At 44.7% G+C, this 576716-nt stretch overlaps 3 protein-coding genes and 1 long non-coding RNA gene across 6 annotated transcripts in view; 2 read left to right on the top strand and 2 right to left on the bottom strand.

The window, feature by feature from the left end:
• The first annotated feature begins 145098 nt into the window (after positions 1–145098).
• Positions 145099–411815, top strand: KIF2A (kinesin family member 2A). 2 transcript variants are annotated; one of them, XM_029576454.1, is made up of 20 exons: positions 145099–145471; positions 167221–167315; positions 206001–206120; positions 214024–214078; positions 240934–240999; positions 241683–241783; positions 260852–260947; positions 268452–268506; positions 269029–269191; positions 305940–306030; positions 306190–306253; positions 317655–317746; positions 317948–318090; positions 329584–329788; positions 364239–364349; positions 372140–372207; positions 387715–387865; positions 403424–403525; positions 407097–407232; positions 410570–411815. In XM_029576454.1, the coding sequence occupies exons 1-20, from the start codon at positions 145411–145413 to the stop codon at positions 410653–410655; spliced, it is 2061 nt and encodes a 686-aa protein (XP_029432314.1). In that variant the 5' UTR covers positions 145099–145410; the 3' UTR covers positions 410656–411815. The 2 variants fall into 2 exon arrangements, with proteins under 2 accessions (XP_029432314.1, XP_029432305.1); XM_029576445.1 differs by having other exon boundaries at positions 145102–145471; positions 240934–241056.
• Positions 411816–436311: 24496 nt separating this feature from the next.
• Positions 436312–480687, bottom strand: DIMT1 (DIMT1 rRNA methyltransferase and ribosome maturation factor). Of its 2 annotated transcripts, none has more exons than XM_029576403.1 (12): positions 480496–480687; positions 476730–476803; positions 475393–475479; positions 470852–470913; positions 467358–467451; positions 467214–467263; positions 465685–465808; positions 465450–465542; positions 460404–460468; positions 459471–459649; positions 445647–445753; positions 436312–436691 (listed from the first exon to the last, which is right to left on the bottom strand). In XM_029576403.1, the coding sequence occupies exons 1-11, from the start codon at positions 480551–480553 to the stop codon at positions 445689–445691; spliced, it is 951 nt and encodes a 316-aa protein (XP_029432263.1). In that variant the 5' UTR covers positions 480554–480687; the 3' UTR covers positions 436312–436691; positions 445647–445688. The 2 variants fall into 2 exon arrangements, with proteins under 2 accessions (XP_029432263.1, XP_029432274.1); XM_029576414.1 differs by lacking the exon at positions 459471–459649 and adding an exon at positions 456127–456190 and having other exon boundaries at positions 480496–480682.
• Positions 480688–480786: 99 nt separating this feature from the next.
• Positions 480787–576716, top strand: part of IPO11 (importin 11) — a 1257051-nt gene continuing 1161121 nt past the window's right edge. Inside the window, exons 1-3 of the mRNA XM_029576426.1 lie at positions 480787–480900; positions 481473–481618; positions 517935–518035. Coding sequence (XP_029432286.1) covers positions 481481–481618; positions 517935–518035 — 239 coding nt within the window. The 5' untranslated portion in view covers positions 480787–480900; positions 481473–481480. The remainder of the gene's footprint in view (positions 480901–481472; positions 481619–517934; positions 518036–576716) is intronic.
• Positions 554656–555365, bottom strand: LOC115075739. The gene is made up of 3 exons (XR_003852590.1): positions 555283–555365; positions 555020–555123; positions 554656–554826 (listed from the first exon to the last, which is right to left on the bottom strand). It is a non-coding gene; the product is annotated as an uncharacterized LOC115075739 (long non-coding RNA).

The following is a 576716-nucleotide window of genomic DNA, read 5'->3' as shown; positions in this document are numbered from 1 at the left end:
TTAGGGGAAATAGCTTCCAGAACAATATATCCCCATAAAGAAGAATTGCATCGGCCCCATAATGTGCAAAGGAAAGAAAGAGAAAAATAAAAAGTGGAAAAGGGACAAGGGACAAGGGACAAGGGACAAGAAAGAGCATGAAGAAACAGAGAGACAGTGAAGGAGAAAAAACCCATAGGCAACCTTACCATCTAACATCTCCTATAAGGAATCCACATTCTTTAAGTTATGAGGATCCTATTGACGGATCTTGTGATCTTTTGGTGAAGATAACAAGCTCTTTTCCCTGAGGGTATGCCTCTCTCCAAAAGTGGGAGTCAAAAAAAGATTCTCTTCATCTTGACTGTGGGGTGATCTCTCAGTCTTCAGCTTGTCTAAGTTATCTAATCTTGCCCACTGGGCAGATGATACTTTCTGGAGTTATAAGAGAAATCCAGTGCAAATGGGAAACCCCACCTATAGCCGATGTTCTTTTTCCTTAGCCATGCAGTGAGAACTTTAACTTCTTTTTTCTTAGACAGTCTCTATTGTACCAGATCAGGGAACATCTTTATAGAATTGCCCTTATAAAGGATTGAGTCCTTGCCTCTGAACTTAGCCATCACTTTTTGTTTGTTCAAAAAGGAGTGAAAAACATGCAGTTTTCTCTCAGGATTGGAAGTTTGCATTTTCAGCCTGCTTGAGGACATGGTAGGCATGTTCAAGTTTAACACCACTGTAACTTTCCCGATCTAATCCAAGATTAAAGATCTCCATCACTATTTGCAGAGTGTCTTCGTTTTTTTTCAGTGTCTGGGACACCCAGAATCCATATGTTTATAATCGTTGTTGCTTATTTTCCATGCTTTCTTGTTTGTTTTGCAAGACAAACAGCTTTTTACAAGGATTTTATTCTTCTGAAGAAGCCAGCTATTTTATCTATCTGTTCTCATATATCTCGATCCTTCCTTTGAGCTCTTTAATATTGTTCTGCATAGAGGTGATGGTGCAGATTATATCTGTATGCATCAATTTGATTTCATTAATTAATACAGACAAAATAGGCTTAGTTATTGGAGTCTCAGCCTCCAAACTTAGGCCTGCCGGCCCTGATTTGGCATGAGTCAATATGTCTCTATATCCTCTCTATATCCAGAAACCTCAGCAGGCGATCCACTACTATATTTGGCCAGGGCGGCTGCATAACTTTTATGAGGTGAACATATATGGAATATAATGAAACAGCAACATGCCCAGAAAAAGCAAAGTGGGAATCACAATAATAAAAAAATGACTAAAGAGCAATTGCACTCTATAATAATTGGTACATACAAAATAACTGGTCACTGATTGGAAAGCTCGAGAAGCAGATGAAGCTCACCAGTTCTGCAATAGTAAGAGAAGAGAGTCCATGCAAAAATAGCAGAGAACCAAAAGAAAGAACAGTTGTAAAACAGAGATCTGTCAGATTCTTGGAAAGTAGTCCCTATGTTCTTCTTGTTCCACTTTAAAAGCTTTCACTCAAATAACTTAGACCACTGGAGTTCATGCTCTCAGAGAAAAAAATATTTTACATGGTCATAAGCATAAAGGCCAGTAGTGGTGGGTTCACCAGAATCAAGTCGTGCTAAATTAAGATTTGCTCTATCTGTAGCAGATTCAGAGGGAGCAAGCAGAAAAGTAATTCAGCTCCTTTGTTCTGTTCAGCCACTCACTTAAATGAAGGTAGGGCCGCCGCGCTGCACCCAGTCCTGAACGCACAGGCCGTAGGTCAGTCGTGTGATCTAGTGATGGCACTGAGAAGACAGGAGCAGGTTACCGACCTGATGCAGCCTGACAGAGATACGACTTTGGAGGAGTGGGAGGGCCTGACTTCCATAGTTCACCAGCACCCCCTGATATTTCAGGCTGCACAGACCGTCGCAATCAACAGGCCTCCAGACAATGAATCGTCACATCCCAGCTCAGTGCCACACTGCCAGTCATTCCCATGCCCGACGAGAAAGCAAAACTGCAGACAAAAGGTACCGAAAACAAAAGCAAAAAATACCAAAACTAAGGCATCAAGTACAAAAGCAAAAAGTGGCATAGTTCTGGGTTATAGTATTAAAATAATCAAAGGAAAAATGATAGACAGCAAAAGAAGGGAGAGGAGCACAGGAGCTAAGCTGCCATCTTGTCCTTTGCATGCTAGCATCCCACAAAGAAAAGTATAGTAAAAAATTAGATCTTTTCATTACTTCAATTTCAGTATGTTCAAACTTGTAGACAGAAATTTTTGGCTTTCCAAAGCAAACCTTTGACTGAACCCCAGGAGAAGCATTATAGAGACATAGCAACTGGCAAGTTACCTGGGCAACTCTAGCTGAGATATTGTGTGAGAACAAGTCCCGGTGAATATGCCCAGTTGGGTTTAAAGTTATCTGGGTAATTTTATCAAGATAACTTTAGACCTGCTCTCAACATATCACAGTTACCTGTCTGAGTTTAAGCCCTACCCAGCACACATCGGCACTACCCCTTTCTTATCCAGATAAGCTACATCCAGGTTATGACTTACTCAGCTAAAACTTAGCCACTGTGAGGAATGGGATAATCAAAACTTTGGGTTTGTCTGTCTAAAACAAAATCCAAATAAAAAATTATAATTGAGAATGAATGTTGTCCCTTAAATATAATTGGCAAGTCTGCTCCTGCTTTAGATCTAAACATTTTGTCCCATTTTATGCTCTGCAGGTCACTATTATGAGCTGCTACTTTAAAGCAATCTGTGGTCCTTAATGAAATAAAATACTAGAATTCATTTCCTGAATTCCTCATTTCATAAACAGTGGTATCTTTGCCAGTTAATAAAATACTCATTGTATCACAAAGTCTGCCATTATATATATATTTTTTAAATAATTAGGGGAAATAGCTTCCAGAACAATATATCCCTATAAAGAAGCAAGAATTGTGTTTGGTGCTGCTCAGAGCATTCTATAATTATAAACAGATTGATCACTATATAGAGAGAGCAAGTGTTGTACATAATGCACATTGTAAAAGAGGTCGCTGAGTGAATATGGGGTTAAGAGGTATTTACATGAGTGAGAATCATAAATCATGACTGGCAACAAAGTCAAAATGAATCATATAATACTCAGTTGATACTGAATTTGACATATAAATGAGACTTTTCTGAAAATCTAAATATTGTTTTAATAATGTTTTAAATAATGCTTTAATAATTTTGCTCTGTTTTTCCCCTATCTGCTTACATCATTATATGTGTTTATGGTTTGAATGGACAGGAAAGTTTTTTGGGGGTTTTTTTTTTTTGTTTTTTTTAATCATTGTATTTACTTTAATTAAAGAGTTCCTGCAGCGGATGCAGCAGAAGAGGACCAGAAGACTCCTCTCTATATCCTATCCAGTAGTCCCTGAGAGAGGACTCCAGAGGTTACCATGAGCAAATCCAGGCTTCAGACTCCACATCTCCAGTTTCCAGAGGCACTGCACCCCCTTGCAGCAGAAGAGGACTGGAAGACTCATCTGCATATCCTACCCAGCAGCCCCTGGGAGAGAACTCCAGAGGTCACCATGAGCATATCCAGGCTTGAGGCTCCTCAGCCCTGGCTTCGAGAGGCCCCACACCTCTTGCAGCAGAAGAGGACTGGAAGGCTCATCTTCAAATGCTACCCAGAAGCCGAGAAGGAATTTAATTCAAAATGGGAGATAATAAGGTATGTAATTAATACCTTGATTAATTGTAGTGTTTTGAGTGTCACTGTCAGACAAATATTAAATAAATCAATAGACTAGAAGTACTTTAGATTAGCTTTATATCCCTACTCCCTTAGAAATTTTAACTCAAATACAAATTAACTAAATTAAGATGCAGAAAGTAGTCCAGCAGCAAGAGGGAGGCTTTCCTGTGTTTTGTACTGAGTGCCACATGTATGATTATCACCCAGCTGGCAAGAGGTTGTATGTGTGCACTAAGTGCAAAAAGCTCCTAGCCCTCACAGAACAAGTTCAATCTCTGGAGGCTAGATCAGCAGATCTGCAGGAGCTAAGGAAGACAGAAAGGTATATCGAGAACACCTTCAGGAAATAGTAAAGAAGTCCTATCTCCAATCTGGCAGCCCCAGTGCTACCTAGGAGGAGAAAGGTCACCTGGAAGGAGAGCATTACCTTGATAAGGCAGTAAGCAATCTTATAATTAGGACCTGCCTTTAAGGTGATGTAGTATCCTCTCACACCAAGTATAGGTCTCCAGGGGCAGGTGCCTAGGAGGAAAGGTTAGGACGGCTGTTGAAGTTGGTGATTTGATTATTAGGAAGGTTGATAACTGGGTGGCTGGTGGATGTGAGGATCTCTTGGTAACTTGCCTACCTGATAAGAAGGTGACAGACCTCATACATTACATAGATAGGATTTTAGATAGTACTAGAGAAGAGCCAGTTGTCTTAGTACATGTGTGTTGCATGGGAGGTGGACCCTTGGGCTGAAGTGGGGTTGACGTAACCCGTAGGTAGTGACCTATGGGTCCCCAACATCAGCAGGTGGAGTGGGCTGAAGGTAAAGGCCACTGGAGCTTCACCTATACCAGCCCTCGTTCCCCGGGGTTGAGCCTTTGGGTGCCAGGGCTGGCAGGACATAGATGGGCCTTGAGGTTGGTTTGTGAAGAAAGGTGGTTCAGCCCAAAGGCAGCAGTCGATAGGTGACGTAGTCCTACCCTGGACTGAGTTCGGTACAGGAACTCAGGCACCAATGGAACAGAAAGGCCGGAGCCTTGTAAGTCTACATCCAGGGAATAGGCTAGAAAAGGCGTCACTGACAGGCTGGGATCAGGGCTGGTGGCAAGCGGAGGTCATGGCAAGCAATGTAGAATTTTGGACACGAAGAAATCTGTAGCATAGTCAGTCAAGGCAATGGTCAGGGCATGGAGAAGGCAGACGTAGTCAATCAAGGCAATGGTCAGGGCATGGAGAAGGCGAGCGTAGTCAAGTGTAGCAGAGGTCCGGAGCTGGAGATAGGCTGAAGAGTAGTCAAACAAAGTAGAGTCAATATCCAGAGAGTCAGTCCAACACATAGACAGGGCAGGAACAAGGAAGACAGGAACCAGGAACCATAGGAGTCAGGAACATGAAATAGAGAGGATTCTCTATCAGCAATTAGTACTCGGAGTACGAGGAGACCTGTTGCAAAGGCAACGCTATGAAGCAAGGCCTGAGCTTATATACTCCTGAGCGTGTACCAGATACACACAGGTTGTAAACTACTGTAGCAAAGCCATACATGCATGAGGCTGTGCGAACTTCTATGAAAATTACCCTCTTTGCATATACATTTCTAGCAAAATAATTTTATCCACTGAAAAAGCAGGTGCAAGTGACTATGCAACTTTGAAAGTGAAAGTATACATCTACTTTTACTTTGAGAATTGATACAGAGCTTTTGGGTAAAAGGTATGCATGGTCTTGGTTAGGGATGTGCACTCATTCGAAATGAAATTAAAGAAAATATATAAAATTGTGTTCTTTTTTTTTCATTTTATTTCATTTTGCTATAAGGCCCCCCAGTCACCGATTTAAAAAAAAATCCCACCCCCTGAACCAACCCCTAGATCCCTCCCAGCTTACTCACAACAATAGGGTCCAAAGAGGGGCTGGAGTAATCACCAATCCAATCCTGCCCAGCTGGTATGATGCTAAAATGTGCCACTGGCTGGCTTGAGGCCAGGACCATTTTAAAGTATGATCCATTGACTGGTAATCATTTCTGCCCATCTTTCAACCCCTATCATGGAGGAGGGCGATTCTGAATGAGATCTGGGAGGTGGGAAAATATAGGGAGGCTTTTCTAGTTTAGTTTATTAGATTTTTTTAAATTGCCTTTCTATATAAGAAATCAAAGCAATTTACAATCTAATAAGGAGGAGTAGGTTGTGATTTTATTGCACGCTGCCTATAGCGCACAATTAAACAAAATGAACAAAAGAAACAATGAAACGAACCTCATCCCGAAAATTGATTCCATGGTGTTACAATTAACCCAGCAGCAATCTCAGGAGCCTGTACAGAAAAAAAGATGAAATTTTAAATGCAAAGACTCGGTATAACTCTGATATGACACTTAACATATGCTTTGAATTGTAACTATTGAAATCTCTTATAAAAAATAATGCTCAATATACTAATTACAATTAAATACTCTAATCTTAGGGGGAATTTTATAACATTTCACGTTACATCAGTTTTCCAAAATGACTTATATGCATAAGCCTGCTATGAAAATTAGCCTATTGGATCTATTTGCACAAGTTGCACACTGCTAAAACGTGCACACAAATATTTTGTGAAAACTTACGTTAATACTTTTTAAAATCAAAAATTATGGGCCGAATTTTAAAAGGTACGCACGGGCGTACATTTGTGCGCGAAACCCGGCACGCACAAATGTACGCCCGATTTTATAACGTTATAAAATCCAGGGTCGGCGTGCGCAAAGGGGGTGCATAATTGTGCAACTTGCGAGTGCCAAGCTGCGCAGCCTTCCTCCGTTCCCTCCGAGGCCGCTCCAAAATCGGAGCGGCCTCGGGGGGAACTTTCCTTCTGCCCCCCACCTTCCCCTCCCTTCCCCTACCTAACCCGCCCCCTTCCCCAACCTAAACCCCCCCCCTTACCTTTATCCTATAAGTTGCGCCTGCCGGTAAACAGCCAGCCCGCGATCCCGGGCATAGCAGCAAATGGCCCCACTCCACCCCGGACCACCCCGCCCTGCCTCTTTTTTCAAGCCCTGGGACATGCGCGCGTCACCAGGCCTATGCAAAATAGGCTCGGCGCGCGCAGGACGGTTTTAAAAGGGATACACACGTATATTACGCGCGTAACCCTTCTAAAATCCGCCCCATGTGTAAAATTGCAAACCCTTCCCCAACTCCATCCCCAGAAGCATCTCTGCTCAGTTTGGGTAAACCTATGTAAGAACACGAAATATGCACCAAGTTTACCCACATATAGGGCAGGAAATGTTGTAAAAGGCCATTTCTGCATATAAAACTATTTTACCAACAGAAGTACCTTTGAAAATTACTCTCTGTAAGTACAGAAATAATTCTGAAATCTTTCAAATGAAGAGAAATCTTCAGGAAAGAACCACAACCGCAGCAGTAGCTAAAAAAGGCATGCACAAAGGCCTACACATATATACAAACTCAACATTGTTGTCTAACACAAATATAGGTTATGTGGTTAAATAGAGGGCAGAGATGCAGTTAATAATATTGCATCCTATCATTCCTGGCAAAGATAGGGAGTTGCATTCATTCCAACAGCAGTAGTATGATTGCAGCTTATAGGATACCATCTCCAACAGAACTTTCCCCAGCAACTGTTTCCTTTCTCTGTCCCTGTTCTCAGATCCTCTGCAGTAGCCACCCATAACTAGACACTGTGGGGCAGATTTTCAAAGGGTTACGCGTGCCGGGCCTATTTTGAAAAGGCCCGGCGGCGCACATAAAGCCCCGGGACACGTGTAAGTCCCGGGGCCTGAAAAAATGGGTGGTCTGGGGGTGGGGCATGGGCGTGGTGGGGCAGTCCGGGGGCAGGGTGAGAGGCAGGGCCACTCTGCAAGGCCGCTAGGCCAGGGGATCACGCGCCGGCACCGGCAGTTGGCCAGTGCACACAAGTTACGCCTGCCTCTGGCAGGCGTAACTTGTGAAATAAAGGTACGGGATGGGACAGGTAGGGGAAGGGAGGGGACAGGTAGGGGAAGGGAGGGGAAGGTGGGGGGGAAAGGAAAGTTTCGGAGTGGCCTCGGAGGGACGGGGAAAGCCAGCTGGTCTCCCCAAGGGCTCGGCGTGCACAAGGTGCACTAGTGTGCACCCCCTTGCGTGCGCCGACCCCTGATTTTATAACATGTGTGTGGCTGCGTGCGCATGTTATAAAATCGGGCATACATTTGTGCGCACCAGGTTGCACGGACAAATGTACGCCGCGCGCATACTTTTTAAAATCTGCCCCTGTCATTTTTAGCCTCTTGTCCTAACAGACTGTTTGCTCAATTCTTGCAAATGTAAATTAAAGGAGAAAACCTTTATGCAGTAGGCTGGTAGTAATTAGGCCTCCAGAAGCTTGAAACTAGACCTAATGTTGTTGGAGGAAAAATAGCAACACTGACCTTAAAGCTGCAAGCTCCTTTTTACTGCAATCAGGGAACTTGGGTAAATCAACATGGAGGGCACTCTTTCTAGTAACCTGAGTTACATACATACAGTATATTGACTCCTTTTTTTTTTATTAAGGCTTTCTTCCAGCCTGCTGTTTTGATTGCTCATCAGAAGGTACCTTACATTTTATTTCATTAAACTGCAACTTTTCAGCCTTCACTGTTCCTGGGAGGGAAAGAATCCCAGCCATGATCCAACAGTACTATCTTATGGCTGGTTCAACAGAACCATTCCACGATTTGGAGAGAACTCAGATTCTATGCCTGTGAGTTGGAGGATGGCTGGGTGGCATGTGAAGAAAAATAAAATGGCTGTCTTATTCCAATTATGGCAGATCTGGATTGAACTGAAAGCCCAAAATGCAAGTGGAAGTTGTTGAGCCAAAAATTTAACTTTTAAAGGAAAATGAAATATTAACCGACAACCGACCAGAGATTAACTAGTGAAAAAGCCTAAGCACTGGGTGCTCTACATTCAAAAGTAGCACAATTTAATCCATTCTCAGTCCAATAATGGACCAAAATTTTGGAATTGGTATGGAAATGGTTGGTATTTGGATTTTTCTGCAATATCTGGAAGCCCTTTTAGAACCTCTGCAATTTTCTGACCTGATGGTTTGTTTGTTTTGGATTTTTTTTTTCTAGTTTCTGATTTTTAGGAGTGTGCTGTACTTCTCTCTCTCTCTTTTGTGATCACACAGATAACCTCGTCCATTCTAGTGTTGCTTCTGAAACATATATAAACATAGAAGTGACGGCAGAAGAAGACCAAACGGCCCATCCAATCTGCCCAGCAAGCTTTCAGACCTAATTGTTTTCATACTTATCTGTTACTCTGACCGCTGAAGTCAGGGCCCTTATTGGTAACTTTTTGTTTCCAATTCCCTTCCACCCCCACCATTGCTGTAGAGAGCAATGCTGGAGCTGCATCTAAGTGAAGTATCTAGCTAATTGCTTTGGGGTAGTAACCACCATAATAAGCAAGCTACTCCCATGCTTGTTTACCCTGCCTGTGCAATTCAGTCCTTGTTGGTTGTCTGAATATAAATCCTCTTTATTTCATTCCTCCCTGCCGTTGAAGCAGTAAACTGCACTGGATATGTATTCCAAGTGAAGTATCAGGCTTAATTGATTCGGGGTAGTAACCACCGTAATAAGCAAGTTACACCCATGCTTATTTGTTTACCCAGACTATGTATTTCATTCCTTGTTGGTTGTTGTCTGAATATAAATTGTCTTTCCTTCATTTTCCATTCTCCCTGCCATTGAAGCAGAGAGCTATGCTGGATATGCATTGAAAGTGAAGTATCAGGCTTATTTGGTTTGGGGTAGTAACCGCCGTAACAAGCAAGCCACTCCCCTGCTTTTTTGAGGATGCAAATCCTTTTTTCCACATTTCCTCTTGCTGTTGAAGCATAGAGCAATGTTGGAGTCGCATTAACTGTGTGTATGTTTATTGAATAAGGATATTAATCTCCAGGTAGCAGCCGTCATTCCCGCAAGCAACCCCCGAGCCTCTTCTCTTCATTCACATCCTCTAGACTTTATGGATCCACAGTGTTTATCTCACGCCCCTTTGAAATCCTTCACAGTTTTAGTCTTCACTACTTTCTCTGGAAGGGCGTTCCAGGCATCCACGACCCTCTCCGTGAAGAAATACTTCCTTACATTGGTTCTGAGTCTTCCTCCCTGGAGTTTTAAATCGTGATCCCTGGTTCTGCTGATATTTTTGCAACAGAAAATATATTGGTTAAACTTTCTAGATGCAGAGTTTCCCCTTTTTCGTGCTGAGTAAGGTTTCTCCATCACCTTTATATCTATCAAGGAAGAGAATACATGTCAGAAGTAGCTGCTTAGAACGAACCTATTCATCTTTCAGCAGAGGACAACAAATTACATACTGCCTGAGAACTTAAATCCTGTTGTGAATTAGAGCCTCTTACTCAGAAGGACTATCAAATGAAGTTGTTTCACCAAGTGAAATTCAGCATTTTTAAAAGCACACACAGCAAATGCATAAAATATTGAAATAGTTCTCACTTTACATTTTAAAGTGATTCCAAATGTTAATATTGCACATATTGCATTACAAGGTAAAACACTTTGCAGAATATTCAGTCTGACATTTTCTTGTTTATTTTGATGCATAAGAGTGCATTTTGTGTCCTTCATAATTAATTTAGGTCAATGATGACCATTTCTTGACCTAGGCCCTCGCATGTTCAATGGCTACTGGTAAGATCCAGGAGAAATCCTTGTACATGAGTTTGAATCTCCTCTCTACCACTGACACGCTGTATGACTCTGGGCAAGAAACTCCAGGCTAAATTTTCTGTAGTGTGCATAACTTCAAGTTTATTTCTGTACTTTCAAGCATGCAAAAAAAAAAAACCCAAACCCTTGATTTTCAAACACAAGGTAAACACACAAGTTAACTCTGAAAATGGAGTGAATATGCATCTAAGATGCATGGGCATATTTATACCCTTTTGAATATGTGGTGCAAAGTTAAACATATAAATGGTATGCTATTTACATGAATACCATTTTGTAAATATGGAAACATAAAAATGTGATGGTAGAAAAAGACCATATTGCCTATCTAATTTGCCCATCCACCCAACTAATTTAGCTTTACAATTCCCATCACTCCTTCAGAGATTCCCTGTGTTTATTTTATGCTTTCTTGAATTCAATTACTGTTTTTGTCTCCACCACCTCCACTGGAAGGCTATTCCATGCATCCATTACCCTTGCTGTAAAGAAATATTTACTAACATTATTCCTGAGTTCACCCCCTTTCATCCTCATTCTATGACCCCCTTGTTCTAGAGCCTCTTTCTGTTGAAAGAAGCCTGCCTCCTATGCATGGAAACCTTGGGGGTATTTAAATATCTCTATCATAGCTCCCCTATTTTGTTCTTCCTCCAGGGTGCACATGTTTAGATCTTTAAGTCTATCCCCATATGTTTTAGAATGAAGACCACTGACCATTTTAGTAGGCACCCTCTGGACCAACTCCAACTGGTTTAATATTGTTTTGAAGGTACGGTCTCCAGAATTGTACACTAGTCCAAATGAGGTCTCACCAGAGACTTATACAGAGGCAATATCACCTCCCTTTTTCTGCTGACCATTCCTCTCTTTATGCAGCCAAGCATCTTTCTGGCTTTTGTTTGGCCACCATAAGATCATTATTTTATTTTATTTTATTTATTTAAAAGTATTTATATACCGCTTTTAAAAATAGATTTTGTCAAAACAGTTTACAAAGTATAAAAACAAACAAATTAAAATTAGATTTAAAAATACATAAAATTGATATATAGCTAGATAGATTGCAAGCCTTAAACAAAAATCTTATTAAAAGAAAGATGCTGTGCCCTCGATCTGTTTAAGAAAATAAACAGAGGGGAAGGGGAAGAGCAAGAAGGGGGGGAAAAAAGAAGATCCCACTCTTCTTTCATGCTTAGAAGAATTTCATCCCTAATACTGTATCACTCCTTTGGGTTTTTGCATCCTAAATACATAACTCTGGAATTTTTAGCACACACACTCACTCTCCAACGTGAAATTCAGGTCTATCTGTTTAAACAGAAAAATACTGATATGACTCTCAAGCCAAAGAATGAAGCCTCCAATCTGCCCTGTTCTCCCACTATTAACTACTTATTGCTAGGGATGTGCACTGATTTTTATTTTCAAGTCATTTTTATTTCAGTTTGTTATCTGTTTGATATTGTTTTTAAAATTGTTCAGCGGTGTTTATTTCAGGTTTCCCTAATTTTGGAGTTAGTGTGCACTAATAGGACTTAGTGCACACTAACTGGATGTTAGCACGCACTAACTGAAAATGTTACTGATAAGTTAAAAAGTATCAATTGGAGAGCAGTTCATTAGCTAGAGGAATGGTTCTACATTCCCACTGGCTGTCTCCTTAGTTACTTGTTGTGCTGCCAAGATTGCAAGGTGGTATTTGTGGTGGGATGCCAGCACCTGGTAACAAATATAAACAAACAAGTGATATAATAAATAATAGCATCAAGTTCTAGTCAACAAAAGCAAAAGCATGTAATGCAAATGCATATTCTGAATTTTCCAATCCCTTTGTATTTTAGGAAAGGGGCCCTGCTATTTTGGGACATGCATACTTTGAATTCCTCTGGTGTATATTTGAGTGGGGGGGGGGGGAGACTGGTGAGAGGGGAAGAGACTGAGGTGAATGTATGGGGTAACAGGTGGGATAGAGTGGATGGGGTGGTGACTGGTGAGAGAGAGGTAGCCTAGTGTATGTCTAATTGTGACAATCCTCTGCCTGCTGTTTTCCTGTTCCCAGCTTCTCCTCAAAATGTAACTGTTCCCCCACCGCACTATGCCAATTAACTTCCTTCTTTTTCCTTTAGATGGCTGGAGCAACTGCAGAAAATGTGAGAGGGAAGACAGCGTGTTCAAGCTGCAAGAAATAGTGTTCCCACCACTGTTTGCCTCTCCCTCTCAGATCCGCTCCTTGTTACAGGCTGCAGTTGCTACCTTAGCTTTCCCTTCATTTTACTTAGTGACTCCTTTATCTCCGCTTGACATTTTGCTTCTGGGTGCTGAGGGCTGCTGACTATGTGGCCATCAGCACAGAGCTGCATTGCTCTGCTAACTGCCATTGCTTCCCTCCCTCAGGCTTCAACCCTGATGCCACCAGCACCTGATGTTTCCTCTTCTACTGCTACGGGCTGCTGCTGCCAGAAAGGGACAGGTAAAGAATATTTAGAAATAAAAAAAACAAACCAGAAGCCAAGAATGAATGGTGATAAACAAACATGTAGTTTACTGTCATAACTCCATCTCTGCCTCTGGACACCCTTCCTGCTCCTCTCCTTGCCCAGCATCCTGCTGCTCTTCCTTCCCCTCCCTACCCAGTATCCCCTTGACCCTCTCTTTTCCCACTCCTTGCCCAGAATCCCCCTACTCCCTTCAGGCCTGTTACTGTGGTGTCTGAGGGAGGCCATGGCCAGCAGTGAGCATGGGGGGAGGGTCTTCCTTGGATAGCAGGACCAGTCTGACCAGCCAAGCCAGCAGCCATGTAGGAGTTAAGGAATGCTTGTGCAGCTAGAGCAGTGGCATGCAGCACTAGTGTTCAGCTCCCTGATGAGGCACATTCTGTTCCCTCAGGCATGGTGCCCTGGACAGTGGCCTGCCGTTCTCCTCCCAAAAGACCAGGTTCCCCTCCCTGCCTAGCATCTTTCTTTGTGACTTCCTCGCTCTCTCTCTCTCTCTCTCCTACATAGCCCTGCCAGCAAGCTTGGCAAGGAGAGATATAAAGGAAGATCTCAAAATTTTATTGGAGGATCTCAAAATTCTTGTTTTTCAGTCACAAGGCAGCAGCAGATTTTCTGATGCACCACCAACTGCAGCAATGATCCTACACCTCTGCTTCAGACAACTTCTCTTCCCCTGCAATCCAGGGCCTTCACCTAAACTTTGAACATGCAGCATTATCCCTCACAGTTCAAAAAGCAAGTCGGCCAGAGGAGAGGCTGAGGGTCCACCTCTTCCTTCCTCCTTCTGCTGGCCCTGCTCAGCAATAATAAATAGTTATGAAAGGGGGAAACAGGGCAGACAGGTGGCTCTTTTTTTCAGCCCCTGTGGGCCAAATCAGGAGGGGGTAGCTGCACTTTTCAGGTACAGTATGTCAAATTGAAAGGAGACAGTTCCACTTTTCGGCTCCTGCAAGCCAAATCGAGATATAATTGCTTCACTTTTCAGCCTTGGTGGATCAAATCAAGAGGGAAGTGTTCCACTCTTTGGCCCCTGTGGGCCACATCAAGATGGAGTATGGTTTCAAATTTTGGCCCCATCGGCCACATCAAGAGGGCTCCTGCTACATACTTCAGGTGCCCTGGGCAATAATGGATATGAGAAGACTGGACAGAGGGGGATGTGAGTGTATAGGTTAGGGGCCTGGGCTGTAGGGAACATGAGTGCTGGCATTTTGAATGTTGCAGCTGAGGGAATGAAATATGTGAATGTGAGTTTAGGGGGTGTTGGGGGGTGGGCAGGCCATGGGGATGTGAGTATTGAAGTTGTGGTGATGTACAAGCTGTGTATTCAAATTAACCAGAAAGTACACATAAACACCAATTTTTATTTCCCTCAAAGAACTCCTACTTAACTGGAAAATAAACATCAAAATTTATAATTTATAAACACCTAAAATCAGAAGCCCTAATTACACTGAGAAAAAAGTTATAATCATATTATCAAAAATAAATTTTTGACTTTATGAGTCTTAGGTTATATTAACTCTGCATGCTAAATTAATTTATACGGTAGTCACTTGACTTTTTAACATTTCCATTTCTATAATAGCTTGTTAGAAAAGATATATTGTGTTAAGTGCATGTGCTTCTTGGTGTTCACATTTTCACCTCAACGTGTGAAAAAAAATGCTAGCATAGTCAGCAAAGGATCTCTTCCTTTCAGGCATTAAAAGATATTCCTTGCCCTGCTGATGCTATTTTTAATTGGACCTTGCTGTATGGAACAATTAAGACTAAATGGTCACATGCTGAGCTGATGAAATAAATTCTACAGATCTAGGCATACTGTATATCATTTTCTATTTAGGTAAATCTTATTGTAATGTATAGTGCTGCCAGAAAAAAAAGAATATACATTGAACTTTCTGGTAACTTAGGACAAAATTTAAGTTATCAAATGTAGCGTGCAAAAATTACACAAAGCCTGCAGGTCAGTGTAAGGAAGGTGGACCCTTGAGCCGAGACGAAGTTGTCGCCACCACCAAGGGGAGGCCCCTGGTGGTCCTTGTCATCAGGAGGCGGTTCCAAGGGAGAGAACCCAACAGGACCTTCACCTATACCAGCCCACGTTCCCCGTGGGTTGAGCCCTTGGGTGCTGGGGCTGGCAGGACTTAGGCGCGGATCTCTCAGATGACAGGTGGTAGACAGGTCGGATGTGCTAAGGGTCATGGCAGGCAACAGGCTACATGAGATGGAGGTCAGGCCGAAGTCTGGGCAGGCAGCAAACGAGCAGGAGCGATGAACCAGGCTGAAGATCAGGGCAGGCAGCGAACAAGCAAAAACGATGAACCGGGCTGAAGATCAGGGCAAGCAACGGTCAAGCAGAAACGATGAACCAAGCTGAAGATCAGGGCAGGCAGCAGACAAGCAGAAATCAGGAGACGAGCAGGGTTGGAGCCAGAGATCAATCCAAGGGAGCAGGAACGAGGAGGAGCTGGAACAGGATGAGTGCAGGAGCAGGATCCGGAGCAGGAGTCGGAAGAGTTACAGGAACGTGGGATCAGGATGCAGACAACATGCACTCAGCAGGCGCTGGTCCTGTTGCCGAGGCAAGGAGGAAGTGGCAAGGCAGGGTATTTATACTTGCTTTGCCTGACGTCATCATCCCGAGCCACGGGGAACTTTCCAGCCGTTGGCCCTTTAAATTGAGTCCATGCACACCCGCATGTGCCTAGAGGACCTGGGGATCGCAGCGGCATTGCCGGCGTCAGGAGTGCTGTGAGTAAATCGCAATGGCAGTGAACTGCGCTGGGACGCGGCAGTGGTGGGAGGACGCTGGAGCAGGCTTCCTGCTTGCGCAGGTGAGGAGACCCAACCCAATTCTCCAAGAGCCGTGGCGCCTAACAGTCAGTTTGCTTACATAATTTTAAAGTAGCACATTGTTTGCATAAAGATTTAAATTGCTTGCAATTTCTGCAAGGGATAAAGCTCAAACTTAAAATGATGCAAGCAAAGACATTTTTTTCAAATTTGCTTTTGGCTATACCGTTGCTTAGTATTTCTTTCACTAGTTCTATTGATAGGTATTATCCAATACTCATCTGATTTCTATCTAGACCTCAATGTTTTATAAGGCACTGTGATTAAGGACACACCACAAATACTGAAGCAAATAAATAAATAGTGGAAATGATTAGTGTGGGGTGATGCAATAGCTGTGAGGTGCAGTAAAATCCCTAATCTGGAGTCCGTGCCTCCCAGATGCTTTCCCCCAGCCATCTATGTGGCAGAAAGCCTCAAGCTGTCAGTGTGGGCCTAATGGGCTTGCTCGTCCAGTCGTGCTAACCACATCACAGCACCAGGGTCCACTTTCCTAATATAGAAGCAGATTTGGATATATCTGTCTCAGAGACCTGGTACAACCTGAACCATTTCTGGGATGTAATCTATTCAGTAGGGACAGAGAAGGTAGAAAATAAGTATGTGCACATGAAAAATATTGGTTTAGTTTTGGTTTTTGTTTTTCCCTTTTTTTTTCTTGATTCTTTTTATTGTTTATTAAAACCTAAAAACACAAAACAGAATGAACAGCTAAACTAAAAAACAAAAATGAAACCTGCCATACAACATAATGGTGCTGGCCTCAGGTTGTCCAGAGATGATTTTGAAAAGCCAGAGGAGTGGGTAGGAGTGACTGCGGTTACTCCTGGCCTCTGCAAACTCATCGACCCATGAGAGGGTAAGGACTGGGGTGGGGGGAGGTTGGGAGGTCCTGAGGGCCAGGAGAGCCTTTGTTTAAGCAGATTTGATGGTTGGGGGATGGATCTGACTTGGAACCAGGAGTCTGGCTGCAGCAGTGAATATTCAAAATGACACAAATAAAAAACAAACACAATTTTGTTTGTTTTACATTCATTCTTTTTTTAAAACAAAACAAAATAGGAAATGTTATTGACATTTTCTATTTCATTTCAAATGACAGCACATCCCTGGTAGAGAAGAGGGAAAAATATATATAAAAAATAGCATTATAAAATGAAATGCAGGGACTATAGGAAAGGAAAAAAAGCATACTGGGTTATTTTAGCGAAAATAAATAGAATCTCCATTTACATGATGTGATCTACAAATGCTCAGCATAGGCAGAAGAGGTGGACATGAAAGATGATAAGGAGAAAATGAGGGGCAGATAAAGGCAGTGATAATTTTCTAAATTAAAATAGGAATCAGGTCGGGTCCAAGGCAACCTCTACCTTCCACCTTTTCCCAATGGAAGAAAGGAAGGAAGTACAAAAAGGTTTCGGATTGGTAACCTTGCAGAAAATCATCACTAGATAAAGGGTCCCCAACCTACTGACAACGCAGGTAGCCAAATTGCAACCTTCAGGCTAAAACTCCCTAGAAATCAACTGGGTTGATGCCAGCAAGTTGGTGGTACCACATACAATCCAGCATGGCCACAGGGACCTAGGCAGCTAGATGTTCATGTAACAGTCTCCCTAGTTAACAAGCAACAGGCTCAGTATTTTTGACAACTGTTTAGATTATTACAAAACTTGGTGGTGGGGTATTCACATGACGAAACAGAGCTGTGTAGACACTTTGTGACTTAACTCCATGAGAAAACTCCTAAAAAGCTTTCAAATAATTGAGTTTTAATAGTTTTAAAACTGTAATTGAGAGGGAGAAGTGGTGAAGAATGTGCATGGATAAATTTATAAAGTGAGATTCCTCTGAGATAGGCACAAAAGCCAAAGAGTATCGTGGGAGAAGGTAAAGTTCCAGGGCACTAAGATAGCATCTGAGTTGGAAAAAGTTATATTTGTGAGATCCAAGATGGTGGACCTGACTAGACATGCCCGAGTTAGCTCCTGTCGATCAATCTTGTATTACTATTACCTGATGCCGCATTCAGCAAGGAAACAGCAAGCCTGGGAGTATGAGTCTTTGACCACTCCCTTGGCTCCCTGCTCTTCTGGGACCGATGGATGCTCATGTGGTCTGGGAAGTCACAAGTCCAGAAGTTAGCTCGAAGCAGGGTGTATGGGAGGAAGTAGAACCAGCCGCCCTGCAGGAGCTGCAAGCATCTTTGTCCCCAGAGGATCGGAGGGTCCCAGAAAACCAGGCCTAGGCCCATTTTTCCAGCCAGCCCCATGGTTCACCATTAGGTGAAAAGGGGCAGAAGACATCTCAAGTCTGGAGAGCAGGAGTGTTCTGGAAGGTTTACCAGGAGTCTCGGCCATTTTCAGGGAGGCTGCAGGCAATGCAGATCTTCAGCAGTCGGAGAGGGAAGAACTAACAATTCCTACAGTGCCTAAGAATTGGTAAAGCCTGAAGTTATTTCTTTGGATATAATTTGTGTTGCGATTCAAACCTTGAATGATAATATATTTCATCAACTGAGTCCAGTAGTAACTATTATCAAACATATGGACTCCGGATTAAAAATGGTGGAAAAAACAATGGAAGAAAATAAGGCATCTTGTTTTTCTCTGAGAGAAGAGATTAAAGATCTCTCCAATATAAAGCAGAATGTCATTAAAGAAAATCAGTTGCTATCCAATAAAATGGAACAACTGGAAAATCAAATAAGGGGGAAGAATCTTAGGTTTATAAATGTTCCCAGAGATCCACTGATACCACCTAAAGACATGTGAAAGAAATATCTTACTCCAATTTTGAAAATTCTTGAGCAAGCTTTGCCTTTGGTCTCCAGAGTCTACTATATTCCTCCATTTAAGAAGGATTCATCTTCTCAAAGAGGTTTTCAGGTTCTTACACCTGTATTACCAGAATTGGACATTACTAACATTTTGGAAACTACTCAAAAAGAGCAAGTTAATAGTTTCTTTCTTATTAGAGTCAGGTAAAGAATTGATCTTAAGGATGTTCTTTCGACATCGTTTAGAGACGTTTTTGGACTTGAAAGTTAGTGCTTTTCCAGATTTGGCAAGATCCACACAAATGAAGAGGAAACAATTTCTTCAACTGAGGCCCCAAGTTTTACACTTGGATGCTCTTTTCTTATAAAATATCCATGAAATTGTGTGATTAAATATCAGAACTCCACCTATCTTTTTTATTCTCCTCTTCAGCTTACTAATTTTTTGAAAGATAAAGTGCCATCTTTAATTAGTTCTTCCTCAATAGCTGCTGATTACGCGCTTATTTGTCTGTTGCCATACTCGATCGTTTATTATTAAGCTTCCCGATTGTCAGTTCCCGTTTTCCTGTTTGTATGATTATATTCCTGTGGTAGTGATTAGATCCACCTTATGGGGACTGGTTATGCAGAGGTAATTGCTTGTCTAAAATGTTAAATTTTCCTTTATTTTGCTTTTTTCCTTTCCTCTGCTTGCAAATTCAAGTGTTTTTCTTGAAATGTAATTTGAAAATTCATAAATTAAAAATTAAAAAGTTATATTTGTGATGACTGGGTTTATGGTGAAGGAATTCACTAACAGCCGAATTTAAAAAGCCCTGCATGCGGTAAAACCAGGGTTACTCATGTAGCCTTGCATGCACCAAGCACATTTTCGAAGGGGCCCAACCATGTGCGTAACCCCCAGTATACGCAGAAGTGCCGGGTGATTGAAAAGGGGCGGGCCGGGGAGGAGTTTGGGCAGAGATGGGCGGAACGGGGCAGGCCGGGACAGCGCCATTAGATGCTGATCCAGGGAAGCGCATGCCGGCAGCCAGCCGGCACGAGGAGTTTACTTCTGCTCTGGAGGTGCAGTAAGTATGAAAATAAAAAAGTTGGGGATAGGTAGGGTTAGTTTAGGGGTTGGAGAAGAGAGGGGAAGAGGGAGAAAGGATAGTGGTAGGGGTATGGAAGTTCCCTCTCAGTCCTCCTAGTGGAGCAGACTGGGAGGGAACTGGGAAAGCTCTACTTGCGTCACCGCATGTAATTTAAAAAATCAACCTCGCCTGCGCACTGAGGCCACCCGCCTGCGCACGCATGTTATAAAATAGCCAGGCCCATGTGCACAAGCTGAGAACCGTGCGCACATGGACACACATGCACATTTTAAAATCCACCCCAATATCATAATACACAACAGCTAAACAGATTTTTGATGTAAGACAATATGACTGAAAATATGAAAAATCAGATTTATACTTTAGAAAAATGCCACACTGTGTTCATGGAGAGATTTGAAGATCAAGAAAATATAAGCCATCACAATAATATCAAAGTCTTTAGTCTACTTGAGATGATTCAAGATAACGAGTTACTACACATGTTCAAGTCTTGGTTCCTGGAGAATCTTGAGATCCTGACAGAGGAGACACCATTGAAATTTGAATAGGCTGGGCTCAGTTAGAGAAGTATTAAAAGGCATATGTCTAAGTCCAATCCCAACCCAGACTCTGCACCCCCTGGATGCTTCTCCAATATACAGGGGAAAATATGTGTGCAAAAGGAATATACACATATCAGGTAAGCAATCTTATAAAATGCTGCTTTACCCATATAAATGCCTTTTAAACTTACCCTCAAACAGTCCATGTAGGGCCCTTGCACATCCAGACTTTACCAAGTATTTACAAAGTAAATTTATCCTGACATACATTTTGAAAATACTCAAGTAACTGGCTGAGTATTTGTACACATTCACACGTAAAGTTACACTTCCTATTCAGAGGGTGTAACTTATGCATGTACACTACATGTAAGTGCATAAAAGTATGTCTAAAATCAGGTTATGTGCATACTTTTGCATGTAAATGTAAACCTTTTCTCTGTATTTTGTCACTGTATTCCTAAGAGCACACAAAATAATTTCTTAAGAGGCTACCTTCTCTGCCACTTCCGCAAAACTTCTGTCCTCAAGGAATGTATTCTTTTCTGTGGGGGGAGGGTTAACCTTTTTGGCCCAGGCATTAGTCTCTTTCTGTGTGGGTTACCATTGCTCTTCGGGACAGGTACACTTACAGACCAAGCTGGGCTCTCTGGATGGGTGTTCAAATTAAAGTTTACTATGATTGATTTCAAAAGAATCAAGAGATGCAAAAAAATAAAGTGTCCAATTACATCCATGGTCCTTAGATTTACAAGAACCAGGATTTAACTGATCTCTACCTCTGTGGATGTGTCCCTCCAGGCAGGGTCTTGAAACTTGCTTATCCTCCATGGACTGGGGTGATAAGTGTCCCAAGTGAGCTGGGGGATCCTAACCGTTACTGTTTACCCTACATGAGATCGACAAAGGATCCCGCACACCAATCTAGCAGGGTCCTGTGTCCAAGGGGTGGAAACTCCACTGGGAGTTTCCAGATGTCCTTCTCCTCTTCTCTCCCTCCGACTCCTCTTCAAAAAATAGTCTCAGACTTTCCTGGAGGAAAGGCCAATTACTAAAAGCAGTCCTCACAGCTTCCAGCGGTGGGCAAGAAAGGGTGACAAAAAACAGCTTCCTTTCCTCTAGCTTGACAAAATTCAATCTGGGAAAAATTTATCTTTCCTAACTGATCACTGTAACCTCCTCTGAAGCTGGGCAAAGAGGTACACAATTCCCTCTTGACCACCCTGAACAGGGGATACAGCCTGCCAGGAATGGTACAAGTCTAAAACTGCAAAAATCCATGAAAACAGCAAAATTCCTTTCACTTCTCTCTTTCCCCTCCAGTCCTATCAGAGGACCTGGCAGGGCAGTGTCTCTCCCTTCCTGTACTAGACTGGGGGTCTAACATAGAGGCTGATGCAATGTCAGGCGCTGAGCTCAGCGTGCCGGTAAACGTGCAATTAGATACACATTCTGGATGCTCTAGACATACGTGCAATGCAATATCAAGATTAGCGTGTCCAAAATGCATATCATACCGGGACGTAACTAATAGCACTCATCCTGCAAATGCCATGTTGATGAGGCTATTAGCTAGTACCCCTGATGTAAAAAAAATGTGCATCCAACGTGCACATTTTAACCCTCAAAAATTAACACCAACCCAGAGCTGGTGTTAAGTTTTGAGGACCCCAAGCCATGCTCAGAAAGCTTGTCCTAGCCCCCCCCCCCCCCCCCCCCTTGTGCCTAAAGGACTTCCAATTCCAGACAATTTCTGTGGGAAGGTGCTGCCCTTTTGCTGCTGTCTAATCAAGGGCTGGGAACTAGCCCATCTAGAGAAGACCTATATATGCAAATCAGCTTAAATAGGGCAATGAAATGCAAATCAAATAATTTAAATTTGCCTCAAAACTCACAGGCTGAAATATTTTATTGAAAGTTAGCTACTTCTCAAGATGGGTAGGTAACTTTCCCCGGGCATGTGATGGTGTACTGCCAGAGTTATGACCCCAGAAGCTGGAATGGACTGGATGTAGATGAGATGGGCTTGAACAGAAACAGCTCTGGCAATGTACTGACCATGAGACTACAAAATATCAGAATCCATCCTGGAACAAGATGGCCACAGCAGGATAAACAGCCATATAGCTGGGAGGACTATGCAGAGTATCTATGCAGCAAGTCACAAAGCTAGGAGGACTAATCAAGCAGTCCAAGAGGTCCACTGAGGCCCTTTCATGGCAGGCAGAAGGACTTGTCCAACAGGTCTTCATAAGGGGCACTGGAACATTAATGCATGTCCCGATACTGCTGAGTTGAAGTCTTAAAGGAGCTGGTGTGGCCCCTGGTGCTCCGGTAGAGATATAAAATCAGTCAGGATCCATTGAGATCCCTGATCACACACAGACACACATCCAGCTGCCCCCTGAGGTGGCCAAATGTTCCAAATATACACAAAATGCCCCGAAGCCCACCCTTGGCTCGAAACCCTTCCCCTTGGTAAAACAAATACAGCACCTCCTTCTGGCTCCCTCAACCCCTTTTGGATACCCCTACTTCCCCCACCTCTGGGGATGACACCATTTTCCTTCATGGCACTGGCCAGCCTCAAGTGCTTCACTGACCCTGTCATGTGATATTTCCTGGCAGTATTTTAATGTTGAGGAAAATAACCCAGGATTCAGAAACTTGTGGTACTCGTGTCCCAAGAGGAAAATACTGCAGATTAGTAAATAAACCTCTTAAATTCCTAAATTTAGGGAAATGAATTGCAGACCTAAATTTAGGGACCTAAGTTTTATGCATCTAAATTTAGGTGACTTTTCAGTTGAACATTTAGGGTCCAAAGTTTGGCTAAAAATAGGTGCCTTAACGTTGGGGGTCTAAATTTAAGAGTTCAGCTTTTTTTTTATTATAACCCTTTAAATTTCTATTTCTCTTCTCTTTTCTCTAGGCCTTCCATAATTTGCTATTCTTTTCTGCATTTTGCTAGTGCCCATCCGCGTTTTTTGAAAGAAAATTTACCAATGAGTCAGTTTTTTCACCTGTGGATAATCTGCTCCACTATGGAGGATTATCACATCTACAAGCAAATAGGTTGAAAGAAAGAGTTTTGGCATGGGGATACCCCTCCAGATGTGATAAGAGGGCCTTCTTACAAGCTAGGCACACCCATCATGATTGGCTTTTTTTACCAAGCGCTGAAAATGAGAAGGAAGACCGTTTGACTTGTGTGATCCCGTTTTCGCCATGGGCAGGTTTAGTCAAACAGGCTAGTCTGAACAATTGGCATATTCTGCAAGTACATGATTATTTCAACAACTATCCATGTGTTGCAATCCCGGGTCGGTCCCGGGATCGCCACCTACCCGACCGCGGTTCCGGCGTTCGCCCGCGATCCCCGGGCCTCCGAGGACCTTCCCTGCCGCAGCCCCGACGTCGGGCAGCCTCTCCCGGTCCTGCAGGGTCCTCTGCTGCCGCGTGTCCGCCTCGCCGGAGCAGCCGGCGTCCTTCGGTGTCTGGCCCCGCCCCCTAGACGCGCGCGTCTCTGCCTACCATTTAAAGGGGCCAGCGCGGGAAATTCAAACTAGAGCCTCCGGTGACGTCAGGCGCTGCAGGGCTACTTAAGCCCTGCAGTTGCTTCTCTCCAGCGCCTTGCAACGAGGTTCCCAGGCTTGTTCCTGTCTTCAGTTGCTGCGTTCCTGCTGTCTTGTCTTCTATTTTGATTCCTGACTCGGATTGGCTTACGGATATTCTCGGCTCCTGACCCCGGACTGGTATTTGGTATCTTCTGGCTTCTGACCTCGGACCGGCTTGCGTTGACCCCCTGGCTTCTGACCCCGGACCGGCTTACGTTGTTTCTCTGGCTCCTGACCTCAGACTGGCTGACGGCGATCCATTGGCTCCTGACTCTGGACTGGCGAGCAACGACCCTTCGGCACTCAACCGTGGACCACAGCTGACCAGGCCCCCGTGGGCCCTCCTAAGTCCCAGCGGCCGGGTCCCTACGGGCTCCTCCTGGGGGGACTCCGGCTTCCAGGGTGAATCTCCTAAGTCCCAGCGGCTGAACTCCTACGAGCTCCTCTCGGGGGAGGATCGGCTTCCAGGGCGAAGGTTCCCTCAACACAGTGCCAGCGCCTTCTTCACCTCCGTCCTCGCCAGAGCTCTTGGTCGCATAGAGCTCCCAGAGTTCCACCTTCGGCCAGCCACTAGTCTGTCCTTTCCGCCTCCCGGTCGGGGTCGCTGCTGGAAACACCTACAGCAGCTCCTCTTCTGGCTCCGATCGGCCCAAGGGTCCACGAATCCAACACCATGTGTCACTTATATGAGGGAACCTACTTAACATGACAAATTAGTTCACTCTGATTCAACTCCAAAGTCAGTTATTGATACACATAATATGACAGGATCCCATAAGCCATGTGGGTCTTGTACAATATGTCACAATTCAATGAGCACATGTGTTTTGAATTTTCCAGCAGTTCAGAAAACTGTGTTTTTAAAACAACATACTACCTGTTTGTCTGAGACAGTTATATATGTGATCTGCTGCCCATGCAACAAATTTTACATTGGGTAACTGAAACGTTCACTTAAAATTAGTATGACTGAACATCGTTCTAGTTTTGTCTACATGACATTTAAATGCCCCATTAGTCATACATTGCATGGAGATGTCACACATCTTTGATCAGTTACAAGTTTGTGTATTACAACAATTATTCTCCAGTTGGCGTGGATCATAGGATAATAGGCTATTGCAAGCAAAACAAAGATGGATTTATACTTTACAGAATTAAGCATTCGAGTTTGAATTCTGAATTAGGTTGGAGTGTGTTCCTTTAAAGATAATATCTGTATTTCTGCTCAATCTATTTGGTTTTTTATTTATTTTCTAGGTATGGTATGTTCATGACCTTCTGGATGAACCTTTTAGTACATATAGTGGATGAATGAGGATATATCACATGTATGGATAATCGATTCCTCTTTTTGATTGACATATTACAAATGCATAGCTGATTTCAAAAGATGGATTCCTATTGGTCACAAAAGATGAAATAAAGGTGGGGAATTCAGCTCAGTGTCTTATATAAAGGGTGACAAAATGGCTTCCTCCTTACCAGCAATGTGGAAGATGTTGAGACTTGAATGCAGTCTTATTTAAAAGGTAACTCATCGGTGAAAAGATAAGTATTTTAACATTTTAGGAACGGACATGAAATTAATGTTTAGAATATTTTTTATCATAGAATATATTGGAGGTGAACTGGGATCTAAGAATTCACTCTTTTTAGTGGTCATGAGGCTCCTAAAGAAGTGATTTGCAAAACACCGGCCACTGTAGAGCCATGATCACCAACGATTGAAGTTTAATAAGTTATTCACATGAAGTTGTAAATGCACATAAAAATATTTGAAAAAAAGACAATGTTTGCAAATGATGTAGTAGTCCGAGAGGTCCTGTTTTTTAAAAGGGCATGCCGATAGGCTTGCTGATGCATTATAAGTGTTACAGTTCCTTTTAGATGTTATATGAATTTCCTTGTGTTGTAGTGAGTACTCTAGAGAAAAGGCAGGATACAGAAAATATAATAAAGACAAAATACCACTAAGGTATCAATGCACAGAAGGTGGGCCTCTCACAATGGAAAGGAGGTTCTTGAACTAAGGGTCATGGGATAAGGATGAAAGGGAGTAGACCCAGGAGCAGACTAAGGAAATATTTATTTACAGAGAGGGGAATGGATGCATGGATCAGCTTCCTCATGGAGATAATGGAGACAAGGACAGTTCTGAAATCAAGGAAGCAAAGGACAAGCACAGGGGATCTCTGAAAGAGTGGTAGGGATCATAAAGCTGAGCAGTTGGTGTGGATGGGCAGACTATGTTTTTATGTTCTATTAAAGTAGTAATTTAGATTTGTTTTGTCTCTGTAACTAGTTTGAAGCCAAATTTATTTTGGGTGAATCAATTTCTTTATATCTTTGACCAGAATTATCATCTCACCAGAGGGTAAACCACAGAATCAAACTCTCCACTCAACAACCAGCCTCACAAATCAGTATTTTCTTAGGCTGACCTGGTAATAGTATACTCCCTTTTTTCTATTAGAGAACTCTCTGTCTCTCCCCAAGACTGAGATTCCAATATACGTTCTGTCTGTTGGATAAAATCCCAACTTTTTCAGCAAAGCCTGAATTCCTTGCATGTCCTCATTTTTATTTCTAGCACTGTCCCAAGGGCCAGTCTCTTTGTTACTGCTGATTAGTACCACCCTTTTGACTCCCACACTCAACCAGCATATGTTCCCAATACTTTCTTAGCTCTCATAATCTTTCTTTCTTTGATATCAATGCACCAGTTCCTAATCATTTGTAAGAGTATGCTTGGTCCTGAAGATTTGTGCTCGAAAAGCTGCTTCTTCCTATTACGTTTGGTTAATTGCAGAGGTGGTGGTATCAGCCTCCCTTCTGTCTGATCTTCACTCTCCCTATTTTATTTTATTTATTTATTTAATGCTTTTCTATACCGACATTCATGACACATGTTATATCATATCGGTTTACATCAAACAAGGGAAATACACATTAACTTAAATGTAGCTAGGGGGCTACTGATAGAGATAAGAGAGGAGGTGAGTTAAATGAGCAAGGGTTACCGGAATCTTGGAGGGTGGAAGAGAGTGAGGAGTGAAGGAGCAGAGAGTAGAAGTATATCTAAATCGATTAACAGCGATGAGAGGGGACAAGTGACTGAAATTAGATATTACTACAAAATGCATATGAAATATATGCAGTATAAATACTGAGTTTGACATTACAGATTAGAGAGAGGAAGGTGAGAAGAGAACAAAGGGTAGAAGTATGCATATGAAATATATACAATATAAATACAAATACTGAGTGTGACTACCGATTGTAAAGCTTGAGAGAGTAAGGAGAGAAGGAGCTAAAAGAAAAAATCTATTTAAATCGAATAACAGCGGTGAGAGGGATAGGTGTCTGAATTTGCCATAACAACACTATACATATACATATAGGTACCCAAAGGGTCCAGGTAGTAAGCCCTATTGGTTTCCTAGCTACATCAATCCCTTGTGAAACAGAATCGGGCGGATTTTAAATGCCCTGCTCGCATAAATCCGCCTGGATTTACGCAAGCAGGGCCCTCGCGTGCCGGCGCGCCTATTTTGCATAGGCCGCCGGCGCGCGCAGAGCCCCAGGACGCACGTAAGTCCCGGGTTTTTTTAAAGGGGGCGTGGCCGAATGACGCGGCATTTTGGGGCGGGGCACGGCATTTCGGGGGCGGGACCGGGGCATGGCGCCGGCCCAGGGGGGGGGGGTTTAGATAGGGCCGGGGGGGGTGGGTTAGGTAGGGGAAGGGAGGGGAAGGGAGGGGAAGGTGAGGGGAGGGCGCCGGCCCAGGGGGGGGGTTTAGATAGGGCCGGGGGGGTGGGTTAGGGAGGGGAAGGGAGGGGAAGGTGAGGGGAGGGCGCCGGCCCAGGGGGGGGGTTTAGATAGGGCCGGGGGGGTGGGTTAGGGAGGGGAAGGGAGGGGAAGGTGAGGGGAGGGCGCCGGCCCAGGGGGGGGTTAGATAGGGCCGGGGGGGGTGGGTTAGGTAGGGGAAGGGAGGGGAAGGTGAGGGGGAGGGCGAAAGAAAGTTCCCTCCGAGGCCGCTCCGATTTCAGAGCGGCCTCGGAGGGAACGGAGGCAGGCTGCGCGGCTCGGCGCACGCAGGCTGCCCAAAATCGGCAGCCTTGCGCGCCAATCCAGGATTTTATAAGATACGCGCAGCTATGCGCGTATCTTATAAAATCCAGCTTACTTTTGTTTGTGCCTGCTGCGCGAACAAAAGTACGTGATCGCGTTCTTTTTTAAAATCTACCCCAATCTCTCTTAACAGAATTTCTCTTTAAAATAAATTCTGTTTTGTGACCTAAATTCAATTTTTGAAATGTAGACACACTATAATAGAATTTTGTTAATATTTTAAAATAATATTTATTTATTTATTTATTTTAGTTTTTTCTATACCGGCATTCGTGAGATATCACATGCCGGTTTACAATAAACAGGGGGAGTGATAAAAGTTACAGTGAACGAAATAAATAACAGGTGCTGAAACGAAAACAATTACAGTTACAATAAAACAGGGAAAAGTACAACTAGGAGCAGAGAAAAGTGATAGGAAATTTAACAGAATATTTTAACCGAAATTTGACGGGGTACATTTACAGAGTTTATGGTATTTACTAGGACATGTCCTAGTAAATACCATACCATACCATACCATACCATACCATTCTAAAAAATACCATACCATTCTAAAAAATAGAAAAAAGAATCAAGAGTAATTGATAAAAGAACTGAAAATAATATTCTATGTTCATTTATATCTCATAAGAGGTATTTTTTTCTATTACACAGGTTCATTATAGAAGCACGACCCTGAATGTACTTGGGACACATCTTCAGGTTTATAATGAATGTCAATGGGAAAATAGGTTTTCATATACACATTCTGATTTGCAGAAAAAAAATTACTGCAACATATCTCTTCCATATGAGGGGCTGCTGTATAATATGAATGTTCCTGCACATTGGGAAAAGTCTGTCAATGTCCCAGCACTTGGTTCTTCGTTGTGTTTGGAAAAGAAATAAAAAAGATTTAAAAATAATGTTCCTAACAAAAACATGACAGTGGTATACGTCACATAAAACATGTCATTCACAGCATCATGACAATTTTATCAGTGTGAATGTTTCCAGCACATTCCCATAAATAGCCATGTCCATAAGTTCTTTAAAATAAGTAATAGTCAGTAAGCTGAAGTAATACAATGTTTAGAGTTATGAGTAATATGAATCTTTTTAGCTACGTAAGTATACTAATGCGGCAAATTCAACTTACTGTGGCTTTGTCTGGTACCACTTGTAAAAGCAAGAGTTGAAACAGTCTGCTGAGCTTCCTGGGCTTAGAATCCTCATGCCGGTAGACCCTACAATATGAGAAAACTCCTCAGGAAAGTTTTACATTGCTAATAGAAAAAAATACCTCTTATGAGATATAAATGAACATAGAATATTATTTTCAGTTCTTTAATCAATAACTCTTGATTCTAATGTTGCGATCCCCCCTGCTGCTGCGCTGCAGGAGGTCTCTTACCTTCCTCCAGAGGCCGCTCTGAAGCCAGGGCCTCGCCTGCGCATCATCCAGGACTTGCTCCAGGGCCTGAGAGGCCTAGCTGCTCCTGAGGCATGCCTGTGGCTTGCAAGCCTCAGCGTTTGGACTTCCTGCTTCCAGCCACGCCCGTTTCTCTAGGGGCTGGCCCGCAGCTCTCTACCCTAGTTATAGGACCAGCGGTGGGCGGTCCTGGCAAGCTCCTCCCAGGGAGTTGCCTTCTACCTCCAGTACTTAAGGACTGTCTGTTCACTTGCTCCGGGCCTTCGGATTGGGTTACACAGTTGCCTGTGGCCTCTTCCGATCCAGGTCCTCCGTGACGCCGACTCCTGCTTGTCGTCAGCCTGCCTTGACTCCGGTCCGTGACTCCGACTCCTGCTTGTCTTCAGCCTGCCTTGACTCCGGTCCGTGACTCCGACTCCTGCTTGTCTTCGGCCTTTGGATTGTGCATTACAGTTGTCTGTAACCTTGCCGATCCAGGTCCTCCATGTTTTCTGATGTCTGCCTTGATGTGTTTCCTGATGTCTGCTCCTCTTCTGCCAGTCGAGGGGGCTTCGGATGTGAGTATCCCAGCATCGGAGTTCCTGTTTGCCTGGGTCTTCCCTGCACCCTCCTTCTCAGCGTGGTCCGCGACCAGCCTTCCTGGGCTGTGTAGGGCGCATCTGGGACAGGGTGGTCTGCGACTCAGTCCCACGGGCGGGCTGAGTAGGGCGCCCTGATGGACAGTGCAATGTTCCCGTACAGCCTTGTCTACAGTGTCTGCTTCAGCCCTTGTCCGGATGTCTTCCTGTCTCTGCCTTGACCTGGTTCCTGAGCCTTCTGTCCTGTTGGGCCCTGGAGTGGCCAACAGGAGGGATTCGTCCCACGGGCTCTTGTGCTTCTGCCAGCCGAGGGGGCTTCGGATGTGAGTATCCCAGCATCGGAGTTCCTGTTCGCCTGGGTCTTCCCCGCACCCTCCTTCTCAGCGTGGTCCGCGACCAGCCTTCCTGGGCTGTGTAGGGCGCGTCTGGGACAGGGTGGTCCGCGACTCAGTCCCACGGGCGGGCTGAGTAGGGCGCCCTGATAGACAGTGCAATGTTCCCGTCCAGCCTTGTCTACAGTGTCTGCTTCAGTCCTTGCCCGGATGTCTTCTGTTTAAGGACTCTGTCTGCCCTCGCCTCTGTCCGGCCTGCTGCCCATTGCCGTTCCCTGCGGCAGGTCCGAAAGGGCCGGGAACAGTCGGAGGACCGTTCATTAGTCAACTTCCCCGTGTTGGCTACCATGGGCATGCAGGTCCGGCTGAGGGTCGGACTCCCTGCTTCTGTTCCTGCCTGCCTGGCTCACCATGCCTGCTCAGCTCACCTCCCACGGTGTTGCCTTGGGCTCCTCCTGGGGTCCTGCCGTGGCCCAAGGGCTCATCACCCGCCCGAGACGACCGCGCCCGCGCGCGCTCGTAACATCTAATGTCAGTAAATAGGGTTCCATTTACAAGTTGCTTCTCATTCCTAACAGGTTACAGCACATATATCAATATTTATATCAGATTGGATGAGCTAAAGAGCAGGGTTGATAACTTTAAAACGAGCGTGTATGCGCCCACATACACTGGAATTTTAAATTGTGCATGCATGTGTGTATCATTTAAAATACAGCTAACACATGTATATATACTCCTGATTTTAAGCAGTTAGGTGAAGAAATGTTCTTCGCTTATCTTTCCTTAGGACTTGTCAGCTTTAATATGGGCAAGTGAGACAATTTTAAAACATGTGTGCATGAAGGAAATAGCCAATTTGAGCACTTAATCCACCGGTTTGCCCAGTCTATACCTAGATCAAGACCCTTCAGGTTCTTTAATCTACACTCTTCCCCAGGTTATCCAGATCCCTCACCAAGTCAATTTTTAGCTATAACAAATTTTTTTTCAGATTTACACCTGATCAAGAGCAGAAGTAAATATGCTCAGGTAACAGCCCGACATGCACTGTGTTCGCCATTTTAAAAATTGGGATTTACTCACATAAATGTTGGCCCCGCCCCAGAATGCCCCAACCCACAGCTAATCTGCCCCTTTTTATTGCGTGTTCTCTTGCACACACGTGTGAATATATGCATGGAAATTGCAGGTTTTAAAATACGAGTTGATCGCGCTAGGCCCATATACTCACCTATATGGGTCTTTTAACACGAGCAGCTCTTTTAAAATTCACCCCATAGGGAACAGGATTAGAAGAAATAGCTGGGAGAAAGCAAAAGGATATCATTTTATGCCCTCTTCAAGAAACATACACTGATTTCAGTAGACTTGTAAGGACACATGTTGAAACCATGTTTTTAATAGTACAAGTTTCCAGATTACTGTTATATACCCCAGGCAGTAAATTCAATCTCCTAGCTAGCTTGTAATAGACAAAAGTAGTGATAACCATACACTGTGTAGAAGCAGATTGAATTCAAGTTGCTTTATCTCTTACAGAGGCTCAATTTGATTTTAGTTCATTCTGAACTGAAGAGAAACATCTTACAAAAAAGGAAAATAATAATGTCCTTCAGGATGCTCTTATCGTGTTAAACCATGGGATAGCCTAATCTTACGTGAAAATGTTTCAGTGATACTAAGTTATTTAGAGAACAGCAAAAGAGGACACACATGTTGACACTAGATACAGTTGTTTTTTGTACTTTGGATTGACCGGGGAAATGCAATAAATTTCCATATATTCAACATGAAAACTGAAGACAGAAAATAATTTTTCTTCCTTTTCTGCATGGTCTTTTCAATCACCGTTGTGTTTTGTGTTTGGGTAAAATTTTAAAAAAATGAAAATCTAGAGGTTGATTCATCTATGGAGATTTGCACCCCCATTAGGCAAATAGTGGTTGAATATCTGGGTTTTCACAAATATTTGAAGTCATAAAAAGATAAATTTGTCTGCTATTCAGCATGTTTTTCCAAGAGCTGAATATTTATTTGAAATTGGAAAGAAAAAAGATATTCAGAGCGAGCAAGAGATGGAGCCACCAACGATACTTCATTTATACCCTTTACTCCTGCTCAAAAAGGATTTTACACCAATGCCTTTACCCTCTTATTTGCCTCCAAGTGGTGTCAACCCTGAATCAATTTACTCCTTCTCAGAACAGCTATAAAAATCTGGGCAGCCTCACTTTGGCCACAGAATTCCTATTATATTATTTGGGAGAAAAAAATGTCATGTTTACTTACCTCCAATTGAGAAATATAGAAAGTGAGTCATGCTGCCTTCATTCCTTTTACTTTTTCAAATTCCAAAGTAATGGAATATGAAAAAAAAAGTTTCAGGAACGAGCTCAGCAAAGGTCCCATTACAGAGACATAGCTGCAACAAATAAAAAGTCAGTACTGTGGCCACTGCCGTCATAGGAGCCAACTTTTCAAAATTATTGGGAGTACTCAACACAAATTACCTCACCCTGGAGCAAAAAAGAAAAAAATCAAAATATTTATTTATTTTTTTAAGAACTTTTCTATACTGGTATTCGTGGGTACATCATATCGGTTTACAGATAACTTAACGTATCACAGAGAACAAAGGTAGGGGAAACAAGGGAAAAATAGAGGAACCAAAGAACAAGGGGGGTGAGGAGGAGTAAAATGGAATAATAGGAGAAACTAATATGAACGAGGAAGCTAGAGGAAGGTAACAAGGGAAAAAGGGTACTAAAATACACAGGGGAAGAGAATTCAGACAAAAAGTGGCATAACTAATAAATAATGGTTAGATGGTACAGGGGTAACAAGGCATAGAAAATATTGAAAAACGTGGCAAAAATACGGGAGCCACAACTTGCCAGACTATATTTGAGTGTGCAAGTTGGATCAGGTGGTGCAGACATAAGAAGATTCGTGGCCAAAAGAAGAGTTAGAGAAGCAAAGTCTGATCAGTCTCTCTTGCTCTCTTCTCTCCAACCTCAGCTCATTTCCACCAGCCACCCCAACCCTCACCCTGCAGCTTGATCACTCCGCACTCTCTTTCTCCCTTCCAGCCTGGTCTGGCCTATCCATACCATCCATCCATACTCTCCTGCTCCCCACCAGTCCTCAAGAATCTCTCCTTCCATCCCAGCACATACTCTCTCCACCCATCCTATCCCCACCTCTTTTTCAACTCCTCTTTTCTCTCACTTTCTCCTTTCTTCTTCTTTCTTCCTTTCTTAGCCCACTTTTCTCCTCCCTCCTTAATCCTACAATCCCTGGGCTGAGGTACCTATTGAGGAGTCCAAGGGCCACTTCCAATTCCAAAGGCTTATGATGTCCACACTTTCTATACTTTCCAGAAGTCCATTATATTTCATGATTCTCTATCAGGGAGGGTGTTGCATGGGAGGTGGACCCTTGGACTGAGGTGGGGTTGACGCTACCTGTAGGAGGGATTCTACTGTTACGCCCGTCAGTCGCAGATGGCTGCGACCACTTCTTCTCACCTCTTTCTTCACTTCCCTGACTCCATGGCGTAGATTGGCAGCCTCTGCTAGCTACCTATGACCTGCCTATCGCTTCCAGGCCTCCTGGGTCGGCATGGACGCCGTCGACTGCCATCTTGCCATTAAGGCTCTCTAGGTGCGTGCACGCGCACACAGCCCGATCCTATCCATGTCATGGTGGGAACCTCGGGGGCATCCCTTCCAGATGACATCAGGATCTGTGGATATTTAAACCTGCTGTCCCTCTCCAAAGACGATTTGGCAAAGAGTCTCATCCTTGTTATTTCTGCCTCGCTTCCTGAGGACCCTGCATTCCAGATTCCAGTTCCAACGTGGACGTCTCAGGTACCCGCTCCTCAGGGGCCTCTCTCTCGGCCTGGCTATCCGCACTTCAGAGGGCCTGGCGCCTGGAACTCCATCTGCTCCGAACTCGGGGCTTCCTGGAACCAACTTGCTATTTGTGAGAACTCTGCCTTGCAGATCACTTCCTACCTACCAAGTGCCTATCGGGTGTACCCCGCACTGCGGGCCATTACCATCGCTACAGAGAACTCCGTCAGTAGTGCCTGCTCTACTATGGTATCAAGGACCTCACAGACGCTTCCCGCCTTGCGGATCACTACTAGACTGACCGAGGACCCTCACCGGTGTACCTCGCGCTGTGGGCCATTACCACTTCCATCTTGGGCCTCGACTGTGCTCCTCGCTCTGTGGGTCGCTCTCACTTATCCTGAGGACTTCATCTGCATATCCTACTCTGTGGATCTTACCATGTCTACCGAGGACATCATTGGTGTACCCCACCCCGTGGGCCACTACCATCTCTACAAGAGACCTCTCTGGTGTTCCCGCTTCACAGACTACTACCAGCGCTATGGAGGTATTCCCTCAGGGCACTACCTATCCCCCACTGACCCTGTGTCTCTGGGTCTGTGTGACCATCTCTCTCTGGCACCTCCTGCTCCATGGGTAGTGCTTCTATCTCTTTAATAAAAGACTTTATTCATTCTGTGCCTTCCTTGGCTGAGACCTAGCCTCCTGACAGTGAGGCTCACTGGGCTCCTCCCCGTGGGTGGTGACAACTCTCACTTCGGCCCAGGGTTCACACACCATCTGATATCTCAGAATCCTAACACCTACGGGTCCCCACCATCGGCAGGCAGAGTGGGCTGATGGACAGAGGCCAGCTGGAACTTCGCCAATACCGGCCCTCATTCCCCGCGGGTTGAGCCTTTGGGTACCGGGTCTGGCTGGAGTTAGGTGGGCCTCCATATGCAGACATCAAGAAGAATATGGTCAGCCCAGAGACAGCAACTGTTGAACTGAGGAGTCTGTACAGGACAAAGCGGAGTCCCGGAGACCCGGGAGCCAAAAGGAACCAAAGTCTGACAGGGGGCACCCGAGTAAGAACAGGCTGAAGCCTGAGAGGCCACGTCCAGGATCAAGTCAAGAGAAGCGTTGTAGAGCAAGCTGAAGTCAGGGCAGGTGGCAATCCAGGAGCAGTCTGGGCTAGGAGAAGATCCATAGCATGGTCAGGCAAAGCAGAGATGGAGAAGATCAATAGCGTAGTCAGGCAAAGCAGAGGTCGGGTCCAGGAGAAGATCAATGGCATAGTCAGGCAAAGCACTGGTCGGGTCCAAGAGATCTGTCCGAAGGAAAGCTGGGAAACAGGAATGCAGGAACGAAGAAGGCAAACAGGGACAGGAACTCACAGGGATCAGTATGTGGAAAAAAAGTAAGATTTTGCAGATCATCCATAATATGGGATACATTTTGAATATATGATGATCTGGCCCACAAAAAAGACATCAACATTGATAATGGTTCTAATAAGGAATGTATGGACAAAATGATCGAACGATCTGGAGGATTCACTAAATTCTTGGGTATTTTCGGCAAAATATAAATTACCAGAATAACTGGAAATTGAACTAACAGGAAGTTTCTTTCCTTGATAGTAATCACATGTTGTTCAATTGCCTTCTCTATGACATCTTTAATTCTTAGGAGATTTCTGGAATCAGATCTAGATCCAATCTCATATAGGATGTAAAGTGTGCTAATTGTCTTATTACTTCTTTGATGTATTTCTCCTTGTCAATAATGACCATCACTCCGCCTTTATCCATGGGCTTAATGATAATATTAGGATTTAAACATAACTCTAGCAAGGCCACCCATTCTTTAAACACAAGATTTAAAAAAAATTCCTTTAGATCTGACAAATGTGACAGACGTGCTGTCTCCATTTATTCAAAAGCCATAACTGATGCATTCACCAGACCAGGAAGAGTCCATTGTGATTTATTTTGTACCATAGATGAATCACTAGATAATACCATTGTGTCCTCAAAAAGCAATTTTAACCAGAGCAAACAATAACATTTTGCTAAAGCAACTGAGACCTGAAATATGTCCATCTATATGGAAGGTACAAAGGAAAAACCCTTTGGTAATACCATAATATGATAAAATATGTGAGTTAGCATGGAGAGCTTTAACCAAAAATTTGTTTTCTTTTACAACATCAATATCTTTTGCATGTAAAAGGCACAGCAATGGGGGAGCCTCAATGGCTGCATTTTAAATGGTAAGTATTGACAAAGAAGTCTGCTACTTTTTCTAGCTTTATTTTCTACACATAGTGGGCCAGATTTTAATATCTACGCCCGATTTTATAACATGTGTGTGCAGCCACGCGCATGTTATAAAATCCGGGGTCGGCACGCACAAGGAGGTGCACACTTGTGCACCTTGCGTGCGCTGAGCCCTAGGGGAGCCCCAATGGCTTTCCCTCTTCCCTCCGAGGCCGCTCTGAAATCAGAGCGGCCTTGGAGGGAACTTTCCTTCCGCCCTCCCACCCCCACCTTCCCCTCCCTTCCTCTACCTAACCCGCCCCCCAGCCCTACCTAAAAAAAACCCTGACCTTTATTTTTCAAGTTGTGTCTGCCTCTGGGCAGGTGTAGGTTGCGCTCGCCGGCCAAGAGCTGGCGTGCAATCCCCCGGCCTAGAGGCCCTACGGAGGTCTCTGGCCACGTCCCCGACCACCCCGTACCGCCCATGCACCGCCCCCTTTTTTAAGCCCCGGGACATACGCGCATCCCGGGGCTTGCATGCGTTGCCAGGCCTATGCAAAATAGGCTCGGCATGCATAAATCCAGCTGGATTTACGCGCATAGGGCTTTTAAAATCTGCCCCAGTATATATGCCTAAAATACATCATATACTAATTTTGGCATATTTTTTGGATGTGGGGAGAAATATTCTCAGCACTCCATCAGAGATCCCCTGTACTTATCCCATACTTTCTTGAATTCAGTGTTTTTGTCTCCACAGCCTCCACTGGGAGGCCATTCCATGCATCCACTACCCTCTCTGTAAAGAAATATTTCTTAAGATTACTCCTGAGTCTATCCCCTTTCACTCTCACTCATGACCCCTTGTTCTACAGCCTCCTTTCTGTTGAAAGAGGCTCACCTCCTGTGCATGAAGACTTTTGAGATATTTAAATGTCTCTATCATATCTCCCCCTTCCTCTAGGGGTATACTTGTTTAAATCTTTGAGTCTGTCCCATTGCTTTAGAACGAAGACCACTGACCATTAGTCATTTCTGGTACTGTGTAGCTGCAACCATGATGTTGCCTGCTTGCCACTGGTGCCACAGCACAGCACAACTTGGCAGGTGTGCAGAAAGAATTAGGTGGGCCTGAGCAAAAAGTGGCCTCTGATGCAGAAATCCAGCAAGCTTTAATATTTAGACTCATACGGTCATCAAACACATTTCATAATCCTATATAGTCTCCTTGCTACTAATTATCTATTAGCAGTGGACTGGTTATAGTAGTATTGTGTTTCACCAGGTCACAAGGTTGTACAGTATTGCAGTTTCAGTGATGCACTGAACCCTTCTGTTGCTTCAGTTGTGGCAAAAAATCAGAAATGAAAAAAATCTAGAAATAAAAATGTGCTACGAGAAATGAATTATCAAGGTTCTACCAGAGCAATTATTTTTTACATTCCCTGGAGTATGATCCTGCAGTTTATTACACAGCAAGGAAAATTGCTGAAAAAAAAATGGTAAAACATGTAATTTTTCTGGCAAAGGGGAAATGGCACAAAAGCTCCCTGCAGTTTGTAGTTCCACTGAGAGCACCATATGAGCTGATAAATCCCAGGAGCCAATTAGACATGTACGCAGTGGTAAAAAAAAAAAAATCACAGGCACACCCATCAGTAAACTCCCAAAGTAATTATCTTTCAAACATGACCCTATGAGCTCAAAGGACTTCAGCTGGCTTTAAAGAATTGATGAATAAATATTTCAATATAACCAGCTCTTATTTGCGATGTTGATTTCATTTTGTTACACTATTTTCTGCTCCAGATGTGTGTGACAGTGTGTCTGAATGAGTAAATGTAAGGTTATTTTTTTTGCTTACCTTCCTCCAGGGGATACTAGGCAAACTGAGGAAGCACAGCTAAAGCAGCCTGCCTCAGTGGAAAACAAATTATAAATAAATGTTTAATGACAGCTTTGCAGGCTTAAAGGAATTTTTTTTTTTAATTTCAAACTGGATGATTTCAATTCCAGCTGTTGCTACAGCCTGGAAGAAAAGTTATTGTTTAATATGAAGTTTTACAGCTGCTTAAGACCAGCAAAAATGTATGTTTCTCCAGAAGGTGCATTAGCACTGAGGTCAGGTGCAATCACAATGTGTCACATAATTTTGTAATAGTGATGACATACGAGTCTTTTTTTTGGTTCTGGCAAATATAGCAAAAATATTATATTTTCAAAATATTATTTTGCATTTCACCAGTATAGATTTTAAACTAAAAAACTGAGGAAACTTTCCTTCCCAGACATATGATATGAAAAGTTAATTAGTAGGTTACATGTGTAAAAATTACTTTAGCTTTCAAAAACTCATTCAAAAAGTATATGCAGTGCTACCAAATAGCACTATGCATTTTATTTTGATAACACTCCTCCACCCCACTAAAGTTAACTATTTCAACTAGAACGTTAGCTGTAAAGCTAGTCACTCCTCTCCTTATATATTCAAGCTGAAATACATTACAGAATGATTGCAGGTTGTAATACTTTTTGTTGGTCCAACATAAGAATTATCCAAAGATGGTTTTGTATAGGGAGGAAAATTTTCAAAGGTTTTTATGTGGGTAAAATGACTTTTGAAAATTGCAAGGTGTGTACTTTTACCAAAAGACAAAAACAGCAGGGACAAGTCACGGAGGGAAAGTACATGGTGATTTCATTTTCAAATCAGTCTGGCACCTGCTTTTTGCCTGTGGGAGTTTGTATGTACTTTGCACATTTTTAAGCATGGTGTGCACACTGGCAGATTTTCAAAGGGGAACTCTATGGGAGATCCATAGGTACAAAATACCCAAGGTCTGCAATTAGCCCATGGAGACTGTAAATTTCCCTATAAGCTTTTGAGACTATGTAGGTTCTGTCTTCAGATCAGGGCTGGTAGAAGCCCTAGGCGAGTTATTCCTAGGCCTAGGATGCTGACCATTAGGCGGGGCCGCCGCCACTCGTGAGCCAATGAGGCAGGGTGAGGCAGCCGCTTCAAGCAGCAGAATTTTGAAGTGGCAAAAAGTGCACCTTCAAAATTCTACCTCACCCTGCCTTCCCCCCACCCCCATTGTGCCACCCTCCCGACCCCCCTCAAGGCTCATGAAAACCACTGGTGGTCCAGCGGGGGGCCTGGGAGCAATCTGCCACTCCCAGGCTGCCACTAACCAAAATGGTGCCGTGGCCTTTAGCCCTTACCATGTAACAGTGGCTACCGGTGCCAGCCCCTGTGGACCCCACCTATGGAGGTAGGAGTCAGGGCTGCGACCGGGGGCGGGGTGGAGCGGGGGGGGGGGGGGGGGAGAGCAGCATGACCAGGGGAGGGCGGCGCAAGGCAGAAGGTGGCTAGGGTGCTTAATCCCCTTCCACCGGCCCTGCTTCAGATGTACCTCTTTTTATGGTTACAAGGAAGTTATCACTGTGGGGCTGGAGGCAACAAGTTATCCCTCCCCCTAACTTTATTACAGTGGTTCTCATCCTGGTCTTACATGTCTAGTTTTAGGATATTCTCAATGACTTTACATGAAATATATATGCATACATCATGTTTAAGAACCAGGTTAATTTGCACATTTTGGTTGCACTGAAAACTAGACCAGTTGTACAGCCTGCAGGATTAGGTTGAGAGCTACTACTTTAGCAGAAACACTCTTGGGTTTAGTGACATAAATATAATGGGTAACCAAGGAATGGCTTAAGGCAATCTGCTGCCTGAGGCAAAGGATGAAATGGCGCCCCTCCCCCCCCATGGCCCGGTGCAGGTGAAATCACAGAGAGCCAGGTCAGGGGGAAGGCAATGGAGGGTGAAGTGACTTGCCCAAAGTCACAAGGAATGGCAATATGATTTGAACCCTGGCTTCCCTTGTTTGCAGCCCAATGCTCTAACCACTCTGTTTTTGGGCCTGTTATTTTTTTTTTGTTCTCAGTTCACAGTGTGGGCAAAATGTTTAATATGGAAGGGCAGCCAAAGGCTGCCCCACCCCCTGGATTTAGAAATAGGACTACTCCATTCCCTATTGCCTGCCTCCCACCCTTCTCCAGGATCTGCCTCCTGGGCATGTGAGAGGTTGGTGAATGGTGGGAGGCTGTGTGTGTGACACACTCTCTCTTAGGGCTTATACAAGGGTATTAGATGCCCTAGGCAATCCTTACAGCCTTTTATTCCCCCTCCCCTCCCCACATAATTAAAACTTATGCATTCTTTTTTATTTTAAAATGTATTAACTTCCCCAACCTAAAAAGGCAGATTGCATATGGAAAATAGACATTCAAAGTACAATCAATTACAAAAACATATATATTATATTTGCATACACTGCAAAAAAACACTTTCAATAATAATAGTTTAATAGGCTTAATAAACTACCTTTCTCATAGTATTCAAGGTAATTTACTGGATCCCATATGGTATTAGGACTATGGTAAAGTGCACTGGGTGTGGACTTGGCCCACAAAAAGCCAGGAATAAACTGAACTACAATTCCAATATAGTAAGCCTTCCATATCATAACTGCCAGCACTCAATCTATGAAAAAACCATACTGCAAATATTACATTAGGCCCTAAACACCAATACAACTTCTATTAGGAAAACAGATTAAAGCCAGGTTATTATAAATCCCTACACAGAAACTACATGCTAGCAGAATACCTAAAGCCTCAGTCACACAAGCAGAACACAGATAGACTCTCACCAAATCAGAATAAAGAGATCATAAAATATAAATTGAAACATGCAGACAAAAACAGAATGGAAATCACAAGAAGCCAAACATAATGCAATGCAAACACAGTCAAGAAATATAAAACATTAAACATAGCAATAAAAAGAATGTCAAATCTGCTGATAAGTTCAGCCAATTAAAAATATGTATAAAATATTTAAAATATTACAAAACACTAATAAAATATTTCGAAACATCAGATACATCACATCACATCCAATAATTAAGACTAGCAAGGATAAAAAAAAATCTCCCCATATCTGGGAACATTAGATTTCCAGTCCTCCTGAGATTGTCATAAATTGGAGGAGTCTGCACAAACTTTAACCTCTCTCACACACATATATACAGGTACTCTCACACACGCACACACATGCTTAGGCACTCTTTCTCACAGACACACACATACACCTATAGACACACAAAAGCCTTCTCATATAGACATACATACACACACAACCTCTCATTTATACACATACACCCCACCACCCTCTCAAATATACACATACATAAACACACACCCAAATATATATATATATACATTCCCCCACCACCCTCTCATACACACACACCACCCCACCACCCTCTTATACACAACACACCTCCCCCAGGCACCCTCTCATACACACACACACACTAGTACCACCACCCTCTCATACACACACCACCCACTCATACACACACACACACACACCCTCACCCACCCACCCACTCATAATCACACACAGGCTCTCACCCCCCTCCAACACACACATAAGCAGTCATCCATCAACCCAGGCCAGGAGTCACCCACCCGCACACACACAGGCAGTCACCCATATACACCTATAGGGCCTAGGCCTTTTTTTCAGCTGCCAATAAGATGGAATCCTCAGTAGGCCACCATGTCCTTCTCCTTTCTTAGGTCACCAGATGTGGGGTGGGTGGCAGCAGGTGGCAGCAGGAGTCACGTTTATCCCAATGTCATCTCCTGCTGCCGGGGGACAGTCTCACAGCTTTTACTATGCTGCAGGTTATGTTCCTCCTCAACATATGGTGGCCATGGCAGGGGAACGTTTGGGGGCATGGGCTGCCTCCCCCCCTATAATTGTAACACATCCTGCTTTATTATAGAACTCCCCCTGGATCCAATATGTAAAAAAAGAAAGCTTTAAAGAAGCAGTATGAGCTACAGTAGATTCCTTTAAATTTTAATGTGCTTGTTTCTTGGTTTTATCCTAGGATGTTTTTCCTAGGTTTCCTTTCTAATGTTTTTAATGCTAATATATTTTGCTTCCTTAAAACTACCTGTATCTCCCCGATACCATGTGGTATTTGAAAAGTAAACCCAGTTAGGTGTTAATACTCACCTGATACCATTTTAAAGTTTTGGTGCTAATGAACTGGTGCTGAGGACTCATTAAGAAGGTTAACTCAGTCCCTCCCCTTCCTCCCCCCACAGCCTCTGTGAGGACATTTTAAATTGCTGTCTCCCAAAGATGTTCCCTGCTGGTAGGACCAGCCCTGCATTGTTTCCCTGCTCACCAGCATTAATATCCCAGAGGTAATCCACCTTTCTTTAAATGGCTGGTGACAGGTCCAATGGCAGAGCAAAAATCAGTTGAAGGAAAATGGAAGTCTTGTTGGAAATGAGATTAATCTTGTAAGGAGTGTTCAGCCCTGATAATTCAACTGTGCAGATAATTCCTTTAACCGGAGAGTGCAGGGCTAGTCTCTCAGCTTTAACTTGAGACTAAACCCCGGCAGCAGAAGATGACATTGGGATAAACGTGACTCCTGCTGCCCGGAGTTAGGGACATGTGTTGCTGCCACTGAGCGGATTGGGCAGGGATTTGGTTTATCCCTACCCGATCCGATGTTTGACTCTGGAGGCAGGATGATGCGGTGGCTGTGGTAGAGGTATTTTGAAGGGGCACTGTTTGCCGCTTCAAAATTCTGCCACTTTAAGCTGCCGCCTCACCCTGCCTCATGATAGAACTACCCCTGGGGTAGCCAATGAAGATCTTGCAGGAGATGTGTTTTCTCTCATGTGTTCCCTCATTCTGTGACCTGTGATCAATCAGGTCACAGAATTTTATAAAATCTACATTGCACTCAGCAAGCATTTCAATAAACCGATATATAATCAAATGGTCCAAACACGAGTGATTTGATAATTGTCTGAAAATCATCTTTAACAACAAATTCAGTGTCTTACACAACAGATTAATCTTGGTTTAAAAAAGTCAACTTTCAGCACCATTTTCATTGGGGAACACAAGCATAGCCTAGAATTGAGCAGCACACCCAAATGATGCACCTCATTACAAAAAGGGATCAATATCTCATTTATCTAAAGTTGGCATGCATCTGGTGGTATGGCAAACCGGCTCATCCAGCACAATTCATTTTGGGAGAATTTAGGACTACATATTAGTTTGCATCCAGTTCTTAATCATATGAACTCACTCAACTAGTGTTATGATTAGTTAGTGTGTGGGCCCTGGGCCAAGGTGAGAAATGGTACTACCCACAGAGAGGAATCCCGTGAGCCTTACTGTCGGGAGGCGAGGTCTCAGTGATGTCAGAGACAGTAATAGTCTAGAGTCTTTATTAAAGAGAAAGAGTGACACAACCAGTGGAGCGGGGGGTGTCAGAGAGAAGGTCTTACAGACCCAGAGACACAGGGTCCGTGGATAGGAGAATACCCCCAAGTAGATACCTCCATAGAGTAGATGATGACCCGCAGAGCGAGGTACACTGATGATGTTTCAGTAGAGATGGTAGTGGCCCGCAGAGCATGGTACACCGAAGAAGGTCCTCAGCTGAGTCGGTAGTGGTCCACAGAGCGGGGTACACCAATGAGGTCCTTAGTAGAGATGGTAATGGTCCGCAAAGCGGGGTACACCAGAGAAGATCCTCAGTAGTGATGATAGCAGTCCGCAGAGCAGGGCACGCTGATGAGGTCCTTGATAGAGATGGTAGTGGCCCGTGAAGTGGGGTACTCACGGTGAAAGTCCTCAGTAGAGATTATAGTAATCCACAGAGCAAGGAGCACCGGTGAGGTCCTCAGTAAAGATGGTAGTGGTCCGCGAAGCAGGGTACACCAGAGGAATCATCGGTAGAACAGGAAGTAGTCCGTGGAGCAGGGTACTCATGGAAAGAGTAGCGAAGGTTCCAGGGAAGCCCTGGGAATGGAGCAGGCAGAAGTCCCCGACGATAGGCCCTCCAAGGAGCAGATAGCCAAGACGAGGAGAGGGCCCCTGAAAAGTGGGTACCCAAGATGTCTATGCCTAGAAGCAGGAACTGGAACACAAGTCCTCTGAGAGCGAGGTGGATTTAGCTAGAAGGGTTCTCTTTGCCAAGTCATTGATAGGCAGGGCCAGCAGGTTTAAATCTCCTGGAGAGATGATGTCATCCAGGGGGGGACACACCCTGAGGTTCCTGCCATGACGGCTTTAAGACTGGCCAGTGTGCACACACGCCTAATGATTTCTGACTGCAAGATGGTTGGTCGGCAGAGTCTGTGCCGCCCCGGGAGGCCTGGGAGTGGTAGGCAGGCCATCGACAGCTGGCGGAGACTGCCAGTCTACCCCACAGAGTCAGGGAAGTAAAGAAAGAGGTGAGCAAGAGTGGTCGCAATCGTCTGCGACCGATGGGCGTAACAACTAGTGTTCATGGTGTTGGATAAATCATCAGCATAAATTTGGTAATTAATTCCAAGGGATGATATGAGGGCTCCCAAGAATTGCAGATAATTGTTAAAGAGGTTGCCAAAGTGCATAGCCTTGGGGTACTCAAGATCTTACAGGTTTTCAATCTGATTCCCTATTCTAAACTGGAAGGTCCTATTTGTAAAGAAAGATTTAAACCATTGGAGTACTTTATCTGATAACCTATGTGATGCAGTCTGTCTAACATGACATCATGTCTGACAGTTTCAAACTCTGCCGATATATCTAATAGTACTAAAATGACAGCATTATCTTTATCTAGGTCAGATAGCATTGTTTCCTGTAGTGAAACAAGCAAAGCCCAAAAACCCTCACTGAAAGATTTCAAGAATATTGTTTTCATCTGAAAAGTCCTGGAACTGTAAAAGTACACATTTTTCCAATATCTTTCTCAAAGAGAAAAGATTACAGATGAGTCAATAGTTGGAGGGGGTCTATGCCTGAAAGTGTAGATGTTTTGATAACAGGACAACACATCTTTAAGATATAGGGAAAACATCTACAAATGAAGTGTTAACAAGCTTTGCCAAGATCTCAGAAAATATGTGATTTAAACTATAAATAATCCAAAACAGACAAGTATCAAGTTGGCATGAGGTCATCATTAGGCAGGTAGTGGTCACTTCAGGTGCCAAGTGCCCCCCCCCCCAAAAAAAAAATTCCTATGGCAGCTGCTCATTTTCCAGCAAGACAGTAAGTGAAAGATGTGCAGGTTGATGATATGCCAGCGGACTTCTCCCACCGCAACAAGGGTGTGTGAGGTGAAATGGAAGAAAGGGAGTGAGTGGGAAGGAAGGGGTATGAGAGAGGGGAAGAAGGAAAGGGGTGAATGAGAGGGGAGCGGGAGGGGAAGAGGGAAAAGGGAGAGGAATAAAGCGAGAGCAAGACTGTATAAGGGGATGGTATCGCCTTAGTTCTATGCACCTGTTCCAATGTATATTATTGGTATGTGCCAGTTAGTGGGTATGAAGACATCTAGAGGGATGTTGATCATACTTCTAGTTTGGAGATAAGTGAAGAGTAATCTGTAGGATAACTAAGACAGGGAATTGATGCTGCAGCTTGTCTCCGAAGAGACAAAAAGTGGTATTACATTTAGAAGTTCACAGGCTGCCCCCACGAACTGCTGCACTCACCTCCTCAGTCAGGCTGTCACGCCGGGCTTCTGATGCGGCAGGACCCTGCTGCCTCGCTGCATGGTGAGATGCCATGCCCCGATGCAGCAAGGTACCACCAGCTCATCACGCAGCAGGATGTTGTCAGCTCCATCCTGATGCTCTCCCCCTTAGGCACATGCACGCCTGATCTCTCCTTATTTTCCTGCCAGCAGCAGGAAAAGCCCCATGGCGCCCATTGATCTCCTCACAAGCTAAGCGCAATAAAGGGCTCACTTGCTCCTTCCCTCATTGCCACAGCAACAGGTCTACCTAGTCTTGAGTAGGGCATGTTGCTTCTAGCATTCCTGCCCTTGTCCAGCTTGACTTCAGTTCTTTCTCCAGCTTGTCTTCAGTTCCTCATCCAATTTATCTTCATCCCTCACCCAGGTGTCTACAGTTTGTCTTCTGTCTTTATCTCCAATCATATTGCCTACTTTCTTTTCTCCTTGCCTGCCTACCTTGCCCATCCATCCCTCCCTCTACTCCTTCCTTGGACAGATACCTGGTTTTTATCTCGGCCTGACCTTGGTTACTACTTACCACTGCCTTTCACTGACCATTGCCTGGACCTTGGATACACTTGACTGCTGCCTGCCTCTGACTATTGCCTGGACCTCAGTTATGCTTGACTGCTGCCTGCCTCTGACCATTGCCTGGACATCCGCTATGCCTTATTGCTGCCTGCCTGTGACCCAGCCTTACTAAAGACCTCTCCTGTCTTCCACAGAATCCCCACCTAAGTCCTGCTGGCCCCAGCACCCAAAGGCTCACCCCAAGGGGAACGAGGGCTGGTATAGATGAAGGTCCTGCCAGGTCTCTGTGCTGCCTGGGTCCGCCTGCCAATGGTGGGAACCTGCAGGTCTCCTCCATGCAGGTAGAGCCAATCCTACCTCAGCCCAAGGTCCACAAAGACAACAGTGGCTGGTATTGAAATTTTCCTGCCTATTGTTTTTGAATGGTGTGTCTAAAAACAATGATTTTTATTTGAAGTTGTGATCCACTGCTTTAATGCTGGATCTAAAGAAATATCTTGGGAACTGCAAGACTGAGCGCAGATTTTTTTATTTTGCAAAAACAAAGTGAAATTGCAGTGATCACCACAGCAGAAAGGCCTTGAAAAATAAGACACACACCCTGCACACACACACACACACACACACACAAAACAGCCTTCTAGCCCGACTCATGACTGAGAGCAAAAGGGCTACCCTCATGTACTACATTTTTTCATTGGTTCATTAAAAGATATGGCAACCTACAAAGACTAGTTTCCTCCAAAACTAGTACAGCTTCTAGAACTCTGCATTGCAGAAGAATGAAACACTGTCCATCCTTTAATGCCCTGGTGCCTAAATCAGGAATGGGTAGAGAAACTCATGGACTTTCATGAATTAAAAAAAAATCTCATGTTCCACTGTTTATTTGAAATAGGTTTCTATAGCCATAAAGTTGGACAAGCTCTTTTAAAGTTGGGTTTACAATATATATGATAACCTCACAATTTGATATATATATTTTTAAACATACCTTTTCTCATAGTAACAGAGCTGTAATATTTAAACCATAGTATTTTGAAATGGTATTGTACCTTTAATATCATTACATGGATTATTAAAGCTGTGTACAGGAAGAAGTATCAAATACAACTCTAATCTTGTATATGTTCTAACCTTTTAAGAGATCAGAGTGACCTGAAAAGATGGGAGAAATGTTTGCCTGACATTTAAAATAGAATTTATAAGAGGTTTGAAACACTGAATACATTTAGCTAGTAAATAAGAGAATTTTTTTAAAGGGCAACAGGAGAAGAGATTTTTGCACATTTCCCTAAGCAGTCAGGAAATAAATATAAAAAGAACTGTAAATTATTTTAAAAGCACCAAGTAGTTGAAAGCTTAGGGCTGAGGGAGGCAGCAAAGCAGTAGGACTACTCAGATATATCCCCGCTGTACAAATGTTTGTACTTTTCAAGCAGCAAAAATTTTCTAGAGAGAATAAAGCTTGAATGTTTGTCCCAATATAGTTTGTCTGATGATATTTGCAAGAAAAGTTATTTATGGCTATAGGTGGCCCCACTGAGGAAATTGGAAATGCAATGGTGTGCCACCTTAAAGCACTTGGCACTGGGTCAGCCAGCCTTTAAAGTCTGAATACATGAATGGAATGGAATGCTCTGTTATGCTAATGAGCAACCTCATTTGCATTATTTTCATGTAAGAAACACAAAGTAAATATAAATACTTCTGGTGTCAAAAAAAAACCATTGAGAACACTAATAGAAGAATTACAGGATTGTTTCAGTTCCAGAAATGCATTTGTGATGGATATGTAAAGGTCATAAAAGATAAAGATTTTAAGTCATTTCCCCTTCTCTCCTCGTATTGTATAATTTGCATTTCATCACCTTATTATTGTATGTGTTAGCTGTGTTAAGGTTAACATAGGCACATGTATAAACTAGGGATGTGCACTTGGATGATCTGAATGTGAAATTTGATCCAAATGAGTTGATTTTTGGTTCATTTTGGGCATCCAAACCGAAAAGGCGCAGACTCCAAAAAATACTGAATACTTTCCATTACATTTAGTTGTTATATTCAGCTCAGGGAAGGATTTAGTATTTTTCAGCTTCTAAGCAATTTTGATGTTTTCACTCCCCCATCTTCTGAAAGAATCTATTACAGGGTAGAAGAGGGCTGTTCTATGCTGGATGAGCTTCAACAGGACTGGAAGATGGCAAATCTTATCCAGCTGCTGCCACTAAATGTTTACCTCCCTAGGCACAAACAATGCATGCTTATTGGCAAATCCAGGGCTGATCCAGTTCCTTTCCCACAAAAAGAAATTGAAGTGGCTTACAATATGAAAATAATAATACATCAATAACATTAAAAATAGATCAAATATAATTAACATACAATAATCAAGCAAATTATAGTACAAATGCATACCCCGCCCACCCTTCTCTCATTCAGTTCTGTCCCATTAAAGACTATGGGGGAAACAAATCCAAATAAAGTGGGGATGGGACAAGCAAGAAGCAGGACTAATCATGTTCAGATTATTCCAGCCAGTAGCTGCATGGATTGACTTCATCATCAGGCTGATTTAATACAAGGTGCGGGAGAGCCGGCGCTCCAAGTTGAGCGCCCGCTCTCGCAACACGCACCCAGGCACCTCTCCTGGTCACACAATTCTGTATATAAATTAGGCCGGGCGCTAATAAGGAGGCGCTAGGGACAATAGCGCGTCCCTAGCGCCTCCTTATTAGTGGAAGAGGCGGCTGTCAGCAGGTCTGACAACCGATGCTTAATTTTACCGGCATCGGTTCTCAAACCCACTGACAGCCATGGGTTCGGAAAACGGATGCCGGCAAAATTGAGCAACCGTTTTCAAACCCGCTGACTGGTGGGCAGATTTTTTTTTTTTGGTATTTTTTTTATTTTTATTTTTGTGCCGCCAACTTAATATCGCTATGATTGTTAGGGAATGTCAGTTTAGTGGACCCTTGGGCCAACCTGCAGGAGACTGGGAAAGGTATTCAAAAGTCTCTAGTATACCACAGGCCGGGAGGCAGCTGTACAGGCTGGACGTAGAGGTGCTCTTCTCCCTGGAAGCTGGTGCTCCCCCGGGAGGAGCCCGTAGGAGCCCAACTGCTGGGACTTAGGTAGCTTCACCCTTGGAAGCCGAAGCCCCCCCGGGAGGAGCCCATAGGAGCCCGGCCGCTGGGACTTAGGCGGTAGTGGATCAGGACCGGGAACTGGAACCAGACTAGGACAGTAGGTCAGTACTGTAATGGGGCTCGGGTTCTGGAACCAGGCAGGAACTGTAGCAAGACTCGGGTACTGGAACCAGGCAGGAACTGTAGCAGGTAAACAGGAACCAAGCAGGTACTGTAGCAGGCAAGCAGGAACGGAGCGATTAGCAAAGCAGGACACTCCGGGGCACAACGCAACAGGGATCCAGTAGGTAAGCCCGTTGCAAGGCAAAGCCTGGGTGGCTGCAGCCGGCTTATCAAGGCCGCGGCGTCTGACGTCAGGATTTGGGTGGAGTCACCACTGGCGGGAAACGGCCTAGAAAAGTGCCCAAGTGGCGCGCGTGCGTGCCTAGAGACAGGGTGTCCATGGAAGGCTTCCCGGCGGCACGGCCCTCGCCGGGACACCGCCGAACAAGACAGGAACTAGGCCGGTGAAAGTGGGAACAGGTCCAGAAACACGGAGGTAAGGATCTGGTTGCCGCGCTCGCGGCCAGAACCACAACAATGATATTAAGTCAGAAGGTGTTCAGAAAAACATTTTTTTCTGCTTTTCTGTACACTTTTCACGGTGCTTTCTAAGTTAACACCTGACCTTGGGCAGGCATTCATTTCTGAGAGTAAAATGTGCTGCTTGGCCACACATTTTACTTTCAATATTCCGAGCAAATAACTAATAGGCTCATCAACATGCATCTGCATGTGATGAGCCTATTAGTTTCGGGGAGGGGGAGGGGGGTTAGCCGCGCTTTTTCCATGCACTATTACCCCTTACAGTATAAGGGGTAATAGGAGCATGTCGAAAAAGCACATCCAAACGGGTGTTACTGTTAAATGGTGCGCTCAGCTGAGCGTACCTTACAGTATCTTCCTGCATGTTTGTAGGTGAAATTAAGAGCTCTTTGAGCAATCAGTGACCATTTTCTTCTCAGTCACTCCTCTGTTGAAGCTCAAAAAGAGAAGACAGAGATTTTGAAGCTCTTTGCTTCAAAGTTTAGGAGTTAAAGAAAAGATTAGAAACAAAGTATTAGATTTAGAGAGAGCAAGGTATGTTTTTAAAATCACTGTAACTGTGTCCTAGCTATGCTAATAGCAATAGCAGCAACTGTAATCTCTAAATCAGAGGATTACAGTGTAACTGAATATCAGCAGGGTAAGACTGCACTTCTCTTCTACAGCAGGCAGCCAGCATATGTTATTGTCTATAAAAAGTATACAGCAAGAAAGACTGCTTTTCTCTTACTACATATGCAGCGTCACCAGAGATTGACTGTGACAACTTGCTTCCTCTGAGTAAAAGAGTCAATGCCCATGTGATACTCTACTAATTCTTTTGGGTGTGACTTTTGCACTTAGTACATATAGGGGTGAATTTTCAAAGGTTGCGCATGCACATCCACACATGCTATTTTATAAACATCAAACACGTGCATAAATAAGGATTCCTGTGCAAATATACCCAAGTAAAAAAGGGGCAGTGGGTATTCCATAGTGGGGCCAACATTTACCCAAGTAAGTTGCTGGTTTTGTGTGCGTAGATTTGGCAACTTACTCACATAATTTTACATTTGTTAATTAACTTGCATAAGTGATATCAAACGATTTGAAGCTCCAGGGAGGAAGATTCAGAACCAATGTCAGGAAGTATTTCTTCACGGAGAGGGTGGTGGATGCCTGGAATGCCCTTCCGGAGGATGTGGTGAAGACCAGAACTGTGAAGGACTTCAAGGGGGCATGGGATAAACACTGTGGATCCATAAAGTCAAGAGGCCGCCAATGAAGAGTGGGTGACTCACCAGAATGACAGCTACTGCCTGGAGACAATACCCTTATTCAATAAACATACACATGCTTACTGTGACTCCAACATCGCTCTAAGCTTCAACAGCAAGAGGAAATGTGGAAAAATGGATTTACACTCACAAAGAGGGGAGTAGCTGGCTTGTTACGGCGGTTACTACCCCAAACCAAATAAGCCTGATACTTCACCTTCAATGCATATACAGCATAGTTCTCTGCTTCAACGACAGGGGAGAAGAAAAAAGGGTTCGCACTCACAAAGCGGGGAGTAGCTGGCTTGTTACGGCGGTTACTACCCCAAACCAAATGTGTCTGATACTTCACTTTCGATGCATATCTAGCATGGCTCTCTGCTTCAACGGCATGGGAGAAGACTGATACATCACGCATTTCCAGCATAGCTCCCTGCTTCAACAGCAGGGGAGAAGAAAAACAACCAATAAGGACTGTATAACATAGTCTGGGTAAAACAAATAAGCATGGGTGTAGCTTGCTTATTGCGGCGGTTACTACCCCTACTACCCCTAACTAATCAAGCTAGATATTTCAATGGTGGGGGTGGAAGGTAAATAGACCCAAGAGCAAAGAGAAACAGATAAGTATGAGAGAAAAAATGTGTGAAGCTTGCTGGGCAGACTGGATGGGCCGTTTGGTCTTCTTCTGCCGTCATTTCTATGTTTCTATGTTTCTATGTTTCAAACGGTAACATGCTAGTGAATTCAGGCTGAAGAACCAGGAGGGTCTCAATGACATGGAGATGGAATGGGTGAACTGGTGGAAGAATCAGGAAATAGGATATTTTCCTTTAGAAGCACATGTTAGAAAATTTGCTGGCTTACAAACGTAAATATTTTTTGCATATAAAATATCCACGCATAATCAGGTGAATTTTCAAACGAGTTACACATGAAAATGTAATATACATTTGTAACAATTTTCAAAAGCCATTTGCCTACATAAAATGCACTTATGTCAGTTAGTCCTACAGACAATTCAATGGCATATATTGTAGCAATTTTCAAAAGTCCACTTACATGAGTAAAGTGCATTTACACATGTAAAACACCGTTTTACGCTTACAAATGCATTTGAAAATCAGGCCCATAATTTTTAAATATATAGTTAAAATGCATGCGTTTTACGCTTATAAATGCGTTTGAAAATCAGGCCCATAATTTTTAAATATATAGTTAAAATGCATGTGTTTATTGTATCATATATGTATTCAGCAGTTCAGCACCACTTACCCAGATAAGTTCTGACTTATCTGGCTAAGTAACTTATTTGGATAAATCTGAAGAATTGCTACTTAGTCATAAGTAACAATTCTTACCTGGATAAGTTTTGAATATCTACATCCTAATGTATTCATACATATCTATACATATGCACAAATGTGCAGGGAAGATGTATGCATATTTAATAAACCAAGCATATATGATATAAGGGTAATAAAATACTAGCATAGATCTTGGGCACCACTGCTGGAATAGTGGAATTGCATATGGACTGCCCACACAGCCCAGCTGTAACTCTTTATTCAGTTTATCCCAGATAATCTCAGCAAGGTGGCTGGAGGATGTGGAATTTGGTGGATCTGATCCTGTGAGGGGCCCACCATAGGGAATTCTGAAACCCTCTTTGAAGCCTGCCAGGAGGGTGAATGCTAGGGATGTGCAAAAAGTACGGATTCATCCAATTCGGTATTCGTATTCGTCGGCGGGCAAATACGTCACATTCATTCAATGGCGACCCCGATCCGTTGATACTTGTCATTCGTTTTCCGGTTCCCATTAAAGTCAATGGGGGAAGTATTTGCAGCCTATTTTTGGCTGAAGAATTGGGATTTTCTTATCAATTTTGATGAAACTTCTGGAAAGCAATCTTCAGAATGAGCTCCAAGGTACTTAGACTGTGGCAAAGTGGCACCAATGCGGCATGAATAGCCTAAGGTACTTTAAAGGGGCAAAGGGGTACCAGGAGTGGCAAGAGTGCTTTAATAGAGGTGCAAAGCAGCAGCGAGAGTGTCAAAAACAAACCACACTTTCAAAAGAGAGCACCGATAACAGATGCATGAACCCTTGAAGACAGCACGACAGGCAAAGCAGCAAGACAAGTGGCATTAACATCCTACAGAAAAATGAAAGGGGAACATACCAAGCAGAAAGACTAGCACCAACACACTGAGCAACCATGATAGTGGCAAGAACACCACAAGGAGTTGAGTGAGTCATCTAGTGTATGGCAGCAAGGTAGAGTGGCAGAGGGTAGATACAGGCTGGCTACACCCGGGGACAGTTCCCTTTCCTTTGCGCAGGAAAGGGCTCCCTAGAATGGTTTGCCCCTAGAGTGGGGTGTTTCCATTGGCATCTAGTGAGCTCTCGCTGGTCTTTTTAAAATCTGGTGGAGTTAGCAGATATACAAACGAGAATTTTCAAGACTGAGGCAGAGGAAGTTTCCATGTAAACAGAGGTTCAACATGGGTCAAAGGGTAGATACAGGCTGGCTACACCCGGGGAGAGTTCCCTTTCCTTTGAGCAGGAAAGGGCTCCCCGGAATGGGTTGGCCCCTAGAGTGGAGCACGAGCCTTCAAAGCTGGGTGACGAGGAGCAGGGTGCCATGTGAACAGCGGTTCAACATAGGTCAACAGGTGCTAAGAGATAGGCTGCTACACCTGGGAAGAGTTCCCTTTCCTTTGAGCAGGAAAGGGCTTCCTTGGAATGGGTTGGCCCCTAGAGTGGAGCATGAGCTTCAAAGCGTGGTGACGTGGAGGAGGTCTAACTGTGAACAGTGGCTCATCGTGGGTCAACAGGTACTAAGAGATAGGCTGCTACACCCGGGAAGAGTTCCTTTTCCTTTGCGCTGTAAAGGGCTCCCTAGAATGGATTCGCCCCTAGAGTGGGGTGTTTCCATTGGCGTCTAGTGAGCTCTCACTGGTCTTTTAAAATCTGGTGGAGTTAGCAGATATACAAACGAGAATTTTCAAGGCCGAGGCCGAGGAGGTTCCCATATAAACAGCGGTTCAACATGGATCAGAGGGTAGATACAGGCTGGCTACACCCGGGGAGAGTTCCCTTTCCTTTGAGCAGGAAAGGGCTCCCCGGAATGGGTTGGCCTCTAGAGTGGAGCACAAGCCTTCAAAGTGTGGCAACATGGAGTAGGTCTCACTGTGAACAGCGGTACAACATGGGTCAACAGGTGCTAAGAGATAGGCTGGCAGTGGCTACACTGGGAGAGTTCCCTTTCCTTTGAGCAGGAAAGGGCTTCCTTGGAATAGCTTGACCCCTAGAGTGGAGCACAAGCCTTCAAAGCGTGGCAACATGGAGGAGGTCTCACTGTGAACAGCGGTTCAACATGAGTCAACAGGTGCTAAGAGATAGGCTTCTACACCCGGGGAGAGTTCCCTTTCTTTTGAGCAGGAAAGGGCTCCCTGGAATGGGTTGACCCCTAGAGTGGCGCACAAGCCTTCAAAGCATGGCGACATGGAGCAGGGTCTCACTGTGAGCATGGTCTCACTGTGTTTGCCACAGTCTAAGTACCTTGGAGCTCTCTTCTCATTCTGAACATGGATCAACAGGTGCTAAGATATAGGCTGCTACATCCAGGGAGAGTTCCCTTTCCTTTGAGCGGGAAAGGGCTCCCTGGAATGGGTTGGCCCCTAGAGTGTATAATGGTACAAATTGTTAGGATTTAAGCATTTGCAAACAGATCATGACTTCATAAGCAAGACGGAGGAAGTTCTTTTCTCTGCCCTGAAACTAAAGAAAATTGTTTGTTTTATTTAAGGATCCATGCTGTGAAGGATTACTAGTTTGAATTGCCAGAGTCTGAGGTTTCCCTTTGCAACGAGGGTTCAGCCGTTAGGACTGGACATAAGGCCTGGACGAACAGGCACAGCATTCGAGGACAGAGGTCAAGCCCATGTAGGGACAAAAGGCCTGGATGGACAGGCACAGCAATCGAGGATAGAGGTCAAGCCCACCTTGGACGGACAGGCACAGCAATCGACGATAGAGGTCAAGCCCACCTTGGGACATAAGGCCTGAATGGACAGGCACAGCATTTGAGGACAGAGGTCAAACCCATGTAGGGACATAAGGCCTGGATGGACAGGCACAGCAATCGAAGATAGAGGTCAAGCCCACCAAGGGACATAAAACCTGGATGGACAGGCACAGCATTCGAGGACAGAGGTCAAACCCACATAGGGACATAAGGCCTGGACTGACAGGCACAGCATTAGAGGATTTCCTTTGTGCAGGTATGTTGTGGTTTGACCTGTTACTTCTTCCTGAACTGGTTCACTGCCAGAAGAAAATGGCATCTTTTTCATTTCTGAAAGATAATTCAACAGAGGATGCTTTTAAAGCAATAGAAACTGCCATTTGTGAAGCAAGACCTGAGCTGGAGATTATTTTTGAATACCCAGAAGCTATTAACTGTACTTACACACTTCAGCTGATGGCAAAGGAACATGAAGAGCTCTCAAAAATAAGAAAACCGCTACTCAAGTCCAAATCTACAATATCAACCTATGTTGACTTTGTGGTTTACACAGTGCCTCTGTAAACAATGGGAACACAGAGGATGAATTAGAGTGCAACTACCACCAGTTCATGGCAAGGCCATGAAAAATATTTCTATGAAATATGCAGGCTCCAAACATATTAAGTCAGCTTTTTATGTTCTTACATTCCAAATGTGGACGGTCAGACACAGCGTTACAGTCAGGCCCTTGTAGGGATGTACATCCTGGACAGTGGATGGACAGGCACAGCATTAGAGGTCAGGCCCTTGTAGGCTCCAGGGGTAATCCAGGTAACTATAAACCAGTGAGCCTGACTTCAGTGCCGGGAAAAATAGTGGAAACTATTCTCAAGAACAAAATTGTAAAGCATATAGAAAGACATGATTTAATGGAACATAGTCAACATGGATTTACCCAAGGGAAGTCTTGCCTAACAAGTCTGCTTCATTTTTTTGAAGGGGTTAATAAACATGTGGATAAAGGTGAACCGGTAGATGTAGTGTATTTGGATTTTCAGAAGGCATTTGACAAAGTCCCTCATGAGAGGCTTCTACATAAACTAAAAAGTCATGGGATAGGAGGCGATGTCCTTTCGTGGATTACAAGCTGGTTAAAAGACAGGAAACAGAGAGTAGGATTAAATGGCCAATTTTCTCAGTGGAAAAGGATAAACAGTGGAGTGCCTCAGGGATCTGAACTTGGACCGGTGCTTTTCAATATATATATAAATGATCTGGAAAGGAATACGACGAGTGAGGTTATCAAATTTGCAGATGATACAAAATTATTTATAGTAGTTAAATCACAAGCAGACTGATACATTGCAGTAGGACCTTGCAAAATTTGAAGATTGGGCATCCAAATGGCAAATGAAATTTAATGTGGACAAGTGCAAGGTGTTGCATATTATAGGAAAAATAACCGTTGCTTTAGTTACACGATGTTAGGTTCCATATTAGGAGCTACCACCCAGGAAAAAGATCTAGGCATCATAGTGGATAATACTTTAAAATCGTCAGCTCAGTGTGCTGCAGCAGTCAAAAAAGCAAATAGAATGTTAGGAATTATTAGGAAGGGAATGGTTAATAGAACGGAAAATGTCATAATGCCTCTATATCGCTCCATGGTGAGACCACACCTTGAATACTGTGTACAATTCTGGTCGCCGCATCGCAAAAAAGATATAGTTGCGATGGAGAAGGTACAGAGAAGGGCAACCAAAATGATAAAGGGGATGGAACAGCTGCCCTATGAGGATAGGCTGAAGAGATTAGGGAGGTTCAGCTTGGAGAAGAGACGGCTGAGGGGGGATATGATAGAGGTCTTTAAGATCATGAGAGGTCTTGTAGATGTGACTCGGTTATTTTCACTTTCGAATAATAGAAGGACTAGGGGGCATTCCATGAAGTTAGCAAGTAGCACATTTAAGACTAATCGGAGAAAATTCTTTTTCACTCAACGCACAATAAAGCTCTGGAATTTGTTGCCAGAGGATGCGGTTAGTGCAGTTAGTGTAGCTGGGTTCAAAAAAGGTTTGGATAAGTTCTTGGAGGAGAAGTCCATTAATGGCTATTAATCAATTTTACTTAGGGAATAGCCACTGCTATTAATTGCATCAGTAGCATGGGATCTTCTTAGTGTTTGGGTAATTGCCAGGTTCTTGAGGCCTGGTTTTGGCCTCTGTTGGAAACAGGATGCTGGGCTTAATGGACCCTTGGTCTGACCCAGCATGGCAATTTCTTATGTTCTTATGGACAGTGGATGGACAGGCACAGCGTTAGAGGTCAGGCCCTTGTACAGCCTGGACAGTGGATGGATAGGCACAACGTTTCAGGTCAGGCCCTTGTAGTGACGTATGGCCTGGACAGTGGATAGAAAGGCACAGCGTTAGAGGTCAGGCCCTTGTAGGGACGTACGGCCTTGTCAGTGGACGGACAGGCACAGTGTTTCAGGTCAGGTACATGAGCTGCAGTGCTTATATTATCTGGAGCATAGGAGGCAGTTAGAGTTGCTACAAGGCTTTCAATTGCTTTTATTCATCTTGCCATTCACAGGGAAAATTTGGAAAACCAAGCAAAGGCAGGTTTATTTTCAAAAACACTAGCATTTCCATCAACTCTGGTGCCAGTCTTGAGCAGTGAGGGCTCATGATATCCCCTGTCATTGAAAAGACACGTTCACTGGGCACACTGGTTGGTGGACATGACCGATATCGCTGAGTCACTTTGGCTAGGTGTGGCTAGACAGTGGACTTGTGTGCCCAATATGCCAACGGATCTGTCTGCATGTTCTCTGTGGGCTCTGAGAGATACCATGTCACTGACAGCTGTGCTGGTGTCTCCTTTGCTTGGGTGGGCTGAGAGTCACTCATGCCAGCTGCTTTTTCTCTAACCCATAGCACAAAAGATGAATCTTTATGGGCAACATGTCTTTGGCATTCTGAAGTGGAGGAGGAGGAGGTAATAGCTGTCGCTGACAGAGGGCTGCTCCTGCTTGGGCTAGCACAACTCTCTGAAGTGCCCGCTGTTTCCTCCTCTGCTTCACGCCTAATCTGTCTCGGCCTATGGCACTCCTGTTCACGGACTTTTGCTAACAGCAGGTCCTTCAACAATAGGAGACAATCGTCTTGTAGGGCGAGTTTCCTTTTCACACAGGGATCACAGACTGTGGCGAGCATGTATGTGTTCTCTTCTGTTAAAGGCCTTAATCTCTCTTCCACCTGCTGCTGCAAAACGTCCAGACAATGCAGCACCTCAACTGTCATTCCCTCTTCCTTTAAAGGCCTCCAAATTTTCATCCAGGAAATTAACTATAGGGATGATGTCAGCCAAGGTTCCACTTCTGGAACTCAGCTCCTCCGTGACATCCTTGACGGGCTGCAGGATTTTTACCTGCTGACTCATGACTAACCAATCATGATGCCCTAGGGGATTCTGCACACCTATGTCCATTGAACCAGAAAGTTCATGAAGGGGAGTCTGCAGCTCCATTAACCTCTGCACCATCATAAAGGTGGAATTCCACCAGGTGCCAATGTCTTGAATGAGACGCTTGTAAGGCATTTCCAAATCAGTCTGCTCTGAGGTGAAGATGGTAGTACTCACTGATGTTGAAGATTAGCGAATCCTTCCAGGCAGAAGAGAAGGTAGGAGTAGGCAGCGAGTCAAAGAACATGGGCGAGTCAAAGAACAAAGCAAGTGAGGCCCCTGAGGAGCAGGTACATCATTAGCATTAGAGAGTCCAATAGAGAGTTCAATAGAGATTGGAGAGGCAGAGTAGCTGGGTACAGAGAGTGAATCCCATCCGTAGGATTCCCATAGGATAACCCTTGCTAACTCAAAGGCTAGCAAACATTGTAGGCTTTAAATATCTGGGCAGCATAACGTCATCACGGGGGAATGCCCCGGAGGTTCACACCAAGTAGGAAATAAGAAGAAGGGCTGCACGGTGCGCACACCCTATGGTACAAGCAAAGCATGGCGGGAGGCAGTGTCCAAGCCGGTCTGGGAACGCCAGACTGGACGGCAGGCAGACGCCGCTGTAGCCAGGCATCCATCCGCAGCATGAGGAGGAGCAAACAAAGAGAGGTAGGCGGCGGTTGCAACATCTCTCCCCTGCTGCACTGAAATGGAGGCTAAGACAGGACTAACTAATCCTCCTAAAACTTCGTCAGCTATTACTTCTTCCGTTTCGGATGAGAATCCCACACAAGATGATTCTTCATTGGAATCAGAAGCAAACAGTGCCTGCGCTACATTGTCAACACTAAGTCGAGACTGCTGTCCCACTGCTGCTTTTGGCTGTCGCCATTTTGTCTTGCATGCCTCAGCCTCCTCTTCCCTCACCTCTAAAACTACAGGGTCAGAAACAGGTGGTGGCGATGTATCATGTTTAGATTTCATTTTTTTCTGGATGGAACTGCCTGCCCCTCCAAAGAGTTTAGATTGCAACAGGTCCCTTTTTAACTTTAATGGGGGACTGGCACTAGTGCCTTTTGAAGTGCTTCCTCTGCCAGTCCCAATCACTCGACCACATCCAGCTTTCCCTGACATTATGGATTTAATGTCACTGCCTAGTGCCTACTGGCTTCCCACGGGCACAGCATTCGAGGACAGAGGTCAAGCCCATGTAGGGACAAAAGGCCTGGACGGACAGGCACAGCAATCGAGGATAGAGGTCAAGCCCACCTTGGGACATAAGGTCTAGACGGACAGGCACAGCAATCGACGATAGAGGTCAAGCCCACCTTGGGACATAAGGCCTGAACGGACAGGCACAGCATTCGAGGACAGAGGTCAAACCCACGTAGGGACATAAGGCCTGGATGGACAGGCACAGCAATCGAAGATAGAGGTCAAGCCCACCAAGGGACATAAAACCTGGATGGAGAGGCACAGCATTCGAGGACAGAGGTCAAACCCACGTAGGGACATAAGGCCTGGACTGACAGGCACAGCATTAGAGCATTTCCTTTGTGCAGGTATGTTGTGGCTTGACCTGTTACTTCTTCCTGAACTGGTTCACTGCCAGAAGAAAATGGCATCTTTTTCATTTCTGAAAGATAATTCAACAGAGGATGCTTTTAAAGCAATAGAAACTGCCATTTGTGAAGCAAGACCTGAGCTGGAGATTATTTTTGAATACCCATAGAAAAGGAATGCAAGAATAAGGTGTCATGATCTGAAGATTTAGGGAGGAAGGTTCAGAGAAAATACTTCTTTATTGAGAGCATGTTAGATGCCTGGAATAGACTACTGGCAGAGATAGTGGCAACCAAAACTGTGACAGAATTCAAACATGCTTGGGACAATATGGCAGATGCACCAATTTTAAAATGCCAGGACCCAAGCAGGAATGACTGGGATCGCTCCTGCCCTTTTAAAGCAGGATCTGGGAAGAGGGTAAGTGGGGGCTGGGGTGGGAGCTCCCTGGCCCTAGCAGTTTTACAGAGGGGGATGGCATTGCCTCGATGTTGAGTCTGGCGCAGGCTTAAATTTCTGCACCAGATCCAGGCCCAGATCTAGGCCTCAGCACTGGCCCTGGGAAGTTTTTTTGGCTCATGAAAGCAAAGCACAACTAGGGCTGGCAGAGGCCCTGTTTTGTTTTTTTTTAATTGGTTCAGGATTTTTTTTTGTTTTAGGGTTTGTATCCTTGTTTAATGTTTTTTTTTTTAATTTTGGTTTGGCAAATGAACCAAAGAAAAATGTTTTTTTAATAGTCTCTAAAATAAAAAAAATAAAAAAAATAAATGAAAATATTGGCACTGCACATCCCTAATACCAGGACTCTCTACCTGGGTAACATCAAGCTAGGTTGAGAGAACATTGCCCAAATCTCATCTTGGAGTGAGTTTCCTCACTCCGAGGGTCATCAAATGTTCACAAGAAACCACTGTTCTGTTCGTACATCTAACATTGAATGTCAAAGGGGCCCCTAACCCCCTACACTGATATCTAACCCTCACCTCAAGTTACTAGGTGGGCCTACCATAGGGATACAAATATCTCTCTAGGGAGCTGACATTATGGCCAGTCTCTCCCTCTCTCTCTCTCTCTCCCTCCCTCTCCCTCTCCCTCTGCTAGGTGGATGCTCTGGGAGCCTCAATTCAATTAAAATAGGCCTTGCAGGAGACATCACACAAGGCAATAAAACCTTACCACACAGGCACAGCCTAACACAATTCAAAAAGGTGTTGTTAAAATCAGCATTAAGTCTGTGCAATAGCTCTTCTCCTCCTATTTTCCTTATTTGCATCGCACCATATGATATGGTGCTATCGCATGCATTAACGGGGCTTTACGCATGCGAAAAAGCCTTAGCCCATTTTGATAAATGACCCCCTAAGGCTCTTCATCTTGGAAAAGAGACAATCGAGAGGGAAGATGAACCATACTACTTTAACTACCGACCCCCCTTCCAACTTGACATCCTTCAACAAGAACTCAGAAAAAACCTATCCACTCTAGATCTATCCAACATAAACAATGCCACTCAATCATGGCACCAATTCACACTGGAAACTGCCAACAACATAAACCCGGAAAGAATGGAGAAAAAACAAATGCACACTAACACTCGAAAGATACCACACACAGCTGGCAATATACAAAAAAATAATTAACAACACCAAACGAGACTTCTACAGTAAAAAAATCAAAAACTCCCCTAACAACTCTAAATCACTCTTCAACATAGTAAGCAATCTGATTGCAAGCAACAACAGCAGTACAACGCCCCAATCCAAAAACCTTAGCCAAGATCTTGCATTGTTCTTCAAAAACAAAATCAACAAAATTACAAGAAACCTCAACAGAACCACAAGCATTGACAACCTACCAACCATCAATAACATCTCACACTGGTCCACCTTCGATCCCATATCAACAACCGAAACTGAAAAACTCCTCAGAAAACTAAACCCAGCTCGCCATGAACTTGACACAATCCCAATTAGCACCCTAAAGGAAATAGCTCATATCATCGCTCCACCTATCGCTGCAATAATAAATAAATCTCTCGAGGAAGGTGAACTCCCTGATAAACTAAAAGTGGCAACAATTAAACCCATATTAAAAAAAAAGTCACCTCAGCCCAGACGATCTAAACAACTATCGCCCAATTTCAAACCTACCTCTCCTCGCCAAACTGACAAAGAAAGCTGCACTCAAACAGCTCAACAATCACCTTGAAAGCAACAACATACTTCACCCCGCCCAACACGGCTTCAGAAAAAATCGTAGCACAGAAACCTTACTCCTCAATCTATCTAACACAATAATAGGTTTCGACAATGGACAAAAATTCATCCTAATCCTCCTCGACCTATCCGCAGCATTTGACACAGTAGATCACAAAACCCTAATCTCAAGACTAGCCGACATCAGTCTATCCGGTAAAACTCTCGACTGGTTCACATTAGGGATGTGAATCATTTTTTGACGATTTAAAATATCGTCCGATATTTTTTAAATCATCATTAATCGTTAAAGAGTGCGATACAATAGAAATTCCACTGATTTATCATGAAAAAATCATTAATCGGGTTAGTGCACACTAACGGGAGTTAGGACACAACCTAAAAACCCACCCGACCCTTTAAATCCGCTCCCTTAGCCTCCACCACCCTCCCGACCCCCCCAAAAATGTTTTAAAATTATCTGGTGATCCAGCGTGGGTCCTGTGTCATTTTTAAAGATGGCACCGGCCATCCAGTGCTCCTACCATGTGACAGGGGCCGGCCAATGGCATGGTTACCCTGTCACACGGTAAGGAGAAAGGGCCATCGATGCCATTTTTATTAGTGACAGCTGACGGCCGAGAGCAGGAGATCGCTCCCAGGGCCCACTGGACCACCAGGTAATTTTAAAACATTTTGGGGGGGTCGGGAGGGTGGTGGAGGCTAAGGGAGTGGTTTTAAAGGGTCGGGTGGGTTTTTTGTTTATCGGCCGACAGCCCAAGCGTGAGAGAACGCTCCCGGGACCCCCGCTGGACCACCAGGTAATCTTAAAATGTTTTTTGGGGGGTCAGGAGGGTGGTGGAGGCTAAGGGAGCGGTTTTAAAGGGTCGGGGTGGGTTTTTTGTTTATTGGATCGGGCGCAGCCGATAAAAAAAAAAACAATCGGGCCGGACAAAAAAAATGCACAATTTGAATCAGAACCAGAACCGAACCGATTCCACTTCCAATTCACATCTCTAGTTCACATCATTCCTTAAAAATAGATACTTCAAAGTAAACATTAACAACCACTGCTCTGATGCCATACCCCTTGAAACCGGAGTATCGCAATGATCAGCACTATCTGCCACCTTGTTCAATATATACCTTATACCACTCTGCACGCCTCTCTCAAGTCACGGCATAACATACTACATGTATGCCGACGACATCCAACTAATCTAATCTAATCTAAGCTTTCCCCTAGAGCCAAGAACACGAAGAAAAGTCTTTTCAAGCCCACAACGAGTTATTCAGATCTATTTTTTTCTTCCTTTGTTAATCAGAAATTTACACATGCTGACTTCAATGTAAAAACTTGTTTACTTAGTTTTTGTTCAATGTAAAACTTCTTTTATTCTGTTCTATGTAAACCGCTATTTGTAGCGATAGTTACTGTTCTTTGTGAACCGGGGTGATATGTATATTATACAGGAACCTCCGGTATATAAATTATTTTAAATAAATAAATAAAATAATCATACCCGTAACTAACACAATTGAAAACGCAATGAAAACCTCAGCCACTTACCTCGAGAAAATCAGAAATATGCTAAACCACATGAAGCTATGCCTAAACATGGATAAAACATAATGTATACTACTCGAGAAAAAACAATCCGGGATCAACATGAACCACACCATACAAATCAACAACTCACACATCAAACTACAGGACAAAGTGAAATCCTCGGAATATGGATAGACCCAGAACTTAACTTCAAAAAACACATCTCCCAGAAAATCAAAGAAGGCTTCCATAAGTTACTAATCCTCAAACACCTTAAACCTCTATTATATCAACCCGACTTCAGAACCATTCTTCAATCTCTCATATTCATGGAAAGAATTGTGAACAAACAACTGTCGGATTACCTAGAGGAACATAAGATTCTAGCTCCCGCCCAATTCGGTTTCCGCAAAGCTCTCAACACGGAATCTCTTCTCATCTCTCTAACGGACAAAATCCTCACAGGCCTCGATAAAAAGACCCCATACCTGCTAGCACTACTCGATATATCTGCAGCTTTCGACACGGTGAAGCACTCCATCCTCATCAACCGCCTCTCAGACATTGGAATATCAGGAACAGCCTTGGAATGGTTCAAGTCCTTCCTCAATAACAGGAAATTCAAGGTCAGAATTAGCAACATAGACTCGCACCCTGTCAATGCCACTTTTGGAGTTCCCCAAGGATCTTCCCTATCCCCCACTTTATTCAACATTTACCTCCTCCCGCTCTGTCAGCTTCTCACAAAGCTAAAGGTTACTCATTTCATTTACGCAGATGACGTTCAGATCCTGATACCTGTCAAAGAATCAATCGCAAAAACGCTCACTTTTTGGAACAGCTGCCTACTGTCTATTACCACCCTCTTTACTAACCTTAATTTAGTACTCAACACATCTAAAACAGAACTACTACTCATCGATCAAGAGGACAACAAACATGCTCGGACGCTCCACAACCTCTCTTCACTCCAAATATCTACTACCACAAATGTAAGAGATTTGGGAGTAACTATAGACAACCGGCTGAATTTAAAAAAATTCGTCAACATCACAACAAAAGAATGCTTCCATAAATTACGCATTCTAAAAAATCTGAAACCCCTCCTTCACATGCAGGACTTCCGAACAGTTCTCCAAGCCATCTTATTCTCAAAAATAGATTACTGCAATGCCCTTCTAATCGGCCTCCCAGCTATCACCACCAAACCACTTGCAAATGCTACAAAATTCTGCAGCAAGAATATTAACCAACACCAGTAGAGGAGATCACATCACTCCCGTCCTTATGTATTTACATTGGCTCCCTATCAAATACAGAATTCAGTATAAAGTGCTAACCATAATCCACAAAACTATTCACTCTCTAACCTCCCTCGAACTATCCTTCCCTCTGCAACATCACTCAACCTCCAGACCAATGAGAACAACATACCTAGGTACCCTCTATGTTCCCCCCGCCAAGTCAGCTCTCAAAAAACGAGCATTCTCTCTTGCTGGACCATTACAATGGAACAATCTGCCCTCGGAACTCCGAACAGAACCCTGCCTGCAGACGTTCAAAAAAAAACTGAAGACCTGGCTCTTCTCAAGAGCATTTACTTAAAGTTCCTTACCCGTCCCTACTTTATAGAACTTAGGTTCAAACGTGTCTAACTGATCGAAATTTCCCCATAACCTTTATAATGTACTCCCTGTGCTGACTATCATGTTTTTCCTTTTTTGATTTTCCCCATATTCCACTCGTTATGCTTGTTCAACTATAACTCTATTCGCGTACAATTTTGTTAATTATGTTCATATAGTTTGCTGTACAATTTTTTGTTAAATCAAGTTCATATTGTTTGATGTAATTTCCAAATGTTGGTTCACTGTAAACCGAACCGATATGTACTTGTACATGATCTTCGGTATAGAAAAGTATTTAAATAAATAAATAAATAATATTCACAAGTTTCGACTATTGCAACTCACTACTGATAGGCCTACCAAAATCCACCATTCGACCACTCCAACTACTTCAGAACACAGCAGCCAGAATCCTCACTGGGCGCAAAAGATCCGACCACATCACCCCAGTCCTAGAAGAACTACACTGGTTACCCGTGGATAGGCAAATCGAATATAAGACTCTGACCATTATACACAGCGCAATTCACAACATGGAAAACACAGGTCTAAATAATATCATCCAGAGACACGTCTCTCAACGTAATACAAGAACAACTAACAAGTTAAAACTCAACATCCCAACAATTTCAACTGCCAAACATACTACTGTCAGAAACAGAGCCATCTCAATAGCAGGCCCTCACATCTGGAACTCACTTCCAGAGCAACTAAGACTACAAAATAACACTAAAACCTTTAAAAAAGAACTCAAGACCTGGCTCTTCAGACAAACTTTCAAAGACAGGATTGGTTAAATCACCCAGCATAACCAACACTCCATAACCCTACAGATACTTCATACTTTTTTACTTATCACTAAACCATTCCATTACAGTTACTTAATCCATATAATGATACTCCCAATATACCGCTAGGAAACCTGATAACGCACATCCTTTCCCATCCACTTTCACAACCAGATTCACTACTTGCCCCCTGCTGTTATTTACTCTAAATCGTGAGTTACCAACTACCTTGTTATAGTATTATATCTCGTTTTACTGTTTTAGCTCGCTCTATCATTTTATCCTAAATGTTGTATTACCATTCTTATCGTTAGATGTATTTTTCGGTTCTAAAAGTTTATTGTAATGACTTTCATGGTTTCTACACATGTATTTCGTTGTTTCAAATGTAAACCGGAGTGAAGGCCTCTAGCTAAACTTCGGTATATAAAACCGATTAAATAAATAAATAAATAAATAAATGATAGAAAATTATAAAATCATGAGTGTGGTGGAAAAGGCAAATATAGGAAGGTTATTTACCCTTTCAGATTTTACTCAAAAAGGAGACATTCCATGAAACTAAAAACCATCAGATTTAAAACAAATCGTAGAAAGTATTTTTTCACTCAGAGCACAATCAAGCTGTGCAATCTGTTGCCAGAGAATGTGGTCAAGGCAACTAGCACAATATGATTTAAAAAGAGGTTTGAACAAATTCCTGGAGGAAAAGTCCATAAACAATTATTTGCTAGGTTGACATGGAAATGCCATAGCTCATCCCTGGGAACAATCAAGAAGAAATAATCTACTTTTTGGGATCTTCCGGGTATTTGCAAACGGAACTGGCCACTGTTGGAGAAGGTTGCTGGACTTGATGGACCTTGGTCTGACCTAGCATGACATATTTAATGTCCTTTGGCTTCCAATGACTCCTAGAGTCCTCTCTAGTTGCCCATTGCCATAATTTCAGGAAATGTATGCATAGTTGCCTACAGAACATTATGATGATTCATGGCAGAGAGCTATGCTGCCGCTTACCCAACTAATCAAACTTAATATTTCACTTGGAAGCAGCTCCAGCACTGCTCTCTACATTAATGGTGGGGGTGAAAAGGGAATTAGAACATAAGGTTACTAAGAGCCAAGAGAAACAGTTAAGTATGAGAACAAATGTGTGAAGCTTGCTGGGCAGACTGGATGGACCGGTTGGTCTTCTTCTGCCGTCATTTCTATGTTTCTATGTTTCTATGTTTCTATGATCTGGAATTGGGTGAAGGAAAAGCACTAACCACATTCATTCCCGCCATTTCCGTTTTAAAACCAGCATAAGGAGGTATCGTGCCGGCTTTTTCCAGTCCAAAACACAGACACTTCAACTAGTGAAACAGCTACTCGTTAACTTCAATAAGTGTTTCAAAAGTTGGTAAGGATTTATAAATGATTGCACTTTTAAATGATTGTCCTTGAAACAACTGAGTTATGAGTATTTGGTTTAAACTTCTCTCTTCTGTTTTGAAATCAGCATGAATAGATACTGTGCCGGCGTTTCTGCTGTCATTTCAACAAGAAAAATAAGACAATTTGACAGCTATACTAACAGTTAGTAAGCATTTATTCAATGTTTGTTTTGCAAATGTTTGTTGCCTCATCATAGACTGTAAATATGTTTTATATTGCAGACTGACGCTTTCATTTTTTGCCCCTGATGCAGAGAAACCAAAACACTGAAACAGTGCTGACAGTGTCGGGCAACTATTCTCAAGAATAAGACTTTGAAGTTACTTGATGGTCTTTTCAAGTTAAGTTCTTTTAATTTGCAATATTGAAAATTTCTGAAAAAATTCTGGTAAATTGCACAGTGAAAATGCCTTAGAAAACATTTCTTCATGACCAATGATTAGAATTTTAAGATGAAGTCTGATTGAGACCATATTGCTGATTTTCTACAAATAAGTACTGGTAGATATCATCGTCTTTTATATGATGTCATATATATATATATATATTTACATATAATCCTAATGGTGTGTCTATGAAACACAAGTGAATTTTGGATTATATTTTCATATTCATTCCATGATGTTAACTTGAATTAAGAAAATAAGATAAAATCCCTCACCCACAATGCAATCATCACTCGATCTATTTATATATGCTTCAAACTGGGGGAAGCTGGAGGACGAGGAGAAGACGGCCATCCAGTCTCCTTAGAGCCTGCACAGCTTGCAATAATACCTGCAGTTCCTGCCTACCCAGATGGAGCGGATCGGAGGTGAACCGAGTGACATCAGAGGAGAGCGACAGGCTGCCAGTTTAAAACTTGCGGCCGTCTGGTGAACTCTGGGGAAGCTGGAGGACGAGGAGAGGAGGGCCGTCAAGTTTCCATAGAGCCCGCACAGCTTGTGATAATACCTGCAGTTCCTGCCTACCCAGTTGGAGCGGATTGGAGGTAAGCCGAGTGACTCAGAGGAGAGCGACAGGCTGCCGGTTTAAAACTTGCGGCAGTGCGGTGCGCCGCTGCCATGCTGCCTAAGCTCCGAAGGGGCACGCGGCTTTGACCAGCTTGACCGGCTTAGACCGGCAAGACTGGTAGACTGGACTAATTGTGATAGTAATTTCTGGGCTTTTCTTTTTCCCCCCAGAATAGATGGGAATAAAGAGGAAAGCTAAGATAATTCTATCCCCACCAGTAGCATATAAAGGCCCAATGGACAATCATGTGCTACGCTTGGTGGAATCGCCAAATGAGGACAGTGTGGGGGCGTCTTTGGCTGCCTCCTTGTGTCCCGGCGAAGGGCCGTCATCACCCCCTCAACCATTGACTTCATCTTCAATAGTAGAAATCAGATATTATTTATTTATTTATTTTTAATTTTTAATTTTTATATACCAGACACTCAGCCAGTAAGTAATGCAGATATTGGAAAAGATAACTGCCTTTCTTTGTCTGGAATGTTAACAACTAATCAGGTGTCTGTTGTGGGGGATGAACTGGGAAGTGGAGGAATGAATAGGCAAAAGTTAATGCCTATCAATCTTCAACGCACAATAAAGTTCTGGAATTTATTGCCAGAGGATGTAGTTAGTGCAGTTAGTGTAGCTAGGTTCAAAAAAGGTTTGGATAGGTTCTTGAAGGAGAAGTCCATTAACGGCTATTAATCAAGTTTAGTTAGGGAATAACCACTGCTATTAATTGCATCAGTAGCATGGAATCTTCTTAGTGTTTGGGTAGTTGCCAGGTTCTTGTGGCCTGGTTTGGCCTCTGTTGGAAACAGGATGCTGGGCTTGATGGACCCTTGGTCTGACCCAGCATGGCAATTTCTTATGTTCTTATTTATGGAAAATGATGTCAAAATTAGACCTAAATGTTTCTCAAATGAATGCATCTCTAACAACTACTGTTAATAATAATAGAATATTGATTGATGACCAAGTAAAGAAATATATAAGTATTGAACAAGGTCTAGGGACACTTACATCTAAAGTACAGTTGATACAGGCTACAGAAGCAATACATATTAAGGATAGTTTAGTAATAAATAAAGAAATAGAAAACGTTGAAAATCTGATATGTATAAAAAATCTATGGGTGGTTAACTTTCCCCAACCAAGACTACTATCGCCGATAGAAATGTTTAAAAAATATCTGAGGGAAATTCTATTATATAACAAAGTGGATCTACCAGTGATTTCAAAGATTTTTTATTTCCCCCAAAAAATGGAAAGGAGAGATGGTAATTGGGGTGAAAATGTAGAGGGAATAGCTACTATGGGGGTAACCACATTTCTTGAAGAATTGATTGATGCAGTTGAGAAGAGAAATACATTGTTTGTTTCTTTTCAACTTAAATCAGATAAAGATAAAATTTTTAAAACGTATTTTCAGTATAGAGAAGTATCTTTTTGTGGGCAGAAAGTACAGATGTTTCCTGATGTCTCCAGAGCCCTGCAGGCTAGAAGGAGACAATTCCTTTCCCTGAAAGATAGATTATTGGCCTTAGGGGCAAATGTTTTCCTTAAATACCCTTGTTTGTGTTATATAACCTTTCAGGGAAAACGATACATTTTCTCTGACACACTTCATTTAGAGACATTTTTGGTAGATAAGACCTCAGGTGGTGAAAGAATAGACGACCATGAATAAGTATATAACTCTTCTCTCTCCTCAGTTAGAATTCCGTCAGGAATCATATATGTTCATATTTAATATGTTGCATGATATTCTCCCAAATATGGGTTTTGAGAGCAGTAATTGCTGATTATTTGTTGTAATTATGTAAGAGATCCAATCTGTTTTTCTCAATTTCATGAATTTTTGTTAAAAAATTTTTTAATGAAAATCAATAAAGAATACATTGAAAAAAAATGCTTCAAACTATTTATTTGGCTCAATTTTATAAAAGGCAATGAAGAAAATACAATACTCTCAAGTTGTTACTATAAAACCCTACAAATGCTTATCATCAATAAAAAAAAAAAAGTCTTATTATATCTGCAGACTTGAAAGAAATGGACATCTAATTAAAGAAAATTAAAGTAACAGGGAAAGGATTATCTAGGTTTGATAATTTATCTTAAATTATGGAAACCATTTAGACATTTCTGAAGGACTAATTAGTAAGGTCATTACAAAGAGAAAATAAATAGCATGAAGCACACATGAATACACCCTCAGTGCAGGCTTGATATAAAAATATGAGTAATTTTATCAATTACATCTTCATTTACTTAACGGGATGTCAACTAAATATGGGCCAGATGTACTTAAGGATTTTTTTCCTGCTTTGTATCTATGGGAAAAATGCTTAGTCCCTCTTAAAGCTACCTGCTCACATCTCACACTTATCTGCTACAAAATGGATGCACCTGGAGATTAAACTGTTGACAACCAAGACTCCACTTCCAAGTAAAGACAGCAGTCGGTAGAAACATTGCCCTTTCATAAATAGCTCATAGCGTCTAGTTGCCTGGACTTTGGCCAGTCCTCAGGCTTTAAGGACCAGAGGAACACTACTGGTTGTTATAATCTGGTGTGGTTGGGGACCCTGGATCGTAGTGAGAGCTGACTCCACCCACAGGGAGGAGCCCTGTGGGGACTCACTGTGATGGGCATGGCCTCAGCAGAGACAGACACAACAGTGAGAGACTTTATTGTACTAGAATCGTGGTAGATACCCACAGTATGGAGAGAAGGCACAGTCCAGAGTAGAAACTCTGCTCAATGTAGATATCCTTGGTACTGGTCCACAGGGCAGGGTACACCAGGGAACTCCTCTCAAGATGATGTCCTTAGAATGGATCCAGACCGGTAGTGGCCTGCAGCGCGGGGTATGCCGAGTATCAGCGATTAGTAGTTCAGAGAGGTGCAGAAGGTCAGCAACGCGAAGTCGATGATGGTACTTACTCCGGAGTGTAGAAAGGTAGCTGGGATAAGCATGGTAGTGGCCCGAGGCACGGGGTACACTGGCGGTTCCGTCAGCAAGATGGTGGAAGTGATGATAGTATTCACAAGGCTGAACTGGCAGGCTGGAAGGCCCTCCGAGGAGCGGATAGCCAGAACGTAACAAGGCCCCCGAGGAGCGGGTACCTAATGCGTTCTAAGTTCAGGAAGCAGTTCATGTAGTGAAGCGAAACATCTCCGAATGGAGTGGAATAAGCAGGAAGGAAGTCCTTGCTAACTCCTAGGAAGCATAGGTTAGCTGGATTAAATAATTCAGGTGGATGACGTCATGCGGAGGGGATGCCCCCGAGGTTCCCATCATGACATGGATAAGAGAGGGCCTGGCGCAAGCGCACGTGCCCTAAGTAATCCCAGACTCAAGATGGCGGACGGGATCGCCCAAACCATCCCGGGGATGCCGAGGAAGGCGGCGTTTGCAGGCAGAGACCGCCATGGCCTTGAGAATTACTGTAGCAGGAAAAAGAGAGGTGAGCAGCAAAGGTCACAGCCTTCTGCAACCGATGGGCGCAACACTGGTTCTGGTGACTGCTGGAAATCAGCAGGCCAAGTATAAAAAGAAGAGGAAGATCGCAGAGTAAATTTCCATTCCAGGACAGGGAATCATATGATAGACGTTTTGTAATCATGTGGAAAATGTGGCAGCCACATATGACAAGCATAAACAGCAACATGCAGCCTTTGGTTTACACACAACCAGCATTAGTGGAGTCATGCTATTGGCCACCTGGTCTAGGAGATGAGGTGCTCGAGTATCCAAAAAAAAGGGTAGTAAGTAACAGAAAATCTTCTATTTAGACCCCCACATCAAAATCATGTAGAAGTGTAGGCCCAAGTACTAACAGCAACAAACCAGGTGGAAGAACACAAATTAACAAATGCAAAGGAAGTTTACCAAAGAGGTGAGTGCCCAGGTGGTGGTTTGAGATCATCTTTGAAGTTCTTCATGTCATTTAATTTTCATTTATTAAAATGTATTTATTGCCTAACATTCATGGCCTAAGCAATGCAAGCACCCAAATTACAGATGACATTATGGACATTCCAGGAGGGTGCAGTACAATTTTAAAAATCCTGAAAAGTAAAATATAATGAGTTGAAATGGAGCACTACTACAGCTGTTTATGAAAAATGGAAGTAGAGATCTACAACTGTTAAAAAAAAAAAAAGCCCTGCAGATTATAATGGAAGTTGTGTGGAAATTAGTCTCAAGTAAGCCTAAATAAATTTAAATCTGAGCCTAAGGCCTGCAGGAGATAAAATAAAGGAACACATGCATCTGGGTGGAAAAAGTCTTTGTGGGCAGAGCAGAAAGCATTAGTGAAGCATCTATGCTGGCAAATGCACATTCAATCCCCAAAGGCCGAAAATGATTTTGTGTGAATGAAATCCAAAAATCTCTAACCTTAACTGAAATATCCTACCTCCCAAATTAGTGACCTAGCCTGAAAATTAAATATCATTATGTTTTTCTACTATATTTGTGTTCCTCAAGATCTGTTTTGTTTATTTGCCTAGCTAGTAACACTAGTGATACTTTTCCCTAGTCTCATCCTGCAGACATAGCTCCTGTTCTTGTGCTTCAGTCTCAGGGTACCACTGTGGGAGACCAACCACTATATCAGTCTTAGCTGTCATCAAGGGGAGGCTCAAAACAAAGCTTTTTTATTTATTTATTTATTATTTTTACTATACCGGCTTTCATGACATGGATCACATCAAACCGGTTTACATTTAACAAAGTGTGCAAGATAAGAGATAACTCAAACAACTGTAACAAGAGCATTGTAAGGAGAGCGACAGTTACAATAAAACAGGGAAATAAATAACTGGGACTTGGAGGTGAGAAGAGGGGGATTTAACTTACAGCAACTTATTTACAATGTTACAAGATTGAGAGTGACTTTTTGAGAGTGACTTTGAAGCAGCCCGCATAGCAGTAAAGTCTGCATGTACATTGTACATGCGTAAGTTTGCTTTGAAGGTACTCGGGTGATTGGCTGAATACAAGTACAAATTCACTCATGTAAAGTTATACTTCCACTTCAGAGGATGTAACTTATACATGTACACTTAAGTGCATAGTAGGTAATTTTCAAAAGGATTTACACATGCAAATGGGCTTTATATGCATACATGGACTTTTGAAAATCAGATTAATTAGGCTGAACTGTCAAAAGGTTTTACATGCATGAATGGGCTTCTGAAAATTGGTACAATATTAGCTACTTTTACACACAGGGCTCCTTTGAAAATTCACTCCATACTTTTTAAAACCAAAAAGTATGCGTGTAAGTGCTGACTTCGCCCTAACTCTTTCCCTGCCATCCCCTCCCAACCTGATCGCCTTTCCTCAGTGTGTGTAAAAGTACACGTGAAATTGGGTCACATGCATACTATTACACGCACTGAGCCTGGGTCAGTTTTACAACAGCCAGCCCAGTTTTATGTGTGTAAATGGCTTTGAAAATTACCCCCTTTTTGCAATGACATTTGAAACCCTCATTCCTAGTCCCAAATTTTAATCCTTTTCCATCCCTCTTTACATTTTCTGGCAAAGGATTGAAGTGGATTCCTTATGAGGAAGTACAATAAAGCCCCCCTCCCCCAAACTGTTACTGTATTAAATGCTAGGCAAAGTCAGTCAATGCGCACTCTCAGTAGCAAGGAACTGGAAGGTACACCCCAGAGATTGTAATCACTGCTTGCTCAGAACAAGAGCAAAATTAGAGATCAGCAGCATATGGAACTCCTACAGCTGAACCACAAACCATCGCTGTTTCCTATGTTTATGACACTGTGTTTAACCACATCATAAACATTTATTTTGAGGCTAGGTAAACCCTATATATAAATAACTCACCAAGAAAGCAACAGAGATGCCAAAGAAGAGCTCATAAGCTGTAGATCTGGGTTTCCCAAACCAGTTCTGGGGTCTTCACAGCCAGTTGTGTTGGGGTTGTGGACCCTTGGGCCGGCTGAGATGGTGGATGGAATACTGTGGGAACCCACAGGGAGCGTCACAGCCGGGAGGCGGCGCTGAAGAGGCTCCGGAAAGACTTCACCACTGGAAGCCCGAGGTCCCCCCAGGAGGAGCCTGTAGGAACCCGGGCCTCTTGGACTTAGGCGGGACCCTATATGACCAAGGATCCTGGCAGGCGTTCAGAGAGATGGAAGATGAGGACGGCTGGGCCCAGGAGGCCGGAAGAGTCTTCACCCTCGGAAGCCCGCGGCTCCCCCGGGAGGAGCCCGTGAGAGCCCGAGCCGCTGGGACTTAGGAGAATCCTCTGGGCCAGCAAGTACCGGATACCTGAGGTGGTGGAAGAAGCCGAAGTCGGAGTCCAGGAGCGGAGCCGGGTCAGAAGCCAGAAGTCAGAGATCCAAACCAAAGCCTGGGGCGGAAGCTGAAGACAGTGTTGTGGGGCGGAGACGGGTCGGAAGGCAGAAGTCAGAAGTCAATACCAAAACCAGGAGCAGAAGCAGAAGATGAAGTCAGGAGTCGAAGCCAGATCAGAAGCCAGGAGTCAGCAGAGACGAACCGGAGTCCAACGCAGCAACTAGAGACTCAGAGGAACTGAGCGAACCTCGTTGCAAGGCCCTGTCCTGGTGGAGCTGCAGGGTTTAAATACCCAAATATATAGATCCTGTGACATATATGAAGTGGGTGAAAGAACCCAATGAGACCTCATATATTGGCTTTCAATGGCACAAGACCTTCTTTTAATCATTGGTCTCAGTGGGCTGTTTTTTTAGAAGATGCTTCCTTGTCAGAAGCTGTCTGTATGCACTTAAAGTCTGTAAGCACTTAGAATGAGGGCGCTCCGATACCTGAAGCTATGCCCCGGGGGTGTACTTATCTTGCAGCTTGTGTCCGTTGATGAGCCTTGGGGTAATACTGGCTGAATGGATGAATCCCCCGGGGCATAGCTTCAGGTATCGGAGCGCCCTCATTCTAAGTGCTTACAGATTTTAAGTGCATACAGACAGCTTCTGACAAGGAAGCGTCTTCTAAAAAAACAGCCCACTGAGACCAATGATTAAAAGAAGGTCTTGTGCCATTGAAAGCTTATATTAGCTTAGCCTCCGGGCATCAATGTATGAGGTCTCATTGGGTTCTTTCACCCACTTCATATGTGTCACAGGATCTATATATTTTAGTATTACTTCTGATTTCCTGTTATTTGCGGATTCTTTATTTTTTGGGTTTAAATACCCTGCAGTGTCTGACGTCATCCGGGGCGTCCTCATAGAGTTTCCCGCGCTGGCCCCTTTAAAACTCCAGCCCCTGGACGCGCGCGCGTCTAGGGGGCGGGGCCAAGCACGTCGGGCCGGCGGCATCTCCCTCGTACTGGGAGAGCCGCAGCAGGCTGAGAATCAGGCCTACATGGCCGAAAGAAAGTCCGTGCGTGCCGGGCCGGCCTGGAGGTAAGAGGAGGGACTGGGGCACGGCCTGGTCCCATAACAAGTTGGGTTTTCAGGATATCCACAATGAATATTTATGAAAAAAATTGAATATATTGAGACTCAATGGTATGAAAATTTATCTCATGCATATTCATTGTGAATATTCTGAAAACCCAACTGGCTGTGGGGTCCCCAGGAAAGGTTTGGGAAGCCCTGCTAAGGATGTTTCTAAATGGTTCAAAGGTTTAAAAATGTCACTACGTTTTAAGTTTTGAGGATTTTGCTTTCAGTAGTAGACAGTGCCTAACCAATCTGAAGCAAAACTTAATTCACAGAGAAAATCTTCATGCCTAAAACTGGTCTTGCTATGTTTGTTTTCAGGGCTATTGAGTCACTAAAAAACCCCCACTTTATTTTCATTGGAACTATTCCACTTGTATATGCATGAGCTTTAATATTAGACTTAAAATAATTCAGCCAGCTTTTAAAACAATTGCTAATGCATCTTTTTCTCTCAGGTGTGTATTTTATTCCTGCAAAGGTTCTGCATGCATTTGAAAGTAGCTCCCTCCTATCATCTTAGATCTTAATAAATCTGAGCACTTCAGCATTGCTCACAATCAGAGCCATGAATAAATGGTATCCTAATCTATCTAAAATATTAATTCAAGATAACGGAAAATTGACCTCAGCACAGGAGATTACGAGGTGAAACCACAATTAAAAAACATCTTTTAGTCAATGACTATCTAAACCTTCAAATATGAGTGCAGAAAATAAAAAGAAAAATAAGAGCAACAACAGGCAGAATACAGTCCACAAATAGACAAGTGGATATTTTTAGGACACAGCAGATTTTATCAATAATTAGCAGCTATGATAAAAAGTTGGCCACCAGCTTTGCCTATACAATTTGTTGTACGAACAATAGCATTATCTTTAAACTATCCTCTACTACAGAGCAATCTTAAGTGCTAAAAATAAAACTGAGGTGTTTTTTTTTAATGTTTCTTTAAATGCATTGTAGAAAAATTATGTTTTAGAGAAGGTAACCAAATCTATTTACACGTGGCCCCTGTTACATCACTAAAGTATGCACTATTTGGTAACTGTGAAGGAGTATATAAGAAACTCCCTCAGAACATCTTAAACGACCGGCCACAGCTATTGTGGAGTCAGAATAGAAGTGACCCTCAAATCTAGGGCCTTGGAGATTCTTGGATCTCACAGTAGGCCAGCTAAACAAGGGTCACATGATGGAACAGCAGTTTAAGTTAGTGCAAGAAAAAGAGATCTGTTTGCTTCATGCTTTAAGTCTTATAATTAGGGCCAGATTTTCGAACCTACATGCGGGCGTAGATTTGTGCGCGCAACCCGGCGCGCACAAATCTACGCCCGATTTTATAACATGCGCGCACAGCCACGCGCATGTTATAAAATCCGGGGTCGGCGGGTGCAAGGGGGTGCACACTCGGGGGTGCGCCAAGCCCTAGGGAAGCCCCGATGGCTTTCCCCGTTCACTCCGAGGCCGCTTCGAAATCGAAGCGGCCTCGGAGGGAACTTTCCTTTCGCCCCCCCCACCTTCCCCTCCCTTCCCCTATCTAACCCGCCCCCCAGCTCTACCTAAATCCCCCCCCCCTACCTTTATTATTTAAGTTGCGCCTGCCTCTGGGCAGGCGTAGGTTGCGCACGCCGGCCAAGTGTTGGCACGTGATCCTCTGGCCTAGCGGGCCTTCGGAGGCTTCTGGCCACGCCACGCCCCAGACCACCCTCACCCCGCCCCTTTTTTCGAGCCCTGGGACATATGCACGTCCCGGGGGTTGTGTACGTCACCAAGCCTATGCAAAATAGGCTCGGCGCGTGCTAGAGGGGTTTAAAAGGATTACGAGCGTATATTACGCACTTAACCCTTTTAAAATCCACCTCTTAGAGTCTTATGATTTAATGTTGAAATCTTGCTGACTGAAATGCAGGGCAAATTTAGATTTGCACCTGGAACCAAATAAGAGCAAAACTGCCAGCTTCCTGCTTTATGGGGATGAAAAACATGTTTTCGAGTTAAGATGAAGGAAAGCATCACATGATGCCCTATCCAAAACGGAGGCATAAGAGATATGTAGCCTTAAGATCTTAAATGGCTGAATATGGGGAGTCACACTATGACTATATGATGAAATTGAGAAGTCAGTACAGGATTGGGGGAAGTGGGGATTGTAAACCTGACCCATGATTGGGTCCAGGGCATAGTAAAAGGGATAAGGATATGAATCAAGGAAAATGCATAATCAAAATTGTATCTGTTGATTGATTCTAGCTGGTTGCTATGATATAAGAGAATATATTATCATATGTCTGGGCACCTAAAGAGAAGAACAGTGTTGGGATTGCCATTTGTCATTTCATTTATTCTTTCTCAATAAAAAAGAAAGAGAGGAAGTTCTGGTCTTATGTAAAATGTTTACTTTCCTGACTTTTGGTTTGGAGAAAATAATTTTGTTTCAGCTGTTCCCTGGAGGCAGGGGGCCAGGAACTTAGGCCTTTCACCAGGCATGTTTTATTAAACAGGAAATCCTCACTATCTGGCCTGGTCCTTCTTTAAGAGCCAACCCAGCAAGGGATTCTGGGCCAGGGAGGATGCCTGCAGCCTTGGCTAAGAATGCAGGACACAGAAGGCTGGGGATGCCCCAGAGAGAAGGCAGGAAGCCAGCCTAGGCAAGGACTGCATATATTGGATTGTTGTGAGACTGCTGAGGTAAGCAGCCTCTAAGATGTGCTTCGGTTTTGCTTGTGAATAAAGGGTTTGTTTGTGTGGAAACAACTGGAGTTTGGCCTCCTTTTTGTACTCCTGGCTGTTTCCCAGCTCATGTTTGCTGCCGAGTGACCACAGTAACACTGAGAACTTTACACCAATGGGAGGAACAGGCTAGGAATGAGTTAAGGAATGATGTACAGGAGGGTCTTTCTCCTAACAGGGTATGGGTGCTTCCACGAGCTCTGGGAAGAAATCTGAGGAGTTTCTACTGAGGAGTCTGGAGTAGCCTTTGGATCAGTGCTAGTGTGAAAGATGTTTCATTTGCTGGAGGGCCAGAGGGGGCTTCCTTCAGTACAGACTGAGAGCCATCTGTGAGGATCATGACCCCCTCCGCCTATGAAGATACCATTTTACCTGGGGGAGCTCACAGCCTGAGGTGTGAATAAAGAAGAAGGTTTTCCTATTTTTTTCACCAGAGCCTGCAGGTAATAAGGGGCCTTGCTGGGAGCCTGAGAGGGAGTACTGTACCCAAGTATTCTGAGAAGAATTGTTAGTAATTTGTTGGACAGTTTATGAGAACTGCCTAAGAAGTAGGGATATGTAGAGTTAAGAACTTTGATTTGGATTGTTCATTTGTTTCATAGGACACCTCCATTCATTTATTAGTTTCAAACAAACAAATATTTGTTTATTCATTTTATTTTTTTAGTCATTTGCCATTATAATCAATGGGAGAAGCAATACAGCCTATTTTGCTCCTAAATTGGGATTTTCTAATTATTTCTATTGAAATTTGTGGGTAGACATCATCAGAAGGATGAAGGCATGTCAATGCATCAAGATTATGTCAATGTGGAACCAAAATTGGCTTGAAGAGCCAAAGCCACCATGAGGGGTACTAGCAGTGACAGGAGGTCTCCAAGGCACCATTAGAGGAGCAAAGATAAAGCAAAAGTGGGAAGGACACCTCAAGGCTTCAAAGGTGGCATGCAGCCTTACAGGTAGTACAAGAGGCAAAATGACATCAAGAGTGGCATCCTTTACTACCAGGTCCACGCATGGGGTAACTTGCATGGAGTAGCAGTTACTTTCCTTAATAGAAGGCATGGGGAATTACTATCCTTAACCAATAAGCCTTGATGCTTTTGATGCAACTGCAACATCACTCTCCGCATTGACAGCAGTTGGGGGTGGGGAGAAAGGAATATTGGATTCTGACAACAGCCAAAACAGGGCCCTGACTTTTACAGTCTGGGGTACTGATATGCAGACATTAGAGAAAAAGCAAAGGACTGCTTTTAAGGTCATGTCCACAAGTAAAGCGCACTCAAGTAGCATTGTCTGAATTATCAAGATGGCTGCTCACCAGATGAAAATTTTGCTAGCAGTAATTTGTTATGGGCTTGACAGTTGCTTGGTTTTGATTGTAAATATTACTATCCTTAGCATGGGGCATGGGGGTAACTTGCACAGAGTGCAGTTACTACCCTTTGCAGACACATTGGAATAACCTGCATGGAGCAGCAGATAATACCATAATAAAATTGTCAGGCATGCTGGATGGACCATTTGGTCTTTTTCTGCCATCAATACTATGTTACTATGTTATGTTACTAGTGAGTATGCAAAGCAATGGATACCCTGAAAGCCCTCATTTTCTATTGCTCTTACCATATTTGATCCATTGTCTGTCACAAAGAAACCTGCGTTTAGAGTCCTGACTCTCCAGTCTAGCTGCCAACTCTCCAGCATCTCGCTTATGGCTGATAGAATATTGCACAAGTTATAGGGGCTATACATCAACTATGTGTGCAGCAAAACCCATCTGCATCCTGATGGCTCTGTCCCTGCTAGAGCTGATGCCTGCCCCACCACTGCCAGGTCCCATCAGTGTGCCGTCAAGGAGAGGTAAACATTTGTAGCATTCATGCTAGTCTAGGTATCATTGGTGAAATGCATGCTACTCCCTCTGCCTTTGCCAGCTGTGCCTGCATGCAACTATGGCACTGGTTGTAGAGGATGGGTATGGTCTTCCTACTAAATGTGGTCCTGTTGGGCACTTTGTAATAGGGGGCTAACATATGCAGCAGATGCTTCAGACCCATGTTTCCTACTACCTGCAGAGGCAGGTTATCAAGGGCAATCATTTCCACAATGCTCCTCATTACTACTTTTGATGCTACTTGCCTCTTGGCTCGGGACAGTGCTACGGAACACCACCCCATTTCCTCCATCGTGAGTTGCCACTTTGAACGCATAGCAGGGGATTGCTGTCTTGCCACCTGACTTCTGGAATGGGCTATGGAATTAGTTTGGGAAAAAGTCTTCCCCTTTCCCCTGACTTTTACTTGGAGTGGCAGAAGTGATCCCTGAGCTATTACTGTCACTCTTCTCTAATGCCAATGCTAGTGGGTGCTACTTCCCTATGTGATGCCGCATACCAACATTTGTGAGATGTCCCATTTGCTTCCCTTGACTTATATCCTTCATGCAGTGAATACACTGAGCAAAATGGGGGTCCTCCCTCATTTTGAAGTGCCTCCAGATCAGATATTTCTTTTGTGATCCTTTTTCTAAATCCTTGGGGCTAATGCTTGTACTAGAGTTGAAACAGAGGGTGGAACATGAGGAACAATGTCAGGGGCATCACTTATGCTCTCTACCTGTGCTGCCTGCTCTTCCTCACCATCCTCAGTTTCATCTACCTGTACCATTACTAAAGTGGAAGCTAAGACACTAACTATTCCTCCCAAATTTTCTTTAGCTAGTAACTCTTCAATATCTTTTGATTCAGGGAATCCCAAACAAAATTCTTCCTCAGAATCAGTTGATGAAAATATTGCCTTAACCTTCCTCAGCAGCAGTAACTAAAGAAAAATGTGCTGCTGATTTTGGTCATTGTGCTTCTGCTACCCCTGCTGCCCTTTTACTGTCTGGCTTGGATGACTCTCCCACCTTTTCTCTCTGCTCCAAAACAACAGGAAGAGGAACAGATGGTAGTAGCACATCCTTTCCAAATTTCAATTTCTCCTGCCTGGAGCTGCCTTCCAAGCCTGCCATTCTGGACTTGAAAAAATCCCTCTTCAATTTAGGTGTGGGATAGCCTTTTATCTTAATGCCCCTGCAAAGGCTGCCAACCCTGCCAACATTCTCTTTTCTCCCTTTTTCTGAGAAGATGGAATTTGTTCAAGTTAGTGTATTGCCTACAGGGGGTTTGGATATTATAAATAATGTATTTATTGGTACCATAATTGTCTCACATACACAGACACAGTAGAGTGCATGTGTGCTGTTCTGCATGCAACACAAAAAAAAACTGTTAAATACCAACCAAAAAGACTGGCAGCCTGGTAACACTCTTCAGTCTCTCACTGGTGTCCAAACAGAGACAAAAATATATACTAGCACTGCTATAACTTTCTATAGTGTCTCCCACCCTGACCCTCCCCCAGTGAAGAGAAAAATCTAAATCAGCAGCAAGTGCCATTAGTTATTTTTTTCTGGCACAGTGAGTGAGATCACTGCAGCACAGAGAAGATTAGAAACAGTTCTTTACCAGTGCCAAAAATTCAAAAGCTATTTTTTTTAAACTCTGTGAGAGCTCTCTCCTAGCACATCCTTTTATGAACAAAGCTACAGAGGAAATACAGACTGCTTGCTGCACATACTCAGACTTTACAGTGGGAGTGGGTCAGCCTCACTTGATCCAGAGCAATAGGCTAGATTAGAAAAAAGCTTGACTGTGATTTGTCTTGTATGTTGTTTCATTGCCAACACGCTCTGACTCAGCTCTGACAAGGCAGTGAGGTCACACAGAGATAGGCTGGTTGCTATAACAGTTGTTTTTTGTTTTTTTTTCCCATAGGCCATAGAAATTAATGGGAAACATAAACAAATGGGACAAATAATATTTGCTTCATTTGTGGGACCCCCTCTATTCATTTCATGGTCCCACAAATTAAATTAATAGGATCTCATTCTTTACATTTTACCCATTTGTTTCAAGTGAATGCACATCCCTACTAGGAAGCATTTTTTTTGTTTTGAGCATTATGGACTGTGCTTATATTTTACTTTCTTTTATTGTCTTTGGCTGAGCTCTTAACTCTTACAGCTGAGGGCCCAGCTAGAGCTGGTGAACACACATGGGAGCAGTCTAGGACTTGAGGGCAAGACAGATCAGATCTTCTGCCTATACCAGCCACCTCCCACACATGTTGAGCCCTTGGGTTCTGGTGGCCAGCAGGACTTAAGCTATAGCTGAAGCTGAGGTGTAGGCTGTGCAGGACTGCAGACTGAGGTTGTGCAGGACCAGGGATGTGAATCGGGTCCGGAATCAGATCTGCAATCGGAATCATGTGATCGGGATCGGGATCAGAATCGTAGCCATTGTTTTATCGGCTGCGACCGATCCCAAAACCGATAAACTCACCCCGACCCCTAAAATCAAATTCTATAGAACCCCCCACCCTCCCGAGCCCCCCAAAACTTTCTTTAAGTACATAGTGGTCCAGCGGCCCTCCCAACCCCCCCCCCCCCAAAAAAAAAAACATTTTTAAAGTATCTGGTAGTCTAGTGGGGATCCCGGGAGCAATCTCTCCCGCTCTCGAGCCATCGGCTGCCAGTAAACAAAATGGTGCCAATGGCCCTTTGCCCTTACCATGTGACAGGGGCTACCGAGCCATCCATTGCTCCTACCATGTGACCAATGGCCAATGGCACCGGTAGCCCCTGTCACATGGTGAGGGCAAAGGGCCATCGGCACCATTTTGTTTACTGGCAGCCAACGGCCCGAGAACGGGAGATCACTCCCGGGATCCCCGCTAGACCACCAGGTACTTTAAAAATGTTTTGGGGGGGGTCAGGGAGGGTGGGGGATGCTAAACAATTAGATCTAAAGGGTCGGGGGGGGGGGGTTGGATGTGTTCCCTTTCTCCCCTCCCCCTAAACAGATACGAAAACCACACAAACCATTCATGGGGTTTCCTATCTGTTTCAGGGGGGCTCCGATATCTGACAAATTTTGAAATATCGTACCGATATTTCAAATTGTCAGAAAAACGATTCACATCCCTATGCAGGACTGGAGGCTGAGACTGAGCAGGACTGGAGACTGAAGCTGCACAGGACTGGATGCTGAAACAAGACCAGGGTCTGACGCAAGGGCTGAATACAAGAACAGGACTAGACCAGGCAAGATGAATGAGGACAGAAACTAGACAAAACAGAGAATGAGGAACAAAAATGCCTGAAGGCAGCAGGCTAGATAGAGGGCCTGAAAAGGCCACAAGGCAAAACTAAGCAGAAGGCCTGAGAGGCCACAAGGCAAGGATAGAGCAGAAGGCCTGAGATGACTGCAAAGAAATACACAGAAGAAAGGGGCCAAGCAGGGAGCCGAGTAGACTTGATGACAAGGCACTGGACTTTTCAAGAGATGGGATTAAGTAGGCTGAGCCCTGCTGAGTCATGGGACCATGGAGACTGACTAGAGTGAGAGCAGGTGGAGTTCCAAGGAGACCTCTGGGGCAGGATCCTAACATTAACCATTGTGGACTTCCAATAATGTTTTCTTTTTCTACTTTGGAACAAACGTTTGGGTGTGGACTACTGTTTCTTTGGTGTGTGACTCCCCTTGGGATAGCACAGGCTATCCACAACTGGATGAATCCTGATTCAGTTCTGCGGTTCAGTTGTTCCTATCCCTGTAGTGCTGAAAGGTAACCCCTTGCAAAAAGGGGGTGGGTGGGTACATGTAAGCAAGTTTAGGGGTGCAGAGACCTGTCTGCTACAAGACACTTCCAATTGCTCTCCCTATGATCAGGAAAAAGACAACATATTCTCCTCAGAAGTAGACTTTTATTTATCAGATTTGGCAGGACTTAACATTTAGAAGATAACAACAATTCCTGTCTCTAACATCCTGGCCACTAAGCACCAGTTTACCCTAAGAAAGTTCTGTACCATGGGTGGTTTCAAACATGCCATAAACTTTAGCCTGCTTAATATATTAATACTTATGACTTACCCCTGGACCCATCGTCAGGTGATATCCCTCTATTCACCTCTGAAGCAGCTCTGGCTGGAGGTCTGGAGAATATGGGTAGGGGAGAAGACTTGCTTCCTGGGCTTGGTACTAGCAGAGCTGACAGGTGGTCTGTAAAGGAGACTTACTTCTGGCTCTGGTACTTGCCGGGCCATCTGGGGCTTGCTGTCGCCCCTCACCATCTCAGACTCTGTGTCACTCTCTGAATCTGATCCGGGCATTTCCTCTCTCCAGGCTCCTGCCTCGGTCTCCTGGCTACACCTAGTCTTCTCCCTCCTCAATAGCAGGGGGTGCTGGTCTGCTTTTTCTCCCCTTTCGCTCTTCTGGTTCCTTTTCTTTCAGGGGTCACTTTCAGGGTCACTCCTTCTTTCTTATTTCCCCCCTCCCCCCGTCTTATACTTTCCAGATGATAAATATGCATAAGCTCATGCATAATCATATGGAGGGTGGAGGGTCTTTGCCACACTGCAGGTGTTTTCCCTCTTCTCCATTTCTTTGGGAGGGGTTCTTGCCACATTGCAGGTCTTTTCCCCCTCCCCATTTCTTCGAGGGGAGTAATGCCACATCTGTATACCAAGCTGTTATGCTGGTGTCAGCATTTTATTTCGTCTCAGACTCCCCCCCCCCCCTTCTTCCAAGGGTGGTGGTCAATCTGACTTCTGGACTCCCTTGGCTGGTCCATGACTCCTGCTTATGAGCTTAGCTCTGTCTTCTTTATATTTACAAAGCAACTTACAAACTGTAAGATATTGATAAAGTATCCTTCAGTGTAAAGTTCTCATCTGGGCAAGGTCACTTCTTTTTCCACTGAGTCGAGTCTTGGCCTGTCAGTACACTGGTCTGCATATTTCTTGGTTATGATTCATATTTGGTGCTTTCAATGGTAAAACATGGGCTATTTCCCTACATATACACATACTGTTTAAATGGCTATTTACCCAGCTAATATGGCTATTTAAAAATTGTCCACAATACAAGTGGATAAAAGTACATGCCAGTATTAACAATGCAAGTACATATATCTGTGGTGAAAAAAAGGTGGAACCAATGGCAGGAGTAGGTTGGGGAAGAAGCAAGATGCATAGTTCTACGTTTTCAAAGCTTCATGCATTGTTTTTCAGGGGGAAAGTATCTGCAGAAAAGGGAGGTGTAAATCTCTGTGGGTGCTTTTTCCTTGGCCAGTTTTCAAAGGGAAAGCATGCACATACTTTCTCTTTGAGAACTGATGCAAAATCTACAGGGAAAAGTACCCAAGGTCTTTACAACTACCTACATGGTTTTGAAAATGCCCCCTTAATGATACTGCTGTCACCTGGAAATGCATGTAATAAAATAAACACAACTTAACCGTCATCAGCCAGGGAGGCAGGTGCTGCCTTGTCAAAGCTCATGATGGAAAAGTCAACCCAGCGGAGATGGGTCTGATCTGAATTGTGCAAAGGCTTGATCTGAATTTTGCAATGGCTTTTTATCATGTGTACTTGAGATAGAATTCAGAAAATGGTAATTTTTAAAATAGAAAAAATGGCTTATAGAGTACATTTCACATATAAAAGCTATATTGAGACTCCTTTTCAATAGAAAATACATTTATAATGTAAATTATAAATCCTAAATGTCTTTTACTGTGATAATGCCAGATTTGATAGGTTTTGGAGAGAGGTTGTTTGCATTTTATGCATTATTTTCTCCTAGAAGCAAACAAGGGACCTCTTTGAATTTTAGAATCCGTTGCGTGAAACCTTTTTGTGCCTTTTACTGATGCAGGAGGAATCTCTAGTTGAAACATTTTTGCTGTCATTAAGCCATCTGAGTGAGAAATTGAACTGATTAATGTGGCATTTTCAAAGTGAGTTATTTCAGTAAATGTTGCACCTTACCACAGGGACATTTTTGAATAATGTAATCTTCTTGGTATAATTAAAACTAAGTTTTGAAGTTGGTACCTTTCTATCCCTGGAGCTACACATCAAAATGTCAAGTGTTCTTTCCACTGAAACTGCAAGCCTGTTGAACAAACAAATATCCCCTGTTCATTACAAGTACAAGACCTCTGCCCTCATTCATTGTCCCTTCATTTTCAATACGAATCAGCAGTCCATGACAAAACACAATGTCCTTCAATAGATAGTTGCAGATAGTACTGGATGGAAATCTATAATGTATCCCTGGGGAGAAATGTCATATTTCTTTTCTTCCTTTCCTTTCTGGAAGCTAACTTCTTAATATGTGTCTTGAGAATGTTTACTGAAGGAAGTAAAAATGGTATTTAAACATATTCTATCATTCCTTTTAGTCTAATGGTGTTCAGCATTTTTTTTCTTTCAGGTAAGAAAAGAGAGGATATGGTGACACCATCTGGACACATAAAATAAGGCACTTGATGAAGATTTTTTTTCCACTCAGATTTGTATTAAATTTTCCGAAGGTAAAAAAAAGGCAAATGCATATTATATCAGTTAGACACTGACTCTGGGGTTGATTCATTCCTGTTCAAGATTTACAAAAGTTTCCAACAAAAATGTATTTGCCACCATGTGTAAATAAAAATATTTCAGTCTGGAGTTTGAAAAATGCTGCCAGGAGACCATGTGGATCTAAGACACTTCAAATAAATGCCCTTTAGACAGGGTTTCTGATATGCACTACATGATCTACTTCATTACAATTTGTCATTCAGAAAGAGAGTGAAGGCATGGCTTTATCCACATTTGTAATAGGAATGAGTGGGTCTTTTTAAATAAAGCAGCATTGAAAGAGTTTTAAATTGAAATGTTTTATTATTTTAATATGACATTGTATATTATTATTTATTTTTGTATTACACCAATCTGACCAGATTACTGTTTGTGCGGTATAGAATATCTGACAAATAAATAAATTAAGTATTTAATATTCATAGGCTTCTTAATCTTATTTAAACTTTTATCCTAGTGAGTTACGAACCAGGGAAGCCAGGGTTCAAATCCTACTTCTGTTCCTTGTGACCTTAAATAAGTCACTTCAACCTCCATTGCCTCAAGAACAAACTTATAGGCCGATACAGTACAATGCGCTCCGACTGAGCGCACTGTTAGCCGGCATTTGGACGCGCGTTTTGGACGCGCTAGCTTTACCCCTTTCAGTAAGGGGTAATAGCGCGTCCAAACGCTTGTCCAACCCCCCGAACCTAATAGCACCCTCAACATGCAAATGCATGTTGATGGCCTATTAGGTATTCCCGCACGATTCAGAAAGCAAAATGTGCAGCCATGCCGCACATTTTACTTTCAGAAATTAGCACCTCCCCAAAGGTAGGCGCTAATTTCTCCGGGCACCGGGAAAGTGCACAGAAAAGCAGTAAAAACTGCTTTTCTATGCACCCTCCGACTTAATATCATGGCGATATTAAGTCGGAGGTCCCGAAAGTTTAAAAAAGTAAAAAAAAAAAAAATGTAAAATGGGCCTGCGGCTGGCGGGTCGAAAACTGGATGCTCAATTTTGCCGGCATCCAGTTTCCGAACCCGTGGCTGTCAGCGGGCTCAAGAACCAACGCCAGCAAAATTGAGCGTCGGCTGTCAAACCCACTGACAGCCGCTGCTTCAGTCAAAAAAGAGGCGCTAGGGACGCGCTAGTGTCCCTAGCGCCTCTTTTTACCGCTGGGCTTAATTTAAATAAATTAAAATACTGTATCACGTGCACAGGAGAGTGGCCTGTGCGCGCACCGGGAGAGCTGGCGCTCGCCTGCTCTCCCGCGATTTTACTGTATCGGCCCATTAGGGAGTGATGCATTAAGCCGCGTTAGAGCTCTAAAGCAATATTTTGCATATTCGCACCCAGATACCCTCTCCTATTATAATCACCTTGTTTACGTGTGATTTGCATGCATGTGATTTGCATGCAAAGAAGGTCATTACAAGTTAATTTGATGTAAATATTTATCATGGCTGATCAAGAAAGTGGTCAACCTCAATAAAACCTATTAAAAATGTGTTAAATGTGGGATATGAGGCCCAGGACCCTAACACAGGTCCTGAGGCTCCCACCGCACATTTAAAGCAGCAGGAAAAAAAACTTGCACCAAATGGGGAGGTTGAGTAGGGGTCAGTGCTGACCCCCATCTCAACATGAAGTCGCAAGTATATCAGCAGGAGGAGAATCTCTGGCACTTGGGTGGGTAGGGGGTATGGTAGCGGGGGCCTGAGGCAACGTTTTATGTTTCATCTTTGGGGAGGGGGAAGGGGGGCTGGGGCCATCATTGCATGGTTCTTTTTTTTATTTACATTTTGAGGGAGTCGAGGCAGCCCCAGGGATCAGCAAAGACCCCAGCTCAACCTCCTCGTTTGCCCATGATTTTTTTTTGGCCAGCGTTAGTGGTCTCATGAGGTTGGGGCCACCATTGTGTTAAAAAATCCCTCTCCATGAGACAAATGAACGCACCATAGAGCCATGATGCTTTTTTGGGGGGGAAGGGCTCCACTATCACAGTGACAACCCCTGCAATAGTGGGACCTCCCCCATGAAAATAACATTGTGACTTAGTACAACCAGTGGTTAGATTGTGAGCCCTCAGGGGTCAGGGAAATATCTATAGTACCGGAATGTAATGCATGTTGAAGTGGCTGAAATGCAGAATATACAAACAAAAATGAAATTCTGCTGATGTGAAAAAAGGTTCTGCAAGTGAACAAGGTATCCTGGCCTGGATTTGTCAATAGGCACACTAGGCTTGTACCTCTGGTGGCAAAAATTGGGAGCCAGAAAGCTGGCTGAAGACTTGCTGTCTTCCAGCTGTGCTGAATCTCACTCAGCAGAGAACAGCCCTCTGTTTCCTCATCCAGTCCCTCCCCTCCCAAGCAGCATGCAAGAAACAAGAGGCTAGGGATAAGCCTGGAGGAGAAAAAGCAGAGAAAAGAAGAGGCATTCTGCTTCTTAATTCAGCTCTTCCCCTCTTGTCATTCAGGGACAGGAAGGGAGGGTGTGAATCTAGAGAAGATAGAGTAAAGGGAGATTCATTTTGGGAGGTTAGGATGGGCTGAGTAAGTTTCATTGAGAGAGACTAGTGGATGAGAAGGGATCAGTAAGGGTGGGTGTGGCTGTGGCTGTGTGTGACAGAGACGGGAATGGGGGCAGTGTTTGTGGGTGGGTGTATGCTAGATTGGGTGGGAGGTTAGAGAAGGGATACAAAGAGGAGCAGGATCGAAGCATGGCAGGGATATTTGCCTCCTTCCCCAACCCTCCCAACTCCCTTTCACACCACCACAGCTCAGATTCTCTCTCCCTTGATTTTAGATGTTATTGACCAGATCCTGGAATCTCCCTTCCTTCCTACCTCTCCCTTCTTCCCAGATCCTGGAAACCAACCCACAACTGCTTCTACTCCCTCTTCCCCTTGCTCAATCCCAAAACCTCCTTCTCTCTCCCTTCTCTTTACCCATCCCAGATTTTTTTAATCTCTCCTCCCCACTCCCCCACACCCCTGTCCTCTCTCACTATCATCCCCTTTCCCTGGACCCATTTCCTTCTTACACCCCCACCCCCACCCCCACCCCCCCATCCCTAGTTTTCTCACTTTATTTTCACCCTATTCCTGGTCTTCCACCCTTCCTCTCCCCATCCCTTGTCCTCTAACACCTCCTTCTCCTCTCCATCCCTGGGATTTTCTCCCTGTATTGATATTTGAGATCCTTTTTCCTTACACAATAAAAAGAAAATAAATTATAAAGACACCAGCAAGATTGGAAAAATATTTTTATAATTTAAAATAAAATATGGAATTGTTTGTGAATGTGCTTCAGAATTTTCAAATTTTGGCCACAGAATCTACTTCTGAGTTGCCACAGAAAACTGTGGACTGTACCTTAGACCTTCTACTCCTTGTTGTCTGATCATACCAGGGGGGGGGGGGGGAAGGAGCAGGGAGCAATAAGGGATGACAGCTCCAAATGTGCATAGAGGCAGTAAAATCCTAAATCCATCACTAACGGTGTCCCATATTTGATGACATCATTCAAACTGCAGGAGGGCCACCTGACTGCAGTGGAGTAATGGCTGAAGGACATCCTGGGACCAGAGCAGTTTGAAGGTCTATCAGGAAACCTGGGCATGACACAGCCTGCCCATATACCCCATATCATCATGGAAAAACTGGAGCACACTTCTGTGGAATTTTTGTGTCAAACACAGTTGTTCAGGATGACCCAAATGGGTGTCCCTCCTTTCTTAGTACAGTACCAGATTTCACACAAATAGACAATCCCATGCTCTGATTTGCAGCATGCAAGAAACTGAGTGTCTTGGGAGCTCTGCTAGACTGCCTGGGCCCCCAAATTTCTCTTCTTGGTCCTAAGTACATCCCCAACCAGGGGATTAGCCTGTTGTGCTTGTTGAATGCCTTGCAAAGTTAATCTTGGCATGTTAGAGAAGACTAGGGACACAACATCAAAGTAGGTGACTAGGGGGTGAACATAAGATATGCCATACTGGGTCAGACCAAGGATCCATCAAGCCCAGCATCCTGGGTCCAACTGTGGCCAATCTAAGTCACAAGTACCTGGCAAGCATCCAAACATTAAATAGATCCAAGTTACTATTCCTTAATGATTAATAGCAGTTTATGGACTTCTCCTCTAGGAACTTATCCAAACCTTTTTTAAACCCAGTTACACTAACTGCCATAACCACATCTTCTGGCAATGAATTACAGAGCTTAACTATACACTGAGTGAAAAATAATTTTCTCCGATTTGTTTTAACTGAGCTATTTGCTAACTTCATGGATTGCCCCCTAGTCCTAGAAGGACTAGGGGGCAATCCATGAAATAAGAAATTTACATTAACCTGTTCAAGTCCTTTCGTGATTTTGTATACCTCTATCATATTCCTCCTCAGCTGTCTTTTCTCCAAGCTGAACATCTCTAACCTCTTTAATCTTTCCTCATAGGGGAGCCATTCCATGACCTTTATCATTTTGGTCACCTTTCTCTGCACTTTTTCCAGTGAAAATATATCTTTTTTGAGATATGGTGACCAGAATTGCACACAGTATTCATGGTGTGATCTCACCATAGAGCAAGACAGAAGCATTTTGATATCTACCGTTTATTTGCCATTCCCTTCCTAATAATTCCTATCATTCTGTTTGCTTTTTTGACCACCACAGCACACTGAGTCGATGATTTCAATGAATTATCCACTATAACACCTAGATCTCTTTCCTGGGTGGTAACTCCTAAGATGGAACCTAACATTGATTAGCTACAGCAAGGGTTATTTTTCCCTATATGCATCACCTTACACTTGTCCACATTAAATTTCATCTGCCATTTGGAAGCCCAATCTCTCCAGTCTCACAAGGTCCTCCTGCAATTTATCACAATCCGCTTGAGATTTGAGTACTCTGCAAAGTTTGTGTCATCCACAAATTTGATCACCTCACTTGTCATACCCCTTTCCAGGTCATTTATAAATATATTAAAAAACATCAGGTGTAAGATAAATGCCAGTGACCCTAAATAAAGGTGTGCATAAGTGAACTGAGGCCTGCAGCTAAACACACACTCTGAACCAATGTGCAGGCCAAGCAACACAAAGATAGAGTCTTCAGCCATGTGATGATCTTGGCAACTTCATATGAGACTGTGATTCTCACAGAAGAGAAGAAACTATGACTGTTCTTCTTTATCAGATATTTGTCTGCACTTCACAATGTGCAGAGAAAAAGGAGGACAATATGAACTGTGAACATGTTCTTAGTGAAAATTTGTATCTAGCCATGAAACCGGCTATAAAGGGATATTGTTCAGCAAATGCTCACTGATGTACTTTAGTACCCGGAGTGAGAATATTCATATGCATCTAAATTCAGATGACGTCATGTGCATTCCACCAATCCTGTATCTATAGGTGGCAGTAACATCCAATTGAGATCTACATTGGATCCTATAGAACTGAATATGAAATGAGATTCTGAAAAGAGAAAGGCACTCTGAATTAAACAGACTGTGAATATTACCCCACAGATTATGCCAGGATATTTTTCCTGAGGGATTTTATAACTCAGAGTTAAAAGACTGAGCTTTGCTTCCAGAACTTTGACTATTGAAATTCACTGTACCTGTGAACCTGCACATCTAAGATTGAGATCTGTACTCAGCATACCCTGCTCAGTAACTTCCAAGTAGGTGTTCTGCCAACTTTTCCCTTGAAAGAATTAAAGCTAAGAACTTCTTTATCCCATTCCTGCCAACATACATCTCAAGGAGATGTCTGGGTTTTACCTTTCCTGTCATCTGCCTGTGCGGGGATTTGCTGGATTTTCCCCACAGTGAGTTGAGACAGGTGTTGGCTTTTGGCAGGAGTGTGACCTGCAAACAGTTAAGGGTGAGATAAAACTGGCTTAATTACCTTTCAGCTAGGTTAATTAGTTTGGCATTGCATAATTGACAAATGCAAAATGTCTTGAAAATGATCTATGGGTTCTGCTTATTTTTCATGACAGTGCTTTGCTCTGTAATAACGTAAAAGAAAAACAATACAAAAGAAATATTTGTACCATATTAAACTTTGCATACTTATGCTGCTACAATAAAACTGATTGATTACCTCAAAAAAGTGTAAGCAACTGCTCCCTTAAAACTAATGAATTTGTATCCACAGCACAATATCCATAGTCAATATCCATGCTCAATCCCATTCCCTGTCCAGTTACACACACTGCTCACACCCTAGTCTCTGATAAACTATACCAGTCCTCTTGGTACAGTTCTGTGGGGCCACTGGGATAGTGCATCTACATCCCCAATTCGGTACTAAAAACTGAAATTGTTAAAAGATACTGTTGCCAACCAGTTGCATCCAAATTTGCAGTTTTTAAAATATAGGTCGGGGGGGGGGGGCAGGATATAATCTCTGAACTTGTCTGCAATTGTCCACTTAAGAGCTAAGAACTTTAGTTTAGAAACAGGGTAGTTTCTCTCAGTCTCTACTGGGGAAAATACTGCAGGATTGACAAAACTGCAATGCTCAGTACTGCAGTTTTGTAAATCATGTAGTATTTTTTCCCCTTTGGAGTGGAAGAGTAGCCTAGTGTCTAGAGCAGTAGGCTGAGAAGCAGGGGAGCCAGCATTCAAATTCTGCTGATGCTCCTTGTGATCCTGGGCAATTCACTTCACCCTCCTGTAACAAGGGGCTGGCTGCGGGATGGCTCTGTGACCAGCCGACTCACCACAGGACGCGGCAACTCTCCTCAGCACAAGAGATGCCGCCATTCTCCTTCTCCAACGTCATTGGTCCTGCCTCTTAGGCGCATGCATGCACGCATCACTTCCTAGCTGATCTTGGCCCTGCTGCGGGAACCTGGCTATGGCGACAGCCAGTGACATCATCAGGCTGGGGTATTTTGCCCTCACAGTCCCGGATGCCCTTGCCTCAGCAACAGGTCCTCTGCCCAGTCTGTTGTGTGAGTTGCTCCTGATCCTGCCTTCATTTCTGCTCCTGAGCTCGTCTCCATTCCAGCTCCTGTTTTTGCCTTTTTTCTTCCCTGACCTTGCCTTGTCTTTATCCTTGTCGTCTTGCCTCCGGCAAGACCAGTCATATCTTCCTTTCTCTCCCTAGCCTTCCTTTCTGCTCCCTAGCCCAGTTCCTGTCTTTCCCCTAGTCCTCTCCATCCCTTGCCTTCTCCTTGCCCCTCTGGACATATCTCTCATGCTTGACCCTTGCTTGTTTCTTGACCTTACCTGATCACTGCTGCCCCAACCTCAGCTTGGATTTCCATGTTTGCCTGAACGCTGCCTGCCCGGTATCTGATTACATCTGAATGCTGCGGACCCTGACTATTGCCTGGAACATGACCTAGCTCATATGCTGCTTGTCCTGACTCTCAGCCTGCCACTGGACTCCCTTAAATCTTTGGGACCATGCCTAAGTTCTGCTGACCCCCAAATCCAAGGCTCAACCTGCTGGGTAAGGGGTTGTTAAAGGTGCAGACTAGTCTTCGTTCCCAAGCACGTCTGCCTACTGATGGTGTGGGCCTGGTGGTTTTACTTACTAGGTAGTACCAATTTATTTTAATCATTTATTTAAAAATGTTTCTAAACCATCGTTAAGTTAAGTAACCATCACAATGGTTTACAGAAGGGCACGATAAAGAGAAATATGGGTGGTATAGATTACAAATTACTCATGTGCCATCATAGTACGGTAACAATTTAAAATAATAAACTAAGTGTGTAAGTTAAACCTTATTGTTAGGAACAATGGTCGGTGAGCCCCATTGCAAGGGCTCACCGACAATGACACCTCTATAGTCTCAAGTACAAACTTAGGGCCTGATTTACTATTTTCCCCATAGAACAGAATGGAAGAAAAGACTTAGTAAATGACATCTTTAGATTGTAAATCATCTGGGATAGGTGCCATTTTACAAGGAAAGGCACATGACCTCAGCCACCCTTTCACACACCCTTATATACATGTTATTAAACCATTACTAAAAGGCCAAAAAAAAAAAAAACATTTTAAAGGAAAACTGCCCACTCAGTTCAAAGATCTAACATTGTTCAATCTGTAACAAAGACGGTAAGAAGCAATACTAATGAAGAATCATGGTCGCAGGCCCAGATTTAGGCATAGGCAACTGCCTAGGATAACAAATGTTGGATGACAAATATCCATGCCAGGGCTGGCCAACCTTGCACACACTTAAGGCCGGATTTTAAAAGGGTTACGCGCATCAGGCCTATTTTTAAAAGGCCCGGCGACGCACGTAAAGCCCCAGGACGCGTGTAAGTCCCGGGGCTTGCAAAAAAAGGCCTGGAGAAGGGTGGGGCATGGACGGGGTGGGGCGGTCCAGGGGCAGGGTCAGGCTCCCGGCACAGCAGCCATATTTGCTGCTGTGCCGGGGATCACGCACCAGCAGTTGGCCGGCACGCGCAACTTACTTCAGTCATCAAAGGTAGGGGGTAAAGGGCGGGGGAGGTAGGGGAAGGGAAGGGAAGGTGGGGTGGGGGGGGTAGGAAAATTCCCTCCGAGGCCGTTCCGATTTCGGAGCGGCCTGGGAGGGAAAGGGGGAAGGCAGCGCGGTTCGGAGTGGGCTCAGCGCGCGCAAGGTGCACAATTGTGCACCCCCTTGCGCATGCTGACCCCAGATTTTATAACAGGCGCACGCCTGCATGCGCATGTTATAAAATAAGGCGTACATCTGTGCGTGCCGGGTAGCATGCACACATGTACGCCGCGCATGCTCCTTTTAAAATCTACACCTTAGACTCAATAAATCAGAATGTACAGCATCTAAAAGCCTCACATTTTCAAGAACCAGGGAAGGGGAGATGGGAAGTCTTATGCAGTTCTAGCAGTTCTCCGAACAGTCTCGTTCTTAATTCCACATACTCTCTCTTGGTAGTCTGAGCATAACAATGATGGTAGTTCGGTGGTCCCAACGTAATGTCTCCCACCTCACCCCTTGTGCTACTTTACCCCTCTCTCCTCACCCTCTGCACAGCACTAGTGTCCCTTACACCCTCTCTTTTTCTCCCTGCCTCCATCTTCTCTAGCCTTTCCTACCCTATGCCCAACACCAGTATCCCTTTGCCCCCACTCATTCTCTCTCAATCTCTCTGCTTCACCCCTCCCTCTCTCCCTCCTCCAATACCTCTCTGACCCCTTCAAATACCTCCTCAACCATCATCTCTACTGGTTCTCACCTCCTCCTAATCACCCATCTGTGAGTGTATCTCAAACTCTTCCCCACTCCTAATCCCCAATCATCATCTCTGGCTCTGCCTCATCCCTCTACCCCAATCATACTTCTGGCTCTCTATTACCCTTCCCTTTCCCTTCACTAACTATGGTCTCTGTCACTTATCCTCAACCTTCTCTTCATCAACTCTGATATTCACTATCCTTCTTCCCTCAACAACTCTGTCTCTGACTCATACATACCTTCATCACTACCTAAGCCCCACTATCATCACCATTTCTGGCTCTTTCACCCTCCCAACACCACCTCTAACTTACTTCCATACACACCTACCTCCTCTAGCTTTCTTGTTCTCCTCTATTGCCTTTCCTCCATTTATTTTAAACACCTTCAACCCCCACCCCTGGCTAAATAATGTCCCCTCCACTCCCCCCTCACACAACTCCATTCTCACATTATCTCATGCATTTCTCTATCTTGGTCCTCTCTTCCTCACTCCATTCCCTTCACCCTAGAAGTGCTGGATTTAGGAATAGGCAACAGGAACAAGTGCCTAGGGTGCCAAGATCTGAAGGCACCCAAACCTGGAACTCCCCCTTGTTGCTCTTTGATTTCTGGGGCAAAAACTCCCATCCCTAGTCTTCTGCCTATGGGCATCATAATCTTAAATCTGGTCCTGCACCCTGCTGCATAACACATGGAAGTGTGGGCATTGGGGAGGAATAAGATGCCATATGGTTCAATCTGCATTGCTAACTTCAGGGAGTCAGGGGGAGATTCCATTCATCCCTACTCACCTCCCTCACGGCTTTTAGCTCTTCCTTGTGCTAACCTCCAGCATTCAGTCCTCTCTTCACTTTCTCCCAGCACTCATCTCCCTCAAGTTTCCCAATAGTCACCCCTTTTCTTGTCACTTCTTCCAGAGACGTTCATCTCTTCACTGCCCCACTCATAAGCATGCATCCCCTCATGCACCACTTTTTCCCCAAGCAGTCACCGCCATCACCTTCCCAATATTCACCATTTTTTACAGTGCTCACCCCCTAAGCCAAGGGTAGCCAACCTGTGGCTCTTGTCTCCATGGCAACTGAGCACCAGTGCAGAAGACAGAAAGGTTGGGGCTGAAGCAGGGAGTACATACAGCAGAACATAGCAGAGAAAAAACATTCTGCTTCCTTCTCCAGACCCTTCCTTCCTGTCCTCACAGTGCTGCTGATTGCAGTGAGGGGTTTGAGCAGTGCGCAGAGGTTTTTCTCTACTCATCCTGTTTGCAAGTAGCATCACTAGAGGACAGGAGGGGAGGGGGTGAGATTGTAACTAACAGACAGCAAACAATAGCCAGTCAGCTACCTGCTCTAGCTTACCCTACCTGCTGCCTGGAGCAGAGAGCTCTGGAGGGGACAGGCTAGAATGAACACAGCCTCTGACACAGCAGTTCACTGTGCTCCCAGGACATAGGATTCAGCTAACAGTAGAAGGAAGGAGGGAGTCACATGGAGCTCCAGTCAGGCCAGAATGATTTGTGGCAAGATAAAGAGGTGAATACTTAGGGCAGGGGTAGCCAACCTTTCACAGACCAAGAGCTAAAAAATTAGATCAAAGAAAGCTCAAGAGCCACATAATTTTTGTAACTATATTTTAACATGTAAAAGGTTATTACTAATAATGGCATTACCTTTATCTTCTTTACCTCTCTCTGCTGCATATAGGTGCCAGAAGTCTGGAACACTCTTCCCTTCTCTCTTTCTTTCTATGTTGCTGCTTTCCCCAATTTTCTCCTCCCTTCCTTCTCCCTCTTTTCAGCTTTCCTCAATTTTCTAATTCTGTCTCCATCTCCTTTTCTCTCTCACCCCCTCCCCCCCCCAACACACACACAAACACACTTTTCTTCTCTTTCCATCTTCCACTTTTCTCACTTTCAAGAGGTTGAATTAGTGCCCTTTTAGGGTCAAGTATTGGCAGTGAAACAACAGATTCCTGGCTTTGGTAGTCTCTCTGGAGGTGGGAGCTCAAAAAAATGGCGCTGTGAAGAGAGCTGTGGCAGATGGTGGCAATACTAAGTTGCGAGGGGTGAGGGAGCGATCCGCTCCGGTGGACAGCTAGGAGAGGGGTGTTATTGGGATGACCCCAGTCCACTTGTAGCAACAGAACTCTATGCCAGCAGCCAAAAAGCAAAGAAGCCCCGGGGCCAAAAAGAAGAAACCGGTGGAGACCAGGATCATCTTTGGGGAGTGGAGGGATATTAGCAGCACTGTTCCTCCTAACCTTTTATCCCACCACATAGAAAGATCGGCAGGGCCATGGTGGAGCTCATCCCACCATGGCCCAAAGAAAACAAGAGACCCCCAAACCTCTAGGTGTTCCTTCTCCTTCCTGCCTGTGCGGCCCCAGAAGAAAAATGTTGCTAGAGCCACGTAGGCCAGAAGGAAGAGGAGCGTCAGCCCATGTGCAGAAGAAGAGCAGTGTCTGTGGCAGGGCCACTGCAGGTTTCATCTCACGGTGGTTCGAGAAGAGGAGCCCCAGTAGGAGGGCCGATGCGGATCCCATATCATGCTGGCCCGAGAAGAGGAGGCCTGGTAGCAGGGCTGCTGCAGAACCCATCTTGTGGTGGTCCATCCTGTGGTAACCCATGAAGAGGTGGCCCAGAAGCTAAGGCCCTGTAGAGTATGTGTATGTGTGTGTGAGAGTGAGAGTGAGTTGAGAGATTGTATGTGGTGGTGAGTCTTCAGAGCCATGAGCAGGCTCTTACCTTCGCGGCCCGGGCTGCCATCATGCCGGCATGGCAGTAGTCACGCCGGGGTTCTCACATGCGGCAGGAGCCGCCATCAAAGCCGCCGTCCTGCGGCGGAAGCCACCATCTTCCTGGCTCATACTGCCGCTGTCCAGGCCCCTCTCGCGGCCTGGATCCGCCCGCGGATCCTCCAACGCAGCAGGAACCGCCGCGAGCCAGCCTTCATCGTTGCGGCCCGGAGGCCGTAGTCCTCAGCCTCTCTTGCGGCATGGTGCAACTCCTGGAGGCCTCTTCAGCAGCAAGGAGCCGTCCCCCATGTTGGGGCCTGCCTGCGGCCCTCTCCAGCTCCTGCATCTTCCCGCAGGCCTGAGGCCTGCTCTTCAGCAGCAGGACACCACCTCCAACGTTGGGGCCTGCACAATCCAGCTCCGGCTCCTCCTCTCTCAGCAGAGCCGCTGTCCAGGATCCTGCTGCTTCTCCTTCCTCTGCCTTACGCGCGGACCGCGCCTCCCTTCATGATTTAAAGGGTCAGCGAGGGAGTGGCCCCCTAGTCCACCCTGATGATGTCACTTCCTGGAACTCTCTCTTCTGCCTACAAAAGGCTCCAGGTCAGTCATGACTTGCCTTCGCAAGGAGCAAGTCCTCCTTAGGACTCCCCGTCTTCCAGCTTCTCCTAGGCACTATGTTCTATGTGGAATCCCTCGTCTTCATCTTTCTGTGGTCTCTCATCTTGTCAAGCCTCTGTGTTCCTGATGTTCCGACCTTCCGATGTCTTCTCGTCCAGTTGTCTTCACATCCTGATCTTCATCTCCCGATGTCTTCACCTCCTGATGTCTTCAGTATCCTGATGTTCCATTCCAGCCCTAATGACTTCATCCATTGTCCAGATGTCCTCAGCTCCGCTCTGACCCGTCCCTCGTGGTCCGTGACCAGCCCGGCTGGGTTGAGTAGGGTGCGTAGTGGCCCAGTGGTCCGCGACCACCCCTGCTGGGGTGTGTAGGGCGCTGGTGGGTCTTTCCATCTGATGGCGCCAAGGAGTCTTCTCGTCCCTCGTCAGACCTCTGCCTTGTTTCTGATGTTCTGATGTCCATAAGCCTGATGTTCGTCCTTCCCTGGGCAGGCTCCGCTCTTCAGTGTGGTCCATGACCAGCCCAGCTGGGTTGTGTAGGGCGCCTGAGGGACCTTGCTCGCCATCTTCTTTCTTCTGCTCCTGGACCGCCTGAGGGGCTATCGTCCATCCTCCTCTCCTGCTGCTCTTCACCGAGTGTCCGTGAGTGGCAGTGGCCCTGCACTCTCTTGAGAGTTCTGGACTTTTAACTTCCTGATTTTAACTTGCCTTGTCGTGCCATGCCTTGCCTTGCCTTGCCATGCCTTGCCTCACCTGAGTCTTCGTCTTCCTCAATGCCTGAGTCTTCGTCTTCCAACACCTGAGTCTTTGTCCTGAGCCAGATGTCTCTGTCCACCCTTGACCTCTGTCCAGCCTGCCGCTTCTTGCCATTACCCAGCGGCAGGTCTGAAAGGGCTTGGAGTGGTCGGAGGATCACTCAGAGACCACCATTGTCTTGATGGTCTCACCGGGGCGTGCAGATCCGGTGGAGGGTCAGGGCCTCCAGATTCCTCTGATCTACCCAGAAGGGGTTGTCTCACCGCAGGGGGTACACATCTCGTCCTGCACTGGGGAGTGCCCCCTAGCGCTCCCTCCCATCGCAGTGCAACATTATCTTTGGGAATGTGCATTACATATTTGTATTTTGTTTCTTCAGGCTTTCCATTTTATTTTTGTCTGCATGTTTCTGTTTTTAATTTGTAGTCCTTTATTCTGAATTAGATAAGGATCTGTCTGTGTTCTGCATCTGTAACTGAGGTGCAGTATTTCTGCTGGCATGTAGTTTTTCTGTAAGGCTTTGTAGCAGTACGGCTTGTTTTGTTGATCCCAGTAGGTGGTTAACAGAACAAGTTCTAGGGCATGGTATATTTGCGTTGCTGCTGTGTCATAGATAAGGCTGCTACTGTTTGAGTCCTGAAATAATGCTGGTATGGTATGGCAAGGTTCTAGGTGTCTTTTTTTTTGTTTGTTTTGAAAGGGTTTGTGTTCTTAAAATGTTTGGCAGTGAAGGGTTTGCAGTCACTGAGATGAGTGTGTGTGTGTGTGTGGAAGAGGAGAACTGAGTGAGTGTGCATGTGGATGAGAGTCAAAGCATGAAAGTGAATGTATGTGTGTGCATATGTGAGTGTGTATGTGTTTGTGAGAATGAGCATGTATGTGTGAGAAAGAGTATGAGAGTGAATATGCAAGTGTGTTAGTGTATGTGTGTATGTGTGAGAAAGTTTGTATGTGTGCTGTTACTGTTTTATCTAAGGACTGGGTTGCTGTGAACATACAATAGTACTTTATAAGGCCTAGCAAATGTCAAAACTTTGTTTTGACAGGCAGCCATGCTCATTTCCAGTTTAAGCTCCATCCTGTTTCCTACCATCAGCAAATCAGCATTCACTTTTGGGTTATGATCCACCCACAGGTTCCATCTCCCAGCCAATCAGTGTTCACCTCTTGGTTAAGCCCTGCCCCTTTCTCCACCTTAGCTCTGCCCCTTTATTGATATTCAGTCTAGCTTTAACCAAGCCATGCCCCTTTTTTGCCCATGGAGCAGCCATCTTGGAGGCCTGGGGGCCGCCATCTTGGATAACATCATGGCTAAAAGGGGCCCAATATCTTGGATGACATCACTGGAAAAGACATCACGGCTAATGGGGTAACCATCTTGGATGAAATCACAGTGCTCCACTTTCCCATACAGAAGGACATGCCTAGACATGCCTTTCAGGAGCAGTAAGGGGAGTGGAAAAATGCAGGGCTCGATGCAGTTTTTATGGGGTAATAATAATTTGAATAATACAGTTCTTAACAGGATATTTAAAGGTGAACCACCACAAATTTTTTAAATTCACAGGCATAACACATAACCACACAGCAGATTTAGGAGCTTCTTCTTACTATTTACCTTGCAAAATAGAATATTTTCATTATGGGTGACACAATGCCACAGCCTACACCACCACAGCTCTGTAACACTGCACAGAATATTCAGATTCTGGTGTCATCTCTGCATACTTTGTTTTATATCTAAAAATCCCCTTTTTCTACAGATGATGTACTTCAGAATATGTGGAAGCCATTTATTTTAAATCCTACAACCATTCTTGCATCAACCCCTCACATTCTCACCGTTAATTACAGTCAAGGTCAGAAATGAATATAATACCTTTTTATCCTGGTGTTACACTAATGCTGGCCACTGGTAACAAGACAGTTAAGATGTTTTTTCTTTGCCAGAGCACAAGTGTAGGCTTTCAAACGTTCATCTTTTTTTTTTTTTTTTTAATCTACAGGTTTAAACGTGTAACCACAGAGCAAGGGGCACTCCCCACAGCTCTGTAACACTCCACATCCTTTTAAATGAAATAACTACTTCAACCAGAGGCAAAATAGTTTTATTTTATTCTACTACAGAGAGATTTTTGTATTGTTTATGTATCATTCCCGCAACCTCTTACCATTAATTATAGGCAGGGGCAGAAATGAATGTTATGCTTTTTTTTATCTTAGTGTAAAAAAGTCAGTTAAGATGTTTTTCTTTGGCACAGCACAAGTGTAGGATCACAGGTATTCTTCTCCTTACCAATAATACATTTGCAAGCAGTGTTTGACCCAGTGACGGGGCAGTAGGGGAGTAGACACACTGCCATCCATCAACTCCTCTCCCTATCATGTCTTAATAGAAACCTTTTTAAAAAAAAAAACAAAACAAAACCCATAAGCCATTTTAAAACCTGTTCATGTGTGAAAACTAACAGCATATATATATTTTATCATTTTTAGAAATGTACAAAAAAGACAACCAAATTTTCATTTTTTTCTTACCTCTGTACCGGGTCACGTAATTTTAAAGAGTTCCATTCAGGACCATTTTTTTTTATCACACTCTTTGTTTGAAATCCCTTAGTAAATATAGTAAATGTTTCATACCATCTACTGCCTTTGTTATTTTCTGCCTTGTCTCAGCTTTTTAAGAGGGTTTTTACAAATAAATATTACACAGAGCATTTGAGATACACTGTAGGTATCTGCCCATGCTGTGAGAAATAGAACCATTGACCATCCCTTCCTCTGTATCTGGACTTGTCTTCATGACAACCATGGGAAGTCAGGAATGAGGCATGATGGGAGATGTAGTCTTTGTCTCCACCTGCCCTTTCATTTTTTATCCTCTGGAAACAGATATTTTCTTGTTATATATGTCTTTGAAACCCTGATGAAGTGAGGGACATGCAGGGGCATGTTTTGGAAGAGGGTGACAATGCAGTTTTTGTTTGGCAACACATAATCCTTGCTAGTTACAGATATCTATCAACAGTTTTTTCTAATTGAAAGTGATATATGCACATACTTAATAAAACCTTTTGAGCTAAAGACTGATTTGTGATGAATTTGATATCTGACCTTGAGGTCAGCTGCCTGCGCTGGACTAAACAATGTTCACAAGCTACAGGGAAAGATGGATTTTTCTTCTGAGAAAGATGTGTGCGTTCATTTTTAGAAAAAATTGCACTATGGCATTAACCAACAGCTGCCTCTATTTTTAATATTAATCAGAAGCTGTTTTTATTAAAAACATAGGATGAGAATGAAGGGGAAATAGAGACAAAGAGTGATGATCACACTTCTTATAAAAATACCTCAGAAAGACAGACAGCTCAAACATTAAACCAGCAATGTAAGTGTTACGCGTGCTGTCCACAGCAGACCCATGGCACGGCCCCCTCACCTCTCTGCAGTAACTCCAGCTCCTGGTTCCTCGTCTCTGGCAGTGGTCCTTGGGCCTCCCTTGGTGCCTCCGGCTCAGCTGCAGTCCCTGGCGTTCCCGATCCAGCCACCTCGTCCATTGCTTCACATCGGGCCTCTCCATGTAGCCTGCGGAGAGACGCTGCTACTCGGCGCCGTTCCCCTCCCTAGGTGCACATGCGTCACCAATGCTTAAGTAGGGCCCGCGACGGGAACCAAGCCGCAGCCTCGGATGATGATGTCAGCGGATCTTCAGTATTTAAGCGCAGGCTCCGCTCCCTAGCTTTGCCTTTGCAACAGGTCTCCTCGCTGGTCGAGTACTCATTGCCTCCTTAGAGATTTGTCTCATTCCTGTGTTCCTGTTCCTTGTTGATCCTGGTTCCTGACTCCTTGTTCCTACGTTCTTGCCTTGCACCTTTCCTCGGATTGCCTACACGGACTTTGATTCTGTTTTGCTTGATCACGCCATTGACTCTCTCCAAGCCTGGACCTCTGCTTGCCTGACTACGCCGTTGCCTCTCTCCAGATCCAGAACTCTGCATTGCCTGACTATGTCGTTGCTTCTCTCCAGACCCAGACCTCTGTATTGCCTGACTACGCCGTTGCCTCTCTCCAGACCCAGACTTCTGCATTGCCTGACTACGCCGTTGCCTCTCTCCAGACCCAGACCTCTACATTGCCTGACTACGCGTTGCCTCTCTCTAGACCCAGACCTCTGCATTGCCTGACTACGTCGTTTCCTCTCTCCAAACCCAGAACTCTGCATTGCCTGATTACGTCTTTGCCTCTCTCCAAACCCAGACCTCAGCATCGTTCGACTACGCCTGACTATCTCCGTGATCAGACCTCAACCTTGCTTGCCACTGTTTCCAGATTGCTGCCAGCCCAGACTCAAGCCTGTTCCTTGACGCCTCTTCAGCTTTCTTCCTGGACTTGGTCTATTCAGGCTTCAGCCTGCTCTTGCTCGGGCGCACCCTGTCTGCCTTCGTTCCTTTGGCGCCCGAGTCTCCAATACACTACCTTGTCCTGTGTAAGACTGTACCATCTCTCTCCTGCTGTCTCTGGGCTGAACTTGATCTCCTCATCGATTCATACAGAGGCCCACCTAAGTCCAGCCGGCCCCGGCACGCAAAGGCTCAACCCGCGGGGAACGAGGGCTGGTATTGGTGAAGCTCCACCTGGCTTCTGTTCATCAGCCCACTCCACCTGCCGACGGTGGGGATGGGGTCCACCTCCAGTGCAACAATAAGCATTCTTAGTTTTATTTTTATGCTGTATTACAGAAAAAAAAATAACAATAATTAGAAGAATAAAAGTTCTTAACATGATATTTTAAGGTAAAAATCCTATGTTCTAAGCAAAATAAGATGTTTTGTTTGTCCACTATTTAAAAGCATTAGCATTTATGCCTTATGGGTACTTGCCAGGTTCTTATGGCCTGGATTGGCCACTGTTGGAAACAGGTTGCTGGGCTTGATGGACCCTTGGTCTGACCCAGTATGGCATTTTCTTATGTTCTTATATTTTTATGTCGTAAAGAATGATAAAAATACATGTATAATAAAAATATAATGTTTCAATTAGAAAGCAGAGCTACTATGAAATGGTCAGGCAGTCTGTACTGTGCATGTCTGACTGTTTTGTCATTTCCTGTGAAGTCATTAAACACAACTATTTATTTATTTATAATTTTTATATACCGGCTTTAGTGTGCAAACATTAAACCGGTTTACATTGTAACTAAGCAGCTTGAAACAAAGTACAATGAACAGGGACGGGGCAGGGGGAAAAATAAAAAACGTGCAGGGTGCACAGGAGAAGATAGGGCAGGCAGAAGGTATAGAGTAACTTAAATAACAAGCAGGGATAAGGGTTGAACAGGAGGGCAACAGGGTAATTATATACAAAGGTATGAATTGAGCTATATACAAAATGGTAAACATACAATTCAAGTATCAAGCATGGTTAATGTATGGACGGTCCGGGATCAAACTAGTCAGGGAGATGTGTGGGGGGGGGGAGGGGATGGGTGGGAGAGAGGAGAGGTCTATTCAGGGTAGGCTCGTTGAAAGAGCCAGGTCTTAAGTTTCTTTCTAAACTTAGCGTAGCATGGTTCAAGTCTGAGTTGAATGGGGAGAGAGTTCCAGTGTCTGGAGCCAGCAACTGATATGGCTCGGTCCCTGGTGGAGGAGAGGTGGGCTTTTTTGATTGAGGGTACTATGAGGGTTCCTTTATTGATGGCTCTGGTGGGATGGTCAGAGTGTGTGAGCTGGAAAGGTTCATCTAACCAGTTGGAGTCATGACAATATATGGATTTGTGAATTATTGAGAGAGTTTTGAAAATGATATGTGAGGAGATAGGGAGCCAATGTAAGTTTTTGAGAATAGGGGTAATGTGGTCAGATTTACGTGTGTTGGTAATGACCCTGGCCACGGCATTTTGGAACATTTGTAAGGGTTTGATAGTGGTATAAGGTAGGCCGAGCAAAAGGGAGTTACAGTAATCTAGCTTGGAGGAAAGGGTGGACTGGATGACAGTCCGGAAATCATGATAGTGTAGAAGGGGTCTGAGCTTTTTCAGGACGTTGAGCTTAAGAAGCCTTCTTTAAGGATTGAACTTATGTATTTTTTAGGTTAGCTGTTGATCTATAATGACCCCTAGATCTCTGACATGTAGTTGGGACGAGAGGGTTTTGAAAGATGGGTCATTGGCAAAAGAGGGGTTAGGGGGTAGGGGGTTGATGTTGGGAAATGAGGAGGAGTTCAGTTTTGGAGGTGTTTAGAGCGAGATGCATATTAGTAAGAAAATTATTTATGGAGGAGAGGCAGTTATTCCAGAAGGCTAGGGCGTCAGACAGGGAGGTATGAATGGGGATGATGATTTGTACATCATCTGCGTAAATGAAAAATTTAAGGCCAAGGTTCGTAAGGAGCTGACAGAGAGGGGTGAGGTATATATTGAATAAGGTAGAGGATAGGGAGGAGCCTTGGGGGACGCCTTGGGACAAGGAGTAGAGTGAGGATTTGGCATTACCAATTTTGACAGCAAATTTCCTATTGGATAAGTATGATTTAAACCATAGGAGGGCTAAGCCTGAGATGCCTATTTCTGACAGTCTTGTGAGGAGGTGATTGTGATTGATGGTGTCAAAGGCAGTAGATATGTCGAGAAGGGCAAGCAGAAAGCAATTACCCTGATCCATGCCTCTGATGACATGATTAGATAGGGTAAGTAGGAGAGTTTCAGTATTGAGGTGTTTGCGGATGCCAAACTGGGTCAGGTGCAATATATTATTGTTTTCAAGATATTCGGTGAGTTGAGAATTTACTATTCTTTCCTTAATCTTAGAGATAAGGGGAAGGTTCGAGATGGGGCAGAAGTTGGAAGGATCTTTGGGGTCAAGCGAGGGTTTTTTTAAGGTGTGACTTGACGATTGCTAGTTTAAGGGTTGTCTGGGACAGAACCCATGGAGAGTGAAGCATTTATAATGTCGGGCAATGGGTTTGGCTATGGTATTAGGGATGGAGAGGAGGGCTTTTGTGGGGATAGTGTCAGAGGGATGACAGGCAAGTTTGAGTTTGTTGAGAACTGCCTCAATCTCCTTGGCTGATGTGGGCTCTAACAGTTCGAGTGTAGAGGTGATGAGGTTTAATTGAGGAAGGAGAAGGAGGAGGGTGGCAGGAGAGGGGTTGTTGGAATCTGAGGAGAATGTTAGCGATTTTATTATAGTATTGAGCAATATCTTCACTCCTGGTGGAGGCTTCGTAGTCAGGAATTGGTGGTTGGGTAGACTTAGTGAGGTCAGTCACGTATGAGAAGAGGGCCTTCGGGTTATACATGTAGACGTGGGTTTTTGTGGGTGGAGATCCTCTGGAGGCAGATTTAAAGCTCGAGGCATTTTGGGGAGAGGGAGCATTACGCCAGATTCTTTCTCGCTGTCTGAGTTTATTTTTTAAGGATTTCAGCTCAGAGGTGTACCAAGGTTGGTGATTTTTTTAGTTAGGTTGCAGTTGGCATTTGGAGACTGGACAAAGCTTGTTGGCAATTTCAAGTGTGATTTTTGTCCATGAGGCAAGGGCAGCTTCTGGGTTAGAGCAGTCGAGATCGTGTATGGAACTGGAGATTGCCAGGGCTAGTTCCTCACCAGAACAGGGTTTACGAAATTCAAAGGTGGTGCTTTGCGCTGGGTTAGGGGTTGTCAAATTATTTATGTGGAGGGATGTCTCGATGAGGAAGTGGTCCGACCAGGGGACTGGGGAGCAAGTGGGGGGGTGGGATGGTAGGATGCTGTGATTAATAAAGATGAAATCAAGAGTGTGTCCGGGCTGGTGGGTGGGTGATGTAATAATCTGCTTGAAGCCTATAGCATGTAGAGAGGTAAGAAAGGTGTCGCAAGAGGATGTAAGGGGGGAGGCATCAACATGTAGATTGAAGTCTCCCAGTATTATGGAAGGGGTTTCAATGTTGATGTTGGCGATGATGAATTCAATAACAGGGGAGGGGTCACGTTCAATCAGACCAGGGGGGCATAGATAAGACATATCTGCAGGTGGGGGGATTTGAAGGGATCGATCTCTAGTTTGGGGGGTGTAGCAATGTTTATTAATTTGAGGTTGAAGGATTTTTTGAAAGCTAGGAGGAGACCACCTCCTCTTTTTTTGGGTCGAGAGATGGAGAGAATTTCGTAGGAGAGAGTAGGAAGTTGGTTAAGGAGGACGGTGTCTGTTTCTCTGAGCCATGTCTCCGTGATTGCACAGATATCTGGTTTGCACAGAACTACCTGGTGATTGCACAGAACTATCCGTGATTGCACAGATATCTGGTTTGCACAGAACTATCTTCGCATGCTCCAAGTAATGCTGTCTCGAACAACAAAAAATAGCCACTGATTGAGTATGCCCAGCAATGACCTAATTGCCTATGAGATCATAACACATGGCTGCCTCCACAAGCTCTGCAATAACTTTACTGTGCGTGCTTGGCCTGAGCGTGCTTAGCCGTGATATTATTTCCTAACCCCCATACTCCCCTGGCGCCGCAGCACTTACTCAGACTGATAGGACACACCGTATAGTTGAAACCTTATGGCCAAATTTTAAAAGTGCTGGTTATGGTTTATGGTTTATTATTTTTATATACCGTCACATCGGCATGGCCTTCACAACGGTTCACATTCAATAACATAAAAGAAATACAAAACATTTATCAAATATAGTGGCATCTAAAATCCATTAAAAAGGACATAAAATTATATTTTAGATGCTAAAACAATAAATAATTTTATGTAATAGTAATAATCCTAAAAAGCCGAAATACATGACAATCTACATAATATAAAATACATTGCAATGGATAAAATAATAAAACTCATAAACAAATGCACGCACAAAATCCCCAGGATACGCGCGTGTGTATTGCCGACAAGCACACATCATTTTGCGTAGCTGGTAGATGTTCACATATGTATGCTTTCATGTACAAACATGCATGCATCAAAAAGGGGCATATCGGGGAGGACCCCAGACATACGCGCATTTGACGTATATTATAAGGGCCGTGTGCTTATGAGATGGCGCGTTTAGGCACACACATGCATGTATATTTGCTACTGCATATTTACGCTAGTCAGTGCAAACTTTCATTTTTGCTCATTTGTTTTCCGTTGGTTGGCCTCCTCACTCTGGGTCAATGGATGCAGGAGCAGGGCAGAAGATGGGAGGAGTGTTTCTGTGACACCCTGGGACACTGGTGGAGTCTGGGAAAGCTAGTCGGGTTATAAACACATGGCTAGCAGATAAAAGAGGTAAGGCAGGTGTTTACCAATTCTGCCTGCGGCTAGGGCCACGGGCAGTCTCTCACCTTCTCTGCCAGCCTGCCTGCTTTCCCGACGCCACCTCTCTGCACGGCGGGCCAGACCACTGCACTTCCATGCGGCCTGGAGGCCGCAACTCCGACGCTCCTCTCCTGCATGGCTGGAGCCGCCCTGTTGCAGCCCTTGCAGCTAGGAGGCCGCCGATGGCGTCCCCACGCAGCCCGGAGGCTGCCAGCATTCCTGCTGCTGTCCAGCAGCGGGGAGCCGCCCTCAGCCTCCTCCCTCGTGGCTCAGAGTCCGCCCTGAAGCTTTCCTCCGTGGCGGCTGGGAGGCGCCGACGTTGCTGGGCCTGGTTGCGGCCAGGGTCCTGCTTTTGCTCCTCTTTGTGGCATGGATGCCGCTCTCCAGGGTCCTGCCTCCTTCCTCCTTAAGCACGAGGCCGTGCCTCTCCTCTGGATTTAAAGGGCCAGTCCTCCTGGCTCCTCCTGATGACCTCATCGTGGGAGTTCCTCTTCAACCCTATAAAAGGGCTCTGCCTCCAGTCATCGTTGCCTTTGCAAGGAGTCAGTACTCCTTGGACTTCTCGTCTTCTCAACTTCTCCTAGGCACTCTGTTTTTTCATGGGATCCCGTGTCTTCATCTTGGTTCTCCTTATCTGATCGTGTGTCATTGTCCTGGTCTCTAGTCTGATCCGTGTCTTTGTCATGGTCTCCTCGTCCGAACCTGGTCTTCATCATGATGACCTGATCTTCATATCCAGATGCTCTTCTCATCGTCTGATCCTGTGTCTTCATCATGATTGTCCTGATCTTTTATATCCAGATGCTCTTCTCATCAGCAGCACAAGTCTCCGGAAGACCTTTGCTTTTAATACTTCAAGGTTCAGGTTCCTAGCTCTGAGTTCTTTTGCTCCGAGTTGTCACTCCGAGCTTCTTTTCTCTGAGCAATCTGCTCCAAGTTCCTTTCTGCGAAGATTTGGATCCTGAGGTTTCTGTTCTTAACCCTCATCCTGATCTGGTCCTCTGGAGTTCTTCGGTCTGCTTTGGACCATGCCTGAGACTCTGCCTGAACCTGCTCCATTCCCTGCGTGGCCGTGCCTTGGCCTTGACTGGCTGTGGAGGAGACGCCTCGGTTGCAGGCCTCATCTGAATCTTTGCCATGATTGGATTCGAAGTTCATTGCTTCGCCTGGAGTCTGCTTCGCCACCTGCATGGTCCGTGACCTGCCTTGGGTGGCTGTGTAGGGCGCGTGGTGAGGCAGCACTCATTCAGTACTCACCGTCATCTTGAACTCTAAGTAACCTGAGTCGATGTCTGAGTTTGGAGTCTGCTTCATCGTCAACGTGGTCCGCGACCTGCCTTGACTGGCTGTGTAGGGCGCGTGGTGTGGCAGTACTTCTTCAGTATTCTCTTTAATTCTAGACCCTTCATATCCTGAATCTTCAAGCAACCTGTGTCTATGTCTGAGTCCGTCAAGTACCCTGAGTCTTCGTCTGAGTCTGTTCGTTTCTGCCCTCAGCCTCTCTCCATCCTGTCGCATCTGCTGTTCCATATGGCAGGTCCGAAAGGGCTATTGAGTTGCCAGAGGGCTACTTCAGAGAACAAAATTGCATTGCTGGGTCTCTCTGATGCGTTCAGGTGCGGCAGAGGCCAGGGCTCCCTATCTCCAGCCTGCTGGCCCATGCTGGGGCACATCTCACCTGCCACGGTACTTCCCCGGAGCTCCTCTCCGGTCACGTCATAGCCCAAGGGTGCACTTCCTCTCCGGGAATTGGACCGCTTCCCAGTGCTCCCACAACAGCAGGGAATCAGATTTTCACGTATGCACTGGTGCTTTAAGTATTACATAGGGACGAAACAGGAACAGGAGGCTAGAATTCAGTGTTGTACCTATAGCTATTGAGGGGGATAGTCATAATTGGTGTATGTTTTCAACATTATGATTATAATAGCTGCATGGGTACTCAGATCAATACGGCTCAGAAGAGAAAGAGAGAGGAGGAGAAGAAGGATGCAGAGGAGGAGGAGGAGGAGTTACCACTTACACAGAGTTTACAGGACTCGGACACAGTTTCTGGATCTGTCCAAGGAGGAAGTATTGCATGAGTTCAGATTTAACAAGGAAATCATACAGTACCTATGCCAACTATTAGAGCCAGAACTACAACCTACCACCCAAAGGGGCCATGCCTTGCCAGTGTACGTCAAGGTCACTACCGCCCTGGCCTTTTTCGCCACCGGCACCTTCCAAATGTTACAGAGCGCGCTCATCAGGACCGAGCTCATGGCCTTTGGGTACTTTTGCAGAATGCACCTTCAAGCCCAGCTAGGAGCTCGGAAGCTCAATCCATCTGGAGAGGAATGTGAGCCCTTGAGCCATAGCATGACTCAGGTAGGAGCCCCAACACACACCGCGGAAGGTGAGTTGGTGCCAGTACAGATGGAGCAGGAACAAGGCTGGAGCAAAGACAAGGCAAGGATTACCCGGAACAGGAACAAGGCTGAAGATACTGACCCTCCACCGGACCAGCACGCTACAGGAAGACCAACAACGCAATGATGGTCAATGAATGGTCCTACGACCATTCCAAGCCCTTTCGGACCTGCCGCTGGGTAAAGGCAAAAAGCGGCAGGCCAGACAGAGGCCAGGCAAAGAAATGGATACCTGGACGAAGACTCAGGATCAAAGTTCAGGCAACGAAGACTCAGGATCAAGGTTCAGGCGACGAAGACTCAGGTTCAAGGTTCAGGAGATGAAGACTCAGGATCAAGGTTGAAGACCAAAGTCAAGTACTAGGTTGAGGTTGCGACGCAGCACGCCCTACACAGCCCACCCGAGGGACTGGTCATGGACCACGCTTGATGAGGGGCAGACACTAGATGAGATAATGGAGCAAGTGAGAAAGACATGTCCAAGAAACTGGGAGGCCTGCACCGGGGGACGCCCTACACAGCTGCTTGTGGCTGGTCGCGGACCACGCTTGGTCGAGGCAGGTTCCAACAGCATCTAACACATGGATGGAGAAGACACAAAGGATCCAAGGGCCGGCAAGGTTCAGGACACAGGACCAAGACAGGACTTGGCTTCAGGCAAGGATTACCCTCCGGAGGCTTGTGCTGCAAACAAGGAAGGGTGGACATCAAGGAACCAGAGGTACAGGACATCAAGGCTGGATCACGGAACATCAGGAACATGGACATCAGGAACATGGAAATATCCCAAACCACAGATGAACATAAGAACATAAGAAATTGCCATGCTGGGTCAGACCAAGGGTCCATCAAGCCCAGCATCCTATCTCCAACAGAGGCCAAAACCAGGCCACAAGAACCTGGCAATTACCCAAACACTAAGAAGATCCCATGCTACTGATGCAATTGATAGCAGTGGCTATTCCCTAAGTAAAATTGATTAATAGCCATTAATGGACTTCTCCTCCAAGAACTTATCCAAACCTTTTTTGAACCCAGCTACACTAACTGCACTAACCACATCCTCTGGCAACAAATTCCAGAGCTTTATTGTACGTTGAGTGAAAAAGATTTTTCTCCGATTAGTCTTAAATGTGCTACTTGCTAACTTCATGGAATGCCCCCTAGTCCTTCTATTATTCGAAAGTGAAAATAACCGAGTCACATCTACTTGTTCAAGACCTCTCATGATCTTAAAGTCCTCTATCATATCCCCCCTCAGCCGTCTCTTCTCCAAGCTGAACAGCCCTAATCTCTTCAGCCTATGCTCATAGGGAAGCTGTTCCATCCCCTTTATCATTTTGGTTGCCCTTCTCTGTACCTTCTCCATCGCAACTATATCTTTTTTTAGATGCGGCAACCAGAATTGTACACAGTATTCAAGGTGTGGTCTCACCATGGAGCGATATAGAGGCATTATGACATTTTCCGTTCTATTAACCATTCCCTTCCTAATAATTCCTAACATTCTATTTGCTTTTTTGACTGCTGCAGCTCACTGAGCTGACAATTTTAAAGTATTATCCACTATGATGCCTAGATCTTTTTCCTGGGTGGTAGCTCCTAATATGGAACCTAACATCGTGTAACTACAGCAACGGTTATTTTTCCCTATATGCAACACCTTGCACTTGTCCATATTAAATTTCATCTGCCATTTGGATCCAACGAGGGACGAGACCTCAGGATGAGGAGACCAAGAACATCAGGATCAGGAACATAAAGAACACTGAACACGAAGCCATCTAACAAATGAAGACCATGGAGGACCTGGACCGGGCACGGAGCACAGACAACTGTGGAACCTGATCCGAAGGCCTCAAAGAACAGGAAGAGAGCCCTCTTACAGGGCTGGAACAGGAAATGAAGATCTGAAGACTTCCGGTGGGGCCTCGGGCTTTTTCTGCTGTTGGCCCTTTAAATAGACTGAAGAGGCATGTGCCGGTGCCTAGAGGAGCACCCGGAGTGAAACAGGATCATGGACAGCAGCATCGGCATCCTCTGCTGCGCAGGCGGAGGCAGAGGAGCAGGCAGGCATGCTTCGATGGTAGCAGTAGGCCACAAAGAGGAGATAGTGGCAGCTCCCTGCTGCCTGAAGATGGAGTCAGCGGCGTCTGCAGCGACTCGGATCCATGAAGATCAAGGCCTCCCAGGAGTAGCACCAGGCCACAGGGCAAAGAGGTCTCAGTGGCGGTTCAGGGCCGCAACGAAGATGGCGGCGGCGGCCTGCCGTGGAAGGTCCCAACAGTGTCAGCAGCTGCAGCACTAGTGCGCGAAAACAGTCAGCAGTGGCTCGGGGGTAAGAGGCCTGCTCACGGGGAACGGCAGCACAGCAAGGGAGGTGGAGAGGCCTGCTCACGGGATGGGGTTCGCGGGCAGGAATCGTAACAGCACCCCCTCCCCAAAGCCCCCCTTCAGCCTCTTCTCAACAGCTGAAGGCGAGATGGCATATTTTCTATACCAGCTGGGGAACTTGGGGGTCCAAACACAAGGGTCTTCAAGGCTTGGAAGGAGCTGAGGCAATGAAGCGAAGCAACATACTGAAGACATGACAAGCACACGAAGAATCTCAAAACTTGACCCAGGTTGAAATGGAGGCACAGAAATAGCAATGGCATCTTAAGGAATGGTCCAGTAGGGTTATTATTAAAATGAAGACGAGAGTAAGGAACAGCTCCATAGCATCTTCTTCTTGAGAGCAATAGCCAATAGTGTATTAAGGCATCGGTGCTGGAATTTTGGATGCGAGGATAGCATGCCGGAGTGTAGTGGAGAAACTTGCAAGTGATAACTGCTTTAGATAAGCAGTGGTGTCAGGAGGACTCTAATGGAGGTCCTCTGAACATGACTCAGTTGATGGAGAATTGATCCTGGGGGCAACCTGCAGATACCATTTATTTGATGACCATGGATATGCGAAGTGCCAAGTGAAGCAAACAGTTCAGTCAATGCTCAAAGGATGGTAAGCTGGCCTGGGTGTATTCTACACCTTTAATGATGGATGGCTCATGGAATTGCAGATGATAGTCGAAGTGAGAGATGCACAGGGTTACCGAACCCAAACTCTTGTAAAACCAGATGGATAAGGTCGAGAAGGAATTGCACTTAAAGAATAACCCACTTGTTATGTGGGCTCTCATAACATGATAAAATAGTCCATTGGGGGGGGGGGGCGCTATACACCACGAGGCAAGATGGCTGCTTAAACCCGCTGCTCCCGAAACCATCCACCTAAACCACCTGAAACGGCAAACATCGCCTCATCAAAAGAGTGTTAAAGCCCGCAGAAAACAGTTACTAAAGATAGCCCTAATGGCCACGAAAAAAAAAAAGTGAGTTACAAAAGTTTTCCTTCACAAGAGTGGCTACGGAATCTAGAAAAGCAGGGACTGAGATAGCTGACTGCATGGCAGGAGAGGGGGAAGGGATTGATATGGAGACCCCGATACTCTCCCCACAAGCGGCGATGGACGCAGCACATTCTTTAGCTGACTTACCCACTAAATCGCTCATGCGAGAATGTTTCTCGGAATTGAGATCTGAAATTAAAAAAAATAAGACAGATTTATTGGCATCCTTTGCCGAGCTCCGGGACGACTTTTCAGCCCTTGGACATAGAGTTGATGACATCGATACCCGCGTAGAGAGGCATGACGCCACTATTCATGAAATATTACAAAATAAGGACGAGGTGACTAAAGAATTCTCAATGCTCAATGAAAAAATAGAAGACTTGGAGAATCAGTCGAGAAGACAAAATATTAGACTCAGGGGCATATCAGAAACTGCCGACTTTGCGGATAGCATAGCCACAGCGAAAGCATTCTGCACTCTCATCCTAAGTCATCAGCCGGCTGGGAATGAAGAAAGCAGTGAAAAGGTAGCCCCATCATCTATATCGAACGGGCGCATAGGGCCCTAGGAGCCCGCCGAGATAATAGGCCCCGAGATATCATCATAAACTTTCAAAGTTATGCCCAAAAGGAATGAATTTTGGAAGTCGCTCGCACAAAGAAAACATGGAACTGGCAAAATATTGACATCACAGTTTATCAAGACCTCACAGAGAGCACGCTGAAGAAAAGATATGAGTTGCGGGTGGCAACGGAAATGCTTCGCCGTACAAATATTAAATATCGATGGAATTGTCCTTCGCATTGTCATTCCAGCATGCAGGTAAAACCTACTGGCTAAAAATGATGTCAGACGCCATTACTACTTTTCAAGCGGCAGGTCTCGACCTTGTGCTCCCCACGTCGCCAAAAGAGAAGCTGAGAACACGGGTTCCCCAGACCCCGAAATGGCAACGAGTGGACAGATCTTAACGACGACTCGCTCATTAGAAGAGCACATCACAGGAAGGTTCAGAAGACCAAGATTGACTTTGAGCTTCATCTTATGCAAAAATAAGATGGTCGGTTGACAAGCTGGGACAGCAGAGGTTGAAAATCAAATATGGATAGGGTCAGTCAGCACGTTCTTGAGTCTCGAGGGAGACTCTCGCATAGGTTTGTGCTGCAAACAGTTTCAGCGTTTCATTTTTTCTATAAAGTATTGGACTCAGGTGACAAATGTGTATTATTCAATGTTTGAATTTTTTGCATAGGTGGGGGGAGAGGGGTAAGGGACCTCTTGCACAACATGGCAAGGCCCATGAGAAGGGATCCGAAGTGGGAGGCAAATGGATCCTAACTGGAGAGGGGGGGGATTATTAACCCGCATTACATCTTATGTGCAGATGCTATTATGTTAACACAATATTACATTAGATTAAGAATCTTACCACTGTCAGCAATATTACATGGCTGGGATGGATTGACTTCTATTCATCACAAGCTAGCACACATCTGTAGCTCTAAATTGAACAAATCAATGTAAAATGGCACTTCGAGTAGCCACATTAAATGTAAAAGGTCTATAGACATAGGTAACGTTACCTGCTTCAACGAGACCTTAAGCGCATGAAAATTAATATTATATTCCTATAAGAAACCCACCTTAAGAAAATACACGAGCACTTGCTGTCTTTTCGCCTTTTTCCACATGTATGCTTAGCTGCTGCAGGAAAATATAACAAATATGCAGGGACTGGTATTTTAATATCTTCCACAATTCTTTTTGATTTGATAGAACAAATTCTGGATGATCAAGGTAGATTTGTTTTCCTTAAAATCAAAGTGGGCACGGCTGTATACTCTCTTTTATCAATTTATGCCCCTACGACAAACCAGGCTGCATTCTTACCTAAGATACAACATATTTTAGATAAGCATGGAGAGGGTAATGTAATTTGGAGGGGAGATTTTAACCTAACCCTAAACATGGAACTTGATAATTCCTCTGGAAGCATTAAGAATACGTAATCTCCGGGACAACACGCAAGGGCAATGTTAAGAAAAACTATGAAGGGAACGGCACCTAGTGGATGTATGGCATCATCCTAATCCCAAGTCCAGGACATATACATTCTACTCAGTACCCCACAATTCTTATTCTCGCATTGATTTCTTCCTCGTGGATACTTGCTTGCTACCTAAAATTCTACATAGCGAGATTGAACCAATTACTTGGTCGGATCACGGGCTTGTATGGATAGACACAGAGGTTGAAAGGGGCATGGGGGGCAATCTTACTGGAGGCTCAACAGATCCCTACTTAAACAAAAATAATTTTGCCAACAATTGGCTGGTCACCTAATGGAATTCTTTCACACCAATAGTGACCAGTCGATGTCCATGGGATTGGGTTGATCTTCTCTGTGACCTTGCAATCCACATCATGCATTCTTCACAAGGGTTATTATGTGCCCAATACCTGGACTGGACTTTTGCATGCAGCACACCACAAAGTCTTTCAGGTAACTCTGAGTTGGAAATGCAAGCCTAGGGGCTCAAGTCTATTTTCGTTATCAGCTCATGGACATTTATGTAGAGTCTGTACCTCCTATTTTGTTGATTGTCCTTTCTGTCTAAAAGCCAAGGCTCCATGCCAGATGTTAGATTTCACACATATCTTTTCTTGTTCCCATCCCTATATGATGTCAATACCCTATTAAAGAGAACTAGCTGGGGGAAAATCCACATTGTCTGAAGCTCCAGCTGCTATACTAGCAATGTTAAATATCTTCAAGCAAGACTGTATTCTACTCCACTGCATGCTAAACAAATTGAAGAGGTTGAGGGGGCCTGTATTGTATACCAGCAAGGAGAGAGTTATTTATTTATTTATTTATACAATTTTTATATACCGTTGCACAGAAACAAGTTCTATCTCTACGATTTACAATTTATGATTTAAAACAACAATAAAAGAAAGAAAATACAAGTGCTTCATAATATATAAAATTCATAAAACTACTAAATAGATACTAAAATTAATATTAAAAAACAGATAAAAACAGAATAAAAAGAAGAACATGAAAAAAGAAAAAATGCCTGGCATATACCTCAGTGATTGTTTCAAATGCCTGTTTAAAAAGCCATGTTTTTAGGTCTTGTCTAAATCTCTTCATATTCTGTTGTAACCGTAATTCTTGTGGCAGTTAGTTCCAGAGGGATGGGCCTGTGATAGAGATTGCTCGATCTCTTAATTCACTCAAACGCACGGACCTTATTGTAGGTTCTGTCAGGAGGGCTTTATTTGCTGACCTGCGATTGAGCTGGGGGATGTGTAATTTTATCATCGAGTTTAACCAAGCGGACATATCACCATTGTTATGGAACCCTGCCCGCAGAGCTAACCCCCCGTGAGCAGGCCCTGCTCACCTCTTTTCTGCTACCATGCTTCACCCGACGCGGTACGGACGCCGCCGATGTCAGGTCTTCCGGTGCGGCTGGAGCCACGGACTTTCTTGCTCTCGCGGCCGGGAGGCCGCCCCCGGTGCCCTGCTTCTCCGCGGCAGGAGCCGCAGACTTTCTCTTCTCTTCGCGGCTAGAAGCCGCCGCCGCCGCTATGATCTTCGCGGCAGGAGGCCGCATCCCTGGGCTTGATTAGCGGCTGGAGCCGCCCCCGGGGCATCCTGCAGCAGCTGGAGCCACTGCCGTCACCGGGGCCTGCTTCACAGGCCCAGCCCTGTGTCTGCGTCTGAACGTCTGTGCAGGCCGCTGTCCACGGTCCGGCACAACCCTGCTTCCTTCCTCTAGGCGTGTGGCCGCACCTCTCCCCAGAATTTAAAGGGCCAGACACAGGAAGTGTTGCTGGCCCCACCTATGAACTGATTTCCTGCTTGAGCCCTATAAAAGGGCTGTTTTCGCACTACGTCTTTGCCTTGCATCGGAGTAACTTCACTCTGGAGGCTCCTGCCTGCCAGAGCTCCGTCAGGTCTTCTATCTGCTCCATGGAGTTCCTCGTCTGTTTCTCGTCATGCCATGTCTTCGTGCCTGAGGTCCTCATCCAGGTGTCCTGGTGTTTTGTCTCCTGGTGTTTCGTCTCCTGGTGTCCTGCCCTTCTTGGTTTTCACTTCAGCGCTCCTGAGCCTTCTGGTCCTGTCAGGCCTTGGTCCCTCGGATGACGTCTTTCCTGAGTTTGGAGTGGCTGGCAGGTGGAATTCGTTCCTGTGCTCCTGAGCCGTCATGTCCTGCCAGCCTTTGTGGTGCTTCGGACGACATCTGGCTCCGTCGTCGGAGTCCCACCTCGACTGGATTCTTCCCTGCGCTCGTCCCGCTCTCCGCGTGGTCCGTGACCAGCCTCCTCAGGCTGTGTAGGGCGCACAGTGGGACAGGGTGGTCCGCGACCAGCCCATTTGGTCCACCCATGAAGGTGGGCTGAGTAGGGCGCCCTGAGAGACAGTGCCAATGTCCTCCTGCCCAGTTTCTCATCTCATCTGGACTTCGTCAAGTTCCTCATCATGTCTCTGATGCCGTCGCATCGACCCTGGTCCGTGATGTCTTTGCATCAGCCCTGGTGTCATGTATTCAACAACCTTGGTGTCATGTCTTCAACAACCCTCACACATGATGCCGTTGCATCAACCTTGGTGTTATGTCTTCATGTCAAGGCCCGTCTGCCCTCATCCTCAGGCCAGGCCTGCTGCTCCATGCCGATCTAAGCGGCAGGTCCGAAAGGGCTTGGAATGGTCGGAGGACCATTCAACTTCCAACATCATGTTGTTGGCCTTGGGAGCTTGCAGGCTGGCAGAGGGTAAGACCGTCTGCCATGCTGGAACACGCCGTCAACCCTCGGTTCAGTCCCGGATCCATCTGGGGTCGGGCTGAGGCCCAAGGGCACACTAAAATACCCCCTACGTAACAACCATATAGTATTATGTGGATAATGCATAATGTTTTAAGCATTATTCTGCTTTCAACTGGCAACCAATGTAGATCCTTCAATATTGGAGTTGTGGCTTTCTGCTGGGAGCTGCCTGAAGCTCTATAAAAGGTATGACATAAGAGAAATTTGTTGGGGTCTTCAATAATGTGTTTTTGCTGTCCTAAATAATATGAGCACATAAAGTTATGGATGTGGAAGAATGTTAAATTGATAGCTAGCTATTGCTACTTTGTGTGATATAGCATGCGACATTTGAAGACTCAGTGATTTAAAAATATATTTTTGCTTAACCTTGCACTCTAAATATTTCTTCACTGTCTGCATATACTGGATGAGCTGTAGGAGTACTGCAGACTAGGCATTCTGTCTAACAGAGGAAAAAGGTAGATGGCTGATAAGTACAATGGTGTTCTGTCTCTCAAAACCCCTCCTTCTCTTTGCTGTGCTGATTAAAAACCACCATCCCTAGCACACTCCATAATTACAATGTGTGTACTCAACTGCCCCTTTATCCTGTGTTAATAATTGATCCCTATGTGCAATCCCTCTACCCCCTGTGAGTCTTTAATCTTTCCTCTCTCAACCATATTACAGTAAACATGTGCTACAATAGAACATATTTGCTACACAGCCCTGAGTTTCTCTCTGGGTTCCAGGGCTATGCTGAAATAATTAAAAGAAGATTGCAATGGTAATGTATATATTTGGTTTTTATATGTGATGGATGTCCATATCGTTGCATGTCACAGCTGTATGTGGATATGGTGATGGTGTTGTAGAGCTTCATTCCAATGCTGATGCTTCTGATGGCTCCACACCTCTTTTGCTTGGCAGATGGTTGTCCCTCCTTGACCATTAGAATTTTTGGTAAAAGTGAAAAAAATATATACCTGAACTCATAATAAATGTTTACAATTGTAAAGTTGCCACTTTGTTTTTTGTTTGCCATGGGATTTTTCCTAAGTAGGTGCTCTCCCTTCCCCTTCTCCTACTCCCCCCTCTCGACCCCCCCCCCCCACCCTTTGGCTGTTCATCACTACACCCTACCCCCTCTGTTACTATATACGCAATAAACATACAATTTAACATGAAAAATGACTTTTACTTTGTAAAAAATACATTTTGTATAAGAAAAATAAAATTTGGGGAGGGGCGCACTAGGGACTAAATATATTAAAATAAAATCCCCCAGGGAGCTAGTGAGGCAGATATGAGGGAGGATGCTTGGGATCATGGCATGTGATTTCCCAGAACCTGTATAGATGCCCCCAGCAGCTATAGAGCCCTGAGAATGTCATCTGTGATCCTGGTCATCCAACCCTGGTAGGCATGCATAGCCTTCAGCTCCTCTTCCACCCCCCTCAGGTAGGCGTGAAATTTGCCCTTGTAAGAGGCTCATCATTGAGAGAATGTGCTCCCAATGATAAGCCTCTGGGCTGCTCACCTGGGGGGGCTGCAGAGGAAGGAGAGGACCATGTATGTCTGCCTGGGCCAGCAAAGGCTGGCCCACCTGTGTTCCCACGTCCCTAACTCCCTGGGCAAAACAGGGAGGAGACCCTACAGCAAGGGGAATGGGAAGAGGTCCAGGGTGCTCCTCTTCCACAGGAGGTGGCTCCATCACCACCACATCAATGGGTGGGGGAGGAGCAACCTGCTCCCCTCCAGCGGTGGCTGCTGCAGGTGCAAGGGCTAGTCCTTCCTCGAGGTCTTCTGCTTCAGGAGTACCTTAAAACAAAAGCATGGGTCAGAATGATGTGTACTTAAATATTTTTAAAGATGGCGCCGGCCCGTCCATTGCTCCTACCATGTGACAGGGGCCGGCCAATGGCATGGATACACTGTCACATGCTAAGGGCAAAGGGCCATCTGCGCCATTTTTTTACTGGCAGCCGACGGCCCGAGAGTGAGAGAATGCTCCTGGGACCCCCACTGGACCACCAGGTACTTAAGAATTTTTTGGGGGGGGGATACTAAAGAACTAATTTTAAAGGGTCAGGCTGTGTTTTTGGGTTATCGGCTCGGCTCAGCTGATAAAAAAAACCAAACGATTGGACCACGGGAAAAATAATTTCCCGATGGTCCACGAATCCAAAACTGGAACCAATTCTGGTTCCCATTCACATCTCTAGTCTCCATACATAACCAAATAATATAACACTCTATGGTGGCCACTAGCATACCCCCCAAAGCATAATTTGGCTTTCAAATCCCTCCAGTGACCCTATTTGTAGTAGCTTACATAACTGTTAGGACAGTCTACTTACACCACAATGGTAGAAGGCACACTGGTTATATTGCACCTGCAATTGCCTCCAGGCGCTCCACAGCAGGCAGAAATTAGTCCGGCTTTCTGCCACTGGAAAAAGTTGTCTCTCCTCTGCCACCACCAGAGATGCCAGAAGGGCAATGTCCCTGGTGATGAAATTTAGCTGTCTGCCTCTCCCGGCCATCTTACACACACGCAGTGAAGAGGAACAGGAAGTCCCGCCCTTGCGTTTCCATGTGCGCGTGCGAACATAGGTGTTCCATTGGTCGGTGCATGCAGGGGTGTGCACAACTCATGGCCGAAATATGCTTACATGCATATGCGCGAACATTGCAAAATACTTTCTCCTTGAGATGCACTGAGCCATTCATGCATTTATGGCCGCGCATGTACACATTATAAAATCTATCCTTTAGTAGGGGTGGGCATCCGTTTTCGACGTATTGGCGATCCGCAACGTATTTTGTCCTATCCGTTAAATACGTGGGGAGGCGAAACGCATCGCGACTCCCCACGTATTTAACGTATTTTCTGTTTAATTCGGCATGCCCAGCGGCGCGCACTTTTCTTCACCCCCATTAGCTACTTGCTACTTATGATTTGCACAAAATGGCAGCGCCCCTACGGTAACCATGCCAACCTGTCTGACCCTTTCCTGTCAGTCACAGTGACTCCCTTCACCGCTTCACCTTTATCCACATGTTTGTTAACTCCTTCAAAAAAGTGAAGCAGATTTGTGAGGCAAGACTTGCCTTGGGTAAAGCCATGCTGACTTTGTTCCATTAAACCATGTCTTTCTTTATGCTCTGTGATTTTGATGTTTAGAACACTTTCCACTATTTTTCCTGGCACTGAAGTCAGGCTAACTGGTTTGTAGTTTCCCGGATCGCCCCTGGAGCCCTTTTTAAATATTGGGGTTACATTTGCTATCCTCCACTCTTCAGGTACAATGGATGATTTTAATGATAGGTTACAAATCTTTACTAATAGGTCTGAAATTTCATTTTTTAGTTTCTTTAGAACTCTGGGGTGTATACCATCCGGTCCAGGTGATTTACTACTCTTCAGTTTGTCAACAAGGCCTACCACATCTTCTAGGTTCACAGTGATTTGATTCAGTCCATCTGAATCATTACCCATGAAAACCTTCTCCATTACGGGTACCTCCCCAACATCTTCAGTAAACACCAAAGCAATCATTTAATCTTTCCGGGATGGCCTTATCTTCTCTAAGTGCCCCTTTAACCCCTCGATCATCTAACGGTCCAACTGACTCCCTCACAGGCTTTCTGTTTTGGATATATTTTAAAAAGTTTTTACTGTGAGTTTTTGCCTCTACAGCCAACTTCTTTTCAAATTCTCTCTTAGCCTGTTTAATAATGTCTTACATTTAACTTGCCAACATTTATGCTTTATCCTATTTTCTTCTGTTGGATCCTTTTTCCAATTTTTGAATGAAGATCTTTTGGCTAAAATAGCTTCTTTCACCTCCCCTTTTAACCATGTCGGTAATCGTTTTGCCTTCTTTCCACCCTTCTTAATGTGTGGAATGCATCTGGACTGTGCTTCTAGAATGGTATTTTTTAATAATGACCACGCCTCTTGGACATTTTTTACTTTTGTAGCTGCTCCTTTTAGTTTTTTTCTAACAATTTTTCTCATTTTATCAAAGTTTCCCTTTTGAAAGTTTAGCACGTGAGCCTTGGATTTGCATACTGTTCCTCTTCTAGTCATTAAATCAAATTTGATCATATTATGATCACTATTGCTAAGCGGCCCCACCACCGTTACCTCTCTCACCAAGTCCTGTGCTCCACTGAGAATTAGATCTAAAATTGCTCCCTCTCTCGTCGGTTCCTGAACCAATTGCTCCATAAAGCTATCATTTATTCCATCCAGGAACGTTATCTCTCTAGCGTGTCCCGATGATACATTTACCCAGTCAATATTGGGGTAATTGAAGACTCCCATTATTACTGCACTACCAATTTGGTTAGCTTCCCTGATTTCTCTTAGCATTTCACTGTCCGTCTCACCATCTTGACCAGGTGGATGGTAGTATACCCCTATCACTATAGTCTTCCCCGACACACAAGGGATTTCTACCCATAAAGATTCAATTTTGTATTTAGTCTCATGCAGGATGTTTATCCTGTTGGACTCTATGCCATCCCGGACATAAAGCGCCACACCTCCTCCCGAGTGCTCCTCTCTGTCATTGTGATATAATTTGTACCCCGGTATAGCACTGTCCCATTGGTTATCCTCTTTCCACCATGTCTCTGAGATGCCAATTAAGTCTATGTCATCATTCACTGCTATACATTCTAATTCTCCCATCTTACTTCTTAGACTTCTGGCATTAGCATACAAACATTTCAAAGTTTGTTTTTTGTTTGTATTTTCATTCTGCTTTTTAATTGATAGGGATAAGTTAGAATTTTTTAGCTCAGGTGAGTTTTTAGTTACAGACTTAGACTACTTTTCTAATTATTGGAACCTCACTGTCGGGATGCCCTAATTCTAATGCATCATTAGTATCCTTTGAAGATACCTCTCTCCGAACCATGCGCTGCTGAGCGACTGTCGGCTTTCCCCTTTGTTCTAGTTTAAAAGCTGCTCTATCTCCTTTTTAAAGGTTAGCGCCAGCAGTCTGGTTCCACCCTGGTTAAGGTGGAGCCCATCCCTTCGGAAGAGACTCCCCCTTCCCCAAAAGGTTCCCCAGTTCCTTACAAAACTGAATCCCTCTTCCTTGCACCATCGTCTCATCCACGCATTGAGACTCCGGAGCTCTGCCTGCCTCTGGTGACCTGCGCGTGGAACAGGGAGCATTTCAGAGAATGATACCCTGGAGGTTCTGGATTTAAGCTTTCTACCTAAGAGCCTAAATTTGGCTTCCAGAACCTCTCTCCCACATTTTCCTATGTCGTTGGTGCCCACATGTACCACGACAGCCGGCTCCTCCCCAGCACTGTCTAAAATCCTATCTAGGTGACGCGTGAGGTCCGCCACCTTTGCACCAGGTAGGCATGTTACCAGGCGATCCTCATGCCCACCAGCCACCCAGCTATCTATATTCCTAATAATCGAATCACCAACTATGACGGCCGACCTAACCCTTCCCTCCTGGGCAGTAGGCCCTGGGGAGATATCCTCAGTGCGAAAGGACAATGCTTCACCTGGAGAGCAGGTTCTTGCTACAGGATCCTTTCCTGCTGCACCTGGTTGGTGCTCTCCCATCATGAGACCTTCTTCCTACAAGGCAGCACCAGGGCTGCCAGTCTGAAGTTGGGACTTGACTACTATGTTCCTGAAGGTCTCATCTATATACCTCTCTGTCTCCCTCAGCTCCTCCAGGTCTGCCACTCTAGCCATTCCATGAAGGTAAATTTGTTTAATTCTTTTTAAACGCCGAGGATAAAGAGACTCTGAGTGATGAGTGGGAGCATGTCTGCCTACCGTGCGGCCATCTTGGCACCCCCCAAAAGGAGATTTTTAGATGTAAAACAAAGTATGCAGAGATGACACCAGAATCTGAATATTCTGTGCAGTTTTACAGAGCTGTGGTGGTTCAGGCTGTAGCATTGTGTCACTGGTAATGAAAATATTATTTTTTGCATGGTGAATAGTAAGAGGAGGCTTCTAATTCTGCTCTGTGATTACATGTTAAACCCATGAATTAAAAACAAATGTGGTGGTTCACCTTTAAATATCCTGATAAGAAATATATTATTCAAATTATTATTGTTATCATTATTACCCCAACAAAAACTGCATTTAGCCCTGCATTTTTCCACTCCCCCTACTGCTCCCGAAAGGTGTGTCTAGGCATGCCCCTCTGTAGGGGGAAGAGGAGCACTGCTGTGTTGTCATTCACGAAACATGGTGCCTCTCCTTATAGCCGTGATGACATTTCTGTTGATGTTATCCAAGATGGCTGCCCCATTAGCTGTGAAATAATTTCTGATATCATCCAAGATGGCGTCCCCCTTTTAGCCATGATGTTATCCAAGATGGCTGCCCCCATGGGCAAAAAAGGGGCATGGCTTGGGCGGAGGTAAGTTGAATGTCAACAAAGGAGCAGGGTCAAGGCAGAGAAAGGGGTGGGGCTTAACCCAGAAGTGAATGCTGATTGGCTGGGATGTGGGATCTGTGGGAGGGGCTTAACCTAGACTGAACATTGATTAGCTGAAGGCAGGAAAAGGCAGGCCTTAAACCGGAAGTGGGCATGGACACCTGTCTAAACAGAGTTTTGACATTTGCTTGGCCCTATATACTACTAATAGGCTTTTTGCGTCAAAGGAAATAGTGCTCACAGGGTAATGAAACCAAATATTTTTGCTCATGAGCAAATGTATTTGCACACAGCAACCTAATCTTTAAAGGGAACATTGATGTGGAGGAGTGGTAAATTGGGGAGATTGCACCGTCACCAAGGTGCCTGGAAGAGTTAGGGAGAGAGGAGGAAGTGTTTCCTTGAGTCCTGGGATGAGGAAAGTCTTGTTGATGGAATCTTGGTTGGAAAGGAAATGGTTTTGTGGGGTATTTATTTATTTTATTATTTTTATATACTGACATTTGACCTGAGAAATCACATCTGTTTACATTCAGGTACTGTAGGTATTTCTCTATCCCCAGAGGGCTTACAATCTAAGTTTTGTACCTGAGGCAATGGAGGGTAAAGTGACTTGCCCAAGGTCACAAGGAGCAATAGTGGGACTCAAACCCTAGTCTCCTGGTTTGTAGCCCACTGCTCTAACCACTAGGCTATTCCTCCTCCCCTGTGAAGAGATTACTCCGGACGCAGCACGGCAGAGCAGTGAAGCAGGGCCTGCGCGATCGGCGCCGGAGACCCGCCGGGGTAAGGCCTGATTTTTCACTTACCCACGGCCGCCTCCGACCCCGACCACGAGGCAGCCCCTGCCGGCTTCCGTCGAACCGAGACGCTTGAGCCCTCTTCCTCCGGACGCTGAGCCCTCTTCTGAAATGCTGAGCCCTCTTCCTCCGGACGCAGCACGGCAGAGCAGTGAAGCAGGGCCTGCGCGATCGGCGCCGGAGACCCGCCGGGGTAAGGCCTGATTTTTCACTTACCCACGGCCGCCTCCGACCCCGACCACGAGGCAGCCCCTGCCGGCCTCCGTCGAACCGAGACGCTGACGACATCCGTCTCACCTTCCTCCGCCTCCGAGGGGCACGCCGACCACCTTCAGCCAATCAGGGGACAGCCCTGATTTGGCCTCCTAATTTAAATGGAGAGACACCCAGGCGTCGCGCGCCTAGCGTCGCGCGCCTAAGGAGCCTGCTCCTTTGTGCGCTCCTTAGTGCACTCCCTTTGTGCACTCCCTATTTGTGGGACCAGCCCTGGACCCATTCCTCCCAATAAGAGGCCTTCAACAGAGCAAAGGAACCGATGCTACCCAACTACCATACTAGCATGTTATCTATCAACCTATTCATCAGAGTCCGGAAATATAATAGTCCTCGATATAACTGCTGTGACCAGAATCATCCTAGCAACCAGTCAGGCAACCACTCAAGCTCACAGAGGACTAAGCATTCGTCCAGCCGAACCAACTAACTTACAAACACTTTCAGCAATTCATCCAAACATCTACTCATACAGACAGACACCTCTCTCTCACCCACTCTCTGACACCTCTTGAATTCCCTACAGACTCACACCTTTGGGCCCCAAACCCAGACCCAATCAACCACATCTCAAAACAAACCTCCACCAGAACCACTCTCACCATGCTCACTTTTAATATCCCAATCATCCCCAACCAAAGGCGAACCCCCTTAACCAACTTCACCAACGTCATACAAAAAAGAATCATCCCCATTACGACATCACCATTGAATCAACTTCTAGGCCTCACGCTACTCTCAGTAACTCTCATCAATGCGCAATCCTTAACTAAGAAGACACACATCCTCAATGATTACCTCTTGGATAGCAACCCAGACATCTGCGCCATCACAGAAACCTGGTTAAAAAACTCGGACATTGCCTTAACCAATCAACTACCAATTCAGACATACAACATCTTCACCTTCCACAGACTCAAAAAAAGAGGAGGCGGACTTCTTCTAGCCACGAAGAAAGAACTCAGATTGACCGCACATACTATCAAGACAGAATCCAAATTAGAATTGGGTCTAGTCAAATCTAAACACCTACAAATTCTGTTAGTCTACGCTCCCCCGGGAGTTCTAGAAACGGACCCACCACCCCTCATAGAATCCATAGTGAAACATATTAATGCAGACCTTCCAACAATAATTATGGGGGATTTCAACCTCCACACGAATGCAATTCCTCGCTCTACCAACTGTGAAGCTCTCCTCACCACCCTCGGCGCAATGGGATTCACTCAGACCATCAACAACCCCACACATAAAGCTGGTCACACCCTGGATCAAATATTCATCAATTCTAATTTCACTTGCACAACAGAACCTTCCTGTACCCCAATCCCTTGGTCAGATCACTTCCTAATAGAATCTTCCTTTTCCACACACAAACAGACACACACCTCTCCACACACCTCTACCATTCAATATAGGAAAGCATGTCCTTCTGACATACTCGGCGATCAGCTATCCAAAGAACTCTCCAACCTAGACCTAGCTAATCCTGACTCAGCTCTATCCTCTTGGCAAAAGATTACAGAAACAGTCGCAAACAAATGGTGTCCAATAATCTCCAAATCAATCAACCCAACAAAAAAGGGAAACCAACCTTGGTTCTGCTCGGAACTGAAACAAATGAAACAGGACTTACGCCAGAAAGAAAATAGATGGCGCAAAACCCCAAACAAAACAACCCTCTCATCATACAAGGGACTCTTAAATCACTACAGGACCGCCATTCTACAGAAAAAGAAGGAATACTATGCAAACAAAATACACCATTTTCAATATGATGCTCAGGCCCTTTTCGCTTACGTATTACAAATCACTAAATCAACCTCACCACCTATTCCAGATGAACAAGCTCTCTCAAAAGCTATCGAACTCGCTTCCTACTTCCAACAGAAGATCTTGAATACCCTCGCCCTCCTTCCTACTAATACAACTCCCATCAAGTCAGGTGAGAATTCCAATTCTCTAAATAGACCCAAATTTGACTGTTTCGAATCAATCTCCACCAAAGAGATTGAATCCCTTCTAAAAAAACTGAAACCTGCTAGCCATCCAGCTGACAATATCCCATCGAGATTCCTGCTTCTCATCCCAAACTTGATCTCAGGACCTCTGACCAGCATAATAAACAGCCTCCTATCCCAAGGAAGCTACCCAGACATCCTAAAAACCGCTTCACTCAAGCCCCTCCTCAAGAAACACAATTTGGACCCAAATGTACCAGCAAATTTCAGACCCATCTCTAACCTCCCTTTCGTCGCTAAACTAACGGAGAAACTGGTAAACACACAGCTTTCTGACTACCTGGAAGACCACAAGATCTTATACCCTTCGCAATATGGTTTCCGTAAATCACGCAACACTGAAACCCTCCTCATCTCACTAACAGACCATATTATTATGGGGTTAGATAAAGGACACTCCTTCTTACTAGTCTTGTTAGATATTTCGGCGGCTTTCGACACCATCAATCACACCATCCTGTTGGATCACCTAGCAGATATCGGCATCTCTGGATCTGCGTACAATTGGTTCAAGTCCTTCCTCAGCAATAGGACTTACAAAGTCAAAATCAATAATAAAGAGTCACCCCTAACAAAATCTAATCTTGGCATACCACAAGGATCTTCTTTATCCCCAACCCTCTTCAACATATACCTCCTCCCCCTCTGCCAAATGTTAACAGATCTCAACCTAATTCATTATCTGTACGCAGACAACGTACAGATTCTAATCCCCATAACAGAATCAATCTCAAAAGCGCTCACCCATTGGAATAACTGCCTACTTTCCATCACCAATCTACTCAACAGTTTAAACTTGGTCCTTAACGCTTCTAAGACAGAGCTTCTCCTCATCTCCTCCAATGACAACAATATCCACCAACCTACACCACTCGACTCTCACATCACATGTAAGCAGGTTAGAGATCTTGGGGTGATTCTAGATAACAGACTAAACCTAAGGAAAATGGTCAATACTACAACGAAAGACTGCTTTTACAGATTACAGGTTCTAAAACGACTTAAACCTCTCTTATTCTTCCACGACTTCAGGACAGTCCTCCAAGCGCTACTGTTCGCCAAAATAGACTACTGCAGCGCACTTCTACTAGGACTTCCCAAATCCTCTACTATACCTCTGCAGATGATTCAAAATGCGGCAGCAAGATTGTTAACCAGTACCAGCCGCTACGATCACATATCACCAATTCTCAGGAAACTACACTGGTTACCAGTAAATTACAGAATTCTATACAAATCGATTACCTTAATCCATAAAACCATCCATCATCAACTTCAACTTGACCTGGAAATACCTTTTAAACTCTACTCTTCTATCAGACCAACTAGAGACATTTACAAAGGCACTCTTAATGTTCCCCCTACTAAAGCCACACGCCTCGCTATAACCAAAGACAGAGCCTTTTCGATAGCAGGCCCATAGATCTGGAACAGTATCCCATCAAACCTCAGACTGGAGCCATGCCTTTTATCTTTCAGAAAAAGTCTTAAAACCTGGCTCTTTCAACAAGCCTTCCCTGAACCACCAGACAATCACTAGTTGGCCTTCATTCCTACCCGGTCTGGCACTCCGTTTCTCAAAGAAAAAATAAATGGACTTAAGTTTTTAACTTGTACACTCTATGGTAAAAATTTTTACCGGCCTATCTTCTTTCCAGCTTGTTACAAGCTCCCAAGTTCTCTCCCCCTGTTGATTGTAACTTTGACTTATTCCTACTTATTGTTATCTTTCGTTTACGTGAATCTGTTACTCTAGTTTTTCCCTTTGTTAAATTGTAAACCGATCTGATATGGTAAATTTACTATGAAGGTCGGTATAAAAAACTGTTAAATAAATAAATAAATAAATAAAATTACTTGAGGGGTTCATGGAGGGGGAAGCTGCATGAGGTGTCTTGGGACAAGAGGAAAGGGCATCATGGAGTCTTTTGGGGGAGTGCAGAGTAGAATCTCATTCTTGAGGAAAGGAACCCCTCTTGTCCTTCAATCATGGGTAGGGGTCCCCTTTCTGGCTGATTCGCCCTGGGCCCACCACCCCTCTATAAGGTCATCCCTGGTGTAGCCTATTCCATTAGCAGCCAGAGTGGAACAAGCTCTCAGGGCTTCTGTCAACAGTCAAAGAAGAAAGGGGGAGAACCGACATGAGTCAGAGAATGTGTGAGTAATAGAGCATATAAGAGAGAAGGCATATAAGAGTAGGTGGTGTGAGACAGCGAGACCCAAGTATGAAATAAAGCATGTGTTATGTGTGAGAGTATGTGTAAAAGGGTGAGTGTATGTGTAATAGAAAGAGAGAGCATGAATGAGAGTGTGCATGTGTGTGTGTGAGAGAGAGAGAGAGAGAGCATATATGAGAGTGAGTTTATTGTTTGTTTTATAAGGAATGGCGATATTATTTTTATTGCACAGCATACCAAGTCTGTATTGTAGCGGTCTCTAGTTCAGTTTTTGTCTGCATATTTTTATTTATACTTTGTGGTCTCTTTATTGTATATCTAGTGAGGGTGTGTGTGTGTGTTCTTTATATGTGACAGAGGTGAGGTAATCTGCTAGCATGTAGTTTCTGTGTAGGGATCTATAGCAGCCTGGCTTGTTCTGTTTTTACTAGGAGGTGCATAGGTATTTTAGGGCCCAGTGTAGTATTTGCAGTGTTGCTTTTTCAATGGTAGGATTCAATGCTATTTTGGTATGGGAGGTTTTCTATATATAGGGCTTCTCTACTTCCCCCACGAGCTTCCCAGCTCTCTCCTCCTGGGTTTTGAGTGTGTGTGTGAGAGAGAATGGGAACCTGCCTATATTGTTTGTGTGTGTGTCAATTATATTCTGCCTGCGTTGTGTGTGAAGAAATTGTGTGTTGCCCCACTAATCCAAGACAAGCTCACGGTGACTGGAAATCAAAAGATTTGAAGTATGGAGAGTGGGGAATTTTTCTGTCCTTATTAGTTTTAATTATTGGGTGTCTGATGTGTCTGCCATTTTGAAATATTTTATTGTTGTTTAGAAAAATTTAAAAATTGTGTATGAGCTCTTAAATATTGCATGTTATTCTATTCATCAGCTCTTTGGATGTTCTTATTAAGAACATAAGAAATTGCCATGCTGGGTCAGACCAAGGGTCCATCAAGCCCAGCATCCTGTTTCCAACAGAGGCCAAACCAGGCCACAAGAACCTGGTTTGGCCTCTGTTGGAAACAGAGGCCAAACAATTACCCAAACACTAAGAAGATCCCATGCCACTGATGCAATTAATAGCAGTGGCTATTCCCTAAGTAAATTTGATTAATAGCCATTAATGGACTTCTCCTCCAAGAACTTATCCAAACCTTTTTTGAAGCCAGCTACACTAATTGCACTAACCACATCCTCTGGCAACAAATTCCAGAGCTTTATTGTGTGTTGAGTGAAAAAGAATTTTCTCCGATTAGTCTTAAATGTACTACTTGCTAACTTCATGGAATGCCCTCTAGTCCTTCTATTATTCGAAAGTGTAAATAACCAATTCACATCTACCCGTTCAAGACCTCTCATGATCTTAAAGACCTCTATCATATCCCCCCTCAGCTGTCTCTTCTCCAAGGTGAACAGCCCTAACCCCTTCAGCCTTTCCTCATAGGGGAGCTGTTCCATCTCCTTTATCATTTTGGTTGCCCTACTCTGTACCTTCACCATCGCAACTATATCTTTTTTGAGATGCGGCGACCAGAATTGTACACAGTAACCCATGTGCGGTCTCACCATGGAGCGATATAGAGGCATTATGACATTTTCCATTTTATTAACCATTCCCTTCCTAATAATTCCTAACATTCTGTTTGCTTTTTGACTGCTGCAGCAGTCAAAAAAGCAAACTGAGCCGACTGATTTTAAAGTATTATCCACTATGATGCCTAGATCTTTTTCCTGGGTGGTAGCTCCTATGGAACCTAACATCATGTAACTACAGCAAGGGTTATTTTTCCCTATATGCAACACCTTGCACTTGTCCACATTAAATTTCATCTGCCATTTAGATGCCCAATCTTCCATTCTTGCAAGGTCCTCCTGTAATAAATCACAAGCGGATTGTGATACAACTACTCTGAATAATTTTGTATCATCTGCAAATTTGATAAACTCACTCATCGTATTCCTTTCCATATTATTTATATATATATATTGAAAAGCACCGCTCCAAGTACAGATCCCTGAGGCACTCCACTGTTTACCCTTTTCCACTGAGAAAATTGACCATTTAATCCTACTCTGTTTCCTGTCTTTTAACCAGTTTTGTAGAGATGTGAATCGGAACCAGAATCGGATCCGATTTCAGTTCCGATTCACATCTCTATAGATGTGAATCGGAACCAGAATCGGATCCGATATCAGTTCCGATTCACATCTCTATAGATGAGAATCGGAACCAGAATCGGATCTGATATCAGTTCCGATTCACATCTCTACCAGTTTGTAATCCACGAAAGGACATCGCCTCCTATCCCATGACTTTTTAGTTTTCTTTGAAGCCGCTCATGAGGGACTTTGTCAAACGGCTTCTGAAAATCCAAATACACTACATCTACCGGTTCACCATTATCCACATGTTTATTAACCCCTTCAAAAAAATGAAGCAGATTTGTTAGGCAAGACTTCCCTTGGGTAAATCCATGTTGACTGTGTTCCATTAAACCATGTAGAATGGCCACTTAGAATGGGGAGGATCGTCACATACAGAACCCATGTATGGTTTAATGGAACAGAGTATGATTTTACTAGTTTTGTGTTAGTGGATCCAGAGGAGACAGAGGGAGTGAACTGGGGGTTGCTGTGGGGGGGGGGGGGGGGCGCCAAAAGTAGTATCCGCCCCGGCTACCACATATTTTAGATATACCACTGGTGGCAGAAGAATGGCGCCGTAGCTTCGGCAGCAAACAGTAGCAACAGCACGGTACAAAAGAGCCTTGGCAGCAAACAGCAGCAGTAGTGGCGGCATGTCATGGCTCAAAACTAGCGGGGAATAGTATGGCTCAAAGACTAGCAGAGGCATGAAATCAGCACTAAACCAGTAAATCACTTGCACTTCTGCTAGTGGCAATCCTCCCTGTTCTCAACAGCCTGCCCGCAACAGAAGTTAGATATTAAATATTACGCTGCGAGCAGGCCACTTAGAATGGGGAGGATCGTCACATACAGAACTGCGAGTGACTTGCTGGTCTAGTGATGATTAATTTTCAATGGAGTTACATACATAAATGTAGCATACTATCGTAGCAATTTTAAAAAGCCATTTACACCTGTACAACCTATGGACAATTCAATGGCATATATTCTGGCAGTTTTCAAAAGCCCACTTACATGCATAAAGTACATTAACATGTATAAAACCCAGTTTTAAGCATATAAATCCTTTTGAAAATTACCCTCATGTGTGCTGCAGTGCATGCACTGTGAAGTATATGAGCACCTCAGGGGCTCAGGTCACAGTTGCGAAGAGTATTTTAAAAATAGATTATGACTGTCACAAATACTGCATACTGAATTAGGAAAACCTAGGCATATGTAAGGATCCAAAAGATCCTTATCAGAAAAATGTGTCTCTTGCAGAAACGTCATGTTATTGTTTTGAGAGTAGACTGAACCATTCGTTTATTTATTCCTGAGAGTTGCTACTGCATTCATTCTTTTGTTCAATATAATGACACCCTAGTGAATAAGGGGTAAGGGAAAACGCGCGTCCAATAGCAGGCTAACAGTGCGCTCCGTCGGAGCGCCCTGTACTGTATTGGCCTGATAGAGAGATGACAACACCTCACACATAGACACCCCATAGAGAGTCAGAAACTCAACACCCTGCAGGCACAGGCACAAATATAGACATACCATCCCCAGACAAAAGATTAGACAAACAGAAAGACCACACACACAGACCAAAGCACACCAGAGACACACCACATCATAGCCAGACACAGGGGGCACACCACAATGGTAAGGGCTAGACAATTTTAGAAAAATGGCCGCTTGTTTCCTCATTTCTCGCCCTCTGTGACGTCGGTAGGAGGAGCCTGGACTGTCATAAAAGCTGCAATTCGCCGGTGCGACGCAGCCGCTGAATTTGAATTTCCTGTTGGAGCTGAGCGGACCCGCTGGCGGTGAGCTGTACTTCTTCAAGCTTGTTTTCTCATTTCTCGCCCTCTATGACAGTGGTTCTCAACCGGTGTGTCGCCACACTTCCCGGTCCCCCGCTGACCCAGCTGCTCCCCGGTCCTCCTCCGCCCGGGCTTAAAATGCTGTCAGCCTGGGAGGAACGCGGCAAATCAGGTGGCGTCAGGGGCACGGTCTCTTCTTCGCCCCCCCCTGCGGCCCGGAAGAGGAAGTGGTGAGCAGCGGGTGTGTACGCGGGAAGAAGAGACCATGAGAGTTTGGTCAGCATCGGCCCGAAGAACAGATGAGAGGCGCGGCTTGAGGAATGAGCAGCGCGGCTGAGAGAAAAAAGATGAAGAACGTCAACCCCCACGGCCGATGGGACTCCTTGCTCCACGAGGGCTGAAATGAAGGAGGTTAGGGTTGGGAGGAGGCTGCTGCTAGTTCCGGGGAGGGAGGGAAGGAGAGAGAGTGAATGAGCAAGCAAGCATGTGTGTTTGAGATCCTGTGTGTGTGTGTGTGTGAGATAGCATGTATGTGATTGATTGAGAGCCTGTATATGTGAAAGAGAGTATGTCTGTGATTGAGAGCCTGCCTGTGAGAGAGAGCATGAATGTAAATTTACGATTGGTAACCTGTATGTGTAAGTTTGTGATTGAAAACCTGTTTGTGTGAAAGAGTATGTGTGTATGATTAAGATCCTTTGAGTGTGAGAGAGATCATGTGTATGTATGATTAAGAGCCAGTGTGTATATCTAAGAGAGAGAGCATGTGTTTCTGTGTGTGATTGAGAGCTGGTTTAGGTGAGGGAGTATGTGAGTATGTGATTGAGAGCCTGTGTGTAAATGAGAGAAAGCGAGAGAGCATGTTTGTAAGCATGTGAATGAGAGTCTGTGTGTGAGAGAAAAAGACAGCATGTATGTGTGTGATTGAAAGCCTGTGTGTGTAAGTGTGAAAAGATAGACAGCATGTGTCTAAATGTGTAATTAAGAGCCTATATAAGTGAGAGAAAAAGCATGTGTATATGTGAGTGACTGAGAGCATGTGTGTATAGGTGTGTATTTGAGAGCCAGTGTGAGAGAGAGAACTGGTATGTGACAGAGAGAGAGGAGAAAGTTCCAAGCAAACCACCTCTCCTCCTGCTAATTCAAAACAATCTCAGGAGACCTGGATATCAAACGTTCCCAGGTATGCAGAGCAAAAACATTTTTGTATCCTTATTTTTCATTACTGGGTCTTTGTGTCTGCTATATTGAAATATTTTATTGATATCTAGAAATTTTTTATATGAGTTTTTAATTATTGGATATTCCACTCATCAGTGTTTTGAAATAATCTGTTCTTTTTGTTAGTATGGTTTTACTGCTACTGATTTTATATTTCTTGATTTGTTTTATAAGGATGGGTGATGTTTCTTTTTTCCTTTATTACACTGCATACAGAGACTCTGGCTTGTTGCGGTTTCCAATTCAGTTTTTGTCTGCATGCTTCTATTTATGCATTTTGGTCTCTTTATTCTTTGTTAGGTGAGGGTCAGCACATGTGATTCAGGTGAGGTTTTCTGCTGGCGTGTAGTTTCTGTGTAGGGCTCTATAGCAGCCTGACTTGGTCCGTTTTCCTAATAGGAGGTGTATTGGTGTCTTAAGGCCTGGTGTAATATTTTCAGTGTTGCCTTTTCTTAGGTAAGTGGTTTCTGTTAAGTGCTGGAAATTGGTGCTGTTTTGGTGTGGGAAGTTTACTATTTATGTAATTTCTGTTCAGACAGAATATGTATCTTTTCCTTGTGTCATTTTAAACAATAAAAATAAATTACTGGACCTTTACTTTTTATTTCCGCCGTGAATTGTAATGAGCAGTGTGTCACACAAGTGAGCGTGGCCTGTCAGGTGTGTCACGATGGGAAAAAGGTTGAGAACCACTGCTCTATGACGTCGGTGGAAGGAGCCAGGACTGCCATAAAAGCTGCAATTTGCGCGCGCGGCTTTGCCCGGCTTAGAGAGGAAAGGAGCAGATTACTTTGGCGATTTCAGCGACCTTAAGATCATTGGGAAGATAAGTAACAAGATTTGTCTATTTGAGAAGCAACTATGACTGGGGTAAATTTTTCAAGGTTAAGAATTGTCTCTATATTATATAATATTTTCCTTTTTTAGCTATGCCTCATATAAAGAGGAAAGCTAAACTGAAAGAGTATTCCTTAACTTCAACTCCAACTGTGAGATCAAATCAACCCTGGATAGTGGATTGCTTCCAAAGAACCTCATTTGCACTGGATGGAACCGCAGGTAGTTTTGGCCAGGAGCAGGAGCCAAACTACCAGGCATGTGAAATATCTCTGAACCCTGGTGCTCCAGAAAAACCAGACCCCCCCCCCCATCTGGAAAGATGGATTTAGACTCTAAAATAAATTTAACAAAAAATTTATTGGATTCCCAGAGAGATGCCGAGGGATAGGTAAGCATCTCGGAGGACCTAGAAGAACTTGGTCCCAGGGAATTAAATGAAGTATCTGCATCTTTCTTAGATGAAATTGGTGGGACTTCTGAGCAATTAAGAGTGGAGAATCAATTGCAAACAGGAACTACTTGATACATAACGGGGTGTTTTGTGTGCCCTTGGGCCTCAGCCCAGACGGATTCAGGACCGAACCGAGGGTTGACGGTGTGTTCCAGCATGGCTGACGGTCTTACTCTCTGCCAGGCCTGCAAGCTCCCAAGGCCAACAACATGATGATGTTGGAATGTGAATGGTCCTCCGACCATTCCGAGCCCTTTCAGACCTGCCGCTTAGATCGGCATGGAGCAGCAGGCCTGGCCTGAGGTCGAGGGCAGACGGGCCTTGCCATGAAGACATGACACCAAGATCGATGCTACGGCATCGCAGACGAAGACATGACACCAAGGCTGATGCGGACGGCATCAGAGACGAGGGCTGGCACAGGACATGACACCAAGGTAGCTGAAGACATGACACCAAGGCTGATGTGAAGACATCACGGACTAATGGTCAATGCGACGGCATCCCGGACCAGGGTCGATGCGACATCAGGAACAAGACGTTGACATGATACCAAGACTGATGCAACGGCATCCAGGACGATACAAGGAACTTGACGAAGTCCAGACGAGACGAGAAGCTGGGCGGAAGGACATTGGCACTGTCTCTCAGGGCGCCCTAAACAGTCCACCCGCGGGACTGGTCGCGGACCACCCTGTCCCACTGCGCGCCCTACACAGCCCGAGGAGGCTGGTCACGGACCACGCTGAGAACGGGACAAGCGCAGGGAAGAATCCAAACAAGGCAGAACTTCGACGACGGAACCATAAGTCATCCGGAGCTCCGCAAAGACTGGCAGGACATGACAGCTCAGGAGCACAGGACCAGTCCACCTGTAGGCTACTCCACGCTCGGGAAAGATGTCATCCGAGAGAGCACGGCCTGACAGGTACCAGAAGGCTCAGGAGCGCTGAAGCAAACACCAAGAAGGGCAGGACACCAAGGAACTTGGAACATCCATTGTACCTGAAGACTGGAGGATAGCAAATGTAACCCCAATATTTAAAAAGGGCTCCAGGGGCGATCCGGGAAACTACAGACCGGTTAGCCTGACTTCAGTGCCAGGAAAAATAGTGGAAAGTGTTATAAACATCAAAATCACAGAACATATAGAAAGACATGGTTTAATGGAACAAAGTCAGCATGGCTTTACCCAGGGCAAGTCTTGCCTCACAAATCTGCTTCACTTTTTTGAAGGAGTTAATAAACATGTGGATAAAGGTGAACCGGTAGATATAGTATACTTGGATTTTCAGAAGGCGTTTGACAAAGTTCCTCATGAGAGGCTTCTAGGAAAAGTAAAAAGTCATGGGATAGGTGGCGATGTCCTTTCGTGGATTGCAAACTGGCTAAAAGACAGGAAACAGAGAGTAGGATTAAATGGGCAATTTTCTCAGTGGAAGGGAGTGGACAGTGGAGTACCTCAGGGTTCTGTGTTGGGACCCTTACTGTTCAATATATTTATAAATGATCTGGAAAGAAATACGACGAGTGAGATAATCAAATTTGCAGATGACACAAAATTGTGCAGAGTAGTTAAATCACAAGCAGATTGTGATAAATTGCAGGAAGACCTTGTGAGACTGGAAAATTGGGCATCCAAATGGCAGATGAAATTTAATGTGGATAAGTGCAAGGTGATGCATATAGGGAAAAATAACCCATGCTATAATTACACGATGTTGGGTTCCATATTAGGTGCTACAACCCAAGAAAGAGATCTAGGTGTCATAGTGGATAACACATTGAAATCGTCGGTTCAGTGTGCTGCGGCAGTCAAAAAAGCAAACAGAATGTTGGGAATTATTAGAAAAGGAATGATGAATAAAACGGAAAATGTCATAATGCCTCTGTATCGCTCCATGGTAAGACTGCACCTTGAATACTGTGTACAATTCTGGTCGCTGCATCTCAAAAAAGATATAATTGCGATGGAGAAGGTACAGAGAAGGGCTACCAAAATGATAAGGGGAATGGAACAACTCCCCTATGAGGAAAGACTAAAGAGGTTAGGACTTTTCAGCTTGGAGAAGAGACGACTGAGGGGGGATATGATAGAGGTGTTTAAAATCATGAGAGGTCTAGAACGGGTAGATGTGAATCGGTTATTTACTCTTTCGGATAGTAGAAGGACTAGGGGACACTCCATGAAGTTAGCATGGGGCACATTTAAAACTAATCGGAGAAAGTTCTTTTTTACTCAACGCACAATTAAACTCTGGAATTTGTTGCCAGAGAATGTGGTTCGTGCAGTTAGTATAGCTGTGTTTAAAAAAGGATTGGATAAGTTCTTGGAGGAGAAGTCCATTACCTGCTATTAAGTTCACTTAGAGAATAGCCACTGCCATTAGCAATGGTTACATGGAATAGACAGTTTTTGGGTACTTGCCAGGTTCTTATGGCCTGGATTGGCCACTGTTGGAAACAGGATGCTGGGCTTGATGGACCCTTGGTCTGACCCAGTATGGCATTTTCTTATGTTCTTATGTTCTTAAGATCAAGACGAGACACCAGGACACCTGGACGGGGACCTCAGGCACGAACATGACTTGACATGACGAGACTAAATGAAGAGGAGCTCCACGAAGAAGACCTGACGGAACTCTGGCAGGCAGAAGCCTCCAGAGAGAAGTAACTCCTCCGATGCAAGGCGAAGACTGAAGTGACGGAGCAGCCCTTTATAGGGCTGGAGCAGGAAGTCCACTCCCTAGGTGGGGCCAGCACATTTCCTGTGACTGGCCCTTTAAATCCAACAGAGAGACGCGCGCCGGCGCCTAAGGGGCAGGAAGCTGGCTGTGCAGGACCGTGGACAGAGGCCTGCACAGCGTCGACTTCCCCACGCAGCAACAGGGCTGGACCTGGAGGCAGGCCCGAAGACTGCAGCGGCTCCAGCTGCTGCAGGAGGCCCCGGGGGCGGCTCCAGCCGCCAATCGAGCCTGGGGATGCGGCCTGCAGCCCCGGAGGACGGTGACGGCGGCGGCTCCATGCCACGAAGAAGGTAGAAGTCCGCGGCTCCGGCCGCGCTGGAAGGCCCGACGTTGGCGGCGTCCATGCCGCGTCGGGTGAAGAGGAACAGCAACGGTGAGTGCCTGCTTGCGGGGGGACCTGCGGGCAGCGATTCATAACACTACTAAGGATATTCCTGTAATTACACAGAGAAAATATTGAAGAGCTTGGGACTATGATGATTCTGATGCAGAAATCCATAAATAATCTTACTGTTACAGTTCAGGAAGCTTTAAATAAAAATATTTCAGTACAGAATAAGATAGAGAAAATGTATAAAAGTGTGAATCTGTTAGAAAAGAAAGTTGAGGAAATACAAAAAATACAAACTAATTTAATAAAATCAGAGAAAATGCAAGAGGACAAATTTGAAATATTAGAGAATCAGTTTAGGAAGTTTATCCTTAGAGTATTAAATTTTCCCAAAATACACTTAGGACCTTATTTTCCAAGGCTAGCGAAGGTAGCGCATGCCTGCGCTACATCGGGGCGGAGTCAGCCCCGGAAGGGGAGGAGTCGGGGCTGACTCCGCTGCCTATTTCGCGCCCAATAACTACACCTTCTATGGTGGAGTTATTGGACGCGATGCTGGCAGCAATCGCACCGTGGAGGTGCGATTGCTGCCGACTAGCACAGGACCGCCCCCCCGTTTCGGCCCCCCACCCCTCATTACCGCATTTTTCTAAAGTATCGCAGGCCTGCGATACTTTAGAAAATGATGCCCTTAGTGTCTCCAACAGATCTATTTAAAAGTTATTTGAAAAATATCTTAAAATATTCAGTTATCTATTCCTATACTGTCTAGGATTTATTATCTGCAGCAACCCCAGAAGTTAGAGGGTAACCAAAATCAAGAAAATCTGGATAAAGTAGATCTTAATATTTCTGGTTTTCTAGAAAAATCATACGAGATTAATATTGATTCAAGGGCCACCTTGATAGTTCAATTTTCTTCGTTGTTAGAAAGAGATTCTGTACTGAGGTTACATTATAGATATCAAAATCAAGATTTTTTATGGTCAGCGCATAAGGATTTTTCCTGATATAGTACGAGCTACCCAATTAAGACGAAGGAAATTTATAGCTATGAGAGCTGAGGTACTAGAAAGAGGGGCACAATTCTTTTTAAGATACCCATATAGATGTTTTATTAATGATCAAGACTCGAGATATGTTTTCAATCAACCAGATCAGCTGCGTACATATCTTGATGCACACTCTTAGAGTTTGCTCAGAGCTGGGAAACTATTGTTTGATGTAGGAGTTAGACAAATTTGTAATAGAAAATGATTATTCCTTATTATTACTGCTTCATTAAGTACTTAATAACCAATTATCTCAAATTTCTTTATGTTTCTTTTGTATTTCTTGATAACACAGATATATAGTGATGTTTATAATGTCCTATTTAGTATTGTTAGAGTTGTTTCTATATATGCATCTGTATAATTATGATTTAAATATGTAAAAGCATATAAAAATAAAATTTAAAAAAATGTAGATACCAACCATTTTTTAGGAACTGAGAAAAACTCCATTCCATATTGCCCACCTCTTTTTTTTTTTTACAGTTTTCACTAACTTTTCCTGATTTTCTATTTTTTGTATTTGCTCATGTTTTGATTTTAACTTTCATTTTACACTTCGCCTGTATTTTCTCTTCCCCATCTCCTCCCTCTCTCCCCTCTGCTTCTTCATTCTCTCTGATCCCTTGGCACATTCCCCCCCTCAACCTCACCATTCAGCCCCCCCCCCCCCCAATAGCTGTGATCTCTCTCTACCTAGGTAGAGACCCAGTAGCAACAGGAACTCCTGTGCTGAAGCCTGAGGGTGGCAGCTTTTCCTAGATTGTATAACACTGCAGGGACTGTTCCCATGTCCAGTTCTGCTGCAGAGCAAGCAGCTTCCCACCTGGACTTGCCACAGAAGCAGCTTCTCTCCTCAATCCATCAAGGGGATAAACCATGGCATGTTTACAATGTTGTCTCTATGTTTTGATAGCTCCTTCCTTCTTGGCCTCCATGGCACTGAGATTTGACAGTGTAACCCTTTTTTCTTCCTTGACTGGGCAGTAAGTGTGTCCCCCTTAAGAACTGTTCGGGCCTGCCCCCTAGTTTGCTCACCCCTGCTCTAATAACATACTGTGAATCACAGAAACTTATTACTATAGCATACAGTAAAATACTGTACATTTTCTTACACTAACACTGCAAGAAAATGTGCAGCTCGGTGGTAAATAGGAGAGATCGACCAGTTTAGCTTTAAAAGTAAAAAAAAAACTGCATCTTTCTATACATCTCGGTCAAATATGCCTATTAAACTCTCCTTTTCGCCAGGAAAATGTTGGTAAATGTCTAGTTTTCTTTTGTTGACAGAGCAGGTTATAGTATCCCATTGCTTAGTCATGAAGCCTTTCGGCAGCTCCCATTAGTTACATAAGTTCAGGGAGAGGCCAGAGAGTAACTGGGTTACTGAGTCGGCACCCAGCAGCAGTCTCGCGCGGGGAGAGGCGCTCTATACTCCCACGGCCTGAAGAGGTAACTCCTTTACGTTAGCCTCTCCCCTTCTCGTTCAGCGACACCCCGCGCAGCTCAAGTGCCGAACCGCCTGACGTCATCAGCCACAGACCCAAAGCCTCGCGCGCGCACCTCTATCGCAAAATCTATAAGACACATGTAAACCAAAGAAAACAAAACATCCTCCATCAGGCAGGCACAACACGCCTGTCAACTACTCCCGTACGGCGCAGCACAATCCAATCCAACCCAACCCAACCCAACGCAGCGCAAGCTATTCTCGGCAAGGAGGACGCATGCGCAGTGTTCAGTCCACCCGGCTCGGGCTGTTTCTGTGCTTTTTTTTTTTTTCTTCTCCCTCTTCTCGCGCTCTTCTTCTGCGCTGCCGCATCCGGTGGAGGAAGCGCTTCCCTCCCTCTCCTCAGAGCCCGCAGCCGCCTCCCAACTTGCTCTGCTGCCGGCATCATCCCCGCCACCTATAGCGCGCTCATATTCAACAATAAGGGGGCCACAAGGAGCGGGAGGGAGACGCGGCGAGGAGCCGGCGCGCACTCAATGAAGCATGGCAGCCAACTTCGGCAAAATCCAGATAGGAATTTATGTAGAGATAAAGAGAAGTGACGGTAAGTGGGAAGCCAATTTTCTTCCTTCATTTCTCGACTTGCTTGATTTGGCTTGGTTTATGAATGTGAGGGAAAGGAGCTGAACCCAGACTGGGTCTATATTCTCTCCCTTTTGCTCCCCCCTCCTTTTCAGTGCTAGTCTTTGTGTGTCTGTGTTTCTGTCACTGTGGCTCTCTGGCGGTGTTTGTGTTGCTGTCACGTTGCCGCGCTTCCGGGCGCTGGGTAGCAACGGTTGGAGTCGGCGAGAGATCCCCCGCCCCCACCCCATTGCAGTGTCTACATTTACAGCAAAAAACCGCCGCTCGCTAAATTATTGGCCACTAAATAAATCTTCAGTATGAAATATGACTTATGGTATGAGGGATTCTTTCGCTACTTAAAAGTCACAAAGCCTAGTAATATTTGAATATGTCAAATATCCGGCATTTATGCTGATTATTGTAATATATTTTTTGGTCTTTTTGAATCTGTGTTTTCGTTTCTCATCCTGTGGAAAAATGAAAACAGCGAGCTGGAGGAAGGTGTCCGGCAGAAATCACAAAACGAGATCTGGGAGGCAGATCTGTAGATTTCAAACGAATAATGTCCCAGTTTGTAGGGAGGGGAATTTAATTCAAAGAGCAGATCCCATTGCTTTCTGTCACCACTTCCGCTGCCAGAAGCAAACGTCCACCTGCACCAAGAGCGGAGCTGACAACAAGTGGCTGTCAAAGAGAAATGTACTACGGATGAGGATTATTTATTTTGTTTTGATTTAGAAAAGAAAATGTGAATGTGCTGGAGAGAACTAGGCAGAGTTCAGGCGCCTGCGCAGTCTGATTAAGGGATCATCCGTAGGGCCTGTGCTACCTTTTTAGTTTAGAGACATATACAGTTGCAAAGCGGTAAGACACATTCTGACTCGGTTTCCTCTGCAAACATATAGAGCTGTTTGGATTGTTTAACATAAAAATCTGGCCAGAGCAGCCGAAAACTTAGTACTTTGGCTGTATTGTATTTGTTGTTTAGTGGGAAATAAAATAATGTTTGGGATAAATAAAGGAACTAAGTGATTCCACAAAGCGAACTCAGAGCTTTGTAAAAGGCTGTTTTCAGACAGTATAGTTGGTGATTCATTTAAAAAGATACAATTTTTTATGAGTGCAGGTAATGGCTTCCTAATTTAACCTACAGCTAAATACAAAGTGTGTGGTATGCTTCCCACTGCATAAAGCTCATTGAATGATTTATAAGACTTTCATATTGGCATTTTCAACAACATTAAACTATCCTGTTCAACATTATGCGTAGATAAAAATGGGTGATGCTTGATATTCCATCTAGCATTTATTGACTAGTTTTGGGGCTTCTTTAGACCAGTTAATTGATAATGTTATATCAATGATAATGTAGGTGAGAGTGAGCTAGGCATTGTAGACAAAAGATCAAGATTATTATGTTCCAAGACGATTTTGTAATAAGATACTTTAATGAACAGTAATGGCCTAGGATGTGTTTGTCATTGAAAACACAGAAATTTCCATAGAGACTAGTTTTTTGTTTTTTTTTGTAACGGTGTAATCCTTTTGAGAGTTGCCCTAGGCATCTCCCAAAGTTGGTGAACTCCAGGGTAAGAACCCTTGATTTGTTTGTGCCTTTTTATGCTTTTTACTCACTGACAGGGAGATAGATGATTGCTGTTAAGATATTGTTAAATTGCAGTTCTGCAAAGTAAAAGCATAAAAACATAAAAAAATTGCCATGCTGGGTCAGACCAAGGGTCCATCAAGCCCAGCATCCTTCCAACAGAGGCCAAACCAGGCCACAAGAACCTGGCAATTACCCAAACATTAAGAAGATCCCATGCTACTGTTGCAATTAATAGCAGTGGCTATTCCCTAAGTAAACTTATTTAATAGCAGTTAATGGACTTCTCCTCCAAAAACTTATCCAAACCTTTTTTTAACCCAGCTACACTAACTGCACTAATCACATCCTCTGGCAACAAATTCCAGAGCTTTATTGTGCGTTGAGTGAAAGAATTTTCTCCAATTAGTCTTAAATGTCTACTTGCTAACTTCATGTAATGCCCCCTAGACCTCTATTATTCGAAAGTGTAAATAACCGATTCACATCTACTTGTTCAAGACCTCTCATGATCTTAAAGACCTCTATCATATCCCCCCTCAGCCGTCTATTCTCCAAGCTGAACAGCCCTAACCTCTTCAGCCTTTCCCCACAGGGGAGCTGTTCCATCCCCTTTATCATTTTGGTTGCCCTTCTCTGTACCTTCTCCATCTCAACTATATCTTTTTTGAGATGCGGTGACCAGAATTGTACACAGTATTCAAGGTGCGGTCTCACCATGGAGCGATTATAGAGACATTATGACATTTTCCGTTTTATTAACATTCCCTTCCTAATAATTCCCAACATTCTGTTTGCTTTTTTGACTGCTGCAGCACACTGAACCGACGATTTTAAAGTATTATCCACTATGATGCCTAGATCTTTTTCCTGGGTGGTAGCTCCTAATATGGAACCTAACATCGTGTAACTACAGCAAGGGTTATTTTTCCCTATATTCAACACCTTGCACTTGTTCACATTAAATTTCAACTGCCATTTGGATGCCTAATCTTGCAAGGTCCTCCTGTAATGTATCACAATCCGCTTGTGATTTAACTACTCTGAACAATTTTGTATCATCCGCAAAATTGATAACCTCTCTCATCGTATTCCTTTCCAGATCATTTATAAAAATATATTGAAAAGCACCAGTCCAAGTACAGATCCCTGAGGCACTCCACTGTTTACCCTTTTCCACAGAGAAAATTGACCATTTAATCCTACTCTCTGTTTCCTGTCTTTTAACCAGTTTGTAATCCACGAAAGGACATCACTTCCTATCCCATGACTTTTTAGTTTTCTTAGAAGCCTCTCATGAGGGACTTTGTCAAACACCTTCTGAAAATCCCAATACACTACATCTACCGGTTCACCTTTATCCACATGCTTATTAACCCCTTCAAAAAAATGAAGCAGATTTGTTAGACAAGACTTCCTTTGGGTAAATCCATGTTGTCTGTGTTCCATTAAACCATGTCTTACTATATGCCCTACGATTTTGATCTTGAGAATAGTTTCCACTATTTGTCCCGGCACTGAAGTGAGGCTCACTGGTCTATAGTTACCCGGATTGCCCCTGGAGCCTTTTTTAAATATTGGGGTTACATTGGCCACCCTCCAGTCTTCACGTACAATGGATGATTTTAATGATAGGTTACAAATTTTAACAGATCAACATTGTGTAATATGGACTATTTGTATAAATTAATATTTATTAAAGAAAAATACATGTGCAAAACACAGCAAATATTGAAATCCCCTGGCAAAATACAAGCCAAATATCATGGCTTTTGTTCCACTGGTGCACTATGTAGTCATCTTGCTGCTTCGTCTGAATGCATGAACATTAAACTAAGCTTTTGAAATCTGTGGATGTGGATGAAATCTCTGGCTTGTGGTTTCCAGTTCAGTTTTTGTCTGCATGTTTCCAGTTATGTTTTATGGTCTCTTCATTCTTTGTTATGTAAGGTTCAGCACATGTGATTCAGGTGAGGTTTTCTGCTGGCGTGTAGTTTGTGTAGGGCTCTATAGCAGCCTGGCTTGGTCTGTTTTCCTAACAGGAGGAGTATTGGAGTCTTAAGGCCTGGTATAATATTTTCAGTTTTGCCTTTTCTTAGGTAAGGTGGCTACTGTTTGAGTGCTGGAAATTGGTGTTTTGGTATGGTATGTTTACTTTTTATGCAATTTCTGTTCAGAGTATTTGTCTTTCACTTGTGTCATTTTTAACAATAAAAATAATACTGGATCTTTTATTTTTTATTTCTGCCATGAATTGTAACAAGCAGTGCGTCACACATGTGAGCGTGGTCTGTCAGGTATGTCATGATGGGGGAAAAAGGTTGAGAACCACTGGTTTTAATTTATTGGAAAGAAAGGAGATCCAATCCAACCAAGTAGCTCATTGGATGGATTGTAAATAGTTTGTAAATTCCTGACTTTCTGCAAATCACATTCAATAAAGAGATGTGTGGGAACAAAACCTTTTGATTTATCAGTTATTCAATTGCCGTTTGTTTATGTTCACCAATAGGGCTTTGAAGTATATCTTCACCCTGACAAGGAAAGAACCACAAATGCCTTGTTAGCATTTCAAGAAAGGATACAATATAACTTTCAAGTAGACCCTAATAAAATATATTGGAACCTACAGGACTTCATTTTTGGAAGTAATACAGCTGCTAGAACTCCTCATGACAAATCTAGAATATAATCACAATAAATACTTATATAAATATGCTTATTACCAAGATAGTGGTGCTTAACACTACTTAGTATATGCCGGACGTTTTTCATTCCTAATCTATAAAATGAATGACTGGAATATAATGTCACTGAATCAGAATTGACATTGTGTGTTCATAGAATCTTCCATTTTTGTATTTGATTTAATTTTCTATTAAATAGATGTGAACATTTCATGATTTCTAGTTTCTTCCTCTGAGAGAGAAATTTGCGTATGGTTCTGATTACTAACCAATGGTAGGACTGCTTTCTAAATGCTCTGACGTTGCAGTGAGGTCTATATTCAAAAGTTTGTCTGGCTAAGTTTTGGACTTTAGTAAGATTTATTACCCACCTTTTTTTGAATGAGAAATTTGCCCAACTTAGATGGACAAACTACAGGACTTAAAAATCCCACTGTGCTGACTGGATCCAATTTTATCTGGATAAGTTTTACCTGGCTAAAAACATATCTGGATAAATTTATCAACTCATTCTAGAGTGCTTATTGTTTAATATATAGCTTCAACACAAGTTCCAGCACTTTAATGGAAAATTGAGAGACTGTTTTTATAAAAAAAAAAAGAAAAAAACAAAAGGAAGATAATAATAGACCAGTGATTGTACCAACCGGTCAATTAGTTTCTGTTAAATATCAGATTTTATGCCGGTGCTGAGGTCTTATCTTTCTATATCACACGATAATAAAAAGAATATTTTAATTCCTACAATATAACTTCAACCATTGGGATTTAGTTTTGTGTCAATATTGGCTACATCAACTAGTGATTTTTTGATCCTATAGTTGTGTAACACAGAAGGAATTCAGTTTCCTATTACAATATTAGATCCTTACACATAAAGGAAACTATTTTTTATTTCAATCCTTTATTCATACTTATCTTGTACAAACGTTTTTTCACATATATATAAAAAAAATACACCACCAAATTTACTAAAATCACCCTAAATACCCCACAAAACCCATTCATACCCAATACCTAACAATATAGGATCCTACTTGTTTCGCGCTCTCAGAGCTTCCTCAGGGGTTATTACAGATATTCAAATACAGTGCTTACAGCATCAGTCACCTTTTTGTTTTATTAACAATACTTTCTCTCTCCACCAAATTCTTACAAATGTTCAAATTTATATTCATTACTTTGATGCCATATTGTACATTTTCTGATATTATCCATATCACTCTAGTTCTTCATATCTTTGGACTTCACTAATGCTGTCAAGTACTTCACCATGTAATCTTCCCAGGTTATAATATTTTCTACGAAAAATAATGAAATATTATCCTCCCCCTCATTTCTTCACCCTCCCCCTATATAAATTATAATTTTACCTACTTGATCTCCCTTTTTACCGAACCTTCCCTATGTTAAGTTATTCAGAGCAGGCTGCATCCTTGATTATCTCAGCATTTTCTTTGTTTGAGAAAGATGTTACAGAAGAGTCTTTTTGTGATTGGGATGGTTTTTTCAACTTGCGGAAAAAGATTATTAGGATGGAACTGCATGCAGCAATGCTAGCAGAGTATTGTAGGGTAAAACGCATACCCAGGGGTTTATGGATTAACAAAGAACCATTGTTGTTCACTGACAATGAAGAATTCATGGGGAAATGGAATTCTATATTAAATAAATGTGCATTCGATCTTATGGTATTAATAGTAGAAACCATCTCCATCACATTAGACCCTTTACAACATGTTCAACAACAAGTGGAACATTTACAGAATACTGTGAACCTAGAGGAATTTGATAAAAAATGGAGTTCCTACCAAACACAATTGGAGGAATTTAAATCATTGATTAAGAAAATCAAGGTTAAATTCCATAGGGACCAGCTAGACTATACTAAAGGGTATGTATATTCCTGGCTAAACAGAGAGGAAGAAACCAGGGAAGAATTTTTCTTCATCAGAGGAATCCTCTGAAGAAGAAAATATAGATAGAAATCAAAGAAAAAATAATTATGTAACATTTGTGGGATCTAATATTGGTGCAAATGAGGGATGGGAGAAATGATAATGGTCATTTTTTAAGGTCACAACACAAGGATCAATACAGAGGGGGTTGCGCGTACCAATCAGGAATCTGCGGAAGAAAGATTATCAAGAAGAGAAGTAGAAAAATTGACAGGGAATTCAGTTTTTAATCTTTCCTCTCAGGTGTTATCTCAAACCACTATTGAAGTATTGAATAAAGGCATGTCATATATTCCTAGTAAAGTATACGCTTCATTTTCAACCCAATTAGGGTTGTATAAATTCTTTAGGAGGATTAGTTAAAGTTTTTTGGTGACACAGAGAACCAACAATAACATAAGAGGTTTGTTAGGAAGTCCAACTGGATACCTCCTGAAGGGGGATGATCCCTTTATTCAAGTCTTTGAACAATTGGTTTTGAGGGATATAAAGGTCATGGAGTCCCATCAGTCACCTATAAAATACAATTTATCAAGGAGTGAATGGAAAGCAGTACAGAAATTGAGGCAGGGCCAACCCCTTATTGTAAAAAAATGCGGACAAAGGGGGTGGGGTGGTAGTGATGGACCAAAATAAATATAGTGAAGAAGCCTATCATCAACTTAACATTCAGGAGCATTACTTATTAGAAAGTGATCCATCAGATGAGATACAACAACAGGTACAGTTAATACTCAAATTAGCATTGGACAAAAAATTGATAAATAATAAGTTGTACTATTTTCTTCTTCAAGAGCATCCAGTAATACTGGTCATTTATTTTGTGCCAAAGATACACAAGTCATTGGAGGCTCCCCCGGAATGGCCAGTAGTATCTGGGAGGGGGTCTATATTTGAACCCATTTCTCAGTACATTGATCACTTACTACAACCCTATGTATTGACAATTCCCTAGTACATAAGGGACTCAGCATATTTAATATTGATGCTGGATGATATTTTTCAAACTCAATATATAGGTGATGAATACTAGTTTGTTACAGCTGATATCCAGGCACCTTATACAAATATACCACAACAAAGTGCAATAGAGATAGTGGAAAGATATTTGAATCAAACCGGGTTACAATCTGAAATCATAGAATTATGGTTACAATTGGCTGTAACTAAGACGTTTCTTCAAATTTGAAGATAAAATATATCAGCAGGTGAAAGGGATTCCCATGGCCCCGGTAGTAGCATGCTTGTACGTAGGAATATTTGAAGAGAGAGATATATATATATATATATATATATGTCAAAAAAAACCCCAGCGTAATGACGTTGGAGACAACTAGCACTTTTTACATATAGTCATCCAATTTAAATAACCCACAATATTTTAAAAATATTAACTTTTTATTAGTGTATTAACACTCACTCTACAAATATATTAATACAAAATTATGTCAAATACATTATTTTTACATACATTAAAAATTCATATTAGTCCAATGATTATTAACCCTCAGTTTTCTCCTGACTGCTAAACTCAATCTTGCCCTCATTGGACTTATACTCTCTTTGATGTTGTACTTGGTCTTCTGTGACGAATCAACCACTTAACTATTAAACATTTTATCTGCATAGCTTAATTACTACTGCTATGCCCATCAATCTTAACACAAATTAGTGGTATGTTCTATTTTGATGGTTCCATCTTCCATCCCGACAAGGACCTTGTTTCGCCAATGTTGGCTTCTTCAGGGGACTACTTGTATAGAGACCAAACATCAACAAAACCAATGTCTTCTATTTCATATATCTTTATCTCTTCACAAACTCGTCTCTACCGGCGTCTACCATGGATACAAACTTTCAAAGAGTGTTCACTGGTTCTCATCACCTTTTCCTCCACAGTGAAGCTACTATGCACAATAATGTTGCAGATTCAAGCTCTTCTCTCAATCTTCCGAAACATTTTCAAAGCAACTGCACGCTACCGCTGTTCAATTCCTTCTCATTTAACTTCAAAATCATTCCTGGTAATTCTCAACCACCTTCAATTTCTTCCTCAGCATGTAGCCGTGCGTCGTCTTCAAAGGTTACGACGCACGGCTACATGCGAGGGAGGAGCTTCACTCAAGGATGCCAATGACAGATGGCAGGAATCCATCCTCAAGCAGTCTTACGATGTATCAGCTATGACGTTACAGATCGCTGCCTGCTGCACCATGGTATCACACCCCTGCCTGGCTATGGCCAGGGACGCAACTATGCCACTCGAGGCATTAGACATGGCAATATCATTCCTCACGGATGCAACCTCAGACCTGATACACACCTCAGCCAGGTCCTCTCGTCCATAGTGGCAGCCAGAAGACAGCTCTGGTTCCAAAGCTGGTCAGCTGACGCGACCTCTAAGACGAAGCTCATGAGAATGCCCTTTAGAGGAATACTCCTGTTCGGAAGCGAACTGGACAAATTAGCTGACAAATGGGGCGAGTCCCCAGTACCCTGTCTACCGGAGGACAGAAACAAGAGGAACCAACGCCCCTCTCCCCGGGCACCCAAGGGCAGAGGATCCCAGCGTTTTAGACTTTACAAAACCACTTACCTAGCCCCTCTTCCCGCTGGCAGGGGACAGTCCTTTCGGAACAGACACAACAAAAGAGGAGCCGGCTTGGGACCAGGCTCCAGCCACAACACGCAATAAGAATCAGCAGATCCATCTACAGGAAGAGATCATAAGGGGCAGACTCGCCCTATTCTACCAAAGATAGATCGAAATAACGTCGGACAATTGGGTCCTATCCATCATCCGAGAGGGATACTACCTGGACTTAGACAGCATCCCCTCGGACAAGTTTGTGATTTCTCCGCGCCACGACCCCTCCAAGAGGAAGGCAGTGGAAACCACACTATCAAAACTCCTTGCCCTAAAGGCAATAACACCAGTGCCCACATACCAACAAAATTCTGGGCACTATTCCATCTACTTCATCGTGCCCATGAAAGAGGGAACATTCCAGCCCATACTGGACCTTAAGACCGTCAATCGCTACCTGAAGGTACCCTGCTTCCACATGGAAACCCTGCGTTCGGTTATGAAGGCGGTTCAACCGGGAGAATTCCTGACCTTCCTAGATCTGTCAGAAGCCTATCTCCACATACAGATCCATCACATCCATCAGTGTTTTCTACGCTTCGCGATATTTAGCCATCACTACCAGTTCCAGGCCCTACCGTTCAAGCTAGCTACGGCTCCACGAACGTTCACCAAGATCATGGAAAGAAGGAATCCTCGTGCACCCATACCTGGACGATTGGCTGATCAGAGCGAAATCGCCAGAGGAAAGCCATCAAGCAACCACCAGAGTCAAGGAACTACTGCAGAGCCTTGGGTGGGTCGTCAACACACCCAAGAGCCACCTGCAGCCCTCCCAATCCCTAGAATACCTGGGAGTCCGGTTCGACACCAAATGGAACAAAGTCACCCTTCCCCCTACAAGGAGAAGGAGATTGATGGAACAACTACGAGCATTGCTGAACTCCACCCTTCCCACGGCATGGGACTATCTCCAAGTCCTTGGACTCATGGCATCAATCATAGAAGTCGTCCCGTGGGCAAGGGCCCACTTGCGGCCCCTACAACATTCCCTACTGTCACAGTGGAACCCGATGTCCCAAAACAACTCCGCCCTCCTCTGGCTACCGGCGATGGTTCGGAACCAGCTACAATGGTGGCTACAAGAAGACCATCTGAGCACCCAAATGACTCCAAAAGGCAGACCTGCCCATCTGGATAAGATGGAGACTCTCTTTAAATTAAAGTTTACTCCATCGACTTCTGCCCACTCATCACCAGGGAGCAAGGGTCCTTCCATCGACAAACCTTGCCGGGAGCAGCAGGGAGACAGTGACCATCCATCACGCCATCCAGGACATCGGTAGCGTCATCCTCTGTGCCAGGGAAAGACCGGACAGAGCACCAAGGAAAACATCGCCACTGGCACAATTCCTCGCCTGGTGCCGGCACTGACATCGAAGCGGCATCGATGGCCATCGAGCCGCCTTCGAAGAGGGCCTGGGAAGAGGAGCCACCATCTTCCTCCTCTGCACCCGAGACCCTGAGGTGTTCCTCACTGACATCTGTGCCGGGTACTGAGCAGCCAGTAATGCCTAGCCTGTCTCCCCCTGTAGCTGCTCTATCCACACATTAGCTTTCAGGGAGGAACTGGACATCCTTGTCCGCCAGGCAATCCTCGCTGCCTTCCGAAATTTGCAACCGCCATTGATGCCGGCCCCCATACCAGCACCGACCCCGGAACCATCGATGTTTGCACCGTTGCTGGACTGACTCTGTACTCTCATCGGTGCTTTCCCGACTCAGCCCGTTCCATCGGCATAGAGTCCTCCGCAGCTCCTGATACCTGTGTTGTCTTCCTCTGAGGAGCCCGGAATAACTTCCAGTCCGACTCCAGCTCCAGGTCCATCAATGCCAGAACCGCTTCCAGGTCTGTCAGGGCTCTCTGGACCTAAACGTCCACCTTTCCTTTCAATGCCATCGATGCCAGTACACCCTCCATCGATGCCCACATGCCCTGGAATGTTGGACATTATCCCTCCTTCAGGAACTCCTTATGACCCATAGGAGGATGTGGAAACAGATACCTCTACATCAGAGGACTTGTTCTCAGAGCCTTCTCCTCCAGAGGAAAGACGGCGGTCTCCTCCTGAAGACCTTTCCTTCGCCAACCTTATCAAGCAAATGTCCGAAACCATCCCCTTCAACCTAGTGATGGAAGAGAACACCCGTCACAAGACCTTGGAGGTTCTGCAGTTTGTTGATACCCCCAAGGAAATTATGGCCATTCCAGTGCATGAAGTCCTGTTGGATCTCCTACACCGCATATGGGACCATCCTGGCATTGTTCCACCAGTCAACAGGAAAACAGATGCAACATACTTAGTACAACATGCCCCAGGCTTTCAGAAACCACAACTGCCTCATCAATCTGTTGTGGTGGAATCCGCACAGAAGAAAGCTAAATGATTACGTTCGCATTCCTCAGCTCCCCCTGGTAAAGACCAGAAGTTCCTAGATGGACTGGGTCGAAAAATCTTTCAAGGCTCCATGTTGGTATCCCGTATAGCCGCCTACCAACTGTGTATGACCCAGTACCAAAGAAAACTTTTGAAGCAAGTCCAAGATTTCACAGACTCCTTGCCTCAGCAACAGCAGGAAAGCCTGACTGCCATCATCCAGAAGGGGTTCGAAGCAGGGAAGCAATGAGGTAAGAGCGGCAAATGACTCCTTCGAGACTGCTTCCCAGTTGTCAGCAACAGGAATCAGTGCTAGAAGATGGGCCTGGCTGAAAGCTTCTGATTTAAGACCTGAGGTCCAGAATAAGCATGCTGATCTTCTGTGCACTGGAGACCATCTCTTCGGAGATAAAATACAGGACACAGTGGCTCAGTTGAAGGACCACCACGAGACCCTACGTCAGTTATCTACAGTCACTATGGACGTTCCCTCCTCATCCCACAAAAGCATGAGAAGGGATCCCAGAAAACCATTCTACCGCTCACGCAAATACTATCCTCCTGCATCTCGAGCGAGACCAGCCAGAGCCCCTCAGAGGGACATACACGCCAGCCCAAAGCACTAAGAGCACAACCAGCCCCACAAGCTGGTCCAGTCTCCGGGTTTTGATGCGTTTCCAGAGAACAGTGGCCACTCTTCAATAAACCCAAACCCAGAAATACCCATAGGAGGCCAAATGCACCACTTCAAACACAACTGGCGCCTCATAACAGATCAATGAGTAATATCCCTCATAGCCCTGGGATACCGTTTAAACTTCCTCACAGTATCCCTGGACTTTCCACCCAATCCACTGTGGGCCCGAAAAGACCACACATTGATTCTAGAGTCAGAACTTTCCACCCTTCTGCGAACCAGGGCTGTAGAACCCTCGGCCCCTCCTGACACAGAGGGGCCGAGGGTTCTACTCATGCTATTTTCTGATTCCAAAAAAATCGGGCGGTCTCCGGCCCATCCTAGACCTCCGCAATCTCAACAAATTTCTTCAAAAAGAAAAATTCAGAATGGTGTCTCTCGGCATCATGTTTCCCTTACTACAACAAGAAGATTGTCTCTGTTCTCTGGACCTTCAGGACACCTACGCACATATCGCCATATTCCCACATCACCGCAAATACCTGCGCTTCATAGTGGGTCACAGACATTTTCAATACCGAGTTCTGCCATTTGGTCTGGCCTCAGCGCCTCGCGTGTTTACAAAATGCCTAGCAGTGGCTGCCGCACATCTGTGCAGAAGCACCGTACACGTGTTTCCTTACTACTGGCTAATAGAGTCGATACAAGCAAGGAGTTCTCAACTCTCTAAAGCTCACTACAAATCTTCTGCATTCGCTAGGATTTCTGATCAATTACCAGAAATCCCACTTGAATCCATCTCACCACCTTACCTTAATCGGAGCAGATTTGGACACCACGGTCGCAAAGGCCTTCCTGCCCAACGACCGCGCAGACATACTTCCAGGCTGGGCCACATGGCTTCCTATGACCAGGCTAGCCATGAGAATAACTCAATGGACTTTGAAATCTCAGTGGCTCCAAGCCACTCAACCTCTTTCATCCCTAATCCATGTAACTGACCAGCTGCGTCTGTCATTTCTCTGGTGGACAAACAGAGCCAACTTGCAGACATGTCTACACTTCCAGCAACCAGTTCCTCAAGTGACCTTAACCACGGCCGCATCCAAACTTGGGTTGGGGAGCTCATATGAACAACCTTCAAACTCAAGGTACTTGGACACAACTCGAAGCAAAGTTTCAAATCCACTTCCTAGAGCTTCGAGCCATACGTTATGCTCTATATGCGTTCAAGGACTGCCTTTCACACAAGACTGTTCTCATACAGACAGACAATACAGTTGCAATGTGGTACTTGAACAAATAGAGAGGCACAGGCTCTTATCTGCTCTGCCAAGAAGCTGCACAAATCTGGGCCCTTGCACACTCCATGCATCTCCGGGCCACTTATCTGGCAGGCATACAGAAAGTAGTAGCAGATCGCCTCAGTCGGTTTCCATCCCCACGAGTGGTCTCTGGATCCCTGTGTAGCGAGCAAGATCTTCCAACCAACCATCGACCTCTTTGCATCCGAACTGAATCACAAAGTGGACAGATTCTGCTCCCTGCACAGCCATGGACGCCTTCGCTCTCCCCTGGAGCACAGGCCTTCTATATGCATATCCTCCCATACCATTAATAGCCAAAGCTCTCTTGAAGCTACAACAGGACAAGGGATCAATGATACTCATAGCCCCGTACTGGCCTCGACAAGTATGGTTTCCGATGCTTCTCGACCTCTCTATCCGAGAACCATTCGCCTGGGCACAGTGCCTAATCTCATAACTCAAAACCATGGCATGTTATGCCACCCGAACCTTCAGACTTATCCCTCACAGCCTTGATGTTAAAAGCCTGATCCTACAACCGCTCAATCTTTCAACTAAGATTTCTCAAGTGCTTGTAGCTTCAAGAAAGCCTTCCATGGTAAATGGAATAGATTTACCATGTGGTGCATGCAAAAAGGTATCTACCCCTTTTCCTGCCCCACACCATCTCTATTAGACTATCTCTGGCACTTTTCAGACTCTGGTCTCCAGACTTCCTCATTACAGGTACCACCTCAGTGCCATCTCAGCGTACCACAAGAAAATAGGGGATGCCCCAATAACAGCGCAACCCCTTGTTAGTCGGTTTATGAGGGACCTACTACAACTTAAGCCCCCTCTATGGCCACCAGTTACTGAATAGGATCTGAACATAGTACTTACAAGACTCATGCGTTCCCCATTTGAGCTTTTGCACTCCTGTGATAAATTTCTTACATGGAAATTTCTTTTTCTAGTAGCCATTACATCTGCTCAAAGGGTCAGTGAGTTACAAGCCCTTGTCACAAACTCACCCTATAAAAGGTTCCTCTATGACAAAGTGGCCCTCCGTACTCACCCTAAATTCCTTCCCAAGGTGGTAACCGACTTTCACCTGAATCAGTCTATAGTTTTGCCCACCTTTTTCCCAAGACCTCACTCTCACCAGTGCAAGAGAGTTTTACACAGCTTGGACTGTAAACGTGCACTTGCATTTTACCTAGACCGTACTGCAGTCCATAGGAAATCCACCCAACTCTGTTTCTTTCGATTAAAAACAAACCAGGAGTTGCAGTGGGGTAAACAAACTCTCTCCAACTGGCTAGAAGACTGTATCAAATTATGCTATGAGAAAGCAGACCTTACCCTTCAGGGACGAGTTGAAGGTGCACTCAGTAAGAGCCAAGGCAACGTCGGTAGCATACTATCGTTCAGTACTGATTGCTGAGATTCGTAAAGCTGCAACATGGAGCTCTCTCCACACATTTTACTCCTGGTTGAATTGTGCGCAAAGAAATTTAAAATTCTGCGCACAAAAATTGAAAATTCTGCAAGTTTTATATTGGTCAAAATAAAGACTATCATGTAAATTGTGTTAAGTAATTACATTTTAAATTTTTACAGAGAAAAGTTATTACTTAAAGTTGCAGAATATTAAATATTTTGAGCAGAATTTCCCTAGAAATTCACTGTAAGTATCCCTTCCACATACACACATCCCCTCATACAGGGCCCTCTCTCTTGCATACACACCCACACAAGCTCCTTTCTCTTTCACGCATACATCCTCACACAGGCTACCAATGTCTCTCTCTCTCACGCAGCCCTTCACACAGGCTCTGTCTCACACATACGCAATCCCTTGACGTAGGCTAGCACACTCACATACACACGAGCTCCCAATCTTTCACACACATACACACTCCTTCACAATCTCCTCGTATGGGCTCCCTCTCTCTGAAACCCACTACAAGCATCCACCCACCCTCTCTTAACTCCCTTGCTCTCTGTCACCCTCCCCTCATATAGGCACCCTCTCTGAAACCCACACTCAAGCATCCCGCCCACTCCCCCTTTTACCAACCAAGCTGTCTCTCTCGCCCTCCCCCACATCCCCCTCTCCTCTCTCACACACACATTCTCTCTCACTGGCATTCCCCTCCCCTCATTTGGGCTCCCTCTCTCTGAAACCCACACTCAAGCATCCTCCCCACCCACCCTCTCTTACCTCCGATGCTCTCTCACCCTCCCCTCTCTCGCCGGCATTCTCTCACTGGCATGCCGTGGGACGCGCTCCGTTCGCGGCGAATGGAGCGCGTCCCACGGCACATGGGGGCCTTCAACTTCGCTGCTAATGGAGCACAGCACACGGGGGCCTTCCCTTTTTGCGGCGAACGGTGTGCCGGGCCTTCATCTTCGCCACGACGGAGCGTGTGCCGCGGGACATGCTCCGTTCGCAGTATGCTGGGGTTTCCTCTACTATTTTCTACGTAGAATTTGCCAATATTGCGCAGAGTGGGAATTCTGTGGAAATTCTGCATTCCGCAGTAGCGCAGAATTCCCCCAGGAGTAACATTTGCAGCACATTACTGCCTGGACAAGGAAGGACGTCAAGACTCTGCCTTTGGCCAATCCGTCTTGGGATTATACTGGAAATAAGTTTTTCAACTCCTTCCACATCCATCTGCTGTGATTTTCAGGCTGCCTCATTTTTACCAACAGTACACCAGTTGTTGTGCCTGTTGCACAAGTTGTGTGCTGTTGGTCCAAATAAATATGACTCAGCCTGTAGCTTGCTATTCACCCATATGTGCGGACTACCATCCTGCTTGTCCTGGGAGAAAGCAGAGTTGCTTACCTATAACTTGTGTTCTCCCAGGACAGCAGGATGTAGTCCTCATGAAACCCACCCACCACCCCACAGAGTTCGGTCCAAAACCGTTTTAATATTTTATTTTTTCGCTTGCACCTTTTGCTAAAAACGAGACTAAAAGGAGACCCCTGTGGCCACAGGGATTATGGCATGCTGGGCATGCTCAGTGTTCTGTCACAGTATTCTGTGACAAGGCTTCGTCTGACATCACCCATATGTGAGGACTACATCCTGTTGTCCTGGGAGAACACCTGTTACAGGTAAGCAACTTTGCTGTCTCAGCAGCCTAGGAGCTGTAGGAGCTTACGGCACTGAAGATGGCTGTGCTGCTGTTGCCACAGATCAGCCTGTGGGATAGACTTCCTTGCTCTGCTGCTGCTTTCTCTCGGTGCTGCCACAAGTTTTCTGACTTCAGAAGAGGCAGTTGCCTTCCTTCCTGCTGGCTGCTGTTACTCCTAAGTTGGAGGAGATTTTGATGCAGCATCCTTACTCTTTCCTGCAGCCACTGGCCTTCTTTAATCTTGGGCTATGGCAGAACCAAAAATAAAATTCAAAAAAGCATTTCTGTGCCATTCCTAGGATCTGAACCGTCTACCCTTTTCACTACTGGACCACTACAGCCTCAGGGCTATTACAGCCCCTCCTTGTGCTACCTATCCCATTTCTTCCCTGAGTACCCTCAGGGGCGCAGCTCCTTTACAAGACCACCCATCCAGGAGCTGACAGTGCCAGCCTTGCCAGCCTCTCAGAAAGTGCCAAGAGCTACTACCGGAGGCATAAGTGCCCCATCAAAAGATAAAAAATATATATTTATTATTATTATTTTTTTTTTTTTGCAGTAGAGCTCTCTGGAGCTCAGTTTTGGCCTACATCTTCTCCCTTCTCAACAGCAGCAATACACAGATACAAATTAAAACTAACATATGTCACTAATGGTGCTGCTTTTTCACAGTATTGCTGGTTATGGTTTAAGAAGCTTAGTAATTTGCTCTGTTGCTACTGCTTTGCCCATATTGTGCATTTGGGTATTCTTGCCACTATCTGTAGGTTCCCCCCCCCCCCCCAACAGCTTGAGGAGCTCCAAAGGGGGGGGGGGGGGTGCACCACCTTCCAGCTCCCGGTAGAGCCAAGAGTCAGTAATGTGACCCTATAGGGTAATTTGCATAATCCAGCATATAAAATATACCCTTTATGATTGATCCAAATTTATCAGAGAATAACACAATTACCGTTTGACTTAGGTAGTACATTTTATTAAAGGCTTTCTTAATGTCATTACAGTGAATTTATCATAATAAGCTTAATGATTGTCAGATGGTAAAAGGATTACATAATAGCAAATATTTCAAATAGGAAAATACTCCATTCTTATAAAATCAGTAAGACAGTATATTAAATTAACTTTTCAAGTGCAAGTTTGAAGTTAAGATTCTAACTACCCGCAGATAGGGAACTTATGCCCAACTTCACAAAACGCAGTCTGTGCTGGGTTGCTGCTTTTTCATGGTCTTGCTGCTGCTTTGGTGTCCGGACTAACATGGCTCTGCTTTGCAATTGCAGCACTTAGCCTTCGAGTTGCGGGAAATCGGGTGATTGCCGAATCCGAAGTGCTTCAGATCGGCAGTTTTGCGCTTAGAAGTCATTCCGTCAACTTTAAGATAGCGAAATAGGGTCCAGTGCGATCAGGCAGGTGAACCAGCGCAATGCAGGGGCACGATTTAAGTGTTCGGGTTGAGAATCTCAGCTCTTATGCTTCCATCTTGAATGCTCGCGGTATAGCGCCCCCAGCTGTTTGTAATTTAATCTCAGCTGTTAGTAGATAACTTTGCTAGACTGCTTTTCTAATAGTCTGACATAGCTATCCTATAAGAAATCATTCCTTTCAGTAGAGATCTCTGGTGTGCTCAGCAAGCACACATTCTACTTACTGATTACTTCTATATATTACCTACATCTACAGTGTGTGTGTGTGTGTGTGTGTGTATCTATATCTATAATCACACTATATGGCCTTGTTATGGAATCAAAAGTTTAAAGCTGTTCAGCTGGTATAGAAGAACAAATTTAAGAGAGCCGTTATGAAGCAAGGGAAACAATTGTGTTTTAAACATCTTTAACACTCGTGCCCCTTTAAATATTGGAGCCCTTCTTAAGGAACAATCTGAGCATTTGCAGTCGAGTGAATGATGGTTCAGTGGATTCTTAGAAGCTGATTGGATGTGGAACACAGATACAGTTCATACTGAGATTGCAGTGTTCCATGTATAACTGATGATTTCATTTTGAAAATTAAAATTCCCCTGAGGAAGCCGTATAGGCAAAACGAGGCCTCCTTGGGATATGCAAAATAAGTGAAAACGCCATCATTGGATACAGTGGGTGACGGACAGGGACAAGCAGGAAATGATGAGTTATGCCATTTAAATCATATAGTGTGATATCAAGAGATGACAAACTATAGTTGGGCGTAACAGCTCTTTTTTTCAGTACTGTATTGTAATACTAAATATTAGATTAACATTATATAAAGTGTAATGTGTTTTACATGAACAAGTATAACAATTTGGTGTTGTATTGTGCTTCAATATACAGGGCTATGCTCTAGTATAAACGGTGATTATATTTAGTGATAGCAAGAGATTAGTCGGGGTTGAGAGATGAACAGTGGTTTTTAGGTTTAGTAATTGTATATTCCTTTAAAATTGTGTATGAGGATCTTTAATATGTATGTAAACAAAATACTTTTATAAAAGATTTTTTCAATAAATATGAATTTTTAATTTTAAATATCTGTGGTATCAAATATTATAAGTGAATACAGGTGCTTTTTTCCTTTCCCCCTTTTTTTAAGGGTTTTTGTGGCTTATATCAAGCACTAGTTAGGTAGACATTGCCGAATTTGTGTGTGTGTATATGTGTGTATATATATGTATGTATGTATGTACACTACATATATATATATATATATATATATATATATATACACACACATATAAAAATTCGGCAATGTCTACCTAACTAGTGCTTGATATAAGCCACAAAAACCCTTAAAAAAGGGGGAAAGGAAAAAAGCACCTGTATTCACTTAAAATATTTGATACCACAGATATTTAAAATTAAAAATTCATATTTATTGAAAAAATCTTTTATAAAAGTATTTTGTTTACATACATATTAAAGATCCTCATACACAATTTTAAAGGAATATACAATTACTAAACCTAAAAACCACTGTTCATCTCTCAACCCCGACTAATCTCTTGCTATCACTAAATATAATCACCGTTTATACTTTATTTATATATATATATATATATATATATGTGTGTGTGTCCAATTTTTAGGCAATATTGCACTTCCCCTAATGCTTGTTTAATGTTTAACATAAACCAAAAACACTCCCTTTGGAGTGAAATAACAAGCACTATTGTATTCAGATTAATCTTTTTATTGAATTCATAGAAAAATATCAAAAAGTGAACAATTTTTTTAATAAGAGTTTACATAAAATGTACAATGAGCATTTATATTTGTATCTCACCAGAATACATCATTAGCTTTTATATAATGCTTAAATCAACCTTCATTCACACTCAAACATACCCATTCACATACATCCGCACTTTTCATTACCAGCTATAAATAATCTATGAAAAAACATGCATACACATTTAAAAACAATCTCAAAACATAATTCACTTGCTTGCTAACTTTTTAAATTGTTAGCTTCATAATACACATTATATAATGTTCATTTTACATCACTGAAATATTCTTCTTTTACCATAGAACCTGCATATGATCTTACTCATTGAACCTTATAATTCAATCCCTTTTTAATCCTCACTGATTCCAACTGGACCCTTGTTTTGCCTTGGCGGCTTCATCAGGGAAATATATAGTAGTCCAACCATGGATGTTATCTTAATCAAATCTACTATACAAAGCGTTGCCTCTGTAATAGAAACGCCAATAATCTTCTTTGAGGTTCCAATGCTTGTTGTATATGACCAAGTTCTGTATCCGCTCTCGTGAAATTCTCGTCTTTGCTGAAAACAATTGTTTCTAACTGCCGCTGTATCTGCAGCCTCAGATCTCAAGAGATTAATCACTGAAACATCTTTGTACTCTCCTTGCATATATATATATATATAATTTTTTTTTTAAAGGCTTGTATCAGTTTGTCTATCAGAAATGCTGAAAAAGCATAGAAACAAACATGAAAAATGACTGAGACAAAAAAGGTTCAGTCATTAGCTTACTACTGATTATTGTGGCAACAGTTAACAACAATCACTGTCAAAACACCCATTTTTTTCTATTTTATTTATTTATTTAAGAGTTTTTTTTATATACCGTCGTTAGGTTATTCACCATCACAACGGTTTACAATAGAGCACCAGTAAAAATATGGGTCATACATTACATAGGAGGTGCCAATAGTGTTCGGTAATAGTAAGGCGTTAATTAGGGGGAATAAGTGTATCATAGCAATATGACCTGAAAGGTTGCCTACAGTTAAAAAAAAAAAACCAAACAAACCACTTTTTACTATACTAAGCGAGGTGGCTTTTTCTCTCACAGACAGCTATATGTAGTGCTCTCTAGAGTTGGCGAAGTCAAATATACTCTTGCTGCCAGATAACTGTCCATATAATTTATGGAGAGATTCTCTAAGTTTCAATATGCTTTTTGTTAATTAGTTAATGATATGAAAAAATATTTATCTTTCACTGTGGTTAGATTTTTAACATTTTAAATAATGCACCAGGTAACCTGAGTAATGTTGGGTAGTTTTGATAGTTGGTATATGTGATAGTAACCAAAGTTTACTTGCAGTTATATTTTGACATAAACATGTTTTGTTTTGGGTTTTTTTTTCTAAAGCAAGTGAAGGTTGATATATTTGACTAGGTTTAGATACCTTGCACCTGTGTTGGTACTTTGGTATGTCAACTGTTATTTTTGACTTAGTAGGCCTCATTTCTGTCCTAAGAGAATATATTACAGTTACAGTCTCTGATAAGAGTACAAGCAAGTTAATCTGCCACCGGCTTTCATGCGTTCATCTATTTTGTGTTGAAGGTTACAGGTCTTTCATACTTTTTCTGAGTCTTCAACTTCTTTACTGAAATTAGAAGATTCTTGCAGCAGTGCAGACACTTGGTTAATCTTTGCAAAAAATTCTGAGAGTTTCAGGACCTCTATCAGTGGATTCTGGGTTTTCCAGAACACTCCAAGCTACCCTAGAGCTGGCTAATGGTCTTGTAGCTTAACCTTTGGTTTGTCTTTTGGACATAGCTCCCTAAAAGGAGTTCCTTGGAGAAGGGAAACCTGACCATTACTCTGTGGAAGCAGTTCCATGTTGATGAAAGGAATATGTTTGTGATAAGCTCCAAAAGGAACCACTTTGTGTCCCTGGAAAAGCAGTGCTGTGTTGACTGGACTAGCAAGAGATTTAGATGACTGGCTGGCTGACACAAAGGAAGGCCCATTGCATCTTAAAACCTTTTTTGTTTGTCACATATGGAGCCACTTCTAGAGGCTTCATGATCATTTTATAAGGTGCAGAGTGTAGACAGTAGGATTTGGGATAGCTTAAATTGTTGAAAAATTTTATAAAGTGTGATTTTCATTCTACACACTATTTTCTCTTAGGTCGAATACATCAAGCTATGGTAACATCACTGAATGAAGATAATGAAAGTGTTACAGTAGAGTGGATTGAAAATGGAGACACAAAAGGCAAAGAGGTACAATTTGTCTTAAGTATTTGTGTTAAATATTAAAGTATTGCATGGTACAACCTTTTCACTAATTAAATCCTACTTAGGTTTCATAACCTTGAGACAGTTAATTTATAAATGCTATTTTGCTGTTTTCTTTTGTTAGATTTGCTTTGACACTTACCTTTTAGATTTCCTATTATTGTCCTGAGCTATAATTGAACACTATTCTCAGACAGACATTTTCAGTCTGCTGTATATTCCAGAAGATTCTGGCAGAAATGACATATAGGAACATGGACGAAGCGGTAGTTTAGAAAGAAACATATTAAAAGATCTTTTTTCTAATTCTTGTTTTTAAAGAGCGGTTGTCCGGGTTATTAAAATGTGAATTAGAAATTGGCAGATGTTTTTGTTTGTTACTGATGCAATACAATTATAGTTAAAATAGGGCTTGCCCACTTTGCCCGTTTCTGTTGATGTGTGTGAGTTTTTGCAGTTACACCAGGATTTGGGTTTGATCACTCGCTTTTCCAAACTTGAGCTCATAGGTATTTCTCCCAGGAAAAGCAGGATGGTAGTCCTCACATATGGGTGACATCTTCAGATGGAGCCCTGTCATGGAATACTTTTGTCAAAGTTTCTAGAACTTTGACTGGCACACTGAGCATGGTCAGCATGCCACTAACCCTGTGGCCATACGGGGTCCCCCTTCAGTCTCTTTTTTTTTTTTCCTCACAGTAAGTAGCCTCGCAGTTAGGAGCTCTTTGAGAAATTTCCTCGCACTTTTCCTCAAGGAAAAATTCGAAGCTTATCTTCCTAAATTCACCCTCACCAGGGTCCCCCATCGCTCTCCGTTCCCTCCGACGCTTGGTAAGTGCTTTTCCCGTGATTCGCGGTCTGTTCCCGGCGGCATATCTCTCGTGTCCGTGGTCACTGACCGCGTGTCACTTTTTTCGGCATGGTGACCGGTTTTAGAAAATGCCCCGAGTGTCCAAGGACCATGTCCATAACTGACCCGCACAATATTTGTGTTTTGTGCTTAGGGCCCTCGCACGACATCAGTTGCTGCCCCAGTTGTGCACAAATGACCCCCAAAGGCCGACGCGCTCGACTGGAGAAGATGGAGCATTTGTTTACTTCAAAACACTCTGCTCCATTGACTCTAGTACAAGTTGCGCCAACTGGAGAGGGTCCTTCCACGTTGGAGATGCCCCGCCAGGAACATCGTGGAGCGGGTGACCGTCTGTCACCGACCCCTTTGAAGGCATCGGCGTCATCATCCTCTTGCTGGAGAAGGATCAAACAGAGCACTGTGGGAAACACAGTCACCGACACTGCAGCGGCATCGACTTCCACCGGGACCCCGAGGCGTTCCCCACCGATATCGGTGCCAGGTACTGAGCCTCCACAGACCCCTGTGGAGGCTCCAGTAACGCCTAGCCTGCCTCCTACCCCAGGCGCAGTGTTATCCACACCAGCCTTCAGGGAGGAGTTGGACAGACTGGTCCAACAGGCAGTGCTGAATGCCCTTTGGGGCTTCCAGTCGCCACTGGCACTGGCCCCCATACTGGCACCGGAACTGGCTCCCTCAATGTTTGTTTGCACCGCTCCTCGAGTGCCTAGACACGCTTATTGGTGCCCTGCCGACTCAACCTGTGCATTCGGACATGCTGGCACCGGGTTGCTATCGAGGCCTCCATGGATCCTGATTCCCATACCGGGTTCCTCGGAGGAGGAAGAGGCGACTTCTGGCCTGATCCCCGCATGGGAACCACCGATGCCGGAACCCATTCCAGGACTGTCGTGGCTGGCCCTCAAAGCTGGTGCCTCCTCCATCGATGCCTTCTCACCCTCTCAGCTTTGGCATCCTTCCTCCCTCAGGAAGCCCACCTGAAGAAGGAGAAACTCCCTATGATCCATGGGAGGATGCATCCTCAGTCCATTCCTCACAAGTTTCTGAAGAATTGCTCTCTGAGCCTTCACCCCCGGAAGAAAGGCGTCATTCTCCTCCGGAAGACCTCTCTCTCCTTTGCCAGCTTTGTCAAGGAGATGTCTGAAACTATCCCATTTTCATTGCTAATGGAGGAAGACGCTCGCCACAAGATGTTGGAGGTCTTACGGTTTGTAGATGCTCCAAAAGAGGTAATAGCAATACCAGTGCATGAAGTTCTTGACCTCTTGCACCGCCTGTGGAACCATCTGGGTACTGTACCGCCAGTCAACAGAAAGACAGACCTGGTCCAAGCCCCAGGCTTTCAAAAAAGCCAGTTACCCCACCATTCTGTAATGGTGGAATCAGTCCAAAAGAAGGTTAAAAGATCCCGTCCACACTCCTCCTCCTGGAAAGGAACAGAAGACATTGGATGCATTGGGGCGCAGAGTCTTTCAAGGGTCCATGTTAATAGCACGAATATCAGCGTACCAATTATACATGACCCAATATAATAGGAATCTCTGAAAACAGGTCCAGGAATTCACAGAGTCCCTACCACAGCAACAACAAGAAACCTTGACCTCCATCCTACAAAAAGGATTGGAAGCAGGTAAACACGAGGTTGGGGCTGCTTATGACTCTTTTGAAACAGCATCCAGAGTCTCAGCAGCGGGCATCAGTGCTAGACACTGGACCTGGCTCAAGGCCTCAGACCTATGAGCGGAGGTGCAGGACAAATTTGCAGATCTCCCCTATACAGGTGAAAACCTGTTCGGGGACAAGATATGACGCAGTGGCCCAGTTAAAGGACCATCATCAGACTCTGCGTCAGCTTCCAACTGTCACCTCAGAGACACCCTCCGTAGCCCGCAGGGGCACACATAGGGACACTAGGAAGCAATTCTACAGACCACGCAGATATTATCCTCCCGCGTCCCATGCTTGACCAGCTCAGGCCCCTCAGAGAGGACATGCACGCCAAGCGAGAACTCCTAGAGCACAATCAGCTCCACAAGCTGGTCCTGCGACTGGATTTTGACTCCTTTCCAGAGAGCAGCAGCCAACCCGATTCACCGGTAGGAGGCTGTCTCTGCCACTTCGCAACCAATTAGCGCCCAATTACCACGGACCAATGGGTACTATGCATCATAACCCACGGTTACTGTCTAAGTTTTTCAACTGTATCCCCGGACTCCCTGCCCATTCCAGCCTGGAGCTGGGACCCTTCTGTTGGCCAGGGCCGTAGAAACGGTTCCCTCGACTCAACAGGGGAGAGGGTTCTACTCCCGGTATTTCCTAATCCCAAAAAAGACTGGGGGCCTCCGGCCTATTCTGGATCTACGTTCCTTAAACACATTCCTTCACAAGGAACGATTCAAAATGGTGTCCCTGGACACTGTGCTCCTTCTCCTACAACAAGGAGATTGGCTCTGCTCTCTGGACCTTCAAGACGCTTACGCCCATATTGCAATCTTCCCTCCTCATCACGAGTACCTGCGATTTGTAGTAGGTCACGGGCACTATCAATACAAAGTACTGCCATTCGGCCTGGCCTTGGCGCCCCGAGTGATTATGAAATGCTTGGCAGTTATGGCTGCACAGTTGCACCGCAAGGGCATCCATGTCTTCCCATATCTAGACGACTGGCTAATAAAATGCCAGTCCAGACAAGGAGCCCTAGACTCCCTTGGTCTCACTATACGACTTCTGCACTCACTGGGGTTTCTGATCAACTACCCGAAATCCCGCTTAACACCATCTCTCCTTTTATAGGAGCAGACCTGGACACCAGAGTGGCTAAGGGATTCTTACCCAACAACCGTGCAACCATGCTGTCCAACCTCGCCAGCTCTATACACCATCGTCAAACAGCCTCTGCTCGCAAATTCCTCACGTTGCTCGGTCATATGGCATCAACAGACCACGTAACCCCAATGGCACGCCTAGCCATGAGGCTGACACAATGGACTATAAAATCTCAGTGGCACCAGGCCACACAGCCGCTTTCGTCCTTTGTGCCCATAACGAATCTGCTTCGTCTGTCCCTTGCCTGGTGGGCATACAAAGCCAACTTACAAACAGGTCTTCCCTTCCAGCAACCAGCTTCTTAGGTGACCTTAACCATGGACGCCTCCAGCCTAGGTTGGGGAGCCCATTTCGAAGGCTTTCAAACCCAAGGGATTTGGACAAAAGCCGAAGCAACCTATGAGATCAACTTTCTGGAGCTTCGAGCAATGTGGTATGCCCTTTATTCATTCATGGACTGCCTAATCAACAAGGTTGTCTTGATTCAAACAGACAACCAGGTAGCAATGTGGTACCTGAACAAACAGGGGGCACAGGCTCTTATCTGCTCTGCCAAGAAGTGGCACAGATTTGGGCCTGGGCCCTGTCGCATTCCATACTGCTGCGAGCCACTTATCTGGTAGGTACACAGAATGCAGTGGTGGACCGCCTCAGCCAGAATTTCCAGCCCCACGAGTGGTCTCTGGATCCCTCTATTGCGAGCAGAATCTTTCACAGGTAGGGTCAGCAAAATATCGACCTCTTTGTATCCAATCAAAACCACAAAGTGGAATGCTTCTGCTCCCTGCACAGGGACCGAAGAGCACCAACCATGGATGCCTTCGCCCGCCCCTGGAACACAGGCATGCTATATACGTACCTTCCAATTCCGCTAATAAGCAAGACTCTCGTGAAGCTACTGCAGGACCGAGGCTCAATGATACTCATAGCCCCCTATTGGCCACATCAAGTCAGGTTGAGAAGTATGGGAAACCAATTTGTCCAGGAACCCAGTCGCCTGGGGACGGCGCCCAACCTCATAACACAGAATCATGGCAAGTTGCGCCACCCGAACTTCCTGTCTCTGACGGCCTGGATGTTGAAAGGTTGATACTACAGCCTCTCAATCTTTCTAGTAGCATCTCTTAAGTCCTCGTAGCTTCACGAAAGCCTTCTACGTGGAAGTCCTACCGCTCTAAGTGGAACAGGTTTACCTTGTGGTGCACACAGAAAGGCTTTCATTCTTTTTCTTGCCCTACACCGAAACTCTTAGACTATCTCTGGCACCTCTCAGAATCTGGTCTCCAGACTTCCTCCATACGAGTTCACCTCCGTGCCATCTCTGCTTATCATCAAGGAGTAAGGGATGCCCCGATAACGGCTCAACCCCTTGTGGGTCTCTTCATGAGTCGTACTCTGCTTAAGCCTCCTCTACGACTACTGGGCGTGGCATGGGACCTCATGCATCCTCCTTTTGAGCCCTTGCACTCCTGCGAACTCAGCTACCTCACATGGAAAGTAATTTTCCTGGTTGCTATTGCATCTGCTCGCAGTGTCAGTGAGTTGTAAGCTCTTGTAACATTCTCGCCCTATACAAGGTTCCTCCATGACCAGGTGGTTCTCCGCACTCACCCTAAATTCCTTCCTAAGGTTGTAACGGATTTCCACTTAAACCAATCTATCTTGCCCACTTTTTTCCCAAGGCGTCACACTCACCCGCATGAGCAAGCTCTGCACACCTTTGACTGTAAACGTGCGCTTGCATTTTACTTAGACCGCACCACAGTCCAGAGAAAGTCCACCAACTGTTTGTTTCTTTTGACAAAAACAAGATTGGAGTTGCAGTGGACAAGCAGACTCTCTCCAACTGATTGGCGGACTGCATTGCATTCTGCTACCAGCAAGCAGGCCTGCCACTTCAGGTACGAGTGAAGGCGCACTCAGTCAGGGCCATGGCAACATCAGTAGCACACTACCGTTCAGTACCAATTGCCGACACCTGCAGGGCTGCGACATGGCGCTCTCTTCACACCTTCGCAGCCCACTACTGTCTTGACAAGACTCCGACTTTGGCCAGTCAGTCCTACGAAACTTATTCCCAGTGTAAAAACCCAACTGGTCCTACCTCGACCCGCTGTGATTTTCAGGCTGCCTCATCATTGCCAACAGCAACCCAGTTGTGCCTGTTGCACATGTTGTATGCTGGTTGGCCTGCTTCCTTATGAGTTAGCCTGTAGCTTGCTATTCACCCATATGTGAGGACTACAATCCTCCTTGTCCTGGGAGAAAGCAGAGTTGCTTACCTGTAACAGGTGTTCTCCCAGGACAGCAAGATGTTAGTCCTCACGAAACCCGCCCGCTACCCTGTGTAGTTGGGTTAGATACTGTTTTCTTTTATTTTTCGCTCATACGTTTTGCTGCAAATAAGACTGAAGGGGGACCCCGTATGGCCACATGGTTAGTGGCATGCTGGGCATGCTTAGTGTGCTAGTCAAACTTCTAGAAACTTTGACAAAAGTATTCTGTGACAAGGCTCCATCTGATGTCACCCATATGTGAGGACTAACATCCTGCTGTCCTGGGAGAACACCTGTTACAGGTAAGCAACTCTGCTTTCCCTGAGCTAGGAAACTTAAATCTAAGGCAATGAGGGTGACGTGAGTTAACAAAGGTCACAAGGACTGTCAGTGGGAGAAGCAGGTTTTGAAACTTTGCTTCCCTGATTCTCAGCCGCTGCTCTAACCACTAGGTGGCTACTCCACTCCCAAATGTCTGCATTTGTGTTCTGGTATGCTGCTGTCTTAAATCTCACATTTTCATTGAAAACACAAAATGGGGTAGATTTTAAAAAAATGTGCGTTTGGGTACTTTTGTTGGCGCACCAGGCGCAAACAAAAGTACGCTGGATTTTATAAGATACGCGCGTATCTTATAAAATCATGGATCGGCGTGCGCAAGGCTGCCGATTTTGGGCAGCCGGCATGCGCCGAGCCGCACAGCCTGCCTCCAAGGCCGTTCCGAAATCGGAGCGGCCTCGGAGGGAACTCTTTCGCCCTCCCCTCACCTTCCCCTCCCTTTACCTAATCCACCCCCCCGGCCCTATCTACCCCCCCCCCCCCCCACCTTTGTCCACGGATTTACGCCTCCCGGAGGGAGAAGTAAATCCACGCGCCAGGGGGCGGTTCCGGAGGGCACGGCCACACCCCTGGACCACCCCGGGCCGAAACCACGCCCCCAGGCCCGCCCCCGAAACGCCGCGTCGATCGGCCCCGCCCCTGACACGCCCCCGACAAAAATCCCCGGGACTTACGCGAGTCCCGGGCCTCTGCGCGCGTCGGCAGGCCTATGGAAAATAGGTGCGCCGGCGCGCAAGGCCCTGCTCGCATAAATCCGGGCGGATTTACGCGAGCAGGGCTTTTAAAATCCGCCCCAATGCTGGTATTACAAGATTTGTATATTAGATATTTTCAGATTCTCATTTTACCATCCCTTATGTGTTCACTATGGGGGTCTATCTATTAATGTAACTGCAACAAGCAGGGAAAGCATGCAGAGGCACAACTTTGGCAATGCTTTCCAACACAGATTTATAAAGGGGTGGGAATATTTGTTGTGGAGGTATGTTTGGTTGGGGTGGGGGGATGGAACTGTAGATTTTATTTTTTGGGGGGGTAGATAGTAATTTGGGGGTTTTGGGGGGGGGTGTATGGGTAATTTGTGGGTTTTGCGTGTAAGGAGTAGGAAGGTGGAAGGATATAGGAATGTATATAGGGCATATGTTTGGGGGTGATGTATCTGGGTGTGTTGATGGAGGAGTTTATGGTTGTGTGGGAGTAAGGTGTATGGGGGATGTCAGGTGACGTATTTGTGGGGGTGTGGAGATGGGTATATATGTGGGGTTAGGTGAGTTGGGGGTATAGGAATGTGTGGGGGAGGGTTTAATGAGGGTCCACTAAAGGAAAATTGGGGGTGGGTGTTAGTGGGAGGTATAGGTGGGATATGTGGGTTTTGGGTTTGTGTGGAGGCGAATGGGCATAGGAATTTATGGGTTTGTGTGTGGAAAGTATGTAGGGGAGAGTAGAAGGCAGGTGGGTGAGAGCAGTGGGGGTTTACAAGGCGGTATGGATAGGTGACTGAGGGTGCAGGAATGTGTGTATGGGAGTGACTTTGGAAATGTGGGGGAGGTGATTTTTGAAATGCTATTTAGTGCCACCCTTCGCCAGCTAGTTCAGTTACATTTCCCTATCTGCCTGCGATGCTAAGGGACAAAGTGCTGGAAGGGTGGAGGCTTTTGGAATGGCGCAATAGTCAGTTCTATAGCTCCAACAGTTTCCTATAGAAAGCAATGGAGGATATATATATTTTTTTTTTTGGAGGCTTGTTTCTCAGAAAATACTTACCCAGTGTTTTTGAACTTGTTTTGAGATATTCACATGTTCTTCCTGCTTGTTAAATGGATGAATTTCTCCCATTTCTTTGGAAATACTTTGTCTAAATATGGATGAACAGACATGGAATTGATTTAGTAAAAATTCAAAATCTGGAATATTTCTATTTTCTATTTGATTTTGTATCTATCTTTTTAGTCACAAGGACTGCTGAAAGCAGCTAACATCAAATCCAAGTTAAATTACAATTCAATACATAATATTAATATCAGCAAATGCAATACAAAATCAATTAATGCAAAGCTATCAAATAAAATCTAATTTAATCTGAAAAAACATCAGTTAAACTGTTTCTTTTTCTTCCTGCTAGACCAGGGTTGACGCCATTTTGATTACTGGCAGCCGACGGCCCTTTGCCCTTACTATGTCATAGGAGCTACCGCCGCCATTGGTCGACCCCAGTGACATAGTGAGGGCAAAGGGCCGTCGGCGCCATTTTGACTACTGGCAGCCGACAGCCCAAGTCCAGGAGACCGCTCCTGGACCCCCGCTGGACCACCAGGGACTTTTGGCAGGTCTTGGGGGGGGGGGGTCAGGAGGGTGGGGGGTTGTAGTAAATTAATTTTGGAGGTCTTGGGGGGCATCAGGAGGGTGGGGGTTTTTGTTAGAGTTTGACTTTTTTATTAAAGATTTGTCTGCGAGCCAGATGCAGCCATCAAAAGAGCCACATCTGGCTCGCGAGCCATTGGTTCCCGACCCCTGTGCTAGACCAATGGGGTTATCTTGTGCTTCTGCTGCTGGTTATAAGAGGGTTGTGGATCTAGGCAGTTGCCTGTAGTCTCTGTCTCCAGCATAGATGGCAACAGAGGTCCTAACAGCTCTGAGGGACCGATTTCCCTGGTGGAGCTTGCCTCCTAGCTCAACTGGTAATAGGCACACCAGGGTGAATCCCAGGTCCCTGCGGGGACTGGATTTCCCTCGGTGGGTGTGTTCCCAGGTAGGGTACTGGGAAAACTGGAGGGCATCCAGCCCTGAAATAGGGGTGATGGAGGCTTTTTCCCTCCCTCCCCCACCCCTTCCTTCCCCCACCCCCTTCCCCACCCACACACACGTTCTTGTATGCCTCTTCCCTCCTGCTGGATTAAAGTTGTAAAAAGAAAACAAAAAAAAAAACCCCCGAGCAAGGCGGTAAGGGGGAGGGCAGAAGCAGGGTGCTGCGTTTTTTTACTGTGTTGTGCTACTGCGGCAGACTTAATCCTTGGCGTGGCCTCAATGTTTGAACTTTATATTTAAAAAAAAAAAAAAAAGAATACTGAGATCAGCATGCAGGGCCAAAGGTATGTGATATGTGGCACCAAACGGCTCCCCAGTGTCGCAAGCTTCTTCTGCCCAGCCTATTACCAGGATCCTAGGCTGGCTTCACCATTTGGTGCAGAAGTCTTCCCCTTCCAGATAATGTAGAACTTCTAGGAGGTCTTGCTGCACAGTTCCCGGGGGGGAGCTGAAGCAGGGGTAGAACAGCTCCTGCAGACCTAGAGCCCTCCTTCCTTGGGCAGCTAACTGTGAGACAACAAGGAGCAGGGCCCCTCTTCCCTACTCTTGGAGTGCCAGGATCAGCGTATGGAGATGCTAGGGTTGCAGAGTTTTTCCCCTGAATTTGTTTTGGTTATGCACCAGACCTTAAGGCTATGAAAGACCAGGGGGAGGAGGGGCCTTTCTGAGCCATGGGGCCTGGGAGCAGATGGGGAACCAGTATATAAGTGGCCATGCTTTTACTCTGAAAGCCTCAGAATTCCAAATTTCCCAGCCTCTCTGGAGTACAGTGAAGACTCAGAGGTAGGCAACTGTTCCAAGCATTCCTCAATGGGTAATTTAGAAGAAGGGGGGGGGGGGGGGGGAAGAGGAGTCCATGGTTATAAAGCTCCTCTGTAAAGATTTGTTGGCCCTTCTTGTGCAAGTTTTTGGCAGCCTCAGGGATGCTGAAGCACAAATTGGGATGACCCCTCATAGGGGGTTCCTATATTATTGTGCATCCATAAGTCCACTAAAGGCCTTCCCATGTCACAAAGCCCTTTAGGAATATGGTTTTATCTGAGTGGGAGTTGCTTAGGGTGGGCCAGACATTAAGCTAGAAAGAAGGAAAGAACAAACTTATTATGAATTCAGAGTCGATGCCCTAGTATCTGTGGTCACCAGGAAGGACTATTATACCGGTGGAAGGCGGCACAGCACTTAAGAATCAACAAAACAGGAGGATTGAGACAATTCTCAAACAAGTCTTTACCACTAATGCTAGGGCCATTCATGTATCCATGAATGGAGGGTACAAGGCTTGGGCACTGGTATTTTTATTTATTTATTTATTTATTTATTTACTTATTTTTATATTCCGCTTTTTGCACTTTTTTTTTTTCCAGCTCTTCAGAATGGATTACATTCAGGAACTGTAGGTATTTCCCTATCCCCAGAGGGCTTACAATCTAACAGGCCGATATAGTAAAAGTTGCGGGAGAGCATGCGAGCGCCCGCTCTCCTGTGCACGCGATTTAGTATTCAAATGAGGGCCCGCGATAAAAAGAGGCGCTAGGGACACTGGCGCGTCCCTAGCACCTCTTTTTTTGACAGGACTGGTGACTGTCAGCGGGTTTGACAGCCGATGCTCAATTTTGCCGGCGTTGGTTCTCAAACCCGCTGACAGCCACGGGTTTGGAAACCAGACGTTGGCAAAATTGAGCGTCCGGTTTCAAGCCGCGGGCTGATTTTAAATTTTTTATTTTTTACTTTTGGGACCTCCGACTTAATATCGCCATGATATTAAGTCGGAGGGTGTACAGAAAAGCAGTTTTTACTGCTTTTCTGTACATTTTCCCGATGCCGGCAGAAATTAACGCCAACCTTTGGGTAGGTGCTAATTTCTGAAAGGAAAATGTGTGGCTTGGCTGCACATTTTACTTACTGAATTGCGCAGGAATAACTAATAGGGCCATCTACATGCATTTGCATGTTGCGGGCGCTATTAGTTTCGGGGGGGTTGGCAGCGCGTTTTCGACGCGCTATTACCCCATACTGAATAAGGAGTAAAGCTAGCACGTCAAACGTGCGTCCAAACGTGGGTTAACAGTGCGCTCCGCCGGAGTGCACTGTACTGTATCGGCCTTTAAGTTTGTACCTGAGGCAATGGAGAGTAAAGGGGCTTGCCCAAGGTCACAAGGAGAGACAGTGGAACTCGAACCCTGGTTTCCTTGTTCATAACCCACTGCTCTAACCACTAGGCTTGAGCACTGGTATGCTGGATTCGGCAACTTCCAGAAAGTCCTGAATCAGGGCTGTGGTGTTAGTGGTCACTTCGTATGATTTGATCTGGATGTCATCTCAGGCAGTAGCTTCAACAGAAGCCGCCCAGAGTCTTCTATGGTTGCATAACTGGGCAGTAGACTGTGCCAAAAACTCATCTTTGTGAACTCCTATTCAGGGGCAGTTTATTTGGGGAAGACCTACATAAACTTGTTAAGGATCTAGGGGAGCCCAAGCCTCAAAGACTGCCCAGAGGATAGGTTGTGCCCCAATTTATGAAGGTGGAGGTGGCAGAGGGCTCGGGACTTCCATAGATACAGGCCATCCAGGAGATCCCTGCCCTCAGCCTACTAGATCAAAGGCCCATCCCTTTTGTGGAGGCGAGAAATCTAAGTGGGACTTCACTGTGGCAGTGGCTTCTGGATGTCAAACCAATGATGCCCAAAGGGCTCCACTGGTTCTAATACCTGTTGGAACCCGTCTCTTACTATTCTACCCAGAATAGTCACAAATCACCATAGACAGATGGGTGTTAGAGTGGAAAGAGGATATTACCTAGAACTGGCATTGTTAGTTCTGGAGGCCTTCATGGTTTCACCTTATACCTCTCCGAACAAAAAGGAGGCCATAAATGCCATGCTTACCAGGCTGCAGAGCCTTTAAGTCATAGTCCTAGTCCCATCTTGGGAGCATGGTCAAGGCATGTACTTGATATATTTCTTAGTGCCAAAGAAGGATGGCTCCCTTTGGCCGATCTTGGACTTCAAAGGCATCAACAGATGTTAGCAGGTACCCTGTTTTCAAATGGACATTCTCTTCTCCGTGATGGCAGCAGTAAAGAAAGGGGCATTTCTAAGATTGCTGGATCTGGCAGAAGCCTGCTTCTGCATACCCATTTGGAAAGTACCATATTTTTCGCTCCATAAGACGCACCTAGGATTCAGAGGGTGAAAATTAAAAAAAAAAATAAAAATAAATAAATTTGTGTTAAACCGGCTCTGTCCCCGGGTGTCTGTGCATCTTATGGAGCAAATTAGGGGAGTGCATAACATTTTTTTTTTCCCCATTTTGTTTTCGCGTCTGGGGAGGGACATTTCGGTCCACTCCCCAGATCAGAAAACTTTTATCTTTCTCTGGGAACCCCCCCAAAAAAAAAAAAAATCCCAACCCTTTAAATTAACAACCCTCAACCCTCCTGACCCCCCCCCCCAAGACCTGCCAAAAGTCCCTGGTGGTCCAGCGGGGGTCCAGGAGCGGTCCGAGAGCGATCTCCTGGCTACCGGCCCCAGTGACATAGTAAGGGCAAAGGGCCGTCGGCGCCATTTTGATTACTGGCAGCCGACGGCCCAAGTCCAGGAGATCTCTCCTGGACCCCGCTGGACCACCAGGGACATTTGGCAGGTCGTGGGGGGGTTTGTTTTTGGTTTTTTTTTTATATTCGCGCCATAAGACGCACATACATTTTCCCTCCACTTTTGGGAGAAAGAAAAGTGCGTCTTTGGAGCGAAAAATACGGTACATTAAAAGTTTCTCTGCTTTTTATCTTGGGCAAGCATTCTCACTTTTAGATGCTGGTCTTTGATCTAGTGGCCTCTGTAAAGACCGTCACCAAGGTAATTGTGGAGATGGCAGCTACCCTACGCAAACAAGGCATTTTGGTATATCCATACTTAGAAGATTGGCTCATCAGAGTTAAGTCATTCTTGGAAAGCTAGTGTGTCGTAGTCTCTCTATAGACAAATTTCCTGGAGCAGCTAAGTTGGGTCATGAACGACATAAAGAGTGTTTTATCTCCCTCTCAATCCCCAGAGTTTCTAGGAGCCATCTTCAAACATGGGACAAGACGAATGTATTTGACTCACAAGAGGATCATCAAGGTTATTTTATCTAACCAGGCATTGCAGGCACAAGAAGCACCCTGAGGTATTATCTACAGCTCATGGGGCTAATGACGTTAACCTTAGACTTGGTGCCATGGGATGGGGCACACATGTGCCCCCTGCAGCATTCCCTCCTATTTTGTTGGTCCCCCATTTCACAGAACTACAAGGCTTGTCTCCCATTATCTCAACAATTAAGGGAAAGCCTGGTATGGTGGAAGAACTCTGAGAACTTAGAAGGGATGCCACTATGCGCAGATGGTGTGGATGAGGCACACCTGATGGTTCAAGGTGGGGGTGGTTGATAGAAGAATTGTCCTGGTAAATAGACTAGAAAAGGGCTATCAGGCCAGTCCTAGAATACCTCCTACCCATGGTAAAGAGGAAGGCGGTCAGAGTATTGTCGGACAATATCTCGATGATGGTATATATAAACAAACAGGGCAGCACATGTAGTGCTTATCAGAGGAGGAAAGACTGCTCTTCATTTTAGCAGAACCTAGTTTGTCTCGCCTTTCAATGGTGCACATTGCCAGGAGCAAAAATATCCAGGCAGTCTTTAGCAGGAGCAAACTGGATCCAGGGGAGTGGGCAGTCAGCGAGGAGGACTTCCAGCAGATAGTGGACTAGTGATGTCCTGCCTCCATGGACTTGATGGCAGCCAGGGCAAATGCCAAAGCCAGCAGATTCTTCATTAGGCAGAAAGAGTGGAGATCAAGTGGCCTAGATGCACTAATCAGACCCTGGCCGAAAGAGGCTCTGCTGTACATAATTTTAGACTGGTGTGCAGACCTAGTTAGGCTTCTGGATGCCCACCTCTCCCTCTCCTCACTGAAAGTGCTACTATGGCAAGACTCCATTGTGATGGAAGAACCCTACTCTATTCTTGCTGTCGGCCTGGCCCTTGAGAAGTGTTTTAGGTAGAAAAGGCTATTTGCAATAATCAAATCAACCATGCTGAAGGCACAAAGAACCTACACATCCCTAGCATGCATTTGGATTTCGTGCGTTTTTGAAGATTTCCTAGTGTGTAACAGATGGACTCTGGACCAGTGGGTTTTGCTCCCTTGCCTGCAGATGGAGACAGAGCAAGCTGACACCACAGTATATATAATCCTGCAGTGACCCCAGCCTGCCAGTGTTCTCTGTCTCCAGCAGATGGTGGACTTGCATCTCCCTATGGGAACTTTTTTTTTTTAGTTTTTTGGAAGGAGAAATGTGAATATTTACTTAAGGAACAGAAAGCCCCGCTCTCCTGCAGTGATACCAAAAGGTCCCCTAGTTGAGAATTCCTGAGGTGATTTCCATGGTCCCTCAGAGGTGTGCCTTGGTCCAGTAGCTGGGTTTCCTGGCATGGACTTAGCTTCTCATTCAGCTGAAAGGCAGCGGGTGCAGGAGGCCGAGTGTGGTGGTGATGATGGCAGATGCCCTCTGCAGCCGGAGACCGTCTCGATACTCAACCGGTAAGCACTGAACTCAGGTAAGTTAAAAAAAAAAAAAAAATGAACGTTTTGCCTTCAGATACAGAGACAGGGGTTTTTAGGACTTCCTCAAGTCTCCGTCCTCGGCATGCTGTCCCGATGTTTGTTCCCACTCATGTTGGTTGGAGAACTGGGCATCCTGGCGTGTTGGCTGACCATTCCTCTCCCTATGCAGCCAAACATTCTTTCTGGCTTTTGCTATTGCCTTATCCACCTGTTTGGCTACCTTAAAATCATTTAATATGATCATCCCCAGGTTCTGCGTTTTCGTGCTTAGAATAATTTCACTCCCTCTATTGAGCCACTCCCTTGGGTTTTTGCAGTCCAAATGCATAACTCTGTATTTTATAGCATTAAATCTTGGCTGCCAGATGCCAGACCATTCTTTGAGCCTCGCTGGATCTCTCTTCATGTTTTCAACACTTTCCTGTTTGTCAATTCTGTTGCAGATTTTAGTGTCATCTGCAAAGAAAACAAAACTTTCCTAACAATCCTTCAGCAGTGGTGTTCAAGAAAATGGTGAAAAGAACTGGTCCGAGGACCGATCCCTGAGCCACACAACAAGTATCACCTCTCACTTCAAAGAAAACTCCCTTTGTTGCCCTCCATTCAACCAGTTCTGTTATATTCTGACACTTTTATGCCCCATCTAAGGATGCTCAGTTTTATAAGTTCCTTTAACACCATATACATAAGCTGAAAAATAATGTATTTTAATCGTGTGGATACCTCATAAATTTACGTGGGCTTATCACTTGAATACCTCACGTTAAGGTTGTGCAGTGTTTTGAAGGCTGCTATGCACGTCTATTAACTTTACTTAGACTGTGCCCTTAATATATAATCATTGATGGCCACACTGTCTTTGTCTTTTTGTTTTTGAATTTTAACTCATTTGTTTAGCAGAAGAAACCAGACACTTATCTGAGCATTGCTTGAACAGTATTTGACAACACCGACCCAACCCGACACGATACGTGTTTCGTGGGCTTCATCAGGGGTGGAAAACATATGCGGTGTGTCCTGTCTCTGTCTTTCTGCATGCACTGCTACTCGGTTTCAGCTTTAAACTAGGAGTCTACACGATTAAAATACATTATTTTTCAGCTTATGTATATGGTGTTATAGTGAGTTCATTGTCTGAATATACATCATATCGAATCAGTTTTTGTTTATATAACAGTTTTATAAGTTGCCTATGTAGAACCATGTCAAAGGCCTTACTGAAATCTAAGTAATAAACATTTAGAACTCTCCTCTGATCTTTCTCTCTGGTCACTCAATCAAAGAATTAGGTCCTGTCAGATGAATCTGATCCATCTCTGGTAAAACTATGCTGCCTCGCTGATTTCCTTTGAAATTGTTTTCTGCGCTGTGGAGGGAGCTCCGGGGTGCAGTTGACTTATTTATTTATTGAAGGCTTTTATATACCGACTTTCTTGATACAAATCAAATCAACTCGGTTTACATCGAACTAAGCAGTAAATATAGATAGCCAATCAACAAGAGACAATTTAAGAAGCATAAAGTTACATTATAACAAGGATGCCTTAACTGGGAGTAGGAAATAAAGAGGGAGAATGAAGATAAATACTATATACAAGTGAGGGAAGGCAAGAAGCCGACCTCTTAATAGCTGGAAAACATGATTTGGTGAATTGTTTATTTACATGAATGAATGAGGAACAGTTTATTGCGGTAGTGGAGCTCTGCTCTGTTCCCAGAGTTCTTTGTTGTTTTCTTGAGGTTTTTTCTCCGCTTTCGCTTGGGGTCCCCCTTACCTTGTTCCCTCCCTAGTCAGTAGGGCGGCGCGGTAATGGGGGGGTGTTTCGTCCAGGGTTTTTTTTTTTGCGTGAGGCGCTGGCAGCATCTGATTTTCCGACTTAAGGCATGGCCTCCTCTAGGTTTTGTCAATGCTCCCAGTGCCCGCAGACCATGCCTGTGACTGATCCGCATGAAGTGTGTTTTCTTTGCCTGGGGGCATCTCATAGTGTCCGGGTTGCTGGTTTTGTGACCAGATGACCCCAAAAGGTCATCGGGCACGGTTAGACAAATTGGAAAAGCTTTTTGGCTTCAAGACGTTGGGGCCCTCCATGCCGGCGTCAGGCATGTCAATGCCGCGGGGTCGAGGGGAACCTATGGACATCGAACCATCGGTGTCCACCCCCACTCAGACTCCCCCTCCGGAGAGGGGCACCATAGATCAACTGCTGTCGGTGTCCTCACGCTCCAGGACTTCGGATTCCTCACTCTCTTCTGTGCCGGGGAAAGACCGGGCCAGGCACTGGGGGAGATCAAGGAAGCACCATCACTGGTCACCTTTGCATGGTACCGGTTCCGAGAAGGCACTGGTATTGGCCGTGTTGCCCCCGAAGCAGCCCTACGGAGACCAGGCCTCACCCTCAGTCGTACCCGGGACTCCAAGGCACTCCCCACCCATGTTGGTGCCAGGCATTGATCCCTCCTTGTTTTGAGGGCGATCCTGTGGCACCTGCTCCTCTTCCACCCTCCCTACCTGCGGTGTCCGAGGAGGAGCTGGATTGAAGGGTTAAATTGGCGGTGTTCTGAGCACTTAGGGGTATTGAACTGCAGGCTCTGTTGGTGTCTCCACAAATGCCGAAGCCCACTCCCTCGGTCCTAGCATCGCTGCTGGAGTGCCTCGACATGCTTCTGGGCATCCTCCCTACACAGCCGGTGCCTGGGGGTTCCTCAGTTCCCCGGCGGCCATCGTTGCCTCCCCCCTTGGGGGCTAGATCTATTGTCGGTTCCTCCAGGGAGGGAAGACTCAGCGCTTCCAGGGCCATCAGGGCCTCTGGTGCCTAGGCTGCCGCTTCTGGCTCTGGCACCGGGTCCTTCAGGAGCCTCAATGCCTCTGGGGCCCAACCAACGGGCAGTCGTCAGGGGCCTCCCACTGACCTCTCCAGGGGATTTCAGTGAGGAGAAAGTGCCATCCGACCCGTGGGGACGATACTTCTGAGTCCTCCTCAGATCTCTCTGAGGGTGTCCTCTCGGAACCATCCCACCGAGAAACGGCACCGGTCTCCTCCAGAGGATTTGACCTTTGCCAGTTTTGTCCCTATCATGTTGGAGTCTATCCCTTTCCAGCTCCTGATGGAAGAGGATGCTAGGCACCACATGCTGGAAGTGCTCCAGTTTGTGGACATACCAAAAAAGGTGGTAGCTGTTCCCGTGCATGAGATCTTCAAGGTATTGCTCCTATGCATTTGGGAACATCCTGTGTCCGTGTCTCCTGTTAACAGGAAGACTGATGCAATCTACCAAGTTCAGAAGTCTCTTGGGTTTGAGCAGTGCCAGCTCCCCCACCAGTTGGTGGTAATGGAATTCGCCCTCAAAAAGGCGAAGCAGTCTTGGATCCATGATTCCGTGCCTCCAGGTCGGGACCATACGGAATGGGATGCACTGGGTAGGAAGGTGTTCCAGGGGGCAATGTTTGATAGCCCGTATCGCCTCCTACTAGTTATATATGGCCCAACATTCCTGGAACCTCTGGAAAAAGATTCAAGACTTGGCAGAGCGCCTCCCTCAACAGCAGCAGGATACGTTCCTGGTGCTGGTCCAGCAGGAGTTTGAGTGCGGTAAGCATGAGGTGTGCTCCACGTATGAGTTCTTTGAGACGTCAGCTCGCGTGGGCACAGCGGGCATTGCATCCCATAGGATGGCCTGGCTTAGAGCTTCAGATCTCCAGCCGGAGGCCCAGGAGAAACTGGCGGACCTTCCCTGTACAGGGGATAACCCTTTTGGGGACAAGGGATGCTGTGACTTAGCTCAAGGATCATCATGAGACCCTCCAGCATCTTTCAGCTATTACCTCAGACCCCCTGCCTTGGCCAGAAGGTCGGCGAGGCAAGGGGCACGTAGGTCCTTCTACCGTCAGTAGAAATATTAGCCCCCAGCTTCCTGTGGCAGTTCTCAGCGGGTGTCCTCTAGAGGCTGCTCCAAGCAGCTACGGATGCCTAGACCCCAGCCATCTCCTCAGCCGAGCCCCAGTACGGGGTTTTTACTGACGGAGAGGGAGCACAAGTCCTGTCACTATGCCCTCGGCACAGGATCTGCCAGTGGTAGGTCGCCTGTACCTCTTCCGGGATCGCTGGTTAACGATCACGTCTGATCTGTAGGTCCTGTCCATCGTTCGCCAAGGTTATCGTTTAAATTTCCTGAGTGCGCCTCACGAAAACCGCTCTCCATCCAGTGGAGTTGGGTTGATTTAGCGCTTATATTATTTTTGTAATTCTCTGTGACGAGACTGAAGGGGGACCTTGTGTGGCCGTGCGGATAGTGGCATGCTGGGCATGCTTAGTGTGCCAGTCAAAGTTTTAGAAACTTTGACAAGTTTTCCATGCCAGGCTCCATCTGATGATGTCACCCACCATATGTGAGGGCTAACATCCTGCTGTCCTAGGAGAACACCTGTTACTGGCTATTAAGCAGAGTTGCTTACATGTATTTCTCTCTCTCCAGCAGATAGTGGACACATGCTGGATTGGTATAGTAGGATTCTTGGGCTCCCAGGTCCTTGGCCTTTGGGCCCATTTCCTATTGGAGCTCGCTCCCAGGGCAACAGCTTGTGTGCTGTATTCCCCTGGTGGAGCAGCATCTTGGCTCCTTGGACAACAATTTTGGTGATTACTCACCTAGGGCAGCATTTCCCAGCCCTCTCCTGGAGGCACACCTGGCCATTTCAGTTTTCAGGATATCTATAATAAATATGCATGAGAGAGAATTGCATACACTGACATCCTATACTCTCTAAATGTAAATATTCTTACACCTACATAGAGATTTCCAAATCACTGAAAATCTCAGATTTGTCGTAGGAGTTCACCACTTTCAATGCTGTGTAGTGAACTTCGGCCTGGTGTCAGCCTTGTATGTGTGCACAAAATGTTTGGCAATGGTGGCGGTGCGTTTGCGCAAAGTGGGGTTGCATGTGTTCCCTTATCTCTCTCCTCCTCCACCCCCCCCCCCCACACACACACACAAACTCTTACTCCCCTGGATTTTCTCATACACACTCATGCTCTCACACTCACTGGCTCCCTCACATACGCACAAACACACACACCCAGGCGGGCTCCCATTCATTTTCACACCACTCCCGCTCCATCCTCCAGGCAGGCACCAATTCATTCTCACACACACAGACCCCCAGGCAGACACTCATGCATTCACACACATACACCCCCAGGCAGAGGCCCATTCATACACATGCACACACTAAAGGCAGACCCCCCTCTCTTTTGCCAGCAACCTTGGAACCTCTCTCATTCCTCTGCTGCCACATGACTATTGGGGATGTTGCTATTCTTGCACATTCCCAAAGATTACATGTGCCAATCACTAAAAAGAATTTTTTTTTACCTTTGCTGTCTGATCTTAGTTTTCTAATTGGTTGGTCACAGGCTTTTTTTTCCCACTTTCCCTTTCTTATTCTTTTTTTGCCAGTTCCTTTTATATTGTCTTTTTTTCTGTTTCTTTTCTCTCCATCTTCTTCCCTCAAACACAGTCAGGTTCTCATTCTCACATGCATTTCTCTCTCTCACTGTCACATGCTCTCTCTCATACAATCATTCATACACACAGTCTCTCACTCCCACATGCTGTCTTGCTCAAGCACATGCAGTCTCTGCAAACATTCAGGTCCTCTCACACAATCTCTCAACTCATCTCACACACACACACACACACACACACACACACACACACACACACACACGCCTCACCACGGCCTGCCTATCTGCCTGTCGCTGCGCTGCCTGCGCCCAGGGGCATTGGGGGGGGGGGGGGGGGAGAGATACTAAAAAACTAATTTTAAAGGGTTGGCGCAGCGGATAAAAAAAAAAAAAGGCTCGGCACAGCCGATAAAAAAATAAAAAAATAAATAAATTCGATAGTCCCGAAACGCTACGTGTGTCAGCAAAAACGGCTCGGCGTGTCACCTCTGACACGCGTGTCATAGGTTAGCCATTACTGGCCTAGTTCTTCTAGTGGCACCAGACTGGCCAAGAAGACCCTGGTACGCGGACATGAGAAGACTACTGGCAGGGGAGCCCCTTCCCCTGCCTCCTCTCAGGGACCTGCTACGTCAGGGTCCCATCCTCCACGAGGATCCGGCTCAGTTCTCTCTTACGTTCTGGCCATTGAGAGGGCTAGGCTGAAGAAAAGAGGTTACTCGGAGCCGGTGATAGATACACTCCTCCAAGCTCGCAAGTTTTCCACATCCCTCACCTACGTAAGGATCTGGAGAGTATTTGAAGCCTGGTGCGACACTCATGGCACCACTCCACATGCGATCACCATCCCTATTGTTTTGGATTTCCTGCAGGATGGGCTTCAGAAGGGTCTCTCCCTCAGCTCCATCAAAGTCCAGGTGGCTGCGCTGTCTTGCTACGGTCCCCGGAGGGATGGCAAGACTATTGCCACGCACCCAGATGTTTCTCGCTTCCTGTAAGGAGTCAAGCACATTCGTCCGCCACTGAAGTGGCCAGTGCCCCTGTGGAACCTCAACATAGTTTTGGATTTCCTCGCGGGATCCACCTTCAGACCCCTTCGGGGCCTGTCTCTCCGTTCTCTAACTTTGAAGATGGTGTTCTTGCTGGCTGTGTGTTCAGCACGCCGCATTTCGGAACTACAAGCGCTGTCCTGCCGTGATCCCTTTCTTAGAATCACTCCAGAGGCTATCCATCTTCGCACGGTTCCATCCTTCTTGCCTAAGGTAGTCTCACAATTTCACCTCAACCAAACCATATCCTTGCCAACCATGGCGGGTTTGAAGAAATCAGAAGAGGGGCGTTTGCTACGCCATCTCGACATCGGCAGATTGCTGCCCAGATATCTGGAAATGACAGAAGCAGTACGAAAGACAGACCATCTGTTCGTCCTTCACAGCGGGAAGAAACAAGGAGAAGCGGCATCTCGGCCCACCATCGCCCCCTACGTAGAGGCCGGGAAGTCACCACCTCTACAAGTCAAGGCTCATTCTACCAGAGCCCAAGCAGCATCTTGGGCAGAATCTAGGATGCTGTCACCCGCAGAGATATGTAAAGCGGCGACATGGTCCTCCCTCCATACCTTCTCCAGGTTTTATCGTCTGGATGTCCAGGCCAGGGAGGACACAGCAATTGCGAGGGCGGTCCTACGCGGTCCTCAGGCAGCCTCCCGCCCGCTTCGGGAGTAGCTTTTGTACATCCCACTTGTTCTGAGTCCATCTGGCTACACGCTAGGAAATGGTGAGATTACTTACCTGATAATCTCGTTTTCCTTAGTGTAGACAGATGGACTCAGCATCCCGCCCGGCTGCCGGTATACATGGGTTTCACCGATTCAAGGTAGGCCATGTCATTTTCTTACATAAGAGCGTCCCCTTTGCCAGGTGTCGACGCTTTCCGGTTGGGAACGCTGGCGGTCTCCAGCTACTATCAATCGGTCAGGGGAATCCTGTTTCACTAATTTATTGATCGTCAGTACACATATATCCATAACAGCTTTTGCAAGGAAGATTACTGAATTGCTTCACTTCCTGTGGGGGTATATGTACCCGTGCTGACGTCAGATCCGTCTCCAACTGCTAGCACGAGCACACTATACCCACTTGTTCTGAGTCCATCTGTCTACACTACGGAATACGAGATTATCAGGTAAGTAATCTCACCATTACAGAATAATCTCAAAACTTTTAAGAAAAATTTAAAAACATGGCTCTTTAAAAAAGCCTTCACTAAAGAGTGTGGAGGGTAGAAAATGAAAAGTACAGAGGAATGCAGAGGAGAATGAATTTACTCAATCCTACATTTAAGAAGTAATATCTCAAAGAGATAGTAACTCAATAATATATACCTGGACTTGACCAACATTACTCAAATAATGATTTTATTTATGAAATTGTAACCAAACTTTATTGGCACCTGTTAGAACGTACGATATCCTAGATTTACTAACCTTAGTCTATGTGCCTATTTGTAAACCGTTGCGATGGTATATAACTTAGCGACGGTATAGAAAAGTTTTTAAATAAAATAAAATAAATAAATAAACATCTAAAGGAATAGAACCCTTGAACTGTTCGCCAGAGGCCCTTCTGGACTACCTTCGCAGTTTATACAAGACAGGGTTAGCAACGGCATCAGTAAGGGTTCATCTCAGTGCTATAGCTGCCTATCATAGGCTACACCAAGGACATCCAATTTCGTTCCACCCATTGATCTCCCGATTCCTCAGGGGCTTACTTTATCACCACAAAGTAGTAATGAGGACTCACCCATCGTTCCTCCCAAAGATAGTGTCTCAATTTCATTTAAATAAATCAATTGAGCTTCCAACTTTTTTCCCTAAGCCGCAAAACAACGATAGGGAACGCTCTTTACACACCTTGGACTGCAAACATGCTCTAGCATACTACAAGCAAAGGACACATTCACCATCGCGAGCATCGCAATTGTTTGTCTCCTTCCATCTCAAAAGGCCAGGAGCTCCAGTGGCAAAAAGAACCATCTCTAGCTGGATCACGCAGTGTATTCAATTCTGTTACAACAAACATGATTTGTCTCTTCCTACCTCACCAACCGCCCATCAGGTGAGAGCGGTAGCGACGTCAATAGCTCATTTGAGAGATGTACAGCCAAGTGACATTTGCAAAGCGGCCATCTGGTCATCCCTTCACACTTTCACATTGCATTACTGCCTAGATCAACAGGCATCCGATGACGCCAAGATGGGAAAGGCAGTCCTGCATTCCTTATCAAAATAATCTTAGTCGACATTCCATTCTACATTGATCACGCATATGACTGTCTATATACCTACAGAGCGTGATCGGGGGCTTTGGACTCTCATGACCGCATGGCTAATTCAGCCTTGCTATGGATGGGGAAAAAGCAAATTTGCTTACCGTAAACAGTGTTTCTGTAGATAGCAGGATGAATTAGCCATGCTGACCCACCCGCCTCCCTGGATAGTCGACATATTCTACTCATTTCCTATAGCTTCCTGCTTAATTACAGACAGAGAAGATTTCTGTTTCCTGCGCGGGAACTCGCGGGCAGCCGCACAGAGCAAAGCTCTGATTCCTTCTTAGGAATCTCCGCCTCCCGGGCCCTGATTGACAGTTCCCATGACAGCATGGCTAATTCATCCTGCTATCTACAGAAACACCGTTTACGGTAAGCAAACTTGCTTGTCCTGTCCTCCAGTAGCAAGGAAACTGGATCTAAACTATGGAGTAAAACAAACCCTAGGGTTTGGAGTAATTTAGCTACTACATCAGTCAGTGATAGTAGAGAGAGCATTAAAACGAGCTAAGAAGACCAGAATTTTCTCCAACACCCCACCAGGTCGGGACCCTAGACTGTTGGATAATTTTGGGAAAAAGGTTTTGTAGAGCTCTGTGTTCAATGCCAGCATCATGGCACTACCATTTCTATATAATACAATTGTCACATGACTGTATTAACAAGCTGGACGGAGAGCTTGAAGACTATCAGCAGGTTCTTCTGATGTAAGGAGTACTAATGACATCTTCCCTCCTCTTTGTATGAAGCATTGATACAACAATGAGATCTTCTGCAGCAGCCATCAGAGCACCCAGGATGGCTTCATTAAGAGCCAGCAGCTTGCATGCAGACATTCATGACAAATTGGCACTGTGCCCTGCTGGTTTTCCTGTCCTGTGCCCTGCTGGTTTTCCTGTCCTCATCTTCAGAGATGAGGACAGGAAAACAGTCACTCAAGTTAAAAAGTATACTGCTGCCCAGTCTCTCTTGACAGGAGCTGAACAACCGTTTACTCGGCATCCTTACTTTACTTTTTAAATGTTTTCTTCCAGAGACTACCCATCCAGTTTAAGAGATTGTCAACACCTGCACTTGTACAGTAACAGTTTCTTGCTTGCAGACGTCAGCAGGAGAGGCGTTAGCCGAAGATGTCGCAAAAACAAGCCCAGTCTAAGCCTGGGCTAAGTTTTTGATGAGACTTGACACTCAAGCCTCGACAAGACCTGCCCTCCAGTAGGGGGGAGGATTCACCTTTTCCTGAAAGAGTGGCAAAAGATAATCAGTGATAGTTGGGTCCTCAAAATTGTGGAGTCTTGTTACCATTTGTGTTTCTCCTGTCCTCCAGCACTGTACCATTGTACGGCGTTCAGTCCAGCTCTGCCTCATCTGTTCCAGCTCTGTCTTGACGTGGAATAGTGTATCAACCAGTGGGTGATAGAACCTGTCCATGCCAAACAACTTGACAAGGGTTTCTACTACTGCTGTTTCTTTATCTCTGAGAAGTTAAGGGGATTGAGATGCATCTTGGATTTACAAAGACTGAACAAGAACCTTTTATGGGAGAAATTCAAAATAAAATACTTCCTCCAACCTACCCTTCATTCAAGTGAGAGACTGGATGTATACCCTGGATCCAAAAGATGCGAATACTCACATAAGAACATAAGAAATTGCCATGCTGGGTCAGACCATGGGTCCATCAAGCCCAGCATCCTGTTTCCAACAGAGGCCAAACCAGGCCACAAGTACCTGGCAATTACCCAAACACGAAGAAGATCCCATGCTACTGATGCAATTAATAGCAGTGGCTTTTCCCTAACACAGTTGTTCTCAACCTTTTTTCTGTCGGGACACACCTGACAGATGGTTCTCACATGCGTGACACATTGACCCATGATCGTCACAGGGCTAGATGTAAAAGTACAGTTTGCATCCACGGGAACCCCCCTGACCCACAATAATGGATGTAAAGCAGAATTATGACATTCCCCATACAACTCACCCTACAAAAAAGATATTCTGGTTCTGGTGTCATCTCAGTAACAGCAACACAAACTCCTTCTACTTATGAAAAGACAGTAGTTTACCACCAATGGAAATTTATTTCCTGCTATTCTGTTTAATGTAAACCGGTATGATTTACATCGGATGTAAGAATGTCGATATATAAAAATTAAAAATAAATAAATAAATGCATGTCCTCTTGAGAAGACACAACAAATAAGACTGATAAAACGCTTACATGCTAGTAAAATATCTCGGTAACAGACACAGAACCGACCTAACGTACTCCCAGGATCTGTAGTAATGCACATAAACTAATCCGCACACAGTTACACCTGTATTATGGAATACACTCAAACAGGAGCAACCCTATCTATGAAAAGGCAACACTACAAATATTAAATCAGGCCCTAAAAACCAATACACCTCTTATTAGGAAAACAGAACTAGCAAGCAGCTATAGATCCCCACACAGAAATAATTGTAAAACTATACTAATAAGCAGAATAAATGTTTCACAACAACTATGAACAGAATAACATCCAACAATTAAAAACTCATAAAACTATTAAAAATTCTCCAAACACCAATAAAATATTTCAAAAAAAGCAGACACATCACATAATATTAAATAATTAAAATGGCAGTCAATCAAGAAAAATAAACTTAAAAAGCCACCTTTACTTGCCCCCTCCAGCAGCTCTCCTACTCCTCTTCCATGCAGGCTGTAGCACACACCAGAAGCAGCAGTAGTGGCTAAGCTCTATACTCATGGTCCTCTTCCTTAGGGCCCATGTCTCTCACACACACTACAGACCAGTCATGCCCCCATGACCAGTTTCTGTCTCTCACACACCAATCATTTCCCAAACAGTCTTTGACACACACACCAGACACCTTCCTGAACAGTTTCTCTCGTGCCATACACACACACAGGCTTCCCACTCCCGTGTTCCACTTACATATATGGGCTTCTCACTCTCATAATCACTTTCTCTTTCTCACACACACTCACCAGTCTCTCACTCCCATGCTTGTTCTCTCCATATGCACAGACTTCTCATGCCCATAATCACTTTCTTTCTCACACACACCAGTCACCTGATCTCTCTCATGCATACACTCACACAGGCTTCCCACTCCCATGTTCTCTTTCAGATATACAGGCTTCTCACTCCCATGCTGTATCTCTCACACACACACACACACACATTTCTCACTCCCATGCTCACTCTTCAGATGCACAGGCTTCTCATTTCCATAATCACTTTCTTTCTCTCACTCACATACACACAAACACCAGTCACCTGATCTCTCTCATGCATATACACACACACAGGCTTCCCACTCTCATGTTCTCTTTCAGATATACAGGCTTCTCCCTCCCATGCTGTGTCTCACACACACCCAGGTTCTCACTCCCATGCTCACTCTCTTCACATGCACAGGCTTCTCATTCCCATAATCACTTTCTCTCTGTTACACACACACACACACACACACACACACACACACCCCAGTCTCTCTCTCATTTCCATGCTCGCTCTCCATGTGCACAGGCTTCTCATTCCCTGAATCACATTCTCTCTCTCTCACATTCACATACACACCAGTCACACAGTCACCTTACCAACCAGTCTCTCTCTCATACATGCATACACACACAGGCTTCTCACTCCCATGCTTTCTTTCACATACACCCCCACAACACCAGGCTTCTTACTCTCATGCTTTCTCACGTACCCAGATTTCTCACTTCCATGCTTTTTCTCTCTTTCACACACACACACACACACACACACCAGTCACATCCCTGACTGTCTCACACTCTCACATACACATCAGTCCTCTCCTTGAGCAGTCACTTTCATTGTCTCTCACATATACACACACATCAGCTCTCTGACCAGTTTCTCTCAATCACACACATGCTCTCGATCAAATACATTCTCTCACTTACACACAGGCTCTCAATCACACACACATTCTCTCACTTACACACTGGCTGGCTGGCTGCTTCTTTCTCTTTCTCTCACTCACTTCCTCTCTCTCCCCCCAGCACAAATGGTAGCTGCAGCAGCCTCCTCCTCCAGCCCCCGCAGCCCAAGAAGGAAGAATTCCATCGACCGCGGGAGGCTCATGCTGCTGTTTCCTTGATCGATTACCGGCTGCTTCAATTGCTCGGGGGCTGATGCTGCAGCGGCCGCTGCTACTTTATCACGCGGCACGGCTCTTTCTTCTTCCCGCGTACCACTTCCTGGTCCGGGGGGGGGGGGGGGGGGAGCAGGCGCGGGAAGAAGAAAAGGCGTGCCACGGGTGCCACAGCTTCTTTTAGTACTGCTGCCGTTCCCACTGGGCTTGAACGTGCTGATAGCCCGGCGGCAATGGCAGCAGGGAAGAAAGAGCAGCGGGAGAGACCAGGAGCACGCGACACACCAGCCGGTGCTTGGCGACACACTGGTTGAGATCCGCTGCCCTAACAGGCCGATACAGTAAAGTGCGCTCCAGTGGAGCTCACTGTTAGCCCGCGTTTGGCTGTGCATTTTTGACTCGCTATTTTTACCCCTTATACAGTATGGGGTAATAGCGTGTCGAAAACGCGCGGCCAACCCTGCCCCCCCCTGAAACTAATAGCACCCGCAACATGCAAATGCATGTTGATGGGCCTATTAGTTATTTCTGCGCGATACAGAAAGTAAAATGTGCAGCCAAGCCGCATTAATTTCGGCCGGCACTGGGAAAGTGTACAGAAAAGCAGAAAAAACTGCTTTTCTGTACACCCTCCGACTTAATATCATAGCGATATTAAGTCGGAGGCCCCAAAATAAAAAAAAATAAATTTAAAATTAAAAAAAAAATAAAATTTAAAATCGGCCCGCGGGTTGGAAGACTGATGCTCAATTTAGCCAGCCTCCATTTTCCAAACCCGCCCGCTGACAGCCATGGGAACCTGCTGACAGTAAAATTGAGCGTCGGCTGTCAAAACCCATTGACAGCCGCCGCTTCTGTTAAAAAGGAGGTGCTAGGGACGCGCTAGTGCCCCTAGCACCTCCTTTTACTGCGGGCCCTAATTTACATACCTGGGCTTTTTGAATCGCGCACCCAGAAGAGTGGCCTGTGCGCGCGTCGGGAAAGCGGGCGCTTGCCGGCTCTCCCGCGCGTTTTTCTGTATCGCCCTGTAAGTAAACTTGATTAACAGCAGTTAATAGACTTCTCCTCCAAGAACTTATCCAAACCTTTTTTTGAACCCAGCTACACTAACTGCACTAACCACATCCTCTTGCAACAAATTCCAGAGCTTAATTGTGCGTTGAGTGAAAAAGAATTTTCTCCGATTAGGCTTAAATGTGCTACTTGCTAACTTCATGGAGTGCCCCCTAGTCATTCTATTATTTGAAAGTGTAAATAACCGATTCACATCTACTCGTTCAAGACCTCTCATGATCTTAAAGACCTCTATCATATCCCCCCTCAGCCATCTCTTCTTCAAGCTGAACAGCCCTAACCTCTTCAGCCTTTCCTCAAAGGGGAGCTGTTCCACCACTTTTATCATTTTGGTTGCCCTTCTCTGTACCTTCTCCATCGCAACTATATCTTTTTTTGAGATGCGGCAACCTGAATTGTACACAGAATTCAAGGTTTGGTCTCGCCATGGAGCGATATAGAGGCTTTATGATATTTTCCATTTTACTAGCCTTTCCCTTCCTAATAATTCCTAACATTGTTCGCTTTTTTGACTGCTGCAGCATACTGAGCCGAAGATTTTAAAGTATTATCCACTATGATGCCTAGATCTTTTTCTTGGGTGGTAGCTCCTAATATGGAACCTAACATCATGTAACTACAGCAAGGGCTATTTTTCCCTATATGCAACACCTTGCACTTGTCCACATTAAATTTCATCTGCCATTTGGATGCCCAATCTTCCAGTCTTGCAAGGTCCTCCTGTAATGTATCACAATCCGCTTGTGATTTAATTACTCTGAATAATTTTGTATCATCCGCAAATTTGATAACCTCACTTGTCGTATTCCTTTCCAGATCATTTATATATATATATATATATATATATATATTGAAAAGCACCGGTCCAAATACAGATTCCTGAGGCACTCCACTGTTTACCCCTTTTCCACTGAGAAAATTGACCATTTAATCCTGCTCTCTATTTCCTGTCTTTTAACCAGTTTGTAATCCACAAAAGGACATCTCCTCCTATCCCATGACTTTTTATTTTTCTTAGAAGCCTCTCATGAGAAACTTTGGATTTTCAGAAGGCGTTTGACAAATACACTACATCTACCAGTTCACCTTTATCCACATCTTTATTAACCCCCTTCAAAAAATAATGAAGTAGATTTGTTAGGCAAGACTTGCCTTGGGTAAATCCATGTTGACTGTGTTCCATTAAACCATGTCTTACTATATGCTCTACGATTTTGATCTTGAGAATAGTTTCCACTATTTTTCCCGGCACTGAAGTCAGTTTCACTGGTCTATAGTTAACCCGGATCGCCCCTGGAGCCCTTTTTAAATATTGAGGTTACATTGGCCACCCTCCAGTCTTCAGGTACAATGGATGATTTTAATGCTAGGTTACAAATTTTAACTAATAGATCAGAAATTTCATTTTTGAGTTCTTTCAGTACCCTCGTATGCATACCGTCCGGTCTAAGTGATTTACTACTGTTTAGTTTGTCAATCTAGCCTACTACAACTTCCAGGTTCACAGTGATTTGGTTCAGTTCGTCTGACTCATCAGCCCTGAAAACCATCTCCATAAATGGTATCTCCCCAACATCCTCATTAGTAAACACGGAAGAAAAGAATTAATTTTAGTCTTTCTGGATTGGCCTTATCTTCCCTAAGAGCCCCTTGAACCCCTTGGTCAGCTAATGGTCCAAACAACTCCCTCACAGGTTTCTTGCTTCGGATATATTTTAAAACGTTTTTATTATGAGTTTTTGCCTCTATGGCCAACTTCATTTCAAATTCTTTCTTACCCTGTCTCATCAATGTTTACACTTAATTTGACAGTGCTTTATGTTTTATCCTATTTTCTTCAGATGGATCCTTCTTCCAGTTTTTGAAGGATTTTTTTTGGCTAAAATAGCCTCTTTTACCTCATCTTTTAACCAAGATGGTAATTGTTTTGACTTCCTTCCACCTTTCTTAATGCGTGGAATACATATGGACTGCGCCTCTAGGATTGTATTTTTAAACAATGTCCATGCCTGTTGAACACTTTTAATCTTTGCAGCTGCACCTTTCAGTTTTTTCTAACTATTTTCCTCATTTTATCAGAGTTTCCCTTTTGAAAGCTTAGTGTTAGAGCTGTAGATTTACTTATTGCCCCCTTCCAGTTATTAGTTTAAATTTGATCATGTTATGATAACTGTTGCCAAGTGGCCCCACCACCGTTACCTCTCTCACCAAATCAGAATGTCTGTTTCAGATAAAGCCAAGAGGGCTCAGGATCATGGACCCTCTGCCAAGGAACACTAAGAATTTGGGAGTAAACTTGCAGCCACAGAGCCTTCCTATAGTAACCTATCTTCATTGGATCTCCAACACGGCAAATCTCCTTGGCAGAGTATTTTCTTATGAGTGGTCTCTAGTCTCTAGGTCAAACAGTGGCAGATTGTATGATCTCTAGTGTCACCCATTGATCAATCTATCTGTTTGCATCAGAGAACAACAGGAACGTAGAAGAATTCTTCTCTATTCTTTAAAGCAAGTTCAGATTCATCCCAGATACTTTGGGATGAATCTGCTCAAGTGGTATGCAGATCTGCTGAATGCTTTTCCACCACTTGTTTTGGTGATGAGAATCAAGTGTCCCCAAGCATGGTCCAGACAGGTGTGATTCTCTTTCCTCCTCAAATTATCAATGAGTCATCCTACCCTTCTGGGATCCAATCCATCTTTGGTAATTTAAGAGGAGCATCGTGTGTTATCCGAATTTCCCTCTCTCAACTTGATGGCATGGATATTGATTGCTCGCTAGTCTCATCACAGTCTCTGTCCAAGGAATTTGAGAATTATTATTGTTTCCACCAGAAAGCCTTCAACTAGAAAAGCTTATGGTTTAAAATGGAAAAGATTTTCATCTTGGTGTCAAGCAAGCTCTCTCAACCTATTTGTCTGTGAGCCAAAGGAAGTACTCCACTACTTATTCTCCATCTCTTCCTTGGGTTTCAGTATGTCATTGGTCAAAGTGCTTCTCTGTGCCATGACGGCTTACCATGTTCAGGTGGATGCAAAACAGATATCAATGAATCCTTTAATGTCAAGGCTCATGAAAACTTCCGGCATACGAGACCTGTTGCCAAGCCAACAGTGCCATGGGATCTCAGTGTTGTATTGGCACAACTGATGAAAGCTTCTTACAAACTGTTAGTCAGTTTCCTTAACGTTTTTCATCTGGAAAGCAGTGTTCCTAGTCATCATTACTTCGGCTAAAAGAGTCAGTGAGCTTCAGGTATTTGTATATTACGCACCCTAGATGCAGTTTTTCCACAACAGAGTGGTGCTCCGCACTCACCTCAAATTTCTGCCAAAAGTAGTTTCAGCTTTTCATCTGAATCGAGCCCTTATGTTACCTATGTTCTTTCAAGACCTCATGCACATGAAGGGGATAGGCCCTCCATTCACTGGACTACAGAAGGACCTTGGATTATTATCTGAATTGAATTCAACTACATTGTTAGGCTTCTCAACTTTTCATTTTTTATGATGCTAATAAATAGGAATAGCAGTTGCCAAGCGCACATTGTCCAACCAACTGTCAGACTGTATCGGACATTGCTATGCTCTGGCTGACCTTCAGATCACATACTCTATCAAGGCTCATCAAGTAAGAGCCATGGCTATTTCAGTCGCTTATCTGTGACCATGGCTATCAAATGCATTTGTAAAGCTTCAAATTGGTCCTTATGTCGCATGTTCACATCCCATTTCGGATAATAGAAAGACTAGGGGGCACTCCATGAAGTTAGCATGGGGCACATTTTAAACTAATCGGAAAAAGTTCTTTTTTACTCAATGCACAATTAAACTCTGGAATTTGTTGCCAGAAGATGTGGTTAGTGCAGTTACTATAGCTGTGTTTAAAAAAGGATTGGATAAGTTCTTGGAGGAGAAGTCCATTACCTGCTATTAAGTTCACTTAGAGAATAGCCACTGCCATTAGCAATGGTAACATGGAATAGACTTAGTTTTTGGGTACTTGCCAGGTTCTTATGGCCTGGATTGGCCTCTGTTGGAAACAGGATGCTGGGCTTGATGGACCCCTGGTCTGACCCAGTATGGCATTTTCTTATGTTCTTATGTTCTTATTACTGTCTGGACAATCTATCAAGATGTGACAGTAACTTTGGGCAAGCATTTTTGTGCAGCCTGTTCACCCAGTAGTCCACTGTCCATGAGGGAATGTGTGGGGTTCCCCCCCCCCCCCCCCAGTAAGTGCTCCATTGCAGCCCTCAGCTTTGGGTGCCCTTTGTGTCATTGCTAATTCAGCCCTGCTTTTCAATGGAGAAAGCAAGTTTTCGTACCATAAATGGGGGTTCTCTGTAGATAAGATTACTTAGCCGTGCTTAATACTTTCCCGCCTTCCTGGTGAGTCAACTACCTAGCTAAAGCTAAGCTCTGTAATCAACTGAGGGGCTCACAAGGCAGTGTGCATGTGAGAACTCCTGTGCATGCTTAGTAGAGCAAAATCTCTATGAGCTAGGAGAGAAGGATCCGTTCAGCACCATCGGGTGACATCATCTACGTGTCATGGCTAATTCATCCTGCTGTCTACAGAGAATACTGTTTACGGAAATCAAACTTATCATTTTATTTTTTTTTTTTTAGGAATTTCTACATGGCCTTTGAATCTAAGAATGGATGGAATCCTGTCTTTTTAGGGATCAGGAAGTACACATACTAAATTTCCCAACCCTTTCTCCTGGAGTGGAACAGATTTTTCTACTCTGGCTTTAAAGAGATTTCTAACCTGAACAACTCCTGGTTTTATATGGGTCTTGGTGCTCTTTTGGGCAGGTGATTTGAAACTATTCCCAAATTCTGTGGCAGATTTTGAAAGTTCTGCTGCAATTTATATGGCAAATTTTGCATAATTTTGCATGTATTTGCCTTTTCAAATGTAATTTTCTTTTTAACAGTCACTTTCTGACATTTCTGTGTCTAATTAATTTTGCTATTAGAGGAAAAGGGTTTTTAGTGCTTGGTGCTGGGGAGGAAGGAGGGAAATAAAGGAGGGCTCTTAGTCAAGAAGGGTACAGGGGTAAGGGGTGGAGGAGGATAGAGGCACAGAGAAGAAGGAAAAGGGAGCAGTGGAGTGGAGAGAGAAAAGGTATCAATGAGGGAGGGGATATGGGATCAGGAGAGGAAGAAATCTGCTTACACCCCCCCCCCCTTGATATTAATCCACCTACTCTCGCTCCATAAGCGAGAGTAGGTGGATCAATCTCCTCACTCACACTCCATACTGCCTCTGAGCCTCTTACTCATTCTCTCCATGCACACAGCCTTGTGAACCCTTCTCTCACACCCCACACTGCATGGGAAGAGGAATTGGATTCAGACGATAACCATTACTGGCCCTGACTTTTACTGTCTGGGGTACTGATATGCAGACATAAGAGAAAAAAAGCACAGCACTGCTTCTATGGCCAAGTCCATAAATAAAGCTCGTCAAGCAGCACTGTCTGAATTTTCAAGAAGGCTCGACACCTAGTAAAAATGTTGCTAGCAGTAAATTTTTTGTGTGTTTATCATAAGGCTTGGGGATAACTGCATGGAGCAGCAGTTGCTACCCTTGGGAGAGACATGAGGGTGGCAGATACTACCATGGGAAGCTTGCTTGGCAGACTGGATGGTCCTTTTCTGCTGTCATTACTATATTGCTATCACTTCCAGTCCCTCCCTCTACCTCATTCCCTATTTCTCCCTCTGACTGCTCAGATTTCTCTCTTGCTATTCTGCACTTCTCTCCTTTTCCCGCATAACTTTTATTGCCCTTATTCACGCCTTCCCCCATCATTCCCTTCAATCGCCCCAAATCCAGGGTAGCTTTCTCTGAAATGCTCCCTGTTCCACGCGCAGGTCACCAGAGGCAGGCAGAGCTCCGGAGTCTCAATGCGTGGATGAGACGATGGTGCAAGGAAGAGGGATTCAGTTTTGTTAGGAACTGGGGAACCTTTTGGGGAATGGGGAGTCTCTTCCGAAGGGATGGGCTCCACCTTAACCAGCGTGGAACCAGACTGCTGGTGCTAACCTTTAAAAAGGAGATAGAATAGCTTTAAAACTAGAACAAAGGGGAAAGCAGACAGTTGCTCAGCAGCGCATGGTTCGGAGAGAGGTATCTTTAAAGGATACTAATGATGCATTAGAATTAGGGCATCCCAACAGTGAGGTTCCAATAATAAGAAAAGTAGTCCAAGTGCCTGTAACTAAAAACTCACCTGAGCTAAAAAATTCTAACTTATCCCTATCAATTAAAAAGCAGAATGAAAATACAAACAAAAAACAAACTTTGAAATGTTTGTATGCTTATGCCAGAAGTCTAAGAAGTAAGATGGGATTATTAGAATGTATAGCAGTGAATGATGACACAGACTTAATTGGCATCTCAGAGACATGGTGGAAGGAGGACAACCAATGGGACAGTACTATAATGGGGTACAAATTATATCGCAATGACAGAGAGGAGCACCTGGGAGGCGGTGTGGCACTTTATGTCCGGGATGGCAGAGAGTCCAACGGGATAAACATCCTGCATGAGACTAAATGTACAATTGAATCTTTTTGGGTAGAAATCCCTTGTGTGTTGGGGAAGACTATAGTGATAGGAGTATACTACCATCTACCTGGTCAAGATGGTGAGACTGACAGTGAAATGCTAAGAGAAATTAGGGAAGCTAACCAAATTGGTAGTGCGGTAATAATGGGAGACTTCAATTACCCCAATATTGACTGGGTAAATGTATCATCGGGACACGCTACAGAGATAAAGTTCCTGGATGGAATAAATGATAGCTTTATGGAGCAATTGGTTCAGGAACCGATGAGAGAGGGAGCAATTTATTTATTTATTTATTTAGGATTTTTTTTTTTATATACCGAAGTATAGCGTTCTGCCTTCACTCCGGTTTACATGAGAACAACATAATACATATAGTTAACTTAGAACCTCGTGTAACATTCTAACCGAAATTTTATATGAATACGATATTACTTAATAGAACTATTAAGTCATTTCTTGAACGAGCAAATAAACCAAATTAACAAAGAAAGTGTTAAACAGGAGTCTTGATTGATCGGCGATAGGGGTCTGAAAAGTAGATCGGAGCATGTTGGGTGGGGCAGGTCAGGTCTTATGGTGGGTTAGATGGGGAAGAGGGAAAGTGGATAGGGGGGCGTTGGGGGTGGGAGGCAGGGTGGGGTGCGGGGAAGGTGTGTCAAAAAAGAGGGATCGTCGATGTGTAATGGTTCAAGATGTGTTTGTATTACTTAGCCCAGTGGAGCACAAGATTTGGTGAGAGAGGTAACGGTGGTGGGGCCGCTTGGCAATAGTGATCATAATATGATCAAATTTGAATTAACGACTGGAAGGGGGACAGTAAGCAAATCCACGGCTCTCGTGCTAAACTTTCAAAAGGGAAACTTTGATAAAATGAGAAAAATAGTTAGAAAAAAACTGAAAGGAGCAGCTACAAAAGTAAAAAGTGTGCAAGAGGTGTGGTCATTGTTAAAAAAAAAAAAAAAAAAAAAAAAAAATACTATCCTAGAAGCACAATCCAGATGTATTCCACACATTAAGAAAGGTGGAAAGCAGGCAAAACGATTACCGGCATGGTTAAAAGGGGAGGTGAAAGAAGCTATTTGAGCCAAAAGATCTTCATTCAAAAATTGGAAGAAGGATCCAACAGAGGAAAATAGGAAAATGCATAAACGTTGGCAAGTTAAATGTAAGACATTGATAAGACAAGCTAAGAGAGAATTTGAAAAGAAGTTGGCCATAGAGGCAAAAACTCACAGTAAAAACCTTTTTAAATATATCCGAAGCAGAAAGCCTGTGAGGGAGTCAGTTGGACCGTTAGATGATCGAGGGGTTAAAGGGGCACTTAGTGAAGATAAGGCCATCGCGGAAAGATTAAATGATTTCTTTGCTTCGGTGTTTACTGAAGAGGATGTTGGGGAGGGTACCCTTACTGGAGAAGATTTTCATGGGTAATGATTCAGATGGACTGAACGAAATCACGGTGAACCTAGAAAATGTGGTAGACCTGATTGATAAACTGAAGAGTAGTAAATCACCTGGACCGGATGGTATACACCCCAGAGTTCTGAAGTAACTAAAAAATGAAATTTCAGACCTATTAGTAAAAATTTGTAACCTATCATTAAAATCATCCATTGTACCTGAAGACTGGAGGATAGCTAATGTAACCCCCATATTTAAAAAGGGCTCAAGGGGAGATCCGGGAAATTACAGACCGGTTAGCCTGACTTCAGTGCCAGGAAAAATAGTGGAAAGTGTTCTAAACATCAAAATCACAGAACATATAGAAAGACATGGTTTAATGGAACAAAGTCAGCATGGCTTTACCCAAGGCAAGTCTTGCCTCACAAATCTGCTTCACTTTTTTGAAGGAGTGGATGTGGATAAAGGTGAACCGGTAGATGTAGTGTACTTGGATTTTCAGAAAGCATTTGACAAAGTTCTTCATGAGAGGCTTCTAGGAAAAATAAAAAGCCATGGGATAGGTGGCGAAGTCCTTTCGTGGATTACAAACTGGCTAAAAGACAGGAAACAGAGAGTAGGATTAAATGGACAATTTTCTCAGTGGAAGGGAGTGGGCAGTGGAGTACCTCAGGGATCTGTACTGGGACCCTTACTTTTCAATATATTTATAAATGATCTGGAAAGAAATACGACAAGTGAGGTAATCAAATTTGCAGATGATACAAAATTGTTCAGAGTAGTTAAATCACAAGCAGATTGTGATAAATTGCAGGAAGACCTTGTGAGGCTGGAAAATTGGGCATATAAATGGCAGATGAAATTTAATGTGGACAAGTGCAAGGTGATGCATATAGGGAAAAATAACCCATGCTATAGTTACACAATGTTAGGTTCCATATTAGGTGCTACTACCCAAGAAAGAGATCTAGGCGTCATAGTGGATAACACATTGGAATCATTGGTTCAGTGTGCTGCGGCAGTCAAAAAAGCAAACAGAATGTTGGGAATTAAAGGGAATGGTGAATAAAACGGAAAATGTCATAATGCCTCTGTATCGCTCCATGGTGAGACCGCACCTTGAATATTGTGTACAATTCTGGTCACCGCATCTCAAAAAAGATATAATTGCGATGGAGAATGTACAGAGAAGGGCTACCAAAATGATAAAGGGAATGGAACAGCTCCCCTATGAGGAAAGACTAAAGATGTTAGGACTTTTCAGCTTGGAGAAGAGACGGCTGAGGGGGGATATGATAGAGATGTTTAAAATTACGAGAGGTCTAGAACGGGTAGATGTGTATCTTTTTTTTTACTCTTTCGGATAATAGAAAGACTAGGGGGCACTCCATGAAGTTAGCATGTGGCACATTTAAAACTAATCGGAGAAAGTTCTTTTTTACTTAACGCACAATTAAACTCTGGAATTTGTTGCCAGAGGACATGGTTAGTGCAGTTAGTATAGCTGTGTTTAAAAAAGGATTGGATAATTTTTTGGACGAGAAGTCCATTACCTGCTATTAATTAAGTTGACTTAGATAATAACCACCGCTATTACTAGCAAAGGTAACATGGAATGGTCTTAGTTTTTGGGTACTTGCCAGGTTCTTATGGCCTGGATTGGCCACTGTTGGAAACAGGATGCTGGGCTTGATGGACTCTTGGTCTGACCCAGTATGGCATGTTCTTATCCTACACACTCTTGCCCCATACCCCCTGTGCCTTTCATTCACTCTGCCATTTCTAGCACACAAGGACCTGGCAATGCACTTTTTTTAAACGGGGCTCAGAGACTGAACCTAGCCTAGTATGTTATCATGAAGAATGCCTGTTCCTGTTCAAAATACTTGAGTTCCTTCATGAATGACTATATACAGTTAATTTATATTTACTTTTTTTCCAAACAGATTGATCTGGAAAGCATTTTTTCACTTAACCCAGGCCTTATAGCTGATGAAGAAATTGAGCCTGTCCCAGAAATGCCACCTCCACCTACACCTACTGCTAAAATAAATAGAATCGCAAAGGTTGGTGACTTCTAATATGTCCTAGGTAATTTGTGCATGTGTTAGAGGTTTTTCTTATTTATTTTGATTTATTTTTGCAATATCTATTTCATTTTTCCTGTTTTTACTGTTAAAATAAACTTGTCATAGTGTAAAATAAAAACTATAATCTCTGTGCACTCCTTTAGTATTTGATAAGTGCATATGGCAGATATTGGTACCCTGTAGCATAGCTCACAGAGCTATGATTGAGTAAATCTTAAGTTGGCTCATTGCCATTCTCTTTAATCCTTTTAACTGCTTTCTAGTAGATTCCAATGAGTAGCCATGTTTGGAACAGAAAATAACTTTTGATGTAAGTTATTTTATCTGTTCAGGGTTTTGCATTTGCTCAGATGTTGCTCCCTCCCTGATGGTGTTTAAAATCCTGCAGAGCCTATGAGGAAGCTATATAACCCCTCATTGGCTCTTGTAGACTTTGCTTAAGGTTAGGGAGCAGCAATATTAGCAGAGCATCTTTTCTGATAACTGCTGGTACTCTGGACTTGATGTGGTAGTCAGCCTAGTCTGAAAGATCTTTATTCAGATGATTAGATTTTTTTGAAACTTAGTTTATTAAATATTTAACATACCCAGTCAGTTATGTAGAATAGAATAGATTTTTCAATTAACACCTAGTCAAAAAACAGATTTACCGCCACAACACATACTATCCATCACCCTTCCCTGTTCATAATAAAGCAGATAACAAACACACTGTCTTAAATTCATATTCAGTGTTTCAGATACTTCAACATAAGGTTCTATAGCTTTGATGAGATGTGAGAACTTCTATATCCCATCATCCATTTTCACCCCCATAAACTAATCCTGTAACATAGGTGGTGTAAGTTGATTCCATTTTCCCATGATAATTCTCCTGCCCACCGAGAATACATTTTTTCCTAGATTTTCTTCATTACCACCCTGCATTTCCTCTGGGAGAAAGAGAAAAATAGATTCTCAAGATAGAAAGGGTGGTGACTCTTTTCACAACAGCTTGTAGTTCCCTTCAAAAAGGGGTTAAGATTGGATAAGAATAAATACGTGGGACAGATTTTCGAGCTGCCCACACCCTCTCCAACATTTATCTCACTGTGCAGCCTAACTGGGATAAAGTAAACCTGCAAAAGAATATGGTATTCTTGTTCAACAGTATTATCAGAAATGAAACATTTGCACACACTCAAGATCACTTGATCCCAATGTTCCTCTTCCTAAGAACTGCCCATCTTTCTCTCCCATACTTTCCAGCCTGGTAACTCTTCACATCACTGCCCCACAGTATCTCTTTATATATGTGGCTTACCTCCCTGTAACCTTCCCAACCCCAAACACCATTTGTTTTGCGCATCTACTGTAGTTTTAATATCTCTTGCCTGTTATCTGAATGCAGAAAAAAAGTCTTCAATTGAAGATAGCAAAATAAAAAAACCCAAAAAACAAAAAAGGAATTCCATTCATCCAAATTTTTCTTTAACCTCCCAAGAGCAGAATTTATCATCATCCTAAGAGAGGAATTTGAGTGACCAAAATGATCACCGGATCACATTTGTCCACATGTTTATTCACCCCTACATAAAAATGTAGGAGATTTCTAAGGCGAGACTTCCCTTGGATAAGTCCATGCTGGCTGTGTCCCATTAAACCATGTCTAAATGTTCTGCGATTTTATTCTTTATAACAGTTTTCCACAAATTTTCCTGGCACTGAAGTCAGGCTCATTGGTCTATAGTTTCCTGGATATCCCCTGGAGTCCTTTTTAAGTATCGGGATTACATTGGCCACCAGTCTTCAGATACAAAGGATGATTTTAATGATAGGTTACAAATTTTACTAATAGGTCTGAAATTTCAGTTTTGAGTTCTTTCAGAACTCTGCAGAATATGCCATCCAGTTCAGGCAATTTACTACTGTTCAGTTTGTCAATTTTCCAGGTTCACCATAATTTGGTTCAGTTCCTCTGACTCATCACTCTTGAAAACTGTCTCTAGAACAGGTATCTCTCCAACATTCTCTTCGGTAAATGCCTTGTAAAACTAATATTGATGCCATCTAAGCCATCTGCCTTGCCTGCTTTAAAATCTTTAATTGCCTCTGCAACCTCCAATACTATAATAGACCCATCTAGTCCTCCGCTATCACTAGGCTGTAACACTGGCAGCGCTGCCCGTAACAAATACTTTGAAATGACTGCCCTGAGGACTGATACAATTGCTTGTAAAAACTCCTAAACACATCTGTAATCTTCTCAGGGAAGGTCACCATGTTTTTATCATCCATCCCACTTAAAATATTATTTTTTACTCTGCTGTTCCTAAACTGCCAGGCTAAAATACTCGTGGATGTGCGGATAGCGGCAGGCTGGGCAGTCTACTGGTCAAAACTTCTAGAAACTTTGACACAGGTTTTCTGTGCCGGGCTCCATCGGATGATGTCACCCACTTGTGAGGACTAACATCCTGCTATCTTAGGACAGCACCTGTTATAAGTAAGCAACTGTGCATTACCACATAGCAATAATAGGTCGCTCTCAACCCACTCCTTTGACCCCTGTAGAAACCCCCAAAACTGCATATACCATAACTAGAAAACAGAGGCAAATAGAAAAATCTGGAGAGATAAACCCCCACCCTACCACTCCAACCAATCCCACCCAAAACTGACTTAAAACTTCTTTCTCTTTCCCTGTTACCCTCTCTTCCCTTTCCTGCCCCCCCCCCCCCCCCCCAAGAAAGCACAAAGAACAGAGAGATGCAATCTTCAATCAGTATGCTGAACAATTGTATACAAACCAGCTAATAATGAAAACCATCATTCCACACATGTAGAAATCCGGAGAGAAAACGAGACACTGGCAAGGGACACCATCAAGCTTGGAGCATCAATGTCCTTGGACGGATAGGTGAGCCAAGGGGAACAGTTGATGGTGATGGCAGTCATCTGTTCCTCTGGGCTCCAATGAGGCATGTCAGGGCCGTGTTGGGGCTGCACAGCCTCTGCCTGCAGGCGCCTCTGGCATCCTTGGTATTGCCAGTCTATCGCTGCCTTCAGGCACCGGGGTCTCTATTGGTGCTGCCGGGCTGTTGATGCCATTGAAGCCCTAGGTGCAGCATTGTGTGGTTCCCTGGATGTGATCCATCGTTGGTGAGCGCGAAAGTCCGCCACCACTGTGGGCACCAGTGGACTCTGTTAGTTGCTGCATGAATGACCTCAGAGCACCATGGGCACTATCTGTCACCATGCATTTCACTGCTGTCGTTCCATGAGGGAAACACTAGAGAGCCATTCCCGACGCAGCTTCAAGGGCTGTGTCCAGCCTCTTGAAGTGTTATCAGATACTAGAGGGGGCAATGCGATTAGAATGCCACCCACCATCATGCCATACCCAGAGCCCCAGTAATACTGGGGATGCCGTTGTCACACTGTTCCTATACACTCCACTGGGAATTATGGTGGCAGTGGAGCACAGAATACACGGTCAAGTATGGCAAGGCATCTACTCCAAATGGCTTGGAAGATGGCATGCGGAATTCTCTTTATCTGCAGTTCTCAGCCAAGCCAAGGTTCTGCCATTGTCATGTCTTGGTCTCTATCTCTTCATCAGTTCTGCACCACAAAGTGCTGGGGAGTACTGGTGGGGTAGGCGTCATCACATACTTATTTGTCTTTTGGCAGCACATTGCCACGTACTCCAGCAAGTGGATACCACTGTTTGAGTACTGATCAGTGTGGTTGGTTTTTTTTTGTGTGCCACAGCCACAGGACTGCGTTCCTGATTGAACCCAAAGGGGAGTAGACACCGGGAGTAGTCTTCTCCCTTGGATGAGGAATATGTCGCAAACCCCTTTTGTGGGGGAGCTCCTGAGGTTCAGTCCCTGGCACGTTTATCTCTAAGTTGGAGCCTTGATTCTTTGAATTGGTACATCTCCTGGATGCCAGGGCTGAGGAACAGCAGCGGCGGTTGTTAGACCATTTTTGCTGGGGCTCCACCATTGATTACTGTGATCTCCCTCATGTGAGGGTAACTGCTTGTGGTAGATTGGTCAGAGATCAGTAATTGTAACTCGGCTCTTAACAAGAGAGTTGAAAGGTTTTTGGGATTTGGAGGCCCTCATTGCCATTATTCCTCTTCCTTCAAGAAGGGGAGATTCAACTGGGTTCCATGGCAACCCTTATGAGCTCTCCTCTGGATGCCCAATTGTCCACCCCCGTTCTTTTTTCCCGGGGAAGGGATATCACCGCTTCTGATTGGCAGTTGCTCTCTGTTCCTCGCGAGCTCCGAGAGCTGGTCGAGCAGTAGTGCTGTTCTTAGGTTGTTCTAAGGCACAGCAGGTCTATTTCATGAGGGAGCCTTTACAGAGAAGCTCCCAGGGGAGCCTTAAGGGTTTTTCCCATTCAGGAGTTACCTTGATACCTGCTGAGCTCAATAGGCCGTTCTAGCCAGTCATTCTCGCCTGCGGGACCCTTCCTCCGTGAGCAGGGTTCTAGTCCATATAATTGTAGAGTATGCCTTTTAACCTATCCCCATATGCATGGCTGAAGGATCTGGGTGACGAGGAATTCTGCAACAGAGGTGTGCTGCTCTTGGTTGCTATGGCTTTCAAGCTATACTTCCCCATTTTAGAGATAACCCTGTCTGTGGACGGGGGAGTCCTGGTTCATGCAACGATTGTTCAATTTCTTGATTGGAGAAGTATTTGCAATCATGGCTAGGGTATTAATACCTAAGCCACGTGCTTGGCAATCTGTTTCAAGATCGCCCTGTTACTATTAGCGTTTCTGGGCCAGTGAAGAAATCCTGTTCAACAGGTGTTGCACTGCGGCAACCCGGCTTCCTGTCTTAATGGAGTATTTCTGGATTTCTTCCCTGGGGAATTCACTATCAGTCTCAGCTGTTCCAATCAGGCTGAGGGCTCCATCTCAATGTGTAACTCCCTACTGCAATTGGCAGTGGGTTGTTTGGGGTTAGGTTATACCACCTAGCGACTTGTGCTTACCTTGGCAGTTCAACAGTCTGCCTCCTTGTGTACTCGCTTCCTCTGACTTTCAGTTGGGATGTTGGGGAGGAAAAGCGAAGACATTCATGGTATATCTTAGTATATACCTGCAGGGAAATATACACCACGTTTTCCCTATATTTTCGCTAGGCTTTGGCCAATACTGCCTTTAGCTTTTCTCTCTTCACTAGGTTGCCCAAAGTGCCTTTCTGTTCACCTGACCAGTCCTGTAGATAGGATGGGTAGCCCTGTCCTTGACAGGGTGCAGTATGGGTGAGCTTCAGGCCTCATTTCTCTCCCTGCTCAGGAGTTGGGATTGTGTTCTATTCAGGGGTTGCCATTCATCCCTTGAAACTCTTGATGCTGTCCTGCATGGTCAGCTATGTCTGGTACTTTGGCTTGTAGGGTCTGTCTCAGGCCCTGGTGGTGTTGCTGATTATTCTCCAAAGGTTGCTTGGGTCTTTCTGCCCATTGTGTCTATCAGTCACACAGGGGCACACTTCTGCAGAGATATTTTGACCTTCGGATATCAGTGGACCGCAGTTTCTTTCTTGGGAGTTCTCTGCCCCCAGTTGGGTTTTCAGTTGTCTTCTAACACAGAATTAAACTGTGCAGTCTTTGTTCAAGAGTCCTTCTCTTGTTTATATCGCTAGGCTTTTTCCTGTACCCAGGAGGTTCTATGCCTACTTCATTGTCAGGGTTACTGATATGAAACCTTGCTAGTAATGTTTTCCGTGATGCAGAGTATGCTTCTGCTCATACTCCCATCACTCCTCTGTCTTAGGTGTCCCTCCTACGCATGAGGGTTTTGTCTTTCATTTCTATGGTTTTTCTTTGTAGAACCCCACTCTTTTTTTGTGGGTCGGCTGCCTCACAGACAAAAGGGAGACTGGTAGTGATTCTGCACTGTGTGGTTTCCTGCTTTGTCCTGCCCGGACAGCCTATATTTAGGGATTCACCGATATGTGAGGAATACCATCCTTTTTGTCCTCAGAGAAAGCAGAGTTGCTTACCTATAACAGGACAGCAGGATGTTAGTCCTCACAAAACCCACCCACCTCCCCTGGGAGTTGGTTTCTCCATATATTAGCTATATCATGGACTGAGGGACTCTGCCTAGGGGGCAGGGTGATGACTACAGCTGCACATGCTCAGTAGGGCATGTTTGAAAGTTCTAGATTCTTTGAGATCAAAGTTCCGTGCCAGGCTCCATCTGATGAGGTCACCCATGTGTGAGAACTAATATCCTGCTGTCCTCTGAGAACACCTGTTACATGTAAGCAACTGCTTTCTCCATTGTTTTTTCCGAAGCCTCATGTGCTTGGGCAGGCCTCCCTCCTGCTCAGCTGTTTGCTCAAAACAGGCATGCCTGGATTTAAGGGCTCCACTACCACACTTTCCGGTGTTGGTAACACAAGCCAGTCCTCGCATTCTTCCTCTGAAACCGTAGTATAACTTGGGCCAGCCAACGGATGCTGCGGGACCTGAGTTCCTCATATGCTTCCATCACTGCCGACACTTCCACTTTTGCTATCTCGTCCCTCTGCACAAGTGTATAGGTGCCATGGGATTCAGGCCTCCTTGTCTTGGCTCAGCCATCTTGTTACAGACCTTCAGAAATGCTGCTGCTTTCACTAGAAAATTGAGCAGCTTCCAGAGGTTATACCACTACACTTGCAATCTGGCTGGATATAGTAAGCATAAAACTCAGATTTTTTTTTTTTTTAAATAATTCCTTTTTCACCTTCACAAAGGTAGCCCGACGTTTCCGAGTGTCTATGCTGTAATCCAGAAAGATGGCAATATGACACCCTCTGTGTTCTAAGGTACCCAGGCTATGTGCCTTACAGATCACCCACTCCTTTATTTGAAATTTGTGAAACTTGATTAAAATAGCCTGGGATTTGTCAGAACTATAGTGCTGCTGGCTAGGCATTCGATGCGCTCTGTTCTGTTTTTGGATCCCTTTGCCCCAAAGTGAGGAGATTTTTTTTTTTTTTATTTTTTTTTTTAGCAAATCTTCGATATAGGCAATAGAGTTATTTCCTTCTAGCTTTTCAGGAACTTCCAAAATGCACAAATTTTAAATCAGCGAATCTCTCCTCCAAACCAGTAACTTTTGTCTTGGAAGAAAATGAGTTGTTTGCGCATATGAGAAATTAAGTTGGCTGTGGAGATCTCCCAGTCTTCCAGGGCCGAGACATGCTGTTCTATTTCATCAACACATGACAAAATAGAATCAAGTTTTCCATTTAAATCTTCTATCGAGCTTTGTATGCCTGCATGTCCTTAGCAGAATCAGCCTGTAACTCTCTTTTTTTCAGTTTCCGTAAGAATCAGTTTCGTTGGATCACAGGAGGTCTGTTCATTAAGTCTTTCTGTCCAGTCAACTCGATCTGTTTTTCACAGTCTCCACTTTGAACTCGCCTGTTTCTTTATAAAATTCAGTTATCTGCTGCTTGTTTGTCTGGAGCATGTGCCTTAATACTTAGTAGTTTTTAAATAAAAAATTGCTCAGTTCCGATGGGGTAAACGGAGTTTCACATAAATGCGTGTGCCACCATTAGCACTCAACAGCGCCTCTCCCCCCCCCCCCCCCCCCCAATCACCTTGGATTATTAGATTTTTACCTATATAATTTAAATTTTAGTTCCACTTTGGTGCAGTTTAAAAAAAATTCTTTGGTGTAATAAAAGCAATACTGAAGAACTCAGCACCTACAGTTTGAATGTTTGTCTTACACTTAACCGTAAAACAGTGATGATTATTACTCTTTTGGAAAAGATTGGGGATGGGTTCATGCAACGTACAAAGGCGAATAAGCGACGAGCAAAATTTATAAAGATCTTTTTTTTTTTCCTTCCTGTCTCCTCCTCCCCAACCAGAATAGACGTACTGTCGTTCCTGTTAAAAGTGAAACTCCTGCCAGAGACAATAGAGGTAAAGTATGGATTATTTCTGGCTCTCCAGTGCAGGAGTTGAATGGGATCATTAATAACAATTTTGAGCGAGAGCTTGATTAAACAATTCGTTTACATTTACTTTAGCTTCTTAAATAGCTTGCTTTTAAAAGATAGTTATACCAGTAAGTGGTACAATATCATTTATTGTACTGACAGCAGTACATTTTAATTAAAATATGATTAAAGACAACTCTGCCTTTATAAAATGCATAAAATTGTGAAACATGACTTGGACCTACTCAAAGAATAAACTGGCTATACATCAATTACTACTTAAATGAAATGCCTAATTAAAAACTGCATTTATTATTCATTATCTGAGGTTGTGTATACAGTATATACACCAGAGATTTCCATTGTGCTAAGAGACCTCCTCTTCTGCCAGCTATGAGTCAGTTTGAATAGGTTATTGCAGTTCAGATTCTATGCATTTAAGGAGTCATTTTCAAAGAATTTCACATAAAACACTTTCACACTAAGAAGTGACTTTTTGTAAAATTGTCCACCCAATATGTGTTTGTCATGTTTGTATATAAATTTACCCAGATTGAGTCGAGACTTTCCTGTGGGCAGAGTTGGGAGGTGTTTGGACTCGTGCATACTTTACAAAAACCAGCAGTATGTGCACAAGTTTTCTGGAAAAAGTTGTGCACACCAAATAACAGATGTGACGTGTGGGGGGTGGGGTTGGTGGGATCATTTTCAAACCAGTAAATCTACTTTGAAAACTGGTGCAACTTAGGCACATTTTTGTCAACTTTCCTATGTGGACTGTGAACATTTCTCCAAGGACAAGCAGGATGGTAGTCCTCACACATGGGGTCCCTCTTCAGTCTCTTCCTTTCTGTGAAAGTTGCAGAGCTCATGCTTCTTTATGGCAGTTTTTGCAATTTTTGAAGTTTTTCTCTTCCATGTGTCGCGTAGGGTCCCTCAATGTTTTTCTTCTGGTCTTCTCTGATCTGGTAAGTCCTTTGTACATTCGTGGTTGATCGCCGATTGTTTCCTCACTCGGTGTCAGCTTTCCATCGACTGCGCTGCCATGTACATTTTTGCAATGGCATTGACCGACTTTCACTGGTGCCCCCAGTGCCCCTTGACTATGTCCAATACAAACCCCCACAAGGTCTGTGTCCTCTGCCTGGGGGCGTCCCACAATGTTCACGGTTGTGACCTCTGTGCCCAGATGACTCCTAAGGGTCGTTGGGCATGTTTTGATAAGATGGAAAAATTATTTGGTTCCAAAAGATTGGTTCTGTCTTTGGCTTTGGGAACTTCCACCCCGCTTGGGAAGAAGGTCCCGGTTTTGACCCCGTTGAGATCGCCCTCTCAACTGTTCCTGGGCCCTGAATTAGGAGCCGGGGACCAGCTGTGGTCTTTGTCATACCGTTCCTGGTCTGGTTCCTTGCTGTCGCCATTAGCAAAAGCTAATGGTGACCATCGAGAAAGATCGAAGAAACATCAACATCGGTCATCATCTTCTAAGCCAGACCATGGGCAGGCATCTGTGTTGGTGCCTCCCATGAAGCAGTCTCAGGCAGAGGAAGCGATTCCATCCGACCCATCTGATGCCTCCACCGACATCGGTGGAGGGCTCGGTGCCCCCTGGAATTCCAGGGAATGTCCCGATTCCGCCTTCTCCTCAAGCCATTTTATCCTCGGCTGCCTTTGAGGAGGAGTTAGAGAGGTGCGTGTGGTTGGCAGTCGGCTGGGCCCTGCAGGGCTTCGAGTCTCTTGTTCCATCGGGGCCGCCACCGCTGCAGGAGCCAACTCTACTGGTGCTTGTGCCACTGTAAATAATTGCTCTTTCTGTTAAATTCCTTTTATCTTCACTTGTTACAGTTTTATTTTCATTGTACACCCCCTGTTAAATGTAAACCAGCATGATGTGATTCTTATCTTGAATGCCGGTATAGAAAAATGCTAAATAAATAAAATAAAATAAATAAATTATTGGAACAGCTCGATATGCTGCTCAGTGTTCTCCTGACATATCTGGCACCGATGCCCCAAGCCCCTTGGCGGCTGAAAGTGGCATCGCTGCAGTGAAGGGAAGGCCCCTTATGACCCCTGGGAAGGGGAGGCGTCCATGTCCTTCAAAGAGGATCTACCTTCTGAGCCCTCTCCACCGGAGGGACGGCGGAAATCTCTCCCTGAGGATCTTTCATTCATGGGGTTCGTGAAAGCCATGGCAGAATCCATGCCTTTCCAGATTTTTTTTTTTAAATTTATTTGTTGATTTTCTCAAACAATTTACAAAGCAATATACTTTGTTCAGAAATAAAGAAACCATTTTAAATAAGAAAATAATACATGTCCATATATACATAATCATTCTTTATAACCTAGACCACTATGGAGCTGAGATTCAGTATTGGGGGGACAGTGGCGTAGCTAGACAGTTTGGCGCCCGGGGCAAGAGACTTCTTCGGTGCCCCCTCCCTCCATCAATGATTTGCATTGAAATCGGTGCTATTTTTCTGCAGAGCCAGGCGTTTTGGCGACCCCTTAGACCCGGCACATATGCTCAGTGTGCATGGAGTTTATACAGTGCCTAATTAGCATACATGGCTATTATTACATCCCGTACTTCCACAAGTTTTTGCAGGATGCACACAAAAAAAATCCACGCAGAAAAATCAGCAGTCTTATTACATTGGCCTGTCAGATAGCAGCATCACCCCGCCCCCATTAGACCTTCTGAAAGATAAGAGAAACACGATAATGGCGCATGTGATCACTGTGGAAGTCTCCAAGATCCCAGTCCAGCTCAGTTCACAGATATACTGATTTCCCCGTTGCCGGCGGCTAACACACAACATTCAGTGTCTGACCTGCACTCAGTACGCGGTGCTGCAGGGGCCTTCCACGGCCACATGCCTTCTTCCTGTACCACCCCCCTTTCCTTTTGGCCGCTACAAAGAGGAGTGCAGTTCTGCAACAACGCTGCTGGACTCCTCTCGTTTGACTAACAGGGAAAGCTCCCAAAAGAAAGACGGCGCCACCACCGCCTCAGTCAAAACAGAAACCAAGCTCGAATGAGCTTCCGCCCGCCGCGGTCTACTCCGAGCAAGTCCACTCGCCGTCTCCCGGGAAACACCTCTGACTGCCGGCCGGCTCCGCCAATCAGAGGGCAGCAGCAGCGAAGACAGATGAGAGACTGCCGCCAATAGTGGTCACGTGCGAGCGAGGTTGGGGAGGCTTCGCGGCCAGTTTTTCTCGGCTACAGTCTGCGTGTGCCGGCGACGGGAACGATTGGGGTTCCTTCCAGTTGTGCGCGATGAGCTATGGTAAACTGCTGCCACGAGGTGGTGCGCGTGGGAATGGAAAAAGTTGGTCGGAGAGCGTAACAGGAGCTTTGTGATTCCTAGAGCGTATCCCTCACGCGTTTTGGCGCCCCCTTAGACCCGGCGCCCGGGGCGGCCGCCCACCCCTCGCTACGCCACTGGTCCCAGATCAACCTCTTGAAGCTGCAAGTGATTGGATACGCCCTACAGGTGTTCCAAGAGCAGCTCCTGAACATGGTGGTTCTTGTTCAGACCGACAATCAGGTAGCTATGTAGAACCTGAACAAATAGGGGGGGGGGTGGGGGTGGGAGTCCTTCACTCTCTATCAGGAGGCAGTCCACATTTGGTTGTGGGGCATCAACAGCATCACCCTCAGGGCAGTGAACCTCCCAGGTGTGGACAATACCTTAGCGGACTCCTTTCTTACCTCACAAGTGGTCCCTCAGTCAAGAGGTAGCAAACTGGATCTTTCGCTCCTGGGGGACAACAGACATAGACCTCTTTGCTTCCCTGGAAAACAGTAAGATGGACTGCTTCTGTTCCCTAGGCCGGAAGAGCAATTGGTCAATAGCGGATGGTTTTTCAATTCACTGGGGCACCGGGGTGCTGTATGCTTACCTTCCCATTCCCCCTCATCTCGAAAATGCTCTAGAAGCTGCAGCAGGATCAGGGCTCCATGATCCTGATCGTCCTCTTTTGGCCCCGTCGGGTCTGGTTTCTGACCATATGGGACCTGGGCCCCCCCCCCCCCCCCCCCCCCCCCGATCTGGTTGAGGACAGCTCTGGACCTAATCTTCCAGGACCAGGGCAGGCTCAGACACCCCAGCCTACAAGCCCTGGCTCTCACAGCTTGGAGGTTGACCGGGTGACTGTGCAGGCCCTTGGCCTTTCGGAAGGGGTATCGCATGTTATTCTGGAGTCCTGAAAACCCTCCACCAGGAAATCTTACAATCTGAAGTGGAAGAGGTTTTCAACTTGGTGCGAGGGAGGTAGTCTGGATCCCTTCTCTTGCTCCCCTTCAGCACTCTTATACTACCTGTTGTTCCTCTCTGAATCTTGCCTGCAGACCACATTGGTGAGGGTTCACCTCAGGGCCTTTGGGGCATACAATCGGGGTACGGATGGCACTGCGATCTCTTCTCATTTGCTAGTGGGCCGATTTTATGAGGGGCTTATTACAACTAAAGCCCCCCCACTCGCCCTCCAGCAGTTTCCTGGGATCTCATCATCATCATGTCGCAACTCATGAAATCTGTTAGAACCATTGTGATCTTGCGACGTGAAGTATCTTTCCTGGAAAGTTATCTTCTTGGTTGTGGTTATGTCAGCTCGTAGGGTCAGTGAACTGCAAGCTCTGATGTCGTATCCATCTTATACAAAGTTTTGTCATGACAAGGTAGTCCTGCAGACGCACCTGAAGTTTGTTCCCAAGGTGGTTTCGGAGTTCCATCTCAACTAGTCCATTGCATTGTCTTCTTTTTTTTTCCCAAGGCCTCAGGCTTACCAGGGTGAGCGGGCTCTGCACACACTAGATTGCAGGAAGGTACTTGCCTTTTACTTGGAATTGATGGCGCCTCACCGCCTCTCCACTCAACTTTTTGTCTCTTTTGACAAAAACAGATTAGGGGTGCAGTCTCTAAACAGATCTTATCCCATTGTCTGGCGGACTGTATTGCCTTCTGCTATTCACAGGCAGGCTTACAGCTTGATGGTCACGTCAAGGCTCACTCTGTACGGGCCATCTCCGTCTCTGTGGCTCACTTGCGTGCAGTCCCCAGAGTGGCGACCTGGAGTTCCTTCCACACATTTGCCTCTCATTATTGCCTGGACAAGGATGGCTGGCAGGACAGTGGTTTCAGACAGTCCTTCCTCCGTAATCTCTTCCAGCCAGGAAAACCCAACTCTCCCTCTGTGGGCCATGTACTTGGGTGCAGGCCTGCTCCTTTTGTTGCTGTAGCACAAGCTGTTGTGCATGTTGGCACCTGTTCTCTGCTGCACATGATGGGAGCGGCCTGAAGTTACTTAATCACCCATTTGTGAGGACTACCATCCTACTTGTCCTTGGAGAAAGCAGAGTTGCTTACCTGTTACAGGTATTCTCCAAGGACAGCAGGATGTTAGTGCTCACGAATCCTGCCCACCACCCCGCAAAGTTGGGTTTTCTCTCGGTTTGTTTTCTTTTTTCGCAAACTGTTATAAGACTGAAGAGGGACCCCGGGTGGATGCGTGGTTAGCAATATGCTGGGCATCCTCAGTGTAGTTTTCCATGCCAGGCTCCATCGGATGATGTCAGCCATGTGTGAGGACTAACATCGTGCTGTCCTTGGAGAATACCTGTTACAGGTAAGGACTCTGTCTTTTCTGGTCTCAAACAGAAGAGCACTAAACTCCAGATTATGGAGATCTGACTATAATTTGTGATTTAGCTGCCATCAAGTACAGCTGTCTACGAACCTGTTTAAATAGACTAACTTTTGTAACATAATCCAAAATCAGATGTAGCCTTTGACAACTTAGGAGTACATTTTCAAAGGGTTTACGCATAAAAATAGCATATTTGTAAGTAGCATGTACTGGCAGATATCCCCTATTTATAACTGGAGACAGGCATTTTATAAAGTATGTGCATATACCGTTATGAAAATACTTATTTGCACACAAACTTGAAATCACCAGTGCACTGATACCTCTGCCAGATTGTCACCAGTTCACCCAAACCTCCCACTTGTAAACTGCAGCTAACAGACGACCTATTTCACTTGCACCAGTCAATTAGGAGGTATAAAAATGTATGAATACAAAATAGCAACTACCATGCATATTTCTGAACCCTGCTGCGGAACTCTCTAGCTTGCTCTTTTTTTCTGTCTATTAAAATGTACGCATGAAATGGAAAATATGGAGGTAATTTTAAAAGGAGTAACAGAGTATGTTACGTTTACAATTTTAGCAATTTTAAAAGGCCTTTTATGTGCGTAAAGTGCTCTTACACATGAATATTCTATGGACAATTCAATGGCATATATTATAGCAATTTCAAAAGCCCGTTTACATGGGTAAAGTGCATTTACATGTGTAAAACCCAATTTTAAGCATAGAAATGCTTTTTAAAATCGGGACCTATGCGTGAACTGTCATTGTTTATAAAATAGCATATGTGTGGGGTTTTTTTGGGTTTTTTTTTAACGGACCAAGAATAAACGCATGCATATTTATAAAATAGGTAGAGAAAATTTACATTCTTCATTGATAAGTGGGGCTGAATTAGCCACGACGTCTGGGTGACATCATCTTGTGGTTCTGAATGGTCCTCTTTTCTCTAAGGTTTTGCTCAACTGAGTATGAGTGGAAATTCCTGCTCGAGCATTGCCTCATGAGCCCCCTTAGTCTTTTTTTTTTTATCTGAGCACCAGCATAAGTTTATTTCTCTCTCTCTCTCTGTTTTCTTTGAAAATCTTAACTTTTTTCTTTAAAGTTGATTTGTTGCCTAAGCAGCCCCCAACAACACTTTTCAGGAACCATTTTTTCTCCAGGTCTGGTAAGAAGAAATTCATGGTGAGTGAGTTCAAGGCCCGAATTTGTGGTAGAAGAATGTTCATTACCAATGGACATGACCTATGCTGCCACTGCCCGGGACAGGACCATGACAAGGCAGCTGTTACCAGTGTGGACAGATGTCCTGCGTACCCCAAAATCGAGGGCTTGAAAATGGGGGAATTGCATAAGTCTCTCAGAAGCCAAGTCAGTCCTCCTTCCGAAGCGTAGCTCATCTTCCTCTCTGGGAATTGAGTTGAGCAGGAGCTCCTCAAAAGTATCTCTCCATTCATGGAACAGACCAAATCTTGGGGTTGAGTAAGCAATATGTGTCAAAGAAGAAAAGGCTCCACTCTGTGGAGCCACTGGAGCAGCAGGCACATAAAAAGCATGGAGTCTCTGGTGCATCAGCAGCTTTGATACATGGTGCATCAGCACCATCGATGAATAAATCCTCAATGCAGTGAGCCCTGGAAAGTGAAATACTTTGGTCCTTAATGCTTTTACCATCAGAGCACATTGCTCCATCATCGACACATCTTGCTGTAGTGCAGCTGTATGCTAGCCAGCACAGAACATCGTACGATGTCCAGGATTACAGCAAGTGTGCCAGGCTGACCCTGAAGGAACATAAAATCCGTTTTGAGGAGATGGAGTACCACTTTGGGCCACAGCAAACAAATTCATTGGCATCAGCAGGACCTTGGAGCCGCAGTGTTAACACTGAGCCATCGATATTGGCAGGGCCGTCGGTACCGGCAAGGTCGTCAGCTGAGAGGGATGCTGGAGACCAACCATCATCAGGCTCCTCCAAGTCAAGGATATTTGGTTTCTTGTCCTCTGCCTCAGTATCAGGGAAGGACCTAGCTGAGCATCAAGGGAAGCAAAGAAGCAGCAACAACAGTTCCCATTGATGCACAGCATTGGGCATGGGGATGCACCAGCTTCTGTTGTGATGCTCCTGAAATGTCCCAGCGGTGAGGAGAGCCATCGCTGCTGGGGGGTGTGCCACGGACTCCATTGGTCCCGATGCCAGCCACCAATCCTCCTCTCGGTTCCGAAGAGGATCTGCTTACACCTCCTGCAGCCAAATCTATTTTGGCATTGGCATTGGCGATGTTTGAGGAGGAATTGGAGAGGTATGTGCAGTTGGCCGTCGAAGGTGATGCGCGGCCTTGGCATTGGGGCACTGACTGCACAGTCACTGGCACAGCCTCTCTTTGAGCTGCTGCTGGAATCCCTGCATGTTCTTACTGGCATGTTACTGACCTAGCTAGTGTCTGTTCCTGGGGCTCGGGGCACCACTGCCACTTCCTACTGATCTGGTCATCATTGCCGGTTCCTTGGAGGTGGACACTCCCCTGATGCCACTGGGGCCTGGGCTACAATGTCCAGTTCCATCATTGGGCAGAGGCCAAGTACCTAGGGCCCCGTCCACAGTTGATGATTTTGGGGACAAGGGTACTTACAACCTCTGGGGGAATGACTCATCCATAGCCTCTGATACCTTCTTGATAGCCAGCTACACATACCTCTCAAATTCCTACACTAATAGCTTTCACCACATCCGCTGGCAATGAATTCCAGAGCTTAATTATGCATTGAGTAAAAAAAGCTATTGTTTAAAGGCAAACTCTTGTTCGGGAGTAATTGTAGAAACTTGTCAAAGATCTGTGGGAACTGAAAACCCAGAGGCTGCTAGAAGATAAAGGTGGAAGTGGAGCCAGTATCTTTTTTTTTTTTTTTTTTTTCTCCCAAGGCACATCTAAAGGACAGCAGACTAAATAGGTCAGGATGACCATAAATTAACCAGAGAGCCAAGCCATTGGTAAAGGTCCTGTCCTTTCAGGGAAACAGGTGGGATGCCAGGGAAAGCGTTATCAAGGGACCAATTAATGCTGCAGTTTGTACAGCTCTTGCAGTAATTCCCTGCTGCCAGTTTTCTTAGAAAAGGCAGGTGCTAACTGTTCCCTTTCAGTGTGTAGGATCTATACATATACTAATTCAGAATGCTCACCTTTTGGGGGGGGGGGGGTGGCTGGTGATGGGACACTTAACAGAAGCTGCCATCTAGCAATGTAGGTAAAGGGGAGGGGAGCAGAGGTGGGCTGGCAAATGTTCTAGGCATCACAAATGAACCAAAATCGCCCTAAATTTCTGCCTAAGGTGGTGCTGACTTCCATCTTACCCAGGGCCCAAAAAACAAGAAGGAAGTCTGTCTAACAAAGCCGTGAGGGATGTAAACAAAGAAATGCCGAAGGTTCTCAAAAAAAGTTTATTGATAATTAAGTGTCCAGTGAATGCCCGACTCCAGGCCTGAGTTTCACCCAATGAAGGGCTGCTTCAGGGGCTATATAATAAAACAATCATTTAAAAATATAACGTTAATAACAAGATTAAAAAACAACACAAACAAGAATTAAAATGGACAAAGACTAATAAACATACAGAAAAAAAGCATATCATTAAACTTAAATACAGAAGTGGACAGTAGAAGAACAAAAATGATAACAATGAATTTCTAAACACTGGTAGCAAGTCTGAAACTATCTTGTTGGTATGCTCATTCCTGGATATTCATAAAAAAGCTTGAAAAATAGAAAATTGATTAGGAACTATAAAAATACAGTAATAAAATAAAACATCAATAGTGTAAAAAATGAAAATGTTTGAAATATTAAAAATAAATATAAAAATGATACTAAAAATACAGAATAATAATTAATAAAAAACCAAGGGGCATTTTTAAAAAGTAGATTAAAAAAGGTCCATATTAGTGACATTAGTTGTAACTGAAATTACCTCATAGGCTTACGACAGTGTGTACTCTTCATGTTCTTTCAACCAGGCTGGCTCCAAAAAACATCACAAAGCGGTTAACTTGTGACAACAGTGGGAAGTCTACAAAAAGTGTCCCTGAAAATAAAAAAGTTAAAAACCAATTGTTGCATTTAAAAAAAAATTTTTTGAGGACCTTCGGCATCTTTGTTTACTTCCATCTTACCCAGTCCATCGTCCTGCCGACATTTTCTCCCAGACCCCATTCGCACCAAGGTGAACAAACCCTGCACATTTTGGACGTCAAGAGTCTTAACCTTCTATTTGGAGTGGACAGAAGCCCATAGAGAGTCCACCCAACCTTTTGTTTCTTTTGATAGGAATAAGTTAGTCATTACCGTTGCCAAACAGATGCTTTCCAGTTGGCTGGCAGACTGCATCTCCTTCTGTTATGGCCAGGAAGTACTGTATTTTGGGGGTCATGTCAAGGCTCATTCTCCCAGGACAAGCAAGATGGTAGTCCTCACATGTGGGTGACGTCACTGGATGGAGCCCTATCACGGAAAACTTTGACTGGCACACTGAGCATGCCCAGCATGTCATGATCTCTCGAGCCACAGGGGTCTCCCTTCGGTCCCCTTTTTTTTCCACGCTGCAGTTTACTTCAGAAAAGCATTACCTCATAGGGGTCTCCCATCGGGATATATTTTTCCATTGTTCGGTGAGTAAAATCACTATTCCCGGTCTGAGCCGCTCGGACCGTTTTTTCAGTGTCCGCAGGCTGTCGACGGTTTTTGGGCCTCAGCCTCTGCCATTATGGCAACAGGTGTCCGAAAATGTCCGGAATGCCTCCGACCCATGTCGATTACCGACCCACATGATGTCTATGTGCTGTGCCTCGGCTCATCACACGACGTGTCTACTTGCCCAAGTTGTGCCCAGATGACTCCGAAGGGTAGGCGGGCTCAGCTCGACAAGATGGAAACCCTATTTAAAATTAAACTGACTCCATCGACGTCCACCCAATCGTCACCGGCAGGAACATTAAAAAAATTGGTCATAAAACCTCGCCGGGAGCACCAGGGTAGTGGTGACCGTCCGTCACAGACTCCTTCAAAGGTATCGATGTCATCTACCTCGGCGCTGGGGAAAGACTGGGCCGAGCACCGAAGGAAGCACCAGCACTGACGCGAGTCTACCGCCGGTTCCAACACCACATCGGCTTCGATGGCTATCGAGCCGCTTGCGAAGAGGACACAGGTAGAGGAGCTGTTATCACCTTCTCCACCCGAGCAACCAAGGCGATCTCCACAGACACCGGTGCCGGGTACTGAGCCCCCACAGGTTCCTGCGGTGGTGCCAATAACGCCTAGCCTGCCACCCCCTATAACTGCGATGTCTACACCAGCTTTTAGGAAGGAACTGGACTGTTTCATCCATCAGGCAGTGTTCGATGCTCTCAGAGACCTACATCCACCGGGGCTGGCCCCCATACCGGCACAGACACCAGAGCCATCGATGTTTGCACCGATGCTAACCAGACTCTATACACTCATCTGTGCCCTTTCAACACAACCCGCACCACCGATGCCAAAGCAACCCGTGCAGCCTCTGAAGGCCCCGATTCCCATTCCTGGCTCTTCAGACGATGAGGTCTTAGATTCTAGTCCCATTTCACCGATGCCTGGACCATCAGGGCTCTCGGGACCAAGAGGCCCACGGCTTCCATTGATGCCTTCGGTGCCTCCGAAACCTCCATCGGTGGCCACTGCGCCATCCATCGAGGTCATCGAAAGATCCATCGGTGCCAATACGTCCTACAACACCAGCCTTCTTCCATCCTTCAGGATCTCGATCTGACACATGGGAAGATGTAAACACCGACACATCCACGGAGGATATTTTGTCGGAACCATCTCCTCTGGAGGAAAGGAGAAAAATCTCCCCCAGAAGATCTCTCATTTGCCAATTTTATTAGGGAAATGTCAGAGACCATTCCCTTTGATCTTATTACAGAGGAGGACACAAGGCACAAAACATTGGATGTTCCCCAATTTGTTGATGCTCCAAAGTCGTGGTAATCCCAGTACACGAGGTACTGGTAGATCTACAGCATTGCCTCTGGGAACATCCTTGTACTGTTCAACCAGGGGGTATTTTCAAAAGGAGTTACGCATGTAAATGTAACTACTATTGTAGCAATTTCCAAAAGCCATTTACTGGAGTAAAGTGCACTTACACAAGTAAATCCTATGGACAATTCAATGGCATATATTATAGCAATTTTCAAAAGCCCACTTACTCAAGTAAAGTGCATTTACTCGAGTAAAACCCTGTTTTACTCGAGTAAATGCTTTTTAAAATCAGGCCCTAAGTGAATAAAAGAACAGATGCAACATATCTGGTCCAACACATCGCTGGATTCCAAAAACCACAACTGCCCCATCAGTCAGTGGTAGTTGAATCTGCACAAAAGAAATCCAGAAGACTTTGACCACACTCTTCCACACCTCCTGGTAAAGATAAAAAATTCCTGGACGTATTAGGCCGCAAAATGTTTCATGGTTCTATGCTAGTGTCACGAATAGCTGCATACCAACTGTACATGACACAACACCAAAGGAATCTATGGAAGCAGGTTCAAGAAGTAGCTGACACTCTTCCACGGATACGTCTAAACTTCCTCACGTTACCCCCGGATTCACCGCCCAATCCACTGTGGATGCAAAAAGATCACACAACTCTTCTTGTTACGGCAGTTACTACCCCGAATCAGTTAAGCTTGATACTTCACTTGGAATACATATCCAGCATAGCTCACTGCTTCAACGGCAGGGGGAATGAAGAAAAGAGGATTTATATTCAGACAACCACCAACAAGGACTGACTTGCACAGGCTGGGTAAACAAATAAACATGGGAGTAGCTTGCTTATTGCGGCGGTTACTACCCCTAACCAATTAAGCTTGATACTTCACTTGGATGCAGCTCCATCACTGCTCTCTACATTAATGGTGGGGGTGGAAGGGAAATAGAACCAAAGGTTACTAAGAGCCAAGAGAAACAGATAAGTATGAGAAAAAATGTGTGAAAGCTTGCTGGGCAGACTGGATGGGTCGTTTGGTCATCTTCTGCCTTCATTTCTATGTTTCTATGTCAGAACTGTCCACCCTTCTGGGCGCCAGGGCCGTGGAACCTGTTCCCCGAGCACAGCAGGACAGAGGGTTCTACTCCTGCTGCTTTCTCATTCCAAAGAAATCAGGTGGCCTCCGCCCCATCTTAGACCTCCGCAATCTCAACAAATTTCTATGAAGAGAAAAATTCAAGATGGTGTCCTTGGGCACCATGCTTCCACTTCTGCAAAACGGAGATTGGCTCTGTTCTCTGGATCTTCAAGACGCTTACGCTTACATTCCCATATTCCCACACCACCGCAAATACCTGCGCTTCCTAGTGGGACATCGACACTTTCAATACCGGGTTCTGCCGTTCAGACTTGCCTCGGCTCCCCGTGTATTTACAAAGTGCCTGGCAGTGGCTGCGGCCCACCTATGCAAGAAACACATACATGTCTTTCCTTACCTGGACGACTGGCTCATCAAAACCCAATCCAAGCAAGGAGCTCTCGATGCTGTCAAGCTCACTATCACTCTAATGCACTCGTTGGGATTTCTTATCAACTATCAAAATTCCCACCTGACTCCACCTCATCTCCTGATGTTCATCGGAGCAGATTTAGACACCACAGTAGCAAAGGCTTCCTGCCCAACGACCGTGCAGACACACTCTCCAGACTAGCTGTATGTCTACGCACAAAGAAAAGAGCCTCAGCCCATCAATTTCTAACATTGCTGGGCCACATGGCTTCCTCAGTCCATATCACTCCTATGGCCAGGCTGGCCATGAGAATAACTCAATGGACTTTGAAAACGCAGTGGCTCCAAATCACTCAACCGTTCTCATCCCAGATCCAAGTAACCCACCAGTTACGTTTATCACTTCTCTGGTGGACGAACAAATACAACTTGCTAACAGGTCTACCTTTTCAGCAACCACTTCCACAGATAACTTTGACCATAGACGCATCCACCTTGGGTTGGAGAGCTCATGTGAACAATCTGCAAACTCAAGGTACTTGGATACAACTCAAAGCAACATTTCAGATCACCTTCTTAGAGCTTCGAGCTATACTTTATGCTCTCTATGAGTTCAAGCACTGCCTTTCACACAAGACTGTCCTCATACAAACAGACAACACAGTTGCAATGTGGTACTTGAACAAGCAGGGCGGCACAGGCTCTTATCTCCTCTGCCAAGAAGCCACGCAGATCTGGGACTGAGCCCTTGCACACTCCTTGTATCTATGGGCCACTTTTCTGGCAGGCATGCAGAACGTGGTAGCAGATCACCTCAGCCAACAGTTCCATCCCCACGAGTGGTCTCTGGATCCTGTGGTAATGACCAGAATCTTCCAATGCTGGGGTCAACCAACAATAGACCTCTTTGCATCCGAACTGAATCACAAAGTGGTCAGATTCTGCTCCCTGCACAGACAACCAAATAAGTTAGCCATGGACACCTTTGCTCGCCCCTGGAACACAGGCCTCCTATATCCCCGATACCGCTGATATCCAAAACTCTAGTGAAGCTACAACAGGACAAAGGGTCAGGGAGGTGACTGGTGTGTGAGAGAGAGAAAGAGACATTGGTCAGGGAGGTGACTGTGTGAGAGAGAGAAAGAAACATTGGTCAAGGAGGTGACTGATGAGAGAGTATGTGTGTGTGTGTGTATATATACACAAATCTCCAACAGCAAGCGGATAACAATTTGAATAGCTGACCTGTTACCTCCTCCGCTGAATATGATTAAGAATGCTGTAAAAATACTCTTCATTGTAGTTATTGTATTATAGTTGGTGTATTTATTGATTTATTGATTTATTATTATGCCAATCAGTTTTCTCTATAGTTATTGTTTCTGTATTTGCATATGATACCCCTTATTTAGTTACTTTGTCATTAGCTAATTTTCTTCAACTGTTACTTGTAAGGGTCCTGCCCAAAAGTTATTTGTTTGATGTAAACCGATGCGATGTGCGAACGACTATCGGTATAGAAGAGACTTTAAATAAATAAATAAAATAAATATATATATGTATGTATGTAATAGACTAGTGATGGGCCCTAAGGAAGAAAAGTGTGAGGATAGAGCTTCAGCAGCCCTTGCTGTTTCTGGTATGTGCTATTGGCCTACAAAGGAAAGGAGTAGGAGAGTTACTGGAGAGGGTAAGTAAAGGTGGCTTTTAAATTTATATTTCTTGATTGATTGCCATTTTAATTATTGGGAATTATGTGATGTCTGCTTTTAGAAATATTTTGTTGGTGTTCGGAGAATTTTTAATTTTGAAAATATTTTATATTTCTCGAGGAATGTATAAATAGAAATGTGGAGACAAAAACTGAACTGGAAACAGCAAGAAGCCAAACTCTGTATGCAGAACAACAACACAAAAACATTAGCTTTATGGTTACTTTATTCTGTATTTGATGAGGGTCTTCTGTGTTCTGTGTGTGTGACCGAGCTAAGGGTGTTCTGCAAGCTTGTAGTTTCTTGGTAGGGATCTGTAGCAGCTTGGCTTGTTCTGTTTTCCTAATAGGAGGTGTATTGGTGTTTAGGGCCTGGTGTAATTTTTGCAGTGCTGCCTTTTCAAAAGTAGGGTTATTACTGTTTGAGATCCATAATGCAGGTGTAACTTTGTGTGCATTAGTTTGTGTACATTAATGCAGATCATGGAAGTCTGTTAGGTGCTATATTTCTATTTTGCACAGAATGCAGAGTGTCTTTTTTGGGTTTCCATTCCAGTTTCTGTTTCCATATTTGTAATTTGTGGTCTTTCTGTACTTAGTTTATGGTCGATTCTATGTGTGTGACTGAGGAAGTATTTTACTAGCATGTAGGCATTTGTATCAATATTATTTGTTGTGTTTCCTCAATAGAACATGCATTGGTGTAAATTACTATTTTTTCATAAGGAGGGCTATTGCACCTGGTAGGAGAGAGTGCTTGTTTATGTTGCTGTTACTGAGATGACACCAGAAATATCTTTTTTTTTTTGTATGGTAAATTGAATGGGGAATGTCCTAGTTCTGTTCTGTAGCCATTGTTGGGGGAGATCAGGGTGGATCCTGTAGATACAGAGTATATGTTTTACATTTAGCCCTATGATGGTCATGTGTTCAGTGTGTCACGCATGTGAGAACTATCTGTCAGGTGTGTCCCGAAAGAAAAAAGGTTGAGAACCACTGCTCTAGCAATGAGTAAGAGTGGCACACTAGTCAGCTTCATTCTTGGCAGGTGACGTGCACAGCAGCACCTTATGGGCACCATCTTTAATACAGGTTTTGCAAACTGCAGAACTCTTAAGACTGCAGAAGTCTGATATTTTTGTGTGGTATGCATGTATTTTTGAACTACAGAACCTTGCCACTTGCAAGTTGGGTCCTTTTCAGTATTCCAAAATATCTGAGTTGTTTTTGTTGGCATGAAAAGGGAAACATTTTGTGAGTTAAAAGCACACATATTTTAGTTTTTCAGCAATGTCTGCCTCTCAGACCTGATTCTCCTGGATCACTTCATTAATTCAGGAATCCCAAATTGGCCTCCCTGGACATTTGGTTCTCAGGAATTGGAGTGGGCCTATAGTCTTAATTTCTCCAAGTAAATATAGGAGTCTCAGAACCCGAGGACAGAGGAGCTCCAGTCTAGGGTCACTCTCATGTTTAAATAGAAGGGACTTGAGGGTTTCTGTACACAGGTACCTCTTGTAGTAGGACATATTTAAATAAATATGTTTAAATATATAATAAAACCATTACAAATGCTCCAAAACGCTTCAGCCAGGATTCTAACTAAATCTAACAAAAGAAATCATATTACCCCCATCTTGAAAAACCTACACTGGCTCCCAATCAAGTTCAGAATCTCCTACAAAGTACTAACAATCATACATAAATCTATACACAAGCTCATTCCTCTGGAACTCAATATCCCTCTTCAGCCACATATACCCTCCAGACCAGTGAGAACAGCCTATAAAGATACTCTCCTCGCCCCAACCATCAAATCCTCATTAAATAAACATACTCGATCCACAGCAGGCCCCGCGCAATGGAACTCTCTACCACCAGACCTCCGGAAAGAACCTTGCCCTATCGCCTTTAAAAAGAGACTCAAAACTTGGCTATTCTAACAAGCCTTCTAGCCATACCAATAATTTTACTTCAACCTTTCCAAATATGTGCACCTTGTAACATGTCTACTGCATATTTTAGCAACCAAACAAAGAGCAAAAAATCGCGACCCTGTCGAAACTAACAGCAAAAAACACAAAAGGTATCGCCACACGCATTCACTAATCACACCGTTTATGTCAAGATTGAATCAAAACAATCACTTAAAGTAGTAATTTGATAGAAACAGGACTGCATCAGCAAGCCTTTGTCAACGTTCACAATATACTTATTGAGACGTCCGGTCTTCTCGATCATTTGCAGCCTGTGTTTTTGGAAAGTTTTTTTGAAGCCCACAGTGATTACTTCTCATCGGGGCAGTGCAGAATTCAAAGCCAAAATATTCAGAAGCCCACGGCGAATATCTCTCATAGGGGCAATGCCGAATTCAAAGAACAATGTCTCTAGCAACAAGTTTTCAATGCGCTGAAGTTGAGGTATTTTTGTAGGAGGATATAACACATTCAAATCGCAGACACTTGAACTGATCACATTCATTCACACAACATCATACCGATGCCTTCTTATAGACAGGTGTCTGGGATGCCAACTCAACAGCGGCCGTGTTTCGCAGCCTGCCGGCTGCTTCTTCAGGAGTCTAATTTCTAAACAAACAATAGATACCATAACAAAAAATCAGCGTATGTCACTTATGTGAGCTAGTACTTAACTGACAACGGTGCAGTCACCTATTAGAAGCAGGACCGAAGTCTCAAGTCATCCTCTCCAACGTACATAGAACGGAGAGGATGACTTGAGACTTCGGTCCTGCTTCTAATAGGTGACTGCACCGTTGTCAGTTAAGTACTAGCTCACATAAGTGACATACGCTGATTTTTTGTTATGGTATCTATTGTTTGTTTAGAAATTAGACTCCTGAAGAAGCAGCCGGCAGGCTGCGAAACACGGCCGCTGTTGAGTTGGCATCCCAGACACCTGTCTATAAGAAGGCATCGGTATGATGTTGTGTGAATGAATGTGATCAGTTCAAGTGTCTGCGATTTGAATGTGTTATGTCCTCCTACAAAAATACCTCAACTTCAGCGCATTGAAAACTTGTTGCTAGAGACATTGTTCTTTGAATTCGGCATTGCCCCTATGAGAGATATTCGCCGTGGGCTTCTGAATATTTTGGCTTTGAATTCTGCACTGCCCCGATGAGAAGTAATCACTGTGGGCTTCAAAAAAACTTTCCAAAAACACAGGCTGCAAATGATCGAGAAGACCGGACGTCTCAATAAGTATATTGTGAACGTTGACAAAGGCTTGCTGATGCAGTCCTGTTTCTATCAAATTACTACTTTAAGTGATTGTTTTGATTCAATCTTGACATAAACGGTGTGATTAGTGAATGCGTGTGGCGATACCTTTTGTGTTTTTTACTGCATATTTTAGCCAGGTCCGTTCTAGTACTTCATTATTTATTGTATCTTTTTGTTTTTTAATACCCAGTTACTTGATCCAAGTTTTATCCACCTGTTCAATGTAATTGCACTCTGTCTTGCCTGTTTAATGTTATAATGTAAACCGAATTGATATGTAACTTTTGCTACATGAATTTCGGTATATAAAAATGTTAAATAAATAAATATTTCACTGTGTCAGAGGTAATTCACCATGGCCTTTGGTTTGGAGGCTATAAAGCCAGTGATTAATATTCCTGAGAAGTTTCTGTTAATACAGAAAACACCCAGCTATAGTGGATTTCATTAAGAAGAATTGAGCATAACTAGAGCGAAGGCTGTTGTACCCAAAGCCTTAGCCAAGTTGAATAGGCTACCTAAGGATAAGATGTAACTGTGAGTACAAGCCTCTAATGTAAATTTCACTATTACTGGAATAATTTATAAGATCACTATTCCTGTAGAAGGATTCACTGCTGTGCTTGATTGCCTGCAATATATCTGGTTGAGGAAAGGCTAATATCAATTTATTTGCTTGATCTGTTTCGGTTTTGTTTTGGAAATACCATACTTTCTCCTTCAAGAATATGACCTGTGCAATAGCAGCTAGGAGAGACTTATGATTGAAAAGGGAATGTTTCTAAAAGCTACTTGTTTGGAATTCCTTTTAAAACTGCAAATATGCCTGGTTCTGATTTTGAAAAACTGATTAAAGATATGACCAAAGAAATGAGTCCTCTTGCCAAGGACAAATCTGTATCCAAGCCCTTTGGTTCCCTTAGAGTCTTATCTAATTAGGCTCAACAGGAACATTCGCTACTGTGAATTCCTGTTATCCCAGGACAAGCAGGATGCTAGTCCTCACATATGGGTGACATCAGTAATGGAGCCCTATGTACGGAAAACTTTTTAAAAAGTTTCTATGAAACTTTGAACTGGCACCAGAGTGCCTACTGAGCATGCCCAGCATGCCATGATATTCCTGGCCACAGGGGTCTCCCTTCAGTAGTCTTCTTTTTTCCGCGAAGCAGTTAGCCTCGCGGTTCCTAGGAGTCCTGTGGAAAATCTCCACAACTTAAACTTTTCAAAAAAGTTTAGAAAACTTCAGCCGCAAGGGTCTCCCCTCAATAATACCATCGCGGTAAGTTTTCTACCTTTTCTCGCGGTTCCGTGCCGTTTTTTTATCGTGTTTTTTGTTCCTGGTCATTGGTCGTCGACGGCTGTCCGACCCAAAAATGGCTTCAGGTTTTAAAAAGTGCCCGAAGTGCACCAGGAACATGTCCATTACCGACCCTCACCAGGATTGTGTCCTCTGTCTTGGTGAGACCCATGATGTTAGGGCTTGTCCCTTATGTGCCACCATGACATCAAAGGGCCGTTGTTTCCGGCTGGAGAAAATGGAACAATTGTTCAAGATACAGCTCTTGCCAGCACCATCTTCTTAAACACAATCGTCTCCGGCTGGGTCGATTCGAAAAGTAGTGTTGAAAAAACGTCCATCAGGTGAGTCGGGAGATGCTCCTCTTTCCTCCCCCTCTCCATCGTCGAGGGCATCGACATCCGGTAGTGAAAAAGCCCGCGAAAAGGAGAAGCATCGCCATCGGCATCGTAGGCCGCATCCGGTGTCTACTGTCCCGATTCCGGCGAGCCATCGACGGAAAGCGGCTTAACAACTAAGAAACCTCGGCTCGAGGATCCGGCTTTGGAGCCGTCGACAGGGCGATCCCCGCCGATTCCGGCACAGGGAACCGTACCTTCTCAGGGCTCTGAGGAGGTACCGGCATCGCCACTACCGCCTCCCCCCATGGGAGCTCTGTTTTCACCATCCATGTGGGCGGAACTTGATGTATATATACGTCAAGCGGTCAAGGACGCATTCATAGAGGCGATACCGAGATATCAGCCTTCTACGCCAGCTATGCCATCGACACCGATTCAGGTATCGACAGGGATACCGATGACATTGCCCGTTCCGGCACCGGTGCTTTCGATGCCGATTCCAGTGCCAGCGATGCCGTCGATGCCGATTCCGGCTGTTCCAGCGCCATCACCAGCGAGACCGTCGATGCCGATTCCGGCTGTTCCAGCACATGGACCGCCGATGCCGTCAATGCCAATCCCAGTACCGGCACCGATAAAACCATCGATGCCAGGTCAAGATATCTCCATTTTCCAACCACTCATGGATAAATTGGATAACTTAATCCAGGTTTTCTCTACTACACCTCACGGTGTGGATCAGGATATACTCCCAGAACCAGTACCTGGTCCTTCTGGTATTATTCCACCTATGAGACCACATTCACTACATCTCAGACCATCTGGTCAACCAGTGGACACTGGTTCTGACTCTGACGTAGATGCCTCATCTGAAGAAGATATATTATCTCAACCTTCACCACTTGAGGACAGGAGAAAATCACCTCCTGAAGATCTTTCTTTTTCTACATTCATAAAAGAAACGTCAGAAACCATACCCTTTTCGCTTCTTTCTGAGCTAGATACCAGGCAGAAAACATTAGAGGTGCTACAATTTGTAGATCCACCTAAAGAGATATTGGCTATACCAGTACATGAAGTCCTTCAGGAGCTAATGTACAGGATATGGGAGCATCCTGGCTCAGTAGCTGCAGTAAACAAGCGTGCAGATGCCACATATCTTGTCCAACCCATACCTGGTTTTCAAAAATCTCAACTACCACACCAATCCGTGGTAGTTGAGTCTGCCCAGAAGAAAGCTAAGAGGCTAAAGACACATGCTTCCACGCCTCCAGGAAAGGATAGTCGTTTCCTAGACAATTTAGGAAGGAAGATTTTTCATGGCGCAATGCTGGTCTCACGGATAAACTCGTATCAATTGTTCATGAACCAGTATCAGCGGGACCTTTGGAAACAGGTAGAAGGTCTTGCTCAAGAACTCCCAGACCAGTTACAAGAGGGTTTCCTCCGTCTCGTGCATAAGGGCCTAGAAGCAGGCAAGCACGAGGTAAGAGCCACATATGACAGCTTCGAAACGGCCTCCCGTTTATCAGCCTCTGGTATCACGGCTCGAAGATGGGCTTGGCTAAAATCGTCTGAACTAAGGCCAGAAGTACAAGAGAGGTTGGCAGACCTACCTTGTCTTGGTGAAAACCTTTTTGGAGACAAGGTCAAAGAGGCAGTGGCGACCATAAAAGATCACACAGAAACCCTAAAACAACTGTCTCAACTTCCTCAGGAGACACATCAAACTTCTAGGAGGCCTCCTAGAAGAGAAGTAAGGAAACCTTACTATCGTCCTTGACGATACTACCCTCCTGCTGGTCGAGCGAGACAACCATGCCCCACTCAGTGTTCTCAGGTTCGACAGAGGCCTACTAGGCCCCAACCGCCTGCTCAAACTACATCCACATCAGGCTTTTGAAAACCAGCCAGAGAGCAGAAGCCCTTCTCAAAATCCTCTTCCACACTTACCTGTCGGAGGTCGAATAGCTTATTACCATCAAACTTGGACCTTCATCACAACAGACTAATGGGTACTCTCAATTACAGCTCAAGGGTACCGCTTGGACTTCCTCACTGTACCAAACGAAAATCCTCCGCTTCCCTCTTGGACAGTGAATCATCACTCCATAATCCTTCAAGCAGAATTATCCACCCTTCTGAGAGCCAGGGCCATAGAACCAGTTCCCAGGTCTCAGTGGGGCAGAGGATTCTACTCCCGATATTTCCTCATTCCAAAGAAAACCGGGGGCCTACGTCCAATCCTAGACCTCAGAAATCTCAACAAATTTCTGAAAAAAGAAAAATTCAGGATTGTATCGTTAGGCACCATGTTACCTCTTCTTCAGAAAGGGGATTGGCTCTGCTCTCTGGATCTTCAAGACGCCTACGCTCACATTCCCATTTTTCCTCCTCATCGACAGTACCTGCGATTTCTGGTAGAAGGACAGCACTTTCAATATCGAGTGCTACCATTCGGCCTCGCCTCAGCACCTCGAGGGTTCACAAAGCGTCTTGCAGTAGCAGTGGCACATCTTCACAAAGAGTGCATGCATTCCCTTACTTGGACGACTGGCTCATCAGGAGTCAAACGCAAAACGGAGCTCTCAATTCCCTCAAGCTCACGATAAATTTGCTTCACTCCTTGGGATTTCTCATCAATTACGAAAATTCCCACCTTACACCATCTCACCAGTTGCAGTTCATAGGTGCAGATCTCAACACCATCATAGCAAAAGCTTTTCTACCAAGAGATCGCGCTCAAACACTCATTCTCCTGGCACACTCTATTCGCCATCAGTCTTGGATTACAGCTCATCAGTGCCTTACCCTACTCGGACACATGGCCTCAACAGTTAATGTCACTCCCATGGCCAGACTGACCATGTGACTAATGCAATGGACACTCAAGAATCAGTGGATTCAAGCCATCCAACCATTGTCCACTCCCATTCAGATTCCACAAGATCTGAGATCTTCCCTTCTCTGGTGGACATCAATGATCAACTTGCTCAAAGGTCTACCTTTCCAGCAACCAGTTCCACAAGTCACTTTAACTACAGATGCATCCACCTTAGGTTGGGGAGCACACATTGGTCATCTAAAGACACAAGGCATATGGACAAAACTCGAAGCCTCCTTTCAAATAAACTTCCTAGAGCTTCGAGCTATACGCTATGTGCTGCATGCGTTCAAAGACGGCTTTTCACACAAGACTGTTCTGATCCAAACGGGGACAACACAGTAGCCATGTGGTACATCAACAAACAAGGGGGAACAGGTTCCTACCTCCTTTGCCGAGAAGCAGCTCAGATTTGGGATTGGGCCCTAGCACACTCAATTCTTCTACGGGCCACCTACCTAGCGGGAATCCACAACATAGTAGCAGATCGCCTGAGTCGACAAATCCATCCACACGAGTGGTCCCTGGATCCATCGATAGCAATCAAGATCTTTCAACGCTGGGGTCAGCCAACAATAGATCTCTTTGCATCCCATCTGAACTACAAAGTGAACATTTACTGCTCCCTGTTACAACAGGAGAACAGCCTACCAAGGGACGCTTTTGCTCGCCATTGGAATTCAGGCCTGTTATATGCGTATCCACCGATACCACTCATAACCAAAACTCTAGTGAAGCTACAACAGGACAAGGGGACTATGATACTCATAGCCCCATATTGGCCTCGACAAGTATGGTTTCCCACACTTCTAGATCTGTCAGGGATCCAATTCGCCTGGGAGTAGCTCCCAATCTCATAACTCAGGAACAGGGTCAGTTGCACCATCCCAACCTTCAATCCCTGTCCCTGACAGCATGGATGTTGAAAGCTTGATCTTACAACCACTCAACCTTCCAACCACTATATCTCAAGTGCTGATAGCTTCCCATAAACCTTCCACTAGAAAGAATTATTCCTACAAATGGAAACGGTTTACTTTGTGGTGCACTCAGAAATCTTTAGATCCTTTCACTTGCCCCACTACCTCACTACTAGATTACCTATACCATCTTTCAGACTCTGGTCTTAAGACTTCATCTGTAAGAGTACACTTGAGTGGAATCTCAGCTTATCACAAGCTGGAAGACGCACCTATCTCTACACAGCCTCTCGTCAGTAAATTTATGAGAGGCCTAGCTCACATTAAACCTCCAGTTCATTCCCCAAGAATACAATGGGACCTGAACGTAGTATTAGCCAGGCTTATGCGTTCTCCTTTCGAATCCATAGATACCTGTGACCTTAAATATCTTACATGGAAAACTATCTTCCTCATAGCCATTACATCAGCTAGAAGAGTCGGTGAATTACAGGCTCTTGTCACATACGAACCTTTTACAAAGTTCCTACATGACAGGGTGGTCCTCCGTACTCATCCTAAATTCCTTCCAAAAGTAGTCACGGAATTCCACCTAAACCAATCTATAGTTTTACCAACATTCTTTCCAAGACCTCACTCTCACCAAGGAGAAAGGGCCTTACATACCTTGGACTGTAAACGTGCTCTATCCTTCTACTTAAATCGCACTACAGTCCAACGAAAATCCAGTCAACTATTTGTATCTTATGATCCAAACAAACCAGGTAAAGCGGTGGGTAAGCATACTTTGTCAAACTGGCTAGCAGATTGCATACAATTTTGTTATGAAAAAGCAGGCCTTACTCTTCAAGGGCGAGTAAAAGCACATTCAGTCAGAGCAATGTCAACTTCAGTAGCACATCTTTGCTCTGTACCTATTCTGGACATTTATAAAGCAGCAACATGGAGTTCTCTCCACACCTTTGCAGCTCACTATTGCTTAGACAAAGAAGGAAGACAAGATTCATCATATGGACAATCCGTCTTAAAGAACTTGTTTCCAGTTTAATCCCAACTCCTTCTACATCCAACCTGCTGTGATCTTCGGCTGATTCATTTCCACAACAATACTTCACTGTTGCCTCAATCCTAAATGACTCAGCCTCTAGCTTGCTAATCACCCATATGTGAGGACTAGCATCCTGCTTGTCCTGGGATAAAGCAAAATTGCTTACCTTGTAATAGGTGTTATCCCAGGACAGCAGGATGTAGTCCTCACGAAACCCACCCGCCACCCCGCGGAGTTGGGCCCGATACGTTTTATTATTTTATTTTTTGGTTAACGCTAAGTGCTACAAAACAGACTGAAGGGAGACCCCTGTGGCCAGGAATATCATGGCATGCTGGGCATGCTCAGTAGGCACTCTGGTGCCAGTTCAAAGTTTCATAGAAACTTTTAAAGAAGTTTTCCGTACATAGGGCTCCATTACTGATGTCACCCATATGTGAGGACTACATCCTGCTGTCCTGGGATAACACCTATTACAAGGTAAGCAATTTTGCTTTATACTGAACCCTGCAACAGTAACGACTTAGGGGCATTACTGCTTGGGGAATATAATGGAGACTATGAGTTTCAAAAAGTCAGCAGGGAGGGCAGCCATGGGCGGAGGGAGGGAGGGATTGAACAGTGATTTTCTTATGTTATTGGTTTGTTTCGGAGTGTGATTTCACCATTTCATAAGCCCCCTAGGTTTTCCCTCAACTTATCCACAGATGACAGATAAATCTTGATTTTGGGGCCCCAAAAATACCCTCGACTTATACATGAGATCAACTTATACACAAGTATATATGGCACTCAATTGTACTTTTATAATTGCTCATGCACTAAGATCTCAAACTAATTTTGGTAGACAAGATGAAGACTTAATACAGAGTTTTTAGAGTGTATAATGTAACTTGGTGTGCTTTGGTTGGTAGCCCATGTTCATATAAAGTAAAACTATCCAAATTGCCCACAGATAGGAAAAGTCTAAGTACCCCTAGTCAAATTGTATGTTTCAATGAATCTCTAAGTGAACAGAAGCTGATACAACCTCTACATTGTACAAAATTAAGCACAGCTATTTACACAATACTGGAAACAGATGTTAATTTTAAATTTTCAGATTATAATCTCCCAAAAATTATTTTTATCTTAAAAAATCTATGATAAAGGGGTATCAGACATCCAAAACAGATTTTATCAACTTACAGTGCTTAGATGTGAGCTATAAATGTACCTTGCAAATAAAATGTTTGATCGAAGAAATGCCGAAAATAGCCTTTTATAAATATCAGGATCTTCTGTTACCAATCTGTTTTCTATTCTGACCCCCAACTAGGTCTTTAGCAGTATTAAAAATAAACCTGAATGTGCCACTATTGCTTGACAGTCTATAGTATAGATGGAACATCCAGTTTCTTAACATAGAACAATATACAATAGGCAATACAGATAGAACATCTGACAGTAGCTACTCTTTCAGCATTAAGCCTGAACAAAAAGTACAATTTATCTTAGGGGCCGATGTAATATTATTCGCGGAAAGCGGGCGCTGACTTTCTCACAGGACAAGCAGGATGGTAGTTCTCACATATGGGTGACATCACAGGATGGAGCCCAATCATGGAACACTTTTGTCAAAGTTTCTAGAACTTTGACTGGCACCTACTGGCATGCCCAGCAATGCACTGACCCTGCATCTAGCAGGGGTCCCCCTTCAGTCTCTCTTTTTATTTTTTCCGCGTGATTGCTCTGGGGAGAAATCCCAAAGGCTCCACTAGGAGATGGGAAGCTGGGGAGTTGCATGCGCAAAACCCAGTAGACCATGATTTCATTATCAGCCCAGAAACCCAAAGGGCATCAGGACAGGCCATGTTAAGATTTTAGCTGAATGGCTTTTTATGCTGCACTGTGTATGTTGATCTGTAAGCCGCTTCAGGCTAAGGCATTTGTGGCCTATAAATGCATTTGGTATTAGAAAAGGTAAAATAAAGTGTATTCTTAAATCTGTAGTTTTACTTATGTATTTAGGTGTACTAATACTGTTGATTAACTAAAGTCCCATTTTAAGACAGAAATCTTGAATTATGAATTATATTTTCCCATTTTTGTTTACTGTTTGGAGAGCTTGTCCCTTTTTTTGTTAAAGATTTTCATTATTCAAAACGGATAATTAAAAATTGTGATATATTTTTTTTTTTTTTTTTTGCAGCTGTTGGTTCTGCCCGTGCACGGCCAAGTCAGTTTCCAGAGCACTCTTCCTCTGCACAACAGAATGGTAGTGTTTCAGATATATCTCCTGCTCAACCTGGAGTAAAGGACTTTGGCCCTCCTTGTATGTAACATATATCAAGGATTCATTCATGTTAAATGCACATATATTCTTGAATATTTAAATTGTAAAGTAGTCTAGAATTAGTTGTGTCTGTTGACTAGCATAATATATCTTTTTAAAGTCTCTACATTTAACAATTTCAAAGCATAGATCTGGTTTAACGACTGTCCATTTGGAATTTTACAATGCGCACAACAAAAGATTGCATTGATGATTAAGGCTGGCAGCAAGTAGAATTTAATTTTATTTGATAGATTTTAATACTATACATTTTGCTGTTCTATTTAATAGACTGCACTGAGAAATTACAAAGTGTTGTCCCATATAAATCTAAAGGCTTGTTAACCAGGGTGTTTGGGGATCATCACTGTTTCTGAACAATTATTTTTGTTTTCATAATTCCATTTTCCATGTGTGATATTGCCTGTAATGCAATTTCCAGGAAAGGCCATCAAATAAATCTGCACTAAAGAATGTGTCTTGCCAATTTAGGGTTGTCTCTAAGAACAATTTATGTCTGCAAGAAAATTTGTAGTAAAATTGTAGAATCTAGGCCTGTCATTTTTATATTGCAAATCAAAAATATATTTAATTTCTTGCTATTTTTATAAATATTTCTTCTTAAGCGCGCAGAAAATCCAACTGTGTAAAAGAAGTTGAAAAGTTGCAAGAGAAAAGAGAAAAGCGAAGGCTACAGCAGCAAGAACTTAGAGAAAAAAGGGCTCAGGTTTGTATGTTTAGTTGAGCGATAGCTTCCATCAATAAATGGGGTACATAAAAATAAACTACATAATTAAGGGCAGGATTCATCATTCCTTGTGAATAATGAATCCCGCGAACAATGGGGGGGCAGGCCTGCGAAAGGCCGCAGCCGTTTGCACGTGGCCGGCTGCAGCCTTTCACGCAAATAGCGCCACCGTAAAAGGTGGTGCTATTTGCTGCGCTACTGCCAGTGAGAATGTTCCTCACATTATCGCTGGCAGCGGTGCCGCGGCTGACTCCTCCCCTCCCGGTCATTTACATCCTATCACACGCGAAAAGGCCCTTTCCACGTGCGATAGGGGTTTATTGTGTGCGTTAGGGCCTTATCGAGTGCGATAAACCTTTAGAAAATAACCCAGTAAATTAGAAGACACTACACACAGAGCCAGATGTACTAAACACGTGTTCCCATTTAGTGTCTAAGGACAAATGCTTAGTACATCAGTCCCTTAATTAAGAAAGTGATAGAAGAAAGACCTTATCTTGGTCACCTTGCGGAAAGTGTCCTGTTTATTCCATTCCTGGAACCAGTGCAGGAGTTGATTGACCTTGAGAGGGATGCTCTAGAAGAGAGTTTAAGGTGGGCATTCCTTGAGGGGCCTGTACCCCTCTGCACTCAGGCAGGCTAATCCACACTGGTGGGATATGCACTCCTACCAGCAGGTAGAGACTGAGTAAACTGACTCTGTGATATCACTGACATATTGCTCTGCCCCGACAACAACCTACCAGTATTCTCAGTTTCCAGCAGATGGTGTACATGTCTCCCTAGTGGGGATTGCTAGTGTTTTGGGGGGAGGAAGAAAAAAAGGAATGAGAATAGGTTGAGCTCCTGAGGGGCACCAGGCTGGTCCCTCCCTCAGTTGAGTGGTTGAATTTCAATGCCTGGCAAAATTTAAGCTCTTAAGATTGTGTGAGGACAAGGGGGAGCTTGTGGGTGAAGGCTTATGCTTCTCCTCCTCCCCACCCCCCCCCCAATAGCTGCTGGTCTGATTGTGATTCCAGCCAGGGAGGGCTGAACTCAGGTAAATGAAAGGATCCCCTTTCCCTGCCTGGTCGTTTCTCCCCCTCAGCGCCAATCCCTGCCTCCCTCGAACTGCCAGTGAATCAGAGTGGAGGCAAGAGGCATTCTGGCGGCATGGGTTGGCAGTTATGTCAGTTGTTCACTCCTAGGCCCTGTGTCGCAGGTCCTGTCAAGTCAGCTGCATGGTGAGCATCTTGTTCTTGGTTTTTTGTTTTTGTTTTTTTAAATATGCGCTCAGGCACGCACGCAGTTATACACAGTGGGGCTGTAGCTTAGAGTCAGCGTGCACGTACGCGTGTGTATGCACACAAGCCTGCAGCCTAGACTTGAGCGCGTAGTTGCATGGGTATGTCCGTGAGAGCATTAGGGTGCATGCAGAAGACCGCGTCTATAGGAGAGTGGCCTTTTGGTGAAGGATAATGGTGCCGTGGGCTAAAAAGTCTCTTTCTATTTGTGCAACTTACCATATTAGGGCAATCGAGCCATCACACTCGCTTTGCCTATGTCAGCGCTATCTGGAGGCTGAAGGCGATTTGCCTCCCATGGATTTTGTTGCTGTTGGGGCATCCCCCCTACCGTTGGAGGACTTGATGGAGGGGGACACAGGAGGTGATAATGATGGACATTTCCCCTTCCCCCTTGTTCCCAATGGGATAGACATCCTCGGGGGTTGGAGAGCGCCATGTTCAGTCCTGTGGGCCCTGGTTTGGATTTGGCCTCCTTCTTCTGGGTGGAATTTTTCCAGGGGCTACAGGCCTTTCTGAAAGGGTATCCAGCAGAGATTAAGCAGCCCCGTAACTTCATAGATCTTACCAGTTGGCGCACAAGTTGGGTAAGCCATAAAGAGGCTGTCACTGGTGGGTTAGAGGAGGATGAGGATCGTGAACCATTGGATGATTCCGGGGTTGACATGGATTCCACACCTCTAGAAGAGGGGAAAATTCTGCCTGACTTGGAACCACATAGGATTCTATTCTGTTTTTTTCACAAGGACAAGTTGCCAGGTCTGTTGGCTCAGACCCTGAAAACTTTCAGAATAGATGGGGGTGACGCTATGGGAGTACAGAAGAAAGACCTCATCTTGGTCACTTTGTGCAAGGTGTCCTGTTTCTTCCATTCCTGGAACCAGTGCAGGAGTTGATTGACCTTGAGTGGAATGCTCTGGAAGAGTTTTAAAGGTGGACATTCCTTGAGGGGCCTGTACCTCTTGGATACAAAGGCAAGGGTGCAGTTGCGATTCTTGAAGGTTGATGCCATGGTGTGTGCTGTCACCAAGAGAACCCCATCATCCCGGTCAAAGGGGGAGCAGCTCTGAAGGATGCCCAGGGTAGGATGACTCAGTCTATCCTCAAGCAGGTGTTTGAAGTGATGGCTATGAATTTGCAAATAGTTTCTTGCTGCTGCTTAGTGGCCCAAATAACTTTGCGTCTCTCTCAGGAGGCTCAAGGAGTGGGAGCCGATAGCGGGCCATCAATGGAGCCTAGAGCTACATTTTTAGTAGATGTGGGCTGTAACTTGGTGTGCATGGCTAGAGGTGTAGTTTCTGTGATAGCAGCAAGACAATTGCTGTGGCTGCGGAACTGGTCGGCGGATACAATTTTTAAGTCTAATTTGACAAGGTTACCCTTTTAAGGGTTCTCTTGTTCAGCAGTGAGTTCAAGAAGATGGCGAATAGATGGAGTGCATCAAAGATTCCGCGATTGCCAGAGGACAAGAAAGCGGCATCACATTATTTTGGGGTGAAAGGCCACGCTAAGGACTCTCGTCGTTTTCACCCTTACAGAGGTGCAGTGAATCAGAAGTTGCATCCCTTTGGAAGATCCAAGTCCTTTTGGCCTAAGAAGCCAAATAAGGACTCTGGTTCCAGGACTGGAGCATCTTGATCTTCGCAATGAAGATGTGGGGGCCCACCAACCAGTTCCGGAAATAGGTGGACATCTGTCTTGCTTTTTATCACAGGTGGGCCCAAATCACAATGGACCAGTGGGTCCTGGTTGTAATAAGAGATGGCTAAGCTCTAGAATTTCTGATTCCTCCGGATGCCTTTATTGTCTCTCCATGTAATTCGCTAACGAAGAGAGTGTCAGTGGACGCTATGTTGAGAAGGCTGATAGACCTCAAGGCCGTAATTCCAGTTACCAGATAGCAGGAAAATACAGAACAATATTCTGTTTATTTTGTCATTCCCAAGCAGAAAGAGGGTCCCTTCCGATCGATCTTGGATATGAAGGGAGTCAACTGGCATTTGCTCATGACTCGCTTCAGAATGGAAATGTTACACTCCATAATTATGGCAGTACAGAAAGGAGAGGTCCTTACGTTTCTTGATCTGATGGAAGTCTATCTACATTTCCCTGTTCGACAGGAGCATTAGCAATTTCTTTTTTTTGCCATTCTAGGGCACCATCATGAGTTTCAAGCCCTACCTGTTACACTCGGTGGTCCGCGGGCTACCCCCATAGACCACTGCTCTCACTCAGGGTTGGCCTGACGCGGCAACACGCCACCAGCATATGCAGCAGGTCACTATCGGCACATGTAGCAGGGATGCCACCGACAGGCCCTTGTGTGGCACCGCCTCCTTAGGCACACACGTCGCTCCTTGGCATTTTAAAGGGACCGTGGTGGGAAATCCCTGTGGCCCCTCTTGATGATCTCAGCAGCAGAGTCCTATATAAGGGCAGTGCTCCAGTCGCAGCACTCCAGTCGCAGCAACAGGTCCCATCTACCCAGTGTAGATCGTGTTGCTACTGTCTTCAGTCCAGTCTGCCTTCACCATCTTGTCTTCAGCCCACCCTATCTTCAGCATCTTGTTTCAGTGTCCTTGCCTTCTGTGCTCTTCTTTGCTTGGCCTGTCCTTCGTCTCCTTTTGGATGGATACTTGGATTGACTTCGGCCTGACCACGGACCACATTTGACCGTTGCCTGCCACTGACCTCGAATATGCTTGACCTTTATTTTTAGCAGAGACCCCAACTAAGACTTTGGCATCCAAAGGCTCAATCTGAGGGGAATGAGGGCTGGTATAGGTGAAGCTCCAGCTGGGTCTCTGCTTCATCTGGGTCCATCAGCTGACTGTGGGGACTTGTAGGGATTCTCCCTGCAGATTGCACCAACTCCGCCTCGGCCTAAGGGTCCACAAACGTAACATTACCATTTGGTCTGGCTACGGCACCCAGAACCTTCTCCAAGGTCATGATGGTAGAAGCGGTGTCTCTGCGCAAGGAGGGCATTCTAGTCCATCCATATCTGGACGACTGGTTGATTTGAGCTAAGAGTGCAGAAGAGAGTCAATTGGCATCTTACAAAATGATTTGCCTCTTTCAGGATCTAGGTTGGGTGGTGAACTTAGCCAAAAGCAGTTTATAGCCAACACAAACCCTGAAATACCTGAGAGTGATTTGATATGGAGTGGGGCAGAGTGTTCCTGCCAGTAAAATGCATCTGGAAGTTGGTGACTCAAGCTCAGTCCTTGATGGCCATTCGTTCAACTGTGTGGAATTATCTGCAGGTCTGTGAGTTGATGTCTGCTATATTGGAGGTAGTAATTTGGCTGAGGGCACATATGCCCTCAGACACAAGGAAGGCATATGGCGTAAGGCCCCCAACACCACAACTCTGTCTGACTATAAACGCACCCTCCACCTCTACAAGATCTCCATTTTACAGACAAAAAGAGACTTTTATGCCAGCAGAATTCACGATCTACAATATGATGCTAGGGCCCTGTTCTCCTATGTATCCCAACTCACTAAACACTCTGCCCCTACTATCCCAGACGACCAGGCCCAATCCAAAGCAAATGAACTAGCACTCTTCTTTCAGGAAAAAATTGCAAACACGCTTTCACTCCTCCCCACCAACTCAAGCCCCCCTCTCCCTAAACTTCAACAGCACATCTCACCCAGGAGTCACCCTTGACTCCTTCGAGCCCACAACCCCTCTGGAGATCGAGTCCACACTCAAGAAGTTGAAACCTTCCAGCCATCCATCAGACCACATCCCAACTAAACTTCTGCTTCTCATCCCAGGCACTATCTCCAGAACATCATAAACTGCTCCCTAGCCCAAGGAATATACCCGGTTGAGCTAAAAAATGCTTCTCTCAAACCCCTTTTTAAGAAACCCAACCTGGACACAAAAGATCTCTCCAATTTCCACCCCATCTCCAACCTCCCTTTTCTCACTAAACTCACAGAGAAAGTGGTAAATACACAACTCTCAGACTACCTGGAGGAACACAAAATCCTATACCCATCCCAATACGGCTTCCGTAAATCATCCAGCACAGAAACCTTCCTCATCTCCCTGTCAGACCAGTCCTCCTAGACATCTCTACTGCGTTTGACACTGTGAACCACGCCATCCTCCTAAATCGCCTCTCAGAAATTGGATTATCGGGATACGCCCACAGATGGTTCAACTCCTTCCTCAACAACAGAAGCTTCAAAGTCAGAATCAATAACAAAGAATCCCCAGACTTCAAATCAACTCTAGGCGTACCCCAAGGCTCCTCCGTCTCCTACCCTCTTCAGCATCTACCTTCTACCACTCTGTCAGTTGCTCACAAACCTAAAATTAATACACTACCTCTATGCAGATGACGTACAGATCCTGATCCCCATAACAGAATCCCTTCCAAAAACACTGACCTACTGGGAAAACTGCCTCGATTCCATTAACTGTCTCCTCACCAGCCTGAACCTGGTTCTCAATTCGGCCAAGACAGAACTCCTTATCTCCCCTGACCACACTGTCCTATCCGAACAGACACCCCCAAAGCCCAGATCACACATGTAAGAGACCTAGGAGTTATTATCGATAACCATCTGAATCTAAGGAAATCCATCACCAACACCACAAAGGATTGCTTCTATAAACTTCAAGTTATGAAAAGGCTCAAACCTCTTCTTCATTTCCAGGACTTTAGAACTGTCCTCCAGTCAACGCTGTTCTCTAAAACAGACTACTGCAACGCTCTCCTCCTGGGGCTCCCCATCTCCGCCACCAAAACCGTTACAGATGCTCCAGAACGCAGTGGCCAGAATCTTAACCAACACTAACCAGAGAGCACACATCACCCCCATACTCCGAAACCTGCACTGGCTGCCAATAAAATACAGAATCCTGCACAAGGCCCTCACCACCATCCACAAAACTATCCATAATCAGCTACCACTAGACCTCCAGATCCCATTCAAGCTTTACTCATCCTCAAGACCCATCAGAGAAGTGTATAAAGGAACCCTACAAGTCCCACCAACTAAATCCACACGTCTTTCATCCACCAAAGAATGGGCATTCTCCACAGCAGGCCCGGCCATTTGGAATAACTTGCCAACTGACCTCAGATTGGAACCCTGCCTTCTAACCTTTCAAAAAAAACTTAAGACTTGGCTTTTCCTTCAAGCCTTCCCTTAATTTCTAAAACATCAATATTCCACTCAACCAGACTCCGCTTACCTAACTAGACACTCCTGCCTAGTCTCAGCATATAGTTTCCTCCCAGTTATAGTTTCCTCCCAGTTAGGCTGTCCTTTTGCTTCCCGGCTACTCTAGCCCCCCCAAGTTCTTTCTCCTTGTTATATGTAACTTTTTGCTCTTTGCCCTCTTGTTATGGTTAATTATTTAGTCCCTATGTTACATGTAAACCGATTTGATATGATTCTTTTTTCATTAAATTCGGTATAGAAAAGTGTTAAATAAATGTGCGGCCACTTCACCATGTGGTGCTCTCACAGTAGAATCCACAATCACAGGAGTACACAGTAAGGCTCCACTTGCCAATGGAAGTGAGTGAGCGATTGCAGTGGTGGTTGCAAAGGGACCACCTCAGGAAAGGAGTGCCCTTGGAGACACCAGACTGTTAAGTGGTCATGACAGACGCAAGCCTCCTTGGGGGGAGGGGGGGGTCACTGTTAAGAGTTGATGGCCAAGGAACAACAGTGGACCCTCAATCATTTGGAAGCCTGTGCAGTTTGCTTGGCGTGTCTACTGTTCGCTGAGCAGTTGGCAGGTCAAGCGGTGAGAGTACTGTCAGACAATGCCACGATGGTTGCCTACATAAATCATCAGGGCAGAACCAGAAGTCATCTCATGTCAGTTGAGATAGATGCTCTCATGGCATGGGCAGACCAGAGCAACATCTTCAGGTGTTATTCGCTTTTCTCATTGCTGGGAAGGAGAATGTGAGGGCCGATTTTCTCAGCTGACAGGCCTTAGACCCAGGAGGTGGGAGTTAGCAGACGATGCCTTTTGGCCCATAGTTTCTCAATGGAGGCAGCCATATCTGGATTTAATGGCAAGCTACTGCAACACAAAGGTGCCATGGTTCTACAACTCCTAGCGGGCAGTCCTATAAAACTGCCGGTCAGGGAGGATCTTCTGCATCATAGGCCGATCATGTACTAAAATCTGGGTCGGTTCTTTCTTACGGTTTGACCCTTGAGAGGGCTCATCTGCTGAGGCGTGGTTATTCACCGGCAGTGATATCCACATTGCTTTGTGCTAGAAAGTTTTCTAAATCTCTGGCTTATATTAGGATTTGGAGTGTATTCAAGAACTGGTGCGGGGTGAGATGTTCTCACTCTCTGAGTAGAGATCCCACTGATTTTGGAGTTTTTGCAGGAGGGATTGGTTAAGGGCTTGGCCCTAAACACCCTGAAGTTGTATGTGGCAGCTCTTGCATTCTGTAAAGGGCGGATTAATGGTAGGCCCTTGTCTTCCCATCCAGATGTGTCTAGGTTCTTGAAAGGAGTCAAGCACCTATGGCCTCCCGGTGCCTCTTTGGGACCTTAATCTAGTATTGAGATTTTTGTTGGGCCCTACATTTCGGCCACTGTGTGATCTCTCCTTGCAGCTGCTTACGTTGAAAACAGTTTTCCTGATGGTGATTTATTTGGCAAGCTGTATTTCAGAGCTGCAAGCTCTTTTTCTTGCCATGAGCCACTTCTACGAATAATTCCTGGGGCAGTGCAGCTCAGGGCTACCTTCCTTTTTGCCGAAGGTGGTATCGGAGTTCCATTTCAGTCAATCTAATTCCCTTCCCACACTGGACAGGAGAGTGAGATGTACAGGATTTTTGGTTGTTACAAGCCTTATTTCTATTTATTTATTTATTTATGTATGTATTTATTTTATTTGAATTTATATACTGTCGCTCTTTGATGTAACTTACCTCTTTCCTTTACCTAACGTGATCATAGCCTGTTTCAAAAGCAGCTCCAAATAGCTATGTTTTTAGCTCCCTTAAGATCATTTTGTGTCCTCAAATTTTCGGGTAAGGTGTTCTATAATTTAGGGCCAGCAGTGGATAAAGCTTTTTCTCTCACTTTAGATAAATGTGCACTTTGAATTGATGGAATAGTGAGAATACCTTCTTAGCAGACCTCAGATTCCTCTGTGGAGTGTGAAAATGCAATGCTGCCCCCTGCCACTCTGAACTGTTGCTGTTTATTATCTTGTGAATTATACTTAAGACCTTATACTGAGCTCTTTGCTTGATTGGTAACCAATGTAATGTCTTTAACACCAGCTTATGATTATCTCTCCTGTACCCTGATATAATAGGTGCTGCAGCATTTTGTAATAACCAAGTGAGTCTTAGTGTATTAATTGGTAGACCCAGAAAAAGGGCATTACAATAGTCAAAGTCTGAAAAGAGCATTGTTTGTAATGGTCTGGAACTCATTTGAATTAAATAAAGGTTTTAATCTTTTAAGTAGATGCAGTTTATTGTATCCCGCTTTAGTGATCCTAGCAATATGTTTTTTCATAGACAAATTTGTATCTATTACTCCTAGATCTCTAGCCTTAGATGTGAAGCAGCATCTGATGCGCTCCTTGAAGGCTATTCACTCTTTGAGGAAGACTGATCAGCTGATTGTTCTCTATGATGAAGGGAGACAAGGAGAATCAGTGTTTCGGGTGACAGTAGTCCGTTGGGTTAAAGAGGTCATTACGGATGTCTATGTGGATGCAAATGTTCCTTTTCCTAGGCAAGTCAGGGAGCATTTCACTAGAGACCAGGTAGTTTCATGGGTGGAGATTCAGTTCTCTCCGGTCGAGATTTGCTGGGCAGCAATTGGTCCTCCTTACATACTTTCTTTCAAGCATTACTGCTTGGATGTTGAGGCTCAAGAGGACGTGGCCTTTGCATGGACAGTGTTGACTGGAGCACAGGCAGCCTCCCACCTGTTCCGGGAGTAGCTTTGGTACAACCAACCAGAGTGATTTGACCTGCATGAGTGCAGAGAGAGGTGAAATTACTTCTTACCTGATAAATTCCTTTCCTTTAAGGAAGGCAGGACAATCCACAACCCGCCCTGATGTTGGTTTCAGTTCGTCCCTTATTTGGGGCCAATGCAGAGTGTTCTTTGTCGTGAGTCAATTGAAGGACTGGTAAGTGAAGAATCAGCCCCTAAGATATTAACATTTTTACTGAGCTCAGTACGTCCAAGTTGGCTGGAAGTAACGAGTCATTGGCTGTTTAATAATCATGGTTCAAGTATAATCAGTTTGTTCACAGTTTGGCTTTTCTAGAGGTACTGGCAGGCTGTTGTCTGGGCAGGGCTATATGTCTGTGACATCAGTGGGTCAGTTTACTCTGTCTCCAACTGCTGGTAGGAGTGCATAACCCACCGGTGTGGATTGGCCTACCTTCCTTAGAGGAAAGGACATTTATCATGTAAGAAGTAATTTCATCTTATCTTTGTTTCTATCAAACAGTAATATTTAATAGCCAAGGGTTCAGTTCAGCCAAATTATTTTTGGCTTTTAAAGATCAGGTATTGAAAAATAAAATTAAGCAGATATCGAACAGATATCTTTATTTTTCCAAAAAAATATCAGGAATGGTCTGTGAAAAGATGCCTGCAACTCTGTTATCATACATCAACTCCATTATCTAGTCAGCCAGCATAATTCCATGGAACTGTGTATGTGTAGTTCTCTATTATCATAGAGCACAACTATGTTAAGCATGCTTCACGTGCACACACTGACTTGCTGTCTCTGCTCCTTTCCTCTTAACATTAGTTGCTGCTGCTATATACAAGCAGGTCTCCATCACATAAGCTACACATCACTCGTACCCCACTTCACAATACACATACATAACATTTCCATTTAAAATTCATCACGCATGTCTTCCTGTGTATGTGTGTGTGTGTGTCAGCATTGCACAGTGTCTGGAACTCTGTCCCCTAGGGACTATAAACATTTCCTCCATAGCATATCTAACCTTGGCTGGCTTGGGGAATGGAAGACCTGATATGAGAATTGAATTTAAATCCTTTGAATGGCAGCAGTTACATTTAACCTTGGATTGGCCTAATACAAAACAATTTCTGCAGATATTGTGACACCAAAGCCTATAAATGTAGCAAAAATACACCTTATTTGCAGAAAATAAATGGAAAAAAATAATTTTTTTAGTAAGAGGAACAATGTTTGCCTGGGCCTTTCCCTGGACCAAATGGACCTTAAACCCTCGGTGGAACCAAAGCCACTCAAGGACTCCAGGTTCCCTGTCTCATGCCAACCTGGCCCTTAATTACCCTCCCAAATTCTTCCTTACCAAATTGGTCTGAAAATGGGTGCCTCCAGCCTGTGCGGAGGAGCTCATATACAGGGCCCTTGATCTTTTAAGAAAACAAGAAACCATATCACTGTTGTGGAACCATAGGCTACTATAAACGGCCTAAATGCATTTAAGGATTGATTAGTCAACAAAATGATTCTGATACAAATAAACTGGTTCATGCTTTTTTTGATGTGAGGTGGTCAGGGTATGGAACTGGGCCAACCCTCATGGAAAGACCTAACTCCCTAAGGGCCCTATTTACTAAGTATTTTTCCCATTGACACTATGGGGCTGATGCAATATCGTGCACTCAGGCAAGCGCACAGATTAGCCCATGATTGGACGCGCGTTTTGGACATGCTAGGCTAACACCCGATGTAAAAAGGGGATTAGCGTGTCCAAAACATGCGTTGCTACTAGCACTCTTCACATGTAAATGCTATGTAGATGAGGCTATTAGCTATTGCCCCCTATGCTAAAAAATCACTGGGCACCAAATGCACACGTTATTACATGCAAGAATTAATGCTAGCCCTGGAGCTGGTGTTAAATCTTGACATGCGTCAAGGGCTCAAAAAAAAAAAAAGCAGAAATTACTGCTTTTCTAAGGTTCCTCCTACTTAGTATCGTCCCAGTACTGAGTAGGAAGAACCACAGGAAGCCGCATGAAAAAAATCTTAACTGTGCTCAGATTAGGGAAATGGATGCTCAATTTATGAGTGTCTGTTTTGCTAATGTAAGCAAGTTTAGAGGTACAGGGATCTGTCTGCTACAAAACACTGCAAGCTGCCCTCCCACCTTACTTGCAATCCTAAGTCAGGAAAGGACAACGTGTATTCTCCTCAGAAATAGACTTTTATTTATCAGATTTGGTATGATATAACATTTAGAAAATAACAAACATCAGTTTTCCCTAAAGAAAGTTCTGTACTATGGGTGACTTCACACATGCCAAATACCTTAGTCTGCTTAATATATTAACACTTACGACTAACTTACTTACCCCTGATTCCAACTTCATGTGATACCTTGGTTCACCTCTGAAGCAGGCTCCTGCTAGAGAGCTGGAGAATATGTGCAGGGAAGGACTTGTTTCCTGGGCTTGGTACTGGCAGAGCAGGCAGGCGGTCCTGGAGAGACATGCTTCTAGCTCTGGTGCTTGCTGGGCTGTCTGGGCGGGCTCCTTGCCCCTCCACGTCTCAGATTTTGCCCCACTCTCCGCACCTGAGCAGGTACCTTGTCTCTCAGTCTCCGGGCCACACCTATTCTTCTCCTTTCTCGATAGCAGGGAGTGCTGGTCTGTTTTTGGCCCCCCTTTCGCTTTCAGGGAAAGCGCACATGCTTCAGGATCCACTCTGGGTTTTCTCCCAAAGTTTGCATTTGGGGTTTGTGCCTCCTTCCTTCTTTGCCTCCCTCTCTTATACTTCCAAGCTGATGAATGAATATGCATAATCTCATGCATAACCTCGTGGAGGGTCTTTTCTCACAGGACAAGCAGGATGGTAGTCCTCACATATGGGTGCCATCACAGGATGGAGCCCAATCATGGAACACTTCTGTCAAAGTTTCCAGAACTTTGACTGGCCCCTACTGGGCATGCCCAGCATGGCACTAAGCCTGCAGCCAACAGGGTCCCCCGTCAGTTTTCTTTTTTCCGCGCAGCAGTAGCCACACGGTTAAGGAGCTCTGTAGAGATTCCTGACAGGAATTTTCCTCACGGAATTACTAAAATTTCATTTACCCCACAGGGGTCCCTCCTTCAACTTTTTCAAGCCGTGGAACTCCGGTAAGTTTTTTACCCATTTTCCGTCGATTACCATCGAGTTTGGTCCTCGCGGCCTACTGGTTGTCGACTGTACCGCGGCTCAATTTTTTCATGGCCATGGCGTCTGGGTTCCACCGGTGCCCAGACTGTAATCGCACCATGTCCATCACACACCCTCACAAAGTCTGTGTAATGTGTCTCGGATATGAGCACAATGTCCTAAGGGCACCAAATGTGCCCTTATGACACCAAAAGGTCGCAAGGCTAGAATGGAGAAGATGGAACTTCTCTTCCGTGCTCAAACCCTTACGCCGTCTATTGCATCGATGTCGTCAGAACCGGCACCGTTAACTTCGCGTCAGGATCGACCTCCGGCCGGTGACCGGCCGGTATCGACTTCTCGGCCTTTGACACCCTCTACTTCCCCTTAGGACCAAGGGGATCGTAGAGATAAACATCGCCACCGGCATCGAAAGTGTCGGACTATCGAGGGAGCAAAATCATCGACCTTGCCGCCGTCGAAGAAACCCCGTCCAGAAAAGGCACCAACCTTTTCGGTGAGCGGGTCACCGAGGCAACCCTCACCCGACAGGGTATCGGGAGCCACGACTCCATCTTTAACGGTGGTCCCACCGGCTATGCCTCTGCCTCCTTCTTCTGTTCCGGAGCCGGGGCTGCTTGCTCCAGGTCTCCGAGTAAAACTGGACCGGATGGTTCAGGAGGCCATCGACAAGGCGATGCATCGACCCCAGGTTCATCCAGCACAGACACCGGTACCGATTGTGGAACCGACCACTGACCCGATTCCAGCAGCGTTGGCACCACTGCTCTCGAGGATGGAAGCGCTTATGGCCGCTTTTCCACCGATGAACCCCGGGTCACCAATGGCTCCGGTGCCCTCCCTGCTTGCTTTGTCATGAGGAGGAGAAACCCCGTTCTGCCAATGCCTCAGCCGTCGATGCCGATATGTCCATCGGCACCACAGAGCCATCCATCGATGCCTGCACAGGTGCCATCGGTGCCTCCAGTTATTCCTTTGAGTCCTTCGGAGCCTCGACCAGGACCTTCAGTGATCCCACCGCCCCATCCTCCTCTAGTCCCTAGAGGAGCAGGTGCTGATCCCTACGACACCTGGACTGACCATTCTTCACCAGACACCGATGATTTGCCTTCACCACCTTCACCTACTGAAAGCAGAAAGCATTCTCCTCCAGAGGACCTTTCCTTTATAAATTTTGTGAATGAGATGTCTGAATTGGTTCCTTTCCAATTGCAGACTGAACAAGATGACAGGCATCAAATGATGGAGCTATTACAATTCCTGGATGCTCCCAAGGAAATAACCTCCATCCCTTTCCACCAGGTTCTTCTGGATCTCCTCAAAAAGAACTGGGAACATCCTGGCTTTGTGGCTGCAGGCCACAGGAAAGCTGACACCACCTATCTCGTTCGTTTAGCTCCAGGCTTTCGCAAACCTCAATTGGATCACCAATCTGTGGTTTTCGAATCTGCCCAGAAAAGAGCAAGGAGATCAAAATCTCACTTCCTTTCCCCCAGGCAAGGAACAGAAATTTCTAGATGCCATTGGTCGCTGTGTCTTCCAGGGATCAATGCTCATCTCCAGAATTGCCTCTTATCAACTCTATATGACCCAATATAATAGGGTCTTATTTAAGCAGATACAAGACTTGACAGACTCCCTGCCTCAGCAATTTCAAGATCAGCTTCAAACCCTAGTAAACAAGGGTTTTGAGGCAGGCAAGCATGAGATCAGATCATCTTATGATATCTGACACTTCTACCAGGGTATCTGCAGCTGCTATCTCGGCAAGACGATGGGCCTGGCTCAAGTCTTCCGACCTTCGCCCGGAAGTACAAGACAGATTATCCGACCTGCCCTGTTTAGGAGATAATCTGTTTGGCGAGCAGATTCAACAAACGGTGGCGGAACTCAAGGAGCATCATGAGACCCTAAAACAGCTCTCTCTGATGCCTTTTGAGTACTCTTCAAAACAGCCCTTCAGAAAGGACTCTAAGAAGTCATTCTTCCGCCTGAAGAAGTCCTACCCGCCACCAACTAGAACCTGTTCTACAGACCGTTTCAAAAAGCCCAGTCTCATCAGACACGAAAACATAAACCGCAAGCAGCTCCTCAGCCGGGCCCTGCTTCCGGTTTTTGACTCCTGCATAGAGAGCAGCAGCCAGTTTCCATTGGCCCACATACCAGTGGGAGGTCGATTGTGCCATTTCAACAACAGGTGGCACTCAGTCACCTCAGACCAGTGGGTCCTAGCGATAATTGCTCAAGGTTATTGTCTGAACTTTCTCTCCATTCCACCAGACTCCCCACCTCTACCGACGTGGAGATCATCCGATCACTCCATCCTTCTGGAACAGGAGGTCTCCCTCCTCCTCCAGTCCAAGGCAATAGAACCAGTGCCCTATTCCCAGCAAGGCCTAGGGTTCTATTCCCGGTCCTTTCTAATCCCCCAAAAATCGGGAGGCGTTCATCCAGTTCTGGATCTACGTGCCCTCAACAAGTACCTCCAGCGAGAGAAGTTCAAAATGGTAACCTTAGGTTCTCTTCTTCCTCTTCTACAAAGAGGAGACTGGCTCTGTTCTCTAGACCTCCAGGACGCATACACTCATATCGCGATAATTCCATCTCATCGCAAATACCTGAAGTTTCTAGTAGGCCCCAAGCACTATCAGTACCGAGTGCTTCCATTCGGCCTCGCGTCTGCACCACGAGTCTTCACAAAATGCCTTGTCGTAGTTGCAGCCTTCCTCAGGACTCAATGTGTTCACGTCTACCCCTATCTAGACGATTGGTTAATCAGGGCTCAGCAAGCTGCTCTGTCGTCCCTACATCTTACTTTACACACTCTAATTTCACTCAGATTTCTCGTCAACTACGACAAATCCTACTTAGTCCCATATCAAACCTTATCGTTCATTGGGCAGACTTGGACACCTTGCAGGCAAAGGCTTTTCTGCCTCGACAGCGAGCTCTCACTATTGTGTCTCTTGCACACCAGCTGCAGTCTCAGCACTCCACGACTGCACACCACTTTCTCATCCTCCTGGGACACATGGCGTCCTCAGTTCAGGTCACCCTAATGGCCCACTTGGCCATGAGACTCATGCACTGGACTCTGAGGTCTCAATGGACTCAATCCATTCAGCCCCTGTCGATCATTGTCCACGTAACAGACTCACTCCGTCAGTCTCTCACCTGGTGGAGAAATCAGGTCAATCTCCGCCAGGGCTTGCCCTTCCAGGCTCCAGACTCTCAAATAACTCTCACCACCGATGCTTCCCACCTCGCTGGGGAGCCCACGAGGATGACCTGCAGACACAAGGATCTTGGTCTCCAGAGGAAGCAAAACACCGAATAAATTTCCTGGAGCTGCGAGCAATCAGATATGCTCTCAGGGTATTTCAGGATTGCCTCTCCAATCAAGTCATCCTGATCCAGACGGACAACCAGGTGGCCATGTGGTACATCAACAAACAGGGAGGGACGGGCTCCTACCTTCTATGTTGGGAAGCTGCGCAGATAAGGGGGGAGGCCCTCTCCCACTCGATGTACCTCAGGGCCACCTACTTGCTGGGAGTGCACAATGTGTTGGCAGACAAGCTGAGTCACACTTTTCAACCGCACGAGTGGTCTCTCAACTCCTCAGTAGCGAACTCGATCTTCCAACAACGGGGTTATCCTTAAATAGATCTCTTTGCGTCACCTCAAAATCGCAAAGTAGACAACTTCTGCTCTCTCACTCGCAGCCAACACTATCAGCCAAGAGACGCGTTCTCCCTGTCATGGGCAACCGGTCTTCCCTCCACTTCCACTTCTCTCGAAGACTCTCGTGAAGTTACGTCAGGACAAGGGAACCATGATCCTGATAGCACCCCACTGGCCGCGCCAAGTGTGGTTTCCAATACTTCAGGATCTCTCCATTTGCAGGCACATTCCCTTGGGAAAGGACCCGCTTCTAATCACTCAAAACGACAGATGCCTACGCCACCCCAATCTTCAAGCCTTGTCCCTGACGGCATGGATGTTGAAAGGTTAATCCTTCAGCCACTTAACCTTTCTGAACCAGTTTCCTGTGTCCTGATTGCTTCACGGAAGCCTTCCACGACAAAATTGTAGTCTTACAAATGGACCAGGTTCACGTCATGGTGCTCTTAATACCTTGACCCCTTTACCTGTCCAATCATGAAGTTTCTGGACTATCTCTGGCACTTGTCAGTCAGGTCTAAAAACTTCCTTCATCAGGATGCATGTCAGTGCGGTAGCCGCCTTCCATAAAGGTGTCAGGGTTGTTCCCATATCAGTACAACCCCTTGTAACACGTTTTTTGAAAGGCTTGCTTCACGTCAAGCCTCCTCTGCGTCCTCCGGCCCCTTTTTGGGACCTTAACCTAGTTTTGGGTCGGCTCATGAAACCACCATTCGAGCCTCTTCAATCCTGTGACCTTCAATATCTCACGTGGAAAGTGATTTTTCTTTTGGCAATCACTTCCGCTCACAGAGTTAGTGAATTACAGGTTCTAGTTACCTATCCGCCTTACACTAAACGTCTGCAGGACTGGACAGTACTCCGCACTCACCCTAAATTCTTACCTAAGGTAGTTTCGGAGTTTCATCTCACTCAATCCATTATACTACCTACCTTTTTTCCCAGGCCCCATTCCAATCCAGGAGAGCAGGCTCTGCATACCCTTTACTGCAAACGGGCTCTAGCGTTCTACCTAGACCGTACAGCTGCCCACAGGAAAAGCACTCAATTGTTTGTCTCTTTCCATCCTACCAAATTGGGGCAGCCTGTGGGTAAGCAGACTCTCTCCTGGTTGGCGGACTGCATATCCTTTTGCTATCAGCAAGTGGGCATTCCACTTCAAGACCGTGTTAAAGCACACTCTGTGAGGGCCATGGCGACTTCAGTAGCACACCTACACTCTGTGCCGCTTCCTGACATTTGCAGGGCTGCCACCTGGAGTTCTCTCCATACCTTTACAGCCCATTATTGCTTAGACAAAGCTGGAAGACAAGATTCCATCTTCGGCCAGTCTGTCTTGCGCAACCTATTTACAACGTGACGTACCAACACCCTTCCGCCTGCCCTGTGGGGTTCAGGATGCCCGTGGCCAAATTTCATCCCAGGCCTAGTGCCTTGCATGCCTGAGTACATTTGGTGCATTCTCTGACATCCTCAGCTCGGTACTCACCCATATGTGAGGACTACCATCCTGCTTGTCCTGTGAGAAAGCAAATGTTGCTTACCTGTAACAGGTGTTCTCACAGGACAGCAGGATGTTAGTCCTCACGAAACCTGCCCGCCGCCCCGCGGTGTAGAGTTCGAAACGTTTTCTTATTTTATTTTCGGCACTACCTGTAGCTTTTTAACAAGACTGAAGGGGGACCCCTGCTGGCTGCAGGGTTAGTGCCATGCTGGGCATGCTCAGTAGGGGCCAGTCAAAGTTCTGGAAACTTTGACAGAAGTGTTCCGTGATTGGGCTCCATCTTGTGATGTCACCCATATGTGAGGACTAACATCCTGCTGTCCTGTGAGAACACCTGTTACAGGTAAGCAACATATGCTTTACCACCTTGCAGGTCTTCTTCCCCCTCCCCAGTTTTTTGAGGGAGAAATGCCATGTCTGTATACCAAGCTTTCTGCCAGTGTCAGCATTTTTCTCCGTCTCTGACTGACCGCTTCTAAGGGTGAGGGTCTTTCTGACCTTTGTTTGCCTTGGCTCATCCCTGACATTTGCTTAGGAGCTTAAGTCAGTCTTTCTGTCTGCTTTGCTCCCATTGTCACAGGAACATGCAAACAGGTAGATCTGATAAGGTATCCTTCAGTGTAACAGGACAAAAGTTTTTTTCATTTTCCACTGAGACAGTACAGTTTTAAAGTTCACCTGGGTAAAAATTCTGTTGCTGTGACAGTGTTGGGGCCTCTCAGTTTCTTGGCTATTATGATTCTTATTTGATGATTCCGTGGTAAACACGAGATACCTCCCTACACTAACCCGCATACAGCCACATCTCCTGGGTGCCGGAGGCCATGGACATGCTAGGGACGCACAATTTATCCCTAGCATGCCCTTTTTAGCACAGCAGCTCATTTGCCTATTGCATTGAGCACCCAGGAGAGGGGGATGTACGCGCATTGAAAAAATGTGCGCCCAGTTTGGATGCATATTTTTCTGCGTTTGATGTTGCATTGGTCCCATAATGGGAGAAAAACCTTAGTGAATTAGGCCCTAAGTGGTGCCTAAAGACTTTGAAAATTGGCTTCTATGTGGTAAAATGTATATATAACAGCAGATGTAAAAATGTACTTCAGATTCAGTGATTCATAGATATGTGTTTGATTTTATTTTGGGAAAATATATTATGAAATACTGAATGTAGTAATGTCAACTTTAAGCTGTTGGCATTGTAGATGCTCTTAGTTTGCTGCAGCATGTTTATCTTCCATGGAGTATATTACAATTAGCAGCAGCAGCTCAGAGCAAGACAGCAGCATACTGGACATTTTTTAGAGCCAATGGCACTGTACCTTTTAAAGCTGTAGTGTTTAGTTTGTTTAGAATATGCAGTACCATGCAGTTAAAATTTTCTCTTTTCATTTCCATATCTTATTCTGTAGGATGTTGATGCTACAAACCCAAATTATGAAATCATGTTTATGATCAGAGATTTCCGGGGTAGTTTGGATTATCGACCACTGACCAATGCTGATCCAGTGAGTTGCATCAGAGCTTGTAGTAATTATGTGTAAATGCAATAATATAGCGGGTCCAATATAGCAGGTCTGCCCTATTCCACCATAAAACCGCTTCAAATGCTCCAGAATGCGATAGGGAGGACCATCACAAATGCTCGTAAATATGATCACATCACCCCCATCCTTAGACCTACATTGGCTCCCGATCCCTTCACGCATCCTCTATAAAACCCTTACTATTATTCACAAATCCATCTACAGACACAACTCCAACTGGCTTGATGAGCCGTTCCGCCCCACCAGAGCAACCAATAAAGGAACACGTCACGTGCCATCCCTCAAGGAGGCACACTTCACCTCCACGAGGGATCGCGCCCTCTCCATTGCCGGTCCCACCCGATGGAACTCACTACCCACTAACCTCCTACTTGAGCCTTGTACCATCAAATTAAAAAATAAATTAAAAACTTGGCTCTTCAAACAGGCGTACCCAGACTAGATCCCATGCCTCCAACCCTTTGTTGCTTCAGCACCTATGCTGAACCTATGTATAAAGTTTTATGCTCCATTTTTTACTTGTTAGCTTTACATATGATGTTGCCCTTGCTTGCCAGTTTCGGCTACTTTTCCTTTTATTTCTGTAGTCCCATCCCCTGTACCTGTTTGATGTAATTTCCACCTTCAGTTCCACTGTAAACTGGTATGATGTAACTACGAATACTGGTTTAAAAAAGTGTTAAATAGAGGGGGCGTGGCCTGACACCAATGTGAGCGGACGTGCAGCGACTCGGCTCCTCTCCCCGCGGACTCCACAACCCCTAAATCCAGCTATTTTTCGCTCGATTTTGGATGAATATTGCCTCCTTACCTTCTGCACACACAGCGGTGCCTCCAGCTATGGCCACTAAACGTAAACCCACCGATCTTCGCCAGTTTTCCTATGGCAAAACGATCGTGGAGGAAGAACAAGATGGCGCCGAGGGCGGGAGCTCGGGGCAGATAGCACCAGACGACACCGGAGAGGCTGTTCCCGCGCTGCTCACCTCGGAGATGCCAAGCGCAGCCCTTCCTCTTACGAGTGAGGAGGCTAGGCGCTGGTTCACTGAACTTCGCGGTGATCTGAAACAATATAAGGCGGACATTATGGCCTCCGTGGCTGACCTCAGAGAGGACATGGCAGCCATGGGCAATCGCGTCGATGACGCAGAGAACAGGATCGACAGCCATGGGGACGCGATAAACACGCTGTCGACTCGCCAGGATGCAACAAATACTGATATAAAAGCTTTACAGGACAAAATTGAGGACTTGGAGAATAGAAGCCGGAGGAACAATCTCAGAATCAGGGGGATCCCCGAATCCCCTGAATATGCTGATGCTACACAGGTAGCTATACAAGTGTGCAGTTTCCTCCTGCAACATGGCGGCGATGCCCTTCCTACAGGGGCAGAAGCCTCACCGCCAGTGAGCCTGGAACGCGCACACCGTGCCCTGGGACCACGTAGGGACCAGTCCCCTAGAGACATAGTGCTGTGCCTGACTAGTTTTCCGGTGAAGGAAAGCATATATGCCAGGGCTCGCCAGATGAAATCCATAACCTGGCAAAACCTTCAGATCTCTATTTTCCAGGATCTGGCGCCCTCCACGCTAAAAAAACGCTACGAACTACGAGAGGTCACTGCGGCCCTGAGGGCTAAGGACATTCGGTACCGGTGGACTTTTCCCTTTGGTCTTGTGTTCCACCATCAGGGGACCTCTCATAGGATCGCGTCTGTGGCTGAGGCTGGGGAGGCTTTCACCAAGGCTCAACTCTCGGTTTCTTTCTCCAGTATTCAGGCGGCGGCCAAGGCCACTACACCGATCAGGGATCAGGCACCACGGTGGCAAAGAGCCGGCAAAGGAGGGAAACGGCTTCGCCGTCAGCATGAAGAAAGCAGGACACAAGTGCAGGGCCAGGGCTGACGGCCAGAAGGAACTTTGACACCTTTACTTTTGCTGGGTTGGGCCGGTCAGCGCCGGGCTCGCAAGGATGGTCTGATTGTTTTTCAGGGAGATTTCCCTGGTTACCAAGACTCATTCTCTGTCTGATGTTTTTTACATGTTTATTGGTTTGCATGCATTTTTCCTGTTGTATAGCTTAATACATAAGGGGTTTTATATTTATGTTCTTTCACTATGATGTTCACGGAGTCTGCGGGGGGGAAGGGGAGGAGGTCGAAGTCGGATGTGCTGGTCTCGGATTGGGCAGCCACGTGCTCCCGGGCGAGCATTATCCCGCAGCGAGTCTGGGGATACAGTAGGACTTCAGGGGTTGGGGACTGACCAAATGGGGGTAAATGGGGAAGAGGTAATATGGAACTCTTATATCACCTTCTTTATGGGGAATATGGCTAGCAGGGATTCCAGCGCCCTAGGTTCACTTGTCTGGGGGGGGGGAGGTATGGCCTCTCTTTCTGATTAACTATGGCGACTAAATTGCTGTCCCTTAATGTTAAGGGCCTTAACACCCCCAGAAAGCGGCTCTTGCTCAAGAGGGAGCTTCAGCGGCATTCCGCAGGGATTGTCTTTGTTCAAGAGACTCACGTCAGAAAGCACCATGAGCGCCTTCTTCAATTCCAGCAGTACCCCACTTCTCATTGGGCAGCCAGCACAGTAACACATAAATATGCTGGAGTTGGCATTCTGCTCTCCTCCTCCTGTATCCATGAGCTGCTCTCAGTTGTGAGCGACCCTAACGGCAGGTACCTACTGCTCAAAATCAAACAAGATAAGCGTATTTATACATTATTAAATGTTTATTTTCCCAATAGTAATCAGGTGCCGTTCATAGATCAACTGCACACTCTCTTGCAGACGCATGCAGAGGGAGAGTTGATAGTAGGAGGTGATTTCAATTTTGTTATGGACCCTGTTAAGGACTCTAGTTCTGGCAAAATGACACAATCGGTCACCAGAAAAGCCTGGCGGAGCCTTATGGAAGCTTGGTGTCTGGTTGATGTATGGAGGGAGAGACATACGCACTCGAGATCCTACACGTTTTACTCATGCCCACATCATACATATACACGCATTGATTATGTTTTCACCTCCACCACCATGCAAAACAGGGTTCTGAAGGCCGACATTGACCACATTACATGGTCTGACCATGCACCAGTGTGGTTATTGTATAGTATGGGAGACGCTGGAGTGGGTCATCGGCCGTGGCGGCTTAATGACAACCTCCTTAAGGATCCCTCCTTTGTTGCTACTGTTGATAAGCAGTTAGGGGACTTTTTTCTTGAAAATCAGACAGAGGGTATGTCACCACTGACAGTCTGGGAATGCTCAAAGGCGGTCATACGGGGCATCTGTATTTCCAGGGCAGCCTATTGTAATAAGGAGAGAAAGGCCCGTAGGACCCAATTACTTTTGGATCTTACCTCTCTAACTCAGCGGCATAGCAGATCCCACTCGGAGAAGTTGTATCAGAAGATATTGGCCGTGCGTGGCCAATTACGGTCTCTAGAGGATGCTGCTATTAGCCATCACTTAACTGTTTTGAAACAACACCATTTTGAGGGGGGTAACAAGGCGGGCAAATACTTAGCTCGTCAATTAAGGGCTGCCCAAGCCCAAACGGTGGTTGCCAAAGTTCGCAATGACAGTGGTACCCTGGTTACCTCCTCGGAAGAAATCCGTCAAGCTTTCACTGATTTCTACGAGCAGTTATATGCCCTGGGTGATGGTGCTCCCATAGAAAACATACAGACTTATTTGGAGACTCTTGATTTGCCCCACCTGTCCCCTCTCCAGCAACAGTTATTGGACAAGCCTATCACTCCGCTCGAGGTTGGGGCGGCCATTAAAAAAATAAAATTGGGCAAAGCCCCAGGGATGGATGGCTTTACGGGGTTCTATTATAAAAAATTTGCTTCCACGTTAGCCAATCCCCTTACCCAAGCATTTAATTCGCTATTGGAAGGCTCTAAATTCACCCTTGACGCTAATACGGCCGGGATAACAGTGTTAGCCAAGCCGGGCCGTGACCCCACACAATGCAGTTCTTATAGGCCTATATCTTTGATCAATTTAGATTTGAAGATATTGGCTAGGGTTTTAGCCGCCCGCTTGAATGGGGTACTTCCAGAGCTAATTCATAATGATCAAGTGGGCTTCATACCCGGCCGCTTAGCAGCAGACAATGTCCGTCGAATCGTGGACATTATCGATCTAGTGCATCATGAAGGCTTACCGGCGATACTTTTGGCGTTGGATGCCGAAAAGGCGTTCGACCTGGTGCGGTGGGAGTTCCTCTTTCAGGTGCTTCATAAAATTGGATTTGGAGACTCCTTTCTTTCCTGGGTCCGCCAAATGTATGATCGACCCCGTGCTAGGGTTAAGGTTAATGGTGGGTACGGTCCCCCGTTCCCGATCCAGAGGGGAACTAGGCAGGGATGCCCTTTGTCCCCACTCTTATTTGCCTTATTTCTGGAACCCCTGGCGCATAGTATTAGACATTCAGATGCTGTGCAAGGGGTGGTGAAGGGAACTGCGCAGTTTAAAATTTCTCTTTTTGCGGACGACATCCTTCTTACCCTTACTGATCCCGGCCGGTCCCTTCGGGGAGTGATGGATGAGCTGGGACATTTTACGGCCCTGTCCGGCATGAAAATAAATTTTGACAAGTCCGAAATACTTAACCTCACCCTCCCTGCTCCTGAAGCCACTGTTTTGCAGGCGGAATTCCCATTTAAGTGGGCCTCTACCTCACTTAAGTATTTGGGGGTACGGTTGGGGGTGCGCACTAACTCACTGTATGACCTGAACTATAAGCCCCTTACGGACACCATCCAGGCAGACTTGAATAAATGGGTGGAGCTTAGTCATTCATGGTTGGGTAGGTTGGCAATCGTCAAAATGAATGTCCTCCCCCGTTTTTTGTACTTTTTCACCACTATACCTCTTTTTTTACCCTCCAAACTACTCAAAAATTGGCAACGGATGTTGGGCTATTTTATCTGGCGACGACGTCCCCCTAGGATTGCTAGAGTTATGCTATTTCAGCCTAAACTCAGAGGTGGCCTACAGTTTCCGAACCTGATGTGGTACTACGGTGCGGCGCAATTGAGGGCACTAGTGGCGCTGCATGGCACTAAGGATGTGCCACAGTGGGTTAAATTGGAACAAGCTTTATTGGGGCCCTTCCCTATTGCCGCTATCCCTTGGCAGCCCCGTTCCTCGTGGGGGGGGATTGTTTACGAACCCTTTGCCCTGCGCACTACATTGCGCATCTGGCGGCTATGGCGGCCCCTGTTGGTAGGCAGGGAGCAATTTTCCATGATGACCCATGTATTTTCTAATCTTATCCTACCTCTTAGGGATTGCTCCAAGGCTCGCCAACAATGGCTCCAGGCAGGTGTTCGTACTTTGGGGCATGTTTACAAGCAGGATGCTGTGGTTACACAAGACTATTTACGGCAAAATCATGCTTTGGACCCTATTGATTTTCTTTTATATGCCAAGGTGTCTCATTTCTTGCGCAAGGGGGTGCGGGAGGGCTCTATCCGGACTAGAGGTACTCTTTTTGAAACTTTGTGCAAAAATGCATCCTCTATTCGGGGAGTGATTTCCAAAATTTACGCCCTTCTCAATGGTAGAAAATTGGATCATGTGCGCCACCGGACTTTGTGGGAATCGGACTTTAACCAGACCTTGGAAGAAAAGGATTGGGAACGGATCTACACCTCAGCCCACAAATGCTCAATCTCCACAGGGCTACAGGAAAACTGCTACAAAATGCTTTATAGGTGGCATCTCACTCCTGTTGCGCTTCACAAATTTGCCCCTGACATCCCTGACACTTGCTGGCGAGGATGCCCGGATAAAGGCACGTACTTCCATATATGGTGGACATGTCCCAGGATCCGACAGTGCTGGGGAGCGGTACTTAACTGGGTGGCCCAACTCCTTCATGTGCACCTTCATGTTGACCCTTGGCATGCCCTTCTGGGCGCCCCGCTTCCGGACGTCTCTCTTTCTACTCAACGGCTAGTACTACAAGTGTTTATTGCCACAAGATCCGAGATTGCGCTTCACTGGAAGCGGGTGGATGCTCCAGCTTTAGCTACCATTCAGCATCGTCTATACTCCTATTACCAGTTGTACAGACTCACGGCTCTTCATCAAGACCGTATTCATCACTTCAGGAAAATATGGGATCCTTACATTCGCTGGTTGGAGCTGATGGGAGACTCAGGGGTCTGAGTCCTGTGTGCCTGTATTGTTGGAGGAGGGTCTCTCGTACGGGGGCTCTGGACATTTAGTTTCCTTGTATCAGGATGTCTGGGTTTTTACGGGCTCTTCTATAGCCACAAGACGGCTTTTTGTGGCGAGGTACTGTCGATGTGTTCTCTGGTGAACTCCTTTTACTACTATAGTTTCTTTTTATACCCTTTGCTATGTGCCATTCTCCCGCACATCTCCTTTGCTTACATTTCCTTTGCTTTCATTCCTATGTTCCTTGCTATGGGGTTATAATAGTGTTTTACCTCCCCTATAGCTTGCCCGCTATTGCATTGGTCAGGGGGGTGGGGGGTATGGGAGGGTGGGTGGGTGTATGGTTGGGGTATAACATGGAGCCAGTTGATGCTTTTTCTGTTCTGACGACACTTGAGGTTTGACCCATATTTTGTTTTTCACTTTGCTTACCATGTATTATGCTTCATACCTTGTATTGTTCTCTTTCTGGTTCCAAATAAAAACCGTTTAAATATAAAAAAAAAAAAGTGTTAAATAAATGTTATAAATGAATATTTTATAAATTAATTTTATTTTGTTTTCAACAATTTAGAAAAGTCATTCCACAGCATGTAATAGGTTTATTTATTTAAGAGTTTTTATATACCGTCATTAAGTTATTCACCATCATAACTGTTTACAATAGGGCACCTATATCAAAGGAAAATATAGCTCTTAAATTACATGGGTGGTGCCATTAGTATTCGGTAACAAACAAGAGTTTATATCAAAAGACATTACTTGGGGGTTGAGTGTTGAGTGTAACTATTGTGAGGCTAAATGTACTAAAGGGTTTTTTCCGTTTTGGGGCAATTTTGAAATCATGCAGGCTGCTTCAGTAACCAGGGACTTGCAAGTTACTTTTCAAAGGGAAACTTTCCTCCAGTGGGAAATTTGGTGCCAGCGGGCACTTGTGGGTACTTCTTAAAATAAACAGTACACTATAACACATACACAAGGATTTAAAATGAAATCCCCACACATACAATTTTACCCCTTGCAGGGTGGGCAGAAGCATGCATGCTGTGAAACAATGCATATACTATTACCTGCACTGAGGAGGGCAATTTTCAGATGGCTCCTTTAGGCTCCATTCATATATTTTAACATGGCTAGATCCTGTGTGTCTGGAGAAAAATGCTTAATTCACCAACCCCCAATGGGATTACTACATTACCTGGCTGTTTAAAAAAAAAAAAAAAAATAGTATTTAGATAACTAAAGTGCTTTTGTTTTCATACAGATTGATGAGCATAGAATATGTGTTTGTGTAAGAAAACGTCCACTCAATAAAAAGGGTAAGAACTTTTTAATGTGGCTAAAATCAAACCAGAAAAGTAATTGGGGGAGTTAATAACCTTTAAAATTAAAAATGCTTGAAGTTGCTAGCATTTGGGATGACTAAGGTCTCTTTGATTTTAAATTAGCATCATCAATTCGTAATATGTGGCAGTAATATTTATGTATAGGGAGGAAAGATTTCAGAGCAGTTTACCCAGGAAAATAGGTATTTACCCAGGCTGCTGGACACCACATGTTTGGGTGTGACATCTGACCTGCATATGCACAGTGAGGGCTTCTGCTGGCCCCTGATAGATGCCACCTCAAATGTTTTACATCTGCACCAACTTGGGCTTTACTTTTGCAGTCAGTCATTGTATACATTATCTGATTTATTTGAGCCTAAATGATAATAACTTGAAAATGGTGTAGCTGTGCTCAGCAATTATAAATCCTTCAGAGCTTCCAAAACATGGCAGGAACTTGATTTAGTGTGTAAAAGGTAATTATACATCTATTGTCTCATATTTCCTTTTCAGAAAATGTAATGAAAGACCTTGATGTAATTACAATCCCTAGTAAAGATGTAGTGATGGTACATGAGCCAAAACAAAAGGTAGATTTAACAAGGTACCTGGAAAATCAGACTTTTCGATTTGATTATGCCTTTGATGACACAGCCCCCAATGAAATGGTGTATAGGTAGGTAATTTATTTCTTTAAGACCAGAAATCCGGTATCATGATTTTGCTTTTCTAAATATAGCCTGCCTAATTTACAGAAAAGCACTAGACGGTTAAATGTGAACTTTTGTTGTTTGATATTTTTATTTTTAATGGCCTTGCAGCTTCCTCCAGCTCATGGGATTTTTGCTTAATTGGAGCAGACCTCTACTGGGATTATGGCATTGTGATCCTTCATTTATTTTATTTATTTTAAAAACTTTTCTATACCGTCGTTAAGCGGGTGCCATCGCAATGGTTCACAATAAGGCACATAACTATATGTTTAAAATGTCTAGAATTCTAACAAACAAGTGCCATCAAATTACTGTAACATAGTATCATAATAAATATTATTTGGTGGGTAATATAAGTCATGTCCAGTTTTCTCTGTCTCAGCTATAAGACAAAAGTACTACTTAACTCTGGTTCTTTGTTGTTTCAAAATAAAATAATTTAGAATATTCAAAAGTGAGAAACACACGCATTAAGAAAAAAGGTGTGTGTGGGGGGGTTTGACTGACCGCAACCAACATTTCCCTGGGTTCTCCTCTCAATTCTCTTTGTTGTGTGCTTGCTTAAATAGCCACGTTTTTAAACTTTTTCTGAAGGTTTTGATGTTTCTTTGCAATCTGATTTCTAAAGGCATATTGTTCCAAATTGGGGGTCCTGCTAGGGATAGGGCCCTATCCCTTACTTGAGTTAGTCTGGCCGTCTTAACTGAGGGAATAGTTAGCAGTGCTTTGTTCGCTGATCTCAGGTTTCTGTGGGGGGGCATGTACGCGGAGGGCTGTGTTCAGCCACTCTGCTTTTTCGTCGTGTATTACTTTATGTATGGTGCATAAAGTTTTGTATTGTATTCTTTGTTCAATGGGTAACCAATGTAGTTCTATTAAAGTTTCGGTGATGTGTTCTCTTTTATTTTTACCAGTTAAAATTCTTGCAGCTGTGTTTTGTAGTATCTGTAGTGGTCTTATTGTGGAGTATGGTAGGCCCAGTAGGAGGGCATTACAGTAGTCAGTACTGGAAAAAATTAAGGCTTGTAATACTGAGCGGAAGTTGGTAGGCATTAGTAGTGGTTTTAGTCTTCTAAGAGTCATGAGTTTGGTGTATCCCTGTCTTACTTTTTGAGATACATGTTTCATGTTTAGTTCTGAATCTATGATCACTCCCAGGTTTCGTACTTTCTCAGCTAGTTGTATTAGTTGGGTGTTATTGAGTGTAATTGGGTTCTGAATGATCGCTATTTTTTTTCGTTCAAGGTGTAAATAAGTTTTCTCTATATTGATAACTAGTTCCATTTAGTTTAGAAGTTGTTTTATTATATCTAGGTACATGTTGGCTTCATTTTCAATTACCCTTCATTTTCAATTACCCACTATTTTTCTCTTGATTTTAACACCTTCCTGTCTAACCCAACTTTATAGTAAGAATTCATGGTCAGGGACCAAAGACCATGACTCTCCAGAATTTGGTTCCTGTGCAACTTAAGTCTGACCTGTTGGTGTCACTGTTGAGTGATGACTAGGACTTCTTCTACTGGAGTCTGTGAATGTTGCCTCTTCCACCTCCCCAGCTGGGCTTGGGGATTAAACCTAGCTCTCCCACATGGCATACATTTTCTTTTCTAATTCATGTTCATAGAAAACATCTATATTTTGTACTATTTTAAATGTCTACTGAGAATTTGATTCTGTGGGTTTCTGACTGCTCAAAGTTTTGATATATAGGGACTAGGAAGAGGAAGTGGTGAGCAGCAGGTGTGTGTGTGGGAAGAAGAGACCATGCTAGTGCGGGCAGCATTGGTCCGAAGAAGAGAAGAGGCGAGCCCTGAAGAATGATCAGTGCAGCTCGGAGTAAAATGAGGAACGTCAACCCTCGCGGGTGATGGAACTCCTTTCTCCGCGAGGGCTGAAAATGAAGGAGGTTGCTGCTGCCTTTAGGGTTGGGAGGCGGCTGCAGCTGCTAGTTCGGGGGAGGTGGGGGGGGAGAGTGAGTGAATGAGCAAGCATATGTTTGAGATCGTGTGTGTGTGTGTGTGTGAGATAGCATGAACGTGAATGATTAAGAGCCTGTGTGTATAAGAAAGAGAGAGCATGTGTGTCAGTGTGTGATTGAGAGCTGGTTTAGGTGAGGGAGCTTATGAGTATGTAAATGAGAGAAAGAGAGAGAGCATGTTTGTAAGCATGTAAATGAGAGTCTGTATGTGAGAGAAAGACAGCATGTATATGTGTGATTGAAAGCCTGTATGTGTAAGCATGAAAAGATAGTAAATGTGTAATTAAGAGCCTATATAAGTGAGAGAGAAAAAGCATGTGTATATGTAAGCGATTGAGAGCCTGTGTGTGAGAGAGAGAGAGGAGAAGGTTGCAAGCAAACCATCCCTCCTCCTGCTAATTCAAACAATCTCAGGGTACCTGTATATCAAACATTCCCAGGTATGCAGAGCAAAAAGTTTTTTGTATCCTTATTATTTTTCATTACTGGGTCTTTTTGTCTGCCATTTTGAAATATTTTAATATGAGTTTGGATATTCCATTCATCAGCTGTTTTGAAATCTGTTCTTTTTGTTAGTATGGTTTTACTGCTACTGATTTTATATTTCTTGATTTGTTTTATAAGGATGGGTGACGTTTCTTTTTTCCTTTATTACATTGCATACAGAGACTCTGGCTTGTTGCGGTTTCCAATTCAGTTTTTGTCTGCATGCTTCTAGTTATGTGCTTTGGTCTCTTTATTCTTTGTTAGGTGAGGGTCAGCACATGTGATTCAGGTGAGGTTTTCCGCTGGCGTGTAGTTTGTGTAGGGCTCTTTAGTAGCCTGACTTGATCCGTTTTCCTAATAGGAGATGTATTGGTGCCTTAAGGCCTGGTGTAATATTTTCAGTGTTGCCTTTTCTTAGGCAAGGTGGTTACTGTTCAGACAGAATACGTATCTTTTCCTTGTGTCATTCTTAACAATAAAAATAATACTGGACCTTTATTTTTTATTTCCGCCGTGAATTGTAATGAGCAGTGTGTCACACAAATGAGTGTGGCTTGTCAGGTGTGCCACGATGGGAAAAAGGTTGACAACCACTGCTTTAGATGGTATCATCCTAGGAGACTGAAATGTATTTTTAAGAATGTGTCTGATAATTGTTGGAGGGAATTTGGGCAAATAGAAATGATGGGTCATATATTGTGGTCTTGGCTGGGAATTGTTAGCTTTTGGGAGCAAGTGAAACAACTGATTTGGGACATTACTTGGATCCAGGTTACTGAAGATTCTATTGTGTATCACTTCAGGGGCCCCATGAAAGGCATCCCAGAAAAAAAAATGAGAAAACTGATCAAATATTTTTGCAGAAAATTGTGAAATTGCACCACATTGGATGCAAAAGATCTCGCCTGTTAGAAACTCTGTATACAAATAATTAGAAGGAATTCATCAAATGGAAAAGTTGATGCCATCCTTTCATATGTTCAAATTTGGGCAGTTTTTGAAGCTTGGGATAAAGAGAATGGTCGGAAGTATTGGAATCATTGAGGGGAAAGGGGGAGGGATGGGGAACTTTGATTTGGATTATAAGATAAGTTGTATTCTTTATGGTGTTACTATATTTGTATTAATTCCTGACAAAAATAAAATAAAAAGATGAGGGGAGAAGATGTGTACTAATCATGAGAGAAATTTCAGAGTGATCATATTTGATAATCTCAAGGTAGCAAAATCATGGAAAAGATAACTTGAGAGCTGGAAGAATGTTAAAGAGCATAAGGAGAGGTATTGCCAGTAGAGAAAAAAAAAAAGGTCTCTATACATGTCATTGATAGAATTCTGGAAACCATATCTTAAGAAGAATATAGGCAGAGTAGAAGTAGTCTAGAAGAGGGCTACTAAAATAAAAAGTTTGCACTTTATACCCTAGGAAATGAACCTTAAAGACATATTTCCTAGCGTGTAGCAGATGGACTCAAAACAAGTGGGTATAGTGTGCTCGTGCTAGCAGTTGGAGACTGATCTGACGTCAGCACGGGTACATATACCCCCGCAGGAAGTGCAGCAATTCAGTAATTTTCGTCTCCAAAGCAGTTTGGAGCTATCTCACGCTCGCTGAGCGTTTGTCCAAATTCTAATGACTAAATTCTTAGAAGAAACCTACTTGAAGACGAGCCCCGCACTCCTGCGGTGATACCATTCGGTCCCTCCCCCAGTTGAGTTTCCCGAGGTGATTTCCGTGGTCCCTCGGAGGTAAGAGCCTCGGTCCGGTGGCCAGTTCGCGGCAGGGACCTAGCCCCCGAGTGAGAAGGGCTCGGGCGCGGCATAGAGGCAGCCTCGGTCCCGACGTGGACTTGGCCCCCGAGCGAGACGAGTTCGGGCGCGGCCTAGAGGCAGCGGGTGCACCTCCTCGAGCGCGGCGGTGACGGTACTTACCCTCTCCCTCCGCAGCTGGAGACTGCCCGGGTCGCAGCTGGGAAGCGCCGAAGACAAGGTAAGGCGTATATCTTTGCTTGTTGGTCTCCGAGGAAGCGAGGAGTAGCAGAGTCTGCCTACATGGCAACCCGCCAAGGGGGTCGCCATTTAGCCTTCCTGCTCGCCGTCGCCTTCTGCCCTGGTTCGTCACCGCGAGCACACGTTCATAGGCGCCCGTTGCTAAGTGCACGTTCATAGGCGCCCGTTGCTAAGTGCACGTTCATAGGCGCCCGTTGCTAAGTGCACGTTCATAGGCGCCCGTTGCTAAGTGCACGTTCATAGGCGCCCGTTGCTAAGTGCACGTTCATAGGCGCCCGTTGCTAAGCGCACGTTGATAGGCATCCGTTGATAGGCATCCGTTGATAGGCACCCGCTGATAGGCGCCTTCTGATAGGCGCCCGCTGATAGCCGCCTTCTGATAGGCGCACAGTCATAGGCTCCCGCTGATAGCCCCCTGCTGATAGGCGCACGTTCCTAGGCGCCCGCTGATAGGCGCACGTTAATACGAGCACGTTGATGAGCGCATGTTGATAAGCGCATGTGGACAGGCGCATGTGGATAAGCGCATATTGGTAGGCGCACATCTTTCGCGCACATTACAAAGCGCAGACTCTAGCTGAATTAACAGACGAGATGGAGCATAAGAGAGCCCATGCGTCAGCAGAGCCGGCACCTCCAGTTTCAGGCATAAGCCTCTGCTCTGCATGCAACCTCAGAGCCACACAGAGCGAGGAAGCAGACTCCCTATGTGCCCAATGTGAAGAGGCCCTGGGAGTTCCAGGTCAGGACCGGTCGCAGCCCAGCGTACTTGCCAGTTCCTCAGGGAACACCCCGGACCTAGCAGGCAGCGGTGAGCTGCCAGGGAACCCGAGAGGCCTGGTACCCCTAAGGCCCGATCCTGCTTCGCTCTCCTGGGTGGAATTATTCAAGGGGATTCATGCCTTTGTCACAATGCAGTCTGCTCCCCGAACGGGCCATACGTACCGGATGATCTGGCCCCTGGCCCCTCAAGGCCTAGGCACGGCCACTCGCCACCCGGAACCCCCACTTATGGGGATTCAGATTGCCCTGAGGAAGACGACGAGCCCCCCGAGGAGGGAGAACTTCCCTCAGGGATTGAACCATATCGGACCATGAGGTGCTTATTTCTGAAAGAGGATCTCCCAGGCCTGATCTCTCAATGCCTGTCGGAACTGGCTCTCCCGGGCCAAGACACCCCAGGGGAACCTAGAATGAACCCCCTGTTAGAGGGCCTGCGCCAAATGGCTCACCATTTTCCCCTCCTACAAGCAGCACAGCAGCTAATCAATCTGGAATGGAATGCGCCGGAGGCCTCATTCAAAGGGGGTCGGGCCTTGTCTGGCATGTACCCCTTAGACCCAGCAACTAAGGAGATGCTGGCGTGCCCTCAGGTAGACGCCCTAGTTAGCGCAATTGTGAAGCGCACCACCATTCCGGTGGAGGGGGGGACGGCCCTCAAGGATACACACGACCGGCGCATGGATGCCATGCTGAAGCAAGCCTTTGAGGTGGCAGCCATGTCCCTACGAATTGCGACCTGCTGCACCATGGTGACGCGTTCCTGTTTATCACAGGCCAGGAACAACACCCTGGGAGAAGAGATGGAATCAGCTCTCTCGTTCCTCACTGACGCTGCCTCCGACCTAGTCCGTACGGCAGCCAAGGGAGTGTCATCCTCAGTGGCAGCCAGGAGACAGCTCTGGCTACGTAATTGGTCGGCCGACTCCTCCTCCAAGACACGTCTCACGAGAATGCCCTTTAAGGGATCCCTCCTGTTCAGCAGCGACCTCGAGAAACTGACCAATAAATGGGGCGCCTCTCCATTACCCCGTCTACCAGAAGACAGGCCAAGGAGGAGCCAGCGCCCTTTTCCCAGACCATCCAGAGGTAGAAACTCTCAGCGCTTCAACCCTTACAGGGCTCGCTACCAAGCACCTCGTTCTCAGGTCAGAAACCAGTCTTTTCGGACTAAGCACAATAAGAGGAGAACCGGCTCGGGCTCTGGTCCCGGCCGCATCCCACAATGACAATCAGCCGACCCATCCGGGGGTAGCAGCCATAGGAGGCAGGCTAACCCTCTTCTACCGCAGGTGGGTCGAGATTACCTCGGACCAGTGGGTCCTCGCCATCATCCGAGAAGGGTATTACCTGGACTTTCTTTGGCTCCCACTGGACAAGTTTGTGGAATCTCCGTGTTCACCCCTCAAGAGGGCAGCACTAGAAGTTACCCTGCAGAGGCTCCTATCCCTAAAAGCCATAATCCCAGTGCCTGCATGGGAGGAAAATTCTGGGCATTATTCCATTTATTTCATAGTACCCAAGAAGGAGGGCACTTTCAGGCCCGTCCTGGACCTCAAGTCAGTCAACCGACACCTATGGGTCCCCAGCTTTCGAATGGAAACCCTACAGTCTGTCAAGAATGCAGTACAGCCAGGGGAGTTTCTCACATCCCTAGATCTGTCGGAAGCCTACTTGCATATCCCAATCCATCGGGATCACCAGCGCTATTTACGCTTCAAAGTCCTGAATCAACACTTCCAGTTCCGAGCTTTACCCTTCGGGTTAGCCACCGCGCTGCGAACCTTTACCAAGGTCATAGTAGTAGTGGCGGCGTCACTCAGGAAGGAAGGAATCCTCGTCCATCCCTACCTGGACGATTGGCTGATCAGGGCAAAGTCCCCGGAGGAGAGCCACCAGGCAACCAACAGAGTTATAGCTCTTCTGGAAAGCCTAGGATGGGTAGTAAACTTGAACAAGAGTTCCCTACAGCCTTCTCAGTCGCTGGAATACCTAGGAGTCCGATTCAACACCCAGGAAGACAAGGTCAGTCTGACAGCCAAGAGGGAGAGCAAAGATCTGGAATCGTCTGCTGGCCCTGCTGAGCGCCACTCGGCCCACAGCTTGGGATTACCTACAGGTCCTCGGCCTTATGGCATCCACGCTGGAGGTGATACCATGGGCGCGGGCTCATATGAGACCATTACAACGCGCCCTCTTATCTCGGTGGAGCCCACGATCACAGAACTACACCGTACACCTACCTCTACCAGCCAGAGTGCAGAATCAGATACGGTGGTGGTTGCAGCCCGGCCACATGAGTCGGGGGTCAAGAATGTCCTCCCCAACCTGGACCCTGCTCACTACAGATGCCAGCCTGAACGGATGGGGAGCACACTGTGAAGAACTCACCGCCCAAGGGCGGTGGAACAGAGAAGAGTCGGGGTGGAACATCAACAGACTAGAGGCACGGGCAGTCAGGCTAGCGTGCCTGCGATTTGCCCACAGACTTCGAAACAGAGCGGTCAGAGTGATGTCGGACAACGCCACCACGGTGGCATACATCAACCGACAGGGCGGAACCAGAAGCCAACAGGTATCCCTAGAAATAGCCCTCCTGATGACTTGGGCGGAAGCAAATCTCCAGGACATCTCCGCCGTCCACATCGCCAGGAAGCACAACACCACGGCAGACTTCCTCAGCAGAGAAAGCCTAAATCTGGGGGAATGGCAGCTGTCGCCCACAGCTTTCCAGATGATTGTGGACAGTGGGGGACGCCGGGCATGGACCTACTAGCGGACAGGTCCAATGCTCAAGTACCCAGATATTTCAGCCGCAGGCGGGATCCGCTATCCCAGGGGATCGACGCCCTGGTACAGCCATGGCCTCGGGGATCCTGCTATATGCCTTTCCTCCATGGCCCCTGCTGGGCGCCATTATACACAAGATTCAGCGGCACAGAGGCCTAGTTCTTCTAGTGCCCCCGGACTGGCCAAGAAGACCCTGGTACGCAGACATGAGAAGACTACTGGCAGGGACTCAAATTCCCCTGCCTCCACACAGGGACCTGCTGCTGCAAGGTCCCATCCTCCACGAGGATCCAGCTCAATTCTCTCTTACGGTCTGGCCATTGAGAGGGCTAGACTGAAGAAAAGAGGATACTCGGGGCCGGTAATAGATACACTCCTCCGAGCACGCAAGTTCTTCACATCACTAACATATATAAGGATCTGGAGAGTATTTGAAGCCTGGTGCGAAACTCACAGCACCAATCCACATGCCGCTAAAATCCCTATCATTTTGGATTTCCTGCAAGATGGCTTTCAGAAGGGTCTGTCCCTCAATTCCATCAAGGTTCAAGTGGCAGCGCTATCCTGCTACGGTCCCCGGAGTGATGGCAACAGCATCACCACACACCCAGACGTTTCAAGTTTCCTGAAAGGAGTCAAACACATTCGCCCGCCACTGAAGTGGCCAGTACCCCTGTGGAACCTCAACCTAGTTTTGGAATTTCTAGCGGGACACGCCTTCAGACCACTTCGAGGCCTGTCCCTCCGTTTATTAACCTTGAAGATGGTGTTCCTGCTGGCTGTATGCTCAGCACGCCGCATCTCAGAGCTGGAAGCACTGTCCTGCTGTGATCCGTTTCTCAGAATCACTCCAGAGGCTATCCATCTTCTCACGGTTCCTTCCTTCTTACCCAAAGTAGTCTCACACTTCCACCTCAATCAAACCATATCCTTGCCTACCACGGAAGGTTTGAAGAAGTCGGAAGAAGGTCGAATACTACGCCATCTCGACATCGGCAGGCTGCTGTCCAGATACCTGGAAATGTCAGAAGCAGTAAGAAAGACGGACCACCTGTTCGTCCTTCACAGCGGGAAGAAGCAAGGGGAAGCGGCCTCACGGGCAACCATCGCCCGCTGGATCAAAGAAGTTATCAAGGCAGCCTACTTAGAAGCGGGAAAACCACCGCCTCTACGGGTCTAGGCTCACTCTACCAGAGCGCAAGCGGCCTCTTGGGCAGAAACTAGGTTGCTGTCACCTGCAGAAATATGTAGAGCGGTGACGTGGTCCTCCCTCCATACCTTCTCCAGATTCTATCGTCTGGACATCCAGGCCAGGGAGGACACAGCATTTGTGAGGGCAATCCTGAACGGACCTCGGGCAGCCTCCCGCCCAGTCCGGGAGTAGCTTTTGTACATCCCACTTGTTTTGAGTCCATCTGCTACACGCTATGAAATGTAGAGATTACTTACCTGATAATCTTGTTTTCCTTAGTGTATGCAGATGGACTCAGCATCCCGCCCGGCTGCCGGCATACATGGGGATTCACCGACTCACGGTAAGCCATGTTTTTCTTATAATAGGCCATCCACCCTGTCGGGTGTCGACGCCTTCTGGTTGAGAACACTGGCGGTCTCCAGCTACTATCAATCGGTCAGGGTAATCCTGTTCATTTAATCGATCGGTCAGCTACATCTTTTGCAAGGAAGATTACTGAATTGCTGCACTTCCTGCGGGGGTATATGTACACGTGCTGACGTCATATCAGTCTCCAACTGCTAGCACGAGTACACTATACCCACTTGTTTTGAGTCCATCTGCATACACTAAGGAAAACGAGATTATCAGGTAAGTAATCTCTACAATATGACATTCAAATATCACAAGGAAGAGGTCATGATATGAGGTGATAATTTTTACAGAAAGGAAGATGGATACATGAATTAGCCTTCCAGTGAGTGGAAGTGTCAGAAGCTAATCCAGTAATGATGAATACTTAGATCAGGGCTCCTGGTCTCCTGCAACGTTGTAGAGAGGGCTACAAAATTCAGCCCTTCCTGCAGAATTCCTTCTTCATGGATTAGCCATGAGAGACCTTGGGGGCCAGGACACTAAGCAGCAGTGGCAGTCTGATAAATCTTTCCTGCCCTTACCACCCACATGTGCCAAACTGGGCTTCCATAGAGTAGAACAGTGGTCTCCAACCTTGGGTCCATGGTCTCCCAGGAGTCCGTGAGTCCATCCCAGGGGGGGTCCTCCAAAAGTGATACAAGAAACTTAAGCTGGGCTGCTGCTATCTGTGATTAGTTGAGTTGCTGCCACACACCGGGAAGGTGAGAGTGGGGCCTACTGCTGCCCCGGAAAATTCACTACACATTGCTGTAGGCCAGGAGGAAGAGCAACAGAGAGAGGCCACTTTTACCTAGTAGGAGCCTGTGAGGGAGTATACAGAAACTCCCTCAAACCACCTTAAAACATAAGTTAGAACTATCTGTCCCGGTTCACCTTAAGGTGCAGGGCCGCAAAGGATTCTGGGTCCTGGGAGGATCCCTATCTAAAAGGGTCAGGACCCAGAAGGGTTAGGAAGATCTCAAGAAGCAGTTTGTCAGAACTGTTTTGGAACTTTAAAAGTGAAGTGAGCTACTGTTCGGATTTGCTGTTTTCTTTGAAACTCCTGTAAATAAATCTTTTGTTCCTGTCCTGAACAGCCAAGTCTTGCAGTGTTTCTTGTCTGTTCTAAACGCCATGGTTAGTGCAGTGCTACAAAGCCTCAAACCACACTGCCACATGTATAGCGGAGTTAGGGAAGAGAGGGACTGATTGCAGCACTTGAGTGCCATGAAACACCAATGCTGCACTGTGAGGATATGGGGAAGAGAGGGGCTGATTGTGCCTCTCAGAACCTTCAGCAGCTACTGCTACACACTGAGGAAAGCAGAAAAAAGCAGAGTGATAAGTGAGAAGCATTTCCTGCTACTGCCATGTGCTCTTGTCTCTGGTCTGACAGAGAAAGAGGAGAGGAGAGCTGCACAAAAAAAGTGAGTGGAATGACTGAGAAAGAGAGGAAATGGGATTGACAGTATGAGGAAAGAGAAGGGAGAAAAAATAAAACAGGAATTAAGGAAGACGAGGAGGATAGAGAGAGAGACCAAAATCCATGATTTACCTGGTTAAGGGGAGTAAGTGTCTATAGCACCTATCAGGGGAGAGAAGACCTGAGAAGGAGGGCGAGGACTCTAGGAATCATACTGGACCAAAGAGGGAGGGATAGAGGACCACCATTGTTCAAGAAGGGAGAAACGAGTGCCAGAAATTAAGGAAGAGAGAGAAAGACAATGTGTGGACATGACATTAAACACAAAATCACTGCTAATTTTGACTTTATTGGTCTCTGAACTACCATTTATTATTAGACTTGCCATTAACTAGGGAATATGATCACCATTTGTTTATTGTATTTGTTTTTATTTTGTTGTTATTTTGATATATATCTTGTCCACTTTATTTCAATTTGTCTGTAAAGCCTGTTGCTGAATTATTGTTTATTGTAAACCGAGGTGAAGTTTTTAACGTGCCGCGGTATATATATATATATATATAAATAAATAAATAAATAAAAGTTATTTAGGGGGACATATAGACATGGAGATGTCATAAGCATTCTTCCCTTTGAAAGGTGGACTATTTTACTTTCTGAAATCTGAATTATTTTGTTTACCCACATAAAAAGGTCATTTGAAAATTGCTAGTCCCAACCACTAAGCATAAAATTACTTAAGCTGTGAACAGCATGCTTACTTTTACCTGCTGAGAAGTAAGGAGCAGGGCTAGGTTGGGGGAGGAAAATTACATGCAAGGATTTAATTTTTAAATAACACTTTCACGCATGTACCTTGCACTTGCTTCAAAGCAGATATAAAATATACAGCTACAAATGTACTGGCTTTTCCCCAACAACCTGAGTTTTCAAAAGGAAACTCCTCAGACCATTTCCCTTTGAAAACTTAGATTGCAGGTCTGCAGGTATGGGTAATAATTTTCTACCATGTCACCCCAAGTTGCCAACCTGGAGCTTTTTGAAAAAAAAAAATCTCAAAGGCAAGTGGGTGCAGGAAGCAGACCGCGGCGGTGAGGTGTATACCCTCTTCCCCTGCAGCCAGAAACTGTGCTTGAGCCGGGATGGGCTGAGCTCAGGTAAAGTTTTAAAATTCTTGAAAAGAGAAGGGGAGTTGAGTAGGGCTTCCTCCCCCCATCCTATTCTCTGTACTCGGCAAGCGATCTGATGGCCTTTCCTGCCTCCGGTGGTCGTCGGGGGAGGGTTGAGCAGCCCTTGCAGTTAGGCTGCATTCTGAGGCTCGGCTGGTTTGCTGCATGGAAGGCTGCGGCAGCACCTTTGCACACTTTCTGTGCACTGTATACTGCCCTTTTAGGTTCCATCAGATTGTGGCTTGTGCACATGTCTGTGCGGCCTGTTGTGTATTTTGGTTGTGGGCCTAGATGAGCACCTAGTTTGGTGCCTAGTTAGCATAGGAGCACCTACCAGGGCGCCCATTTGTCTGCTTGTTTTTACACGCCTTCCCTGAGCATCCTGACAGAACTCAAGTTGGGTGCTTTTTTCAGCACAGTGTTCTTAACCTTATCTGATGGTGCCTATAGCAAGGAAATCTAAGCACCTTGCCCTGTGTGTGGCTTGTCATATTCGGGCATCAGCCTGATATTCCTTATAACTTGTGTCAGTGCTGTTGGGAGGCTCAGGGGGAATTACCCTCCTCTGATTTCACTAAGCCTGGTTCTTTCCAGGAATGGAGAAAGAACTGCCAGAAGGGTTGCCTGTTCTTGGAGCTCCCCTAACTGGTTTGTCAGCAGGGGAAGATAGTTTGGTGGGCTCAGGACACCTGTCCCCGGGCCTTGGCATGGATCCTTCAGCTTTGTCTTGCCTGGAATATTTTCAAGGATTGCAGTCTTTTCTTCAGGCGCAGTCCTCTGCCCAGCCAACCTTATCCAGTCACAGACAGTGAAATCCCGCATGCCTGGTGCTGCGTGTGTGTCAGAGTATACCTGGAGCCAGTTTTCCCGATAGGGACCCAAATGGCATGGATGAGACACATCCTTGCTCCCTGAAGGATGGGGAGTTTCCTCCAAAGTTGGAACCTTGTTTAATATTTACTTGCTTCCTCTGTGTCTTATACTTTCATCATTAAATCTTCAATTTAAAATATATGCCGATGGTATTCAGTTTTTGGTCCTATTCAACAACTCCTAGTCTTCCACTCTATCTTTGGTCTCATTGTACTTTAATACCATTAACACCTGGCTTTCACATAACCGCTTAAAATTAAACACATCAAAAACTGAATTGGTTTACCTCTCTTCTATTTCTAGTTCTATGATTGGTCTCTCATCCCATTTCTCCTTAAATGGGGTTTCTGTCCCCATTACAAAATATGCTACCAACCTGGGAGTTGTAATTAACTCAGACTTATCAATGATTCAACATTTATTTATTTATTTTGAGTTTTTCTATACCGGCATTCGCGATGGGAATCGCATCATGCCGGTTTACAATTAACAAGGTGTGACAAACTAATATAATAAGAACATTAACAGGTGCTAAAAGAGAAAGTAGCAGTTACAATAAAACAGGGACATAATACAACTTGGTACGGTGAAGAGGCAGTAGAAGTTTAACAGAGTAAAAAGTCAGCCAATTTAAACATATTTCATCAGTTACAAAAAACTTGTTTTACAAACTTCAGTTACTAAAAAAAATCTTCACCCACTACTATTCCAACATGATTTTCGAACTGTCCTTCAATCCTTAGTGTTTTCGGGTCTCGACTACTGCAATGCACTTTTCTTAGGTTTACCTGATTCCACTCTCCATCCACTTCAGCTGGTCCAGAATGCCGCTGCGTGCATCTCAGCAGGGACCCCTCCAAGAAATCACATATCTCCAATTCTTCAATCTTTTCATTGGCTTCCCATAAAATTCAGAATTCAATACAAAATTTTAACAATAATTCATTCACTCATATATAATTCCTCTTCCACCTGGTTATGCTCTACCCTTCGTATTTACAAACCGACCAGACACTTAAGATCCCTGTCCAAAAACCTTCTGGAAATCCCTTCAATTCGGCTAGCTAGATTAGATATCACTAGAAAACGAGCATTTTCAGTTGCAGGTCCATCCCTCTGGAACTCTTAAACCTAACTCTCTCCGTCAGATATCAAATAGACCGCAATTTAAAAAATTTCTAAAAACATATCTCTTTCAGATAGCATTCATAATCCCAACACAACAATCATAAAGGAAACAAAACAAAAGTTCCTCTTCATCTCCAAAACATAGGTAACTCCTGTGGCTCTTTTCGGCACTAGCTCTTTTACTGTTATTTTTAAAATGAAATTATTTTATTTTGTTTATATTAATCAGTTTTTGTAATTTTTTTTCTAATTTCTTTTCTAATTTATATTTATTTCTTTTTATTTTACCATTGTAAACCATTTTGATCAAATTATATTTGTAAAGGTGGTATATAAACACTTTTAAATAAATAAATAAATAAATAAACCTTATAGAATTATGTTGTAATTCTTTCATAGAGATGAGTACCGAATCACATTTCCCAGACATTGAAAATGCTGGGAGTACCTGAGGCAGAATCCATGTCTGAACCAAAGAAACAATCCCATTGTGGTTTACTTGCATAAAGCCTCATGTTTCTTTGCTATTATGGAGGCTATTCAAGAATTAATTGATCTTGAATGGGGCGCCCCAGAAGCAAATTTTAAAGGGGGACGAGTCTTGGATGGCCTGTACTATCTGGATCCTGTTGCTAGAGAGCATTTGCATTTTCCGATGGTGAATGTGTTTGTCTGTGCCTTTACCAAGTGGATGACTATTCCTGTTGAAGGGGCAACGGCTTTGAAGGATGCAGAAGCTATCTTTAAGCAGGCCTTTAAGACAATGGCAGTGACCTTGCGAATAGCTTCTTTTTGTTTCCTGGTGGCTTGCTCTTGTTCGCTGCTCTCTCAGGAGAACTATGAGTCTGGTGTAAATTCCAGGGTGGTGGTTGAACCAGCAGCTGCCTTTTTGGTCCGCACCGGCTAGATGGGTGGCTTTGGTAGTTGTGACTAGGCATCAGCTATTGCTGAGAAATTGGTGATAATGTCAGTTCAGTCAGGGGTGTTCCTGATTATTATTATTATTATTATTATTATTTAGTGATTTTTATATACCGCGGCACGTAAAAAAATACATCACCTCGGTTTACATTAAACAATAAATTAGCAACAGGCTTTACAGACAAAAGAAATTAAGGTGTACATAAAATAAATCATTTAAGAAGTATTAAGAACAAATACATAATATAAATCAATAGCGAATTAGTTAAGAACAAAAGGCAATTAAACTGTTGAAAGTCCTATTCCATTCGTTGATGCCAAGTCAAAAATAATAAACATAAGGTGGTCGGGAGTATAGGGAAAAAAGCGAATTTCGCAGCAAGCAAAATTAATTGGGGAGAGGAATAGGGGTAGGGAGATGGGGAAGAAGAATACAAGTAAACAGCATTTCAGATTAATCGGTGTTCATTGCGTGTAAGCTTGTTCGAACAACCAGGTTTTGAGGTCTGGATCTGATCAAATCCAGAGGTCTCTGGATTTGTCAGTCATACCTGCACGTTCCTTTCTGACTAGAGCATCAGTAATTTCTGCTCTTTGCGGTCTTGGGGCATCGTCATCAGTTTCAGTCGCTCCCTTTTGGTTTGGCCACTGCACCCAGAACTTTTTCCAAGGTCATGGTAGCAGTGGCGGCAGAGTTGAGAGTACAGCCTAGTCACGGTATATCTGTACTTGGGTGACTGTCTGCTTTGGGCCAAGAATCTGGAAGAGAGCCTCTGGGTCTCATGAATGGTGATCTCCTTGTTGCAGGAGTTAGGTTGGGTCATGAACCAGGCCAAGACCAATCTCCAGCCGTCTGTCACTAGAGTATCTCTGTGTTTGATTTGACACAGAACAGGACACGGTGCTCCTGCTGGAGAGCTGTATTCAGAAATTGATGGTGCAGGTGCATCTATTGATGAACACGATATGCCTGACAGTGTAGTCCTATCTGCAAGTGGTTGGATTGATGACAGTGACCCTGGAGGTGATGCCATGGGCGAAGGCGCATATATGTCCTCTTCAGCACACTCTGATGTCTCGTTGCAGCCTACAGTCTCAAGACAGATTCAGCTCCACCTGCCGATGGAAATTTGCACTTAACTGTAGTGGTGGTTAAAAGTGGATCATCTAAGGAAGGGAGTTTCCTAAGTTCAATGGACTGGCTAGTACTCATGATAGATGCGAGTGTCCATGGCTGGGGAACTCACTGTCAGGAGCTGACAGCGCAGAAGAGTCTGTCTGGAACATCGATCAGCTGGAAGCCTGGGTGGACCAATTGGCATGCTTGCAGTTCGGCGACAGGTTGCAGGGTCGAGCGCTGGATAATGTAGGTCGGTGTATCGACTGTGGACTATATTAATCAACAGGGAGGAATAAAGAGCCAGCAAATGTCGCAGGAAATAGACCAACTTATGGAATGGGTGGAAGTACATCTTCAGGAGATCTCAGCTTCATACACTGCAGGAACAGACAAAGTAAGAGCAGACTTTCTCAGTAGGCAGAATCTGGACCCAGGAGAATGGGAATTGTCAGATGAGACATTTCAGCTAATAGTGGATTGCTGGAGTCTGCTGTTTCTAGACCGGCTGGCGACTTTTTGCAATTCAAAGGTTCCTCGATTCTTGAGTCGCAGGAGAGATCCAAAGTCTTTGGGTATTGATTCTGTCGTGCAGGACTGGCCAGAGAACAAGTTGCTGTATGCCTTTCCCCTGTGGCCCACGTTGGGCAGAATGTTTTGAGGGTTGTGAGTCAGAGGGATTGTGCTTCTGGTGACACCAGACTGGCCCAGGAGACCATGGTATGCGGATCTGCGAAGGCTCCTGGTAGAACCCCCACTCCGGTTTCCAGCGCACAGGGATCTGTTATGGCAGAGGCCTGTACTTCACGAGGCTCCAATTTGATTTTGTCGTATGGTATGGTCCTTGATAGGGCTCGCTTGCTGAAGCATGGATATTCTACTGCGGTGATTGCCACCTTGCTACGAGCGAGAAAATTCTCCAGTAGGAGCACTGAGAGGAGAGGATCACCTTGTTGGTGGCTGGAAAGAATCAGTAAGTACTGCTTGGAGAAATTTTTAAAACTTAAAATTATTGGGGAGAAGTAAACTATTGGGGTATCTTATTTAGTGTGTTTGTATGTTTTGTTTTAAATAGGTAGCCAGAAAATCAGGCAACAAACAGAAGTTTGTGTGTTTTGTATTTCCTACCCACCCATAGCTTGACCTTTAATTTATAGGCAGGTGTCACTTTCACACTTAAAATGAATAAATAATTAAATAAATCTGCCTTTTAAATTAAACTCAGAAATTCCCCACACTTTATTAAGAGTTTGATCATTCCCAGATATATAGTGAATACACTAATACATTTAAAGGACCCTAATCATATGCAATCCTACGCCCATACCAACCTAAAACATAACTAGGAAGTGAACCAATTTAAGATGAAGGCAGCAGTCCAGCAGCAAGAGGGGGAGTGGGGGGCCTCCCAGTCTTTTGCATCGAGTGTCACATGTATGATATTCTACCTGCTGGTAAGAAGTTGTATGTGTGCATAGGATGCAAAGAGCTCCTGTCTCTCCGAGAACAAGTCCGCTGTCTAGAGGCTAGAGTGGCAGACCTGGAGGAGCTGAGGCAGATGAGAAGTATATAGATGAGACCTTCAGGGACATAGTAGCCAAGTCCCAACTCCAGTCTGGCATCCCTGGTGCTGCCTTGGAGGAGGAAGGTCTAATGACTGGAGAGCATGCATACAGCAGGAAATGATTCTGTAGCAAGGATCTGCTCTCCAGGTGGTGCATTGTCCTGTCGCACAGAGAATGTGTTTCCCAGGGCTTCTGCCAAGGAGGGAAGGGTTAGGTTGGCCGTCATAGTTGGTGATTCGATTTTTAGGAATGTAGACAGCTGGGTGGCTGGTGAGCATGAGAACTGCCTGGTAACATGCCTACCTGGTGCGAAGGTGGCGGACCTCATGCATCACCTAGATAGGATTTTAGACAGTACTGGGGAAGAACCGGCTGCCGTGGTACATGTAGGCACAAACAATAGGATAATGTGGGAGTGATGTTCTGAAAGCCAAATTTAGGCTGTTAGGTAGAAAGCTGAAATCCAGAACCTCCAGGGTAGCACTCTCTGAAAGGCTCCCTGTTCCATGCGCATTCCCCCAGAGGCAGGCAGAGCTCCGGAGTCTCAATGTGTGGATGAAACAATGGTGCAGGGAAGAGGGATTCAGTTTTGTAAGGAACTAGGGAACCAGGGGGAAGTCTTTTGCGAAGGGATGAACTCCACCTTAACCAGGGTGGAACCAGACTGCTGGCGCTAACCTTTAAAAAAGAGAGAGCGCAGCTTTTAAACTAGAACAAAGGGGAAAGCCGACAGTCACTCCGCAGCTCATGATTTGGAGGGAGGTAATCTTCAAAGGATATTAATGAAGTTAGAGTTAGGGCATCTCAACAGAAAGGTTTCAATAATAAGAAACCTATTCCAAGTGCCTATAATTAAAAACTCACCTGATCTAAAAGATTCCAATTTAACCCTGTCAACTGAAAAGCAGAATGTAAATATAAACAAAAAACTCACTTTGAAATGTTTGAATGCTAATGCCAGAAGTGTAAGAAATAAGATGGGAGAATTAGAGTGCATAGCAGTGAATGATGACATAGACTTAAATGACTTTTCGGAGACATGGTGGAAAGAGGATAACCAATGGGCTAGTATTTTCTCACAGGACAAGCAAGGACGGTAGTCCTCACATATGGGTGACATCATCAGGATGGAGCCCAATCACGGAAAACTTCTGTCAATGTTTCCAGAACTTTGACTGGCCCCTACTGGGCATGCCCAGCATGGCACTAACCCTGCAGCCAGCAGGTGTCCCTCTTCAGTCTTCTTTTTTTCCGCGCAGCAGTAGCCTCGCGGTTTAGGAGCTCTGAAGAGATTCCTGACAGGAGTTTTCTTCACGGAGTTAATTAAAATTAAATTGCCCCACAGGGGTCCCTCCTCTAACTTTTCTCAGGCCACGGTACTCCGGTAAGTTTTTCACCGTTTTTCGTCGAGTTTGGCCCTCGCAGCCTGTAGGCTGTCGACCGTACCGCGGCTCGATTTTTCTATGGCCATGGCGTCGGGGTTTCGTCTGTGCCCGGACTGTACTCGCACCATGTCTATCACAGACCCTCATGGAGTCTGCGTAATGTATTTAGGCCGTGAGCATGATGTCCTGACTTGCACCAAATGTGCCCTCATGACACCAAAAGGTCGCAAAGCCATAATGTAGAAGATGGGACTCCATTTCCGTGCTCACACCCCGACGCCATCCATCGCATTGACGTCATCGGAACCGGCACCGTCGAAGTCGCACCAGCATCGACAACAGTCTGGTGACTGCCCGCCATCGACGTCTTCACGGCCATCGACTCCCGTTTCTCCCCCTCAAGATAGAGGGGATCGTAGGGAGAAACATCGCTGTCGGCATCGTAAGTCTCGGACCGTCGAGGGAGCGAAATCATTGACCTTGCCACCGTCTGAGCCACCATCGAAGAAGCCCCGTCCAGGAACGGCACCGACCACTCCTGCGACCGGGTCATCGAGGCCACCCTCACCCAATCGGGGTTTGGGAGTCGTGATTCCGCCTGTAAAGGTGGTCCCTCGGACTGTGCCTCAGCCTCCCTCTTCCGTCACGGAGCCGGGGCTGATTGCCCCAGGTCTCCGGGAAGAACTGGACCGGCTGGTCCAGGAGGCCATCAACAAGGCGATGCAACGACTCCAGGTTTCACTGGCACAGAGAGTGGAACCGGTCACCGACCTGATTCCAGCGGCGCTGGCACCGCTGCTCTCCCGGATGGAGGCGCTTATGACTGCCCTTCCACCGGTGATTCCCGGGTCTCCGATGGCTCTGGTGCGTTCCCCGATGACAGTTTCATCGGGAGGAGAAACACCGTTCCGCATTCATCCTTCAGGGGTTTTGCCTCAGCCATCGATGCCATGTCGTCCCTCGCCACCGATTCATTCATCGGGGGCAATACGCACATCGGCGCCTTCGATGCCGGCACTGATACCCCCCAGGGTGTCCCCGGTGCCCCCGGTGATTCCTTCGATTTTCTCGGAGCCTCAGCCGGGCCCTTCGGGTATCCAACCTCCTTCTCGTCCTACAGGTCAGCCTGCTGATCCTTATGATACTTCCACAGACACCGATCACTTACCTTCACCTCCCTCTCCTACTGAAAGTAGAAAGCGTTCTCCTCCAGAGGACCTCTCTTTCATTAATTTTGTGAAGGAAATGTCAGAATTGGTCCCTTTTCAGCTTCAGACGGAGCAAGATGATAGGCACCAGATGATGGAGCTTCTCCAGTTCCGGGATGCCCCTAAAGTTATCACTTCTATTCCCATTCATCAAGTTCTTCTTGACCTCCTCAAAAAGAACTGGGAAAACCCTGGATCCATTGCCCCAGTACACAGAAAAGCTGACACTACCTATCTAGTACAGTCAGCCCCTGGCTTTCAAAAATCTCAGCTCGACCACCACTCAGTTGTGGTAGAATCAGCTCAAAAGAAAGCAAAAAGGACGAAGCCTCACTCCTCTACCCCTCCTGTCAAGGAACACAAGTTCCTAGACAATATTGGTCAACGAGTGTTCCAAGGGGCCATGCTCATCTCCAGAACTGCTTCTTACCAGCTGTACATGACCCAATACAACAGAGTCATTTTCAAGCAAATACAGGACTTCTCTGAAACCCTGCCTGACCAATTCCAGGAACATCTTCAAATCCTTGTCAACAAGGGGTTTGAGGCAGGAAAGCATGAGATAAGAACAGCTTACGATATTTTCAACACCTCCACTAGAGTGTCTGCAACTGCCATTTCAGCAAGACGCTGGGTCTGGCTCAAGTCTTCTGACCTTCGCCCAGAAGTACAAGACAGGCTCTCTGACCTGCCCAGTACAGGAGATATTCTGTTCGGTGAACAGATTCAGCAAATAGTGGCTGAATTAAAGGACCATCATGAGACCCTCAAACAGCTCTCATCAATACCTTCTGACTTCCCTTTTAGACAGCCCTTCAAGAAGGACTCTAAGAAGTCATTCTTCCGCTGAAGGAAGTACTATCCTCCACCAACAAGGTCCCAAGTTACGAGGCCTTATCAAAAATCTCAGCCTCGTCAGCCCCGGAAGCAAAAGCCACAAGCAGCTCCCCAGCCGGGGCCTGCTTCAGGTTTTTGACTTTCCCTTGGAGAGCAGCAGCCTGATTCCTCTGCCAGGCATACCAGTGGGAGGTCGATTGTGCCACTTTCACGGCATGTGGCAATCAATCACTACCGACCAATGGGTGCTAACAATCATTGCTGAGGTTACCACCTGAACTTTCTTGCTCTTCCACCGGAATCACCACCTCTACAAGTGTGGAGAGTAGCCGACCACTCTGTCCTTCTGGAGCAGGTTGTTTCCCTTCTTCTCCAGTTAAGGGCAATAGAACCCGTTCCTCTTTCGCAAAAAGGCCTAGGGTTCTATTCCCGGTACTTTTTGATCCCCAAAAAATCCGGAGGGCTTCGTCCAATTCTGGACCTACGTGCACTCAACAAGTACCTTCACCAGGAAAAGTTCAAGATGGTAACCTTGGGCTCGCTTCTACCTCTTCTACAAAGAGGAGACTGGCTCTGCAATCTGAACCTCCAGGACGCATACACCCACATTGCGATAGCTCCAGCTCATCGCAAGTACCTCAGATTTTTAGTAGGTCCAATGCACTATCAATACCGGGTACTTCCATTCGGCCTAGCATCAGCACCACGAGTCTTTACCAAATGTCTCGTAGTTGTCGAGCCTTTCTCAGGAAAGAAGGTGTTCACGTCTACCCCTATCTAGATGACTGGTTAATCAGGGCCCCAACCCAGCAAGCCGCTCGATCGTCCCTGGATTTGACTCTACACACTCTAATTCCTCTAGGATTTCTCGTCAATTACGAGAAATCCTATTTAGTCCCATCTCAAACCTTGTCGTTCATTGGGGCAGACTTGGACAACTTACAGGCAAAAGCCTTTCTACATCAACAACAAGTGCATACCCTCGTGTCCCTCGCTCACCAGTTGCAGTCTCAGTATACAGCAACAGCTCGGCAATTCCTTGTCCTTCTCGGACCCATGGCGTCCTCAGTCCATCTCACACCAATGGCCCGCCTGGCCATGAGAGTCATGCTTTGGACTCTGAGATCACAATGGATTCAAGCGACTCAGCCTCTGTCAACCATTGTCCACATCACCGACGCACTCTGTCTGTCTCTCGCCTGGTGGAAAGATCAGAACAATCTCCTCCAGGGACTGCCCTTTCAAGTGCCAGATCCTCAACTCATTCTCACCACCGACACTTCCAACCTCGGATGGGGAGCTCATGTGAACGATCTACAGTCACAAGGATTTTGGTCTCCAGAGGAAGCCAAACACCAGATAAATTTCCTGGAGCTTCGAGCAATGCGATATGCTCTCAGAGCTTTTCAGGATTGCCTACCAAATCACGTCATCCTGATTCAGACGAATAACCAGGTGGCCATGTGGTACATCAACAAGCAGGGAGGCACAGGCTCCTTCCTTCTGTGTCAGGAAGCTGCGCAGATTTGGGCGAAAGCGCTCTCCCACTCGATGTACCTCAGGGCCACCTATTTGCCGGGAGTGCACAATGTCTTGGCAGACAAACTGAGTCGTGTCTTCCAACCGCACGAGTGGTCTCTCAATCCCTCGGTAGCGACCTCTCTCTTCCAGCAATGGGGTCATCCCCAAATAGACCTCTTTGCATCCCCTCAGAACCACAAAGTGGACAACTACTGCTCCCTCATTCGGAGCGAGCGCTCTCAGCCCAGAGATGCATTCACCCTCTCGTGGGCAACCGGTCTGCTTTATGCATTCCCTCCACTTCCTCTTCTCTCGAAGACTCTCGTGAAGCTCCGTCAGGACAAGGCAACCATGATCCTGATAGCACCTCACTGGCCACGCCAAGTGTGGTTTCTCATACTCCAGGATCTCTCCATCCGCTGGCACATTCCCTTGGGGACGCACCCGCTTCTGATCACTCAGAACGACGGATGTCTACGCCATCCCAATCTTCAGGCCTTGTCCCTGACGGCATGGGTATTGAAAGGTTAATCCTTCAACCACTTAACCTTTCAGATTCGGTTTCTCGTGTCCTGATTGGTTCACGGAAGCCTTCCACGAGAAAATCTTACTCCTATAAATGGAAAAGGTATACATCATGGTGTTCTTCGCAATCCCTTGATCCCTTTTCCTGTCCAGTCCCAAGGTTTTTGGACTATCTCTGGCACTTATCGGAATCAGGTCTAAAGACCTCTTCCATCAGAATGCATGTCAATGCGGTAGACGCCTTCCATAAAGGTGTCGGGGATGTCCCTATATCGGTACAACCCCTCGTAACATGTTTTCTTAAAGGATTGCTCCATATCAAGCCACCTTTACGTCCTCCGGCCCCTTCTTGGGACCTTAATCTGGTTCTCGGGCGGCTCATGAAACCACCATTCGAACCTCTTCACTCCTGTGACTTAAATATCTCACATGGAAAGTGATTTTCCTTTTGGCTATCACTTCAGCTCGCAGGGTTAGTGAGTTACAGGCCCTAGTTACCTATCCGCCTTACAATAAACTCCTGCAGGACCGGGCGGTACTCTGCACTCACCCTAAGTTTTTGCCTAAGGTAGTTTCGGAGTTTCACATTAATCAATCCATCATACTACCTATCTTCTTTCCCAGGCCCCACTCAAACCCAGGGGAACAGGCTCTGCATACCCTTGACTGTAAACGGGCTCTAGCATTCTACCTAGACCGTACAGTTGCCCACAGGAAGAGTACTCTGTTATTCATTTCTTTCCATCCTAACAAATTAGGGCAACCTGTAGGTAAGCAGACTCTCTCCTCCTGGTTGGTGGACTGCATATCTTTTTGCTATCAGCAAGCAGGCATTCCTTTCCAAGGCCGTGTTAAAGCACACTCTGTAAAGGGCCATGGCGACTTCAGTAGCACACCTAAGATCGGTGCCGCTTCCTGACATTTGCAGGGCTGCCACCTGGAGTTCTCTCCACACTTTCGCAGCCCACTATTGCTTGGACAAAGCCGGAAGACAGGATTCCATCTTCGGCCAATCTGTCCTTCATAACCTATTTCCAACGTGACGTACCAACACCCTTCCGCCTGCCCGGTGGGGTTCAGGATGCCCTCTACCAAATTCCACCCCAGTTGTTGTGCCTGTTGCATGCCGTTGGGTATCTTTGATGCATGTTCGGTCATCCTCAGCTCGGTACTCACCCATATGTGAGGACTACCATCCTGCTTGTCCTGTGAGAAAGCAAGTGTTGCTTACCTGTAACAGGTGTTCTCACAGGACAGCAGGATGTTAGTCCTCACGAAACCCGCCTGCCGCCCTGCGGTGTTGGGTTCGTAACGTTTTGTTGTTTTATTTTTTGGCACTGCCTGTAGCTATCAAATAAGACTGAAGGGGACCCCTGCTGGCTGCAGGGCTAGTGCCATGTTGGGCATGCCCAGTAGGGGCCAGTCAAAGTTCTGGAAACTTTGACAGAAGTTTTCCGTGATTGGGCTCCATCCTGATGATGTCACCCATATGTGAGGACTAACATCCTGCTATCCTGTGAGAACACCTGTTACAGGTAAACAACACTTGCTATACCGGGGTACAAATTATATCACAATGACAGAGAGGAGCATTTTGATGGCGGGGTGGCGCTTTATGTCCGGGATAGCATAGAGTCCAACAGGATAAAGATCCTGCATGAGACTAAATGTACAATCAAATCTTTATGGGTAGAAATACCTTGTGTGTTGGGGAAGAGAATAGTGATAGGAGTATATTACCGTTCATCTGGCCAAAATGGTGAGACGGACAGTGAAATGCTAAGAGAAATTAGGAAAGCTAACTAAACTGGTAGTGCAGTAATAATGGGAGAGTTCAATTACCCCAGTATTGACTGGGAAAGTGAAACATCAGAGCATGCTAGAGAGAAAGTTCCTGGGTGGAATAAAAGACAGTTTTATGGAGCAATTGGTTCAGGAACAGACGAGAGAGGGAGCAATTTTAGATCTAATTTTCAGTGGAGCACAGGATTGAGTGAGAGAGGTAATGGTGGTGGGGCCACTTGGCAATAGTGATCATAATATGATCAAATTTGAATTAATGACTGGACGAGGGACAATATATAAATCCATAGCTCTAGCTCTAAACTTTCAAAAGGGAAACTTTGACAAAATGAGAAAAATAGAAAAAAAAACGAAAGGTGCAGCTACAAAGGTAAAAAGCAACAGGCATGGACATTGTTTAAAAAAAAAAAAAAAAAAAAGTCCTAGAAGCACAGACCAGATGTATTCTATGCATTAAGAAAGATGGAAGGAAGGCAAAACGATTACCGGCATGGTGAAAGAGGCTATTTTAAGCAAAAGATCTTCATTTAAAAATTGGAAGAAGGATCCATCAGAAGAAAATACGATAAAGCATAAGCATTGGCAAGTTAAATGTAAGACATTGATAAGACAGGCTAAGAGAGAATTTGAAAAGAAGTTGGCCGTAGAGGCAAAAACTCACAGTAAAAACTTTAAAAAAAATATATCCAAAGCAGAAAGCCTGTGAGGGAGTCAATTAGACCGTGAGATGATCAAGGGGTTTAAGGTAGGTACATTAGAGAAGATAAGGCTATCGTGGAAAGATTAAACAATTTCTTTGCTTCACTGTTTACTTAAGAGGATATTGGAGAGATACCTGTTCCGGAGAAGATTTTCATCGGTGATGATTCAGATCAACTGAACTAAATCACGGTGACCCTGGAAGATGTTGTAGGCGTGATTGATAAACTGAAGAATAGTAAATCACCTGGACCAGATGGTATACACCCCAGGGTTTAAGAACTAAAAAATGAAATTTCAGACTTATTAGTAAAAATGTGTAATCTGTCATTAAAATCATCCAATGTACCTAAGATGGCCAATGTAACCCCTGTATTTAAAAAGGGATCCAAGGATGATCCGGGAAACTATAGACAGGTGAGCCTGATTTCAGTGCCGGGAAAAATTGTGGAAACTGTTATAAAAAAAATAAAATAAAATAAAATAAAATCACAAAACATTTAGATAGACTAGATTTGATGGGACACAGCCAGCATGGATTTTCTAAAGGGAAGTCTTGTCTCACAGATTACCTACATTTTTTTGAAGGGGTGAATAAACATGTGGACAAAGGTGAACCGGTAGATGTAGTGTGTTCGGATTTTCAGAAGGTGTTTGACAAAGTCCCGCATGAGGGGCTTCTAAGAAAACTAAAAAGTCATGGGATAGGAGGTGATGTCCTTTTGTTGATTGCAAGTTGGTTAAAAGACAGGAAACAGAGTAGGATTAAATGGTCAGTTTTCACAGTGGAAAAAGGTAAACAGTGGAGTGCCTCAGGGATGTGTACTTTAATTTTTTTATAAATGATCTGGAGAGGGGTACAACGAATGAGGTGATCAAATTTGTGGCTGGCACAAAATTATGCAGAGGTAGTTAAATCTCAAGCAGAGTGTGATGAATTGTAGGAGGATCTTGCGAGACTGGAAGATTGGGCTTCCAAATGGCAGATGAAATTTAACGTGGACAAGTGAAATGTGATGCATATAGGGAAAAATAACCCTTGCTGTAGTTACACAATGGTTAGGTTCTATCTTAGAAGTTACCACCCAGGAAAGAGATCTAGGCATTAAATACATTGAAATCATCAGCCCAGTGTGCTATGGCATTCAAAAAAGCAAAGAGAATTTTAGGAATTAAGAAGGGAATGGCAAACAAAACGGAGGATGTCATAATGCCTCTAATGTTCCATGGTGAGACCGCACCTTGAATACTGTGTGCAGTTCTGGTCACCACATCTCAAAAAGGATATAGCTTCACTGGAGAACGTGCAGAGATGGGTGACAAAATAAGGGGCATGGAATGGCTGTCCTATGAGGAAAGGTCAAAGAAGTTAAGGCTGTTAAGTTTAGGAGAAGAAACGACTGAGGGAGGATATGATAGAAGTCTACAAAATCATGAAAGGACTTGAACAAGTTAATGTAAATTGGTTATTTACTCTCTCAGATAATAGAAGGACCAGGGGGCATTCCATGAAGTCAGCAAATAGTTCATTTAAAACAGATTGAAGAAAGTTCTTTTTCACTCAGCGCACAGTTAAGCTCTGGAATTCATTGCCAGAGGATGTGGCTACAGCAGTTAGTGTATCTGGGTTTAAAAAAAGTTTGGATAAGTTCCTAAAGGATAAATCTATAAACTGCTATGACTGTAATTAATAAGCAATAGTAGCTTGTGATCTCTAATGTTTGGGTACTTGCCAGGTACTTGTGACTTGGATTGGCCACGGTTGGAAACAGGATACTGGGCTTGATGGACCCTGGGTCTGACCTAGTATGGCATATCTTATGTTCTTATGATCACTTCCTTAGCCTAGGTGAGTGAAAATTGAGATGTTCTTCCTCGTTCTGTTCAGATCCTGCTCATTTTGGAATTTTTGCAGGATGGTTTGAATAAAGGATTGGCCCTTAATTCATTAAAGGTACAGGTAGTGGCCTTTGCCTGTTTCAGGGGTCATTTGAATGATGGACCTTTATCGGCTCATCCAAATGTGGTCCGTTTCTTGAAAGGAGTGAAACATCTTCGTCTTCCCTTGCAGTAACCGGTGCCCTTGTGGTGTCTCAATCTGGTTTAGAATTTCTTAGCAGGCCCTACGTTTCGTCCGATGCATAACATTTCTTTGCAGTTACTGACCTTGAAAACGGTGTTTTTTTGTGGCGATTTGTTCTGCACCTGGAATATCCATCTACAGGCCTTGTTTTGTTGAGAGCTATTCCTTTGAGTGACTCCAGTGGTCTTAGATTTTCACTTGAATCAGTCCATTTCCATGCCGTCTCTGAATAGAGAGATATGTGGAGGAATATCGCCTGTTGCGATCCTTGGATGTTAAAAGACATATTATGAAGTATTTGGAGGTTTCTAAACCTCTCGGTAATACAGATCGTCTATTTGTCCTCCACGATAGAGGTAAACAGGGCGAGCCAGCTTCGCGAGCTACAATAGCTCGCTGGATTAAGGAGGTAGTCACAGCCATGTATGTGGATTCTGAGCAGCCATTGCCTAGTCAGTTTAGGACTCATTCCATAGGGCTCAGGCAGTGTCATGGACAGAAGTTAGATTATCTCCCATCGATATTTACCGAGCTCCAACGTGGTCCTCCTTGCTCATCTTTTCCAGGTATTATCTGGATGTGCAGGCCCGGGAGGATGCAGCCTTTGAAAGTGCGGTTTTAACTGCATTGCGGGCAGCCTCCCGCCCTATTCGGGAGTAGCTTGGGTACATCCTTCTGGTTCTAGATTCATCTGTCTAGACGTTAAGCAATGAGAAATTACTACTTACCTGATAATTTCCTTTTCTTTAGGATGGACAGATGAATCCAACTTCAAGCCCTTGGCTGCCGAATAATTGTACTATGGTCCTCCTGTGTGGCTATGTGGTCCAGGGGTTACTGGTAAGTGTTAATCCAGTCCCTAGAGTAGTGTTCTTTCACTCTTTGTCTGAGCTCAGTGTTTTCCTGTTGGCTGAGTGCTGAAATGATTATCTGTTAATAATCAAGTTCTGTTAGTTTGTCCACAGTTGGCTTTTGCAGAGAAAACTGGCGGGCTGATGTCAGTGTAGGGATATATATACCATGCTCTGTCTCCATCTGTTGGTAGATGCTTAACCCACTGGTTCTGAATTCATCTGTCTATCCTAAAGAAAAGGAAATTATCAGGTAAGTAGTATTTTCTCATTACATTTTATACATTATGAATGATTCTGGAATGCATTTCATTATTTCTTTTATGTTATGCAAAAATTAGAGAAGAGCATGGAGATCTTCAAAAGGTTTTGTGGCTGAAAAGGGAGCTACGTTCCCTGAAAAGCTGGGAATCCCTGGACTAGAGCATAACAGTTGCACTTCAGGCTGCTTTCTCTTCCTATTCAGTCCGATGTCAGAGTTTGCCACTTTAAATCGTTCAGTACTACAGCAGTCCCCATGGTTCAGTATGTTAGAGCCCTGTGTTGTACAGGAGGAAGAAGCAGCCTGAGATGCTACATTGCTGTTGCTATGGTTTAATGTAAGGAAACCCAGATCAGCACATGTTGCAAGGGACATTGGGAGGAAGGAGGGTTTCCATGTATGTTCTAGTAAGGGGACCAGAGGGGAACTGAGGGTGAAAGTAAGGAAGGATATGAAAAGTGTGTGGGGTAAGAGCCAAGGGGATAATGGCAGTGTGCAGTAAGGGGAGGAGATCTGAGGATGTGTGAGAAATATGCATGCAAGCGAGGGGATTAGAAGTGGTATGCAGCATGTAAGAGTGAGGAGGCATTAATATGTGAGAGTGAGAAAAGGATCATCGGAGGAAAAGGTGTGAAGGTGTATCCATTCTCCCTCTTCTCTCCTGATCCAGGACCACCCTGCCTTTCTCCTTCCCCCCTCTAAGATCACTCTGCCCCTGTCCTTATATCCCCTCCCCCATTTCCCTCCAAGATTCCCTTCTGTAGCCCTTTCCTCCCTTCACAGCATTGATCACTAAAATCTTTCCCCAAAACATAAGAGCAAAATAAATTAACTGGGTACCAAACAATGTCAGAAAACAACTTTATTTTTATAAAGTATAATACAAATTTTCAATATTTAATGTGCAGATTTGTGCAAATGTGCCTCCTAATTGCCACAGAACTTTCTAACTTTTGCCACAAAATTTACCCTTGAGCTGCCGCAGGAAACTGGAGATTCTGTCTTAGACATAAGAAATTTTAAATAAATAATCTTATATGCCACGCCCTCCAAAGTTCGGGACGGTTTATAAAGCACATTCATAACTAATAAGGCATAAAATAGGCAAATAAAACTATAAAATAGACATAAAAAAACAGAACATAGATGAATTAAGATGTGAGTGTAAAGCCTGAGATCGGGCAAGCTGTATGGTATTTCATCAGGAATGGACAGATTGTAGGCCTTGTGATCCTTAGTTGGCGTCATTTTCTATATTTCTGCATTTGCCTCTCAGTTGAATAATGTAATTTTCCCGTCGATAGCAGGGCTGAATTAGCCATGCTGTCATGGGATCTGTCAATCAGGCCCGGGAGGCGGAGCTTGTCAAAGCAGAGAACAGAGCTTTGCTCTCTGCGGCTGCGCGTGTGTTCCCGCGCAGGAAGTAACGGAATCTCCTCAGTCTGTTTTTTCCGCGAGCGGGATCGCACGCGGAGCTGATCTCTCCTCAGTTTTAAAAACAGAATTAAAATATCAAAACCGGGGTTCAAACCCTATCACTGTTTAAAATTAAGGTCGGATATGACCGCGATTATAAATGTCTCGGACCAAGTCACAATCGAGACAATTTGTAAGTTTGCTCTAACAGGTCACAGAGAGCATTAAAACGAAGGGCCTACAGGCTTCAGGACATCGCCTGGCCCGCTAACTTCATCGGCTCCATAGGAGAAGGAAACTTTGCCGTCGGATCCTAAATCCTCCACTCTAGGAGGTAAGGGAAAGGCAAAACACAAAGGCCAGTGGGTTCTTGAAAATCCCCAGTGCCTAAGAGCCGCAACATACCTCATTGGAGGTCAAATCCTCGGCGCCGATGACTTATGCGTCTACGGTACCGTCCGTGCAGACTGACATACCGGCGCCGAGAACGGAGTCTGCGCGCAGCCTACAGCTTCCGGCGCATATGGCGCCGGAAGAACCTGCGCGTACGGCGCCGGAAGAACCTGCGCGCACGGCGCCGAATACAGAGCTTATGCGCACGGCGCCGACTACAAAAGGCTTATGCGCACGGCGCCGACTACAAAAAGGCTTATGCGCACGGCATCGAACATCGGCGCCGATAACCCATGTGCGCGCCACATCAGGAAGATATGCGCATATAACTACAACTGCGCACAAATCTACTTCCGCGCACAGATATACAAGTGCGCATAAGTCCACAGTCGCGCATACGCGCATATCCGCGCATGAGCATATATACGCGCATAAATCTAACTTAGCGCATAAACCACAATCGGCGCGTGGAAACCATAATTATTTAACTAGGAGATTAAACACGAGCTTGAAGCGGAAACGATACCCTTCACACAGCTCTTTTCCAGAGACTGGAGTCACAGATACTGATAAATCATCTGATGACTATCATAAGTATTCCAGTCACTCCCACCGTACTGAATTACCAAAGAGGAGTACAACATGGGAGATAAGTCCTTCGACTTCTATATCATCTCGTAAAGCTAATACCTGTTCAAAAGGAAAGTAGTGAAAATTCTTCCTCGAACACTTCTTCAATTCGGAAGGTTTCTAAGGAATACTTCAGACAATAGACTACAAGGAAACAGTGAGGTTCTTACAACTTCACCTGAAGCAGGTATCGCACAACAACGAGACAGTCGTATGGTATGCCTTCTCGTACAAGAGACGCATTTTTCCAACTGTCTCAATCTTTAACAGGCTTTTACGAGACGCTTTCATCATCATTTCAATGACCAATATTGCTACTAACCAGCAGTTGGTACCGACATCTCCCATGTTAAACCAACCAGCCTCACCAACTCATATCCAGGAGACATCTTTAGATTCTCCTTCAATACAAACATCCCCATCATCATCGGTGGGATGTCTCTTAGACCTGCACGACCACATATAGGAGCCGTATTTCCCTCCTGAAGACCTTACGTACCCAAAATTCCTAGGAAAAATGGGTACCATTCTACATCTAGAGGTCCAAAAAGAAACAGACCCTAGGACAGAAACCCTTGGTCTTCTAAAGATTTTTGATACTCAGGTGGAACTAATTTCTCTTCCACCACAAGATATCCTGCATTCAGTCTTACAAAACCTGGGAGGCTCCTTATACAATAGCAGCCATTTCCAGGGAAACAGACATAAATTTCGTAAAAAAAAAAAAAAAAAGTCACTATACACTCTACCACAATTGTCTCACGCTTCGAGTGTACTAGAGTCGATGATGCAAAGGTTCAAGATGATGCAAAGGTTCATGCCACTTTCCCGACGGGGAAAGACAACAAATATTTAGATGAGTTTGGCAGGAAAATATACCATAACTCGATCTTAACTGCACGAATTATGCAACATTAGTTCTACATGATGCAATACCTCTATGAGTGCATGCAAGCTATGAAAGGTATACATTCCTCCGTTGCGGAACATATACCTCAACCTCTTCATGACATGGAACAGTGTTCTCGACACCTCTTGAGGTCAATCTACGAAGCACATGAAACATCATCTAGGGCATCTGCAACAGCCATTGCAGCCCGCAGACTACCAAGGTTACGTTCAAGTTCAATACGTGAAGACTTGCACGTGAAACTAACAAACCTCCCATGTACAGGAGATAACCTGTTCGGAGAGAAATTCCAGGACGCAGTAAGTAAATTAAAAGATGAAGCTCTAGCAGTGCAATCGCTAACATCAAATCCTATTTACTCGACTACACGTGGTTATGTGGGATCTACTCGCAGGCAACCATATGCCAGAAGACCCTATAGATCTTATCAATCTTTTTGTACGCAGTCATACCCTGCCTACCAGCGTCCTGCTCCACTAAACAATACCTCAAATCAACGAAGAGGTAAACCACGTAACCAGAGGCAGCAGGCACACCAGCTGACTACTGCAGCAAAAGCGACGTCGTCTTTTTAGTTACTCAGCCACCACCACAACATCAAGCTCCTCCAGGCAGAATTCGTGCTGGCCTGAAAGCCTGGGAAAGAATTACATCGGATCAATGGGTTCTGGAGATAGTACGTCAAGGCTACCAACTCCAATTTGTAACAAAACCCATATTGCCTCATCTTTCCACACTCAAGATTTACAATTCCCATCCACAACTGGGGGAGGAAATTGCTTTACTTCGCAAACAACAAGCAATTCAACAAATCCACCCACATTACAATTACCAGCATTTTATTCCCCGTACTTCCTCATACCCAAGAAATCGGGGGGCCTTTGACCCATACTAGACCTAAGGAAGTTTAACAAATTTCTCACCAAGGAGAAATTCAAAATGGTATCGTTGAAGTCAATTCTTCCACTCATTCAAACCAACGATTGGATGTGCTCCATCGACCTGAAGGATGCTTACACACACATCCCAATCCATCCATCCTCGTGGCGTTACCTGTGCTTTCGCTACAGACATCAACACTACCAGTACAAAGTTCTTCCCTTTGGGCTATCTGCTGCACCCAGGGTATTCACCAAATGCATGATAGTGGTGGTGGCTCATCTCAGGAAACAAGGTATAACCATTTTTCCATATCTGGACGATTGGCTCATAATAGCCCCAACTCCAAACGTCTTACTGGATCACCTCCATCGGGTGATACACTGCAAGAACTAGGGTTAGTGATCAACTTTCAGGAATCACACCTACAACCAACTCAACAGTTGCAGTTCATAGGCGCATGCCTGGACACTACGTGCAACAGAGCATACCTTCCAGTCGACAGAATATCACATTTCCGTCAACTTCTACACACCTCGAAACATACTCAGAGGCCCGTCAGCAAGACAAGTCTTGGTAATTCTGGGCCACATGGCAGCGGCGAACTTCACGGTTCCCAACACCAGGTTACACATGAGACGCCTACAATAGGGTCTAAAACGCCAATGGAAACAGCATTCACAACCATTGACGCAGAGGGTATTGCTGACCGTAGAAATGAAAAAAGATATAGCATGGTGGCTCCTAGATTCCACCCTGTCAAAAGGAGTGTTATTCAGCCCCCCATCTCACAATGCAGTCCTAACCACAGATGCGTCTCGCAAGGGATGGGGTGCTCATCTCGAGATTTACGAAACCCAAGGGTTATGGTCACCCTCAGAACAGAATCTACAAATAAATCTATTGGAACTGAGAGCGATTCGCAATGCATTGCGAGTCTTCCAAGACCACCTGAAGGGACGCAGGGTCATGATCTACACAGACAACCAAGTAGCGATGTTTCACATCAACAAACAAGGAGGGTCCGGTTCATGGTCCCTCTGCAAGGAGACCCTGACAATCTTCGAACACGCTCACAAGAATTGCATACACCTCCAAGCAACTTACCTACAGGGAGTTGCAAACACAAGAGCGGACAGACTAAGTCGCATCTTTCATCCCCATGAATGGACACTCAATACAGAAATAGTCCAGGACATATTTCTACAGTGGGGAACACCTTTGATAGATCTCTTTGCAACAGATATCAATGCACAAGTTTCCAACTTCTGCTTGATACGACCAAGCCAACTCAGCATCGCCCAAGATGCCTTCCTCATTCCGTGGACGACAGGCCTTCTGTATGCCTTTCCTCCCATACCTCTCATAACAAGAACAATTCAGAAGTGTATAACGGACAAAGTTCAACTGATACTCATAGCCCCGGCCTGGCCGAGGCAGCCATGGTACAGTTCCTGCTTCAACTATCCATCAAGGATCCAATTCTATTGCCGAATCGTCAAGATCTTCTCAGCCAAGATCAAGGAACAATTCTACACCCACTACATTCATCTCTACACTTGACATCGTGGAGATTGAAAGGCTCCCTCTGACAGAAAAAGGAGTTTCCTCTTCAGCACAATTCTTTTTTGTTACAATCAAGGAAACTCTCAACTAGGGAAAATTATAGCTATAAATAGAAACGCTACTCTGCCTGGTGCAATTCCAACGATGTACCACCATTGGACTGCTTCCCAGAAGTGCTCATTGATTATCTCCATACACTATGGGGTAGATTTTAAAAAGCATTTACTCGAGCAAAACTGGTTTTTGCTCGAGTAAATACACTTTACTCAAGTAAGTGGGCTTTTCAAAATTGCTACAATATATGCCATTGAATTGTCCATAGGATTTACTCAAGTAAGTGCACTTTACTCGAGTAAATAGCTTTTGAAAATTGCTACGATAGTATGTCACATTTACATGCGTAACTCCTTTGAAAATGACCCCCTATATGTCGCTGGTCTAGCAACATCATCCATCAGAGTTCACCTCAGTGCCATAGGCGCTTATCATAGACCAATCAATGACATTCCTATATCCAATCACCCATTACTGACTCGTTTCATGAAGGGTTTTAACACACATTTGTCCTCCGGTATCCAAACCTCCAGTTCCATGGAACCTCAACATAGTTCTTGAACAGCTCATGCTTTATCCCTTTGAACCCATGAACTCGGCACACATTAAATACCTCACCTGGAAGGTGATATTCCTGGTTGCAGTAACATCAGCACGAAGAGTTAATGAGTTACAAGCTTGGTCCATTATCCTCCATACTTGCAATTTCCTCACCAGAAGGTAGTTCTACGAACTCATCCATCTTTTCTACCGAAAGTAGTTACTCATTCCATCTCAATCAGACAATGGAATTACCAACCTTTTTCCCTAAACCCCATGCAAACGATGGGGAAAAACTACTGCACACACTGGATTGCAAAGAGCGTTAACACACTACAAAAAGAGAACGAACTCGGACTTCGGTGTTTCTCAACTCTTTGTCTCCTGTGACCCAAAGGCACCTGGACTACCAGTGGCTAAATGCACCATCTCCCGTTGAATAGCGCAGTGCATCAAATTCTGCTATGAAAAACAGAGTTTGTGTTTACAGTCTATTCCTAAAGCTCACCAAGTTAGAGCAGTAGCAACCTCCTTAGCACACCTAAAGAATGTGCAACCCATAGACATTTGCAAGGCAGCTACATGGTCATCACTGCATACCTTCACATCTCATTACTGCCTTGACCAACAAGCAGCCATGGATGCGAAGATAGGGCAAGCAATACTGCAATCTCTATCCTCCTGTCCACAGTGACTGCCACACTGTCAAAGATCACGTCCGACTATATATATCATAATGACGTGATCGGGAGCTTTGGACTCCCATGACAGCTTGGCTAATTCAGCCCTGCTATCGACGGGAAAAAGCAAGTTTGCTTACCGTAAACGATGTTTCCGTAGATAGCAGGATGAATTAGCCATGCTGACCCACCCTCCTCCCTGGCAATCACCAAGTCTTCAACTACACTACAGCTTAATCACAGACTGAGGAGATTCCGTTACTTCCTGCGCGGGAACACACGCGCAGCCGCAGAGAGCAAAGCTCTGTTCTCTGCTTTGACAAGCTCCGCCTCCTGGGCCTGATTGACAGATCCCATGACAGCATGGCTAATTCATCCTGCTATCTACGGAAACATCGTTTACGGTAAGCAAACTTGCTTGTACTTTGGCGTTGCTAACAATGTAATTGCACAGAGCAAACACTTGCTTTTACTTTTAAAAATGCCAGACTATAAACCCTGTCTTTATTTTTTGTGGGGCAAAGAGGTCAATAGATTGGAATGTTTCTAAAAGCATTCTAATTTAATTGAACATACTTTAGAAAAAAGTTTGACATTTTGTCAGAAAAGTGTTAACAATGTTTTATCTTTCTAAGGTTTACAGCTCGACCTCTAGTGGAAACCATATTTGAAAGAGGAATGGCCACATGTTTTGCATACGGGCAAACAGGCAGTGGGAAAACTCATGTAAGTAAACTTATTCATTCATTATCTTCACAAATATTTCAAAATAAAGTTTTTCACTCATTTTAAGTATAAACACAATTTCATTTATTAAATGATTTCATGTGTGTTTTATCTTTGATAGAGTTTAAACAATTGCCAATTTCTTGTTTTGGACTTTAGACTATGGGTGGTGACTTTTCAGGAAAGAACCAAGATTGCTCTAAAGGAATTTATGCATTAGCAGGTCAGTCATCTCCTTTTTATATGCAGATTATGCTGTGCAGTAACTACTTTGCATCTAAAAATGCACATATTCCTTATCATTATTCATTGTTTTTATGCATATTCGTCTCCCAGCTATCAGATGCCTTTTGATTGTTAATGCATTTGAAGCTTCCAGTGTACAATGCTGAGAAAGTATGTAAAACCTCTACTATGGTCTGCATTTTAGCAGTGTATACTCAAAACAAAAAAAAAATAGATCTAATAAAACCTTAATAATAGACAGAGATAACACCATTGAATAAATAACTTGAACAAAAAGATATTTCCCCTGCACTCAGGCAGGCCAATCCACACCAGTGGGTTATGCATTCCTACCAGCAGATGAAGACAGAGTAAAGCTGACTCATTGACATCACTGACATATAACCTTTCCCTGACATCAGTATTCTACATGTCCAGCAGATAATGGTCATGCATCCCCTTTGTGGGAATTGGTTGTGGTTTAAAAAAAAAAAATTGCTGTGGCCTGCATTTGGCCGTGTACAGCCGGGTGTTCTAGGGGTGCGCGCAGGAGGCCATCAAGGCGATTTGGCTACTACAGGTTTTGTCGTCATTGGGAAATCCCCATGTGGAAGTACCAGTTACGCCTAGCCTGCCTCCCCCTGTAGCTGCATTACCTATACCAACTCCAGGGAGGAGCTGGACGTACTCGTCCACCAGGCTGTCCTCGATGCCTTCTGGAATCTACAACCTCAGTCGATGCCAGCCCCCATACCGTCACCAACACCGGAGCCGGTATGGGCGCTGCCCTCATCGTACCCTACTAATGACAGCCTAAGTCATCGAAACTGACTCGTCCTTCTGCGCCTCCATGGGCCCCTATACATATCCCAGGATCCTCGAAGGGCAATGGGGATTCTAATCCCGCTTCGGCACCGATCCCATCGAGACCTAAACCAACCTCCTCTCTGAGTCTTCTCCACCAGAAGAGTGGAGACTATCTCTCCAAATGACATCCCTTTCGACCTGGTCACTAAAGAGGACCAGAAGTTTTCGGGAGGGTCTAGGTCGTAAAATCTTCCGGGGATCCATATTGGTGTCACATAATGCTGTTTACCAGCATTGTTTGACACAACACCAAGGAACCTCACTGCCATCCACATGAAGTTCGAACAACATGTGATTGCTTCGAAACGTCCTCCCGTTGCCGGCAACAGGACTCTGTTCTAGATGGTGAACCTGGCTTACGGCCCAAAATCCAAGATAAACTAGCTGATCTGCCATGCACTGCAGATCATCTCTTCGTGCACAAGGTCCAGCAGACAGTGGCTCAATTGCAAGACCACTGCGAGACCCTGCGACAGCTCTCTGTTTCTTGCAAATCCTCCCTCCTCTGCTAGAAGGACCTTTTACTGCTCACACGAGTATGATCCAGCTCCCGCGTGAGACCAACCAGTCCACTTCAAAAAGCACGTACATGTCAACAGCTGATATCCAGATTACACCAGCTCCGCCAGTTGGGCAGGCTTCTGGATTTTGAAACCTTGCCAGAGAACAGAACAGTCCATCCTACTGAGGACCAGGGCTCAGGACACCATTCCCCGGACACAGCAAGGCAGAGGATTTTAATCCTGCTATTTCCTACTTCCAAGGAAAACAGGTGACCTCCGCCCATCCTGGACCTGAGAAATCTCAACAAATTTCTTCAGAAAGAAAAGTTCAGAATGGTGTCTCTCGGCACCATGCTTCCCTTACTACAACAACGAGATTGACGCTATTCTCAGGACCTTCAATTCGCTTCATAGTGAGTCAACAGCATTTTCAATTCCAAGTTCTGCTATTCAAACTAGCTTCGACACCTAGTGTATTACACCAAATGCCTAGCAGTGATTGCCATTCATCTACGAAAAAACAGCATTCACATGTTTCCTTACCTAGACTGCCTAATAAGGAGTCAATCCAAATAAGGAGCTCTAAATTCTCTCACTATAAATCAATTAAATTTGCTGGGATTTCTGATCAACTACCTTAAATCCCATAAGGATCTGTCTCACCTCCTTGCCTCCATCGGAGCAGATCTGGGCACTACAGTCCAAAAGGCCTTCCTGCCCAACAACCGCGCAGACAATCCTATAAGACTGTCCACATCTCTGCGCCTCAGCCCATCAATTCTTCCCATTGCTGGGCGACATGGCTTCCACGGTCCACATCACTCCTATGGCCAGACTAGCCATGGGAAAAACTCAGTGCACTTTAAAATTCAGTGGCTTTAAACCGTTTAACTGCTTTTGTCCCTGATCCATGTCACTGATCCAGTAACCAATTCCTCAGGTGACTTTGGCCACGGTCGCATCCAACTTGGGTTGTGGAACTCGTATTAACAACCTCCAAACCCGAGATGTGTAGACTCCGCTCAATGAACAGTCTCACATCAACTTCCTGGAGCTTCGAGCCATACGTTATGCCCTTTATGCCTTCAAACACTGCCTCTCACACAAAACTGTGGGGATACTGTCAGACAACATAGTGGCAATGTGGTACTCGAACAAGCACGGACGTACAGGCTCTTATCGGCTCTGCCAGGAAGCCGCGCAGATCTGGGCCTGGGCGCCTACACACGCCATGCATCTCTGGGCCACTTATCTAACAGGCATATCGAACATACTAGCAGACCATCTCAATCGATGTCTCCATCCCCATGAGTGGTCTCTGAATCCATGTGTAGAGAGCAAAATCTTCTAGCACTGAGGTCAACCAACCATCGACCTCTCTGTGTCTGAATTGAACCACAAAGTGGACAGATTCTGCTCCCTACACAGACAACGAAACGGGTTAGTCATGGACGCCTTTGCTCTCCCCTAGAACAAAGGCCTCCTATAGACGTCTCCTCCGATACCGCTCATAGCCAAAAAAACTGTCGTGAAGCTACAGCAGGACAGGGGTTTAATGATTCTCATACCCCCTTACTGACCTAGACAAGTATGCTTCCCCATACTTCTCGACCTATCAATCCAGGAACCAATTCGCCTGTCCACAGCTCAATCTCGTAACACACAATCATGGCAATTTATACCATCCGAACCTTCAAATCTTTTCACCAATGTTTTCAGGTACTTGTAGCTTCACGAAATCCTTCCACACGTAAATCTTACCATTTGAAATGGACAGGATTTACCAAATGGTGTATATAAAAAGGTATTGGCCCTTTTCCTGCCCCACTCCATCTCTATTAGGCTATATAGGGTACCTTTCAGATTCTGGTCTCAAGACTTCCTCTTCACAGGTACACCTTAGTGCCATTGCAGCGAACTACCAGGGAGTAGGGGATGCCCTGATAACTGTTCAACCCCTTAATGAGTCTGCTTATGATGAGCTTTCTACAACTTAACGGAATGGGACCTAAATGTAGTGCTCACAAGGCTCATGAGTTCCCTGTTTGAGCCTTTGCATTCCTATGACATTAAAAATTCTAACATGGAAAATTCTTTTCCTCGTAGCTCAAAGGGTCAGTGAGTTACAAGCCCTTGTTGCATACTCACCCTACACTAGGTTCCTCTGTGACAGAGTGGTCCTCAGTACTCACCCTAAATTTCTTCCTAAGGTGGACACAGTCTCTTCCCTTACTCAATCTATAGTCTGCCCACTCTTTTCCCAAGGCCTCACTCTCACCAGAGCGAGAGGTTTTTGCACACCTTGGACTGTATGCGTGCACTTGCATTCTATCTAGACTGCATTGCAGTCCATAGGAAAACCAACCAACTCCTGTTTGTTTCTTTTGACAAAAACAAGCTGGGAGTTGCAGTGGGCAAACAAACTCTCTCCAACTGGCTAGCAGACTGTATCGAATTCTGCTATGAGGAAGCAGGTCTTCCTCTCCAGGGGTGAGTGAAGACACATTTTGTAATGGCCTTGGCAACATCAGTAGCACACTATCATCAACCGTCAGGGGGGGACTCGGAGTCACCTGGTGGCGCTAGAAGCTCGCCTGTTGATGCATTGGGTGGAGCGGCACCTTCTCAGCATTGCCGCGTCTCACATAGCAGGGGTAGACAACGTTCACGCAGACTTCCTAAGTCAGCATCAGCTCGACTCCAGAGAGTGGGAGCTGGCGGACAGGGCCTTCCAGCTAATCTGCGACAGATGGGGACAGCCGGCCATGGATCTGATGGCCACCTTTCAGAATGCCAAGGCTCCACGCTTCTTTGCCCGGCGCAGGGAACCGGGGGCGTAGGGGGTGGATGCCTTGGCGCTTCCTTGGCCGACGTCGATCCCTCTCTGTTTTTCCCCCCTGGCCTCTGATCGGCAAGGTCCTTCGCCGAATAGAACGTTACCCAACGGAGGTCATTCTGGTGGCTCCCGAGTGGCCACGGCGTCCATGGTTTGCAGACCTCCTAAATCTAGCATTAGAGGAACCACTGCGTCTGCTGGCGTTACCAAATCTACTTCATCAGGGGCCTATTTGTTTCGATCAGGTAGATTGCTTTTGTCTAGCGGCATGGCGTTTGAGAGGCGCCGTTTAAGTGGTAAAGGCTATTTGGATGCGGTGGTCTCCACCCTGCTGAGATCTCATAAAACCTCCACTTCTTTATCTTATGTGCGGGTTTGGAAGGTTTTCGAGTCTTGGTATATTGCTCGAGCAATTCAGGCTACTCGGGCATCCGTTTCCGATGTTTTAGCCTTCCTTCAAGACGGTTTGGCCAAAGGGCTGTCCTGCAGTTCATTGCGGGTGCAAGTGGCTGGACGGGGGGATGCTGGCATCACATCCGGATGTTGCCCGTTTTCTTAAGGGGGCAAAGCATCTGTGTCCTCCGTTGATTGTTCCTTGTCCCTCCTGGAACCTAAACGTGGTGCTAAAGGCCTTGTGTGCGCCACCATTTGAACCACTGAAGAGAGTGACCTTGAAGGAACTTACGTTGAAGGTAGTATTTTTGGTGGCAATAGCTTCAGCTCGGCGAGTCTCTGAACTTCAGGCATTGTCTTGTAGGGAACCTTTCTTGAGAATCTCTGAGTCCGGCGTTAGTCTCCGGACGGTTCCCTCGTTTCTACCGAAAGTTATTTCGACTTTTCATTTGAACCAGTCGGTGGAGCTTCCAGCGTTTTCACAACTCGACAGGAAGGATCCCCTTTCCAAGGATCTGAAGAAACTGGATGTGCGTAGGACCCTTCTGCGCTATCTGGAAGTGACTAATGGTTTCCGGGTTTCGGATCACCTCTTTGTCGTCTGGAAGGGGCCTCGAAAGGGTAATATGGCATCTAAGACCACCATCGCGTGGTGGTTGAAGGAGGCTATTAATTCTGCATACCTTTTAGCTGGTTGGCCCTTGCCTTTAGGGCTCAGGGCACTCTCGACATGTTCCCAGGCGGCTTCCTGGGCATAGTGTCACCAGATCTCTTCTCAAGAGATCTGCAGAGCAGCGACTTGGAAATCGTTGCATACCTTTGCACGGCATTATCGGCTGGATGTCCAGGACTCCAGCGAGGGCAATTTTGGAGCAGGCGTGTTGAGAGCGGGCCTCTCCGGGTCCCAACCCAAGTAGTTCTGAGTTCTGGTACATCCCGGGAGTCTGGACTGATCCGGTACGTACAGGGAAAAGAAAATTAGGTCTTACCTCCGATAATTTTCGTTCCTGTAGTACCAAGGATCAGTCCAGAGTCCCACCCGCTTCTGCACTAAGTCGGAGAGTCCGCTGTTTTTCTATTGCTATTCTAGTTGGTTTGGGGATGAAGATTCTTATTTCTGTCTATCCCTGGTTTTCGGGTCAGGTTCCTTGTTGGGTTTAGTGATCCGAGGGTTCCCCGGTTGAACTTCATGTATATAGTTAGTTTGTCAGCTGGGGGTTCTTCTGCTTTGACATTATGTAATACTGACAGTCTGTGGGTGGCACCCTGGTATTTATGACAGAGCCTGACAAGTTTTGCTCTGTCTCCATCTGCTGGTGCGGAGGCAAAACCCCGGAGTCTGGACTGATCCTTGGTACTACAGGAATGAAAATTATTGGAGGTAAAACCTAATTTTCTTATGGCTGAATTTGTTGGATGCCTGGAGAGCCCAATACCCTACAGGACATGACTTTACATGTTACTCGCCTAGGTACCAATTATATTTTATTTATTTATTTATTTAACATTTTTATATACCGGGCTTCATGCAGGATTGCATATCAGCTCGGTTTACATTATAACTGAACAAGACATGCATGTAGAATGCAAGTTACATAGAACAGGGACTTAAAACTTGGAACAGAATACATGGGTAAAATAACTTAAACATAAAGGAAGAATGGGAAACTTAAAATTATCTTTGAATGTGAAGTGTTATATAGTCAAATAGATATTTTTCTTTGTACAGATGACATGCTGAAACTGGCAGGAGCCATGGATATACTAACAAGCAGTATTTCAGTTCATAAGCCGGTCCTATTTCCCCTGAAATTTTATCAAGGATGCTCTGTTAGCAAAACTTGGAGATTTAATCCATCATTATTGGGGAACATGAAACTTTGTGAAATGATAGAGGCAGTAAAGGAGTACAGAGATATTTACGAGGGGGCAGAACAGAACCCAGTAGTGATTTGGGAGGTGCTCAAAACTGAGTTGAGGGGGGAAATTATTAGCTTTGCAAGAGACCAGAAAAACTCAAGGTACAAAAAGAAAAGTCATTAGAGTGATGAGTTAGAGTATTGGGAATTCAGCATAAGGGTACTTATTCGCAGAGGGTTTACAAGCTATTGCAAAATGCAAGGGAAGAACTACAGCAGCTTCAAGTAGAAGATTTAGAGAGGGCATTGCAATTCTCTCATCAAACATTTTATGAACAGGGAAACAAGGCAGGAGCACTGCTGGCTTGGCTGATAAGAAAACAGTGAGCACAAACATCAATAAATGCTATTTGTGTGGGTGGGGTTGTCCATGATATTAAAGGGATTAATGATATTTTTAGACTATTATGCAAAACTATATACTGCTCAAGGGTCGAGTCACCAAGCAGATTTGGAATGGTATTTGCAGGGAGTTGATCTGTCGCAAGTAACGGGGAGGCAAGCGACAAGGCTAGCGGCCCCTATAGCAGCACAAGAAATTGGAAAGGCAATCTTGGGTCTTCTGTCTAGTAAAAGTCCTGAGCCAGATGGCTATGATATTGATTTTTTTTAAAAAGATTCTCCCATGAGTTGCTGCCTTTCCTACACAAAGCATCTTAGGGAGTTTCCGGATACAGAACACAATTTGACTGATGTGACAATAGTGGTGTTGCATAAGCTGGGAAAGAATAAGCTAGAGCCAATTTCCTATCGACCAATATCCCACCTCAATGTAGATGCTAAAATATTAGCAAAAGTCCTGCAGTTAAGATTACCGTATTTTTCGCACCATAAGATGCACCTAGGATTCAGAGCGGGAAAATTTAAAAAAAAATAAAAAAAATGGTGTGCTAAACCAGCCCAAGTGCAGGAGATCATTCCCGGACCCCCGCTGGACCACCAGGGACTTTTGGCAAGTTTTTCTTTTTTGGGGGGGGGGGGGGTCAGGAGGGTGGGGAGAGTTGTAGTTAGTTTTTGGGGTTTGTTTTTTTTTTTTATTTAATATTCACTCCATAAGTCGCACAAACATTTTTCCCCCACTTTTGGGGGAAAAAAAGTGCATCTTATGGAGCGAAAAATACGGTATATAGCATTATGCCTTATTTGATTGGAAAGGACCAAACGGGATTTATTAAGGGGTGACTGTCAACTAATACCCGGAGGTTAATAGATATAACATTAGCTAGGCAAGAGAAGAGGGAGGACCTGGTGGTAACCTTGGATGCAGAGAAAGCTTTTGATAGATTGAGTTGGCCTTTCTTGTTTAAAATACTGAAAAAAGTAGGGTTTCCAGAGGAGTTCAGATCTTGGGTTGGGGCCCTGTACTAGCACCCCCGAGCGAGAGTATTGACTAATGGAGTGGGCTCTGATCCCTTCCTGGTTCTTTGGGGTACTCAGAAGGGGAGTCCTCTGTCATCCCTGTTCTTTGATTTGCTGTTGAGGTGCTGGCAGCTAAGATACACTCAACCCAGAGATTTCTGGATTTAAGGTGGGAGGAGTAGAACGTACTATCTCTTTGAATACAGATGAGGTTTTTCTCTTTCTGACATCTCCAAAAAGATTAAGCCCACAGCTATTGGCTGCTTTAAATGTGTGTAGTCTATTCTCGGGATATAAGATGAACTGTACAAAATCAGAGGTGTTTCCTATTGGGGAGTTAACAGCAGATGCTATACCCCCTGTTTTTCAAATTTCAAAATGGCACAAAACGGGATCAAATATTTAGGTATTTGGGTAACAAAAAAGCCTTCAGACTTGTATAGACATAATTATGCAATGTTAGTGGACCGGATTCAGAAAGATTTGGGGCTTGGGATAAGAACATAAGAAATTTCCATGCTAGGTCAGACCAAGGGTCCATCAAGCCCAGCATCCTGTTTCCAACAGAGGCCAAACCAGGCCACAAGAACCTGGCAATTACCCAAACACCAAGAAGATCCCATGCTACTGATGCAATTAATATTAGTGGCTATTCCTAAGTAAACTTGATTAATAGCATTAATGGACTCTCCAAGAATTTATCCAAACCTTTTTTGAACCCAGCTACACTAACTGCACTAACCAATTTCTTTCTGGGTCCAGAAGAATTAATTTTCTTAAGATGAATGTACTTCCTAGGCTGATATATTTATTTTAGCATGTTCCATATTACTTACCGGGTGGGTTCTTCAAGTCCTTGTAAGGGGTATTAGGGAAATTTATATGGCACAGCAAAAAAGCGCTATTAAATTGAGTAAACTTTGGAGGCCGAAAGAGGCAGGAGGGACAGCACTTCCCTGCTTGTGGGGATATTGCTGGGCAGCAGGGTTAATGAGTGCCTTGCCCTGGTTCCACCAAGACCAGGTGTCACCCTGGTTCTCGCTGGAGGTTCAGTTGATGGGCGGGCAGGATCTATCGATGCTCTTGTTGCAACTAGAATTAAGGGATGGAGGATGTCGGATTATTTCAGCAAGTACTCATGTTTTTCACACTATTAAGATTTGAAATACAGTGTGTAGGAGCTTGGCATTTCCCTCACAGACTTTGTCGGGTCCTATGCCCATACAGTGCAACCCCAAGCTGCCAAGTACTTCTTTGTATAGAGGAGCAGCGGAATGGTGGAAACTGGTACTGAAGTTCCTGGGGCAACTTTGGGAGCAGGAGGGTGCGCAGCTGCGATCATTCTAAGATCTTTAAGAGGATTATGAGGTGTCAGGGGATTCGGAATCTTTTTACTGGAGGCTGATGGAGGAATTGGAAGCATATAGGAGAAAGGGATGGGAGTGGAGGATGCCCGACTCAGTGGAAAAAGTTATTGTTCGCGAAGGTATGCCACGGAGAGATATTTCTAAGTTTTATAAAGCAGTGTTGGAGTGTCAAATGGAGAGAGATCCCCCTCTTAGACTGGAAGAGCAATGGAATAGGGATCTGCATCTGAACTTGACTGCAGAAAATTGGAAAAATACTTGGCAGAAGGCATATAAGATTTCTATATGTAATAAGAGGGTAGTACTAATGGTAAAACTAATTTATAGGGTGTACAGGTTCCCAGTATACTATACTAAACTTTCAGCTAGTGCATCCAATCTCTGTTGGAGGGGATGAGGGCAAGTGGGTACTACGTACTTGCACGTATGGTGGGAATGCCCTTTGACAGATTTCTGGAAACAGGTGGGACATGAGATGGGGTGCATTTTGGGTGGGAGAGTTAACTTGGAACCTCTTATGTTTACTGGGAAGATGGGGTGATCATAACTGAAGTACAACTAAGAGGCAACTTGTGGATCATTTGATTCATGCTGGGTGATTTACAATTGAGACCCTATGGAAGGCTGCCCCTACAGTTACTTGTTGGCACCGACAAGTGCATGATATTTTTTTGATGGAAGAGCTTACATATATGCTTAGAAGGCAGTCCTTCCTGTATGATAAAGTGTGGCTCCTAACTTGTCATATTGGGTAGCTCAGAGTTGACTGGAGGGAATCTTATTTGCAGGGTAATATATGTATATTTAAATGCCTGTTTTTAGAATCTTGTTGGGGGTGGGGGAATAATTTTGATGTCTCTACGATGTGATTAAAAATGGGGGAGATGAGCACTGGCTGTGATTTTATTGCTTGGCGGTTGATGCTGAATATGTTTTTGTTTTTACGGAAAAATAGAAGGAAGGAAATAAGTTTAAAAAAAAAAAGGTATTGCCTACAACTTGTTTGATCTTTATTTGTACATACCACACTATTTTAAATAATTACAAAAGTAATTTAATCAGATTAATTTTCAAATAACTTTTAGTTCTATATGGGAAGAAAATATAAAAATCAAAAGAGAAATACAGAATATGTTTTGGGTTTGGTTTTTTTTTTTTGAATGGGTATAGTGTTTTAATTGAATTTTTAGCACAGTACTATTTTAAAGATAATTATTTTGAGAATTTCATATAGCCTATTTTGAAGCAGATATATCAACTGCAACATAAAACATTTTTTCTTTTTTCATTTTTTCAAAATTGTGTTTTAAAGTTGATTATTAGGTTATCACTGGAGTGCTAATCAACATCTCATAGCTATTAATAAAAGCAGAGCATTCTTTGTAGTGTTCAAAAATTAGTTCTGTTTGGTTGGTGTTGCTATAAACCCTCTGGTCAGAAGTCCTAGAATAATAACGCTGCAGTCAAAACAAAAAATTCAAATAAAGCTTCATAAGTCTCTTCCCTTCCAACACAGCTTCTTTCCTGTTCAGATATATGGGTAAAAAATTCCAGAAACACTGGCAGCTTCCATATCTTTTAGAAAAGTTGAATTTAATTCATGTAATTTTTCACACATTTGAGATTTTGTGACACTGTAAGTCAGTAGTTTCCAAATCCTGTCCTTAAACATATCTGGTTTTTATGATAAGCAAAATCAGCTAATTAACCTAGTTCTTTCACCAAAAGTATGAGAATAATCATTCTGGATATCTCAAGAGCCTGACTTATTTTGCGGGTCTCGAGAACCCGAACTGGAAACCACAATTACAAACAAACCTGCCACTTAAGGCTGATGGAAATTCTGTAAAAGCATGTTTCAGTTTCAAACAATGCAAATACTTCTGGGTTATCCTTGTGCTTAATTTTTGCAAAGAGGGAAGATGTTTTAGTGTTCAGCCTGAGATACCTGCTTCCTAATGTGCTAGATTCATGTACATCTCTTAAAACATTACTTTTTTTAAAAGTTGTTGTCCTTTACAATTTCCATATTGTATGATGAAATATCACTTGAAAATGTTCAGAGTATAACTGAGTGAATCAAGCTCAGAGAGAGCCATGCTTGATTAAAAACAATGTATAACTTTTTCTCTCTGTTAATAAATTTCATTCACAGCTCGTGATGTCTTTTTAATGTTAAAGAAGCCAAACTATAAGAAATTAGAACTTCAAGTATATGCAACGTTTTTTGAAATTTATAGTGGTAAGGTAAGTGAGTGTATCTTTCTAGTATTTTTGGCAAATATACTTTCTTAAGCTAATGTGAATAGCTTGTACAAGTTGTATTCAAAAGTTTATACCTAGAATTTAATTTTTATACTGATACTTTGACTGGTAAATGAGTCTGTTCATGTATCTATTTTGATTTTAGATGTACTGCTGCTACTAATATAAGTATACTCTTTCAAGGTTTTTGATTTGTTGAACCGGAAGACCAAGTTAAGAGTGTTAGAAGATGGTAAACAGCAAGTCCAGGTTGTGGGATTACAGGAACGGGAGGTGAAATGCGTTGAAGATGTTCTCAAGCTGATTGAAATAGGAAACAGCTGCAGGTATCCCACATGTATTAATCTTTAATTAGTTCTAGGAAATAATTTTCTTTGATTAGTAATTGTTGAATTCTGGTTTATATTTGTATTGTGTGTGTGTGTGTTTATTTCAGAACAATAATGCAGTGCTTTGGTTGAAATGTGTGTTACCATAAAGCTCCTCAAAGTGGATTCTTTAACTTCCAAGTTCCATAAAGAGTTCTTCCTCATCATCTAGCCAGACCAGTCCAGATGCATGGGTTATGCTCCACAGCCAACAGATAGAGACAGAGAACACTAGGTTTGATGATACCACCCTTTATAAAGTCCCATGCTACACTCAGCCTGCCAGTATTCTCTGTGTCCAGCAGATGGTGGGTGAGCATCCTATGCTGCAACAGAGTCCTGGTTTTAGGCCAGATGAAAAAGTGGATTGGGCTGCTTCTAGGATAACAGTCTTTTGACATCCTCCTCTGGTAGACCCCAGCCTTGTAGCCAGGGAGCTTCCTCTGGGATTGGACTTGTTTCCAGCTTGGGCTGTGAGTTTTTCTATTCCAACCCCTTCACTTTTCTGGTTTGGCTCCGGGCACACAGAGTGGCACCAATTGTGTGTCTGATGGCTTGAGTGGTGAGAGGTTGAATAACATCTCAGTTATCTAAGGAAGAAGCACGTATGGTGATCTTAGGAATCAAGCTTTTAAGACTGTTAGTTGGCAACCATCTTTTTTGGTGCCAGCGAGTTATCAGCTTCTAGATACAATAAAATCTGACTACAAAATCATGTTGGTAAATGCACAGTCTGTGAAGAAAATGATCCCTGCAGTAAGATTTGTTGCTGCTTCATCAGCCTTGTGTATCTGAATCCTGGCTGTCTGATGCCAATGCTGTACCATTGAATCAAATCTGTATATAGGGTTATTCCTTAGTATTGCAGCCTCGTGGGAAGGGTTGGGGGGGGGGGGCTTTTAATAGTATTTTAAAGCCATTGGAAAATGTCAGTGAGAATCTGGGAGAGGGAACGCCATATGAGATGTTGGTTCTCTTTTAAACGCTTTTACATTTGCCTCATCTATTGCCCCCCCCCCAGTATGTTATTGTCCATTTATTCACCTATATTTGATGATTTACCTTGCTCAAAAGCAGATTTAAATAAAGTGCTGATTTTAGGTTATTTTCATTGTATGTTGATATGCACCCATTTGAGGAAAGGCTGAAGAAGTTAGGCCTGTTCAGCTTGGAGAAGAGACGGCTGAGGGGGGGGGGGGGGGGATATGATTGAAGTCTTTAAGATCATGAGAGGTCTTGAATGAGTAGATGTGAATCGGTTATTTACACTTTTGAATAATAGAAGGACTAGGGGGCATTCCATGAAGTTAGCAAGTAACACATTTAAGACTAATTGGAGAAAATTCTTTCACTCAATGCACAATTAAGCTCTGGAATTTGTTGCCAGAGGATGTGGTTAGTGCAGTGTATCTGGGTTCAAAAAAGGTTTGGATAAGTTCTTGGAGAAGTCCATTAACTGCTATTAATCAAGTTTACTTGGGGAATAGCGACTGCTATTAATTGCATCAGTAGCATGGGATCTTCTTTTGGGTAATTGCCAGGTTCTTGTTGCCTGGTTTGGCCTCTGTTGGAAACAGGATGCTGGGCTTGATGGACCCTTGGTCTGATCCAGCATGGCAATTTCTTATGTTCTTATTGACCATTAATTTTTGGATGATATGGAATACCATGTGCAATTTTTCACAATCCACTTGTGATTTAACAGCTTAGAATCATTTTGTGTCTGCAGATTTGATTACCTCACTCGTTTCCCTTTGAAATAATTTAGTTTTACTCACTGTTTCCTCTCTTTTAAGCTCTGGAATTCATTGCCAGAGGATATAATTAAGGCAGTTAGCATAGCAGGGTTTAAAAAAGGTTTGGACAACTTCCTGGAGGAAGAGTACATAAACTGTTATTAACCAAGTAGACTTGGGGAATAGCCACTATTTATCACTGCGCAGTAGCAGCATGGGATCTATTTAGAATCTTGCCAGGTATTTGTGGCCTGGATTAGCCAATGTTAGAAACAGGAAACTGGGCTTGATGAACCCTGTCTGACCCATTATGGCAATTATGCTCTTATGTTCTTAATAAGTCATCCATGAGACTACCCATAAGCTTGGACATACCTTGATTTGGTTGATAAGTGCTTCATTTACATCTATACATTCCTTTGAGACTACCGGTACAAGGATCCCCTAGTCTGATCATTTTCTAATTGTTTATATATCCCTTTTTGGGACACACTATTATTTGAGTCCTCAAGACTGTATAATTCAAAGAGAGACCATGTCGATGTTGTTAACTCTTGCTTTAACTGATTTTGATCTGTTGAATGTGGATTCTGCTGTTGAGATGTGCAAAATAACCTTAAATGGTGTCCTCAATAATATAGTTCCTATGAAATATTGTCAGAAATGTCATTCAAGAAAGGCTAGCTGGCTTACTCCTGAACTTTATGCTTGTGCAACAGAGAGCAACTTTAGCATCATTCTTGGACCCTCTGAGATGCTTCAGGTCTGTAGAACCCACTTACCTCAAAATAAGAAATTAATAACACCATGTACCTGGCCAGAACAGAGAACGTGGTAGTGGACAGGGTGAGTCGAGTCTTCAGACCCAACAAATGGTCCCTGGACCGAGGTAGCGAATCAGATTTTCTGCCTCTGGGGGAGCCCAGAAGTAGATCTGTTCATGTCCCCCTTAAACAGGAAAGTGCCTCTGTTCTGTTCCCTGTCCAGGTCAGACGGCAAACCAGACTTGAACGCTCTTGCCCGTTATCAGGGCAAGGGTCTTCTGTATGCATATTCTCCGATTTCTTGATCCTCATAGCCCCTCATTGGCTGAGACAGGTCTGGTTTCCACTCCTCTGGGAGTTGTCCATCAGGAATCCAATGAGTCTGAGGACTTCCCCAGATCTCATCACACAAGATTGGGGCAGGCTACTGCATCCTAAACTCCAGGCCCTATCGCTAACAGCCTGGATGATGAGAGGTTAATCCTGCAGCTGCTTGATCTTTCAGAGGATGTGTTTTGGGTCCTGGTGGCTTCCAGAAAGCCTTCCACTAGAAAGTTCTATGGACTAAAGTGGAGGAAGTTTTTCGTGTAGTGTGAGCAGAAAGCCCTAGATCTGTTCTCCTTCCCCACACAAAAACTGCTTGATAACTTTCTACACCTATCAGAAGCTGACTTGAAAACCAACTCCATTAGAGTTCATCTAAATGCGATTGGCGCATATCACCATGGTGTAGATGGTATGCCCATCATTGTACAGACTATAGTTGTATGTTTCATGCGGGGCCTGCTTCAATTGAAGCCTCCCGCTGTGTCTTGGGACCTCAAAGTGATATTAGCTCAGCTGATGAAAGCTCCTGTTGAATCGCTGCTCAACGGTGTCCTGAAGTACCTGACCTGGAGGGTCATATTTTTGGTGGCAGTCACCTCAGCATGCAGGATCAGTGAACTCCAGTGCTTAGGGACTTATCCACCTTACACTAAGTTTTATCAAGTCAGGGTGGTCTTGTGTACGCACCTTAAGATCCTGCCTAAAGTGGTGATGGATTTCTATCTTAACCAGTCAATCGTCATGCCAACATTCATTAACAGGCCCCCATTCACACTAAGAAGAACTAACTGTGCACAGTTTGGACTTCAGGCGAGCCTTAGCCTTCTACCTGGAGTGGATAGAAGCCCATAGGTCATTCAACATTTTATTTCTTTTGATAGAAATAGGATGGGTATTGCTATTGCCAAACAGACACTATCAATTTGGCTAGCAGATTGCATCTCTTTCTGTTATGCCCAGGCGGGACTGCATCTTGGGGGTCATGTCAAGGCTCATTCTGTTCGAGCCATGACAGTCTGTGGCCCAATTGCGAGCAGTTCCCATGGAAGAGATCTGCAAAACTGACATGGAGTTCTCTCCACACAGTCACATCTCACTATTGCTTGGATAGGAATGACCAACGCGATAGTAGGTTTGGTCAGTCTGTCCTTCAGAACCTGTTTGAGTTGTAGAACCCACCTAGGGCCTGTTGTTTGGGTTCAAGCTGTCTCCCCTCTTGTTACTCACAACACCATTGTTGTTGTGCCCATTGGTACCTGTTTGGATGTTTGTTGGTCTCCTTTTATGTTGGGACAGCCTGAAGCTAGGGATTCACCCGTGTCTGAGGACTACCGTCCTGCTTGTCCTCTGAGAAAGCAGAGTTGCTTACCTGTAACAGGTGTTCGAGGAGAGTAGGATGTTAGTCTTCACAAAACCCGCTCACTCTCCACAAAGTTGATTTTCTCCTATTTTTTGATTTATATCTAATTCTGTGTTGTACGGCTGAAGAGGGATCCCGTGTAGAAGCATTGTACAGGGCATACTTGGTATGCTCTGTGGCAAGTCAAAGTTCTAGAAATTTTGACATACGTTTGCCATGTCGGGGATCCATCTGATGTCTCTCTTTTGAGGAGTAACATCCTGCTGTCCTCTGAGAGCACCTGTTACACGTAAGCAACTCTGCTGTACCCGGTTATAGCACTGTCCTTTTGGTTATCCTCCTTCCACCAGGTCTCTGAGATGCCAGTTATGTATATATCATCATTTACTGCAATACGCTGAAACCCCTCCCATCTTGCTACTTGGACTTCTAGCATTGGCATACAAACATTTCAAAGTGTGTTTTTTGTTTGTATTAACAATCTGCTTTTCAGCAGATAGGGATAATTTGGAATCCTTTAGCTCAAGCGAGTCTTTACTTATATGGTCTAATTTTCTTAGTCTTTGAGCTTGAGATTACTCAGATCATTGCCTCTATAAATCCAACTTTTATCCTTTGAATCCTTGTAATGCTGTTTTATTGAAGACACTGAAAGATGCAGTTTCACCTTATCTAGTGACAATTAACCCAGTTTTGTCAGAAGAGATAATTCCTAGCTCTCTGAAAAGGGCCTTTGTAAGACTGTTAAAAATAAATAAATAAAAATAAAATAAAAATAAAAAATCTGACATTGACCTGCAGCTTTCTCTAATTATTATCTAATTTCTTCTTTGTTTTGTATGTAAATCTTATGTTCTTATGTAAAGATCATGGAAGTTGAATTAAAACAATTAGGGGCAAATTTTAAAAGCGTTGCTTGTGTTCTGAATGGCCCTTATATGCAAATATCATGTATTTGCAAGTTGCTGGCTGGGATTTTTGTGGGAAACAGACTGTATGCTTACATACACATCTTTATGCCTGTGTAATCTTTGTGGGCTGAGACAGCTAGTATTGTTTGTTTCTCTTTCTGCTGTTAAGCATGATTTTATGTTAACATGTTTGCACTAAATCTCCCTAAAACTTGAGATTGTGTTGCAGAGACCCAGCATTGATTCTGTACCATTTTACTTTACTGTGATAATGCTGAGCTACTAGTTGTCTCATATAAGGAGTTTAGGAAAGGAAATTGATGCAAATTTGACGTTTTGTGATCAAATTAAAGCTGTGATCAAAGCTGTCTTTTTTTTTTTTTTTTTTTAATTACACCTACTTTGTGAATTTAAGTCACCGGATTTTCAGTCAGTGATACAGGCCTAGTTTTGCCAATGATAAGACTACTGCAATTCCATTTGTAAAGGGTTGCCACCATATGCCCTGAGAACTGTTCAAATGCTACAAAATTGAGCTGCTAGGTTGATTTCGGAGCAAAGTTTGAGAGCTAATATTACTCCTGCCTTGCATGAGCTACACTGCTGTCAGTTCTCTGGCGAATTAGATATGACATTGCTATGATTGTGCATAAAATGTTAAGTCATGATTCTTACTCTTGAATGAACTCAATGCTTCATATTTATAATCTGATCTGCAATTTCAGATCCTCTCAATGAGGGTTACTTGATGTTCCTTCCCTGCAATAGGCTCATTTGACAGAGACCAGAGAGAGAGAGAGCTTTTTGAATGACTGAATCTGTGGGGGGGTTTTGGGGTTTGTTTTTTTTTAACTCTCTACTAGAGAGCTTGCGTAATACTACTTGTACAAAAACTTTTAGGATTATGATGAAGACATTTCTATTCCAGCAAGCATTTTTGTGATAGGTGATGCATTCCTTATGGTGAGATACTAATGGCTACCTTGTTTTATATATCTAATGTTTTGGTTAATTTGATTGTCTGTCTTATTGTTGTGCTGTTTATGAATGTTTTATGATTTATGCTGCCAAGAGTTACAATAGTAGTTGATTAATACGTAAATATATATTTTCCTTTGCCTGGGTAATAAAGTTTTTAAAAAGAAATAGAAACTGAAAGCGGCTCTTCAGTGGCAGAGGAGATTTTCTTGAAGGCTAATCTGGTAGTGGGCTTTTCTCAATGGACCATTTGAGAAGGAGGTGTGGGGGATCTATGGCTACTTCAGTGGATTGCAGGAAGAGGAGTTTGCTCTGTGACGCATGTGGGATATTTTGGGCCATGTTGTGGGAAAGTAATTTGTGCAGAGGCTATGCGGAGGAGATAGAGAAGGAGCTTTAGAGGAAGGCACTTAAAGGGGCACTTAGAGAAGATAAGGCCATCGCAGAAAGATTAAACAATTTCTTTGCTTCAGTGTTTACTGAAGAGGAGTTGAAGAGATACTTGTTCCGGAGACCGTTTTCAAGGGTGATGATTCTGATCAACTGAACCAAGGACCTCCTTGGTGAACCTAGAAGATGTGGTAGGCCTGATTGAAAAAATGAAGAGTAGTAAATCACCTGGACCGGATGGTATACACCCCAGTGTTCTGAAAGAACTAAAAATGAAATTTCAAAACTACTAGTAAAAATTTGTAACCTATCATTAAAATCATCTGATGTACTTGAAGATTGGAAGTTGGCCAGTATAACCCCTATATTTAAAAAGGGATCCAGGGGTGATCCGGGAAACTATAGACTGGTGAGCCTGACTTCGGTGCCGGGAAAAATCATGGAATGTTATAAAGAATAAAATCACAAAACATTTAGATAGACATGGTTTGATGGGACACAGCCAACATGAATTTACCCAAGGGAAGTCTTGCCTCACAAATCTACATTTGACAAACTGAAGAGTAGTAAATCACCTGGACCGGATGGTATACACCCCAGAGTTCTGAAGGAACTAAAAAATGAAATTTCAGACCTATTAGTAAAAATTTGTAACTTATCATTAAAATCATCCATTGTACCTGAAGACTGGAGGATAGCAAATGTAACCCCAATATTTAAAAAGGGCTCCAGGGGCGATCCGGGAAACTACAGACCGGTTAGTCTGACTTCAGTGCCAGGAAAAATAGTGGAAAGTGTTCTAAACATCAAAATCACAGAACATATAGAAAGACATGGTTTAATGGAACAAAGTCAGCATGGCTTTACCCAGGGCAAGTCTTGCCTCACAGATCTGCTTCACTTTTTTGAAGGAGTTAATAAACATGTGGATAAAGGTGAACCGGTAGATATAGTATACTTGGATTTTCAGAAGGCGTTTGACAAAGTTCCTCATGAGAGGCTTCTAGGAAAAGTAAAAAGTCATGGGATAGGTGGCGATGTCCTTTCGTGGATTGCAAACTGGCTAAAAGACAGGAAACAGAGAGTAGGATTAAATGGGCAATTTTCTCAGTGGAAGGGAGTGGACAGTGGAGTGCCTCAGGGATCTGTATTGGGACCCTTACTGTTCAATATATTTATAAATGATCTGGAAAGAAATACGACGAGTGAGATAATCAAATTTGCAGATGACACAAAATTGTTCAGAGTAGTTAAATCACAAGCAGATTGTGATAAATTGCAGGAAGACCTTGTGAGACTGGAAAATTGGGCATCCAAATGGCAGATGAAATTTAATGTGGATAAGTGCAAGGTGATGCATATAGGGAAAAATAACCCATGCTATAATTACACGATGTTGGGTTCCATATTAGGTGCTACAACCCAAGAAAGAGATCTAGGTGTCATAGTGGATAACACATTGAAATCGTCGGTTCAGTGTGCTGCGGCAGTCAAAAAAGCAAACAGAATGTTGGGAATTATTAGAAAGGATTGGTGAATAAAATGGAAAATGTCATAATGCCTCTGTATCGCTCCATGGTGAGACCGCACCTTGAATACTGTGTACAATTCTGGTCGCCGCATCTCAAAAAAGATATAATTGCGATGGAGAAGGTACAGAGAAGGGCTACCAAAATGATAAGGGGAATGGAACAACTCCCCTATGAGGAAAGACTAAAGAGGTTAGGACTTTTCAGCTTGGAGAAGAGACGACTGAGGGGGGATATGATAGAGGTGTTTAAAATCATGAGAGGTCTAGAACGGGTAGATGTGAATCGGTTATTTACTCTTTCGGATAATAGAAAGACTAGGGGACACTCCATGAAGTTAGCATGGGGCACATTTAAAACTAATCGGAGAAAGTTCTTTTTTACTCAACGCACAATTAAACTCTGGAATTTGTTGCCAGAGAATGTGGTTCGTGCAGTTAGTATAGCTGTGTTTAAAAAAGGATTGGATAAGTTCTTGGAGGAGAAGTCCATTACCTGCTATTAAGTTCACTTAGAGAATAGCCACTGCCATTAGCAATGGTTACATGGAATAGACTTAGTTTTTGGGTACTTGCCAGGTTCTTATGGCCTGGATTGGCCACTGTTGGAAACAGGATGCTGGGCTTGATGGACCCTTGGTCTGACCCAGTATGGCATTTTCTTATGTTCTTATGTTCTTATTTTTTTGAAGGGGTAAATAAATGTGAACAAAAATGAAAGATGTGGTATATTTGGATTTCTAGAAAGCATTCTACAAAATTCCACATGAGGCTTGTAAGAAAACTAAAAATCAAGGATAGGAGGCGATGTCCTTTTGTGGATTACAAGTTGGTTAAAAGACAGGAAGCAGAGTAGGATTAAATTGTCAGTTTTCACAGTGGAAAAAGGTAAACAGTGGAGTGCCTCAGGGATCTGTACTTGGACCGGTGCTTTTTAATATATTTATAAATGATCTGAAAGGGGTGCGACGATTGAGGAATTGGGATTCCTCAATCGTCGCACCCCTTTGTGTCATTTGGGAATGACACAAAATTATGCAGAGTAGTGTTATCTCAAGCGGATTGTGATGAATTAAAGGAGGACCTTGCGAGACTGGAAGACTGGGCTTCCAAATGGCAGGTGAAATTTAACGTGGACAAGTGTAAAGTGATTCATATAGGGAAAAATAACCCTTGCTGTAGTTACACAATGTTAGATTCTCTCTTAGGAGTTACCACCCAGGAAAGAGATCTAGGCGTCATGGTAGATAATACATTGAAATTGCTGTGGCAATCAAAAAAGCAAACAAAATTCCTTTCATATTGTCTTTTTTCTATTTCTTTTCTCTCCATCTATCTTCTTCCCTCAAACATAGTCAGGTTCTCATTCTCACATGCTTTCTCTCTCTCTTACACAGGCTCTCACTCTCACATGCTCTCTCTCATACAATCATTCATACACAGTCTCTCTCTTGCACATGCTGTCTCACTCTCACACACCCAGGCTCTCTCTCACTCCCACATGCTGTCTTGCTCAAGCACAGGCTCTCACTGTCAATGCTCTCTCTCCTACAATCATTCATACAGAAAGGCTCTCGCTGTCACATGCTGTCTCTGCAAACATTCAGGTCCTCACTCCCACACACAGTCTCTCAACTCACTCTCACACACAGACACACAATCTCTCAACTCATCTCATACACACGCGCACAATCTCTCAACTCATCTCATATACACACTCTACGGGCCCTCAGCCTCTCTCTTACCTCTGGGCCTCCTCTTCACGGGTCGCTGCAGGATGGGCTCTGCAGCGGCCCTGATCTTGGGCCGATCCGCGGCGGCCCTGATCTTCTCGGGCCAATCTGCAGTGGGGGCCCTGCTACCGGGCCTCCTCCTCTTCTCAGCTTGCTGCAACAATGCTGCTCCTCTTCTGCACGTGGCTGATGCTCCTCCTCCTTCCTGCCCGTGTGGCTCTGGCAACATTTTTCTTCCAGGGCCGTGTGGGCAGAAAGGAGGAGGAGCACCTGCATGTTTAGACATGACCTTTTTCTTCAGGCCGTGGTGACGTGAGCTCCACCACCGCCCTGCTGATCTTCCTGCTGTGTCTCTTCGGCACAGCACAGCAATGCTTAACTGCTCGGCCGCCAGTGGGATGAGGTCCACCGGCAGCCGCATTGGCTCCCTCTGACCTCTCCTCGGTATACCACTTGCTGCGCCCCATCACGTGCACCAGGCTTGTGTTACACACTGGCACGCTGCAGGCGACACACACTTTGGAAAGCTCTGCTCTACAAGATTGTCAGTTCAGTGTATGCGTCTAGCTTTTCATCCAAGTTGTGTGTCCAATTTTTGGATGCTTAGGCAGGTCTGGTAGTTTCTGCGAACAAGTTGAGCGTTGCTGTGCTCCTAGATTTTTTACGGCGCCTAGGCATTGGGACGCCTATGTGTGAGACGCTTAATTTTTGGATGCACAAAAAAAAAAAAAAAAAAAGCTAGATGCATGCTTCCAGTCGTGATCAGCAAGCTGATAGTTTAATAGCGCTTATATCTAAGAAACCTAAGCGCCTTTCTCTTTGCACTGCCTATCATATTTGGGCATCTCAACCAGGAGTGCCCGCTGACTTGTGCCAGCACTATTTGGAGGCTCAGGAAGAATTAGCTTCCTCTGATTTCACTAAGCCTGGTTCTTCCCAGCTGGATATAGGTCTGGGTAAAGCATTTTCAGGTGGGGTGCCTGATTTTGGAACCCCCCTAACTAGTTTTTCAGGAGGGGAAGGCAGCTCAGTGAGTATGCCTCAGCTGCCTCCTGCTCTGGATACATGGGTAGAAATTTTCCAGGGATTGCAATCCTCTCTACAGGCGCAGTACTCTTCCCCATCCAATGCTCCCAGGTCAGAGTCGCTGGTGCAAACCATGCCTGGATCTACTGTTAAGCGCCGGAGTACTCCTAGAGCGGCAGTGGGATTACCCGATAGAGATCCAGATGTCACGGATGATGACAGTGATCCGGACTCTCTGAGGATGATGAAATTCCTCCAGGATTAGAACTGTATAGGACTATGCTAAGGTTCTGTCATTGAGATGAACTGCCGGTTCTGATGTCCCAGACCTTGAAAATGCCGGAGTCCCTGGGGCAAATAACACACATACTTTACTAGCCAAAAGACACAGTAAATATTTTATACAGCTATGATATTGTGTGTGTCACTTAAAGTGCCTCGTAGTCGATGAGGGAGGTAGACTAATGATACAGTTTAGTCGGTACCTTCTTTTAAATTTAAAGTATAAGAATTAGCACACTTGTATTCTGTACAATTATTTTGAGGTATGAAAGAATGGTACTGAAGGTGATGAAAAACCATATGATTGTCCCATACTTTTGATTATATATATGTACATACATACAGTACAAATAGTAAACATATTTAGAACTTAATTTAAAAAGCACTTGGTAACGTGTTTTATTTCCCTCTTCCAGAACCTCTGGTCAGACATCTGCAAATGCACACTCATCTCGAAGTCATGCAGTGTTTCAGATAATTTTGAGAAAGAAAGGGAAACTTCATGGCAAATTTTCTCTAATTGATTTGGCTGGAAATGAAAGAGGAGCTGATACATCTAGTGCTGATAGGCAAACACGACTTGAAGGTGCAGAAATCAACAAGAGCCTTTTAGCACTTAAGGTAACAAACTGTTACTTAAGGTTGGATATTTGGAAATTTTAATATGTTTTTCTTTTTTCTGTCATATAACGTCTAATATATATTGCTTAGAAGGAATTAATACAGAGAGAAGTTTTAAAGAAACATTGCACATTCATACCATCTACTCTTAAAAAATCTTATTTTTGTTGCTGAATTGTAAATCATTATTCAGAGATGGAAACAGTTTAGTAGTTTATTTTGCTAAAACATTTTGGGTCTGATTTTCAAAAGCATTTATGTGCATAAATTGGCGTTCGAAAATTTACATGGGGGAGGGGTTGTACACGTAAAAGCAATTTTATGGATACTTTTATGTATCCTGGAAAGAGGCATTCCTGGCAATGGAATTGGGGTGGGAAAATTATATATTGGCATATTTTTGATTCCTCTGCACTTAGGCAGCCCAATCCACACAAGTGGGTTATGCACCACTACCAGCAGATGGAGACTGAGAAAAACTGACTTGCTACATCACAGACATATAGCCCTGCCCCAACATCAGCCTGCCATTCTGTCTCCAGCAGATGGTGGACATGCATCTCCCTACTGGGGATTTCACATCAAGGATGTGTCTCCAAGAGCTACTGCACAGGTGGGAAGGGTTAGGTCGGCTGTCATAGTTGGTGATTTGATTATTAGGAATGTAGACAGCCGGGTGGCTGGTGGGCGTGTGGATCGCCTGGTAACATGCCTACCTGGAGCAAAGGTGGCGGACCTCACCCGTCACCTAGATAGGATTTTAGACACTGCTGGAGAGGAGCCGACTATCATGGTACATGTGGGCACCAACGACACTGGAAAATGTGGGAGGGAGGTTCTGGAAGCCAAATTTAGGCTCTTAGGTAGAAAGCTTAAATCCAGAATCTCCAGGGTAGCATTCTCTGAAATGCTGCCAGTTCCATGCGCAGGTCCCCAGAGGCAGGCAGAGCTCCAGAGTCTCAATAGAGAAGATAAGGCCATCGCAGAAAGTCAACATTGATTTACACAAGGGAAGTCTTGCCTAACAAATCTGCTTCATCTTTTTTGAAGGGGTTAATAAACATGTGGATAAAGGTGAACCAGTAGATATAGTGTATTTGGATTTTCAGAAGGCGTTTGACAAAGTCCCTCATGAGAGGCTTCTAAGAAAACTAAAAAGTCATGGGATAGGAGGCGATGTCCTTTCGTGGATTACAAACTGGTTAAAAGACAGGAAACAGAGAGTAGGATTAAATGGTCAATTTTCTCAGTGGAAAAGGGTAAACAGTGGAGTGCCTCAGGTATCTGTACTTGGACTGGTGAATGATCTGGAAAGGAATATGATGAGTGAGGTTATCAAATTTGCAGATGATACAAAATTATTCAGAGTAGTTAAATCACAAGCGGATTGTGATACATTACAGGAAGACCTTGCAAGACTGGAAGATTCGGCATCCAAATGGCAGATGAAATTTAATGTGGACAAGTGCAAGGTGTTGCATATAGGGAAAAATAACCCTTGCTGTAGTTACATGTTGTTAGGTTCCATATTAGGAGCTACCACCCAGGAAAAAGATCTAGGCATCATAGTGGATAATACTTTAAAATCGTCGGCTAAGTATGCTGCAGCAGTCAAAAAAGCAAACAGAATGTTAGGAATTATTAGGAAAACGGAATTAAAACGGAAAATGTCATAATGCCTCTATATCGCTCCATGGTGAGACTGCATCTATATCGCCTCTATATCGCTCCATGGTGAGACCGCATCTGGAATACTGTGTACAATTCTGGTCGCCGCATCTCAAAAAAGATATAGTTGCAATGGAGAAAGTACAAAGAAGGGCAACCAAAATGATAAAAGGGATGGATCAGCTCCCCTTTGAGGAAAGGCTGAAGAGGTTAGGGCTGTTCAGCTTGGAGAATAGACGGCTGAGGGGGGATATGATAGAGGTCTTTAAGATCATGAGAGGTCTTGAATGAGTAGATGTGAATCGGTTATTTACACTTTCGAATAATAGAAGGACTAGGGGGCATTCCATGAAGTTAGCAAGTAGCACATTTAAGCCTAATCAGAGAAAATTCTTTTTCACTCAATGCACAATAAAGTTCTGGAATTTATTGCCAGAGGATGTGGTTAGTGCAGTTAGTGTAACTGGGTTCAAAAAAGGTTTGGATAAGTTCTTGGAGGAGAAGTCCATTAACGGCTATTAATCAAATTTACTTAGGGAATAGCCACTGCTATTAATTGCATCAGTGGCATGGGATCTTCTTAGTGTTTGGGTAATTGCCAGGTTCTTGTGGCATGGTTTGGCCTCTGTTGGAAACAGGATGCTGGGCTTGATGGACCCTTGGTCTGACCCAGCATGGCAATTTGTTATGTTCTTATTAAACAATTTCTTTGCTTCGGTGTTTACTGAAGAGGATGTTGGGGAGATACCTGTTCCTGAGAAGATTTCAATGGGTAATGATTCAGATGGACTGAACCAAATCATGGTGAACCTAGAAGATGTGGTAGGCCTGATTGACAGACTGAAGGGTATTAAATCACTTGGACCGGATGATATACATCCCAGGGTTCTGAAGAATGACCTTATTTCTCACAGGACAAGCAGTACGGTAGTCCTCACATATGGGTGACATCAGGATGGAGCCCAATCACGGAAAACTTCTGTCAAAGTTTCCAGAACTTTGACTGGCCCCTACTGGGCATGCCCAGCATGGCACTAACCCTGCAGCCAGCAGGGGTCCCCGTTCAGTCTTCTTTTTTCTGCGCTGCAGTAGCCTCGCGGTAAAGGAGCTCTGAAGAGATTCCTGACAGGAATTTTCCTCACGGAATTACTAAAAGTTAATTTGCCCCACAGGGGTCTCTCCTCTAACCTTTTTTCAGACCGCAGTATTCCGGTAAGTTTTTACCCATTTTCCGTCGATTACAGTCGAGTTTGGCCCTCGCGGCCTACTGGCCATCGACCGTACTGCGGCTCGATTTTTTGCCATGGCGTCGGGGGTTCCGTCGGTGCCCGGGACTGTACCCGCACCATGTCTATCACAGACCCCCATAAAGTCTGTGTAATGTGTCTAGGACGCGAGCACGGAGTCTTGACCTGCACCAAATGTGCCCTAATGACCCCAGAATGGAGAAGATGGGACTTCTCTTCCGTGCCCAAACCCCGACTCCATCCATTGCATCGACGTCCTCAGAACCGGCACCGTCAACTTCGCGCCAGCATCGACCACAGGCTGGTGACCGCCCGGCATCGACGACTTCTCGGCCATCGACACCCTCTTCTCCCCCTCAGGATCGAGGGGATCGCAGGGACAAACATCGCCATCGACACCATAAATCTCGGACCATTGAGGGAGCGAAATCATCGACCTCACCATCGTCCGAGCCGCTGTCGAAGAAACCCCATCCAGAAAAGGCACCGACCGTTTCTGTGACCGGGTCACCAAGGCAACCCTCACCCGACGGGATCAGGAGCCGCGACTCCGCCTTTAATGGTGGTCCCTCCAGCTATGCCTCTGCCTCCCTCTTCTGTTCCGGAACCGGGGCTGCTTGCTCCAGGTCTCCAAAAAGAACTGTACCGGATGGTTCAGGAGGCCATCGACAAGGTGATGCAACGACTTCAGGTTCATCCAACACCGGTACCGATTGTGGAACCGATCATCGACCCGATTACGGCAGCGCTGGCACCGCTGCTCTCCAGGATGGAAGCGCTCATGCCTACTTTTCCACTGATGGATCCTGGGTTTCTGATGGCTCCGGTGCCCTCCCCACTTACAGTGTCATCAGGAGGAGAAACACTGTTCCGCATCCCTCCATCGGGAGTTCTGCCTCAGCCATCGATGCCGATACGTCCCTCGCCACCGATCCAACCATCTGTGCCGATACGTCCATCGGCACCACCGAGCCATCTATCAATGCCCTCGATGCCTGTGCCGGTGCCTTCGATGCCTTCATCGGTGCCTCTGATAATTCCTTAGATTCCTTCGGGGCCTAGACCAGGATCTTCAGGTATCCCACCATCCCCCTCTAGTTCCTAGAGGGACAGGTGCTGATCCTTATGATACCTGGACTGATGATTCCTCTCCAGACACCGATGATTTACCTTCACCACCTTCACCCACTGAAAGTAGGAAGCGTTCTCCTCCAGAGGACCTCTCCTTTATAAATTTTGTGAAGGAAATGTCTGAATTGGTTCCCTTCCAATTACAGACTGAACAAGATGATAGGCACCAGATGATGGAGTTGCTCCAATTCCTGGATGCCCTAAAGTAATCACCTCTATCCCTATCCACCTGGTTCTTATGGATCTCCTGAAGAAGAACTGGGAACATCCTGGCTCCATTGCTCCAGTCCACAGGAAAGCTGACACTACCTATTTTTGGTGCAGTCAGCTCCAGGCTTTCAGAAATCTAAGTTAGATCACCACTTTGTAGTGGTGGAGTCTGCACAGAAGAGAGCGAAAAAGTCGAAGCCTCACTCTTCTGTTCCACTTGGCAAGGAACAGAAATTCCTAGATGCTGTCTGTCGCCGAGTCTTCCAAGGGTCCATGCTCATCTCCCAGGTTGCCACCTATCAGCTTTATATGACCCAATATAACAGGGTCATTTTTAAGCAGATACAGGACTTCTCGGACTCCCTGCCTCAGCAATTTCAAGAACAATTACAAACCCTAGTAAACAAGGGTTTTGAGGCAGGCAAACATGAGATCAGAACATCTTATGACATCTTTGATACTTCTACTAGAGTATCTGCAGCTGCTATTTTGGCGAGAAGGTGGACCTGACCTTTGCCCGGAATTACAAGACAGGTTATCTGACCTGCCTTGTGTCGGAGATAATCTGTTTGGCGAACAGATTCAACGGAAGGTGGCGACACTAAAGGACCATCATGAGACCCTCAGACAGCTCTCTGATGCATTCCAACTTGTCTTCAAAACAGCCCTTCAGGAAGGACTCTAAGAAGTCATTCTTCAGCCCGAAGAAGTCCTACCCGCCACCAACCAGATCCCGAGCCACGAGACCTTATCAAAAACCGCAATCTCGGCAAACACGTAAACAAAAGCCACAAGCAGCTCCTCAACCAGGGCCTGCTTCAGGTTTTTTACTTCCACTTAGAGAGCGGCAGCCAGATTCCTCTGCCTCACATACCAGTGGGAGGTCGATTGTGCCACTTCCACAACATTTGGCACTCATTCTCCTCAGACCAATGGGTATTGGCAATAATTGCTCAGGGTTACCATCTGAACTTTCTCTCCGTGCCTCCGGACTCCCCATCTCTACCGATGTGGAGAACATCCGATCACTCCATTCTTCTGGATCAAGAGGTCTCCCTCCTCCAGTCCAAAGCAATAGAACCCATACCATACTTTCAGCAAGGCCTAGGGTTCTATTCCCAGTACTTTCTAATCCCCAAAAAATCGGGAGGTGTTTGTCCTATTCTGGACCTACATGCCCTCAACAAGTACCTCCAGCGAGAAAAGTTCAAGATTGTCTCCTTGGGCTCGCTTCTACCTCTTCTACAAAGAGGAGACTGGCTCTGCTCTCTGGACCTCCAGGACGCATACACTCATATTGCGATAACTCCAGCTCATCGCAAATATCTGAGGTTTCTAGTAGGCCCCAAGCCTATCGAGTGCTTCCATTCGGCCTAGCGTCTGCGCCACGAGTCTTTACAAAATGCCTCGTAGTAGTCGCAGCCTTCCTCAGAACCCAAGGTGTTCACGTCTACTTCTACCTGGACGATTGGTTAATCAGGGCTCCCACTCAGCAAGCTGCTCTGTCATCCCTCAATCTAACCTTACATACTCTAATTTCATTAGGATTTCTTGTCAACTACAACAAATCCTACTTAGTCCCATCTCAAACCTTGTCGTTCATTGGGGCAGACTTGGACACCTTGCAGGCAAAGGCTTTCCTGCCTCGACAACGAGCACTGACTCTTGTGACTCTTGCTCACCAGCTGCAGTCTCAGCACTCCACGACTGCACGCCAATTTCTCGTCCTCCTGGGACACATGGCGACTTCAGTCCATGTCACACCAATGGCCCGCTTGGCCATGAGACTCATGGACTGGACTATGAGGTCTCAATGGACTCAATCCATTCAGCCCCTGTCGACTTTTGTCCATGTCACCGACTCATTCCATCTGTCTCTCGCCTGGTGGAAAAATCAGATCAATCTCCTCCAGGGCTTGCCCTTCCAGGCCCCAGACCCTCAAATCACTCTCACCACTGACGCTTCCAACCTCGGATGGGGAGCCCATGTGGCCGATCTGCAGACACAAGGATCCTGATCTCCACAGGAAGTCAAACACCAAATAAATTTCCTGGAACTTTGAGCAATCAGATATGCTCTCAGGGCATTTCAGGATTGCCTATGAAATCAAGTTATCCTGATTCAGACAGACAACCAGGTGGCCATGTGGTACATCAACAAGCAGGGAGGCATGGATTCCTTCCTTCTGTGTCAGGAAACTGCACAGATTTGGGCGGGAGCTCTCTTCCATTCGATGTACCTCAAAACCACCTACTTGCCGGGAGTGGACAATGTGCTGGCAGACGAGCTGAGTCGCGTCTTTCAACCGCACGAGTGGTCTCTCAACCCCTCGGTAGCGAACTCCATCTTCCAACAATGGGGATATCCTCAGATCGACCTCTTTGCGTCCCCACAAAACTGCAAAGTGGAGAACTACTGTTCTCTTATTCGCAGCAAACACTCTCAACCCAGAAACACATTCTCCCTCTCATGGGCAACCGGTCTGCTCTACGCATTCTCTCCACTTCCTCTTCTCTCGAAGACTCTTGTGAAGTTACGTCAGGACAAGGGAACCATGATCCTGATAGCACCGCACTGGCCATGCCTACTGTGGTTTCCAATACTTCAGGATCTCTCCATCTGCAGGCACATTCCCTTGGGAAAGGACCCACTTCTGATCTCTCAAAACGACGGGTGCCTACGCCATCCCAATCTTCAAGCCTTGTCCCTGACGGAAAGGTTAATCCTTCAGTCACTTAACCTTTCTGAACTAGTTTCCCGTGCCTTGATTGCTTCACGGAAGCCTTCCACGAGAAAAGCTTACTCTTACAAATGGAAAAGGTTCATGGTGCTCTTCTCAATCCCTTGACCCCTTTTCCTGTCCAATCCCGAAGTTTCTGGACTATCTCTGGCATCTCTGAGTCAGGTCTTAAGACTTCTTCCATCAGAATGCATGTCAGTGCGATAGCAGCCTTCCATAAAGGTGTCGGGGATGTCCCTATATCAGTACAACCCCTTGTAACACGTTTTTTGAAGGGCTTGCTCTACATCAAGCCTCCGCTACGTCCTCCGGCCCCTTCTTGGGACCTTAATCTGGTTCTGGGTCGGCTCATGAAACCACCATTCGAGCCTCTTCATGCTTGTGAACTTCGATATCTCACATGGAAAGTGATTTTCCTTTTGGCTATCACTTCAGCTCGCAGAGTTAGTGAATTGCAGGCCCTAGTTACCTATCCACCTTACACTAAGCTTCTGCAGGACCGGGCGGTACTCCGCACTCACTCTAAATTCTTACCTAAGGTAGTTTCGGATTTTCATCTCCATCAATCCATCATACTACCTACATTTTTTCCTGGGCCCCATGCCAGTCCAGGAGAACAGGCTCTATATACCTTTGACTGTAAACGGGCTCTAGCATTCTACCTAGACCGTACAGCTGCCCACAGAGAAAGCACTCAATTGTTCGTCTCTTTCCACCCTAACAAATTGGGGAAGCCTGTGGGTAAGCAGACTCTCTCCTCCTGATTGGCGGATTGCATATCCTTCTGCTATCAGCAAGCGGGCATTCCATTTCAAGACTGTGTTAAAGCACACTCTGTGAGGGCCATGGCTACTTCAGTAGCACACCTACGATCGGTGCTGCTTCCTGACTTTGCAGGGCTGCCACCTGGAGTTCTTTCCACACCTTTGCAGCCCACTATTGCTTGGACAAAGCCGGAAAACAAGATTCCATCTTCGGCCAGTCTGTCCTTCATAACCTCTTTACAAGGTGACGTACCAACACCCTTCTGCCTGCCCGTTGGGGTTCAGGATGCCCTCTACCAAATTCTTCCCCAGTTGTTGTGCCTGTTGCACGCCTTTGGGTACATTTGGTAATGTTCGGACATCCTCAGCTCGGTACTCACCCATATGTGAGGACTACCATCCTGCTTGTCTTGTGAGAAAGCAAATGTTGCTTACCTGTAACAGGTGTTCTCACAGGACAGCAGGATGTTAGTCCTCATGAAACCCGCCCGCCGCCCCACGGTGTTGGGTTCGTAACGTTTTATTACTTTATTTTTCAGCACTGCCTGTAGCTTTTAAATAAAACTGAAGGGGGACCCCTGCTGGCTGCAGGGTTAGTGCCATGTTGGGCATGCCCAGTAGGGGCCAGTCAAAGTTCTGGAAACTTTGACAGAAGTTTTCCGTGATTGGGCTCCATCCTGATGATGTCACCCATATGTGAAGACTAACATCCTGCTGTCGTGTGAGAACACCTGTTACAGGTAAGCAACATTTGCTTTTCTCTAAGTGCCCCTTTAACCCCTCGATCATCTAACGGTCCAACTGACTCCCTCGCAGGCTTTCTGCTTTGGATATGTTTTGAAAAGTTTTTACTGTGAGTTTTTGCCTGTACAGCCAACTTCTTTTCAAATTCTCTCTTAGCCCGTCTTATCGATGTCTTACATTTAACTTGCCAACGCTTATGCTTTATTCTATTTTCTTCTGTTGGATCCTTCATCCAATTTTTGAATGAAGATCTTTTGGCTAAAATAGCCTCTTTCACCTCACCTTTTAACCATGCTGGTTATTCGTTTTGCCTTCCTTCCACCTTTCTTAATGTGTGGAATACATCTGAACTGTGCTTCTAGGATGTTTTTTGTTTTTTTTTTTTTAAACAATGTCCACGCCTCTTGCACACTTTTCCCTTTGTAGCTGCTCCTTTCAGTTTTTTTCTAACTATTTTTCTCATTTTATCAAAGTTTCCCTTTTGAAAGTTTAGCACTTGAGCTGTGGATTTTGTTACTGTCCCCCTTCCAGTCATTAATTCAAATTATCATATTATGATCACTATTGCCAAGCAGCCCCACCACCATTACCTCTCTCATGAAATCCTGTGCTCTATTAAGAATTAGATCTAAAATTGCTCCCTCTCTCGTCTGTTCCTGAACCAATTGCTCCATAAAACTGTCATTTATTGCTTCTAGGAATTTTATCTCTCTAGCATGTCCCGATGATACATTTACCCAGTCAATATTGGGGTAATTGAAATCTAATAAACAAAAAAAGGAGTCAGTGGATAACCACAAAAATAATCTAGTGACAAGGATTGTGGAAATCGCAATAGTTATAAATATTAGCCTAAGAAGGTGTCAGCAAGCCTGACGTTATATGTCATTATAACAGACACTAACTGGTCTACTCAATCATCCACCTTCATCATTTTTTAAATTCTTTAATACTGCAAAAATTATTTTTATAGAGCTTTTTTCTTTTTAATTAAAATAGTCCTCCATCCAAAAGTTTCAAAATGAAACGGACTCTTATCAAACCACTCATTCCTATCGCCCTACACAGGCCGGTGTTTCGCTTATTAAGCTTCGTCAGGGGCACATCAAAAGATGTTTTAGCAAGAGTCAGTTACCTGGAATAACCATATAATAATTAATTCACGTATCAAAAGAAGGTAAAAATAGTACTTATCTTGATAGAAGCAAGGCTACCATTCAAAATGGACTGCACGTCTCAGCCATCTTGTAAGAAGGAGAATTGGAGGAACTGAAACAGAGGTTCACGTCTCTTTAAATTTACCCAAACTCTGACATCAGTGACCTAAATCAAGTGTGATTAGGAAATCATGAATTAAACAATAAAAGATCATTGAAAGATTGCAATCACCCCAAGAAGGCATGTAATTCTAATTCATTGTTTAACCCGAACGGATGAACAGTGTTAAGTCTATATATCCAGCGTTGTTCCGCCTGCAGTAAAAGATGATGTCGATCTCCCCCTCGCCAATGTGGTATTATATGATCTATAGCACAGAAAAGTAAATCAGCAAAGGTGTGTTTATATTCCTGACAATGCAATACCAACGGTTCATCCTCTCGATTATTTTTAATATTAGAACGATGTTCTATCATTCTGGTCTTCAAAAGACGCTTAGTTTTCCTAACATAGAGTAATGAACACGGACATTGAATCAGGTAGACCACCATCGAAGAATCACAGGTAGTATCATGCTTTAGAAATATTTTATATCCTGAAGGTAACATCAAATGATCTTGAACAGACATTGATGATTGACAAACAGAACAGGTGTGACACGGATGATGTGATCCTGAAGTATAACTAGGTGAAACTGACGTAACAGATTTCTCAAATTTGCAGCACGGGAAAAAGTAATGCGTGGTGGTAATTGAAAAATCTCATGTACTTGCAAAACATGCCAATATTTGGTGGTTTGTTAAGAGTCCGTTTCATTTTGAAACTTTTGGATGGAGGACTATTTTAATTAAAAAGAAAAAAGCTCTATAAAAATAATTTTTGCAGTATTAAAGAATTAAAAAAATGATGAAGGTGGATGATTGAGTAGACCGGTTAGTGTCTGTTATAATGACATATAACGTCAGGCTTGCTGACACTTTCTTAGGCTAATATTTATACTATTGCGATTTCCACAATCCTTGTCACAGGTAATTGAAATCTCCCATTATTAGCACACTACCAATTTGGTTAGCTTCCCTAATTTCTCTTAGCATTTTACTGTCTAACCATCTTGGCCAGGTGGATGGTAGTATACTCCTATCACTATATTCTTCCCCAACACACAAGTGGTTTCTACCCATAAATATTAGATTTTGCCTTTAGTCTCATGCAGGATGTTTATCCTGTTGGACTCTATGCCATCCCGGACATAAAGCGCCACACTGCCTCCCAGATGCACCTCTCTCATTGCGATATTTGTACCCCGGTATAGCACTGTCCCATTGGTTATCCTCCTTCCACCATGTCTCTGAGATGCCAATTAAGACTGTCCTCATTTACTGCTATACATTCTAATTCTCCCATCCTACGTCTTAGACTTCTGGCATTAATATACAAACATTTCAAAGTTTGTTTTTTGTTTGTATTTTCATTCTGCTTTTTAATTGATAGGGATGCATTAGAACTTTTTTTTAGTTCAGATGAGTTTTTAGTTACAGGCACTTGGACTACTTTTCTTATTATTGGAACCTCACTTTTGTGATGCCCTAATTCTAATGCATCATTAGTATCCTTTGAAGATATCTCCCTCCGAACCATGTGCTGCTGAGCGACTTTCTGCTTTCCCCTTAGAGCAGCTTTTAAACTAGAATAATCTCCTTTTTAAAGGTTAGCGCCAGCAGTCTGGTTCCCCCCTGGTTAAGGTGGAGCCCATCCCTTCAGAAAAAACTCCCTCTTCCCCAAAAGGTTCCCCAGTTCCTTCATCTATGCATTGAGACTCTGGAGCTCTACCTCCCTCTGGGGACCTGCGCATGGAACAAGGAGCATTTCAGAGAATGCTACCCTGGAGGTTCTGGACTTAAGCTTTCTACCTGAGAGTCTAAATTTGGCTTCCAGACCTCCCTCCCACATTTTCCTATGTTGTTGGTGCCCACATGTACCATGACAGTCGGCTCCTCCCCAGCACTGTCTAAAATCCTATCTAGGTGACGCGTGAGGTCCGCCATCTTCGCACCAGATAGGCATGTTACCAGGCGATCCTCATGCCCACCAGCCCACCCGGCTGTCTGCATTCCTAATAATAGAATCACCAACTATGACGACCGACCTAACCCTTCCCTCATGGGCAGTAGCCCGTGGAGACACATCCTCGATGTGAAAGGATAATGCACCATTGAAGAGCAGGTCCTGCTGCACCAGGTTGATGATCTGTTCATGAGACTTTCTTCCTCCAAGGCAGCACCAGGGTTGCTACTCTGAAGTTGGGACTTGGCTACTATGTCCCTGAAGGTCTCATCTATATACCTCTCTGTCTGCCTCAGCTCTTCCAGGTCTGCCACTCTAGCCTCCAGAGATCAGACTCGTTCTCTGAGAGACAGGAGTTCTTTGAATCGAATGCACACATACAACTTCTCATCGGCGGGTAAAAAATCATACATGTGACACTTGATGCAAAATACTGGAAGCCCCCTCTTGCTGCTGGGCTGCTGCCTTCATCTCAAATTTGTTCAGTTCCTAGTTAAGTTTTAGGTTGCTATGGGAGAAGGAATGTGTCTAATGTGACTAAAGACCTGGTTGTTCAACCAAGCATTCTCTTAATCTTAAACTCAATATCTAAGCTTTGATCTCCAGGACTGTCCACTACTTTGTATATAATTACTCCTATTAAGTTATTATTATTTATTTTTTCCAAGTTCTATTTACCCTGTTCATTGTATGACATCATTCTTTATACTGTCAATCTATTGTTGTAATGTAAACCGAAGTGATTAGTAACTTTGTTACCAGAACTTCGGTATATAAAACTGTTAAATAAATAAAATAAATAATAAGTATCCTTTAAATGTATTAGTATATTCACTATATGTCTGGTAGTGGCCTACAGGGGAATGATCAAACTCTCAATAAGGTGTGGGGAATTCGTGAAGTTAAAAGGCTGATTTTTTTTTTTTTTTGTGTGAAAGTGGCACCTGCCTATAAATTAAAGGATGAGCTAGGGGTGGGAGGGTTGGGAAATACAAACACTCTAACTTCTGTTTATTAGCTTTCTTACTGACTATTAAAAGCACAAGCACACAAACTCACTAAATAATATACCCCAATAGTTTACTTCTCCCCAATAAAAAAAAAAAATAAAAATTTCCCAAGCAAAACTTTCTGATTCCTTTCAGCCACCAGCAAGGTGATCTCTCCACTCAGTGCATCTAGCTTTAAGTTTGTATGTGAGGCAGTGAAGGCTAAATTGACGTTCCTAAGATCACAAGGAGCGGCAATGGGATTTGAACATTGGCTTTCCTGGTTTTCAGCCTGCAACCCTGATCATTAGGCTACTATGCCACTCCAATTGTGTTAAGTGGATAACATAAAAACATACATTAATTATTAAAATATATGCTTACAGCTGCAAGGGATTACTCCATTTCTAGGGAAGGCTTCTTGAAATAGTAATGCCTTTAACTGTTTGTGGAAAAGCTTAACATGCGACATTAGATGCAGTTCGCTGGGCAGGCCATTCCACATAGCTGGACCAATAATATAAAAAGCCAGAGTGTTGAGGGGTTTATGGGTTAAACATTTGTTAATTGTTTAATAATGATGGAAATTTACATAAGAATATAAGAACTTGCCATACTGGTTCAGACTGATGGTCCATTAAGCCCAGTATCCTGTTTCTAACAGTAGCTATTCCAGGTCACAAGTTCCTGGCAAGATCCCAAACTGCTATCGTACACTAATAGGTAGTAGCTATTTCTTAAGTCTACCTGGTTAATAATAGTTTGACTTTTCCAGGAATTTGTGCAAACCTTTTTTAAACCCAGCTATGCTAACTGCCTCAACCACATTATCTGGCAATGAATTCCAGAGCTTAATTGTGTAGGCCAAGTCATACTAGCAGCTGATTACTCAACAGGTTTATTAATTATTATGATAGCCATGAATCCTGTTGTAGACTTCATATATAAATATAAAATTTAATTATTCATATTAGTGTATACTGTATTCTCACAGGACAAGCAGGATGGTTGTCTTCACAAATGGGTGACATCGAGGATGGAGCCCAACCACGGAAAACTTCTGTCAAAGTTTCAGGAACTTTGACTGGCCCCTACTGGGCATGCCCAGCACGGCACTAACCCTGCAGCCAGCAGGGGTCTCCCTTCAGTCTTCTTTTTTCCGCGCAGCAGTAGCCACGCGGTAGAAGAGCTCTTAACCACGTTCCTGACAGGAATTTGGAATATTAATTCTAAAGAAAAATTTGCCCCTCAGGGGTCTCCCTTCGACAAATTTTTCGGTCCGCGGAACTTCGGTAAGTTTTTGCCGTCGTTTGGTCGACTTCCGTCGAGTTTGGCCCTTGAGGCCCGTTGGCATTCGACAGTCCCGCGGCTAAATTTTGGCCTTTCGCCATGGCGTCGGGGTTCCGTCTGTGTCCGGACTGTACCCGAACTATGTCAATTACAGACCCTCATAGAGTCTGTGTTTTGTGTTTAGGGAGTGAGCATGATGTTCTGACTTGCACCAAATGTGCCCTAATGACACCAAAGGGTCGCAAAGCCAGAATGGAGAAGATGGGGCTCCTCTTCCAAGCTCGTACCCCAACGCCATCGATTGCATCGACGTCATCGGAACCGGCACCGTCGAGGTCTCATCATCGACAACCCTTCGGTGACCGGCCGCCATCGACGACTTCGCGGCCATCGACTCCCGTTCCTTCCCCTGATGATCGAGGGGATCGGAAAGAAAAACATCGCCATCGACGTCATAAGTCTCGGCCTGTCGAGGAATCGACGTCATCGACCTCAGTACCGACCGAGCCACCGCCAAAAAAGTCTCGATCAGAAGTGGCACCGTCCACTACTGTTTCGCAGGCACCGAGGCAACCCTCACCCCCTCGGGGTTTGGGAGCCGCGACCCCACCGGTGACGGTGGTCCCTCCGGCTCAGCCTCAGCCTCCCTCTCCCGTTGAGCCGGGTCTTGTTACCCCTGGTCTCCGGGCAGAACTGGACCGGCTGGTCCAGGAGGCCATCGACAAGGCGATGCTACGGTTCCAGACTCCTCCGGCACCAACTCCGGCACCGAGAGTGGAACCGGTCACCGAGCCGATTGCAGCAGCACTGGCACCGCTGCTACACCGGATGGAGGCGCTCATGACAGCCCTTCCACCGGTGATACCTGCGTCATCGACACCGGTAAGACCGCTGTCACCAACAGGTTTATCATCAAGTGGAGAAACACCGTATCGAATTCCCCCTTCGGGAATTGTTCAATCGATGCCAGGTCGTCCCTCGCCACCGATTTCTTCTTCAGGGGCGATACGTACCTCTGCTCCACCGAGGTTTCCGATGCCGACACCGATCCCATCGAGACCGACACTGGTTCCCTCAATGCCTACACCGGCACCGATTCCATCGAGGTTTTTCTCGATGCCCCTGGTGATTCCAACCAATATTTCGGAACCTCAACCTGGGCCTTCAGGTGTTCAGCCCCCTCGAGGTCCTGCAGGTCATCATCCAGATCCCTATGATACTTGGGGTGATGATACCTCTACTGACACCGATGATTTGCCTTCACCACCCTCTCCTGCAGAAAGTAGAAAGCGTTCTCCCCCTGAGGACCTCTCTTTCATAAATTTTGTGAAGGAAATGTCAGAGTTGGTCCCATTCCAACTTCAATCTGAACAAGATGACAGGCACCAGATGATGGAATTGCTCCAATTTTTGGATGCCCCGAAAGTCATCACTTCTATTCCCATTCATCAGGTTTTTCTAGACCTTCTTAAAAAGAATTGGGAATCTCCCGCATCTGTTTCCCCGGTCAACAAAAAAGCTGACTCTACATATCTTGTACAGTCAGCACCTGGTTTTCAAAAACCTCAGTTAGACCATCATTCCGTAGTCGTAGAATCAGCTCAAAAGAAAGCTAAGCGACTAAAGCCACACTCTTCCATACCTCCTACTAAGGAAAATAAATTCCTAGATAGTATAGGTAGGAAGATATATCATGGAGCTATGCTGATTTCCAGAATAGCTTCTTATCAACTTTATATGACTCAATATAATAGGGTCATCCTGAAACAGATGCAGGAATACACTGATGCCTTGCCTGAACAGTTCCAGCCACAGCTTCAATCCCTTCTAAATAAAGGGTTTGAAGCTGGGAAGCATGAAATACGAACAGCCTATGACATCTTTGATGCTTCCACTAGAATTTCTGCCACGGCCATCTCTGCCAGACGTTGGGCTTGGCTTAAATCATCTGACCTTCGTCCAGAAGTTCAGGACAGGCTCTCTGATTTACCCTGTCTAGGGGATAATTTATTTGGTGAGCAAATTCAGCAAATTGTTGCAGAACTGAAGGATCATCATGAGACACTTAAACAGCTCTCATCCATTCCTCCTGACTTGCCTTCTAAACAACCCTTTAGAAAGGACTCCAAAAAGTCTTTCTTTAGGCCACGAAAGTATTATCCCCCATCAACCAAGCCTAGGCCTGCACGGTCTTACCATAAGGCTCAGCCTCGCCAGACTCGTAAACAAAAGCCTGAAGCAACTCCACTACCGGGCCCTGCGGCGGGTTTTTGACTTTCACTTAGAGAGCAGTTGCCAAACCCCTCTTCCAGCTGTACCGGTAGGAGGACGGCTGTGCCACTTCCTAGAAAAGTGGCATCAAATCACCACAGATCAATGGGTGATAGCAATCATTGCACAGGGTTACCACCTCAACTTCCTATCCCTTCCTGCCGACTCCCCACCTTTGCAGGCGTGGAGACTCGCCGATCACTCTGTTCTTTTAGAGCATGAAGTTTCTCTTCTCCTACAGTCAAACGCTATAGAACCCGTTCCTCCCTTACAACAAGGACTAGGGTTCTACTCCAGGTACTTCCTGATCCCAAAAAAGTCAGGGGGACTTCGTCCAATCCTGGACCTACGGGCCCTCAACAAGTACCTTCACAAGGAGAAGTTCAAGATGGTAACTCTGGGCTCGCTTCTCCCTCTGCTGCAAAGAGGGGATTGGCTATGCTCTCTAGACCTGAAAGACGCATATACCCACATTGCGATCATGCAATCTCATCACAAATACCTGTGTTTTCTAGTAGGCCGAAACCACTACCAATACCGAGTGCTACCTTTCGGCCTGGCATCCGCACCACGAGTCTTTACCAAATGCCTTGTGGTGGTAGCAGCATTCCTCAGGAAGGAAGGTGTCCATGTCTACCCCTACCTGGACGATTGGTTAATCAAGGCCCCAACCCAGCAAATAGCTCGGTCCTCCCTGACCTTAACAATTCATACTCTGTTCTCTCTAGGATTTCTTGTCAATTACGAGAAATCCTACTTGGTCCCATCTCAGACCTTATCTTTCATTGGGGCAGACTTGGACACCTTACAAACAAAAGCCTTCCTCCCTCATCAACGGGCCAAGACTCTGGTGTCTCTCGCTCGCCAGCTGCAGTCTCAAAACACAGCCACGGCTCGCCAATTCCTCATTCTACTAGGACATATGGCCTCCTCAGTTCAAGTAACTCCCATGGCCCGTCTGGCCATGAGAGTCACACAATGGACTCTAAGACTGCAATGGACTCAAGCTCTTCAGCCTCTGTCCTCCATTGTTTCAATCACAGACGCACTCCGTCTGTCTCTTGCCTGGTGGACAAATCAATGCAACCTCCTACAGGGCTTGTCCTTTCTTCCACCAGATCCCCAGATAATCCTCACCACCGACGCTTCCAACATCGGGTGGGGAGCCCATCTACACAATCTGCAAACTCAAGGATACTGGTCACTAGAGGAAGCCAAACACCAGATAAATTTCCTGGAGCTGCGAGCAATCCGCTATGCTCTCAGGACCTTTCAAGATTGCCTATCGAACCACGCAATCTTAATTCAAACAGACAACCAGGTGGCCATGTGGTACATAAACAAGCAGGGGGGCACAGGCTCCTTCCTTCTGTGTCAGGAAGCTGCGCAGATTTGGGCGGAAGCCCTCTCCCGCTCCATGTACCTCAGAGCCACCTACCTCCCGGGAGTGGACAATGTATTGGCAGACCAGCTGAGCCGTGTCTTCCAACCACACGAGTGGTCACTCAATCCCTTGGTAGCGACCTCTCTATTTCACAAGTGGGGTTATCCCCATATAGACCTCTTTGCGTCCCCTCAGAACCACAAAGTGGACAATTACTGCTCTCTCATTCGGAGCCAGCACTCTCGGCCGAGGGATGCGTTCTCCCTCACGTGGACAACCGGTCTGCTCTATGCATTCCCTCCACTTCCTCTTCTGTCGAAGACTCTTGTGAAGCTGCGTCAGGACAGGGGAACTATGATCCTGATACCACCGCACTGGCCACGCCAAGTGTGGTTTCCCATACTACAGGATCTCTCCATCCGCAGATACATTCCTCTGGGAACGGATCCGCATCTGCTCACTCAAAACGACGGATGCCTCCTCCATCCCAACCTCCAAGCCTTGTCACTGACGGCATGGATGTTGAAAGGTTAGTCCTTCAACCATTTAACCTTTCGGATTCAGTTTCTCGTGTCCTGATCGCTTCACGAAAGCCTTCCACAAGAAAATCTTACTCATACAAATGGAAACTGTACACATCATGGTGCACTTCTCAGTCCCTTGATCCCCTTTCCTGTCCAATCTCTAAATTCTTGGACTATTTATGGCATCTATCAGAATCAGGTCTAAAAACCTCTTCCATTAGAATGCATGTCAGTGCGGTAGCCGCCTTCCATAAAGGTATCGGGGGTGTCCCTATCTCAGTACAACCCCTGGTAACACGCTTTCTTAAAGGCTTGCTCCATTTGAAGCCACCTTTACGTCCTCCGGCCCCATCTTGGGACCTTAATCTGGTTCTTGGTCGCCTTATGAAACCACCTTTCGAACCTCTGCACTCCTGTGACCTAAAGTATCTCACATGGAAAGTGTTATTCCTTTTGGCTATCACTTCAGCTCGCAGGGTTAGTGAATTACAGGCCCTAGTTACCTATCCGCCTTACACTAAAGTCCTGCAGGACCGGGCGGTACTCCGCACTCACCCTAAATTTTTACCTAAGGTAGTTTCGGAGTTTCATATCAATCAATCCATCATACTACCTATCTTCTTTCCCAGGCCCCACTCCAACTCCGGGGAACAGACTCTGCATACCCTAGACCAGTGGTTCTCAACCCTGTCCTGGGGACCCCCCCATCCAGTCGGGTTTTCAGGCTATCCACAATGAATATGCATGAGAGGAAATTTGCATACACTGCCTCCATAACATGCAAATTTCCTCTCATGCATATTCATTGTGGATAGCCTGAAAACCCGACTGGCTGGGGGGGTCCCCAGGACAGGGTTGAGAACCACTGCCCTAGACTGTAAACGAGCTCTAGCTTTTTATCTAGACCGTACAGTTTCTCACAGGAAGAGCACTCAATTATTCGTCTCTTTCCATCCTAACAAGTTAGGACAACCTGTGGGTAAGCAGGCTCTTTCCTCCTGGTTGGCGGACTGCATTTCCTTCTGCTATCAGCAAGCTGGCATTCCTTTTCAAGACCGTGTCAAGGCACACTCTGTGAGGGCCATGGCGACTTCAGTAGCACACCTTCGATCGGTGCCGCTTCCTGACATCTGCAAAGCTTCAACCTGGAGTTCCCTCCATACCTTTGCAGCCCACTATTGTTTGGATAAAGCTGGAAGACAAGATTCCATCTTCGGCCAATCTGTCTTGCGTAACCTTTTTCCAACTTGATGTACCAACACCCTTCCACCTCCCGGTAGGGTGCGGATGTCCTTACCAAATTCCTCCCCCAGTTGTTGTGCCTGTTGCACGCCGTTGGGTACATTTGGTGCAAGTCAGGACATCCTCAGCTCGGTACTCACCCATTTGTGAGGACAACCATCCTGCTTGTCCTGTGAGAAAGCAAATGTTGCTTACCTGATGTAACAGGTGTTCTCACAGGACAGCAGGATGTTAGTCCTCACGAAACCCGCCCGCCACCCCGCGGTGTTGGGTTCGTTTTTATTTTATTTTTCGGCACTGCCTGTAGCTTTGAAAACAAGACTGAAGGGAGACCCCTGCTGGCTGCAGGGTTAGTGCCATGCTGGGCATGCCCAGTAGGGGCCAGTCAAAGTTCCTGAAACTTTGACAGAAGTTTTCCGTGGTTGGGCTCCATCCTCGATGTCACCCATTTGTGAGGACTTACATCCTGCTGTCCTGTGAGAACACCTGTTATATCAGGTAAGCAACATTTGCTTTACTTGTATTGAAACAAAACCATGAATTTATCATAGCCAAAAAAAAATGAACAAAAGATCACACATGAAAAAATAAATTGCTGTTTTACATGGGCACTTCATATGAGGCACATTGATTATTAGTTTTCTTCAAAAAGTTTTCTAAAGTCATTTGGTTTCCTGCCTCTCACTTTTTCTTCCTTGTGATTTGTGTGTTAGATTTGAAATGCAGAATGTGTATTCTGTCTGCAGACTGTGTTTCTAACCAGTTAAGAACGGTTTCCTTATCTGCTAGTGCCTCTGTCACTTTAGGAGAAGGGGAGCTTCATCATTTTCATCACACCTGACGCTGTGTCAGCCTTGGACTATTGGTTTAAGGCATTTAATGTGATAGCTCCATTGGAGAAACATTCATATGTTGGCCATTCATCATCAATATGTATCCATTCTTCAAATTCATGGGCCTTGGAGAATGCAAGTAACTCCTCATACATGTCTGCCTTTCTACATCTTCTCGACAGATTCTTCAAACTTTCTGCTCCTTATCTGAAGCTGTTTCTTCTAGGACATCTTTTTTTGGATTAGACTCTAAGGCCCCATACAATCCTTGCTCCCAGCTTTTTTTTGATGGTTGAGAACGAGATGGTCCCCCATGCCCTTTGTGCCAGGTCAAATACATTAGCTATAGTACGCAAAGTTCTGTCTCATCATCTCTCATGTTTGTTCAGGGCTATAGCCGCCGTCTATAATACTTTTTAATTTTGCTGGATCAAATTTCACCTGAAACTGCAAACTTGCAAACTCTATGATGTTTCTTCCATCTAGAAAGCCAGCACTTACTTGCTTTGAATTCTTTTCCATCATCCATGAAAATTTCAGGTTCATTTTTTAAATGTCTTTCATTTTTCAGCCTGCCCCCTGATGATTTCACCAGAGACAGGTGTTCCTTCCACACATTCTTGGGTAAACCTCGTGAATACAGCTTTATCTAGTGGGCTATCAAATGCGGTTTTTAAATGTTTTTGCTGAAGACCTTCAGCTGCATCAAAATCACTTGTTGCAGCGATGCTTCTTCTTTCATGCAGCCTCTTAAAATGGATTCACCAATCTCCATCTGTCGACAAATGTCTGCCTGCCTTTTTCCAGTTTTGAGTAAGTCCAGGGCAACCAGCTTTTCATGTACTGATCATGCTTTTCCTTTCTTTTTCTGAGAACTTTCCATTAATTTCAGCTGATGTAGTTGATGAAATCACTTTAAAATTCAGTCTTCAGACAGGATCTAAGGTGTGCAATTGGGTTTGCGCATGCTTTTATCCCAGGACAAGCAGGATGCTAGTCCTCACATATGGGTGACGTCACTGACGGAGCCCTAGTGCAGGAAAACTTTCTGTCAAAGTTTCTAGAAACTTTTGACTGGCCCTGTGAGGCCACTGAGCATGCCCAGCATGCCATGATATTCTTTGCCACAGGTGTCTCTCTTCAGTCTTCGTTTTTCCTCGCTGCTACAGGCATCGCGGGACAGGAGCCGTTGCGAGTTTTTCACAACATTCTCTGACTGAAAAGTCACAGTTTTTTCAATATTCTCTCTCATAGAAGTCTCTCGGGGTTTCCTTTCACCGGCTGGTGAGTACCTCGGTCTCGATTTCTCATCTTTGGAAAAAATTTTTCTCACGAGTTCCCATTCTTTTTAGACTGCCATCGATAACAAACAATGGCTACGGGCTTCAAAAAATGCCCCATATGTAATAGAACCATGTCGATTACCGACCCACATCTTGAATGTGTCCTCCATCTCGATGAAAAGCACGACGTGAATACTTGTCCTAAATGCGCTGAGATGACGGCGAAAGGCTAGGCAGGAAAAAATGGAACATTTGTTCCAACTGCAACTGATTCCTTCCCCTTCAAAATCATCGAGGTCATCTCTGGCCGGAGTGACTAAGCGAGCATTACTTAAGAAATCTCGTCCGGACGGATCGGGTGATCATCCATCCTCGCCATCGTCTACAGGATCGACGAAGTCGACCGACCAACTTAAATTAAAGCATCGGCATCGACGTCCCAGGAGGAATCGACAGCAAAGCAGCTACGGACCCAGGAAACATCGGTCCCCTCAACGCCTGGGCCTATGCCTCCATCGATGCCAGATCCTCCGCAGACCTCTGCACAGAATGCATCATCGCAGCCTTCGCCACCGCTTACAACTGCTCTGGTTCCATCAGTTGTACAGCCGGGATTGTCTGATTTCATCAGACAAGTGGTCATTCAGGCTTTTAAAGGATCAAACACCTCCGGCGATGATGCCGATGCCACCAGCATCAATGCCGGTTGTATTACCGATGCCGGTGAGCCCACCAATGCCAGTGTCCTTGTTGGCACCGAGGACAACCAGGGAGTCAATCACTACGGCACCGAGACTCATCACGTCATCGACGTCCATCTTCGCCCAGATACCATCGGGCTCTTCGATGCCGATCTTGATCCCAACAACGTTGAAGTCTTCGACACGAACACTTCTACCGACGACTACATCGATGACAACTACTATACCATCGAGGCAACCATCATCTGAACCTCCTGAACCTCAGGATCTCGCATTCTATCGACGTCTTTTACAAAGATATCAAAATGTCATCGACAACCTGCCAACAACAAAGGCTCAGGACACTTCACATTTGTTTTCTTCCGATGATCCACAACCAGGGCCTTCTTTACCCTCCCAGATCTTCCCCACGGTCTCCTTATAGAGGATGACCCAGACGACTCTTGGGATGACCAGCAGTCTGTTACGTCTTCTGAGGGATTCATGTCTGAACCTTCACCTCCAGACCAGAGAAAAAAATCACCTCCAGAAGATTTATCTTTCTAAACATTCATACAAGACATGGCAGACTCCATTCCCTTCAAGCTAACAGGATACTAGGCGACAAACTCTAGAAGTTCTACTGTTTGTAGACCCGCCTAAACAAGTGTTGGCTATTCCAATCCATGAGGTTCTCTTAAATCTTCAACGCCGCATCTGGGAGCTTCCATCTTCTGTCCCCGCAATAAATAAGCGTGTGGACACAACATATTTAGTGCAGACAGCTCCAGGATATCAGAAACAACAACTACCACACCAATCTGTGGTAGTAGAATCTGCACAGAAAAAGTCTAAACGTACCCGCCCACACTCATCAACTCCACCTGGTAAAGACCATAGGTTTCTCGATTCATTAGGGAGAAAAGTGTATCAAAGTGCCATCTTGAACACAAAAATCTCTGCTTACCAATTGTATATAACACAATATCAGAGGAACCTATGGAAGCAAATGGAAGAAATTATTACTTCTTTGCCTACGCAATTTCAGGAACCAGCACAGGCCATAGTCAACAAAGGCCCAGAAGCCGGAAAGCATGAGGTGAGGGCGGTCTATGAAAACTTTGAGAAGGCTTCCAGAGCAGCAGCAGCTGGAATCACTGCTCGTAGATGGGCATGGCTTAAGGCCTCTGACCTCAGGCCTGAGGTCCAGGAAAAACTTGTGGACCTACCATGTCTCGGAGACAATTTGTTTGGAGAAAAGGTCCAAGAAGCAGTACAACAGCTTAAAGACCATACAGAGACTTTACGTCAACTATCTCAAATACCACAAGATCCCTCTACACAACCTTCTCGTCGCCTATCTCGAAGAGAAATTAGGCGTTCTTACTATAGGCCAAGAAGATACTACCCCCAAACTTCTAGGGGTAGGTCAACTAGACCACAACAACGGTTCCAGGCCAGACAGCCTAGGCCTTACCCGCCCGCAACCTCCTGCACAGACAGGCCCAGCGGCGGGCTTTTAAAATACAGGCCAGAGAACAAGTCCATCCCCTAAATCCTCGACCAGACCTGCTAGTGGGAGGAAGAGTATCCTATTTTCACACACATTGGCTAAACATAACATCAGACCAATGGTACTCTCCATCGTCTCTCGAGGTTACAAACTAAATTTCCTCTCAATTCCTCCAGAATCTCCACCAAGTTTCTTCCCACAACAAAATTCTCAACTAATTCAATTACAAGCAGAATTATCCATCCTTCTGAGAGCCAGGGCTGTACAGCCAGTGCCCCGAACTCAGCAGGGCAGAGGATTCTACTCCCGGTATTTCCTCATTCCAGAGAAAACCGGAGGCCTACGTCCCATCCTAGACCTCAGAAATCTCAACATATTTCTAAAAAAAGAAAAATTCAGGATGGTTTCTCTAGGCACCATGCTTCCACTACTTCAAACAGGAGATTGGCTTTGTTCTCTGGATCTTCAAGACGCTTATGCTCACATTCCCATATTCCCTCCTCATCGCAAGTATCTGCGCTTCATGGTGGGCCATCACCACTTCCAATACAGAGTTCTGCCATTCGGACTGGCATCTGCTCCCAGAGTCTTCACCAAATGTCTAGCAGTAATAGCAGGACACTTGCACAAGGAAAGTGTCCATGTTTTTCCATATCTGGATGACTGGCTCATCAGGAGTCAATCTCAGCAAGGAGCTCTCATTTCTCTGACTCGAACAATTACTCTACTTCACTCCATGGGTTTTCTTATCAATTATCAAAAATCCCATCTCACTCCAACTCACCTCCTTCAATTCATAGGAGCAGAATTGAGCACCAGTCTAGCAAAGGCCATTCTACCCGTAGATCGGGCAAAGACACTTACTCTACTAGCAAGATCCAAACGACAGCTCATCAGTTTCTAACTTTACTTGGCCACATGGCCTCCACAGTTCATGTCACTCCTATGGCACGGCTCGCCATGAGAGTTACCCAATGGACTTTAAGATCACAATGGATCCAGGCCATTCAACCATTACATTATCCAATTCAAGTGACCCACCAACTAAGATCATCTCTACTTTGGTGGACAAACATGGACAACTTGCGCAAAGGCCTACCTTTTCAGCAACCAGTCCCACAGATAACTTTAACTACAGATGCATCCACCTTGGGTTGGGGAGCTTACATAGACAATCTCCAAACACAGGGGACTTGGACAAACCTCGAAGCAACATTTCAAATAAATTTCCTGGAGCTTTGAGCTATACATTATGCGCTACATGCATTCAAGGACTGCCTTTAACACAAGACTGTTCTAATCCAAATGGACAACACAGTAGCCATGTGGTACATCAAGAAACAGGGAGGTACGGGCTTGTATCTCCTTTGTCAAGAAGCTGCACAGATTTGGGCCAGTGCCCTAAAACACTCAATGTTTCTCCGGGCCACTTATCTGGCAGGCATTCAAAATGTACTAGCGGATCGACTCAGTCGTCAATTCCAACCACGATCTTTCAACGTTGGGGTCAACCGACAATAGACCTCTTTGCGTCACATCTGAATCACAAAGTGGACATATTCTGTTCTTTTCACAAACAGAAGAACCAGCCAGCCAAGGACGCCTTTGCTCGTCCTTGCAACTCAGGCCTTCTATACGCGTATCCTCGAATACTGCTCATAACCAAAACTCTAGTGAAGCTACAACAGGACAAGGGGTCCATGATACTCATAGCCCCATATTGTCCTCGACAAGTATGGTTTTCCCTCACTTCTAGACCTCTCAGTGAAGGATCCCATTCGCCTGGGAGTAGCTCCTACTCTCATAACTCAGGATCAGCGTCGGTTGCGCCATCCCAACCTTCAATCCCTATCCCTGACAGCATGGATGTTGAAAGCTTGATCTTACAGCCACTCAATCTTTCAACCAATGTATCTCAAGTGCTTCTAGCTTCAAGTAAACCTTCCACACGTAAGAACTATTCTTTGAAATGGAAACGGTGTACTTTGTGGTGTAGGCAGAAAAAATTTGATCTTTTTGCTTGCCCCACTGCTTCTCTACTAGATTACTTATACCATCTTTCAGAATCTGGTCTTCAGACTTCATCTGTAAGAGTACATTTAAGTGCAATCTCAGCCTACCTATTTCCACACAACGTCTTGTCAGTAGGTTTGAGAGGTTTAACTCATCTAAAACCACCAATTCGGCCACCAGTCATAGAATGGGACCTGAATCTGGTCTTAACAAGGCTCACGCGTTCCCCTTTTGAACCCATAGATTCATGTGATCTTAAATTTCTCACATGGAAGACTATCTTCCTCATAGCCATTACATCAGCTAGAAGGGTTAGTGAGTTACAAGCACTTGTTACATACTCACCCTATACAAAGTTCCTACATGACAGAGTGGTTCTCCGTACATATCCAAAATTCCTTCCCAAAATAGTAATGGAATTCCACTTGAACCAATCCATAGTTTTACCCACATTCTTTCCAAGGCCTCATTCCCATCCAGGAGAAACAGCCTTACATACCTTGGACTATAAGCGTACACTAGCATTTTATATAAACCGCACTGCAGTCCACAGGAAATCCACTCAACTTTTTGTATCTTATGATCCAAACAAACCAGGAAAAGCAGTGGGTAAACATACTATATCCAATTGGCTAGCAGATTGCATACAGTTTTGCTATGAAAAAGCAGGCCTTCCTCTCCAAGGGTGAGTAAAGGCGCATTCAGTAAGAGTAATGTCAACCTCTGTAGCACACCATCTTTCAGTGCCAATTCTTGACATATGTAAAGCAGCAACATGGAGTTCTCTTCACACCTTTGCAGCTCATTACTGTTTGGACAAACAAGGATGATAAGATTCAGCATATAGACAATCTGTCTTAAAGAACTTGTTTCCAGTTTAATCCCAACTCCTTCTACATCCAATCTGCTGTGATCTTCGGCTGCCTCATTTTCAACAACAATACTTCACTTTTGCTTCACTACAAAATGACTCAGCCTCTAGCTTGCTAATCACTCATATGTGAGGACTAGCATCCTGCTTGTCCTGGGATAAAGCAAAATTGCTTACCTTGTAATAGGTGTTATCCCAGGACAGCAGGATGTAGTCCTCACGAAACCCACCCGCCACCCCGCGGAGTTGGGTCTCATACCTTTTATTATTTTATTTTTGCTAAAGCTTATTGCTACATACGAGACTAAAGAGAGACACCTGTGGCAGAGAATATCATGGCATGCTCAGTGGCCTCACAGGGCCAGTCAAAAGTTTCTAGAAACTTTGACAAAGTTTTCCCGCACTAGGGCTCCGTCAGTGATGTCACCCATATGTGAGGACTACATCCTGCTGTCCTGGGATAACACCTATTACAAGGTAAGCAATTTTGCTTTATAGGAACAGGTTTATATAGGACCTAGATTACTACATGTGAAAACCATTGACATTCAGGGCTGAAAAGTGAAAGTCTTAAGGGAATAGCTGCTGCTATTACTGGCATCAGCTGCATGGAATCTACTTAGTGTTTGGATACTTGCCAGATACTTGTAGCCTGGACTGGCCACTGTTGGAAAGAGGATGCTGGGTTTGATGGACCCAGTATGGCAATTTCTTATGTTCTTATGTCTAAAATCAAATGAATTTGATTGAATTGCAACACAAAGCTTGTTCACGAAAAACATGATGCCAAAATTGGGGTGCAACCAGTTACCGCATTGTGATATCGTGGTCTATCGGGTCCCAAGTGTGCCTTGTATTTTTTATGTATACATCTAATAAAAAAAATCTTAACTAAAATTTTGGTAGTGCTTAGAACAGTAACTGGCTTTTGTTTAATGCAAAACTTGTTTTTCTAACACTTATTGTACGGTTATAATAGGTACTTTAAATCGGCTAGTTTTAACATCTCTGGATTTTGAATACATTCCCCATAAACTAAATACTTAGGACTAAATTTTCAAAAAATAGCAAATAAACGTGCAAGTAGCATGACCTCATGTATATGCTATTTTATAAATGGCAAGAGAATGTGCGTATTTTCCATTTTGCACATACGTTTTACCAGTGGAAAAAAGGATTGGCTGGGGTGTTCCAGGCTGCAGTAGTTGCTATTGTATGAGGTATATGGCATTTATATTACCAAACTTATTCATACATTTTTATACCTGCTAATTGACTTTTGCAAATGAAATTAGACTTGTCTGTTGTCTGCAGTTTTTGGGTGAGAGGTCTGCTTGAGCTGATAGGGGTTCAGGGTGAAGTGGAAGAGGGTCTAGGTGAACTGAAGATGGACTGGGTGAAGTGGTGGAGATATCAGTGAACTGGTGATCTCGGGTACCCTTGCAAGTAAATATTTTCAAAATGGTATATGCAAATACTTCATATAATACCTGCTTTTGCATATAAATTGGGTGTTTATTATGCATACTTGTTATATTTTTATATGAACCTATTTATTTGATTTATATTACACTTTTTCAGGCATTTCAAAGTGGATTCTATTTCAGGTACTATAGGTATTCCCCTGTCCCCAGAGGGCTTACAATCTAAGTTTATACCTGAGACAATGGAGGGTGAAGAGGGGTAGCCAAGGCCACAGGGCATAGTAGTGGGATTTCAACCCTGGTTTGCATCCACTGCTCTAACCACTAGGCTACTTCTCCAATCCGCACATAAAATATATGCGTGTATGTATATAAAATAGAGTGAATATGTATGTCCTTGGACTGGAAATATTTGGGTGTACAGAAATGTACGCTCATACATTTGGAGCATAGCCACGCAGTATTTTATGAACTGTGCAGTTCCCTCTGCATAGTTGATAAAATACTAGTATTAATCTCTGCATGTCCACTTATGTGTATAAATGCTGAACCAGGTTAGGTTTTAAAGTTAATCTGGTTCTAATCAACCAATCTTTAAGCAAAATTCATTTTAATGCAAATACATGCTTGTACTTCTTTTAACACATTTTGAAGCTAATATTCATTTTTTGGTAAAAATTTAGTTTTATGTCATCTAAAGACTGGTATCACCATTGTGTTTATGCCACAGTTTTTTTGTTTGTTTTTTGGTGGGTTTTTTTTTTTTAGATCTGTCATTCAACAACTCATTCGATAATTGTCATCAGTATAGTGCTGCATATTGCTGAAAATCTGGACATCTTTGAAAATCCATATCTGGAAGCATTTTGGATAGGAATAAGTTGATATTCAATGTCACTTAGCCAAATAACTTTGGTCTTATGTGGCTAAGTGGTATCATTTGAATATTCAGCTACGTTCAGCGGCTTTCTCTAAGCTAGATGACATTTTATCCAGCTAAAGGGGGCATTCCAGGTGTAGCTACTTATGTACCTAACTTAGCTGCTTTTCCCACTTTTTGGGCTGCTGGTGAGAGAGACTTTTTATAAGACTCTCATATAAGTAAACTATTTATACCACTGTAAGAGGTACATGCACAATCAGAGATACGAACAAATCTCATCTTTGCTAGCACGTAGCCAAATGGACTCAGGACCAATGGGTTAGGTGCTCCCCTGCTAGCAGATGGAGATGGAGTCAGGTTTCAAAGCTGACGTTACCTTAGATATACCCCTGCAGTGACCTCAGCCATTCAGTATCTCTCCATCTCCTAGCAGATGTGGACATGCTATCCCCACACCAGCACTGGTGTTTAGCGGGATTGTAGTACTAGTTTGAAGAAGAAAATTTACCTTTAAATTGGAGAAAGATCGAGCCCCACTCTCCTTTGGTGATACCTAAAGGTCCCTCCCCCAGTTGAGAATTCCTAAGGTGATTTATGAGATCCCTCAGCGGTGTGCCTTGGTCTGGTAGTCTGTTTCTGGTGTGGACTTTGCTGCTGAAGCAGCTGAAAGGCAGCGGATGCAGGAAGCCGAGCATGGCAGTGACGGCCTAAGCCCTCTTTCCCCGCAGCTGGAGTCTCTGCTTACTCACAGTAAGCACTGAGCCCATGTAAGTAAAGAAGAGCTCCTCAGATTCAGAGACTTGGAAGGGCTTCGGTAAATCTTTCCTCCAGTCTCTTTGCTCAGCGTGCCATACCGATGACGTTCCCGATCCCGTTAGGGCCTGCTGATGGGCTAGGCCCTGCTTCAGGCTCTGTGGGCACTCCACGTGGCAGGCTGCGGTGGAACCATCTTGTGCAGTGCCATTTTCCCCCATTGACTGTAGGTATGAATGCTACAGGCCAGCCCTGTTGTGCGCCTAACACGAGCATAAGTACGCGAGCACATGTACATGCATACATTCGCGCATAACCAGCCTCTTATACTTACGTGCGTTGGGGCGGATTTGTGCGTGCTCAAGCCAAGTGCTAGCTGGCTGAATGCACAAGCTACAGTGAACTATGGCTCCGGCAATAAAGAAGCACAAGCAACACTCCCTTTGTGCTGCCTGCCATATTAGGGCTGCAGTCTGTCTCAGCACTATGAGGAAGCCCAGGGAGAGCTGGACTCTCAGAACTTCTCCAAGCCAGGCCTCTCCCAGTCAGAGGACAGGTCAGCCATGACCTTATCTGGTAGCAGTCAGGATCTGAGCAATCCCGGGGCTGTATCCTCCTCAGGAGAGGGCAGTTCAGCAGCACCTACCCCAGTTCCTCCTGGGCTAGGTATGGACCAGGTGACCTTTTCTTGGGTGGAATTCTTTGAGGGCCTTCAAGCCTTTGTTCAGGCGCAGTCAGCTGCTGCTCCTGCCTGGTCTGAACCCTAGTTGGGGGAAGGCCATGTCCTCTCAGCCCTATCAGCATGCCCCGGGACATGCCTCACATCACCAAGGGTATCCCTGATAGGGACCCAGACACCACAGATGACGAAGGGAATGCAGACTCATTGGAGGATGTGGAAATCCCTCCAGGCCTGGAACCATACCAGATCATACTACGGTTTTTCCACAGAGATGAATTGCCGGCCCTGGTCTCCCAGACCCTGAAGACTCTGGGAGTTCCCGGCATGGACCGTATGTTGGAAGCAAAGAAGAATCCCATCCTGGTGTCTGTATGGAAACCTCTTGCTATTTCCCGATGCTGGAAGCCGTCCAGGAGTTGATTGATCTGGAGTGGGACACCCTGGAAGCCAGCTTTAAAGGAGGTCAGGCCTTGGAGGCCTTGTACTCTCTGGACTCGGCGGCCAAAGAACTCCTGTGTTTCCCGAAAGTGGACACCCTGGTCTGCATTGTCTCGAAGTGAACAACTATCCCAGTAGAGGGAGGAGCGGCCTTGAAGGATGCACACGCTAGCCAGTTGGAATCCATCCTTAAGCAAGCCTTTGATGCGACAGCAATGACACTGCAGATTACTTCCTCTTGTGCCCTGGTGGCTCATTGGTGTCTGCTTCTCTCTCTCTCTCAAGAGGCAGATAGCTCAGGGGTGCATTCCAGAGAGGTGATGGAGCTCGCCATCGCCTTCCTAGCGGATGCAAGCTCTGAACTAGTGCGTATCTCAGCCAGAGGAGTAGCCTCAGTGGTGGCGGCCAGAAGACAGCTATGACTGCGAAATTGGTTAGCGGACGCAACCTCTAAGGCAAACCTCAAAAGGATGCCCTTTAAGGGATCCCTCCTATTTGGAAGTGAATTGGAAAAGCTAGCCATTAAGTGGGGTGAATCTCGGGTGCATTGGCTACCGGAAGATAAGAAAAAGAGCTGCAGCGCCCCTTGCCCATGAGAGGTTGGGCAAGGGGCTCCCAGCGCTTCCGGCCCTACATAAACTTGTCATTTCAGACATCTTGGCCCTCGAAGGTCTCAGTCCTTTCGGAGCCGACAACCAAAAAGAGGAATTGGTTCAGGCTCAGGTTCGACTTGAACTTCCCAATGAAGTTTGGCCAACCCATCCATGGGATGAGGAGATAGGGGACTCACTATCTCTTTTCTATCAGAGGTGGGTCGAAATCACGTCGGACAAATGAGTACTGGGCATCATATGAGAAGGATGCTCTCTGGAATTTCGCAAAATACCTGGGGACATGTTCATGATGTCACCTTGCCACTCCCAGCACAGAAAACTGGCAGTGGAAGCCACGTTAAGGCTCCTCAGTTTGAGGGCTATAACCCCGGTACCTACACCGCAGGAAAATATGGGCGTTATTCCAGCTATTTCATCGTACCCAAGAAGGAGGGTTCATTTCGCCCCATCTTGGACCTCGAGTGTCAGTCGTCATCTGTGGATAATTCACTTCCACATGGAAACTCTTCGCTCAGTCATTTAGGTCATACAACCGGGAGAGTTCCTAACCTCCCTGGACCTCTCGGATGCCTAACTTCATATGCCAATCCATCAAGACCACCAGTGTTTCCTACGCTTTGCGGTACTGGGCCGCTATTATCAATTCTGGGATTTGCCCTTCGGCCTGGCAACCAGCCCCAGAATATTCTCCAAAATTATGGTGGTCGTGGTGGTGGCACTGAGGAAAGAAGGGATCCTGGTGCACCCTTACTTAGAAGACTGGCTGATCTGGGCGAAGTCGTCAGAAGAGAGCCTCCAGGTGACCAGCAGGGTCAGGTCCCTGCTTCAGGAACTCAGTTGGGTCATGAACATGGACAAGAGCAGCCTGAAGCCTTCCCAGTCCTTAGAGTACCTGGGAGTTCGGTTCGACATCAAGCAGGACAAAGTCTTCCTCCCTCCCTCGAGAATAAGGAACCTGATGTGTCAAGGATTGGTTGATGAACACAATTCGCCCCAGGGTGTGGAGCTATCTCCAAGTCCTCTGCCTGATGCTGCCAACCCTGGAGGTAGTACCACGGGTGAGGGCATACATTCAGCCACTCCAAAACTCACTGCTGTCGCGTTGGAACCCACTGTCTAAAGACTACTCTATTCTCCTCCACCTATCAATAGATGTATGTTCTCTGCTCCAGTGGTGGCTACAGGAAGTTCATTTAAGCAAGGGTGTAAGCCTGTCCTCATGACTGATGCGAGCCTCCGAGGGTGGGAAGCTCACTGTCAGGAATTGACAACCCAGGGGCGATGGACCAAGGAAGAGGCGCACTGGAACATAAACTGCCTGGAAGCCCGAGCTGTCAGATTAGTGTGTCTGCAATTCAGCCACAGGCTCCAGGGACAGGCAGTCTGCGTGATGTTGGACAACGCAACAACGGTAGCCTACATCAACTACCAGGGAGGAACCAAAAGCCACCAAGATTATCTGGAAATAGACCCCCTTATGGAATGGGTGGAGTTAAATCTACAAGGGATCTCTTCCTCCCACATTGTGGAAAAAGACGTCAGACTCTCTGCAGGGAGAGTTTGGATCCAGGGGAATGGGCGTTGTCTACCAGAGCCTTCCAGCTCCTAGTAGATTGCTGGGGCCTCCCATCTATCTATCTACTGGCCACATCTCACAATGTGAAGGTCCCCTGATTCTTCAGTCTTAGAAGAGATCAGCACTCCCATGGGATCGACGCCGAGGAGGACTTACTGTATGCCTTCCCTCTGTGTCCTCTGCTGGGCAAGATCAAAACCACAGAGGATTAGTCCTTCTGGTGGCCCCAGATTGGCCCAGACACCCATGGTATGCAGACATGCAGAGGCCTCTGGTGGAGAGCCCCTATGCCTCCCCCTGCATAGGGACCTTCAGGTTAAAGCTCATTCCACTACGGCCCAGGCAGTATCCTGGGTGGAAGCTAAGCTACTGTCTCTCGCTGACATCTGTCGAGCAGTGACTTGGTCCTCCTTACACACCTTCTCCTGGTTCTATCGCCTGGACGTCCAGGCACGAAAGGATGCAGCCTTTGCGAGGGCGGTGCTAACCGGACCGCTGGCAGCCTCCTGCCCTGTTCGGGAGTAGCTTTTGTACATCCCACTGGTCCTGAGTCCATCTGGCTACACACTAGGAAATGGAGAAATTACTTACCTGATAATTTTGTTTTCCTTAGTGTAGACAGATGGACTCTGCATCCCATCTGTGGCTGCCCAAGGAATTGCCCATGAGGTGAATCTTGATTCCAAGAGGTTACGGGTAAGCCGTCGCCCTATCCCCAAATCAGAGCATCTAATATTGCTGGGATTCAGTGCTTATGTTTGGTTGAGTACAATTACGGTCACCAGTTTTTTAATCGTTATTAATCAAGGTATTAAGTTGTATCCAAATTTTATTCAAGTTTTTCAGTGGTATGTCCACAATGGCTTTTGAAGAGAATGGCTGAGATCACTGCAGGGGTATATCTAAGGTGACGTCAGCTTTGAAACCTGATTCCATCTCCATCTGCTAGCAGGGGAGCACGTAACCCATTGGTCCTGAGTCCATCTGTCTACACTAAGGAAAATCGTGCGATAGTGTGCTGTATGGTATTGCATGCGACATTAAACACCCCTCATTTTCTTAAACTTTGCCCAAAGTCCACCCTTTTAACTAAATTTTTAAAATTTGCATACGCATCTCGTGATGCGTTATTTATCGCATATGTAATGGTGTCATTGTGGGCGTTAGGACCCTAACAACCGCGATAAGGCCCTAACACAATTTGATGAATGACCCTGTAAGTTAACTAGATAAGTTAGACTTGCTATTGATCAGGTCTAAAGTTAACTGGATAAACTTATCTGGCTAACTGTTACATAGCTGGGTATATTTAATGGTATGGCCATGCACTGAATGTCCCAACCAGGTTAGCTGGATAGTGGCTGAATATGGACTTTGAGGTGACCAGCCAATATGATTTTAATATTTTTGTTGAAAAATTTTGACTTTGGTTTTAATGAATGTTTATTTTTCCATTGCAGGAGTGCATCCGAGCCTTAGGCCGAAACAAACCTCATACGCCGTTCAGAGCAAGTAAACTTACTCAGGTGCTACGAGATTCCTTTATAGGAGAAAACTCAAGGACCTGTATGGTAAGTTTGAATTTTTGAAAATGTTATAACCCTGTTTCTCAGAGGATAAGCAGGATGGTAGCCCTCACACACAGGTGACATCAAATGGAGCCCTGATGCAGAAAACATATGTTATATATAAGTTTCTAGAACTTTGACTAGGCACATTGAGCATGCCCATCATGTCCTACATCACACATCCACGCGGGGTGTCTCTTCTGCGGAAATGTAAGCCTCGCAGTTTAATTGAGCTCACTTTGGCTGTTTCTGGCCTAGAGGAAAACTTCTTTTTTCATCACGGTTTTTGGTATCATTCCATCGCCAGGTCCCTCTCTGTGCCTCTCAGAGTATCCTACTAAGGGTTTTCGGCATTTCTGGTAAATTTTCTTTCACGGTCGATTCCTCCTGTGAAAGCTGTATCCGGGTGCCCACCGCCATTGATGCCCACTGCCTTCGTTTCGTATCTGCAGTCCTCTTTTCTTTCATTCCATCATGGCCTCTTCCAGTTTTCATTGATGCCCTCAGTGCCCAAGGACCATGTCCATTATGGATCCTTACAAGGTATGTATCCTCTTCCTGGGGGTATCGCATGATGTTTGGGGTTGTTGCTTGGATGCCTAAATGACTCCGAAGAGATCGTCACCTTCAACTCGATAAGATGGATCAGCTCTTCAGGTCGAGGAAGTCCGAGCCTTCACCATTGGCATTGATGGACCTTGAAGGATACCACGCCATCAACACTGGCGGATAGGGGTGCCGGATACCGACCTTTGTATATCTCCGGGCCAAGGATCCTGAGTTCATTGTCTTTGGCCTCAGTACTGGGAAAAGACTGGGCAAAGCATCAGCATCGGTTCCCTGTCGATGCACTGGCTTTTGCTGTGATGCACCCGAAGTGGCCCCTCAGTGAGGAGGGCCTATCCTCTATCCATGCCGGGGATCCGTAACAGTCTCCACCAGTCCTGGTGCTAGTTGCTGATCCACCGTCTTGGGTCCAAAGAAGACCTGGCCACATCTTCTTCCTCCCAGTTGGTGTTGGCATTGGCAACATTTGAGGAGGAGCTGGAGTGTTGAGTTCAGTTAGCGGTAGATCGGGCACTGCAGGGCATCGAGCCTGTGGTACTGGAGCTGGTGCTGCCTGTCATTCTACTGCTGTTGGAGAAGCTCAATGTGTTCACCTGTGCATTACCAACCCACCTGGTGCCGGTTCCCAGCAGGGAACAAGGGCCTCCCCTTACCGATATGATGGTCATTGCTGGTTCCTCTGAGGAGGAAGCTCCACCGAGGTCGGCAGAAACGATGAGGCCTGTAGTCTCCCATCCAGTTCTAGAGGTACTTGTACCTCTGGACCAAGGCCGAGCACCTAGGATCCTAGTGAGAATAAGGGTCCCTATGACCCCTATGGTGATGATCTAATGGAGTCCTCATCCAAGGGCTCTGATGATTTCCCATCAAACCCTTCTCCAGATGAATGAAGGAAGTCCCTGCCTGAGGACTTAACATTTGCAGGGTTTGTGAGGAAGATGACTGAGGCCATCTCATTTCAACATTTAACAGAGTAGGATTCCAGGCATAGATAGAGGATTGTTCAGTTCATGGAGCCTCCTAAGGAGATGATACTGGTCCCGTTACACAAAATCCCTCAAGTTGTTGCTGAGGATATGGGAATTACCCCCTCACAGTGCCTCTTGTTAACAAGAAGGCGGTCGGAGTCTATCTCGTCCAGAAGGCTCCTGGATTCGATGAGCGTCAACTGCCTCACTAGTCCGTGGTGGTCGAATCTGCCCTCAAGAGGGCCAAGTGCTCTGACCCATTCCTCTGTGCCTCTGGGGAATGATCACAGAGTGATGGTCACTCTTGGGAGGAAGGTGTTCCAAAGCGCCATCCTTTTTGCCAGATATGCTACCTACCAGCTGTACATGAATCAATACTTGCGGGACATCTGGAAGCAGGTGTAGGAGGTGGCTGAGCAGCTGCCTCAATAGAAAAAAGACATCCTCATGTCACTAGTGCATAAGGGTCTGGAGTGCTGGAAACACAAAGTCAGTGCAACCTACAATGTTTTCGAGATGGCATCAAGGATCTCGGCAGCAGGAATCTGCACCCACAGAATGGCATGGCTGCTGGCCTCGGATCTCTGACCAGAGGTACAGGAACGACTCTTTGACATGCCCTGTACTGGAGAGAATCTCTTTGGAGTCAGTCGGATTCGTTCTCAACTACCCAAAGTCCCATCTCAGCCCATCACCTCAATTGGACTTAATAGGAGCCCTGTTAGACATGGCTCAGGCCAAGGCCTTTCTGCCTTGCTAGAGGGCTGTCTCCATTGCATCCACTGCCACAGAGATTCAACAGAGCCAGCAATTCCCAGCCTGGCACATGTTGGGCCTGAGGCTGTTGGGCCATATGGCAGCAAACATCCATGTTACTCCCTTGGCACTTTTACACATGCGCAGAGCCCAGTGGAACCTGAGGTCACAGTGACGCCAGGCCACTCAGAGCTACCAGCATTCACCCTGTGTCTCTGGAACTCAATGTCTTGGTAGTGGGCACTTTCCAGTCTGAAACAGGGATCTCATTTGAGTCTCCTTACTCAAATTATCCTAACCATGGATGCATCTACCCTGGGGTGGGGAGCTCATGTAGATGGGCTTGGTATCCAGGGATGTTCTTGTCAAATCAACTTCCTGGAGCTTCTAGCGATCAGGTATGTGCTATGAGATCAGCTGTCCAACAAAGTTGTTCTGATCCAGACCGAAAACTAGGTTGCCATGTGGCATGTCAACAAGCAGGAAGGCATGGAATCGTACTTCTTGAAAGCGGTTGAGATATGGTGATGAGCCCTCCTCCATGAGATGGTGCTCCGGGCCATGTACCTGGCTGGCACGGAGAACATGGTAGCAGACAGGCTGAGTCTAGCCTTCAGACCCTATGAGTGGTCCCTGGACCAGGGGATATTGAATCAGGTATTCCGATCTGAGGGAATCCAAACGTAGATCTGTCCGCGTCCCCCTGCAACAGGAAGGTGCTTCGGTTCTGCTTTCTACATAGGACAGATGGCAAACCAGCCTCCGATGCCCTCGCCCATCATTGGGGCAAGGGTCTTCTGTATGCATATCCTCTAATTACCTTAGTGATGCGAAGACTCTCTTGAAGCTTTGCAAGGACAAAGGGACTATGATTCTCATAGCCCCTCATTGCCCAAGACAGGTCTGCTTTCCACTCTTTTGGGAGTTGTCCATCCGGAGACCTATCAGTCTGGGGACTTCCCCAGATCTCATCATGCAAGACCAAGGCAGGCTGTGCATCCCAACCTCCAGGTCCTGTTATGCACAGCTTGGATATTGAGAAGTTAATCCTGCAGCCACTTGATCTTTCTGAGTATGTGTCTCTGGTCCTGGTGGCATCTAGAAAGACTTCTACTAGAAAGTCCTGTGGACTGAAGTGGAGGAGGTTTTCTGTGGGGAGTGAGGAGAAGGCCCTAGATCTGTTCTCCTGTTCCACACAAAAACTGTTTTATCTTCTACACCTATTGGAGGATGACTCGAAAAACAACTCTGTCAGAGTTCATCTTTGTGCAATTGGCACATACCACCACGGTAGATGGTACATCCATCTTTGTACAGCCTAGAGTTGTAAGATTCATGTGGGGCCTGCTTCAATTGAAGCCTCCCCCTAAAGCCTCCCGCTGTGTCTTGGGATCTCAAAGTGGTGTTAGCTCAGCTGATGAAAGCTCCTTTTGAGCTGCTGCGCACTGTGATCTGAAGGTCTTGCCAGGTACTTGTAACCTGGATTGGCCACTTTTGGAAATAGCATGTTGGACTTGATGGACCCTAGGTCTGACCCAGTATGGCAACTTCTCATGTTCTTATCTGGAAGGTCATAGTTTTGGTGGCGGTCACTTCAGCGCGTAAGGTCAGCGAGCTCCAGGCTTTAGTAACTTATCCACTTTATACTTAGTTCTATCATGACACGGTGGTCTTGCCCATAGCTAAGAATTCACCCATGTATGAAAACTACCATCCTGCTTGTCTTCGGAGAAAGTAGAGTTGCTTACCTCTAAAAGGTTTTCACCGAGGACAGCAGGATGTTAGTTCTCATGAAACCCGCCTGCAACCCTGCGTGGATGTGTGGTATAGGGCATGCTGGGCATGCTCAGTGTGCCTAGTCAAAGTTCTTGAAACCTTGACATAAATTTTCCGCATTGGGGCTCCATCTAATGATGTCACCCATGTCAGGGCTAACATCCTACTGTCCTCTGAGAACACCTGTTACAGCTAAGCAACTCTTCTTTCTTGGGTCATTAGGATACTGTGGAAAATTTTATGAATATTGCCTATAAGCTTGTTTTTCAAAATTTCTCTGTAGTCCCTTAATTTTAGGGTTAAGCTCTGCTTCACAATTTTGTTCTTAATCTTCCTTGCTGCCTTCTCTGCACTTCAAAAGATGAAACAAATGTTTAACTGGCTTTTTTTTCAATGTAAATAAGTCATTTTTTCTTTTTGAGGTTGTCTAGAAAAACAATGATACGTTATGAGGTTGCCTAGAGAAACAATGATACGGCCCGACGATGTATCATTGTTTCTCTAGGCAACCTCGTTGATTTGATTGGATGCCCTTAAGAATTTTTAAATTCCTCAATACATCCATTTTGCATATGTTGAATCCTGGAATCTTACTGTTTCTCAGCAATTAAATACCTTGCAAAGCTGTGATTTTGGGTTCCTCCCGACACAGTTCTGTATACAAAAAATGGTCAATGTCGGGGGCTGTGCAGCTTTTTCACAAAGTTTGGAAATATCCAGTGATACATCTGAAACTTAGAAATAAAAGAAATTCTAAGTCTGAAAACACATGGACGCTTGAGAGTTTTTCTGCCCTACTGTCTCTTGTTTAACTCTAAATGTAGCCATGAACAGGTACTAAGTTATCCATGAATATGTTCTTGAATAACTTTAAGCTTATGTGGCTATATTCAAAGGATATAGCCATATAAGTGCTGACAGAATTTGAAAAAAAAAACTTTCAGGCCACCAGCCCATGCTCCTGAGAGGTGTTCATATTAGGACTGGAGGGCCTGTGCCTCCCAAACCCCCCAAAATCTTTTAAAAAAAACAAAAATAAAACCTTGCAGGCCAAAAGGTCTGAAGAGGTAGTCCAGGTCTCTCCACATGGCAATTTCAATTTTGTTGAAATGTACGAATGCCCTCTCCAAGCCCAACCCTCCTGCTTCTGGTGGCAGCCCCTAAATGGCCCTGGCTTCTGGGGCCCCAGTACAAGCATACTACTTGGGTCATTGTCATGCGTTGCCATCACAGCGACATTGGTTGTGTAAGCTGTCAGCATTGCTGTCAAGGCAATGCATGATGCGCCGTGGAATGATAAGTTTGTACTGAGGCCCAGGCTGCCAGGGCCATTTAGGGTTTGCTGCCAGAAGCAGGAGAGTTGAGCTTGCTTGGGAGGAGGGGCACTTGCAGATTTTAGCAAAAATGAAATTGAGTGCCATGGGAGGCAGAGGATTGGACTTCCTCCTTGGACCTTTCAGCTTGTCATGTTTTGGTGTGGATGGTGGGAGAGGACATATGCCTGCTTGCCCCAAAGTAGGAGGAAGGCATGGGCCACTGACCCAAACTTGGGTTTTCTTTATCAGTTCCATTGGTGCTTATATGGCTATATCCTTTGAATATAATCACATAAGTTTAAAGGTATCTGGGTGCATGTACTTGAACAATTTTAAACCTAACCAGGGATATTAAAAAATAGCGAGTTTAAAGTTATCCAGCTAAAGGTGGTAGAATAACATTTTATTTAGGGATATTTAGTGAGACGTTTATCCTGCTAAATATTCCTTATAACTTATCTGGCTAACTTTAGCCGGATAAGTTATCCATTTTTTCAGCTATTTAAATATTGGCCTGTCAATCTGCAAAAAAATTGTTTTGCTACTTAAGCTTATTTTTATTGGAGTTTTCGAATACCAGTTACAGTTTGATCACTGTTTCTCAACACGAAGTAGATAATATTTAAAATCTAGTATTTTATTAGCTACATTTGGTGGTGGTTTATTTTTACCTTAATCCTTTGGATATTATGTAAGCCTTATGTATTTAGCAGTGAACTACCATATTTTTTGCTCCATAAGACGCACCTTTTTCCCCCCCAAAAGTGGAAGGAAAATGTCTGTGCGTCTTATGGAGCGAATATAAAAAAAAACCTGAAAAACTAACTACAACCCCCCCCCTCTGCCCTCCCCCCCCCCAAGACCTGCCAAAAGTCCCTGGTGGTCCAGCGAGGGTCCGGGAGCGATCTCCTGCACTCGGGCCGTCGGCTGCCAGTAATCAAAATGGCGCCGACGGCCCTTTGCCCTTACTTTGTCACAGGGGCCGACCAATGGCACCGGTAGCCCGTGACATAAGGGCAAAGGGCCGTCGGCGCCATTTTGATTACTGGCAGCCGACGGCCCAAATGCAGGAGATTGCTACCGGACCACCAGGGACTTTTGGCAGGTCTTGGGGGGGTCAGGAGGGTGGGGGTGTTGTAGTCAATTAAATTTAAAGGGTTGGGATGTTTGGGTTTTTTTTGGAGGGGGAGTTTCCCCACAAAAAGAGAAAGATAAAAGTTTTCTGATCTGGGGAGTGGACCGAAATGGCCCTCCCCAGACCCGAAAACGAAATGGGGACAAAAATAATTGTATGCACTCCCCTAATTTGCTCCATAAGACGCACAGACGCCTGGGAACAGAGCCAGTTTAGCACACCATTATTATTATTTTTTTTTTTTTATTTTCCCCCTCTGAATCCTAGGTGCGTCTTATGGTCAGGTGCGCCTTATGGAGCGAAAAATACGGTACGTATTAGAATAGCTAGGGAAAGGGCATTGATTTATACTCTTAAGATATCAGATCTGATGTGTACAGTGCAACTGAGAATCGGATGGTCGAAAAAGCCTGCAGGGCCGATGCCACAGTGTTGTACATAAGCTAGAGACTTATAACCTGTTGTGTCATGAATCTCTACTTTAATAGTGTGGTAGTGCCACGCAGCACCATTAGCGAAGATGACTTCATTCAGTTTGCATCATAAACACAGTTAGAAAATATGTGACTGCGGTGTGTATCAATAAAGGTAAAGCCGCAATCGATTGACACAACAGGTTATAAGTCTCTAGCTTATGTACAACACTGTGGCATCGGCCCTGCAGGCACATTATAAGTCCTGCCCAAATTGATTGCCCCTGAGGCAGCTCTGTATAAAAGAGCGAAACTCGGCCAGAGTCGGGCAAATTTTAATAAAGGGCTTTTTCGACCATCCGATTCTCGTTCTCGTCATTGCTGTACCAGCCAATTGGACTGGCTTCCGCTTTGCTTTCTGGGTACAGTGCAATTGAGCCAGTTAACCTATTGATCTAACTCTGTTACATCAGAAAATAGCTATAGAGTGGATTTATGTTCATTGTGAAAATATTTTAACTATTATTGTAGTGGTTTTTCCTAAGGAAAACAATCTATTTAAAGCAGATAAATAAGTAAGGTTTAATATAATTATGATCAGAGTTATGATCAGAAGGCAAGAATGAGAAATTTGTATGAATGCCAGGATACAGCAAGCCGAATTATTGTAGGTCAGCATTCTAATATATAGTGCAAGTATTTGGTGAGTACAGTAGTTGCATATCTGTAATCCTTGAGTACTTTGTGATTCACTTCAGAAGCAGTTGAATATAAATATGTAAGAAACAATAAAGACTACACTTATTTTGAATTATGCAATTCCTTTCTAGCAGAACGTAATACATTTTTTGTTTTCTCCCAGATTGCTACTATCTCTCCAGGGATGGCATCTTGTGAAAACACTTTAAACACTTTACGATATGCAAATAGGTAGGAAAATGTTTGATATATGATCATTTGAGTTTGCTCTGAATTTTAGTGTTTTGATCCTTGCAGCTTTTGGAGTACTTGCAGTAACTTTGATTTTACTGATGAACTGTAATGTACTTAATAATTTTAAGTGTTTTTCCTTGTGAGTATTGGCAAAAATGCTTAATGAGATTGAAATCATAGAAATACATTAATAATGCAGCAAATTTTAAGGAGCAAATATTTTACTAAAATATTTTATATGGAAAATTCAGAAACATTGCTGCTTAACTTTTTGCTGTTTTGTGGGTGTCATGTATGAGATCCAGATAAAAAAAAAAATCACAATAGGAGCTGAAGATTCTGATTGTTTAGCAATTTTACTTGGAGCTTCTGCAAAACGAAAACAAAATATTTATTTGTCGAGTTTTATATACTGTCCGGTATCGCCATCACAACGGTTTACATGGTTCGATCAGTATATGATAATTTACATATGAGGTGCATGGATCATAAACAGAGTATGATACATGTGCAATTAGTGAATGGTATTTGTACAATAGGTGGTGAGAATAATGGTATTTGTACAATAGGTGGTGAGAATAATCAGGTATTTATACATGGTTGGTTCATGGAGGTATATCAGGTTTGTTAATGTTTGGCAATATTAGGTGATCTGGGTGTCAGTTGATTGAGGGATAAGGGTCTGCTTCAGTTCAGTTGGAAGGTCTGTTAGTTGGTTGCTGAGTATTCCTTGCTTGTCTTGGTAGGCTTTGGAGAAAAGCCACGTTTTCAGATCTTTTTTGAATGTTTTTAAGTTGGGTTGCAGTCATATGGCTAGTTCTGTCGGGAGGGTGTTCCAGATTTTGGGGCTGGCAATGGAGAATGCTCTTTCTCGGGTTGGGGTGAGTTGTGCAGTTTGATGCTAGTAGGCCTTTGTTGTTTGATCGTAGGTTTCATTGAGGATTATGGGGGGTGAGGTTTAAGCCTGCCCGGTCAGTTTGTTCTTTGTGTAATTTGTGTAAGATGGTCAGTGTTTTGTATTCTATTCTGAATTTTATTGGTAGCCAGTGTAGTGATATAACTAAGGGGGTTATATGTTCATTCTTTTTTGTGCCTGTGAGGATTCTAGCAGCTGAGTTTTGTAGGATTTGGTTTGATGTTGGAAAACGGTAGTCCAAGAAGTAGGGAGTTGCAGTAGTCGGTTTGAGAAGATGAGAAGTTGAAGTACCGTTCTGAAATCATTTGGGGTTAGGAATGGTTTTAGACGTCTTAGAATTAACAATTTGTGATATCCCTCCTTAATTTTGGTTATGATGTGGTTCCTGAAGGATAGTTTGTTGTCCATTATGACTCCTAGGTTTCTTGTGTGTGTTACTGGAGAGATTGGGTTCATCTGATTTTCAAGTTTGAGTGGTGGTGGGGAAGGGCTGGGTTTTTGATCCATGATTATTATTTTGTTTTTTTCGATGTTTATTATGAGTTTCATGTGTGTTAGTTGTTTTTTGATTGATCCTAGGAGTGTGGCTGTTTCCTTGTAGGTATCTTCCAGTGTATTTCGAATGGTATTAGAATTTGTTTGTCGTCTGCGTAGAGGAAGTGGGTGACTCCGAGATTGTTTAGAAGATGACATATTGGGAGTGTATAAATCAAGCAGAAGATGTCCCATTTGCAGGCTTGGGAACAGGATTTACAGGAAGGATGGCTAGCGGAAGATTGGAAGCAGATATATATACATTTAAGGAAAGGTTTGATCTCCGCTACCCATATTGAAAATGGTTACAAGATGTTATATAGGTGGTATATTACTCCCATTCATCTAAGCCACATGTACCTGGATGCAACGGACTCTTGCTGGAAGTTGTGCTCTGCCAAGGGCTCGTTTCTTCATCTATGGTGGACTTGCCCAAAAGTTGGGGCACTGTGGCAGCAAATTTCACAATGGTTATCAAAGGTTCTAGGATTCTCTGTGGGTCTTACCCATGCTAGTGCTCTCCTTAATTGGGAATGTCGTAATTGTGATCCAAACCAGAATAAATTCATTAAATATGTTGTCTCGGCAGCTAGGTGTGCCATTGCAAAATATTGGAAAGACCTGGCAGTACCATCGTTACAATATGTACAAGCCTCAGTACTGGGGATGCACTCGCTGGGGAAAATCACTGCTCATAAACATGGCCTACTCTCTCATTTCCAACAAGTTTGGTCAAAATATGAGGAGTGGCTATCAACCACTGCACAATGAGAGTGGCAAATACTGACACTCTCATCGGATTTACACAGACGTTATCTATGCTTCTTTACCTAGAGGTCTAATAATGTAAGCATTATTCATTTACACTAATTTCTTTGTATAACTTGTTCGGGGGGGAGGGGAGGGGGTGCTTCTTTTTTTGAATGAATAACTGTTTCTAAAGTGTGCGTTATATCCAGAACAGGGGGTTTCATTATGTTATTCTGCTAGATGCATCTCCTTTACTGAGTGCACAAACAAGGATATGTTAGTAACTTCTATGACTCTCATGTACTTTCATCCGTATTAAGGATTGTATTGTTGAGTTACATGTATTATTTATTGCATATGCGGTTGTATGGTATTTCCCTCTTGGGTCTGGATTGTATTGTTATTTAAAACAAAATAAAAATTTACAAATAAAAAAAAAAAAATGACATATTGGAAGTAGGTATATATTGAAAAGAGTGGCGGATAGGGCAGAGCCTTGGGACTCCAGTGTTGAGGTTAATTTTTTTGGATAGTGTGTTATTGATACTTGGTAGCTTCTGTTAGATAGGTAAGATGAGAACCATCGAAGGGTTATGTCGGTTAGTCCAATTTCTGTCTGTCCAGGAGAATTCTATGGTTTACCGTGTCAAATGCAGCTAATAGGTCTAAGAGGATGAGTAGGTATTTCTGCCTGTTGTCAAATCCTCTTAGTATTGTGTCATTCAATGAGAGTAGGAGCGTTTCGGTGCTTAAGTTTTATATATAGTTAAATAGTTTTAACTAGGTATATTAAATGAAAGTGACTAGAACTTTGACCTTATCTTGTAAGTGGTTTTCAACAAGCACTTATAAAGTACTATTTTCTTGCTTCTGTTGTGGATTCTGCACTTGTAAATTGAAGCAACCATTTTTCATATGTAAACTATGTAGTCCGAACCCCAAACATAAAACTTTTAAGCTGCTCCTTGTTGAGTTGTTCATGATTGTGATTTGAGTTGAAAAAAATATAAGCAAATTTGGTGTGTTAAGTCATAATACATTTTGAAAGCAGCTGTTGCTCGAATTGATTGCTGCGTGGTATAGCTAGCTATGTTATGCAAACTGTGTTTTGAGGTGGGGAGAGAGGTGCTGAAGTAGAATATTATATAGTTGACCAAAACTGGCTTGGATTCCTTGTTCCCTATTGGATAAGAAATTCCTAGAACACCATGAGTTTCCTCTTTTCCTCATAAAAAGATTCTATAATGAAAAAAGCAAATAAATCTTTATAGTTCTAATATAGCAAGCTTTTTTAATTATAGAATTTCATTTGTCTTGTACATAAGAACATAAGAAATGCCATACTGGGTCAGACCAAGAGTCCATCAAGCCCAGTACCTGTTTTCAACAGCAGCCAATCCAAGTCACAAGTACCTTGCAAGTACCCAAACATTAGACAGATCACAAGCTACTATTGCTTTTTAATTACAGTAATAGTTTATGGATTTAACCTCTAGGAACTTATCCAAACCTTTTTTAAACCCAGTAACACTAACTGCTGAAATCACATCCCCTGGCAATATTTAACTATGTTTAACAATGTTTAACTATGTGCTGAGTAGAAAATAATTTTCTTTCATTTCATTTCTTTTAAATGAGCTGCTTGCTAACTTCATGGAGTGCCCCTTGGTCCTTCTGTTATCTCAAAGATTAAATAACCAATTTACATTAACTTGTTCAAGTCCTTTCATGATTTTGTAGATTTCTATCATATCACCCCTCAGTCATTGCTTCTAAGAGCTGCACTATCCTAACTTTAGCCTTTCCTCATAGGGCAGCTGTTCCATGCCCCTTATCATTTTGGTCGCCCTTTTCTGCACTTTCTCCAGTGTAGCTAGATCCTTTTTCAGATGCGGTGACCAGACTTGCACATAGTGAGGAAGATTTTAAAAGCCCTACTCGCACCGAGCCTATTTTGCAGAGGCCCTGCGACGCGAGCAAGCCCCGGGATCTAATTCTCAGTGGAGCACAGGACTTGGTGAGAGAGGTAACGGTGGTGGGGCCGCTTGGCAATAGTGATCATAATATGATCAAATTTGATTTAATGACTGGAAGAGGAACAGTGTGCAAATCCAAGGCTCTTGTGCTAAACTTTCAAAAGGGAAACTTTGATAAAATGAGAAAAATTGTTAGAAAAGAACTGAAAGGAGCAGCTACAAAAGTAAAAAATGTCCAAGAGGCATGGTCATTGTTAAAAAATACCATTCTAGAAGCACAGTCCAGATGTATTCCACACATTAAGAAAGGTGGAAAGAAGGCAAAACAATTACTGGCATGGTTAAAAGGGGAGGTGAAAGAAGCTATTTTAGCCAAAAAATCTTCATTCAAAAATTGGAAGAAGGATCCAACAGAAGAAAATAGGATAAAGCGTAAATGTTGGCAAGTTACATGTAAGACATTGATAAGACAGGCTAAGAGAGAATTTGAAAAGAAGTTGGCTGTAGAGGCAAAAACTCACAGTAAAAACTTTTTAAAATATATCCGAAGCAGAAAGCCTGTGAGGGAGTCAGTTGGACTGTTAGATGATCGAGGGGTTAAAGGGGCACTTAGAGAAGATAAGGCCATCGCGGAAAGATTAAATGATTTCTTTGCTTCGGTGTTTACTGAAGAGGATGTTGGGGAGGTACCCGTAATGGAGAAGGTTTTCATGGGTAATGATTCAGATGGACTGAATCAAATCACGGTGAACCTAGAAGATGTGGTAGGCCTGATTGACAAACTGAAGAGTAGTTAATCTCCTGGACCGGATGGTATACACTGGGCTTGATGGACTCTTGGTCTGACCCAATATGGCATTTTCTTATGTTCTTATGTTCTTAAGCCATGGCACCACCGAAAAATAAACTCAAAGCTCAGGGCCTTTGCCCAGCATGCCACATTAGAGCTGCTCAGCATGAGGAGGCCACGGCCCTGTGTATACAGTGCGAAGAGGCCCTAGGGGACCCAACTGATGGCCCTCCCCAGGCTGTACCAGACCCCAGCCTCTCGAGCAGTACGCCGGACCTAGCATTACACAGCGGGACCCCCCCCCTCAAACAGGGTTCTCCAGGGACACGGTACCCCTAGTCTAGACCCAGCATCTATCTCCTGGGTGGAATTCTTCAAAGGTCTGCATACCTTGGGGTCCACATGCAACCGGGGCCTCCTATAATGTGACCTCAGGCTCCACCAGAGGACCTCAACATGCTGGGACCCTCTATGCCCAGGGAAGTGATCCAACTGCCCAGAAGCCCCACCTTCGGGGACATGGACAACTCAGATGAGGAGTCAGAACCCCTGGAGGAAGGGGGAACTCCCTCTGGGGACAGAACCCCATCGAACCATGAGACGCTTCTTCACCAAGGACGAGCTTCCAGACCTAGTTGCACACAGCTTAAAAGAGCTTGCCATCCCGGGCACAAGTGCCTCGGGGGAACCATATCGAACCCACTTTTGGAGGGACTCCGTCAGACCTCCCGCAATTTCCCACTATTACAAGCCGTCCAGCAACTAATTGACCTGGAATGGGATGCCCCAGAAACCACATTCAAAGGGGGCCGGGCTCTGGCAGCCATGTACCCTCTGGGCCCAGCCGCCAAAGATCTCCTGGCATGTCCGAAAGTGGATGCCATGTTCTTTGCGGTCTCGAAGCGCACCACTATCCCGGTGGAGGGAGGAGTAGCACTTAAGGATGCTCAAGACAGACGTCTGGAATCTATCCTCAAACAGTCCTTTGACGACTCCGCTATGTCTTTACAGATCGCGGCCTACTGTGCCATGGTGACACGCGCCTGCTTAGCACAGACCAGGAACAACAATCCTGGGGAAGCCCTGGAACCAGCTGTATCATTCCTCGTGGACGCCGCTTCGGATCTGGTACGCACAGCAGCAAGAGGAATCTCATCCGCCATGGCAGCCAGAAGACAAATCTGGCTCTGAAATTGGTCGGCCGACGCATCCTCCAAAATGAGACTCACAAGGATGCCTTTCAAGGGAACACTCCTGTTCGGAAGCGAATTAGAGAAACTAGCCAACAAATGGGGCGAATCCCCACTCTGCGGCTACCGGAGAATAGGAATAAGAGAAAACAGCAATCCTTCCCCCGGACCTCAAGGGGCAGAGAATCACAGCGCTTCAACCCATATAGAAGCTCATATCAAGCGGCCTGCCCCGGAGGCCGGAGCCAGTCCTTTCGGAACAAGCACAATAAAAGGGGAGCCAGCTCGGGCCCAGGCCCCAGCTGCACCCCACAGTGAAAGGCAGCCGACCCATCTAAAGGAAGAAGCCAGACTGCCCCTATTCTACCAAAGATGGGTCGAGATAACTTCGGACAAGTGGGTCCTATCCATCATTCGAGAGGGATATTACCTTGATTTCCACGACCTCCCTCCGGACAAGTTGTGGAATCTCCCTGCCACGACCCTTTCAAGAGAATGGCAGTGGAAGCTACACTGATCAGATTACTAGCCTTAGAGGCTATAACACCGGTGCCTCCACAACAAATAAATACTGGCCATTATTCCATCTATTTTATCGTTCCCAAGAAGGAAGGAACGTTCAGACCTATCCCGGATCTCAAGGCGGTCAACCGCCACCTGAAGATTCCTCGCTTCCGCATGGAAACCCTACGCTCGGTAATTAGGGCGATACAACCGGGAGAGTTTCCTACCTCCCTGGATCTGTCGGAAGCCTACCTACACATTCCGATCCATCAAGAGCATCAGCGTTTTCTACACTTCTCAATCCTGGACCGTCACTACCAGTTCCGGGCACTACCTTTCGGGTTAGCCACTGCATCCCGGACGTTCACCAAGATCATAGTGGTGGTGGCAGCAACACTGAGGAAGGAAGGAATCAGAGTGCACCCTTATCTAGACGATTGGCTGATCAGAGAGAAATCCCCAGAGGAAAGCCACCAGGCAACCAAGAGAGTCAAAACTCTACTGGAGAGCCTCGGGTGGGTGGTCAACACAAACAAGAGCTCCCTGCAGCCTTCCCAATCTCTAGAATACTTGGGTGTTCGGTTCGACACCAAACAAGACAAGGTCATCCTGAAATCAAAACTGATGACCCAGTTACGAACCCTGTTGAGCGAACTTCGCCCCACAGCATGGGATTACTACAAGTTCTCAGCCTCATGGCATGCACACTGGAAGTAGTCCCATGGGTACGAGCTCACATGAGACCCCTACAACGCTCACTACTATCACGATGGATTCCACTGTCCCAGAACTACACCGTACGGCTTCAGCTCCCAGACAGAGTTCGGGCCCATCTACGATGGTGGCTACAAGAAGCCCATCTGAGCCAGGGAACGAGACTATCCTCCCCAACCTTGATCCTACTCACCACGGATGCCAGCCTACGAGGATGGGGAGCACACTGCCAGGAGCTAACCGCACAAGGGCAATGGAACGAAAAAGAGTCGGGATGGAACATCAATCGCCTAGAAGCCAGGGCAGTCAGACTAGCCTGCCTAAGGTTCGGTCACAGACTCCAAGACAAAGCGGTCAGAGTAATGTCGGACAGCGCCACAACAGTGGCCTACATCATCCGTCAGGGAGGAACCAGAAACCAACAGGTGTCTCTGGAAATAGACCTCCTAATGTCATGGGCAGAAGTGAATCTTCAAGAGATCTCGGCCATCCACATTGCCGGGGAAGACAATGTCGAGGTGGACTACCTCAGCAGAGAAAGTCTAGATCCAGGAGAATGGAAACTGTCAACCACAGCATTCCAATTGATAGTAAACCGTTGGGGAACACCAACCGTGGACCTGCTGGCAAACCGGTCCAATGCCCAAGTACCCAGTTTCTTCAGCCACAGGCGGGAACTCCAGTCCCAGGGAATCGATACAGACCTGGCCACAGGAGACTCTTATACGCCTTCCCACAGTGGCCCCTATTGGGTGCGATCATTCACAAGATTAGAACACCACAGGGGACCAGTACTTCTGGTGGCCCCGGACTGGCCAAGAAGACCGTGGTACGCAGACATGCGAAGACTACTGGCGGTGAACCCCCTGCCGCTACCTCCACACAGAGACCTGCTCCAACAGGGACCGATCCAGGATCCAGCTCGATTCTCTCTTATGCTCTGGCCTTTGAGAGAGCACGCCTAAGGAGGAGAGGATACTTGGGGGCAGTAATTGACACACTACTCCGAGCACGCAAGTTCTCCACATCCCTAACATACATAAGGATTTGGAGAGTATTCGAAGCCTGGTGCGAGGACCACAACATCATACCATGCTCAGTTAAAATTCCTGCAATTTTGGAATTCCTACAGAATGGCCTACAGAAGGGATTGTCCCTCAACTCCATCAAGGTACAGGTGGCCACATTGTCATGCTACGGAACCAAGAGCGAGAACGGCAACGTAGCCTCTCACCCAGATGTCTCCCACTTCCTGAAAGGAGTCAAGCACATCCGACCACCCCTAAAGTGGCCGGTGCCTCTTTGGACCCTCAGCCTGGTCACTGGCAGTCTCCAGCTATATCCAATTCAACCAGTTAAAATTAATCAAGTTAACCAAGTTATAAAGTTAATCAAGTTATTCAAATTATTCAGTCATACATATATCCACAATGCTTTTCGAGGAGAATACTGAAGAGCTGCACTTCCTGCAGAGGTATATGTGCTAGGGCTGACATCAAATTGAAATCTGATCCGTCTCCAACTGCTATCAGGAGTACACTATACCCATTGGTCCTGAGTCCATCTGTCTACACTAAGGAAAACGAAATTATCAGGTAAGTAATTTTTCCAGGTATAATGGATGATTTTAATGAAGACTGGAAAGTGGCCAGGGTAACCCCGAAATATGAAAAGAGCTCCAGAGGTGATCCAAGAAACTATAGACCGGTGAGCCTGACTTCAATGCAGGAAAAATCATATAAATTATAAAGAATAAAATCACAGAACATATAGATAGACATGATCTAATGGGAGACAGCCAGCATGGATTTACCCAAGGGAAATCTTTTCTCACAAATCTGCTACATTTTTTTTGAAGGGATGAATAAGCATGTGGATAAAGGTGAACTGGTAGATGTGGTGTATTTGGAATTTTGGTAGGCGTTTGACAAAGTCCCTCATGAGAGGCTTCTAAGAAAATTAAAAACTCATTGGATAGGAGGAGATTCCTTTTGTGGATTGCAAACTGGTTAAAAGATGGGAAACAGAACAGGAGTAAATAGTCTGTTTCACAGTGGAAAAAGAACATAAGAACATGCCATACTGGGTCAGACCAAGGGTCCATCAAGCCCAGCATCCTGTCTCCAACAGTAGCCAGTCCAGGCCATAAGAACCTGGCAAGTTCACAAAAACTAAGTCTATCCTATGTTATTGTTGCTAGGTAAACAGTTGAGTGCCTAGGGATCTGTGCTGGGTCAGGTGCTTTTTCATATATTTATAAATGATCTTGAAAGGGATATGACGAGTGAGGCGATCAGATTTGCAGATGACACAAAATTATTCAGAGTAGTTAAATCAAAAGCGGATTGTGATAAATTCCAGGAAAACCTTGTGAGACTGGAAGACTGGCTACAAATGGCAGATGATATTTAATGTGGACAAGTGCAAGATGATTCATATAGGGAAAAATAACCCTTGCTATAGTTATACAATGTTAGGTGGTTCCATATTAGGAGGTACTATCCAGGAACGATATCTTGGCATTATAGTGGATAATACATAAGAAATCGTCTGCTCAATGTGCTGTGATGTCAAAAAAAAGCAAACAATGTTAGGAATTATTAGGAAGGGAATGGCAACTAAAATGGATGTCATAATGTCTCTGTATTGCTCCATGGTGAGACTGCACCTTGAATAGTTTGTGCAGTTTTGGTTGCCGCATCTCAAAAAAGGTGATATTGCACTGGAGAAAGTACAGAGATGGGCGACCAAAATGATAAAGGGCATGGAATAGCTCCCCTGTGAGGAAAGGCTAAAGAAGCTAGGGCTGATAAGCTTGGAGAAGAGACGGCTGAGTGGGGGGGGGGGGGGGGGGGGAGTGTGTGTTATGATAGAGGTCTACAAAATGATGAAAGGACTTGAATGGGTTAAATTGAATCTGTTATTTACTCTTTCAGATAATAGAAGGACTAGGGGGCACTCCATGAAGTTAGCAAGTAACACATTTAAAACAAATCAGAGAAAATTCTTTTTCACTCAATGCACAATTAAGCTCTGGAATTCATTACCAGAGAATGTAGTTAAGGCAGTTGATGTAGCTGGGTTTAAAAAAGGTTTGGATAAGTTCCTGGAGGAGAAGTCTATAAATTTCTATTAATCAATAAGGGGAATAGCCACTGCTTGTTACCGGCATTATTACCTGTTTAATGTTTGTGTACTTGTCACATGGATTGGCCAGTATTGGAAACAGGATACTGGGCTTGATGGACCCTTGATATGACCCAATGTGTCATATCTTATGTTCTTATGCCTGAATAGCTCTGTTGCTTGCACTGTGTTTTGCATTTCTCGGAAAGGCAGGAGGAGCCTTGGCTGGAGTCCGGGGCTGGTTTCTTAGAGGATGCCTTATATGCCCTTATTAGAATCACTTCTAGTTCTGTAGCCTGTTCAGTTGCATCGTGAAGGCTATTGTGGCTATGGCACAGTGCGGCAGATGCTTCCTTCGAAGCCCATTTAAGCAAGCTTATTTTCAAGTGGGAAATTGTTTCTTAGGTAAGGACTTAAACTTGAAAAGGACTTTGGGGAAGCGGTCAACTTCCCAATTGTTCAGCTTTAGAAGAATAAATCAGTCCCTTCAAGGAGCTACAAGGCCAAGAGGTGAATCTGCTATGTCCAGCTGTTCCATTCAGTGAAGACCAGTGGTTCCCCATCTTGGGAAGTGCCTATAGGAGTTCACCTTCAGCAGTTTTACCAGGATTGTTCCCACTTACTTTCACATTTCCACTCTAATTTTTGCCACTTCAGTTCCCCCTGCCTATATGGTCTCTCCCTATATTTTGCCCTCCAGAAGGAGCTTCTGCACCTTCTTTTGAATAGAAACATAGAAACGACGGCAGAAGAAGACCAAACGGCCCATCCAGTCTGCCCAGCAAGCTTTCACACTTTTTTTTTCTCTCATACTTATCTGTTACTCTTGGCTCTTAGTAACCTTTTTTATTCTATTTCCCTTCCAGCCCCGCCACTAATGTAGAGAGCAGTGTTGGAACTGCATCTAAGTGAAATAGCTTAATTAGTTAGCGGTATTAACCACCGCAATAAGCAAGCTACACCCATGCTTATCTATTTATCCAGACTATGTAATTCAGTCCTTGTTGGTTGTTGCCTGAATATAGATCCACGTTTCTTCATTCCCCCCTGCCATTGCAGCAGAGAGCTATGCTTGATATGCTTCTGCACGTGCAAGCAGTGGTTCTAAATTTGTGAATCACAGGAGTACTCCACTTATTTTGTGTTTCTAAAGAAGGATAGTTCCTATAGACCAAACATAGATTTGAAAGGGGAAAACAGCACCTTTTGCATTTTCCATTTCAGTATGAAAACCCTGCACACTGCAATGGCAAATTCGAAAATTGCTGTTTTTTGTAATAGGGAGGCAAAAAACGACTGTATGGTCCCCATCTAGTCTGCCTTTATAATTCCCATTATTCCCTTAGAGATCCTGTGTATTTTATCCCATGCTTTCTTGAACTCTAGTCCATATTAGTGATTGTGTGGCAGGGCGAGTTCTCTTTTCTCAATATATTTCTGAGGATTACTACCATATTCCCATCTGGGAAGACCATTAAAAGTTCCTTTTTTTTTTTTTTTTTTGGCATCCTAAAAAAGCTCTTTCAGTTCAGAGCATTCCCATTTTGGTCTCACAACAGTTCTAAGAACCTTTCCAAAGTAATATAAGGGGTAGCAGTTTTCTTATGACAGGAATGGATTATGGTTTGTCCATACCTCTGTGATTGCTTAACAGTGCCAAATGCTACCAGGAGGGCTTTCAGAGTCCAACAGAGTTGTGCAAGTTTAGAAGGCTTGAGCTGGGAAATTAACTTTGTCTAAAGCAAGCTATTTCTTCCCAGACTTCAGAATCCCCGGAATCATCCTTTAATGCCAAAGCAGGCCAAATCTATCTGACTTGGGAAAGAGTGGTCACAATTTTGAGTCAGGTAAAGAAGTTTCTTGCTCAGGGGACTCTTGGATCATAGGACTAATCTACAGTTCCTGGGCTTCATGGCAACCTGCTTAGTGGGCCAGGACTCCTATGTATCCTCTGCAATTTTTCTATCTGTCTCAGTGGTCTTCTCCATCTCAGAACTTTGAAGTTTGTCTTCCTCTTTCAGGATTGGGGAGACAAAACTTTTCTTGGGGGTCAGTGCTGCCAAATTTGCTGAGGAGAATAAGACTAGAACCTGCTTTGTGGCTGCTCCTCAAAATAGATGCAAGATTATTGAGGTGGGGAGCCTACTATCAGGACTAGATTGTGCGGGGTCTCGTTCACATGAGGAGGGCTCATGGTCTAAAAAGCTGGAAACCAGGGCCTTCAGATTAGTTTTGCTGCATTTTCTCCTCTACATCTCCTGTCCTTGGTGGCTTATGTGAACAGACAGAGAGGCATCCAGAGTTGAGGGGTCTCCAAGAAAATGATGGTTCTATTTTTCAATGGACAGAGAAGAATTTTCTGCAATTTCTGTAACTCAAATTACAGGACTGGGAAACATCCAGTGTCTCTCTCTTCAGAGATGTGTTGCTTTTCAGAGAGTGGGACTGCAATTGGGAGACCTTTTAGAGCAGTGGTCCCAACCCTGTCCTGGGGGCCCACCACCAATCGGGATTTCAGGATATCCACAATGAATATGCATGAGATAGATTTGCATGCACTTGTATCTATTGTATGCAAATCCATCTTGTGCATATTCATTGTGGATATCTTGAAAATCTGGCCTGTTTGTGGTTCTTGAGGACCAGAGCTGGTCACCACTGCTAAAATCTTTTTATCTGATATCTGACGGATTGTTTTAATTGCAGGGCTTTGTAAGGGCAAAGCAGCTTCTCAAACCCTCTTTGGCTAGATGGTTTAAAAAAAATGATTGCTTATTGAAAGGTCTGCAGCCTCAGGAGGTCCTTTGGGCCCACTCAGCAAAAAAAAGCTCAAATTTCCTCTTGGATTGGGCTAAAGTTCTTGCCCTGGAGGATATTTGTAAGGTGGTCCTTACATTCTTTCACTGAACATTTCAGTCTGGATGTTCATGCAAGAGAGAATGCAGCTTTTGGAGCTGGTGTTCTCAGAGTAGTCCTAAATTCCTTCCTCCCATATTAATTGGGTTTGAGTATTTCCCTCACATCTGGACTGGCATAGCAGGATGATACGGAAGGAGAAATTTTGGCTTACCTGATAATTTCCTTTTCTTGAATCCTGCTATATGTCTGGACTGGTGTAGCAGGATTCAAGGAAAGGAAATTATTGGGTAAAACTTTTATTTTTTGTTTTTCACAGTAATCCATAAGATTAATCTAATTTCAATAAGTTTTTTTTCTTTTTTCCTACTGTTTGTGGTTATAATTCAGAATGAGACTTTTTCCTATAGGCCAGTGGTTCTCAACCCTGTCCTGGGGACCCCCCCAGCCAGTCGGGTTTTCAGGCTATCCACAATGAATATGCATGAGAGAAAATTTGCATAGTATGCAAATTTTCTCTCATGCATATTCATTGTGGATAGCCTGAAAACCCGACTGGCTGGGGGGGTCCCCAGGACAGGGTTGAGAACCACTGCTATAGGCAGAAGAATAGTATAAAACATTTAGATGTTGAATAAGAGAAATCTCAGTCTTGTAGGGTGTCTTACACATGCATAAACAGACTGATTGAAACTAGTTTGTGGCCAGTGCACGTGTTAAGCATTCTAAATAATCTGAGATTTCTGTCTGGATTTAACGTTTAGTAAAACTGTCTCATTTATATATAAAGTTGTCATTCAAGTAAATGTATGGGCTGAGGTGGTATCAATGTGTTCTAACTGGAATGACTCTTGTTTTCTATAGGCTATAATTCTGTAACTATATACCTTACAGATAACTAGAGGTTCTCTCCTTTTGATTGCTTCAGATGAATTGCACATGAATGTATTGATTGTGGTACTGCTTAGATGGAAACTCATTTACCATGCCTAAACATGATATAGCACAATCTTTTATCTTCAGAACACCTCTAAGTGGATGGCATTAAATTAAAATGTTTGTTTATTTCGAAAAGTTTTTACACAAACCTTTTCTTTAATTTGCTGCTGCATCTTGGGCGCTGCAGAGTAAAGGAATTTGGAATTAGTCCTTCGGATATTCCCTTCTCACAGGGTAGCGGCAGTCGCTCTGATCTCTCTCCTTCCTATGAGTATGATGACTTTTCTCCTACGCTCACCAGGTCTATTTCAATCTATACATTACATCCATAAACTTTTGTTTTACATTTTTACAGAACTGTATAAACTGTAAACACATAATTTTATTCTTTCTCCACACAACTCAACATATCTTGGTGGTATTGCATGGTCTACCACTTCATCTTTGGGTGGGGGGTGGGATTTTGTTTTCCCTCTCCTACTCCCTAAATTCTTAACATTCCCATATTGGTTTAATTTTCAAGCTTGCTGTTTCCCTTCATGCTTATGAAATGATGATGATAGCTTTTATAGATTGCAACAAACTTTGGTGGTCAGTTGATATAATTCTGGCTTACACCTGTATTCCTTTACTGTGTGTATAACAGGTCGTAATAAGAACCTGCATTTTTATTGGAACTACATACTAGAGTTGGATAAACTCCTGAATGTTTTGAATTTAAAAAATTGCTTATTCAGGAAGTTAATAGCAGAACAAAGTATCGACAAAACTGATTTGCATAAATGGTCATTTATTTCAGTCTGAAGCTTGTTCATTCATCTAAAACCAAGAGCAAGCTTTGTTACAAGAAGAGCTGCAGATAATGTATTTGGTCACAGTGGAAGTATAACAATGAGAGGAGCTGTGAATGAGAATATAAATCCTAGCATCAATGGTGCTGTAAAAGTGGGTATATTATATATTTGCTCTTCTTTGATTTTTAAATATATGCTTTACAAGGTCATTCTAAAAAAAACCAACAGATAACCTTTACTGTTTAATCATTTCATCTGGGTTTTTGATGACAGTAGATCTGTAAAGCTGACATCATCATTGATGCACATTTATTTAAATCTTAAGCTTTTGTATTTTTTCATTTTGTATTTTGATATTTTTTAACATGAACTTTCTACCTTTGTAGTGGTAATAAGTTTTGCTTTGCAATTTTAGAGTAAAAGAATTGACAGTAGATCCTGGCAATGCGGGAGACCTCCGTCCAGTGTTACATCATGGGCCAAATCAATTGGATGATTTGGAGACACAGTGGGGCATAGGGAGTTCTCCCCAGAGAGATGATTTGAAATTACTTTGTGAGCAAAATGTGAGTAATATATGCTTATAGTTTTGTGTGTGTGGATATCTTTGTGGATGAATATGTATGTGTGCTTAAAGAGCTTGAAACTACTTTATTATTTGTGTGTGTTTGTATGTATAACACACACACACACACACACACACATATTTGTGTGTGTGTACGTATGTATATGTGTATATATGTATGTATGTGTATGCGTGTATGTATACATATATATAACTACACAGCACAAATTTGCTTAGAATTCACCTCCTGCGCAGACTTTAACATTTCACGCTGAATTTGGAAAGAAGCCCGCCGGGTCGCAAGCAGAGTCCATGCCACTCGAGGCAGAGGATTCAAGAAGACTAGTGGGCCGTGAGCAGAGCCTATCTTGCTTGTGGCTGAAGATTGAAGAGGCCCAGCTGGCTACGAATGGAGCCCATCTTGTTCAAAGCTGAAGATTAGGCTCATAGGGAAGAAGAGCCTGGGTGAAAGAAACAGAAAGTGTGCCCGTGTGTGTGTGAGAGAGAGAGAGGGTAGAAACCTGTGTTTCGAAGTGTGTATGTGAGTAAGAGATTGGGAGTCTGTGTGCTTGAGTGAAGGGGTGTGTATGTGTGAGAGAGGGAGCCTGTGTGAGGGTGGGGGTGTGCAAGAGAGAGAAGGGAACCTGTGTGAGGGTGGGGGTGTGCAAGAGAGAAGGGAACCTGTGTAAGGGAGGGGGTGTGCAAGAGAAAAGGGGGCCTATGAGAGGGTGGAAATGTATGCAAAAGAGAGATGGGAGGGGGGGTGTGTATGCGAGAAAGGGAGCCTGTGTGAGGGGCTGCTTGAGAGAAGGGTCAAACTGTGAGTGGAGGTTTGGGGGTTGGAGATAGTGGGAGGGGAGAGATAGGGAGAGAGGATGGAAGAGACACTCCTACAGTATACTTCTAGGGGAATTCTACTCAAAATATTTAAAACTCTGCATCTTTAAGAATTAACTTTTCTGTATTACATTTTTCCTATTGATAGCAGGGCTGAATTAGCCGTGCTGTTATGGGATCTGTCAATCAGGACCTGGAAGCGGAGCTTGTCAAAGCAGAAATTAGACTTTTGGTCTCTGCGGCTGCGCGTGTGTTCCCACGCAGGAAAGTAACAAATTCTCCTCAGTCTGTTTTTTCCACGAGCGGGATCGCACGTGGGGCTGACTTCTCAGCGTTTTTATTGTTTTTTCCTATAATGTCAGAAACGTCAGGTTTTAACCTTGTACTTGTGGCAAGGTAATGTCGGTCATGGATGGCCATGACCGATGTTACCGATGCCTGGGGCCAGAGCACAATTTAAAAAATTGTGAGTTTTGTTCCCGGATGTCCCCAAGAGCCCAACAACAGCGGGCTTATAGGATATGGGAACTTTTCAGTTTTTCTGAGCCATCGGAGGCTCATTCTTCGCCTGACCCCTCGACAGCAACGGCTCCCTCACAGAAACGAGCATCGTCGTGGGATCCTCAACCCTCCAGGCTTGGAGGTAAGGACTTGCTGAGACAAAATAGGCCAACGGATCCAAAAGGACCAACAGAGTCTCTGCGATCGGCGCAGGAAACAATGGCGCCTACAACTTATGCGCCCAAAGTATCTACTGCGCCTAAATCACCGTCTACGCATAAATGTTCTGCGCCTAAAACAATATTGGTGCACAAGACATCGCCGCACACAGCGCCGAAGACGTCTGGGCGCACAAGGCGACGAGCACTTCTACGCGATCGGCGCCGGAGATATCTGCGCACACGGCGCCGAAGACTTATACGCACAAGTCAACATATATGCACAATTTACAGAAAACATCGGCGCACAAGGCGCCGAAACATTCAATACCACACCGGTAAAAAAGAAGACATCAGTCTCCTGAGATACTGCATTCAACCTCTTCAGATTCCAATTCTACAAAGGTGGAATTAAAATATATAAGACTATCGCCGTTGGGAACTGGAATCCATAAAGGATGCCATCATCATAGGCGGTCACGTCACTCACATCAAAAGGACAGGAAGACAAGGGACACATGGGAAATGAGTCCTTCTACTTCTAGGTCATCCCATACACGAAGTGCAGGCACCTTATCTCGTAGAGACATCATACAAATCACTTCCTCTGCTGCATCTACATCCTTAGATAATTCTGTTAAAACCACAGAGGGCAAGATGGGGAAGAAGTATGATGTGCCAAGTGCTTCCCTTCAAATTCCTATGGTGCAACCTAAAGCATGTGAGTTACCAAAACAATCTGGTCATTTAACAATGGCGCCTCAAAAAAAAGAGGCATTTTATCAATTATCCCAATCGTTGGCAGGTTTTTACGAAACACTTCAATCATCTTTTAAGATGTCAAATGAAATATCCATGAGTTCCCCGGAACACAAACTACATACCTCTAGAGAACCATTGGTGGAGCCTCCGGCATCCCCAATAGCAAAACGTCCAGTGTCACCAATTCAACAGCAAGATACATCTATCGATTCTCTGTCTCTGCAACCATCCCCATCCTCATCTACCGGATTTCCATCGGATCCGCAGGAACAACCGCACGAACCGTATTCCCCTCCAGAGGACCTGACATACCCAAAATTTTTAGAAAAATTGGGAACGATATTACATCTGGAGTTACAAAAGGAGACAGACCCTAGATCAGAAACCTTTGGTCTCCTGAAGATTTTCAATACTCCGGGAGAACCAACATCTCTCCCACCACAAGAACTATTACACACCGTCTTACAGAAATCTTGGGAAACACCTTATTCCCTGTCAGCGGTTTCAAAGAAAACGGATATAAAATTTCGCATGTGCAAAACATCGCCTTACTCTATACCACAACTACCACATGCGTCAATTGTGGTAGAGTCTGCAACGCAAAGATTCAAAAAGGCAAAGTCGCATGCCTCATGTCCACCAGGCAAAGACAACCGATATTTTCCTAGCGTGTAGCAGATGCACTCAGAACAAGTGGGTATAGTGTGCTCGTGCTAGCAGTTGGAGACGGATCTGACATCAGCACGGGTACATATACCCCCACAGGAAGTGAAACAACTCAGTAATTTCCGTCTCCAAAGCAGTTTGGAGTGCCTGCACACTCGCTGAGCGTGTTTTCCAATACTACTTTCTACTTTCCAAATTTCTCAGAAGACGAGCCCCGCACTCCTGCGGTGATACCCTCGGGTCCCTCCCCCAGTTGAGTTTCCCGAGGTGGTTTCCGCGACCCCTCGGAGGTCTATGCCTCGGTCCGGTGGCCGAACCACGGCAGGGATCTAGCCCCCAAGTGAGAAGGGCTCGGGCCTGGCTGAGAGGCGCCTCGGTCCCGGCGAGGACTTAGCCCCGAGCGAGACGAGTTCGGTGGCTTAGAGGCAGCGGGTGCACTTCCTCAAGCGCGGCGGTGAAGGTATTTCCCCTCTCCCCCCGCAGCCGGAGACCGCCCGGGTTACAGCCGGGAAGCGCCGAGGATCAGGTAAGGCGTACATCTCTTGCTTTTGGTTTCCGAGGTACGAGGATCGGCGGCGTTGCCTGCATGCGGCACGCCGTGGAGGTCGCCATTTTGTCTGCCTTGTTCAGGTATTCAGCGCCCAGGGATAGGCGCACTCGGATAGGTGCCCGTTGATAGGCGCACAACGCAGCATATTGTTTACTATTGAGCGCATATTGCTGAACGCATGTTATTGAGCGCATATTGTTTATTATCTAGCGCATATTGCTGAGCGCATATTATTGAGTGCGTATTATTGAGCGCTGACAGCATAAGCACCGGTGCCCTGCAGTCGCAAGACGCGATGGAACACCTAAACGCCCCGGCATCTCCAGAGGCGGCACCTCTTGATTCCGGCGTGAAAGCTCTTGGCCTGTGCTCAGCGTACCAGCTTAGAGCCACGCAGAGCGAGGAGCCAGACTCCCTTTGTGCCCAATGCGAGGAGGCCGTGGGAGCCTCGGGCCAGGACCAGTCTCAACCGAGGTTTACAGACAGTTCCCCAGGGGCCACCCCGGATCTAGCGGGCCTTCTCGAACAGCCAGGAATCCCGGGGGACCTGGTACCCCGACGGCTGGAGGACCGCTTCCATTTCCTGGGTGGACTTATTTAAGGGGATCCATGCCTTCGTACAGATGCAGTCAGCTTCCCGTCCAGGCCCTGCTGCCCCGGCTGACCCTGCCCCCGGACCCTCTCGCCCTTACCGCGGGCACCCGCCTCCGGGCAGTCCGGCTCATGCGGACCCTGATGTCTCGGAGGACGAGTCCGGACCCCCCGAGGAGGGGGAACTTCCCTCGGGGATAGAGCCATATCAAACTGTGAGGCGGTTCTTTCCCAAGGAGGATCTCTCCGACCTGGTCTCTCAGTGCCTGACGGAGTTGGCTATTCCAGGCTCCAGCACCATGGAGGCATCTACGCAGAACCCCCTGCTGGAGGGTCTTCGTCCCACAGCCCGCCATTTCCCCTTCCTGCACGTGGCGCAACAGCTGATTGATTTGGAGTGGAATGCGCCGGAGGCCTCATTCAAAGGGGGTCGGGCCCTGTCCGGCATGTACCCCCTGGACCCGGCAATCAAGGATATGCTGGCGTGCCCTAAGGTGGATGCCTTGGTTAGCCCTGTGGTCAAGCGCACTACCATTCCAGTGGAGGGGGGGAGGGGTGGCCCTCAAGGAGGCTCATGACCGCCTGGACGCCATCCTGAAACAAACCTTTGAGGTGGCAGCTCTGTCTCTGCGAATCGCAACCTGCTGCACAGTGGTAACGCGTTCCTGTTTGTCACAGGTCAGGAACAATGCTCCAGCAGCAGACATGGAGTCAGCTCTCTCGTTCCTTACGGATGCCGCCTCCAACCTAGTCCGTACGACAGCCAAGGGGGTCTCATCCTCAGTAGCAGCCAGGAGGCAGCTCTGGATACGGAACTGGTCAGCCGACGCTCCTTCTAAGACACGTCTCGCTAGAATGCCATTCAAGGGTTCTCTTCTGTTCGGCAGCGACCTAGATAAACTGGCCAGCACATGGGGCGCCTCTCCAGTACCTTGACTGCCGGAAGACAGGTCCAAGAGGAACCAGCGCACCTTTCCGATACTTAAGGGTCCCGAGGTTTCGCATGGAAACTCTGCGCTCAGTCAAGACCGCAGTACAGCCAGGAGAATTCCTTACGGCCTTAGACTTGTCAGAAGCCTACCTGCATATCCCGATCCATCGGGATCATCAGCGCTACGTACGCTTCAAGGTTCTGGGACGCCACTTCCAATTCCGGGCTTTGCCCTTCGGGTTAGCCACGGCGCTGCGGACCTTCACCAAGGTGATCGTAGCGGTAGCAGCGGCGCTTAGATGGGAAGGAATCCTAGTCCATCCCTACTTAGACGATTGGCTGATCAGGGCGAAATCCCGAGAGCCATCGGGCAACCAACAGAGTGATCTCCCTGCTGGAAAGCCTGGGATGGGTAGTCAACCTAAACAAGAGCTGCCTATAGCCTTCCCAATCACTGGAATACCTGGGAGTCCAGTTCGACACCCAGGCAGACAAAGTCAGCCTCACGACCAAGAGAAGGTTAAAACTCCAGACTCGTCTACGGTCCTTGATGGGAGCCAGCCGGCCCATAGCTTGGGATTATCTGCAGGTTCTCGGTCTCATGGCATCCACCCTGGACGTGGTACCCTGGGCGCGGGCCCATATGAGACCACTACAACGCTCCCTCCTCTTTCGATGGAGCCCACGCTTCCGGAATTACTCCGTGCATCTACCTCTAACAGCCAGACTGCGGACCCAGCTACGGTGGTGGTTGCAGTCCAACCACACGAACAGGGGGTCGAAGATGTCCTCCCCCACGTGGACTGTGCTCACCACAGATGCCAGCCTGTGCGGATGTGGAGCACACTGTGAAGAGCTCACCGCCCAAGGGCGGTGGAACAGAGAAGAGTCGGGGTGGAACATCAACCGTCTAGAGGCACGGGCAGTCCGATTTGCCTGCCTGCAATTTGCTCACAGACTGAGGAACAGAGCAGTCAGAGTGATGTCCGACAACGCCACCACGGTGGCATACATCAACCGACAGGGCGGAACCAGAAGCCAACAGGTGTCCCTAGAGATAGCCCCACTGATGGCTTGGGCAGAGGCGAATCTCCAGGACATCTCCGCCGTCCACATTGCCGGAAAGGACAACACCGCGGCAGACTTCCTCAGCAGGGAAAGCCTAAATCCGGGAGCATGGCAGCTGTCCCCCACAGCCTTCCAGATGATTGTGGATCAGTGGGGGACTCCGGACATGGACCTATTAGCGGACAGGTCGAATGCTCAAGTCCCCAGATACTTCAGCCGCAAGCGAGATCCGTTCTCTCACGGGATCGACGCCCTGGTTCAGCCATGGCCTCCAGGGACCCTGCTATACGCCTTTCCTCCGTGGCCCCTGCTGGGTGCCCTTATACACAAGATTCAGAGGCACAGAGGCCTAGTTTTTCTAGTGGCACCAGACTGGCCAAGAAGACCCTGGCACGCGGACATGAGAAGACTACTGACAGGGGAGCCCCTTCCCCTGCCTCCTCTCAGGGACCTGCTATGTCAAGGTCCCATCCTCCACGAGGATCCGGCTCAATTCTCTCTGGCCATTGAGAGGGCTAGACTGAAGAAAAGAGGGTACTCTGAGCCGGTGATAGATACACTCCTCTGCGCTCGCAAGTTTTCCACATCCCTCACCTACATAAGGATCTGGAGAGTATTTGAAGCCTGGAGCGACGCTCATGGCACCAATCCACATGCGACCACAATCCCTATTGTTCTGGATTTCCTGCAGGATGGGCTTCAGAAGGGTCTCTCCCTAAGCTCCATCAAGGTTCAGGTGGCTGTGCTGTCTTGCTACGGTCCCAGGAGGGATGGCAAGGCCATTACCATGCACCCAGATGTTTCCCGCTTCCTGAAAGGAGTCAAACACATTCGTCCGCCACTGAAGTGGCCAGTGCCCCTGTGGAACCTCAACATAGTTTTGGATTTCCTCGCGGGATCCACCTTCAGACCCCTTCGGGGCCTGTCTCTCCGTTCGCTAACTTTGAAGATGGTGTTCTTGCTGGCAGTGTGTTCAGCATGCCACATCTCAGAGCTACAAGCGCTGTCCTGCCGTGATCCCTTTCTCAGAATCACTCCAGAGGCTATCCATCTTCGCACGGTTCCCTCTTTCTTACCTAAAGTAGTATCACAATTTCACCTCAACCAAACCATATCCTTGCCAACCACGGCGGGTTTGCAGAAATCAGAAGAAGGGCGTTTGCTACGCCATCTCGACATCGGCAGATTGCTGCCCAGATACCTGGAAAAGACAGAAGCAGTACGAAAGACGGACCATCTGTTCGTCCTTCACAGCGGGAAGAAGCAAGGGGAAGCGGCCTCTCGGCCCACCATCGCCCGCTGGATCAAAGAAGTTATCAGAGCGGCCTACGTAGAGGCCGGGAAGTCACCACCTCTGCAGGTCAAGGCTCATTCCACCAGAGCGCAGGCGGCCTCTTGGGCAGAATCTAGGATGCTGTCGCCCGCGGAGATATGTAAGGCGGCGACATGGTCCTCCCTCCATACCTTTTCCAGATTTTACCGTCTGGATATCCAGGCCAGGGAGGACACAGCATTTGCGAGGGCAGTCCTATGCGGTCCTCAGGCAGCCTCCCGCCCAGTTCGGGAATAGCTTTTGTACATCCCACTTGTTCTGAGTCCATCTGCTACACGCTAGGAAATGTTGAGATTACTTACCTGATAATCTTGTTTTCCTTAGTGTATGCAGATGGACTCACCATCCCGCCCGGCTGCCAGTATAAATGGGTTTTCGCCACTTCAAGGTAAGACATGTCATTTCTTACACGAGAGCGTCCACTCTACCAGGTGTCGACGCCTTCCGGTTGGGAGCGCTGGCGGTCTCCAGCTACTATCAATCGGTCAGGGGAATCCTGTTTCACTAATTCATTGATCGGTCAGTACACATATATCCATAACAGCTTTTGCAAGGAAGATTACTGAGTTGCTTCACTTCCTGTGGGGGTATATGTACCCGTGCTGACGTCAGATCCGTCTCCAACTGCTAGCACGAGCACACTATACCCACTTGTTCTGAGTCCATCTGCATACACTAAGGAAAAGGAGATTATCAGGTAAGTAATCTCAACATTAGATGAGTTGGGCAGAAAGATATACCACAACTCAATGTTGAATGCCCGCATTATGCACCATCAATTCTACATGGTAGAATACCTCTGAGTGCATACAAGCCACAAAAGGTATGCTTTCCTTGATGGCAGATCAGATACCACTGCCTCTTCATGACATGGATGAGAGTTCTCGACACCACCTGCGGTCAATATATGAGGGGTTTGAAACATCTTCTAGAGCATCGGCAACAACCATCGCAGCCCGTAAGATGGCATGGTTATGTTCTAGTACAGGGCTTCTCAACCGGTGTGTCGCGACACACTAGTGTGTCGCCAAACACCGGCAGGTGTGTCGCGTCTCCCGGTGTCCCACTGCCCCATTGTACTTTCCTTCTCCCTTTTTCCAGCCCCCGCGGTCCAATTGAAAGCCTCCTTTCTTCCTACCACCACTGCCCAATGGGAAGCCTCCTTCATATTGCCTTCCCCCGCGCAGGCCAATCGGAAGCCTCCTCCCTGCCACCTGCCAGTGGGAGTAGGAAGAAGAGAGGAAGCCTTTGATTGGCCGGTGAGGCAGGCATGGCACTGCCCGGGAGTGGGGTGGGAGGAATAGCAGTGTAGGACCCCGACGAAGCAAGGCCGCTACGGGAGCCCATCCCGTAGCGGTGAAGAGGAAAACCCGACCCCGACGGTGCAAGGCCGCTACGGGAGCCCAACCCCGTAGCGGTGAAGAGAAAACCCGACCCCGACAGTGCAAGGCCGCTACGGGAGCCCAAACCCGTAGCGGTGAAGAGGAAAACCCGACTCCGGTGCAAGGCCGCTACGGGAGCCCATCCCCGTAGCGGTGAAGAGGAAAACCGGACCCCGACGGTGCAAGGCCGCTACGGGAGCTCAACCCCGTAGCGGTGAAGAGGAAAACCCGACTCCGACAGTGCAAGGCCGCTACGGGAGCCCAACCCCGTAGCGGTGAAGAGAAAACCCGACCCCGACGGGGCAAGGCCGCTACGGGAGCCCAGCCCCGTAGCGGTGAAGAGAAAACCCGACCCCGACGGTGCAAGGCCGCTACGGGAGCCCAGCCCCGTAGCGGTGAAGAAAAAAACCCGACCCCGACGGTGCAAGGCCGCTACGGGAGCCCAGCCCCGTAGCGGTGAAGAGGAAAACCCGACCTCTGACTGAGGCGCCCATCCCTGTGGCGCCGAAAAAAGAAGGCCCGCCGGATTAAAGCAACGGCGGAACCAGAGCCCATCCCTGCAATGAAGGAAGAAGTTATTTTTGGTGAGAGCTTGTGTGTCTGTGTGTGAATGGGGGCCTGGGTGAGAGCTTGTGTGTGAATGGGGGCCTGGGTGAGAGCTTGTGTGTGAATGGGGGCCTGGGTGAGAGCTTGTGTGTGAATGGGGGCCTGGGTGAGAGCTTGTGTGTGAATGGGGGCCTGGGTGAGAGCTTGTGTCTGTGGGTGTGAATGGGTGCCTGGGGGAGAGCTTGTGTCTGTGGGTGTGAATGGATGTCTGGGTGAGAGCTTGTGTCTGTGGGTGTGAATGGATGTCTGGGTGAGAGCTTGTGTCTGTGGGTGTGAATGGATGCCTGGGTGAGAGCTTGTGTCTGAGGGTGTGAATGGGTGCCTGGGGGAGAGCTTGTGTCTGTGGGTGTGAATGGGTACCTGGGTGAGAGCTTGTGTCATTGGGTGTGAATGGGTGCTTGGGTGAGAGCTTGTGTGTAGGGGTGTGAATGGAAGCCTGGGTGAGAGCTGGTGTGAATGGGTGTAAGAGCTTTTGTGTGTGATTGAGAGCTTGTATATAAGAGAACATGAGTGTGATTGAGAGAGCGAGACTGGTCAGGGAGGTGATGTGTTTCTGTGTGAGAGAGAGAAACTGGTCAGGAAGATGACTGGTGTGAAAGAGACCGAGACTGGTCGTGGGGTCTAATTGGGGGTGTGTGTGTTGTGAGTGACTGGTTGTGGGTGCTAAGGAAGAAGATTGAGGACAGAGCTTCAGCAGCCCTTGCTGCTTCTGGTTAGTGCTATTGGCCTGGAAGGGAAAGGAGTAGGAGAGTTGCTGGAGAAGGTAAGTAAAGGTGGCTTTTTAAATTTATTTTTCTTGATTGACTGCCATTTTAATTATTGGGTATTATGCGATGTCTGCTGTTTTGAAATATTTTATTGATATTTGGACATGTTTTAATAATTTTTATGAGTATTTAATTGAATATTATTTTGTTCAGCAGCTGCTTTGTAACATTTTTGGTATAACTTTACAATGATTTCAGTGTGGGGCTCTGTAGCAGCTTGGCTTATTCTGTTTTCCCAATAGGAAATGTTTTAGTGTTTAGGGCCTGGTTTAATAGTTGTATTTCTTAGATAGGGTTGTTACTGTTTGCGTGTGTTCCGTAATACAGGTGTAACTTTGTGCAGGTTAGTTTGTGTGCATTATTGCAAATCCTGAGTCTGTTAGGTGCTATATTTCTCTTTCCATTTCTCCAGGTTCGCACTGTATGCAGAGTGGCTTTTTTGGTTTTCCGTTCCAGTTTCTGTCTCCATATTTATAATTTGTGTTTTTTCTGTACTTGGTGAAGGTCAGTTCTGGGTGTGTGACAGAGGTGAGGTATTTTACTAGCATGTAGGCATTTGTATCAATCTTATTTGATGTGTTTTCTCAATAGGATATGCATTAGTGGTAAATTACTGTCTTTTCATAAGGAAGGCTATTGTGCCTGGTAGTAAAGGGAGTTTGTTTTGCTTTTACTGAGATGTCATCAGAACCAGAATACCTTTTTTTTGTATGGTGAGTTGTACGGGTTATGCCCTAGATCTGCTCTGCACTCATTGCTGAGGGTTGAGGAAATTCCTGTGGATGCAGAGTGCATTTTTACACTTAGCCCCGTGATGGTCACATGTTCAGTGTGTCACGCATATGAGAACCATTTGTCAGGTGTGTCCCGGCCAAAAAAAGGTTGAGAACCACTGTTCTAGTATGATACGAGAAGATTTACACGAGAAACTAACAAACCTCCTGTGTACTGGAGACAACCTGTTCGGAGAACGTTTTCAAGACACAGTTGGCAAATTAAGAGGAAGCTCTAGCAGTCCAATCTTTAACATCACAACCTCACTACTCGATCACGCGTCGTTATGTAGGATCTACTCATAGACAATCCTACGCTCATAGACCTTACAGGTCTTATCAATCTTTTCGTACACAGACGTATCCATCTTACCAGCTTCTGCCGCCGCAACAACACTGCCCAACTCAACGTAGGGGTAAGCATGTAACCAAAGACAGCAGACACAACAACCAGCTGCTGCAGTAAAATCAACCTGTTATATGGATGTCAATAATCTGAGTGTACCTTCATACGATGCTGTAAAAAAAATACGGCTATCGTGACTGTGAAGCCTATGTGTAGGCTTTAAAAATCATTAGGTACCCCAGTGTTGGAATGCAAACTTTTGTAGTGCTCACTGTCCACTGTGCAATTGTTGCTGAAATGATCACGTGGATACTGTTGCAATATTCACTTATCTCAAAATTGTAGTCGGTCTTGCCTCAGCCTTGCCTCAGGCTGAGGCAAGACCGACTACAATTTTGAGATAAGTGAATATTGCAACAGTATCCACGTGATCATTTCAGCAACAATTGCACAGTGGACAGTGAGCACTACAAAAGTTTGCATTCCAACACTGGGGTACCTAATGATTTTTAAAGCCTACACATAGGCTTCACAGTCACGATAGCCGTATTTTTTTTACAGCATCGTATGAAGGTACACTCAGATTATTGACATCCATATAACAGGTCTCTTTTTGAATTCATAATTTTTTCATGCTATATTGTTTGGGTTTATAAATTTAGCAGTAAAATCAACGCCATCTTTATAATAACCCAGCCACCACCACTACATCAAGCACCACCTGGCAGAATTCATTCTTGCCTTGCAACCTGGGAGAGAATAACAACAGATCAATGGGTTTTAGAGATAGTATGACACGGCTATCAACTCCAATTCACCACAAAACCCATACTACTACCTCACCTTTCCATTCTAAAGAGTCAAAGCTTCCAACCACAACTGGAGGAGGAAATTGCTTTGCTTCGCAAATGGAAGGCTATTCGACAAATTTTCCTGAAAACCCAACAGGTGGGGTTTTATTCCCCATACTTCCTCATACCCAAAAAGTCGGGGGGCCTTCGCCCGATATTAGATCTACGGGAATTGAACAAATTCCTGACCAAAGAAAAATTCAAGATGGTATCTTTGAAGTCGATCCTACCTCTGAGTCAACCCAACGACTGGATGTGTTCCATCGATCTAAAGGATGCTTACACACATATTCCAATCCATCCGTCCTCTTGGCGATACCTGTGCTTCCGCTACAAGCATCATCACTATCAATACAAAGTTCTTCCCTTTGGACTATCGGCTGCACCCAGGGTTTTCACCAAATGTATGGTTGTGGTGGTGGCTCATCTCAGACAACAAGGTATAACCATATTTCCGTATCTGGACGATTGGCTGATAATCACCTCAGCTCCGAACATCTTAATCGATCACCTTCATCAGGTGATAGACTGCTTACAGGAATTAGGACTAGTGATCAACTTTCAAAAATCAACCGGGCATACCTCCCAACCAAGAGAGTAACACAGTTGCGTCAACTTCTCCATGTGCTGAACCATACTCAGACACCTTCGGCAAGACAAATTTTGGTAGTCCTAGGCCACATGGCAGCGGCTATTTTCACGGTTCCCAACACCAGGCTACACATGACACGCCTGCAATGAGGACTAAAACGTCAATGGAAACAACACTCACAACAGTTGACACAGAGGTTATCGTTGACCTCCGAGGTGAGACGGGACATAACATGGTGGCTTCTAGACTGCTCCCTGTCCAAGGGAGCATTATTCAGTTCCCCTCTGCACAACGCAGTCTTAACCACAGATGCGTCTCCCAAGGGATGGGGAGCACATCTCGAGGATTACGAAACGCAGAGGTTATGGACAATCTCAGAGCAAATTCTGCAGATAAATTTATTAGAACTCAGAGCAATTCGAAATGCACTACAAGTGTTTCAGGACCACCTGAAAGGTCGCAGGGTCATGATCTTCATGGACAATCAATTGGCAATGTTTTACATCAACAAACAAGGAGGGTCCGGTTCATGGTCCCTTTGCAAGGAGACCCTGACAATCTTCGAACATGCTTACAGGAACTGCATACATCTACAAGCAACTTACTTACCAGGACTTGCAAACATAAGAGCAGACAGGCTCAGCCGCATCTTTCATCCTCACGAATGGGCACTCAAGTCGGAAGTCGCCCAACACATCTTCATGCAGTGGGGAACGCCTGCGATAGATCTCTTTGCAATGGAAATCAACGCTCAAGTTCCCGAATTCTGCTCGATAAGACCAAGCCAATTCAGGATCGCTCAGGACGCCTTCCTCATTCCGTGGATGACAGGCCGCCTATATGCCTTTCCTCCCATACCACTCATAACAAGGACAATTCAAACGTGCATAACGGACAAAGCTCAACTAATACTCATAGCCCCGGCTTGGCCGAGGCAACCCTGGTACAGTTTTCTTCTCCAACTATCCATCACGGACCCAATTCGATTACCGAATTGTCCAGATCTTCTCTGCCAAGATCAGGGGATGCTCCTACATCCACTCCATTCGTCTCTCCATTTGACAGCATGGAGATTGAAAGGCTCCTTCTAACAGAGCAGGGAGTTTCCACTTCGGCACAATTCATCTTATTAGAATCCAGGAAACTCTCAACCAGAAAAAATTATAGCTATAAATGGAGACACTATTCTACCTGGTGCATTTCCAAAGGCGTACCACCATTGGACTGCTCACCTGAGCTACTTATAGACTATCTTCATACACTATACGCAGCTGGTCTCGCAACATCATCCATTAGAGTTCATCTCAGTGCCATAGGCACATATCATAGACCAGTTAACAATGTTCCTATATCCAACCATCCCTTACTATCTTGTTTCATTAAGGGGATAATTCACCTTCGTCCTCCGATCTCTAAGCCTCCAGTTCCGTGGAACCTCAACCTAGTTCTGGAACAGCTCATGCTTTCTCTGTTTGAACCCATGGACTCGGCACACATTAAATACCTCACATGGAAGGTGTGGTATTCCTGGTTGCAATAACATCAGTACGACGAGTCAGTGAATTACAAGCCTTGGCTAAACGCACCATCTCCTGCTGGATAGTACAATGCATCACGTTTTGCTACGGCAAGCAGAAACTACAGTTACATTCTGTTCCTAAAGCCCACCAATTCAGAGCAGTGGCGGCCTCCTTGTCATACCTTTAAAAATGTACAACCCATAGCCATTTGTAAGGCAGCCACATGGTCATCGCTCCATACCTTCACATCTCACTACTGCCTTGATCAACAAGCAGCCACTGATGCGAAGATAGGGCACGCAATCCTGCAATCTCTATCCTCTTGTTCACGGTGACTGCCACACTGTTAATGATCACGTACAAACATATATATCAAAAACAACGTGATCGGGAGCTTGGGACTCCCATGACAGCATGGTTAATTCAGCCCTGCTATCAACGGGAAAAAGCAAGTTTAATTACCGTAAACGGTGTTTCCGTAGATAGGATGAATTAGCCATGCTGACCCACCCACCTCCCTGGCAGTCGCCGTCTCTTCGACTATACTGCAGCTTAATCACAGACGGAGGAGAATCTGTTACTTTCCTCGCGGGAACACACGCGCAGCCGCAGAGACCAAAAGTCTAATCTCTGCTTTGACAAGCTCCGCCTCCCGGGCCTGATTGACAGATCCCATGACAGCATGGCTAATTCATCCTGCTATCTACGAAAACACCGTTTACGGTAAGCAAACTTGCTTTTACATTAATTTCTCGGCTGTGATATATATGTTTATTTTGACCAGTATAAAGTATGCAGAATTTTAAAGTTTTGTTCACAGAATTCTTTCAGGAGTAACTCTAGTGGCTCTGCAGGATCTGATTATATCAGGAGGCCTGCGCAGGCAAACCTTATCCAGCAGGCTCTTAAGAATTTAACCTGACTCCTAACTTTGTGGAAAATTCCAGCAGCCCTTAGTTACTGTAACCTAATACATGATGTAGTATTTGTGTTTTGTGATATACCGCATGAGCTCTAGTATAGGAATGATATTTTATAGGCATGCTTAGTAGAACTTTCTGTTGCATATCAGGGTACATTTGAATTTTGCTTATTTTTTAATTCTCCATTGACAGGTAGGGCTGAATTAGCCATGACACGTGAGTGACTACATCTGACAGCACCAAATGGATCCATTCCTTTTTGATTACATAGCTGAAAATTTCAGCTTTTCTTTACGAGATTCCAAGCTATGGATCAAAATATAACCTTTTTGTTTTACTAACATGACACTAAATTTTAAGTCTGAAATGTTATTTAAGATGAGAACATTTTTTTCCCCCCAGGAGGAGGAAGTATCTCCACAGCTGTTTACTTTCCATGAAGCTGTTTCGCAGATGGTAGAAATGGAAGAGCAAGTAGTAGAAGACCATAGGGCTGTCTTTCAGGTAAAATATTCTGCTTTAACATTGTGTATGAGACATTGTATTTTCAATGGATTAATACTTCTGGGTCACCTTGATGAACTTTTCCAAGCTTAGAATTTGAAACTCTGTCAGCAGTTTGCTCTGGTTTGCAGTTCCTTTTTTTTTTTAGTAATTTATTCCAAAATGAAGCATGGTTTCATTTTTCCACATTCTTTGTATAGGTTTGTCACTTGATTTTCATTCTTAGCAGGTTTAGCTGTGATTATCTTGTAGCTTGTATTCCTCATTCCTTGAGTGAGCATTTTTAAATTTGCCTAGGAAGTTTGCAGGTCTTACTGTCTCTGTCGCATGTCTTTTTGGGGGACATGTGTCAATAATTATCACTCATTGCATGTTTATTATTTTTTGTTAGTTTCATTTCATTCTCACTAGGTTTTCTGTATTTCAAGTTTTGTCTTGGAATTCATTTAAAAGTGAATAAAAATAGTTTAAAAACAAACCCTTACGTAACATTTACAAGGGTTTATGTATTCAGTTCCCCAGGATGATTTTCCAGATTTCAACTTTCAGGCTGCTATATTTTATAATCAGTGTTTTTTAGTTCCATCATTGGTGTAATATGTCTAAAATGCCTATTTATTTTTTTTTTTTTAAATGCACGAATTTCTTCTTTCCATTTACTCAATGCTTTGATATGAATCTTATGATTTTAAGGAAATATGTTCTTCTTAATAATACACTCTTGATGATATGAACTTGTTTCTAATGTGAAATAATTTCTACGGATCCTTACAAATTGACTAACCAGATATTAAATATCAAGAATGCTGGATGTGAGCATTTGTTGGGTGAGATTTAAATGAAATAAATTAAAAATAAATAAAAGAACATTCCTAGCTGTCCTGTGTGATTTTTCTTACTCCTCATATCAATCCAAAAATGGATGTCATGCAATATTTATTTTTTTACATTATATCCCATCTTTCTGGCTGCAATCAAAGTTTACATCCAGAAGCGTAGCGAGCGTCTGTGGTGCCCGGCACCCCCCCCCCCCCCCCCAAATCCTCCTTGTAGAAATGCTTAAGGGCAAGAAAGTTACGCTAATAGAAACTTCAAAAAAGAAATTAACTTTACAAGGAATCCACACCCATTGTACAGTATAATTCAGCAATCATTTCATCATTACCAAGGAGAACTCAAAAGCCCATGAAAAAGTGGTTTACGGTGAGTACAGGTAGGACAAAACATGTGACTCAAAGACACCCATCCTTCACAAGTGTGCAGCCCACATGTCCCTCCCCACTTACAAGTAGAAAACAGCAACCCAGGAAAAAATGGATTACTGTGGGCTCTGGTAGAGTAATACCTACTATAATGAGCAGAGACACGTCTTCTCAAGTGTCCAAATACAAAACACCTTCTGTATACTGCATTACAACCAAAACATGCACTGGATGAAAGACACAATTCTCCTCCACGCCTCAACCAGACCCACCAGATCCTCTTACAAAGGTACTCTCCACACTCTCTCTCTGAAACATATCCACCTCAAATCTACAAAAGAGCGTGCCTTTTCCATTGCCAGCCCCTATGCTTGGAACACCATGCCACCCAAACTCAGACTAGATCAGTGTGCACATAAACTCAAAACAAAACTCAAAACATGGCTCTTTAAACAAGCCTACCCTTAAATCCTTTATTTAATAACCTGCCAATCTAACTCCGTTCACTGAATTACAAGGCTCTCCATAGAGATCCTCTCAGCCCTCTCTCCCCTTCTATCTCCCCCCAATCAACCCTAGATATATTCTCTTGTGTGTAAAGCATTTTCTGTGCATCCTGTGCCGCCACACGACAACCAAACCTTGTGAAATTTATAGTTTATTTGACTTGTCTATACATTGTACATGCCACTGGATACTTGCACTATTATATCCCAACTTAAATTTGGGACACATATTGTGTGTATAAGTTTGCTTTATCGCCTTCATGTCTAATGCTCTCTTTCTTCCGTGCACTCTCCTTTGCACCTCCCAATTCCTCTTTACCCTGTTGTTTTGTAACTGCTCTCTTCCTTCTTCGTTTTTCCCCTGTTACATGTAAACCGGCATGATATCTCTGAACGTCGGTCAAGAAAAAACACTAAATAAAATAATGTAGAAACTAAAGTGATGGAGATTGAAGAGGCATATGACAAGAAGGAAGAAACTCAATGCACGCAAAAATTCCAGAATACAAACAATAACCATCAAACCAAGCTCATTGTGCTGGGTATCAGTATCTTTCATGGTGGTTATATCAGTGCCTTTAACTATTTTTGTTAAATAGGGATTTCCATGGTATTTTAATTGTTAATGTGGGTGAATGGTGTGTATGAGTGTGAATGTAATTGAATCATTCAATAAATGTAATTATTTTTTCTGTAAGCATATAATTATATTTGAAATGTAAATTTGTATTGCAATATAGTATGGATCTTTTAAGAATTCACATTTTGTATACCAGTTGTGAATCTGTTTATAATAAAATGTAATACATTGTTATCTGAGCTTTATCTGTTTTAATATGGAATTCCTTTCTGTATATATTTACATTGTGCATATTAGGAATTGTAATATACCTCTACTTACTAATTATATCTTTACATAGCCACAAACACAAGGTAGAGATCATATAGCCAACACTAATATTCAGTAAGGAAAGGAAGGGTATATAGTGGACAACTTTCAGAGGCTGTCTTCAGAGCATTCATAGCATAAACAAAGTAATAGGTATCCAAAATGTTCTTTTTAATAAAGGTTTATGATATGTGTGTGTCCCGTGACATGGTCTGTGTTTTCTGTACAGCTTTGTCAGGAGGGACAAAGTAGCAAATTTAATCAGAATGACTGTAAACAGTCTTCAGAGCTGCTCTTTCTAAACCCTGTTTAGAGTCATTCTGATTAAATTTGCTATTTTGTCCCTCCAGACAAATCTGTGTGCGAAACATGGACCATGTCAGGGGACACACTTGTTTCATGAACCTTTATTAAAAAGATACTTTTGGATATCTATTGACTTTGTTTATGTTGTGAATGCTCTGAAGACAGCCTCTGAAAGTTGTTAGCCATAAATCCTTCTTTCCTTTTATCTTTACATAAGATATGCCCAGTAGGAACTAAGATTCATAGGGTTTTCAAGCCTCTCACAACTTTCAGGATCATATCTCCAATGAATTACTGTTATTCTGAACCATTTGCAACTCTGTATAATTTTGACCCAGGGCTGAAATCCATATCTTTAAATTGTTCTGACCATCCATGTTTTCAAACTGGATAGGAAGCTCATGTAAAAGAACTTCATATCCAGGATCTCAGATTCTTCGAGGAAACCTAATGTTACATTAAGCTCTTGGAAATTAGGGCTGACCTAAGTGTTCTAAAGGCCTTCAGAAATGTCCAGACAATCAAGATTATTAAGTTGGTTAAGCATATGTGACCTTTAAATCATACAGTAACCTCATAATTGTAACCTTGAAATATTTGATATTGGCTAAAAAATACAAAACATTTTTTAGAGCTCCACTTTAAAGCTGTTTGGTTCTCTTTTATAGGAATCTCTACGATGGTTAGAAGATGAAAAAGCACTTTTAGAGATGACTGAAGAAGTGGACTATGATGTAGATTCATATGCCACTCAACTTGAAGCTATCCTGGAACAAAAGATTGATATTTTGACCGAGCTACGAGGTAAGAATATTTTAAATTTAACTATTTTTTTAATTATTCCTACAAACTGGAATAACATGGAATCATGTTCATAATATAAGAACTAGCAATAAGTCATCTAAATCTAACAATTGCATACTAGTTCATGAGTAACAGTGAAGGAATAGCCTAGTGGTTAGAGCAGTGGCTTAAGAACTATGTAAGTTTGGTTTCAAATTGTACTGATGCTTCTTGTGACTTGGGTAAGTGAATTCCTTCTCCATTGTCTTTTATTCAAACTCAGGGAGTAATTTACTAAACCGTATTAAGTATTTATAGTGAGTTAAATACAGCGATAACGTGGTATTTTAAATACTGCATGTTGTCTCTCCCCCCAACAGTAACACAAGAGTGATAATGAGCAGCTTGCCGTACCTTTACATCCCAGGTGGACTAGTGGGGCTCTGTGCTGTCACTGTAAAATGTTGCCAGCCATCCTATTTTCTTATGCTCCTACCATGAGATACAAAGTACTCTTTATACTTAGATCTCTGATTGCATTGCTTACTGCTACAATCGAGCAAGACTACATCTTCAAAGTAAAGGACCATCAGGGTATTACTATAACAACTGGCTTAGCACATCTGTGCCCTGAAGATGTCTGGAAAGATGCTACATTGTCTGTCTTCAGTCCATACCTTCATAGCTCATTAGTGCGTTCAGACTGCTTTATGTTGGTACAGCAGCTTTGGCAGGCAGTTCTTTGAAGTTTATTTAATTGACTTTTTCAACTCAACCCTTCATCCTCAGGAAGTATAGACAGGTTGCAATGATCTACTACTGACATGCAAAATAACAAACATTCTCAGAGGACAGATAGGATGTGTAGTCCTCACCAGTTTTGATGTCATCCAATGAAGCCCAGCCAGTGAAGATTACTCCAAAACCTCTAGAAGCTTGTAGCATGCTCTGCTGAGCGTGTGTGCTGTCTTATGGGGCCTCTTCAATTTGTTTTTCCACTGAGCCTAATGGTAGTGTGATTCTTTGAGAAATTTTAGATTTTTCATGTGTTCATTATTGGGTTCCTCATTTTGCCTTAGCTCACACTTCTTAAGTTCACTAGATAGGTTTTTGGAACGTTTTAGTGGATATTTCATTGACCACCATGTGCGTTGGTGCATTGAGCAGTTAAAATAGTCATGATGGCTCTACCGAATAACGGTATATAAAACTCAACAACAAATAAATAAATTTGATTTGACGTGATTATTTTTCCCAAAATGAGAAGCAGGCCAGTGGCTTGATGCAGATGCACCATGTTTATCACAGATCCCCATAATAGATGAGTGCTCTGCCTGGGGAACAATTTCTTGGCAGATAGTCCCACGTGGAGCACATGGAGAAGCTCTTCAGGGAAATTAAATCCAGCCCATCAGCATTGAAGGACCCAGGATCTACACCAGAACACTGGTAGTGTATCAACATTAAGGAAGCATATATTACCCTTGACATGAAGCATCCTTAGAGATCTGGAGAGGCATCATTGTCCATTTCCAGTGAATCCTGGGGGGTTGGTGGGGGAAAGTTCCTCAGGGTCTCGACACCAGTAGGCAAGGGATACCCTCACAGAAGCCTTATCTTCTAGCCATATGCAGACTCAGACCAGACTGCCTACCTTTTGATTCTAGCACATTCTGAGTACTCCTGGGGGTATGCCTAGGGATCTAAGGACTACCCTGATCAGGAGGAATCAGCAGGTCTCACCTGTGGCCTCTTTCCTTGATGGGAAAGGAGATAGTCTTTTCTGGAGGTCTTCTCCTTTGCCAATTTTGTAAAGAGAATGGCAGAGACAATTCCATTTAATTAACAAAAGGATGAAGTCCAGACCAAAATGCTTGCCATCCTCCAATTTGTGGTTTCCCTAACAAGAGATTGTGGCAGTACTCATCCATGAAATCCTGCAGGAGAGACAGATGAGCATGCGGGAAATTCCCCTCTCTGTCTCTAGTAACCAAGAAGGCAGATGAAATACACTGTGTCCAAAAAGCTCCTAGATTCAAAAGGCAGCAGCTGTCCATCAGTCAGTTGTAGTTAAATTCTCTCTCAACAATGCCAGGGGGGTGGGGGGTGGGTGGGTGTCTAGAACCAACTCTTTGGTGCCTTTGGGGAAGGATTTTCATATCCTTCACCTTATTAAGATAAAAGTTTATCAGGGTATTATACTTATTGCTGGCATAACATCCTATCAGATACATGAAACATTCTGAAAGTGGTGAAGGGCATATTGGAGCATCTTCCTCTGGAGAAGCATGAAATCCTAGAGTCACTAGTGGATAAGGGTATGGAGGATGGAAAACCCATGGTCAAGTTGACCTGTGATGCTTTTTGAAACAATTTACACTAAGCTTTTTCGTAACGGGTATATTGTTTTGGACTTTCCAGGCCACATGACCACAAAGGTGAACAGCCTTATATAGTTAGTTTTATTTATTTATTAAATCCGCTTTTCACCATAAATCAAAATATTTTACATATAATATCATAAAAACAAATCAATAAAACAATATAATACATATTAAAATTCTTAAGCAAACATCAAGAAACCAAGTTTTAAAGGGATAAGGAAACTTGACATTGTTTCAGGATATAAACTTTAAAATGGATTATTATGAACTTTGCCCATTAATGAACATCAAATGTCTACTTAAATAACCAAGTTAAGATTGCAAAAGAGCCTTAGCCTTCTACAGTATACTTAGCTTTTACAAACAGCCTCACTACTATATAGTGGTATGCATTTTTTATAGTGTTAGTGTGCAGTACAAAAATATGATTGTTTTAGCACTATGTAGTAGAAGCAGCATTGGCTTAGTGTCACTGTATTGCTAATCACTGTTTACTTATTTGCATCAACACTTTTCTTATTAGTAGACTCATTGATTTGGCATACAGTGTACTGGGGTAAGTTGAAAATCAAGCCATATTTTGGATTATCTGCTAGTAAATTTTCACTGGACTAGTATGATTCATTACGTGATTAGTCCCATGGGGCTTCATAAGATGTTTTTCCATTAGTTAGCAAAATTATTGAACCATGAACATCATAATTTCAACTTTCTTGTTTTTAGTTCAGATTAGTAATGTACAGGGTGGCCCATGGAAAAGTAGCCTGCCTGTGTGGCACTGGTATTGGAAGCAGGCTACTTTTCCATGGGCCACCCTGTAGTTCTTAGTAAGGTCCTATGTTCATGTTTCTTTTGTCCTCTGTTTTCTGGAATGATTTGTTGATCAATTTGAAATGCAATATATTACATTTCAACTCCTGTAGATGGGAAACAGGAATAATATATTTCATGCCTCTTTTTTTCTTTTTGCCTAGATAAAGTAAAGTCTTTCCGTGCCGCCTTACAAGAGGAGGAGCAGGCCAGTAAGCAGATAAATCCGAAGAGACCACGTGCCCTTTAAAATGAGCATATTTTGCTGAAGGATTCACTACTGTTACATACCATTGTTATCAAACTGGCTATGAGAAATACCACTACTTGAAAACTTAAAAAAAAAACATTTCTTAAAATGTTGGTGGCAATAGCCTCTCCCTTCACCTCGATGGCATTTCAAATGTGTGAAACAGTTCTATGATGACAACAGATGCTTCTAGTTTGAACAGTACAACCATGAAGAATTTTTGAAACATTTTTATCTAAAATGTTTCATTTATCTCCAGCAATGAATTTTAGGTTGCAAAAGTCTCTACCAATTTAATTGTTTTAAAATAATGAATTAATATTGTGGGTTTGAATCTCCCCAATATATTCTTTTAAACTAGGTTCAATTCTTTTGTTACAGAAACCAGCCGTGCAGTTTTAAATGGTTTGCATGCAAGCACATCTCATCAGTGACCGTATAAATTGTTTCCTCTTGTAGAGATAGCTGTGCTCACCTTCTCCTGATCTGTGCCTTGATGAAGGCTATTGACCCAAAATGTCCCACCTCTAAAGCACAGCCTTAAATTAATAAAATACATTCCTTATTTGTTAGTGTAAATCAGTTTTATTGTGCGTGTGTTTCGAATGTGTTTTGAATGTGTTCAAAACAGTTTTTAATGTCTAGTTTATTTCATGGGATGTGCCATATCATTGAAAGAACTAAAAGGAACTGTTATATATAGTGGATAAGCAACTGATCCTTCCATTTTCCGCTTGTAAAACTCTGAAAGTCATAATTTTATTTGAATACTGTAAAGCGTGATTTGATAATACTTATTTTTCCTTTGTAAAGAAGAAAAATTGTTGGCATATATAATAAAAGATAAGTACCAAAAAGAATTCTACCTTTAAATAATACTGATACACAGTATGTAACAGGATAACAGAATAAACACGCACTCTGGTCTCCGCTGTTCTTAGGCTTTCTTGGGCAACTGGGGCTTTAGTTAAGTGACTGCATACCCATATGATAAAAAGCAGAATACTTTTCTTTGGGCAGAATTTCAATTTTATAGAGAATTTAACCTGTGCTTATCACCTTATCTATAACAAATGTGAGATATTCTAACAGGTTAAAACTTTGTACATTACAGTCAATATCACTACAATCTAAAAATCTTAATAAAAAAAATAATCACATTCTGGGTAATTTAAAAATGTCATTTATTGTATGCTGGGTTTTTACATTTTCTTCAGCTATAGTATTAGAAGTTTTTTAAATTTATTTACCTGTCATTCTTATACTGTCAACAAGAGTAAGACAAATAATGAAGTAGCACATAACAGCATGGTTAAATGGACTTTTATATAAGACCACCTGGTTTTAAATGCAAATGAAATAGACTGCATTTTTATTAAATATACATTTAGGTTAAAAACTACCAATATAATTTTATAATAAGAGGTCATGTTTAAAGATGGAAATTTTCAGGACTGCCTGAGGAAAATATCTTAGTACTTCTGAATATTTGTATCTAAGCATGCATCAGCCAGTTTTATTAAAATGGCTAATGGGAAAGCCCATTATTAAATGATGGGAAACAGAAAAGAAGGGGTGAAAATTTATTTTCCTTCCTCTCCCCCCCCACCACTAAATGTACTGGATAGCTCCTTTGATTCCTACTGTAAACCCCTCCTGGAGCTTAGTGGCTAGTGGGGCTGCATGGACAGGTAGTAGATATGTGAGTAGGTGGGGATTGGGACTGAGAAAGGTATGAGTGGAGAGACTCACTCTTTCCCTCTTCCACTCTCCATTATTCATGTTCCTTCCCTTCCCATGCATTCCTTTCTAGTGAGCCCTCACCTCAATTCTCAGTAGCATTTCTCATTGCTTGTCAGTTTCTCAGTATGTGGGTACTCTTCAGCTGCAGATCCTGGGCTCTCTGCTGGTGTGCCTAGATTCTCAGCCAGCTACACTGTTGAATGTTAAATGTGATTATATTGCTTTTCATACAATATATCCAAATGATTTACAATTAAAATATAAAACAATGTGAGTGACATTCAGTCCTGCCTCTTGGCTCCCTTGGTACAGCTTTAGTTGACTGGTGGACTGTGTCAACAGATACCATCTGAACTATTTTTTATGTATAGTGAGATATTAGCTCTACCCAGTTACTTGCTGGATTTCTTTTTAATTTTATTTTTGTGTAAAAAAAGAAAAAAGTAAAAAAATGAAATAGACTATGCTTTTGATGGGTAACTTTTTCAACTGGATCTCCTGCTTTTCTTTTTATTATGTAAAGAAGTAAAAGATAATGTACCAAATGTTGCAGCCAGTACAAGAATTGGAAAATCAGAAATTATAAAGCTGCAGAAGGATTTGGATACCTTATGGAGGGAGCAGATAAGTGACAGATATATTGCAGTGTGGGAAAATTTAATGTGTACTTGGTAGAAAAAAAACAACTAAATTGCTTGAAAATTAGTATTTTAGATACACATGTCAGAAAATGATTGAAGTATTCAGAAGAAAATAAATTAGTGTTAGCTGGCTGTTGCATCACAAGCTATGTGTGGGTGTGGTAAGAATACAAAGATCAAGATCCTGCAGACTCCCTTTCTGATAGGATCCTGTATGCTAGTCACTTTACATTATATTTCCACACTCGCATATCAAGTCAGCATAATAGTAGATCCTAGGACAATTAATATTTATTATGTGCTCGGTTATGAAAATAATGATATATGAAGGTTATAGGAATAATAATACAATATAATACATTCCTGAACATACCCAAATCTGTCCAGACAAGTGGGTTTTATTCATCCCTACCAGCGGATGGAGGTAGAGAACAAAACTTTGGGCACTGCCACATATACGAGAGTGCCACCTGCAGTCCCTCAATATTTCTCTACCTCCAGCAGATGGTAGAGTTGCTAACTCTGCAGTACTGACTGAATGGATATTTTAAGGAAAATTGCTCCCCGAGGTGACAGGCTCCTGCAGAAGGGTCAACCCTCGGGTTGAGCCGGGGGGTTGGATGCCCCTGACCAGCTTCAGTCCGGGACCCCTGACAGCCAGTGGTCTGGTTCCCTCGGTGGGCCCGAAGCCCCTCTGTCTGCCCAGGACAGGGAAGTACCCTTACTTTTATTTTGCTGCTTTCCTGTGTGTCTGGGCCTTTAAATCTTTGTTTAAAAAAAAAAAAAAAAAAAAAGTAACTGGTAGCTGTCTACTTTTGCAACAGCAGAAGCATAGAAATAATGGCAGAAAAAGACCAATTAGCCCATCTAATCTGCCCAGCAAGCTTCCACACTTATTTTCTCATACTTATCCGTTTCACCAACCACCAACTGTTTGATTCAAATTTCCTGCCATGCCCTGTCATTGATGCAGAGAGTAATGTTGGAGTTGCTTCAAAGGTGAGCATAAGGCTTATGGTTAAGGGTTGTAACCGCCGCAACAAGCAAGTTACCCTGATGCTTGTTTACCCAGATTGCACAGATCGATGTCTTGTTGGATGATGTCTGAATGTAAATCCTGTTTTCCTCATTTCTCTCTACCGTTGAAGCAGATAGCAGTGCTGTATATGCTTTCAAAGTTATATATCAGGCTTAATTGGTTTAGGGTAGTAACTGCCGTAATAAGCAAGCTACTCCCACGCTTATTTGTTTACCCAGATTGTGAAGTTCAGTCCTTTTTGGTTGTTAACTGAATGCAAATCCTTTTTTCCACATTTCCCTTTGCCGTTGAAGCAGAGAGCAATGTTGGGGTTGCATTAACCATGCAAGGGATTTTTTGAGTAAGGGTAGTAATCACCAGGTAGTAGTCAACATTCCAGCAAGCCACCCCCATGACTCTACTTTTCATTCCCATCCTCTAGCCTTTATGGATCCACAGTGTTTATCCCATGCCTCTTTGAAATCCTTCACAGTTTTAGTCTTCACCACTTCCTCCAGAAGGGCATTCCAGACATCCACCATCCTCTCTGTGAAGAAATACTTCCTGACATTGGTTCTGAGTCTTCCTCCCTGGAGCTTCAAATCGTGACACCTAGTTCTACTGATTTTTTTTCCATTGTAAAAGGTTTGTTGTTGACCATGAATCTTTAAAACCTTTCAAGTATCTGAAAGTCTGTATCATATCACCTCTGTTCCTCCTCTCCTCCAGGGTGTACATATTTAGGTTCTTTAATCTCTCCTCATAAGTCATTTTATGAAGACCATCTTTTTGGTCGCCCTTCTCTGGACCACCTCCATCCTGTCTGTGTCCCTTTGGAGATATGGTCTCCAGAACTGAACACAGTACTCCAGGTGGGGCCTCACAAAGGCCCTGTACAAGGGAATCATCACTTCCTTTCTCTTACTAGATATTCCTCTCTCTATGCAGCCCAGCATTCTTCTGGCTTTAGCTATCGCCTTGTCACATAGTGTCTAACGATCTGAAGTTGGTGAAACTATCACCCCAAGGTCTCTCTCCTGCTCAGTGTACATCAGTCCTTCACCTTCCATCAAATACAATACTTTCGGATTTCCACTCCCCATATGCATGACTGCACTTCTTTGCATTGAATCTCAGCTGCCATATCTTTGACCACTCTTCCAGCTTCCTTAAATCACGTCTCATTCTCTCCTCTCCTTCTGGTGTGTCCACTCTGTTGCAGATCTTAGTATCATCCTCAAAAAGACGAACCTTATCTTCTATCCCTTCCGCAATGTCGCTCACAAAGATATTGAACAGGACCGGTCCCAATACTGATCCTTGCGGCACTGCGCTTAACACCGCTCTCTCTTCAAAGTAAGTTCCATTTACCATCACACATTGTCTTCTGTCAGTCAACCAGTTTGCAATCCAGGCCACTATCTTGGCACCCACTCCTAAGCTTCTTCATTTTATTCACAAGCCTCCTGTGCAGGACCGTATCAAAAGCTTTGCTGAAATCCAGGGAGATGACATTGAGCACTCTTCCTCTATCTAATTCCCTAGTCACCCAATCAAAAAAGTCATTCAGATTTGTCTGACAGGACCTTCCGCTGGTAAATCCATGCTGCCTCTGGTCCAGCAATTTTTCCGACTGTAGATAGTTCACTATTCTGTCTTTCAGCAGCGACTCCATTACCTTTCCCACCACCAAGTTGAGGCTAACCGGCCTGTAGTTTCCAGCCTCCTCTCTGCTCCCACTCTTGTGAAGCGGGACCACCACCGCTCTTCTCCAATCACTTGGCACCACTCCTGTTTCTAGGGATCTGTTGAACAGGTCATTCAGTGGGACCTGCCAGCACATTTCTGAGCTCCCTCAGTATCCTGGGATGGACCTCATCAGTCCCATGGCTTTGTCCACTTTTATTTTTCCTAGCTCTTCCCATACATTCTCTTCTGTAAACAGTTACATCTATTCCACTCCCCTCCAGTTTATTGTTAACTAGTGATGGTCCTTCTCCAGGGCTCTCTTTAGTGAACACCAAACTGAAGTATTTGTTTAATATTTCTGCCATTTCTTTGTCTCTCTCCACACATTGATCCTTTTCACCTTTCAATTTCACTATACCACTTGGAACTTTTCTCCTTTCTCTGTATCCGAAGAATGTTTTGTCACCTCACTTTACCTCTGGCAATCCTTTCTTCTGCTTGACTTTTTGCCATCTTGATTACTTTCTTTATCTCCCTCAGTTCCATCAGATTTTCTTCCTTGTGCTCCTCCTTTTGGGATCCTCTATATTTCTTGAACACTGTTTTTTTAGCTTTTATTTTGTTGGCCACCTCCTTTGAGAACCATATAGGTTTCATTTTTCTTTTGCTTTTCTTTACTTTCTGACATTATAGATTAGTTGCCTTGGTAATTGCTCCTTTTATTTTGGTCCATTGTTGTTCCACATCTCTCTTGTTCTCCCATCCTTCTAGTTCTTCTTCCAGATACTTCCCCAAGCATGTGGCAGGCTGTGCGGCCTAGCAGGCTGAATGCAACAGCAGAAACATGCGGCAGGCTGTGTGGCTTAGCAGGCTGAAATCCTCAGTGAGATTGTTGAGTGTAGGCCAGGCAGTAAGTGGGCGGATCGGGGATCATTCGGAGGAGGGTGGTCCCGGTCGGGGCAGATTCACTCCAGTGGGGGCTGGCTGTACTCCCGAATGAGCCGCATGGTTTTCAGTCACAGCAGTGGCCTGTTTACTGCGCCGGTGGGAAATTCTTGGGGCAGTGCGCCCTCTTCAGGGTTTGACAGCTGCCATGTTGTGCGCCCCTCCCCCTCGTGATATGGGCCAAGGGACGGCTAGCGCGATTGGAATCGGACTCGGAAGATTTGGATGAGTCTAAGCAGGAGGATGAGGTCTCCTCTGAGGCCGATCAGGATGGGGGCCCGATTGGGGGTCCCCCTCGGGACCCAGGGGACTCTAAAACTGAACAGGGGACCTTGGAGGGTCCGGAGGCTGAAGGCAATGATCCACGGGTGATCCAGCTTTTCAAGAGAGAGGAGCTTCGCCTGCTTATACCTCAGATGTTGGAGGAGCTGAGGATTAAGCTCACCCTGGAGGATTCAGATGCTGATGGGGTTAATCTGGTTCTGGATGGCCTACGGAGACCCCCCAGCGTTTTCCCAATTCCGAAGAAAATCCAGAAATTGATCAACCGAGAGTGGGATTCTCCCGACTTAGGTCTACGAGTTGGCAGAGCAATGTCCAAGCATAATCCGTTTCTGCAGGACCATCTGGACGTTCTCAAGGTCCCGAAGGTGGATGCAGCAGTTTCGGCAGTCACTAAGAAGACCACTATTCTGGAGGCTGTAGCTTCCGCTCTGAAGGATGGTCAGGATCGGAAGTTGGAAGTGCATCTCAAGCGAGCTTTTGAGGTCCTGGGGCTCTGCCTGTGGGCAGCGGTACGTGCAAGTCTGATGCAGCAGGCCTATTTATGTTGGATCCAGAAGCCGCAGGAACAGTCTGCCTCCGGGACTCATTCCCCAGTCCAGGTGGCCCGCCTGGAGGCGCAGGGGTTGCCTATGGCATGTATGCCTTGTATGACCTAGTGAGAACCACGGCCTGTGCTATGGTATCTGTGGTGGCATCCAGATGACACTTGAGGCTACGCAACTGGTCAGTGGATCGGTCATCAAGATCGCAGCTCTGTAATCTGCCCTTTCGGGGGGAAGCTGCTGTTTGGTGAGGACCTCTATCGTCTGATGAAGTCGCTGGGAGAGACAAAGGGCAATAGGGTGCCAGAGGATCGAAAGTCTGGCCAGAAACCTTTCTCTTCTCAGTCTCGCTTTCGGGAGTCCAGACATTTTCGTCAGATGAGGCCCTTGGTGGCTTCGGCCCCAAGATAGTCCTCGCATAGGCAACAGTCCTTTCAAGGGGCTGGAAGGTCATCTAGAGGCGGATCCACCCAGGGTGCGGGTGGCAATAAGTCCTCACAATGAGATCCGGCAGGTCCACTCCTTGTCTCTGGTAATCGGGGGGTAGGCTGGCCTGGTTCTACGAGGAGTGGACCAAGATCACTTCTGACCGGTGGGTGTTGAGCATGGTGAGAAATGGCTATGCCTTGGAATTTTCTCACCCACTGTGGTCTGTCTTTCTGGAGTTGTGTTGTCTTTCCCGAAGCAAGTGGGCAGTGGAAACGCTTCAGCAGTTAAGTCTGGAGGCGGTTGTACTGGTGCCAGTGTCTGAACAGGGACAAGGCAGATATCTATTTTGTGATGCCCAAGAAGGAAGGCATGTTGCGACCTATCCTAGACCTGAATAAAGTCAACCAGAGTTTGAAGGTACCACGTTTTCGGATGGAGACGTGTACTGTAATTGTGGCGGTACTGGGAGGAGAGTTTTTGACATCTCTGGATCTCACCGAGGCTTAACTGCATATCCCCATCCATCAGGAGCACCAGAAGTTCCCTGTACGTACCAGGATCAGTCCAGACTGCTGGGTTATGCCTCCCCTCCAGCAGATGGAGTCAGAGAGAAAACTGAAAGCACACCCTAGATATACTGGTGTGCCACCTGCGATCCCTCAGTATTTTCTCTGACTCCAGCAGATTGAGAGGCATAACCTGCGGTCCTGGCCTGGTCAATTTGTTGGTACTAGGAAATTCACTATTGGGGACAAGATCAATTAGTCTCTTCCCTTCTCTCGCTTATGTTATGTCTTTTCTTCTGTCTGTTGTCTGGTTGCGCAGTGTGGAGCTTAGTTGTGGGGCAGGCACAGAGGGCATTGCCCTCTTAAGTTTCCTGGACTAGCGTGTCCTAGAGGCTGGGGGAGAGCTTACCGGTGGGCCGGTCACCCTCCCCCCCATCTTTCCAGGGGTTAAGTCTCTGAAGGGGGTTTGGAAAAAAAAAAAAGTTAAAAAAAAAAAAAAAAAATTAAAAAGTTTTCATTGCTCCGGAGCCACTTAAGTCCTGTTGGGGACAGGCAGTGAGCTCCTTCCTTACAGCCCCGGCCTGCCAGTGCCTCTGAGGACTCCGGAGGGGGTGGCTGGTTCACCTGGCGCGAGTTGCTTGTGAGATCTCCTCACCTGCTTCATTTGGCGCGCTTCTGTTTTGCAGCTCTGTTTCTGCCCGGGATGCCGCGATCTTCGGCCTGCACAGTGGGGGCGGGGGCGCGACTCTCCCAAGAGGGTCTCTGTTCCCGATGCCTTCCCGGGGTGAGGGACCCTCTCGGGGGCCGCGCGCTGCCCGCAGCGGCTCCTCTCTCCCTTCTGCTGCGCGGCATCGCAGAGCTCCGGGCAGCCGTTTCCCGGCCCCTCCTCCCTCTGGGAGGAGAGCAGCGGCCATCTTGGCCACGTAGCAGGCAGAGCTGTCAGCGTCTGAGGAGGGAACCTCCCCTCCTCCTCCTCCTCCCGACCTGAGCCCGCGATCTCTGCCCGATTCGGAGGACCCTCGAGCCCCCCCCCCCCACCCTCTGGGCTCTACGAAGAAAGATTTGAAAAGGTCAGTGCCATTTTCTTCGGAGTTTGTGCTATTAATGCACAAAGCTTTTTTGCAGGCAGAGGCTGGCTGGGAGGCAGAAGGTCCCTCTCCTCCGAAGGTCCCCAAGACTTCCTTGGATCAGGGGAGCTCAGTGGGTCAGGAGACCACGGGAGCTCGTGGCACCCGCCCGTGGGGGGGGGGGGGGGGGGGCTGAGGGTCCGGTGGACCCGGGGCCCGCTCCAGGGGCACCGGATTTGTTGACAGCGGACGAACAGGGATCCGTAGAGGGAGCCGACCCCCAGGTACTACGTTTATTTGGGAAGGATGAGTTAAGCTTTCTCATTCTCCATGTCCTGAAGAAGCTAGAGCTGGCGGCTCCACATCAGGATGTGGACACTTCTACGGGGGATGTGGCTATGGCAGGCCTTCGGGCCCCCCCTCAGACTTTCCCCTTCCATCCCAAAGTTTTGCAGATTGTCTCAAAGGAATGGGAACTGCCAGAGGCTTCGTTGTGGGTGAGCAGGGCTATGGAAAAACTATATCCCTTACCGGCAGAATCCCTGAATCTTTTGAAGACCCCCGCGGTGGATTCGGCGGTCACGGCCGTGGTCAAGCACATGACTATCCCGGTTACGGGGGGGAATAGCCTTGAAGGATCTCCAGGATCGCAAGCTGGAGATCTTGTTGAAGCGCAATTTTGACGTGGCGGCCTTAGGTGTCCGTGCAGCAGTCTCGTACAGAGGGCCAACCTGCGCTGGGTCCAACAGCTTCTTACTACACAGGAGCTTCCACCAAGCGAGGCGGAGCAGGCCAATTGTGTTGAGTCTGCGGTCGCTTATACAGCGGACGCCTTATATGATTTGTTGCGGACCTCAGCTTGCATTATGTCCTCGGCAGTTTCCGCAAGGAGGTTGTTGTGGCTCCGTCGTTGGTCAGCAGATGCCTCCTCCAAGGCAAAATTAGGTTAAGAACATAAGAAAATGCCATACTGGGTCAGACCAAGGGTCCATCAAGCCCAGCATCCTGTTTCCAACAGTGGCCAATCCAGGCCATAAGAACCCAAAAACTAAGTCTATTCCATGTTACCATTGCTAATGGCAGTGGCTATTCTCTAAGTGAACTTAATAGCAGGTAATGGACTTCTCCTCCAAGAACTTATCCAATCCTTTTTTAAACACAGCTATACTAACTGCACTAACCACATCCTCTGGCAACAAATTCCAGAGTTTAATTGTGCGTTGAGTAAAAAAGAACTTTCTCCGATTAGTTTTAAATGTGTACCATGCTAACTTCACGGAGTGCCCCCTAGTCTTTCTACTATTCGAAAGAGTAAATAACCGATTCACATCTACCCGTTCTAGACCTCTCATGATTTTAAACACCTCTATCATATCCCCCCTCAGTCGTCTCTTCTCCAAGCTGATAAGTCCTAACCTCTTTAGTCTTTCCTCATAGGGGAGCTGTTCCATTCCCCTTATTTTGGTAGCCCTTCTCTGTACCTTCTCCATCGCAATTATATCTTTTTTGAGATGCGGCAACCAGAATTGTACACAGTATTCAAGGTGCGGTCTCACCATGGAGCGATACAGAGGCATTATGACATTTTCCGTTTTATTCACCATTCCCTTTCTAATAATTCCCAACATTCTGTTTGCTTTTTTGACTGCCGCAGCACACTGTACCAATGATTTCAATGTGTTATCCACTATGACACCTAGATCTTTCTTGGGTTGCAGCACCTAATATGGAACCCAACATTGTGTAATTATAGCATGGGTTATTTTTCCCTATATGCATCACCTTGCACTTATCCATATTAAATTTCATCTGCCATTTGTATGTCCAATTTTCCAGTCTCACAAGGTCTTCCTGCAATTTATCACAATCTGCTTGTGATTTAACTACTCTGAACAATTTTGTGTCATCTGCAAATTTGATTATCTCACTCATCGCACTTCTTTCCAGATCATTTATAAATATATTGAAAAGTAAGGGTCCCAATACAGATCCCTGAGGCACTCCACTGTCCACTCCCTTCCACTGTGAAAATTGCCCATTTAATCCTACTCTCTGTTTCCTGTCTTTTAGCCAGTTTGCAATTCTCAAAAGGACATCGCCACCTATCCCATGACTTTTTACTTTTCCTAGAAGCCTCTCATGAGGAACTTTGTCAAATGCCTTATGAAAATCCAAGTATACTATATCTACCGGTTCACCTTTATCCACATGTTTATTAACTCCTTCAAAAAAGTGAAGCAGGTTTGTGAGGCAAGACTTGCCCTGGGTAGCCATGCTGACTTTGTTCCATTAAACCATGTCTTTCTATATGTTCTGTGATTTTATTTATTTATTTAGTGATTCTTATATACCGCGGCACGTAAAAATATACATCACCTCGGTTTACAGTAAACAATAAATTAGCAACAGGCTTTACAGGAAGTAAACAGATGACAGCAACAGGCTATCTGTTTTGATGTTTAGAACACTTTCCACTATTTTTCCTGGCACTGAAGTCAGGCTAACTAGTCTGTAGTTTCCCGGATCGCCCTTGGAGCCCTTTTTAAATATTGGGGTTACATTTGCTATCCTCCAGTCTTCAGGTACAATGGATGATTTTAATGATAAGTTACACATTTTTTACTAATAGGTCTGAAATTTCATTTTTTAGTTCCTTCAGAACTCTGGGGTGTATACCATCCGGTCCAGGTGATTTACTACTGTTCAGTTTGTCAATCAGGCCCACCACATCCTCTAGGTTCACCGTGATTTGATTCAGTCCATCTGAATCATTACCCATGAAAACCTTCTCCATTACGGGTACCTCCCCAACATCCTCTTCAGTAAACACCGAAGCAAAGAAATCATTTAATCTTTCCGCGATGGCCTTATCTTCTCTAAGTGCCCCTTTAACCCCTCAATCATCCAATGGTCCAACTGACTCCCTCACAGGCTTTCTGCTTCGGATATATTTAAAAAAGTTTTTACTGTGAGTTTTTGCCGCTACAGCCAACTTCTTTTCAAATTCTCTCTTAGCCTGTCTTATCAATGTCTTACATTTAACTTGCCAATGTTTATGCTTTATCCTATTTTCTTCTGTTGGATCCTTCTTCCAATTTTTGAATGAAGATCTTTTGGCTAAAATAGCTTCTTTCACCTCCCCTTTTAACCATGCCGGTAATCGTTTTGCCTTCTTTCCACCTTTCTTAATGTGTGGAATACATCTGGACTGTGCTTCTAGAATGGTATTTTTTAACAATGACCACGCCTCTTGGACATTTTTTACTTTTGTAGCTGCTCCTTTCAGTTTTTTTCTAACAATTTTTCTCATTTTATCAAAGTTTCCCTTTTGAAAGTTTAGCACGAGAGCCTTGGATTTGCACACTGTTCCTTTTCCAGTCATTAAATCAAATTTGATCATATTATGATTACTATTGCCAAGCGGCCCCATCACCGTTACCTCTCTCACCAAGTCCTGTGCTCCACTGAGAATTAGATCTAAAATTGCTCCATAAAGCTATCATTTATTCCATCCAGGAACGTTATCTCTCTAGCGTGACCCAATGATACATTTACCCAGTCTGTATTGGGGTAATTGAAGTCTCCCATTATTACTGCACTACCAATTTGGTTAGCTTCCCTAATTTCTCTTAACATTTCACTGTCCATCTCACCATCTTGACGGTAGTATACCCCTATCACTGTAGTCTTCCCTGACACACAAGGGATTTCTACCCATAAAGATTCAATTTTGTATTTAGTCTCATGCAGGATGTTTATCCTGTTGGACTCTATGCCATCCCGGACATAAAGCGCCACACCTCCTCCCAAGTGCTCCTCTCTGTCATTGTGATATAATTTGTACCCCGGTATAGCACTGTCCCAGTGGTTATCCTCTTTCCACCATGTCTCTGAGATGCCAATTAAGTCTATGTCATCATTTATTGCTATACATTCTAATTCTCCCATCTTACGTCTTAGACTTCTGGCATTAGCATACAAACATTTCAAAGTTTGTTTTTTGTTTGTATTTTCATTCTGCTTTTTAATTGATAGGGATAAGTTAGAATTTTTTAGCTCAGGTGAGTTTTTAGTTACAGGCACTTGGACTTCTTTTCTGATTATTGGAACCTCACTGTCGGGATGCCCTAATTCTAATGCATCGTTAGTATCCTTTAAAGATACCTCTCTCTGAACCATGCGCTGCTGAGCGACTGTCGGCTTTCCCCTTAGAGCAGCTTTTAAACTAGAACAATCTCCTTTTCAAAGGTTAGCGCCAGCAGTCTGGTTCCACCCTGGTTAAGGTGGAGCCCATCCCTTCGGAAGAGACTCCCCCTTCCCCAAAAGGTTCCCCAGTTCCTAACAAAACTGAATCCCTCTTCCTTGCACCATCGTTTCATCTACGCATTGAGACTCCGGAGCTCTGCCTGCCTCTGGTGACCTGCGCGTAGAACAGGGAGCATTTCAGAGAATGCTACCCTGGAGGTTCTGGATTTAATCTTTCTACCTAAGAGCCTAAATTTGGCTTCCAGAACCTCCCTTCCACATTTTCCTATGTCGTTGGTGCCCACATGTACCACGCCAGCCGGCTCCTCCCCAGCACTGTCTAAAATCCTATCTAGGTGATGAGTGAGGTCCGCCACCTTCGCACCAGGTATGCATGTTACCAGGCGATCCTCACGCCCACCAGCCACCCAGCTATCTACATTCCTAATAATCGAATCACCAACTATGACAGCTGACCTAACCCTTCCCTCCTGGGCAGATATCCTCAGTGTGAAAGGACAATGCATCACCTAGAGAGCAGGTCCTTGCTACAGGATCCTTTCCTGCTACACCTGGTTGGTGATCTCCCATCATGAGACCTTCTTCCTCCAAGGCAGCACCAGGGCTGCCAGTCTGAAGTTGGGACTTGACTACTTTGTCCCTGAAGGTCTCATCTATATACCTCTCTGTCTGCCTCAGCTCCTCCAGGTCTGCCACTCTAGCCTCCAGAGATCGGACTCGTTCTCTGAGAGCCAGGAGCTCTTTGCATCGCATGCACATGTACAACTTCTCACTGGTGGGTAAAAAATCAAACATGTGACACTCTATGCAAAAGACTGGGAAGCCCCCCTCTTGCTGCTGGACTGCTGCCTTCATCTCAATTTTGAACAGTTCCTAGTTAAGTTTTAGGTTGCTATGGGAGTAGGAATGTGTCTAACTTCCTTTAAATGTATTAGTGAATTCACTATGTGTCTGGTAGTGGCCTACCGGGGTCTGATCGAATTCTCAATAAAGTTTTTTTTTTTTTGTGTGAAAGTGGCACCTGCCTATAAATTTAGGGATGGGGGAGGGATGGGAAATACAAACAGTCTAACTTCAGTTAGTCAGCCTGAGTGACTCACTGCTCCCTTGATTAATAAATGTTGGTCCCTATTCAAACCCAATCATACTACCTCAACACCTTTCCAAGGTGAGTAACTGAGCTGAACTATTCAACTTTTTTACTTTGGTATATACTGCTCCTAGCTTATTTCTAGCTTCTGGCTACTTTTTGTGTTTTTTTTTTCCCAATACAAGCACTCAGTTAGTATTAAATACACACTCTGTTCTTTAAAAGGCTGGAGAACACTCAGTTCTGCAGACTTTTAAAAATAAACACACTACCTACTGCTACCTTATTGACTGACTAAAAATACAAACAGTCTAACTTGTTTATTCCCTGCCTTTCTGACTATTAAAGGCACAAACACACTAAATAATATTCGCAAATAGTTAACTTTGCCCCAATACTTTTAAAAAAGTCAATGTCCCAAGCAAAAACTTACTGATTCCTTTCAGCCACCAGCAAGGTGATCCTCTCCTCTCAGTGTTTCCACTGGAATGTGGGTTGCTGAGCTCTTTCCTTCTAATTTATAATGTGCTTCTAAGGTAAATTAGTGCAAAACAATCCCTTAGGAGATGTACACTTCAGTTAGATTTCCTGAGTGACTCACTGCTGTGCTAATTAACAAAGAATAGTACCTATTCACAAACACACAATCTTCACACCTAGTTAGTCAGCCTGAGGTAGTCTGCAGTGACACTGTCTTTTCCCGCGATGTGGGTGGTTGATATCCCCTGTAGGTTTATTTATTTAATTTATTTATTTATTTAAAATTTTTATATACCAACGTTCATCAGGGATATCACATCGGTTTACAGTATAACTGAAACAGGCGCCTGGGATGGCGGTTTACATCGAACAGATATAACGAATTAACATATGAACAAATAAGGAGGGGAGAAAAAAGGTGGGAACTAATCAAACAAAACTTATGAGCAAAATTTACAAATATATATAGAGTATCAATATATACAAAGTATTCATAAAAACAGCAATGCCATGGAAAGACAATTGTGTAGAGTTAGAAGAGGGAGGAGGGGGGATGGGGAGGGAGGGGGGGAGGGGTGGAGAGGGGGTAAAAGGAGAAAGCGAGGTTTGATCCTGCCTATGTCATTAGGGGCTCTAGTTTGATCCTGCCTATGTCATTAGGGGCTCTAGTTCCAGGGCCACCTGCTGGCTTCTGGTTCCCCCCTGGCCACTGTTGTGGCGTTGTCCGATATGACTCTGACTGATTTGCTCCGGAGTCTGTGGCTGAACCATAGGCAGGCTAGTCTGACTGCTCGGGCTTCCAGTCTGTTTATGTTCCATGCCGACTCTTCTTTGTCATTGACCTTGAGCCGTTAGCTCCTGGCAGTGGGCTCCCCATCCCCGCAGGCTCGCATCTGTGGTGAGCAAGGTCCATTCTGATGGGGATAGGCTTGTTCCCTCTCTCAGAAGGTCTTCTTGAAGCCACTACTGTAGTAAGTTCCGAACCTCCGCCAGTAGTCAGAGGTGGGCGGAGTAGTTCTCAGACATCGGGTTCCACCGTGACAGCAGGGAATGTTATAGGGGCCGCATGTGGGCCCTTGCCCTCGGGACGACTTCTATGGTTGATGTCATGAGCTCGAGGACTTGGAGGTAGTCCCATGCCATGGGGAGAGTGGAGTTCAACAATGCTCGTAGCTGTTCCATCAATCTCCTTCTCCTTGTAGGGGGAAGGGTGACTTTATTCCATCTGGTGTCGAACCGGACTCCCAGGTACTCTAGGGAATGGGAAGGCTGCAGGTGGCTCTTGGGTGTGTTGACGACCCACCCGAGGTTCTGCAGTAGTTCCATGTCTCTGGTGGTTGCTTGATGGCTTTCCTCTGGCGATTTCGCTCTGATCAGCCAATCGTCCAGGTATGGGTGCATGAGGATCCCTTCTTTCCTCAGTGTTGCCGCTACTACCACCATGATCTTAGTGGATGTTTGGGGAGCTGTAGCTAGCCCAAACGGTAGGGCCTGGAACTGGTAGTGATGGCCCAATATCGCGAAGCGTAGGAAACACTGATGGATGCGATGTAGAGATAGGCTTCTGACAGATCCAGGGAGGTCAGGCATTCTCTCGTTTGTTCCGCTTTTATGACCGAACGCAGGGTTTCCATGCTGAAGCGGGGTACCTTCAGGTAGCGATTGACGGTCTTGAGGTCCAGATTGGGCCGGAATGTTCCCTCTTTCTTGGGCACGATGAAGTAGATGGAATATTGCCCAGAATTTTGTTGGTGCATGGGCACCAGTGTTATTGCCTTTAGGGCAAGTAGTTTTGATAGTGTGGCTTCCACTGCCTTCCTCTTGGAGGTGTCGTGGCATGGCGAAAACACAAACTTGTCAGGGGGGATGTTGTGGAAGTCCAGGTAGTGTCCCTCTCAGATGATGGATAAGACCCAATTGTCCAACGTTATTTCGACCCATCTTTGGTAGAATAGGGCAAGTCTGCCCCCTATGATCTCTTCCTGTAGATGGGTCTGCTGATTCTCATTGCGTGTTGTGGCTGGGGCCTGGTCCTGAGCCTGCTCCTCTTTTGTTGTGTCTGTTCTGAAAGGACTGCCCCTTGCTGGCGGGGGGCTTGTTAAGTGTTTTTGAATGGTCTATAAACGCTGTGATCCTCTGCCCTTGGGTGCCTGGGGAGAGGGGCGTTAGTTCCTCTTGTTCCTGTCCTCCGGTAGATGGGGTACTGGGGACTTGCCCCATTTGTTGGCTAATTTGTCCAGGTCGCTTCCAAATAGGAGTGTTCCTCTAAAGGGCATTCTTGTGAGCCTCATCTTAGAGGTCGCGTCGGCTGACCAGCTTTGGCGCCAGACCTGTCTTCTGGCTGCCACTATGGACGAGAGGCTCCTGGCTGAGTTGCGTACCAGGTCTAAGGTCGCATCCGTGAGGAATGATATTGCTGTGTCTAATGCCTCGATTGGCGAAGTTGCGTCCCTGGCCATAGCCAGGCAGGGGTGTGATACCACGTCGCCGCAGGCAGCTATCTATAACATCATAGCTGATACATCGTAAGATTGCTTGAGGATGGATTCCTGCCATCTGTCATTGGCATCCTTGAGTGAAGCTCCTCCCTCGACTGGTATGGTAGTGCGCTTTGTGGTGGCGCAGACTATGGCGTCGACCTTGGGAAACCTCAGGAGTTCCTTCGTCGCGGGGTCCAAGGGATAGAGAGCTTCTAGGGCTCGACCTCCCTTAAAGGTGGCCCCTGGAGCATCCCATTCCAGGTCGATCAGTTGTACGGCCTGTAGAGTAGGGAAATGACGTGAGGTCTGATGGAGCCCAGCCAGGAAGGGGTTTGCCTTGGACTCTGTTGTGTTGCATGTGTCCGGGATGGCTAATGCCTTCAGACTCGTGGCTACGAGATCTGATTCGTCTTTTGGGAAGAAGCGCATCATTGTGCAATACGGTTCTGTTCCTGGAGGGAGTTCCCCTCTTCCAGAGGTTCTGATTCCTCCTCTGAATCATCTGTGTCCCTTAAGGGGAAGTATTTGTCCAGGGGAGGTTCATCTGGTGGAGGCCGGGAGGGGCCTGGGAGGCTCTGGACCACTAGCAGGGGTTGTGGTTGTGCCACTGGTGGCCCTGTCTGTGTGTGGATGTAGGATTGCAGCTCAGCAAAGAATCCTGTCCAGGTGAAGTTGCCTGGGACCGCATTGGGTCCGACGGCGCTCCCCGAGGGCCCCCCACTGTGGAGGGGCCGAGTTGGGAATAGAGAGGTCCGTGGTAGTCTCACTGGTGGATCCGGAGTCGTCTACAGGCTGAGGGGGACCTTATCTCGGCTCCCCCTGAGCTTCTTCACATAGCAGGCACAGAGCGGAGGTCACCTCGGGCTGCGCCGCTCTTAGGTGGCATGCTGGGCAGAGGACAGGACCTTTAGCTGTCTTGGACGGTGGGGCCATGATTTGCGCGTGTATCGCGTGCCGGGAGGCCTGGTTATGCGTTACAGATGCTCCTACGTTGTGCGCGTAGGAATGGAAGATGCATGCGTGGGCCTAGTTGTGCGCTTGGCACCCCTGTGCTTAAGTACTTTGTGCGCCCAGCTGGCCACTGTGCGCACGGCTCAGTTGTGCAGACGACGCGGCGACCAGGAGGGGGAAAGGTGCCGGCGACCACACAGTAAGATGGTGCCCCCCCAGGGGGTCTCCACGTGGGAGGACCCTCTTGCCAGATCAGGGGTCTAGCCCGGACGGGGCTGCTCAACCTGAATGTACAGACGTCAGCGGGACGATCTGTGCGGCTGTCCGAGCCACGGAGACAGAGAAAGTTTTCTACCTTACCTTTTCTCGGCGCTTCCCGGTCCTCTGCCGGGCGATCTCCGGCTGCGGGGGGAGAGGGAATTACCTTCACCGCCACGCTCGGTTCTGCACCCGCTGCCTCTCAGCCACTCCCTTTTCAGGGGGCTAAGTCCAAGCCGGGTCAGCTACTGGACCGAGGCTGCCTCTCAGCCACTCCCTTTCCCGGGGGCTAAGTCCACACAGGGACCGAGGCTTACTTCTGAGGGATCTCGGAAATCACCTCAGGAAATCTCGACTGGGGGAGGGACCCTTAGGTATCACCGCAGGAGAATGGGGCTCGTTTTGGAGGTAAGTTTTTCTTTATTTCTTCTTTAAATTTGGAGTTTAGTTTTGTTTTTTTTTTTTAATTTGTAAAATTTCTTTATTGGCATCAAAAGAAGAAAGTAACATATCATTGTATATGCACTGACACACAAAAACCATAGAGAATTATGTGATAACATATACATGTAATCTGACATTAGAGGTCAAAATTCGCCAATAGGAATTTTTATCAATATTTCCATCCCCCCCCCCCCCCCCCCCCTGTACTTCATACATTTATAACAGTAGCAGGCTTTAGTACATTCAGTATCTAGGTTAGTTATTCAGGTGAAGGACAAACAAGCTTTGTAAGATCATACCGTAAAACTTGCGTATCTATCCCGATCAAACTGTATGGATCAAAAAAAAAAATTTCAACCACTAATATTGGTGTGAGACTTTATCCAGAGTTCAAATGGTTGCCAAATTTTATGAAATTTAGCTAAAGTCTTGTGTTTATGTGCCGTAATTTCCCCCAAGGTATGCATCGTCATCATCAACCTCTGTATTTCTTGGACAACTGGGACCTGTGATTCTTTCCACCGCCTAGCTAGGGCTCCCCTGGAACCTGTGACTGTATATTTAATAAATATGTTTTGGTGCATCAAAAGGTTTGAGTCCTGTTTATTCAATAATGCTTGTGAGGGAGTAAGATCGATAACTCTATCCAGGAAAGATGTTAACCAATGAGAGATAGAGTCCCAACACACTCGTATTTTTGGGCATGTACACCACATATGGAAAAAAGTACCTACTTCCTGACATTTCCACCAGCACGTGGCAGGCTGTGAGGGCTGTACAAGATGCAATCTAGCCGGTGTCCAATACCACCTAAACAACATTTTATATCCATTTTCTATATGAGAGGCTGAAATAAGGCCTTTCCCTATTGAGTGTGTGATGCATTTCCATGAATCCACAGACCAGGATTCTCGCAGATCCTTTTCCCAAGCAAGGATATGTAACTCTTTGGTCTGTGGAACTCCTATTATCATAGCGTAGATGTTCGAAATGTGTTTCCGTACCTTAGCTGCTTGTTGACATAGGGCTTCAAACTGTGTTATTCCCAGGGTAGAATCACCCTTTAGCAGTTCATAGGAGACAAAATGCTTTATTTGTATATAAAAATAAAAATCCTTAAAATCAAGAGTATGTCTGTCCTGCAGTACATGAAAAGGTATCATTCCCCCTGGTTCCCAAATATTAGACACCTTAAATATGCCCTGTGCTTTCCACGTTTGTACCCTCTGGGAGGACACCGCATGACGGAAGGACTGGTGATGGAATAGGTGAGTGCTATAGTAAGTTTGTTTGGTGCCAACTAGTACTGTCTTCCATCTATTCCATATCTCCAAGGTGGCTTGTACAGTCTCGGGTAAATGAACCATAGGGTGCCATGTATTTTTATGTTGCCAGAGAAGGGCCGATAACGGTAAGCCTCCCAGCACTGCCTGGGCGCAAATAGAACTGCCTGTTCTATTTGCGCCCAGGGTTTCTCCATGTGGGGGTTATTCCATTCCACCGCTACTTTCAGATGAGCTGCGCCCAAATAACCCAGTAGATAAGGCAATCCCAAACGCCCCTGAGACTTTGGTAGGTATAAGACCGCCTTCTTAATTCGAGGTTGCCTCGCTTTCCACAAAAATTTAAGTATTCTACGTTGCCATTTTTCTAGGAACCTGGTAGGTATCACAATAGGCAATGTTTGAAACAAGTATAAAAGCCAAGGCATTATATTCATCTTTATGATGGCTAATCTTCCCAGCCATGAAATGTGATATCTATCCCATTCTTCCATTTGTTTATAAATTTTGATTAATAATGGGGGATAGTTAAGCTGAAAAAGATCAGTGTCATTGCCAATGTAAATACCCAGATATTTCAGTTTATCTTTGGCCCATTTAAAGGGATGAGACGCCCTAAGCTTAGCGACCAGTGGTTCAGGAATCGTGATTTGTCCCAATCTATTGCTCCACTAAAGGCCGAGATTTCTTCCGTAAGTGCCACTAAAGATGTTTCTGGACAGGTTATGGTGAATAAGATGTCATCTGCGCAGAGAGACAATTTTGATAGAAAACCCACTCCTACCCCTTGAATATTAGGATTAGTTCGGATATGATGCGTGAATGGTTCCAGGAAGAGTGCAAAAAGTAAGGGGGATAGAGGGCAACCCTGTCCTTTGCCCCTGCCCACTTTAAATGGATTTGAATAGCCTCCATTTATCTTCAAACAAGCCTGAGGGGCCTCATATAGTTTCTGGATCCAACGTACAAACCTGTCTCCAAATTGAAATGCTCTCATTGTTTGAAATAGGAAGTGCCAGTGAACATAATCGAAAGCTTTTTCCGCATCAATCGCTAACAGTACTAAGGGGATATTATGGGAACGTGCTACACCCATTAAATCAATTATTTTCCTGACATTGTCTGATGCCATTCTGCCTGGTATAAACCCCAATTGATCAGAATGAATTGAGGAAGGTAGTTGTTAAGTCTATGCGCTAATATTTTCGCTAAAATCTTCATGTCCAAGTTAATTAAGGAAATAGGGCGGTAGGACCCGCACACTGTAGGGTCCCACCCTGGTTTTGCCAGAATAGTAACTCCAGCCAAGTTGGCACTATTAGACAGGGAGAAAGAACCCTGAAGTGCATTATATAAATCTACCAGTAGGGGTGTCACCAAACCACTAAATTTCTTGTAAAAGGTGGCCGTTAGGCCATCCAGACCTGGAGATTTCCCCATTTTCAAACTTTTTATAGCCCATGTTATTTCAGCTGGGGAGATATTTCAATCCAAGATCTCCTGAGCATCTCGAGATAGAGAAGGCAGAGTGATCTGGGCAATATATGTATTGATCCCCTCCAGAGGAATACTAGAGTCAGCAGCATATAATTCCGTGTAGAAATGTATAAAACGTTGCCTGATGTCAGCATTCGAGGTCAGCATTCCCCCCTGCTCATCCTTTATTTTAACTATATTGTTGTGAACTTGTTGGGCCTTGGGTTTTCTAGCTAGTTGTCTTCCTGCTTTATTGCCACCCACGTAATGTAATTGTTTCGTAAGGGTAAGTTTATGTGCGATTTGTGCTGCCTCCAATTTCTCCAGGTGGGACTGAAGTCTATCTATTTCAACTAATAGCTGAGCATTGCCTGTTTCTTGGTGTTTAAGTCCCAGTGTTTGCAAGAGCTGTATGGTTTCTGATTTATCTTTATTGCGTTTCTCTTTTAAATATGCACCCCTAGCAATAAATTTCCCCCGTAACACTGCTTTTAAACAATCCCACAACGTCATCGGAGATATTCCATCCTGGTCATTAAGTCGCAGGTATTCTTTTATGTCAGCTTGTATCTGTAGTTCAAACCATCATCTAATAAACTGTCGTTCAACTTCCAATACTGAAGACCCCTTTCATAAAGACTCAGTTCCAGTTGGAATGTTATCGGGATGTGGTCGGACCAGGTAATAGGGCCTATTTGTGGGGTTTGCATCCTATTAACACAACTCTTTGCGATAAGGAAAACATCTATCCTAGAGTAGGTACAATGTACCCTAGAGTAAAAGGTAAAGTTTCTACCTTTGGGATTCCAACTACGACAGACATCAATCAAGTTCCACTGAGTTAAGAAGGATTTAAAAGATTTACAATCATGACTAGCGGAGGTGGCTGTTTCCGTAGAATTATCCAAATGGGGGTTCAGCATGAGATTAAAATCACCTCCCACCACTAGATGGCCTTCTACACATTGATCCAACAGTTGGCTGAGTTTGTTTAAATATGAGCCTTGGCCAGCATTAGGAGCATACACACTGACTAACGTAAATTTTTCGCCCCTATAGCGATAATGAGAATGAGGTATCTTCCAGCTGGGTCTCTATGATAGGCCATTTCTTCAACTATCACATCTTTTGAAAGTAAGATTCCTACGCCCATATACTTGTGAGTAAGAGGTCTCACTGCCCAGTATTGTGCCGGATATGACTGATGCCCAAGGAGTGTCTCATGGCGTCTCTTAAGATGGGTCTCTTGGAGAAAAGCTATAGATATGTTATGGGACTGCAAATCAGAGTATAAACAATGTCTCTTATACGGAGAGTTTAAACCCTTAACATTAAGGGAAAGAATGTTCAATAGTACCATTATAAATTGGCTGTAAGGTCTATTGTCATCCCTCCCACCATCCAAGTGGCAACCCCATATGTAGAGCAGTCCAAACAACTTATGTCCCCCAATACAGAGCGAATGAGCACTGCTTTCCTGTAAAAAGAGTCTAAGGCATTATATAATTCTAAATGAAGTACACTGCATCCCAACCCCCCTCCCCCCGCCCGCTTTACCAGAAGCCCCGCAAGCTGGAGTGCTAGCAGCCTCCAACCCGCCCTCAGAAGGGAGGATATAGCCATCCAAACATGACTGCGGTCTGCTCCCAACCCTGTATGTAAAAGCTGTACAACCATAAATGCAAACAGCATCCCTCATTTTGAAACTCATGTAACCAACAACTGTGTAACCATCCAAAATCCTTTGGTAACGAATACTCAAGCATACCTGTGGTAGCCAGTCCCCAAAATGTAAGAGTTAGTGTCCAGCAGGATGCCAGAGTATATACCTCGGAAGATATTAGAAGATTTACTTAATAATCAGGGAATGTCCGGTGTTTCATGTAATCTGCAGTTTCTGCATTCCTCCGTAGTCTTTTATCTCCCTTGGTCACGCGCTGCCACCGCGGGTAATCGTCCTTTCTGCTGTTCAGTTGAGGCCCCGCTTGCAGAAGTTCAAATCCTGGATATCCCGCCTCATGTAGGAGCTTTGCTGCTTCAATCAAAGTATTTATACGGTGATTATCACCTTTTAAAGTGAAGCTCATCCCAAACGGGTAGAGCCATCTATACCATATTTTTTCAGCTCTCAGTAGTTCTGTTACCGGCTTCAGCTCCTGCCGGCGCCGAATAGTTGTAGGGGAGAGATCAGCGAAGATCATGATGGCCTCTCCTTGTCACTGCCACATAGCCTGCTTCCGAGCTATATTCAGCAGCTGTTCTTTCAAGGTGAAGTCATGAAAGCACGCTAGTATATCTTTCGGTTTGTTGGCAATTCGGGGCCCCATTACTCTGTGGGCTCGGTCAATTTTTATATCTGCTGCTGTTTTGTCATTATCTGAGTTCGCCGTGGTTGCCAGCAGCATGGCATAGATCTTTTGTACCACAGCCATGCAGTCGTGGGTTGCAGGTGATTCCGTGACTCCCCGAAATCTTAAATTTTGCCGCCGTGAGCGGTTTTCTAGATCTTCCAGTTTGTTGTTTAGCCGATCCATTTCTGACTGCAGCTGCGTCTGTTGTTCTTGGCTATGTTTGAGTGTGTCACTGTTGGCATCTACGCAGGTTTCTAACTCAAATATCCGGCGTCCGTGTTTTGCTAGTTCGCCCTTAAGATCGTCGATAGATTGCATAATGTCTTGGGTATTCGTTACCATCTCATTTTTCATATCTGCGAACCAGGCTTTTATTTCCATCTTGGTCGGCAACACCCCATCTTCCGAGCCCACTTGCTCATCCGGCACCTCCTGCCCTGAAGTCGCGGCCTCCGAATCCGCCATTTCTTCTTCGCCGGAGGGCCCTCCTCCATCCTCCGATTTCTGATACAAATACTTCTTGAAATCTATGTGTTTGCATCTTGTGGACATTGTTGTTGTTTGGTGCTTCGATTTATCCCCAAATCGGCAGCAGTAAGAGAAGCTGATGGCGAGATTTTCAGGGATGGTGCTAAAGGTTGGAGGAGCTCACGGTTTAGGCAGCCATTGCCTCGGGTGACATCACTTCCTCAGAGTTTAGTTTTCTAACGCTGTGCAAGCGTGTGTGAAGTCCCGAACTGGTATGGAGACGGAAAAAAAACTGGAGAGCAAAGCTTCATGCACAAGTATATGTAGTGCTAACGTCAGATTGAAATCTAACTCCGTCTCCAACTGCTATAAGGAGCACACTATACCCATTGGTCCTGAGTCCATCTGCTACACGCTAGGAAATTGAATTTTCAAAGGGAAACATGCATTTAGACTTGTAACCTTTTAAAATTGCACCTGTGTTACAGATGACAGCAGTATAAGGCAAATTTACAACCTCCTATGAAATTCAGTTTTGAGAACAATCTAAACAGTGAAAACCTGGTCCCATTACACTTGTTGGAGCAGAGGCAGTGAATTTTACAGCAGAAACCTTGATAAACACTTGAGGTGGGCTAAAAAGGCACGAAGGGTTCACCTTCAGCTGATGTCAATCACCAAACTACAAGGACTAAAATGATAAATTCTTAGAGGTAAATTTTATAACCCGTGTGCGGGCGTCCATGTTCACGTGGTTCCCGGCGCATGCACATGGACACACTGATTTTATAACATGCGCTCATCAATACGCACATATTATAAAATCCGCTACCCACGCACCCAATTTTATTGGCATGCGTAAGGGGGATATTTTAGAAGATGTGCATGGCGACGCGATAGTTCCCTCCCAGTCCACTCCAATAAAGGAGGGAACTTCCTAAACCCCCTGGCTAACCTACCTCCCTTATCCCCTCTCCACCCGACCTCTAAAACTCCGCTACCTAACTTCATTTTTTTGTTTTCATACTCACCAGCTCTCCGGAGCAATAGAAGTTTACGTGGGCTGGCTGGCTGCCGGCGCATGCTGTCCTGCCCTGCCCATGACCCGCCCTTTTTTTTTTCATCCGGCTCTTCAGCGCGTACCTGGAGGTACGTGTGTGGCTGCGGATTTTTTAAAATCCTAGCCACGCGCATATCTCCCAGTTTTAACGTGCACCGGGTTTTTAAAATCGAGCCATTAGAAATAAAGGCTATTCTTGTTTATTAAACTGCAATTCACAGTTGTTCAGCACCATGGCTGGGTCAGTTCCTCATTTTACATAGACTGCCAGTTCGAAACTAATAGATTTTTCAAATTGTGAAATGTACTAATAATTATACAGGAAATATTGTAGTTTTTCAAAAGTTCCTATTTCACAACATGGTCCTTTAGAGCCATTTCTGAGTTTGAACTATGCTTTGACTATCACGTAATGTGATGCACATGAGAACAGCAGAAAGGCTGTGGCCTAAATTAGTTCATAAAAAAGAGTGAAGTTTCATATTCTCTAGTGATAAAAATCCTGAGTTCTTCTGGTTCAACTATGAGAAGTGGATACCTTCGCAGTTAAAGCCATGCAGTAATCTGAAAAATTGAAAACATGGAGTTTAATATACATAATTTTCCCACTAATTAATAAAAATAAAATACTATAATTGATTTTTCACAAAATCCAAGTCTTGTAGGGTCCGTCTTACTAAGAAACTGGTTTTTAAAAAGGTTTTTAGGATTTTTAACTTTTAGTGTTAAGCTTCTAAACTGAGTTCCTAATTTTAAGGCTTCTAGTTTCATTAGGACCTTCAAATCCTAAGGGGCACAGTTAGGTAAGGGAAAAAGTTAGGTGCATAGCACAGATTTTCAGCACTAGGCTCCTAAACTCAGGGAAAATGAATGAATACCAGCCCTAAATTTAGATTAATTTTTAGGTGAAATTAAGTGCCTAATTTAGACATCTAACTTAGGGTCTCAGCTTGATTGGAATATTGGCCTTTAAGGCTTTCCCCCCATTCTTCATTGACATGGTAATGTGGGTAAAGTCATCCAGTGGTGCCAAATGGATCCATCTCTCAAGCTTAAAGTTTTTATTACTGAGCATGCGTGGGGGTTCCTGCGTGGATGTTGCTTTGTAAGCCCATCTTTTTTGAGTCCAAGCTTCCGCATGGATGCATATCCTACCTTTTTTTTTCTTAAATATTTTTATGAAGTTCCTTATTTCACTCATTCATTTCTCACTGCAGGCAGCCCCCTCAACAGCACTTTTCAGTGCTACTACAAAAAAAAACAAAAAAAAATTCAATAATGATGTCTGGCTCTCAGAAGGCCATTTCCAGTAACTTCAAGGACTATGCCTGTGGCCAAAAGATGTCCATTACCAATGGCCATGGTATTTGTTACCAAATCTTGGGTCCCAACCATGATTCAGACAAGACAGTGGTCAAATATCACCAAAGTCCCAGAGGAACTGAGCTTGGAAGTCAAATTTAAGCCATTCTTCTTACAGCTTCTATCACATTGTTAAGCAGAAGCTCCTCGGGCAAAACTCCCCAAACCATAGCCCCAGGCTCCGCATCCAATGTAGTTCAGGCGTTGAGCAAGGCACAGATCTGCGTGCAGGAGACTGCTAGCTTCTAAGCACACTGGGGGATTTCCCCTTCCTTACAGGGCCTGTTGGCACAGAAGAAAAAAGCACCATGCTTTTGAGCAAGTGGTGTAGTCTGTGCCAAAGTTGGAATGGACGCATCGTTTTCAGAGTAGTTGATTCACCGGTACCCAGCACCATTGATGCATACTCGAGGCAGAAGCGTTAGGACGACCTCGAGGAGACTCCGTTTCTTTCCTCAATCTCATCTCCCTGGTCATGAATCTAGGCCTCCTGGAGCTGCTTCCCCTTCCATTTTCCCGGGGGCTTCATCTGGAGAAACCGGACCTCCACTGTGCCTCTAGTTTCCTTAAGGCTGACAGTACAGCTGACCATTAAAGGGGTCCAATCGTGGAGTCTTGTACATGTTTCAGAAAAAGATGTCTCTTTCCCAACTCTGGGACAAAGGGCAAAACACTAACTTTGTTAGTGGCCATTGAAAAAGCAGCCAAGCTTCAACCTCTCCTGTCTAAGATATCTGATTTGTTCCCGCTAGGGGGAGTCCCACTTGTCTCCATGCCTGGGAGCCCTCAGAGGTACCTGTAGTGGGATCTAATCTTTACTCTCTGTGTATGGAGGAACTGAGCCAGACCGAGGATTGAGGCTTCAGGCTGGGACACCACCATCTGGATTAGGACCCAGGAGTATTCTCATAAAAGATGTCAGAGGACCCCGTCCAATTGTCCATGCCTTCATGGTCTACTATGGACTAGGCCGAAGGAAGCATTCATCTTTGCCAGAAGATCTCTTGTACTCAAAATTCTTGGATAAATTGGTTAACGCGATTAGAGTAAATATCCATAGCGTCAAGGATTCCCATGAGGAATTCCTGCCAAGCTGGCAGCGATACAGATTCACTCAATCTGCAACTGACAAGGTGGGATAATCCAATCTTATACCCCCCCCCCCCTCCAGTGGCCAGAAAACTGGACCTCAAATATAGGGTCCAACAATCTCCAGATTTTGGTGTGGTGCAATTGCTGCATGGTTATGGAGTAAGCACTGAAAAGGGCTAAAAAGACCAGAATTTTCTCCAAACCCTCACCCTCACCCCCAAAGGCAAGGATCTTAGGTTGTTGAACAACTTCAGGTAGAAAGAGTCTTCCAGAGCTTGAAGCTCAATGCCCGCATTACTGCCCCACCACATAATACTTATATGGCTGCACAGATAAACTGAAGCCTCTTAGAGTTTCTCAGAGGGTATAAGGCTTCCAAGGCCCGACTTTCTTTAAAGATGGCCTCCGGGGCATCCCACTCCAGGTCAATCAGTTCCTGGATGGCTTCCATCATTGGGAAGTAGCAGGAGGCTTTACGAAGGGACACCAATATGGGGTTCTTCTTGGTTCCGGCATAGGGTCTGTGCCTGGAATAGCCAGAGTCTTCAGAGTCTGGGAAACAAGGGTGGTAATTCATCCCTGTGGAAGAAGCAAAGCATGGTTTGGTATGGTTCCAGACCTGGAGGGATTTCTCCTTCTTTCAGGGAGCTGTCATCATCTGAGGTATCTGGGTCCCTGTCAGGGAGACTTTTAGTTAGGCGAGGCATGTTTTGGGGCATTCGAGTAGGGCCGGGAGGATTTTGTGCTTCCGGCAGGGGTTGAGCCTGAGTTGCAGCCGGGGCTGACTGTGCCTGAACGAAGACTTGCAGCCCTTGGAAAAATTCTAATCAGGAGAAGGTCCTTGGGTCCATGTTAATCCCAGGGGGAGTCTGAGTAGGGGGGTCCCTGAGGTGCCCTCCTGTGGAGAAGCCATCTCGGAGTTGCATAGGTCCTGGGAGCTATCGTATGTAGTAGTTCCGAACCCGTCCTCAGAGTGAAGGACCAGGCTTTGGTCCCCCCCTGGGCTTCTTTGCAATGCTGACACAGGCAGGATTCAAGTTCAGGCTGCGCGGCTCTTATGTGGCAGGCTGTGCAAAGAAAGTGCCTTCTGGCCTTCTTGGACGCCGGTGCCATAGCCTCTATGTCTAGGAGCACAGGTAATGAGCTTCAATGTCCACGTGTATTTGTGTGCGGCTGTAGTTATATGTACAGAGTGCGCTCAGTTGTGCGCACGGTTATGCGCACCGCTGTGTGCGTAGCTATGCGCACGTCTGTATGGGGCGCACACAAGTTAGGCACATTGGCCGTCCGGCTTGCCACGCGCGTACCGCTGGACAAGAAGGGAAGATGGCGCCGACGCCCCCTGCATGCAAGATGGCGCCCCCCAAGGGTCTCCACGTATGTGGACCCTTGCACCAGATTGGGGCCTAGCCCAACCAAGGCTGCTCAACCTGATTGGTGCTCCCTTTTAACCTCGCCGGAAGAAAGGAATCAGTACGGCAATCCGAGCTCTGGAGACCTGAAATTTAAAGTTTTCTTCTTATCTGGTCTCGGCGCTTACCAATCGTGTGCCGTACGGTCTCCAGCTGCGGGGGGAGAGAGTTTTACCTTCACCGCCGCACTCGGTTATGCACCCACTGCCATTCAGCCACTTTGGGGGCTAAGTCCACACCGGGAACCAGCTACCGGACCAAGGCACACCTCTGAGGGATATCGGGGATCACCTCAGCAATTCTCAACTGGGGGAGGGACCCTTAGGTATCACCGCAGGAGAGCGGGGCTCGATCTTCTTTAAGGTAATTTTGTCTTCTTGTTGTAATTTTCCTAACACTGTGCTAGTGTGTGGAATAGTGTCCGCATCTGCTAGGAGACGGACAGATACTGAGGAGCTGAGGTCATTGCAGGGGTCTATCTAGGGTGACATCAGCTTTGAAATCTGACTGTCTCCCATCTGCTAGCAGAGGAACACATAACCCACTGGTCCTGAGTCCATCTGGTTACACGCTAGGAAATAGTAAGCCTAAATTTATGTGAATTTTGGGCTTAAAACATGGACAGTAATTTTAAAATGAGTGCATGTGTGCCCATACACGCTTGTATCAGCAAGCAAGTGAAGATAAACTGGAATTTTAAATTGTATGCATACTTGCACGCATATATTTTTAAATACATCAACTGTGCGAAACTATGCTCCTAATTTTAAGAGGTTACTCGAGTGAAGCTAGTGTGCCCATGTTCTATAGGACTTTGTCAGCTTTTACGTGCATATGTAAGGGAATTTTAAAACATGCTCACGCGAGGTACATTCCCAGTTTTCCCAATTAATATCAAGGTCTTTCAGACCCCTCTGGTTTTTCATCCTGCATGCTGCCCAGCTGTCCTAGACCTCTCCCTATAAGCCCGAAAACTCATGATATATGACTTGTTTCTCATCAGGAGCAGCAGTAAGTTTATGTCGATTTCTAGCCTAGGCACACTGCGGTTTTCGTTTTTAAAATACAGAATTACATGCATGCTGGCCCTGCCCTGGAATGCCCTTTCCCCACCCCTTTTCCACCCCCTTATTTTTCAAGTGCGCAAGGGGTAACACAGATGTATTTTGAGGCATTTTAAAATCTGTGTTGTGCGCGACCCGCATACACGCATATGTGAGCATTTTTGCGCGAGCAATGCTTTTAAAATTGACCTCTTAGATTCTTAAGTTTGGCTGTAAATGGGCACCTAAATTGGGAGCCTAACTTTAGCAGCTCAGCTTTTTTTTTTTTTTTTTTTTTAAATAAATCAGCCTCCTTGTCCTTATTGACAGAGGTAGATCAGCCTTCTTTACTTAGACTTCCTTAGTTGTCTTATAAGCATCCCTTCTTCCAGAAATGTTCCTTCTGCCAGTTCCTGCAGTACCACGACGCATGTGTGCTACTGCAGCAGCAGCAGCTTCCATCTCATGGACCGCAGCCTAAAGAATCACAGCAGCTCAGCCCATAAGTGGTCTGAGTTTTTGATGAGTCTTGATCCTCAGAACTTGACCCTTTTGGTAGGGGGATGAATTCATCTGTTCTTGGAGAGTGGCAAAATATCGGTAATAACCATTGGGTCCTCAAAACTGTGGCGTCTTGGTACAGTTGCGTTTCTCTCATCTCCCTGTCCCTGCGATTGATTATATATATATATATATATATATATATATATTATAGTCTTCAATCTGGATCAGTCTCACTTGACCCAGTTCCATCTTGAGGTAGAGTTGCTTCCCAAACAGCAGGCAATGGAACCTGTTCTTTCAAAAGACCACGGCAAGGGGTTCTACTCCTATTTCCTTATCCCCAGTAAGTCATGGTTATTGAGATCCATCCTGGATTGATGGAGTCTGAACAAGAACCTGTTATGAGAGACATTCAAAATGAACTCCCTCCACATCATCCTGCCCTTAATCCAAGTGGGAGACTGGATGTGCACCCTGGATTAGAAAGATGTGTATGCTAATATATCCAACCATCAGTCACAAAGGAAATCTCTCATGTTTTTGGATTTCTCTCAATCAATACAAGGTTCTTTCCTTCGGGTTCTTGCTCCTGCTCCCACTAAACAAAATGTTTAGTGGGAGCAGGAGCATACCTTTGTTGCTAGGGAATTTGTGCCTTTCCTTATCTGGATGACTGGCTAGTAAAGAGATCTTCCCAGGCCGGGGGAAAGGACTTGCAGAAGACAATCTGTCTCCTTCAGTCGCTAGGATTCATGATCAACTTTGCCAAGTCGTACCTGGTTCCCACGCAGAGAAATCACTGAGGAGAAAGCATTCCTTCCACCAGACTGGGCTGTCTTTGAGCACCAGTTCAGAACTTAATGCAGCAGGATGAAGTCCCAGCTCAAGCAGTCCTAGTTGTCCTTGGGCTCATAGTGACAGCGGTCTATGTGGTGTCACTTGATGTGCCCCAACATAAGAGTTCTTCAATGGGGACTCTGCACCCAGTGGGATAAGCTACTTCAGCCCTTGTCACACTCTGTGACATTTACTACAGAGATAAAAACGTCTCTTCTGTGGTGGTTAGATACAAGGGTCCTGAAGATAAATAATCCCCTTAGAACTCTGCCTTATCAAGTAATGTTGGTGACAGATGCATTCACATGGGGGGAGTATACATATGGGCCCTCTCTGAACTCAAGAGATCTAGTCAGTGATGGAACATCTTTTTCTGATTAATCTCTTGGAACTATGAGCCATTTCCCATGTGTTGAGTATTCTCATATTTCTTTCAGAGAAAAAGAATTAAGATCGAAACCAACAACCAAGTGGCAAATTTTTATGTCAACAAACAAGAAGGTACCTGTGTCAGGAGTCTCTGAAAATTTGGGAGTAGACATGCAATCACAGAGATTTTTTCCAAACAACTTATCTTCCTGGACTTCTGGTGGATTGTCTCAGTGGGGTTTTTTCTTCCCATAAATGGACCCTGGACTACAGCTTGGCAGACGGGTTATTTAATCTCTGAGCTCTTAATGTCATCTTGGCGTAACTGATGAAGATTCCTTACAAGCTACTGGAGTCAGCTTCCTTAATTTCTTACCTGGGAGGTGGTATTTCTAGACACTGTTACTTCAGCTAGAAGAGACAGCGAGCTGTAAGCATTGTTTCATTACTGTCTGTATCTACAATTTTTCCATAACCAAGTGGTGCTCCACCCTCACCCCAATTTTCTCCCAAAAGTGGTTTTAGCATTTCATTTGAATCAAGCCATTGTTTTGCCCACGTTCTTTCCAAAACCTCATGCACATAAAAAGGGAGAAGGTCTCGATTCACTGGACTGTAAAATGACTTTGGCCTATTTTTCTGGAGAGAACTCAACCGCATAGTTAGGTTTCTCAACTTTTCATCTCTTACAATCCTAATAGACTGGGAATAGCTGTTGCCAAACACATGTTGTCCAACTGCCTAGCAGATTATATAGCACATTGCTATGATTTGGATGGCCTCCAAATCACAAACTATAAGGCTCATCAAGTAAGAGCCAGGTCCACTGAAGACATCTGAAAAACGGCAACTTGGTCATCAGTTCCCATTTTCATGTTCCATTACTGGCTGAACAATCTATCAATATGTGACAGTAACTACGGGCAAGCAGTTTTACGGAGCCTGTTCACCTAGTTCACTCTCCACGGGGAGTCTGGGTTGCTTTTTCAGTACATGCTTTGCTTGCAACTCCCCACATGTTATGGTTAATTCAGGTCTGCTAGTCAATGGGGGCAGCAGAATGAATTAGCCTTGTTCAATACCCAACCACCTCCCTGGAGAGTTGACTGCCTAGGCATAGCTAAGTTCTACAATCGACTGAAGGGCTCATAAGGCCACAGATGCATGAAAACCTCCACTCATGCTTAGTTGTAATAACTCTTGAGCTAGAGAGATGGGTCTGTTCAGTGCCACTGGATGACATCACCTATATGTCATGGTTAATTCATCCTGCTGTCTATGGAGAACCCCATTTATGATAAGCAACTTTCTGTATCTATCTATGCGATAAAAGCTTAGTAAGTTAGGCCCATAAACTTAGAGTAAAATATCATCCTACACCTTTTAAATCAATGAATTTAATGTGGTAATATACAGTATCAATATATTTCCTGGAATTTTACATTAAAGTGTATACCCCAAAATTGACACATTTTATATTCCATCTGATTATATAAAGCAAAGCATGAAAATATTTTCAGCTTCCACACTATACATTATTCACAGTCTACCATACAAGTACCTGCTAAGAGTATTATAGATATGGATAAGTATGACAGATAATCCTTGTCTTGAACTTTTACTGACAGAACAGATAGTAAAAGCTATAATAATCAGTGAATACGTGAAAAGACTTTCCCGTGTTAAGACACTTTCCCCATTTTTCTTTCCATGGAAAAGATGCTTAGTTCATTGGCATAAAATCAGTAATGGATTTAGCTTTATCCAATTGCATAATTTGTTTTGTTTTCACTTGGAAAATGGGAATAAATGTATCTGTCTAATGCAAAATGAGTACAAAGAGTTACATACTACATTTGAAAGAAATACCATCAGCTGAAAACCTGTAGCCAACATGGCAGGGCATAGGCTTTGTCTAGCTTAAAAGGTGTTTAAAAAAAAAATCCCACAAAACCATTTCCTGCAGTACTTGATGTTCTCTTAGTGGTTACCCATGCAAGAACTGATCTGCAGTAAATTGCTTGATATTTTGGATCTCTCGGATTTAGAAAGATCCAAAGTCATTTTCAAAACTGCTTTAAGTTTGTAGCTTGATCATTCTGTATCACTTGTTCATTTCCATAATTTAAAAATATAAAATCAAGTACCCCAATTCTCTGTATAAAATTTAAAAAAAAAAAAAGGAATAGAGAGAGTGCATCTTCCATATTTTGGGCACCTGAATTTCCATATGCAATGGGCTGGATTTTAAAAGCCTTACGCGCGCCGGGCCTATTTCATAAAGGCCCGGTGATGCGCGTAAAGCCCCGAGTCGTGTCTAAGTCCCGGGGCTTGCAAAAAGGGGCGGTCTGGGGACAGGGCCAGAGGCCACCGACAGTGCGGCCATTTGCCGCTGTGTTGGAGAATCGCGTGCCGGCAGGCTGCCGGCGCGCGCAACCTGCGCCTGCCTCCAGGCAGGTGCAAAAGGTTTGATAAAAATTTTGGGGAGGGTTAGAGTAGGGCTAGGGGGGGAAAGGTTAGGGGAAGGGAACGGGTGAAGCCTGTGGGCATCGGCGCGTGCAAGGTTCTTAAGTTTGGCTGTAAATGGGCACCTAGCTTGTTCAATGCCCAACCACCGACCCCCGATTTTATAACCTGCGCTCAAGTTATAAAATCGGGCGTGCATGTGTACGCACCAGGTAGCGCGCGCACATGTATGCCTGCGCGCAGGTCTTAAAATCTTCCCCAGTATGTTCTAGATGTGTGTGCCAAAACCTCTGGTTCTCTGGACGATAAAGGCATTTCTGATGTCTCTTCAGAAAGCTAACTATCAGTTATTTGTGTTTCTTATGCTAACCACAAGTTTGTTTTTAAAACAAATCAGAAGAAAAAAAAACAAATTGAGAGAATGACGCATTTACCTGATAAAATCATCTATAGACATTGAGCGAGCCCGTTGTTCACTAAAGCCAGTATCTCTCAATATTTTCTCTATTTTTTCTGCAATGCTGAAGTTTTCTGGTATTACCTATCAGGAAAATTGATAAAATTAGTTAATCCATTTTATTGCAAGATGAATCATGCCAATAAAAAAAAAAAAATCAATAAATAAGATCCTATCCATTTTTTCCTTTTAGTTAAAGTCCATCAAGCAACAGAGATAAAAGCAAACAAATAATGTTAGGAATGATCCAAAAAGGAATGGAGAATAAAATGGAAAATATCGTATTGGCATTGTATCAAGTCATGGGGCGACCATTCCTTGAGTACTGTGTGCAGTTCTAGTTGCCCCCATCTCAAGCAAGACATAGAACTAAAAAAGGTGCAGAGGAGAGCAACAAAAATGATAAGAGGGGATGGAACACCTCTCCTATGATACGAGAGACTATGCAGGCTAGGACGCTTCAGCTTGGTAAAGAGATGGCTGAGAGGGGATATGATGCAAGTTTATAAAATCTTAAGTGTGGTGGAATGGGTAAATAAAGACAGTTATTCACCCTTTCAAATAATACTAAAACTAGTACACACTCCAGAAAACTAACAACCAGCAGATTCAAAACAGATCGTAGAAAGAATTTTTCATTTAGCGGACTATCAAGCTGCGGAATCTGTTGCCAGAGGATGTGATCAAGGCGACTAGCATAGGAGGGCTTAAGAGGTGTGCACAAGTTCCTGGAAGAAAAATCCATAACAGGTTGTTAAGCCAGGTAGATTAAAGAAAACTATTGCTATCCTTGAGAGTGAATAATAGGAATTAGATCTACTTTAATCGCATCTGCCAGGTACTTGTGACCTGCATTAGCCTCTGTTGGGAGACAGGATACTGAGCTCGATAGACCTTAGTCTGACCCAGCACAACATTTATTTTGCACGAAGAAATCAATGAATGAACAAAACGTTTGAATAGGATTACCATTTTTTAAAATTAATATTTCAAATCAGACTGGTATGCTTTTATTTTACATATTTTTGTGCGTTATCCTTTGGTACCTATTAATTGATTTGTCATATTGAACTTTTGAAATGGGATTATTTAGCATGCGTTGACTATACTTTGATGAACTTAGAACCTTGTTCAAATACACCACACATGATTGCAGCAACTGTGAAGGCATCAGGTTAAAGGTTAAACATCCCCACACAATAGCTGCCTCCTGTTTCCAGACAGAGTGTGGCTAAGCATGACCTTGAGGTTATAGTTTAATGGACCTCTCACCCAATCCCTTACTACATGGCAGTCTAATGCCACAGCAAAACATAAGATAAAAAGACTGATTCAAGCAAGGCAGAGAGAGAGAGAGAGAAAAGCAAGGGCACGGCTTGGGACACACTGCAACTCTGCAGACTCACTTTATGTAAGAAATGTGCTACAATGCATTATGGGTAGATTTTCAGACCGCGCGAATAGGCGTACTTTTGCTGGCGCATCAGGCGCAAGCAAAAGTACGCGGGATTTTAGTAGATACGCGCGTAGCCGTGCGTATCCGCTAAAATCCTGGATCGGCGCGCGCAAGGCTATCAATTCTGTATAGCCGGTGCGCGCCGAGCCACGCAGCCTACCCCCGTTCCCTCCGAGGCCACTCCGAAATCGGAGCGGCCTCGGAGGGAATCCTTTAACGCCCTCCCCTCACCTTCCCCTCCCTTCCTCTACCTAACCCACCCGCCCGGCCCTGTCTAAACCCCCTCCTTACCTTTGTCGGGGATTTACGCCTCCCAGAGGGAGGCGTAAATCCCCGCGCGCCAGCCGGCCGCCAGCGCGCCGGGACGCGACCTGGGGGCGGGTCCGGAGAGCGCGGCCACGCCCCCGGACCGCCCCGGGCCGTAACCACGCCCCCGCCCCCAAAACGCTGCCAACACGCCCCTAAATGCCGCGCGGCTCGGGCCCGCCCCCCGACACGCCCCTCTCGCCAAACCCCGGGACTTACGCGAGTCCCGGGGTCTGCGCACGCCGGTAGGCCTATTGAACATAGGCGCACCGGCGCGCAGGGCCCTGCTCGCCTAAATCCGCCCGGATTTGGGCGGATTTAGGCGAGTAGGGCTCTTAAAATCCGCCCCTATATTTTTAAATGTATCATCTCTTAATGCCATATTATCATAGCCGAGCTACATAATAAGCCAAATGCCCAGGATCAACTTGTGGTTATTGCCAATGAAAAGTGATTTGCGGCTCTCATAGATATTCCTCAAACTACACTGCGCAACAGCGAGTTCCTACAAGAATAAGAATAAGCTACTAATCTCCATCAAAGGTACTGAGCCCAGTCAGCAGTCACTGGAAGATGTTGAGGCCAGTCAGAAACACAAGAACTCGTAACAGCTTGTGTTGTGTAAAAGAGATTTGGTTCTTCATATACCCTTAAGGTTGTTGGTTCAGCATGTCTCACATCACTATTTTGTTTTGGAAACCACAAGATATCCTCTCAGATGTTCATTTTCAACTGTAGGTATTATTTGGTCTACATTTCAGCTTACCTTCTTCCTACAATTGTTTGGATAACTAACAAGAATATTTAAGCTCCTTCATTGTAAATTGGTATGTTTAAAGTCAGGGCTTGATGTATTCCCACTTTTGGACTCAAGGAAGCAAATAGTGGCAGAATAGCAGGTTTAGTTGAATTTCTACAGTCGTAAAAGGAGATATTTGGTGGTTACTTCATGTGAACTTAAGAGATATTCATCCTGCATAGGAGACTGAACCAGTCTATACTCTCCTCTACAGGGCTTGCCACAGTACTGCTTCTATTGCTGCTCACCCCACATTTACCTGCAAGTTGCATTCATCTCCCCGAAAAATGTAATTCTGATCTAAGAAGGAGTAAATCTGTCCAAACTCCCTTTGGAACAACTATCTCCCTTTGGGCTGATGTAATATCGTGCGCTCAGGCTAGCGCAAACAGCGAGTGGATGTGCATTTTGGATGCGCTAGGCTAACACCTGATGCAATAAGGGGATTAGTGCGTTCAAAAACGCAAGTCCAAACTCATGTGTAGTTAATAGCACTCATACATGTAAATACCATGTAGATGAGGCTATTAGCTATTACCCCGATGCAAAACACTGCTGTGCACCAGATGTGCACTTTTTTAACATGGCAAATTTAATGCCAGCCCCGGAGCTGGTGTTAAGTCTTGCCACGCGTCAAGGGTGCATTTAAAAAAAAAAAAAAAAAAAAAATCCTTTTGTGGTTTCTCCTACTTTTAGTATCGTCACGATACTAAGTAGGAGGAACCGCAGAAAGCAGAAACACAAAAAAAAAAAAAGTCTTGACAGCTAGCATAGGGAAAACAGCGTTCAATTTGCCAGTGTGTTTTCCTAACCTGTGGCAGTGCACACAGCCAAGTCTCCTGGGTGCCCATTGCCAAGGAGGCACTAGGGATGCACATCTGTCCCTAGCGCCTCCTTGGCAGCGTGACCCCTCATTTAAATATTCGATCGGGCGCCCAAGAAGTGGCTGTACGTTAGGAAAGTGGGCGCTCAACACTGAGCACTCGTCTTCCGCACAGATTTATTGTACCAGCTCCTTTGTGTCGTAGACTCCCTTTGAAATTTGAGGAAAACTATGGACCCTCTGCTCAGAGAAATGCACATAAATAATGTTGGAAAAGAATTGTTTTCACAAGAGGCAATCTACAAAGTAACAGCAAGGAAAGAGAAGCAAAAAAATTTTCTTTTTTTGCTCCTGGATCATGGATCCCAGAATAAGAACCCCTGCTCTATCCTATAAACTGTATTCAAAGCTAAAAAATACCTCCAGCAAGAGTTTAAAATAAAGTCCTGTTTCAATGCTGTTTCTTGCTACTCAGACAGTCCTAATGGTCGGTGCAGAATTTCTTTCAAAAGTTGTTGTACTCGGAAGAGCAGTGGACCCTTGGGCCAGCCTGGAAGGAGAGAGACTTTACTAGGAAGGCCGGGAGGCGGAGCTGGAGCGGCGAGGTCTTCACCCTCGTGGACCCAGGGTCCCCCCAGGAGGAGCCCTTAGGGACTGGGACGCAGGGACTACTACCAGAGGCCGGGGCGCCGGTGGCTACTGGAGCTGGGGCAGAGAGTGTTCAAGAGTCTTAGGAACAGCCCGGAGTCAGGAACCAGGTATCAGCAGCAGGACCGGAGGGCTGAGGCAAGAGAAGTCAAGAGCAGGTCCGAGGTCGTGGCAGGCAGCGATCAAGAGTATCAGGAACTAACCGGAGTCAGGAACCAGGTATCAGCAGCAGGAGAACAGGAACGCAACTAATTCGCAGCAGGAACCTCGTTGCAAGGCGAATCAAAGGAGCCAGACGCCAGGTAATATACTCTGCCGGCGTCTGACGTCACTCCGAGGGCGGTCCAGGACTTCCGGGTGCGGGACCTTAACTGCCCTGCTTACACGCGTGCACGTGTGGCAGATGCGGTGGGTGGAGTTTAGCGGGGCTTTCGGCGGCGTCCCCACGAGGAGACGCCGAGACCATGCGGCCTTCTGAGCCAGGGCAGCTGTGTTCCGCACCGCAGTCTGGAGGAAGGTAAGCGGCCCCGAGCCCGACCGAGGGGGAGGTGGTCGGGAGCGCAACAAAAGTAGTGACCATTATCCCTACCTCCTGCACAAGCATCTTCCCCTCTATCTCTATTCCTTCTTCAGAATCACAAATACCCACAATCTGCAGCTATTGAGCACACAGCCACCTACATACAGAGCACACACACCCACACCCCCCACTAAATCTAGCACAAATTACAGAGGACAAGAAAAGCACCCAAGGCAAAACTTTATTTGAAAAGTGAAATATTTAAAACATTACATTTAAATAGTTTCTATGAGCCACACAAGGTAATTTTCAAAATATAATTACAATAAACAAATACAAATATAATCTCCTATCAACTTAATTCTTAAACAAACGCTATCCTTAAATAAAACAAAGTAGCTCCCTCCATTACCGATCCCCCCATGAAAACTCTACAAACATGTTGCCTAAGCCTAGTCTTGACCTGAGCTACCAAGGGTTCAACTTTTCTTACCTCCATTCAGGCACAACCACATTAAAGCTGATATGTAATATGAAATAGCCATGCTTTGACCATCTTATGAAACTTCAAGTAATCTTTTTGAAGCTGACAGGCTCTAGGAAACTATAGCCCGGTAAGACTGACTTCAGTACCAGGAAAAATAGTGGAAACTATTCTAAAGAACAAAATCACAGAACATATAGATAAGACATGACTTAATGGGACACAGCCAGCATGGATTTACGAAGTCTTGCCTCACAAATATGCTACATTTATTTGAAGGGGTGAATAAAACACGTAGATAAAGGTGAACCAGTAGATGTAGTGTATTTGGATTTTCAGAAGGCATTTGACAAAGTTCCTCATGAGAGGCTTCTAAGAAAATGAAAAAGTTATGGGATAGGAGGCGATGTCCTTCTGTGGATTGCAAACTGCTTAAAAGAAAACAAGAGAGTAGGAATAATGGTCTGTTTTCTCAGTGGAAAAGGGTAAACAGTGGAGTGCCTCAGAAATCTGTACTTGGACCAGTGCTTTTCAATATATTTATAAATGATCTGGAAAGGAATACGAGGGAGGTGATCAACTTTGCAGATGACACAAAATTATTCAAAGTAGTTAAATCACATGTGGATTGTGATAAATTGCAGGAGCACCTTGCGAAACAGGAAGACTGGGCATTCAAATGGTAAATGAAATTTAATGTTGACAAGTGTGAAGTGAGGCACATTGGGAAAAGTAACTCACATTGTAGTTATATGATGTTAGGTTCCATTTTAGGAGTTACCACCCAGGAAGAGGATTTGGGAGTCACAGTGGACAATATGTTGAAGTCCTTGGCGTAATGTGTGGTGATGGACAAAAAAAGCAAATCAGGCCGATACAGTAAAAAGTGCGGGAGAGCGAGCGAGCGCACAGGACACTCTCCTGTGCGTGCGATACAGTAATTTAATTTATTTAAATTAGGGCCGGTGGTAAAAAGAGGTGCTAGGGACACTAGTGCGTTCCTACCGTGGGCCCTAATTTGAATATTTTTTTTTACTGAATCGCACGCACAGGAGAGCGGGTACTCGCCCGCTCTCCCGTGAATTTTACTGTATCGGCCTGAAGGTAAGTGAGCAGGATAAGACTTATGCTGCTAACTTACACAGGATATTTCAGCAGCACGGCAATGTTGCTGTATATACCCCGATTAGTGTTAAAGTTAGCTGGATACTTTCTTAAACATGAGAAGGACTGGGTGAAAGTTAGGATGTTCGGATAATGACGACATCTGGAGTGATAGCCAGGTGGCATAAACATCAATATTGGCACAGTTGACGGAAATTTCCTTAAAAGTATACTTGAGATGGTATTACATTCCAGAGCATTTGAATGCATTATTTCCTGGTACGTCAAATCGCAGCTGGAGGAATTGTGGGCACAGCGGGTCAATGGGGCATGTGCGATGGTTATGTCCAATAATTGTTCCATATTGGGCTATAATAGTTTGATTTTGGACATTACAGATTTTCAAATAGACAAGGACCCTTTATCCTTCTTGCTTTCGGCCTCGGTGGAGGGGATGTCAAGGAGGACAAATCTTAACTGCAGTAAAGTGTGAAATTGCGGCCCACTGGAAGGCCCACCGGAAGGCTAAGAATGTACCTGGTAAACTTTCAATATACAAGAGATATTCAGCAGCAGCCACTCATTTTAAAACAAGCACATGTGTGCCCATAAACGCACATATTGGCATGTGAGCAGAGAAGCGCTTGAATTTTAAATCGTGTACTTGCACGTGTACTATTTAAAATACATCTACTGCGCTTCAGCTTGCTCCTAATTTTAAGATATTACTCAAGCAAACCTACTTTGCGTATCTTCCATATGATTCAATCAGCTTTAATGGCGTATGTAAACGGATTTTAAAACATGCTTGCGTGAGGGACATACTCAGTTTTTCCAATGAGTTCCACCAGTTTGCCCAGTCTGTCAATCTCAAGGTCATCCAGATTCCTCTGGTTCTTCATCCTATAACATCCCCCAGTTGACCTGGACCTTCACCCTGTCATGTAAGCCCCAAAACGTGGGATCAGCAGACTTGCTCCTCATCAGTAGAGCAGTAAAGTTATGTGGCTAACAAGTTGCTGTGAGCTGTGGCCTCTGGAGGTACGCATGCAACAGCTGGTCCTGCTCCGGAATGCTCATGCCCTGCTCCTTTTCTGCCCCCTTATTTCTTGCTTACGCATGTGCATAAATGCACATAAACTGCGTTTTGTAAAATTTGCGTTGCTTACACGGAGCACATTGGTGGGCATTTTAGCATGAGGAATGCTTTTAAAAATCGACCCCTTAGAGCAGTGGTTCTCAACCTTTTTTCTGATGGGACACACCTGATAGTTCTCACGTGTGTGACACACTGAACACATGACAGTCACAAAGCTAAATGTAAATGTACACTTTGCATCCACAGGAACCCCTCCACGGACCCTCAGCAATGGGAATAAAGCAGAACTAGAACATTCTCCTACAATTCACCATGCAAAAAAATATATTCTGGTGTTATCTCAATAACGGCAACACAAGCTCCCCTCTACTACCAGGCACAATACTCATAAAAAGACAGCAGTTCACCGCCAATACATGTCCTATTCAGAAAACACAACAAATAAGGTGAGGTATTTTACTAGCCTACATGCTAGTTAAATACCTCACCTCGGTCATACACACAAAATCAGCAAGTATAGAAAGACCACAAATTATAAATATGGAGACAGAAATTGGAATGGAAACCCCAAAACGCCACTCTGCATACAGTACAAAATTGGAGAAATGGAAACAGAAATATAGGACCTAACATAGTACTAGGATCTGCAATAATGCCCACAAACTAATCCTCACAAAGTTACACCTGCATTATGGCATGCACTCAAATGGAACAACCCTACCTATAAAAAGGCAACACCATAAATATTAAACCAGGCCCTAAACACCAATACACCTCCAATTAGGGAAACAGAAAAAGCCAAGCTGCTATACATCCCCACACAGAAATAACTGTAAAACTATGACTGTTTCAAAACAGCTGAGGAGCAGAATAACATCTAACAATTAAAAACTCTTAAAAATTATTGAAAATTTTCAAACACCAATAAAGTATTTCAAAACAGCAAACACATCACAAAATACCCAGTAATTAAAATGGCAGCCAATCAAGAAAAATGAACTTAAAAAGCCACCGTTACTTCTCTTCTCCAGCAGTTCTACTCCTTTCTCTTGCAGGCCACACCAGAAGCAGAAGTAGCTGCTGAAGCTGTCCTCATGGTCCTCTTCCTTAGGGACTACAACCAGTCTCTGTCTCTCACACACACACACGAGCACCCTCCCCCTTTACATACACACCACACACGAGCACCTTCCCCCTTTACATACACACCACACACACACACACACGCAAAGCACCCCTCCCCCTTTACATACACACCACACACACAAGCACCCTCCCCCTTTACATACACCACACACACACGAGCACCCTCCCCCTTTACATACACACCACCCACACCCACCCTCCCCCTTTACATACACACACACACAAGCACCCTCCCCCTTTTCATACACACTACACACAAGCACTCTCCCCGTTTCAAAACACCACACGCACACGCATACCCTCCCTGTTTCAAATATACACCACACACACACAGGCTCCCAGCCGAACAGCTGCAGTCTTCGGTCCCCGCTGGTCTGGTCTCTGACGACGGCAGCACTCTGATCTTTGGCTCCATTGGCCTGGTCTCCGGCAGTGACAGCGCTCCGATCTTTGGCCCTGCCAGCCTGGTTTCCGGCGGCATCCAGCTCCGATCTTCGTCCCTCCGGCTGCGGGTAGCACGTGAGACACCTGCTGGTTGCTTGATGACACACTGGTTGAGAATCGCAGCCTTAGAGAATAGCCTCTACTTATCTTTGCGCGATAGCAGAATGGGATCTATTTACTATTTGGGATCTTGCCAAGTACTTGAGACATGGATTGGCCACTGATGGAAACATGATACTGGGCTTGATGGACCCTTGGTCTGAACCAGTATGGCATATCTTATGTTCTTATGTCTGACTGAGGCTCAAAGAAAGAAAGAAAAAAAAAAAAAAGAGAGAGAGAGAGAGAGAGTTACTCTAGATGCTACACAGACAATACAAAAAGCAACAGGTGCAAGGCAAGAAAGGCATCCTCTCCAGAGCAAAGCCCAGAGACTGCATGCATGTATCCATTAGGAGCATGTTTAAACTGAAAAACTCCAGTCTTTTGTAGAGGCGGCTGCACGATCTGATTAGTTAAAGGAACAGAGAAAAAGGGGCAAGAAAGTCAGATACAAAGGCTATCGTTACACTGAGTGTAAGCACATAATCGGAAGGAAGGATACACAGGAGAGAATATACAGTGTTACAATGAAAGACAAGGACATGCACCATTACAGACAGCTCTGCAAAGCCAGAAACAGCTGCTTTTGCTGTGTAGGCCATACAAGACTATGCTGGATGATAGATTATATTCAAGGAAATACTCTGACTGGCAGCACCTTCAAGAGCTGATCTTCCAGGTCCTTGTAGCCCTCTGGGCATTCCATTATTTAGTTATTTAGACATTTTATATACTGTTGTTCCATGTCAAGATCACACCGGTTTACAAAAGTAACATTCATAAATATAAATCAATTTTAAGTTTACCATTACTATAATTAGGAGCAGCTTCTAAGCTGTCTCTACAAATGCAGTCTCATACCCCTGGCTCTCATTTCAATTTTTCTAGAGAAACATGAAGTTAAACACAAACCAGGATTAGTGCATAGACTGGAATTTTGGAATAATTCCTAGTTTTACTTTATTGAATAATAATCCATTCTTTGCCTTGTGACAATACAATGTATTTTTACTAAGTTTCCAGGACATGACACAAGCTCTCATATTTGTAACCAGATTAGTAAGCATGCATAAAAATAATTGGTACAGTTAGACAGCCCAAATTAATGGTCATTATACCATTATCTTATTAATAATAATTGCATGTTTAAAACCAGCAACTAAGTCTGAGCAAGGTCTCTGCACAGCAGAATTTAGAACAATACAATACAGAAGAAGGTGAGAGCTAACATTAACCTGCCAAAAACGTAATTTGTCAGAGGAAAGGGCCTTAGAAATCCCAAAAACAGTCATCTTAAAATATTTATTAGCTTAGTAAAGATAGAAACTCTACCCAACTATTGTGTTGGCCTTCTTATACCAAACATTACAGCAAAACTGAGTAAAAAAGATCCATTATCTAGATGATTTCCCTGTCTGACATAGCTTCTCGGTTTGAAACCCTTCCCTGAAAACATAAATATGTTATATAGACTAGGTCAAGCGATTCAGAAATGAGCATCATTATCAACCATTTTCTCTACTTACTATGTTATGTAGAGAACAGTGAATTCTGTAATTTTTCTCCAGTAACTCTTGTACTGCACTTGATCTAAATTAAGAAACAATCTTTTATAAGTTAGCCAACTACATTGTCAATGGAGAAAAAAAAACCACAAGATCTTTCACTCATACATATTCCCTCATGTATGTTGATGCCATTTGAAAGCTTAAATTATCTTTTACATTTACAGAGAAGCATGGATGCATAACCCAGACATATGATACCATGTACAGACTGGGGGCTGAATCAGCACAGGTTTGAAACCTGCAAGCAATGGCGTCAATCGTTGAGGCAATAGTGAAGATTATTGACGCCACTTGTTACAGCTTGAAAATTTCAAATTTAAACTAATTCAACTATGTTTTTTAATTATTTTAACAAAGTGTAGCAATTAATTTGTTTGAAGAATGCAGACACAAAAAGAGTAGAATTAACATAAGCTTTAAACTTTGGAACAGTGGTGCTAATCATGAAGGCTTCAACCATAGCTGTTGGCGCACACATATTGGATCTATGAAGAATAGAGAAAGTGCAAATCTGCCATAGGACTTGGTGCAACATGTAAACCTTGCAACTTATTTCATAATAACTATAATCAGCCAGTTAACAGATTTGTCAAAAAGGATTTTCTCTCTGACAGAACATACACTGATCCACATGAAGTTTGTATCCTCTGCCCAAAAGCATCGCATGACGTCCAGGGTTGCACTTGTGCACCCAGCTGATGCTGAAGGGACATCGGCTTCAACTGAACAATATGGATCAGCTATTCGGCTTGGTAGGTGTAACTTGCGCGGCTGGCCCAGACACAGGCCGCTTTGTTGGGGCACTTGGCCACGCCCCTGGACCGCCGCCTGCCCACTTTTGCAAGTCCTGGGGCTTGTGCGCGCCAGCGAGACTATGCAAAATAGGCTCAGCGCGCGCAGGGGTTTTTTTTTTTTTTTTTTAGGTTACGCGCGTAACCCTTTTAAAATCCGCCCCTTAGTGTTGTCATCTGATTCTGGTCAACCCAGAGAGGCTGATTCTTTCCTGGTTTTACCTCACAGCAGGCATGAAAAGGAGAAAAACATCCCCATGAAAAAAAAAAAAAAAAAAAGGACTGGGTTGATTTAGGGGAGGTAGCAACTTAAGTGTGGTTGGGAATTTTTCCTGATCTTTAACAACTGTTACACTCATATTTTAGTTGTTTTTGCCCTCTGCACATTTTAACTCATGCCACCCAAGAATAAGTGCTGTACAACATTATGGTAATCAGTTCAAGTACCTGCAAAATTCTGTTCCCCTAAAGGAAGTTCTCTATACTTTCACAGTAGCAGAAAGTCACATCATAGACACAAGGTCATGTCAATGCCATTTTTCAAAATGGTGTTGATGGGCCTGGAGCTAGAGTATGCTCCAGGCCCCTACTGAACCACAATGACTTGGACTTATTTTTGAGGCATGGTTTGGGGGTGTGGGGGCTGGTAGTGGCTGGGGGATCTAGAAGCCACCACAAGACCACCAAGGTCATTTTTTGGGGGTTGAAGGGGGTGGGGGAAGTCTAGACACCAGGGATTTATTTGGCAGGGGGAAGGGTTGGGAGCAGGCCATTGCTGCTTGGTTGGACTCATTCAAATTTTTTTTTTTTTAATTTTGGGGGTCAATGCCATCTTGGAAGGTTGTGGGGTTGGGGGAGGTCTCCAAAGAACCTCAAGGTGATTTTTTTTCAGGATTAGGGGAACCATGATATTTTGAACTTCAGGCCCTTTAATTTTCCTATGGGACCATCATAGGCAGTCCTATGTTAATAAAATAATACAGCTGACTTAGAAAAAGAAGTCAGCCCCGTTGTTTTAGCATGTTGTTTTAGGAGCTGTAGTTCTCAGAGGACAAGCAGGATGGTAGCCCTCACTCATGGGTGACATGATCAGTTGGAGCCATTTGCGGAAACCTGATGTCAAAGTTTCTAGAAAGTTTGACTAGGCACTTTGAGCATGCCCAGCATGCTCTATACCATGCAGGGTCCCTAGTCAGTCTCTTTTTTTTTCCGTGGAGCTGTGAGGCTCATGGTTGCTTGAGCTCTGAAAACTTGGTTTTTTGCCTTCTGGAAAACAATTTTTTTGTAGTTTTTCACAATCCTTTTCTTTGGTCTATTGCCAGGTTCCTCTCAGTGCCTCCCTGTAGTGTCCCCAGTCAGGGTTTTCAGGATTTTGGGTAAGTTTCTTTTCGCAGTCTGTTCTCCCTGTGGTGGCGGTACTTCGGTGCCCACCAGCCATCTCCGCCCTCCACCATCATTCTGTCCTACCTCCTTTTGTTTCGCCACATCATAGGTCATGTGCAGCTTTTGCTGATGCTCCCAGTACCCGAGTACCTTGTCGATCACTGATCCACATGAAGTTTGTATCCTCTGCTTCTGGGCACCGCACGACGTCCAGGGTTGCACTTGTGTACCCAGATGACGCTGAAGGGACATCAGCTTCAACTCGACAATATGGATCAGCTATTCGGGTTGAAGAAGTCCAAGCCATCGGAATCGAAGGACCTCAGAGCCACACCAGTGAACAGCTCACCAACGACATCAGCAGGACCGTCCGTTCCATTGAAGTCACCAGTGGATAGGGGTGCCGGAGACCGATCATTGTCTATCTCCTCCAGGTTGAGGTCGCCGGGTTCATTGTCCTCAACCTCGGCACCGGGAAAGGACCAGGCCTAGCATCGAGGGAAGCCTAAGAAGCAGCGGCACCAGTCTCATCAGTGCACAGTGCCAGGCACGAAGATGTACCAGCTTTTACAGCAATGCAGTCGAAGTGACCCCATGGTGAGGAGTATCCACCCTCCATCGATGCCCAGGGTTCGCAGCAGTCTCCACTTGTCCTGGTGCCAGTCACCGATCCCCCTCAAAGATCCAAGGAAGATCTGGCTACCCCTTCTTTCTCCCAGTCAGTGTTGGCATCAGCAACGTTCAAGGAGGAACTGGAGCACTGCGTCCAGCTGGTGGTGGAGCGGGCACTCTAGGGCATCTCCTGTGCACCAGAGCCATACTGCCACAGGAGATGCTCAACGTGCTTATTGGTGCATTATCAACACAACTGGCGTCTTTTCCCAGGATGGCACCAGTGGCCGGTGGGGCATCGAGGCTTCCCCCTACTGATATGGTGGTTGTCTCCAATTTCTCTGGAGAGAAAGCTCCACTGGGCCATGTGGAGACGCTGAGTCTGCACATCTGGGCAAAGGATGAGGGTCTCTCTGACCCCTCAGGGAGATTATCAGACTGAGTTTGAGGATTTGGATGGTCTCCTGTTGGACCCTTCTCCAGATGAGCGAAGGAAGTCTCCGCCTGAGGACTTACCTTTGCGGGTTTTGCGAGGATGATGGTGGAGGCCATCCCATTCCAGCTTTCGAAGGAAGAGGATGTCTTCAAAATGCTTGAGATTTTCCAGCCTTTTAAGGAGATTGTGCGGGTCCCGGTGTACGAGATCCTTAAGGAGTTGCTGCTGAGGATATGGGAACACCCCCTCACAGTGGCTCCTGTTAATAAGAAGGCAGATGGGGTTTACCTCGTCCAGAAGGCTACTGGATTCAATACGCATCGGCTGCCTCACCATTCGGTGGTGGTCAAATCTGCCCTCAAGAGGGTCAAGCGCGCTCAGACCCATTCCTTGGCATCCCCAGGGAAGGACCATGGAGCAATGGATGCTCTTGGGAGGAAGGTGTTCCAAAGCGACATGCTTATTGCCCACATTGCTGCCTACCAGCTCTAAATAAGCCAATACTTGTGGGACATCTGGAAGCAGGTGCAGGAGGCCTGGTACAAGTATGCTGTCTGGCCAGCTAACAGCTGTTGCAGGATGGCCAACACTCCCTCTCATTCAGGGGCTGTGAGAGCAGCCTCCGCAGCACTCTGAGTGCCAAAGAGCTAAGTCTGGGAATCAAACCCAACTCTTCTGTGTGGCAGCTTTGGACCATGTTTCCGTAGCATGATGGGCCTGATTCACTAAAGCTCTTCTCACACTCTATCTCAATGGGAAAAGACCTCAATTGTAAAGTGTGTTGGAATCCTTTCAGGATCAAAAACATCATTTCAATGTTGATTTTTAACAAACTATTACTGAAAACCTTTGGCATTCACAAAACTAAGCCAAATCATATACACTCCCTGCCTGTATTATTTGACCCTTGTGTAAGTTAGCTGCTTCTTTCTGTTTTAACAAACAAGTGGATAAATCAAAAGCAAACACAGCAGTTACTTGCTTAATCACAACAAAGTACCAGTAATACTTACTTAAATGCTGCAGAGAGGGTCTTGTTTTTCCTTACAAAGGCAATCCGAACAAGACCATCCCACTCCTAAGGAACACAAGAAATAGTTATTTACATTACCATAATTCCCAGTAAAAGTAACACTGTAGACATGAACCCACAATAGCAATTCTTTTTAATTTAAATTATTAATCAAAAAAGCTACAAAAGAAATAGTGTACGACATTTGTTCCTGATACATGCCAAACAAATGTAAATCATAACATAGAACAGTTTGATCCCCCCCAACCCATGAACGTAAACTGAAAAAGGGGTTTTGAAAAATTTTATCTGTATCTATTAGTGACATTAGACAAATAAGTGCAAAAGTAACTAAGCAAAATTAAAAGAAATCTTAGGTCTAGAGATCATAGGTAAACAGATCAAGATCAAGGCTAAATTACTAGTCATCAGTTCAAGAAATTACTGTTTTGTACTAGGAAGGGGATGGATAGTAAGTGATTTATGTCATCTGCAATTTTAAAATAATAATTTTTGAAAAAATTACAAACTTTGCCAGATGATTATGCATAAGACAATGAAGGTCCTAGCACCGGTAGTGTCTATTTTGATGACACAGCTATACACACATGCTCTCAGTACTCACATATACACGTTTTTTCTCTCTCACTTATATAGGCTCTTAATTACACATTTACACACATGCTGTCTATCTTTTCATGCTTACACACACACAGGCTTTCAATCACATAAATACATGCTGTCTTTTTCTCTCACACACAGACTCTCATTCACATGCTTACAAACATGTCCTCTCTTTCTCTCATTTACACACAGGCTCTCAATCACATACTCCCTCACCTAAACCAGCTCTCAATCACACACAGACACACATGATCTCTCTCTTACTTATACACACAGGCTCTTAATCATACATACCCATGATTTCTCTCACACACAAAGGATCTCAATCATACACACATACTCTTTCACACAAACAGGTTTTCAATCACAAACTTACACAAACAGGTTCCCAATAGTAAACTTACATTCATGCTCTCTCTCTCACAGGCAGGCTCTCAATCACAGACATACTCTCTTTCACATATACAGGCTCTCAATCATTCACATACATGCAATCTCTCACTCACACACACAGGATCTCAAACACACATGCTTGCTCGCTCATTCACTCTCTCTCCCCAACCCCCACCACGGGAACTCGCGGCAGCAGCAGCCTCCTCCCAACGCTAACCTCCTTCATTTTCAGCCCTCGCAGAGGAGGAGTCCCATCGGCCGCGGTTGAAGCTCTTCATTTTCCTCCGAGCCGCGCTGCAGTCTTCTTTTCGTCGGACCGACGCAGACCACACTAGCGTGGCCTCTTCTTGCCGTGCACGCACCCAATGCTCTCTACTTCCTCTTCCGGGCCGGGAAGAAGAGAGCACGCCGGTGCCGCCGACTCCAGCTATTCTGCCGCGTTCCGCCCGGGCTGACAGCATTTTAAGCCCGGGCGGAGGAGGACCGGAGAGCAGCTGGGTCAGCGGGGGCCTGGAAAGTGTGGCGACACTTGTCTGCGAGCCAGATGCAGCCCTCAAAAGAGCCATATCTGGCTCGCGAGCCATGGGTTCCCGACCCCTGCATTAGACCAACAGTTGAACTGGCCTCTTTAGCCCTCCAATCAATCGAATTATGCAAAAGTTAGTCATCCCCACCGCTATACCACTTTATCTTAATCTATCTCTGATTTCTTCTACCTCCAAGTTATTTCCCACTGTTTATTGTAACTTTTGCCTCGGCTTCTGTGTTAAGTTACCCGAGTTTCATGTAAACCGATGTGATATTTTATATGAATGTCGGCATAGAAAAGTTTTAAATAAATAAAATAAGGACAGACAAAGATCTAAACATATATACCCTAAGAGAGATATGACAGACATTTAAATACCTTCAAGGTTTCCATGCACAGGAGATGAGCCTCTTTCAAAGGAAAGGAAGCTCTAGAATGAAGGGTCATGGGATGAGGAAATATTTCTTTACAGAACAGGTGGTGGACAGCTGCCTAATATAAGTGGTGGAGACAAAATAGTATCTGATTTCAAGAAAGCACGGGATAAACACAGAGGGATCTCTGAATAAGTGACATGAATTGTAAGCTGAATTAGTTGGTGTGGAGGGAAAATGAGACAGGCCATATGGTCTTTTTCTGCCATCACATTTCAATGTTTCTAATATACATGGTTTCAGCAGAAGGCCTAACATTTGAAAACCGAGTGTCTTGTTTAACTTTTCTGTGTTGTATGGAAACTTTCTATAGACATTTCAAACCTCCTGGATATGTCTAGCACATTAGGGTCTCACCAGAACAACAGTGAAATTGAACACCAGGAGTTTAGCTTGAAGGAGTCAGTTCAGAGCAAGGAAGGCCATACAATAATCGTAAAAGCAAACATATACTGTTAGTTTTTACTTTATTCAGCTAAGGGCCCAATTTACTAATCTTATTCCCCCACAGAAACAGAATGAGAAAAGAATCTTAGTGAACAGATCCTGTGAGAATGCCAGAGACATATTTTCTTTTTCAGTCACTACATTTCAGTTCCAGCAATAATGACCTCCAATTTGGTCACTTCCTAGAAGCCAATGACAGGGATAGCTCTTAGCAACACTCATGGAATCGCACTGATGCCCAGTGGTTGCTAGAGTGCAATTTAAAATCTGGGCCTCAATATTCAAAATTATCCGTCTATATAAGTTAGGCAGATAAGACTTATCCGGCTAACTTACATGGGATATTCAGCAGCATGACAATGCTACTAAATATATTTGTGTATAAACCGCCACAACCGGATAAGTTATATCCAGCTAAATTAACCAGATAAGTAGCGCTGCCCCAACATGCCCATTGCCCGCCCGTGACTTATCTGGCTATAGTGGTGACCACAGAACATAGCTGAATATTCACCAGCTGCCACTTGCTATTTATCCAACTGAAATAGCTTTGAGTGTCCGGATGTTTACCATGCTGTGGGACTTTCTTATTTGAAAAGGTGGTTGGTAAGGTGCAGGTTTCCTCAAGTTTTAAGGTTAATAGTACAAGCTAAATGACTGAAGGTTCCTTCTTTCAAACATTTTAAACTGGCAAATATAAAAGAGTCAGGGTTTTTACTGTGGAATATGATTTATGGATTTAGTATACTTACTGTATTTGATTTTGTGTTTACATTTTATACTGGCTGACAGGGTCTTCAAAAATGCCTAGAAGCAAAAGTATCTCTCTCTCATGTTACCTGAGGCTTCCGCCATTTTCTCTCTCCCCCAGGCAACCTCACATAATCCCTTCCCACTCACGCTTCTGTTTGTGCGCTGTTTTTGGACATTTACGTGCTTATTGGCAGTAAATGCGCGTTGTTGCCCATTTTTTAGATCAAGATAAATAAAAGTAACAAGACATTCCCAATCGGAACTCATTACTAGTAGCGAAAGTACAAAAAATAAAATAAAAAAAAATAATTTATATATATATATCAAGTCTTCCTTCTGCAAAATTCAGAGATGCGGGGGAAATCTTAAGCACCCATAAACATTCCTCATTACGTATTTCAGGGACATTACGTATTTCAGGGACAGTCTTGAAATGGTTCAATTCTTTTCTTACACGCTGAACTAATCACATCAAGTTAGGTTCAGCTTGCTCAGAAAAGTTTAAAATCATATCAGGGGTACCACAAGGATCAGCTCTCTCTGCTGTTTTGTTTAACATTTACATAGCTCCTTTATGTAATCCAGTATTATGTTTTTGTGTTAAATATAACATCTATGCTGATGCTATACAGTTTTTAAATCCTTTTTCCTCTTTCTGGTCCAATACTATGAAGTTGGCTTCTCTTAGTTTACACAGTTAAATAATGGCTATCATGCCACAGATTACAGTTAACTCTCGCACAAAATGAAAATCTAACTTTCATCCATAAAACAATTCTGCATATCCACTTCCAACTTCACTCACACTTCCAGACCAACAACTCCCAATAAAACAGATGGTCGGAGATTTGGGTGTTGCAATGGATTGCACTCTTTCCATTGATGAATATATTGCAAATGTAGTACAATCAAGTTTCTATAAATTGCATCTTCTAAAGAATTTAAAACCTTTTTTAGAAGAACAGGATTTTCATGCTGTACTGCAAGTGTTAATACTAAATTCTCTGGACTACTGTAACTCGCTCTATTTAGGCCTCTCTCTTTCAGCTATATGTCTCCTTCAAATTATTCAAAATGCTGTAGCAAGGCTCTTAACAGGATGTAAACAAAAAAATCATATAATTCCTGCTCTTATGCAATTGTGCTGGCTTCCCATCACATGGAGATCAAAATATAAAATTCTGAGCATGATTTATAAACTGTTATCTAATGAATCTTCAACCTGGCTTGTGTCTACTCTCAGACTATATGAATCAACACACTAGCTGTGGTCCATGAACAATAACTTACTGGAGATATCTACTGGCAAGACTGCAAAGCTGATAATCAGGAGAAATACAGAGTTTTCTATGGCAGGTCCATGACTTTGAAATTCTGTCAGAAACCATACAAACAGCACTGTCTTTGAAATCCTTCAAAAAAGCATTTAAGACGCTCTGTTTTGAGCAGGCATTTCAGTAATGTTTTATTACCCTGGCTTTTTCTGAATTTGAAAATGTTTTTATTTCATTGATTAATTATGTAAGTATACCGTAAGCCACTAAAAACTAATTCATGGAATATGTGGGTTATAAGAAATGTTATAAATAAATAAAAAATACATAAAATAAATTCCCAATAGGATAGAAACAAGCATATCCCTGAGCAGACCGTTTTCAATACACTATGAAAACCCCCACTACAGGTAGAACACTTCCAGATATAATCAATACTTTTATTTTATTATTACTTTCTGATTTGAGGTGCTCAATCAAAGTGGGGGGTTCCATTTCCAACATTTTTGTTTATAGCAGCATAAAGTAATGAATATGAGTTCCTGTATTCAGAACTATTCTGCTATACTTCGTCGTGTCTTCCTGAAGCTCACCTGAAAGTTGATAGGTGGTGGAGGGTTCTTTGGCTCTATTCTGACAACGCTGGATTCCACTTTGGGAGGAGGTCTGAAATTGTTTTTTCCTACCTGTTGAAAAATAAAGTAAATTTCTCAAAGAATGCTGCATTTGGCAAGAATGAAAGGAACAATGGATCTTTACCTCAGTGATAAAGAGTCCCACAGTACGACAGCATTCATAAACACAAACAGCAGAACAAGGTTCACTCACCTTCATAAGATGGTCAACACGGGCTAAAAGCTGAGTGTTGATAGAGAGTCTGCAGTACAATTTATCCCCAGGTTTAGCAACCAGACGAAGGGCAAATTCTCGCTGAAACATCAACACTGCACACCTATGGAGATGTAGTTAAAAAAAAAAAGTTAAGAAAATGCGAACGAAGTATAACATTTCTAAAAAAAATAAAAAATAAAAATGAAGGTTTACTATATCAACTAGCACAGTTGACTTAAAGAATCCAAAACCACACAAAATTTCATCTCGGGGGAAAAAAAAATATATAAACAGGTACTGAGGAAACTCATTCAGTAATTTATGATAAATTTATATCCAAATGAAGAAATGTATTTTACTGACTAGAATTACTTTTTCTGGAAAAAGTTATAATTCCCCAGAAGTCATAGCAATAGAGAACCAGGACATTGGTTCTTGACAAAGAATTTCCATTGTGAGACATTTAGCAGGGTTCTTAAAATGTGCAAACACATATAGTACAGTTTCTGGCAAAAAGATTAAAGCAACATTTAGTACCCAGGAGTTCAAAAAAAAAATTCAATTCCCTCTCTTTGTTTGGATTCTTATTTAATTCTTGGGGAGATATCTCCAAGTTTTTGAAAGCTTAGAATCAGAACAAAATATTATTAAAACCAACAAAACTCCTCATCTGAAATATGTTAATTGCTCCTTTCAAGTTTTTTTTGGACTTTCTAGCTTGCCTGTCCAATTTTAGCTCCAGGAGGTTTACAGTATTTTTTCAGGTATGATGTCCCTATCCCAAAGGGCTTATAATCTGAGTACATGAAACAAGGGGTATTAAAGTGACCTTCCCAAGGTCTCAAGGAGTGTTAGTGGGAGAAGTAGGATTTGAACCCTGGTTTGCAGCCCACTTTCTGTTTTGTGGGACATAAGTTAAAGATATTTCAATATCAGCAAGATAACATTCTCACACACAAATATGTAATTCACTCTAGTACTTCACTCTGTAGTGCACATTTCTTTACATAAAAGCAGATTTCCAAGATACCAGATAGTATTTTTAGTTCACGTAAGTTCATGCTGTGAACACTACTATACATGATTGATGGAAAAAGTCATTTTTAAATAAGGTTTAAATAAACAATGCAATGTTTGGCAGGTTTCTGCTCCCATAATGGAATCTGTTTTCTGAACCCACTATTTCCTGTGCAATGCCCCATTGGAATTGTGAATCTTCTGCTCCTCAGTTTGACCTTGTACCTGTCAGAGTGTAGCTGGAACTAATACATTTGGAGTATCCAAACCAATTTTGTAACCTTTTAAAAAAAAGACATTTCCTCCTAACTAAATGATGATAAAAATACTTCACATAACTAGAAATATTTTCCATGAGGTTGAGTTGCCACTTTTAATATACATGCTATTGCTATGGAATTATATGTTTAAATAGCAAAAAAGTAAAAAAAAAAAAAAAAAAGTGTTATTCTACAAATATTCTATTTTTTGATAATTAGTATTTTTTTCCAAACTGTTCACATAAATACCTGAAAAAGGGTCTATGCAGCAACAGCTTGAACACAAAAGGGGAAGAAATCTAGAGAAAATAAGAGAGTGTTAACTAAATATTTTCTCAGTATGTAAATTTCAACATTCTCCCACTATGCTTACATTCACTATTTTTTCCATACCTGGTATGGTAAGTTAGCTACACATGCATCAAAGAATGGCAAGTCAGTTTTCAACACATCACCAACCATTACTTGAAGTTTGTTCGCCATGGCTCTGCAATAAATAAATGTAACAAATATATATTTAAAAACTGTGGTGCTATTTACAGGTGTTCAATATGTTCTCTACCAGATGTTGGCACTTTTCTATATGTATTCTGTTGGCATTAATGGTAGATGTGACTAATCAATTAAAGAAAATCACTGTATCTGAGCGGGATGAAGTACCTCACATAATTAGAAACAGTCCAGAGATATGGAAAAAGTAGCCAGCCAGAGAAACAGAGAGCGTTCTAAGGGAAACAGCAAAGGAGAAAAGAATACTGCTATTTCAATAAAGTGATAGAGGAGAGTATGAGGAGTTGTAGTCCAGGATATATATATGATCTAAAGCTAGTCAGAGAGAGAAACTGTTGGCAGAAGAACATTACATTAATGGGGAAATCTAGGCGAGGTTAATAGAGGAGAGAAAAAAGCCTCTTGTGGGGGAGAAAAATATCGAAGGCAGGAGATTTCCAGGTAGGCAAACATCTGCTAGAGAAGCTGAGGAGCTGCCAATCCATGTGGGGAATATTTCAGTAAGAGAACTGAAAAGCCTTCTGCTAGGGGCCAGCCACGTGACAAGAGAGACAGCATGGAATAGCATCTTGGTTGCTATACAGCAGTGGTCCCCAACCTTTTTTGCACCAGGGACCGGCTTCAAGCAAGACCATTTTTCCATGGCCCGGCAGGGCGGGGCAGGGGGGCGGGGCTTTGGTCATATGAGGGCGGGGTTATGGAGGTGGGTTGGATTTTAGTGCACACTTATCATTTAATTATGACATTTATAATGTGAATGTGACTCAACTCACCATAGGTTCTCATATGCATGGCACACTGACCCATGATCGTCATGGGGCTAGATGTAAAAGTACAGTTTGTATCCACGGGAACCCCCCTGACCCACAATAATGGATGTAAAGCAGAATTATGGCATTCCCCATACAACTCACCCTACAAAAAAGATATTCTGGTTCTGGTGACATCTCAGTACAGTAACTCAAACTCCTTCTACTTCCAGGCTCAATAGCCCTACTTATGAAAAGACAGCAGTTTACCACCAATGCATGTCCTCTTGAGAAAACACAACAAATAAGACCGATACAAACGCTTACATGCTAGCAAAATATTTCATCTCAGTAACAGACACAGAACCAACCTAACATACTCCCAGGATCTGTAGTAATGCACATAAACTAATCTGCACACATTTACACCTGTATTATGGAATACACTCAAACAGCAGCAACCCTATCTATGAAATGGCAACACTACAAATATTAAATCAGGTCCTAAAAACCAATACACCTCTTATTAGGTTATTAGGAAAACAGAGCTAGCAAGCAGCTATAGATCCCCACACAGAAATAATTGTAAAACTATACTAATAAGCAGAATAAATGTTTCAAAACAGCTATGAACAGAATAACATCCAACAATTAAAAACTCATAAAAACTATTAAACATTCTCCAAACACCAATAAAATATTTCAAAAAAGCAGACATCACACAATTAAAATGGCAGTCAAGAAAAATAAACTTAAAAAGCCACTTTTACTTACCCCCTCCAGCAGCTGTCCTACTCCCCTTCCCTGGAGGCCGTGGCACACACCAGAAGCAGCAGTAAAAGCTAAGCTCTATACTTATGGTCCTCTTCCTTAGTGCCCATGACTCACACACACACCATACCAGTCATGCCCCTGTGACCAGTTTCTGTCTCTCACACACCAATCATCTCCCAAACAGTCTTTGGCACACACACACACACACACACACACACCAGTCACCTTCCTGAACAGTTTCTCTCATGCCATACACACACACACAGGCTTCCCACTCCCATGTTCTACTTACATATATGGGCTTCTCACTCTCATAATCACTTTCTCTGTCTCTCTCTCTCACACACACACACTCACCAGTCTCTCACTCCCATGTTCTCTTTCAGATATACAGGCTTCTCCCTCCCATGATGTGTCTCACACACACCCAGGTTTCTCACTCCCATGCTCACTCTTCACATGCACAGGCTTCTCATTCCCATAATCACTTTATTTCTCTCTCTCTCACACATACACACACACACACCAGTCACCTGATCTCGCTCATGCATACACACACACAGAGGCTTCACACTCCCATGTTCTCTTTCAGATATACAGGCTTCTCCCTCCTATGCTGTGTCTCACACACACCCAGGTTTCTCACTCCCATGCTCACTTCTCTTCACATGCACAGGCTTCTCATTCCCATAATCACTTTCTCTCTGTTACACACACACCAGTCTCTCTCATTTCCATGCTCACTCTCCACGTGCACAGGCTTCTCATTCCCTGAATCACATTCTCTCACATTCACACACACCAGTCTTTTTCTCTCACACACACCATCACCTTACCAAGCAGTCTCTCTCTCTCTCATGCATGCACACTCACCCAGGTTTCTCACTCCCACAACACCAGGCTTCTTACGCCCATGCTTTCTCACATACCCAGACTTCTCACTTCCATGCTTTTTCTCTCTCTCACACACATATCAGTCACCTCCCTGACTAATGTCTCACACTCTCACATACACATCAGTCATCTCCCTGAGCAATCACTTTCATTGTCTCTCACATACACACACACATCAGCTCTCTGACCAGTCAATCACACACATGCTGGCTGCCTGCTTCTCTCTCTTTCTCTCACTCACTTCCTCCCCCCCCCCCGAGCACAAACGGTAGCTGCACTACCTCCTCCTCCAGCCCCCGCAGGCCAAGAAAGAAGAATCCTATCGGCCGCGGGAGGCTCACGCTGCTGTCTCCTTTACCTATTATCAGCTGCTTCGATTGCTCGGGGGCCGATGCTGCTGTCGCCGCTGCTATTTTTTCATGCGGCACGGCTCTTTCTCCTTCCTGCGCACCGCGTATCACTTCCTGTTCCGGGTCAGAGGGAGGGGGCGGGAAGAAGAAAAGGCCAGCCGCGGATGCCACAGCTTTTTTTTTTTTTTTTTGCACCGCTGCCGTTCCCGCTGGGCTTGAACGTGCTGATAGCCCAGCGACAACGGCAGCAGGGAAAGAGCAGCGGGAGAGACTGGGAGCGCGCGACACACCTGCCGGTGCTTGGCGGCGCCGCGGACCGGCAAGAAACTCCCACGGGCCGGTCCCGGTCCGCGGACCGGTGGTTGGGGACCCCTGCTATACAGCGTTTATGCCAACTGTACCTGTCTGGCATAACCTTGAAACAACAAGGACATGGAACTGCTTTATCATAGGTGAAGAAACAGATGTTAAAAGGACAATAAAGATGCTGTTTGCTGCAAGCGTTTGGCTAGGCAGTTTCAGGTGATCTGGCAGGTGTTGGAAACGTTATACATAGGCAGTGGCTTGTCACACTGAATTAAAGTATATTCCAGTGACTATTTGTACATACGTGCCCTGGACTCTTTTCTGAAGTTCAGCCACAAGCCGCGTATCAAGTTCACAAGCAATTACCTGGAAAAGATGTGTACTTTATTTTTCAGCCTTTAAAATTAGATGGAAAATGACAAGACTTTCCCTCATTATTTCAGCAGAGGACATATTGAATGTGTTATCACCATTTTATCATACTATGCCTGAATCTTACCACTGTTCCCAATTTTAAACTTTACTTGTATACTGCAGAATTTAATGACTCCTCTCACCAAAACCCAAGCAAATTTACTTGTTAAAACCGAAATTGGCAAAGATATTACTCAACAGGAACAGCAGTTTTATTTTTTGTTCAACTACTGAGAAAAGCTCTACAAGAACGATGAAGTAATAACTTTGGTCCCAATGTAATGAGGTAAGGTTGGCCATGCACACATTTTTATTCCAGTTTTAATAAAGTGTTTAGTACATAGAGGGGTACATTTTAAAAAACAGCGCGTGCGCGAACAAACGTACGCTGGATTTTAAAAGATACACGCGTATCTTTTAAAATACGGGGTCAGCGTGTGCAAAATCGGCAGCCTGCGCGAGCCGAGCCGCGCAGCCTGCCTCCATTCCCTCCGAGGCCGCTCCGAAATCAGAGCGGCCTCGGAGGGAAGTTTTTTTTTTGTCCCCCCCACCTTTCCCTCCCTTCCCCTATCTAACCCACCCCCCCGGCCCTACCTAAATCCCCCCCCTACCTTGTTCGATGGAGTTACGCCTGGCGCTGGCAGGCGTAACTTGCACGCGCCAGCTGGCCAGGCCCCGACAAAGGCCGCTGTGTCGGGGCACTCGGCCACGCCCCCGGACCGCAGACACACCCCTGGGCCGCCCATTTTAGCAAGCCCCGGGACTTGCGCGCGCCGGCGGCCTATGCAAAATAGGTTCGCCGGTGCGCAGGGCTTTTAAAATCTACCCCAAAATGTGCACACAAAAACGTGAGTGAAATGTTTTGCACAAATTAGCATGCCTTCTTGAAAATGGTGAAATGTTTACCTGATAATTTCCTTTCCTTGAGTCCAAACAGATCAGACCAGATGCATGGGTTATGACTCCCAACCAGCAGATGGAAACAGAGACTGACAGATTTGCTGACATCACCACTTATAGGCTCTTGAGCTGACCTCAGCCTGCCAGATAAGTATTTTAATACATTAAACCTTCCCTCACCCCCCACCCCCCCCAAGCAAAAACCAGATGACTTCCAAGGAAGAAACAGAAACAAGAAACGGGACATAAACCTTATCAAGGAATGCAGGTTATTACCTTGACATCCAGCTCGCCGAATAGTGCACACAAGCAGCTATTCTGAAAATGAATCAGGAGAGTATACTCGACAGAACAGGGAGGGTCCTGGCTGGACTCAAGGAGAGAAAATTATCTGGTAAGAACTAATTTCTCCTGTCTCTTCATTCAGCCAGACCAGACCAGATGCATAGGAAATACCCAAACTATCCCTCTACGCGTGGGACACTATCAAGCCTGTTCTCAAGACCTCCGAACCAAAGGAAGCCTCTTCCTTGGCCTGAAGCTTGAGATGATAGTGCTTTGAATATGTATGCAAGGAAACCAGGTCGCCACTCTGCAAGTCTTCAATGGCTACATCATGTGAAGTTCTACCAGGATGCAGGCGGCTTCATGGGTAGGAGTATGCCCTTAATTTCTTGGGAAGTGGCAGCTCTTGAATATGTAAGTCTCCCCTCCTACTTCCTTGCTCCAATGAGCTATCGATGCCTTCAAAAGCTGATCTGACGCTTCTAGAATCACTAAACCTGAAGAAATGTTACTCCAAGGATATGAAACTATTAGTGACCATTAATTACAGCAGAAGAAGTCTCCTAATGATAAAACTGAGCTTACTCACATCAACTCAGGTTCCTTTGAAAGGAAGGAAGACATACCAGCTGGTTAAGATGAAAAAATGCAAAGCCATCTTAGAAAGGATTAAAGGTGTTGTGAAGGTGCTTTGGGTTGGGAGTAATACAATTAGGTTTAGTACATAAGGTGGAGAGGGTGCAAAACCTACAATCTGAGCTGAGGCCTGGTTTGGTGCTTCAAAAAGAATAAATAGATAGTGGTATTAGGTAGCATTAGGAATAGCGTATTTTTAGGATGGTAGTGAGAAGTCAGTAGGGAGACCGCAGTTGTTTGCCTGCTGGTCTAGTCCTGTGCCTCCCAGGGGGTGTGAGGCCCTGAGGGGGCCATCCTGCCTGGTTACAGAGGCTGTTGAGGTGCGGGGGTTATCCCACACCCCAGCATATCTTCCTGCCCTGGGGGTGACACCGGGGAGCCCGGCTCACTCCCCCCCAGGTGGTACCAGAGCTGGGGGCGACTGGTAATTATTTAAAAAAAAAAAAAAAAAAAAAAGTTCTCTCAGTTTTGTTTTCGTGTGTTCTGGGGCCTGACTTATCTTTGTTTACCTTTCTTTCCCGATCGCGTTTCGGCGGGGGGGGGGCAGTCGGTGGTCTGTTTTTAATCTTTAGTGCCCGGCTTCTCTCTCGCAGCGATTTTACATGCCGCGTTGGGCGGTTTGCCGGGCTTGCGGCTCGGCGCTGGGGCGCCTCTCCCGAGATAGTCTTTGCTCGGGCTGCGTGAAGGGGGTGAAGGAGTTTCCTTTCTCCCGGAACGGGTCCGGGGGCCGGCGGTTCGCACGGCAGCAGCTCCGGGGAGCAAGTCTGGTTAGGGGGAGCGCCTGTTTCCGCGGAGCTCGGGAACGGGCGCCATTTTGAGTACCAGGAATGGGTCTTCGGCGGGAAAGTCCGCCATTTTAACCCCTTCGGGGCCTGCGGCGTCCGACTCTCGATCGGAGCAGGGGGAGGGGGACTCCCCACCGCGTTTGTTACCCCAGCGCAGGGTCCCCGATGGGGACAATCCGGCAAAGACACGTTGTTTGGGTGACATAGAGAGCCCGGAGGGTGATCTTTCAGACTGGTCCTCTGAATCCTCATTTTCCTCAGAATTTATATTGTTGATGCATAAGGCGTTTAAAGCGCGTCGGATGGCAAGGAAAAGGCCACAGGGGGCTTCAGAGCCCGATCCTGATCTGGGGTCAGGGAAGCGGGCTAAGCCCGCCAGAGTGATGGGGCATGCTGAAGGGCCTCGGCCTTTTAGAGTCAGTGCCCCGCGGGGTGATCCGGATACGACGGACACCGATGACCCGGAGGAGCATCAGGGGGACCAGGACACGTCGTCACCGCCCCCGAGGGGGGTTGAGGGGGGACGGCGACCGGTCATCAGGGGGTCTACGCGGGTCCCAAGGGACAGATGGAGATGACCCAAGGTAGTCCTCCTTTTTAGACGGGACGAGCTAGGGCCCCTCATCCCGGCGATTCTTTAGTGAGGTGGGGATCCAATTGCCACAAGAAGAATCCATACTGGGGGCTACGGACCCAGTGGGTTAGGTTTGAGGGGGCCGCCATCCGCCTTTCCTTTACATTTTTCAGCGTCGGACTTGCTGTTTAAGGAATGGGATAATCCAGACCTTGGGCTCAAGGTTGCTAAGGCCATGGATAAGCTCTACCCCCTGCCGGAGGAGGCCTTGGAGCTGTTAAAGATGCCTAAGATAGATTCTAGATTTGCAAGATAGAAAGCTGGAGGTACAGATCAAGAAGATTTTTGAGGTCTCCACCCTGGGGGTTCGTGCGGCGATTTGCAGTAATTTCTCCTTAAGGGCAGGTCTGCGTTGGGTTCAGCAGTTGTTGGCTAACAAGTCCCTTTCGGCAGAGGAAGCGCTTCAGGCGGGGCGTTTGGAAGCAGTGATTGCATATAGTGCCGATGTTTTTTATGATCTACTTCATGCCTCGGCTGGATCCATGGTTTCAGCGGTTTCCGCACGTTGCTTGTTGTGGCTTAGGCATTGGGTGGCGGATGTGTCCTCTAAAGCCAGGCTGGGCTCGCTGCCGTTCAAAGGCAAGTTGTTATTTGGTAAGGAGCTGGAGGACCTGATTGAGTCCCTAGGTGAAAACAAGGTACATCGTTTGCCAGAGGATTGGCCACGGTCTAGAGGGGTCCCTTCGTCTCGATCCCGGTTTCGTGGAGGTCTGAGACTGCGAACTTTGAGAGGGTCGGTTTCCTCTTTTCGTCATAGTGCAAACAGGCAGCAGTCGTATTCGCAGTCCTGTCAAGGGCGCCGTTTCGGCCGGCCTGGGGCTGGTCAAGGTGCGCAGAGTGGACAGCCTCTGCTGGAGACAGATAATACTGGCGGGCAGATGTCAGAGCACGGGTATATATACCATGTCGTCAGCTTTGCTCAGTCTCCATCTGCTGATAGAGATGCATAACTCATTGGTGTGGATTAACCTGACTGAATGCTGAGAAAAAGGAAAAATTATACTAATACCTATTTATGGTTTAAGATATACTATCAATCAGTTAAAAAAGTCTACATGACAACATCGACTACATTATTAAAGACTGAGGCATGCAAACACAATATTGTTAATCAAAGTTATTCTCTTAAAAAAAACAAAACAAAAAAAACACAGTTAAGTGGATGGAGCTAATATAACCCAGTATGCTTACTTTTTTGGCTTTTTCTAACATTTTTACTGTCATGTTGCCAGTTCCAGGACCGATTTCGAGTACCACATCTGTTGGTCGTAGGGCAGCCTAAAGATTAAAAAAAAAAAAAATTCAGTGCAAAAGAACCAGTTCACAAAGGAATGTTCTAAAAATATTTCTTTTTAAGAGGAGCTTTATGAAAAGAAAGATTAGTACATGCATGTTCGCCATCTGCCCTTGTGTGGTGTAAGAGCAAATAGCCCATTGTCTTCCTAGATTCCTCATTATAAATTCATGAAAAGTAGTTGTTACCTTTTCCAACCATGACTACAGCTTCCTGTGACATCTGATATTTAGCATTTAAGTAAAGAGAAAGAGGTCTTCTATCCTTCTCAAAAGTGAGTGGCGGAGAATACCAGTACAGCACAAGAACATTCTGGAAAAGGAGTATCCATCGGAAACAACATTTACAGAATGAGAATTTACATTAATTTTGAGTTGTTTTACTAAATATCTGGGATAAACTACAGTCATTAAAGAGAGAACTACCGAATAAACTGGACCAAAATGTTATCTTTCATGGATCTAGCTTAGAAGCTGAGAGAGCTTTTGATTCCCTAAGCTGCGATTAAGTAGAAATACACTTTTACACAATAAACGTGAGCAGAAAAAGGACCACAGCTGCAGATGAGCAACCAGGTGGTGTCAGGTTTCATCGGTGGCTTTCATCCTTGAAAGGCTGAAGAGGTTAGGGCTGTTCAGCTTGGAGAAGAGATGGCTGAGGGGGGATATGATAGAGGTCTTTAAGATCATGAGAGGTCTTGAATGAGTAGATGTGAATCGGTTATTTACACTTTCGAATAATAGAAGGACTAGGGGGCATTCCATGAAGTTAGCAAGTAGCACATTTATGACTAATCGGAGAAAATTCTTTTTCACTCAACGCACAATAAAGCTCTGGAATTTGTTGCCAGTGGATGTGGTTAGTGCTGTTAGTGTAGATGGGTTCAAAAAAGGTTTGGATAAGTTCTTAGATGAGAAATCCATTAACGGCTATTAATCAAGTTTACTTAGGGAATAGCCACTGCTATTAATTGCATCAGTAGCATGGGATCTTCTTGGTGTTTGGGTACTTGCCAGGTTCTTGTGGCCTGGTTTGGCCTCTGTTGGAAACAGGATGCTGGGCTTGATGGACCCTTGGTCTGACCCAGCATGGCAATTTCTTATGTTCTTAAGATACATTTTCCTCTGTCCAACATACTACAAGTTTAGAGTGGGTCTTCCCTATAACCTGTACGCCTTGCTCTTGAACATAAAACAGAAAGTAAAAAATGACTATAACAGTAATAATCACCAACCTTATCTATAATGCTGTTAACAATCAAAGGATTTTTCAAGATGTGCTGACCAATTCCAGTGTTGAACATCACCCCTAGGGTAATCAAAAAAAGAAAAAGCAAGTTATTGTAAATCACTGTAGTAAAAGGAATACTATTATGGGGGCTCAGTAGCAACAATCAAAAAAATTGGTTCCAACCAGGACAAAGTAAAGGACACCTGGCATCCTACTACCAAAGAGAGTTACTGACATTGCCAAACAATTTCAGTCTTCTGGAAATAGTAATATGGAGGGCTGCACAATTTGGAGGAGAAATAAAACATGTTTATGAGGGACTAGATGTAAGCCTATACCCTGGCAACAAATGTAAGGATTTAATGAAACCTGACTGGGAAGGGTTTAAAGATTTATTTTTCGTCAATTATTATTTTGATTTTATGCATAGTAGCAATGATAGAAAGACTGCTAATTACTTATAAGCGGAGTGGAAAATCCTGGACACCTAGCTGTTCAAAGACTGGCATCTGGTGCAGGCCTGAACCCCAGAAGAGAGATACTGTGCCCTGGGGCTACAGCCTATCACATCAAAATGGGGGGCTGGAAGGAGGAGTAGTGAAGAATATGGAGGGAAGGGAAGGGGAGGAAAACAGACTGGAGAAAAGGAAGAGGCTGAAGAAAATGGTACAGTGGCAAGAGAAGGAGGAGTAGGGAGAGAGAGAAGGGAGAGCAGCAAAAGGCAAAAAAAAAAAAAAAAAAAGGCAAAATAAGCAAAAAAACCCCAAAACAAAACACAATAAGGCAGACTGGATCAAACTTTTAGATCTTTATCTACTGTCATTTACTATCAGGCCGATACAGTACAGTGCGCTCCGGTGGAGCGCACCGTTACCCCACGTTTGGACGCGTGTTTTCGATGCACTAGCTCTACCCCTTATTCAGTAAGGGGTAATAACGTGTCGAAAACACGCATCCAACCCCCCCAGAAACTAATAGCGCCCGCAACATGCAAATGCATGTTGATGCCCTATTAGTTATTCCCACGCGATTCACTAAGTAAAATGTGCAGCCAAGCCGCACATTTTACTTTCATAAATTAACGCCTACCCAAAGGTAGGCGTTAATTTCTGCCGGCACTGGGGAGTGCACAGAAAAGTAAAAACTGCTTTTCTGTGCACCCTCCGACTTAATATCATGGCAATATTAAGTCGGAGGTCCTAAAAGTTTAAAAAAAAAAAAAAATGTAAAAATCGGCCCGCGGCTTGAAAACTGGATGCTCAATTTTGCCGGCGTCCGGTTTCCAAACCCGTGGCTGTCAGCGGGTTTGAGAACAGACGCTGGCAAAATTGAGCGTCGACTGTCAAACTCGCTGACAGCCACCACTTCCATCAAAAAAGAGGCGCTAGGGACGTGCTAGTGTCCCTAGCGCCTCTTTTTACCGCGGGCCCTAATTTGCATGTTTGTCCCCCCTGAATCGCGCACACAGGAAGGGGCCTGTGCTCGCCCGCTCTCCTGCGACCTTTACTGTATTGACCTGTATGGTACAGAAGAGAAAAATAAAGAAAAACAGAAAAATAATGCATATGGAAAAAAATGTTTTCCTTGGCTTTTAAAACTATAAAGCTGGTGCCCAAATTATCTAAATATTTTTTCACCTCCTGTTTAAAAGCACCCCAGTTTTTCAATGTTATCTTTTGGGATCAGAGACTTTGAGGCTGATGTTCTAAGCTGTGGAACCGTAGTGATTTTGTGTGTGCAACTTTTCTACTGGAACTCACATAGAAACGACGGACGAAAAGGACCAAATGGCCCATCCAGTCTGCCCAGCAAGCTTCTTAAGGTAGTAACTGCTGCTCCGTGCAGTTATCCACAATCCTTATAATAACCCATAAAAACTGCAGCTAGCAACATTTTTCACCGGGTGATGAGCTGTCTTGAAAATTCAGACAGTGCCACTTGACGTGTTTTGCTCATGATCTTGGCCATAGAAGCAGTCCTGTGCTTTTTCCCTTATGTCTGTGTATCAGTACCCCAGAATGTAGAAGTCGGGGCCCTCTTGGTTGTTGTCTGAATCCAATTCCCCTTTTCCCCCTGCCGTTGAAGTGGGGAGCAATGTTGCAGTATTAAAAGCTTTAAGATTTATTGGTTAAGGTTAGTAATCTCCAGGTAGTAACTGCTGCACTAGCAAGTTACCCCCCACCCCTTAATAAAAAGTTGTGTGTATTTCTTATGGACAACTTTGCAAAAAAAAAAAAAGAAAAGAAAAATGATAACTACTCGTTGGTGAAGTGTAGTTATCTTCTTTGAAAAAACAGGCCTGCAAAAAGTCTTTGCATGCTGGATTTTGCATAATCATGTTAATGAGCTCCTCTGTGTGATACAGCACTGCAACAGCATAGTAACTCTGAAATTTTATAAGCTTACGCATCCAAACAGGCCTCATGTATGTAAAAACATGCAAAATCCTGAAATACAGTACTTCTGTGCATTTCAGGAAGTTCTGCACATATTTAGGCAGGTGGACTTCCATCTGTGAAAACCTTCACACCTCAGTACATCTACATCGGCTTCTTTGTTTGTGGCTCAGTAGCAGCACCATAATTATAACTTTAACACATATTATTAAATTACCATTAATTTGTCAAGAAAAGTCATTTGTAAAAAAATTAAGTCACTACTTTGTTTAACTTTATTTTTTAGAAATGCAAAAGCAAAACATAAAACAAAAATATTCAGCTTTATTCAGCCTGCAATTTAATAACCAGATTTCTTATCCCAGTAGGGATCAAGCCAAAGCAAATACCTTTAATATCTAAGAATTTGTAACTCTCTGAAGATTTGAGAATTGCAGGCTGAAACATCAAGTTCTGGGCTTGTGAACTTGAAAACAAATCATTATTAGCCATACAGAATAGGGATAGCAACTGCATATACCTGGTTATAAGCAAGAAGGGTTGGATCTATTCTTTAGGATCCTGCTGGGTATTTCTGAGCTGGACTAGCTACTGTCTGAGACAGGATGTTGAGCTTGATGGAACTTTGATCTGCCAGTATATTTCTATGTTCCTTATGCTTAACTAATGTACCCTACTTCTTATCCATTTACTTGCAATCTATCTTATGTATCCATTATTGGACCATTCCTCCCTGAATCCTTCCCTGTACATGCTGCCACCAAAACCTCAGGGGCAGAAAGGGGAGCAAATCCAAATGGTGACAATACATAGAGTCATGGTATATATTCATAAAAGTCAAGAAATTCAGACGCCTGGTGTCCCACTACTTAAAACTCGGCAGGTCGACATTCTTTTCAGATCGTAAATGACATTTCACAAATATTGTTGTTTATAGAATCATTCCACAATTTAGTTATTGTATTTTTGCCATTTTGCTTGATTTATGCTCAGTGACCTTTCGATCCATTCCTGGAACAGTTATGACATGGCTGGAGGACTTTGAATCACAAATGACTCCGAAGTGTTTGCAGGTCTTAACACAAAAATAAATAAATACATAAATAAAAGTATTTCATGATTAAAAGATGCATGCCCATATACTGGATACATGGGTACAGAGAACTCCCTTTTTGAGTCTGAGTAGAAGATGAAACCAATTCAGCTTCTTAAACTTCATCTTCCAATCGCAGTAGAATCCCCTTGTATAAAGCCCAAATGAGGAACACTAGACAACTTTTTTCACGCACACGAATGGTCATTTAGATTCATCTAATTCGTATCCCGGTTACACTTTCAAAGAACATCCCAAAATAGATATGAAGCCCAACATACCTTGACTCCGGACATCATGATGCTGTTTAGACTTTTTCTTTCCTTTTATTTTCGGCATTTTGGAGAAATTCTAGGAACGTCTCACAACGCAGCAAACAGGAAACAAGGTACATCGTCTCCGTTCCACATGCTGCTGGCCGCAGTAAACTTCCCCGAACACGCTCTACGGGAATGCTGGGAGTCGTAGTTTCTTCTATAGAATGTGTTCAATGCCGGTAATAAGCCGTTTTACATACGTGAACTACAATGACCAGAAGGCAGCGCATCTACGGCTGCGGCTCCCTCGCTATCCCTACGGCTCCAAGTTTCCGGTCCCAGCACTTTCTGGTTCCGGTTAACGGAGGAACTTGGGGAATCAACGTGGGTTCGTGTGTGATGCCGGCACGTGCACTCCACAAACATCAGGTGGGAACTAGGTGCAACCGTCGTCCCCTCCCCTCGCAGCGTGTTATCCACACCCCCGTAGGTAGAACCTCGGCGGAGGAGCGCGTGCAGTTCGTAGTCCACTGACTTTCAACTTTCGGGTTCATAAAAGAGGTCCGAGTCCCTCCATTCTTGGGGCCTTCAGCGTAGTGCATGAAAGTTGTTGGTTGCGATTCTGCCGGCTCCGACTACTTCGGAACTTGTTGCAAAACGCGGCACACGTGGGGCCAGCAGCACTGGCAAGGCTGACTAGTACTGTCAAAAGCCAGGGATAGAAATGCTGAACTTTCAGGCGGTGCTTTTGGTAAAGTTGGGGTGAGACCGGCATGTTCTGGAATGGTTTCCATTTGGAGAGCTTTAATATGTCCCTTGAACATGTAGTTTGAAAGATAATGCTCGGGATTATCCAGTTAACTGGTGTAGCCGTGAAACTAAAAATCCTCTCAATCGCATATGTTCCTATATTTTACGTAGAATTTTGCCGAGAGAGCTTTCACTACTCGTATTGCTGTCTTTTCTGATATAACTTTTTTGTTGTATTTGCTACATGGTAGGTTTCTCAATGGATATGAATACTGCCAGCACAGTCGTGCTTCATGTTTTGACCCAGGCTGCCAGCCAGGACTCGGCAGTGCTGAAACCTGCCGAGGAGCAGCTGAAGCAGTGGGAGACGCAACCGGGCTTCTACTCCGTGCTCCTGGTAAGTCCTGCTGTGTGGGACGAGCCAGCCAGGAGAAGGGAGAGTTCAAAGCTCTAACTCGGCTTCTGGCCACTTTGCAGGTCTTGGCTGCTGGGATTGTGCCTAATCTTTGTGCAGTGTGATTGCTTTTCAGTCTTTCGCCTTTCCCCCTCTTTTATTGTTAAGGGTCTATGAGGCAGCTTGATTGTCACCTGTGCAAAATATCCTATAACTGATAATATTCATTAAGAACTTACATTAATTGTAATGTTACAAGTTAAGGATAAAAATCTTTTAAAAAGTCAAGAAATTGAGAGATGATGGGGTAGTTTGGCAACCACAACACATCGCATCATTACTGGAGCAATTTTCAAACTGCTTGGTTGCACAGTTTGTGGGTACTTTTTTTTACCTGTGCTTCTTGCATCAGTTTTTAAAGTGAAAATATGGATTGGAGATGGATTTGAATCTACTTTTTCTGCATGTATTTTTTTTCAGTGGAAAATATTGCAAGTTGATTTGTAAATGCAATCTACGCAGATTAGTTTCATCCCTTTACCAGGGCTGTAGGGTGACTGCAGAAGTTAGTGGTGCATCAGAAAATTTGCTGCTGCCATGTGACCAACTCGTTGAGCCATCTCCCCAGCCTGACATCATCAATAAAAGTCGGCTGAAAATGTCTCCTTTGACATGCTAATACGTGCAACATTGAGTCTGCCTTTGATGTCAGGCTGTGGGAGGTAGTTGACTGTTGGCAGCCCAGAGCAGGAGCAGTGCTTTACTTTATTGATAGCTGATGTTGGCAGTTAAACAGCACATTGATATGACATGTTCCTACGGTGAGGGATAAGATGAGATGCCTCGCTGCTGCCCTTGTTAAGATACCCAAAAGGGATGCACACTCCAAGAGAGAGGCCCATAACAACTCACCACCTAAGTGCACCTAAGTGCACTGACATGCACTGTCTCGTGCATGTCAGTGACACCTGTTCAGAGCAGGGGGTGTGAAGTGCATGCTGACTTGCAGGTCGCTATGACAGTCAATACTGCAATTGCTGTGTGGTAGAAGGTGTTAATGTTGCTTTTAGGAGTGGGATAGATGAAGGCAGCACTTCCTGTATTCTGGCATGAGTGTTAAGCATGCAGTATACATGATGCAGTGATGTGGAACCCTTGTGTATGTGTGTGTGTGAGATGACTACAGCAACTAGTGTGGAAGGGGGTTAGGAGATTGTGAGGACATGCCAGGAATGCATGATATGTGGACTGTGAAGACAGTCCCTTCTTGGAGTGGACAACTGTGAGAGAAGGATGGAGAATAGGATTAGTATAGATGGAAACCAGTGCCTCTGTTTACTTATGCTTTGGCCTTGCCTACCTACATTTTCTTATGCTCTGCAACTTGCTATGGCATTGGCACCTTATTTATTTATTTTTTTTTACAGTAATCAGATTTTTCCTGGCGTGTAGCCAGATGGACTCAGGACAAATGGGATAGTATCCGCGTGCTAGCAGTTGGAGACGGATCTGACGTCAGCACAGGGGCGTGTATATATCCCCACAGGAAGCGCAGCTGTTCAGTAATTTCCGTCTCCAAAGCAGTTTGGAGTGCCTGCACGCTGGTTCAGCGTGCTTTCCAAGACTACTTTCATTTTTGTTTTCTTCTCTTCTAGATTCTACTTTACCTTTCTTCAACACCTTTTTGAGCCCCGCGCTCCTCAGGGGCCGTTCTGGCCGTGCCCCCCAGTTGAGCTTCCCGGGGTGACTGCTGTGGTCCCCCGGAGGTGTAAGTCCTCGGTTCAGCCGAGGCCCTCGCTCCCGGCGTGGACGAGGTAGCGGGTGCAGTGCCTCCACCGCGGCGGTGAAAGGTATCGGCCCTTTCCCCTCGCAGCCGGAGACCGCCTGTGATCCTGCCCGGCAGCGCTGAAGATTTGGTACGGCGTACGTCTCTTCACCCAGGTCTCCGCTATCTAGAGGACCGGTGGCGTGGCAAGCCGTGGAGGACGCCATTTGTGGCCTTACTCAGGTATTCCGCGCCTGTAATGGGCGCGGCTTTTATTATTTTTTTTTTTCTCTCCTCCTTGTTCTTGCTTCTTGGCTACCACTGTGAGTATGTGCCGCATATTGCTGCTGTATGTCTATTGACTGCCCTTAGGTGTATATTGCTACCTGCTTCGTATTGTGCGGCTGTTTTTTCAGCGCCTATTGCTGTCGCATACTCTTGCTATTGGGCGCCTGTTCCTACTCAGCGCCTATTGCTGCCGCTTCCTATTGCTATTGTGCGCTTGTTTTGCTCAGCGCCTATTGCTGCCGCTTCCTATTGCTATTGTGCGCTTGTTTTGCTCAGCGCCTATTGCTGCCGCTTGCCTTTGCTATTGTGCGCTTGCTCTATTCAGCGCCTATTGCTGCCGCATCCTATTGCTATTGTGCGCCTGTTCTAGCCTGCGCCTATTGCTGCCGCATAGGAAGCGCACGCTTGCTATATTCTGCTCATGGATCAGCTCGCAGCCGCGGCCGCAGCTGCGCCGCCACTTGCCCTAGACGTTTCAGCTCTGGGCCTCTGCTCCGCGTGCCACCTTCGTGCCACGCGCGGTACTGACCCCGACTCCCTGTGTACCCAATGTGCGGCGGCCGGGGGACCCTCCGGCCAGGACCAGTCTCAGCCGCAGTTTTTTGATAGTTCACCTGCGGCTACCCCGGCTTTGGGAGGCGGTCTCGACCGCTCGGGAATCCCGGGGGATCTGGTACCCCGGCGTTTTGAGGCGGCTTCCATTTCCTGGGTGGATCTTTTTCAGGGAATTCATGCCTTTGTCCAGATGCAGACGGCTTCGCGTCCTGCCCCTACGGTCCTTGCTGCGCCTGTTCTTCCGGCGGTTGCTGCGGTTCCTGCGGGGGCGGCGTCTCCGGCGCATACTGCGGCTGCCGCCATGATGGCAGCCTCTAGGGATCCGGTTCCGGGACCCTCGCAGCCTTCTCGGGAGCGGGACCTCCCGCTATTGGACAGTCCCGATCACTCGGACCTGGAGTTTTCACCGGACGAGTCCGAACTCCCGGACGAAGGGGACCTCCCCCCGGGGATTGCGCCATACCGGACTATGCGGCGCTTTTTCCCTAAGGAGGACCTCTCGGACCTCGTGTCTTAGTGTCTGGCGGAGTTGGAGATCACTGGACCCAGTGCTTCGATTCCTTCTGCGCAGAACCCCCTGCTGGAAGGTCTTCGTCCTACAGCCCGCCATTTTCCTTTCTTGCAGGCAGCTCAGCAACTCATTGATTTGGAATGGGCAGCACCGGCGGCCTCCTTTCAAGGGGGCCGGGCCCTGAAAGGCATGTACCCATTGGCACCGGCTCTCCAGGACCTCCTGGCATGCCCTCAGGTGGACGCCTTAATTAGCGCTGTGGTCAAGCGCACTACCATTCCTGTGGAAGGGGGTTTGGCCCTCAGGGAGCCCCAGGACAGGCGGATGGACGCCATTCTGAAGCAAAATTTTGAGGTGGCAGCTCTTTCTTTGAGGATTGCGGCCTGTTGCACGGTGGTCACTCGTGCCTGCTTGTCTCAGGTCCGGAACAACGCTCCGGCGGCTGACATGGAGCCCGCTCTTTCCTTCCTCACCGATGCCGCATCGGATTTGGTTCGAACCACGGCTAAGGGGATCTCATCTTCCGTGGCCGCCAGGAGACACCTATGGATCCAGCCATGGTCCGCTGATGCCCCTTCCAAGTCTCGCCTCACCAAATTGCCTTTTCAGGGCTCGTTTCTGTTTGGCAGTGACCTTGATAAGCTTGTCGCTTCCTGGGGTGCCTCTCCTGTGCCTCGCCTACCAGAAGACCGGTCCAGGAGGGGACAGCGCTCCGGTCCCCGGCCCTCCAGGGGCAGGGGTTCACAGCGATTTGTTCCATATAGAGGGCGCTACCAGACGCCGCGTCCTCCGGCCAGGAATCAGTCCTTTCGGTCCAGGCTGCGCAGACGGGGGAACGGGCCGGGCGGGGGTCCCGGTCGCATCCCACAATGAGAATTTGCCGATTCATCTGGGGGACGGAGCCATAGGGGGCAGGTTGACCCTCTTCTACCCCAGGTGGGTCGAGATCACGTCGGACCAGTGGGTCCTCGCAGTTATCCGAAAGGGGTATTATCTGGACTTTCATCATCTTCCTCCGGACAGGTTTGTGGAGTCTTCATGTTCCCCGCTCAAGAAGGCAGCATTGGCGGCCACCCTGACGAGGCTCCTGACCTTGAACGCCATCCTCCCAGTGCCTGCCTGGGAAGTGAATTCTGGACACTATTCCATTTATTTCATAGTACCCAAGAAAGGGGGCACTTTTCGGCCTGTGCTGGACCTCAAATCCCTCAATCGGTACTTACGGGTGCCGAGGTTTCGCATGGAAACTCTGCGCTCCGTCAAAGCCGCAGTCCAGCCCGGAGAGTTCCTCACGGCATTAGACCTGTCCGAAGCCTATCTTCATATTCCGATACATCCGGATCATCAGCGCTTCCTCCGCTTCAAGGTTCTGGACCGCCACTTCCAGTTTCGAGCTCTCCCCTTCGGGTTGGCCACCTCCCCGAGGACATTCACCAAGGTGATCGTGGTTGTGGCGGCGGCACTCAGGCGGGACGGGATCTTGGTCCATCCCTACCTAGACGACTGGTTGATCAGGGCGAAGTCCCGAGCGGAGAGCCTGCGGACAACCGACAGGGTGATCGCCCTTCTGGAAAGCTTGGGCTGGGTCATCAACCTCAGCAAGAGCTGCCTACAGCCTTCCCAGTCCATAGAATATCTGGGGGTAAGGTTCGACACTCGGGCGGACACGGTCAGTCTTACGTCCAAGAGACAGTTGAAACTTCGGCAGCGTATCCTGTATCTGTTGGGAACCAGTCGGCCGTTAGCTTGGGATTATCTGCAAGTTCTGGGTCTCATGGCCTCCACTCTGGACGTGGTGCCTTGGGCACGAGCCCATATGAGACCACTACAGCATTCCCTGCTCTCTCGCTGGAGCCCCCATCACCGAGCCTATTCCACGCGCCTCCCTCTGCCGGTCCATGTTCGGACCCAGCTGCGGTGGTGGTTGCGGTCCGACCACCTGAGCAGGGGGTCGCGGATGTCCTCGCCCACGTGGATCTTGCTCACCACGGGATGCCAGCCTCAGCGGCTGGGGAGCACATTGCGAAGAACTCACTGCGCAAGGGCGTTGGAACAGGGAGGAGTCCACATGGAACATCAATCGCCTGGAAGCCCGGGCAGTCAGACTGGCCTGCCTTCGTTTCGCTCCACGGCTGCGGCGCAGAGCTGTCAGGGTGATGTCCGACAACGCCACCACGGTGGCCTACATCAACCGTCAGGGCGGAACCAGAAGCCGACAGGTATCTCTGGAAATCGCCCCACTCATGGTTTGGGCAGAGGCGAATCTGCGGGACATCTCCGCCGTCCACATTGCCGGGAAGGACAATACCACAGCAGACTTCCTCAGCAGGGGACGCCTGAATCCAGGCGAGTGGCAGCTGTCCCCCACAGCTTTCCAGATGATTGTCGATCACTGGGGGATCCCGGCCATGGATTTACTGGCAGACAAGTCCAATGCTCAGGTACCCAGATACTTCAGCCGCAGGCGCGACCCGTGCTCGCACGGCATCGATGCTCTGGTCCAGCCGTGGCCTCCGGGGACTCTTCTATATGCCTTTCCCCCGTGGCCTCTACTGGGTGCCCTCATCCACAGGATTCGGTCACACCAGGGCCTAGTTCTTCTGGTGGCCCCGGACTGGCCGAGAAGACCCTGGTACGCGGACCTCAGACGCCTGCTGGCAGGGGAGCCTCTCCCCCTGCCTCCTCTCCGGGACCTTCTACGTCAAGGTCCCATTCTGCACGAGGATCCGGCTCAGTTCTCTCTTACGGTCTGGCCATTGAGAGGGCTCGACTGAAGAAAAAGGGTTACTCGGGGCCTGTGATTACTACACTCCTCCGGGCTCGCAAGTTTTCCACTTCCCTCACCTACGTACGGATCTGGAGAATCTTTGAAGCATGGTGCGACTCTCATGGCACCAGTCCACATGCCGCCACTATTCCTATTGTGTTGGATTTCTTGCAGGATGGGCTTCAGAAGGGTCTCTCCCTCAGCTCCATCAAGGTTCAGGTAGCGGCACTATCGTGCTATGGACCCAGGAGAGGTGGCAAGACTATCGCCAAGCACCCTGATGTTTCTCGTTTCCTGCAAGGCGTCAAGCATATTCGTCCGCCACTAAAGTGGCCTATACCCTTCTGGAACCTTAATCTGGTTCTGGATTTCCTTGCGGGATCCACCTTCCGACCCCTTCGGGGCTTGTCTCTACGGTCTCTAACCCTGAAGTTGGTATTCCTGCTGGCCGTATGCTCCGCACGCCGCGTCTCTGAACTACAGGCGCTGTCCTGCCGTGATCCCTTTCTACGTATCACTTCGGAGTCTATCCATCTTCGGACGGTTCCCTCCTTTCTCCCTAAAGTGGTTTCACAGTTTCATCTTAACCAAACCATATCCTTGCCTACCACGGTAGGTTTGAAGAAATCTGAAGAAGGCCGTTTATTACGCCATCTCGACATCGGCAGATTGCTGCCCAGGTATCTGACAATGACTCAAGACCTGCGGAAGACAGACCATCTGTTCGTCCTACACAGCGGGAAGAAGCAAGGTGAAGCGGCCTCTCGGCCCACCATTGCCCGCTGGATTAAAGACGTGGTCAGAGCCGCCTACGTGGCGGCTGGGAAGGCTCCGCCTCTACAGGTTAAGGCTCATTCTACCAGAGCCCAAGCGGCGTCTTGGGCTGAATCCCGGATGCTGTCACCGGCGGACATCTGTAAAGCGGCGACATGGTCCTCCCTCCATACCTTTTCTCGGTTCTACCGTCTGGATGTCCAGGCCAGGGAGGACTCGGCCTTTGCGAGGGGCGGTACTGCATGGTCCTCAGGCAGCCTCCCGCCCAGGCGGGGTGTAAAGCTTTGGTACATCCCATTTGTCCTGAGTCCATCTGGCTACACGCCAGGAAATGTTCAGATTACTTTCCTGGTAATCTTGTTTTCCTTAGTGTAGACAGATGGACTCAGCATCCCGCCCAGCTGCCTGTGTCCATGGGTTTCACTGATTCCGGGTACGCCTTTGACTTTTGTGTTCCTCAGAGCGTACACTCTGCCTATATCCACGCCTTCCGGTTGGGAAGGCTGGCGGTCTCCGGCCACTGTCAATCGGTCAGGGGAGGCCTGTTTTCACTTTTTTCTTTACTTTTCATTGAGCGTCAGTACACACATCCATAACAGCTTTTGCAAGGAAGATTACTGAACAGCTGCGCTTCCTGTGGGGATATATACACGCCCCTGTGCTAACGTCAGATCCGTCTCCAACTGCTAGCACGCGGATACTATCCCATTTGTCCTGAGTCCATCTGTCTACACTAAGGAAAACAAGATTACCAGGTAAGTAATCTGAACATTGCCATGTTAGTGCCCTTCCCCCCCCCCCCCCCCCCCCCCCCCAATGATTTCTGTGCAGCCGGTGCAACTAAAATGAGTGGAATAAAACTAGTAAACAATTAGTTGTTTATTCTTTCACAAAGTACAAAGACTAAGGGGACACACAATGAAGTTGCTGGGTAATACATTTAAAACTAATAAGAGAAAATATTTTTTTACTCTATGCATAGTTAACCTCTGGAATTCATTGCCAGAAGAGATGGTGAAAGCTATTAGTGTAGCTGCATTTAAAAACAGTTTGGACAAGTTCCTGGAGGAAAGGTCCATAAAAGGATTAGTCTTCCTGAACTGGTGCGTCATGCTTCCTCTCTTGCCGTGTTTAAATCCCATCTAAAGACCCACCTTTCTGAAACCGCTTTTAAATCTTATGCCTGATTGTCTGTTTTTAGTCTTGTTAACTAACTTTTTCTTTTTAACCATTGTCTTGCTTTATGAAATATCCCATGTCTCTTGTCCTGTATGTTTGTCTTATTAGATTGTAAACTCTATTGAGAAGGGACTGTCTAGTTGTACGTTTGTACAGCGCTGTGTATGTTGTGTAGCGCTATAGTAATGTAAATCAGTTGTATTAGTAGTAAACCATTATTAAGGTAGAGTTGCAGAAATCCACTGCTTATTCTTGGGATAAGCAGCTTGGAATCTATCTACCCCCCCCCCTAGGGATCCTGTCAACTACTTGTAACCTGGATTGGCCACTGTTAGAAACAGGATACTGGGCTTGATAGACCTTTGATCTGACCCAGTATAGCAAGTCTTAGACATTAGTGTGGCAAAAAGTATCACAGGGATTTAAGTGTTGTCAAGCTTAAGATGTGTTAATATAATGGTCCGCACATATTCTATGCATTTTCCCTGCCCACTTCTAGATGTTGCCGACATCAGGTGAGCAACTTTCTCTGTCAGAAAAGTGAGTGCAAGGCACATGCATTGGAAAATGAGCCAGCTGAGATATTCTATGGCTTGTGGTGCAATCCAAAATCCCACAGAAGGTGTAACACGATGTAAATGAAATACCTTGAAAATAATTAAGCAGAATCATTCATGGTTGAGAAACTAGATGAATGCCTTCTTACTAGGCACTCCCTGCATTTTCTACCTTCATTGCCTTTTCAATAATCATAAGGCATCAGGCAAAGGGTGTTCAAACATTATTTTTTAAGAGTTTTTGTGTTTGTTTTTTTTTTTTTTTTGCTAATAAAAACGTATTTTAATATCCATTCTTCTGGCTCAGCTTCAATTGTCACCCCCTATGGTCCGTGTTTTGAAGACTGTTCTGCATCAGAGGCCATACATGGGTATTTTTTCATCATAGAGATTTAATGCATTATAAAATGAAAGACACAAATTAATAGAAACATTAAAGGTCCTCTACTAGAAATACACACACTGCAATGGTGTCTCTGACCCATCCTACCAGTGTCTACTGATATTTTGGTGCCAAATTTACAAACTGGAAATAGTCTTGAATATGGGAATATTTAAATAGTACCGGGAACGAAATGGTCCCTATACACATTTTTATTCAATAATTATGTACCACTCAATTTCTAGGTTTAATCCGTCTGGTGTAACTTTATTTAAAAAAAAAAAAAAAGTAGATCCAAAATTGTTCACGAGTTGCGTCTCCCGATTATGTCCTCTGGATGACTTGTAAATATGTTGCAGGATTCTCCAGCGTAAGTCTTCACAAGAGTGTTCTTGTTCCAAACAGTGTATTACCAATGTATTGGTTGTTGTAACATAACTTTTATGCTCAGTCAGCCAAGTCCTGATCTTGTGTTTGATGTGTCCCACATATACCTTATTGCAGGGACATATAATGAAATACACTACAAGTGATCTTGCACAATTCGTAGAATCAGGCAGCCTCACAGAGTGTGTGGCGAAATCCTTCATTGTCTGGCCATTTTTCTCCAGTTTGCTTCTACTTGGCCACCAAAAACTTTTGAGTAGTAAAGATTTTTATTCACTGGCCTTTCTGATTAGCTATGTGCCTCATTCTTCTTCTTTCCCTCAAAAAGACCCCTATGTGTTTAAAACCAGACAAACTCAAACTCTCCTCCCAGTTCATCATAAAATGCTCCTGGGTTTTTCATGCTTTTCTTTTAAGGGAGTTAATGAGCTCATCTTCTTTTCAAGCAGCAATACTTTAGCTACCGTTGCCTGTGTTTTTGGTTAAAGCATTTGTAATGGTATTTTATTTTGCTGCTATTTTGATACCATTTCCTGACGTGTGGTTTCCATTAAGTGTCACAGTTTTATAATTCATTTCTTCTAGCCCCCTGCCCTTTATTCTGTGGTGGTGAGCAGTGGAAAGCATTCATTGTTACATCATTTTCAGCTTATTTGAGTTTACAGTAATTATTTTAGGAGAATTTTGCTGAGTAAAGTAGACATCTGTGAATAAGTGTTGGTAACCTTTGTCTGAATTAAATCAGTTTCTTCTCAAGTTTTGGTGACAATTATCTGTGTTCAGGGGAAGTGAAAATCCAGGTGAAATTGAGCAGGATTAGTCCAGCTGAGGTCCAAGCTGTACAACAAATGCACAGTCATACATTGTCAATTGTAATTAAGATTGTTTTTGTTACTGCAGTGAGGAGATCCAGAACAAAGCCAGCAAAATCTCTTTGTAACATTTAAATAAGTATCTAAGATCCTCTAAAATAGTTGAATTTATTCCTAGCAGATTTAAAACATTTTAATCTTTTGGCTTGTAAATGGGTGCAACTAAATCATTAATATGTGTTAATAAAAGTGAGAACTTCTGATAAAATCTTGTCTAGCTAATTCATCTATTCATCTTTCCTAATGGACTCTTCTGCCCACCTTGATGCACTATTTTGAAGAAATCTTATGGGTTAGTCTGAAAGGTTGCAAATGGTTTCTTTCAATATTGAATATATCAATATTTAATCTCTCTTTTACACACACACTGTATACATGTATAAAGCATTGTAAAACTAAAACAGACATCACAGAAAGGTGCAAGATAGAGGCGATCTGTAGTCATGAAGAGAATGGTACAAGTGATTGTAGGACAGTAACCAAAGAGGCTCAGAAAATAAATGATTGCAATTGTATAGTTTGTAAGGGGAGTCATACAGACATTTTTACACGTTTCTAGTCAGTTCTACATGTATTTTATTTTTCATTTAGGTTTGTGAGATGCTAACATAATTTCTGGTACTTTTGAGGGAAAAAAGAATTGACATCTTTGTAAACATTTCATTTACTTGAGTTGTCATACAGATTGTGCAATATGTTACTTTCTTAGTATATATATTTACACATTTCTGAATTCCAGTTAATCTTCTTGAAGAAAGGTGATCAAATCTGATTATAATTTATCATGTTTAAAGCACAATTAGACATACATAAGAACATGCCATACTGGGTCAAACCAAGGGTCCATCAAGCCCAGCATCCTGTTTCCAATAGTGGCCAATCCAGGCCATAAGAACCTAGCAAGTACCCCAAAAACTAAGTCTATTCCATGTTACTGTTAGTAATAGCAGTGGTTCTTTTCTAAGTCAACTTAATAGCAGGTAATGGACTTCTCCTCCAAAAACGTATCCAATCCTTTTTTAAACACAGCTATATTAACTGCACTAACCACATCCTCTGACAACAAATTCCAGAGTTTAATTGTGTGTTGAGTGAAGAAGAACTTTCTCCGATTAGTTTTAAATAGGCCACATGCTAACTTCATGAAGTGCCCCCTAGTCTTTCTGTTATCTGAAAGACTAAATAACAGATTCACATCTACCCATTCTAGACCTCTCATGATTTTAAACACCTTTATCATATCCCCCCCTCAGCCATCTCTTCTCCAAGCTGAAAAGTCCTAACCTCTTTAGTATTTCCTCGTAGGGGAGCTGTTCCATTTCCCCTTACATTTTGGTCGCCTTTCTCTGTACCTTCTCCATCGCAATTATATCTTTTTTTTGAGATGCGGCTACCAGAATTGTACACAGTATTCAAGGTAGGGTCTCACCATGGAGTGATACAGAGGCATTATGACATTTTCCGTTTTAGTCACCATTTCCTTCCCAATAATTCCAAACATTCTGTTTGCTTTTTTGACTGCCACAGCAAACTGAACCGACAATTTCAATGTGTTATCCGCTTTGACGCCTAGATCTTTTTCTTGGGTGGTAGCACCTAATATGGAACTATAGCATGGGTTATTTTTCCCTATATGCATCACCTTGCACTTGCCATTTTGATGCCCAATTTTCCAGTCTCACAAGGTCTTCCTGCAATTTATCACAATCTGCTTGTGATTTAACTACTCTGAACAATTTTGAATCATCTGCAAATTTGATTACCTCACTCGTATTTCTTTCCAGATCATTTATAAATATATTGAAAAGTAAGGGTCCCAATACAGATCCCTGAGGCACTCCACTGCCCACTCCCTTCCACTGAGAAAATTGTCTATTTAATCCTATTCTCCGTTTCCTGTCGTTTAGCCAGTTTGTAATCCATGAAAGACATCGCCACCTATACCATGACTTTTTACTTTTCCTAGAAGCCTATAGCGCTATACAGATATTCGTAAGAGACAGTTCCTGCTTCATGGAGCTTACAATCTATTTAAGACAAACATACATGATAAACAAAAGTCTATCGTAAGTGTATTTACTGCAGATAAGAACTTACCTTTTCAAAAGCTACTTTAAATGGATATGAACATGGCCAAAGAGGGAGCATAACATATTGACTCGGAAGTTTATTCCAGGCACATGGTGCAGCAAGATAGATGATCCAAACAAAACACTGGTAAATTATGTGAGGATCAAAAAAATATATTACTTTTATCTGGCTGACAACCTGACCTCATACACTTTTTAAAGAGCTTTAGACATCAATGCTCTCAGTGTTGAATTTACCACATATATTGAAATATTCATGTGTATTGTGGTTTTTAATCATCGGTCATGGTTGTAAGCCTACTTTCATTATTTTTCATGTTTCTTCTTTTATATTTTTTTGTTAAATTCTTTTTAGAAAAATATTAAAATGCTGAAGAGAGTACTTATCTTTTTATGATAATTATTGCCTCAGTCAACTGCTGAGTATCATGAACTTTATGCCAGAACGCCGGAGTGATGAAAAACTGTGCCCAACACGGCTCGTGTTTCTTTTTCGCTTCTTCAGGGGCGTTGTAAAGTTGTATTCAACATATCGGACACAAGAGATATGTTGAATACAACTTTACAACGCCCCTGAAGAAGCGAAAAAGAAACACGAGCCGTGTTGGGCACAGTTTTTCATCACTCCGGCGTTGTAAAGTTGTATTCAACATATCTCTTGTGTCCGATATGTTGAATACAACTTTACAACGCCCCTGAAGAAGCGAAAAAGAAACACGAGCCGTGTTGGGCACAGTTTTTCATCACTCCGGCGTTCTGGCATAAAGTTCATGATACTCAGCAGTTGACTGAGGCAATAATTATCATAAAAAGATAAGTACTCTCTACAGCATTTTAATATTTTTCTAAAAAGAATTTAACAAAAAAATATAAAAAGAAAAATGAAAAATAATGAAAGTAGGCTTACAACCATGACCGATGATTAAAAACCACAATACACATGAATATTTCAATAAATGTGGTAAATTCAACACTGAGAGCATTGATGTCTAAAGCTCTTTAAAAAGTGTATGAGGTCGGGTTGTCAGCCAGATAAAAGTAATATATTTTTTTGATCCTCACATAATTTACCAGTGTTTTGTTTGGGTCTTCGGTTGTGATACATGTGGTTTACGCAGTTTTTTGCAAGATAGATGATGACACTGTGTTGAGCGTTGGCGGTGAAGAAGAAAGGTACAAATAAGTGCATCTTGCTTGATGAATGGAGTTCATGAGGAAGAGGGTAGGGAGAGAAGATAGGTAATAAGGTGCAAAGAAGCTTTAACTTATGCGGAAGCGGACAAGGAGCCAATATAGCAGCTTGAGAAGAGGGGTTATATGGTCATAGTGACAATGAAGGAAGGTAAGTTGTGCAGTTGAATTTTGAATAAATTGTAGTACTGAAAGATGGTTCAGTAGGAGGCCTGCCCATTGAAGTGGATGAGCGTTTTTGGTAGCAAGCTTGGAAAGGATTTTAGTGATGTTAGTGTAGTGCTTCTCAACCCAGTTTTTTAGGAACACCCGGCCAGTCAGGTTTTCAGGTTATCTGTAATGATTATATATACGAGAGTCTGAACACAATGGAGGAGGTGCATGCAAATCTATCTCATGAATCATCATTGTGGATATCCCTGTAAACTTGACTGGCGAGGGGTGCCCCAAGGATTGGATTGAGAACCGCTGTTACAGAGAAATAAACAATGTGCTTTAGCAGTGTTTTGGATGTATTTAGAGATGGAGAGAGGCATAAGAAATGACCCCATGGTTACAGCTCAGAGAATGGGGAGTATGAAAATAACTATCCAAGAGACAAATGAAAACATTTGTGCTTTACAAAGTTTTTTGGCTTTGCATTTTAACCTCCCCTCTCTTTTTGGATTGTCATTTTAATGCTAAAGCAGTTTTGCTGTGTTGCCATGGTCAGGAATTGAGGCTGAGCCTTGATAGCTTTCTAACAATGCCTTACTGTAAGAAGCTTTGCTGAGCAGTGGAAACTTTGTGTGATCTGTGAGGGTATGTGATGGTTTTTGTGGGTCTCAGTTCTAGATAAAATGTTATTACCTATCCAAATGATACATTTTACCGTCTTTATGAGATATATCTTATTTATTTAAAACTTTTCTATACCGACATTCGTTTGCACATCACATTGGTTTACATAGAAGAACAGATATAAAATAACATTAGAAAAGTTACATGGAACAGGGAGTTAAAAGGAACATTGGTTGTATAAGGGAGAAGGTGAAGCAAAGTCTCAAAGGCAATAACAAGGTGTTAACAGTTAAACGTAAGGAATAAATAAACTTGGTGGTTAAATGAAATAAGGGAGAGGAGATGGGGCTGAGGATTGGAGAGGGGGAGGATGAACGGTGAATAAGGGTTGATTACGGGAATGAAAATAGTACTGTTGTGAGTACAATTGGGGGGGGGGGGAGGGGATTATGTAAAGGCCTGTTTAAATAGCCAAGTTTTTAGTGTGTGGTTTTTTGTTTTTTTTTATGCCTGGGTTCAGTGTTCTTGGCGAAGGTCAGGGGGTATAGAGTTCCAGATTGAAGGTCCGGCTATGGATAGTGCACGTTCTTTCGTAGAGATGTGATGCATACGTTTGGGAGAGGGTGTGTAAAGGGATCCTTTGAAAGCGGATCTGGTGGGTCTATTCAAGGTTTGGAAGTGTAGGGAGACATTTAGCCAGTGAACATTCTGGTTGTGATATATGTAGTGAGTGAATAATGGTGCCCATCAATATAGGTTTTATTCTTATTGCTGATGTGCAGAGGGAAGCGGTTTGGTAGCTTGTACATGACAATTGCTGTCTCCTCAAAAGTGAATAGTCAGAATGAATGTACTAGTCCTGATTTACTAAGCTTATTTTGTCCTATAGACACAGAATGGGATAAGCTTTAATCAGGCTTTATATGTAATGGATGTGATACACTTGAATGGCATTTTGTTTAGAAGTTAATTTGACATCTTTTCTTATGGCTGTTTCTAGCTTTTTTGGTTTGACAGTAATGGTTAGCAGTTCCCTTTTGTGGTGTCCTCACCACTATGAAATTAGTTGACTTGGTTGTAACTGGTGACTTAGTAGGGTTGCCAACTGTCTGGATTTCTTCTGGACTGATTTTTTTTGCTCAGGCACAAGGTCTTAATTGATGTACACATCACCTGCTTCCTGCTTTGAGGTTTGCCCAGGTCTCCTTTGGCTTTTCTTCACAGTCTCTTTTCTTGCCTGTGCTGTGCTGGTAAGCGAGCATCAAACCATGTGATGTGTGGTGACAGGAGCACCCGAGTTGATGTGACATCTGAAGGCCTGGCGCTCGCTCCTCTTAAGTCTTCACCCAGTTCAGTTCCACAAGCTACATGGAGTTTGCTCTGCTTAAATGTCACCGATGATGCTTCAGTCGGGTGGGGGTGGGGAGAAGGAGAGAGCGAGTGTTGGGTCCAGTCATGGGACGGAGGGAGTAGGGGTGGATGTTGGGTCTAATCTTGGGAAGAGGAAGGCAGGAGGAGGAGGGGGGGGGGTGTTAGGTTCAATTACTGGGAGGCAATGTAATTCTATCAATAGAGCAAGTGATATAATCATATCTTGATGCATCGGCCCTTTGCCCTTACTATGTCACTGGGACTGACCAATGGCAGCGGTAGCCCCTGTGACATAGTAAGGGCAAAGGGCCGTCGGCGCCATTTTGATTACTGGCAGCCGACGGCCCAAGTCCAGGAGATTGCTCCTGGACCCCCGTTGGACCACCAGGGACTTTTGGTAGGTCTTGGGGGGGGGGGGGGGGTCAGGAGGGTGAGGGGTTGTATTAATTAATTTGGCAGGTCTTGGGAGGGTCAGGAGGGTGGGGGGTTGTTAACTTAAAGGGTTGGGATGGTTTTTTTTTTGGGGGGGGTGTTTCCCACAGAAAGAGAAAGATACAAGTTTTCTGATCTGGGGAATAGACTGAAATGGCCCTCCCCAGACCCGAAAACAAAATAGGAGAAAAAACATTTTATGCACTCCCCTAATTTGCTCCATAAGATGCACAGACGCCCGGGGATAGAGCCGGTTTAGCACAAAAAAATTTTTTTTTTTTTTTTATTTTTCCCCCTCTGAATCATAATACGGGTAAGTAATCCCTGTGGATAATAATACGGGTAAGTGATCCCTGAGGATCCTTGGTTTAGCTTTTGGGACCTCTGATTACTATCCAACTCCAGAGGAATGATTCGTCAGAAAAACTTAAACCAAGTCAGGGCTGCTCCTCCTACCCTTATGTCTCTTACAATTAATCTTGATCTATTGATATTAAGATTATCAAAGGCTGCAGTTAAATCAGTTGGTACTAATAGTACATCTTTCCCTTTCTCTGTAGTCCTGATTTCATTAGTTAGAGCTATTAAAGCTGATTCTGTACCAAAATTCTGGCTAAAGCCAGATTATCTTGGATGCAGAGTATTCATTTCTCCACAAAATTCTCCAACTGAGTCGCACTACTCTTTCAATAGTTTTCATTACAAAAAGTAAGTTGGAGACTGACAGATAGTACAGAACTTGATTATGCTTTAATGATTACTTTTATTTTTAATAATTAGCAAATTCTATGTTCTTTAAAGGTGACAGGAATATATATCCTTGTGTCAAACTCGCATTAGTCAGACCTAATTCATGTTTCTTAACATGATGGCATGGGATCAAGGGGTGAAGTACTTGAACTCTTTGTGGCTAACATTTTCTGAACCTTCATCTCACTATATTAAATGCTATCAATTTACTTCCCCCCCCTACCCCCCACACAGTATGAGAGGCTAAGCTCCTTAATCTGCTCTTCTCCCTGTTCCCTTGCAGAGAGTATAGATTGCAGAAAGGCCTTACAAATAAACAATGCTTTTATCATAAAAAAAAGGCAAAATATTTTGCTTCAAGACCCATTATTTATTTATTTATTTAGGCACTATTATATACCGGACATTCGTGTTAGCTTCATGTCGGTTTACAAAATCATTATATAAAACAAACCATTGAAATACAATAAAGCATTAAATAACCCTAAAATAAACTAAAATTATTATATAAATTTATAAAATATTTATTCTAAAAATCAATAAAAAGTATTGTCCTGTAAAATAAAATAATTTAATAAACAATATCAGTAATAACAAATGATTCCAAATTGCAATATAACTTACAGTAACTTACATTGCTCCCCTTTTCCTTTAATTGCAAATTGAATCCATTTAAACAGTATTTTTTGGGTGGTTATCTGCCCATCCATCTTTTTTTTTTAATGTAAAAGTTCTTTCTTTGCCACCTTAATTTCTGAAAAATAAATCAGATGATGCTCCCTACATAAAACTGCATTTCATTGAAACGATTCTTGCGCGGGTTCCTTTCAAGATTTCTGGCTTGCTTTCTTAAGAGCTAAAACTGCATGAAACCAAGCTTGACTTCTGCGTCTTAAATACCAAAAATGTTTCAAATACTGTTTTAAGCTGTGTACTTTAAATAGCCGTGTGACTATCTAAAGAATTATCTTCAAAATTATCAGGGAATGTGGTCTGTGGCCTCCTAGGTTCACAGGCGACCCAGCTACATAAATGCATACATTTAAGACCTAGCCTTTAAGACTTATCAACTCAACAAATTAAGATGCCAACGGAAGCCCAGAGTCTTGGGGGAGTGTATTGTGGTAATAACAATTATACGTGGAAATTTAAGGTCACTGTTGGTGAAAATTTTACTCGGTGCCCCTAAGTGGAATTTTCACAGTTGAAGGTGGCTTGCATGTGTTCTGCTGGATCACTGAAATTTTTGTGGTGCTTCCTAGATGTTTATGTAATGGCTGCTCAAAAAGGAGTTTCTGCATGATGGATTTTGATCTTCACAGGATATAAGTAAACAGTAAACGTTGACACAATGTGCAACAAAGGTTTGCAGTGTGTGCTTCCTCTGTACAATGGAGATTAAGGCAGAAGACAGAGTATGTTTGCACGGTGAAGTGCATCAGAACACTTGTATTTAAAACTGCAGGTTTAACACTTAATGGCTGTCAAATGAACTGTTTGGTTTAAAAGGAAATAAAAAGTATAAATGAGCTAGGAAAAGTAATCTCGAAGGTATAACACTTGTGCCCAAATCTTGCATATATGTGTAGCCCCTTTTTCTGGGCTCTTCCAAAGTAGGCAAGGGTCCATCTTCAATTCTGCAGCTCTGAATCGGGATTCTTCTATGGGAGACAGCAAAGCTTTAAAGCTGATCATACTCAGTCAGAGTAAGCACATCCAATGTTATGTTCCAAAATAAAAGAATGCTTTACTGTAGTAAAAATCAAGTAAAGCAGTACAAAATAGAAAAGTACAAGAAAACAGTTGTTTACATAATATTCAAAGAGTAGATGGGTTTCAATCAGCCAGAAGAGAAAACTCACAAGTCATCTTCTCAGGCTGCTTGAGTAACAAGTGCAAGAAGTAGGGTGACTTCCACTTCCTATGGTATTCCTTTCCCTTAGGACCCAAATGGAATTTATAATCATGTCTCACTTAGGAAAGAAGTGTTCGGATACCTTGTTGGTGAAAAATGCAGCAAGGGCAAGTTTCTGTACCCAAGACCTGGGAATATTCACCCTCCTAGGTACTGCTTTGAGTTGCTGGAACTCACGCCAACTGGTTGAAGGTGAGAAATGCTCTCTCTCGAAATGGAAAGAAAAAGGCAAACCATCCTTCCCCTTCTAGGAGCCTGCTGTCTCTCCCTTATTGCTCTGCTTGACAACACCCCCTAGTTCCTCACAGAGGCACTTTTATAAATTTTATAGGCATTGTGATTTTGTGAGAGACCAGGAAAGTCAATCAAAAATGGATGCTTTACCTCTGGAACAACTCACTGCTGGAATTAAACTATGTTGAATGCTTAAGCAGCCTTATATATGTGGACTGCAACAACTCTCATTTACTGATTCTGATTCCAGTCTAAATCCACCTGAAAATGTTAAAAAAAAAAAAAAAAATATATATATATTTTTTAAAATTTTTTTTTTTTTTTTACCAGTTCTGTAAATATCTGCAGGCTGAGTTCCTACTATATCTTTTCAGCTATCCAGGAGATTTCTTTAATGGCTGATGTTTTTTGAGCTTTGGATTTTTTTTTTTTTAATTCCCTTAGCCTGACCTATCAATGTAAACAAAATCTGATGGAAAGCTGGCAGAACCTTTTTATAAGGGGCTCAGCTGTACATCCAAGTTGTTTTTCTTTTCTTTTCTTTTTCTTTCTTTCTTTCTTATTTTTTTTTTTTTTTATAGCTGCAATTTAGGGCATGGTTATAGTGCTCAGCAGTTGCCTGAAGCAGCTTTTTTTAAATTTTTTAAACAGCAGTAAAATTAGACGACACAGACACACATTTAATTTTGGGTTTAAAATTGTCGGTCGGAATTAGCAGAGCCAAAGACTGCTCTTAACAGGAAAAAGAGCAGCAGCATCATGAGATGCTCCCTCCAGGGCTTGGGAACTGATCCCACAGCCACTGGGTTGGCCCCCAGTATTACAATTCTGGAGATGGGAAAACTTTTCAAACAGCTTGACTGTAAGGAAATGGTGTCCTGCACCTGACACAGACACAGTTATGGTGGCCCAGCTGTCGCATTAGTTTTGGTTATAAATAATGTAACTTTGATACTAAATTACAATTAAATTTGTGCAATGTTTTGCCAACATTTTTTTTTCCTTTTAAATTTTGCCGATGGAGGTCAGAATCCTGATTCCTGTCAGTCTGTTAATTATGAATAAAACAATTTCAGTCTATTTCCAGAGAGAGCGAGAGAACAGAACACATCAAACATTGTGGAAACTTTTTTTGTCTTCATCTTGCTCAAAGCAGCTGGGAATTTTAAAATCCAATATTTATTTATATATATATTTATATTCCATCTTTCAGCCACTTCAAAGCGGGTTACATACAGGTACTTTAGATATTACTCCCTTCTCAAAGGTTTAACCCCTATCAGGTCTGTTTTATATTTGAATGTAAACATTTTGAAGTTCTTGAGAAATTGACATTTAAATCTTTCTACGAACGCAGTTCTTCTTCTTCTTCAAAAAAGGCAGTTTCCCAATTTATTCCAAATGTCAAATTAGAAAGCAGTTTTAAGATCAGGTGGGACGTTCAGGTGTGTGATCTTGTTGATTTGAGCTCATGCGTGGGCAGTAATAAAAATTCTTCCTATTGCTTTGTGTGGTTGTGTTTGTATCAGAATGAAAGAGCTGTAGAAACAGGTAGGGAAAGCCAGCCCGAGGAGGAGATCGTGCAAGATGAGGGCACTGGGTAACCCTTTGCTCCATCACAGTCTACATGTTTTTAAAGGGTTAGATCAAAACCTGGGGATGGATGGAGGTGAAGGGGCTGAAGCCAGATAGTGTTCTCCTGAGTGCTTTCATTGCTGTTTAGCCAAGTTATAGTTACTTTGAATCTAGAAGAAGGGAGAAGAATTTCAGGTGCTGTAGGGATCCTATCCAGGGAGTACTGAATACTGTGAGGAATTCTTTTCTGGTTCATCCTGAATTTAAAAATGAAAATCAGTTTTCCACTGCTTTCTATGCTTTGGGTTGATAAACCAACAACCACATAAATGGCTTGAAAAGGTTTAGATGACCATAAAGACCTTTGTGACTGGAAATATTTAATTAAAAGTTGCATTTATTTGGCTTAAGCTTTTATAGCCCATATTAGATCATTTCTTGCTAACTTTCTTAATCTCCTAAAGGTTATGGAAGTTCCTAAGGTTCTGAGTTTGATCAAGCCTTTCCTTTTATATTGTTTACAGTTAACTTTCTAGGACACAGGTTTAGGGCCACAGTAGGTCTGGTTTTCTGTATATCCACAATGTATATTCATCAGATTTATTTGTAAGAACAAGGCTAACTTGCATAGCTTTTTTTTTCTCTTCATACCAGTTGTTTTGACCTTTGAGTGTTGGGAGCACAGCATGAATGGCAGAGTGGTTAATAAGAAATGTTAGAAATCTTAGTGAAAAATGCAGGCAATCATGTGGCCGGGGTTGTCTTGACAAGTTGCATTGGTAGAATTGACTAACAGTTGGGCCTTTCTGGCAGTCTGTAATTACTACAACAACTAGAAGTTCTAGCAGGAACACCGATGCTGACATTGCTGAATCTGTCAAGCTGAAAAAGTAAAAGCCCTCTCTACTAGGGCTGTGTCCACTTAATAGGCTGAAGAAACTTAAAACATCAGTGTAATAATTTTGGACACTTGTAAAGTTGAAGTTTTGGTTTTCTCAATATTTATATGTAGTTTTATAGATTAGATATATGTGTCCTCCAATATTGCTTTTGGAAGAGGAATTCTACAGTGTCTGGTTAAATCCCACATAGAAGCATGTGTACTATCTCTTTACCTATATCTAGCTGTATATCTCTGTATTTATGACTGCTTTTTAGCTGTGACAGATCAGAATAAGATATGATGGTGACTATTCAGAGCGGAAAAGTCTTCTGCACCAGGTTGCTTGGTCTCCTAAAGCTTGGTGACTGACATCTGCCAAGAAGGAGCCATCGTGGCAAAGGCTGTCCCCCGCCTCTACAGAAAAAGAGAGGCTGGAAAGGAGGAGACTAAAAGAAGGTTGGAGGAGGAAATAGGGGGAGGGTGTGAGAGGCTGAAGGTGAGGGAAAGGGAAAATAAAGACAAACCAATACTTCCCCATGAAACCCCCCCCCCCCCCAAAAAAAAAACCAAAACAAAACAAGGAAATGAGCAAAAAATCAAAACAATCCTTCCAAAATCCAAAGACAAAGCAAACATGTCAAATAATAATAAAAAAGACAAGATGAATAAAAGAACAACTCCCCTCCAAAAAAAAATTGAAAATAAGATGATAAAAAATGAATAAAATAGTTTCAAGAAAAAATTTGATTTTGCCTTTTGTTCATAAAAGTTTTGGTTAGTGCACAAGTTTTAGTAATATTTTTTCCACTCCTGGTTCCTGCATGTGTATATATGTATATATACACTATTGGCACATTCAGTCATCACTGCTGAGAGATGGCTTGTTCTGGTAGTCTGAATGAGAACCTGCTCATTTTATAGTGAATTTCAGCCTTTTATAGTGAATTTCAGCCTTTCTGCTTGTTTTATTACATACTCTTGTTCCTTCTAGTTGAGAGGACAGTGCAAGTAGATGAAGTTTGGCTCTCCCAAACATACGGGCCGATACAGTAAAGTCCGCGGGAGAACAGACGAATGCCCGCTCTCCCGGGGCACGCGATTCTGTATTTAAATTAGGTGACGTGGTAAAAACGGGGAAAAGGAGGCGCTAGGGACACTAGCGCGTCCCTAGCGCCTCCTTTTTGACAGGGGCGGCGGCTGTCAGCGGGTTTGACAGCCAACGCTCAATTTTGACGGCGTCGGTTCTCGAGCCCGTTCTTCTCTCCCTTAAATAAAAAAAAATTCAGTTTTTTTTTTTTTTTTTCTTAATTTACCAGTTGGATGCCGCCTAGGCTGTGAATAGATGCCATAAATCTCTGAAATAAATATGATGATGAAGAAAGTATATGAGAGCCAGTTAAATACAAACCAAACAGAACTGTCAAATAACTTTTTATGTTGGAAAAAAAGAATGTTGGTTCGTTACCAGAATTACCCACTCTTGCTCCAATAATCCTCATAGGATCAGAGGAGGCAGAAGAAATTTATATTGCCTGCTTATTGACAGAAGAAGATCAAAAAGAGCCAGTGCAGCAAATAGGAATATTGAGAACAAATTAGGATCATTTTAGGAAAGAGAGGAGTGGAAGGAGAGGCTTGTATTGAGTACTATAGAAGATAATATAGTCTTTTTCTATCAGAATGAAGTGAAATAGCTAAGAAAATTGATTTTTCTGAAAAAAAGGCAGAGGACAGAGAAAACTTGAGTTTTATTTTCTGTATTATTAGAATACAGCAGTATTACTAAATTTGTGAAATCTGTATTGTTGAACTGTGTTCTGATGCAATTGGAGCTCTGTATGTTTGAAATAGGATGCTCAGAATCACTAAACTGAAACTCTGAGAAGGGGACGGACCAGTTACTCTCTATCCTGAAAGAACAACATTTTATTATACAGCAGGCAGGCAATACCAAACTGTTCTTGATGCTTTTAATGCAGCTGCAGCATTGCTCCCCGCTTCTATGGCACGGGGAAAAAGGGAATTAGATTCAGAAAACATCCAAGGGCCCCAACTCGGCCTGGGATACTGATATGCAAACAAGGGAAAAAGCATAGGACTTGCTTCTATGGCCTAGTACTAAAGGAAACGAAGAAAGTGTGCAGGGGGGGGTAAGTTGCTGGTGCAGCAGTTACTACTTTTAGCAGAAGAACCAGAGATTACTGCCCTTAACCAATAAGCCTTGATGCTTTTAATGCAACTGCAACATTGCTCCTCAGTTCAGCAGGGGAATTGGATTCAGCAACAACCAAGAGGGCCCCGACTTCTAGTCTGGGGCACTGATATGCAGGCATAAGGGAAAAAGCTCTGGACTGCTTCTACGGCCAAGTCCATAAGCAAAGCACATTAAGCAGCACTGTCTGAATTTTCAAGACAGCATATCACCCAGTAAAAATTGCTGCTAGCTGACATTTTTATGGGCTATCATAACAGTTACTATCCTAAGAAAAACATGGGGGTAGCCTGCACAGAGTAGTAGTTGCTACCTGGGGAAGATTGCTGGGCAGATTGGATGGACCATTTGGTCTTTTTCTGCCTTTATTACTGTGTTACTGTATATGTTACTATGAAAACTGGAAGGTGTCTGGAAACCATGCCTAAAATAAATTATTATAATGGACTGAGCCAGTAAGGAGAGGAAGGGAAAGGAATGACATAATGATTAGACAAACTGGCTGCAAATCAGGGAAACTAGGGTTCAAATTTCACTTCCCCCACTGATACCCCTTGTGACCTTGGGCAAGTCACTTTATCTTCTGTTGCCTCAGGTACCCAGTTAGATTGTAAGGTCTTTGGGGAAGGGACTGCCTGGGAAAAAACACTGTGAATTTCCTTGCAATAAACTGAAAAGCAGTGTAGAAATAGAAATTAAAAATTATAGCAGCAATTTTATTCCCTGCATAACTATTAGAAAATGGGAGAAGGAATATTTTGTAATACCACTTCAGAAACTATGAATGGATAACATTTCAGAATTAAAATGTATTACATGGGTCCCCCCTGGCAACTCTGGTGGTGGTGGGGGGGGGGGGGGCAATTTATTTTCAAGATGGTGGATGATGCAGCTATATAGTGCTGATCTTAGATGATTGTTGTAGAGAAACGATGGAGCTGAATATGTAGAGAAGAAAATGACCAATTTTGTGTTGCCAAAATCAGATGGAAATAGACTCCCAAAATCAGCCTGCGGATAAAGATGCAGAAGCGCCTGTAGGTAGGGATAATGCAGAAGTAAAAGGAGCGAGAACCATTGAATTTCAAGAGACTACCAAAAATCACCCTTGTGAAAGAAATGCTGCCACAGAGAGCACTGAGGTAGAGAGAGGAAAGATTTAAGAACAAGGCAGATTTGAATGAAACTTACAGCTCTCACTGTCTAACTCTCCAACCCAGATCACAAGTACCTGGCTGTTGCATTCGGATTGTGGGCTGCCCCCGCAAGCTGTCACTCTTACCTCCAAGGCCAGCTGGACACAGCTGACTCTTCTTCTGGCGTGAGATTGCAGAGTGCCATGCTGCAGCACGGCACTCTGCAAGGAGGTCTATGGAGAACAGAGATCCTGTTCTCCATAGACCTCCTTAGGCGTGCGTGAGCCCACCGGCCCTCTTAAAGAGACTGCGGCAGGAAAGCCTGCACGGCCCCTGATGATATCACCATTTTTGCCCTATATAGGACAGCTTTTCCGATGTACCCCGCCTCAGCAACAGGCCCATCTACGTCCCATAGTTCACATTGCTTCCTGGTTTCATCTGCCCAGCTTGTTCCTGCCTTTGCCTTGCTTGTTCCTGCCTTCCTTGCCCAGCCTAACTCAGTCCTGTCCATCTCTCTTCTTCTCCTTTGGACGGATACCTGGTTTTGACCCCTGCATGGACTTTAGCTATGCCTGATCACTGCCTGCCTCTGACCCTTTCCTGGACTCTTGTTTCGCCTGACCGCTGCCTGACCCTGACTATAACTTGCCCTTGGACCAAGTCCCTCATCTTCAGCAGAGACTTTCTCCTAAGTTCTGCCAGTCCTGGAACCCAAAGTTTCAACCCAAGGGGAACGTGGGCTGGTAAAGGTGAAGATCCAGAGCAGTTTTTGCTTCGTCTAGGTCCGCCTGCTGGCGGTAAGGACCTGCAGGTAGAGCCAATCTCACCCGAGCCCATGGGTCCATTGATACAACACTGGCATGATCCTAAATAGATCCCATGTTGCTATCATACAGTGTTAAGTAGTGGCTATTCCCTAGATCTACTTGGTTAATAGTTTATAGACATCTCCTCCAGGAACTTTTTTCAAACCCTCTCTGCTATGCTAACTGCAGTAACCACATCTCTGGCAAAGAATGCCAGAACTTAATTGTGTGTTAAGTGAAAGAATTTTCTCAGATTTGTTTTAAATGTTCTCCTTGCTAATTTCATGGAGTGCCTTCTAGTTATGGTATTATCTGAAAGAGTAAATAATCGATTCACATGTACCCGTTCTAGGCTTATACAGAACCATGTCAAAGGCCTTTCTTAAATCCAAGTACACTACATCTAATGCTCTCCCTTGGTCGTGCTCTCTGGTAACCCAATCAAAGAAATTGATCAGATTCATCTGGCAAGACCTACTTCTAGAAAAACCATGCTGCCTTGAATCTAGCAAGCCATTGAATTTGAGGAACCGCACTATTCTCTGTTTTAGCAGCAATTCCATTAATTTTCATTTAATTTTCTCACCACAGAGGTCTGACTAACTGGTCTGTGCTTCCTAGCTTCCTCTGTACTTCTGCTTTTATGAATAAGAACCACATCCACCCATCTCCAGTTCCCTGGATCTGCTCCTGATTATTAAGAAGCATTGAAAAGGTCTCTTAGCAGAGCTGCCAGGACTTTGGATGTGTCCCAGCCGACCCCATCACCTTATCTACTTTGTTTAGTTAGCTCCTCAGGATCACAGTTTTCTGAAAACCAATTGTTTTCCTCACTTCCAATCTTGTTTGTGTTCGTTTTATGTGGTCCTGCTCCTGGCCTTTCCACAGTGAATACCAAACAGAAGTATTTGTTAAGCAATTCCACTTTTTCCTTATCTTCTGCATATTCCTCCCTTTCACCTCTGAGCCTCACAGTACCACTTTTGCACTTTTTTCTATCATTAATATATCTTAAAAAAAAAAGTCTTGCACCCCATTTTATCGTATTTGCTCTTTTTCCTTATGTTTAAATATTTTTATGCAACAATTAATGAAGGAAAACCCCAGTGTCTTATAACAATCAAACAAAAAATAGCTGGTATAACAAATGTTATTGCTGTTACAAACAATATATCTCTTTTTAGATTTTTTTTTATAATTTTTTTTTAATAGTTTTCTTGAGAGGAAAAGACCTCAGCACTGGTTTTCTACTGAATATTTTCATCAGATTTTTGTACCAGTTAGTGCAATCATAGGTCTAAAAAACCTCTCAATTTTTATTCAAATTATTTCTTAAAAAAATTCTTCTCTGGTTATGGTTTCTTTTGTTTTAATTTGAAAGAACAATTTTGTAAATAAACCAGATTCAGCATACTGATGTGTAACTCTCCTTTTCGTTTCTGTTTATAACAGCATATTTGCTCGTAAGGAAAATAAATGTTTCACTTACCTTGTACAAAAATTTTCATGAGAATTTTGTCTCTCTATCACAGCTTATTTTCAGTTTGAAAGAGACTAATGAGTTGGTGCTGGTAACAGCTACCGGTGAGATGCCGACATTGACAATGTTTCGCCAATGCTGCGCCAGGGCAGTATGTCTCTTTTTCAAGATAGTATGATTCTGAAACAACATTATTTTTAATTAGATATTCCAAAATTTTCCACATTTTAATAAGAAAAACTTCCATATGTACTTACTCTTTCACATTCTAAGCCTCTCTTGCAAAGATTCCAGCAGGCTAATTCACTAAGGCAAAGGAGTGCTATTTAAACCTGTTTTAACCATTCATAGCTCAGCACGTCATGACATTTGTGCGTATTCACATTCACCTGTTTGTGAATTAAGTTCTACAATTTGTTCTCCAAAAACTGTCTTCCCTCACAATAAGGTGTTCCACTCTATTTTGCTATTCATGCCAACTGGTTCTTCGCTTTTCAGCTTGAATATCCACTGTTGTTCCCGATGATACAAGGATTTCATCCGATCTCCGCCTCTTTTGCTCTTATGTATGACATCTATTACGAACCATTTTAATTCTGAAAAAGAATGTTTAAATTCTGTGCAGTGTTACTAAAGGTGCATTTTCTCGTTTCTGTTTAAGGCAGCTTCTATGTTCACAGATCCGTTGTCTAAATGATCTCGATGTTTGACCAACATAAATTCATGGACATGGACATTGTATTGCATAGACTACAAATACTGAGGCACAAGTTGTATAGTTCTTCAATATATATTTTGTACATGTTTTTAAACATGTGAACTCTTATTTGTAAAGTCTGATCACAAATGCTGCAATGTCCACATCTATAGTGGCCTTTCACACTTATATTGTCTAATGTACCAAGTCGCTATTTCACTGCTTTTAGAGCAAGATTGTTCTCTTTTAAATAACAGCGAATCCCTATCATTATAAAGTGCTCGCTTATAACCCGCTTTAATGCATTTTTTCGGATATCCTCTCTTTTTAAACTGTTCTTGTAATTCTTCCGATCTCTTTTTAAAATTGGCTGTATCTGAACAGTTACTTCTATATCTGAAAAACTGTGAGACAGGAAGACTGTTTTTAAGCAGTAATGGGTGGGCACTTGAATAATGAAGGAAAGTATTTTTATCTGTTGGTTTTTTTGAAAACAGTTGTTTTTATTTCCCCTGTATCTGTTTTAAGCACAAATCTAAAAAGGGAAGTTCACAAAAGTCACTATTTAAGGTGAATTTAATGTTACCACACATGTTGATCCACTTCCCAAACATAGCTAATTTCTTCTCCGATCCTCCCCAAATTATGAAGATGTCATCTATACATCTCTTGTAGAATATGATTTTTTCTTGGAATGGCGAATTGTCCATCCACTGTTTCTCAAAATCCATCATGTGCATGTTTGCTATGCTCGGGGCTATGGTTGCCCCCATAGCTGTTCCAGATATCTGTTGATAATACTCCTTTTGGAACTGTCATGTCAATAGCATGATACAGTATCCCTAAACTACCCTGACCAGTTCTCCAAGTTGGGGCCCATTTACCATCACTCTTTAGATAATCCTTTGTTCTGTTAAAATCTTGCTGCTCAGGGCAATCTTCATATCTTAGGCTGTGTTTACAGTTGCCCCTGTAATCGACATGCTAGCCTGAGGTTTTGACCGTTGCCTTCTGCTCTTGTGATCACAAATTGTCACCATTTCCCTTTGCTGCAAGCCATACAACAGCTGATCGACTTGGAATGGGATGCACCGGAGGCCAGTTTCAAAGAAGGGTGGGCCCTAGAAAGCCCTATATCCACTGGAACCCTCAGCTAAAGATCTCCTGGTGTTCCCCAAAGTGGACACCATGGTCTGCGCGGTCACAAAGCACAGTACCATTCCAGTCGAGGGAGGGGCGACACTCAAGGATGCCCAGGACAGACGTCAGGAATCCATCCTTAAACAGTCATTCGACGTATCTGCCATGTCTCTGCAGATTGCGGCCTGCTATGCCGTGGTGACACACGCCTGCTTATCAATGACCAGGAACGCTACCACGCCCGTCAAACCACTAGAACCAGCAATATCCTTCCTCACAGACACGACCTCCGACCTGGTGCGCATCTCAGTGTCTCATCCATACTGGCAGCCAGAAAGCAACTCTGGCTCTGAAGCTGATCAACCGATGCAACTTCGAAGACGAAACTCACGAGAATGCCCTTTAAAGGAGCCCTCTTGTTCGGAAGCAAGCTGGAGAAGTTAGCCGACAAATGGGGTGAATCTCCAGTACCTCGCCTACCGGAGGACAAGAACAAAAGAAGCCAACGTCCCTCTCCCCGATCACCTAAGGGCAGAGGATCACAGCGTTTTAGACCCTACCAGAGTACATATCAGGCACCTCGCCCCACAGGCAGGGGCCAGTCCTTTTGGAACAAACACAACAAGAGGGGAGCCGGCTCTGGCCCAGGCCCCAGCTGCATCCCACAATGAGAATCAGCCAACCCTTCCTCAGGAAGAAGCCATAGGGGCCAGGCTTGCCCTATTCTACCAAAGATGGGTCGAGATAACAGCGGAGAAGTGGGTCCTAACCATCATTCGAGAGGGATACTATCTGGACTTTCACAGCATCCCTCCGGGCAAGTTTGTGAACTCTCCTTGCCACGCACCCTCCAAGAGGATGGCAATGGAAACCACACTGGCCAAATTTCTTGCCCTAAAGGCCATAACGCCGGTGCCCACGCAACAACAAAATACTGGGCACTATTCCATCTATTTTATCGTCCCCAAGAAAGAGGGAACGTTTCAGCCCATTCTGGACCTCAAGTCTGCCTCTACGCTTTACGATCCTGGACCACTTCTACCAGTTCCAGGCACTACTCTTCGGGCTAGCCACAGCGCGCCCCCCCCCCCGGACGTTCAGCAAAATCATGGTTGTACTGGCGGGGACACTGAGGAAAGAAGGAATCCTCATACATCCATATCTGGACGATTGGCTGATCATGGCAAAATCTCCAGAGGAAAGTCATTAGGCGACCACCAGAGTCAAGACTCTACTGGAGAACCTCGGGTGGGTCGTCAACACAAACGAGCTGTCCGCAACCCTCCCAATCTCTAGAATACCTGGGAGTCCAGTTAGATGCCAAACAAGACAAGGTCGTTCTTCCTCCTTCAAGGAGAAGAAAACTGATGAACCAATTGCGAAACCTGCTAGGAAGTCTCCGCCCCAATGTATGGGACTACTTCTAAGTACTCGGCCTCATGACATCAACCCTGGAAGTGGTTCCATGGGCAAGAGCTCACACACGACTGCTACAGCGCTCCCTACTGTCACGATGGAACCCGATATCCCAGGACTACTCCATTCGCCTCCAGCTCCCGGAGGAAGTGTGGAACCAGCTCCAATGGTGGCTATAAGCAAGGGAGTAAGGCTTTCCCCACCGACCTGGACTTTGCTCACCACAGATGCAAGCCTACGAGGGTGGGGAGCCCACTGCTAGGAACTGACGGCCCAGGGGCAATGGGACAAGGAAGAGTCGGGGTGGAACATCAACCGACTGGAAGCCCGGGCGGTCAGACTAGCCTGCCTACGGTTCAGTCACAGACTCCAGGGCAAATCTGTCAGGGTCATGTTGGACAACGCCACACCAGTTGCCTATATCAACCGCCAGGAGGAACCAGAAGCCAACAGGTGTCTCCGGAAATAGATCCCCTAATGCCGTGGGCAGAAGCAAACCTACAAGGGATCTCAGCCGCCCACATCGCTGGAAAAGACAAAGTCACTGCAGACTACCTCAGCAGAGAAAGTCTAGACCCAGGGGAATGGATGCTGTCGACCACAGCCTTCCAGTTGATAGTAAGCCACTGGGGAACCCCAGCCATGGATCTCCTGGCAACCCGGTCCAACGCCCGAGTCTCCAACTTCTTCAGTCGCAGAGAAGAACCACAATCCCAAGGGATCGATGCTGTCATCCAGACCTGGCCACAGGGAGACCTGCTATATGCCTTCTCCCCGTGGCCACTACTGGGCGGGATTATCCGCAAGATAGAACACCACAGGGGGCTAGTACTTCTAGTGGCCTTGGACTGGCCAAGAAGGCTGTGGTACGCAGATATGTGAAGACTCTTGACGGGAAGCCCTCTTCCCCCTACCTCCACAAAGGGATCTGCTCCAGCAAGGCCTGATCCTCCACGAAGACCCAACTCTATTCTCTCTTACGGTCTGGCCATTAAGAGGACACGCCTGAAGAAGAGCTGATACTCGAGAGTGGTGATTGACACCTTGCTCCGAGCACGCAAGTTCACCACATCGCTAACCACATCGCTAATATGGAGAAAATTCGAAGCCTGGTGCGAAGACCACGACATCCTCCCGCAGACAGCCAAATTTCCCACAATCCTTGAATTCCTGCAGGACAGCTTACAGAAGGGGTTGTCCCTCAACTCCATCAAGGTTCAGGGTGCCGTGTTGGCCTGCTTCGAAACCAAAGTGGAAGGCATTAGCCTAGCATCTCATCCGGATGTCTCCTGCTTCCTGAGAGGGGTCAAGTAGATCCGACCACCCCTAAAGTGGCCGGTACCCCTATGGAACCTCAATCTAGTACTAGACATCCTAGTGGGAGCCTCCTTCAGACCTATCCACGGTCTGTCCCTACGACTCCTAACCTTGAAGACTGCATTTCTAGTGGCCATATGTTCGGCTCGTCGCATCTCCAAACTTCAAGCACTATCCTGTTGGGAACCTTTTCTCAGATTCACACCGGGATCCATACAGCTACGCACTGTCCCCTTCTTCCTTTCAAAGGTGGTTTCTCACTGTCATCTAAACCAAACCATCTCCAGACGAGCATAAGGGCTCAGAAGAATCTCGCTGTCTTCGCCACCTTAACGTCGGCAGACTCCTAGTCCGATACCTGGAAAGGTCTGAATCTGTACGAAAAATGGACCTCCTATTCGTCATCCACAGCAGGAAGAAACAAGGGGAAGCGGCCTCGCGGGCAACCATTGCCCGCTGGATCAAAGAAGTAATCAAGGCGGCCTAAGTAGAGGCAGGCAAGCCTCCACCCCCTACAAGTCAAGGCCCATTCCACTAGAGCTCAGGCAGTGTCCTGGGCGAAACCAAGATGCTGTCACCCACCAAGATCTGTCGGGCGGGGACATGGTCCTCCATTCACACCTTCTCCAGGTTCTACTGCCTGGATGTTCAAGCTCGGGAGGACACAGCATTCGCAAGGGCAGTACTAAGTGGGCCACGGGCATCCGGTTCCGGAGTAGCTTTTGTACATCCCATTGGTCCTGAGTCCATCTGCTACATGCTAGGAAATGGAGAAATTACTTACCTGATAATTTCGTTTTCCTTAGTGTAGTCAGATGGACTTGGTTTCCCGCCCATGGCTGCCGCAATACACGAAAACCTCGAGTGACAATTCCTGAGAGCAAAACAAGCACAGGTAAGCATCGCTTCCCTTCAGCTAGGACACACATAGATACCGGGTGTCGGCGTTTCTCGGTTGAGGGCACTGGTGGTCTCCAGCTATTGTCCACGTCAACCAGTTCAAGTTGATCACGTTTATCAAGTTATTCAAGTTAAACAAAGTTAACCAAGTTAATCAAATTATCCAGAGACGCATATATCCACAATTGCTTTTCGAGGAGAATACTGAAGAGCAGAGCTTCCTGCACTGGTATATGTACTGGTGCTGACGTCAGATTGAAATCTGACTCCATCTCCAACTGCTATCAGGAGCACACTATACCCATTGGTCCTGAGTCCATCTGTCTACACTAAGGAAAATGAAATTATCAGGTAAGTAATTTCTCCATTAATAAATAGTTCTTAACTTTGACATTTTAACTGAAGAATCCCAAATTAGGAGAGGGAAATGCTTCTGTAACGGGGACATCCCTTTTATGAAACCCATATTTGTGCTATGGAAATGGAAAGGAGAAAGATGAGAACTGGAGGCCTTGCCTTGGCCTATAGTAAAACTGAGCATGGTTTGCTGCTCCCAAGTTTACAAGAGAGAGGAATAGGTTAGGTAGATTTGCTTTTTGTCTTATAACCTATTTCTTTCCATGTAACAAATGGAAAATACAATTAATGGCAGAATACCTCTCCGTTAGTATTTTCAACTCCAATCATTTCAGACAAGTAGAGATAACAGCAAATTCTTAAAAAAAAAATAAAACAAAAATCCCCTCATAAAAAGGAGGTGTTGTGTTAAGAGTGTATAAAATATTACTAGATAAATGTGCTGTTGCCGAGCCAATACATGTTGATGCCTGGAATCATTTGTTTCAGGAACCCCTGGGTTCACAGGCGAGGAGAACAATGCATAAATTATATTATATTATGCTTGTTTACCAGCATCTGTAAAAGATTTCTATACAAAATTTTGTACAGAAACCACTTAAAGCCACTAAAGATTCAGCTTTTAAATAGAGCTCAGACACCTACATGCTAGAGATTATGAGAAAGTGAAATTTGTTTCCCACATGTAGTGGGATTGTCCTAAAATTAAAGTATTGAGAAGAGATGTTAACTTTGAGAAATGACTAATGCTCAATTAGCAAGAAATTAATTCTAAATTCTTGCTTTTTGGCTACACTGCTAATGTAAAAAGACTTAAGGATTCATGAATACTGATTTTAAACAAGGCAGGGGCCCTAAATCCTCTCCTGGTCAGTAGAAAATTTACCTTGGGATAAATGTTAAGGAATTTTACTTAACCTCTACTTTTGGGATTATGGCAATAATATTAAGAGGATTTTGTTATACCTCTTTAAGGGAATTTTTAAAGGAGAACCACAAAGGGAAGCTTACTTGGGGTTAATATAAGGTGGTGCTTGTGGTTTGGGCTGGAAGCTGGCGTGAAGCCAGCGTGGGGGAGTCGCTCTCTCCTTCCCTTCAGTCAGTGTTCAGCAAGGCCATGGCTCCAGAAGTTGCTTGCTAGACTCCTGGGCAGTGCCATCGAGCCACCTGGGAGGAATTATGGATTTACCAAGATGGTGGGAATCCATTCGTTGTCCAGGTAAAAGTTGGAAGGAAGGAATGAACAGCAATGCTATTGGTAAAAAGAGTTCTTTAGAGTGTTTTTGTTGTTGCCACCAACTCAATGCTGTAAGAACCTGTATCTCCTCGTGTAATCGGTGAAATGTTATTTATGTCTGATTGCTGAACACCTCAGATTATGAAAATAAATATTTTGTGGCTTGATTATAATTTAGGAGTGAGACCCACCTTAATAGCAAGGCGTATGGGTTTGAGAGAGGCATCTATCAGTTCTTGGAAGAAGTTGGGGTACAATCAGAGGGGTCACAGAAGGGATAAAAGTATTGGGGTGTTGATGCGCCGATTTTGCTTGAGAAATAACAGCCCTTTCCTCTGTGTCAGATCTGCTGCATCATCTGCTCAACCACAGTTAATTGTTTGAATCCACAGAGACTGGTGCTTAGCTCCATGATGCATCAGAACCACTCTCATTTTTTGTACTCCAAAAGGGGATTATATAAAGTTACTGTTATCTGCTAGACTTGGAATAGCAGATTATATGCAATGGGGTCATTGTGAATAGAGGTTCATATGCCAATTTGGATTTGATTTTCCCTTAGGCATACTTAAAAATGTTTATTTTGTTTTGCTAATATCTTTATTCATTTTATGCAATAGAAACACAATCAACAATGACTGAACAAAGAAGACAACAGCAACCCACCCCCCCCTCGAGACCTTTCACACCCCGTTTCTTCACCACAAAGCTAAAATAAAATTGTCAAACACGAAAAACTACAAAAGCAATACATGTCAGCCAGTAATAGCAGTAGGTATATCAGAGGTAGTCAGAGCATATTTCCCTTGTAGAGAGATGGGTAACTTCTTTATATGTGCTCCCCATATTGTGTGAAAAGCAGATTTTTTTCCGGATTGGCTGCGTAGACCAAATTTTATAATCCAAATTCAAGAGGTCTAACATTTTTGAAGACTAGACATTAAATGTAGGAGCTTCAGGAAAAATCCATTTGGCCAGGATAAATCCCCTTTGTCAAAAACACATTCTCAAATCTGTTATAATCAGTATCATCAGGGAACATCCCTAAAACACACAAAATTGCCTGCGCTAACACCTGAGTTCTCAAAATTCCAGACATAGATTGAATAATTTTTCCCAAAATGCATGAATTGGGGCGGCGGCACCTATAACCCATGACACAGAGTAGCTTTTTCTTGTTTTTTTGGTTTACCATTGCAGTTATGTATAAAACTTACCTAGCTTTGCTTATTTTTAGATAGGACTTGTAACTTTGACTGCATAGGTACTATGCAGTCAAAGTTAGATAGGACTTGTAACTTTGACTGCATAGGTACTAGAAGGAATACTTGTCTAGTTAGATATACTTCAGGCAGAGGTCATGAACAGTGCTACACATCATTATGTGTTAAATGTACAAGCAATGAAAAAAAAAAGCTATGAATGTATTTATTGGAAAAAGTCAATGAATACTGTGTTTTTAAAAAGTCATCTGTTTTCATGCAATAGCCTGTAGCACTTTATTAGCTGGCATATGGAGAAAAGCCTGAAAGGCCAGATTTTGAGAATAGTTCTCAGATCCGATCCTTGAGGACCCCTGATAGATCTGGCTGTCAGTGTAAACAAAAACCTGGAAAGTCGCCCAACTCATACACCACATGTGTGAAAGTGTCATGAATATTCAATTTGCATATTTTGAAAGCCAGACATGTCTAGGGATCTTAGTGCTACTATAGGAAGACTTACAGAGCCAGAATCATTAGGTAAGAACAATTTCCTGATAACTCAAAATGGGGAAAAATATATTAACTATATATGAGCCAGAAAAAGCAGTCCTGGTTTAAGGCATGCAAATGCCTCAGCTCTGGAAACATTTAAAGTCTCTTCAGTTTATTTTTAAATTTTCAAAGCATAAAAATGGCAGCAATTCTGAAAATGCTAACTTGTCATTCTCTTGCTTCTTTCATGCGGCCCAAATACAGTAGGAAGAGCCTTTCTGCTTTTATGTGGGTAAACTTATGCGTGTACTGCCTGTTCACACAAGTTTATGTAGAGTGGTGGAGGTGTTTGTACTTACGTATATAATTTTGTATTGTCAAAAGTATGCATGTCACTTTTCTCAGCAGGATGCTTCCTACTGTATTTGGGCTATAAATTGAAGTAAAAGCTTGTCTTTCTAGTCTGCAGCCTCTTTATTTTTCTTGCATATGTAAACCAGGAGAAAGTTCAGTAAGATTAACTGTTCAATATAATTATTAGTTCCATTATGCAATATAATTCATATGGTATCTGTCTATCTCCTAACATTTTATGCTGCATTCTGTTTTCCTTTGAAACTAGAATATGTAGCATGGGTTTAACTGGTGCAATTCTTTTTGCAGAATATATTTACAAATCATACCCTGGATGTAAATGTCAGGTGGCTTGCTGTGCTGTATTTTAAGAATGGAATTGAACGCTACTGGAGACGGGTAGCACCACAGTAAGTTTATTTCTTTTCCACTTTAGTGATATTGCTCCCTTTACTGTCTCTCGCGCGCTTTTGCTGTGTGCAAGTAGTGGAAAGGTATGTGGAGGGTTTCAACTGAGACTTGGCTCTTAAGTTTCTGAACTCTAGCCTGCATACAGTGCTTCAAAGTCCTGTTTTCATTTGAAGCCTTCTATAGGTTTCTGTTGGGAGAGAGTACAACTTTATTAAAACAGGTGTGAGTGTGACTGGAAGGTGGTGAGAGGAGAAGTAATTATTAAACACTGTAGTAAGACATCGCATCAGTTGTACACACAGTGAACTAATTCTTGCTGTCTAAGTGAATGAGGATCTCCATGCTACTGAATAACCACTTTTCACTAAACTGAAATCTTATGTTGTCAGCTGACTAAAATGGTTTTATACTGATCCATCGAAAAGAAAAGAGCTAAGAAATTTCCACACCAAACTAGTTATGTAGAAAAGGAAATCACCAAAAATACTAATATATAAATGTCATGCGAGTGATTAACAAACTGCATCAGCAAGCCTGATGATGTGCCCTTTATGTCACAGGCCGTTTGGATAGCTCAGTCGTTTGCGGCAAAAGTTGTTTTTTTTTTTTTTAATCAATTTTTTTCAATGCATTAAAAACTGAGACTCTTCAATTTTAATAACTGTGGCTCTACAACGGCCGATGTTTCATATATAATGCTTCCTCAGGAGCCTCAGTCATTTAAATTAATTCTTCTGTCTCATTTTAAGAACATAAGAACATGCCATACTGGGTCAGACCAAGGGTCCATCAAGCCCAGCATCCTGTTTCCAACAGTGGCCAATCCAGGCCATAAAAACCTGGCAAGTACCCAAAAACTAAGTCTATTCCATGTTACCGTTGCTAGTAATAGCAGTGGCTATTTTCTAAGTCAACTTAATTAATAGCAGGTAATGGAGTTCTCCAAGAACTTATCCAATCCTTTTTTTAACACAGCTATACTAACTGCACTGACCACATCTTCTGGCAACAAATTCCAGAGTTTAATTGTGCGTTGAGTGAAGAAGAACTTTCTCCGATTAGTTTTAAATGTGCCACATGCTAACTTCATGGAGTGCCCCCTACTCTTTCTACTATGCGAAAGAGTAAATAACCGATTCACATCTACCCATTCTAGACCTCTCATGATTTTAAACACCTCTATCATATCCCCCCTCAGCCGTCTCTTCTCCAAGCTGAAAAGTCCTAACCTCTTTAGTCTTTCCTCATAGGGGAGCTGTTCCATTCCCTTTATCATTTTGGTCGCCCTTCTCTGTACCTTCTCCATTGCAATTATATCTTTTTTGAGATGCGGCGACCAGAATTGTACACAGTATTCAAGGTGCGGTCTCACCATGGAGCAATACAGAGGCATTATTACATTTTCCGTTTTATTCACCATTCCCTTTCTAATAATTCCCAACATTCTGTTTGCTTTTTTGACTTCCGCAGCACACTGAACCGACAATTTCAATGTGTTATCCACTTTGACGCCTTGATCTCTTTCTTGGGAAGTAGCACCTAATATGGAACCTAACATTGTGTAACTATAGCATGGGTTATTTTTCCCTATATGCATCACCTTGCACTTGTCCACATTAAATTTCATCTGCCATTTTGATGCCCAATTTTCCAGCCTTACAAGGTCTTCCTGCAATTTATCACAATCTGCTTGTGATTTAACTACTCTGAACAATTTTGTATCATCTGCAAGTTTGGTTACCTCAATTGTTTTCCTTTGCACAGGACTTCTCATCTATTGTTCCTTTGCAAAGATAGATGAGACGAGAAGTCCTGTGCGAAGGAAAACAAAATGAGATAGAAGAATTAATTTAAATTCAATTGCCACTTCAAGTGGATGGGAAACTGATTTCCATCCATCTTCTAATATCAAATTTCATGAAGAGGCAGCATACAAGACCTTTGATTGCAAAGTCAGTGGTGCTGTGAGATCTCGGTGCCATCTTAGTGCAACTGATGAAGCCCCCACCACGAGCTGTTGGAGTCCAATTCCTTACAGTTTTACTGTGGAAAGTGGTATTTCTAGTCGCCATCTTAAGTGCCAGAAGAATCAGTGAGCTACAAGTATTAGTTTATACCTACAGTTAGGAGAATTGACGGCTGGGGGGGGGGGGGGGGGATATGATAGAGGTCTTTAAAATCTTGAGAGGTCTAGAACGGGTAAATGTGAATCGGTTATTTACTCTTTCGGATAATAGAAGGACTAGGGGTCACTCCATGAAGTTAGCAAGTGGAACATTTAAAACTAATTGGAGAAAATTTTTCACTCAATGCACAATTAAGCTTTGGAATTTGTTGCCAGAGGATGTGGTTAGTGCAATTAATGTAGCTGGGTTTAAAAAAGGTTTGGATAAGTTCTTGGAGAAGTCCATTAACTGCTATTAATCAAGCTGACTTAAGGAATAGCCACTGCTATTACTAGCATCAGTAGCATGAGATATAGTTTTTGGGTACTTGCCAGGTTCTTGTAGCCTGGATTGGCCACTGTTGGAAACAGGATGCTGGGCTTGATGGACTTTGGTTTGACCTAGTATGGCAATTTCTTATGTTCTTACTTTTTTCCACAATAGAGTGGTGCTCCTCATTCACCATAAATCTCTGCCAAAAGCTGTTTCTGTATTTCATTTGAATCAAGCCATTGTTTTGCACATGTTCTTTCTAAGACTTCATTCACATAAGGAGAGAAAGCTCTCCATTTGCTGGATTGTAAAAGGGGCTTGGCCTATTATATGAAAAGAACTCAACCATGTCATTAGGCTTTTCAACTTTTTGTCTCCTATGATTCTAACAGACTGGGAGTAGCTGTTGCCAAATGCAAGTTGTCCAACTGGCTAGCAGAGTGTATCACATATTGCTATTCTCTCGCCGGCCTCCAGATCACAGACATTGTCGAAGCCTATCAAATACCATGGCTTTCTCAGTGCCTCACCTAAGGACTGTGTCCATTCAAGACATTTGCAAAGCTGCAACTTGGTCATAAGTTCACACCTTCATGTCCCATTACTGTGTAGACCAGTGGTTCTCAACTTTTTTTTTCTGTTGGGACACACCTGACAGATAATGTGCCACTGAATACATGACCGTCATGGGGATAAATGTAAACATATGCACTGCAGATGCCCCTGACCTCCAACAATGGGTTCAGAGCAGAATTAGGAAGTTTTCCATACAACTCGCCATACAAAAAAGATATTCTGATTCTGGTGTCATCTTGGCAAAAGCAATACAAACTCCCTTTAAAACCAGGCACATTGTAAAATACAAAAGCTGGAAAAATAAAACTCACTCGCTACATGTACAGAAAAGCTGCTTTTCTGTACATCCTCTGACTTAATATCATGGCGATGTTAAGTAGGAGGTCCCAAAAGTAAAAAAAATAATTAAAAATAAAAAAAATGTAAAATCAGCTCGTGGGTTGAAAACCGGATGCTCGATTTTGCTGGCGTTTGGTTTCCGAACCCGTGGCTGTCAGCGGGTCCGAGAACCGACGCCGGCAAAATTGAGCGTCGGCTGTCAAACCTGCTGACAGCCGCCGTTCCTGTCAAAAAGGAGGCAGTAGGGACGCGCTAGTGTCCCTAGCATCTCCTTTTACCGCAGGCCCTAATTAGCATAATTTTATTTACTGTATCTCACACACAGGACACTGGCCTGTGCGCGCGCCACCGCTTTCCCGCGTTTCGTTCTGTATCAGCCTGAATGTTAGGTTCCATATTAGGAGATACCACCCAAGAAAGAGATCTAGGCTCATAGTGGATAACACATTGAAATCGTCAGTTCAGTGTGCTGCGGCAGTCAAAAATGCAAACAATGTTTGGAATTATTAGAAAGGGAATGGTGAATAAAATGGAAAATATTATAATGCCTCTGTATTGCTCTATGGTGAGACAGCACCTTGAATACTGTGTAAAATTCTGGTCATCGCATCTCAAAAAAGATATAGTTGCGATGGAGAAGGTACAGAGAAGGGCGACCAAAATGATAAAGGGGATGGAACCAGCTCCCCTCTGAGGAAAGACTAAAGAGGTTAGGACTTTTCAGCTTGGAGAAGAGATGGCTGAGAGGGGATATGATAGAGGTGTTTAAAATCATGAGAGGTTTAGAACGAGTAAATGTGAATTGGTTATTTACTCTTTCGGATAATAGAAGGACTAGGGGGCACTCCATGAAGTTAGCATGTAGCACATTTAAAACTAATCGGAGAAAGTTCTTTTTCACTCAGTGCACAATTAAACTCTGGAATTTGTTGCCAGGGGATGTGGTTAGTGTAGTTAGTGTAGCTGGGTTTAAAAAAGTATTGGATAAGTTCCTGGAGGAGAAGTCCATTACCTGCTATTAATTAAGTTCACTTAGAGAATAGCCACTGCTATTACTAGCAACAGTAGCATGGGATAGACTTAGTTTTTGGGTTCTTGCCAGGTTCTTATGGCCTGGATTGGCCCCTGTTGGAGACAGGATGCTGGGCTTGATGGACCCTTGGTCTGACCCAGTATGGCATGTTCTTATGTTCTTAACTTTAGAAAAAAAGGTAAGATGTGGCTTTTTCCATCTTAGCCTAAGGTTGGATATATTCTGTGAGGAGCATAAATATTAGGGGTTAAAACATTTTGTTTTATTTTGAGTATTATGCATTTTAATTGGTTTTATTTGTTTTAAAATTGGTATATACTGTTTGTATTTTGTTGTAAACCACTCTGGCCAGATCTGGTATCTGTTGAGCGGTGTATGAGAAATAAATAAATTATTAATCCCCTGTCGCCTCCCAGCAAGGAGCCGTGCATGTAGACCCCCGCTACTGTCCAGCAAAGAGCTGTAAGTGAGACAACCGCACAAAGTTGTTCTCAAGGAAATCCTGATATGACCTCCTTCAAGTCAGCTGACCATTCATCACCAGGCTGAATCCCCAATCAGCTCGGGCTACCTGCCACAGGCACCGGTAGAAACTACCTGTGACCCTCAAAGGTGTGGCCAGGATCCCAACGAAAAATAACTTCCTAGGCCTCCTGATACATATTCAAAAACAAATCAAACCGATAAAGGACAGGTGAATCCCATCCACTCGAAACAAACCCCGAACCAGGTCCCATGACCACTCATGTCAAATATGATAACCCCCCATTGAATCCAAGCAGGAACCAATCTGCTGATTGGCCTTAGCTTGGCTGTGGTGCCATATTTTCTTATCCATCTCAGCAGGCCTTGGAATTATATCGGACCAACAAATTACAGCAGCAGATAAAATCGAAATAGACATCAACTCCTTTCTGACTATACTGATGAATTTGCGGCCAGACATGCTACCCCAGTCATTACCCCCAAGATGTTTGATTACCACTTGTGGATGCCAAAACAAACAAACCCACAATGCAGGCAAGGAATCAACTTGTCCCATAGCATCCCTGTATGCCCCAACCAATGAACAGTTACCCCATGTTGCCCCAAGTCCAGCTGCGCCTCATAAGGACGCCTACAAGCATGCTTCTAGGCATATACAATGTACAGATGGCCCACTATCCATGTAATTTGCTCCCAGCATGCAGAACCTGCAAAGAGAAAACATTTAGTACGAAGTACACATTATGAAGCCCCAGGATGCACATACGCCATGAAGGCATCAGACTTCCACCGCCCTATTCTCCGAATTATACCACCCGACAAACCCAAGGAACCCACAGTCTTTGCAGCCCCAATTCAGAATGAATGAGTCCCAAACCGACTGACCGTCCAAACTGAGCACGAGCAAGACAGTTGAGCTGGTACTTGGTCAAAGGCCACAAGTCATAATGAACCCAAAATAGTGATCCACCAGCTGGTTGAATTTGCATAAAGGCAACGGAATTAGCCACCGGACAGGTCTGCAGGCCCGGAACCGCTCTAAGGACTTCTGAAGCTCCCCTACCACTCTGATCAATTTTCGACCTGGGAATGTAGATGATAATGGAGTCACTACACAATGTAACAGTTTGGGCTAACAAACCTGAGGATTCTGCTCCTTGTGTTGCCTTGGCAATAAGCTCACTAATTCGGAAAGTGCCAGAAAAGGCGAGCAAGAAAGCTAAATGGAACAGGCAGCATTTATATAGCAAATCACAAATACATCACATCACATTCCATAACCTAAGCAATAATTCATGGGTAATAGGTAACTGTCCATCTGACTCCCGCACCACACCCCGGGACCAACTCAGTAAAGTGACAAACCAAGAATCTACCCATTGGAAACCCCAACCATGAACCTGCATAAAAAGGAAAACCCCAATAACTGTCTGGAAACTACGGCCTTCAATACCCCGTCAGCCTTCGCTTTTTCAGTAAACCGCAACAGGCATATATCAGGCACAGGACCCCACCGCCAGCCCAGATTTGCAAGAAAAGACACTTCAGCTCCTTTCACATAACTGGTCCAAGTGGAAGGGACTAGGGATGCCCGGAGACGTTTCCATGCTTCTGGGAACCAAAGTTCCATAGGAAAGGAGGTACTAACGCTCTGCACTGATCCGCTTCCAGAGCAAGCTTCTGAAATAAGGCCCACTTGCAACGACAAAAAGAACCAGCCAGGGGGGTGTGTGACGTCACGCTGAGAAATGGCAGCCTGATTCTTGTGCTCCCGCCGCTCTAACCCGAATCCGCAGCGATCCGCGCTCTAAATACATCTGGTAACCCATTTAAAGCTTTGGTAGAGAGGCCCCGTCGTGCGCCATGGCGAGCAAGAAAAAAATCCGGACTTACAGCATTTTTCCTATCAAAAAGAAGGACTCAAAGATTCTGATGCCAACCCTGTTCAAGCAGCCGGCGATCAAAATGGCGACTCACCGCGGGCAGAAATCCCGGAGGACACTCCGTCCACCTCGGAGCTTGCTGCCGGAACCATGTCTGCCCACCCAACCCGGGATGAATTTCGGGAATGGTTTGCGGGATTACGGGCGGATATTAAATCTTTTCGCCAAGAATTTCTGGCGCACGTGGAGGAGATGCGGGAGGACCTGACAACTATGGGCCATAGAGTGGATGAATTAGATGTCCGCCTAGAGGGCCACGCTGCACAGTTAATAGAGAATAAGACCCTCACCGATTCTCTCCGCACAGATGCAGACCAAGTCGCAGCTAAACTCGCCGATTTGGAAAACAGGGCGAGGAGGAGCAACCTCCGCTTCCGCGGCTTTCCTGAATCGCCAGGACCTGAGGATTGCCATGTGCTGATCCGTGACTTCTGCCTCCATCTCCTAGGTGAGGCCAACAAGCGGGGGGAATCTTCGCTCCCTGACATACAATTTGATCGGGCGCATAGGGCTCTGCGATCTCCTCAGAACAACAGACCACGAGATATAATTGTTTGCTTTTCTGCATACAAGGTCAAGGAGCTGGTTGCAACCGCCGCCAGGGAACGTACTACGTGGGCTTGGAATGGCCATGATATTGCTGTTTTCCCGGACCTCTCCTTGGCGACGCTGCAAAATCGTCAAACCTTCAGGGAAGTGACACTATTTTTGCGCACTAAAAATGTGAAATACCGGTGGTTGCACCCCTTCGGTCTATCCTTCACACTAGAGGGGGTTACCCACAAATGTTTCTCTGCTGAGGAGGCCACTCCCAGTTTATCTCCTATGGGATTTACCGCTGCTCAGCCTCCTCTCAGGCAGCCGAGATCCACCAACCCTCTCACCCAGCACCCTGCTTGGCAAAGGGTGGGGAAGCGCAATAGCAGGCTGCGTAGACACTCCGGAGGACCCTCTTCTAAGCAGGGCCCACCATGACTTTTCTCTTACCCCTATTTATAAGGGACATAGCGGTTCTGATCATTCTCTTACACTCTAGTAATGGTTACTAATGTATGTATAATGTTGAACTATGCTGGGCGCGTTTCTGCTGATTGCCTTAGTTCTATGTTCATAGTTGTATATGATTGTTTGCTGTGGGACTGCGGGGGAGGGCGGGAGACTGCCTCTCTCTTGTGACATCTTTACATCCCCCAATTGGGAATGGGAGTTAGTCTGCTGGGAGGACTAGGCAGACTGAAGTTAAGGGGAACTAGGGACTCTTTAGTCCTTAAGGGGGAACATGCTTTTGTCCAGGAATTTTTGGGTTTTGTTATGATGCTCCTCCATGCTGCATATTTTTTGCTAATGGCAGGTTCAATCCTCTCTCTGCATTTACAATGTTACAGGAGGCCTGGTGCGGACTCAGTGGGCAGAATTTTTCTTGCTTCTGGGGTTATTACTGCACTAGCTAGTATATTCCAATTTGTTTCCACACCATGGCCACGATAAACGTAGTATCTATCAATGCTAAAGGTCTTAATTCTCCCCAAAAGAGATCCCTCTTTTACCGGGACATGCTCGTCTCTAATCCAGATGTCATTTTTGTCCAAGAAACACACCTTTTGCGAAGGTATGAATCCCTTATGCAGTCTAGGAAGTATCAACACCAGTTTTTCTCTGCAGCACACAAAAATACTAAGTATGCAGGAGTTGGAATAATGTTTGCATCTCATATGGTGTTTGAATGCAAGAAATGTATAACTGATCCGCAGGGTCGATTTCTCTTACTTTGCATTACCATGTATGATCTTGATTTCACTTTCGTATCTGTATATGCCCCTAATAGGGAGCAGGCTGCTTTCTTTAATGATCTCAATCAGGCCATCACTATGCACGCTTCTGGCCACTTATTGATTGGAGGTGATTTCAATGTCACATTGTCCCCGCCTATTGATAATTCTAAGGGGGTATCTCATACAGCACCTGTGCACACTAAGGCTCTTAAGGCTCTTATGGCTGAGCACAATTTAATAGACTCCTGGAGGGCTTCCTTTCCTCACTCACGATCATTCTCTTTCAACTCCAATTTCTCTTGCACATCAGAACCCTCCTGCAAACCAATCCCCTGGTCAGACCACTTCCTGATAGAATCCTCTTTCTCCATAGATAAACAGACACACTCCTCTCCTCACCTTTCTACTATTCGATTCAGGAAATCTTGCCCATCAGATATACTTAGTGATCAGCTTTCCAAGGAACTCATAAATCTAGACATTTCCAATCCTGACTCAGCCCTATCCTCCTGCATAAGATCACGGAATCAGTAGCTAATAAATGGTGCCCAATTGTTTCCAAAACATTCAATCCTTCAAACAAAGGAAATCAACCGTGGTTCTCTCTTAAACTAAAACAGATGAAACAGGAGCTACGTCACAAGGAGAATTTATGGCGTAAAACCCCCAATTCAGCTACCCTGTCAACGTACAAAGGCGTTCTACATCATTACAGGACTTCTATTCTACTAACAAAAAGGGAATTCTATGCCAATAAAATACATCATCTCCAGTATGATGCACAGGCCCTGTTCTCATACGTTTCTCAAATCACAAAATCAACCCCACCGCCTATTCCAGATGAACAAGCACTATCCAAGGCTAATGAACTAGCCTCATTTTTTCAACAGAAGATTCTGAATACGCTTGCCCTTCTACCTCCAAATACTAAACCTCTCACTTCAGACGAAAATCCTTACTCATTCTCGAGAGCCAAGCTCGACAGTTTCGAATCAACATCCACCAAAGAGATTGAATCCCTACTTAAAAGACAGAAACCTTCTAGCCATCCAGCAGATAACATCCCTTCGAGACTATTGCTTCTCATCCCAAACACTATCTCAGGACCTTTGACAAATATTATTTATTGCCTTCTAACTCAAGGAAGTTACCCTGACAGTTTAAAAACCGCAGCACTCAAACCCCTCCTTAAGAAGCACAATCTAGACCCCAATGAACCAGCCAACTTCAGACCCATCTCCAATCTCCCTTTTCTAGCTAAATTAACGGAGAAGCTGGTAAACTCCCGACTATCAGAGTACATAGAAGATCACAACATCTTATACCCTTCACAATATGGCTTCCGTAAAACACGCAGTACGGAAACACTCCTCATCTCACTTACAGACCATATCATTATGGGTCTAGACAAAGGCCATTCCTTTTTGTTAGTCTTGCTAGACATATCAGCGGCATTTGATACCGTCAACCACTCCATCCTCCTTGACCGCCTAGCAGACATCGGCATCTCAGGATCAGCCCACAGTTGGTTCAAATCCTTCCTTTGCAACAGAACTTTTAAAGTAAAAATTAATAATACAGAATCGCTCTTAACAAAATCCACCCTTGGTGTTCCACAAGGATCCTCCCTATCACCTACCCTTTTTAATATTTACCTTCTCCCCCTTTGCCAATTGCTAACTGATCTTAATTTAATCCATTATCTTTACGCAGATGACGTGCAAATTCTAATCCCCATTACAGAATCTATTTCAAAAGCGCTCTCCCACTGGAATAGCTGCCTTTTATCTATCACTAGCCTCCTCAATAGATTAAACCTTGTCCTAAATGCCTCAAAGACGGAGCTCCTCCTCATCTCTTCAAACGAGGAAAAGTTTGTTCCATTATTCTCTAACAACTCATTCTTCATCCATAAGCATGTGAGAGACTTGGGGGTTCTTCTGGATAATCGGCTAAACCTAAAGAAAATGGTTAACAACACTTCCAAAGACTGCTTTTATAGACTTCAAGTTCTAAAACGTCTGAAACCTCTACTATTTTTCCAAGATTTCAGAACAGTTCTCCAAGCGTTGCTATTTGCCAAGATAGACTACTGCAGTGCCCTTTTCCTTGGCTTCCCCAAATCTACTACCAAACCACTGCAGATGATTCAAAATGCTGCGGCGAGATTATTGACCAACACCAGCCGTGGAGATCACATTTCTCCCATCCTTAAATCTTTACATTGGCTACCAGTGAATTTTAGAATACTTTATAAATCAATCACCCTAATTCACAAATTCATTCATCATCAACTCCAACTCGACCTCGAAATCCCTTTCAAATTACACTCCTCCAACAGACCAATTAGAGATATTCTCCAAGGTACTCTGATTTTTCCCCCAACTAAAGCCACACGCCTTTCCTCGACCAAAGTCCGAGCGTTTTCAATAGCAGGACCTTCTATCTGGAATAACATTCCCTCAGGCCTCAGATTAGAACCCTGCCTCTTAACGTTCAGAAAAAAACTCAAAACGTGGCTATTTCATCAAGCCTTTGCTGACCCTCCAGACAATCTCTAGTCACCATTATTCTCTCCTGGACAAATTTATCCCTTCCCAGACGAATGGTTTGCTATCCTCTCGAAAGATGGACTTCCAGGTTAAAGCACCTTAAGCTTTAACCCACATCCTATACTATTATGTTACAATACTTCCTGCCTTTATTTTTTTTCCAGCTATTTAACTTCCAAGTTCTACACCCTGTTGAATGTAACTTTACCTTTTTCTCCTCTATTGTTAATCACTTTATTTATTGCTTCAGTTATCCTTGTTATATGTAAACCGATCCGATATGGTTATCACTATGAAGGTCGGTATAAAAAAGTGTTAAATAAATAAATAAATACTCTAAGCCCCATGACTCCTACTCCCGCATAGATTATCTAATGGTGGACAAAAGTTTATCTCATATGCTAAAGAAGACCGATATTGGCATCATATCGTGGTCTGACCATGCACCGGTATCCCTGCAGATTAAGTTGCCGGTCGGGGATCACGGGACCAAATACTGGCGCCTGAATGACTTTCTACTGCATGATCTTGAGTATATTCAATCTACTACTCAGCTCATTCAGGAGTTCTTTACACTAAATAATGGGTCAGTTTCTTCCCCGGTCGTGGTTTGGGATTGTTTTGTCATACATCAGGGGCCATTTTATCTCCCAAGCCTCTTATCTCAAGCGGCAGAGGGAGGCAGCCTGTTCCCAGCTGAGGGCACAGATTAGGGATCTTACGCGACAACATAGCTTAACCAGGTCCAAAAAACTTCTGACGCAGCTTACCAAAGCAAGAGATGACCTGCATAGGTTAGAGTTGGACCATATCTCTCATGCGCTCAATCTCTCTAGACAAACGCACTTTGAGGGATGGAATAAAGCTGGACGAATTCTGGCCCAACAATTAAAAAAACAATCCTTCCAGAATCATATTCTCAAAATTAAAAACGGATCCGGACAAATTGAAACTACCAATTCGGCCATTGCACAACAATTTCTTCAATTTTATCAAGCCCTATACTCGGCAGAATCCCATATCCAGACTGCGGATATTGACCAATATCTTCAGGCTCTCCCGCTACCTCGTCTTACCCCTGAAATGCAAAAGAGTTTAAATGCAGAAATTACGTCTCTAGAGATCCTGGGTGTTATCAAATCTCTTAAAGTGGGAAAGGCACCGGGACCCGACGGTCTCACCGCCAAATTTTATAAAACCTTTAGCCATACTATAGTGCCTCACTTACAGAGACATTTTAATTTTCTACGGAGCGGAGGGTTGTTACATTCTGATTCCAACTTAGCGGGTATCACCTTAATTGCTAAACCGGGGCGAGATCCTGCGCTCTGTGCATCGTATCGTCCGATCTCCTTGATAAATTTGGACCTCAAAATTCTAGCCAAACTCCTCGCCGACAGAATGAATACTTTCATAACCCACATTATACACCCTGATCAGGCTGGTTTTATTCCTGGCCGGATGGCAAGTGATAATGTGCGTAAGATACTGGATGTAATATGGGGGGCCATGCACCACCGATTGGATCATCTGTTATTGGCCATCGATGCAGAGAAGGCCTTTGACATGGTCCATTGGCCCTTCCTATTTCACACACTACAAATCATGGAATTTGGGCCTTTCTTTCATAACTGGCTTCAAGCCTTATATCATACACCATCTGCTAGTTTGAAAATAAATGGTAGATATACTACCTCCTTTCCAGTCCGGCGGGGCACTAGACAGGGGTGTCCGCTGTCACCCCTATTATTCGCCATCTTCTTAGAACCCCTAGCCACTACCATCCGCCTCAATCAGAAAGTGCGGGGTTTCAAATATCGCTTCTATGAATCAAAACTTTCTCTGTTTGCCGACGATATTATTTTTACTGTGGGTTGCCCAGATACATCCCTTCCCCAGATAGAAGCGGACTTAGCGCATTTCAGTGCTTTGTCGGGCTTTAAAATTAATTGGGAAAAGTCTGAGATATTAAACATTTCCTGCCCGTCAGATATGGTTCACTCCTTAAAGGCGTCTCATGCTTTCAGGTGGGCTTCAACGAAGCTTAAGTATTTAGGGATTTATTTAAGTAATGATATTTCTGACCTTTATAAACTCAATTATACTCCACTATTTAAGAAACTTGAATCAGATATGGACACATGGACTTCGCTCCCACTCACCTGGATTGGAAGACTGGCCACCGTTAAGATGACCATACTTCCCAAACTACTCTACCTCTTCCAGACGCTCCCGGTGATGATCCCTTGCACTGTGTTACTCCATTGGCAGAGGAAGCTGCTGCGGTTCTTGTGGAGGCATCGACCCCCACGAGTGGCACAGAAGATTTTATACCAGACTAAATCAACAGGGGGTCTGCCTAATTTGCCCTGGTATTATGCAGCGGCGCAGATTCGTCCGCTCCTAGACTGGCACTGTACCATCCGCCCAAAATCGTGGGTAGTTCTGGATCAGGAATGGATGGCTCCGATGCCTATCGCATCTCTCCTCTGGCAGGCCGCCAAGACGTGGCGGCCGGGCACTAGCCTGATGCCCTGCACACGACAAACCTACAATATATGGAAACAGTGGAAGCATAAACTGGTCGGACAAGCGGATTATTTTTCTACATCCTCTTTATTTCATAACATTATGTTCCCGGCGGGTCTTCCCCCAACGGCGTACGATACCTGGAAAGCGAGGGGCATCTCTCATTTTGGCCATCTCATGCTTCAGAATTCCATATTATCCTTTTCGGAGTTGCAGGACTCATATCAGCTTCCAACAAGGGAATTTTTCGCCTACATGCGGCTGCGCCATTTTCTCCAGCATATACAACGTGAAGGAGGATTGTCTACAACCCGCTCCCTTTTCGAAGGATATTGTACGTCCACACGTCCAGTTGGAGGAATGATTTCTAAACTATATCAGCTTTTGGGATCCGGTTCATTTACTAGACACCCCCACATGAGAGCATGGGAACTTGACCTACAGAGAGACATCCCTGAAGATGAGTGGATGGTGATCTTCTCTAAGCTCTCTCGTGGTAACATCTCTTCCCGGATAATTGAAGCTAATTATAAGATATTGTACCGCTGGCATCTGACGCCCGTACGTCTGCACAAGTACTTCCCCCGCGTACAACCTCACTGCTGGCGGAATTGTTCGCAGCCTGGTACATTTCTCCATATGTGGTGGGACTACCCAATTATCCAACCCTATTGGTCCTATGTATCTACGTTACTTTCGAACCTTCTACAGGCTCCTTGCTCCCTTACCAAAGAGCAGGCGCTTTTATTTGGTAATACGGATGACCTTTCGGTCCCAGCACAGACCTTACTATACCAAGTGTGCATAGCCGCCAGAATGGAGATAGCTTATCATTGGAAGAGGCCTCAGCCACCCACATCGGAGGAACTACTAAAGCGTCTAGATGGGACGTGTCTTTTATATCGCCTCACAGCTCTGAAATACCATCGTCTTGCCAAGTTTCATCGGGTTTGGGGAGCCTACATTACCTGGCGCTCATTGATTTTTACTCCTAGTTGAGAGGATTGTTATCCTTTGTTGACCTTTTTGACCTTTTTGATCTATTTGATTTACCTACCTGTACCGATCTTGAACTTTGACAAGTTATGTTAGCTTGGACTCTCCTTATATCCTGGACAGGGCATGTTTGGGGGGGGGGGGGGGGGGGGAGGGTTCTAAAGTTTCTAAAATTGCATTTGCTGTGGGACACCATGCTTACTCTTTTGTACTTTGTGCCTATGTATTGCCTTGGATTTTTGGTTGGTGTACACTGTATTTTCCTGATGTTGGATTGTATTTACAGCAATAAAAATCTTTAATTAAAAAAAAAAAAAAAGAACCAGCCAAAGCATTAGATACCCCAGGCACATGATGAGCCCAGTCACATTCATCCCCATGCAGCGAAGGACGACTTCCCATAACAAGTCAGAAACTAACATGCATTTCACAGATTGCTTATTGATAACCTCAACAACACCTAGTTATCACACCAGAAAACTACCACCTTGTCCCGCAGATGTGAGCCCCACAAAAAGACCGCGACCACTATTGGAATTAGTTCCAAGAATGTGATGCTTTTTCTAGTACCGGGCAACTTCCAGTCCTCCGGCCATGAAGCCGCGCACCAAGAGCCCTGACAGTAAGCATCAAAGCCTAGAGAACCCGCTGCATCTGTATACAGATCCAAGTCATGACTTGACAATGACTGATTGCCATACAAAGACCCATTGAAATCTGACAAGAACCATTTCCAAACACGCAAATCCTCACGAATCTTATGCGTAATCCAAATACGATGATGGTTCTTTCACACCCGCCATAGCAAAAGACAACCTGCGCAGAAAATCTCTACCCATGGGAATCACGCGACAGGCAAAATTCAGACTACCCACTGAGGATTGCATCTGTCGCAAGGTCAATTTCTTACAAAGAAGCGCCCTCCCTACCAAACCCTTCAAACCCTCAACCTTCTCAGAAGGTAACCGTGAGATCATATTCACTGAATCCAGAAAAAACAATCCAGTGAAGGTAACCTCCTCTGAAGATAAGACCCCAACCAAGGTGCTGGGGGAGCCTACCCCTCACCAACTGGAAAATATGGGCCCCAATTATCCCTTAAACCTTTGAAATTAGCCATTGACCCCCAACCAGCAGAAAAACCAGCAGCCATAAAGGATCCAGCTCTGTCATCCCCAATAGAGGTCTCAGCACCAGGATGCAAAGCCCCCCAAACGCTGTGCCCACCCCACTCATGCCATATATTACCCGTACCCCCTAACACAGAGTCCATGCTGCAGCCAGTGCTCATCTCAGGGGCTCTCCCCCCGCAAAAGCAGCAACTGAAGCACTCACCACTTCAGCCCCGGCTGTCCGTGGCAGTGGAGGAAGCCGCGGACAGCTGATGATCTGTCGTATTGCGCGAAGGAATGAGAACAGGCCCAAGACCAGGCTGTGCTGCGACGGTAGTTGCGGCCTTCTTCCTGGAAAGATACCCAGGAGGCCCGTGACTATGCACACCCGAACACGCACCCCTATCTTCTAGGGTGCCCCAGGAACCAGTGCACTCCACCGCCGACAAAGCCGTCTCTCCCCGACTAACCGCTGATGACCACGCGCTGTCAGGCGCACTTACCGCCAGGAATTCTGGAACACTGCAAGGCCTCGGCGAGACTCTCCCACCGCCACGAAATGCTGTCACCGCCAAAACCTGCATACTGCCACGAGACGCTGCCGCCTCTGAAACCTGCAGACCACCACTTGTCTCCGCGACCTCCTCAGCTGCCATCGCCGCTTCCTCAGACTCCATGAAAACAGAAACTCCACCAAGGGAAAACTGACCTGCAAACCACAGAACGGGTGCAGCAGCGACAGCGTCAGCAGGCAAGTGCACCTCACCCTGCCATGCACAACCCTGAAAACGCCCAAACTCCTCCCACAACTCGACCATCCCCATGCCCGGGAACCAATCGGTTACCAAATCCCCAGTGGTTTGAATTAAATCACACAGCCCTGGCCTAATGGACCGGAAAATCCAGTCACTACCAACACCCCCTCCCCCCCAAGACAGGCCTGCCCTCATATGGGCCGATATAGTAAAGTCCGCGGAAGAGCGGGCGAACGCCCACTCTCCTGTGCGTGTGATTCAGTATGCAAATTAGACCCGGCGGTAAAAACAGGAAAAAGGAGGCGCTGGGGACACTAGCGCATCCCTAGCGCCTCCTTTTGGACCGGAGTGGTGGCTGTCAGCGGGATTGAGTGTCTGGTTTACAAGCCATGGGCTGACTTCAATTTTTTTTTTTTTTTTTTTTTACTTTTGGTAACTTTCGGGACTTCCAACTTAATATCGCCATGATATTAAGTCGGAGGGTGATCAGAAAAGCAGTCGGAGCGCACTGTACTGTTATCGGCCCAATAGTGAGCCTGGCTCCATATTACTATGGGCAAATATGTACGAGACCTGCCTGCCCATCCAAAATTTCAGATAACCCTGGACCAAAATAAAATGATAGAAAAATTATAAAAATATTTGTGACTTAGTCTTAGGCTAACCAGTACTTATTAAAGGAACACCTTGCCTAGATATAAGAAAACAGAGCCCGATGACATCACAGCGCATAAATCTGGGAAAGCCAGAAAAGGAAAAGACAGTTGAGAATTTCTACAGGTGTGAGGTTGAACTTAATGGGAGCAGAAGCACTGTCAACGTGCTCTGTTCAGAAGGCCTCAAAAGGGAAAGAAATGTGAAAACATATAAATTAAGAGTGGATGGTGTGATAAGTTACGCTGTATCCAGAAAAGGTAAGGCAAGGTTAGGGACGTTAATGTTAATACAAAAGCTGCAACTTGAGACTTTTTGGCAGCTTAATTAAGCTAATGGGAAGACTGGAAGTGTATGCCAGAGAGAAAAGTGTAACTTGTTCAGGAGCAAGACAGCTGATAGCATACTGCCATACATTAACTCTCCACTGTGTCTCCTGCCGGTTAATTGTGCAATGAGAAGAAGCTACTTATCCTAACCATTCTAACTTATTGTTACAAAAAGTAACAAAATAATTAAAAAAAAAAAATATAATAATACAGTGTAAAAGTGCTGAGATTGAAGAATGCTAGTCCTTGAGTGAACACAACACTGTTTTACCCCTTAGCTAGGGTCATTTAATCATAATTTATTTTTAACTAGTTAGACACAGTAAACGCTTAGACGTCAAAGACACACCGAGGGAACTCACATATATCAGGCTGCAGGAGATTGGCCGGTGCAGGGAGGCAGACTCTCTCTTTTTGAATTGTTTGAGAGAGAGGGGATAGGGAGAAGAATCAAGAAAAAAGGAGAGATAGCGTCAGAAAGAGAGAGAAATGTGTGCACCTACCGACGCATGTTGGTACCTGCATATTATCAGCTTGAGAAAAGAGAGTGACAGTATAGTAAAAGAGAAAATGGATACAGACATAATAGACAAAGAAAGAAAATAAGAAACATATACTTTCCCAGGGTAGTCTGAAGTTCACCTTTGTTCAATCTGGAAACCTAGAAAGACACAACATAAACACAAAGGATCAATTCTTGAGAATGCATAACAGAGACAATTTTATAGTATGAAATAAGAGTTTGTTTTCTTTATTAATTTATACTTATCTGACGGAAAACTTGAATAGAAGTCTGGTACGTAGCTGTATTCTGTCCGGAACTTTCATAGTGACAATAGCTAAAAAGAAGAGGAAAGAGAAAAAAAAATATATATATAAATGGCAAAACAAGGAATAGCTGGTTTTTGAAAACATGGAATACAAGACTTCTTTTATGTACAAGAATGTTATTGTTTAATAACCTTGGCACAAATTTCAATTAATGTATACTGGTGATCCCATCTCACTACTTTATATTAAAACTCTTTCCCCCTCTACCTTCCAGGGACTTTTCGTGTGGGTCTAATTCTCCTTAGTCCTGGTAAGGTGCCCCACCAGAAAGGAGAGCATTCCTCTTAGTTGATCCCTTTGTGTAAACATCGTGACACCCAATCTGAATCATCTGAAAACCATATATTGTACCTCAGCCACCGAAAGCGGGAGGGTTATCATGCCACAAAGGAAGGGGGGTTAAACTTAGTTGCCTGTCTCCCTGAGAGTTGACTACCTAGCTAAAGCCAAGTTCTCTAGTCATCTGAGGGTCTCATAAGGCAGTATGAGCAAAAAAGATGGTTTGGTGCCATCAGATGACATTGTGCATATGTTATGGCTAATTCATCCTAGCTAAGGAGAACCCTATTATACAATAAGAAAACTTGCTTTTTATTTCTTTTTTAATAAAACTATCCACTAAGAATGTCTGATTCATTTTTAAATGCCTCTGTGGAAAATGTTTAAATGAGATTTGAGAGAAGACTCTTCCTGAGCCATATTACTTGGATTTATTTAAAAAAAAAAAAAGTTCCATTGATATTAAAATACTTACCCTTTGTCACTTTAACTGATGCTGAGTTGCATAGAATCAGAATGCATGTGTCTAATAGTGCATTAGATGTAAATAGGATTGCCCCATGACAATTAAGGCGCAATTTTGTAACAGACTGCTTAAATTACATGGCAAATACATGTGCAATTACACCAGTTTTCAAAGCAGACTTCCGTGTATAAATCCACTTTAAAAATTATCCCACCAAATATAGCTACTTGCAATTATATGGGAAAATTTTACACACTTTTGAAAATCCAGAAGGTATGTACATAAGTAGAAATGCTTCCCCAGTTTTGCCTGTGAGAACATCTCCCGTTCTATGTAAACCTGTGTGTACCTTTGAACATTACCCTCTGTATCACCCTCTTAAATCCTTATACAATATTGTCATAGCTCCCCATAATAATCTTTTCCCCCTGCCCCCAGTGAGTATCCTGTTTCTAGCATGTTAAGCAGTTTTAGTTCCTAGCTTTGTGTTGCAGCCTGAATGCTAGATGCATAAATTCCTGTTAGCCAGTAGATGCCACTGTGGCACTATGAGAATATCATTGTACTGTTCATCCAGAAAACAGTTGAAAAGCTAGGTCCTCTTCCTCAGTCTGACTTGTCAGGTATTTTTGTATATCTGTAGATGTAAACTGTCTTTTTGTTTTCCCTACCAGACTCTGGTTACTGGTGCTGATCTAGGATATTTTATAGCAATTTCTTTCCTATCAGCCACTTGTTTACTAACCTAAAGGAATCTTACTATGTTTGTAATTATATTGACCTTCATAGTTCAAACAGGGCTTTAAATGAAAGATATCCCCTCCTTTTGCATATCATTTTTTAAGCCAGAACATTTTTTGATATATTCTCAGTTTTCTAATGTGAATAAAACCCACTGGAAGGTTTCCTGTTTTCCCTGCTTGCTGATTTAGAATAGAATATGGGGTGGTTTAGTATACTGTACCATCATGATTCCTTGTTTCTAGCTTGCCTCTGCAGTTTTGTTAGATGCTGATATTCAGCGAGTTGGATTAGCTCTCTCTCTGAACATCAGAATCAAATAGAGGTTTGCTAGGGCAGGGCTTCTCAACTCTGAACCTCGAGGTCTTTCTGCAGAAGAAGCAGACATGCTCTGAAATTCCTATTCCTGGTACTCACTTTGCAAAAAAATGTCTTTTAGCAGTATACAGGCATGTTAAGTGTTTTGCATATCTAGCATGCAAGAGAAATTAGCATAAGAAGCATAGAATGTGATGGAACAACTCCTAAGGGGAAAGTGATTAAAACTGAGGACTGATGGAAGTCTTTAAGGATGCAGATGGTTGACACTGATTGGACCGATTCACATCCCTTTCTAGTTTTTTTAAATTAGTTTAGAAGAAAACCAACAAAGTAGTTGGATAGAAGATATCTTTATAAGAATATCTTTATAAGAATATTAAATATTTAAAGATGTAAGCTTTTGGGACTGATAAGGTCCCTTCCTCAATCAGATTTTCAGTAAAAGAAACACATTTTAAATTAGACTTTCTATTTAACAGGAAAAAAAAGTACTAGATATTGTACTTAGTGGGTACTGATGAGATGAAATGCTCTGGTTTAGTAAGAATTTTAGCTCTTGAATTCCATATGGGCTAAAACAGATAAAACTGTCTGACCCTATTGTCAGAGATTTGCAGTAATCCAAGATAATATAGCATATTAATCAGAAGCTCCACATGCTGCCTGGGGCTGAATGATCTGAACTTTGCTAAATTTCTCAGATAATAATTTAAAGTCATGATGTAACAGTATGGTTTCTTCAGCTTTTAAAAGAAAAACTTTGGATCATAGGTTATTTCATTAGATTTAGTCTTATTTTTGTCCTTGGGGACTGTGGGACAATTTTTCAAAGATTGTTACCTATTTCATGGATTTAACTCTATTTTTACCCATGTAAGTTAGCCTTATATGAATAAACAGATTTTTAGATGCCTAAAACTACATGCCTACTTTCAAAAAGCATGCAAACTTCTCTGCTTGAAAAAGAGGCATTTCTTAGCGTGTAGCCAGATGGACTCAGGACCAATGGGTATTGTGTTCTCCTGATAACAGATGGGAGACTGAGTCAGATTTCAAAGCTGACGTCATTCTACATATACCCGTGCAGGTAGCTTAGCTCTTCAATATTTCTCTGTTCGTCTCCTAAGCAGATGCGGACACTATCCCACATAGAATAGTGTTAGCAATTACAAAATACAACAAAAAGAAAATTTACTTTAAGATGAGCCCCGCTCTCCTGTGGTGATATCTAACAATCCCTCCCTTAGTCGAGAATTCCTGAGGTGATTTCTGAGATCATTCAGAGGTAAGCCTTGATCTGGCAGCCGGCTCCCGGCATGGACTTAGCCCCCCAGTGTGGCTGAAAGGCAGCGGGTGCAGAATCGAGCGTGGTGGTGAAGGTAATTCCCTCTCTCCCCCCCCCCCCCCCCCCCCCCCCCCCCCCACAGCTGGAGACCACCTGGCACATGACCGGGAAACGCCGAGACCAGGTAAGGTAGAAACCTTCTCTTAAGTCTCCGGTCTCCGAAGCTCGAATAGCCACAGAGATCGCTTCTTCCGTCGAGTGTCTTTAAAAAAAAAAAAAATCTGGTTGAGCAGCTTGACCTTGAGCTAGTCCCCGATCCTGTGTAAGGGTCCACACACGTGGAGACCCTCCGGGGGCGCCATCTTGCCAGTGGGGTCGTCGGCACCATCTTCCCTCCTTGGCTGCTGCATTGTTCGCACATCCGAGCCGTGCGCACAGCGGCGCGCACATCAGAGTTGGGTGTACAAAATTTGTAGCCTGCGTGCACAACTTGCGCATCCCGCACACATAACATCTGCGCACACAGAACCTGCAACCAAGCGTATTTCGCGCACACCTACACGCGCAGCTGAATTTTAAGCCTGCTACGCGCACAAACCATGGCACCGCCGGCCAAAAGGGCCAAGGGACAAAGCCCTCTGCCCAGCCTGCCACCTGAGAGCTGCGCAACCTGAAGTGGACTCCTGCCTCTGCCAGCAGAGTGAAGAGGCCAAGGGGGAACCAAAGCAAGGCCCCCTACAACCAGTACTGGGATCCGGATCCATTGATGGTAGTACCCCGGTCCTATGTATCTCTAAATCGGTGCCCCCACAGGCAGGCACCTCTGGGTCCTCCCTCACAACCCCACCGGGGATTAACATGGACCCAGGGACCTTCTCCTGGGTGGAATTCTTCAAAGGGCTGCAAACCTTTATCCAGGCTCAACCAGCCCCCACCATGTCCCAGCCTCAACCCTGCCAGAAGCACAAGACCTTCCCGGTACCTCCAGGGCTCATCGAGAAATGCCTCTCCTAACCAAGAACCGTAGAGATACGGACACCTGGCATGCCGAGACAGACTCCCTGGAGGAAGGAGAAATCCCCCCAGGGATGGAGCCATACCGAACCATGCTGCGTTTCTTCCACAAAGACGAATTATCTGCACTCGTATCCCAGACTGAAGACGCTGGGCATTCCAGGTGCGGAACCAAAGATGAGCCCCATTCTGGGGTCCCTTCGTCAGGCCTCATGCTATTTTCCTATGTTGGAAGCCATCCGGCAACTGATTGACCTGGAATGGAATGCCCCAGAGGCCAGCTTCAAAGGGGGGCACGCCCTAGAAGCCCTATACCCACTGGAACCCTCAGCCAAGGAACTCTTACGTTTCCCAAAAGTGGACGCTATGGTCTGCGCAATTTCTAAGCGTACGACTCTCCCCGTCGAAGGAGTGGCACTGAAGGATGCCCAGGACAGATGTCTGGAATCCATCCTCACAGTCCTTTGATGTAGCAGCAATGACCATGCAGATTGCTTCCTGCTGCGCCGTGGTGGCACGGTCCTGCTTGCTCCTCTCCAGAGATGCAACCACGCCTGGTGAAATAGTGAAGCCTGCAGTTTCCTTCCTCACAGATGCCACATCAGACCTAGTGCGCACCTCAGCCAGGGGCGTCGCTTTGGCAGTGGCAGCCAGAAGACAATTACGCCTCTGAAACTGGTCAGCTGATGCGACCTCCAAAGCGAACCTCATGAGAATGCCTTTTAAAGGATCTCTCTTGTTCGGAAGCGAATTGGAAAAGCTAGCCAACAAATGGGGCGAATCTCCAGTACCTTGGCTACTGGAAGATAGGCACAAGATAAGTCAGCACTCCTCCCCTCGAAGGAACAAGGGCAGAAGATCACAGTGCTTTAGACCTTACAGGAACACACACTATCAAGCACCTCGCCCCTCAGGAAGGTCTCAGTCCTTTCGTAACAAACACACCAAGAGGGGAGCAGGCTCAGGGACAGGTCCTGGTCGTACCCCACAATGAGGAACCGCAGACTCATTCACAGGATGGGTCGAGATAACATCGGACAAGTAAGTCCTAACCATCATTCGAGAAGGATACTCTCTGGAATTCCACAGCATCCCTTGAGACAAATTTATGAGATCACCATACCACTCCCACTTCAAAAGGATGGCAGTGGAAACAACATTAGCAAGACTACTCAGCCTAAAGGCGATAACCCCGGTGCCCACGCCCCAACAAAATACTGGCCACTATTCCATCTATTTTATCATCCACAAGAAGGAAGGAACGTTCTGGCCCATCCTGGACCTCAAGACAGTCAACCGTTACCTGAGGGTACCACACTTTCGCATGGAGACCCTACGCTCGGTCATAAGGCAGTACAGCTGGGAGAATTCCTAACCTCTATGGATCTATCCGAAGCCTATCTCCACATTCCGGTCCAACGGGATCATCCTTGCTTCCTGCGCTTTGCAATACTGGGCCAGCATTACCAGTTCCGGGCGCTACCCTTCGGCCTAGCTACCGCCCCCAGAACCTTCACCAAGATCATGGTGGTAGTGGCGGCAACACTAAGAAAAGAAGGAATCCTGTACATCCTTACCTGGATGATTGGCTGATCAGGGCAAAGTCCCCGGAGGAGAGTCATCAGGCGACCTCCAGGGTCAAGACCTGCTGCAGGAACTCAGGTGGGTTGTCAACACAGCCAAGAGCTCCCTACAACCCTCCCAGTCACTAGAATACTTGGGAGTCCGATTCGATACCAAGCAGGACAAGGTCTTCCTTCCCCTCCAAGGAGAAGGAAACTGATGGCTCAGCTGTGAAAACTGATGGGCCTATGTTCGCCCCAAGGTATGGGACTACCTTCAGCTCCTCTGCCTCATGATGTCAACCCTGGAACTCGTTCCATGGGCAAGGGCCTACATGCAACTGTTACAGCGCTCCCTACTGTCACAATGGAATTCAACGTCCCAGAATTACTCCATCCACCTCCAGTTACCAGCAGAGGTCCGGAAGCAGCTTCAGTGGTGGCTACAGGAAGACCACCTGAGCAAAGGAGTAAACCTGTCCCCACTGAACTGGACTTTGCTCACCATGGATGCGAACCTGCGAAGGTGGGGACCCCACTGTCAGGGCCCAATGGCCCAGGGACAATGGAATGAGGAAGAGGCAGGATGGAACATAAACCGCCTGGAAGCTCGAACAGTCAGGCTAGCCTGCCTATGATTCAGTCACAGACTCTGGGGCGAGACAGTCAGTCATGTCCGACAATGCCACAACCGTGGCCTACATCAACCGCCAGGGAGGAACCAAGAGTCAGCAGGTGTCCCTGGAAATAGACCCTCTCATAGCGTGGACGGAACTAAACCTGCAAGGGATTTCAGCCTCCCACATAGCGGGAAAAGACCACGTCTCTGCGGACTACCTCAGCAGAGAGAGCCTAGACCCAGGGGAATGGACGCTGTCGACCACAGCCTTCCAACTAATAGTAAATCGCTGGGGACTCCCAGCCATGGACCTTCAGGCAACTGTAAATGATCCTTTGGGCAGTCATGCAAGTCTCTAGAACCTATTCCAACGCCCAAGTTCTTCAGCCGCAGACGAGAACCACAGTCCTGGGGAATCTATGCTCTCATCCAGACCTGGCCACAGGAAGCCCTACTGTATGCCTTCCCTCCATGGCCACTAATGGGCAGGGTCATCTGCAAGATAGAACACCACAGGGGACTAGTCCTCCTAGTGGCCCCGGACTGGCCAAGAAGACCATGGTACGCAGACATGCGAAGATTACTTGCGGGGAACCCTCTGTGCCTACTTCCACACAGGGACCTTCTCCGACAGGGTCCAATCCTCCATGAAGATCCGATTCAATTCTCTCTTACAGTCTTGCCCTTGAGAGAACTCGCCTGAAGAAGAACAGCTACTCCAAGGAAGTGACTGACACCCTACTTTGAGCACACAAATTCTCCACATCTCTGGCTTACATACGGATCTGGAGAGTATTTGAAGCCTGGTGTGAGGACCGTGGGCTCCTTCTGCGAACATTCAAAATTCCTGCAGGATGGTTTGACGAAAGGGTTGTTCCTCAACTCTCTCAAGATTCAAGTTGCCGCCCTGACCTGCTTCAGAGCCAAAGTGGAGGGCATCAACCCATCCAGATGTCTCTCTCTTCCTGAAAGGAGTCAAACAAATCCAACCACCCCTAAAGTGGCCGGTGCCCCTCTGGAATCTCAATCTAGTCCTAGCAGGAACTTCCTTCAGACCAACACACAGCCTGTCACTACGGCTCCTGACCTTGAAAACAGCCTTCTTGGTGGCAATATGTTCGGCTCGTCGCATCTCTGAACTTCAAACACTATGCTGTTGGGAACCATTCCTTATGTTCACACCCGGAGCCATACAGCTGCGCACTGTCCCCTCCTTTCTACCGAAAGTGGTTTCTCAGTTTCATCTGAACCAAACCATATCGCTACCATCTCCAGACAAACATAAGGACTCTGAAGACTCATGCCTCCTTCGCCATCTTAATGTCGCAGACTCCTTGTCCGATACCTGGAAAGATCAGAACCTGTATGAAAGATGGACTACCTATTCGTCTTTCACAGCGAGAAGAAACAAGGGGAAGCGGCCTCACGGGCCACCATAGCCCGCTGGATCAAAGAAGTAATCAAGGCAGGTTACGTAGAGGCAGGGAAGCCCTTGCCTCTATCAGTTAAAGCTCATTCGACGAGGGCCCAGGCAGTATCCTGGGCGGAAACCAAGCTGCTGTTGCCCACCGAGATCTGTCGAGTGGATGTCCAGGCACAGGTGGACACAGACTTTGCAAGGGCAATACTAAGTGGGCCATGGGCAGCCTCCCACCCTGTCCGGGAGTAGCTTTTGTACATCCCATTGGGCCTGAGTCCATCTGGCTACATGCTAGGAAATGGAGAAATACTTACCTGATAATTTCATTTTCCTTATTGTAGACAGATGGACTCAGCATCCCGCCCACAGCTGCCCCACAATTCAAGAACCTCGAGACTAAAACAAGTACGGGTAAGCCATGTATTACCTCTAGTTCAGGACACCCACAGTTTGCCGGGTATCAGCGTTAATCGGTTGAGTGCACAGATGGTCTCCAGTTTTGGAAATCAGTTGAACCAGTCCTAGTTAACCAAGTTAATCAAGTTATCAAGACACATATATCCAGAATAGCTTTTCGAGGAGAATACTGAAGAGCTAAGCTACCTGCACAGGTATATGTAGAGTGACATCAGCTTTGAAATATGACTCCATCTCCCACCTGCTATCAGGAGAGCACAATACCCATTGGTCCTGAGTCCATCTGTCTACACTAAGGAAAACGAAATTATCAGGTAAGTAATTTCCCCATTCCAGGGACATGTATTAAGGTGCACATGTGTACCTTATATTTTCAAAACGTATGCACATAGATGACATGTCAATAATGCACCTAACTGTACATATCCTTGCTTTCCTTAAAGGTAAGCATGTATGATTACATGCATAGCAATCCAATTTTCAAGCACAAGTACATTTATTCGAAAATCATCTTGTTCTGTGAGGGATTTCAGGTATATGTTACCTTTTCAGTTTGGAAGCTTTACCCTGATAAGTGTAAAAGTGTTGGCAAACCAGTGGCATCAAACTTCACCTGGGTGTGCCATACCATCCGCTTGGTATAACCAACCATCCCTGTCCTCCCCTTTAACTAATAACCACTGTATTCCGTATGCATGCAAGTTGCTTTATTCAGTGGATGAAAACAACCACAGCAATATTATTCAAACTTACATGAAATGAAAATTTTACACATTAGCATAACATACTTTAACCATTCAACCCCGGGATGGCTGGCACTAACATTTTTGCTGCTCTGTGTGAAAATTTTCTGTGCTGCCCCCCCCCCCATTCTATTTTTAATATCACAGAATTTTGCTTTTCTCCAATAACCAACACACTGTAGAAACGGTCAGTCTCACATTCTGTCCCAGGCCCCCTTTTGTCGTAAAAAAAAAAAAAAAAAAAAAAAGCGCTGCTCCTTCCGGAAATCCAAAATGTCAAAATTGACCCGCTCCCAGAAAACTTTTACCCCATCTACAAGTCCAAGGTTTCTAAATTGTGCAGGAATGATCCCTAGGTGCTCCTGCTTCACCTACCAGTACATAAAATTGGTGCCGGCTGGGCTCTATAGCTAGCACCAGTTTGTTGTGCAGAAAAACATGCACTGCTTTGGTGCCACCCAGAAAACCCTGCAAAAAAATACTTGGAACCCATATAGTATTAAGCCTATTGTAACATGTTTGGTGTGGTTTTGGCCCTTGGAAAGCTTTGAGAAAACTGAATGACAGCAATATAGTAAAATTCCCATACCACAACAGTAGTACCTGCAAGCACTCAAACAGGAACAAACCTATCCATGAAAATGCTAATGTTATACCAGGCCCTAAAACACCTGTTAGGAAAGTAGAATAAACCAATCTGCTCTAAATTCCTATATAGAAACTACACATTAGCAGAATACCTTACCTCATTTACACATGAACTCAGACAGACTCTCACCAAATACAGAATGAAGAGACCATAAAGTATAGATAGAAATGTATAGATAGAAACTGAACTAGAAACTGCAATAAGCCAGATTCTGTATGCAATGAAGCAATGGAAAAAGAGAAACATCACCAGTCCTCCTAAAGCAAACAATAAAATAAAAAAAATATAAATCATATTAAACCATTCTAATAGAATATTGCCAAACAAATGACAAATAGGATAACATCCAATAATTAGGAACTCAAACAGTTTTTTAAAAATTTCAAAATAGCAATAAAATATTTCAAAATAGCAGACAAATCAACATCTAATAATTTAAAACAAGAAATGAGAAGGCAGGGTATTTTTCCTACCTGAAAACATTTGATTTCCAGTCACCCTGAATTGGTTGTGGCTTGGTAGGGGTGGCATTACCTTTTTTCACATCCCCCTTCCTCCACTCCCAAAAGCAGGCTCCCGTTCACTCACTCACACGCGCGCGCAGGCTCCCATTCGCACGTGTGCATTCACACCCTCATAGGCAAGCTCCCATTCGCCCAAAAATCTCTCCTAGGCAGACTCATTCACACCCATCAACCCTCCCACCTCAGGCAGGCTCCCTTTTATAACCAACCCACCAATCCCAGGCAGATTCCTTTTCACAACCAACCCACCCACCCATCCCAGGCAGGTTGCCTTTCATATCTACTCATCCCTGCGATGTTGGGCTATTTCCTGTGACACTTGCTGGCTCTTGGTTCCGCTTTGCGATCGATGTAAGTCACTGTAGTCACATTGACTGACATTATATGTACCACTCGAGCCTGCAAGTGGTTGATGAATTGCAAGCATGTCAACCAAATAGCACAGGCTTCCAGCTGATGGTTGCTCCAGAGGTACTCCTCTATACTCCAGTTCCCCTGCGCTGTCAGCTCCCGACAGTAAGCGCATAGAACTGCGGGCTCTGTTTTGCCGGGAGCTGTCTCTGTGAGTGTCTCTGGGTGAGAGAGATGGATGAATATCACCTGTTATGGATCTTGGGTGTCAAACTGCATATCGTGAGGTATTGGATATTTCTATAAATCTCAGGAAGATGGACCAGATGTTTATATTCCATGGTGGGAGGGTGAACCAGCGTCACGAGCTACCATAGCCCGCTGGATTAAGAAGGTTATCATTGCCATGTATGTGGATGCTGAGCAGCCATTGCCTAGTCAGGTTAGCGCTCATTCCACTAGGGCTCAGGCAGTGTCATGGGCAAAGATTAGATGGTTGCCTCCCATCAAGATTTGCTGAGATACGACGTGGATTTTTTCTTACACAACTTCCGGGCATTATTGCCTGAATGTGCAAGCTTGGGAGGTTGCAGCCTTTGTGCGTGTGGTATGATCGGACCGTAGGCAGCCACCCACCTTGTTTGGGAGTAGGTGTGGATTAACCTGTGTGAATACAGAAAGGATAAATGACTACTTATCTGATAATTTCCTTCTCTTTAATGAGGACAGGTTAATCCATCTTCCCGCCCTTAGCTGCTGGATGGTGATGCTGTTGTCATCCTGAGTGGTTGTGTTTCTAGGGATTACTGGTAAGTGTTAAATCCTGTCCCTAGGTTAATAATATTACACTCCTTGTCTGATTTTAGAGGTTTTTTTCTGTTTACTGATTGTTTTAATGGTTGTCTTAATGGTTATGATCATGTATTCTTTAGTTGTGCACATTTGGCTTTTGCAGTGAATACAGGTGAGCTGATGTCTGTGAAGGGGTTTATATACCGTGGCGTCAGCTTTGCTCACATGCATAACCCACTGGTGTGGATTAACCTGGCCACATTAAAGGAAATTATCAGGTAAGTAATAATTTCTCCTTTTTTGAAGGAGTAACCTAGTGGTTAAAGCTGCGGGCTACAAACCAGGGAAACCAGAATTCAAATCTACTACTGCTCCTTGTGAACTCAGGCAAGTCACTTCACCCTCCATTGCCTCAAGTACAAATTTAGATTGTGAGCCCTCTGGGGACAGGGAAGTAGCTATGATACTTGAATGTAATCCGCTTTGAAGTGCCAAAAGCAGAATTATAAATTACATTAAAAAATAAAAAAACTCCACCTCCCTATATCCATAATCTGGCTGTCTGCCAAACCCAGTCTGTGGTCTAGGGATGAAGCCCCAGTGTGGAAGGAATGGGTGCCAACATTATTAGGCTTACCCCAATTACTTCTAGACTTTTGTTGAGTATTCTGTTGAATTGGAAATGGGACAGAGCACACCCATCCCAGTGTTTTAGAAAGACCTAGCCCTGGGCTGCACCTTTATGTATTCCATCACTGCCACCATTGCTCCCAGTCTTGCAAGAGGATCTTGCAAGACTGGGAAACTGGGCATCCAAATAGCAGGTGGCAGTTAATGTGGACAAGTGCAAAGTGATGCACAAACTGTAGGGAAGAGGAACCCAAATTATAGTTACATGATGCAAGATTCTACATTGGCAGTCACTATCCAGGAAAAAGATCTAGATATGTTGAAATCCTCTGTCCAGTGTGTGGCAGTGGGTAAGAAAGGAAATAGAATGCTTGGAATTATTAGGAAAGGAATGGAGATTAAAACAGAGAATATTTTAAAATCTCTGTATTACTCCATGGTTTGACTGCACCTTGAAATCTGTGTGCAGTTCTGGGCACGGCATCTAAAAAAAAAAAGATATAGCGGAATTTGCAAAGTTACAGAGAAGGGCGACCAAAATGATAAAGGCAATGAAATGTGTTCTCAGCAAGCCTGTTCCACACCTCCATTTTCTCCTTCATAAGGCTTTCATGGTTGTGTGTGTGGCCCATCCATATTTCACTTTCCATGCTCTCCATCTACGATACCCCAGTGTTTTTTAAGCCCCAATGCCACCCCTCTCCCACCCACATATTCACTTTCTACCCCAACCATACTTCTTGACAAATCTTGGGAAAGTCTGTGGTTCTGTGTGGTGAATACTGTGACATCTGACAACCAGAGTGATGCCTCATGATGCAGCAAGCCACCCAATATCTGTTGCAACCATTCTGCTCTGTGAATGGTTGAATTTGCTCTTAGTTGTGCCATTAGATTCTTTGCCTGTGTCTCAGGAACTTCTGCAGCTTTTGCAGCTTAGCCAGAAATGGGAGTTTCCTGTGGCTGTGTGGCTAACAAGTCCCAAATGTAGCATCCCATTTTGCTTTTGTGTGGGAGAGCTGGACAGTACTGCCTTCTTGCGCTCCTTCCTCTGTGATGTGGGTGCTGAGAAACCAAATGTGACTTGCCTGGAGGACTTGATGCAAAATTTTCACTTGTTGCCTGGAGCTTTTGGGGCCTTTTTTTTGCCTTTTGGCATCAACTCTTGATTTTCTCTGGTGATTTATTTTGTTGGCATGACAGGGACGACATGACCAAGATGTGGATCTGATTGGAGGAGAAGGGGCTGCATAGGTCTTTGTGTTGGCTATCTTTGGTGATGGTAGCAGTGCCTGATTGGGATCTGCCATTGTGCTAGGAAGTCCATAAGACAATAAAGGTTGAGGCCATGTTGGAAGGAGGAGCATGTACTGGGTTGGTGGAGACCATCTTGGAAAAGGATGGATGCCCATGTGTTGAGATGGTGGTAATCATTGCAAGTAATGCGATCCGCTTTGGGACTGGCCTTTCTGTCAAATAAATGCACTTCCTATAGCTGGAGAGAGGTGTAGGGCCATAGGCCTGGTCCTGCCTTCTAACGATGGGCTGGGAAATGACATACATGGGGGCCAACTGGCAGTCATACAGATGTTCCCTGGAGGTGGGAGGGAGCATGGAGTTAAGGAGGCAGGATTGGGAGCTAGAGCCTGTGGCTAGTGGCGTAGTGTATTGTTGAAACCTGTTTTACTTGTTTGAGTGGAGTGGTGCCCCTCAGGTGGTGGCTGATCTCAAGTGCACCTTCCCAGATGCTTGATTTCTTTGGCTGTAGCAGCTATTGGGCAGAGGCCTTGGAGCAGAAACTGAAAGAATTGGAAGAGGAGCAGAGAAGAAGCAAGCAGAAGTCCTCACCTGGGTTAGTAAGGTAAAATTGTGTTTGCTCTCAGATGGGGCTTCTACCCTAAGCCACATGTTGGTTTCTCAGCTCACTGCGTTTTACGGCTTTTGCGAGCTAGCCCAGCACCAAATGGGATCTCTTGGGATCCCCTGCAGCTCCTTCAGTGATTTAATCATTTGTGCTGCCTTGAACATTTGCCTATATTGCTGCTCCCTTCCCCATTACCTTTATTCCTAGATGGCAGCTTCTATTAAGTGTCCTATGCCTCAGCGGAGGCTGGGCGTTCTGAATTAGTATATATATAGATCCCACACATTTAAAGGGAAGAATTAGCCACCTGCCCTTTCGAAGGAAACTGAGCACAGAAAATTGCCAGAGCTATACAAGCTGCAGCATTAATTGGTAGGCACAGCTAAAGTAGTGTAAGGCTGTATTAAGAGAGCAGATTTTCTTCACTTTTGTGGGCTCTTTGAAAGTGAGAGCTTCTGAGGCAAAACTTACAGGAAGTCTGGGAAATAACTTACTTTGACTTCTAGCCTGGCATTTCAGGCAGCAATTTGTGATGGATATGCAGCAATAACATTGGTACGTTAGGTCCAGTGCCCCCCCAATTGGCCCAGAATTGGAGAGATCAGAGGGCAATAGGGACGAAGTAGCATGCCTGCCTTTGTAGCTGATACATTAATTCGGGTCATATAAGGTATCAGTAATGCCAGATGCTTGTTAGGGTTAAGAAACTGGGCAGCAGATTAGGTAAGAACATAAGACTTGCCATACTGGGCCAGACCAAGGGTCCATCAAGCCCAGCATCCTGTTTCCAACAGTGGCCAATCCAGGTCACAAGTACCTGGCAGGATCCCAAGGGGTGGATAGATTCCAAGCTGCTTATCCCAAGAATAAGCAGTGGATATCTGCAACTCCACCTTAATAATGGTTTATGGACTTTTCCTTCAGGAACTTGTCAAACCATTTTTTAATGTAGCTGTATTAATAGCTTTCCTCCACATCCTCTGGCAATGAATTCCAGAGCTTAATTATGTATTGAATAAAAAAGCTACCATTTAAAGGTAAACTTTTTGTTCAGGGAGAAATTGGAGAAACTTGTCAAAGATCTGGGTGAATTGAAACCCCAGAGGCTGCTGTAAGATAGAGGTAGAAGTGGAGCAAAGGCGGGTTTTCCCAAGGCACATCTAAAGGATAGGGGACTACATAGATCAGGATGACCGCAAAGAAGTAACCAGAGAGTCAGGCCATTGGTAAAGTTCCAGCTTTTCGAGGCAACAGGTGGGTGCCAGGGAGAGTAGCACTCAGAGACCAACAGCAGGAAAAAGCTCATAAACAATGCTTGCTGGGGCATCTCCTCACACTCAGTTGTAGAGGATGCCAACAAAGTTCTGTGAGAAATTGGCTGAAATCACAGGAGACCGATGAATTTTGGATGTGATAAGGCAAAGATACATACTAGAGTTAAGGGTGCCGATAAAAGACACATTTGTGATGTCCCCATGCAATATGAAAAAGAACAGAGCCGTTCAGGAAAGCATTCAAAAGCTCATCCAATTAGACATAGAAGTACCATATCCAGAAGCTGAATGAGGAAAAGAATGATGATCTATTTATTTTGTAGTTCCCCAAAAGAAGGGAGCATTTCACACAGTACTGTACTTGAAGGCGGTAAACATATCTCTAAAGCTACAACATTTCTGCATGGAGTCATTGAGAATGATCATAGCATCAGGAAGAGAGGATTTCTGTTCTTTGTAGATCTATCTGAAGCATATCTGCATATCCCCTCTAGAGAAAAGCATCAATAATTCTTGTGCTTTGCGATAATGATGAAACACTATCAATTCAACGCTTTGCCCTTTGGCTTGGCAACAGTACTCAGGACTTTTATGAAGGTGATGGCGGTGGTAGCAGCCTCCTTGCAGAAGGAAGGGGTCATCAGAGTTCATATCTGGACAGTTGGCTAATCAGAACCAATTCTTTCCAGAAGGGTGGTCAGGCAACAGGAAGGGTCATGCAGGTGCTACAGAAGTTGGGCTGGGTGATGAATAAAGCCAAGAGACACCTAAAGCCCTCTTAGACACAAGTCTATCTGGGAGCCCAGTTTGACATGGAAAAAGGAAAGGCATATATAACGAATGAGAGAATCAAGCTGCATGAACAAGTGAAGAAGATGCTGGCCACAGTAGCTGCACACACTTAGACATATTTACAAGTACTAGGCTCAGTGGCAGTGGCAATTGAGCTGGTACCATGGGCAAGGATCCATATGTGCCCCTTACAGATGAGCATCTTGTCTACATGTTACCTCCATAGTCAGGACTTTGAGAAGACCCTGTCCTTTAAAGGACAAGGCAAGAGGAGCCTTGCATGGTGGCTAGTAAAATCCAACTTGAAAAAAGGAATCAGCCTTGAACCCCACTGACCACAGATGCAAGTAGGGCATGGTGGGGAGTTCACTGTGAGAGTCTGGTAGAACAAGATTAGTGGTCCTAGTTGGAAGCAGAGTATTCGATAAACAGACTAGAGATTCAAATGATCAGACTGACACTGAAAAGCTTTCTACCTAGAGTAGGGGGCAAAGCAGTCAGAATATTGTAAGACTATGCCACGGTAGTGTCCTATGTAAACAAACAGCGCAGTACAAGATACCCGCAGGTTGCAAGAGAAACAGAACTACTAATGAACTGGATAGAAACACATCTACAGAATATTTTGACAACCTATATAACAGGAATGGACAACATGCAAGCAGACTTCTTAAGCATACAAATGCTAGACCCAGAAGAATGGGAACTAGCAGACAAAGCTTTCATCCAAATGGTGAGCAGATGGGGCCACCCACAATGGGGACCACACAAGATCACCAAAGCCAAGCACATCTTCAGTCAAAGAAGTGGATACCAAAGGAAAGGATTCATTAGCACAATGATGTTTCATGTATTTCCACCCTGCCCAATGGTGAGAAGGGTACTGAGAGAGATTGCAGACGATCTGGATTTGGTAATTCTGATAGTCCCAGGTGGGCAAGGCGCCCATGGTTTGCAGCCTTAGCCAGGCTCAAGGTAAGGGAGTACTTAAGATTCAACCTTATAAAAGGACCCAACTCCATTTTATCTTATGGCCTGGCTATTGAAAATGAAAAGAGTGCACAAGAGGGGATTTTAAAGTCAAGAATATCAACCCTGTTAAAAACTAGGAAGGTTTCCACCTTGCTCACATACATTAAGATAAGAACATAAGAAATTTCCATGCTGGGTCAGACCAAGGGTCCATCAAGCCCAGCACCCTGTATCCAATGGAGGCCAAACCTGTCAATTATCCAAACACTAAGAAGATCCCATGTTACTGATGCAATTAATAGCAGTGGCTATTCCCTAAGTAAACTTGATTAATAGCCGTTAATGGACTTCTCCTCCAAGAACTTATCCAAACCTTTTTTGAACCCAGCTACACTAACTGCACTAACCACATCCTCTGGCAACAAATTCCAGAGCTTTATTGTGCGTTGAGTGAAAAAGAATTTTCTCTGATTAGTCTTAAATGTGCTACTTGCTAACTTCATGGAATGCCCCCTAGTCCTTCTATTATTCGAAAGTGTAAATAACCGAGTCACATCTACTCGTTCAAGACCTCTCATGATCTTAAAGACCTTTATCATATCCCCCCTCAGCCGTCTCTTCTCCAAGCTGAACAGCCCTAATCTCTTCAGCCTTTCCTCATAGGGGAGCTGTTCCATCCCCTTTATCATTTTGGTTGCCCTTCTCTGTACCTTTTCCATCGCAACTATATCTTTTTTGAGATGCGGCGACCAGAATTGTACACAGTATTCAAGGTGTGGTCTCACCATGGAGCAATATAGAGGCATTATGACATTTTCTGTTTTATTAACCATTCCCTTCCTAATAATTCCTAACATTCTGTTTGCTTTTTTGACTGCTGCAGCACACTGAGCCAACGATTTTAAAGTATTATCCACTATGATGCCTAGATCCTTTTCCTGGGTGCTAGCTCCTAATATGGAACCTAACATCGTGTAACTACAGAAGGGTTATTTTTCCCTATATGCAACACCTTGCATTTGTCCACATTAAATTTCATCTGCCATTTGGATGCCCAATCTTCCAGTCTTGCAAGGTCCTCCTGTAATGTATCACAGTCTGCCTGTGATTTAACTACGCTGAATAATTTTGTGTCATCTGCAAATTTGATAACGTCACTCGTCTTATTCCTTTCCAGATCATTTATATATATATATATATATATATATATATATATATATATATATATATATAAACAAATTTCCCAACAAATTCTTGTTAGGATATAAAGCACTGTTGTAACATGTAATAAAATGTTTCAAAGGATATGGCTATTTTTAATCCTATAAAAATTTATTTATGATTACAAACAAATGTATGTTTTACAAATTATGAGATACAATTGACTAAAAACCTCACCACAAACCTTAATATTTATAAACCCTCCATCCTATTCTAATATAACCCTCAAGCTGACCCTGATTAGTTAAATAATCCCCCCTCTGTCATTGACGTTAAAGCAGATCAATGGAAAAGATACACCACTTAGTACATCAACTATCTTCAATGTTGTATCTTCAATCACATTCCTTAATAAACAGTTTAATCGACTACTAGTGGTGTATGTCCTTTAGATGTCATTACATCCCATCCCGACAAGGTCCTCGTTTCGCCAAGATTGGCTTCTTCAGGGGAATACTTTAATTATGGCCAAAACGTCAATGGAAACACATGACTTTCATCATTTATATCTGAAACATAAAACTCATGTAAGGTCAAAACTACACTTACCCTCTAATCCCTAAATACTTATTAATTAATCACATACATCCCCATAATAATACCCCTCCCACCTATCAACCTTTCCATACATAATAGAACTTCAATTAAATAAATTTTACCATTAAGAATTCAAGAAAGCATTACCCTAATACCCCCTCCTACCTGCACTCTAAGCGGAGAGGATACAGGACAATACACATCCCATTCACTCTGGCTCAATGGCTCCTATGTTTTATGTGTGAATTCTCCCGAATGTGAATGTGAACCTATATAACGATTTCAGAAGAATGAACATTTATTCAAATTTCAATATGTCATTTAAAGAAATAAAATTCATATATTAATATTTCAAAATATGTAAATCCAATGTTTTTTGTCTGGTATAATCTTATGAATCAACCACTGAGACACCCCTGTGTTATTACCTCTATGCCGCCTCTTCGTTCCCTCCACACATGCTCCTAATCATGAACGCTCCGTTCCCGGTTTCAAACGTATCACCACATCTGCAAAAACCACAGAACGTCAACCCTCACTCCTCCTAAAAACATATTAAGCTTACCCCAACTACTCTGCTTACCAACAAATAAACTTCATAAAGTACCTTATGTTGATGTACTAAGTGGTGTATCTTTTCCATTGATCTGCTTTAACGTCAATGACAGAGGGGGGATTATTTAACTAATCAGGGTCAGCTTGAGGGTTATATTAGAATAGGATGGAGGGTTTATAAATATTAAGGTTTGTGGTGAGGTTTTTAGTCAATTGTATCTCATAATTTGTAAAACATACATTTGTTTGTAATCATAAATAAATTTTTATAGGATTAAAAATAGCCATATCCTTTGAAACATTTTATTACATGTTACAACAGTGCTTTATATCCTAACAAGAATTTGTTGGGAAATTTGTTGGTATATAAGCCTTAGCACTAGGGAAGACATTATTGCCAAATAATTTTTTGGTTTGCTATATATATATATATATATATATATATATATATATATTGAAAAGCACCGGTCCAAGTACGGATCTCTGAGGCACTCCACTGTTTACCCTTTTCCACTGAGAAAATTGACCATTTAGTCCTACTCTCTGTTTCCTGTCTTTTAACCAGTTTGTCATCCACGAAAGGACATCGCCTCCTATCCCATGACTTTTTAGTTTACGTAGAAGCCTCTCATGAGGGACTTTGTCAAACGCCTTCTGAAAATCCAAATACACTACATCTACCGGTTCACCTATATCCACATGTTTATTAACCCCTTGAAAAAAATGAAGCAGATTTGTTAGGCAAGACTTCCCTTGGGTAAATCCGTATATGCTCTACGATTTTGATCTTGAGAATAGTTTCCACTATTTTTCCTGGCACTGAAGTTAGGCTCACTGGTCTGTAGTTACCCGGATCGCCCCTGGAGCCTTTTTTAAATATTGGGGTTACATTGGCCACCCTCCAGTCTTCAGGTACAATGGATGATTTTAATGATAGATTACAAATTTTAACTAATAGATCAGAAATTTCATTTTTTAGTTCCTTTAGTACCCTAGGATGCATACCATCCAGTCCAGGTGATTTGCTACTCTTTAGTTTGTCAATCTGGCCTACTACATCTTCCAGGTTCACAGTGATTTCGTTCAGTTTGTCTGACTCATCACCCCTGAAAACCACCTCCGGAACTGGTATCTCCCCAACATCCTCATTAGTAACACGGAAGCAAAGAATTCATTTAGTCTTTCTGCAATGGCCTTATCTTCCCTAAGAGCCCCTTTAACCCCTCGGTCATCTAATGGTCCAACCGACTCCCTCGCAGGTTTCTTGCTTTGGATATATTTTAAAAAGTTTTTATGAGTTTTTGCCTCAATGGCCAACTTCATTTCAAATTCTCTCTTTGCCTGCCTTATCAATGTTTTACACTTAACTTGACAATGCTTATGTTTTATCCTATTTTCTTCAGATGGATCCTTCTTCCAATTTTTGAAGGATGATTTTTTTGGCTAAAATAGCCTCTTTCACCTCACCTTTTAACCATGATGGTGATCGTTTTGCCTTCCTTCCACCTTTCTTAATGCGTGGAATACATATGGACTGTGCCTCTAGGATTGTATTTTTAAACAGTGCCTCTAGGATTGTATTTTTAAAAAGTGTTCACCTTTGAAAGGTAGTGTAAGTATGAGAAAATAATGCTACGTAAAGTAGAGATTGCCACTATTTTATAATTCTCTAGGCCAGTCATTGAGAGTCCAAAAAACAGCCATTACATGCTACAGGGGACAAGTCAAGGGGATCTCCCTAGGATCACAATCAGATATAGTCTGCTTCCTGAGAAGAGCAAAGCATGTGCATCTGTCAATAAGACTGCTGGTACTGCCATTGAACTTATGGTAAACTTGGTACTAAAAATGTTAGCAAAAGCCCCCTTTGAACCTCTGTTATAAAATCTATTGAAACCAGACTTATCTTTAAAGGTCTCAATATCTTCATAATGAAATCTCACATCTACAAGATTTCATTATGAAGATATTTGGACTTTTAAAGATAGTCTGGTTTCATTAGGTTTTATAGCATAGAAAAATTTAAAAAATCAATATTTCATTGTGGCGCCCTGATTATATAAAAAGGGCATAAGCATGATGGTGTATTTGCTACATGAAATAATGAGCAAATATTTTTCTTTGGTATGAAGGAGCCTAACAAAAAATTCAATCACTGCACATTTAATGGATGTGAAATTTTGTTTGGTTAAAGAGTCTTATTTTGATGATATCACTGGTTGCCCTTCCGTTTTGGGAAGCAGCCTCCAAAGCATTGATCCCTCACTTGGATGAAAGAAATGATAGTGGTGGCATACATATTAGGAAGGAAGCCAGTTCCAAAAGGACTATGAGCACACTCCACTAGAGCAGAGACTACACCATTGGTAGAATTCAGGTCAGTGGCACCTATTGAGATCTTCAAAGTAACCACATGGGCTTCCCGTACTCATTTACAAAACGCTAGAGACTGCAGGAGAAGAATGACACAACGTTTCCCATGAAGGTTTAGAAGCAGCTTTGGGACACTCCCACCCAGGATGCTTAGGGACATCCCACTTGTCTGGACTGTTCTGACAGGATGATGAGGAAGGTGAAATTAGATCCTTATCTAATTTTCTTTCCTTGAGTCCTGCCAGACCAGTCTAGAATACACCTGAATAATATACCCTGCTAGTTAACCAGATAAGTTTATCCAGCTAATTAGCTGAGCCGTATAGCAGCTGAAAATGGACCTCATCTTGTATTAGAAATGGGTGTTTTGTGTGTGTTTGAATTTATGCACGAACATTGTAGATAGGCCCAGTACTGAAAACTTACTCGGTGTCAGTAACCTTTTCTCCCAGATATTAGTCTTTCTTTTGCTCTTCCATATTTTTAATCCGGTGCTGCTCTTCTCAAAAGTTGCCATTTCAGATCTACAATTCATGCTGTTCTTTATCTTCTCTTATCTAATGATCTCTTTTCTCTATTACTGAAACTTGGCTACCTCTCGCATTGTTTTTATCTACTGCTCTTTTCTCTTTTGCTTCTCACTGCTCAGGTGAAGGTGTTGGTCTCCTTCCATCCATGACCTGTCTGTGTCCTTGTTTTGCATGCATTTCCCCACTCCTACATTTCCTCATATTACTCATTGCTCTTCAATTTCAGATAGATTTTAAAAGCATTGTTCGCGCAAAAATGGCCCCATACATGCATATGTGGGCCACGCGTGAGCAACACAAATTTTAAGAAGCCGGGAAGTATGCATGTACATATTTGTACACATGTCAAGAGTAAGGAGGCAGAAAAGGGACAGGATATGGGTGTTCTGCAGTGGGGCCAAGACTTGCGCCTATATCCCCTAAATTTTGCAAGGCTGAACATGGCAATGCGTGCCATGTTACCTGCTAAGTTTATTACTGGTCCTGGTGACGCACAAGTCAGGAGGTTTTGAGACAGAGGGATCCTGAACACGGGGGGTGGGGGTGGGGAGAGAGAGCCTTTATTAGAGAGACAATCTGACACTCTATATCTCTCCCACTGTTAAGAGGCACTTTCAACTCAGGGTGTGTTGTGTTTTTTGGGGTGGGGGGGGGGTGTTACATTGACCCCAAAATCCACCCTGAGTTGAAAGTGCCTCTGTCAGTGGGAGAGATATAGAGTGTCAGATTGTCTCTAACAGAGGCTGTCTCTCTCTCACTTGTTGAGTACGTGCGTAAATGCTCCACACATAATGACAGTAGGGATATTTTAAATGATATGCATGTACTTGCACGCATGATATAAAATTAAGGATATTTTTGCTCGTGTGCCCAATATGCACATTTATGGGTGCATGCCTTTTAAAATTTACCTGTTTGAGTCTGTCTTGTCCTCTAGGCCCACTCTCTACTTTTCTCAGTGATCTTGAGTATCGTATCAACTTTTTTCTTCATCTTCCTGGAGATTTTAACATTCACCCTATAATCCTGACACTTCTCTACCTCTCTTCTGTTTGCTGTTTTCTTGTCTTTTCTCTCCTCCTTACTCCAACATTTTCTGCCATTCATTAGCTCTAGATTTTTTTTTTTAATTCTGCTTTGTGTCCCTTTGTTCTGTATGCCCTTCTCCTTTATCCAGTCTCTTCTAAAAATTAATTTGTCTTCCTTGCTCTAAACTCTTTACCTGCTTTTTCTACTCTTCATCCTAACTTGGGCATGCCGTAGCTTCCTAGAATCCAACCACCCCCACCCCTGCCCATGCCCCTTTGCCACCAATGACACAATACAATTTCCATAATGCTCTTTTTATTGCATAGATAAAAATGGCCACAGCCCTAGAAGCACGAAGTTAAAAAGTAACATACAGAAATACTTTGTGCAAATTTAACATTAACCTTTTATACGAGACTGGCCTACACTCCCACTAGCAAAGACTTCATGCTGATATCTCCCATTTGCTGCTGCTATCCTGGTGAGGCGGCAGCCCTCCAACCTTCTGATCCATGAAAGTGGTACCCACTAGCATACTGCTGTGGCCACTGCCACTCCGTGCAGTGCGTCACTGCCTCACCCACCCCTGGCCATCCTTGCAGTCCATGTCTGTTTATTTACACAAGGTCTCCATTTGGCCACTGGTAGACTGGCCACCATCTCAGTCTGTGCCATTCATTGCCTCCTGCCTATTAATAGGCTGATCAATAGCACCCTGCTTCATGCACGCCCCCCCCCCCCCCCCCATAAGCTTCTCCCTATGCATGCTCTTTGGCACCTATACCCTTCCCCCTCCCCCTCTCACAAACACCAAAGCATCCACCTATGCACCGGTGAGGGTCCTGCCACAGTAGGGACAGTGTAGAAAAAACAGGAGGGGGGAGCAGAAGAGGGCCAGCTTCTCATCGAAGTAGCCTGGAGGAGGAGAGTTGTGAGAACCAAAATGGAGGGGGCTGGGAAAGAAAGACTGACACCAAAAATGAAAGCCCTGGCTGGGAAGGCCTCGCCCTTGCAGCCCTGTCAGCAGGCCCCAGGACATGCCTCTCCTCACTAAGGGTATCCCTGACAGGGCCCAGACACCACGGACGATTACGGGGATTCATTGGAGGCCGATGAAATCCCTCTGGACAATGCTTCAATTTTTCCATAGAGATGAATTACCTGTCCTAGTCTCCCAGACCCTGAAGACTGCGTGTTCCAGGCACAGACCCTATGTCGGAGCCAAAGAAGAACCCCATCCTGGTGTCTCTACAGAAGATCTCTTGCTATTTCCTGATGCTGGAAGCTATCCAGGAGTTGATTGACCTGGAATGGGATGCCCTAGAGGCAAGTTTTAAAGGAGGTCTGGCCTTGGAGGCCTTGTTCCCTCTGGACCCAGCCGTCAAGGAACACTTACATTTCCTGTAAGTGGATGCCCTGGTCTGTGTCGTCTTGAAGCAAACAACTATTCCTGTAGAAGGAGGAGCGGCCTTGAACGATGCCCACGAAAGGCGGTTGGAATCCATCCTTAAGCAAGCCTTTGACGCGACAGCAATGACTCTGCAGATCACTTCCTGTTGTTTCCTGGTGGCTCTCTTGAATCTGCTTCTCTCAAGATAGGCAGATAGCTCAGTGTTGCATGCCGAAGAGGCGATCAAACCTGCCGCAACCTTCCTGGTGGATGTAAGTTTGGACCTGGTGCATACCTCAGCCAGAGGAGTAGCCTCAGTGGTGGCGGTCAGAAGTCAGCTATTTATTTATTTATTTATTATTATTTTTTTTATTATTATTTTGCGAAATTGGTCAGCGGATGCAACTTCTAAGGTGAACCTCTCAAAGATGTCCTTAAAGGGTTCCCTCCTCTTTGGAAGCGAATTGGAGAAGCTAGCCAGGAAGTGGGGTGAATCCAGTGCCCTGGCTACCGGAAGATAAGAAAGAGGTCACAGTGCCCATCACCCATAAGGGGTTGGACCAGGGCTTCCGGCCCTACAGAAACTCGTCATGTCAATCATCTCGGCCCTCAGGAAGGTCTCAGTCCTTTCGGAACCGACAACCAAAAAGAGGAACAGGTTTGGGCTCAGGTTAGACCCAAACTCCCCAATGAAGTTGGGCCGACCCATCCACGGGTGAGGAGATAGGGGGTCAACTATCCCTCTTCTATCAGTGGTGGGTCGAGATCCTGTTGGACAAATGGGTGCTGGACATCATACGAGAAGGTTATGCTCTGGAATTTTGCAGCATTGCTTGGGCACAGGTTCATGTCATCTTGCCACTCCCAGCACAAGAAACTGCCAGTGGAATCCACACTGATCAGGCTCCTCAGTCTGAGGACTATAACTCCGGTACCTACACCCCAAGTAAATACAGGGCGTTATTCCATCTATTTCATTGTACCCAAGAAAGAGGGTTCTTTCCGACCCATCCTGGATCTCAAGAGCGTCAAGTCACCTGCAGATAGTTCACTTCCGCATGGAAACCCTTCGCTCCGTCATAATGGCAGTGCAACCAGGAGAGTTCTTAACCTCCCTGGACCCCTCGGAGGCCTACCCTCATATTCCAGTCCATCAAGACCACCAGCGTTTTCTGTGCTTTGTGGTACTGGGCCACCATTACCAGTTCCAGACATTGCCCTTCGGCCTGACAACCGCCCCCAGAACATTCTCCAAAATTATGGTGGTCATGGCGGTGGCACTGAGAAAAGAAGGGATCCTGGTGCACCCTTACTTGGACAACTGGCTGATCCGGGCAAAGTCGTTGGAAGAGAGTCTCCACATGACCAGCAGGGTCAACTTCCTTCTACAGGAACTCTATTGGGTCATGAACATGGACAACAGCAGCCTCAAACACCCTAGTCCTTAGAGTACCTGGGAGCCCGATTCAACACCAAGCAGGACGAGGTCTTCCTCCCTCCCTCGAGGAGAAGGAAACTGATGGACCAAGTGCGTCAGTTGACCAATATAATGTGCCCCAGGGTGTGGGACTATCTCCAGATCCTCTGCCTCATGTCATTAACCGTGGAAATAGTACCATAGGCAGGGCACACAGACCTCGCCAACACTCCCTACTATCACGCTTGAATCCACTGTCTCAAGACTACTCGATTTGCCTCCACCTTCCAATGGAAGTATGCTCTTCCCTCCAGTGGTGGCTGCAGGAAGCTCATCCAAGCAAGGGTGTAAGCCTCTCCCCACGGAGCTGGATCGGCCTTACGATGGATGCAAGCCTCCGAGGGTGGGGAGCTCACTGTCGGGAACTGACAACCCAGGGGCGATGGACCGTGGAAGAGGTGAACTGGAACATTAAACCACCTGGAAGCATGGGCAGTCAGATTAGCTTGCCTGCAGTTCAGCCATAGGCTCTAGGGGCAAACAATCCACGTGATGTCTGACAACACAACAACGGTAGCCTACATAAACTGCCAGGGAGGAACCAAGAGCTGCCAAGTGTTTCTGGAAATAGACCTCCTTATGGAATCGGCAGAGTTAAACCTGCAAGTCATCTCGGCCTCCCACATTGTGGGAAAAAATAACGTCAGAGCAGACTTCCTCAGCAGGGAAAGCCTGGATCCAGGGGAATGGACATTGTCGACTAGTGCCTTCCATCTCCTAGTAGATCACTGGGGCTTCCCATCCTTCGTCCTACTGGCTACATCTTGCAATGTGAAGGTTCCCCGGTTCTTCAGTCGCAGATGAGATTAGCGCTCCCAAGGGATTGATGCCCTCATCCAGACTAGGCCAGACCTGGAGGAATTACTGAACGCCTTCCCTCCATGTCTTCTAATGGGGAAGATCATCTGTAAGATTGAACACCACAGAGGACTAGTCCTTGTGGTGGCCCTGGATTGGCCCAGGTACCCGTGGTATGCAGACATGCGGAGCTTTCTCGTGGAGAGTCCCCTTCCCCTCCCCCCACACAGGGATCTTCTCCAGCAAGGTACGATTCTTCACGAAGATCCAACTCTTCTCTCTTACATTCTAGCCCTTGAGAGGGCTTGCCTGAAAAAGCGTGGATGTTCAGCGGACGTGATTGCCACATTGTCCGCATGTGGAAGTTTTCAACATCCCTGGCGAACATACGGATCTGGAGAATATTTGAGGCCTGGTGTAGAGAGTGCGGGATGCCCCCGCGAATGACCAAGATCACAATGATCCTGGAATTTTTACAGGACGGCCTGAACAAAGGATTGTCCCTGAACTCCCTAAAGGTCCAGGTAGCTCTTTCCTGCTTCAGGGCCGAGGTGAACAAGAACCTATCTCTCTGTGAAATCCGGACCTGGCCCATTTCCTAAAAGGGGTTAAACATCTCCGACCACCCTTAAAGTTGCCAGTCACCCTATCAAACCTTAATCTAGTATTGGACTTTCTGGCAGGGCCTTCCTTCAGACCACTGTGCAGTCTCACTAAGCCTATTAGCATTAAAACCTGTATTCCTGGTGGCGATATGCTCGGCCCGTCGCATCTCTGAGTTACAGGTGCTGTCTTGTTGGGAACCGTTCCTTCGATTTACTCCAGGAACAGTATAGCTTCGCACTGTCCCCTCCTTCTTACCAAAAGTAGTCTCAGAGTTTCACCTGAACCAATCCATCTCCTTTCCATTCCCCGGACAGACAAAAGGACAAGGAAGGACTACCGCCTTCTTCGCCATCTAAACATCAGTTAGACCTTTAGTGCGGTATCTGGAATGTTCAAAACCGGTGTGCAAGACAGATCGCTTGTTTGTTCTTCGTGGGAGAAAGAAACAGGGCGAAGCGGCTTTGCGAACTACCGTAGTTCGCTGGATCAAGGAAGCAATCAAGGCAGCTTACGTAGAGGCAGGGAAGCCTTTATCTCTCCAAATCAAAGCTCATTCTATCAGGGCCCAGGCAGTATCCCGGGCGGAAGCTAAACTACTGTCTCCCGCCGACATCTGTTGAGCAGCGACGTTGTCCTCCTTATACTCCTTCTCCAGGTTTTACCATCTGGATATCCAAGCCCGAGAGGACGCAGCCTTTGTGAGGGCAGTGCTAATTGGACCGCAGGCAGCCTCCCTTCCCATTTGGGAGTAGCTTTTGTACATCCCATTGGTCCTGATTCCATTTGGCTACATGCTAGGAAATGGAGAAATTACTTGATAATTTTGTTTTCCTTAGTGTAGACAGAGATAGCTCAGCATCCCACCTATGGCTGCCCAGGAGAGGCCCCAAGGAATCGCCCATGAGGCAAACCTCGATTCCAAATGATTATGCGTAAGCTGTTGCCCTATCCCTAGTTCAGGGCATCTATAGTATTACTGGGATTCAGTGCTTATGTTGGTTGAGTACAGTTGTGGTCTCCAGTTTTTAATCAAGGTGTATACAAATTCTAATCTAGTTCTTCATTGGCATTTCGAAAAGAATACTGAAAGGCTGAGGTTCCTGCATGGGTATATCTAGAGTGACTTCAGCTTTGAAACCTGACTCCGTCTCCATCTGCAAGCAGGGGAACATATAACCCATTGGTCCTGAGTCCATCTGTCTACACTAAGGAAAATGAAATTATCAGGTAAGTAATTTCTCCAGTTATGAATTATCGGCAATTAAGTTTAAATTCAAGTTTTGTGACTGGATAGTTTTAAATCAGCCAGGGAGCCCTATTGGCCACGTTTCCCCCCTCCCCCACCTTGAGCTGGCTGTAGCATGCCTGTCCAATTATGAGGCTCCTGCCTCAATCGGCTGGGCTTCCTTTGTCTTGCTCTACATGGTCTAGACAGCAATAAATTATCTCACTCAGTCTCTTCTAATTTCCCACTTCTCATGTCAGTTTATTTTCTTTTCATTTTTGTGTTGTAACGTCCATTCTTTTTTCTGAATTGTCGTACCTCATTTCCTTCATATCTTGCGTGACCTCTCTTGCCATGGCAGTCTCTGCTGTTCTGCCCTTGACATTGACTAGCCCAACAGGCCGAGATATACTGGAAATGGATTCATGACCTTCTTAATCTAGCAGTCTTTAAGGATTGTTGTTCCTTCCTTCCTATCAGTGCACTCAGTGACATGTAGAAAGATGTCCAAAATATGAATATGCTCCTACTGACAGCTCAGGAACTGTTTGTCATGCTGTATAGAATGCCATTAAGAGGTATCTTGCTTTTCTACTAAATACACAAGATTTTTTTTTATCACAAACAAACATTGAAGATTATATAAATTTTGTAATATCAATAGATTACAGAATATAAATTTCAATTTTTCTTAATCACATTTCTTACATTAAATGAAATCGCTGCATATAAAAATGAAGTTGTAGTATGTTCTCCATTATCTCTTGGTCTTGCTCAGAAACATTTATAGTGAAAGCCTCCTTTTTTTTTTTTTTAATATGATTAACTTTAAAACTGGAAGCTTGGTTGTACTCTTCCTTCGTAAAATATGGTGGTGAGGTCTTTGGCGTTGTCAACACAAACAAAACATCAGCGTGTAGCAGATGGACTCAGGACCAATGGGTATAGTGTACTCCTGATAGCAGTTGGAGACGGATCAGATTTCAATCTGACGTCAGCCCTAGTACATATATCCCTGCAGGAAGTGCAGCTCTTCAGTATTTTCCCTCTCCATAGCAGTTAGGGACTCTATGCATGCTCACACAGCGTTAGAGTAATTTTACCAAAGAAAACCAAAATAAGAAGAAATCTTATTTCTACAGACGGGCCCCGCTCTCCTGTGGTGACACCCATTGGGTCCCTCCCCCAGTTGAGAATGCTCAAGGTGATTTCTGCGATCCCTCAGAGGCGAGCCTCGGCCCGGCGGCCGACCCTCGGCGGGGACCTAGCCCCCGACATCGGGTGAGGCTGAGAGGCAGCGGGTGCAACTTCGAGCACGGCGGTGAAGGTATTTTTCCTCTCCCCCTGCAGCCGGAGACAGCCCGGAACGAGATCGGGAAGCGCCGAGTCAAGGTAAGGTAGAAATCTATTTAAAAGTCTCCGGTCTCCGAAGCTCGAGGAGTCGCACAGGTCGCCAGTTGGCACCGGGTTGATCTGCCCTAGCAGGGCTAGACCCCGGTCAGATCCGAGGGTTCTCCCACGTGGAGACCCTCTGAGGTGGTCGCCATATTGTCCGTGTGGTCGCCATCACCATTTTGATCTGTTCGCCGCCCTCTGCGCACAGAGGCGAGCCGTGCGCACAAATACCTTGTGCACACAACGTCGCACGCCCAAGTTCCGTGCGTACAAGCGAAGCGCATAACCACACGCTTACTGTGCCGGGCGCATAACTTCGATCTGTGCGCACAACAGCGCGCACATCTCCCTGAACGCGCACCAAACCTACGCGCACAACTTCGACGCACTGGAGCGCACAACTGTAATTTACGCGCACAAGCCATGGCACCACCGGAAAAGAAACTCAAGGCTCAGGGCCTTTGCCCAGCATGCCACATTAGAGCTGCACAGCATGAGGAGGCCACGGCCCTGTGTATACAGTGCGAAGAGGCTCTAGGGGATCCAACTCATGGCCCTCCCCAGCCAGTACCGGGTTCCAGCCTCTCGAGCAGTATGCCGCACCTAGGATTGCATAGTGGGACCCTCCCCTCAAATGGGGCTCCCCAGGGACACGGTGCCCCTTAGTCTAGACCCAGCATCTATCTCCTGGGTGGAATTCTTCAAAGGTCTGCATACCTTTGACAACATGCAACTGGGGCCTCCTATAATGCGGCCACAGGCGCCACCAGAGGACCTCAACATCCCGGGACCCTGTAGCCCAGGGAAGTGATCCCACCGCCTTCGGGGACACGGACAACTCAGATGAGGATTCAGAACACCTGGAGGAAGGGGAACTCCCTTTGGGGACAGAGCCCCACCGAACCATGAGATGCTTCTTCACCAAGGACGAACTTCCAGACCTGGTCATACACAGCTTAAAAGAGCTTGCTATCCTGGGCACAAGTGCCTCGGGGGAACCTAAGACGAACCCCCTACTAGAGGGACTCCGTCAGACCTCCTGCCATTTCCCACTATTACAAGCCGTCCAGCAACTAATTGACCTGGAATGGGATGCCCCGGAAACCAGGTTCAAAGGTGTGTGGGCTCTGGCAGCCATGTACCCTCTGGACCCAGCAGCCAAAGATCTCCTGACATGTCTGAAAGTGGATGCCATGGTCTGTGCAGTCTCAAAGCGCACTACTATCCCGGTGGAGGGAGGAGCAACACTCAAGGATGCTCAAGACAGACATCTGGAATCTATCCTCAAACAGTCCTTTGACGTCTCTGCTGTCTTTACAGATCGCGGCCTGCTGTGCTGTGGTGTCATGCGCCTGCTTAGCACAGAGCAGGAACAACACTCCTGGGGACGCCCTGGAACCAGCAGTATCATTCCGTGCGGATGCCGCTTCTGATCTGGTGCACACGACAGCTAGAGGTGTGTCATCCGCCGTGGCAGCCAGAAGACAACTCTGGCTCCGAAACTGGTCAGCCGACGTATCCTCCAAAACGAGAATCACAAGGATGCCTTTCAAGGGAAACACTCCTGTTCGGAAGCGAACTAGAGAAACTAGCCAACAAATGGGGAGAGTTCCCACTGCCGTGGCTACTGGAGGACAAGAATAAGAGAAACCAACGATCCTTCCCCCGAACCTCCAGGGGCAGAGGATCACAGCGCTTCCATCATATAGAAGCACATATCAAGCGGCCCGCCCTGCAGGCTGAAGCCAGTCCTTTCGGAATAAGCACAACAAAAGGGGAGCCAGCTCGGGCCTAGGCCCCAGCCGCACCCCACAATGAAAATCAGCCGACCCATCCAAAGGAAGAAGCCATAGGGGGCAGACTTGCTCTATTGTACCAAAGATGGGTCAAGATAACTTCGGACAAGTGAGACCTATCTATCATTCGAGAGAGATATTACCTGGATTTCCACCACCTTCCTCTGGACAAGTTTGTGGAATCCCCCTGCCACGACCCTTCCAAGAGGATGGCAGTGGAAGCTACACTGACCAGATTGCTAGCCTTAGAGGCTATAACACCAGTGCCTCCACAACAAATAAATACTGATTATTCCATCTATTTTATCGTCCCCAAGAAAGAAGGAATGTTCAGGCCCATCCTGGACCTCAAGGTGGTCAACCGTCACCTGAAGATTCATCACTTCCGCATGGAAACCCTACACTCTGTAATAAGGGTGATACAACCAGGAGAGTTCCTTACATCCCTGGATCTGTCGGAAGCCTACCTACACATTCCGATCCATGAAGAGCATCAGCGTTTTCTATGCTTCTCGATCCTGGACAGTCACTACCAGTTCCGGGTACTACCATTCGGGTTAGCCACTGCACCCCGGACGTTCACCAAGATCATAGTGGTGGTGGCAGCAGCAGTGAGGAAAGAAGGAATCCGCGTGCACCCTTATCTAGATGCTTGGCTGATCAGGGTGAAATCCCCAGAGGAAAGCCACCAGGTAACCAACAGAGTCAAAACTCTTCTGGAGAGCCTTGGGTGGGTGGTCAACACAAACAAGAGCTGCCCGCAGCCCTCTCAATCTCTAGAATACTTGGGAGTCCGGTTCGACACCAAACAGACAAGGTCATCCTGACACCGCCAAGGAGATCAAAACTGATGAACCAGTTACGAACCCTGTTGAGCAAACTTCGCCCCACAGCATGGGATTACCTACAAGTCCTTGGCCTCATGGCATCCACACTGGAAGTAGTGCCATGGGCACGAGCTCACATGAGACCCCTACAACGCTCACTTCTATCACAATGGAATCCACTGTCCCAGAACTACACCGTACCTCTTCAGCTCCTGGACAGAGTTTGGGCCCAACTACGATGGTGGCTACAAGAAGGCCATCTGAGACAGGGAACGAGACTATCCTCACCAACCTGGATCCTGCTCACCACGGATGCCAGCCTACGAGGATGGGGAGCACACTGCCAGGAGCTAACCGCCCAAGGGCAATGGAACAAAGAAGAGGCGGGCTGGAATATTAATCGCCTAGAAGCCCGGGCAGTCAGACTAGCCTGCCTACGGTTCGGTCACAGACTCCGAGACAATGCAGTCAGAGTAATGTCGGACAATGCCACAACAGTGGCCTACATCAACCGTCAGGGAGGAACCAGAAGCCAGCAGGTGTCTCTGGAAATAGACCTCCTCATGTCATGGGAGGAAGCAAATCTTCAAGAGATCTTGGCCGTCCACATGCCGGGAAAGACCATGTTGCTGTGGATTACCTCAGCAGAGAAAGTCTAGACCCAGGAGAATGGAGGCTCTCGACCACAGCATTCCAATTGATAGTAAACCATTGAGGAACACCAACCATGGACCTCCTGGCAAACCGGTCCAATGCCCAAGTGCCCAGTTTCTTCAGCCGCAGGTGGGAACTCCAGTCCCAGGGAATCGATGCCCTGGTACAGACCTGGCCACAGGAGAGACTGTTATACGCCTTCCCGCTGTGGCCCCTATTAGGCCCAATCATCCACAAGATAGAACACCACAGGGGACCAGTACTTCTAGTGGCCCCGGACTGGCCAATAAGACCTTGGTAAGCAGACATGCGTAGACTGCTGACAGGGAGCCCCCTTCCGCTACCTCCACACAGAGACCTGCTCCAACAGAGACTGATCCTCCATGAGGATCCAGCTCGATTCTCTCTTACGGTCTGGCCATTGAGAGGACTTGCCTGAGGAAGAGCGAATACTCGGGGGCAGTAATTGACACCCTACTCAGAGCACACAAGTTCTCCACATCCCTAACATACATAAGGATTTGGAGAGTATTCGAAGCCTAGTGTGAGGACCGCGGCATCATACCACGCTCAGTCAAAATTCCTGCGATTTTGGAATTCCTGCAGAACGGCCTACAGAAGGGTTTGTCTCTCAACTCCATCAAGGTACAGGTGGCCGCATTGTCATACTACGGAACCAAGAGCGAGAGTGGCAGCATAGCCTCTCACCTGGATGTCTCCCGCTTTTTGAAAGAGTCAAGCAGATCCGACCACCCCTAAAGTGGCCGGTGCCTCTTTGGAACCTCAACCTGGTCCTAGATTTCCTAGCAGGAACCTCCTTCAGACCTCTCCACGGCCTGTCTCTTCGACTATTAACATTGAAGACAGCCTTCCTGCTGGCAGTCTGTTCGGCCCGTCATATATCCGAGCTACAAGCGCTGTGCTGCCAAGAGCCATTCCTCAGACTCACCCCGGGAACCATCCAGATACGCACAGTTCTGTCGTTCCTCCCCAAAGTGGTGTCTCACTTCCATCTCAACCAAACCATCTCGCTACCATTGCTAGATGAGCATAAGAATTCAGAAGAGGCTCGAAGTCTACGCCATCTCAACGTCTGCAGACTCCTAGTCCAATACCTGGAAAGGTCAGAATCCGTATGAAAGACGGACCATCTATTCATCCTTCACAGCGGGAAGAAGGAAGGGGAAGCGGCCTCGCGAGCAACCATAGCCCGCTGGATCAAAGAAGCCATCAAGGTGACCTACGTAGAAGCAGGCAAGCCACCGCCTTTACAAATGAAGGCCCATTCTACTAGAGCCCAGGCAGTGTCCTGGGCAGAAACCAAGATGCTGTCACCCACTGAGATCTGCAGGGTGGCGACATGGTCCTCCATCCACACCTTATCCAGGTTCTACCGCCTGGATGTTCAGGCTCAGGAGGACACAGCATTTGCAAGGGCAGTACTAAGTGGGTCACGGGCAGCCTCCCACCCGGTTCGGGAGTAGCTTTTATACATCCCATTGGTCCTGAGTCCATCTGCTACATGCTAGGAAATGGAGAAATTACTTACCTGATAATTTTGTTTTCCTTAGTGTAGACAGATGGACTCTGCATCCCACCCACGGCTGCCGTTACTTATGGAATTCTTGGGTGACATCCCCGAGAGCGAGTGATTCACATAAGCCATGCTTGCCTTCAGCTAGGACACCCAAATTACCGGGTGTCGATGTTTCTCAGTGAGGGCACTGGTGGTCTCCAGCTATAACCAATTCAACCGGTTCAAATTAATTAACCAAATTATCAAGTTAATCAAGTTATCCAAGTTATAAAGTTAATCAAGTTATTCAGTCATACATATATCCACAATGCTTTCCTAGGAGAATACTGAAGAGCTGCACTTCCTGCAGGGGTATATGTACTAGGGCTGACGTCAGATTGAAATCTGATCCATCTCCAACTGCTATCAGGAGTACACTATATCCATTGGTCCTGAGTCCATCTGTCTACACTAAGGAAAACGAAATTATCAGGTATGTAATTTCTCCATTATATTCCACCCCCTCCTCCCATAATTCCCTTTATATCCATACTATTACTTATCTTTTCTGCAAACTTTTTCATCTGTCTGGTTTCTTTTTCATGTTTACAATAAAAGTTAATCTCTCCTCTCTCATTGACTTTGTCTGTGACTAGGTTCTTATACATCATCCTAATGCAGTTTAGAAGTCGAGGGCCACATCCCCCATTTTTTTAATACCTGAAACAAAAGTTCCCAGTTTACTTGGTCAAATGCCTTTTTGGTGTCTAAACTCAATAGCACGAATGCGGTTCCCATCTTTCTCACTAACCAGATTAGAATATTTGTATCCTTTATTTAATGCCCATAAAAGATGTCATCTCACATCGTTTGAGTAGGAGAAGCACAAAGTACGCCACCAGCTAGATAATATTTCATTTTCAAATTCATTATAATTTTTTGTTAGAAACAATTTTTATTAAGAAAATGTGGTACATAACACACGGTATTGGCGACATATGGTTTCTTCTATATCTCCAATACCATTAGAAACATATTATAACAACTGCAACACATTTAATATACCTTCCCCTTCCCCCCCCGACCAGATCTCAACTAATTTACTATTCAAGATGGTCCATTTCTGGTGGGTTCACACGTAGGTGAGCAAGCATGTCCAAAGCAGGTCAGCAATTGAGAATCAAGCTTCGAGCCCGATGCGGTAAGGCTTGCACGTATCCATTCCACACCTGGAGAAATCGTCGCCAACGCTGAAGGCTTGATTGAGCAGCCAGTTTGTCCATCTGCATCATATGATGAGGATGGTTACGCCACGACCAGAATGAGGGGCTCGTGGCCTCCTTCCAATTTAGTAAGATAACTTTCTTCCCCACTGCAAAGGCCTTTCGCAGAAACCAACGGGGACCCACCCCCCTAACCAATGGTCTGGGGATACAGTCAAACAATATCATGTATGGAGATAAGGGTAGATCCAACCCCAGCAACCCCCGTAGATAGTTCACAGTCTTCCCCCAGTATGTTTTAATTCCCGGGCATTCCCAAAAGGCATGTAACATAGTCCCATGGGCCCAAGAACACCTGGGACAGGATGCAGCCTGAACCAACCTTGCATGAAATGCAATTTGCGGGGTTACATAAGCCCGGTAAAGCAATTTCAGTTGCATCTCTCGATAATACATATTAGAAGTGGTTCCCAGCAATGCTTTCATATTGGTCTTGATGACTCCCATAGGTACCTGGAACCTTCCATCTCTACTCCACCTCTCCACCAAACATTGGTATACCCCACCAGAAGGATCCCCACCGAGGCCATGGTAGTACTCGGATAGGGAGGGCCCATGGGTACTACTCAGTCGGAAGAAACGCTCCAGGGTCTGAAGATGGGCCAGAACCCTATTAGTGGCTGGGATTGAATTGAAATAATGCCGAATTTGCATGTAACCAAATATATGGGTGCCCGGCAGACCATGTTCATCCTGAAGCTCTGCAAAAGAAAAGGGGACCCCAGAAGGATCCGTCACCTGACCCAGCATGTTAATACCAGCTGTCCGCCAATCGCGGAACACCCGTGACTGAGAGCCCGGTGTAAAGTGAGGGTTTCCTATAATAGGCAGTAAAAACGCGGTACATGTCGGAATCCCCAACTTCCGTGTCAGGTAGCGCCAGGCATGTCGTAGAGGGGCAGTTAGCGGATCTCGGCGAACCATCTCAGTTAGATCCCCATTGGGACACATGAGTAGGAAGAGTACATCCAAGGGCGCCACTAAGGTCTGTTCCGCCAGCCTCACTATATAATTAGAGTCCCCAGAGACCCAATCTCGAACCAATCGCAGGTTTGCAGCTACAGCATAGCATTGCATATCCGGGACTCCCATCCCAGCCCTTCCCCACTGCAGTTGCAACCAGCGCAAGGGAATGCATGCTTTTTTCCCCTTCCATATAAACCTACGTACCAATGCCTCAAGGGTCCCCAAGTCCTGCCGTTTAATACAAAAGGGAAAGTTTTGCAAAATGTATAACCATTTTGGCAAAATAATTAGCTTGAAGAGATTGATGCGCCCTCCAAGAGACAAAGGGAGCTCTCTCCAGTGATCCAATCTATCTCTCGTGGCCTGTAGGAGACGGGTGATATTGAGAGAATAGACAGCATTCAGGTCCGATGAAAGAGAAACCCCCAAGTATTTAAACGCAGCGCCCGCCCAATGTAAGGGAAATGTTCCCGTCCAACCCTCTCTCAAAGTAGACGGGAAGCCTAAGGCTTCCGATTTATCCCAATTAATGTTTAGACCCGAGAACTCCCCATATGCATGAAATAAGCTCAAGAGGGCCGGAAGGGATCGATCCGGCGATGTGAGAAAAACCAAGATGTTGTCCGCAAAAGCGGCATATTTAAATATCTCCCGGCTCGAATGGGAATAAAACTGTACTCCTCGAATATTAGGGGTCGCCTGCAATGCCAAGAGTAAGGGTTCAATAGTTAGCAAAAATAGCAGAGGGGACAAAGGGCATCCTTGGCAGGTACCACGCTCCACTGAAATAGAGGGGGACAACACCCCGTTTATATATAACCTGGCCTGAGGAGCTGAATAAAGTAATCGGATCGCCTGAAGTAAGAAACCCTGAAATCCCATCTCAGCAAGTAATTGAAACAACAAGCCCCACTGAACCCTGTCAAATGCCTTTTCGGCATCTAGACTGACCACCAAAAAGGGAATCTCTGTCCGTTTACACAGGGCCATCACCACCGCCACCTTCCTGATGTTCGTAATGGCATAACGTCCCTTAACAAACCCCACCTGGCCTGGTTGGATTAACGTGGGTAATATCGTGCCCAAGCGATCTGCCAAAATTTTTGCCAGAAATTTATGATCTACGTTCAGTAGGGAAATGGGTCTATATGCCGCCGGCTCCAATGGGTCCTTCCCTGGTTTCGGGATTAATGTCACATGTGCGATATTACCAAAAGGAGGAAATGAACCCCTCTGAATTAGATTAGTGAAGACCTTGGGCAGAAAGTCCACCAAGGGGTCAACTAAACATTGATAAAATTCCGAACTGTATCCATCGGGGCCTGGTGCCTTCAATGGTTTCGCCTGCTGAATAACTCTACGCATTTCCTCCACCTGAATCGGTTCATTTAGCCACCGCTGTTGCGCCACAGTGATCGAGGGAATCTTAACCCGAGCAGAAAACTCATCCCACTTATCCTGAGACCACCCCCCCAGAGCTATAAAGCTCAGCATAAAATTGCTGGAAGGAAGCTAGAATATCATGAGTGTTGTTAACTGTCTGGCCGGTCGCCGTACGGATTGCTGCAACATGTCGTGCTCCCCCTACCGAACGGACCAAGTTCGCTAGCATTTTCCCGGACTTATTACCAAACTGGAATAACCTGTAACGATAATAGAGAATACTCTTTGCTGCTCTTTGGTGCAGCAGGGCATTAATTTCCGTTTGCAAAGAGATGTAGACTGAACGTGTTTGCACGAATGGATGGGCAACCAATTCCCTCTTTGCTTTTTGCAACTGAGCACTGAGGGATAAGAGACATCTATCCTTGGACTTCCGCCAGTGAGCAACATATGAGATATCACCCCGCAATACGGCTTTAGCCGTATTCCAAAATAGGACCGGGTCCTCCAGATGTTGCTGATTTAAGGTGGCGTAATCCTCCCATCGCTCTCGGATATAGGCCTTAAATGAGGAATCCTGTGCTAAAAAATAGGGATACCTCCAAATTCGCCCCGCTGGCATCTCAGGTTTAGCTTTTAATTGAATCCAGATGGGGGTGTGATCAGAAATGATAACATCTCCAATCCCTGCCTCAGTGACTTGAGAAAAGTAGGACGCACTGACGTAAAAGTAATCAATTCGAGTTTGGGTCGCATGCGCTCTAGCAATATGGGAAAAGCCCTTTTCGAAGGGATGAAGTGTCCTCCAGGAGTCCACCAAATGTACAGTGTCCTCAAGAGATTGAAGATGTTTATGAAACTGCCCGGTGTGTGGCCCCACTGAAATTCTATCCCAGTTTGGATCTCGCAATGCATTAAAATCCCCCCCTTCCACCAGGTTCTTGTCCAAGTATGGAAGAAGCATATGCTGTAGGGAACGATAGAATGCTTTTTGTTGGGTATTAGGGGCGTAAACACAACATACCACTATAGGGGTCATATTAATTTCTGCCTCCAAGATTAAATAACAACCATTGGGGTCTTTAATCTCATTAAGAACCCGCCAAGGGAGGTTCTTCTTGATTAGAATTGCCACCCCCGCCGATTTTGAGTTCCCAGAGGCAAAATGGACCGCTCCCACCCATCCCTGTCGCAACTTGGAATGCTCGGCATCCGTAAGATGGGTTTCTTGAAGGAACGCGAGATCTGCCGATCTGCGTTTTAGGGCCTGTAAAATTTTATATCTTTTAACCGGGGAATGGATACCGCAAACATTCCAGGAAATGAACAGAGGCCCTGCACTAGCCATTATCTAGAGCAAAAAACGTGATCACAACAAAATTGGTAAATGAAATGAGAGGAGAAGGCCGTCCCAGCATTAGCCTTCTCCACAACCATCCACATTCCCCCACCCAGAGAATGTCAGCCATATAATACCCACCACTCAAGCCACCCAGAAAAAGAGACATAACCGCTTTCTGGCCAGGGTCCACCCTCTTTCCCCCACCCCCTCCTCTCCCTCCCCGATCCCCATTCCCTTCACCCTCCCTATCCTCACTTACTCCCACTTTCGCCATTCCAATACCAACTAATCCCCAACACCGAGATCAGTACAGATGCTACCAGCCCTCCCCCCCCATATCTAGGTACCTTCCCAGCCGGCAATGTACCCCCCCCCCCCCCCCCCCGCATCCCCTGTCTTGGAGAGCTCCAAGGTGAGTTTGTCAGCCATTAAATAAAGTTTCCAAGCCGGGAACCCAGGTATCAAGCTATCACATTCTGCCCCGGCACACTTAGAAACTAAAGGGGCACCAAACAGTCACAGACACCTCCCCCCTCAGTAGCCGGTCGTGCGTGAAACTGTGTGTACAGCCAACCCTCCCAAACATTGCATCCCCAACATGTTTAATTCAGCAACCATAACAACATTTAAAAAAAAAAAAAAAAAACCAATGGAAATGTCCTGAACGCTGACTTTATGTTCAGATGTGATGCAAAATATACTGAAGGTCTGCACCCA

The sequence above is a fragment of the Rhinatrema bivittatum genome, chromosome 1 (assembly GCF_901001135.1).
Source record: "Rhinatrema bivittatum chromosome 1, aRhiBiv1.1, whole genome shotgun sequence".
Lineage (NCBI taxonomy): Eukaryota > Metazoa > Chordata > Amphibia > Gymnophiona > Rhinatrematidae > Rhinatrema > Rhinatrema bivittatum.
The sequence above is the reverse complement of the archived record's forward strand: the minus strand, read 5'-3'. Positions and strand labels throughout refer to the sequence as shown.

What these genes read in the sequence shown, in the direction of transcription:
- KIF2A (XM_029576445.1), top strand. Translation starts at nt 145,411, where the DNA reads ATGGCAGCCAACTTCGGCAAAATCCAGATAGGAATTTATGTAGAGATA. An exon ending in AAATAAATAGAATCGCAAAG is followed by an intron (nt 206,121 to 214,023) that starts GTTGGTGACTTC and finishes CTCCCCAACCAG; the next exon opens with AATAGACGTACTGTCGTTCC. An exon ending in AAAACTCAAGGACCTGTATG is followed by an intron (nt 364,350 to 372,139) that starts GTAAGTTTGAAT and finishes GTTTTCTCCCAG; the next exon opens with ATTGCTACTATCTCTCCAGG.
- DIMT1 (XM_029576403.1), bottom strand. Translation starts at nt 480,553, where the DNA reads ATGCCGAAAATAAAAGGAAAGAAAAAGTCTAAACAGCATCATGATGTC. An exon ending in CTGCATAGACCCTTTTTCAG is followed by an intron (nt 465,809 to 467,213) that starts GTATTTATGTGA and finishes ACATCTCCATAG; the next exon opens with GTGTGCAGTGTTGATGTTTC. An exon ending in GTGTTGACCATCTTATGAAG is followed by an intron (nt 465,543 to 465,684) that starts GTGAGTGAACCT and finishes ATTTTTCAACAG; the next exon opens with GTAGGAAAAAACAATTTCAG.